At 36.8% G+C, this 576,716-nt stretch overlaps 5 protein-coding genes across 12 annotated transcripts in view; 3 read left to right on the top strand and 2 right to left on the bottom strand.

The window, feature by feature from the left end:
- Nucleotides 1-42,687, bottom strand: part of HOMER1 (homer scaffold protein 1) — a 147,543-nt gene extending 104,856 nt beyond the window's left edge. For all 4 annotated transcript variants that reach the window (XM_074201365.1, XM_074201366.1, XM_074201368.1 and 1 more), the window contains exon 1: nt 42,598-42,687. In XM_074201365.1, the coding sequence (XP_074057466.1) occupies nt 42,598-42,602 (5 nt within the window). In that variant the 5' untranslated portion in view covers nt 42,603-42,687. The remainder of the gene's footprint in view (nt 1-42,597) is intronic.
- Nucleotides 42,688-51,744: 9,057 nt separating this feature from the next.
- LOC141499006 (uncharacterized) lies at nt 51,745-119,409 on the top strand. Its single transcript, XM_074201986.1, has 7 exons — nt 51,745-51,869; nt 55,229-55,341; nt 106,106-106,231; nt 115,955-116,141; nt 116,258-116,420; nt 116,578-117,292; nt 118,576-119,409. The coding sequence occupies exons 1-7, from the start codon at nt 51,745-51,747 to the stop codon at nt 118,671-118,673; spliced, it is 1,527 nt and encodes a 508-aa protein (XP_074058087.1). The 3' UTR covers nt 118,674-119,409.
- A 302-nt stretch (nt 119,410-119,711) lies between these two features.
- TENT2 (terminal nucleotidyltransferase 2) lies at nt 119,712-198,387 on the top strand. 3 transcript variants are annotated; one of them, XR_012472046.1, is made up of 15 exons: nt 119,712-119,817; nt 120,793-120,978; nt 121,765-121,878; nt 123,514-123,766; nt 133,323-133,437; nt 133,536-133,627; nt 135,032-135,098; nt 139,989-140,058; nt 144,377-144,453; nt 144,867-144,995; nt 153,517-153,560; nt 167,159-167,295; nt 184,337-184,428; nt 186,415-186,549; nt 196,644-196,723. XR_012472046.1 is itself a non-coding variant. In XM_074204283.1 (15 exons), exons 2-15 carry the CDS (start codon nt 120,830-120,832, stop codon nt 198,321-198,323), a joined length of 1,488 nt encoding a protein of 495 aa, XP_074060384.1. In that variant the 5' UTR covers nt 119,712-119,817; nt 120,793-120,829; the 3' UTR covers nt 198,324-198,387. The 3 variants fall into 3 exon arrangements, 2 of the variants coding, with proteins under 2 accessions (XP_074060384.1, XP_074060385.1); XM_074204283.1 differs by lacking the exon at nt 186,415-186,549 and adding an exon at nt 198,255-198,387; XM_074204284.1 differs by lacking the exons at nt 186,415-186,549; nt 196,644-196,723 and having other exon boundaries at nt 183,788-184,425.
- Nucleotides 198,388-211,285: 12,898 nt separating this feature from the next.
- On the top strand, nt 211,286-326,883 carry CMYA5 (cardiomyopathy associated 5). Its single transcript, XM_074206292.1, has 13 exons — nt 211,286-211,485; nt 252,963-263,190; nt 265,707-265,802; nt 267,975-268,208; nt 269,617-269,639; nt 275,539-275,657; nt 279,527-279,676; nt 284,610-284,756; nt 293,738-293,885; nt 310,055-310,188; nt 315,663-315,762; nt 319,723-319,896; nt 325,964-326,883. Exons 1-13 carry the CDS (start codon nt 211,325-211,327, stop codon nt 326,208-326,210), a joined length of 11,961 nt encoding a protein of 3,986 aa, XP_074062393.1. The 5' UTR covers nt 211,286-211,324; the 3' UTR covers nt 326,211-326,883.
- A 222,276-nt stretch (nt 326,884-549,159) lies between these two features.
- MTX3 (metaxin 3) lies at nt 549,160-563,302 on the bottom strand. Of its 3 annotated transcripts, XM_074199485.1 has the most exons (9): nt 563,204-563,302; nt 562,707-562,776; nt 561,984-562,060; nt 559,525-559,617; nt 558,886-559,068; nt 558,522-558,598; nt 557,851-558,008; nt 556,703-556,791; nt 549,160-553,861 (listed from the first exon to the last, which is right to left on the bottom strand). In XM_074199485.1, exons 1-9 carry the CDS (start codon nt 563,282-563,284, stop codon nt 553,751-553,753), a joined length of 939 nt encoding a protein of 312 aa, XP_074055586.1. In that variant the 5' UTR covers nt 563,285-563,302; the 3' UTR covers nt 549,160-553,750. The 3 variants fall into 3 exon arrangements, with proteins under 3 accessions (XP_074055586.1, XP_074055587.1, XP_074055588.1); XM_074199486.1 differs by lacking the exon at nt 562,707-562,776; XM_074199487.1 differs by lacking the exon at nt 556,703-556,791 and having other exon boundaries at nt 553,770-553,861.
- Between the last annotated feature and the right edge of the window lie 13,414 nt (nt 563,303-576,716).

Here is a 576,716-nt window from a genome sequence, read left to right on the forward strand (position 1 = left end):
CTTCAAAGAAGTTGACAGGGCTAGTTAGTTATACATTTTTATCTAGAAAAGATCTTAGGGGTCAACCTATTCAAATGAGAAAAATGAGGCCCACAGAAATTGAAAATTTGGAAAGCTGGGATTCAAACCCCTATCCAACAACTCAAAATTTATCCTCTTTCCACCGCACCTTGCATGATCAAGTTGCTAGTACAGAGCAAGGGGTGTGAAGAATAAGGATCATGCTTCCTCTTCTTCTTCTTCTTCCTCCTCCTCCTCCTCCTATCTCTGTTCGGAGGAGGGCTTTAGAAAAGAATGGCTAAAAGATAATCATCTCCAAGGGAAAAGGCAGGTTTCAATCAAGTGCCCAGAAGTAGGCTTATAAATTATCTAGCAAATTGTTACATGCTTGGTTTAATAAGGACTTGATTAGTAACAAAGATCAGAGAATTCCCTAGAAATATCCACTTTCTCTAGAGTAACTTGGCTACCAACTCTACCTTATTGTACCAGCCTGGCACATATCGCCATCTAGTGATGTCAAGCTCAATAGGAGTATAAATACTTCAATGAACATATGTATCCATATCTGAGAGGATGTATTCTGTACATCCTGTACACAGAAACCAAGAGCAATTATGGAAATGAATGAGTTTTAAAAAACATTAAATCATCACATTTAAGGCTGTAAGAATGGATTAATTTTAAGAGAAATATTTTAATGCATAATTGAAGGTCTGACTATGTATCTATTTATATAACTTCTCCACTCAAGTATGAGAAGTACAGAGACATGTCTAAATAACTGGTAATTTGTACCATACTATTGAACAGTCAGGAATGGCAGAGGTTAAACATTTAGGTATCTTTAGGTTCCCTAATGTATGATTTAACCAGTTTCATAATAAAAATTTGATATAAATTATATACATGATATTAAAGACCATTTAAAATTAGTTGCCCCTTATTATTTGCTCAGGGTAAGGGGGAGTTTGTAGGAGTAGTTTATTTCTTTGACACAAATAACCAAATATTTTATTTCTAAAAATATTTCTATAATGCTAGTCACCTTTTTTCTCAAAATTTTCAATGAAGATTTTTAAAATTAAAAATAAGTTTAAATAAAATTGTTTTGATTTAAAATGGAATATACACTCATAAATATTAAAAATTCAAATCTATCAGCTTAATTTTACCTTATAAAATAAAAAAGTATGTAAGAAAGATCAACAAGAAAAACTATTAAATGCTATGATTTTTCCAGGGCATTCAAGAATCTTAATGAAAATTAAAACCATTAAAACTTAAAACTCCACTAAAACTTTTGGAATACCCGGTATAAATGTCAAATTTATGCAACTCCACAGAAATTAGAATTTTGTGTTGTAAGCTCTAATACAACAGGTTATAAAATTATATGTATAATTAGAAACTATTCAATTATTTAATTTAATTGAAATTTTCATATGTTAAGTTCTTTTTGGGATCTTCATAGCTCCAAAATTGAAGTCATTTTAGTATGATCCTTCTTTTAATTTTCCCATTTCTCTTAGTAAGAATGCTAGTGTCATGGGGTGGCTAAGTGGCCTAGTGGATAGAGCACCGGCCCTGGAGTCAGGAGTACCTGAGTTCAAATCCAGCCTCAGACACTTAATAATTACCTAGCTGTGTGGCCTTCGGCAAGCCACTTAACCCCATTTGCCTTGAAAAATCCTTAAAAAAAAAAAATGCTAGTGTCAGTGACAGCAATGACATTCTTGATACTTGTCCTTCACCATAACCTATGAGCAGTCAAATCCAAGCTTAACTTCACAATTTCCCTTCACAAATTTCCCTTTCTCTCCAGTCACAATACCATTGACTTTGTTCATATTCTTATCAACTCTTGCTTGGATTTTAATCTCCATCTAAGCGAGTGTTTATGTCCCTTCTAACTGCTATATATAATCTACCCTCATACTTCCACTAAAATAATTTTTCTATTGCAAAGATTTGATCATCCCAGTCTTTTATTTAAAATTAATAATAATAGCTAGTATGTTTATATATAGCTCTTTAAGGTCTGCTAAATTATATGGAACAATTTACAAAGTGTGGGCTCTGAGTTCATTGGCAGTGACTGATAAGAAGACCTATCTACTCATTTTGAGTGAGCTGTTAAAAGATAATCTCATTAGATTGTCTTTCCTCCTAAATCTTTTCAACAACTTCCCTAATTTCTGCCCTTGTCATTACTATCCTAATCTCCAAGATTTTCTTCCTTTTAGTTATCCTAAATTCATCACTTAACTTTCCAAAGTTGCCAATGATCTCTTAATTGTCAAATCTGGTAGCCTTTTCATATTCTCATCCATCACCTTTCTCTAGTACTTTGACAATATCCTCTTAATTTTTTCCTCTCTGGGGTGTTGAAAACACTGTGTATCAACCTATAAAAAAACAAACTAACCACAGTCAAATTTGGAAACAGAATTTTCGACACTGATTAAATATCTCCCTAGCAAGAGCTTAAGTTTCAGATTCTGAAAGCACTTGTTAAAAATACAAAATACAGGGGGCAGTGAGGCAGTGAGGTAGCACAGTGGATAGAGCATCAGCCCTGTAGTCAGGAGGACCTGAGTTCAAACCTGATCTCAGATACTTAATCATTACCTAGCAGTGTGATCTTGGGCAATTCACTTAACCCAATTACCTTGCCAAAACAAAACAAAACAATGTCTTCAATTAGTTAGCAAGAACTGATCAATAGCAGAAAAGATTCAAATCTAATTTTTTTTGGTAGGGCAATGGAGTAAAGTGACTTGCCCAAGGTCACACAACTAGGCAGATTTGAACTCAGGTCCTCCTGACTCCAGGGCTGGTGCTCTATCCACTCTGCCACCTAGCTGCCCCAAAATTCAAATCTAGAAGCTGAATTTCAACAAAAATCTATGAATGGTTAGAATTGAAAATGTGAACATCATGATTTAGTAAATAGTCAATAAAATCTCTTAGAGCTATATGAAACATCAAGAAATCAAGTATTAAAATAAGAATAAACTTAGAACCAGACCGCACTTGGATCAATAAGTGTTAATCCTTAGCTTTCTTTTTTTCATTCCTTCTTTTCTTTTGTGGGGGGGGGGGGGGAGGAGGCAGACTTACCCAAGCTCACACAGCTAGGAAGTATTACCTAGCTGAATGACCTTGGGCAAGTCACTTAAACCCCATTGCCTTACCAATAAAAAAAAACTAAAAAAAAAGTCTGAGCCTGGATTTGAATTCAAGTCCTCCTGACTTCAGGAACAGAGCTCTAATCCTCTATGTAACCTAACTATTCTCTAAACCACAATTTTCAAAATTAATGAAGCATATTAAATCACAATGGTTTTAAACCCTGTGGGTTTAAGAGCTCTCACTAAAATGGTAAATCAAAATATATTGTCTATTATTTCAATAAAAACTGTTAAAAGTAAGATTGGACAGCCCTGAACTATACTATGAACTGGTTCATTCACACTTATTTTGTATCTAAAGCAACTTATGCCCTTCCTCTTAGACCCTATATGTAATTCCTTTGTATATATTTGTGTTTATTAAATTTATGTGTATGCTGTATATTTTTATTGATTATCTACTCCATTAGAATGTAAGATCATTGCAAATAGGAATTGTTTCACTCTGCACAGAGCAGATACTTAATTAAAAAACTTGCTGATTTATTGACAGATCCTTGGCTATTCAGGTTTAAAAAATGTTATTTTAGCTTAATTTTTGTTTTATAGCATATATAATTATTACTACAATAATACATGTTTTATTATTTATAAATAGACAAATATACACAAATGAAGGCATGTGCTAAAAATATTTTTATAATAGAAGTCCAGGATAAAAAAAAAAGAATGGATTTGTGGGTCACTGATCATATATTTCTTTAGTTGTCGTAGTCACTGTCCTTGAACCACTCAGGCCTTTATCACCTTTCCTCATCTTCAAATAAGTATTAGTAACAACAATAAGGTTTCTGAAATACTTTATATAAATTAGCTCACTCAATACTCACAACAACCCTATTATTGTTACTATTAATATTCACTCTTCATAAATGAGAAAACAGTGAGGGGGGTCAAAAAACTTGGGCTTGGGTTCAAATGGTTGAAGTAGGACTCAAAATCAGATCCTCCTGACTGCAAGACCAACACTCTATCCAATAGATCACATTGTTATAATAAAACTATAATGATCAAAGTATTGCTGGGGGTGGGGGATGGATTGTATTTGTGTGTTTGTCTGTGTGTGTGTGTGTGTGTGTGTGTGTGTGTATGTTCATGTTTCCTCTCTGTGTGTTTTCTTTCTCCTATATGACTGCAAATTCCTTTGAGGATCAAAATCTATTTTTGTATCCCCGTTACCTAGCACAGTGCCTTGTATTAGCTGGGCACTTAAAAGTTATTGAACATGAACTGAATAATTCAGCCTGTTCACTTCAGTTCTTTATTAGGTTATGGTACAAGTCACATGTTGACACCTTCACTGAACTGAACATTTCTTCTAATTTCGATTTTCTTTTTTGCTTATAAAAGATATACTCAAAATTTTTATTAATGAACATAAAGACTTCAAAAAATATCTTCTCAAACTGTACTATTAAATTTTTTTATTATAATTATATTTAACAATAATTATCTACAAAGTGATATTTTCCCTTTAATAGGTAAAAAAACTTCATCCAAAATGGCAGATTTTTAAGTTCTTAGGCCTGATACCTAAACTATATGAAAAATTAGTTTGAATTTATCACTTCTGTTCAAGCATCAAATAAAATAGGCTATTCCATTTTTAATAAGCAATTGTGAGAAATGACTACGAAAGCTAGTTAGCACTACAGAAAACATAAGTTAAGCAAGCATTATAATTTAACTTCACATATGCTTATGCTTCTAAAAAGTGATACAAAAGGATTTTAAGTTGGGAGATGCATAACATTAGAAGCACAAATTTTGGCACTGAAGTTGTCTAGGATCCCTGAAAATTCTTTCACATTCAAAGAGAATTTGATTTTAGTTAGGGTGCAATGTGTATACATCAGTTAAAAGGACACATAGACTGCACAATCTGTAGACCCTGAAAAGTCCACATACCTGTATAGTTAAAAACAAACAAACCACAGTACAGTTGGTTATGCTATCATTCCAAGTAGAGTTTGGATGAGGTAGATGTTTTTGTACATACCAGATAAGATTAAAAACTGTATCCAGAGTACTAAGTGTACCCACGGGGCTAATCACCAGGAATGTCCATGTGCCATAGAGAGTGGAATTTTCCAGTATCAAAGATTTGTCTTTATTTAAACTTATTCCCCAGTGAAATAATGCATATACTGAAAGACATGGCTCCTATAATGCTTAGATTTTTTAACTGCCTTTTTTTCACCTTTCTTTTTAAATTTCTGTTAAAAGATGAGGAGGGGGGTGGTTAGGTGGCACAGTGGATAAAGCACTGGCCCTGGAGTCAGGAGTACCTGGGTTCAAATCCGGTCTCAGACACTTAATAATTACCTAGCCGTGTGGCCTTGGGCAAGCCACTTAACCCCATTGCCTTGCAAAAAAAAAAGATGAGGAGGGATAGATTCAAAAATGAATATGATACAAGGACAAAAATTATCAATAAAAATAAAATTAAAGACAAATAAAGTTATAACCAATCCCAAATCATCCCTCTCCCCTTGATCATTTAATGTCTATCTTGGTTAACATTTGTCTTAGTTCTCACTGGAAAGACTCAGGAAGACTGAGTGCTCTGTTTATTGTTAGCAGCAACACAAACTAGACCATCATTCCAGTTTACAGCTCAATTCAGCATATAAAATGTATTACCATTACCACTTGGACTGGAATAGTTGGGCCTGTTCCTATTTATTGGATCAACTTCATTTAATTATCAAATGTTCCCCAGTACAGATTGAATAACCTAGTAGAGTGTCACACAGTGGGGGCTTAATCAATTTACTGATTAAAGTCAGTCAACAGTTTTTATCAATTTAAGGAAGATTAGATAAGTATTCATTAGCCTAAGTGCTAAGTAGAGAGGGATCTGGAATTTGTAAGAATTCAGTACTCTTGTCTAGATGGCTGAAGCCCCCAAAAAACAATCACTTTTATGTTTTAAGCTGTTGGAGTTGGGTTTTTTTTAAGATCCTGATAAAGAACTCAGTGTCATGAGACAGTTATACCATAAATACAGATATATCTATACCTTATCAAATGTTTCAGATAAACTGTATATATAAGTAAGACTGTTCCTAAAATTAATTTCAAAATTTAACGACATCCATTATTTTAAAAAAAGAATGTCAGGGGAAAAAAAAGCAATGTTAGGTACTAGATGACCCAATATTCCAAAAGGTATTGTGTGTGTAGTTAAATATTTAATTCTCCAATCTTTTTACTGAAAGAAATTTCTATTTCTACAGAATTGCTTTCTAGAAACTTTTATAAAAAATCTCATTATTAAATCTCAACAATGAACTTAAATTTTACTTTTGGTTCAATACGGTCATGCTTCACTCAAGAAACTACCTCAACTACTAAAGATTAAAAGTAAAATATAAACATGAGATAATGTTAAATATTTGAATGACAGGACTGAACAACTTAAGGAATATTTTCTGGACATAATTTACAAGAGAAGCAAAGAAAGATTAAAATATAGCATTTCATCACTCTCAGCTGTCATGCTACCTCTGATTGACATTTCCCAAACAGGTCCATAAAATTCCAGTGTAATATAAGAGTAAGTGAAAAATCTAAGACAAAATATTAAACATAAAATCAAGTTTGATCTGAAACAAATATTTTCTATCCTTGGGGTTCACCCAAAAGGCCACAGAGAGATGTGTGACTTGTATAAATAAATTGTAACATGTTGCCAGTGATAAACTGCTTGTAAAAACAAACTCAGAAAATTATCAAGGAATTCTAAGGCCCTGAGATAGGACAACCACAAAGCCTGAGTATTTTATTGGGATCAATATAATATCCAGTGACTTAGAAGAAAGTTTCACTAGGTGTGAAGTTTTATGGGTAGGAGGTCAATCAACAGACATGAATAAGTAACTATGTGTCAGTTCTGGAGAAAGAAATAAAAAATGAAACACATTTTGACCTCAAAAAAAATTGGCAACCTATCCAGGGAATACACATAAAAGTAACTGTAAATAAGTACTATACATTCAGCTATATATGTATAGACATATATACATATATGTACACACACACAAACACACACCCCTATACAACCAAGGTAGTTGGTGGGGGAGAGGAAGAACACCAGCAGATGGGCTAAAGGGGAGATTAAGAAATGGTCTCAGTTAGCAGATGGCAATTAAGCAGAGCTTTCAAAGGAGCTGGGAATCCCAAAGGGGGAGTGGGGAAGTGAGAAGTCACAGGGGACTGACAACTTGTACGAAGTTCAGAGATAAGAGCCAGAATGCTGTGTGACAGGAACTAAAAGTAGGCAAAGTCTGGCAGGAATGTAGGGTTCGAGAAAGGCAGTGTAATCCTTGTCTTTTCTCCTAGAAGCAAAACAAAGCCAGGGTGGCGGCTGAAGCAGGGAGATGACAGTCAGACCACACCACTCTGGCAGATGCATGATAGGGAAGCAACTGTATTGAAACCTAGAGACCATTTAGGAGGTGTCCACAGGAGTGGTGATGAAAGCTTAAAACTAAGATGGTTGCTGTAGGAGAAAAGGACTGGCTGTAGGAAATACTGTGTGGGTAGAGTCAACAAGACTTAATAAATGGATTAGCTATGGGGGCTGAGACAACAAGAGGAGTCAAAAGTGACTCCAAAGTTATGAATCTGAGTGGTGTTCTCAAAATAAAGTTGTTAAGAAGAATGAATTTGAGGTAAAGATAATGAGTTGCTGTGGTCATACTTAGCTTATGATGTTTATAGGATACTATGGGAAATATCCAGTAGTGGATATGGGTCTCTGGAGATTAAGAAAACTACTAGGACTGGATTTATAAAGCGGGGAAGTGTTTGGAGACAGTGAAATGATTAACCCCACAGAAGTGGGAGAAAGGCTAAGGAAAGAAGAGGTCCCCAAGACTAAATCCTGAAGCATCCCAACTATTAGGGATCATGGATGATGACTGAGAATTGGATTTGATCATTAACTGGAAAAGTCAACTGGATAATGTCAAAAGCCAGATTTCAAGGGGTGGAGAAAGGAATAACTGCAGAGGAAGTGGAAGCAGCAGGTATAACTAACAGACTTTTCTGGGACTTTGGCTTTTGAAAGAGAGGAGAGCTATAGAATAAATTGAAACAATGGCAGGTTTTTTTAAGCTTAAGAGAGTCCTATAAACATTTGTAATCAGAAGAGAAAGACCCAGAGAGTGACTGAGTTAATTAAGGAAGAATAAAGGAATTGCCCTGTGGCAAAGAGGATCTAGTTGAAAGCTGATGATAAAAATTTTAATGTATTCATTAAGCATGGTTGAATGTCTCCTGGGTGATTTTTCCAATAGGCAAGCAGATATGGGAGGTGGGTAGGGAGAGAAGGTAATCCAGGGCTGAGGCAAAAGGGAAAGGGCTTCAAAGATAAAGGGCAATGTAACACTGAACTGGTTAACTCTAGGGACAAGATTGGTAATGGAGACAAGTAAAGCCTGACTATGGATCATGGGTCCCAGAGAACTGAGTGTTAAAGGAACTCAAGGTTATTGGGGAGAACAAAGAACTTAAAGAGCTACAGTAAGGCATAGAGAAAAATAAAATGATCTGGTATAATCAAAGAGTCAAATTTCAGAATTTTGGCACATGGAAGTGAGATATTTGCATATAACAGTGACATCCAGGAGATAAATGCCCCATTTGGCTAAGCACTTAGGGTGACATGAAAATATGTCATGGAAGTTGAAAAAATTAAAGAACTGAAAACTCTGGGTCTTTGAAGGGAATATCAACCTAAGTATAAATTATCCTAAGTTGTTTTCTGTATGCCTCTATGGCATTTTCTTTATTTATTCATTTAAAGCAATGGGTTAATGAGTAGGCCAAAGTCACACAGTGAGGCAGTCATTAAGTGTCTGAGGCATGATTTGAACTCAGGTCCTCCTGACACCAGAGCTGGTGTTCTATCCACTATACCACCTAGCTGCCCCTCTGTGGCACTTTCTACACTGATAAAAACCCCACCCAGGTCTTTGACCTGTTGACCCCATAGATTCTGTGACCCAGATCCAGTGACACTAGCTTTTGTGCTATTTGCTAAACAAGACACACTCCATTTCCAACCTTTTACTGGTCATTTTTCATCCCTATAATTCTCTTCCTTCTCATCTCCACCTCCTGGCTTTCCTGTCTTCCTTTAAGTCTCAAATAAAATTCTATCCTTCTACAAGAAATCATTCCTAATATTTCTTAAGGCTAGTGCCATCCCACTGTTGATTATCTCCAATTGATGCTATCTATATCTTGTTTGTACAATGTTGTTTGCATACTGTCTCCCCCATTAGACTGTGAACTCTAGAAAGCAAGGATTTTTTTTTGTATCACCATGTTTGACATAATTCCTGTCAAATAGTGTGTGCTTAATAAATAGTTATAGGCTGATTACTAATAAATTTGTGGTGGAGTTCAGGTGCAGCCACTAGCCTCTAGGAAAAAAAAGAAACAAAGACAGAAATTGGCAACATTGTGTTGTCATACAGAGATGATTCACCTCTCTGGAATTAGCCACAAACTCTATAGGTTTTATATTCTTTTTGGCTGCAAGTGAAAAAGGTATCTCCCAGTACGGCCAGGAATAGCTGAGCCCCTCACTTGAGAAATAAATGCAAATATGCAAAAACTATTTCTTTATGCAACATAAAATAGGTTTATAGAACCTGGGGTGCAGATGAGTAACAGACAAAAAAATTCTACAAAGATCAAAAGGGTCAAGGCTTCTAATAACGTGGCATCATGGTATAGAGTAGTTCAGTATGCAAAGATTGCTAGCTGTTTCAAGGAATATATATAGCTTAATGGGATCAGGAGTCAGTCTTCTAATAATTTAGTATTTTATATCACAGTGTTCCAAGTGTTCTGCCCTATTTCTATCAGGATATTTGTCTATCTCGCTTAGTTAAGGTTAACTTAAATCTAGAAATGTTGATTTGTGGTTTTGCATCAAGATTGATTCTACAGAATTATACAGAATAAATGGGGTTTAGGGAAATTTGGGCAGCAAAAATAGAGAAACTTGAAACTACTGTCCTACTGGTGTATCTTTTGAAATCCCTAGTTTATTTCAAAATTCTTCCCAATTAACTCCTATTTATACATATTGATAGAAAAACAGTTATAGATAATAACTTTTAGGACAGAAAAGAATTTGAAGTAAACAAATACAAAGTAAATTTGGAGGACATCAAATTTCCTTTATATTTGTTTATATTTCATATATGTATCTATATATTATTTATAGTTATCTATCTATAGTTATATCTCCCTGATACAATATAACCTCCCAGATGGTAGGGACAAAAAATAAGAGTGCATAAGCATAGTTCTTGGATTAATTAGGCTCTCAATAAAGATATCAATCAGTAGTTCAGTGATAACATTAATGTGTGTGTGTGTGTGTGTGTGTGTGTATTCAGCAGAGTGGGATGAGGACACAACTCATTTGTTCCTCATTCTATGCTTCTCTTGACTATGTTCCTCTGTTAGATCCTCTTTCCTTCTCACTCCTTACCTAGTAATTTCTATGCAGTTGACTTCCCTACCTGTATAGGTAGTCCTAGTTTTCCCCCTGAGATTTGTTACTGTATCATCTAGCAAAAATTTTGGTTCCATTTGATGTCCCAGAGACAACTCAAGCTCATTATATCCCAAATAGAATTCATTACCGATCATAAACCCCACACATCCCTTTTCCAGACTTCCCTATTTCTGACAATGAAACCACCATCCTTCCAGGGTCCTGGATTTAAAATCTGGAGTCACCTTCAATTCCTCATGTTGCCCCAGTTCCCACTGCTAAGTTAACTCATTGCTAAGTCTTGTTCATTCTACTTCCACAACCTTTCCCAAAGTCAATCCCTTTTCTCTACTCATAGAGAAACCATTTTCATTTAAGCCTTTATCACCCACCGCTGTTGCAAAAGCCTCCTAATTGGTCTCTAGGTTTCAACACAATTGCTTCCCTAACACTGTTTGGTCAAAGTAGTATTTCCTAAGGCATGGGATCTGACCATGCCAATTTCTTGTTCCAAAGGCCACCCTGGTTTCCTTTGCTCTTAGAAGAAAATACAGGGTCCTTTTTTTGGCTTTCAAAGCCCTTCAAAATCTGATGCTGGCACCTTTCCCCAGGCTTATTACACATTACTGCCTCTCACCCTACTACCACCCTGCAAAAATCCAAAGCATGCTTGAAAAATTTGCAAGGAATCTAAAAATCAATTTATATTTCCTGGAAATGTTTCCTACCCCCCACCCACTTTTCAAAAAATTAGGAGATTTGTTTATATCCAGTTTCATGTCAGCTCTCAGTTACCCCATAGTTCCTTATGGATTACCAGTACTAGATTCATGATCAGATCTGTTAAGTTTTCAATGGTATACTTCACATAATCCTAGAAACAAATTTCATTTAAGACTCTTGTATACATACTTTCTTTATACTCTCCCCATCTAACTCAAGCTTTAGTTACTTCTTTAGGTTTACTCTTTAAAACCTGAAGATGGTTCTCCTTAACAAAAAATATACATTGGTTCTTTTTCATCATCTGTTAATACAGATATCATCACCTGTTCCAAGAAACAAGTCTATTCCTTTCTTCTTAGTTTTAAAAAAATTTAAAAATTATTTTGTTGACCTTGAATTTACTTGTAATCAAATTCATTCAGAAATTTGTTCTTCCTAATGTTAATCTTATACATCTAAACCACCTGTGTGATCCTCCAGAGTTATGTGCACTTCCTCCCACATGTCCTTTTCTAAAGGGGAGTTCAAAAGAGCACTTTGTGTTGCTCCAGAAGCTTTAGATATTTCTCTTCCCCCTATTCTTCTACATCAGAATCATAAGGGACTAGAATTAAAAGTGTTTGTTTCAGTGGTAGTTTTTTTTCCCCTTTTTACAAATATTTGTTCATGGTCTCATGCATCTGTTTGCCTTTCGTTTGAACTATCTAGCAGAATTAACACTTCTAGGAGCCGTCTGAATGGCTGAAATATATACATACCAACACAGGCATGAAGCCTGGAATGGTAAGAAAAGAGTAATCTGAATTAAATTCATACATAGCTTGAACAGTTAGACTAAATGACCTAAGAAACCTATATAGTTTCATTATATGATATTTTCGAACAGGTCAGACATTTCTATAATATAGTTCCACATCAGCTTTATTTCTTGCGCCTTTTTATTCATATCCACATACTTGTAATCTGATTTCTAAGCTTCATATTTGTGTTGATCTTTGCTACTCATTCATTACTGTAAGATCTGTTTCTCTTCAGTGATAGATTCCTCATGTCACATGTTTGTTACAAGCCTAAACCCCAACCCCAGATCTCAGCGATTTAATTCAACTATTTATTAAGCACTATTAAACAAGTCATTGTGCCAAATTCTGGGGACAAAAAAGATAAATTAAGACATAATCCTGCCCTTGAGGAATTTATAATCCAATAGAAGCTATGCACACAAATATTGTAATATCCACCAAATAACTGCATAAAATATGAAAGGAAGAGATCTTTATGAGATTTTATTTTTCCTTGTATTAATTTCATGTTCACTTTATTACCCATACTTTGTGTATTGATATAAGTACATTTATAGAAATTCCATTTCTCAGTATTTCTAATCTCATTAGGAGTTGAGAAACACTTCTCCAAGTCCAATGAGGTGTTACAGTACCAATCCATTTCATGAGACAACAAATGATGTATCTAGTCAATTGATGCACATCTGCTTCCTTATAAAATCAGTTAAGCATGCTTATTTTTTTATCATACCATCACTTGTGATAATTTAGATTAAACATAGTTTGGCTGGATTTCCCCCCCCCCATTTGTGTCAACTAAATTATCTTACAGAATTAATGAAGAAAAGACAATAAATTTACTCTTCTTTTTTTTTAAGGATTTTTTTTTTTGCAAGGCAGTGGGGTTAAGTGGCTTGCCCAAGGCCACACAGCTAAGTAATTATTAAGTGTCTGAGGCCAGATTTGAACTCAGGTACTCCTGACTCCAGGGCCAGTGCTCTATCCACTGCGCCACCTAGCCACCCCAATAATTTGCTATTCTACTCCCTGGATGTATAATTCCATGTTATTTAATTAAAGAGGTAATTCTTTCAGGGCAGTTAGGTGGTAGATAGAGCAACAGATCTAGAATCAAGCATCTTCCTCAGTTCAAATATGATACTCACTAGCTGTGTGACCCTGGGCAAATCATTTAACCTTGTATGCCTCATTTTCCTCTCTGTAAAATGAGCTGGAGAAAAAAATAGCAAATCACTCTAGTATCTTTGCCAAGAAAATCTCAAATGGGATCATGAAGAGTCAATTATGCTAATATACCTGGCTATAGGGCAGGGTAGCAACAAATTACACATGCTGTGATCTATCTCAGATACACATAACCACCCAGTTTGTCTTATCTGCTGACAGCTCAGAAAATTTCCTTGGGATTCAATCATTTAAGTTCTTTCTCTATCTGAGATGGTTAAACTTTCTACTCACTATCATCTCATTCCTTCCCCTATGCAAAATGAAGAAATTGACAAGGTAAAAAGTAAAGCAATTTTATGATCAATTAGCTTTCAAGCCAACTTTAGATGTTGGAGATTCAGCCTGAAATGATCTCTTTAAAAAAGTTACTTCTGTTGGGAATACAGGAAATCAAGACACAAGATGCCCCCAAAATCTTAGTTAAGTTTTAAGCACTGCATTTCAAGCAGAAGCAAATTAGGCATTAAAGTTTTAACAACTAAAAACCACACTAAGGGACACCCTAATATAGTTAACAGCAGTTTAAAGACTATAAGGCCAGTTACCCAGAAATTCTGTTCTAGACAATAAGCATTTATTAACTGCCTATTATACAGTGGACAATGGGAATAAAAGACTTAAAATAAAGTCCTTGATCTCAAGAAGCAGGATAAAACAAAGACTATGTGAGGCAGGTTATGAGTGCTAACAGCTTAAACAACTTTATTTATCTTGGTTACTTCCAACAACTCTAAGTTCAACTATCCTTAGGCCTTACTTCCAACAAACTGTAAGTCTTCTCTAGTAAGACAGTCAATTCTCAAGTGAAATTCACAGGCTTAGTCACACTGAAATAAATATTTGAAGAGGCTGGATCTATCATATACATATTTATATATACATACATAATGTAAACCAAATTATATATCTGAATATATAGTTTGATAAAGAAAATATATAAAGCTCTTCACAAACCTTAAAGTAATCCACAAATGCTAGTTCTTGTTATATTTTATAAAAGCTAATGGCATTTTTTGTACTCAATTCTTCATTCTTAATATGGCATTTCCAGCACCTTGAATAATGTTACATATTTGTTGTTGTTCAGTCATTTTTCAGTTATATCTGACTTTCCAAGGATTTTCTTGGCAAAATTACTGGAGTGGTTTGCCATTTTCTTTTCCAGCTAATTTTACAGATGAAGAAACTGAGGCAAACAGGATTAAGGGATCCTCCAAGTAGAAGATGCTTAACAAGCTTTCACAGAATTAATCTGAATTCTCTGAAACTGCATCATGGCCGGATGAGTGGATAAGTGGTAGGAAGAACACTTTTCCAGAAAAAGGCTTATAAACCACCTTTAAATGCTTTCATGTAACAATGCTATTTCTGTTAGACGGTGTTATTTACCTCTATTATAATAGGAACTTTTGAGTATCACAGCTAATTGTGATAATAACCACCTTTTTAAAAGTCTCAACAATTATACTAGTTAACTGATGGCACTATAAGGTATACTACAAAACAATTACTATCATCATTATCATTTATATGGCACTTCCAATGTGCCAGGTTAAATGCTTTACAATTATTATTTGATTTTCACAACAACGCTGGGAAGTAGGTACTATAATTATCCCCATTTGTCAGATGAGGAAACTGAGGTGAAATGACTTGCTTAGGATCACACAGCTAGTGTCTAGGTTGGATTTCAATTCCTGTCTTTCTGACATTAAGTTCAGAACTATTTTAAAATTTTAATTCAATTTTAATATAGTTTAGTATTACATTCTAATGGACAATCTGCTTTAATTTTTAAAATGATTCCTAAAGTCAGTAAAATTTGGATTATTTTAAAACTATACTCAAAAGAATGAATTTCTGGCCTCAAATTGTTGACTTAATGATAATAAAAGTTACATATAACTCTAGTAAAATACTTGTGAGTATTAACATTAATCTTGCCAATTGGCAAAGTTCTGCTGAAAACTGATTTTCCATTTAAACCTCTCTGTAGTATCAAATGATTTCTCTATACTAAAATTAAGGATTCGACAATAACAAGGGAGAAGAGACAGGATCTGATACAATGCAGGAAAAGTCCTCAACAAGTCTATCTGAAAATATGCTGGCAATGTCATCAAAATGAAATTGCAAAGAATGAAATCAATAATAGCCTGTGGTTAAGCTATATTTGTATTTATGGTTTTTCAGTTCCCAATTTTGTGGGCAATTCTATAGTCTTAGATAATCAGATTTTTGTTAGTCATCACTAACAAATAAAAGTATCTATAATTATTTGCTTTATAGGCTCACAGGATTTTAGAGTTAAAAGACATCTTGCAATTCATCTATTCCAACCCTGTCATTTTCCAAAGCCCAGGAAAATTAATGTGAACCATTTAGTTCTATAGAAAAAAGGTCTATGGTGGCATAAATGGCTTTCCTTGTAACATAGGAGAAAATTCCACCTCTTTCATGAAAACCTTTCCTGGGAGTCTGAATTTTCTCACTCTAACAAGTGAGTTTTTCCTGCATACAAAAGCTTAGATGGTATTCATCTATCCTTAGGTATTCTTCCATTGCATTCTTAACTAGAGAAATTTCATTCTTATTTTTGCCACTGCTCCCTCCAGACCATCAGAACCACAGAGAACAAGCTCTGGAAGACAATTTACTCAGCTTTGAAATCATAGCCCTAGAGCTATCCTATTTTATTTAATGAAAGTAACAGCAACCACACAAAACCCACTCCAACTAGCCTTCCAGGGACCATACTTCATGGTGCTTCTGTCTATCCTGGCCATCTCCTTCCCAGTTAACCTATCACTACCCACCACCTCTCCCCACCCCACATTCCACCTTCACAATTGTATCACTACTGCCTACAATTGCTTCTCAAAAGGGTATGACAAATGACTGTCCTTTGTCTCCAGTCCCCACTTCTGTGACTCCTTAAACCAAAACACTCCCCTTATCTCCCCATACTCTGGAAGACTGGGGACTGTCTTGTTTTTCTATATGTATCCACAATAGTAAGAGCTTAAGAAATGTTTTTTATTCTTTCATCTTACATCTCTATAATTTTCTAAAAGGACACGAGAGTTCTTCAAATACTAACTGGGGATAACTATCTTATTCCCCCCAAACTCCTCTAGTTTAAATGTTCCCAGTTCCATCCTCCTCTTCCTCATTGGGCCTGTGATCTCCAGTCCCATTCTGGCTCCCCTCCTCTGGGTGTATTCCAATATGCCAATGTCAGTTAAAAAATGTGGAACCCCAAATAAGGCTTAGAAGATAATTCCAAACATAGCATAAGAAGAACAGAGTACTTACAGTAAGGACAGTAAGGACTCTTAACTTCACGTACTCTTGACCCTCTACTCCTACCAATGTTGCCTAAGATCATATTAGTTTTTTTGATAGTCACAACACATTGCTGACCCAGTAAAGTCTAAAGTAGGCTTGAACTTGTACTAGGTATTTCAAATAAACCACTTTTTTAGGTATCTCCTCTCCATCCTATACTCAGGATTAAAAAGCCAAGCCCTACGAATTCAATGCACAAAATCTAACATCTTTCCTCCTATCTACCACCCTAATTTAGGTCCTCAGCAGCCCATATGTGGAAAATAGCCTAATTGCCTCCCTACCCAGTTTTCCCCCACCTTCAGATTCTCTTTAACGTATCTGCCAAAATGACTGGTCTGACCACATCTTTCCCTTGGTTCAGAAACATCTATTATGGTTCCCCACTGACTGTAAAAATAACAACTTCTTAGTCTGGCATTTAAGATCCTCCCACAACTTACCTCTAGTTTATTTCACTGTAGTTCCCAATGTGTTCCCGCCAAGTTGTTTCTTGAACTTAGGATGCCATCTTTTGCCTCTCTCCAATGACCTTCAGCAGGCTGGCTCCCATACTTAAAATGAACTTCTGCCTCACCTTTCTCAAGTGAGCAAAGAAATGTTTTCCTTATTAGGCTGAGTTTAGGGACTAGTTCTTCCATGTAGCAGCTCCTGATCTTATTAACAAAAAATAGCTTCTCCTTCCTCTAATCTGTCTGGATCCCTGTTTTGTCTTATCACAAACTATCATATTATCTACTTATTCGTGTGCATGTCATATTGTCTTGAGTAGATGTTAAGTTTGAAAACTGGCATGATGTCACTTTTCATCTATTTCCAGAGCCTGGCTCATCTTAGGTGCTTGATTATTAAGCCAAATCCCCATTAAATGTCATCATTCCCTTTAGCACATTGATAAGTCCACTATGGGCTTTACTGAACTCAGGTCTTTTGTTCACTATGTTGGCCATCCCTCCAAATTAAATTATAATATTGTTCTATATGAAAACACTATAAAGTATAATACTAAAATTTGGTGTGACAATTATCATTGAATTTCCACAATTCCCAAATGATAACATTATTTTATGGAAAAAGAGATCTCTCTATCCACATATATTGCCCAAATGTACCAACTCTGGAATACATTTTAAATTAAATTTAAATGGTTATTAACTGCCCATCTTAAAAATTCGTCATCAGGAAAATGCCATCCACAATCAAAGGAAAAACTAGGGAGTCAATACAGATCAAAGCAAACTATTTTCGCTTTTTAAAATTTAGTTTTATGAGTTTTTTTCTCATCTCCCCCCCCCTTTAATTCTGATGTTTCTTTCACAACATGACTATCAGATTACTAGCTACCATGGGGAGAGGGAGGGAAAGGAGAGAGGTAGAAAAATGTGGAACTCAAAAGCTTACAAAAAACTACCCTTGCATCTAATTGAAAACAAAATAATATTCAAAATTTTTTTTTAAAAAAAATACAATAAAAAGAGAAAGAACATGTTGGGTTGTTTAAAAAAATCAAAATTAGTCATCATTCCACTACAATGTGTATGTTTGTCTAATAAATGGCTGCCTGAATCAATGAACATAAGTTAATTTACTTTCTACCATTAGCAAGACAAAAAATATTGGACAGATTGTCAAAGGAGACATGGACTCTTGCCCAGGCTCTGCCACTACCTAGAATTGTGACTTTGGGAAAATCACTTAATTTCTCTGGAAAATGGATGCTACTTAAGAATGCTGATCAACAATAATTAACTCTATGATGTCAGAGGACTGATGATGAAGAAGGTTACCCAACTTCTCAGGGAGAAGTGAGGGACTAAATATGAAGAATGAAACCTATTTTTGACATGGTCAATGTGATAATTTGCTTTGTTTGCTTCTGCATATTTGCTGAATTTTTCTTTTTTTCTCTCTGGTGAATGAAAAGGGGGGAAAGGAAAATAAAATAAATGCTTACCAATTTAAAAATTAATAAAAAGGCAAGAAGGAAGAAGGAAAAAATGAGTAATCGCATAGAAAAGCAAGAAGTTACTTTTCATTATTATGGCTAAAGGGAAACTTCTTAAAATGAGACAAGAGATCAAAAAAGGCAAAAGAGAATTTTTATTTCATTTGCATTTGCTTTTAAATTTCATGTAATCAATGTAGTTAGAATGAGAGAAATTGTAGAATGCAGAAAACATTCACATCAAAAATCATCAATAAATTGTGATATCCAAAACATATAGGAGAATAGACAGATATTTAATTCTAAAAGTCATTCTCCACTAGATAAACTACTATATTTAATTTCCCTCAGCTTTAGTTTCCTGGAATATAAAATGAGGAAGTTGAACTAAAATGGTTTCTGAGATCCCTCCCAACTCCAAATCTATGATCTTATAAACTCTTGAGATTTTCCTTCATGCCCTGCAATATAGCTAAGATGACAGAAAGTGATTAATAAGTTGATGATGGCAGGGTGTAAAGAGGCATATTAATACATTGCTGGTGGAGTTGGAAACTGACTCAATCATTTTGGACATCAACTTGGAACTAGGCAAGAAAAGGAACTAAACCGTCCATACTCTGATCCACTGATCCCCAGATTGGAGAAAGAAGTCTCAAGACAGAACGTTGCTGCAGATCAAACTATCATAGTGACACTCTTTATGCTGAGGAATCACTGGGAAAAAAAAACCAAGCACTTATATAGGTAGTGAAATATTATTGTATAGTAAGAAATAATAAAAATAAAAATAAGTTTTTGTCATAGTTTTTGTCATAGCAAAATCTTAGAAACTAAGGAAATACCCATGGATGAATAGTTAATCAAATTATGATATATAAATGTAATGGAAAAGAAATGGAAAAAAGAAATGGATTCAGAGAAACTTGGGAGAACTTGCCAAATGGGCAGAGTAAAATGAATAGCCCCTTCCCCATTTCAGGATCCATTCAAGAAGGTCTGGGCAGTGGGAAAACCTGGTTTCACTAGGAAATCTCTCCCCTCTCACATCTTTGCTCAGAACCCGTCTAAGCAGCATGAGTGTTCACTGGCTTGAATGGGTCACCAATTCTATTGCTTCTGCTAAAAACAGAAGAACATCAAGCTTTACCATTTGCCCTGTTGCCTACCACTTATTAAAGTACTCCAGATGTCATGGTCTTCAAGAAAGGACAGGATCATCACCACCACCACCACCACCACCACCACCACCACCACCACCACCACCACATAGTAAACACTTTAATAAAGACGTTTTTCATCAATTTGTCAAATTGTAAAATGTTTCAGAATTCTGAAGCACAAAGCAATGAACAACTACCATACCTGAGGATCAATAATGAGGGATGACAGGTGATGGACCAGAGATATAGAATTTCCAGAATTTGATGAGTGGATTTATTTTGCTAGAAAATGCTTGTTTGTTATGAGAGGTAAGAGAGAAAGAAAAGGAAGGGGTTAATGATAGTGATGCAAAAAAAGGGAGCATGATACTTTAAATCTTCTAGAACTGTGAGCATTACTGAACACTTCCCAGAATGTTGAAGACAGTTTCTGTTTATAAATGAAGTAACAGAAAAAATAGATCAGTTCTGATGACCAGGAAAAAAAGATATTTAACATGAATTTGAAGTATATGAAAATTATGACTATTATGATGAATATAAGAATATTTTATAGGTTGTTTTCAATTAATTTGTCCACTTAGAAACTAAGTTATCATATCAGTATAAATATTATTAGAAATAATTTTTATTTTTACTTTTCAATATAAGACTAAAGTTTTTCCCCCACAATCTAAATGAAAGAAAAGACAACTGCGACTGAATGATTCATTCATTTAGCACCATCAGCAACATCTATGTCCCTGAGCAATCTTTTTCTAGGAAACTATGGAACAGAAGCATCTGAGGCACATGAGAGGCAAATGAAATCTATCTTATATTGCACTGGATAAAAGCCAGTCATAACAAAGAAAATATCACAAAAAGAAGTTGTGTATATTTCTAAGCACATGGTCAGATGTGATTATAATTATGTTTTCATGTTATTTAGGAAAAGGGGGACTTAATTAATTTTGAATCTAAGCCCAAATGTTCACATATTTAATTACTAGAGACTCCTAATAGTCAGTTTTTCCTGATCTTTCTAAGATTAAAAAAAATTATCAAAGAGAATTAAAGAAACAGGAAGCAGGGCTGGATTTTGAGTCAATGGACCTGGGTTCAAATCTCAACTCTACACTGAAGTTTTCTAGGCTTCAGTTTATTTATAAAGTCTCACCTAGTTTAAAATCTGATGATTATAAGATGTCACTCAACCATATCATTAACTCTATGAGAATAGAAACAAAAATTATTTTCAAATTTTGTATTTTCTCACCAGGCACACAGTAGATGCTAAATAAATGTTAATTTGAAGTCCAATATTTTGCTAATGGTAGAAAGTAAACTAACTTATGTTCACTGCTTCAGGAAGTCATTTATTAGACATTCATAAACACTGTGGTGGAAAGAAGTACCAATCTTGAAGTCAAGAGGACCTGAGATTAAATACAGTCTCAGACATTTGATATTTAGTAGCTGTGTGACCTTAAGGAAGTCACTTAATTCCATTGCCTCACCAAAACAAAAGGAAGGATTTTTAACAGGTAGAAGGAAAATAAGTGATTATTTAAGGTAAAAGAACAATACAAAACAAATAATCATCCTAATAAGTATTCTCTGTGTGTACTCATTGACTAATGATGAGAATGGATTAACATGACTTCAAATAGACTCTAAAATGGAGGAGGGAAGTGGATAGGTAGGTCTGGGGGAGGGGCATGTGGGGGAAGGCATGTAAAGGAGGGGAGTAAAAGTCAAATAAACAATGGGAACACAAATACCTTTGATAGTAGCAATGTGAACCAGTCCAAACATTCTGAAAAGCAATTTAGAATTAGGGGAAGAAAGTAACTAAAGTTTTAATCCTACCTTTTCATTTATAGCCCTTTCTGCTAGATATATGCCTCAAGGCATTTCTCTTTCAGACTGTGATGGGGAAAGCCCAAAATCTTGAACCCCAAAACCTTAAGAACAATGGTACCCTAAATCAAACCAAGAGACCTCCTTCTAATCCAATTCCTAACTAGATGCGTCTTCACAACAGTAGTGGGGCTCTCCTAAGGCAGAATGTCAGAGTGCTTCAATATTGCGGGGAGTAATCATTATGGAGAACAGGTCCACTTTCCTCATCACCACTGACAACAATTGCTAACCAATGGTACCAACAACAGACAGGCTCAGAAGCGCTCTGAGTGGCAGCACCTTCCCAGATCATTGGTCTTGTTTCATGCCTAGCTTTCACAGTCTTCATATGGGGAGGCAATTCCTGTAGAGAAGGGACCAGTCAACCTCATCAACTGACAACCAACTATCACATATAAATCAAGCAAGTTAGCCTAGTTGAGATTGAGGGAGACACATGAAGCAGCAGAAGGTAGGGAAGTCAAAGCATCACCATCACCTCCTCAACCACCCTCTCCCCTTTGATCTAGATGGAGACAGCCTAGGATCCTAGATCCAAAAGCCTTGGAAGCAATAATTCCAACCCAGTATCCTTAGTCATCATTCTAGGATGCAAACCCTGTGGAGAGAGGCCTTGGCAATTACTTCTGCAAGTGTTACAGACTACTAAAGACCCAGAAAAGAAAGCTCTTGCCACCAAAGATCTTGGCTCTGTCAAATCATTCAGCATAAGAAATTTTATCAGTGGAAATGGTATTAAAGAGGCATTACCATATGGTTTTAGAATTGTTCTTAGAGGTCCAAAGGGTCTTTCTATGTAATTTGTAGATGAAATATTCCATATATATGATCTCTCCTGCTAGAATGAGTTCTTTCTTTGAATGCAGGGCTGTCTTATTTTTTGTTTCCCCAGGTCTCAGCATGGCTTTTTGTACACTATAAAAGCTTAATAAATGTTTTACTGATACAATTTTTTTGTTTTTTGCAAGGCAGAGGGGTTGGTTAAGTGACTTGCCCAAAGTCACCCAGTTAGGTAATTATTACGTGTCTGAAGCCAGATTTGAATTCAGGTACTCCTAACTCCAGGGCCAGTGCTCTATCCTAACACTGCACCACCTAGCTGCCCCTCATTCAATCATTTTTAAAAGGGACTCCATATGCTCCCCCCCAATACTTATAAAAACAGTTTATGTAATAGCAAAAAATATACAGAAATAAAGTAGATGTCCCCTCACTAGAAAATGGCTAAATAAGTTTATGCTACATAAATATAACATTACTATGAGACATGATGAATCAGATAATCACAGAAATACACAAGAAAGCATAGTAAACAATCCAAAAAAACAAAGAATATGTTAAAATAAATTGATAAAAAATGAAATTAAATGCTATGAAATAATGGCCCAACTTGGCTTCAAAATATACATAAGTGAAGGTACCTCCAATCCCTTCTCTGTAGAGAACAAGGGCAAGTATGATGTCTTACTTTGATGTGTTGGTCAGTTTCGTTCAATTGCTTACAATGGGAAATAAAGATGATATAAAAACAACAAAAGATTTCAATTAGAATGTACTCTTGAAAGAAGTCAAAGAGTATTTAGAAATCACAGTAAAGTTACTAAATGTTTGAGCAGAAGAACAGGGTTAAAAACTGGATCTGGGATAATACCTGAATAAGGACCTCCCTGTAAGAAATTCCTATGTCAGTGCTGGTACACGCACCATTCCTGCATCCTCAAAAGCTGTCTACAGAATGAAAACATTAACTAACTTTCCTAGGGTTACATAGCCAGTATGTATCACAAGCAGGAGTTCAACCTAGGTCTTCCTGGCTCTAAGGCCAGCTCCCTTATCCATTACACTATGTTGCCTGCAAAAAGAATAACATAATGAAATATTGTTTCATGATAATAGGAAAGATTAATTGTGGAGCAAAAGAACCTAGACTCCAGAAGGCAAGTTATAAAAGCTATTTTCAGTAAACCAGCTGGGAGGAGCTGAAGCTCTATATTACATTTATGGCCATGGGAATGTAATTAAAGGGATATATATAAGATGTTTAGAAGAAAAAAAAGACTTGAATACTGATCTGAAGATTCACTCAAAATTCAAAAAATATGGAGTAAAACAATTCCAGAGGGTAAGATGAGAGTTCCATATGTGAATTTAAGTTTCTCTAAGATTAATTTTTTTTGTTATCAAACATAACTAAGCAGGCTTGGTTGTCTTTGCAACATAACTTAAAGTATTTCTTCAGGGGAAGAAATTTCCAATTGGCATAAAGATGGATGGAGTATATGAGAATTAGACACAAGATTGATGCAAATAACCATAAGCTGATGCTCATACTCGGCATTATATACTTTTTTCTCCCTTTGGCAACAAATCTAAAATATTATTCTTCCCACTTTTTTCATAAGTTCCTAATAATTCTAGGAAATTTCATATACCCACAATACAGATAACAGATATGAAAGTCAATAAAATGAAGGACAAAAAGATAATGCCTGTAAACATGTGCAAAAAGTAACCACCATGGTTTCACAAAGGACCACTGAATCATATAAAAACTGTTATTGAAGGCAAGAGAGCAAACAAATACTGGCTAGATTATTTAAAGACTGTTTTGGGGGGGGGACAATATGTGGTAGTAAAACAGAATAAACCATTGAGCTAGAAAAAAAGCTGAAAGGCAAAAAAAAAGGAAATGAGACAATAAATATACACATTTTTCCTATTTGGTGATATTGAAAATAATATGAAATAAATAATGCTAAATTTAGTAGCAGTGTTGGAAATATCTATTAAACTATTCATCCAGATAAGAATTTATGCTCAGTTTGTACATTTTTTGTATTATATTAGTCTAAAATGGAGCATATTTTCTTCCATTGCCCCAATCTGAACTGTTCTCATACTTTCCTCTTTCCCACCCACCCCCATCCCCTTAACCCAGTTACGGAAGATTTATCAACAAAAATGAACCAGCAAATTTCATCTCTCCATCCAGTCTTTGGTCAGAATTTCATTTTTATTTTAGTTACTTCGCCCGACATATCATTAGCACCTCCCCACCCTCTACCAAAAATTGACAGTCACCTCCTAATATACCAGAAAAAGGGAAGGAGGTAAAAAAAAAAAACTTTGACTAAGCTGCCAACTCCCAATCACCAACAATCAAGAGGGATATTTCAGCATTGTCCTAATCTGCATGTCCTATCTACAGTATCACCTCAAAGCATAATTTTTATTGCATCACTATCATCAAAAGCCTACAAAGACTCCCAAACTATCACTTGAATCAAATTAAAACAATCCATTGCAGGCTTTGATAAAGTCCTTAATACATTCTCTGTCTCCATTTCCCATTACTTTTGACCTTACAGTCACCAATCCTTCCAATCAAATCATGTGCACTGTTCCCATCTCAAAATCCCTCTCCTTTTATCTCAAAAATTCCAGTCCCCTCCCCCTTAATTATAATGACCCATACCCCTCCCTAACAATTCTAAACAAATCTTATCTGTTTCTCCTCATAAAGTAACTGTCTTGGTTCCAGTCACTGTAGCAACAGTTTTGACACCTATTTATACATACATACATACATACATATATGCATAAACTCACTATATATGATTTATTCAATTTTGTTCATGGCATCCTTCCCCATTACATCAAGAATTATTTGAAGGCAGAAATCATTTTCTCCTTCACAGTGTTTGCCTCATAGTTCTGTCACAAAATGCCCCATGTCAGATCCTCATAACTTCAGATAAAAGTATTTTTTAAATTAAGTTAAAAATAATTAAAATATTAAAAATTTACCTGGTAGAAAAACTTTTTTTTTAATTACAAAGCTACTTTTAATACTCTGGGGTAAGCCCCATAGAAATAAAAAACACTGGAAGAAGGTAGCCCCCTCACCCCCAGGAATGCCATGGAGGAGAGTAAGGCTGCCTGGTGGGGGGAAGGATGCTCAGAGGGAATCCATTGCAGACACACAGGGCTAATAGAATGCCATAAATTCTGGGACCTGTGAGAGCTACAGGAGGAGGTGAGAACTTGATGGGATTGCCTCCAATCACATAGTAACGGGAAAGAGACATGGGCATGAGCCACAGAGTTACTCAGGTTCTTCTTTCTTCTCATTAGCCTTTTTCTGCTTCTGCTGCATGATCTCTCGAGTCCCTGAGCTGCTCTGCTTTTTCATGTTCTGGCAAGCAAGCCTACACTGTGGGTCATGGCAATGGCTGTACCTCTGGCCTGACTCAGTGACATCTGCTCTTTTCTCTCCAATGTCCCCAAACCCCCAGGAAAAACTCTAAATTTCTTTTAAGTTCATGAAAAATTGACAGATATTTCAAGAAAATTTTCATTAAAAATTCAAGAAATTATGAGTCTTTTGCACAAAATGACTAATATGTAAATGTTTTTACATGATTGTACATTTATAACCAATATTTGATTGCTCACCATCTTAGGGAGGGGGGAGAGATAGAATTTGAAATTCAAAAAAATAAAATATAAAATGTTTTATAAAACTTGTTTTAACATGTAATTGGGGAAAAGAATAAAATATTTTATATTTTAAAATTTTGAGAAATTACAAGTAATTCTGATTGTCAATGAGAAAAATTAGAAATTTTATTTCAAAGTGACCAGCTTTTAAATGGTAATGATAAAAAAAAAACCTCTTAAGCTGACTCTGGATCTCTTGGCTAACCAAACATACTAGTCTTGTGATTTAATAAGGAGTTTTTAACCACAGATAAAATTATAGTTTTGGTAAGTTGAAACTACGATGATAGAAAATATAAAGCTTTACTGAAAGTGAGATGATTCTTATTTGTAAATTTTTATGTAAATAAAAATAGTCACCAAAAGCAAGGACGGGCTGTGACTGATGGCTTTAATTATGAGAAATATTTCCAAATATGAAGCTTTTTCTTTCTTTTTATCTGTAGATATCATCTATCTAAGTTTTACTCATAGATCTTTTTAGCACCTAGCATAGTGACATTAAAGGGTTCTCACTGCCCAGGTACCCTCTCATTAGAATTGTTAATATTTTGGAATATGCAATATAACCAGCAACAATAAGTGCTACATGTACCACAAATGCTACAATATAACCATCTTTCACAAGAAGGAATTCCAATGTATTCAAAATTTAAAGAAATTCCTTATGCAGAGAATCTTGACCGCTCTTTATAGAATTCTGAACTTAAAAGTCAAAAGACTTGTCTTCATAGGGGTGGCTAGGTGGCACAGTGGATAAAGCATAGGCCCTGGAGTCAAATCCGGTCTCAGACACTTAATCATTACCTAGCTGTGTGGCCATGGGCAAGCCATTTAACCCCATTTGCCTTGCAAAAACCTAAAACAAAAAAAAAATCTTAAAACACTAAATAGGGGTGGCTAGGTGGCGCAGTTAATAAAGCACTGGCCTTGGAGTCAGGAGTACCTGGGTTCAAATCCAACCTCAGACTCTTGATAATTACCTAGCTGTGTGGCCTTGGGCAAGCCACTTAACCCCACTGCCTTGAAAAATCTAAAAAACAAAAAACGAACCACTATATAAATGGCAGCTATTATTACCAATAAATAGAACTGAAATCATGACTAACATTTCATGCTACATTCCTTTTAGAATGTAAATTCAGAGAAGACAAAAGTACATATTGGCACTGTAGAATATTACTTTAAAATTTCATGAGGGTATACTGGAAAACAGTTATATTTCTCCAGCCATATAGCAAGCAAGAAACTAACAGATTTTTTTTCTCTCTTTTTAATTGCTACAGTCTAATGAATATGTCTCCTATTTGTCAACAGGAACACCTATTGTAATAACTGGCTCCAAAATTAAAGCTTCCTTTGCAAGTTCATTTGAAATAGACTATTTAAGACTAAAAATCCACTGATAAAAATCATGTGTGTGCTATGTTCACATGATAAACTGGGATTGTTGCTACCAGCAGACCTAGTGTTTTGATAACTCTTTCCTTGTACCTATATCACAACTCATCCTATTCTCATGGAAACACAGCCTCAACTGAAATACTTAAATATTTATTTCATTAACTCTTCTTACTAGTTCATAATTTTTATTTCAAATACGCAGACAGTAACAACATTAAGCAGTGATAATTTAGAAAACCGGAGTACTGCATTTTCTATAATAGGAACCACAGCAACAAAAACAAAATTGTTACTAACAATATTAGGAAGGTAAGTTAGTATCAAAGATGAACTTCTAGAGACAGAGGCTGAATAGAAAAAAATACAAACAAATGCAACCTAGATCCAGACTTGAAAAGGAATGAAATTCTATTAAGAAGTAGCTTGGCATTTTTCCTACTCCTGATGTCCACATCTTCAGCTGTATTGAGTAAACAAGATAGATAAATACATTGAGGCTGGCAAGCTATAAAGCAGAGCACATGAATTTTAATCATGGCATGGTTCGTGACACCAAAATTCAAATACCAGAGTAGTAATACCACCACTAAAATAATGTTGACAGAACCTCTCTTCCAAAGATAAACATATATTATATAGTTCAATTCATTAATGCCAGATGGGAAAGACATAGCCCTCTTTTACAAACAGATACCTGGAATGTTAGAGTTGGAAAGATCTAGTTCAAATGACCTCCTTATCTTAAATCAGTACAACAGGACAAAAGGTCAAGTACATATCAAGCTTAGCTCCCACATGCCAAGACACATACAAGTTGATTCTGTGGCATATACAATGGGTTTAAAGAAGCACAAAGCATCCTCTGCTCATCTATTCCATTAAAGAACCAATGGCTGATAATCATTGGACTTCCTGGCATGGTTACTGTGAGCTCCTTAAAATCAAATTCCATTACTACGCAAATACAGTACAACCCACTGAAGAAATTTCAAGGGACCATTATGAAGAATTTAATTGGAAAAAAACTATAAACAGAACATAAACATTTGCATGAAGCAAAAAAAAATAAATAACTTTAAGAGGGTTATCTAATATAAGGCATTCTGTAGAAGGGCAAGCTGTTAGCAAGGACTTCCTGTGGAAAATATTATCTAATTTCAGTTCATTTGAAGTCTCTAATAGATATGACAATTCAACTTTTATTAAGTGTTTATAATATGGAAGAGACCAAATATCGGGAATACAAAGAGCAAAATGAAACTCTCTTTGCCCTCAAGAAGCTAGCATTTTCTTGACATGTTCAATTTGAGATGGCAATAGGATGAGTCTAGCAACACAGTACTGAAATTCAGGGGCAAGGATTAAAAGACTGGACATACAAATTTGGGTAAGTTCTGCATAGAAGCTTGTGATGGATAATTACAATCACAATGAAAGAGTGAAGATAAGGCCTACAACAGAGCCTGGAGGAAGACAGATATACCCTTAGGAAGCACAAGATGAATGACAAGTCAACTTAAGAGACTCAGCAGCAAGGGTTACCATAGGTAGAAAGAAAAATCAAGGGACAGCAAAGAAACAAAATTCAGGGAGGATAGAATTGGGGAGGGGGTAACTAAAAGATGGAGAATGTCCTTATCAAAAGCAGCGGAAAGGTTAAGGAGGATGAGGATTAAAAAGGACCAGGAGATGGCAAAAATAGTAGAATCAGTAAGTTTCTGTAAAAAAAAAAATGGACCCAATGTGGACCCACACTTGTACTTCTGCCTTATAGCTCCTGCTTGAGACCATCCTGTTCTGTGAGTGGCTCTAGTCTTACTGTTCCAATCTGGGGGGGGGGCGGGTATCACATATGTCAAGCACCAAGGTTCTCTATTCTCAATCAGAGGATAGAGTAGGTCTAGATGATGTCTAGGATTACTTGATGGTTTAGACCTCTGAAGTCTCAGAGTAGGAAGACAGAGGGCTCAGTGCTAAAGCTAAATATTGAACTTAATTGGGGCTCTAGAAACCAGAACTACCAGAAAAGGGGATGACAACAATACAAAGGTCAGAACCAAGTATGACAGAGAAAAAATCCAAGTCCACTGATCTGGCATAGTCACTCTGGTCAATAAAGCATTGCCTGTAGATAGCTGCCATGGTTCACTACATACATGTTTTCTTTATGTACAGATAAACTAACCAGAGGTGTTAATGGGTAGATCACTTAATAAGCAATGTTCAATTTCATCATCATTATTATGTTTAGATTCATCTTATTATCACCCTAAGAGGAAGTCCAAGGAAGGTGACTTCCCCAAGGACACATGGTAAGGAGCAGATAGAGAAAATCAAATCCTAGGTAGCATTCTGTTTGTTCTCTTTCTCTCTCTCTCTCTCTGAAAATTTCGTCTGACTTTAAAATTTGGCTACAGTCTCCTAGATCCAAATCAAATTTGTTGAAATTTTTAATTTAAATCTTATAACACAATTTCAATATATCTAAAAAAATACAAAATGACTATGCCTTCTTCCATGAACCAGAATCCAGAAGACTGATAATGAAGAAGCTACTCATCCTCCTGACAGAGAAGCAATGGACTCAAAATGCAGAATGAGAAACATTCTAGGGCAAGATCAGTGCCAGGATTTCTGTTGCCTGACTGTGTGTATTTATTTAAAGGGCTTTGTTTTTCTTTTTCCCAATAGGAGGGGGTAGGGAAGGAAGAGAAAAATTCTTAATTTAAAATAAAACTTAATTTAAAAATCACAAAGGAAAAGAAGTGGCAGTTCAGTCACTTTATAAAGAAATACACTTTCATTTCAACAAATCTTTAAGAATGATCACCATCTCTGGAATTAGAAAGGAGGTCCTATTCCTTCATTTTACAGAAAAGAAATCCAAGCTCCTTAGAGGTAAATAAAATTCCACAAGGTCATACAGGTAACAAGCAGGAAGCAGTACCAGGATTCGACCCCAGAAACTCTGACTCCCAAACCAGAGCTAGTTAAGCCCCTAATTCTAGTAAGACCCTGCACTAGCTTTGAGGAATGAAGACAACTTACAATCCAGTCAGGGTGATGGGTCATAGGTTGTAAATGATCAAAAAAGAAAATAGTATGCTAAGTGAATGAGACTTACATATATACCGTTATTACAATGCAAAGGCAGGAAAGACTGACTACTTTTGAATGATAGGAATTAAGAAAACTGCAAGAGGAAGTGACTACTGAAGGCCAGTGAGAATTTTAACAGGTGGAGATATGGTAAAAAGGGAGAAAAAAGACCAAAACTGAAGTCAGGGAATGCCTCTGATGCTCACTCCCTCATATGACCTTGAAACAAATCACTGAGCCTCCTCTCTGGTTTTCAGATTCCTCATCCATAAAATGGAGTGAGGTAGCATGTTAGAATGGATAACTTCTGAGGTCCCATTCACCTCTATATCTAAGAGCCTATATTCAGGAATGTTAGAAAAGACCCTTTTGGCTAGTGAACTGAGTGGAAGGGAAGCAAGGAAAAAATTAAAGATAAAAGCTTGAAAGGCAATCAGTATCAAAAGATGGAGAGCCCTGCACACTAGACAAAGGAGATGGACTTGATTCAGTGACCAGTAGGGAACGTTTGATCCCTTTTGAGCAAAAGAATTAAGTGAACAGATCTGTGCATTACAGAAGATGAATCTGGCAGTGGTGAGCCCCAAGGTACCAACCTCAGGCTTCTCCATCTTTTCCATTTGCTGCAATTGACCCAGGAAAATGAGAAATTCTCCCTGGTTCTGAGAAAATTACTGGAAATTATTTATAGGGGACCAAAAAGGGAAACATTCCTGTCTATAACTGTTCATTTTATTTCTAGTCAGAATTTACACATCCAATGAGTCCTAAGATCCTTTCCACTGGGGAGCAAGTTATGGATTCAGGATAGGAGAGAGGGAGGCAACTGATGACAGTCTGTATGCATGAGGGGGAGGGAAGGCAAAGAACCACAGAAAGTAGAATTTTCATCTGGGAGGGGAGAAAACCAAGCTAACCATTTCAATCCTGTACATCTTGGAGCTCCTAAGCACTATATTGCGTACACATGAGCGCACACACACACACACACACAGTGTCTTGCTCTCCAACCATTACTATACCTTCCTGAGGACATTCTCTTTCCTCGAGTCCTGTGTCTGATTGATACTCTTCCTCTCTATCCCAAATCATGCCCTATGTCCCCTACTAGGGACTTGATTTCACAGATTGATGTTCCTTCAAAAACAGGAAGCTACCAACTTAGGCGGTTCAACTCATACAACCTACTCCTCCATTCCACCTAAACTATGCTAATGAACTTGCTATTGCTCACAAGTGCTCCACTTCCATGATTGTGAACTCCAAAATTGCTTTATCCAATTATGATTGCCTTTCACTCCATTTCTCCTTACATCCTACCCCACTAAACCTATATTTTTTTCTTCTGCATTACTTGCCATCTCTCTACCTCCCAGATTTGTTAGACATATCATCCCTGCTCTACTTAGACTTTCCTTGACAAAACCCTTCTTGAATCAGTTCAACCCTAAGATACCATTTGGGATGACACTAGTCCTCTTCAAAAATGAAGAAGGAATAGCAAAAACAGCAGCAATAATAACAACAGCTTCTACTTTCAAATTTCTTGGCCACTCAACTTGGTCACTACTCATGTCTTGCTAAACCCAATCCTGAGTTATTCCCACCATTTGCCTACAGTCCAACTCAGATGGTGCCAAAAAGAGATAGAAGCCATGAAACCATGATGACTTGCTATCTATCCTCAGCTAAGTCCTCACTGAAGCAAGACAATTATTTTACTCCCCATTGATTCTCCACCTCATTCTCTCAATCTCCTTGCAGCTTCTCCTCCCTTCACACTCCCAGCTGGAGTCCTTATTTCATGTTTAAGAACAATGGAGACCCTTCAATAAGGGGGTTTTTTCCCTCTCCCTCATTTCACAACTGCTTTACATGATTCCCACCATTTCCTAATTCTCTCCCACCACTAATGAAGAGGTAACCTTTCTCCTTGACAAAGACCACAAAACTCTTTCCCTATCTTTTTAAAAAAAAATTCATAACTTTGCATTCCTTCTAATTATTGTCATGTTTCTTTTGCCTTTCATCTCCAAACTCTTTCCCTATCTTTTAAAAAAAGTTCATAACTTTCCATTCCTTCTAATTATTGTCATTATATTTCTTTTGCCTTTTATCTCCAAACTCCTTAAAAAAGACATCCATAATCATCTTTACAATCTGGTTTCCAAATTCACCATTCAAATAAAACTCTCTGCAAGGCTACCAATAATCTCTTCATTAATAAACTGAATAGTTGTCTCAATCTTCATCCCTTTCAACCTCTATCTCTGAGTCTGCAGGACAAAGGTCTCTACTAGTTCTTCCCCTTTCTCAGTATCCTTTATTTATTCATCATCCATGTTAAACAAAATTGCAGTTGCAGCCTAAGACTTGCCTGGGATGTTTTCTCTTCTCTCTATAATAACTTGGTGACCTCATGAACCCTCAAGGGTTCAATAATATCTATGAAAATTACTACCAGTATAAACCTATCCACTTTTCCTGAGCTTCATTCCTGTATCACCAACTACCTACGGAATATTTCCAATTAGATATGTTATAACCATGTCAAATTCAAAATGTCCCCCAATCTGCTCCTTTCCATAACTTCCCTATCTGTTACTGTTTCTAGCACAAACACTCTCCCCAAAGTTTTTAAATTTTTCCCTTTCTTTCATGACAAATATCACTTCCATCCATCATCCCCTTCTCTCCACTATGATCCTGGTTCAGGTCCTTATCATTTTTTGCTTGGACTATTTGCATTCTAACTGGTGTCCCTGACATGCCTCTCTCCTTTCTAATCCAACCTCTGTTTAGCTATCGAAGTGATTTTCTTAGAAGTCTTGGTCTGATCAAACCCCCCAAACCCCCATTCCATAAACTTCAATAGTTCTTTATTACCTTTAGGACCAGATATAAACTCCTGTTAGGTATTTAAGTCTCTTCACTCCCCATTTTTTCAATCTTCTAATACATTATTCCTTTCCCTCATTCTAAAATCTATTTGCTGTTATTATCTGCATGTATACATACATATATACATATGGTTATATAAGTATCCATGTGTATATACACACATGAATAGATATTTAATTGCTGAAAGAGTATTGCTTCAGTCAAACTGAGACCTGTTAAAGACCTTAACTAAAAAGTCCAAGATCTCCCACTGCAATCAGGGTCATCATCTGCAGTCATCCTGATTGCTATCTGGTCACTGGACTCAGATGGCTCCACAGGAGAAAGTGAGGCTGGTGATTTTGCACATTTAAATCCATTCATTTGCATGTCAAAGCATTACCTTTCTATGTCATGGTCCTCTTCAAAAATGAAGAACAAACAACACCATACACACACACACACACACACACACACACACACACACACACAGAACACATTGCATATCCATCATGTGTACATCGAAACATGTACATGAGTGTACATGAACACAGAGAGTGAAATGACCCTTCTGCTCCTATCTTTGCCTTTGCCCTACTGTCTCTCCATTCCTAGAATGTATTTCTTTCTTACCTCAACCTTTTGAAATTCCAGGGTTGCTAGTGAAACTCTCTTCCCGAAACAACCATATTCACTTTGAATATGTTATGTAAATAATTTTACACATATAAATATACATGTGCATATATATGTACATGTATTTATATTTGAAAACACACACACATATTGCACATGCCATACATTCCCATTAGACTATAAGCTTCTTGAGGGCAAGAGGCAACTGTTTTATTGTCTTCTTTGTATGTCCAGAACTTAGCACAAGGCATAGAACATATCCAGTGTTGAATAAATGCATACTGATGGATTAAAATATATCGTCAAGCACTATAGTTTCATTGCTGCTTACTCAAATTTGAAATATTTCCATTCTTGAGTAGTTAAAATGTACTTCTATCAATCCTGATTGACTTTTACTATAGAAGGGAGCCTTTCAAAATCAAGGAAACTATTGGTAAAACCAGTTTCCTGAGACTGTGAAATGAACTCAAGAAGTTCTGTAGAGTAAATGGAAGTCTTTCTGAGCATTTAAAACAACTTGTTCATTCCACAAATCTAATGAACAATATAAATCACAGAGGTACTCTGCTGTGCAAGTCATGGGCCATAAAATAGATTAGATGACAGACTCTGGAATAGCAGATATATAAGACAGAAAAGAAATATACACATATTTTTATTCAACTAAAACACTGCTTCATTTCTGAGGAAGCTATTTTCAAGTGGATGGGTACTGTACATACCTTACTTTTGGCAACATTTTAGACAAAGTCTTTCATATTACTATGTGGAAAAGATGGAGAGACATGAGCTCAATGACAGTATAATTAGTTAAATTTAAAATTAAGGGAACTGGTACCAAATAGTGGTCTTTAATGGTTCAAGGTCAGCTTGGAAGGACACCTCTGGTAGAATGTCCTGAGAATCTGTTCTTGGACCTATGGAGTTTAAAATCTTCACCAATGTCAAAAGTCAAAGATGGCATGCTTATCAAGTTTCTAAATGACAAAGGTTTAAAAAGACCATGACAAGGTAAAAGTTTTGAGTTGAGATACAATTACTAGGTCAATGCTCCAAAGAAATCCAACATGCAAACCCTCAAGAATATTATTGCCAGAATTCAAAACTTCCAGACCAAGTAAAAATAATCTAAGAATCCAGAAAAAAATAATTAAAAATATCAAGAATTGCTCAAGATTTATTAGCTATCACTTTAAAGAAGCAAAGAACATGGAATGAAAAATTCCAAAAAGTAAAAGACTTACAACCAATAACTTAACTTAACAAAACAGAGTATCATCCTACTGGGGGGGGGGGATGGACCCACAGTAAAACTGAGCAACGAAAAGCAAATTATAGGCAAGGAGCAAATCTAACCTGCAGCTGCTTTTGTATGGTCCATGAACTAAGAATGGTTATGTGTTATCTTTTTTTGGTATTCATAATAATCCTTTGAGGCAGATGCTACATGATCTGATTCTGGGGAGGAAGTATTCATATCAACAAAATCATTAGTCTTATAGAAGCTTCCAAATATAGAAGTCAAGTTACAACACTGTGCTGATAAAACATCATTTGCTGCCCCAGGTAGTTGGTACTCTACATCTAGGGCAAAGGAATGCCTTCCTTGGGAGGCAATTTCACAAGAATCTTTCCCTTCTCCCCCACCCCCCATGAGTTGTTGGAAGAATAAGTGAACGGATAGAAAGCTTTGGCAAGAAGGAACTAAGGCTGTGTGACAGCCTGGTGATAGGGAAAGAAGACTTAGAAGTGAGATTTTAGACAGGATCTATTCTACCTTTAAATAGGCAAAAAAGCACTGGAGGGAATTCAATATTCTACCTTTTGAGGAAATGGGGAAAGAAAACCATTTCTATTCACAGCTCCCGCTAGCATCACTACCAGAAAACAATGGGAAAAATTCATAAAGCAGAAAAGTGGAATGAAAAATCAGCTCCAGTCATATAGTATTAATGGGACAGGTTATATATGTGAGAGAAAAGGGGCACTGGAAGAATCTGATCTTATCAGTGATTAGTAAATTCCTGAAAAGTGTGGAAAGAGAAACTAACTCCTTGAGAACATTAAGGTATCAATCATATACTACACTGAAAGAAAATACTAAAAAAAAGGGCTATTATTCACTGCCACATGTGATTAAAAATTAACCTTATTTCAAAATATAAATAGGCTCCTTCCTAGTCATTGGTAAGCTCAGATATGGTATTCTCCTCTAACCCCTAAACCTTTCCATAAATATTGATATGTAACAGTTCAATCTGAAATATCCATGCTACAAAAATCCATACTACCACTTTTTTGGTCTTGAACTACACTTTCTCATTAGTCAGTAACTCTCCATGTAGAAACTTCTTCAAATATATAATTTTGGATAGGTAGCTAGGTGGCTCAATGAATAGTGCCAGGCCTAGAGTCAGCAGGAAGTAAGTTCAAATCTGGTCTCAAACATTCACTAGCTCTGTGACCTTGAGTGAGTCACTTAACCCTGTTGGCCTCAGTTCTTCATTTGTAAAATGGACTGGAGAAGGAAATGGCAAACCACTCCAGTATTTTTGCCAAGAAAATTCCAAAAGAGGGGTCACAAAGAGTTGAACATGATAGAAAAATGACTCAACAACAACAATCTGGATAATAGTCTTAGAGAATTGCTCATGACACAAAAGGTTAAATGACTTGTTCAGTCACATAGTCAGCATGTGTCAGAGAGCTGGGACTTGTGAAAATAAGATGTCCTCTTCAAAGACGGAAAATCAGTGATTACTGAAAAAAAGACTTTTACAAGGATCTTATCAAACAGCAAAATACTCAGATTCTTGGTATTTCTGGGAGTTTACAGATATTTTCAAAAGAAAGAAATGTCTCCCTTCAATTGTATAATTTTTGTTTCCATACTATATGACAGTATTTTTTGAACAGCCTACATTTTACCAAATTATATTCTAGATATATATGAGGAAGGGAAGAAGGGAACTAAACATATAGTTAAATAAATCTAGATTTAAAATTGGAGAAAAAGCACAGCACAACTCTAACTCTAGAGCCAACAGCCCTCTATCTGCTAAACCATGCTGTCTCTGCTCATGTTGCTCAGGCTATAAAAATCTTGTTTCCAAATTTGACAGTCAGATTATCTATGGTTGTCTGCTTAATTACTTGCTTTGTTGACATTGCAGATCATTCCTATTCTTACTCTGCATATCCCAGCAGGGAAGCCCTTATAAAGATGTAAATGTAAATCTCTTTGGGGTTTCCCCCCCCCTTCTTTTTCTTTGACAGGGAGGGGCACTGAGAGAAGGACAGGTTGAGACTCAGTAGCTCTGCTTAGCCAGGTACAGAATTTGCATCCTCAGGAAAAAGGCTCAGCATCAGAATGGGTTGAAAAGAAGCTATGAACAGGGATATGGAAGGAAATACTTGACAGCTGCCCAACTACTTCTCAGCCAGGTCTTCAAAGCTTCATTATTAGCTTAGAAGTAAATTTGTGATTCACATAAACCCAAACTGAAAGCATATAATCAAAAAAAACAATAACAACTACAAAATCTAAACAAAATATAAAATGCTTTTTGATTAGTTTCACATAGAACAGCTGTGGTACACTTCATAACTATCAATAATCAAGGGTTGAAAAAAAAGGGGAAAAAGGGGCAGCTAGGTGGCGTAGTGGATAAAGCACCAGCCCTGGAGTCAGGAGTACCTGGGTTCAAATCCAGTCTCAGACACTTAATAATTACCTAGCTGTGTGGCCTTGGGCAAGCCATTTAACCCCGTTTGCCTTGCAAAAAAAAAAATAATAATCAAGGGTTGACTTATTAACAGACATGGTGATCAATAAAAACTCAATGGTATCTAAAAATGGATCTTCTCTGGTAATAAATGGACATGCAGATATTTTCAAGGGAACGTATTTCCCTTCACTGCAATTCTTTAAGCCATGTTACTCACTCAATAAGATTCTGTTCTAAATTTTGGTTCAGTAACTTAAAGGTCTGAGGAATTTCATTAAGTGACCTTCCTGATCTCCTTGCTTTTCTATACACAGCCATGAATCTTATGAAGTTGGAGTTAAACTTGGGCAGATTTAAACTGGGAAGCTACTGTCTCAAGGCACCTTAGTTTCTGGAAGGTTTCAACTGTTCCCTCCCAATTGAAGACAACAACCAAAGCTCCTAGCAAGAAGAGGTGGCAGTTTCCAGATTTCAACCTTAGCAGAGTTATCACATTGAAGGGCTTCTGTAATTCATACCAAGAGAAAAGGCAATGAGAAGGGAAATGATAGTAATCCTGTAGTAAGAATGAAGGAAGATTTCTCTAATCCAACCTAATGGAATCCTAAACCTTGTCAGCATTCACCATGACAGTAATCTGTTGAGATGGTCATTTTGTCACATGAAAATCTTCAATCCATTCTAAAGGCAACAGATTCTCCCTTGTTTATACTAAGAACTTTTATAAGAAATAATAAAGTTTCATTATCTTTTTTTTAAGTCCACTATAGCTATATGCAATCTCTTACTGGAAAAACATCTTTTCTGTGTCAATTGGTAGACTGGAATCTACTTTGTGTTCTCATACTTTAGAAGTACTCCCACTGGAGAAGATGAGGCTTTAAAGAACTTTATTTAAGTAAGGGCAGTAATAAGTACTTTGCAAATTAATCATTTCAGTGTCCCCAGAGCTATTAAAGGTAAGAATAGTACACATCATCCAAAACACTACAATTGATTTGTTTGTCTTTCATATCCTACTATCTTCCAGGAATTAAAATTTTCTGCAGAAGACAAGTGAAAAATCAACAAATGACTATGCCTATGTTACTCTTTTTTTCTTTCCTTTTGTGTCCCCCCCAAAAAACAAAAATTCTTTTTTTGCCAAATTTACTTTGACACACAGTCACCTTAATAATTCAAATGAAGATTACAGTCATATTAATCTTTTAACTTCATTTACAAATTATAACGGGTATAACTATCTAACACTTAAGCCACCTTAGCAAATCTAGGTTCCACTGTCGAAAGATAGTGTCAGTTTTGCATGGATTCAAAAAATTGAAGATGCATAATTTTTAGCATGATCCATTACTTTCATTTTCCAGACCTAAGTTTAAACCTACCTAAGTATTTATACTTAGAGATTCTAGAAACACAAAACTTGAGAGCTGGAAAGGAACTCTACTCTAATCCGACTCCAAAAGTCACCTAAAAGGGGAAAAAACTGAGGTCCAGTGTCTGAAAAGTGACTTGTCCAAAATTAAAATAGGAGTGTTAAAGCCAGTGAAACAAGCTTTGAAAACAATAATTTCAAACTGTCCTTTTAATCTTTCTTCAAGTTTTTAAGATTGTGTATTGCAAGTTGTCACCTTATTTGGAATTAACCTGACTTAGCATATTAACACATTTAAAATCATGCTGAGAACATGAACAAAAAAGAACAAAACAAAATCAAAAGAGACTGCTGAGTAATTTGCAATGGTAGAACTGGAGGCTGCCCAAAAAAGGTATGAGAATGCAACTGCCTCATGCTTTGCAAAAGTGGGACACTATGGTTATATGTACCTCTAATGTCACTTAGTTGATGTGTTGGTTAGTTTTGCTACATTTCCTTATCTTCCTCTTTTTGTTACATATTGTTTTATGGAATGGCTCTTGGGGGAAGATATAGAGAGAAAACCAAGAGATGTAAAAACAAAAGTAGGAGAACAAAATTTGTAAAATAAAAATCGATAGCAACCTAGCTTAATATTATGTCAATATTTATAATGTACTGATATTTGGAGTCTGATTCCCAGAGTTTTATCAGTAAACATGTCATTATGTATAATGTACTGGTATTGGGGGGGGTCTGAGCCCAAGAGTTTTTATCAGTAAAAAAAGGTTGTGGCAAACTTACTTTTCTTATTGCACTCACACTCTTTATTCTAATATGAGAGTGCAGTCCTCAGAGGAAGAGCCGCCACTCCATTTGCCCTCCAACGTGCTTCAATCAGAATAGAAAAATCTGAAGCTACTTGAAGGAAGCCATTTTTAAACTTTCTTTTTTTCCAAGAGTTTGGAAGAGTAATCTAACATTAAATCAGATCACTTTCCCAAATATCTTAAGCTGTAATTATTTCCCCCCATTACTGTTGTTAGAGTGATGAAAAATGAGATTTTAAAGAAAATAACTCTCTCCAAAGGAAATCCACTTCAAGAAGCATCACAAAGGTAGCCTACCCCAGGCTAAGGCAGCAAGAAAAAAATAATAATAAAGCAATTATAGGTGAAAAGGGCCTTAAGAGAACATCTAGTCATTAAAAACTGCAGTCCAGAGAGAGTAAAGTGGTTAAATGATTGCCCAAGGTCATCCAGGTAATAAGAGCGCTAAGACTTTCTAGAGAGCTAGGACTCTTAAGATGCCTAGTCTACTCTCTTTTTCCATTAAGTCTTTCTCCTACCACATAAACAGACATTTTCCCTAATCACTCACACTTGTAAGTAAAAAGTTTTAAAAGCCTTTACTGCTTCCAAATGAATGAGGACGTCACTGAACCCAACAGAGAGCTGTTTAAAACTAATGGTAATATTTTAAATTCTAGCTTTTAAAAAAAAGCATAACCTGAAATCTTTCTTTAAAGATGAATATGTATTTTTTCAAAAAATATAACAGTTTTTACAAGATACAAATCATTTTGCTAGGATGAATTTTGAAAGTCTTCTGCTTAAATCTCCTAGACATACATACATTCCTTTATTTAAACCTATTCTTTGCATATTTACATTATTTCTTAAATATATGTGTAAATTCCATAAATATATACCCAGGCAGCACCAACACTTGAAGCCTAAGAACTGAGTTCAAAGTACAGACTGCCACTACTTCTCAACTGACCTTGGACAAGTCTTCATCTGTAAAATCAGTGAGTTTGACTAGGTGACCTTTAAAGTCCCTTCCAGTTCTAAATCTATGAGCATCACGTTTGAACAAATTATAATAGAAAGTTCAGGTCTTGTACAGTGATCGACACTAAATACCACCAAAGATTGAAATACACATGTAATGTATTTGAAAAGTAAAACATGGACCCATTTCTATAAAGGAGAGGCAAAGATTAATGGCACACATTAACTGGTAGTTCCTATACCATAAAGTTGTCAGTATTTTCAATCCTATTTCTTGAATTAATCGAAAAATATTTTTAAATTTATATTAAGTATTGATTCACCCCCATATTGAGATGATTTACAACTAGGAAGCATTAATCCGTTTCTTTAGGGGAATATGGGCAGTTAGGGTTAGGGAGTTCCCCCATTAAACAAAAGGGGGAATATTGCTTTTATTCAACCTAAAGCTTTTAAGTGAATTTGCAAAATAAAAATATTTGACATGGAGAGAAACTCTCATGAAGCACCAGAAACCCATAGATACAATAGCTGCCAGTGATTGCCACTTTAATGCCTCAAGAGACAAGTTAATTCTTTACAATGCAGCTTCAGGCATCTGAGCCTAAACCAGAAGTCTCAGTACATTCTACTACATCAGACAGCAGTTTATATTGAGGATGCTTTTCCAAATAAATGCTTTTATTACTCTCTAGTAGATAGCGGAGGGCGTGTGGCAGTGGAAGGGGTAATGTCGGGAAAGACAAGAGTTCAAATGCTACCTCCTATCTGAAATCACAAGTCACTTGAAAATAAAGCTCAGTTTCTTTCATGAGCAAAATGGAATTAAGAAAAAAGACAGATACTATGTTACTGGAGTATGGTGATGCTCCGATGAAACGATGTATGTAAACGGTTTCGCAAACCTCAAAAACGCTACAAAATCATCAGTTATTATTTTTATTACTACTACCGCTATCACTAAAGTTTACAAGCCGGGGAAAACAGTAAGAGAATTCAATCTTCAGCCACCCACCCCCCACGCCGGGAGCCGAGGGAAGCAAACAATGGAATTCTGCAGGTATGATTATTGAAGGGTTTAGGAATTCTAAGAAAGGAGAAGGATTTTTCGGGGTGCCTTTTTAAAAAGGGTATAAAGTCAAGATCCTTAAAACGACAACTTCTTAAAACACCTTTAAAGATAGGTCGATCCTACAAAGGTGAGATCCCAAGGCTGCGATCTTTAACGCTAAATCACCGCGAATTCGGCCCAAGATAGAGGACTTCGGTTTAAATCACGTCCAGCCCTTGGGGCTCCACTCCCGCCCCCCGACTTTCCCCTAAAGGAAGATTCTGCACCTCATTCGATGCAAAACCCTTACCCCATGGTTGCCCAGTGAAAACTTCCCCCGGAGCAAGCAGCCTCTCGTGGGCGGCTTCACCGCCGTGGGTTCCCACGTGATCCACGCGTGTCTGGAGGTATTTCACGGCCGCCGAGACGATCCGGCTCGATGTGCGGCGTGGGGCCCCCGAGGTGCTCAGAGCACGGGGGGCGGCATCTGCCCGCGAGCCTGGGGAAGCCGCGCCGGGGAGCCGCGGAGGCCGAGTCTCCTTCCACAGCGTGAGTCCGCCGGGCTCATGGAGGCCCCCGGGCGCGGAGCGGGGCGGCCGCGGCTCGCATGTCCCTGCGCCCGAGGCTGCGGGCGGCCCTGCGGGTCTGTGTCCGGGGCGTGGGGAGGGAAAAAAAAACAAACAAAAGCGGGTGGCCCCGGCCGATGGGAGACGGTCGGTGGTCGAGGGAAAGAATCCGGGGCCCCTACTGGAGAGGCGGCGGCGCGCAGGGCGAGGAGGCTGCCCAGCAGGGCAGCGGCGGGGCCATCCCAGGGCTGGCGGCGGGGCCTCGGCCTCACGCGGTGCGGCGCCCCCTGCACCCGCCGCTGCCCGCGGACAGCCTCGGGGCCCGGGCGCGCGCGGGGAGGCGGGCGGGGCGCGGGGCTCGCTGTGGCGGCCGCGGGGCCCCGGGAGCAGGCAGCCGCTTCCCGCGCCCGGCCGGCCTCACGCCTCCATCCCGGCCGCCCGGGCAGAGGAGGAGGTGGGGGAGGGGAGGGCGCGCGGCCCCTCCCACCGGCGGCGCCGGAGGCAGCGCAGGGAGAGCTCCGGCCGCGGCCGCGGCCCTACACGCCCGGCCCGCTCCTGCCGCCGCCGCCCGCCGCCGCCGCCGGTGCCCGCAGCAGGCGCGCTCGCCGTGTCTCCATCCTCCCCTCCGGAGGACCTTTAAATAGCAACGTCACCGCGTTCCCTCCGCACCCGCGTCAGCCGCCGCTCGCGTCACCGAGGTGCGGGGGATGAGGTCACGCGGCCGGAAGTACTGCTAAATTAGGGAAGCGTGGGGGGGGAGCGGGGGGCGCCGCCAGGCTGGCCGTGCCCACCTGCTCCTGCCGAAGGCCGGGGCGCCGGAGACGCGGCCCGAGAGGAGCGCGGGGAAGGAAGCGGGGGGCGGGCGGGCGGGGGGCCCGGCAGGTGCCCGGCCCCGCGTCTCCGCGCGGGAGCGCCCGAAGGGGGAAAAATGCTCCGCGGGCTCCAAGACCTGGACGTTAGTGAGAGTCGGGTGCTCGATGCCGCATAGACGACCCAAAAAGTAGATTGAAACGGAAGAGGCCAAGTGCAATTCCAAGTTTTTTGCGCAGCCGGATAATTAAGCAACTCAATTAGCTGAGACAGAAGTGGAGCGGTTCCTTTTCCTTTTTGTTTTAATTTGTAAAACTTTGTCACGGTGCCCCCAATAATGTGGGTCCATCTTGCTCACAAAAATACAGCACCTCCGGAGATAATTTGCATTTAATGATTTCTATAAAGCACCATTAAGCATGAGGCACGCCTTTGTCATACTCTCATTTTCTCTCTTCTTACTGAGAATACCACCAAGGATTATCATTTATGTTAATTATAGAGGCAGGCTAGGATCAGCAGCCAAAAGAAATGTAAAATCAAAACATTTCCATTTCTTCTAGCTTCTTTGGATGTCAGGGAAAAGCTACATGATGGCGTTTCTCCTGTACTTGATAAGATGGATGATTGAACTGGTATGAATGTGCAGTCAACAAGGGTTTATCAGGCACCTACGATTTGCTACTGTACAAATGTAGCAGTGACAACCCTTGGTCCGGGCTCCTAAAGACCATTGCCCCTCTCAGATTTCTCCAGAACCTTTAAGGCAGTCGGTGGTATCTGCTCTCATTGTCATTGATTCTAGCCCCCACCAATAAATAGTGTTCCTTCAATTTTTTAGAGGTTTCCCACAACCCAGTTCCATTTAACCATTTAATAGCTAGATTCGCCTTTACAAAAGAATATTTGTTCCCCCCTTATAGCAAGAATAAACATGCAGACATTTCCCCCAACACGGCATAATCTCCCCCTCTTTCTACCCCCACCAACCCAAAACAGATTTTTAAAGGAGGTTCACACCACAACTGAGTTCCTATATATATATATCATATTCTAAGTCCAATCTCACCCAGACTCAAGTCTCACAACCCTGATTCCTCAGGGCTTCTCCATGGACCGGCAGCAACATCCCAACTGGAATCCTGCCTTTAAGGGACTTGACCCCTCTCCCACCTCCTCAGGGTAGAGATGCCACTACCTATACCTAGAACTGAAAAGGGCAAATGAAAGGGACCCAAACCCAAAGCCCAGGATCACAGGGCCTAAAAGAGGCAAGGAAAATCATTAACTTTCTCAATAGCTCAGTTCCTGATGACTGTCCTATGTCAGTGAAAAGGAATTCCATCCCTTCTGGACACAACTAGAAAGGGAGAAATTGAAAAGTTTCTAATATGGAAATTTAAAAGATGCAGCTAGTTCCAGCTATATAGTCAATAGAAAAAGTCTACTCCCACCTAGAAGAAACTAGAATGTCTTCTCTCAGAAGCAGATCTCTAGTATCTCTCTTATTAGGTTGTCTGGACGTATGCAAATCAAAGCCCTAATACATAAAGAAAAGCAAAAACCAATCTCTGTTCTCAAGGAGTTAATAGTTTCCTACCTATATCATAGCTTATGCACTTCCAATTCTGAGAAAGATTGGTCTTCATGACTAACACTAGCCAAAAAAATTCTTTAGCTGATGGCCAAGCTAATGGAAATGGACCTCTTTGAAATCAGACAGGCACGCAGTCTATATAAATAGAATGTAACCTATTAGAATATGGATTGCTCTACTACAAACCTACATATAAAATGGAATGAATGGAGGCACCAGAAATAACCATCAATGATGTCATATTAGGTATTTTGCAGTTTTCAAAAGAACTTCTACCTATATTATTTTATTTGACATTCAGAAGGACAAAATGAAATAAATAAGGTAATATTACCTTATGGTACCTTAGTAGTATCACTATTCCTATTCTACAGATTAAAAAACTGAGGCTTACATAAGTGACATCCAAGTTTAAAAAAAAAGTAAGCACTAGTCATAAGCCAATTCCAGTGTAATTATTATGTGAAAAACCCAAACTAAACAAAATTACCTCCTCTAAATGATATTCAAAAAGTAAAACTGAATCATTTTTACTCTAAAGAATTTACTGTTAGAAGGTCTAGATTTTTAAAAAGACTAGCTAAAATTTAGGAATGCTGTAACAGAACCAGACCATTTTTTCCTTGTGATCCTTAGAATATAATATCAAGATCCCTATCTGACTTTAGAATCTTTCTGAATTTAGAAGTAGTGAGTAAAAAAAAGTTAAAATGTTGTTACTTAAAAAACTGTCTATATGGCTGTTGTGTACCATTATCATATTGAAAGAGAAGTGTAATCATTTCAGTTAAAACAAATAGATTTTTCTACTTTTAAACTTTAAAACATTAAAATTCATGTTTTTCAAATAATTTTGTCCCATCACTTCTATAAATTCAATTTCTAATTCACCTATTGCTCTTCTACAACTTATTTTCTGCAAATCAATTTTTGCTTGAGCTGTATTAACTTTTCTGTCATTTTCAATTAAGTTTTGAGTGGTTTTTTTTTTGAGCAGTTCTTTACACCTTCATATCACTACTCCTATTTTAAAATCTTTTTTTTTTTTTAATCTCAGTATTACCCAACTGTCCCATCCTTTGGTCAACTTCCTCTTTTCCTTAGATTGCTGACCCTTCTTGAGGTTCTGCTTAGCAAAAAGGCTTCTTCTACATAAATTGGATGATGACCTGGCATAGAATTATCCCAAGTTTTATCTGATTACATCAGGTCCGCTTCTGCTCTCCTTCTAGAAAATTCATCCTTTAAATGGTCAATCATTCTTCCTGGCATGTGTGGGATGAACTATATCTAGGAGCACATATGCCCATCTTCACAAGGCAAACAAAATTCTATTTCTATAAATTATTCAAAAAAATGAATGCAAAAAATTTCCTCCTTTGAATTGTTTCTAGTGAAATTTTCAGAGATACCCAGGCATTATAATGCACCTTTCTACTCCAAAGTGCAAATATTTTCTATCCCTAAAGAACGGTGACTTAAGTCTCAGTGACAGAACCCTATCTTTTCACTTTTCCTTGTTTCCAAACAAAGTTATTAAATTGTTTTCCAAAGTTGCAATCTTCCTAGAAAGTAGAAAGTAATGTATTTTCTTTTAGCATTAAGGACAAAACTGCTTTAGTACAGAGTTTCAGTTATAACAGTTCCTGTTTCCCACTTACACTTTGAAATTTGTAGAGAGGTTCATGAATACCCTCTGATTTTAGAAACTGTGGGCGAAAGCATCTGTTTTAGTTCCAGAATTTCCTTCCATGTCCTTAATAGGAGATAACAATTTTCAATGGAATAGTTATAAATGGGTCATATATCTATTTGAAAGAAAGGATATTTGAACACAGGAAGGCCTTCCAAAATGCTTTAATGTATCTGTTGTATAATCTCAGAAAAGAGACATTCCTCAGTATTGCTTGTTTTTTTTTTCAGTTCCCTCTTTTCTTTTTACAAAAGAACATCAAAATAGCAAACAAAATAAAAAGTAAATGGATAAGCCATCCAAATTTCTACTTATAAAGGAAAACTATATAGTTAATTATGTAAGCCTAAATTTCCAACTGCAAAGGCTATATACTATGCACATCAACAGGTTATTGTGAAGAAAGCAGTGGGCAAACTTTAAGATAATATACAAATGTGACCTACTTGTGGTTCATTTAAATATGAACTCTGGTAAAAAAAATTTTAAAGAATATTAAATCAATTAGTTAAAAAGGCATTGATTTATTAAGCATACACTATGTACCAGTCATTATGCATAATACCAGGGATATAAAGAAAGGCAATAATATAGTCCTGCCCTGCCCTCAAGAAACTCATTCTAACAGATACAAAGGGAGGAATAATAAGAATATAACAAAATAACATGTACTATAATAGATAATTACTTGATGTAATATGATATAATCACAGGAGCAGGAAGGTGCCTTCAAGGACATTTAGTCCAGCATCTTATTCCCTGTGGGAATAATAGTTATAATATTCAAATATAGTTTGCTTTTGGAAAGTTTGAATTACTTAGAAATTATTCCTTATGTTGTCTGTCACCCTATAACTTCTATTCATTTTTCCTAATTCTGCCCCGTGGAGCTACATTAAAAAAAAAAATCTCTTCCATAAAACAGCTTTCAGTTAACTGAAGGTAATTATCCTATAATCCCCAGAGGACAGATGATGAAACATGTTTCTCTCCCTTAAGCAGAACATACATACTACATTAAATGTAGTTACAAAGTTAGTAGCCAAATTAACATCATTTTTTTTTATTTTGGTTACTAGATTATTGGATCCATTACTAGACTTTGAATAAATTTCATTTAATTTTTTCCTTGTTACCAGGGAGAATAGAATGATATTAGAAAATGTCTGTGACATTTTTCTAAAAAAGGAATCAATTTTTAAAAAAACTTCAGGAGACTATGATTCATTAATATATACAATCTTTAAAATGATGCAGAAAACAACCCATTCTTGCCTTTTCATCCTCTGCCATTTTTGTCCATTTTCTCTTCTAAAGCTTACATAGAATCATCTATCCAACAGATTAGAGACCTTTAGCACTCAGCTGTCAATCTATTATTCCTCCTTCTTAATGTACAACTGACCCACCTTCTTTTCTGAGATACATTTCTTGGATAAAACTTATTTACACCCTCTTTTTATATGCAAATTAACCTTAGAATACTCTTCAATTTACCATCTATCTCTCCATTATATTTTGGGTAGTTGACAATTTTGATTCAGTTAAGAATGTAGGGTTCCATGTTCCATGGCTGCATATAGTTTCTCCAAGAGACTATTTCAATCAATGTGATCTCATTGGGTCAGGCATTCCAATGACACAAATTGCATACTTAACCGTCTTACATAGCTTCCAAATATATATGCCTTCATTTCCTCTCCAAAACATCATGTGGATACTTTTGGAGCAGTCTGCCTATCTATCTGTCAGACTTCATTCTTGTTACATGACCAACCCATCTTCTTTCCCTTAATGATATAATTTCTTATTATTTTATTATTTCTTTTTAAATAATATTTTATTTTCCCCAATTGTTGAGAGCCACTTGAGGAGTCTGAAGAAGGTCAGCATTGACCCAGTCCGGGCTCATGTGTCCCTCTTGCAAAAGCCTTTCCATGGAATTCTGCTGTGATAACACAGCTGTGTCAATGCATGACTTCACTTCTGTGATAGGCCTTGTACCCAAACTTTCAGAACAAGATTACATCCTGAACAAATCTGGGAAACATCATTTACTTGATTTTTTTTCTTGTATGTTAATGTTGTGGTTTTCTTCTATAAAGAACTGTCTGATACTGTGAATAAACAGCTCTGCTAGTTATCCTGCTAGCAATCCCACCAGAGTGTACGCATGTTTTATTTTTCTCCTGAGTCATGTCACTCTCCCTGGTGGATGAGAGACTTGACACCCAATTACAAGTAAAGACAATTTTAACATTTGTTGTTATTGGGGTTTTTTAAAACTTGAGTTCCAAATTCTATCCTGTGACCCTCCCCTTGTGCCCTCCCCAAGTTGGTAAGCAATTTGATATGGATCATATATGTGTAAGCATGTAAAACATTTCCATATTAGTTATTTTGTGCAACAAGATTAAAAAAGTAAAAAATAGTATGCTGTTTTCAGATGATATCAGTTCTTTCTCTTGAGGTGGACAGCACTTTTCATCATGGTGCTTTGGGATTTATCTTAGATTATTGTATTGCTGATCATATAATATTGCTGTTACTGTGTACAATGTTTTCCTGGTTCTGCTCACTTGGGTTAGTTCATATAAGTCTTTCAAATTTTTTCTGATGACATCCTGCTTGCTGTTCCTTATAGAACAATAATATTCCATCACTATATGTGTGTGTGTGTGTGTGTGTGTGTGTATACACAACTTGTTCAACAATTCCCCAATTAATGGATATCCCCTTGACTTCCAATTCTTAACCACTACAAAAAAAATAGCTACAAATATTTTTTATACAAATAGGTTAGTTTCCATTTTTTGTCCCTTTGAGATAAAGGCCTAAGAGTGGTATTGCTTGATCAAGGGATCTGCATAGTTTTATAGCTTTTTAGGCATAGTTCCAAATTGCTCTCCAGAATGGATCAGTTCATAACTCTACTACTAGTGCTTTAATGTTGCAGTTTCCCCACATCTCCTCCAACATTTATCATTCTCCTTTCTTGTCATATTAGCCAATCTGATAGGTGTAAGATGGTACCTCAGAGTTGTTTTAATTTGCATTTCTCTAATCAATACTGACTTAAAGTGATTTTGCAGAAGACTTCTTCCTCTGAAAACTGCGGTTTATATTATTTGGATTTGGATTCTTATAAATTTGACTCAGTCCCCTATATATTTGAGAAATGAGACCTTTATTAGAAATATTTGTTGTAAAATTTTTTTTCTCAGTTTTCTGCTTTCCATCTAATCTTAATTGCATTGGTTTTGTTTGTGCAAAAAAAAATTTTCAATTTTAATGTCATCAAAATCATCCATTTTACATTTTTTGTTCATTTCTTTTTGGTTATATGTTGCAGCTTGCTTACCTTCTATGTACTTCTCCACAGTTCTCTGTGTATTACATATCTTTAGTTCTTTGAAAACAATGGTGTTCTCTTTCTCATTACGATAGAACAAGTTGGAGATCATTGAAAGTGTGGGCATAATTTGCTAAATGGCTAAATGCAAACTAGTCTTTCCTTCCAATTCATTGTTCATCTGCAATACATGTTGAAAACGACAGAATTATTCAATAAACATACAATTCGATGGCATTCATTGTTTGTGAAATAGATATGCCATTGACTGTAAAATAGATGTTTTTCACTTATTTTTTTCTGTGTGGATTAATAGACCATGCATCTCATAAGGGCCACATTCCTGTGTTTGATGCAATTGACATATATCACCTGAACAATGAAACATTTACCATTTATATGGAATCCTTCATCTATCCAGATTCAGTGCAAGATAGTGTTAAACTCTTTCAGCAAGCATCGATCTTCTTTTATGTCTTGAGTGATGTTGATAATCAGGGATCAATAAGTGAAGTTATCTTTGTGATTTTATCTACAGTGGAATTTTGCATAATCTTAACATATATGTGATAAATTTTTCATTAGAAATTAGAGCCTTTTGTACTATTGAATCAAATGGTTTTTTAAAATTTTTTTATTAAAGATATTATTTGAGTTTTACAATTTTCCCCCCAATCCCACCTCCCTCCCCCACCCCCCTAAATCAAATGTTTTTAAAAATAATTAACCGCCTTAAGTATAGCAGTACTTGCCTTTTCTATCCTTTTCAGTCAGTAGTGTGACTATGAAAATGTGGGCTGTTATAGAAAATTGTTCTCATAATTCTGCTTGTTACCATCTTTATCATGTTTCCATCAAAAAAGTGCTTGATAGATGTGTAAATCATTCTTATAAAGGTTTTATAGAAATGAGAAAATAGACATGTGAGTAGGTAGTTACTGATGAATCTCTTGTCACCATTTTTTAGATTGTTGGTATTTGGGGATTTTTTTTTTTTGGTATTGAGTCAATCCATGTTTTTCACCTAATTATTTGATATTCTTCCCAACTTGGAATAACTTAAAAATAAGTCACTTATGAATCCTTTCGGGAGTGGAGCCAAGATGGCGGCAGAACAGCCTCTCTTAGGTGCTCTCTCCAAAATATTTCAAAAACCTTAAAATTATGACTCTAATTAAATTTTCAGGAGACAGAACCCACAGAAAGATCCAGTGAGGCAATTCTCCAGCCCAAGATAACCTGGAAAATAGTGGGAATGTTCTGTTCTACAGGATTGGAGGGGTGGCAATGAGCAAAGGAGCTTCAGCCTTCCGGGAACAGCCCCAGGGCTCCTGGCAGCAGAAGCAGTTTCCTGACCTACCACCCCAGGGAGCACCGAGCACAACTTGGAAGATGAGCAGGGAGACCTCTGCCAGAGCTAAAGGGAAGCCCAGGCCAGCATGGCCTCCTCAGCACAGCCCTCAGTCCTCAGCGCAGTCCAGATTCCAGGAAACAGAAGCAGGCCTGTGGAGCCGCCCAGCAGGAGCCACTGGCAGCTGCTCCCTGATTGCTTAGTCCACCAAAAGTAAGACTGCCAAGGTCTGTCCTCTGTCCCTGGGACAGGACTCTGGGGCTTAGACCACATTCAGACCCTGGTCACAGTCTGGGGCCCCAGAAGGGTGAGTTTGTGGCCATTCAACAGACCAGGTGAGCAGTCAGAGCCTCACATACTGAGGTCCCTACTGAGGTCAAAAGCTCAGGAAGCTCCCCAAAATCAGGCACAAGCTGGGGAAATGAGTAAACAGACCATAGACAATTACTGTGGTCCCATGGAAGACCAAAATGCACAATCTGAAGATGAGAAAGTCTGAGCTTCTGCATCTAAAGACTCCAAGAAGTTGGACTTGGGCTATGACAGAGCTCAGAAAAGATTTTGAAAACCAAGTAAGGGAGGTTTAAGGAAAATTGGGAAAAGAAATGAGAGAGAGGCAAGAAAAACATGAAAATGAAGTCAGCAGCTTAGTCAAGGAGATCCAAAAGAATGCTGAAGAAAATAACATTAAAAACCAGAATAGGTTAAATGGATAAAACAGTTCAAAGAGTTATTGAGGAGAAGAAAACTTTAAAAAAGCAGAATTGGTTAGATGGAAAAGGAGATAAGAAAACTCTCTGAGGAAAATAAAAACAAGTCACTCATTCCTTTCAAAATGGTGTCAGCTCCAGTATGAATTTCTTTTGTTGCAGTTAATTTTCCTGACTTACCTTATGTTGTATTTCTGCATCTTCAAACAGCAGAAACCAAGATGTAATATACATAGTGTTTCCCCTTCATTGATAATGAGAATTGATCACTATAATAATGCTCAGAAATACATTCCATTTTCTATCTCTGTGATGTTCCCCTCCCTGTTTCCTCTGTAAATGGCTCTTGGATAATCTTTCTTAGTTGGGTCTCATCTAATTTTTTTAGACTCATTGTCCCATTCACTGTTTTATACCATTTTATGATTCAAGGTTGCTCATTCTGCCATTCTTACACATGATGTTTGGTCGAGGGATGGGGGGGAGAATTTAAGAGAGAGAGGAGCTCTTGCATTAATAGAAGTAATTGGAGCTGATTAAACTATATTAAAAGGGCTATATTTAGTTCTAACCACTACATATATAACAGAAGGGTAATATACTGGATAGATTAGAAATTTGGTGAGAGAATCTATTGAAAGGACTGGAGATTTTTTAAAAAAATTGATCAATTTTATTTTAATATATATCATTATAATTATTATCCAAATAATATATTGTATTATATAATATATAATCATTATTATTTTTATTGTTATGCTTGCATCATAATCCCAGATAAAGCCTCTTCAATGTACAATTCCCAGAAATAGTTCAGTAAAATAGCTTAAAAGTGTTCAAAAACGTCCACTTTCAGACTTTCCAGCATATTTTATATATTATTACCAATGTATTTTCTGATTTGTAGGTTTTTAAAAAAAATCTACCTTTTGTTGTCATTTCAAAATTGTTTTCTTTTACATACTTGTAGCTTCCCTACCGAGTTGGCTAGGTACAGTTGACTGGGGTTTATATCCCAAAAGAGTTCTTGAAGCTATCAAGCTAAGAAGTTAGATCTCTCTCTTCTACAAGGAAGATGCTTCCCTGCAGGTAAAGAGGAGTCAGTGGTAGCACAGAGTAGCAGTAACTCAGAACAAAGAACCATCGTGGTGGAATACCTTCAAAGGTTCAGTGTACCAGTCAGTGAAAAAGCTGCATCACAGGTGATGACCAGAAGAGAGCAGCATCTGCTCAACATAGATGCCTAGTAGATAGAAGAAATGCCCAGCAGAGGGCAGCTCAAGGAATAACTTGATGCATTGCCCGAAAGCACTAGCCACTCTAGTGTTAAGTCACGAATTGTTCCAATTGTGCATGCATGCTGCCTGCCCATCCATAATCAGTGTAGGGAGCCCTTTGGGGCATGCTTCTTGCATATGTCTTCTTTCTCACTGGTCATGGGGCAGGATGGGAAGGATACTTGCTCACTTTGGAGAGCCTAGAAACTTACCCCAGATTTAAGGCTTTGGGAGTTGGCATCTACTCAGAATCATAGCTCATGTGTGTTTCATGGTGTTTTATTTTATCAAGCTAAACTGAAGATTTTTGTTCAAAACGAAAGACTGATTAAATAACCAAATAAAAGAAAGCTTACCCCCAAGCACAATATCGATGATAGTTTTATTCTTTTTTATATTATTTATTTTTTTAAGGGTTTTTTTTTTGCAAGGCAAATGGGGCTAAGTGGCTTGCCCAAGGCCACACAGCTAGGTAATTATTAAGTGTCTGAGACCGGTTTTGAACCCAGGTACTCGTGACTCCAGGGCCAGTGTGTTATCCACTGCACCACCTAGCCGCCCCAATAGTTTTATTCTTTATGTGATTTTTGCTGGGTTCCAATGTATCTTTTTGATACATTTGACATCTTCTAAATTGTGCTCCTTATAGGGAGTAAGCACCCATATTTTTATATTTTATTTGAATTGAGTTATATTTGTATCCCCAATATCTAGCCTATACATTAAACACAGTAGATTCTCATTGAATAGTTGGTGATGATTAAAATTATGTACTGACATCAATGATGTAACATTGGACTCAGACATTTACTACAAAGTGGGAATGAATCCGGGTATGGAAGAAAATCTGGTAAGATTGGAGAGGGGAAGTACTCTACATAGTTACTAATGAACATACTTCATCATTATAGTTTGTTACTGAAACGTTCTCCACTAGTTCTGGGTAAGATAGCTTAGTTGTTTTCATCTTTCCCATTTCTCCATTACTTCGAGCCAAGCAGAAAAATATGTCTTCTAAGTGTGGGTACTGTATTGTGAATTAAAAGTTGGTCATTTCTTCTTTAACAAGTTAAGAAATACTTGGACTATACAAATAGATTTATGTGTGACCTTGAACCTGTAGGCTCCCTCTGCCAAGGCTGAACAATTAAAAAGGTATAAATTTAAAAAAAAACAAATTAAGAAATAAAGAACATATTGGGACTACTGTTTTACATAATTAAATATGACTGTGGGAGCAAAATCTGTCTCTCATGCTAGACAGCTTTTACTCCTTTGAATTTATCTTTCCAAACTGCTCAGTTTCTTTCGGAGTAGAGCAGGTAGAACTAGTTTACTTCCCATTTAGCCGCTTCAATTAAGAATAATGAAAGTCAACATTTGCATAATCCTCACTATGTGTCAACTGTGATAAGTACTGAACAATTATTATTTCATTTGATCCTCAAAACCCTGAGAGGGAGGTGCTATTATGATCTCCATTCTACAGATGAGCAAACTAAGGCAAATAGAAGTTAATGATTTGTTCAGGGTCACACAACTAGTACCTGAGGCTGTCCTTAAACTCAGATCATCCTGATACCAGGGTGCCACCAGGAACCACAGTTCTTAAAGGAGCTGGTGTTCCTATGTCTCCCAGTGTGGCCAGTTTGAATAATCTGGCTGAAAGCTCATTGCATTGGGAGGCAAAAGAGCCTGGTAATTAGTAAGTGTCTGAGGTCTGATTTGAACTCAGGATCTCCTGACTCCAGGGGCTAGCTGCCCCTTAACTCAATTTTTAAAAAAAGAATCTTTATTATATTTTGTTTTTATGCTGCTTTTATTTGTGAATATAGCTTTCTCCTCTCCCATACTCAAAGAGTCATCCCTTGTAACAGTGAATAAAAAATGGGGAAGGGCAATCAGTTTAGCCAAACTAACCCATAAACCAGCTGAAGTTTACAGTATTTGTAATCAATCTCAGTTTCAATAGGAGTTGATCAAGCCTTTCTCTGCAACCCTGAGTAGGTCATTTTCCCTGTTGGAATCTCAGCTTCTCAAATCTATCATTCCCCATGCGGTGGTGTGTATCCCTAAACTGAGAATAGCTTTCATGTTCCTGGCTGTAGATATGATTTTCAGTTCTTTCCTTGTGGGCAAAAATTCCAAGTCATGGCTCTAATATATATTATTTGATTTGATCTTCATATCTATGTGAATTAGTTGTTATTAATAGCTCCATTTTATAGATGATGAAGGTGAGAATAAGAGGTTAAGAGTTTTGATGAGGGTCACACAGCTGTGAAGTAGCAGAGGCAGGATTCAAATAACTATCTTACTGACTTCAGTGCAATACTTTTGCCACTGTAGCCCAGGCTCTCACTAATCAGAAGTCTGGATAGTTTGTAGGCTTCTCTGACCCCCAGAGAGAAAATAAATTGAATCAGGTCAATTCAAACTTAAACAAAAGAAGAAACCCTATTGACTGTAAGTAGTCAAAGAAAGGTTCAGACTGTTTCTTGAGTGAGAAGGTAAACAGACATTTCCCCAAGAGGGCTTCATTAATTGCTTCTTCATGATCTTGTCTCTCCTTTCTTAAGTATCACACCACTTAAAAATAAAGAAGAAAGAAGCTTCCATTTTAAATTTTTCATATCCGAGCTATATGTGAAAAGAGGTGACACTGAGGGAAACATTCTTTGATGTAATAATTTATTTGAAATATAGTTTTAATCTACAACAGATCACAGGAATCTTCAAAATCAATTTTTTCCTTTTACAAAGAAAAGAAATTGATAAGATTTTAATATATTCATTCTATTTACATTCTTGTGGCTGTCTAAAACCGTAACCTTCTTCAATATACTTGTAATATCACACCAGAGGGAAAAAAAAATTACACTATTGGTACTTGGGAAATTCTCTAAGTCCAATGTATCTCTTGTGGGCTTCTGAGGATGTATTTTATTGTGAAGTTCCTTATGTTATTACCTTGCCAAACCAGCTCCTTTTAGCATTCTGGTTTCTCCTTGAAGGTTTGGTGGGGATAAATAAAATTATAGCCATCCCTTAAAATTTTTTTATAAAAGAATCAAGAAACTTAGCTACTTGTATAATGGTATCATTCATTATTTCATATAATAAACATTTATCCTAGGAGCAGCTAGGTGACGCAGTGGATAGAGCACTGGCCCTGGAGTCAGGAGTACCTGAGTTCAAATCCGGCCTCAGACACTTAATAACTACCTAGCTGTGTGGCCTTGGACAAGCCACTTAACCCCGTTTGCCTTGCAAAAACCTAATAAATAAATAAACAAACAAATCAATAAACAAACAAATAAATAAATAAACATTTATCCTAGAATCAGCTGTGGAATTTATCCAAAAATCTCAGAAATCCTCTATTTCAATCTTCTCATCTTACAAATGAAAAAATTGAAGTCTCTTGTTATTGTTCAGTCATTTCATTCATGTCTGACTCTTTGTTACTCCGTATGAAGTTTTCTTGGTAAAGATACCATAGTGGCTTGCCATTTCTTCCTCTGGTTCATTTTAGAGATGAGGAAAAAACTGAGACAAACAGGGTTAAGTGACTCACCCAGAGCCATACAGTTAATAAGTGTCTGAGGCTGAATTTGAACTCAGAAAGATGAGCTGACTTGATTCCAGACCTGGCATTCTATCTACTATCCCACCTAGCTGCCTCAACCAAGGCCAGAGCTTGTTAAATGACTTGCCCAAGGATCTGGGAACTAATAAACACCAGAGGCAGGAATTTTGTAAGATACAAGAATTTTCTGTTATGTTCTTAAGATCTCCATCAGAAAAGTTATGGGAGGACTTAAAAAGGATGCGTTATTGGCAGTCTCAGTCTTCTAAGATACAATGATGAACTCCTGTAGGAGAAAGGCACCAGAAGCCAAAGGAAGCACACCCCAACCCACCCTGACTTTCAGTACTGGGTTGGAGTAGTATGGGAGAAGGTAGCACCTTGTCCAACAGAATGAGGGTGGAGGAGGGTGGGATTCATTAAGACAATGCCTTGGTAGAGTTGGATGTGTCCAAGTGATCATCCTGGGCTAGCCTGTGGGGTTATGCTCTGAAAACTGTTCACCACAGAAGTTCACTCTGTGACTGTCTGCCTTTAAACCCTAGAAGATCCTTCTGCTCTTGCAGCATCTTCCTCTGATTGATTAATTTTTCCTGAAATTTCCATTTTAAGGAAGGACCCAAACCTTCATGCCTCTCTCCTTCAATTCAGCTTCCTTCTAATGTGTCTGCCCCCCCCCCCTTTAGAATTTAAGCTTCTTAAGGGCAGGGAGTACCTTTATTTTTTGTTTGTATTTGTATTACCAGTTTCTGGTAGGAGGAAGCACTTGATGCTGGTGGAGTTGATTTGCTGACATCTATCATAATTTGTTCAGCCATTCCCCAGCATATGGACACCCATTTAGTTTTGTGGGGGGGTTAGGTTTTTGCAAGGCAAATGGGGTTAAATGGCTTGCCCAAGGCCACACAGCTAGGTAATTATTAAGTGTCTGAGACCAGATTTGAACCCAGGTACTCCTGACTCCAGGGTTGGTGCTTTATCCACTACACCACCTAGCCACCCCTTACCCATTTAGTTTCTAGCTGTTTGCTAGAACAAAAAGAGCTGTTCCAAATATCTTCATACATATTCTCTCCCTCCCTCCCTCTCCTCCCTCCATTTTCTGTCTCTGTCTCCATATGTCTCTATCTCTCTCTATCTCTTTCCAAAGAATGGACAAACCTGTACTGAATTAGTTAAAAGTAGTAGCCAGTTACCTATTTGAAGTTTTAATAAAATTGGTAACTAGTCAATCAACAAATATTTATTAGGCATTTACTTTGTGCCAGACACTGTGTTAGGGATTCAAGGAAAAGCAAAAACTGTACTACTCTCAAGGAGCTCACAATCTAATGAGATAGCCAAGGCTAGCAGAAGTGCCCTTAGATTAGGTTAGAGCTCTGAAGGATGGTAAAAATAGCCACTTTAAGGAGGCACATATCTGGTGGAAAACCAGCATGAAAATCAAGCCAGAGTTAGAGAAGAGACATTGTACCCTGGAATCAGAGAATGTAGAGGAAGTATCTTTACAAATTGATTTGGGGTAGGGTGTTTTACTAGATCAGAAGTTGGTGAGCAAAAGTAGTAGAGAAGATAGTGTCTTCTCTTCAACAGGGCACACTAACCCTGAGCCACTTCTAGACTAAAAAAGATGAAGCAGTACTCAAAGAAACTACTAGCAGACCTCTAGCATAAACCATAGAAATGAAAAAGAAAGAAAGAAAAAGGAAGTAGAACAAGTTAAAGAAAGTTCAAGAAGATGGAAAGAAAAGCAAGAGGAGCATACAATGAAAATTGGTAGATCGTAATCAAGAAAAATTGAATGACAAACCCAGGGACTATATGAGCACAATGACAAAACACTTTTCATACAAATAACAGCAGATTTAAACTATTGAAGAAATATTGATTGCTCATAGGTAGCCAAATTAATAAAAAAGACAATTCTACTTAAATTAATTTAGTTATTCAGTGTTACACAATCAAACTACTAAAGAATTATTTCATAGAATTAAGAGAAAAATAATAAAATGTAACTGGAAGAACAAAAGGTCAAGAATATCAAAGGAATCATTGAAAAAATGTGAAGGAAGGTGGTCTAACAGTACCAGATTTTAAAATATATTGCAAAGTGGTGATCATCAAAACAATTTGGAATTGGCTAAGAAATAGAATGAAGGAACAATAGAACAGAGTAAGTACATGCTACTCAATAGTAAAGAACTATAGTGTTGGTTAACCCAAAGATAAAAGCTTTGGGAGGAAGAATTCATCATTTAGCCAAAATTGCTGGGAAAACAAAAACCAGTTGGGCAGAAAGTAGGCATCAAGCAGAATCTCACACCATAGACAAATGTAAGGTCAAAATAGGTAAATGATTTAGACACAAAGGATCATATCATAAGTAAATTAGGGAAGCATGGAAAAATTTATCTCTCAGATCTATGAATAAGGGAAGAGTTTATAACAAAACAAGAGATAGAGAAGATCCTTTGAATTAAGATGGATAATTTTGATAATTCGAATTTGAAAGTTTTTGCACTAACAAAAACAATGCAGACAAATTAGAAGAAAGAAGGCAACTGGGGAAAATTTATAGCAAGATTCTCTTATAAAGGACTTATTTCTCAAATATATAGGGAACTGAGCCAAATTTATAAAAAATAATTACTATTCCAAATTGATAAATGGATATGAATAGGCAGATTTTAGAAAAAGAAATCAAAGCTTATCAGTAGTCACATGAAAAAATGCTCTAAATCACTGTTGATTAAAAAAATACAAATTAAAACAATTCTGAGGTACCATTTCACACTTATAAGATTGCCTAACATGACAGAAAGGAAAATGATAAATGCTGGGGGGATATGGAAATAAGGGACATTATGATCCAACCTTTCTGGAGAACAATTTGAAACTATATCCAAAGGGCTATAAAACTAAGTATATCATAACTAGATGATGCAGTGGGTAGAGTGCTGGTCCTGAAGTCAGAAGAACCTGAGTTCAAATCTGACATCAGACAATTACTAGCTGTGTGACTTTGGGCAAGTTACTTTACCCTGATTTCCTCCCATCTCTTCACTTATCCTGATTCATATCTGACCCCTGAACCCAGATGGTTCTGGAGGAGAACGTGAAACTGATGACTTAGCACAGCACCCCTCATTCAAATCCAATTCATGCAATTGTCTTGACATCATTTCCTTGATGTCATGGTCTTCTTTGAAAATGAAAGACAAAATATTATCATGACTAGATCTGAAAAGGATCTATTTGTACAAATAGATTTATGATGGCTAAGAATTTGAAATCAAAGGGAATGGCTGAGCAAGCTATGATATAAAGTTGGATGGAATGTTATTGTGCCATAAGAATATTGAACAGGATGGTTTTAATGAAATGAACTAAGCAAAACCAAGAGAAAATTGTTTATAGAAATATCAATATTGTACTGATGATCAACTATGAAAGACTTAGCCTCTCTGATCAAGACAATGATCCAAAGCAATTACAAATGACCCTTGAAGAAAAATGCTATCCTCCTCCAGAAAGAAAATCAATGAATTCTAAGTGTAAATTGAATCATACTTTTTCTATTTGCTTGGCTTTTTTTGCAACATGGCTAATATGAAAATATGAATGGAAGTCATCTTCAAGAGGTTTTTGAAACAAAGTTGCCCTGAAACTCTCAAGTATTAAGCCAGAGCCTAAACCCTAGAAGGCTTTTTACTTTAAGAAAAAGTAAAGTGGGTTAAATGTATTCAAGTTTGAAAAAATAGAAAAGTTATGTTAGTAATTGTTTGTAGGTGAGGATTAATAAAAAAAAAGGTATAGGATTATGCCTAGATGTTTGTATTTCTTTAGTCTCAATATTTCCCATTTTTGCAAGCAAGAGGAATTAGTCATTATAGAAATGGCTATTCTCAAAGAGGGAAGAATCAGAGATAGTCTTGTCTTGCTATTTGTTTTACATATGAAAAAAACAGACCCAGAGATTAAACTTTCTGTTCAGAATTACATAGTCAAAGTCAGAACTAGAATCCAAATCTTCTGGCTCTCAGTCCTGATTTTCCATGCCATAGTCTTTTTTTAATCCATCAGTCTATTAATGTAATGAAAATGAAATTACTTTTGGTTTGTTTAGCTCTTTTTTTTTTTTTTAGTTTTCTTCAAGGCAATTAGGTTAAGTGACTTGCTCAAGGTTACACAGCTAGGTAATTATTAAGTTTCTGAGGCCAAATTTGAACTCAGGTCCTCCTGACTCCAGGACTAGTGCTCTATCCATTGCACTACCTAGCTGCCCCTTGTTTAGCTCTTAATAGTCAGAGGTCCCTCAACAGAAAAATAGTTCTTCACCTTCACCAGAAAAATTACTAAAATTCTCAGTTGTCTCAAGTCTTTATCTTTATCAAAGCTGTATAAATAAAATTATTCAGTAGTTATAAGGGTCCCCTGTAGTTATAAGAGGACCCTGAAACTGATGATATCACAAAAGATCATCTGGTTCAGTCTTCTAATTTCACATTTAGGATAACCACATCTTGATTGTTTTTATCCTATATACAGAAACATAAAACTTCTGACTGACATAAACACTTATTGAATGATTAATAAACAGTCATTTTTATTTGATTTTTATTAGTAGTAGTGAATTCATATTGTTGTCTCTCTTATGTTCATTGGAATATATCCATAAGACAACTGGTCAGATTCAGTTTATGGTCAATTGGCCTATATGGGTAATGAACCCCATATTTTAACCTGATTACCAGGGCACTCTAATCAACCAAACTAGCCAAACTTACAACATTGGTACTTTGAGTTGACTAAAATTTCCATAGAAAAGGAAAAGATTTTATACCTGGATTTTATGTCCAGGCCATGAGCCCTTACCTAGGTAACAGTACTTAAGTTAGTTGACATGAAACCCAATAGAAAATATGGTGACAAAGAAGATATAAAACTGTTTTTGGAGAGCTTGCCTTCTAAACCTAGATTTGCATATTGTCATCCATTGTCTCCCAAATAGGGAGTGAAATAAGACATTCACATTCAGGTAGAAATTGGACTACATAGTTTCTCAAGTCCCTTCCAATTCTAACATTCTGTGACACATAGACAAAAGTCAGAAAAATTTCCACATATTAATAACAAAGTAATCTTTGGTATTAAATTTTTTAAAGAACTTAAAAGGTATATTATAAAAAGACTACTATAAGAATGCAACTGGTCCACTGGTTAATGTGGAAATGTGTTTTGCATGATTTCCTATGTATAAGAGTATCATTTTTTTTTTTGCCTTCTCAATAAGTTGGGAAGAGGATGGAGGGAGGAAGAGAATTTGGAACTGAAAATTTAAAAAGAAAGAGGAAAAAAGGAAAGAGAAAGAAAGAAGGAATGGAGGGAATAAAGTAAAGTAGAGAAAGAGGACAAAGGAAGGTCACAAAGAAAGTAGAGAGAGAGAAAGAAAGAAAGAAACAGACAAGCTGCAGCAATCCCTCTGGAGTATGTACCTTGGTCTCATGGGAAAGAGAAGTTGTTTTGGCTCTTAAGGTCTTGGGCACCTTGAATGGTGACTAATACCATCAAAGAGGATTATCCTCTGATCCTAAAAGAGTGGTCTGCTCAGAAGACCTAAAACAGTGACTCTGCCCTCTGGCTCTCTCTCCCTTCCCATCTGTCAAACATATGAGGACTCTTCTGGGATTTTGCCTGTGCTCAGACAAACGTATTGCTTAAGTATGCTGGAGCCTTCTCAGGTCCCTGGCTGTCTTTTCTATTTGGTGCTTCTTTTCCTGATCATAAGTGACCTTGGGAATTCAAGAATTAAGAGGTTCCTGGGTTCTTCAGGCAGAGTTGAATAGCAGCAGGAAAAATTTTCTGCAACTACTTCTTCTTGGAGAAAATAATCATGACCAAGAAAATGAGCCCAACCCAAGTACAGGTTTGCCATAAGATCTAAATCTTTTATTATATAAAAATTTTATGTTTTTCAATTATATACAATAGTAGTTTCTACCTATCATTTTTTGTAAAGTTTTGAATTTTATAATTTTTCTCCCACCCTCCCTTCATTCCACCCTCTCCCCATAGAAGGCAATCCAATAATCTTCACATTATTTCCATGCTATACATTGATCACAATTGAATGTGATGAGACAAAAAATATATATCCTTTTTTATCATGTATTTATTTATTTATTCTTATTTTGTACAATTTTTTATGCATTCATAAAATATTCTTGTTTAAGAATAAACATAATACCCCTCCTCCCAAAAATATAGACCTACATGCGAAATAAAGTAAAGGGGAGAGAAAAAATTAAAATTAAAATTAAAGGGGTGGCTAGGTGGCACAGCGGATAAAGCACCAATCCTGGAGTCAGGAGTACCTGGGTTTAAATCCGGTCTCAGACACTTAATAATTACCTAGCTGTGTGGCCTTGGGCATGCCACTTAACCCTATTTGCTTTGCAAAAACCTAAAAAAAAATTAAAATTAAAAAAATAAAAAATAGTAATAATTTTAGGTATGAACAGGTGGTGCAGTGGATGGAGCACCAGCCCAGGAGCCAGGAGCACCTGAGCCCAAATCCAGCTCCATACACCCAAAAATCACCCAACTGTGTGACCCCATGCAACCTACCCCAACCCCATTGTCCTGCAAAAACCAAAAAAAAAAAAAAAGACCCAAAATAAAATAAAATAGTAATAATAGTAGGGGTGGCTGGGAGGCAGACAGAGCACTGGCCCTTGAGCCAGGAACACCCGGGTCCAAATCCAGCCTCAGACACCCAACAAGCACCCAGCTATGTGACCCCAAGCAGACCACCCAGCCCCATTTGCCATGCAATCCCCCCCAAAAGAATAATAATAATAATAATAATAATAATAATAATAATAAATGTGCTTCAGTCTGTGTTCCAACACCACCAGCTTTGTTATGGGTGGATCACATTCGTTATGATAAGTCCATCACAAAAGTTACTTCCATATTTTTCCACTGTTGATCGCAACTCCCTCCATTTGTACTTCTCCACTACCATGTACTATATTTTCTCTCTGCTTTCATTCTGATTCTGCTGTAGGGTAGCTGAGTGGTGCAGCAGACAGATCCCTAGCCCGTGGGCCAAGAGGCCCCGAGCCCACATACCTCCCCTTAGGCCCAGCATCCACCCGGCCCTGTAGTCCCGGACAGGCCTTCCAATCCCAGCCCCTTGCAAGAAATAAAAAAGAAAATGTGTTATATCTGACCACTCTTCCCCCCATGGTCCATCCTCTCCTCCATCACTCACATCACCCCCCTTCCCCCTCCCCACTTCTCTCCTTCTTACTCCAGATGCCTATACCCCATTGAGTATATATGCTGTTTCCTCTCCTAGCCACCTCTGATGAGAGTGAAGATTCCCTCATTCCCCCTTGCCTTCCCCCTTTCCATATCATTGCAATAGCTCATTGTAATAAAGAAAAATCTTATATGAAATATCTTAGCCTATTCCTCCTCTCCTTTTTCTTTCTCCCATTACATTTCCCTTTTATCTATTGACTCCATTTTGACACCACTTTATATCTTCAAACTCAGTTCTCTCCTGGGCTTCATCTATAAGAGCTCCTTCTACCTTCTCTATTAAATGAGAAGGTTCATATGAGTATTATCATTATCATTTTTCTACACAGGAATACATATAGTTCATCATCATTATGTCCCTCATATTTTCCCATTCTCCTCCACTCTCTATGCTTCACCTGAGTCCTGTATTTGGAGGTCTAACCTTCTGTTCCACTCTGGCCATTCCAGCAGGAACATTTGAAATTCCCCTGGTTCATTGAAAGTCCATCTTTTTCCCCTAGAAGAGGACATTCAGTTTTGCTGGGTAGTTGATTCTCAGTTGCATTCTAAGCTCTTTTGCCTTCCAGTATATTATATTCCAAGCCCTACATGTTTTTTTTTTTTTTTAGGTTTTTGCAAGGCAAATGGGGTTAAGTGGCTTGCCCAAGGCCACAAGGCTAGGTAATTATTAAGTGTCTGAGACCGGACTTGAACCCAGGTACTCCTGACTCCAGGGCCTGCGCTCTATCCACTGCCCCACCTAGCCACCCCTCCTACAAGTTTTTAATGTAGTTACTGCTAAGTCCTGTGTGATCCTGACTGCAGCTCCACTATATTTGAATTGTGTCCTTCTGGCTGCTTGTAATATTTTCCTCTTTGACTTGGGAGTTCTGGAACTTGGCTATAATATTCCTGGGGGTTGGTTTTTTGGGATCTCTTTCTTGGGGAGATTGGTGGATTCTCTCCATTTCTATTTTTCCCTCTGCTTCTAAAATATCAGGGCAATTTTCCTGTAGTAATTCTTTGAAAATGATGTCAAGGTTCTTTTCCTGATCATGACTTTCAGGTATTCCAATAATTTTTAAATTATCTTTCCTAAATCTGTTTTCCATATCAGTCGTTTTTTCAATGAGATGTTTCATATTTTCTTCTAATTTTTCATTCTTTTGGTTTTGAAGTATTGAGTCCTGATTTCTTGTAAATTCATCCATCTCCCTGAGTTCTATTCTTTGTCTGAAGGATTTGTTTTCCTCAGAGAACTTTCTTATCTCTTCTTCCATCTGGCCAATTCTGCCTTTTAAAGCATTCTTCTCCTCAATAACTTTTTGTACTGTTTTATCCATTTGACTTATTCTGGTTTTTAGCATGTTATTTTCTTCAGCATTTTTTTGGATCTCCTTGACTAAGCTGCTGATTTCATTTTCTTGTTTTTCCTGCATCTCTCTCATTTCTTTTCCCAATTTTTCTTCTATCTCCCTTACTTCATTTTCAAAGTCTTTCTTTGAGCTCTGTCATAACCTGAGCCAAGTTTCTGTTTTTCTTGGAGTCTTTAGATGCAGGAGCTTGTACTTCCTCATCTTCAGATTGAGTGTTTTGATCCTTCTTGGGATCACAGGAAAAGTATTTCTCAATGGTATTCCTCTTTTTTTCTCTGCTTACTCATTTCCCCAGCCTGTGCCTGGTTTTGGGGTGCTTCCTGAGCTTTTGAGTGTGTGAGGTTCTGTCTTCTCTCCTGGTCTGTGAATGACCACAAGCGTACCCCTCTGCCACGGGGCTGAGGTGGGGGGCCCTGCTGTTCTATGGGGGGGCCTAGACTGTGATCAGGATCTGAATGTGGTCAGAGCCCCAGAGTCCTGTTTCGGGGCAGAGGACAGAGCTCAGCAGTCTCTCTCAGCTCCCTCCCTAGGCTCTGCACTCATGCCCTGGGGGCTCTTGCTTACTGGCTTCTGCTTCCTGTTCCTCGATTTGGGTTGCCTGACCACTCTGCTCTGCTGTGTGCCCTGAGGGCTGGGCTTCCCGTGCTCACACTGGCAGAGGTCCCCCACTGTTCCCCCAAGTTGCTCCCTGGGGTGTAGATCAGGTAACTCCTTGGCTGCTGTGAGCCATGGCTCCTAGTGCTCTGGGGATGCCTCTGGAAGGCTGAAGTGCCTTCGCTCTGGCAGGCCACCCCTCTGGTGGGCCGCCCCTCTGACCCTGTGGAGCCAGGCCTTTCTGCTCTTTTCCAGGTTACCTTGGGTTGGAGAACTGCCTCACTGGGTCCCTATATGCATTTTGTCTCTCAAAAATGAAGTTAGAGTCCTTAGCTTACAAGTTTTAAGAGAGAGCACCTAAGAGAAGATCCTCTCTTGTTGCCATCTTGGCTTCACCTCCCCCCCAAATAATATATCTTTGAGGAAAAAATAAAATATTAGTGAAAGCAAAATTATGTAACACACAAGATAACTTTTTTTTAATTGAAGGTAACAATTTTTGGTCTTTGTTTAAACTCCACAGTTCTTTCTCTGGGTATAGATGGTATTCTCCATCACAGACACCCTAAAATTGTCCCTGATTATTACACTGATGGAATGAGCAAGTCCGTTAAGGTTGATCATTACCCCCATGTTGCTCTTAGGCTGTATAATGTTCTTCTGGTTCTGCTCATCTCACTCAACATCAGTTCATGCAAGTCTTTCCAGGCTTTTCTGAAATCCCATCCCTCCTGGTTTCTAATAGAACACTGGTGTTCCATAATGTACATATATTGCAATTTGTTCAGTCATTCTCCAATTGATGCACAGCCCTTTGATTTTTTTTTAAGGTTTTTGCAAGGCAAATAGGGTTAAGTGGCTTGCCCAAGGCCACACAGCTAGGTAATTATCAAGTGTCTGAGACTGGATTTGAACCCAGGTATTCCTGACTCCAGGGCTGGTGCTTTATCCACTGCACCACCTAGCTGCCCCAACACAGCCCCTTGATTACCAATTATTTGCTTCCACAACAGCTGCTATGAATATTCTTGTACAAATGATGTTTTTACCCTTTTTCATGATCTAGATCTAAATCTTGAGGAAATTGTTGGGAGATTGCAGATCCAAGATGAAGGTGAAATGACTGAACAGCAGTTATCACAAAATGTCTCAAGATTTTAAGTTATCACTTTCCTTAGAGAATATAATAGGAGGTTACTGTTTCATGTGTAACACCTGTCCCACAGCCTATTGGTATGAAATTTTCCTTTTTGATGGAGACAAACACCCTGTCCTGCAGAAGGGTGGGATGGGTGGAGTTGGCAAAAGGTAACAAAGTCTTTTCCAGGCCTCCTTCAGAACTCTTCAAGAAAAGTCCTACTTGGGAATTCATCCAAGTCTTTTTCAACTGAGTCAGGTTGCTGAAGGAAAACTCTTACAGTCTCATTCATGTCTCTATTCCAAGCTTGCTATTCTTTTTCTCTTTTCATTTTTAAAAATTTATTTATACATTACTAAAATAATCTTGTTGTAAGAATGAACATAATCCACCCTAGAAATAAAAAAAAAACCTCACAAGAAAGAAAGTGAAAGAATGAGAAAAAATGTGCTTCAGTCTGTGTTATGATACCATCAGCTCTGTTTCTGGGGTGAATCACATTCTTTATCATTAGTCCATAAGAGAAGTTGCTTCCATATTTTTCCATAATTACTGTTGCTGCTTGTAATTCCCTCCATCCATTTCTCCCCACTACCAATTATTATATTTTATCTCTCCTTTCACTCTGTCCCTCTTCAAAAGTGTGCTATGGGACAGCCAAATGGCACACAGTGGACAAAGCACCAGCCTTGTGTCCAGGAGACCCAAAGTCTACATCCTACCCCAGAGAACCAGCAACCACCCAGCCTGGTGATCCTGGAAAGGCCATCCAATCCCACCACCTTGCAAAAAGTAAAAAAGAAAATGTGCATATCTGACTATCCTCTCCCATGATCTACCCTCTTCTCTATCCCCTATGTCACTCCTCCCTTCCCCATCCCCTTTCTCTCCTTTCTCTTCTGTATTTCTATATCCTATTAAATATATATATATATTCTATAACATTGCAAAAGCTATTTCTTGACTCTTTTACATGAAATATCTTAGTCTATTCTATCTCTCCTTTCCTTTCTCCTAGTACATTGACTTCATTTTAAAAATATATACCTCCAAATTAGGCTCTATCCTGTGTCTTGACTATAAAAACTCCTTCTGTCTGCTCTAATAAATAAGAAGGTTCATATGAGTATTATCTGTATCATCTTCCCATGCAGAAATACATGCAGTTCATTATCATTAAATCCTTCATAATTTACCCTTCTCATCCACCCTCTATGCCAAGCTTGCTTTTCTTGAGATTCTAGGGGAAATTTTCCCTTGAGTGAGATCCAGGACCCTCTCTTTTGGTCATACTGAGTTACTGCATTCCTAATGAGAGAGCTCCTTTACTCTGTATTGTCTAGTATATAGCCCTTTATGTATATACTGATTTCTATTTTGTTGTAATTTGGATAAATGGGTTGCTTTGCTATTCTTTATATGTGTTCATTGTAGAACTGGTATTAAGGGGAAAAGGGATCAAGTCTTGGATATAGATTGGAATCCTCCATTCTCCCCAAATTGACAAAGCAAATAGAGTTAGATGGAACCCAATAAAAACCTCTACCCTAATAATATTTAAGGAAGCAAATAGATATACTTCTAGCCCATTTTGTCCTCTCTCTAAGGAGAGAAAGTGGGCCTCCCACCCCAACCTACTGCTTTTCTTCCTAATAGGAATGAAAGCCTCCTTTGGAGAAGGATAGAGGAGGGAGGGGGTGGGGAGAGAAAAGAGGTTAGTGATGTCTATTCTGCCTCCCTCCAGGCTATATACAACGACAGCCCTTTCATCACTGGTGCTCCTCACTACACAGATGAGTTTCTCACTCTCTCTCTTTATATGTTTTAAGTTTTATGAGCCTTTTATGAGTCTTACATTTTAAACAGTTCTTTTCTGTGGAGTATATAAATAGCTGTTCTATACTTAAACTACCTTATACAATGAATACTTTTCTGATCCTCTTTGAGAAGACTCTATATATGAACCAAACCTTAACTTTACGGTGCCCAGACTGGTGCCCAGAGTCTGGGCACATCTGGGATAGCAGATAAAAGAGACAATGAGAAAAAAATCTAACTCTTCTCTTCAGAATCCAAGCTTTGCCAGGGCTGTCTTTGGTTCACTATATTCTAGAACAAGAAATCCTTAGTGAGAGAGGGTGCACAAACCCCACTGAGATGAGTAGGATTTGTTGTTACAAATATGGGGATGTCAGTTCTGAGTACTTGTCTCATGTTTTGGAGAAAATTAGGTCAAAGGATAAATCTAGCCTTTGAATCTAAGGTCCTTCCTTCACCTTGTGTTAAGCTTAAGCTTTAGTTGTTCCAAAGAACAAAAAAAAAATTACCTCAATTTTTCTTATGGTTAAACTTTTCCAATTTTTTTCAAGTTTATGTGTAGTTTTTGTTTGTTTGTTTGTTTTAGTTTTTGCAAGGCAATGGTGTTAAGTGGCTTGCCCAAGAGCACACAGCTAGGTAATTATTAAGTGTCTGAGATTGGATTTGAACTCAGGTACTCCTGACTCCAAGGCCGGTGCTCTATCCACTGCGCCACCTATCTGCCCCAAGTTTATCCATGTTTAAAAGATGTTTTTTCTTTCATTTAACTAACATAAATAGTTTTAGTTAACAAGAAGAATGAAAGAATATCTGGAAAATACATAAAAATGATATGCATCAAATAAGGAAAATGGAAACATATGCTTTAAAAATTAAAAAACTATAGTAGTGTTTATTTGAAATAAAGTTCTTAAAGTCTGAACACAAATACTTTTAGAATTAGGAAGCTAGGTGAACCAACATGCCTTAACTCAGGAAGATCTGAGTTCAAATCTTGCCTCTGACATTAAGTAGCTGTATGATCTCAGGCAAGTCCCTTAGCCTCTGTTTGCCTCAGTCTTCTCAACTGTAAAATGGATATAATAATAGCTTCTACTTTCCAGGGTTTTTAAGCGGATTAAATGAGATAATAACTGTAAAGTACTTAGCACAGTACCTTGTATATAAGTACTATACATGTTATTATTATTATTAATTTAGAATTAATATTATGATTAGAAGAAAATAGCTAATGTGCAGCATTCTTATCAAGAGTAAGAGAAAAGTTTTCACATGTTCAATAAGTCAGTTTGGGCAATAGGTGAACAACTAGGATATTATGACTGAAGAGAAAGTAGGATTGTGAAGAGAGGAAATAAAAATAGGAAGGAATAGAAAAAAATCAAAGTAACCCAATGCTATTATAGGACACAAAAAATAATGTAAATGTGGAAAGTATTTTTGCATAATAATACTTACTATTTCATTGATTCAAATGTTAAAAATGGAAAAGTGATAATCATTGTTCATAATTTAGATATTATGTTTCTTTTCCCCTTCCTCCCCTCAAACCTTCTACCTGAGGTTTAAACATAAAGTTAGGATTTTTTTTTTAAATCACCTCTTTTAGAGAAAAAGTTACAGTTTTGTGAGCTATTATTTTTCCTGGTGAGAATTTATATACTCTTATTACAAAAATGAAATTAAATGCATTTCAAAGTACCTCAAAGTCAGTTAAAAAAGAACATTAAATTGAATATGTATATAACTCCACTGTTCTGAGTATAGTAATATTCTTTACAATGTCCAACTCACTAGTTTTTATGACACATCTATCAAAGAGTGCTAAAATTTTTTTTCCTCTTTGCAAATAAGAAAACTAAAGCACATTAGTCAACATCAATTCCCTAAAGGACATCGTACATTAATAATATGGAGGGTGCAGCTAGGTGGCTCAGTGGATAAAGCATTGACCCTGGAGTCAGGAGGACCTGAGTTCAAATCTAAGCTCAGACACTGAATAATTACCTAGCTGTGTGACCTTGAGCAAGTCACTTAACCCAATTGCTTTGACAAAATAAATAATATGGAGTAAATAAATGATGAAGTGGACAGAGAGCTGGGACCTGGAGTCAAGAAAACTTGAATTCAAATTTGACCTTAGAACTTAATAACTCTATGACCAGAATAAGTAAGTTGACTTTTGTCTGGCTCAATATCCACAACCAAAAAATGGGGATAATAACAATAATAACACTTACCAAGGTCAGCTAGGTGGTGCAGTGCATAGAGCACCAGTCCTGGAGTCAGGAGTACCTGAGTTCAAATCCGGCCTCAGACATTTAATAATTACCTAGCTGTGTGGCCTTGGGCAAGCCACTTAACCCCATTTGCCTTGCAAAAACTAAAAACTAAGCAAAACAATAATAACACTTACCTCTAAAAGTTGTGGTGAGGATTAAATGAGATAGTATTTGTAAAATTCCAAGCCTGTCTTTGAGAAATGATGATTAGGGGACAGCTAGATGGTGCAGTGGAGTCAGGAGGACCTGAGTTCAAATATGACCTCAGACACTTAGCTGTGTGACCTTGGGCAAGTCACTTAACCCTATTGCCTTGCAAAAACTAAAAAAAAAAAGAAATGATGAATAGGATTATTTCAGAAAAACCTGGAAAGACTTATATGAGCTGATGCAAAGTGATATGAGCAGAACCAGGAGAATGTTGTACAAAATACAATAACACAATAATAGCAACACTGTATGATGATCATCTATGAGTGACTTCTGTTGTTCACAGCAATAAAATTATCCAAGATAATTTTGAAGGATTTATGTTAAAAATGCTATCTACCTCTAAAGAAAGAACTGGTATATTTTGAATGAATATAAAAGCATATATTTTCAACTTTTTCTTTCTTATTCTTAGTTTTTTCTGAACTTTCTAATATGGAAATATATTTTGCATGATTGAATATGCATCATCTATATCAAATTACTTGCTTTTTCAGTGAGGAAGGAGGGAAGGAAGGATATTTGGAACTCAAAATTTTAAAAGTGAATGTTAAAAATTGTTTTTCACATGTAATTGGGAAAAAAGAATTCTTAAATTTTTTACCATATTTCCTAACCTTTAATAGGTCTTCATAAATGCATTTGTGCTTACTTTGTGGATACATCTAACTATGAAATTACAAAATGTTTTTTACTTTTCTTCCATCGTCTCCTTCATCTTTCTGGAAAACATGCATGTTAGGGCAGCCTAATTATGGCAGTATTTTTTGGGGGGGGGGGTTGCAAGGCAATAGGGTTAAGTAACTTGCCCAAGGTCACACAGCTAGGCAATTATTAAGTGTCTGAGGTAGGATTTAAACTCATGTCCTCCTGACTCCAGGGCTAGAACTCTATCCACTGTACCACCTAGCTGCCCCAATTCTGGAAGTATCTTATAGATGCTTAAAAATATCTTATGATGGAAGGGACGGAGCCAAGATGGCAACAAGAGAGGATCATGTCTTAGGCACTCTCTCATAAAACTTATAAATTAAGGACTCTAACTAAATTTTCAAGAGACAGAACCCACAGAGGGACCCAGTGAGGCAGTTCTCCTACTCAAGGTAACCTGGAAAAGAGCAGAAAGGCTCTGCTCCCCGGTGTCGGAGGGGCGGCCCACCAGAGGGGTGGCCCACCAGAACGAAAGAACTTCAGCCTCCTAGAGGCAGCCCCAGGGCTCTGGGAGCCTCGGCTCACAGCAGCGGGGGGAGTTTCCTGACCTGCACCCCAGGGAGCACCGGGCGCAACCTGGAGGAACAGCACGGGACCTCTGCCAGGAGCACGTGAAGCCCAGCCCTCAGGGCACACAGGGAGCAATGTGGCCACAGCAGTCCAGATCCAGGAAATAGAAGCAGGCAGAGCCCATTGAACCTAGGGAGGAGAGTGAAGAGAGAGAGACTGCAGAGCTCTGTCTTCTGCCCCCTGGAACAGGACTCTGGGGCTCTGATTGCAGTCTAGGCCCCTCCCCATAGAACAGCAGGCCCCCCCACCTCAGCCCCATGGCAGAGGGGGGTGCATACGGTTATTCACAGACCAGGAGGGAGGACAGAGCCTCACACACTGAGACCCTTGTGGGCATGTCCCAAAAGCTCAGGAAGCACCCCCAAAGCAGGCTTAGGCTGGGAAAATGAGCAAGCAGAGAAAAAAGTGGATCACCATTGAGAAATATTTTGCCTATGAGCCCAAGAAGGATCAAAATACTCAGTCTGAAGATGAGGAAGCACAAGCTCCTGCATCTAAAGACTCCAAGAAAAACAGAAATTGGGCTCAGGCTATGACAGAGCTCAAAAAAAACTTTGAAAATCAAATGAGGGAGTCAGAAGAAAAACTGGGAAAAGAAATGAGAGAGATGCAGAAAAAACATGAAAATGAAGTCAGCAGCTTAGTCAAGGAAATCCAAAAAATGCTGAAGAAAATAGCATGCTAAAAACCAGCTTAGGTCAAATGGATAAAACAGTTCAAGAAATTATTGAGGAGAATGCTTTAAAAGGCAAAATTGGCCAGATGGAAGAAGAGATAAGAAAGTTCTCTGAGGAAAACAAATCCTTCAGACAAAGAATAAAACTCAGGGAGATGGATGAATTTACAAGAAATCAGGACTCAATACTTCAAAACCAAAAGAATGAAAAATTAGAAGAAAATGTGAAATATCTCATTGAAAAAAACAACTGATATAGAAAACAGATTTAGGAAAGATAATTTAAAAATTATTGGAATACCTGAAAGTCATGATCAGGAAAAGAACCTTGACATCATTTTCAAAGAATTACTACAGGAAAATTGCCCTGATATCTTAGAAGCAGAGGGAAAAATAGAAATGGAGAGAATCCACCGATCCCCCCAAGAAAGAGATCCCAAAAAACCAACCCCCAAGACTAATATAGCCAAGTTCCAGAACTCCCAAGTCAAAGAGAAAATATTATAAGCAGCCAGAAGGACACAATTCAAATACCATGGAGCTGCAATCAGGATCTCACAGGATTTAGTAGCAACTACATTAAAAGCTCTTAGGACTTGGAATATAATATACCAGAAAGCAAAAGAGCTTAGAATGCAACTAAGAATCAACTACCCAGAAAAACTGAATGTTCTCTTCCAGGGAAAAAGATGGACTTTCAATGAACCAGGGGAATTTCAAATATTCCTGCTGGAATGGCCAGAGACGAACAGGTTTGATCTTCAAATACAGGACTCAGGTGAAACATAGAGAGTGGAGGAGAAGGGGAAAATACAAGGGACTTAATGAGGATGAACTGCATGTATTCCTGTATCGAAAAATGACACTGATAATACTCATATGAACCTCCTCATTTAATAGAGCAGGTAGAAGGAGATTTTTATAGATGAAGCACAGGAGAAAGCCGAATTTGAAGAGAAAATATGGTATAAAAATGGAGTCAATAGAAAAAAGGGAAATGTAATGGGAGAAAGAAAAAGGAATTGGGGGAATAGGCCAAGATATTTCATATAATAAGATTTTTATTATAATGAGCTATTGCAATGATATGGAAGGTGGGGAAGGCAAGGGGGAATGAGGGAATCTTCACTCTCATGAGAGGTGGCTAGGAGAGGAAACAGCATATATACTCACTGGGGTATAGGCATCTGGAGTAAGAAGGAGGGGGGGACAGGGGGAAGGGGGATGATGTGAGTGATGGAGGAGAGGATGAACCATGAGGGGAGAGTGGTCAGATATAACACATTTTCTTTTTTACTTCCTGCAAGGGGCTGGGATTGGATGGTCTGTCCAGGAGCATAGGGCCAGGTGGATGCTGGGCCTAAGGGGTGGTAGGGGGGCTCGGGGCCTCTTGGCTCCAGGACCAGGGATCTGTCTGCGGTGCCACTCAGCTACCCTACAGCAGAGTCAGAGTGAAAGGAGAGAAAATATAGTACATGGTAGTGGAGAAGTACGAATGGAGGGAGTTGCAATCAGCAATGGCAATGGTGGAAAAATATGGAAGTAACTTTTGTGATGGACTTATCCTAAAGAATGTGATCCACCCATGACAGAGCTGGTGGTGTTGGAACACAGACTGAAGCACATTTTTTTATTATTATTGTTTTGGGGGGTGGTACAGGGCAAATGGGTCTGGGTGGCCTGCCTGGGGCCACATAGCAGGGTGATTGTTGGGTGTCTGAGGCTGGATTTGGACCTGGGTGCTCCTGGCTCAAGGGCCAGTGCTCTGTCTGCCACCCAGCTGCCCCTACTATTATTACTATTTTTATTTTGGGCTTTTTTTTTCTTTTTTCTTTTGGTTTTTTCAGGGCAGTGGGGTTGGGGTGGCTTGCATGTCACACAGCTGGGTGATTGTTGGGTGTACAGAGCCGGATATAGGCTCAGGTGCTCCTGGCTGCAGGGCTTGTGCTCTGTCTACTGCGACACCTGGCCATACCTATAATTATTACTATCATTTTTTCTTAATTTTAATTTTATTTTATTTTCTCTCCCCTTTACTTTATCGCTCAAGCAAGTCTATATTTGTTTGGGGAGGGGGTATTTTGTTTACTCTTAAATAAGAATATTTTATTAATGTATAAAAACATTATTTGTACAAAATGAGAATAAATAAATATTAAATTTAAAAAAATATCTTATGATGATGATATTGATGTTTGTCTTTTCTTCTTGAAGATGACCATGATATCAGGGAGGTGATATCATGACAAGTACATGAATTGAATTTGAGTGAGGGGCTCAGTGCTAAATTACCAACTTCATTTTCTCCTCTAGAGCCATCTAGGTCATGTGCCAGATATGGATCAGGCCAATTGGAGATGGTCCTGGAAGCACAGCAGTCAGTGTTAAGTGGCTTGCCTAAGTTCATACAGCTAGTAAGTGGTCTTAAACTGCATTTGAACTCACATCCTCCTGACTCCAAGGCTAGTGCCCTATATACTGAGCCACCTGGATGATCAGGATACGTAATATAGATATATAGAATGAAAGGACCTGGCTCTTCACTTTTGAGCATGCACAGTCATTTTTTCAGTTTCTAGTCTATTTACCACATGAAGAAGAGGAACCTTTTAGTAAGCTGCAAAGTCAGAACTATGAATTCATTCAAAAGTTACTAACTGGTCAAGGTGTTTCCTCTTTCCTGTCTGGCTAGTGTGAATGAGGGAAGAAAAAAAAAGGAAAAAGGAATTTTTCACAATAACTATTATATATATAAAAGGAATAGCAAGTTGTACATAATAGATTTATGGTTTCATATGCAATCTTCTTATCATACTATGTTATGAAAATGTTTACTTATTCTATAAATTAAAAATAAGGCAAATAAAATTTTAAAAACATTTGAAGGTAACACTTCAAAATGGGAGCTTGAGTCAAGGAGCTCCAGGAATTCATGTGAACTACAAATATTTAACACTGAATTTTTTTTCTTGTCAATGAATAAACTTAGACAAGCATGTATTCAGTAATTGATTTTTTTTAAAGTCAGGATTCTATATCTTAGGATAGGATTGAAGAAATTCCTATTTCTAATGCAGGTTGGTACCTTTTCCTGACTTAAAACCTTAAGCAGGGGGTGGCTAGGTGGTACAGTGGATAGAGCACGGGCCCTGGAGTCAGAAGAACCTGAGTTCAAATCGGACCTCAGACACTTAATAATGACCTAGCTGTGTGGCCTTGGGCAAGCCACTTAACCCCATTTGCCTTGCAAAAACCTAAAAAAAAAATCTTAAGCAAGTTGTCTAAAGCATTAATCTTAGAAATGTATAATGATGAGGGGGAAAGGTTTTTTTGAAATGTATTGTCAATACTATTAGTAACGTTATATATAAAAAAAAGAAATTGTGTTTTCACTCCAACAGTTTACCTGCATATCACAGAAGGACCTTTAATATTTATGCCTTTTAGGAAAATATTTAGGAAAGTTTTTATTACAGGGACATTTTAGAGAAAAGCTGAAAGTCATGTGACACAGCTAGAAAGACCACTAGAGAGAAAACCACTAGAAGGTGTTCAAATCTGTTATTTTCATAGGTATTCTTTGCTTTTATTATGTATCTTAGGTGACATTTAAAATTTCTTATATAATTTACAATCATTATAGAGTTCCTCTAAGTCCCTCTTATCTCATTCACTCTTCTTAATTTGTCATAGTATACTTCTTGTCACACTATCAAAATGACATTACAAATTTCCCAACCCTTCCCTAGACTTCTTTAGAATAATTCTTTCCTTTAGAATTCTCTACAGAAGTTTCTTAGGTTTTTTTCATGGTCTTTTCCAATAGGATTATTTTCATTTCTTTTAGCATCATTTTTTAAGTTTGTTTTTTTTTTTTTGCAAGGCAAATGGGGTTAAGTGACTTGCCCAAGGCCACACAGCTAGGTCATTATTAAGTGTCTAAGGCGGATTTGAACTGAGGTACTCCTGACTCCAGGGCCGGTGCTCTACCCACTGCACCATCTAGCCGCCCCAGCATCATTTTTAAATTTGAAGATTCCTTACTGTATTTCCATTAGAATTAGTGAGCACATGAGAATTTTTCAGTGATTTAAAAAAAATTTTTTTTACTGATAATCTACTTGATAATTCAAATTTCTGCAGATCTTTAGTGTTTTACAAAACACACTTTCCCATGTTGCAATATATTTCTATTGGTTCCTTCTCCTTCTGGAAATATTGAACAGAAATATCAGTAATATGCCAAGGGAAGCAAGATGAAGCTATATTCAGGGGAATATTTTGAAAATTTTCTATTTTCCCCTTCCTTTGTCCTTGAAAAGACTTGTTAGGCCAATCTAGGCCATGTCATTCCCATAAGTGAAGTGGAGAGGTTTGTGCAACTAAACTATTGATGGGAAAGGGGCAATAGCTGTTTGCTACTTGTAACCATGGCCATGACCATGGCCCTATTGTTACTATCACTGCCACCCAAGCTAGAGGCAGTAACAAATGCCCTTGAATGGATCCTGGAGAACAGTGGTAGCTGCAACAAGAAACTAAAGTCATCAAGAAGATTAAAAAAAAACTAAAGAACCAGAAAGTTTGGACCAAGGTTCTGAAAGAATTCAGAAGGATTGAGTTCAATTGACAGTTGACTATGAAACCCTTAGCCTTGATGAGACCAAGCAGGAGGTGACTTTGACTCCCAGCAAATTCCCTACATTCTATATGTTTTCTCTAAAATTGCTTGTTGTTCATTCAAAGCCCTTCATAACCTAGTTCCATAATTCCTTTCCAACCTTAGATCTTATTTCCTTCTACACATTATTTCATCCAAGGACATTGACCTCCTTGATGCTGCTCAACTAGACACTCCACTTCTCATCTCTGGTCAACCATTTTCTCTGATTTTCTCCTAGGTCTGATATGCTGTCATTCTCATCTCTTCCTCCTGTCTTCCACTGGCTTCCTTTAAGTCCTAGCTAAAAATTCCACCTTCTATAGGAATCCTTTCCCAATCTCCTTTAATTCTAATACCTTCCTTCTGTTGAATATTTCCATTTACCCTGTCCATAGCTTGTTTGTATACTGTTGTTTGCATGTTGTCTCCCCTGTTAGAGTGTGAGTTACTCAAGAGCAAGAACCATCTTTTTGCCTTTCTTTGTATCTCTAGAACTTAGCTCTAATAAATGTTAAATAAACATTAAATAAATATTTATTATCTGATCTATCTAAAAGAATTGGTATGATGAAAGGACTCCATAAACTTTGAAGTGCTATGTAAATAAGTGTCATATTATCATCAAAAATATAAGTAAACTTTAAAGCATGTATAACTTTGATTCTATAATTTATTTTGCTAAAAATTACTATAGCTTGGGATAATGATAAAAGTTCCAAATCTGAAACTGGAGATCTTGGGTTTGTTATAAATGGCCCATAAAAGTAAAAACTTAGCCTGGAATGATTGAATGGCTTTTTATTAATTAACAACCCTGCAGGAACAGGCAATTCCCCTAGTGGAAAAAGTCCTGAATTGTGACAATGTTCAGCCTTATATAGGAAAACTTTTATTCCCTTCCCCTTTGAGTCCTGATAGGTCCTTGGCATTGGAGATACAGTCTAAAAGATACACTTATCTCATGATACTCCTTTAAGATATTTGCCCCACCCTGGTTATATGATGCATGTTATGCTGATGAACTTCAACCGTCACAGGGGGAGCATATAGTAATATGCATGGACCTCAGTAAGCAAGTGTATTTGCAAAAGTCAGAGGCCCTAGGTCAACTTCTGAGTAGTTCGAGCCAGTTTTTGGTCTTCCCTTGGCTAAGGTGACTTCATGTCGGGTGAGAGAATCTCTTCCAGTTCGGTGATTAGTTAGGGTCATCTCTTTGATCACCTTTCCCTTTGCTTTACCTCCACATTCCTGCACATGGGCTTGTGTCTTTTCAGCCTAATCAATAAACAGAAACATTAGCCTTTGTTCTGTATTGTTCTAATAGATACCTGTGAGATCCTAGCAATATCTTCTCATATCCTGTGGAAACCAAACACCGTGTAATTTCTCACAGGTTAGAATCTCAGTTCTATTACTCCCTATGTGACCCATGCTAAGTGAATTAACCATGGTGTACCTTATTAAAATTAGGGGGGCTGGACTATATATATTTAAGATTCCTTCCATCTCAAAATTCTGCAATCTTATGGTCTGAACCATTAGTATTACAAAGAAATCCATTTTCTTCAAGGAGAACAAAAGTATTTCCTTTAGAATCAGTTATTAGCTTTAATTTACATACAGAAGCTAATGGGGACTAAAGCTTCACAAAGTATAGTGAATGAATATAACACTAAAAGAACTAAAGGCTGCAGTGTGGATAAGGAGGCTAAATATGGTCAAATCTAAAGAGTAGGCTGTGAATGCAACTATATTTAAATTGACTTACAAAAAAAAGTATTGACGCAAATATCCCCTTTTCATTAATGTTCCAAAAAATGGGAACATAACAATAAATTGTAAACCTTCTATACAAAACACAAAAATGCTAATTTCTGGACTCTGTTAAAGGTGTGGTATTGTTGGTACAATGAAAAGTTCATGTTTAGAACAAGGGATAAAATACTCAATTGGCTATTTAGACAGGACTTCTTCACATGGTGCCTGTATTAGGTTCCAAATCTTGTCCTCAGCTTTGAAGACTCAGGAAGTTGTTTATATAAAGTAAGGTTCTGAAGAATTAATCCATGCTAATGAAACTAATGAAAGGTTTATTTTTTAAAAATGTTAATCTGTTCATTTTTCAAGAGAGGAACATGATCTTTGACTATATGATACAACTATTACGGAAGTCAAAGTTTCTATATACACCTTTGACATGGTAAAGAACTGGAAAGAGAATGAATACCATTTGAGTGGGGAATGGCTGAACAAATTGTAGCATATCAATCAATCATTTGTTGTATCTACTATATGGGCAGTCATAGTATAAGAAAGATTATTGAAATATTATTGTTCTATAAAAATAATGATGATGATGAATTCAGAGAAATTTGAAAAGACTGGTATGAATTGATGCAGAGAAATGTAATTGTAATAAAAAGAACAATTTATAAATTAATTACCATGGTGCAAAGGAAAGCAACACTGAAAGTCTTTTTAAAAAAAACTCTTATTAATATAGTGATGAATTGTTACTTTAGAAGACTGACAGTTGCAAAAAGAGGCATACATTTTCATGTATGACTACTGGTTGGTTTTGTTTATTTAACTAAGGGAAGAGTTATACTGGGGGGAGAGGAGGTAATAATAAAACTTTTTAAAGAACAAAAAACATTTTAAAATTTTGAGGGGGAGTAGGTTTCTGATAAAATAATTGATTCCAATCATTCTTACCTGGCAAATTGTCTTGGTCAGTCCTCTTAGGGGAACAAGTAGCAAGTTATCTTGCCTTTTGATTCATGATCGTAAATGTTATTTGTAATTGCATACCATCAAGTTTCCCTTTTATGGAACAGTAACTGCCCCATTAGAAAAATTCTTTAGATATGATTGATGATATAAAGGAAATATATATATAGTTTTAACTTTAAAATGTCCAAACTGGTTGGGGGAGACTTTATACTTTTGATGGGGTAAACTATAATTTGGTATTGGAGCTTATGCAAGAGAGAAGCCTTGAGATACAGAAATGCAAACCTGGGGGAAATTCCCCTCTGTTTAAGACCCAGGCTTGAGAAAATTCCTCCCTACCCATTTGATCTTGTGCGAAGGGTGATGTGATGGAGAAAAGCAAACCTGAGAGAATTCCGCCCCGCCCCCACATATCTGTCCTTGCCCAGTTGATACCTTTCTTTATCCAAGTTCCTGCCTCACTCCCAGACTAAATGAGAATTACCTCCATCCCTATGGTCTTAGCTGCACTTCCTGGTCCCTTAGCTCACTCACTCCCTGAACCCTTTCCTCTGAAAAAGCCTTAGATCAAAGATCCTTAACATCTAGCCATCTGTTAATTTAGAGGGTCAGATTCCTCTACTTAAATTCATCCTGCTCTCCTAAGGCAGACTTTCAGCCTGATTGGTGCTGACTGTATCACATCATTCCCGAGCTAAATACTATGGAATAACTAAAACTTGGCTTCAGGGGATCCTTTGTGACATCAAACCAGGGTACTGGGGGCCTCAGGCAAGGGGCTTTAGCCTCCCCTGCCCAAGGATCAAGACTCCCAACATTTAATTGTAAGATTTGATTTTGATGTTAGCTAACTGTGGGACCACATCAGGTCACTTGATACCTTGGGCCTCCTTTTCTTTCTGTATAAAGTAGGAAAAATAATGCTTACCTTGAAGAACTGTTGGGAAGACTGAGTGAGCTATGATTTTGAGAGTATACCAAATGATACATGTAAAGAGCCTTACAGATCCTGAAGTACTGTATCAATGTCAACTATTATTGTTTTTTTATCTATTTGTTCTTTCCTTTGAATGAAGAATTTTTTTGTAGTTATTGTTTTGGAGCTAGATGTTTAAGCCTAGAAGACCCTCCCTTTCTGACTTAAAATCAAGGATGATTAATTCAACAAGTGTATAATCAGTGAATATGTGTCAAGACCTGAATTAAGCACTACAAATACAAAGAAGGGCAAAAATGATTCCTGACTTGGAGGAATTCACAGTTTAATTGGAGGGTGGGAGGGAGGGGGGAGAAGAGGCAACGTGGAAGCAACTATGTACATATATAATATATAAAGGGTAAATCAGGGAAGTGCCCTTTTGCAGAAGATAGGATTTAAGTGGAGTCTTGTAGGAATCCAGAGAAACCAGGAGATAGAGATGAGAAGAGAGAATATTCTAGACATGAGAGATAGCCAGTAAAAGACCTAGTTGGGACATGTGACATGAGTGAGGAAAACCAAAGAAGTCATTGTCACTGGATCATAGAGGATGTGGAAGGGAGTAAAATGTGAGGAGACTGGAAAAGTAGGAAGAGGCCAGGTTTGAAGGGTTTTAAAAGACAGAGGGTTTTTTATTTAATCCTCAAAGTAATTTGATCCTCAGATCCCTAAGTGGGATTGACCTGTGTTTTAAGGTCAGTTTGACAGGTGAATGAATGACAGACTGTAGTGGAGAGAAATTTCAGGGAAACCAAGCAGCAGGCTATTTCAATAGTCCAGGAACAAAGTGATAAAGACCTACACTAGGTGATAGTTGATATCAGAGGAGAGAAGGAAGCATAAAGAAGTGATATTATGTAGTTAGAATGGACAGGACTTGGCAGCTGATTGGATTGGGGTAGGGAAGAGGGATGAGTTAAGGAGGGCACCTAGTTTGCCAGGTTGGGTGACTGGGAGGATGATGGTGTCCTTGAAAATAAAAGGGAAGGGCAACTAGGTGGCACAGTGGATAGCACCCACCCTGAAGTCAGGAGATCCTGAGTTCAAATATGACCTCAGCTGTGTGATCTTGGGCAAGTCATTTAACCCCATTGCCTTGCTCCCCCCAAAACAAAACAAAATGAAAGTAAAAGGGAAATTTGGGCTAAGCAAACCTCCTTCATTCTCCTTTGAATGAACTACAATACTTTCATTTTGTTTTTAACATTAAGCCTAACTGGCAGGACCAGCTTGAATCAGGCCTTGAATCAGGTCTTGAACCTTTGATTCTTTCCTAGAAATATGAATGCATAATGGATAATATTTAGGCTTTTTCTCTGAAACTTGTACAACATGGCCTCTAGTGAATAAAAGAATGGATTTACTTTATTGATTTAATCATCTATATTTATTTTAGCTGTTCTAGCTACTCTATATAATATCCTATAATGATTTTACTTTTTACTGATGTTAACTTGCCCTGTTGATGTTTGACTTGGATTATAATGATGACTAGGTGATCTATTGTATGTGAATAGTTTTTAGAGCTAGAAGCTTTGAAGAGATTTATCAAAATGTTCAATGGACACTGAACCAATTGCTACTGTTGAATTACCATAATATGGGCAAGCTGCCTAACATTGCTCTGAGTGGAATGTCTGAATTTTGAATCAATCCTAAGTAGACCAATATGAGCAGCTTCATAAATTTCAAGCTGGAGTCAATCCTTCCATTTTACAAGTAGGGAAATTGAATGGGAAAAAGAAATGATAGGGGTAGTGGAAATATTTTCATGATAATCCCATCATTTTCTATCCTTCCAGTAGAAGTAGTAGCCTGTAATTTGTCTCCAACACAGTGATATCATTTTGGGCTTCTTCAATAATGAAGAACAACAAGCAAGCAAGCAACCAACTAACCATGATCCTCCAAGTGAGCAGATTTAAGCTTAGGACAACCTACCTGTTTGGCCTTTAATACCAAATGCTAGTTAAATAAAAGTTCACCACAAGTAGTAAATAACAAGGAAATGTTTTTTTTATTCCAAGCAAACAGCAAACAAAAATCTAAACAGTTATACAAATTAGAATATACCAAAAAACCCACAAAGTGAGTGAGCTCTTCTTCTGGCAATAAATAATCTCACTCAAACCAAGAAAGATACTCCACTCTCACTGGAGAGGGGCTCTGTTTGTGTGTGTGTGTGTGTGTGTGTGTGTGTGTGTGTGTGTGTGTGTGTGTGTGTTTTGTGTGTGTAAACTCCTTGAGGTCTATAAAGAGACAAACTGGAAATCAGCAACATGCTGAAAAACTGTTTTCCCCTATATATCTGTAGTTGCAAAATCTGTTCGTCTTTCCATATATCTGAAGTCAGTCCTTAAAAGATTCTGGCACCATTTATCTTCTCAAAGAATAATTATCTTTCCTTTTTGAAGCTCTTACACCAACTTTGCTCCCAACTGGCAGGTCTCACTCAGCATTCTATCATTTCAGAGTCATACCTAAGCAGTAGCCTACAAAATTCTCAAGACTTGAAAAACAAGGTTACATTTTATATAGAAAAAACATTTGCATAGGCTTGTAAGTATTCCTGTCTTTAGATACAAGAGCTGTTTATGATAACTTGCCAGACAAACCACAAGCCAGGTAAGCTCCCTTTTCACTCACCTCAATCAAATCTGATGCCCAGAGGTCTGACGTTGTAGACCTAAAAGTAGGGCAATAAGGGTGATTTTCTACTCCAAGGGTAGTCTCTCAGATATATAGAGAGATCAAGTCAATCTCTATAATGCTTTGCCTGGAAAGACTTTGGGCTCACTGTAGTTAACTGACATAGGCTTAGGTAATCTTTCCACTGGGGACCAGGAACAAGCTTAGGGCTGGAGGAGTCATTCTAGACAAAACTGACATTATCGCTTCAGTATGTTTCTTTGTGGGAATTACTGAATAAAATTCTAGGCAAAACTGAAATGATCCTTCCAGTATGCTTCTTTAAGGGAATTACTGAATAAAAATGAAACCAAGATTGGGGTAGGGTAGGGTGCATATATGTGCATTACTTTATTTCCTTGCTAAGGACAACATTATGTTACTGTTCTACAAAATAAGAGATGGTAGAGACTGAACCCCTACTTGCCTTATAAAAACTGATCAAGATGCCTGCTCCTTCTGGTACCTTCTCTTGCTAGTTCCCAAATACATATTTTACATGACTGGACAAGTGAGCCAATGTCATGTAGTAATCGTGGCCAATAGCATTCCTTGGCAACTATATATAAGGTTAAACAAGCCCTCATGGTCTGCCTTTGCCTAAGGAAGAATAGGTTCCCCTTTGGTAGAGTTCTTCAAGAAAAAACTGAATGAAAGGGAACAAAAGGGAGAGAAGGATCCTTTCATGTGTGTGTGTGTGTGTGTGTGTGTGTGTGTGTGTATTGGTGTATTGAGAGAGAGACAGAGAGAGACAGAGAGAGAGTAGCAGCTTTTTTTCTTGTTGCAAAGAAATGGAAACTAAGAGAGTGGCAATCAGTTGAGGAATGGCTGAATGGCTGAACAAATATGGAATATGGCATAAGAAATTATAAAGGGGATAGTTTCAGAGAAACCTGAGAAGAATTCAATGAACATATGCAGAGTGAAGTTGTTAAAACCAGGAGAACAATTTATATGATAGATAACAATATTGTAAATACAAACAATTTTAAAGAACTCAGAAACTTTGATTAATGTAATGAATGACCAACTATTCAGTTTCAGAGAACTTATGATGAAGAAAGCTACTCACCTCCAAATATAAGAGAAGGACTAAGCAAGTGTACAGAGTCAGACACATTTTTGACATGGACAGTATAAGAATTAATTTTACTTGATTATGCAATTTTTAAAAGCTTACTATTTTTTTTTCTTTTTAGTAGAAGGAGATGCAGAAGGAAGAAAAATTATATGTTTTTAAAATAAAAAAAATTTTTTAAATCTGGCTAATCACATCCTACAAATAATGCATGGTCTCTGAGGTTCCTTCTCACCCTGAGATTCTATGATTCTTCAAAGTTATGGGTCTAAAAAAAATCAGCATGATTCCTAGAATGGGGAGAGAACTTTTCCAATGCTATTCCAAAGGTGCTGCTATAATTGAAAATTTTTTATCTTTTTAAAATATAATCAATTGCCTTTGAAATTCTATATATTTTATCTTTTTTATTAAAAATTTTATTTATTTAAGGCAATGGGGTTAAGTGACTTGTGCAATGTCACACAGCTAAGCAACTATTAAGTATCTGAGTTCGGATTTGAATTCAGGTCCTCCTGACACCATGGTTGGTGCTCTATCTGCTGCACCACCTAACTGCCCCCCTATATATTTTATCTAATGCATTTAAAACCATTGTTTTGAGAAGAGGTCCATAGTCTTTATCTGACTGACAAAGAGATAGATACCCTCCACCAAAGCCTCTGTGCCCCCAGAATCTTGAGGGGAGAAGTAATTACTTACCTCTCTGAACCCAGTCTGCCAAAGCAAACACAGATCTTATGCTCCATATTTATCATAGGTATTAAAATAGAAACAAGATTTAACAAGCCATCAGGGGGAGTATGATTAATTCACTGTTTCAAAAAAAGAAGTATCCATTTTTGATAGGAGAATTTATATTTCTAAAATAGATAAAAATCTCTCAGATCCATTTGTACCTAGGAAAAGGAAATATACAGATTTCAAATAGGATCCTTATTTCCAGGAAACAGTAAACACCTTCACTCTTAAATGTCCTTGGAGTCAAGAGGACAGGACTTTAAATCCGATCTTAGATACTTGACACAGCTGTGTGATTTTGGGCAAGTCACCCTAATTGCCTCACTTCCAGGGCCATTTCCAGTTCTGATTCATATCTGACCACTGAACCCAGATGGCTCTGGAGGAGAAAGTGAGGTTGGTGACTTAGCACAGCACCCCCTTACTTTAATCCAGTTCAAGGGCTTGTCATGGTATCACCTCCCTGATGTCATGGACTTCTTCAAGAAGGAAGGACAAACATCATGAACCTCAATATCATCATCATCATCATCATCATCATAAGACCCTATAATAAAGTGTTTATCAATGAGCAACTTTTCATTAATCAACTAAGTCTCATCAAATTTTGCCAAGCTATCTGCCACAAGCTAAAAATCCCTCAAAGCTTTTAAACATTAATATATGTCTATATATGTATACATGTACACATACACATATGCATATATAGGCATACACAAATATATGTACATGATATATATTACATATATATTTCAATATATTTCTATGTATTTTGAATTTCACATGTATTTCAATGCTTGTTTGAAAGAAAGGAAGTGTTATTTTGATGGTTTATGACAGAGTTCAGCAAACTACTACAAAGTTTTATTTTATTTAAAAATGTAAAAACTCTTCCAAGCTTTCCCTTACATTTTCCCTTACATTACATATTTACAGATAGCAGTTCCTCTGCCCATGACTTACTGATTTTTGATTTACAGTAATCATAGTGGACTTTAGTATTGGATTTAGTTAAATACAAGGTTGAATTTCAGAAATCAGTTGGAATTGTTTTTCAAATAAAAGAACAAGTTTTAAAAAACTCAGAATCAAAAATAAATCAAAAATAAAAACTCAGAAGCAATGAAAACATGTATTCTCCTCATTTTCTTCTCCTTAAACTTGAAATGACAGAAATCAAGAAATATCAAATAGAGGTCATATGGTTAACTTTACTGACTTCAAAAATCAAAGACTACAATCTCTTTCATCAGGTTTTGATGGATGTTTTAAAAAGTGTACTCAGGATCCCTGAGAGGAAGCCCTATGTGAAACACAGGAACTGCTGAATGGTTAGAATTTCAAGATGACCTTCGTTGCTTTCAGCATCTTTTTAATATGCTTTATTTTTAAACTTACAAAAGTTTATCTTCTGAAGCAATTCAGTTGTACTGTTCAAGTCATTCCTTGAAAAGGGGATAGCCTGGCAGTGACTCCTCTGGGACTGGGGAAGAAGTTGGACCCTGGGAAGGACGAGTAATGGAACTGGGGTAAGCATATTGGGGTTGGGGGGAATGGTGGTTGAGGTGTATCGTGTAGCTAGGTCAAGAATATGAAGATAGTGTCACTGGTAAATGTTTAATGACTGATTCTCTACAAAAAGAATAAATGTACACAGAAAATATTTTTAAGTGTAATTTGCATAAATAATATTTCTTTATCATTTTCTTAAGTCTAAACAACCAATAAAAAATAAACCAAGCATTTGCCAGTTTCTGAATAATTTGTTTGAACATTTTCAGCTTTTGTTAGTTTTGAGAGGTATTCACAGACCTGAAAGCCCTCTGGCATGGGCTTTGGTTAACATCTGGATGGTCTCTTTTAAACGAGGGAGGGCAGCTAACTCCAAGCTTTGTATCTTGACCCCCAGAGAAATGCCCATTGTCTCACCCTTGGTGGGACCCCCAGGTTTACTCTTGGTAAAAAAACTGACTGAATTAAATTTCCCAGATATATAAAGGGGAAGTACAAAATAGAAGTGGGGTATGCACAGGAAGGTATGATTTGGAGCTGGTAACTAGGAAGCAAGATGGAGGCTTGGATCTGGACCAGGCAAGGTCAAAACTCATCAAGGTGATGAATCAGGGTGATTCCCCCAATGTGAATTCATCTTTCCAATGGGAAAGAGGAAGATTGTATTAGAAGTAGGATAAGTAGGGGAAGCTAGGTAGCGCAGTGGACAGAGTATCAGAGTTCAAATCTGACCTCAGACGCTTAATAATTACTTAGCTATGTGACCTTGGACAAGTGACTTAATTCCACTGCCTTACAAAAACCAAAAAAAAAAAAAAGTAGGATCAGTTCCTACATTAAATCACTATGCCACTGTGTAGCTGATTTACTCTTAGCACTTTATCAAACTAAAATAAAAATAAAAATAAATTTCTCAAGTCCTTATCTCCTAGGCATGTCTGCTTGGTAGTGAAGGGGAAATGAACCCCTTTGAGCTTTTGACTTAGAACTGATACTTGACCAGAACTGGGTCTTGACCTATTAAAGAAACAGGATAATCCTTACCAGAGGAATACCCTGCAGCTGAAATATTAAAGGCATGATCCTTGTTAACCCTGTCATTGCTATGAGTTGCTCAAACAGCAGAGGTCCAATGTGAATAGGGAGTATTTACCTGACAGTCAATCTTTTCCAGCCCTCCCATCCTTCCATGTGCTTACCTTCCCAGGGGACTCTAATGTTTACTTTGAGTTCACTCATCCTTAAAAGCCTGCTTAAATGCTGCCACCTCCTACTAATTAGCTGTTCAATGAAACTGCTACCTTACCATACACTGAATTATTATTTAAATATTTGTGCCATATATCTGAGCACTTTTTAAATAAACCTTAATGGGTTTTATAAATGTGAACTATTATCACATCACCCACTACTATCTAATTCATCTTCTAGCATAGGGGCTAATCAGGCACAGAGAACACAGAGGCTACTGACCTTTACCAATTCCAGGATTTTCCTGATCTCACCATTTTCCTTGGATCATGACTCTGGAGTTGCTATCTCCCCAGTAGGGAAGCCAGGCTTCAGGGTTCCAATTACATTCCCACCAAAAATAAGAACAATTCCTGTCTTGTTTCTAGCCCAAGGGTTAGGGGAGGAAGATAGAGGAAATAAAGAAAGATACCCAGATTATGAACATTAATTAAGTATAGAAGAAACCATTTTAAGTCATAGAGAAAAGGAATACTAAATAAATTTTTAAAAGTCATATAATGATTATAAATTGAGAGTCTAGTCATTTTTATCATCTAGTCATTTCAGTTGTGTTTGCCTCTTTGTGATCCAATTTAGGTTTTTCCTGGTTAGAGAAACTGGAGTGGTTTGCCATTTGCTTTTCCAGTTCATTTTTCTATATGAGAAAAGTGAGACAAACAAGATCAAGTGACTAAGTGATCAAAGTCACTCAACTATTAAGTATCTGAGGTCAGATTTGAACTCAGAGAGTTTTCCTGACTACAGGCCTGGAATCTAATTAGAACATTTGCAACAGAATTATTCGTTATTTGTTTTATAATTTACTGGGACTGAGAACAATCAGATAAATGCTAGGTGGGCTCGTTTATGTCTGGAGGTTTCTCTCTGGATGACTCCCTCTTGACCAGTTTGCTATTGTTGCTGCTGCAATTGCTTTCATAGCCAGTATCCCATGTGGGGAGGAGGGTAGATACCAATCATCTTTTGATATCTCACAAGGCCTTATACCAAAAAGGAAATTAAAAAAAAAAAGTAGCAAATGTCCCCATTCTACAAAAAAGGCCTGTCTCTCTAGTTCATGTGTTCACGGATGGACCAGATGAGTAGAAAAGAAATTCCTAGGAGCTCAAACTTTCAAGGCTAAAAGAGTTGTCTTTACATCACAGGGCTAATAGGAAACACAGTGTTGAAAAATGAAGACTGTCACTTTAGTATATGCACGGAGTTCTAGTTCAACAACCAGTGATCAACAGGATGGGTCTCCTCTCCATCATACATTCCCAAGGGGGTGTTCCACTCAGTTGTTTTATTCTCGCATGTCATGTCCTCAACTAGCTGATAGAATGAATGTAAACAACAATTGTTTTCTGTTCTGGCTGGAGACTATATCTTATGTTTGTTTCTTTCTCTATCACTACATATTTCTTGCTTGCTTTATTTTTCTGTAAAGAAATTAACCCAAGCGGTGGTTTTAAATTTGTATCTTATAAAAGTATAATAACATTATTAACAACAACATTCTTATAAACAACAGCATTCTGACTTTGAAAAGAGGGTAAGAATTCTTGAAAATGCACAATATGTTTTTATAGAGAAAGTTGGATAACTAAAGCATATGATTGAAATAGCTAGAAACTCTAAGTAGGAGGAATCAGGGTCTTTTGGGGGGGAGAATTTTCATAAGAATAAGATGCAGGGGATTTTCTTCCTTAAGAAAAATGCCCAGAGATTACTTAAAATAAGTATTTCATGATATAGCTTTTGAAGTTTTCAAGGGACATCATAACCTCAAACTACTGAACCTGGAGTTATATATCTGGCATACAAACATTCCCACCATCCAACAAAGTAAAAATTGAAAAGTTAATAATTTTGTCCTATGCAGAACGATTAAAGTCAAGTTTTCCTTTTCTCTAGATTCCTTCTTTCTCATATTATTTTCTATCCAGATAGAATTGTAATGAGAGATAGACCAATGATCATAGGAGATTTGAGGTTGATTTTTACTTTCTCCTAATCCACAGTTTAGTCTAAGGAAAGTATACCATAACTTTAAGGTCTGTGTAATATAGAATCAGAGTCATGAATATACCTCTGAAGAATCTGGCTCTAATCTATCACCAGGAATATATGATTAAGAGTTGACTTTATCTACACTATCATATGTACAAAGCACTCTTACATATATTTATTTATTCAATATTGGTAAAAGACAGTGAGGTAGGTATTGCTGGTACTATAACCCTAATTTTTCAGATGAGGAATCTAAAGCCCCGATGAGTTGAAGTGATAGGCTCTTGGTCACACTGCTTTCATGTTAGGGAATGTCTGAAATGCAGATGTTTCCTTATTCTATGTCTTTTACAATTTTTACTACTGTATACTGTTTCTTCAACTCACACTATTTGCTACACTGTATTAGAGCTGTATGGAAAATTATGACAAAATTTGGTTGCCCAGAGAAGTTTATTAGTATTGTATGACAGGTTCATGATGGCATGGGTTCTGAAAAAGGGATGGTGCTGTTGCATTTTGACAGTCATCAATGAAGTGAAGCAGGGCTGTGTGCTTTCTCTCATGTTTTTCAGCATGATATTATCAGCAAAGTTGTCAGACATCTTCAATGAGGACTAAAATAGCATCATCTACTACACTGAGATAAATTTTTTAACTTAAAAAGGCTAGAAGCCAAGACTTAAGTAGAGGAAGAGTTGGTGCATGATTTTTTAGATCAGAGATAATTGTGCACTCAATTCAGCCCCTGAGGTTAAGATGCAACAAAATATGGATCAATGCTCTGCTACCTGTGCTAATTTTGGCCTGACAATTAATACCAATGCTGAACTTAAAGAGCGAGATGGAGACCAGAATTGGATAAGTTTGGAGATCTTTATTTCCTGGGGACTGCTTGGGGATGAAGAGTACCCAAATCAGACAGTACCTGAGTGTTCAAGGGTTAGGGTTTTTTATAGTGTTCTTTTGGCAGGGGGGGGATACTGAGAGCAAGCATGATACAGAAGCAAAGTCAGCAGTTAGATATATTGTCTTGTCATAAACATATGTAAACATAGGGTTCCATATAAATAGGGGTGGGGGAAGGGTCAGGGTCTTTGTGTAATGTTTGAATATATTTTCTGAGATGGAGGGAGTCACATATTCACGGCTTCCCACAGGTTTGAGGGAGTGGAATTTACTATCTTATGGTTCCAGCTGCATCTGGGGAAGGGGGAGGCAGTCCTGGAATTTAACAGATACAGTAAAATAATTAGGCTAACAAGGGTGCTTTGTGAATATTAGACAAATTCATGACCCTGAAGGTCAAACACTTGGGTCCTGTCAGACTACTTTCAGACCCAAAGGTGCCCAGCCAAAGTTATATTTCTAAGGAGTTTCACAGAGCCCAGAAGGATGTCAAGGACCCCTTTCTATACAGGAATTTCACAAACATCGATACTGTACTTCACCAAGATAACAGGTTTACCATGAATCAGCACCACATCATCCATATGTGGAACCATCAGTTATAGTAAATATAGAAATACTAAATTCTGTGGATTAGTTTACTTACTTTGGCAGTATGTTTTCCAGGGGTATACACGAAAGATGATGGAAATAGTAGGTGAGTTGTCCTTTGTTTTCCAAAAGGATCAAAATGGCTTTACTATGTTGGGGTCAAGGTAAAATGTGTCTTACTGTCTTACTGTGGTTGATCTAACCAATCTGAATTCTGAAGGTTCTACCACACATTTTGCACAAATAGTTTATATGTACATTTGGAGATGTCTAAATTTACATATCTCATGCTTCTTTTGAGTTTCTGTAATTCTGCTTTGCTCATAGAGAATATAATCTTCTTTGATGCAGGAATGTCATGCTAGGAGGTCCTATACCAAAGTATTCCATGTCTCATAATTGATTGCAAAGTTCTTCAGAGAGTGTCCTTGTATTTATTTTTCTGATTTCTATGTGAGCACTTGCCTTGTATGAGTTCTTTGTAAAATAATCTTTTGGCATTCAACAATGTGACCAGTCCATTGGAGTTGCACTCTGCAGTAGAATTTGAATACTTGGCAGATCAATTCAAGAAAGGGCCTGCCTTATCTTGCCAGGTAATATTCATAATCTTCCTAAGACAATCCAAATGGAAATGCTTCAGTTTCTTGGCATATCACTAGGATACTTTTTGGGCTTCACAGATATACAACAATGAAAATCAGCACAGTGTTTCTGTAGTCCTTTAGTTGGGTAAACAGTCTAATACTTCTTCTCCCCCATACTTTCCTTTCAAGCCTCCCAAACATTGAGCTAACTCTGGCAATGTGTGTGCATCAACCTCATCATCTAGGAGTAAATCCCTGGAAAGAATCTTGGGGTGTCTGGGTTGTTCAGAGAAGAGTAGTACCTCTAAGTATGAGGGTTACCAAGCTCTCTTCAGGACTCCTTTCTACCTTTGGTGTCCACCTATGACTCCAAGAAGCTGATAGAATGAATGTGAACAACACTGTTTTCTGTTCTGGCCAGAAATTTTAAGGATCTTCCCTTTCAAGACTGATATTTTTGAGATGGTAAATTAGGCCATCTTTAGTCTCAATTCTTACTTAGTCCTCAGTCACTGAATATTGCCTCAGAGAAACAGACCTGGGAAACCCCATCACCAATCATTTTGACTTTTGTCTAGTCACTGGATTTTGATGCCTCTGGAGGAGAGTGTTAGGCTGAGGGAAGCTCTACCTTACTTAAATCCAATTCACATTCACAAGTTAAGACATTACCCTTACTGGTCCTCTTCTAGAATGACTACCACCATCACCAACAAAAGCAATAACAATCATAGTCAAGTTCAAAACTATTGTGGCTATTGTCATTTCCCTTTTTTACTCTATCTTCCCAACATCAGAAGCTTTTTATACCCAGTGAACTATTCTGCCTCCTCACAAAGCTTGTGTCTTTCAGAATGACTCTGGTTTGGGCTTGCTCTACTGATTGGTAAATCTTTGACCAGACTTGGCATATTTTAAGAAGTTTCAAACTCTTTCCTATACTTCCCAACTTACTTTCTCTCTAAATTGCTCTACCTCCTCGCCAATCTTGCCTTTCTTTGGCTGCCCTGACATGTGATTTCGAGTTCCTCTTTATATTTTGACTCCCTTTATTAGAATCTAAGCTTCTGGAGAGTACAGAATGTCTTCTTGTGTTTCTATCCTTAGTGCTTAACACAGAACTAGCTTTATTTGACCTCATTGCTTATGCTAAAGCAAAGACCCAGGTTCAGGGATTCACAGGAAGTTAATACTTACGAAGCTAGTATAAACATGAGTTTTATTATTATGTAGCACAGCAAACCAAAAACAAAAGTACACACACAATCAGACAAACAGAGAATTGTTCCCATAGACATAAAAAAGCTCATCCAGGCTCAAGGAGAAAGGAGTTGTATATAGTGACAAAGACCTTGGGGAAAACATTCTCATAGTATGGGGTCTGAGTAGGTAAGTTTTATAATAAAATAGTAATCATAATAATCATATCATAAACATGTTTGTTCTGCATTTTTGAAGAAGACCATAACATCAGGGAGGTGATGCCATGACAAGCACTGAATTGGATTTGAGTGAGGGGGTGCTGTGCTAGGTAACCAGCCTCACTTTCTCCTCCAGAGCCATTTGGGTCCAGTAACCAAATATGAATGTCACTGGATGTGGGATAGTTAGGTGGTGCAATGGCTAGAGCACTGATTTTGGAGTTGGGAGGACCTGAGTTCAAATATGACCTCAGATACTTGACACTTACTAGCTGTGTTAAATTTTATACCCTAAAATGGATTTCATTGAGAACATCTAATCATTGCCAGATGTGGGAGGAGGCATTCCTCATCAGATCCAGATGTGATAGAGAAATTCTTAAGGCTATTTATTTATCAATACCAGTTTTAGATGGGGGTAAATTTCCTTGACAGACTCAGCTTTTGGGTGAGGTTTTGAAAAGACTGTTTAAGGCAACAGGAAAGCAGTGGCTGATGCAATCAGTCCAGATTCTTATCCAATTGGAAGCTTGTGATTATGATCATTATCTTCCTGACCCAAGGTTAGAATCTGTCAGAACTGTGGAAAGTACTAAACTGTCTGTCATTAGCATACCTTTATGAACATTAAGACCACTTAGTCTAAAGAACTTCATATTGGAGTTCTGTCCTTATAACTACAATATCAAACAATATATTTCAAAAATTACTGACACATAATGTGACTAATAAATGTTATTTTTATCTTTCTATCTCTACATATCTATCTAATCTCCAAGTAGGGATGTGATCAAAGGATTCTGTAAATTCAAAAGGTATGGAGGTCCTGGATGTCAGAGCTGAATGGCAGTTGGTGAGGAATATTGAGTCTGGTGGCAGCTGGTAGCAGGGAAAATTTCTACATTTAGAAAGAATGGTCACTAATAAAGAACTGACCCAAGTCCAGTCTCTCCCATTTTTTTTAAAACAAGTAAGCACATTAAAAGGTGCAGTGCCATGGTGAAAACTGAAATGTCTAAATAGTAGTGTTATTAAAATGCTTTATGTTCTGATAAGGCTTAAAGAGCACTCTCCCACTGATTTAACTGTAATTATGTTAAACTGCTGAATTTTATTCTAATCATTCTGTTAATGTACACTATGGTTCTTCCAAGTCTAACATTTCCATAGGAATAAGCTACCCCCTAACTGGATTCATATTATATACATGGAGTACTTCTTTTACTGCCTTCCTTTGGGGTCCTCTAGATTTGTTAACAAGCCAATGAGTAAAAGAATAGGGAAACTAATTCTCATAACAAGTGGTCAGTTTTTTCTAGGACTGAACTCATCCTACAAACTGTAGTATAGGTTTAGGAAAAGGAGGGTTGATTGCCCCAGTTTTTATGGGGTTCAGTCACTTGATTTCTGCTATGCCCTGACGTCTCTCCCCTTACTTGCCTTTCACCAGATTCTAGGAGCAAAGATGTACAGACTTGTACACAGGATTGATTAAGACAACAGAGTCAGATTATTATGATTCAGACCTTTTGAAAGTTTTCTTAGTCAATCAAAGAATCTCTTATTTACCACGTTTGGCTAAACAAAATACTTACAGAATATGTCTATGTATACTCCACAGTCTCTCCAGAGCTTCTAGTTCACATCATCACAGCTGTTCCAGGATTGGTTCCTAAGTCTCTCCAAGTGGAGAGACATTACCTAAAGTTACCTATGTATAGGTCAAACTTCCTTTACACTTGGAAAACAAATAAAGACCTTCAAAAGGCACCTAGAATTAGGAAGAGTTGCTACTCATTCCTCTACAGTACTGTATAGGTTTCCTAAAGTTGACAAAACAATGAAAAAAACAGTCAATTGACTTCAGAGAAGAAAGTGAGTGAGGTGACTTTGTTTGTACAGTTCAACTTCAATTAGAGACAATTCACTTGTAATTCAAGACATCACTTTCCTGATGTCATGATCCTCTTCAAGAACCAAGGATAAAGAAGGAATTATTTGTAACATCTCCTTTTGATCAGACCTGACCTAAGGAGGGCACTGGGGTCAGAGCCATGCTTGTAGCAAATGTCAAACAAGAATCAAAATCCTTTTTCTACAATCATGATTTAATACTAAGTATAACAAGATTTTGAAATTTCTTATTATTCATAAATCTACACTTTTATCACATGAATATTAAAGGTGCAACTAACAAATTAACTCAGTTAATTAGCACAGTGTTGTATAGAGACATTCAATAATCTGGGATTTATATCACCTCCTTCTTTGGATATTGTCTCCTGTGAATTTCTGTATCAACTGCTATTCATTTATTGTAACTTCTTTCATTCCTCGTTGGTTTTTAACTTGGGTGTGTGTGTGTGTGTGTGTGTGTGTGTATGTTTCTCATCTTTTTTTCCATCTAAATGTTCTTTTGTTTAGAATTTGCAAGGTAGGTGCTATAAATATATTCTTTCTGACTTTATTAAGTGGTTTTCCTGGACCAACTCTTCTGACCTCTCCACCTATTTGATTTGATGCTAGCTTATCTGGTTCAACCTCTCTATCAGATTCTTCCTTCTCCTTTATCATGAAGTTCTTAACTGAAAAAAAAAGATTCTGAATCTTTTTTGTTTATCTTAATCTTTCTAGGACTATTTTCAGGTTTTGTTGAGGTTCCTTGGGAAATCTGAACTTCTTGATGACCTTCAATGGATATTCTTTTTTCTTCTTTAATTAGCTTGAATTCTAGGTATTCATTTCTCTTGAAATTTTGGGGGTTTTAGTCTTAAAATATTCCCCCACAACTCAATTCTGACTCCTTTTTTGCTGGTGGGTATATCTCAAAGTCTAGGTTGCAAAGTTTGCCTCAGTTACTGTGCTTTCAGTGATATAGGTTTCACTGAGCTGGGGTCCTGGGCTTAGTGTCTTCTAGAAGGACAGGATTGGCCATTATTGGGTGCCAAGGTCTTTTCCTTCAGGTCTACCTCAGCTATACACACCACCTTATCTGCCCCCTCCCCCACCAATTCATCTGCTGACTCTCTTCCTTTTACTCTTATAGCTAGGCTATATCAATGTCTATTTAGGGTGGTGGAATTGGAAAGGATGTTTCAAACAGATTCTCTATAATCTTAGCTATAATAGTCTAATGTAGAGCTGGTTCCCAGTCAGAAGTCAAAATATTTTCAACCTCTCTTTACTCTGTCTTCTCAAATTAAAAAATTGACTAACTCAGTTAATTAGCAGAACACTGTGTAGAGATATTCAGTATCCTGGGATTTATATTGTCGCCTTCCTTGGATATTGTGTCCTATGAATTTCTTTTGAATTCTTTTGAATCCCGTCAATTTCTGCCCTTCCTTGTGAGAAAGGGAGAAGGAAAGAGGTAAGTTTTGCAGCAAAAGCTCTCTATTAAAGGATGTCTCTTGATGGGTCCCAGGTACAAGTCAGTTAGGAACACAAAAGAAGAAGGGTGAGGGTGGCTGCTGATCATTTTAAGGATTAATGATTTAGAGTTTTTAAGTGTTCATTTCTAAGGATTTTATCTTGTTCAGATTCTCTAAGATTAATCTTTGTGGATTCTATGATAATTTTTCTATCTGACACACATAACATTTTTCAGAGGGTTAATTTGGAGAAAGTGAGTCATATGTCATCTTGCTGTTCACAAGACTCCCTTTACAACTCTCTAAAAAATATTATTATTCTGAATTTGACCAGCACCAACAAATAGGAACATTATTATAAAGAAAAAATAAGAGGATCCTATATGAAACCAAGAATCTCTGTAGTCTATATTTTTAAAAGTGTATATAATGTAAGTTTCAAAGCTGTTCTGCTTGTCTATGTCTTTCTATGAATTTCCTTCTGTGATTCATTTAAAAATATTTCTTTTTTAACTATCAATCATCTCTTCCTATCACTATTAATAATGCTCTTCTCTTCTCAATCCCCCTCCCCATGAATTTTTAAAATACATTCTCTCCTGTAAAAAGAAGTATAGTCAAGCAATATAATTGCATATATCAGATATATCTGAAAATATCTCATTCTTCATATTTTAATCTATCACCTCAATCAGGAGGTGGATAGTATATTTCATCATCAGTTCTGTGGCGTAATGGTTGATTAATGCAGTGATTTTAATTCTTAAGTCTTTTAGACCTGTTTTTCTTTATGATATTGTAATTATTGTGTAGTTTTTGTGACTACTCACTTTACTCTCCATCAGTTCATTCAGACCTCTTAAATTTCTTTTTATCTATCCTTTTCATAAATTCTCATTGCATAATAATGTTCCTTTACATTTATGTAGCATAATTTGTTCATCCATTTCCTTTGTGGTCACTCCCTTAATTTTCAGTTCTTTTTAATAAAAGAGAAACTACAATTATTATTTTTGTACATATGGGTCCTTTCTTTAATGTTGTTGGGATATTTTTCTTAGTAGTGGTATTGTTGGGTCAAAAGGTATGCACAGTTTAGTGACTGGATAAAATTCCAATTTGTTGGACCAACTTGGAACTCTACCTATAGTAGATTAGTATGCCTACTTTCCTACAGTCCCTCCAATGATCAGTTTTGTCAACTTTGCCAATTTGATATGTTTCAGATGGAACCTCAGAATTGTTTTAATTTATATTTGTGATTTGGAGTACTTTTTCATATAATTATTGATAGCTTGGGCTTCTTCCCTTGAGAATTACCAGTTCATATCCTTTGACCAAATTTCAGTTGGACACTCTAGGATCAACGTATTTTGCTCTTTTAATTGCCAGTTCTAATGAACTTTCTATTGTTCATTCTTCTTGATCTCTCTGCAGCATTTGAGCTGTTGGTCACCCTTTTCCTCCTTACATCCCTTTATGATTTACTGATTTATTTCTCTTGGTTCTCCTCAGTTTCCCTGACTGTTTTGTCATCTATATCATACCCCAATTGTAGGTGTAATTCAGGGCTCTGTCTGGTTTTCTTTCTTTTTTTTCTCTTTCTATACTGTCTTGGTGATCTTATTGGTTTCTATGTTTAATGATTTTCTCTATATAGATGATTCCTATTCTATATATCTAGTCCTAATCTGTTTCCTCAGTAAAAGTAGTACATCACCAAGTGAACATTTAAAACTGAATTTGCTTTATATATCTCAAATTTACTTCAAAACTAATGTAATACTTACTACCACTGACTAAAAAAGCAAGGTAAGTTAGATTTCATTCAATCACACCCAAGTTTTCTTCCCTCAGGTTCTCTAATACCCTTAAGGGGATTGCAGGTGTCTGGGCTCTCTTCAAATAGCTGTAATCCCTACAGATAGTGTTCCTTCAATTGGGATGGCCCCAGCATCTCAGTTCCATTTAATCACTAAGTCATTAACTTTTACATAGAAATGTTTATTTCACAAAGTATAATCACAAATATAAAAATTTAGTTACTCCAAATACATAGGAAACAATGTTTTTCCTTCCCTCCTCTGTACCAATTCAGTCTCTTTGGAAGGAAAAGGGATGAAGTTCATAGCTTAACTCAATTTCCACACATATAATACCAATTCCTAGCCCAAACAACCCATTAGGGTTCTATCCCAGATGCCCTGGCTTCTCAGGATTTGCATGCTGGAGTAGTTGATGACACCATACTGCCCACAATCCTGTCTCTAAATATGTCACAACTTAAACTTCTGGAGAATTATCTCCAACTCTGAGGAGGTCAAACAACACAGAACAGAAACACTTCTTGGTTAATTTCTCAAATCAGTAGTAAAAGAGGGGAAGCAGAAGGAAGCCCCTCTTACTATTTGGTACATAGATCATTATTGTGAACTATAATCTCCACTGGATTCAACAGGAAAGGGTAGGGGGACAAATAGAGCAACTGACTTGGTTTCTCCAGTTTTAAAGACTCAGGTAGTCAACCAAAGGAGGCTTCTCTCACCTATGTGGTAGGTGAAGGCAAAGACCCCTTAAAAGTAACTCTATGCTAAGTGAACTAAGCATGCCAAAACATGCCTGGGTTAAACTAGGACAAGAGAGCTGACTTTAAAACCAGTAAGACCTGAGTTCAAGGACCACCTCTGGCCTATGTAACTATGGGCAAGACTTAACTGAATGATGTAGGAAATTCTTGAAGACTATGAAGAATTCTAGAGAAGGTGCTGACCCACACTGGTAGAAGAAAGTTCCCTTGTTTGGAAGTTCTCTATATCAAAGAAATCACAGGTCAAGGTCCTAGTATTATCTCAGTCTCAGGATACCTTCCAAAGTTACCCCTTTCTCCAATCTCCCTTACACCTATCTAAGTCACTACCACCCATCCAGTCATCCAGGTTGTACCCTCTGAGTTGTCCTTGACTCCTCACTCTCACTTATTCCTGATAGAAAGTGGATTATCATTTCTATACAACTTCTATACAACTTCTCTCCACTCACACAGTGACCAACTTATCTCATTAACTCTGGCCTGTACTAGTACAAAGATCTTCTAATAGAGACTTTCTGTCTTAAGTCTTTCTCTACTCCAACCTATTATGCACACATCTGTCAAAGTGATTTTTCTAAAACATAAGTCTGACATTATCATCAGTCATACCCTATTCCCCTATACACATATGTACCTGGTAACATGCATGCACCTACATTCAATAAACTGCAGTGACTCCCTTTTACCTCTAGAATCAAACACAGATTCTTTTGTTTCTTATTTAAAGCCCTTTACAAAATGGTTCAAATCCAATCTTTCCTGCTGTAATGTATATGAACTCTGGTCTTTATTTCCATGCCATTGGTTAATTCCTTGGAGTATATCTCTCTCCCTCTCAGGATTCAAGGAGGCAAACTCAAAGGATTAAGGTGATTCTAAAACTATCAGCTCAACTCACATTCAGTCGTGAGAGATATCTAATATCATTTAATCAATCAATAGTTTCTCAACATTACTGCTAAATAATTAATATCAATTACCTGCTTCAAAGGACTATTAACCTAAAATATATAGCAAGAATCAAAGTACAAACCCACTTTACCAAATCTGGGTAAAGTCTTCACTTATTCACCAAGTTTACTTTTATTTCAAGAGTGGCATAGCTGATAGATGAGTCATTTCCCTATTTGTAGGACAAGATGTGTTAGCAGCTAGATCAGTTTTCTGCTGGATTTCTTAGATCACTCCTTAGGACTCTTTCCTCCACTAGAGCTGCCAGTGGACTTTCATATGGATTTCAGATCCTAGTCTTTTCAGCCTTTCAAACCTCACAAGGTCATAACATAGTCTGATCCAATTCCAACACTCATTCACTTAACAAGAAAGAATGAAATATACTAAAGATTGGAAAACAGCCTCATTGCATACTCACTCATGGCTTCATTTGAGCTAAGATGAAGGTAACTAGTATTACCTTTCTCATCTCAACCTGGAATCCTTTCCTTGCTCATGAGGAATTGGAACAATACCATTCTAGAAATATTGTTTGTGACTAACAATCTCCATTTTGAAGGATGTTTTGCCAAGGACCCTCATCTACTTCCAATAATTCTGGTTCAGTATCATGGATTTTACTCATTTTCAAATTTTCCTTCAAAATAATCTTCCAAATATGTGAACCTAATACATCATTAGTTAGTTAAGCTTAACTTACCTGACATAGAATGCTGTTGATTGGTTTTGTAGTCTAAATGGATCTGAAAAGTATATAAACTGAATCTGTAAAATGGAAAAAAGGGATAGTTATCAGTGGCTAGTTTCTCATGCTAGTAAATTTCTTTTCCTTTCGGTTTATTTGACTTCCAGTCTTTCAAACTGCCTGATAGGCAAAATACTCCCAACTACAAAAGAGCAACACCCTCCAGGTCTAGAAATTCCACAATAATTACCATCAGAAGAGATGGGCTCAATTTGTATTAGCACCTTTTCTATATGGGCCTGGTAAAGTCTCAACAGTCAATTAAAAGATAGGGAATAAACCATCAGGAAATGGTTACAGAATTCTTGCAAAAATTTTAGAGTAGTACTCCATTCTGCTCTTTCGTAAGAAGGTTCCCCAAGCATCCACTGTGCTGCCAACAGGCAACATCCAATCATCCAGGTTGTAACCTCAGAGTCATCCTTGACTCCTCACTCTCACTCATCCCAGATAGAAAGTGGATTATCATTTCTATACAACTTCTCTCCACTCACACAGTGACCTCTTCATTTAAAGTCGCCAGAAATTTCCAGAAGCAAGACCACCAAATAGGTATGTAATTCCTTTTGAATATACTCCCTGGTTTTGAGCCCTAATTGACTAGTCTCTGGTTATACAATCATATTACTATATCTGGAACTGGAGGGTTGGCTGGAGTTCAGGGTTAGGGCTCATTGTGGATGAAAAAAATCATACAGCTTTCTGATCCCTTTCTGTGACCAGAGTTTAAGGACAAAAGAAAAAACAAGAAGTGGTCATCACTTTGTAAGTAGTGTCCATTGTACATGCCCAATTGGGTGAGGTGTTTAGGGAGTGATTAACAGGGTATACATGATTGAAGTCAGACATATCGCTAGCTTCCAGTCATTGCCACATACTGGACTCAACAGAGACATAGAGGCATATACCAGGAGATGTCTGGTGTCCTCCCCTCACCAGTACACTGCTAAATAGGGTTCACAAGGCCAATGCAAAAGGGAAAATATATTATGTCTCCAAAGGGAAAATGCTTCAAAAGTATAGAAAAAGTTACAATATTTGCTGTACTCAGTGTTCCCCTGCTTCATTACTACTGTGTGGGATAAATTTACCCTAAAAGAAATTCTCAGAAACTAGTTCTGAGCAGAAGAAAGTCTTTACTCTCAAGAGAGAGGGCACACTCAAATCAGAGAGTACACTGAAGCATGGCAAAGCAAGTTTTTATAGATCCTAACCTCAAGTTCCCCCCCGACCCTAACCCCCTTCCATTTCAACCCATTGGTTGGGTTTCAAGGGGTACAATCTATTTGTAGAAAATCTACCCCAGCAACTAACACAAAGAAATGAAATGTTTTTATATTTTCCTCACCAGATGGTGAGGTAACTTAAAAGACTTAGGGATCTTCATTTAACTTCCTAGTTAATGTCATTTACTTCCCAGTTAGCAAAAAACAGTTTTATTGGAAAACAGGTGGCTCTGGGCCTCCTTTGAAATGCAAGGTTTTCTTACCATAAACAGCTTTTAACCCTAAGAGGACTTCACTAGGAATTTTCCTACACACTACTATCAAGATTTTTTTTACTCCTTTTTATTAATCTTTCATAATTGGGGGTTCAAGATTTCCTTTCCTGTTGAGGTTATTTACTTGTCTGAAGCCTGTCCTAGAGGATATTAAAATTTAGTGAAGGCCCTTCTTGAGATAAGAAGCCAAAAAGGAAAGGTTTCCCAAGAAATCTGACTTGCTTTATTTGTGGGAGGATTCCAAACCTGGGATAATGTACTGAGAGATAAATGTCTCCTCTCAATTTGCCAATTGTGAGCTCTCTAAATATAGTAATATGTGACTTGCTAAGGCAAGTTTATCTGGGGAGTTAAATTAAGTCTGTTTTGGGAAAGGTAGATTATTGAGTGCCAAGTCTGGAGTCAGAAAGACTTCATGAGTTCAAACCTAGTCTCAGACACTAGTAGAATGATCATGAGCAAGTCACTCAGTCCTGTTTGTTTCAGTTTCTTCATCTGTAAAATGAAATGGCAACCACTCTGGTATCTTTGACATGAAAACCCCAAGTGAGGTCAATAAGAACTGGGAACAACTGAATAATAAAAAATGTTTTAAAATTTATGGCCTTGGAGGATATGTGTGTAATTGCCTTCTCTTTGACAAAGGTGAATGCACAAAAATTATTTCTTCCCTCTGACATATTGAAAACTATATATATATATATATATATATATATATATATATATATATATATACACACACATACTTTTTTAGAACCCTAATTAGGATTCAGCATTATTTTTCTGAGTTCTGAACATACACTTAAAAATAAAAACCTAGGTTTTAACCTCTGGAATCTCTGTGTGGTGATAGTACAACAACAATTTATCTATCCCAAGAATTCCATGGAATTTTTTTTTGCAATATTATCTTCTGTGGAGTCTGTAGAAATTCAAATTGGCCTGTTTGGTTTGTATCTTTGTCTTCTTATCATTGCATTATCAATGTCCCCAAGTCAGGAATTTTGTCCTCACCTCCAACTCAAAATTGCTGGTTTCTTTCAAGACTTAGCTCAAGAGCTATCTTCTGCAGAAAGTCCTTTCAGATCCCCCTTGCATGTTATTTGCCCAATTACAAGGTATTCTCATTGAGGGCAGGGATTGTTTTGCTTGTCTTTGTATCCCTAGTACAAAGCTTGTCACAAAGGCAACAATAAATGCTTGTTGCTTCCTTGATACTTTGAAAATTCTCAGGAAAATATGAAACATGAAATTCACAGATATTGACTTCAATGAATCTTTAGTAAATGAAATGTATTTTCAAAGGAATATTAAATTTTATTGGAAATTAAAGTAAAAGGAAATGCAATTCTTTTTTTGTTGCCTTGTGTTCAATTAGAATATTGTTTTTGTTAAAATAGAGAATAAAATTTTTTTCTGATTGGAACTTAGAACATTTCTCATTAATTTATGTGAAATTATATTTCTATTTTGGGGAAACTTGAAGGCATAACCTAACATCATTTCACAAGATAGTTTGCTTGATTGGTGTTTGAATTTCTTTCAACAAACTGCTACTTTGTGGGTGTCCTTGCTAGTTTCAAGATCTACTTTTCATTTTCCTGGAGAAGATTAGAAGTAACCATCTGGTTAGCAAATATTCTATTTTATTCTTCACTGATCTGAGGCTTCTTTCAGTTCAAGAAAAGGCAATAGGACAGAAAGCAAGGCAGACAGAATATAAAAAAAACAAATATGAAAACCAAATGTAAAAACCTTAACTTCTGAAATATAAAATTATTACTTTATAAGGAAAGGTCTTTTTGAGCATTCTTCTGGGAATAATGATTCAAGAGACAGGAATCTGCTGACTCTGAAGCTGGTTTCTTTTATTTTCAGGTCTTAGGGAATCAAAAGCTGAGGAAGTGGAGGGAGTTGAGGAGGTGGAAATGGGGGAACGTGGTTGCCATGAGGAATGGAAAAGAATTTGCCAGCAGTTAGGACTCCTGATGTCAGGGTGCTGTGGTAGGAGTTAGTGGCACAGCTTATATTTAGGATGGGATCTGTACAGTGCTAAAATCTGATATTCTTTCCTTCCCTTCTCCCCTAACTTCCCAAGGGGGTGAGTACACTAACTTTTGACAAGGTGCTTCTAGATTTTTACTTTTGTATGTTTTAAAGTTTATTTTGTTTCATAAACTGGAAAACATGATAAAGCTGTCAAGCAATCAAACTAGCAAATGACCTAAGCTGTTGCTCAAACGTAGTGGTAGAGGAGGGGATAAATGAGAATGGTCCTGGAAGAGAGATTTAAAATTGCAGCCCAAGTGAGAGTGCATCGAGTTAAAGGAGAATTTTGATTTATTTTAACAGCTTCCTAGAGCAGAGTTTACAATGCTTTCTCTGGACATCATAAGAGTCAGGAACAATATGGGATCTTAACTGGCAAGATGACTCAAATATCCACCATTACCCAGTCCTAAAGGAAACTACTTCCACAGAGGGGAGGGTGAGCCTTGCAAGCACTTAGAGCCAAAGTCTCATCCTAAGCAGAGGAGTAGGTCATACCACCTCTTCCCCACCCCCCGCCAACCCCCCCCCCCAAGCAATAAACCATGTTCTCTTCAAAACTTCCAGTGATTCTATAATTGCCAAATCTAATGGGCTTTTCTCCATATCCTTGACTTCTCTGCAGTCTCTGATATTGTCAATTATATTCTTCTCCTTTATATTCTTTTCTCTTTAGGTTTTCTGTGATAAAGTTCTCTCCTTGTTCACTTATATTATCTGTCCTTTTCAGTTTCTTTTGCTTGATCTACATACATGGCATGCTTGATAACTATGGGATCCCTCTAAGGTTTTAACCTGGACTCTCTTCTCTTTCTAGATTACTTCAACTTGGTCATCTTATTTACTTCCATGGATTCAACTATCACTTCTATAGAGATGATCTTCAGATCCATTTATCTACTCCTAATTTGTCTTCTGACCACCAGAATTACAACTCCAACTGTTCATCTCAAAATGAATGTCCTGTAGATATCTTAAATACAGCATGTCCACAATTCAATTCATCCTATTTTTCTTATCCTACTTGTTTTATTTGCATTTTATTTTTTCCAGTTATATAAAAATAATTAATGTTTGTTTTTTAAATTTTGAGTTCCAAATTCTCTCCCTTTCCTCCTTATTGAGAAGGTAAGCAATTTGATATAGGTTATACATGTGCAGTCAAACTCATCTTTCCTGTACATTATCCTTCTTTCAGAGGTCCTGTTACTGTCAAGAAAATTACCATTTTTCCAGTCACTCAGGCTTGCAAACTAGGTGTCATCTTTTGACTCCTTACTTTCATACACTATACTCCATTTTTTACTAGTGTTATAGAATCTACCTGCATAAACATCTCTTGAATTTATTCCCTAGAATCCTCTTGAGTGGGATATTCCCTCTTAAGAGTTAATATTCCTAGTGAAGTCCTCTTAGGGTTAAAAATCATTAAAAAAAACCAGACTATTACTCTTAGACTATTCTTAGAAGAAAGAGGGAGAGAGACCTTGTATTCCAAGCCAGGTATCCTCCCAATTGGTGGTGGTGGTGGTGGGGGGAAATAATGGACTATTTCCAAAGAGCCTTGCATTTTTAGTTAGTCACCTATTTGATGATAAAACTATCTTAACTGAGAGAACAGTAAACTGTTCCCATGAGAAAAACCTTGCATTCAAATGAAGTTTATAAGACTCCTCTTGCTTGATGATAAGTAGACTGTTACTTTGATAAGATAATTATTATCCTAAAGGTTATTCTCACCATCTGGATGGTGAGGCAATATTTTATGAAAACTTTTCATCCTTTGTTGCTGGGGTAGATTTTCGCAAGTAGAATGTAATTCTGAAGACTAACGAATGAGCCGCCAGAGAGCGACGATAGGAAGGAGGAGGGGATAGTGTTAGGCCATATAATCTTGCTTGAGTGCCAATTCAGGACAGCTACATGATCTTTACTACCTTTGAGAGTCTTGGAGTGTGCCCTTTTTTCAAGAAAAGCCAAAATAAACTTTCCTTTTTTTGTTCAGAGGAGTTTCTATTTTTTAAGTGGATTTTTATACCACATAGTTTGGTTCCCTGATCAGGAATTAACCCCCTCCTTAAGACTCTCTTGGACACACACAAGCAGGCGCCATGCTGGAAATTGTCAGCTGCTTGTGATTTAGTGCTCAGGCAGATCCCTTGAGGAGCTAGGGAAGAATCCTGAAGAGAGACTTAGCTTGAGCAAAACTGCAAGCCAGAGGATCTCTGGAGGCAGCACTACAAGGAGATAGACCCCACAGGAGAAGACCCAGAGATGGTGGTCCGTAAGTTTGTGTATACAGCCCAGGTGTGACTCTGGGTGACTGAGCCTTGTAACTCCCACATCAGATGAAATCTGTAGATTGATCTGATAAGTGCAAAAAAAAAAAAGGGTAGGGGTAGAAATTCTCCCAGGCAATTAATACAATTTTCAGGGAGAGATTCCAAAGAAATACAAGTGGTTAGAAACTGTAGGGACAAGGCAGAAGGGTCCAGAAGTGCCAGCTGAGAGCTCTAAGGTCTAGACTTAATAATGGGGAAAAAATCCAAAGAAAAAAGGAAAAAGTGCAGAAAATGATAAAATGCTCTTGACTTTTTATCTTCCTTGCTTTTTCGCTATGTTGCCAGAATGTTTTTTCCTCCTTTCCCTCCTCCCTTACCCTGCTTCTTTTCTCTGGCCTGTTTTGTTGTTGTTGTTGTTATTGGTTATATCTCAACCTTGGGAGGGAAACAGGAACAAAGAGGGAATTTATTAAGAAAAAGGACTAATTAATAATAGAGAGAATGGTTTCATGAAGACTTAGTAAAATAAATGTTAAAGGGACCCTATTTTGAAGTTAAAGAGACAATGAAAATTACCAATATGTTAAATAATTAATTTAAGAAAGTTTTGGGAAAGTAAATTCCAGAAAGTCAAGAGCGTCAGGTTAATTCTAAAGATATACTTTGGTTACACAGAAATGCCAGAAAAGGGAAACTAAAAAGTTAATCTTTTACTAGAATGATATGGTAATATTATAGTTTCAGGAGTTTATTAGTATAGATTCTGGTAATGCTAGTTATTACAGAGGGAAATGGAATAAGTAGGGACCTAAGAACAGAAGAGCACCCAAGAAGATTTTGGACCTGCCTTCTTATGAGAAAAGTTATGTGGTTTATTTTATCTGAAGAAGGCAGCAGGTGATATTTCAATCAGGCTGTGAGATTTTTTTTGAGCAGCTCTTTGCCTTCTCAAAAGTTTTACTAGTTAAAATCAAAAGTGTTAAATATTAAATCCTTTGAATGGAAAATGTATTATGGAAAGTGGAATCATATCTGTGGTTTATATAGCTAGTTCAGAACAGTATTAACTATAGTAAAAAAGTTAATGAAAAAGAATAGTGGAACAGAATATAAAGGGAAAATGTAAGTTGTATAGTTGAGTAAAAGGTTCTGAAAGTACTGGGAAGAAAATCAAAGCATAAAGACAATTGGGGTTTTTTTTGAACCATTTGTTAAGTATGGAAATTGGTTAAAGCATGTAGATAGAAGATTTGAGCAGGTTTGATATCGTATAAGTAAAAGAATTGATTTGGGGATTTTGGGAGCCTTGGTGGGTGATTTAAAAATCAATGAGAAAAAAAGGGTAGCATAAAAAGCTAAAAGTTCAAATGGAGATATATGTTTAAATGAGGTTAGGGTAATCTGAAAATTGCATTAAAATGCCACTTTTTGCAATATCTGGCAGTGAATTGATTGGGGAAAGCAATAAACCCAATAAGATGAAAAGTATTATATGAAAGAAATTGCTAGGTAAATGTTAATTTTTTAATTATTTTATTATTGATTATATGTGCTGATCTTTTGTACAAAGTAATTTGAAGATACATATGTAAACCACATTAAGGGGTTTGCGTTAAAAAAAAGGTTTTTTTTTTAATTTTAATGTTTTACGGCTCCAGAATCATACGAGGAAAAAAGAATTAATGGAAATGCTGTAATAGATAGGGACAGAATGCCATGGTGTAGGTTGTGAGTCTACCAAAACTATTGTCAGGATAGACTGTAAGTTATGTGCTTTTAATCAAGCTTTAGAATTACTAAACAAGGGGAATTGGGAAACACCGATTCAAAATATGCTTGGGGTATAGTTCATGTATCTGGAAAAAATCTGGGGTGAGTGAATAATGATGAATAGTAAAGAATTAGTACATATTACTTTAATATATCAAATTGAGGGGAATCTCCAATTCCCAGAACATAAAATGTTCTATTAAGAAATGTTGGGGGGGTGGCTAGGTGGTACAATGGATAGAGCACCGGCCCTGGAGTCAAGAGTACCTGAGTTCAAATTTGGCCTCAGACACTTAATAATTACCTAGCTGGGTGGCCTTGGGCAAGCCACTTAAGCCCATTTGCCTTGTAAAAAAAAAAAAAACTAAAAAAAAAATAAGAAAGGATTTAAGTTATAAGAGCATTGACAAGTTAGAATCACACTGATAAAGATAAAAAGAATTTTCAAAGTTTTTTAGGCTTTAAAAGAAAATGATTTAAGGTTATTTTGAATATGACTTTTGGAATTTAAGAGTATAAAGAAAATCTTGTAATTATAAAAAGGAATTTTTAGCAACAACTGGTCTTAAGAATTTTTCTGTGTTGCAAAATTCTAGGGAGTAAATGGATATACCTGAAATTGAAATATGTACTGAATAATTAGTAAACTTTGTATAAGAACAGATTTAAACAACTTTTTTTTTGAGAATTTAAAATTGTGTTACAATAATGAATAATGAATGAATTGAGGTTTAACCTATCACATTTGTAAAGATTTGTTATGAGAAAACTAGAGAATACCTTGCCAACTGCTTATATCTCTCAAGATCTTTTTGGCCCAGAGTATTTGTGAAAGGCTGTTTTTTTTTCCCCACCTCATGTTTATAAAAGGGAATACCTATGTGCAAGATCTATGTAGCTTATTTATTATCTGTTATTTAAGAAGAAATTATATATGTAAATATAACACTGGCATGGGTAAAAAGTATACATTGGGCTTTTGAAATTATCATATTTATAAGACTAAATTCATGGAAAATCATATTTTCTTTGTTTTTGAAAATAGAAGTATATTTGGAAGAAGAGATAAATAAGCTTATAAAGCACAAATTAGAAGAGGTTTGTGTATAAAAGATAATTATAAGGTTAACTTTAAGAGACCCTGTTGTTTTGTTTTGCTTTAAGAGAATGAGATGTCAGCATGAAAACTTTGTTTCGTGTAGGTTAAGAATTTAATGTTTAAATTTTAAAGAAGTAAAATTGCAGATTTCTTCCCTCACGTTAAATGTAGATTCAGAAGGATAATGAATAAGACATTGGAAGGAATATCTTAACTGCAAGATACCCTTTCCAAAATTGTTGTATAAATGTGAGGGGCTTTGGAAAATGATTAGCAAATTTAAAATTATTGAACCCTAATTAGATGACTTATCAATGAATAAAATGTTGAAGTGTTATCAAACATGTGATCTACCTTTGGAAATATAAACTATTTTACTGTAATGTGGTCAAATCTGAAATTAATGATTGATTGCTTTATGGGGATGAGGGAAATTTTCAAAGGTCATGACCCTCTGGGTTCCCTGAAATTTTTAAATGATGTGTTGGACCTTACTCTAGAACTGTAGGTCCAGGTATAAATGTAATAATGGAAAGATTGTTTTGTGAGATCTAGTTCTTAATGTGTTACACTTATTACTGTTTTTTTAAATTTAGAGACCCTTAAGATATTCTAATAAGTTGAATGAATTCTGAAAAGTAATAATTTGTATTTCAAACATGGCTAATAATTAAACAGGTTTATTATAGAGAATTGTTTGTATAAGAAGTTGATTTCATATATATAGATATCTATAAAACTGGAATTTTTGTGGTTATATGTATATATATATATATATATATATATATAATATATGTATTTATAGTCTCAAATTTGTGGTTGTTTGCTTTGAAGTAAAAGCACCTGAGCAACATGGGAAAGAAAATAATGACAATAATTTGTGATTTTTTTTTTTCTGTGACAATCTCTGGCTAATTGTTTCATGAAAATTCTTAGAATAATCTCCTAGCCAAAGGAGGTATTTATTTATTGTAATACAGCAGGCTAGCCAAGAAGCCTCTAATATACCATCTTTGTCCAGAAATAAAACAGATATTTCAGACAAAGGGATGTGGGTCTGCAGATTAGAAATTAGTACCATCAGAAGGATAGACCTTCTAGTTGAATTGTGAAACATATTTGTGAAGAAGTTGTTTTATTTGTATGTCAAGGAATACTCCAGATGCTGGGGGAACTTGATTGTTTTTTGAATGTTTAGAAAGTCACTTTATTTAATGTATTCTGATGACAGGGACATAAAGAATAAAGTTATATAATCTCAAGATACACTTCTGTGCAGTAGCAGTTTCAAGCTCTATTTTGAGAAGGGAATGTAAGTCAGTTGAGTATATATCTCACTATAGTTTAGTTAAGAAACATTTTGGGAAGAAAGAAGAATTTATTTTAGTTAAGGATACTTGAGTTTTTAAATGACAAGCAAGAGATTAAGGCTAATTGTATGTCACTTGCTGGACACTCTTACAAAGATGGTCATCTAAATGTTATAAGCTCAAGTTAACTCGATAATTTTCAACATATTCATTTGTGAAGTGAAAAATTATGGAAGTTGTATTGTTGTTAAAGTAAAATATGTATATCAATGTGACAGTAAGGCAAAAAAGTGAATTTTAATAGCTTTAGAATTTTATGGTCTAATGATGAAAATATGAATCTGTCTAATAAGATGTTGTGTTAAGAAGTTCCTTTACTAGAAGAGATCTCAACAAGTCATCTGAATTGGGGATTGGAATGGACTCTGCAAATACAGAAAGATATTGAATGTCTCCACGGGAAAAGAGAAAGAAACCAGACAAGTTCATCGTCCTCTATTGTGGTGTCCATGTGTGTATGGGTTGTTTGGTCAGGGTTCCAAGAAGATGGGTCCCAAGTGTTCAGGAAGAGAGAGAATAGAACCTGAGAGGGTATCAAAGATAGTGTGAGAGGACTTCAGATGCCAAATATATATATATATATATATATGTATATATATATACAGATATATATATCTGTATATATATATACATATATATGTATGTATATATGTATATATATTTAGAAAAAAAGAGGGATTGAGTGGGATATTCCCTCAAGAGTCCTCTCAGGGTTAAAAATCATTAAAACAAAAACAGACTATTACTTTTAGACTATTCTTAGAAGAAAAGAGGGAGAGAGACCTTGCATTCCAAGTCAGGCACCCTCCCAATTCTGTTGGGGGAGGGGAATAATGGACTATTTCCATTGAAACCTTCATTCTCAGCCACTTATTTGATGATAATACTATCTTTTTTTTTTTTTAGGTTTTTGCAAGGCAAATGGGGTTAAGTGGTTTGCCCAAGGCCACACAAATAGGTAATTATTAAGTGTCTGAGATCGGATTTGAACTCAGGTACTCCTGACTCCAGGGCCCGTGCTTTATCCACTGTGCCACCTAGCCGCCCCTGATAATACTATCTTAACAGTAGACTTCCCATGAGAAAAAACATTGCATTTCAATGAAGCTCATAAGACTCCTCTTATTTGATAAGTAGACTGTTAATTCAATAAGATAGTTATAATCCTGAAGGTTATTCTCACCATCTGGATGGTGAGGTAATATTTTATGAAAACCTTTCATTCTTTTCTTTGTTGCTGGGATAGATTTTTAAAAGTAGAATGTAACTCTGAAGACTAGAATGAGTTGACAGAGAGGGACGATAGGAAGGAGGAGGGGATAGTGTTAGGCCATATAATCTTGCTTGACTGTCAATTTGGGGCAGCTCCTTGATCTTCACAACCTTTGTGATCCTTGGTGTGTACCCTTTTCTCAAGAAAAGCCAAAATAAACTTTCTTTCTTTTTGCTCAGAAGAGTCTCTATATTTTTTTAAGTGGACTTTTATCCCACACACTCTGACACTACCACAAGCCTTGTAGTCCTCATCACCTCACAAATGAATTATTGTGTTAGCCTTCTAGTCTTCCTGTCACATAGGTGTCTCTCCTCACTCCAGTTCATTCTCTATTGGGCTGCTAATGTCATCTTCCTAAAATGCAGGGTTGACTATGTCAGGTGCACCCCCATACATTCAATAAACTCCATTTGCTTTTCATCACTTCCAAAATTACACATAAAAATCCTTTTTCCAGTACTCAATCCTAGTATTTTCCCCTCTGAGATTCTAATTTACCCCGAACATATCTTGTTTATACATAGTTGTCTCTCTTCTTTTAGAGATGTCACCCTGATAGCAGGGACTAAATTTTTTGGGGGTATTTTTTGCCTTTTTTTGAATCCCCCATACCCAGCACTGTGCTTACTTAGCACACAATAGACTCTTAAATGCTCATTGCCAGAATCTATCTATAAGTATTCATTAAAAACATATATGAGTTAGGCACTATGATGTTATTTACAATATAAAGACAAAGAGTAAGGCCTACTCCTTAAAGGGCTTATGTGATATTTGGGAAACAATCTGAAAGCCTAAAGATAAAAACCAAAAAGTATGCAAAGTCAAAACAAGTTAAGTTGTGTGTGTGAGAGATGTCATGATGTACAGGTGGAATGGGGGGTGGGAATCAAGGAAGACCTTTTATAAGTTGAACTTTAAAATCTTAAGACTGTCTGGAGCTACCTTTTGTTCATGTCAACTTGTAGCAACTCTGGATTAAGATTGTAAAGCTTCCTGAGGCCAGAGATTGTATTTTGCCCTTTCACTTTGTATCCCCATCACTGACTGACACACATGTTTAACAAAGGTTTATTTTTTTTTTAAATGGAGGGAGAAGTAGATAGTCTTGCAATCCCTGGATCTTGTCCTTTGTTATTGAAAACTGGGTAGCTAGATGGTGAAGTGGATAGAACATTCCCTTGGAGTCAGGAGGACAGGAGTTCGAATCCTACCTCAGGCTCTATCTATCTGTGTGACTTTAGGCAAGTCACTTTACCCTGATTGTCTGGCATTCAGGGCCATCTTGAGTTGTCCTGATTCATATCTGGCCACTAGACCCAAATGGCTTTGGAGGAGAAAGTGAGGCTAGTGACTTAGCACAGCATACCCTCACTCGAATTCAGTCTATAGATTTGTCATGGTATCACCTCCCTGATGACACGGTCTTCTTCAAGGATGAAGGATAAACATTACTGAAGATCAAAATGACACCATTGCGTTAGAGATGAATATTGGACTGTCACTGATCAGACCTATGTGAGCTTGGAAGGTTCTATGACAGGCCTGGCAAAACTAGTCCATGTGAACATCCTCTAAACTTATGTATGTCATCTTTCCTTTGAGTTGCTTCAATTCTGCCTTGTTTATAGAGCATAGCTCTCTCTCTGATGAGGGCACGCCATGTTGGGCAGAACTGTGCCAGTATCTTCCATACTGGACCTTCAGGGCGTCCCAGTATTCTTTTTCCTGACCCCTTTTTGAGTGCTTGCCTTGTTTGAATCCTCCCTAACAAGTCTTTTTGCAATTGTACATTTGACAGTTGAACAAACCCGGGAGTCCATCAGAATTGTGAAATGGTATGGCCGATATCTTTTGATTCCTGCGTAAATGGGATTTCAGCGAGGCTGAGTTGCACAGAATTGTGGGGCTCACTCTTCCAAAGTCGTCACAACTTAGTGACCACAACCGGTGATGGCTCAGCCTTGTCACCCCCAATGTCTGGCCAAGCTCTGAGGACTACAACACCTGCTTTAGCTCATGGCCGCTGGAACACATTGCTCTTATGCACTCACTCCACAAGCTTGGGGTAGACGCTCCCCTCCCCAAGTCCCCCATGGCTTGAGACCCCCTCGCCCCTCCTTACCCTCAACCTGCTTAGCCCCGCTACCCAAAGGTTTAAGTGTGCACGTGAGGGCTTTTTAGAGCCACAGGTGAGTTGGCTCAGGTGGAAGTAAAGGAGACAACAATCCCTAAAGGGGCTCCGCCGCGGCGCTGGCACCGGATGCCAGGCCTGTGCAGCCCGGCTCTCTCAGGGGTCACCTGTGTGGATGCCGGCATGGGGAGCTTGATGGGGAGCCGCATGGAGGCAAGAGAGAAGGGCAGCTGTCGGGGGCGGAGGGGCGGGGCGGGACGGGGCGGCGACCCTCCTGCGCAGGCGCAGGCCACAAAGACGCGTCAGTGCCGTCCGGCTCAGGGGCGGGGCCACGGGATCCATGGAGACGGGGAGGGCGGAGCCTTTGTAGGTCTTTCCCGTGAGCCTCAGCACGCGAAGCTACAGAAAAGCAGGGCTGGGTGCAAAAACATTCCATCTCAGGGGGGCCAGAAAAGCCCAAGCCCACCCTAAATCCCCTCCCCTCCCCCCCGCCCCCTTTCCCGCCCCCATCCTGGTCTGGCTACCCGCGCAGCCTCAGAAGGCACCAGAAGCCCGGAGCTGCCCCCCGCCGACCGGCTGCGGGTGCTTCTCCTTCGCATGCGCAGTCCGTCGTCGAGCCCGGCTGCCGCGCAGCGACGGGGCGTCGGCCTTCCCACTCTTTCCCGGATGTTCCCCTCTTTCCGGCTGTTCCCTTCCGGGTCGCTCCCGGCTTCCGGCTGTGGCTGATCCCGCCCGTCCCGGTCCCGGTCCCGGTCCAGGCCCCGGCCGCTCCGAGCTCTGCTCACCCTCGGCCGCCGCCCCGCCCCGCGCCCCCTCCTCCTGCGTGCGTCCCGCTTTCTCCATTCCCACCTCCGACCCCGCGACCCTCGCTCCGAGTTGGAGGTCTCCGAAGCGCGGCCCTTCCCGGCGGAGCGAGCGAACCGCGAAACGGGGAGCCGTGGCCCAGCTGCCCCGGGCGGAGCCGGCGCCCCGCGCTCTGCCTCAGCCGGAGCCGCCGCCCTCGCCGCTGCTCCGGCCTCGGAGGGCCCCGGGGCGGCCGGTGCCGGTGCCGGTGCCGGTGACCGTTCACTTCCCCGAAGACCGCTGTGAGTGTCCGGGCGGGGCCGCCGGGCGCCCCTCCCCCCAGCCCTCTGGGCCGCCTCCTCGCCCCCCACCCCCGGCGGCTCTAGAAGGGGAGCCCAGCCCGGGACCCCGGGGGAGGCCTTCGGTGTCCGGGGGGGAACTGGCCCCGGCCCCGTGGGGAGGCTCCAGTGCTCTTTGGGCCCCTCGGCCGAAAGGGTGAGGCTTGTGCTTGCCCCTCACCTCCCCGGCGCTGGGAGTCTCCGAGTGCTCACAGGGGTCGTTACTTAGCGGAGTAGAGGAAATCGGAACCTAAAATTCGGCGTGGTACCCCCTTGTTCAACGTTGTGTCTAAGACAAAAGGAAAACACATTCTTGTTATGATTTTAAGTTAAGGATTTTCACTTGTCATTTTACTTTTCCCCCAAGCCAATCATTTTTCCTAAATGTGTGTGTGTATATATGTATATATATACATATATATGCATATATGTATATATATATCTGTATATGGTTTTTGCAAGTCAATGGGGTTAATTGGCTTGCCCAAGGCCACGAAGCTAGGTAATTATTAAATGTCTGAAGTCGGATTTGAACTCAGGTCCTCCTGCCTCCAGGGTCGGTGCTCTATCCACTGCCCCTCCTAAATATATTTTTAAAACTTTATTTAGGGTAATGGATTAAGTGACTTGCCCGAGGTCACACAGCTAGTGTCTGAGGCTGTATTTGAACTCAAGTACTCTTGACTCCAGGGCCCGACCGCCTAACTGTTCCAATTTTTTTTTTAAAGAGGAATTGAGGGGCAGCTAGGTGGCGCAGTGGATAGAGCACCGACCCTGGAGTCAGGTGCACCTGAGTTCAAATGTGATCTCAAGACACTAGCTGTGTGGCCTTGGGCAAGCCACTTAACCCCATTGCCTTGCAAAAACCTAAAAATAAAGAAGAGTTGGAATTGATAATTTTTGTTTTAAGATCTTTAATTACCCAAGGATGCTCTTTCTCATTTTATTAGTTGACATTTTGAATACAATTGATCCATATCCTGGATCTGTTTCCCAAAGCTCTGTCAGGCTTTTGGCTTGATAGAAGAGCAGGGAGCTTCTTCTCTCCTTTGGAGAAACTGCTACCTTAGGGGATTTTCTGGGAACTTGGAATGGGCTGTACTAATAATATACCTTCATTATAATAGAATAGTGGAATCAGCCAGCCTTCTTGGATTTTTTTTTTTTGTACTTGATTGCCCATTGACTGGGTAATTCATTTTCTTAATGTTACCTCAGTAATGGAATATCTCTTGAACCCTTCTTAGCTTTGAACTCCTGGACTGGACTGAGAGGTAAGTTGAAATTTGGCTCAGGTACTATGTACAGAGGAAAGACCCCTGAATTTAGAATTCAAATGACCTAGATTCAACTTCTCTCACTCCTCTTTCAATTGAGGGAATTGTACTAAATTTATTTCAATTTAATAAGCATTTATTAAGTGCTTATTGTACCAGACACTTAACCTTTAGAAGCTTGTCTTTTTTGGAGTTCAGGGAGGGATGAACAAAGTGTAAATAAAATGCAAAAAAGTAATTTCTGTGGAGAAGGGAAGGCACAGGTCTAATCTGAAGGCTTTCAGAGGCCCCGATGAAAGAATAGAGAAGAGTGGGATAGGGACTCCATAGCGATGAAGTTGAACATGGACAAGAACAAGGAAGATGAACAGGGAAGGGAGCTTTGGCCTAGGAATCGTATAATCACTGTATTCTAAATGGAACCATAGGGGCATAGATAATCACTTCAAAGGAAAAAATTAAAGATGATTTGCCAATCAGGTCCTGAGAAAGAGCTCGAGGATGGGGGGGATGGTAGACTATAGGAATGTAGTCCAGTCCTGCATACTGTCATGGCAAGAGTTGTTGGTGTCTTGGAATCAGAATCATTTTATAGGAGAGATGCATATTGAATGTATTAGCCAACAAGTCAACTCTCTCTCAAACCTGATGCTAATGTTGAGGCCCCTTCCAGCTGCAAATCCTATGATGTAGGATTTGCTGTAGATGACTTTAGAATATTTTGTGATTGCTGACACAGATTCAGAAAAAAAGCATATATAGTTACATATTATATTACATTACATACAATAATTACATTATATATAATTACATATTATATATAATTACAACCAAGGTATGTTAGTTGATAGAAATTATTTTTAAAGAAATTATTTATCTGAATTTAAATCTAATAACATTTATAGATAGTATGGAATTTATATGTTACAACCGAATTGACTATAAGGCATATTCATCATGCTAAATCCTATTTGATTGGGTTTCCCTTAAACTCGGGTTTATATGACACAAGAGTCAGAAATCAATGACTTGAAAGTGAGTTCCAGGTTGTACTTGTAGCCAGGGTTTCTTGGAATTTTACACTTGCCCATTCTTTGTTGCAGCAGAATGGTATTTCCAGGGCTCAAGAACCAACGCAATTGATGGTACTGAATCCAGGTTATAAGAGTAAGAAGCCAGGCTTCTCAGTTCTGCTACACTTGGCTAAACTAGGTGATTGACTTTTTTGCTTTTGGAGTTAGTGGTCCTGATTCTTCATTTCTGCAATGGAAGTTGCCTGGGTAACTGGGACATGATAGTATTGTTCCTACAGTATATTGTAGAATCCTACAAAATGCTGTGAATTTACTGTGTCTGATACATAGTTCTGTATTATGATATTGAAGGAAAAAAAGGACAAAGTTTGTATAATTTAAATATTGAGGGGAGCTTCTCATTTTACAACTCATCTTTGGGTAACATTGTTCTGAATCCCTCCTCTGTTTTTGTTAATACTATAAGATTATAATGTGATTACATCTATATAAATAAAATAGACTGAGTAAAATGTTTAAAGGTAATTTTAAAGGTAAAATGTTTGCATTTCAGTTGATTTTTTTTCTGATCCTAGATTTTCCATGACAAAAAATTTAATTTCCCAAATAATTTGTTGAGATGACTATGATGAAATTTTAAAATTGCTTATTGGTTGATTTTAAGATTTACTTAGATCTGTAATTTAATACTTGGTGAGTTTTTGATCTTACAGTGGGTTCACTAAGATAGAACAGATCATAATTCTATTTCATAGGTATGATTTCTGTCCATTTCTGTCCTTTTAAAAATCCTTCAGTAAGGATTTGGTCAATACAGGAGAGAGATATCCTTTTATGTTTTTATCTTCTAATGGTAGCACAGTGATTATTTACCTGTTTTCCCTTTCTCCTCTTACATCCCTGGTCTAACTCTTTTATTAATGTATCTTGGTGTAGCTTAAGATAAAGACCTACTGATAAACCAACGCTTCCTATGCAAGTTCTATTTGGAAGATGCTAAAGATTTAGTTTAGCTAACAGAGCATTTTTAAGTTGCCTAGTGCTTGTACACTGTAACACTGTAAAGACTTGAATATTACATACTAACGGTTTTTTAAAATTGACTAGTGGCCAGAAGGGAAGATCGTAATATTTTCTTTTTCTGTTAATTTAGGTGCCAAAATACATATTCACTTAGAGTGAACAAGAGCATGTTCCCAAACTCCTCAAACTTGGGTCGTCCACCCTTCCATCCAAAGTATCAGCAGCCTAATAACTTCTTCAAACTTCCCCTCAACCTATCCCCAACTCTTTCTCACCAGCAGATTATAGATGCCCAGTTCCACTGTCAAAATGTAGAGTGAGTATAATGGCTTTTTGAATTTTGGCACAAAATTCACTTGATCTGTGGGGTTGCTAAAAATTGCTTTATTCTGCTTTGGTCAGACCATATCTTGTGTTCAGTTTTGGGAGCCACATGTTAGGAAAAAAACAATTGATAAACTAGAGAAATTCAGAAGGGAAGTCTGGGCCAAGATCACTTGATACTCCTTTGAAGTAACTGGATGATGGTGGTTGTTATTGTTGGTCCTTCATTTTTTTTTTTTTTTTTGGTTTTTGGTTTTTGTAAGGCAAACGGGTTAAGTGGCTTGCTTAAGGCCACACAGCTAGGGAATTATTAAGTGTCTGAGACCGGATTTGAACCCAGGTACTCCTGACTCCAGGACCGGTGCTGTATCCACTACGCCACCTAGCCGCCCCATGGTCCTTCATTCTTAATGGGGAAGGTGATGCCATGACTTGCAAGTGAATTGTACTTAAGTGAGGGAGAATAAGAAAGACTTGGGTGGGAATGGTTGATATTTGAAAAGTTACAATAGGGAAGAATAATTAGACTTATTCTACTTTGTTCCAGGATCATGTGTGACATTATTAGATATTTAGCCTAGATATAAACTTCTAACAATTATTGCTATCTAAAGTAGAATAGTCTACTTGAGGAGGTGAGTTCCCTCTCAGAGAACTTGCTTTAGCAAAGATTGGAAAACCATCTGTTTGTTTTATTGTAGAGAAGATTCTTATTCAGTTATAGGTCATACTAAATGACTCTGACATCCATTACTCATTCTTTTTTTTTTTTAAATAGTCTACCAAGAACTCTCTTGAATGGAAACCTTTCACCTATCCCAACACAATCATTATCTTATGGGAATGGAAGCCCAATACGAACATCAACTTCTCCAGTACTCCGAGGAAGGAAGTAAGTACTTTTAAAAAATAATTATTCTGGGGGCAGCTAGGTGGCGCAGTGGATACAGCACAGACCCTGGAGTCAGGAGTACCTGGGTTCAAATGTGACCTCAGACACTTAATAACTGCCTAGTTATATGACTTTAGGCAAGTGACTGCCTTGCAATAAAATAGCACAAAAAAACTAAAAAAAATTTTTAAATGATTATTCTGAAAATTACGGTAATGGTATTTCTAATTATTCTCTATGTCAGTGAGTTGGAATTTCAATTTTGGTTTGTTGACTTAGGCATCTGAAAAGTTAATTGAGTAAGGGTAGAGGAGGCATAATGATTTAGATTAGGGGAAGCACTGTGGTATACTAGAGAAAAACTTAGGTTTGGTGTTAGGATTAGATGAAACCACGGTTTATGATAAATAGACAGGATATAGAAAGAATAGCTGTCTTTTTATATGTGATTCTCTGCCTTGACTTAGAGATTTAGAATTTGTGTTTTGAGAGAAAAGGTCTTGGACCTTCTTTAGTCTCCACCCTTTCTCTCCCCTTTTCTTCCCCCTTTGCCTTCCCTCCCCACTGTTTTACAGTTAAAACTGGGCTTTGACCAAAGTCTACAATTAACTAGTTACATAGCTAGAACTAGAATCAGACTCTTCTGGTCCAATGTTTTGCCACTATACCATGTTGCTTTTTTCATTTTGGATATTCCACTTAACTACTACTATATGAGATTTAAGTTTAGTCCTGATTCCTTGGTTTATCATAATTTCATGAATTTGAGAACTTTGTTTCGTTGTTGAAAGGAAGATAATGATAATGTGGTGCACTTGAGAATTTAGTATTGCTTCCGCTTCAAATAGTACAAATGAAAAAACTGAGACTTTACAGTTGAAGATCACATTACAAGTTAGTGATTTGGTTCAGGTAACTTGAGAGATTAGAAAAAATGTTTTTAAAGAGCATTAATAGCTATTGAAGTTGCAGTTATACAAATCTTTTTTTTCTAAAGTAATGTCAGTTTTACCTTATTTCTAAATTAAATTTTTCTGGTTTTTCTTAATATTCCTCAAATTCCTCAAATCACGTTTGATTATTTGAACCTAAGGATTAAATTTGTTATGTTAAAAATTACATAATTAAAAATGAAAATTTCATTATAAACTTTAAACAGAAAACATATATATATATATATATATATATATATATATATATATATATATATAATAGCATTTATGATTAAGGATCTTTTTGAACCCCTCAGATTTTTGACTGAGAATACACACATGCACTATATACATATATAGATACACACAGACTTTGTTGCACCAATTTTATTATGAAAGTATGTTTCGATTGGGATCATGGCAGAAACTTTTGTAAGTCCTGGTTTCATTATATTCCTATGTATGTAATTGTGTTTTTCCCTATGTTTTATGTCATTTTCTTTATGTTCAATATTAACACTCATTGTCTTTAGCTATGGAATAGTATCGTTTGCTATTGCAAATTAAGTATATATCTCATTTGGGATTTGACTACATTTAGAACTAATGTTGCTTTGAAATTGTTACATTTGGGTCACTTTTTTAATTTAGATAGTGAATGTTAGCAGAGTGAATCTTAATCAGAAAAAAATTATTTTTACAGGAGATTAAGCAATGAACAAAATGTTCCCCTTGATGTTAAACGTCAGCGGTTTCATTCACCTCACCATGAATCAACTGTAGCTAACCAAACAGTGCCTTTACTAGATGATAGAAGATATTCAGCACCAGGATCAGTAACTCCACCATTGTTGCATTCGTATTATGTACCAGATTTAGTCAGATCTGTTCCACCCTTTCGAGAGGCACCATTTTCAGAACCTAGAGAAATAACACTTCCAGTGGCCAAAGATGAGGTAACATGGATACAAATTTCAATTTTGTCTTTTGGGAATTTATTTAATTACCTTTTTTTGAACAAAATGTCTTATATATAGTTAAGTGTTTAATAAATGTCTTTAAATTGTGAAATAATGTATTAGAAGAATTTTCTTGGATGTCAGAAAAGTTAACTTCTTCTGTGACAAGTAACTGACATTTCTTAAAGCCACATGTTTTACAATTTTTGTTAGCTATTCTACTGTGAAAGCCTTTGTAGCTTATACTTTTCTGAGGTTCATAAACACAGGTTAGAACTCAAAAGTAATTAATTCCCTAGTCCATTTTTTAATTCATCAAACTCAAATCTTTTAAGCATGAGAGAAGTTGAAGGTTGTTTTAGTGACTTTTGTTATAATTTATAAAGTCATTTACTTTTGATATACTTGTTTTTATCAAAGAATTTAGGTTTTTCCTTTTTTCTTTTTTTTTTTAGTGACTATCAGAGAATCCCAGCAATTATTGAGAAGTGACTCATAATAAGTTTCTAAGTGACAGAAACTAGAATTAGGAAAAATGGGATGTATCTAAAGTGTTATTTGCCAAATAACATTTTAGAGGAAATAAAACTAAATTAGTATTCTTGGAAAATAACTCCATCAGCATGGAGGAAAGTGTTTTTTTTTTAAGCATCTTCAAATTTAGAAGCATATGTACATGTTCCATAGTCAGTTAAATTTTTCAAATACCAGACAAGCAGAAAGAAAATTCATGTTAGAGCTTTCTTTATTCCTTGGCCTGTTGTGGACTTGCATTTCATTTTCATACAGTTTTGAACTTGCTCCAGTTCTTAACCGAGATTCTTGGAATTGTATCCTTTTCCATTTTGCTTGTCAGGAAAAAAATAGGACAAAAAGCAATGAGAAGATGAAAAACTCAAATTAGAAATGACAAATTTGGGATGACTAAAGGACTTCCGCTGTTCTTCCATCTTGATTTCTCTTTACCTTTTAAAGGGAAAATTTAATAATTTTCAGTAATTTAATAATTGTCAGTAAAGAAGTTGGCACATTGCACATACTAGTTTTGTGCTTTGGTGGATGGATGTGAGATTTCCTTTTGTGATAATTTTGTTCATTCACTTGACAGTTATTTAATTATGTATTATAGACGATTTGCTATATCCTGGACATTAGGAATCAAAGTATTTATCATTGAAGAAGTGAGAATGGGGAAATAGGATAACACTAAATTTTCTCTGTTATTTACTGTTGACCTGCCTCATAACCTGAGAATTAAAACAAACAATGACTATTTACTATATGGCACTCTGTCAAACATAATTTCTTTTCCATCTTTAGGACCCATTTTGTATATAAAATAGCTTAAAGAGCTTAGTTCTTAGATCAGTACACTGATCTCTTTGGAATTATTTTCTTGATTATAAAATTTGTTTATTTCAGTATATCACTATATAAATGGTATACTGCCTCTAACATAATTAGATTGTAACTCTGTCAAACCTTAGACAAATCACTTAATTGTTTTGTGTCTGTTTCCTCAACTATAAAAGGAGAGGGGTTGTTCTCAGTGATCTCCTAAGTCTCTTTAGCTCTAACTCTATGAACTGTAAATCTTTGACAGAAGATATACCTAGTAGCTCAGTGTACCAATTCTCATTCTCTCTACATGACTAGCCCATGTCATTTTCTGATCATATATGTCTTATATAATGTTTCTGCACTCCTCATGGCTCTTTGACTTATTTGTCTTTTTAAATCTTCTGAGGTTGTGGTATTTCAACATTTATAGCTATGTAATATAAATAGAAATAACTGTTAGATAAAGGTTATTTATTGTTCTAGTAATCCATTTAGAGTAATTGACTTCCTGCTGTTTCCCAAGTGCCATTTAGCTAGAACTCTTCCTTGTTTCTGTGCCTAAGAATTCCTTAGTTCTATGGACTTTCATTTTTTTGTGTGTTCTAATTGATGTTTTTTCCCTCTTCTTGGATTAAGGTTAATATGCGATTTTTCTGATGAATAAAAATATAACTATGGAAGTATGAAGGACATTCTTTAATAATACTGTTGCATTCCATCCATCATATGTCTTGAAAAAAGTTGCTATGTTATCACTTTAACTCCTACTTCTGTTAAAAGAAGATAATTTTGGGGTAGCTAGGTGGTGCAATTAGAGCATGGGCCCTGGAGTCAGGAGTACCTGAGTTCAAATCCAGCCTCAGACACTTAATAATTAATTTCCTAGCTGTGTGGCCTTGGGCAAGCCACTTAACCCCATTTGCCTTGCAAAATCCTAAAAAAAAAAAAAAAAGAATTTTATTTTTAGCTTAATCATAGATGTAATTTTCATTGACATAAGACCTAATTAAGAAGTTTTTAATATTCTGAGATTAGTTTAAGATTTATTTTTTCATGATCCATAAAGGAATGGTTTACAATAATAATGTAACATTGCAGGAAGAGTTTTTCAAAGTATTAGAATGAACAAATATTTTATAGGAGCATTAATTTACAGTAATTATAAAGAACTATTTTTATTAAAATACTCTCATGACAAAATCATTGTTGCTATGTTTCAAGTTATACATTTTAAATTAATAACATTTTATTTATTTAAATATATACATAGTTCATCAACATTTAGTACCTGTGTGCAGAAAACTAGGTACTGGAGATGAAAGGATGTTTATTAGATAGATGTCTTCTCTAATAAAACTTATAATTTATTAGTAAGTGGTTATTAGCTATGATCTCTAAATCAAATAAAAATTGCTATGTTATGCAGTAATATGATACATGCATTAGAGAATGTAGTATAAAGTGCAGTGTAATGTCTGAGGAGCAGATTCACAGCAGTAACTTTTGAATGGAATTTTAAAGGAATAGTTAAAAGTGAACAAAAGCAGAGAAAGTGAGGAGGGAGGACAATTGGAATAAGAAATAACTTAAAAGCCACCTGAGTAACAGGCCAAATAAGCAAGATTTTCTTATATTCTGATAAAGTAGAAAAATTAACCATCCTTTTCTATAAAACATTATGATATTTCAGATACAAGTACCATCTTAGCCTATTTAATTTTATAGTTTGCTTATTTGAGGGGAAAAAAGTTAATTTTCAAAAGAGGTTTTATTTTCATGGAAAATTTTTATCAGCAGTTTCCATGTGTATTGAATCTGATAGCTATGGGGAAACTGGAATAAATTTATAGTGAAAGTCTTAATCAGAAAACTAGTTTCTCTTATTCCTAGTTTTGATTTGTGATCCCTTCCTAGACTAGAATCACTAAGATACAAGATATTAGAGATCAACAAATCTCACTTTAGTTGAACTTCCAATCCAGTTCTCTTTCTACAACAGTGCTAATTTGGATGGCTCACATCTGTACCTTTAAAGCTAGCAGGTAACATTCTGTAGGAAACTGCTATTGTTTTTTGTTTGTGTGTGTGTGTGTGTGTGTGTAGTTTCAGATCTTGTTCGGCATTCCCATCTGAAAAATACCTCTTCTCCTGTCCCTTCCCCCAAGACAGTTTTAACGCAGGAAACCATCTCGCATCTGACAGATGGAGAATGTGTCCCGAGAACAGCGTGTAAAGTCTCCCTGTCAGCTTTACACTTGTCAAGATATTCACAAATTTTCCAGAAGAATGTAAAAAAAAAGTAGAAGCCTTAAAATATATTCACTGTTCCTTACAATAAAATATACTTGCTCTAACAGTAACTTTATTGCTAGTTTTATTTTAAAATGTCTTTGGGAATAGATTATGATGTTATTCAGAAGTTGGACAGTGTATATTTGGATGAAAACTCAATTTTTAATCTTCCAAATTTTCAGTAACTTTTCAAATATGTAGTCTCATTTGGGGCATTGGTAACAACTGCAATGCAAAATTACTTGCTCCTATAATTAATTTTTAGAGGAAAACAAGCACTTAGACTTTGATGAGAATCAGAAAAGGATAAGGCATTCTGTATAATTCTTTTTGTATGTGAAAGAATGGAGAAACTTTTAGAGATAAAAATTATGCTTTTAAACTTGAAACTAAAATCATATCTACCTAAAACATCAGCAATAAAACTTTTTCATTGGAAATACATTGATGTTATGTAGATGATGATGTTTATCCTTTGTACTTGAAGAAGACTTATGATATCAGGGAGGTGATGCCATGACAAACACATGAATTGGATTCGAGTTTTAGAGGGTGCTGTGCTAAGTCAGCAGCCTCACTTTCTCTTCCAGAGCCATCTGGGTCCAGTGACCAGAGATCAGAACAATTGGAGATGGCCCTGAATATGAGGCAGTCAGGGTGAAGGGATTTGCCCAGGCTCACACAGCTAGTAAGTGTGAAGTGTTTAAGGCTGGATTCGTACTCCTTTCTTCCTGATTCCAAGTCCAGTGCTCTCTCCACTGTGCCACCTAGCTGCCTTGCCTATGTAAATAAATATGATCTGTGTCATCCACATTCCTACCACTACTTGTTCATTTTAAAATTCATAGCCTTCTTTTAACTACAAAGACAGACTTTGAACTGTCTCTTGAAATATTTCTTTTCATCTGCTACAAGCATCGCATCTGTCTGAATCTTATCCTATCAGTTCACTCTACTTTTCTGTTTACTTGGTGCCAAAGAACCTAGCCTAACAGAAACAATGGGGATTCCTAAGTGAACAGCTACCTACTGAAGAAGCTTCTCTTTCTTGCAAGGAATTCCCTTCAGCAACTTTTTGGGATGGGAGAATTATTCCTATTCACTGTAGCCAGAATAGGAAAGGGAGATAAGAAAAAGAAGAATTTTAGAATTCCAAGATAACAATCTAATTTCAATTTAACAAATATTTATTTATTAAGCACCTACTAAACACTGGATACAAAGACAAAAATAGAACAGCCCCCAACTTAGAAAGCTTTTGTTTTACTAAGTATAGCCTGTGCATATGCAAATGGAATGCAAGAGAAATAAAAGATGGTTATTCTGGGAAATCTTCCTAGAGGAGGTGATAGTACCTGAATGAAGTATTGAAGGAAGGTAAGGAGCAAGGATAAGGATAGAGTACATTTCAGGTATGGGGCAATAACATTGAACCCTTAACTGCTACAAGATTGATTAGCCTAGCTCCAAGTCTGAAACAATGTTGTCCAAAGTTAGGGACAAGGGGAGAGTGTAATCAGTCATTCAGAGAATAGGAAGATGGGACACATTTTATTTCCTTCACCCCTGCTGGCTCCCCACAGCAACAGATACTAGCTTTGTGTTCGTGGGCAGATTGTTTCAGCTCTGCTTCAGTTTCCTTATCTGTAAAATAGAAACAATAATAGCAACTCCCAGCTTTGTTGTAAGAAGCATATGAGATGATGATAATGATAAGGGGCCTAGCACAGTGTCTGACTTGTAAGTAGTACATAAATGGTAGCTGTTTTTATTAGCTTTTATCATTCCTTGACTTGTCTCCTACCCTTTCACTTTTACCTCATCCTCTTCAACATTTTCCTACTCTATCCCTTTGCACTACTTAATTCCTGTGTGACTTGACTATTGCGAACCTCTCGAAGAGGTTATTACCTAACCAGATCCAGGCTCTCAGAGCAGCCATAAAGGCAACGTTTCCCTTCCCTTTTTGCCCCCAAATGTATATGCACCCTTTCTTATTACTAAAGAAACAAACTCTATGCTTGTATGGTGGTCTGTGTCTTTATTGGCTGTGGTGTGGGTATTGTGTGAATTGACTCCTAATTAAGACCCCAGACCTTATTCTTTTTTTTTTTTTGGTGATGAAGATTGAAAAGCAAAGGGAATAGGAATGAATGAATTTCTATCTCAATACCTTTACCTCTAAACAAGCTTCCTATTTCTGTTCATAGCACTACCATCCTTCCTAGTCACCTAGGTATTAGAGTTGACTCTTCACTTTCCCCTTAACCTCTGTATCCAATTAGTTGCCAAGTCTTGCCATTTCTACCTCCAACAACACAATCTGTTGCTCTTCTCACAGAGTTTCTACCCTAGTCCAGACTCTCAGCCCCTCTTACTTTTATTTGTACTATTGTAGGGATCTCCTAATTGCTTTCCTTGGCCTTCAGATTGGTAACCCTCCAATCTATCTTCCACATAACTGGAGAGATGATTTTTTTTTAGGTTTTTGCAAGGCAAATGGGGTTAAATGTCTTGCCCAAGGCCACACAGCTAGGTGATTAAGTGTCTGAGACCGTATTTGAACCCAGGTACTCCTGACTCCAAGGCTGATGCTTTATCTGAAAGATGATTTTCTTAGAACATATATCTGAACTTGTGACTCTTTACTAATTAAATCTTATGATTCTTTTGTTTATTTCAGGGTTTACCTTATCCTTTAATTTCTATCTTTGTATAATTTTAACAATGTAATTATTAATACAGTGCATATTTATAATTTATAATTAAATATATAACTCCACTTTGAAAATCTGATGGATAAAACCTGTAAACCCTTTCTTGATCTGAGGTTAAATTTCTAAAAAGAATTAACTTAATTCAATAAGTATTAGGTACATACAATATTCAAGCCACTGTATTGGGGACTGGGAGTACAAGTACAAAAACAGAACAATCTCTGTTTTCAAGACTTATTTGGGGTGAGAAACATAACATATACACATATAGTTATATGGAAAACTGAGGAGGGAGAGAGCACAAGTGAAGCAAAAAAAGTTTTAGGGAGGAGGTAGAAATTGAATTGCTCCTTTAAGAAGGAAGAGAATCTGAGAGAATCCATTATAGAAATAGATGACAGCTCAAGTAAGTGCCCAGGGTAGATAGAGTTTTGAGTTCAGTGAACAGTTTGGCACACAAATCTTCATTTTTTTTTTTCTGTAGCATTTGACACAGTTGATCAACACCTTCTTGGATAATCTCTTCTCTCTAGGTTTTGCACTGCTCTATTGGTTTTTTTCCCCCATCTGTTAAACCTTTCTTTTCAGTCTCCTTTGTTGGTTATGCCATACTTGGAAACTGTGAATGTCTCCTAAGACTCTGTCCTGAGCTCTCTTCTTTTCTCCCTTTAATAATAATAACTTTCAACAACCATCATCATCATCATCATCATCATAACTATTTATATAGTGCCTGTTATTAGTTATGTACTGTGCTAAACACTACAAATTATCTCAGTTACTATTTTATTTTATCATCTCATTTGATCCTCAGTCATCTTGGGAGGTAGGTACTCTGTATTGTTTCATTTGAAGGTTTTGTTAGCACCCAGTGGTAAAATTTTCTTCTCTGTGCAGATAATGCCTATCTATATCTCTAGCCGTAATCTCTATGTTAAATTGCAGGCTCACATCAACAATTGTCTTCTAGACATCTCTAATTGGATGTCCTGTGGCATCAAAAACTCAGTATATCCAAAGTAAAACTCACTATCTTTGCTCCAAATCTCCTTCTCTTCTGACCTTCCTATTATTGTAAAAGTTACACCATTCTAGTCACCTAGGCCTGTGGTAGTAATTTGGACTCCTTATTCTGTTTTACCCCATGTACCCAATCTTTTGTAGAATCTTGTCATTTCTAACTTCACAGCATCTCTTATGTTATAGCCACCTCTTGGCTGGGCTTTTGCCTAGCTTTCTAATTGGTCTTCTTTTCCCAAATCTCTCTCTTCTCCATTCCATTCACTACCTGACTACTAAAATAGCAAACCTGATTCCAACTTTGAAAGTTTGTGTGGTTCCTTATTATCTCCAGGATCAAAAATAGATTCCTTTGTTTGCCAATTACAACTCTTTATACCTTTCTAATGTTATACTTTCCTCCTTTTCCTTCACTCTATGATCCAGCTAGATTATTCTAACAGCAGTTTCTTGAATAGTATTTTGCTTCTCCTTTGCACAGGCTGTCCCCCACTTCTAGAATGCTCAGCCCTCTTCTCCCCACCTATGAGTTTCCCTTGCTTCCTTTAAGAATCAGATCATATTCCACCTTTTGCAGGAGGCCTTTCCTCCAAAGCTTCCTCCATAGCCCCAACTGCCTAGTTCATTTCTTTCAATATCATACCTTCCATTTATTCTGTATGTAACTTGTATGTATCTAGTTATTTAGATGCCATCTTCTCTTGCCTCTTTTTATATGCATGAAGCTCCATTGTAGTAATTACTTTAAAAATGCTTGTTGACTGTTTGAAACTGAACAGACTTGTCTGGTTTGTTTGAAATATAGAGTATAGTGATGGTAAATAGTATTAACTTTGAACCAGAACCAGATAGTCAAGGCATTTTTTCACATACATATCAAAAATTAATGAAGCTGCCATTGAAGTTCATTTCTTTCTTTATTTGAAGAGTTAAGGAATAGATAGTTTGATATTTCATGTAACCTGGTGTTCTTTCTTATTTTTTCTTTCCTAAATAGTAGTGTTTTCTTTGTTTTTTTGTATTGGATTTTTTATTCATCTTTAATTACCATTACAATTCTTAGCATGCTAGCATTTCCTCCAAGTAATCCATATTTCATTGTTATATCAGAATTCTAGTTAGCTGTTTATTTAAGCTAATTGCTCTCTCTAGATCTAAAGTGTTGGAATAGTGTCTGTTTTGTTTTCAAAATATCTTCACTAATTTACCTATTTTTTTTAGAGATTTTTTCAGAGATCCTCCTTCTGTGTTTAACATAGTAATATCAGGATCATACAAGTAAAATTGGAATAAGAAGAGATGTTAGTTTGGCAGAGGATTGTCTTAGCATGAATTGCTTAGTACTCTTTATATCAAAGTGCCAGATTGTGCCAGACACACACACACACACACACACACACGTGTGTGTGTGTGTGTGTGTGTGTGTGTGTGTGTAACTCAGTATGTGTCCAAAATGATTAGAATTTCCTCTTAATCTTTGAAAGCAGGATTTGAATCTTCACTTGGCTATTATTCATGATGTGTATTTATGTTTTATTAACTTTAGCCATAGATTTCTAGATGCTAGAATTGGAATACACTTTAATTTTATATTGATTTCTGTAGTTGTTAATATTGTCTTTCACTAATACTTTATATTTACTTCATCTACATTTTGTATTTCCCTTTTTTGTGTGTAAATATTTCCCTATAGGAGAGTGTAAGCTCCTTGAAGACAAGGACTGGCTACCTTTTTGCATTTGTTTCCAGTATCTAGCTTATAGTACTTGTAGGTGCTTAATAAATGAGTTCAAGTGAATTGAATTATGAATTTTTCAGTATCGATTGCATCTGAAAAAGTTTCAGTGTGATGGTGAAATTGTCAGTTAATTTCCTAGCAAATTTATGTTAACATTTGCAGACTTGTCCTCTACCCTTGTCCTTTCTCTGTCCCATTTAAGAAAGGAATTATAGCTTATAAAGGGACCCCTTCTAACCATGAAACTTAGAAGATATGCCTTTTGAGGGGTTTTTGAGAATATGAAATAGACTTTTTAAGAATAATAAGACATAGGCAGCTGAAATATGTTTTATAGACAATTTATTAAATAATAATTGAATATAATTTGTTAAAATTTTAAACAGGATTTTTTAATTTCCAAAATACAGAATTTTTAAAGTTTTTTTTTTGGGGGGGTGTAAAGTTGAGTCAGCAGGTATTGAACGTATTTCAAGTATGTCAGCAGCGAATGTGTGATTTGAAGAAGAAAGAACTGTGTCGCACACAATTGGAGAGAGAAATTCAATGGATATTTCCACGTATGTTTTTTTATCCTTAATAAAGTTTATATTTCAAATTTTAATATACTTTAATAACAATTATATTTTTTAAATTTCATGGTTTTTTCTTTTATTAGAGAGCAGACTCTTTTTGGTTGGATCCACTTTGAATGGATTTGGTACAAGGAGCAGTGATGGTGATTTGTGCCTGGTTGTTAAGGAGCAGCCAGTAAGTAACTCAGCATTTTTAAAAATTTTCATTATCAAAATCATTCAAAAATATAAAAATTAGCTAATTAATACTATTATGATCTTTTCTTAGTTACTAATATTTTCTTACTTGCATATAACTTAAGGGAAGTTGGAAAATGCTTTCTCTCTTAAGATATATTTAGGAGAAAGTTAACAAGTTAATCAGAAGTTACAGTGCTGCCAGTACTACATAAGATTTTAAGATCTGTGCATTATTCTGAGGCACCTTCTGTTTTGGAAGGTCACTAAGTTATAATGTTATAATGTATGGGGGGGAAGAACATTAGGTTAAAATGGACTCTGTTTCCTCCAATTTAGATATTTAGTAATGGCATACTCTAAATATTTATTTTCTTTGACATTTAAAAATAGTTTCTCATTATTTGGAGTAATTAAAAAGTTGAATAAGCAGAATTTTCACTAGAAATTTTTATGATTCCCTGGACAATAATGGCTTCCAGTAACTGCAACTCAGAAAAGTGACTTATTCCAGAAAATAAGTGGTATTTCTTTGGCATTTGAATAGTATAAAAAAATGGGAAAATAATTCTGAATATTAAAAGAGATCTCAAAAGGATCAGTTAAGAAAGCATTATAATTTAAAATTAAAACTTCCCTAGACTCTTAATAAGAAAATTCTGATATATCACTTCCCTCCCCCAAGTTTTGCCAGAAGCTATTATGTTCATCTCCTTGTGCATCAAACTAGATTATCAGGCATTCTTTTAAGTAGAACATTCCATTACAAATATTCTTCTTGAGCTATAGTGCCATGGTAATTGATTTCATAATGACAACCCAGGGGCACTATAAGATTGAGATTTTTTTTCCCCCTTTCACCAAGTAAAGATTTTGTTAACTTCAAGAAGACTTAATCTTATTTTATTCTATCTGTTTTCCTGAAAATTGGTAAGCTCGTACTCTTAACTCTTTTGATCAGAATTGTGAATTTAACATGAATTCCAGTTGCAATATCTTTCTTAAAGAAAAACTTATTCTGCTCTTCAAACATTAGCTTGTTATTCATTAGTGTTTCTCCTTGAGTTTTATAGTTGCTAATACCTGAACAATTCACAGAATCTAGAATTGTACTTCATTTTGTTGGAAATATGGTTGCTTTTTATAATTTTTAGTAGGTCAAAGGAGCTACATGATTGCTTTTCAGTTCAAATTTATATTTAAAATTTAAGATGTAATCTAGAAATTTTTAAGGATTATAAGATTTATATGTTTGTTTGTCTTTTAAACTTGAGAAAAATGAAAACTGAATTCTGTTACAATCTTTTTTTTTTAAATAATACTCCCTTTAACTTCAAGTTAGGTGTGGAAAATGAAAATGGGTAGAAAAATATATTTATAACTTTTTTAATATTTATTTCAGGTAAATCAGAAGACTGAAGCAAGATATATACTCAGCTTAGTCCAAAAACATTTCTGTACTAGACTTTGTAAGTCTCAGATGCTTTGAATTCATTTATTGCCCTATGCTTCATGATGTCATAAATAATGTTACATAAAGTTAATTCTGTTTTTCCATTGAATTCCAACATACTTCTATAAATGAAAAGTGATGATTCATTTAACACAAATATTTATTTAACTTCTTGTACTAGATTCTGTGGGGGACATAACAGTATATAATATTACTATAATCATTATAATAGTAATATTGTTCAGTTGTTTTCAGTCATGCCTGACTCTACATAAGTCCATCTACGTTTCTTTGGCAAAGATACTGAATGGAATGCCATTTCCTTTTCCAGCTCATTTTATGAGTGAGGAAACTGAGCAAACAGGGTTGAGTGACTTGCCCAGGGTCATGCTACTAGAGGCCAGACCTAAATTCAGGAAGAAGAGTATTGCTGACTTAAGGTTCTTCATGCTATCACTGAATCACCTTATTATAGGCAACATTTATATGGTACTTTTAGTTTTATCAAACAATTTACATGTATTACATGTATTTCCTTTGATTGCTGCTAGATTGTCTAATAAAAGAGATAAGATGTATATGAAAAACTATAAAAATAGGTGACAGTTTCTCTTATGGTATGAAGTTGCTGTGTACTAGTTTACATGGTTCAATCACATAACTATAATTCTGCTTGAATAACCTAAAACCTTAACTTGTGTCCTCCTCTTCTCTTACTCTCTCTATATTCTCAGTTGGTGGCCTCATCATCTTCTATGGGTCTAATTGCCTCTATGCAGATTACACCTTGATTTGTCAGGCCAGCCCATTTCCCTTCTGCAGTCATTCCATTGGCTATTTTGAACAAGTTGTCTGGTAGAGGTTTGTGATTCAACATAACTGAAACAGGACTTGCTTTTGCCCTAAAACCTGCTTGATTTCCTGTTTCTGTCTCAGCTCTTCACTCTCCCTCAGCTCATGGGCTCAGTTAATTGCCACATCCTGACCCTACTTCAAGTGTGGCTCATTTCTTTGTCATTTTCCTCATACATCCATCATCCAAGTTGTGGCTCTTATCACTTCTCACCAAGATGACAGCAATATCCTCCTAATTGGTCATACTGCCTCAGTTCTCTCCTCTTTATAGCAGGGATCTAATGTATCAGTTCTGCTCAGTAAACTCCAGTAGCTCCATCTTCCTTTTTGGCTAAAGCACAAACTTTTGTTTGAAATTCTGGAATTTGACATCACCTGCTTTTCCAGCCTTATTATAAAGTACTTAGTCTTGTTCACTACTTAGTCTAGACAGACTGACTTTCTTGCTATTTCCTGAAATCTGCCTTCTGTCACAATGCCTTGACTTTCCTCATGCCTGGAATGTTGTTCTTCCTCCTGGAATCCTTAGGCTCTCAAGACTTACTACCAAAAACAGCCTTCTTGAGCCTGATCTCCTGATCTCATGATTCCTCTTGAAAATTATCTTGTAATAGGTATGTTTTCTCCAGTTATATGTACATTCCTTGAGGTCATAGTCTGTTTCTGCTTTGGTTATGTATTCCTAGAGCCTTGCAGAATGCCTGGCACATAATAGACTGTTTCAGTGTTTCTTGGTTCTCTATTTAAAAATAAAATGGTTCTATTTGGTCCCTAGGGAGTACTTTGCTGACTGTTGCAGTAGAAGGAGGGCTGGGTTTAGAGGCACTACTGGGCTTCATATCTCAGTCCAGCCACTTAACTTGTGTGACAAGGGCAGCTAGGTGGTACAATGAATAGAGCACCAGGCTTGAAGTCAGGGAGACTCAAGTTCAAATCTGGCCTCAGATACTTAAGAGTGGTGTGATCCTGTTTGCCTCAGTACTTCATCTGAAAAAAGTCCTGGAGAAGGAAATAGTAAAACATTCTAGGATTGCCAAGAAAACCCCACATGAGATCACAGAGAGACAGCCACAGCTGAAAGAACTGAACAACAACAGCAGCAAACCTTTGTGATGTTGGGCACATTATTTAATCTTTCTGGGTCTTATTTTCCTTGAAGGAGGGGATAAGAGAAGAGGTTAGACTAGATCAATAAAGTAATAACATTTATTAAGTGCCCAGGTACTATACTAAGACATTCTAAGTCTTTGGGATATATTTCTCTCCTTAGAAGAATGTAAGCACTTTGCAAGCACGGATTGTTTGCATGATTCATATTTCATCTCCATAACTATCACATTGTTTTAACACAGGGTAGGTATTCTAATAAGTGCTTTTTGATGGACACAACAGCTCTCAAACTTATAGTCAAATGAGGGAAATACAAGGACATTGCTAACAGTAAGATAAGGGCTAAGGAAATCAGTACCAAAGAAAGATGCAGGCAAAGTACCAGGAAAAATTATTAAGTTAATGAAATGCTTTGTTCTGGTGGTTAGGAAGAGACATTATCCTTTGAGATTTGGATGTTAGAAGGGGAGGAAGGGCTGTAGCATATGGGAATGGGGTGAAGGAGAAAGCTGTTCTAGCTATAGGAGATGTAGCATGGCCAAAGAACTAGAGACAGGAGAAGGCAACAGATGTGTAGTGTTAGGTTTGATTTTAACGAGGGTTTCCATAAAGAGGTGTGAAAGCTTGAAGAAAAGAAAAACCTTGACCTTATTGGCCTACTCATTGTAATACTGGAAATTATTCTGAAATCTTCTCAACAATATCAGCTTCTCATAGAAACTGCTCATGAAATATGATCAATCAGAGGCCCTGTATTCAAATTCTTCTCATTCTCCTACTTGTCTGCTTCTTGTCTGTCAATCCACAAAATAAGGACCAATGCTCAGTCCTAGGATGGAGATGCAAAAGTATCAGTTAGCACCCCCCTCCCCCCACATCTCTCTACCCCTTAAGGAGCTTACACTCTACTAAAGTATTTATAATATTGTCACAGATGACTGTGACAATCAACACACTTACCCCAATAATTTGACAGTTTGGAAGAAGATACTAAAATGTAATTAGGAAAGACTTTGAAATCAGAGTTGATACTCAGAACCAATTAAACCTTGAAGAATTTGTGGAGGGAGCAGATTGTGAGGACTTTATCTAGTACCTCTGGCTCCCCTAACTCCATTATTTCTGACTCCTATTTCATTCTCTTCTTTCTCCTTTTGCCTGAGCATTTACCTAAAATCAGAGTATAACTTTACATTTTATCAGTATATGCCAAGGACATATATTGAAGTGTGATAATTTTGAGATTGAAAGTTTTATATAAAAGAAATTGGATTATTGTTGTGTCATAGGATCCCAGAGTTTGAATTAGAAAGGGGTGTGTGGTCTGTATGTCTGTGAATGAACATATTCCTAGAGTTAGGTGAAACCTTGCATGACATCCAGTCTGAATTTATTTTTTATAGATTTGGTCCAACCTCCTTATCTTACAGATCAAGAAATTGAAGCTCATTTAATTTTGGAGATGAAAAATACTATACCTTGAATTTAATGTGTATTTGAAAGAATTTAAAAGATAAAATTGAATATGGGGAAAAAAGTTATTTGTTTTTCTTCTACTCAATCTTCCTTGTACTAGTCTTATGTGCATATTTTAGATCTCCCTAGTAGAATGTAAGCTTGAAGGCAGGGATTATTTTCATTGTTTCTGTATTATTGTTGACTAGCATAATGCCTTGCATATAGTATGCATTTAATAAATGCTTGTTGAATTGACTTATTTTTGAATTTTGCTAAAATTCTTTTAAAACGTCATGTTTTCTATTTCACTTTGTTTTAACATAACTGAATGAAGGATAGCAAAACGTAACTGAATGAAGGATAGCAAAGTATCAGTTTGCATTGCTTGTTTTGGTGAATCAGGCATTTTTATTTCAAAAGCTTTTTGGGGGGTGGTAATTTCTTTTCAGAATAAAGGTGGATTAAATGTTAACTTATTTGGAATTGAGTGACACTATTTGAGCCAAGTTCTCATTATTTTTCTAAGCTGAATTTCTTATTTAGATATTTTAGAAATGGCATTAATCACAGTGAAACTTATTCATTTAACTTACGTGAATTTTTTTATTTCAAAAGTACTTTTGAACTCAAGGCCAGGTGTTGGCTAAATGATTTGATGTGAATTACTGCTTTTTAATAAATAGGTGTATCGCTGTTCAGTCAGCTAACATTTATTAATGTTTATTATGCATTAGGCACTGTGCTAAGCTTTTAAATTTATAAATGCAAGCAGAAAGAAAAGATAGTTCTTGCCTTGAAGGAAGCTTACATTTTCCTGTGATGACAGCTGAAGAGCAGGGATGAAATGTAGATTAAATATTAGATGGAAGTGTAGAGATGAACCCTAGACTGAATGGTTCTCCATCTTCTCTTATCATATATGACTTGAGACAAGTTACTTTCCTTCTCTAATTTTTACTTTGATCTGTAGCTTTGACAATTATAATTATTAATTATTAACAGTTATTAATAAACCTACTTACTAAGTCTTGTAGATGCCCTTAGATATTTTGTGACCATGATAGCAGATGCATAAATAATGACTACTTTTGTTTTAGAATGAAGTTAATAGAACTTAGGAAGTGAGGAAAATTATATTAAGAAAAATCACAATGAAATACACTTGAGTAAATTTTTCCTTAATTTTGTCATGATGATCATAGAACATAGAATCAGAATTCTTAGAGAAAAGACAGGTTCCTATACCGGCTTTAAGGGTAAAGGAAATTACAAGACTTTAAGGCAGTGCTAAGAGACTTCTGAGGAAGGAGAGGTCACTGTCATCTGTGGTTGTGGTTTGGTCCCTTAATCTCTCAAGACTCTATGATTTAAAAAAAAATATGATTTCAGTTTTATAAATACTTGAATTGTATGTGAGAAACTTAGAGTACCAAAAAGTATGTCAAAATATTTAATATACACTATATTTTTCTTATTTCTTCAGCAGACTACATTGAGAGACCTCAGCTGATTCCAGCAAAAGTGCCAATTGTGAAATTCAGGGATAAAGTCAGGCAAGTAGTTAGCAAACACTGCCTTTTCATTTGCTTTGAATCTTTTTGTAGATAATTTGTTTAATTGTAATTTTTATTTGCTGTTGATGGATAGCTTTTTTGAAATTTTTTTTAGGGTTTCCTTTTTATTAAATCTCGAGTACTCCTTTTGTGTAATATTTAAGTAGAGTACTTTTGTTTAAAGAAAATTATTCAGTTGTTCCCATCTGGTTTTTTTGTGAATTAGATACTTTCACCAATTTGAAAAAGTGTCCACATAAATTAAATTCTTATTACAATATGTTCAGTTACCTAGAACTTATAAACATCCATCATCCTGTTGTATACCTTTATTAAGAACAAAATTTTAAGGAGAAGAATTTTTAGATTACAAATAAAAGCATCCCTTCCTTAGTTTTAAATAAGTTGTAAAAGCAGGTCTAGTTTGAAAACCCAGAATGACATATGGAGTCAAGTTATGTCATTTACTGGAGATTTTTATGTCCTATAATTTACCTTAGTCTAGTGATAGGTTGTATCTTAGATGGTGAGCTAGACCACAGCACTAAGAAGATTAAGTCACAGGTGTAAATTTGCACTTGGATTATATATACCTGAGTCCTAGTCTCATATCTCAACATTGGTTATGTACCCTGGTCATAATAGAACTTAGTAAGACTGAAAAAAAAGATGATCATTGTGAATTAATTATTACTAGTAAAAATTGCAGTCCAAAGGCATCATCTTTATTTTAGAATATATTGGGAAATTCATTAATTGGTAGCAGGAAGGATTTTGGAAAGATTTGAGGCTAATATTTTGATGCTTATATTTGCTGTTTGATATGAATTATTACTTGATTAAAATTTTTTTTTCTCTTCCTGATTCATATAATTTGCTCTGATGTAAAAAAGAATGCAAAAGAAAATGAATAATTTTTACTTAAAGTTTTGGAACCCCAGATTGAATTTTTTTTGTTTGGCCTGCATATAACTTGTATGTCTAGGAATGATATATTGTTTTTTGCAGACATAGAATTGATTTAGTTTATGCAGCATATATAGCCACCTTTTTTTGTACTTTATTTCTAAGTATGAGATGAAATTGATGGAAAGTGTATATTTCTGTATGTTTTAAAATTTTATTTACTTAAGGAAAAAGGGGCTAAGTGACTTAGCCAAGGTTGCACAGCTAGGCAATTTTTAAGTGTGTGAATCCAGATTTGAACTCAGGTACTCGTGACTCCAGGGTGGTACTCTATCCACTGTGCCACCTAGTTGCCCCTGGAAAGTGTATATGACTAAACAAAGACTGTAAGCTATTCTAATATAGTATTCTTATCTATGCCAAATTTTTACTAAATACACTAAGAAGCTGTCTTGAAGTAAAACTGACTTTTATTTCAAAATAGAACTTTTATTTGCTTTAACTCATTCTTTAATTCATTTCTTTCCCACTCCTTATGCATTTCCATGTATTATAGTTTGGATACCACAGGTTTTAGTCATTTAATCTTGGATCATGATAAAGAATACATTTAATTAAATAATTTCAGTCATTTTCATGTCATTACTTGGTTTCCAGTTTCAATTTTGTGTTTGATGCTGTTTTAATAGACCAGGTTTTGTACATTAGTTTTGTTTTTTTTTTTTGCTTTAATTTTTAGGTACCAGTATATGGTTTAATTTACTAACAAAAGTAATTGCTTATTTTCTTTTATTGCTGTTTTTGGTTTTTGCAAGGCTATGGGGTTAATTGACCCAAGTCCACACAACTAGGTAATTATTAAGTGTTGGAGGTCACATTTGAACTCAAGTCCTCCAGACTTCAGGGCCAGTGCTCTATCCACTGCGCCACCTAGCTGTCTGTTTTTTTTTTTGTGCAAGTCAATAGGGTTAAGTGACTTGCTCAAGTTCACACAGCTAGGTAATTATTAAGTGTCTGAGGTTGGATTTGAACTTGGGTCTTTCTGACTCCAGGACCAGTGTTCTATCCATTGCACCACCTAGCTACCCCTAGTGCTGCTTTTAAGATGTATACCTGACTTATACCTGACTTTTATATAAGGAGTAGGAATCAACTCTTTGCTATGCTGCCATTGTTTGCAGGTCTTATCATTCTTATTAGCTTCTTGGCATCTTAGTTTGCATGTTGCCATTGCTTTAATAAAATATTTTCCCTTTTGTGTCTGATTCTGCTTTTCCTACCCAGAAGTCATGAGCTATTTTGTTTTGCTTGATGAATTAATTTGTTATTCTATTCATTTGGTCATTATAATATATTGGCAGGAATCTTTATTTTTACTCTGAATGATATTTGCCTCCTTATTTCCATGGTTTTTAAAGTATTTATTTTTATAGTTAACATATAGAATACATCAGAGTTCAGACATAGTTTACTTAGAATTATATTTGCAAATCCTTGCTCTAATATTGGTTTACATGGATAAAATTTACATGTAATATATTTTTATACTTTATTCATCTTTTTAGTTGTGCCCTTTAAATCCCACATGTCCCAGTAGGTACATATTTGGAACATTACTACTGAAAAATTCTAAAATAATTTATATTTAAATTCAAACTAAATCTTACTATTAAAGAAAATACTTTTACAAGGAAAACTTCTATAATAACTACATTTATAACTCAGTTCATTTATTTCCTTTTAAAATTATTTATGAAAAATATAAAGTCAGCATATCTATTCACTTTGTAATTCTTTTGATAAAATAATCTAAATTTTTTTTTAAAGAACTTAACGTTGGATATGGGTAACTGAACTTACTTTAGGAAATATTTACATTGGAAGTATTTCAAAGTATAAAGCAGGGATTCTGAAACCAGTGTGCATGAAACCCCCTATTCCTAGGAGCCTTGTTAGACTTCAGGCTTTCCATGAACCTGTGTGGGGAGAAATTACATCTTTATTCTTACTAACTTCCAATAGAAAATTAACATTTCCTTCAGTGGGAGCAACAAGCATTATTTGGAAGTCCATGATATAAAAAAAGTTGTAAAACTTTTGACATAAAATATCATAAGTTTTTTTAGTCACTCCTTTGAAGATTTTATTATAATTTTTTGTCCATTGATTCTCATTCATTTTTCATACATGGTATATTAGTGTGTTCCATTCCGATTCTGTTTTATTTGCATTGTTTTATAAAATATAAAAAGTCATTTTAAGTTTCTCTCTATTCATACTTGTTACTCTGGATTGTTCAATAATATTCCTTTACATTAATGCACCGTAGTTTTAGGAGGCTGTTTCCAAATTTTTATACTTAGGAAAAAATCTTGTGACAATCACTAAAAAGCTAACTTTTTTTTTGTAAATTTTAATTTTTTGTAACTTTTAAATAAATTTTATTTAAGGCAGTGTAGTTAAGTGACTTGCCCAGGGTCATACACCTTGGCAATTATAAAGTGTTGAGCTCGAATTTGAACTCAGGCCTTCCTTGTTCCAGGGCTGATGATGCTCTATCCACTGCACCACCTAGCTGCCCCCAATTTTTTGTAACTTTTAAATTACATTCCCCAAAATGAAATGATTGGGTGTCCGGCTACAATTATTTCTGTAACTTTGTATCAAAAAATTTACTTTTTCCCTCAATAATGAATGAGTGCTTCTGTTCTTCCCTACCTTGCCAGCATTGATTTTCATTATTTGCTTTTTGGCAGCCTGATGAACACCTGAATTGTTTTAACTTTTCTCTCTTTATTAGTTAACTTAAACATTTTTTCATATACTTTTAACAATATTTGTTTCTTTTCTATCTTTTTGATCATTTAGTCTAATAAAGTGATTACCAGTATAATGCAATTCTAGTCAAGCAATAAAATGTGAGCATCTTCTTAAGCTTTTTTCTATCTAAGTTTTGCCTGTAAGTTTTATAAATTCTTTTTATACTTAATAATAGCAACTCATCTGTTTTTGATTTAAGATTTTTAAAGCACTTTGTTTGCAACAACTTTGCAAAGTAGGGCAGATATTATTTTCTTGATTTTATAGTTGAGGGAACTAAGATTTAGAGCCGTAAATGATTTGACTTACGTTTCAAAGCTTGGAAGTGCTAGACCCACAGCCCAATCTGTGCCCTCAAGAAGTATTTCCATCCCATCACTATGTTAGGGAAAGAAGAAATAATGAATTAAAAATTTAAAAACTGATGTATTCACTTTTTATTTATTTTTAATCTTTCCTTGATCTTAAAATTACAGCTCTAGGAGCTCTGGTTTCATGGTAGATTACATGTTAAATATTAACTCAGTCATTAGGGAGTTGATATTTTTTAAATTGTAATTTTGATTGTTTGATCATCTTTTTTTCCCTTTAGTTGTGTGGAGTTTGACTTGAATGTAAACAATATTGTAGGAATAAGAAACACATTCCTCCTCAGAACCTATGCATATCGTAAGTTTTCTCATTTTATTTCTATTTATGAGTTTTCTTTTTTCTTTAAAATGTAAATGGTCTTGAGCAAAAATTTTTCTGATATTCATTTATATATATTATTTAAACAATTTTTATATTTGTTTACATATTTTATCATGTATTATCATTTACTGTTCCCATATTAGTTTGTTATTCTGAAATAATCTGCTTCAAAAGTTTAATTAAAGCAAATCTGTTTTAATTGACTGATTTTTTTTTAAGGGCTCTTCAATTTGAAAATTAGTCCTAGAATATGTAGTGGCAGAGTTGTTAGAGTGCATAGTGAGGTATGAAATTTGTGGTCAGAGTGCTACTTAAAAGTTACATAAACATGCAAAGTAATTTCATTATCTTTTTCTTTCACTGTTTTTAATTCTTAATTTTACTTACAGTTGAGAGTCGAGTTCGTCCCTTAGTACTGGTGGTCAAGAAGTGGGCAAGTCACCATGAGATAAATGATGCCAGTCGTGGCACATTAAACAGCTATAGTCTTGTACTGATGGTTTTGCACTATTTACAGAGTAAGTACAATGGGTTATTCTTTTTCATTTGTTGAAACTAAAATGCAGTTAAACTTCATTATGATGTCCTCTGCACTGACCTTTACCATATATTAGAGACATTTTCCAAAAGTCTTATTTAAGGTTACACACCTTATATTACATTGGATATATTGCTAAAAATAACTTCCTGGAAAACATAAAGAAGTTTGACTGTGTTTTTTATTCTTTCAGTTTCTCTCACTTATAGCCTCTTTTTCATTAGAAAGAATTTTACCAGTGTATCTGTAGTGAATTCATTAGGTTGAGGCAAATGCATGCTCAGGTGGCCCATTCAACAATATGCTCAAGCACCAGTCATCTTAGTTCTTTTCATGCAGGGCAAGAGCTAGATAATATGTCTGTGAATCTATTTAGGAATTTTACCCCACAATAGCTTTAGAAATCTTTATTGTTTTTTTGATTCATTTATTGGTTTTAAAGTCTCTTGCAGAGTGCTAATATTCTATGAGCTTGTGAGATCACCAGGCTTATTTATTGTAAGACTCTTGGGTTAGATGAGAATGAAAAGTCCAGTTGTGTTAAGTTTTTTGGTTTTTTGGGCAATTCTAACACAAATCATTACTTTTGACTCAGTTACAGTAGAAACAGCTTCTGGTTAAAGTAATAAGTAAATATGAGTTTGTGCTTTACACTATTAAAAGTCTAATGAAAATTCTGTTTTGTATTGAAAACTTTTTTTAAATAGGATTGACTGATGTTCAGATTGGAATGGCAACTTTTCTTTCATATAGTTGTGCTCAACCTTAGAAATAGTTAGCAATCAGACTCATCTTAGAAATACTGTCAACTGAATAACAGTTTTTGCTTGATTACTTGGACACGATATTTCACTTATTTTTTGTGGACCTTACTTTTGAGAGCAGGGTAGTTAAAAATAATTCACAAAGTTTCGTACATTGTTGTGTTTATTCATTAGGTTAATTTGACCTGATGAGCTACTGTTTTTTTTTGCTTTTGCTTTTTCCCTGAATAAAATTATATCTATGACCTTTTTTTGTTGTTGGAAATGCTGCTGCATTTCAGTATTCTTATATACAGATGTTTATGTTTTCTTTCAACCTTCTTTGGCTAAGATAGCTTTACTTTGAATTTTTTAATCTTTTCTATTTAACTTGCTAAATACTTGTTAGAGTTTATTAGTTAAATTTTTTTTCCATCAGGTAGGAAATTGGACTAGATGTCTCTAGACCATGAGTCATGAGACTTTGAACCGTGATATTAACTTTGGTAATTGTTCATCTAGACCGTTATAGAAAGTGATTGTAGGGAAAAATTCTAGGAAGAAATATTATAAATATAGGTTGTACTAGTAGTAGTTAGGGTCGACTAGAGATACTTGAAATTTCTACCTATGTGTCTTACCTCATCTTTCATACTAGAGTGCAAGTTCCTGGAGGGCAGGAATATGTTTGTGTACCTCATCATTTCCATCTACAATATCTTGCTTACCAGTTAGGAGTTCAGTAATTGTTGGGTAATGAGAGAGAATTGAGGTAAGGAAGTTATTTGGAATGATGTTAAGGGAAAAAAATAAGAAATGATTAAGACCTGGAAAATAATGGTGACTATAGAAATAAAAATGAAGAATTAATCTGAGTGATGTTGCAGAGGAAGCACCAAAGGCAATGATGGGAAAGTTTGAATAAGGTTCTGAGTTTTGTGGGGATGGTTTTTATAAGAGTATTGGATATACAAAATTTATATGCTCTGTAGGCAAGGGACAGATCACAAAAATTTGTTGAGATAACCTCTATAGAGGTTTGATGATAAGAGAAATTGCCTAGAGTGGTGATTAGTGATAGAAGAGAGCAGTGGGTTAAGGATTGAGCTTGGGCAACTCCATATATTAAAAGACTGAGAAGAAAAAATGGTAGCACTACATAATATAGAAAGGATAGTTAAAAAGAGAGGAAAAAATCAGGAAAAGTGTCTTAGAAATCAAAATGAAAATAGATTTGCAGGAAGAAGTATCAATGGCAAAGGCAGAATGAACACTGAGAAGAAAGCATTAAATTTAATAGACATAAAGTCATTAGACCTTAGAGAAAGTTTAAAAATGGGGAAATTTTAGACACCTAATAATTTATGGCACTATTCTTTACATAAAGGTCTGGTTCAGTCTTGAGTACCAAAACATTTATAAGATTTAAATAAATTGTCCATAAACTATTTGATATTTGTTAGTATTGATGGTTTTACTTTAGTAGATAGGAGAAGAAATTTCTGATTACATATTATGAATATATTATTTTTGTATCACTGTTTTAGTATTATAGTTCTAAAATCAATTAAGAGATTTAGAAATGTATTTCTAATATAAAAATTCAGCAAGTAAATTAGATCGAATAAAATCAGCTATGTGATCCCAAATTCTATAATCTGATAACCTGAAGTATTTTCTTGAACAAAAAATTGGTCTGTTCACTTTACTTGACCTAGAAGCATTTTGTGTTTGATTACCATTGGTCAAATTTTCATTACTTCAAAAAATCTTTTTGAGAATATCACATTGATTTGTGAGAAATATTTTTTACACCACTCCCCAGTTACTCATTTATTATATGTAATCTTTTAGCAAGCTAGAATTCTGTGGAGTCTAGTAAATCATATGAATATATTTATTTTGGAAAATATTTTGCTGCCAATTAATTTCTGTTCTGGTAATTTTTGGAAGTTTGGTGTCATCTGTGTCAATGAAAGTCTTAAAATAAAAGCCAGTTCAGCTTTCCTTTTTAAAATTGAATTATAATTTTTTTCTCTTATTAAACTATGGTCTTACTCTTGGTTATATGTCAATTATGTTTTGGAATTTTAAGACATACAACAAAAGCTAGGGCATTTTGAAAGTCTTAAAAGTATATCTTTTAGCAATGATTCTGAACACTTGGATTTTTGAAAAGTAACTTCATATTAAATATAATTACTTGCATTTATGATTGTGAACTAGAGAAAGGTTTTTTGTTTGTTTCTACCAGATAGAAATGGAACCTTAAGTCCATTGCAGTAATAATGATTTTTTAATTTTTAGCAATGTAGCAGAAAGAATTGTGGTAAAGTTTACAGCTGTTTGACAACTTTGTGTGCTTATGCAGTGTCTCAAAAGTTTTTGGACATCATTGTATGATAGGGAGATACGAAATGTATTTTTTATCTGAAACAGTGTTAGTTTAAGACCATCCCCAAAATAATTCCCAACATTAGGCAGTTTGATTCTGTGGAAAGAATCTGTAGTTAGAAGATATGGTTCAAATTCTCTTTCATTACCTTTATGACTTTAGACGGAACATCTGACTTCATTTTCCTCATCTCTAAAATGTAAGTGTTTGTTGACTGAGTAATTTTCTCAGACCCTTTTGAACCCTAAATATTTGATTCTTTGAATTTGAATCTATACTTGTCAGTTATCAGATGATGTTGATGGACTTAAGTGAAAATTCTTTTGAGTTGGGCAGGCATATTTTATGCATGTGTGTTTTTCAGTTCTAATAAAATCTAGAAATGTATTGTCTTGTTGACATATTTCCCCCAAAGACTATTTGAACCATAAACTTTTGTCTGTCATAGGTAAATAAAATGAAGCCAATTTTATATGACAGAATAACTTGGTAATATTTTTACTTTTATGGCAATGCATATTTTTTCCATTGGTTCAGTCTGCCAAAGACACATATTGAAACTTTGTAATGGTTTTTTTTGGAATTTTTTTTAAATAGATTTAAAAATTAAGATTTGCTTGAACAATTCAAGGAGACATTTTGTAGAAGCTTTTTTCCTTCAGCTTTCTCTTCCCTCCCTCCAAATCCTTCTGCTTCAGTTTAAGTTAAAGATTGTATTCAGTGAAACTATTGATCACCTCTCCCTCAAGGGTAGCACTGCTTCTGATAATTTTGAAACTAGAAGAAACAGCAGCCGGTGTAACATGGTAGGAGGACTGGATTTGTAGATTTCATTGGTATAGGAAACCTCCAAGATGAGAAAACTGCCTCTAAAGATGGAGATCACAGGTCCAGGGTTCCACTACAAACTCAGGCTTAGTTATCTAGAGCAGAGGTATCAAAGGTAGTGTTCTCTTCACTTCCCAGGGAGCCAGAATCAGTTTAAAATATAGTTGGAAAAAATAAAAATATAATACAACATAGATAAGGTTACCTTGTGGTTCTCTAAGATAATATTCAGCATTCAAGATTTCATTTCTGTTTTGATCATGATACCATTGACCTGGAAGTTGAAGTTGACTTGTCCAGTAGTCACAAGAGTTTTAAATCCTATTCTTTCTGACCTTGAAGTCGGTTCTTTATACACTGTAGCTGCCTCATACAACAGCCCCCCAAATGATGTCAATATTAAAAAATAATAGCTAGAGTTAACATAATGTTTTAAAGTTTGCAAATACTATATAACTCATTTTATCCTTTCAGCCACCCTAGGAGATTAGTTACTATTATTGTCCCCCTTTTTTTTTTTGTTTTGTTTTTTGTTTTTTTAGGTTTTTGTAAGGCAAATGGGGTTAAGTTGCTTGCCCAAGGCCACACAGCTAGGTCATTATTATTATTAAGTATCTGAGATCAGATTTGAACCCAGGTACTCCTGACTCCAAGGCCAGTGCTTTATCCACTACGTCACCTAGCTGCCCCTTGTCCACATTTTATCAATGAAAAAACTGAAAAACATTCATGACTTGCCTCAGGTTACTTAGTTAATAAATGTATGAGGTTGGAGTTGTTCTATTCTCTGAAAGTGGACCTTTGTTCCCATATTCTGTGCTTTCAGAATTCTGTTGTTATATCACAGTCATCCCTTCTCCCCAATTCTTTGAACCCTTGGAACTAACCACAACAAAAAAATTTAACAAAATCAGAAAATCCTTTCTTTGGAGCTAATGTGTAACTTCTATTTTTTTTTTTTGTGCAAATTAAACCAATGTCAGTTGGAGTTAGAGACAAAAAAAAATTAAGAGTTACTTTTTCTGCTTGGGGGGGGCTAACAGTATTGATTATTGTATAATAGAAAAAGTACCACTGAAAGTTGTAGTAGATAATAGACCAGACTTTGACTTGGAAATCACAAAATAGATTATAGTTCCAGTTTTGTCATCAGCTAGCTTGTCTGTCAGTGAAGAATTATCAAGTATCTACTCTATGCCAGTCACCAATCTAAGCTCGGGATACAAAGAAAGGTAATCAGTAATCCCCGCTCACCAGGAACTCCTTGTCTAATGAGAGAGACAACATGAAAAAAACATTGGATAAACAAGATATAGATAGGATAATAACTTGGAGATAATCAGTAGAGACATGCCACCATCATTAAAGGGGATCAGTAAAACCCTTTAAATTGATTAATTGCTTTGTGATTCAGTTTCCTTGTCTGTGAAATGAGGAATTTGATCTAGATAATCTTAGTAAGATTCCTTGGTTCAAACTTACAATGGTTTTTCTTTTACTATATGTAAAAGAAGAAAGTAGCAACTTCTAATACAGAGAAAGTTAAATTGAGTGTTTTCTGTGACCATTTTAAATAGTTTGACATGATATTTGGAAGTCTATGACTTAAAATAGCTGGCCCCACCAGCCCCTTAGAATGTGAACCACAGCATCAGGAAAAACTGAGATGTTTTGATTCATAATTGAAGATTTGGATTTAATTGTTTAAGGGAAAGTTAAGATGATACCAAAATGTAGCTTAAGCATCTCTTTCTTTAAATGGTATTCTAAGAAAGTTATTTTAAAAATAGCGGTGTTTAATAATTCTTCAGTTTATTAATTAGCAAGTTATAATTTTAAGTAGTTTGGAAAATTCATAGGCATTAATCTGTGGAGACTTTACAGAGCTCTACCTGAATCTTGGAAAAATGCACTCCTTTGCATTTCTGACCCATCATTACACTGAAAACTTGCAGGTTCAGCATTTTTAAGAGGAAACTTATGAAGGTTGTATCTGCAAATGTGAAGTTATGAAGTGACAGCAGATGTCACAGCTAGATTCTCCTTAGTATGTGTGTACTTAACTTGGAAATAATTTAGGCATTTTTGGAAATATTTAGTTCTTTCAGATTATTTACCAGAGTGAAATTACTACTGCATTGGACTAAATGCATACTCCCATTATGATTCTGTAGTAATTTACTAAATAGTACCCTAACCAGAAAGACTTAATGTACCTTAAAAAATGCTGACTTTATTTCCAAGAGGCGGTGAATAGTTGTGAGAAACTTATGTTTCTAAAATGTATTATATCTCATTGATAGAAAAATAGTTTGGTATTAGAACACTGTCATGAGCAGAATAGATGACTTGGAGTCAGGAGGCTAGAGTTTTTGTTCCTATAGTGACATTAATTTTGTGAACTTGAACAAATTAAAATGGAGGTTTTGTGTGGTGTGCGAGCATGTGTGTATGCGTGTGTATTCTGTTAGCTGTTAGGTTCTGAAAATAAATGAGATAATACAAATAAAAATTTTTGGATTTTAACTTATTGTTAGAAACCTCAAAGAAGGTGATGGGCAGTTTATGTCATAGCAAAGAAATTTTTTATATAATGAAATGACCCAAGGAAGTAGAAGAGATGTATCGTAACATCATGTCAGATGGAATGATAGAAGGAGGGGATATTTTGGGATGTTTTAGAACTTTTTTGGGGGGATTTTTTTGGGATGTTTTGGGATAATTTTTATAGGACTTAACTTTACAAATATATTCCTTATGGGTTTTTGATTACTAGGTAATCAGTTCCATTCTTAATTTTTTGATCCCATCTGTATAATTCTTGATTTGTCCTTGGAAGAAGCCTATAACTTTAAATCTAATTATTTAAATTTTTTCTTTTTAGTTAATTTATTGTCAATGTAATTTAAAGACAGCAGTATAGAAAAGGAATTCATATATATATGTATATGTATATAAATGAGTTATTTTCCAGTCAGATTTCTTCAGTTGCATTATTTTTTCAGTAGTATAACTAGAGTTTTTAGGTGTGGTCTTTATTTTTGTTTTTTGATAAGTCTCCAGACTTTTAGAACTGAAGTGAATGGGGCTTGAGTTTATTTTGTAGGGCTTTCTAGATTCTTGAGCATTTTGCATGCCTCCCCCCCCCAAAAAAACAACAAATAAACAAAATACAAATAGGCCTTTATTTTTGTTATGCTAAGGAAATTAGAAATTAGCAGACATGACTGGTAAATAATAATTTTTTCTGCCAGTTTTTCTGTCATGTATTCTGAAAACATATATCGTCTTTACTTGCTAAATTTACCCCATTAAAATGATAAGGGACTTTTCTTGTTTCCATATTATCACAGAACCACAAAGTAAAGTCAAATATCTTTTGCAATACATTAGAGATATGGATGTATTATTCCATTACAGGCAAATTAATGTTTTCTAGGAAGTTGTTTTTTAAGAGAAATATTGCCAAAAGCCAGATTAAAACAGTGGGTCAGCAACATTTACAAAGTAATATTATGCTTATTTGTTATTATGTTGATATAGAACTATAGAATTGGAATTTCCTATAACTTAATGCATCTCAAGTGTACCTTGAAGGTACTATATTAAGTATACTGATCTCAAGTAAATCCTGGAAATTCAAAAACCCTTATTTGGAGTGTTTGGCTATTGATTTTTCAGTCATTTTTCCTTGGAGATTTTGGGTGCCAACCTTTCACAATATTGGGACATTAGTTTTAGTGTTTCTGATAAGGATGAAGTTGGGTAAAGTTGCTAAAGAATGACTTTCAAAATGTAGGGGTACTATATAAAGGCAATGATGACTTGAAAGGAAATTCTGTTTATTTTCTAATTTCACTTTTGGCAAATGTCTTTTTCTGACCTCCTTCCTCCAACATTGCCTTTAAAATTCTATATTAGAAGTTAATTATTAAGATGATTTTTCATTATACAAGTTATACTCTTAGCACAGCTTTCTCTGTGCTAACTTTGATTTTACTTTGTAGCACCAATTAAATAATAAGGGCCATAGTCATTCATCTCTGTATAAGGCTTTTATAGAATAGGAACATTGGGTTGTGTATGTTCAAAATTACTTTTGGTGGCAGATTGGTGCATATATTTCATTTTAGAAATTCATACGGAATCTATAACGTATTACACTTTTAATTTTTCTTATGCCTGACGCTGGCCAAATATCATTTGTCCCTTCAAAGTTTTAGAAAAAATAGGACCTGTTCTAATGAGTTGATGTTCTAAAACAAGTAAGTAGCCTTTACTTATGGAATTGTTTATTCTTTGAATAAGAAATAATCTGTTAATAAATAAATGTTCAGTTGCCATCACAATTAACTTTAAAATTGAAATTTAAAGACCCAAGTTAATTTCACAAAATATATGAAAACTGGTAAATTTTTAGCATATACAATTATAATACATTTATCAGTCTCACACCTTTGGTGTAGATGACAAAACTATTGCTTTTTTTTATGTATTATGTGAATCACGGAAGCTTTAAATTTTTTTTTTTATAGCCCTACCTGAACCCATCCTTCCATCCCTCCAAAAAAATTACCCAGTAAGTGTTTCTTATAAATTATTATGATTCATAGTATATCAAATGTATATAAAATAATTATATACAGGATTAATGTGAATATAAAAGTGATAATATTTACCTTTTAGGTTTTAGGTAGAATGGCCACTTGAATATTTTAAAACATGATTCAATATAGAAAAAATTTTGGCAGATTCTCATATAATACATTTTTTTGTTGGCAGACAATTTTCCCACGAAACCAATAGTGGAATTATGGGGCATAAAATTATTGATATAGTAGTTAAACATGCTTGGCAAAAACCACTTCGTTGTAATACTATCTTATACTTTATCCCAGTTTTCTTTGTATAAATTTTGGATGCACTTTTTTTTTGTATAATTTGCTAATAAATTTTGGTATAATGATGCTAATCATTCAGAATTTTATTTTTCCAGTTCTTATTTAGTTGTAATTTAAGGAGAGCAAAAAAAAAATCATGAAAAAATGGTTACTTCAAGTCTACAAATTTCAATTGCATTTTGTTGGTATTTCACTGACCTTGTTTATAGGTAATTATTTATTATTACAGTCACATTTTTATTTTGAGATTATTCTTTACTGGCTACATTTATTTGTAGATATAATCATCTTCAGAAACACCACTTCAGAAACTACCTCAGGGTAGATAGACATGCTTCTGGTTTGAGTATAATATTAAAGAAATAGATATATTACATCTTTTATAATTTTCAAAATAAAAATATAATAAACTTTCTGTTATCTGGCCATACATAATAGAGGCTCAGAATGTGATAAAATGTATCTATTGCTACAACTGTTTTTGAATATAATTTACTCTTTCTTTGGTAATTGATGTAGCACAAATACTTGCTATTCTTTTGGGTCATTGTGAATAGCAATTTTGTAATGTATGTATGAATGAGTATTTGTTGGTAGAATTAAAATTAATAGAGTTGTACAATAGTAGAGGGTTACCTAAATAAATTTCATTCTGCCAAAATATTTGCTGTTTGGAAATGTATATTGACAAAAAGTAACCGAAGTTACTTTTTGGGGTATTTATTTTATTTTTTGCAAGGCAATGGGGTTAAGTAGCTTGCCCAAGGACACACAGCTAGGTAATTATTAAATGTCTGAGGCCGGATTTGAACTCAGGTACTCCTGACCCCAGGGCCAGTGCTCTATCCACTGTGCCACCTAGCTGCCTCTGGGTATTTATTTTTAATAGCATTTTAGTGTGGTTTAGTGTGGTACTGAGGCTTTCCCCTAATAACTTTTATTTTAAAGTTCCATCTTAAATTAGGAAGAGTGCTATGTTTGCTTATTATTTGATTATGTTTTTTACAATGTTGACAGTTTGATTGCTTTGTTGATAATTCTTATCCTTGGCTGAGACTTAAATAAATATAGTTTAAGTTCATTGCAGTATTATGTATAGGATAAGAAATAATGGCTCTAAACTTAGCTGTACTGCTAATCATATCGCTTAGGTTTGTTGTATCTTGCCTTTCTGAGTCTTTCTGAATCTGTAAAAGGAGAGAATTAAGCCAATTAGAATAAGGTCCCTTTTCAACTTTGAAAGAGTTAGTTTTTTATCCAAAGTGTCATTGTTGCACAGTTTTATACTTCATCTTTATTTGTATTTTATAGCACTAAAATGTAGTGCTACAGCGACGAGAATAATTTGTTATATAAAAGCAAATGAAGTCACAAAAAATTTTAAAGTATAAGTTGTTATACTAAATCAGTTTTCTTATGTTTTAATTTTGTTATTACTATGCAATTTATTAGTTAATATGATTTCTCTAATATTTTTTGACTTAATTTCCTTTGGAACAATTCTAGAATTTCCTTTCTTGCTGTAATGCTATTGGTTTTATAAAAAAAGCCATTTATGTTGATACAAAAATAAGAGAAATATTGCTGATACTGTAAGTTATAATAACAAAATTAATAAAGACTAATGTTTATATAAAAGCTATTAATAAATTCCCATGCAAGTTCAAAAGCCTTATCTTCCTTGAGCTCTGTTCTGTTTGACACTAGTTTGACTCTGCCTAGTGAAATTTTCTCAGGGAATTTCCATAATGAGAATAGGTTATATAACCTATTATCCCTATTTTACAGATGGAAAAAATTGAGGATCAGAAAAATTAAGTGGTTGCCTCTTTTTAGGTTAGCAGCAAGTATCCGAAGCTGGATTCTAAACTGGGTCTATCCTAGGTGTGTAGCCAGCATTCCTTCTACTATGTTTCACTTAATATCAACAATTTGGATAAGATAAAACTAATGTTGAGAAAATAATATTGGATTATTCCATGCATATTTCCAGTATTTCTTTCCCTCCTCAGTAATATTCTTTGAGGAAGTCATATGAACTAGATGCCTCCTCCTTCTCTCCTCTTCTTTTTTTCTCTCATCTTGCTCTTTTCTTATTATCTTCTTAATCTTTTGCCAACTATCTTTAGATATCATCATTCGATTAAAATTGCCTGATTTAAAGTTAATGATATCTTACATGCAAAATCCAGGAGCCTTTTCTCAGTAGTTCATTGACCTTGATCCTCTTCAGCAGTTGAAACTAGACAACATTCTTCTCTGGGATAATGTCATCTCCATTTTCTCTGTAATACTCCTTCTTGATTTCATCTGTTTGACTGTTCTTTCTCAGTTTCTTTTGCTAGGTGTTATCTCTACTAACTGTGGATACTTTTAGAGGTCTATCTCAGGACTTCATATTTTCTATATATTAGCTTGTTTGATGATAATGTAAACTTCTACTCCCATGGATTTAATTATCATCTCTGTGTAGAGATCAATATGTCTCGCTATAGGGGGAAGCTAGATAGCACAGTAGATAGAGCACTGGCCCCAGACTCAAGAGGACCTGAGTTTAAATCTGACCTCAGACACTTAATAATTACCTAGCTGTGTGACTTTGAGCAAATCACTTAACCCCATTGCCTTGCAAAAACCAAAAAAAAAAAAAAAACAAAACCCAAAACCCGAAAACTAGTTATGTCTAGCTATAGTCTCTCTTTTGAACTTGTTTATACCATCAACTGCTACATGAACATGTCAAGCTGAATATTACTTTTTTAGAAAGATTTTATTTTGAGTTTTACAATTTTTCCCCCATTTTTGCTCTCCCCCCCCAAGGCATTCTGTTAGTCTTTACACATTGATCTCAGTTGAATGTGATGAGAGAGAAATCATCCTTAAGGAAGAAAAATAAAGTATAAAGAGAGCAAAATTACATAATAATGATTTTTTTTTTCTAATTTGAAGGTAATAGTCTTTGTTCAAACTCCACAATTCTTTCTCTGGGTACAGATGGTATTCTCCATTGTAGATAACCCCAAATTTTCCCTCATTGTTGGACTGATGGAATGAGCAAGTCCGTCAAGGTTGATCATCACCCCCATGCTGCTGTTAGGGTATACAGTGTTTTTCTGCTCATCTCACTCAGCATCAGTTTTCATGCAAATCTTCTAGGTTTCCCTGAATTCCCATCCCTCCTGGTTTCTAATAGAACAATAGTATTTCATGATATACATTATACCACAGTTTGTTAAGCCATTCCACAATTGAAGTACATTCATTAATTTCCAGTTCTTTGCCACCACAAACAGGGCTGCTATTAATATTTTTCTCTTCAGGGTATAGACCCAGTAGTGGTATTGCTGGATCAAAGGGTATGCACATTTTTGTTACCCTTTGGGCTTAATTCCAAATTTCTCTCCAGAAAGGTTGGATGAGTTCACAGCTCCACCAACAATGCATTAGTGTTCCAGATTTCCCACATCCCTTCCAACATTGATTATTGGCCTTTCTGGTCATATTGGCCAGTCCGAGAGGTGTGAGGTAGTATTTCCAAACTGAACATTCTTTAGGTTTCTCAGTCAACATATTCAAAACATAACTTCTTATCTTTTCCTCCAAGCACTTCCTCTTTGCAACTTTCCTATTACTATTGAGGGCATCTTCCCAGTTGCCCAAGTTTATAAACTTGTTATCATCCTCAAATCAACACTTATAATTTAATACACACACAAACACACACACGCGCGCGCGCGCTCCCTTTTCTCCACTCAGCATCACAATCCTAGTTTAGGCTTTCCTCAGCTCTTGCTTGAAACTATCACAGTAGTCTTCTAATTGCTCTGCCTGCCTTATGTCTCTCCTCTCTCAATCCATATGGACACCATTTGGTTGTCAACATGATTTCTCTAAAGTATAGAACTGAACATATCTCCTCTTTCTTGTCACCCCCCATCCCCCATGCAGTGGATTTTTTTTTTTAAATTAACCCCAGGATCAGATACCAAATCCTCTGGTATATGAAGCTCTTCACATCCTTGCCTTTTCCTTCTTCATCAACCTTCTTGCATCCTATTTTCCCTACAGTCTGCAATCCAATCTAAATTCCTGTACAATCCAGCTTCACTGCTCTACTTGCATTCCTTGAATGTGCTACTCCATATCCTGTCTCTTGCCTTCACAACTGAGATTATTTTATATCTGTTGTTTGTGCATAGTTGTTGTCTTCCTCATTAGAATGTGAATTCCTTGAGACCAGGGATGGTGTCTTTGCCTTTCTTTGTATCTTCAGCACTTTCCAAAGAATCTGGAATTTTGTAAGTTCTTAATATCTTGCTGACTGATAGATTTGACAGAGATATTTTAACTATTATAAGCTTAATTGTGGAAACTTTTACTTTGCAAATACAAATGAAATGAACTTAATGATTATATTACTCTAAAAACTCAGACCTACTTAGGCTATACATTTGACTTGAATATGCCTTTAAAGTATAAGTTTTTGAATTTTTTATGTTCAAGGTTATTTTTTAAAAAATTAATGGAAATACATATTTTAAGTAATTAATATTTAACTAGGAAAAAAATCCCTAGGGGACAGCTAGGTAGTGCAGTGGATAGAGTAATGACCCTGGAGTCAAGAGGACCTGAGTTCAAGTCCAGCCTCAAACACTTCATAATTGCCTAGCTTGTGTGACCTTGGGCAAGTCACTTAACCCTATTACCTTAAATAAAAGAAAAAATTTTTTAAAATCCCCAATGAAAAGTTTTTTTTAATAACTTTGATGATTATAGGATAGATATATTTTATGGTACAAATATATGTAGTAACCAATTTTTAAACAAAACAATGTAATTTTTGATAGGTGCCATTAAAAAACTTTCATCTCTCAGATAAATTAATGGTTTTGGAATAAATTTCAAAGAATTATCTAGTTTGGTCCTCTCTATACAGACAAATACTAAAACATTTTAAAACTATATGTTCTTTTATTTGGACGGGGTGGGGAAGAGAAGGGAGTAGTGATAGGTAGTTGGGATTTAAGTGACTTACCCAGGGTTAGACTACTAATAAGTATCAAGTGTAAGTGTTTGAGACCTAAATTGAATTCATATTCTTTTACTCCACTATGCCACCTAACTGCCCCTATTTTTTTTTTAAACAGTAGCTTAGGGGCAACTACATGTCACAGTAGATAGAGCACCAGTTTTGGAGTCAGGAGGACCTGTGTTCAAACCCAGCCTCAGACACTTAATAATTACCTAGCTGTGTGGCCTTGGGCAAGTCACTTAATCTCATTGCCTTAAAGAAATAAAAATAAAAAAAACAGTAGCTTAGATCTTATTATAAAATTTACTATTTTTAATTTATGTTAGAAAATACCAAATAGCAAACATTTATTTTTGTAGAAATGGAGGGACTTGTCAGAAAGCGTTTTTTTTTATGGGTGTGTGTGTGTGTGTGTGTGTGTGTGTGTGTGTGTGTGTAATTAAGTATAGAAGTTTAAGTATTAGGATACACTTTGAAAAGCTGTTCATGCTGCTAGAAAACAGAAGAAAGCAAATAAATTTTAGTTATATAGTAATAAAATTGATTTTAATGTAATGCAGGTTTATACTAAACAGACACCATCCATAATCCTTAAATTTCATAAATATATATGTAGAAACTTTTCTTAAGTTGGAAGTGAATTAAGTAAGAACTAAGTATCATAGCAAAAAAGTAGCTTGCTATATCATTTAGCATTGAAGCTTTCAAGGGGGACCACAAAAGACTATAATTATTGGGAAAATGATTTCATTGACCTAGGGGCTTTTGGTTTGTCTTCCTGATGAAGACAACTTCCATGGATATTTGTGCAAAGTGATTTTGCTTGAGGATGAACTGAAATGATTTAAGTGGTGTTTATTAGAAATTGAAAAAAACGGTATGAAAACTTTCTAAGCACATGACCAACAAAATGAGTAGGACTAGACATTTTCTCTCATCTCCACTTTTCATACCTCTCCAGAATAAGAATTACACAAAAGAGATAGCACAATTTCAAAATTCCTTTTGTTTCAGACAGATATGTCAAACTCATATCACAAACTCTAAACTATAATAAAATGTCATTGAGAAATACTTAACAAAGTAAATAAAAACCTAGTACAGTTTAGATAATTTTAATTTTTTTTTAATTTAGTATTTGGCCAGCAGGAATCTATTTGAATTTGACACTACTGGCCTAAGATACCACAATTCATAATGAAGGAACAGTAGAGTAGACATCCCTATTGCACTCTACACTCTCCCACTAGCTACCTCACTTTGGCCTTACAGACTCAATTCGTCTTTGCCTCTTCCTTTCTGTACACCTCTTCCCATCTATTCAGAAGGCAGGACTAGCATTGTGGCAAATCCTTTGTGCTTCAGTAGTACTCAGTCTCAGTCTTGGGATACTCAATACTTAAAAGAATTGAGGATGGAATTGGGGTAGAATCCGAGTTGTATGTGGATCCACCAGCCTGAAGTAAGGAAATGGGACTGTTCAGAATCTCCTTCCCTGTTCTGCTCCCTGTTTCATCCCCCTCCCCAGATCCCTAAATTGGAACAGAGACCAAGGCCTCCCAACATGAGAGGAGACAGACAACTTTGAGGGCAAACTTCAGGAAACTGCTATTAAAAGGCAATTGTACTTAGAGGTGAATATAAGGAAAAAGACTGAAATTACCAGAAATCTCAGAAAATAGAAAGCTCACTTAAATATCTTAAGCATAGGCAGACCAACAGGAAATATATTAACAAAAGGACGGACGGTCACTAGATCTTCTAAATGGGTCTGGATGCTGGCAAATAAATATTACAAGACAAAGAAAGATGAAATGAATCAACACATGATAAGGTAGAGGACACTGAATTCCTAAAAGAGCAAGGGATTGCAGAAGGATTTTCCTGAATGTTTTAAGAGAAATAAAATTTGTGAAAACAGAATTTATGATCTACATAGCATGAATAATTAATAACAGAAAAACTTGAATCCATCTTGGGTAAATCTCACCAAAGAAACAAAAGATTGGAATTAGAGATATGCAGAAGTGAAGGACATTCTGGAGGAATAGAAGCAAAAAGAAGGGAGGAAGAAAAAAAATTCTGAGGAAAACAAAAGGAATTTTAACCATTGTCATGAGTATTGAAAAAATATTAAGACAGAAGATCATGGATATAGAGCTAGAAGTGATCATAGAATATAGTCCTCTAATTTTCCAGTTAGGGAAACTGAAACTGAGAAGTAAGTGGATGAACTGGGATTTCACTGTACCATTAGCTGTATCTCAAAGAATGAAAAGAATTTCTAGATTGAAAAGGAATGAGATTCTTCACAAGGAGAGTGAATCAGTTTTCTAAGAAGCCAGGTTGCTTGTATCACAGAACAGTAGGAAGACTACAGTTGTGTGTAGATGCAAGAATACTGATAAAAATTGTCAAGCAATGCAGAAGCATCCTTTTGTAAATCTTACATGGCCAATCAAGTTGTATGTTATTTTCCTTCAGCTTGCTTCCTAGTTAAAACAGAGAGCCTACAACCACTGTCCTTTTAAAAATAAATTAATGATAAATTAAACTGAACTTCCAGGGACAAAACAAAACCAAAAAACCTAGAAAGTAATTATAATGAGATCGGAGTCCAAGGTTAGAAAATGAAGAACTTTGGAAATACAGATTGTAAGGGTTTTTTTGTTTGTTTTCTTTTGTTTTTACTACTTCTTTCCAGGAAAGCTTGGAACTTTGAGAAAGAAAGGAGGATATTAAAAATGGAGATGAGACAAAAGGAATAATTGAAAATGGGATTAGAATCCTAGTAAAAGATACCAGAATGATGTCTTGAGAGCAGAATGCATTTCATAGGAATTGTGAAGGATGTTTTATTTTGTTTTTATAGTTTTGCAAGGCAGTGGGGTTAAGTGACTTGCCCAAGGCCACACAGCTGAGTAAATTATTAAGTGTCTGAGGTCGGATTTGAACTCAGGTACTCCTGACTCCAGGGCCAGTGCTGTATCCACTGCGACAACTAGCTGCCCTGTGAAGGATGTTTACTAAGAAATTTACTTATCAAAAAACCTTAAACTGAAAGTGGAAGTGGTAGAAGAATGCTTAGGTAAATCTATTATGGAAGATAGGTGTGGGTAAGCTATCACATAAATTTAAATGTAGCTTGGAAAATAATTTTAGATAAGCTAATTGTCAAGTATCACAATATGGCATAGGATTATAAAGTGGTATAGAGTTGGAAATGACCCCCTTATCAGTCAGTTCAGTAAGAATTTATTAAATACTTATTCATACCCTCTGCTAGGTATTTGGGGTATAAGTACAAAGTGGGAAGTCTTATAGTCACGGAACTTAGATTTTATATTAGAGGAGGAAATACGTACATATATGTACATATGCAATAAACATTGTTGCTAGGGGAAATACTAGCAGTTGGCTAGTGGAGTTAGTCTTGGTAAAGTGTAAGGCCACTTCATGAAAGATGGATAGAGGAACTAATGGCAGAGGGTATCTGAATAAAGGGAAGCCAGGAAGAGGGGAGAAGAGTGAGTTCACGGTGAGTGATGTCTTTTTTGTTATTTATGAGGTGAGGTTCTTCTCTGAGAGTGAAGGGAAGGAGATCCATGAGAAGTTTGAGGAGGGATGAAAAGGTTTGAAAGAGGCAATGAGGAGAAAGTAGGATAGTGAGTTGATAGGGGAGATGTAATTGGATTACCTAATAGCATAATGGTTATGTGATTTTGACCATGTTTGTTTGGAAGTATATGGAGGGAGTGATCCAAGACTTGACTGGGTGTAATCATCAAAATGAAAAGGTGGGGTTAAGGATTCAAGAGAAGTTGCTGCAGACATAAATTGGTTTATGTGGGAGTCAAGATGGGGAAAAGAGGAGAAGGGTCAGTGGTAGGGAAGATGGCCTGAGAAAAAATTAAGGGATTGTCTATAGATAATACCTACCAGGCTTTTAATTGTGGTAGGGATGAATTGGCAGTCTCAAAGGCCAAGAAAGAAGTTGGAACTGGTAATGGGGATCAAAGACTCCCCTGCCTTCACCAGTTAACCAAGAAGAATGAATGAAGTAGTACTCAGGGTGGTGAAGGAGAAGTTAAGTAAGATGCTTTAAATCAAATCAACATACTCTGGGAAAATGTGAGAATGTGGGAAAATGTATGGGAAAATATGGTTCTGGAAGAAATTAGTTTAAACAAAAACTTCCCCCTACAAGTTATAGATACTTTCATTGAAAAAAATAATTGGTAGAAGACACTGGATATGGCATAATACTATAAAAATAGATTATATTTTAATGATCAGGAATGACTTGTTAATGATATAAGGCATTATTTTTAAATCAGCAGCTAAAATCAAAATAAAAGAACAAGAAAGAATAATGAAAAAGATACCACAAGCAATGATTTAATTTTGAATTATTTAAACAAGTAATTGAAAATAAAAAGGAGAAATGTACAACAGAAATGACAATACCAACTATAAAATAATTTCATTTAGAAGTTTAACTAGTGTAAATTAATTGTTAGAGCAAGTAGACTAAAAATCCAGAAGGTACCTTATTCAAGAAATGCCTCACTTATTTACCAGATGGAGAGAATTGGCTTCTAAAGGCAATAATGGGATAGAATAGAAACTTATTTGTTTAATCTTATAAAGGATGATGATTATGAGCAGTTTTGTCTCATAAGGAAAAGAGAAGCCATGGATAGTGAAACCAGTTTTGAGGAATTTTGGCAATATAGCCATCAAAGCAAAATCAGATAAAAGGTATTTTTGAAGGAGTATAAATATCAAAATACTGGGAGGGGAATCTCATGCTGTATTAGTACCTTAAGAAAGTAATCAAGAGAAGATCTCTTGACTACCAACCTCTATACAAAATTTTTATGAGTCATGCTCAAATTGAGGGCATACTCAATAATTAACAATTTCTACCATTTATAATAACTCTTTAAGGTTTAAATATTTTATTTTTTCAATTATAATTTTTAGCAATTGTAATTTAACAAGTATAATTTTCAATTACAATTTTTAACTTTGCTTTTTAAAAAAAATTTTGATTCACAAATTCTTTTCCTAAGTTGCCCCCCTCCCATTAAGAAAGCAAGCAATTTGATATTGGTTATACACGTTGAGTCATAATTTTATTATTACTCAAGTTATGAAAGACAATACGGACAAAAAAATAAAGCAACAAATCCAGTAAAAAATACAACTTTAAAAAGTGTGCTTTTAAAAAAGTGACTGATATCATGTACTGGAAGCTATATTAAAAGCCCAGGGTTGTATCAGGTTACAGGAAAGGCAGTCAAGTTGTTATTAAGTGCCTTCCACATGCCTGCTTCATTAGATTCTAGAGATACAGGTGCAAAGAATGAAATAATTTCACATAGAGCTTACATTCTAATTTACATAGAAAAAGTAATTCAATTCTAGATAGTTTGGGAGTAAGAGCATACATTATTTCCCCAAAGTCTGAAAAGATGAAGACAAAAGCCCAGAATTAGATATCATCTAATTTGTTATCCTTAAGAATAACCAAAAATTGCTTGTTAGATATGTTAGGATAAAAAAAACCAAGAAAAAAATATGCCCACTGCTTCCAACAGATGATGAAAAGAAACATACTATTCAGTTCTCATTTTGTTTTCTTCTTCTCTGTTACACACTTCAGAACAGACATGACTAGAACAAACATGATTACAGTATGAATGATCTAAGAAACTACATATTTGTCTAAATGATTTTCTCACCTGACTCAGAAGAATCCTTTGCCTGCTTACAGAAATGACAGCTCATATTCTTGCAGATGTGTATTTGTATCATATTTAGAATGAATCATTACTTTGCAGAAAAGGCCCTTGTTGTTTGAATGCAGTATTCTTTGAGGGTCCCTTGAAAATTGCAGAGATGGTAGAAAACAGGAAAATGCGAAAAAAAAAATTAAGAGAAACTTCCAGTGAGCTTGACTTGGATAAAATTCTGAGGAGTTTATTAGATCTTTATGCCTTGTTACTTTGTGACTCTTTCTTGATCTTTTCTCCCTATAGTGATGAAAACAAAGTTGAACAAATCAGACACCCAGGGTCTTAGAGTATTTAAATAGAGTAGGGATTACAGTTCTTCATTTCTTCTCTTGCAATTTCTTGTCATTTGTTTAAGCCTTGTATTCAGATCTTAAGATTTTATATTTATTTGTATGTAGATGAATTCGAGCTTAATAGTATTACTTTTAAATGGATTATACCTATTATTTCATTGATATAAAAACTCCCAATGAGGAAACTACTTCTAATACAGATCAGTGCCTACTTCAACATTTCTAGAGACTTAAAAAGATTTTTCTGAGTCCCTGAGAGAGATTTGCTCAGGATCGCATAGTAAATGTCAGAACCCAGGACTTCTTACTCTGAGACTGACTCTTTTGCAGTGGTTTAGAACACTGGTCTAGAATCAGGAAAACTTGTATTCTAATCCAGCCTTAGACATTTAACACTATGATCCTGGATACATCACTTTACCTCCACCCCAGTTTCCTCACCTGTAAAAATGGGAATAATAATAATAATAATAATAATAGCATTTACTCTGGGTTGTTTGGAGAATCAGATAAAAGCATATAGTAAAGCATTCAGCAAAGTATCTGTAAAAGAGTTGCTTAATCAATGCTTGTTTCCTTACTTCTCTTTCCCTCCCTCCCACCTTTACAAATCATAGCTGATTTGGAACTTTGTTCAGAAGAAAACTTATCTTCTTGTTAGTAAAGATTGACAATACTATAAGTGGCTGCTTTATTTTATTGTACCTTAATTTTCAATATTATTAATTTTGAGGTCTTTTATCATTTACCTTTACCTTACCTTTATCATTTCATTTATCATTTTATTTTAGAATATCATTTCATTTTGAATATGCTTACTTTGCCTTTATTGGGTAACCAAGTGTATTTTGAATTGATAATTTCATCTCTAATTTACTGATCTAATAAAGATAATTTGGAAATCTTAGTTAAATTCTGATGTTGCTATTTTAACTTATTTTAATCTTGTCATCCTAATGAGAGGAGAAGAATATTTATCTGTATCCTCTGTGGGTAATGTGGAGAGCCCTCATTTGGGGCACTATGAGATACTTATTTGTCAGTGTAATATGGAATACCTGAGAAATCTAAAGTTAATTAAGGAATTCTGGACACAATTTGTTTTTAGATGGCTAAAATAGAATGCATTGAACGTCTCAAAGCAAATACAAAGCAAATTTTTAATCATTTTTACCAGAAACAAAATATATTTTATGTAATCCTCAGTTACACATGAGTGAAGTCTTATCCATATATGGTAGTAAAGATTCTTCCTTTTTGTAGCATGATTCCTACCTTTTAATTCATAAATCTTAAAACAGCTTCCCAAACTTAGAATTAGAACATCAATTTTTTCTTTTTTAAAAAAAATTTAGTATTTTATTTTCCTCAGTTATATGTAAAAACAATTTGTTTCAGTTTTTAAAAAAATTTTAAGTTGCTTTTTGAATTTTAGTTTTTCCCTCAATCTTGCTTCCTTCCCCCTACACCCCACAGAAAGCAGTCTAATAGTCTTGTAAAAATAATTTTTAATGTTTATTTTTAAAACTTTGAGTTCTAAATTCCCTCCATTCTTCTCTTCCCACCTGTCCCCCATTGAGAAAGCAGACAGTTTGATATAGGTTATAAATGTGTAATCATGCAAAATATTTTCAAATAGTCATGTTGTAAAAGAAGACAGAACCCTTTCCAAAAAGAAACCTTAAGAAAAATAAAGAAAGCAAAATTAAAAAAAACTATACTTCAGTCTGTATTCTGAAAATTATCAGCTCTTTCTCTAGGGATGATTAGTATTTTTCATCATAACTCCTTTAGAGTTGTATTGGATCATTATATTGCTGAGAAACCTAAGTCATTGTTAGCTGTTACTATGTACACAGTACATCTCACCTTACATCAACTCATGTAAGTCTTAACAGTTTTCCTGAGAGCATTCAACTTATCATCAGAACATCAATTTTTTTTAGGTAATCCCTAGGCTGTACTTTAAAGTCTGCTAAAACCTGAATTGGAAATCCATGTAGATTGTGGCAGAGAAGGGAATATAATTATGATACTTTAGATTAAATATCATCTGTGTTTACTCAAATATTTTAGATCAGATTACATGAAGTACATGAGTTGTGTGTTTTACAAATTGCTATACATATTTTTTCTTTTCATTTTGACAGGAATCCTTTAGTTCTTCTATGCAGTTGCACCTTGTACACCAAGCTCCACATACCATTCCTCCTTATCTCTCAAAGAATGGGTTAGCTCTTGGAGATCTGTTATTGGGCTTCCTCAAATATTATGCCACAGAATTTGAGTAAGTCATATACTTTAATGAATCTTGTATAATTGAATGTTATAATTTTTATCTAAAAATGTTTTTGTTTAATTGATTCAGAAATGAGTGCTTTACAAAACAGTATTCTAATTTTCATTTCTATGACATGTTCACTTTCACACAATTCTTTTTTGGAATTCAAAATTAACCTGTTTTAACTAGCTGCCTTATAAAAGGCTAAAGGATGAGGATTGTGGTAATGTTTATACACTATGAATTTAAAGAAGAGATTAAAAACTTGAACATTTTCACATACATTGACTATCCCAGTCATAACAACCTTTGATTTGCTTCAAAAGGTGAATCTTATATATAACAACAGAAATATTTTAAAGTGTTTTTCAGTATAATTCTTACTTTAAAAAGTAGTTGTTTTATTATATGGAATTCTGGTATGCAGTATGCACTTCCTTACTAACATCAAAAGGCAATGACATTTTTGTGCACGAAGGAGTAGGTTTACTAACTGCATAAGAAAGTATTCTTTTGATATAAGTTCATTTTGAAAAATCCATATGGGATGGGGAGGAAAGAATGGTACAGCCTGTAGTAATAATACTTGGTTTAAGCACTTATTAGAGATGTATTGGTTTCCAAAACCATTTATTAATGAACCAGAGTTAGTTTTGTACAGAAAAGAATTATGAGTCCTGCCTACTGGGCACTGATTATCTGAAACAGGAAAAAAAATTGATTTGGGTGTACTTGTGGCAGAAGAGATTTCTAGAGGAAAAGATAGTTCCATTAACTCACTTAATTCAAGTGTAGATTTTGGTTTTTGTTTTTTTGACTAGGCAGTTGGAATTAAGTGATTTGCCCAGGATCATGCAGCTAGTTAGTGTCAAATGTCTGAGGCCTCATTTGAGCTCAGGTGCTCTTGACTGGGACTGGTGCCCTATCCACTGGGCTACTTAGTTGCCCCAAGTGTAGTGTTAATGGTGTAGTGTGTGTGTGTGTGTGTGTGTGTATTAAATACACACACACACACACACACATACATACACACACACAGTTCATGATTTTCTCAACGACCCAATTGAGTTTCAGAATCTTTATATATTATAAAGTTCATTCTTTTTCAGAACATTTCCTCAGAGTTTATTGGTAAATTATATACAATAAATGTAGAATATTAGTTAAAACTTTACATGTGGTACAGTACTCTTAGCTGAGGATTCAATTATCTTGTTAAATTTTAGCTTTATATCCAGTATGTTCTTTTGAAGAATTTGATAGTTTTAGAAGACATGGCCTAAAGATATTTACTGCATTTTAAATCTCAAATATGAGAATTTTTGTATCGTGTCTTATACTTTAATGAGCTAAGGAGTATAAAAACATTTTAAAAGTAAGTTGGGGGCAATTAGGTGACAGTGAATAGAGTACTTGGTCCTGGAGTCAGGAGAACCTGAGTTCAAATCCAACCTCAGACACTTGGTACTTATCAACTTTGTGACCTTTGGCCAAGTCACTTAAACCCATTGCCTTGCAAAAACAAAAACAAAAAAACCAAAAACAAACAAAAAGGACATACAGGAAATGGAATTGATGTATAGCATGAATTATTGTAGCTATTTTGTTCTATCCTAGGAACTTTTTCTTTTCTTGAGGCAAGTAGAGTTAGTGACTTGCCTAGGGTCACATAGCTAGGAAGTAGGTAGAGCACTGGCCTTGAAGTCAAATCGAGCCACAGATACTTGACACTTATAAGGTTTATGACCCTGGACAAGTTACTTAACCCTGATTGTCCGCATCCGGGGCTATTTCTAATTGTTCTGATTCATATCTGGCCACTGAACATAGATGGCTGTGGAGGAAAAAGGGAGGCTGGTGGGAGGCTGGTGACACTTAGCTGAGCAGCCCCTACTCAAATCCAATTTATATGTTTGTCATGGCGCCCCCCCTCCCCAATATCATTGTCTTCGTTGAGAATGAAGGGTAGATATTATCAAGAGGTATCTGAGGTCATATTTGAACTCAGGTTCTCTTGACTATTGGGCTTGTGCTCTGTTCGCTGTCCTATCTAGCTGTGCCATCCTGGGAAATTTTGAAATACGTTTTTGATGGAGTGGAATAATTAGTTCTCAAGATACCTGAAAGAGAGGAGGGCAGCAATATAAGTTGGGGGGAAAACAGCATATACACACATAGATTGTGATAATAAGAACTATCACCTACTTTCTCAATTTTACAAAATATCTTTATTCACATTGAGGTCTTCTTTCTTGAAGGAATGTGTAAGGAAAAGGCAGTTTCACAAAAAAATACCATATAGCTCTCTTCAAACTTCTAAGATCATATTCCCTCTTTTAAGATCTTGAAAGAGTGACAGGCTGGTATTAGTGGTGGAGAAGAGACAGATATTTTAAAGGTAGAATTACAACACCTCAGTTTGTTCATTTATAAAATGAGTGAGTTTGATGAGAGTATATTGATTAGAATTAAACAAGGTTGCCTTGGGCTGCCATACCTGTTGAGTAAAGCCGTTATTTGGGAGTCAGAGTTTCTAGTCTTTGTTTTCTTTCAGGGAATTTATCTACATTATTAAACTCCCTTAGGAAATGATAATTATCTATGTCAGTGTCTATTCTTTAACTTACATACTATTTTCAGGCATTAATTTGTTTTTTTATTTAAAAAGAAATGTCAATTTATTATTTATTTTAAGCCTTATTTTTTACATTGAGTGGCAAATTCTCTCCCTCCTTCCTGCTCTTTTCCACCTGCTGAGAAATTATCAGTTTTACATGTGAGATCATGCAAATTGGGCCTAATAGCCATATCACAAAAAAAAGTTTTGAACAAATGAGAAAATTCTATTTGGTTGTAGAGTTCTTTTTTTATTTATTTTTTTTTTTTTTTTTTTAGGGTTTTGAAAGGCAAACAGGGTTAAGTGGCTTGCCCAAGGCCACACAGCTAGGTAATTATTAAGTGTCAGAGACCGGATTTGAACCCAGGTACTCCTGACTCCAGGGCCAGTGCTTTATCCACTACACCACCTAGCCACCCCTCATCTTTTCTTTATCTGAAGGTGGATCACATTTTTTTTCATCATGAGTTCTTTGGAATTATATCAGTTCATTTACGCATTGCTTCCTTTTTAATGAAGCCACCTTTTTTGTTATTTCTTATAGCACAATAGTTCCTTATCACATTCATTTGCCACAACTTTTTCAACCATTCCCCAAGCGATGAGCATCTCCTCAATATCTAATTCTATGCCACCACCCACCACAGAAAGAGCTGCTATAAATAATGTTGTACTTGTAATTCCCTCGCCCCCCCCCCCATCTCCTTTATGTGTAGATCTAGTAGTTGTGGTGTTGGGTCAAAGGGTATGCACATTTTATAGCCCTTAGTGTAAACTTTCAAATTGTTCACCAGAAAATTTGGATCTGTTCTCAGTGCCACCAACAGTTTATCAGTGTTCTTATTTTCCCTTTCCCTTCTGGCATTTGTCATTTCTGATAAATGTGAAGTAGTACTTCAGAGTTATTTTAATTTGGTTTCTCTAATCACTAGTGTTTTGGAGCATTTTTTGATGTGATTGATAGTTTGGATTTCTTTTGAAAACTGTTCGTAGTATTTGACTATTTATCAATTCAGGAATAACTCTTTTTTTTTTATAAATTTTGCCTGAGTTCTCTGTATAATTTGAAAAATAAGGTCTTTTCTTTTGTTGTGGGGTAGTGGGGTTAAGTGACTTGCCTAAGGTCATACAGTATCTGAGGTTAAATTTGAACTCAGGTACTCCTGACTCTAGAGCTGGTGTTTTATCCACTGGGCTACCTTGCTGCTTCTAAATAAGGCCTTTATCCCAGAAATTTTTGTAAAAAAAAAACCCTTTTGTTATCACTTCATTGTCTGATATCTTTTAGCAAAATGTAGTTACCATCATCTCTTTTAATTTGATCTATTTTTACTTGTGTTTTGTCTGAGATCATTATTTCTACTCCTGTCTTTTTAGCTTGAGCTGAAGCATACTAGATTTTTACCCCAGATCTTTATTTTAATTCTGTATGTGTTGTTCTGTTTTAAGTTTCTCTTGTGTACAGTATATTTTTCAATTTGGATTTTTAATTCATTCTGCTTTCTACTTGCATTTTATGGGTGAGTTCATCCTGTTCCACAGTTATGATTTCTCCATTCTGTTGTATTCTGTTTGTCTTTCTTCCTCTCTTTCTATCCTGTCCCTCCTTAAAATTCTGCTTTGCTTCTGACCACTGCCTCCCTTAAGCTGCTCTCCCTTTTATCATCTCCCCATATCTCTTTTCTTTAGTGGATAAGATTTATTTCTAAACCCCACTGAGTGTGTATGTATAGTCTTACCTCTTTGAACCAGTTTCTATGAGAGTGAGTTTTTTTTCTTAAAGATTTTATTTATTGTGAGTTTTTACAATTTTTCCCCTAATCTTACTTCCCCCCCCCCCCACCTCCTACAGAAGGCAGTTTGCCAATCTTTACCTTGGTTCCATGGTATACATTGATCCAAATTGAATGTGATGAGAGAGAAATTGTATCCTTAAGAAAGAAACATAAAGTGTAAGAGATAGATCAGACAATAAGATAGGAGTTTTTTTCCTAAATTAAAGTTAATAGTCCTTGGTCTTCATTCAAACTCCACAGTTGTTTCTCTGGATGCAAATGGTATTCTGCATTACAGACAACCCCAAGTTGTCCTTGATTGTTGCCCTGATGGAATGAGTGAGTCCATCAAGGTTGATCATCACCCCCTTGTTGCTGTTAGGGTGTAAGTGTTTTTCTGGTTCTGCTCATCTCACTCAGCATCTGTTTATGCAAATCCCTTCTCTTAAGGGAAGCCTTAATTCCCATCCCTTCTGGTTTCTAATAGAATAATAGTGTTCCATGACATACATATACCACACATATACCACAGTTTGCTAAGCCATTCCCCAATTGAAGGACATTTACTTGATTTCCAATTCTTTGCCACCACAAACAGGACTGCTATGAATACTTTTGTACAAGTGAAATTTTTACCCTTTTTCATCATCTCTTCAGGGTATAGACCCAGTAGTAGTATTGCTGGATCAAAGAGTATGCATATTTTTGTGGCCCTTTGGGCATAATTCCAAATTGCTCTCCTGAAAGGTTGCATGAGTTCACAGGTCCACCAACAGTGTAATAGTGTCCCAGATTTCCCACAACCCTTCCAACAATGATCATTATTCTTTTTTGGTCAGAGTGGCTAGTCTGACAGGTGTGAGGTGGTACCTCAGAAAAGCTTTAATTTGCACTTCTCTAATAAGTAATGATTTAGAGCAATTTTTTCATATGACTATGGATTGCTTTGATCTCCTCATCTGTAAATTGCCTTTGCATATCCTTTGACCATTTGTTAATTGGGGAATGGCTTTTTTTTTTAAAAAATTTGACTCAGTTCTCTGTATATTTTAGAAATGAGTCCTTTGTCAGAAACATTAGTTGTAAAGATTGTTTCCCAGTTTACTACATTTCTTTTGATCTTGTTACAGTAGATTTTTCTGTGCAAAAGCTTTTTAGTTTAATGTAATCAAAATCATCTATTTTGTTTTTAGTGCTGTTCTCCATCTCTTCCTTAGTCATAAACTACTTCCCTTTCCATAGATCTGACAGGTAAACTAGTCCTTGATCTTATCTTGGTATAGGGTGTGAGGTGTTGGTCTAATCTAAGTTTCTTCCATACTGCCAATTTTCCCAACAGTTTTTATAGAGAAAGTTTTTATCCAAATAGCTGGACTCTTTGGGTTTATCAAACAGCAGATTATTCTAATTGTTTTCTGCTATTGCACCTAGTCTATTCCACTGGTCCACCACTCTATTTCTTTTTTTTTTTAATTTATTTTTATTAAAGATATTTGAGTTTTACAATTTCCCCCACCACCACTCCCACAGAAAGCACTCTGTCAGTCTTTACTTTGTTTCCATGTTGTACCTTGATCGGGAATTGGGTGTGATGAGAGAGAAATCATATCCTTAAAGAAGAGAAGTCTAAGAGGTAACAAGATCAGACAATAAGATATCTGTTTTTTTTCTAAATTAAAGGGAATAGTCCTTGAACTTTGTTCAAACTCCACAGCTCCTTATCTGGATACAGATGGCACTCTCCTTTGCAGACAGCCCAAAATTGTTCCCGATTGTTGCACTGATGGAATCAGCAAGTCCTTCAAGGTTGAACTTCACTCCCCTGTTGCTGTTAGGGTGTACAGTGTTTTTCTGGTTAGGCTCATCTCACTCAGCATCAGTTTATGCACATCCCTCCAGGCTTCCCTGAAATCCCATCCCTCCTGGTTTCTAATAGAACAACAGTGTTCCATGACATACATATACCACAGTTTGCTAAGCCATTTCCCCATTTGAAGGACATTTACTTGATTTCCAATTCTTTGCCACCACAAACAGGGCTGCTATAAATATTTTTGTAGAAGTAATGTTTTTACCCTTTTTCCTCATCTCTTCAGGGTATAGACCCAGTAGTGGTATTGCTGGGTCAAAGGGTATGCACATTTTTGTTGCCCTTTGGGCATAGTTCCAAATAGCTCTCCAGAAGGGTTGGATGAGTTCACAGCTCCACCAACAGTGTAATAGTGTCCCAGATTTCCCACAACCCTTCCAACAATGATCATTGTCCTTCCTGGTCATACTGGCCAATTTGAGAGGTGTGAGGTGGTACCTCAGAGAAGCTTTAATTTGCATTTCTCTAATAATTAATGATTGAGAGCATTTTTTCATTATGGCTATGGATTGGTTTTATCTCCTCATCTGTAAATTGCCTTTGCATATCCTTTGACCATTTGTCAATTAGGGAATGGCTTTTTGTTTTAAAAATATGATTCAGTTCTCTGTATATTTTAAAAATGAGTCCTTTGTCAGAATTATTAGTTGTAAAGATTGTTTCCCAATTTACTACATTTCTTTTGATCTTGGTTACATTGGTTTTATCTGTGCAAAAACTTTTTAATTTAATGTAATCGAAATCATCTAATTAGTCTTTGGTGATGTTCTCCAACTCTTCCTTAGTCATAAACTGCTCCCCTTTCCATAGGTCCGACAGGTAGACTAGTCCTTGATCTTCTAATTTGTTTATAGTATTGTTTTTTATGTCTAAGTCCTGTAACCATTTGGATCTTATCTTGGTAAAGGGTGTGAAGTGTTGGTCCAATCTAAGTTTCTTCCATACTAATTTCCAATTATCCCAGCAATTTTTATCAAAGGGGAGTTTTTATCCCAATGGCCAGACTCTTTGGGTTTATCAAATAGCAGATTACTATAATCATCTCCTGGTTTTACACCTAGTCTATTCCACTGGTCCACCACTCTATTTCTTAGCCAATACCAAACAGTTTTGATGACTGATGCTTTATAATATAATTTTAGATCAGGTAGGGCTAAGCCACCTTCTTTTGCATTTTTTTCATTAAGCTCCTGGCAATTCTTGACTTTTTATTTCTCCATATGAATTTACTTTCAATTTTTTCTAACTCATTAACGTAATTTTTTGGAATTTTGATTGGTAGGGCACTAAACAGGTAGTTTAGTTTTGGTAGAATTGTCATTTTTATTATATTAGCTCTACCTATCCATGAGCAGTTGATATTTTCCCAGTTATTTAAATCTGATTTAATTTGTGTGAGAAGTGTTTTATAATTGTTTTCAAAAAGATTCTGAGTCTGTCTTGGCAAATAGACTCCCAAGTACTTTATATTGTCTGAGGTTACTTTGAATGGGATTTCTCTTTCTAGCTCTTCCTGCTGTATCTTGCTAGACATATATAGAAAAGTTGAGGATTTGTGAGGGTTTATTTTATATCCTGCAACTTTGCTAAAATTGCTAATTGTTTCCAGTAGTTTTTTGGATGATTTCTTGGAATTCTCTAGGTAGACCATCATGTCATCTGCAAAGAGTAAGTTTTGTCTCTTCTTTCCTAATTTTAATTCCTTCAATTTCTTTTTCTTCTCTAATTGCTGAAGCTAACATTTCTAATACAATATTGAATAGTAGTGTTGATAATGGGCATCCCTGTTTCATCCCTGATCTTCCTGGGAATGCCTCTAGCCTCTCCCCATTGAATGTAATGTTTGTTGGTGGTTTCAGAGAGATACTGCTTATTATTCTAGGGAACAGTCCATTTATTCTTACACTCTCTAGTGTTTTTAGTAGGAATGGATGCTGTATTTTGTCAAAAGCTTTTTCAGCATCTATTGATATAATCATAATTTCTGATAGTTTTGTTGTTGATATGATTAATTATGCTAACAGTTTTCCTAATATTGAACCAACCCTGCATTCCTGGAATAAATCCTACTTGGTCAAAAATGTATTATCCTAGTGATAACTTGTTGTAATTGTTTTGCTAGGATTTTTGCATCTATATTCATCAGGGAGTTAGGTTTATAATTTTCTTTCTCTGTTTTAACTCTTCCTGGTTTAGATATCAGCACCATATTGGTGTCATAGAAAGAATTAGGCAGAGTTCCATCTTGCCCTATTTTTCCAAAGAGTATATATAGAATTTGGAACCAGTTGTTCCTTAAATGTTTGGTAGCATGGAAAGAAAGTAAAGACTGACAGATTGCTTTCCGTGGGGGGTGGGGAAGGGAAGTAAGATGGGGGGGATTGTAAAACTCAATATCTTTAATAAAAATCAATTTAAAAAAATGTTTGATAGAATTCACTTGTGACTCCATCAGACCCTGGAGATTTTTCCTTAGGGAATTCAATTATGGCTTGTTGAATTTCTTATTCTGAGATTATGTTGTTTGGGTCTTTAATGTCTTCTTCATTTAACCTGGGTAATTTATATTTTTGTAAATGTTCATTCATTTCACTTAGATTGTCAAATTTATTGGCATAGAGTTGGGCAAAATAATTATGAATTATTACTTTCATTTCCTCCTCATTGGTGGTGACTTCACCCTTTTAATTTATGATACTAGCAATTTGGTTTTCTTCTTTTTTTTTCAATTAAATCGACTAGAGGTTTATCCATTTTATTGTTTTTTTTCATAAAACTAACTTTTGGTTTTATTTATTCAATAGTTTTTTGCTTTCGATTTTTATTAATTTCTCCTTAGAATTTCTAATTTGGTATTTAATTGGGGGGTTTAATTTGTTCTTTAATTTTTTTAGTTGCATATTTAGCTCATTGATTTCCTCTTCTCTATTTATTCACATAAGCATTTAAAGGTTTAATATATCCCCTGACAGCCACTTTGAGTGAATCCTGTAGGTTTTGGTATATTGTTTCATTATTGTCAATATCTAGGATAAAAATTCTTTCTATAATTTGTTGTTTGATCCACTCATTCTTTAAAATGAGAGTATTCAGTTTCCAATTATTTCTGGGTCTATATCTCCCTGGCCCAGTATTGCATACGACTTTTATTGCATTGTGATCTGAGAAAGATGTATTCACTATTTCTGCCTTTCTGCACTTGATTAGGTTTATATGTCCTAGTATATGGTCAATTTTTGTCTAAGTTCCATGTACTGCAGAGAAAAAGGTATATTCCTTTCTCTCCCCGTTCAGTTTCCTCCATAAGTCTACCATATCTAATTTCTTTAACAATCTATTTGCCTCCTTAACTTCTTTCTTGTTTATTTTATGATTCGATTTATCTAGATCTGAGAGCAGGAGGTTGAGGTCTCCCACTAGTAGAGTTTGGCTATCTATGTCTTCCTGTAGTTCTTTCAGCCTCTCCTCTAAGAATGTGGGTGCTGTCCCACTGGGTATATATATATATATATATATATATATATATATATATATATATATTCAGTATTGAAATGACTTTATTGTCTATGGTACCTTTTAGGAGGATATAGTTTCCTTCCTTATCTCTTTTAACTCTATTTTTGCAGCTGCTTTGTTTGAGATAAGGATTGCTACCCCTGTTTTTTTTACTTCAGCTGAAGCAAAATATATTTTACTCCAACCTTTACTCTATATGTATCTCTCTGCTTCAAATGAGTTTCTTGTAAGCAGCATATTGTAGGATTCTGGTTTTTAATCCAGTCTACTATTCACTTACGTTTTATGGGAGAGTTCATCCCATTCACATTAAAAGTTATAATTACTAATTCTTCATTACCCTCCATGCTATCTTCCCTTTGTTTGTATTTCCCCCCTTCCCCCCCCTTATCCATATTCCCCAGTATTTTGTTTCTGAATACCACTCCCTTCAGTGTGTTTGCCGTCCTATATCCACCCCCCTCCCCTTTCTTTCCACTTTCCCGTTTTTCCCTTTTCCCTTCCCTTCCTTCTGTTAGTTCCCCCTTTTCACTCCCTCCCTTTCTCTGTTCCTCCACCTCCCCTTTTCCCCTTTTAATATTTGGAAGGTTAGATGTTTTTTTAAGTTAACTGTGTGTGTGTGTGTGTGTGTGTGTGTGTGTGTGTGTGTGTGTGTGTGTGTTAAGTTATCTTTAAACCAAGTCTGATGAGAAGAAGATTCAGGTGTTTCTCATCTCATCCCTTCTTCCCCTCTATTACCATAGGTCTTTTGTACCTCTTAATGTAATGAGATTTACTCCATTCAATCCCCTCCCTCCTCACGTCTCCTTCCTGTCCCCCTTTTTAAGGAGGAAGTGTTTTTAAATCATTCTATCTGAGTCATAGAAAATTCTGAGTATCCATCACTTCTGGCTAAGTATATTCTAATAGAGTTACAATTCTTGAGTGTTATTAGAGTCTTTCACCCAAGTAGGGTTATAGGAAGTTTCATCCCACTGGATAGCAGGCTCATGGCTAAGTCATGAGTGTCCATCACTTCTGGCTAGGTATATTCTCTCTGTTAGAGTTACACTTCTCAAGAGTTAGGAGAATCTTTTCCCCATGCTGGGATATAGTCAGTTTTATCTTACTGGATAGCAGTTTTTTCCTTTACCCCCCTCTCTCTCTTTTTTTTTTTTTTTTACCTTTTTAATGTATCTCTTGAATCTCCTGTTTGATGTCCAAGTTTTCTATTTAACTCCAGTCTTTTCATCAGGAATTTTTGGAATTCTTCCATTTCATTAAATATCCATCTTTTCCCCTGAAAAAGAAGGCTCAGCTTTGCTGGATAGTGAATTCTTGGCTGCATTCCAAGTTCCCTTCCTCTTTGGAATATCTTGTTCCAAGGAGAGTAAGTTTCTAACATTGCTTGCCATCCTCCTCTCCCCTACCCCATCCCCATTATGTCTTCCTATGCATGCTTCTTTTATGTAAGAAAATTTTCAACATTATTCCTCTCTTCCTCCTTCTTCCAGTGTATCCCTCTTTCTTAATCCTTCCTTTTTTTCTTTCATCCCAACCTCATTGACTCACACCTGTGCCATCTGTCTATGTAGATGCCTTCTAATTGCTGTATAATCATAAAATTTTAGGAGTTAGGGGTATCATCTTCCATATAGGAATACAAAGTTAAGTTTATATTGAATTTCTTATAATTACTCTTTCATGGTTTACCTTTTCATGCTTCTCTTGAAACTTGTGTTTCAGTATAAGATTTTCTATTTTCCCCCCTTGTCTTTTCAGTAACACTTGAAACTCCTCTCCTTCATTAAATAATCCATTTTTTTCATTCAAGGAATTATATTTCATTTTTCTGGATGGGTGAATCTTGGTTATAATTCTATGTCCTTTGCCTTTGGAATGTCATATTGAAGCGCTCTGCTCTTTTAACACGGAAGGAGCTAAATCTTTTTTGTTCCTTACTTGCTCCATGATATTTGAATTGTTTCAGTTTGGCTGCTTGCAGTATTTTCTCCTTGACCTGGGAGGTATAGAATTTCGCTATAATATTCCTAAGAATTTTCTTTGGGATCTCTTTCAGGAGATGATATGGTGAATACTTTCAGTTTCTACTTTATGTTCTGATTCTAGAAAACTAAGGCAGTTTCCCTTGATAATTTCTTGAAATATGATGTTTAAACTCTTTTTTTGATTATAGTTTTCAGATAACCCAATAATTTTAAAGTTAACTCTCCTTGATCTAGTTTCAAGGTCAGTTGTTTTTCTGATGAGGTATTTCACATTTTCTGTATTTTTATTCTTTTGATTTAGTTTTATTTTTTCCTTTTTTTAAAAAAAAATTCTTTTTCCAGTTACATGCAACAAAAGTTTTGAGCTTTCATTTTTATGTAAAGTTTTGAGAAATCCCTCCCCTTTCCATTTGATAGTGAGCATTCTGATATTTCAAGGTTATACATGAATAACAACTAGGTTAAACATTTCCATATTAGTCATGTTGTGAAAGAAGAATCAAAACAAAAAGGCAAGTAAAAAACCATGAGAGAGGGAACATTGTAAAACATAAAACAAATTTTAAAAATTGAAAATAGTATGCTTTGGTCTGTATTCAGACTCCAGAGTTTTTTCCTCTGAATGTTGGATGGTATTCCATCAGAAATTCTGTAGGATCATGTTTGATCATTTACTGCTGAGATGAAGTACATCCATCATAGCTGATCATCACATAGTGTTGCTGTTATTAGGTACAAAGTTCTTCTGGTTCTGCTCACCTCACTCAGCATCAGTTCATGCCAGTCTTTCCAGGCTTTTCTAAAGTTTTCCTGCTCATGATTTCTTATAGAATAATAATACTCCATTCATTCATATACCACAATTTGTTCAACCATTCCCAATTGATGGGCATCTCCTCAGTTTCCAATTCTTTGCCACTACAAAGAGCTGCTATAAACATTTTTGCACATGTGAATTGTTTGCCCTTTTTCATGAATACCAACATAGGTAGTGGTATTACTGAATCAAAGGGTATGCACAGTTGTATTGTTTTTTTTATTGCCCTTTGTGTGTAGTTCCAAATTGCTTTCCTGAATGGTTAGATCATTTTACAACTCCACTAACAATTCATTTGTATCCCAGTTTCCCCACATCTCCTTCAACATCGGTCATTTTCCTTTTTTATCATATTGGCCAATTTGATAGCTGCAAGGTGATACCTCAGACTTCTTTTACTTTGTATTTCTTAAAAATGGACATTCTTGTTTCACCCATTCTCTTGAAAAGGCATTGGTTTATCCCTATGTCACATAATATGCCTGCTTATCATTTAAAGGAAAACTTTTATTTCTATGCTCTCTAATGATTTCTTAAAGTGAATGTTTGCTGTATTTTGACAAAATCCTATCTAATCAATAGTGTATTATCCTAATGATAACGTGTGCCATCTCTTTGTTAATATTTTATTTAAAATGTTTACATTACTATTCATTAAGTAAATTGGTAATTAATTGTTCTTTAAATGTTGATGTAGAATTCTCTTATAAATCCATCTGGCCTTGGAGATTTTTTCTCAGGTAGTTCATTGATGACTTGTTCAATCTCTTTTTCTGAAATGGGGGTTATTAAGTATTTTATTTCCTCTTCTGTTTATCTGGGCATTTTATATTATTGCATACATTCATTCATTTCTCTTATATTGTCAGACCTATTGGCATACAGTCATCTACTAAAATGAATCCTAAAATGCAAACTCCAAGAAATATTGTAGCCAAATATCATAATTATAAGGACAAAGAGAAAATATTCCTATTTCTTAGTGGTGTATTCACCCTTTTCATTTTTGATACTGTTAGTTTACTTTTCTTACTACTTTTTATTTTTTTAACACAAATTAACCAAAGGTTTGTTTTTTTTCATAATGCCAACTTTTGGTTTTATTTATTAGTTCAGTTAACTTTCTTACATTCAATTTTTATCTCTTTGATTTTTAGAATTTCTAATTTGATATTTAATAGAGAATTTTTTATTTTTTCTTTTTCTAGTTTTTTTAGTTGCATGTCCCATTCATTGATCTCCTTTTTTCTCTATTTTATTCAAAAGCCTTAGAGAAATAAAATTTCCCCTAATAACTGATTTGAATTTATCCTACAGGTTTTGATATATTGTTTCATTATTTTCATTGTTTTGGATGAAATTATTAATTATTTACATGATTTCTTTCTTGATCCACTCATTCTTTAAAGTAGGTTATTTAATTTCCAATCAATTTTTAGTCTAGATTCCCATGACCCATTATTACACATGATTACACATTATTGCATCATGATCTGAAAAGTATTTATTTAGTATTTCTGTCTTTCTCCATTTGATTGTGAGATTTTATGTCCTAGTATTGGTCAGTTTTTTGTATGTGCCATGTACCATTAAGAAAAAGGTGTATTCCTTTCTATCTCCATTCATTTTCCTTTAGGGATCTATTATATCTAACTTTCTGAAATTTTATTCATCTTTTTAACTTATTTCTTGTTTATTTTGATTTTAGATTTATCTAATTTTGAGAGAGGGATCTTGAGGTCCCCCACTAGTATAGTTTTGTATATATCTTCTCAAATGTTTTCTTGTCTATGTCTTATTGTAATTCATTTGGCTTCTCCTCTAAGAATTTGAATGCTATACCACTCAGATCACATAGGTGTAGTAGTGATCTTACTTCATTGTCTTTGGTACCTTTTAGGAAGCTATAGTTTCTTTACTTATCCCTTTTTAGTGACATCTATTTTTGCTTTGTCTGAAATAAGTATTGCTACCCTGTCTTTTTTTTTTTTTCACTTCAGTTGAACCATAATATGTTATGCTTCAACCTTTTACCTTTACTCTGTTAATCTCTACTTCAAATATGTTTCTTGCAAACAATACATTGAAAGATTCTGTTTTTTTAATCCTCTCTACTATACTCTTCCGTTTTACGGGAGAGTTCATCCCATTCACATTTACAGTTATGGCTATAACTCTGCATTACCCTCCATCCCATCTTTTCTCTTTTTATGCCTTTCTCTCTTCACCCTGTCCCTACGCCCCAGTGTTTTGCTTCTGACTACCACCTCCCTGAGTCTGTTCTTCCTTCTATCATCCTCCCCTTCCTTTCCCCCCCCTTTCCCTTCCCACTTTTATCCTCCCTTCTATCAACCCCTCTTTACCTATCCTACCTTATACCCTAAAGGTTAAGATAAATTTCTAACCCCAACTGAATGTGTAATATTATTCCTTCTTTGAGTCAAAAAACAGATGAAAGTAAGTTTCAAGCAATCTACACCCCTCCCTTCTTTTCCTCTACTGTAGTAAGTCCTTTATATCTCTTCATGTGATATAATTTACTTCATCTACCCCCCCTCCCCTTCCCAGTACAAACCATTTTTTTAAATGTCTTAGTTTTTTAAAATATCCCATCAAAATTAGCTTATGTATATACCTTCTGTCTAAATATACTTCTTCTAAGAGAGATACAGTTATCAAAAGAGTTTTGAGTATTATCCTCCCATGAAGGGATGTAACCAGTTTGATTTTATTGAATAACATTCTTTTTCTTTTCCCCTGTTTACCTCTTTATGTGTCTTTTGAATTTCATGTTTAGGATCAAATATTCTGGTCAGCTCTGGTCTTTTCATCAGGAAAATTTGAAGGTCACTATTTCATTGAATGGCCATCTCTACCTCTGAATGAGTATGCTCAGCTTTGCTGGGTAGTTGATTCTTGGTTACTATTTCAGCTCTTTTGCCCTCTAGCATATCAGATTCTAAGTCCTTCTAAAGTTGATGCTGCCAAAGTTCTGTGTAATCATGACTGTATCTCCTTGGTGTTTGATTTGTTGCTTTCTGACTGCCTGTAATATTTTCTCTTTGTCCTCATAATTCTGATATTTGGTTACAATATTTCTTGGAGTTTTCATTTTAGGATCCATTTTAGTAGATGATTGGTGGATTTTTTTAATGACTATTTTATCCCTTCTGGTTCTAGGATATCAGGGCAGTTTTCCTTGATGATTTCTAGAAAGATGTTGTCCAGGCTCTTTTTTAAAATCATGACTTTTATGATTGTCCAAAAATTCTTTTAACAAATTCTTTAAAAAAAAAAAAAGATTGTATTTATTTTGAGTTTTACAACTTGCCCAAAATTCTTAAATTATCTTCCTGGAGCTAAGTGATGTACCATATCTTTTTATTTTTGTTATTTCTTCTAATTTGGTATTTATCTTTATCTTTGCCCTGATGAATTTGTTTTTCCATAGACAGTTAATTCAAAATGACTCACTTATGTGAGTTCTCTGTCTTTTAAAATATAATCATTCAGTAACTCTTCTCTTCTTTTAGAAAATACTCAGGATTATCAGCTTGAGGTTTCCACAATCCTTTGTCCTCACAAATTACCACTGAATTGTACTTATAACGTATTTTTCACTATTCTTTGGTGTGCCCATCTTTGCATTGAAGTTGCCAAGTATTGAAATCTGCATATATTGACTTAATTTGCAGGGATTTTTTGTGTTTTTTGATTAATAGAAATTCTCTATTTTACCAGTGAAGTAGATGTAACCCATAAACTGCAATTATTATTATTATTATATTATTATTATTATTATTATTGTTGTTGTTGTTGTTATTGTAAGTTGTCTTTTTGCAAATGCTTAAGAAACTTTCAGATGAGTTGATCAGATAGTCTCTGAAATGTTTGTTGTCTTTTTTATGTCCATAGTAAAAATGTTGCTGAGAATTCCTTTATTTCTCCAAGGAGACATCCTTCCATTAAAGCTACGTTTTTTTTTATCTTCTGGATTTATTTATAGCAAAAATGTCAAGATTGTCATGCTTAGATTTTGAACAGTGATCTCATATTTTAAAGGACCAAGAGTTAATTTACTGTTTAACAGTAGGTCCAAAATCCAGTGTAATGTTAGTACCCTTTTCTATCTTTCTTTCCTTCCTACTGCAGAAACAGAAGTAGTGCCACATGGGATTGATGGTCATTTTCTGCTTTTCATTTTTCCATGGGTTTTCATGGCTAGAGAACTCATAGCCAGATGGCCAGCCTCCTGTTGATTAGTTTTGCTACTGAACTAGACTGGTCCTCAGAAAAGAAACATAGTTTATTACTTAGACTTCAAACCTTCTGCTTTGGTATCATAGTCTTTGAGAGCCTAGAGTCACTTCCAGATCACTATGAGGTATCAGGTGGGAGGAAAAGAATATTTATTCTTGAAAAAACATTTCACTTGATTAACAAAAGTTAACTTTCTTTTTTTAGCTGGAATAGTCAAATGATTTCAGTTCGTGAAGCCAAAGCTCTTCCAAGACCTGATGGCGTTGAGTGGAGGAATAAATACATCTGTGTAGAAGGTAATTATTTATTTACCATTATTTATAATTATTTACTATTCTTTGGTGTTAATGTATGAATTGATTCAATAATTTTGTTTGTGTTTACATTTATTTGTGATGAGTTTCATATTTAGGCTTTTTTCCTTCTCTTTCAAGGCTACCTGAGGATATGCAATATTTTACAATAAATTATTTCTAAATTTATTTTTTCAGCGAGGGGGGGGAAAGGATTTGGATTGATTTAAAAAATATAGGGGTACTCTTATGGCAGACTCTCTGTAGCAATAAAGACTGGAACCTACTCTCCATTTATGGTATCTGAGATTAATCTTGGTCATTGAGACATTAAATGAACTTCCCCAAATCACATAGCTGTGGCATCAAAGATGGAGAAATTGATGCAGTGTTCACTTAATCTTTCATCTTTCCCTTTTTGAAACAGTTTGGAGCAGTTCCTAGTCAGTCATCTTAATGTTATAAAGTATTAAGTGCTTATACTTGAATATCTTACTTATAACTTTAGGCTATTTTGATATTAAAGTATATAAAAGTTTATACTTTATTTTAGGTATAAGATATTCAATAACTCTTTGGTAAATACAATTTCAAATTCCTTAAAAAGTTTATCAATTGTTATTTAGACACTGGAGAATCATAGTCTGTCTTTGTAATTTCCTTGATTGTGAGTTATTTTTTTTTGGTTACAAATAAAGGGACTTTGATAGTGAGAAAGCATGAGAATAATGAAAATAACACTCACCCCAGATGAAGACAGCCTTAGTTTAATTCCCATTTCTTCTGCTCAACTTTCCATGTGATTCAAGATGAGTCACTACATTCTCTGAACTTTTGTGAAATAGAGGGAAGTAGTAGTTGAATCCTGAAATCCCTTCAAAAATAGAAATGAAAATATTACTTATGCAAATCTTCCTTCTAGAACTGTTATAAGGATCATATGGGATACTCTATAAAAGTACTACCTGACTGTGAGCTGTTCATAGTCTCCATGTAATCTTGCATAGATTGGTTCCTTGTGGTTATAACATGCCTGAAGAAATGAGCATTAGTTCACAAACAGTTGCTCTTTATTTAAAGCTAACTTGAATATTTTATGTCTTCCTCAATTCATTTATATAAAGTTAAATGTTTTTCAAATGATTTTGAAAATAGAAAACAATTTTAAAACAAATATAGGAGGCAATACTTAAAAGATAATTAGAGGTAGTGGATAAACTTGAGGCCTCAAGTCATGAAGACCTAGTTTTGAGTTTTGACTTACTAGCTAAGTGACTCCAAACATGTCATTTGATAACAATGACAGCAGTAATTATTATGAATACTTTTACTTTGAGATTTATAAAGAGAATTACATGAATTTTCTCAGTTGATTATTATAACATCCTTGTTAGGTAAGTGGTACAGTTATCTTCATTTTACAGATGAGAAAACTAAGGATTAAAGATCAGTGGGTTTAAAGTCCAGAGATTTAACCTCTCTTTTCTCTAGTACTACTCAACTAAGTTGTAAATATTTTCAAACTCCACAGTCAAAAAATAATTAATTCTTCATGTATTTGTGCCTTTAAGAGGTAAGTTATATCTATATACATATTCGTTTCCATTTCTATATTTCTGTTTGTATTTAACAAGTTATTTGTAGTTAATGATATATGTGATCAAGTTGTATCCGTTCTCCTAATGGAATAAACAATATAAAATAAATAAGGAATATGCATGCTTTAAATCTTGGAATTTAAGTAAAAGTTATAATGTAATTTTTTGCCTTATCTTTTTACCAAGACAGGTGAGGGGACAATAGTATAATGCTCACCTGGGATTTGATAACTAGGCATTTACCCCATGCTTTGTGGGAACTATATAACTTTGGCTTCTTTCTTGGCCTTGTCCCCAGTTAGGCAGAGCTATTTAAAACATCTAGAATAAAACTGAGAACTCAAGTCATGCTGAGGAAGTAGCTGCAAGTGCCTGCTTCTTTGGTTTCCAGGGCAAAGATAACACCCTGGATTGTGTGAGAGGTTTAGGCTGGATGCTCTGAGGAACTCCTTGTACCACCTGCCTGTCCACCTGGTCAAGCACTTATTCACCTCCATGATGTTTTTTAGGTGCCTCCGAATGATAGGCAAGTGTTTCTTTCTAAAATTTCAGTATTTTGTCATTAAGTTATCGCAGCTAGGTGTAGTAAGAATTTAGGTTAGATTTGTTAAAATAATTTAATAATCATTTAAATATCTGTATAGAAGTTATTATGTAAAGGTTTATTTAGGCAGTGCCATCTGGCATACTTCTATGGTTGTATAGTGGTTGCTTGATAAATATTTATAGATTATATTAAACATTTTACTCTACTGGGTTTTTAAACTAAACTAATTAAAGTATGAAATGAGTATACTTTTTTGTTTCTTAAATATTGGTTGCTTTAAAATATCAAACCTGATGAAATGTGATCTTTTCTGGCAAACTATATTTTCCCATTATAAAAATGCTACAGTGTAGAATAGCTTTCAAATAATAGTTTTTCTAAGCTGTGAGATACAAGAGCAGTGTTTGAAATTTTTATTGATATATTTATGTGACTATAATAATTCTTTCCTTTTAGAATGGAAGTGTACCCTGGAATTTATAATATTATATTTACTTAGATTGTTTTTTTTAAAAAATAATTGTATTTATGCTTCATTAAAATAGACTAATGCTATACTGGAATCATAATATTGATATCCACTACATTTATAATTTAATATAGTCAATGTGTCTGTACCAAAAGTTCATAAATGTTAAGTACCAGAGAAACTTCAGACAGTTCAGTCCAGATATCTATGTGAAGACAGAGCTGGAGTGAGTTAGAATATATCCTCCAGTATATCATCCTGTACTTTTGTAAGATAAGAGGTCAAATATATTTTGGGATTGTTGTAGAAAAAAATTTATCTACTTAACATTTGTTAAGTGTAGTATTTCTTTGTAATGTTTTTGTTATCCACTCCCATTATTCATTTCCTTGTTCTGTTTTGAGCCCAAATTAGTTTTTCATGGCAAGAACCTTAAATGAATACTTAAATATGAGTCATTAAGTCCATTGAAGAAACAGATGTATAAAATCAAGAGAGTACTAATGCATGCCTCCTTCAGCAGTCTCCAAGGGACTGTTTGAATTAGAGCTGACATAACCTTTCATTTGGAGTTGGACCTTATCCTCTCACATATATCAGTGTGTATATGTCTATTTCTTTATCTGTCAGTCTTCCTAACTTCCTCACCTTCAACTCCAAGTAGCTGGATTTGTATTCTCACGGCTTCCTGGAAAAAGAAGAGGAGCTGCCAAAAACATATGCCTCTACCTTAGAGCTAGACAAGGGTATTGGACAATTGTGTCTAAATGTCAGCTGGACTCTGACTGTTGATCATAGCATGTGCAACTTGTCCATTCAAGAAGTGCTTGTCATCACAGAGAGTAGAATTTGCTGGCATTAAAAATGTGTGCCTTTTATGAGTTCTTACCTTGTTTCCTCTTATCCCTCTGCCACTTCTTACTTCTTTGAGAAGTCTCAAACATAGTGAAATCATTTGGGGCTTTTTCGATAATGAAGGACAAGAATCAACCAATAAACCAACTTCTTTGAGAGCAAAGGAGTTAGGATATTATTTGTTCTTCAGTGACTGTTCAAGACTGTTGATCCAGCACAGTCTTATTGCTCATCTTCACAGAATCTCAGGATTGGAAAGAAAACTCAAACACCATCTAGTTTGGTGCATTCTGGAATAGGAATTTCCGTGTTTAATATCCCTGACCATTTGGTCATTCAATCTCTTGCTTAACATTAATGATAAGGAAACCACTAACTCTTGAGGCTACTTATTTTGCTTTTGAAGAGTTCTTTATTGTTAGAAAGCTTTCCTTTCTGTAAAGCTGAAATCTCTTCTGCAGTTTCCATTTGTTGCCCTGGAAAACCTTGAAGCCTAATAAGACAAATTTTTTACAGATCTTTTTTTCATCCTTATCAGCTTCCTTTATATCTTTTGTAGTTTGATAGAATGTTTTTTACAATATTATTCTCAGAACTCAGCATAATATTTATTCCAGATAGTGTCTGATCTGACACCCTCCTCATTCTGAATTCTGTCTGTACTCATGGAACCTAAAAGTACATCAGCTTGTCATCTCATTGTATTGGAATAGTCAACTGCAAAATAATAGCAGGAGGGCTGGATAATAGTTGACATGAAAAAAGTGAATTTCTTAGTGAGCTACAAAGCACAGTGAAAGTTGACTTTTGCAGTTGATCGTTTTGTAACAAATACAGGCACTTGGGGCAGCTAGATGGCGGGGTGGATAGAGTACCGGCCCTGGAGTCAGGAGGACCTGTCAAATCCTGCCTCATACACTTAATAATTACTTAACTGTGATCTTGGGCAAATCACTTAACCTCATTGCCCCACCCAAAAAAACCCCCAAACCAAATACAGGCACTTATATTTATCTGTAATAAATTTCATCTTAATAGAGTTGATTCATCCTAGCTTCAGTATCTTTTTGGATCTTGTTTCTTTTCTCCTGTGTTTTTGTGTTTTCCTTCCAGCTTTGTCTCTTCTGCAAATTTGGTAAGTGTGCCATCTGTCCTTATCCAGAGACTTGTTCATTGGTTAGTTGGTTCTTGTCCTTCTTTGTTGAAGAAGTCCAAAATGACATCACTGTTTGAGACAAATTGCAATGTGTCCGACTGTTGCTGATCAGCCCAATACAAGCTTGGAATGCTCTACCACAGGTGGGGCACAAATAGTCTATGTGAACTCTTGGGGTGTTTACTCTAAACTTAAGGATGTCACATTTTCACATCCTCCTTTTTTTGAGCAAAATTATCTGCTTTCTCCTTTAAGGTTAGAGTCTCTTATGGAAAGAAACTTTAAACATTACATGTTTTCAGGCCTTCAGTGATCCCTGCTCAGGACTCTTCCTCCTCAGTGTCCTTTTCTTTTGTCCTTCAGCTCCTGATACTGTTCAAGATAACTTTGGCCTTTTCAGATTCTTTCTTCCCTGTTTTCCTCTTGAAACACTTTGATGTTTTTAAAGGAAGACTTTATTCTCCTTAATGATCTAGAGAGTTGAGTTCTTTCACTCTTTCTTTGTAGGGAAAATAATCTAGGTTTTCTGATTTAATAATAATAGCTAGTTGCTCCCTGACAGTGGCAAAACCACAAACATGCCACACTCTCTGAAAGTCGCACAGAAATGTCCCTTATCATCTGTTTATTATATAGCTCATTACTTTGTTCTCTGATCTGTTATTTAGTACTGTTCCTATTCCTATTTCTATCACTGGTTTGTACTAGTTGTTTAACTTCCTGGAAGCACCTGAACAAAACTTTATTGTGAAGTTATGTGAACTATCTGTAGAATGGACTTGCTGCTCTTCTTAAATGGACTTTTTTTTCATGATATTTACCACACTGCTCAGGTGCCCTCCTTTGGCAAAAGTTCTGCCAAATCCTTAGTACTTCTCTGAAGGCCCTGTGGTTTAACCTCTCTTTTACCACAGAAACTTTATTATATTCTAAAAATGAGTTTGAAAAGACATTAGGGCATCTAAGTGAAATATTCTTTGGCCTGGAGTGCAAATGAAAGGTCAAAGATAGAAATGGGGTTTTTGGAAGCCTTAAGTACAGTTTCCTAGTAGCTGAAACCATGGGAATAGATAAATTCACTGAATAGATGTGTGCTACCCACTCTGCCTATAATTAGTGGTATTTATGCTAGTAGAGAAACAGGGTTAGATTTTAAATACTCGTAACTATTAGCGAAATAGATGATTTTGAAGTAGACTAAAGGGGAAAATTCTAGAAGTTATGTTTTGGTACATTTATGATTTCATAGTCTCATCTTAAAAAAATATAAGCTATCCAAGTGCTATCACCCAGTGTGATTCTTTGTCCTTTTTAGGGGCTCTTTCCAACATAAGAAAGGTCTTCATCTGCTTCTTTTAATATTTTGTGTTTTATCAGTGAAGTACATTATCACTGTTATTTCTTCACATCTACTTTATGACCTGACTACCAGCTTTTCTGATGATAAGGGCCCTTTTTTTTACTTCATGACTTGAAATTTTGAGTTAACAAAGTATAGAATTCATGTTAGGTAAGCTCTGGATTTGAATCATGGTGCTAGTATATATTAGCTTTATGACCATGGCAAAATTGTTTAACTTAACTGAACCTCCATTTCCTTGTTTATAAAGTAGGTTTAAGAGTGCCTATCTCTTGAAGGTATTGTACTTTATAAATGTTAAAGTTATGAATTTTTATTTAATAATTTTCAGCTATATAGCATCATAAAGAAAACATTGATGTTAAAATGATTGTCTTTTGTGGCATTAAGCAACTTATGAAGCATTGAAAACTCTTACATGTTTCTCATATGCAATCCATTTGATATCTTTCTACTCATTTCTAGGCCTAGTTCATTGGTGGACCAACCTTTTAACACTCCCTCCTCCTTTCTTTATTTTCTCCCCCCCCCCCCAATAACTGCATTTGTAGTCTATAATCTTGGCAGTACATTTTGAGGAGTGTTAGATTTAAGCCTAAACATCTCTATTTTTTTTTTATTAAAATTCAAATGGAGCTAAACTTTTTAGTATATATATTTACTTTCACTAACCTATCCCTTATTCTTGTTAGCCCATACAAAGTTGCTGTGCCTCATTTTAGTACCAAGACTGATACTCATCCATTTATCTCAGCTTTAGAGAGGAAATTCTACTTTAGTTAGCAAAGTAATCTTATTTCACCCCATAACTTTTAGACCTGAGGTACTAATCTGGGCTATTTAATCTATTTAAAGTATATTATTTTATGTCTCAAAGAATAGCTACTATTGTTTCTATCTAATCTCACCTTGTTTTCCTAAAAATCTTGCTGATCAGCAGTTTCTATGATTTGGTTCCTCTCTACATAGAAGGATTGTCCTAAATTTTTATATTTCAACCTCTATTTCTAGCACCTCCTTCTTCCCTTTAATCAGATGATGACCTAATTTTCTCTATTTCATTAAAATAGCGGGGTGATCCAAAGTAAATTTTCATATATGTACCTAAAATCCCTCTCTATACCATGTTTCCCTGAAAAAAAGACCAGATCTTATGTTAATTTTGGCTCCAAAAGACACATTAGAGCTTATTTTCAGTGGAAGTCTTTTAAAAAATTTTCATGTACAACAAGCTGCATTTATTCATTTACAAAAATCTACATTTATTTAAATACAATTATATCATCTTATGGGAATATCATCATAACTCTCCAAACCCCTAATTCTGGACTGTAGAACTATTGGCCCCAATCTCCCATGTCTGTTGAAATAGTTCTCCTTAAAGGAGCACTTCTTGTCTATATAGGCTGTTCAACACACAACTTTTTAATAAAAAGTCAGTGATTTTTTATCCCATGAATTTTTCACCCAAATCACAACCTCTTGCATGCTAGGCTTCACAAAAGTTTCCGTGCTGATTTCTTTCCATTCTATTTTCAATTCAGTCATTGTTTTTTTTTAATTTAATATTTATTTATTCTCATTTTGTACAAATAATGTTTTTTATACGCTAATAAAATATTCTTCTTTAAGAGTAAACAAAATACCGTTGCTCCCAAAAAATATAGACTTGCTTGAGTGATAAAAGTAAAGGGGACAGAAAAAATTAAAAATTTAATAGTAATAATTGTAGGTATGGCCTGGTGACACAGTGGATGGAGCACTGGCCCTGGAGCCAGGAGCCCCGTACACCCAGCAATCACCCAGCTGTGTGACATGCAAGCCACCCCAACCCCACTGCCCTGCAAAAACCAAAAAAAGAAAAAAAAAGACCCAAAATAAAATAGTAATAATAGTAGGGGGTGGTTGGGTGGCGGACAGAGCACTGGCCCTTGAGCCTGGAGCACCCGGGTCCAAATCCGGCCTCAGACACCCAACAGTCACCCTGCTATGTGGCCCCAAGCAGGTCACCCAGCCCCATTTGCCCTGCACCCTCCCCCCAAATAATAATAATAAAAAATGTGCTTCAGTCTGTGTTCCAACACCATCAACTCTGTCATGGGTGGATCACATTCTTTATAATAAGTCCATCACAAAAGTTATTTCCAGGGCAGCTAGGTGGCACAGTGGATAAAGCACTGGCCCTGGAGTCAGGAGTACCTGAGTTCAGATATGACCTCAGACACTTAATAATTACCTAGCTGTGTGGCCTTGGGCAAGCCACTTAACCCCGTTTGCCTTGCAAAAACCTAAAAAAAATGCCTTGTGCATTTTGTTTTTTCAATAAGATATTTCACATTTTCTTCTAATCTAATTTTTCATTCTTTTGATTTTGAAGTATTGAGTCCTGATTCTCGTAAATTCATCAATCTCCCTGAGTTCTATTCTTTGTCTGAAGGATTTGTTTTCCTCAGAGAGCTTTCTTATCTCTTTTTCCATCTGGCCAATTCTGCTTTTTAAAGCATTCTTCTCAGTAACTTTTTTGAACTGTTTTATCCATTTGACCTAAGCTGGTTTTAGCATGCTATTTTCTTCAGCATTTTTTTTGGATTTCCTTGACTAAGCTTCTGACTTCATTTTCATGTTTTTCCTGCATCTCTCTCATTTCTTTTCCCAGTTTTTCTTCTATCTCCCTCATTTGATTTTTCTATCATAGCCTGAGCCCAATTTCTGTTTTTCTTGGAGTCTTTAGATGCAGGAGCTTGTGCTTCCTCATCTTCAGATCCTTCTTAGGATCATAGATAATGTATTTCTCAATGGTGTTCCTCTTTTTTCTCTGCTTGCTCATTTTCTCAGCCTTAGCCTGTTTTTGGGGGTGCTTCCTGAGCTTTTGGGACACTTCCAGAAGGGTCTCAGTGTGTGAGGCTCTGTCCTCCCTCCTGGTCTGTGAATGACCATATGTGCCCCCCCCCACCAGGGGTCTGAGGTGGAGGGGGCCCTGCTATTCTATGGGGGGGGGGGGGCTAGACTGCGATCAGGATCTGAATGTGGTCAGAGCCCCAGAGTCCTGTTCTAGGGGCAGAGGACAGAGCTCTGCAGTCTCTCTTCACTCCCCTCCCTCAGCTCAATGGGCTCATGCCCTGGGGGCTCCTGCTTACTGGCTCCACTGGCTTCTGTTTCCTGGATCTGGCCTGCCTTTGCCACATTGCTAGCTGTGTGCCCTGAGGACTAGGCTTCTCTGTGGCAGAGGTACCCTGCTGTGCCCCCGGTTGTGCCCAGTGCTCCCCGGGGTGTAGTTCAGGAAACTCCCCCGCTGCTGTGAGCTGTGGCCCCCAGTGCCCTGGAGCTGCCTCTGGGAGGCTAATGTTCTTTCATTCTGGCAGGCCACCCCTGACCCCAGGTAGCAGAGCCTTTCTGCTCTTTTCCAGGTTACCTTGAGTAGGAGAGCTGCCTCACTGGGTCCCTCTGTGGGTTCTGTCTCTTCAAAGTTTATAGAGTCCTTAGTTGAGAAGATTTATGAGAGAGTGCCTAAGAGATGTTCCTCCCTTGTGGCCATCTTGGCTCCGCCCCCAATTCAGTCATTGTTGAGGGAACTCCTTTTAACTTAATAAGCAGTCAAGCAAAAAAGTCCACATAGTGACCATATCTGAATATCATAAATCCTATAGAATCTTAATTTGTCATTGATTAGAACTCTTAAAATTTTCAAGATTATTTTTTCCTTTTGCTGTTCTTATATAATTTATTTTCCAGTTTGATAATTTCACTGTCATTTCCTAATGATTTGGATTCTCTGAAATTCTCTTCGTTTATTATGAAACAACAATGTATTTCATTATATAGAATTTGTTCAGACATTTTCTATTGGTCTAAGAGGTAAGGTAGGTTAGGCGCTTGAACCCTACTCCTTGCTTTTCTTCCTCTTCCATCCCTCAGATCCCTCCTTCAGTCTCAGGAAATTTGCTTGCTTGTAGTTGTTTTTCCTTCCCCTTTTAATTTTTTCCTCATCTCTTATTTTTCAGTTATTTTTGATATATTTCTATTCCAATTAAAATTTGTTCAACCCTTTTTTTCCATTTTACATGAAAAGTGAGATTTTTCTAATGCCTCTTTCCCTTTCTTTCATGCTTTTGTTGTATACCCTTCTCAGGCACCACCCCTGTTAAAAGAAATAGAAAGTTCTACTCTCTTCTTTCTATTCTATTTCCCACACAAGTGAATTTTCTTCCTTTTCTCTCTCCTCTTCAGTCCTGCAGAACTGAACCAGCCACCCCTGTAACCTCTGTTTTTATTTAATACTTTAATATCTTTTGAGGACATAAAGATTCTAAATTTGTTTTCTTTTAGGAAGTTAGCATTGCATCATTACATAGCTTTTTCCTGTTCGATCAGTTTGCCTTTCTATGTTTTGTATTTAAAATTCCTTCTTAATATTTTTTTCAAATCAGAAATATTTGAAAGTCATCTATTTTACTAAAGGTCCCTTTTTTCCCTTTGTAGGTTTATATGCTACTTCACAGATAATGTTGTTTTTGATTGTAAGCCTATATATTTCATTTGCTTTTTGGAATATTATACCCTGTTTTGTAGTAGAAACTGTGAGGTCTTATAATGATCCTAATAGTTCCTTGGTCTCTGAACACACAGTCTCTCTCTCTCTCTCTCTCTCTCTCTCTCTCTCTCTCTCTCTCTCTCTCTCTCATTAATAATTTATTTTGAGTTTTGCAATTTTTCCCCCCCAATCTTAATTCCCTCCCCCACCCCCCACAGAAGGCAATTTGTCAGTATTTACATTGTTTCCATGGTATATACATTGATTGAAATTGGGTGTGCTGAGAGAGAAATCATATCCTTAAGGAAGAAACATAAAGTATAAGAGATAGCAAGATCGGACAATAAGATAGCAGTTTTTTTTTTTCTTCTAAATTTAAGGTAATAGTTCTTGGTCTTTGTTCCAACTCCACAGTTCTTTATCTGGATGCAGATGGTATTTTCCATTGTAGAGAGCCCCAGATTGTACCTGATTGGACACTGATGGAATGAGCGAGTCTATTAAGGTTGATCATCATCCCCATGTTGCTGTTAGGGTGTACTGTATTTTTCTGGTTCTGCTCATCTCACTCAGCATCAGTTCTGAACTCTCTTTATAGCTATTTGTAGTCTTTTTTTTTTTTTGATGTTGAGAGCTCTGAATTTTAGCTATGATGTTGGTGAAATTTTTTTTTTTTTGAGATTCTTTTCATGAGTTGACAGTTGGAGTCTTCCTTTCTTTACTTTGCCCTGTGTATCTACTAGATCTCAAATGTTTTCATTTGTGATTTCTTGAAATGTAATATTTGGCCTTTTTTTCCCCTTTGGTTATGACCTTCATGAAGTTCAAAGATTCTTAAATTATCCCTTATTGGCCTATTTTCCAAGTCAGTTGTTTTTGATACCCAAAACCTTAAATTTTCTCCTGTTTTTTTCAGTCTTCTAATTTTGTTCTCATATAATCTTTTTTCCTTCCCTTTCTTTCTTTGAGCTTTTTATTTCTTTTTTAATTTTTTATATCGTTTCTTCTTTATCTTCATGTAATATTCTTTTTTTTTTTTTTTAGTTTTTGCAAGACAATGGGTTTAAGTGACTTGTCCAAGGTCACACAGTTAGGTAATCATTAAGTGTCTGGGGCTGGATTTGAACTTAGCTCCTCCTGACTCCAGGGCCAGTGCTCTAGCCACTGTGTCACCTAGCTCCCCTCTTCATGTAGTCTTTTTTTTTTTTTTTTTTTTTGCAAGGCAAATGGGGTTAAGTGGCTTGCCCAAGGCCACACAGCTAGGTAATTATTAAGTGTCTGAGACCGGATTTGAACCTAGGTACTCCTGACTCCAGGGCTGGTGCTTTATCCACTACGACACCTAGCTGCCCCTTTCATGTAGTCTTTATTGAAAATCATTTGTTCTTTTGAATCTCTGCTTAGGGTTCTTATGGGAGTTACTCTTTCAACCAGATTTTATTTCCTCATTTTTCTCTCTTCTCATTTACAAAGGTTTGCTCTTCCACACTCAGAACTTGAAATATCACATCAGTGATTATTTCTAATACTATCTTTACTTCGAACCTAAACTTGTGAATTCCTGACCTTGTGAATTCATCTCCTATTGGACTTTTGTACTTTTATTTTTTTTACACTGGTATCATTTACATAAAGATAGGAACAATAACATTTTATATGAACAGTTTTAATAAATTCTTACTGTGTGCATCTAACATTCCAGAACCATTTGATGGGACAAATACAGCCAGAGCTGTGCATGAAAAGCAGAAGTTTGACATGATCAAGGATGAATTTCTAAAGGTAAATCAGTGTTTCAGAGTTGAAGGCATTATTTTCTTAGGTTTTGGTGAGTTTTAGGGTCAGTGACCAAATAGTATTTGGAAGAGAAAATGTTATGGTACACTTCTTTTTAATAATCTCTTAAAGTAATGTGTACCCTGGGTTCTTATATAATAAAAGCATTTATTACCTGGAATTAAATAGACAAATCCAACATTTATTTGATGTGAGCATATATAAATAGAAATAGTAGTTTATGTTAGGAAAATATCCACTGCAGCCTCTTTCGAATACTTCCCATTGGTTTCTGGGAGTTTTACTTTTAGGTTCCTCTCTTCTAACTGATTATGTGTGAACCACTCTTAAGCAAGAAGAGAAGAAAAGCAGTCATCTTATACTTAACTCTGTTTTGCCTCATATTAATGTGCTCAATACAGTAAGTAGTTCTTTTTTCCAGAAGTCTTTCTCTTCTTTTTAATATCATAGTATAAAAATCTAGTGTGGTTTATTTGGAAAATTAAAAAAAAAATCAAACACTTAAAAGTTGCAGTTTCATTTAAATTCAACAAGCATTTGCTAAATTTATATTATGGGTTATATTATTGCCCCAGCAAAGAGTAAATTGGTTAAATTGATGGTCTTTTAGAGATTGTTAAAAGAAAAAGAACAATAACTCAAAAGTCCCATTGTGAGAATTGAAAACACTGCCTGAGATTTTGCTTTTCCTAATTTGCCAGTCAGAGAAAACTTAGACTGTAGTAGCAGCATTGTTTCAGATATAGTAGAAACAATTCTGGGTATAGAATCAAAAGTCTTTTGGTTATGGCTGTGTACCTTGTGAAATGTACAAATCATTTCACTTTTTTTGGCCTTGGATTCCCAATTTTAAAAACATTTTATCCTTTTATTTTTAAACTTTACTATTACTTTCCAGTAATATTCTTTCCTTTACTCAGGAACCTTCCTTTTTTAAAGTCCTAAATGACTCCTTCAGTAAGAATGCAGGAGACCCTGAGTGCTCAAAGGCTATCCTAACAGTGGGCAAACCCTCGAAATTTCTACCAAGTTAAAAAGACTTGAATACCAACTAAACTAGCTAATCTGGGAAAATTGGCCACTAAGTGAATGTAATAAATTTTTTCACACTTTCTGAAGACTGGCAATTGAGGCATAGGGTTTAAAGTAAACAAGTGCACTTAAAGCAACATTTAAGCATTTACTTATTAAGGTAAACTTATTAAACAAAGTTAATTGATTTTATCATGTATAGCTTTTTGCACAAATCATGCTGCTAATCATAAAATTCACTGATTAAACTCAGAACAAAATAGAAAGAACTTCAGCCTTTGCTATTAAATACTTGACCCCATATAAAAATTGTGAATCTTTTTGAATAGTGCTCTTAAGCTCTCAGTTGCATATAAATCAGGTGAGAAAATTTAAATCATGTTACCTATTTCTTTAAAAGTTCATGAATTATAATAAAAAACAAATGTGTTTTTTTAAGAATGCTTTCTCTCTCTCTCTCTCTCTCTCTCTCTCTCTCTCCCAGTCATGGCACAGATTGAAAAGCAAGAGAGACTTGAACAGTATACTACCTTTTAAGAGCTACTATGCATAATAGATATCTGGCTTCTAATTAATTTCTTATTACTTCTGATAAATAAAAATTATTAACACCTCAATGCATTTTGTTCCCTCCATTATGGCTTTATTTTAGTTAAATTTTTTTTTCAAATTTTGTTAAAAAATTTGTATAAAAGATTGCATATTTTATTATAGCATTTGCTACTATAAACCTTAGTTTAAAAATGCATTTCTAAAAAATGTACATACATTGTTGACTTACTATACAGGCTATTGTGCCATAAATTTCAGAATGAAAAATTAACTATATTTATGATTATGTCAGATCAATTAAAAGGACTTCAAAAGAATCAAAGTAATTATATCATATTTACACAGAAGACATTTGTTGAATTTTCGGGAAAGGAATGATCAATATGCTCAAAGTTTAACAATGTTCAGTTACTGTTTCATTATTCAGATCTACAGTAGCAAAATGAAAGTTGAAGCAAAAAAAAAAGTTGCCATAACTTTTTATTTAAATTTTTAGGTTAGATGGGGCATTAAGATTTGACCATAAAAGCATATGACAGAAACATTTGGGTTACGTTGGAATTCATTTTTCATGTTGAAACAATAATGCATTCTGCATCATAGTACTATGAACATTAATAACTCTTTGTTGTATTCAGGTTAGTGGATTCTTCTGAAGAATCTGCTCAAATTGTATAACATAATGGAATGTTTCCAGGTGTTTATAATAACTCAATACAATGAGCTCTTTTCCTCTACTTAGCATTTTTGAATTTTTATTTTCCCTGTGACATGAAACATGTAAAGATTATATCCTAGTTGTAGTATCAGAATTTTTCTGAATACTGTAATCTAAACTGGAATTTTTAGGCAGCGATCAAGCTACTATAAAATATTTTAAATGATCTGTCACCGAATTAATATATGTAAATGCATTATATTTGTAAAGAGTAGATCGGATACCTTTTTTTTTAAGTATTTCTTTTCCATATGAAGAAAGTAGTGATGACTGCTAAAAATAGCTGCTGAAATAAGCCCAAGGTATTGTTTTTTTTAATTTTATGTTTAATATTTGTACATTGGTAGGTTACTATAAATTTAAATATAGAAAGTAATAAAAATTTTTAACTTTTAAAAAAAGACTGTATGAAACTACCTGCTGTAGCACAGTTTGTGCCTGTAATATATTTGTTTTTACAGACCAATTCATATATCTAAACTACTGCTTTTCATTTATGTCAGGAAAGTGCACATTTTCATTTTTCTCTTATGTTTAATATTTTGTATGGTGTCATGTGGAATAAAGTTTATGTATGGAAAGTATTAGTTTTTCCTATGAATTTATGTTAATTTCATATCTCCTAGACAGTTCTTCTCATTAAATGGCCAGGACAGGGGTGGGGAAAGACACAGAAAATTTCATATATACATTTTCTCTCCAAAGCATTTATAATTGACTCAAGAAAACTAAAGGACTTTAAAGACCTACATGTAATGCTCTAAGGTTACACTCTGACTTATAAATAATCTTAGTTTTTTTCAGTTTATTTCAATTAATTTCCTAAGCAACTTCTAAATTCAGGGAGCTAATTTTGTGTTTCAACAATCTTATTAACCCTTTCAACATCATTCTTATTAGCTAAATTTAATCACATTATTAATATCTGACTGTATAACTCAGTATTTTAGGTATTAGTTTTTTTTTGCCACTTAAATGTAGGCCTGAAGATGAAAGTTAACTATAATACAAAGTATTTGTTTATCTGATACTCTTAGGAATTAATGTATTGTTTGCATAAATTCCTCACTTTGTTGAAACTTGACCTTTCAAATAGAAAAATTTAATCAAACCATTTTTAAAAGATTGACTTATTGATGCTTTTTTAAAGCATAGCCAGTTACCAGTATTGACTCTCCTCTTTTGTCTCAAACTTTCACTTATAACAAAGAAATAGTTAAGCAAATAAACCACCACACTGATTATAACAGCATACATCCCAGTCTGCTTTGTCCTCCATCAAAAAAGAGATGTTTCATCATCAGTCTTCTGGAAGCAACATTGGCTATTATATTGTTCATAGTACCAGTGCCTTTTTGTTTATTTTCTTTTACATTATTGTGATCTTTATGTAAATTGTTCTCACCGATGACTATGTCATTTACACACATCTTCCCCTCTCTGAATTTTTTATAATAATTATATTATTATATTAGAATTCTGGTTTGTCCCCCACCAAAATACCAGTTGTTATCTATAGGCCTTGTCTATCATTGACCTGGGAATCTCTGCCCAGTAAAGGGATCACTATATATCCCTTAATAACAGTATATGGTGTTACCAAACTATCTTACATGCTGTATTTAACATACAACATAAAATTTCTTTGTACCTTTTTACTAGCTTTTTCCAATTCATTGTATGCGTTTCCTCCTGGCCTTCTTGGAGTCTCCAGTTTCCTTCAAAGTTTGACTTAAACACTATAAAATATTTCCTGATTTCTCCCTCCCACATCCAGGATATAGTTCAAGATTGATCTTGGCAAGGAATGATTGACAAAAGCTTAAGGCACAATGGGTTGAATTGTTAAGGATAGTGTATAGAGTTGAACTGATTCACCAAAATACTACAGAAGGGAAGTGAGTAGAGAATGTGTAAAGTATAGGACAGAGCTGAGGAGAAGTTGCTCAAAGGGAGAACAAAGAACAGGGTTAGGGTTGTAAGGCATTGAGAAAGCTAGAATTATAAAAGACTGATGAGATAAAGGAATATCAGAGTGCATGAACATGGGGGCAGCACACATGAAGGAAAGCAAGTTCGAGGGTATGACCATCTCTACAGAACTAAGATTGGATAGAAGAATAGGGTTTTTTTTTGGGGGGGGGTATTTATTTATTTTAGCAAGGCAGTGGGGTTAAGTGGCTTGCCCAAGGCCACACAGCTAGGTAATTATTAAGTGTCTGAGGCCAGATTTGAACCCAGGTACTCCTGACTCCAGGGCTGGTGCTTTAATCCACTGCACCACCTAGCCGCCCGAAGAATAGGTTTTGAGAAACAGATTGAAGAACTGGAAAGTTAGGGTACTTTGAAGTGTTTATATATGCATTGAAATCCCTTTGTATGATGGAAAGATTTCAGGCAGAGAGAAAGACTGAACTGGGCACTGAATTGAGTGGGATATGGAGAATGTATTCTGGGATAGGGTAAATTTGGAATATAAATTTAAATTGAACCTTAGAGAAGAGAAGAGGTTACTGAGTGATAGTAGTGGAATGCTGAAAGTAGCAATCTGGGTGGGGAGAGTAGTATGTAGTTTTACAATGTGAGAAGTGAAAATGGTCCTTTTAGAAAGGGTAACAAGGGATACTTGTGCTTTTGTTTGCATTTACCCTCTTTATACTTTGGAACCTTTTTGATTTGGTTGATCATTTGCATATCTTCTGAAAGCTCTTCATTTCCTTTGCTCATATGCTATTTTCTGTCCAGTTACTGTACTGTATTCCGATAAATTCCTATCAATATAGGAAGGTCCTTCCCTTTTCTTAGTAGTTTACTTATGACATAATTTCATACTCATCATTCTGATTAATAATTTTGTAAGCCATTTATTATTATGCAGTAAAGTGCTGGTAAGATACACAGAACTTGTTTTCATATCATCAGGCTTTAGATATGATTGAATTTGCTTCTCCTGTCTTACTACTTTTCTGCCAGTTTCTTAGCACTTTTTTTTACTGCTGCTACTTCACTCTTGCACCTTTCTAACAAATATAGAATCTTTATTCAAGAATTTATTTTTCATCTGATGAGATAATGCATGTAAAATGATTTGAAAGATTTTTATCAATGTGAGTCACCATCCTAATTTTTGCTTTGGGTTTATTCCAATTTTTTTTTGACCAATCCCACTATTCTGAACACCTTCAAATTATCTTTATTCTTCCAAAAATATATAACCAGGAGCTGTAAATTTTTGTGTTGAAACTTGGATGACAGCTTGGTGTTTAAGGGCTAGATTTCTTAAGGACCATGCCTTAAATCCAAATCAATCTAGTTCTCATTGATTGGCCAACAGTAAATCCCAGTTCAAGTCCATCAGTCATTGTTTGGACGCTGGTGGCTAAGAGTAAACGTGGAACACAGAAACTTTGAGAGTCTTCCCCCTCTCAGATTGTTTTTTTTTTTTTTTGGACTGAATAAAAGTGGCCATTCATTGCCGCATTTCTTACCTATCTTTAATCATTGAATAGGTTTTAACATTAGTCAAACGAAATCCTATTAAAAATCTTAGCTAAAAAAAGCCAGGGTCTTCCAGTGCATTCAGGGCCATCTTCAGTCCTCCCATTTCATAACTGACCACTGAACCCAAATGGCTCTGGAGAAGAAAGTGAGATTGGTGACTTTGCAAGCCCTTTTTCACCTAAATCCAATTCACTTGAATGTCATGACATCACTTTTCCTGATGTCATTGTTCTCTTCATGAGTGGAAAACTACCCAGGAACTTAATGTATTACTTGATTTGTAGCCTAGCCAGGGTGCATATTGGTATCACTGCCCTCATTCTGTACACTATGCTTCAAAATAGTCTTTGGTCAGCTTTAGCCTCCTCCATAATTTGAGCTTATGTATTGCAAATAAGCTTATTTTCTAGACTAATGTTGCTTTCTACTGAGAGAAATTCCTTTCCATTTGGCAGGGAAAACATGTACCAAAAAATATGTTCTAACTTTATCAAAGTAAGTGAAGACTTATAGGCATGAGGTTTTTGAGTAATTGATATGCACTTTAGGTTGCTTTATTTTTAAAATCCCAACTTGATAAAGCAAACAACTCTTTCCCGCATGCCCATTTTTAAAATGAATGAAAAAAAAATTCATAAAGCACTTACTATATGCTGGAAACCAAATGCTGAAAATGCAAATTTAAAGAAGCAAAATAGTCCCTGCACTCAACTTCTTTCTGGAAAGAGGAGTAGACAACTTTGCCTTGAAATTACTTAGCATTAAAGTGTATATAATGACTTATGGAAGATCTTGTAAAATTATTCAAGGAATTTCACTATTTCATCTCCTGCAACAAAGCTGCAATTATCTTAGCAGACTCTTTGCTTAAGTTCATTATGATTACGTTAAGAAATGACCGGTTTCTTTTTTCATCAGAGCATCAAATGAAGCTAATCAGTTGCTTTTTGGTTGAATGTGAAATTCTTGAGAATTGTAGTAAACTAAATTAATAAATGTTTGTTGATTGGCTGACTTAATTGGAACACACAACTTATTCCTTTTTCCAGAAGGAGGATGGAGAATCTGATTTCTGATCCCAGCTGCTATGGAGAGCTCTTTGGGCCCAGATGGATATTTATCTGTTAAAATATTTATCTGTGAATTGAGGAAATAATTAGGAGGGGTTTTCCATGAGTTTGACCTTAAAAATAGTAATTAGATTAAATATATATTAACCCTCAGAGTTTGGCCTAGTAAGAGATGAACTTTAATTTGGCCTTAAGAAAAAGCAAAACAGAATTAGGTTAACATACATATTCATATTTCTCTAAGCTTGCTGATTATTCAGGCTTGCTTGCATCAGGGTTCTGGGTAGAAAAACAACCCTCCCAGGATAAAACTTTGGAAAAAACTTTTTTATAAATTTCACTATCAGAAGGCCAGATCTGAAAAGATACATCTGGCTTGTCCATCAAAGGAAGAGTGTGACCTTCAACTTGGGCTGGAGCTGGATATCAGATGTCTATTAGGAGTATGTCCTGGAGGACATGCCAGGAGAGATGGTTCCTCCAAAAGCCAGGGTCTTTGTCCTTATCAATTATACCAGGATCTTCACAAATTCAAAATGAATCTCTGCCCTTAAGGTTGTCAGTGCCCAGTGACCATTAGAGGTCAACATGGGGAAAAAACGTCTGTTTTAGGGGGGAAAAACCCCAATGAACAGTTGTTTTTAGTTACAGCTGTATCAGTATTTATTGTTTAATGGAATCTTTTGTGATCCCTTTTGGGATTTTCTTGGCACAGAAACTGAAATGGTTTGCTATTTCTTTCTCCAGCTTATTTTGTACATGAGAAAACTGAGGCAAAGAGGTTTAAGTGACTTACCCAGACATCACAAAGCTAGTATTTGAAACCAGATTTGAACTCAAGAAGATGAATCTTCCTGACTCTAGAGCCTGTAGGCTCTGTCAATTAATAGGGACATTGATAGGGATTTCTGCCTCTAAATTGATAAGCCAATGAGGTTCCTAAATCTTAAGGAGGTGCCTGCAACTTTCCCTCCAAGGATTCTTTATATTAATACAAATTCAGATTCTAGGGACGAGAAGAAATAAACATCCAGTCAGAAAATCCTAATAGGAGAAAATTCTGGGGGCTGCTAAGTGTAGTGGATAAAGCACTGGCCTTGGAGTCAGGAATACCTGGGTTCAAATCCGGTCTCAGACACTTCATGATTGCTTAGCTGTGTGGCCTTGGGCAAGCCACTCAACCCCGTTTGCCTTGCAAAAAAAAAATCTTAAAAAAAAAGAGAAAAATCTGACTATTTAATAAAGCTATATATCAATAAAGAAATGTATGTATATATATATGCATGCATGCACTTTTATTTTATCTTCCCCCATTAAATACAAAAACAAAGTTTCAACATTCACTTCTAAAACCTTGAATTCCAAATTCTCTGACTTCCTCCTACCCTCTCCCCATCATTGAGAAAGGACCCCTTATGGTTAAAAATATATAGTCATGAAAAACATTACCATAACTTAATAGTCATTGTAAAAATAAACTTAAGTCCTTTCCCCCAAAAAAAGAGAAATATCAAGAAAAATAAAGTGAGGGGGGGAAGCATGCTTCAACCTGTTTTCAGAAACCATCAGCTCTATCTTTGGGATGGATAGTATTCTTTATTGTAAATCCTTCAAAGTTCTCTTGGGTCACAGCATTGCCAAAAAGTAAGTCATTCACAACTGGTCATCCTGTAATATTGCTATTACTTTGTAAACAGTACATTTCACATTGCATCTGCTCATATAAGTTTTTTACTGAGAGTATCCAGTTCATCATTGCCCATAACAGTACTATTTCTCACCTAAGTCACATACTACAATTTGTTCAGCCATTCCTCAACTAGTGGGCATCCCCTTAGTCTACAGCTACCAGCCACCAAAAAAGAGTGGCTATAAATATCCCTATACACGAAGTTTCTTTTCTTCCTGCATTTCATCTCTTCTGGAATGTAAACCTAGCAGTGGCACTCCTAGGCCAAAGGCCTGATTTTACAGCCCTATGGACATAGTTCTGTATTGCTGTACAGAATTGTTGAATCATTTCACAACTCCAGTAGTGCCTCAGTGTCTCAATTTCCCTATGTCCTCTTCCAGCATTTGTCATTTTCTCCTTCTGTCCTGTTAACCAATTCACTTGGCACACTTCAAAATTGTTCCAATCTGCATTTTTCTTATCAGTTGTGATTAGAACATTTTAAAATAACTTAGGTAGATTTTTTTGATAACCTCTTCTAAAAACTTCATCTCTTATCACTTATTAATTGGAGAATGGAACCTATTTTTTATAAATTTGACTCAGTTCTCTCTGAGAAATGAGGTCTTTTTTTTAAGGTTTTTTGCAAGACAAATGGGGTTAAGTGGCTTGCCCAAGGCCACACAGCTAGGTAATTATCAAGTGTCTGAGGGCTGGTGCTTAATCCACTGTGCCACTTAGACACCCCTGAGAAATGAGGTCTTTATCAGAGAAACTTGTTTCAATATTTTTTCCTTCAGTTATTGCTAACTGTATTTCCCTCCATATTCCCCTCACCCCCATTTATTCTTTTCTCTCTCTCCTTTCACCCTATCTCTCCTCAAAAATGTTTTACATCTCACTATCCCTCCCACAATCTTCCTTTCTTTCTATCACCTCATGCACTTAGTTTTCTAAGCATGCTGTCAGTTCAATTATATTCCTCTGAGTGAAGTTCGGTGATATTTGTAGCTTGGAAATTCTTAGAAGCAAATATATCCTTATACGTATAGTAAAAAAGGCCAGAAAAATCACATTAGACACGGAAATGAATAGTTGATAGTCTTAGTTTTGCTGGCCCTACTACGCATGGATTCCAATTCCTTCAATTTTAGCCATTCATCATCATCATCATCATCATCATTACTCCTAAAATGTCATACCTGGAACAGAGTACATCACTCTAAATTTGATCTAACTATATCCAACAAGCATGGGACTGCTGTTGTGTCTTTAATGCTGGTCATCATACCTTCTGCCTAATGTTTCAGTATCTGTTTTAACTGTCACATGTTGTTGAGCTTGCATTCCATTAAAATCTGCGCATCTTTTTTATGTGAATTACTTAACCATGATTTTACTGTCTAGTAGTTAGAGAATTTACTTTGAAATTAGTCCTGTTTAAACAGGATACTCCTAAAAAACTTAGAAAGACTAGTGTGAAGGGATGCAAAGTGAAGAACATTGTGCACAGTAACAGCAATATTTTATGGTGATCCAACTGTGAATGAATTAACATTACAATAATCTAAGACAATTCCAAAGGACTTAAGATAAAAAATGCTATTCATCAAAGAACTTATAAGAGTCTGAATGCAGATTGAAGCATACTTTTCTTTAAACTTGCTTTTCCTTTTTTTTTCCACAACATGATGAATATGGAAATATATTTGCCTGACTGCATATGTAAAGCCTATATCAGATTACTTGCCTTCTCAATGAGGGGTGTAAAGGGAGGAAGGGAGAGAATTTGAAACTCAACATTTTAAAAATTGGATGTTAAAAATTGTTTTTATGTGATTGGAAAATATTAAATGATTGTAAAATGTAGGCATTTATAATATATCACCATTAAGTTTTATTGTATTAAAGTCATTTCAAACCAATCTACCTGATGAATATTGATGCAAAAATTTTAAATAGGACTTTAGCCAAAGAAATTACAGCAAGTTATCACTAGAATAATACACTATGATGAGAAAGGATTTATACCAAAGATGGTTCAATATTAGGAAAATAATCAGCATAATTGACCATATCAATAAAAAAAATTACAGCAGTCATATGATTATCTCACCAGATGCTGAAAAAGGATTTCACACAATACAGCACCCATTCCTATTAAAAAAACACTAGCGGGTATAGAAATAAATGGAACTTCCCTTAAAGTCATGTAAATTAAGTCCATTGTTTGAGCTTGTCCAGAGTTTGTATAGTCACTCTTTTAACTGACCAGATTTTTGTTATTAACTCCCTTAACCCTTTTTGTTTCAGGTCATTTGCACTTACACAAAGTGCTGAGGGGCTATCTTCCAAGTCTTGGTATCCTCAATGGGGAAAGGCAAAGGTGGGAGGATATTTTGGAGTTGTGGAATGGATAAATGGAAAAGGAAGGGTCCAGAAATACCATCTTTTTCAGCACTGTCTTAAGTTGGAGTCCTTATGGGGTGGGAGAAAGGAATTTTTTTTTTTTGATAAAAAGTATTTTTATTTTGACATCTGAATAAATGTTGACTCCTGAGGATGTGGCCTTTGGCATCTTTTCCAACATATTCATCATCTTGTTATACTATGCCTTTCTCAGAAAATTAAATGCCATCCAAAAAATTTCTGATACCCTTGTTTTTGACTGATGGCTTCTTGGATCAGGACAGCTGAGTTTGATACAAGTTCAGTATCTTGTCCTTTAAAAATTAACTCCTCTTGGGGACAGCTAAGTGGTACAGTGAATAGAGCCACTGGCATAGGAGCAGGAAGACCTGAACTCAAATCCAACCTCAGAGACAACACTCAGCTGTGTGACCTTGGGCAAGTCACTTAACCCCCATTGCTTTGCAAAAAAACAATAAAAAAAATTAATTCATCTTTTTGGACTTGAGAAACTGCACAAACAATGCCTGGTCTCATGCACACTCTTCATATATATTTTTCATCCAAGAAATTTCTGATTTCAATAAGTGGGCCATTCTTTTGAATAACAGTATTGATTGGGACGTGAGTATACATAGACCTCATTTTGCAACAAAAATCCAGTGTTATGCCTTTGGTCAGGTTTTGTACATGACCACAGATTGTGCATACAATTGCAAGTTCCTTTTGATTTCCCTTCCAATTGTTCATCTGGAACCTCTTTCTTTGTTCCAAGGAGACTGAGCTCCGCACTGATATGGTTGAAATCCTTGAGGAGGATTCCTCTGGGCCCCTTCACAATAACTGTCTGAACTTTTCTGGGCTCCAGTCTGGTTGTTTAGAGTAGTGTTCATTTGGATCATGAATAGGCCAAAGCAGGGGTGTATTTTGAAGTAGGAAGAACTGGAAAGATTTGCCTTTCCAAAGCAGGATATTTCTTCCTGTAATACAACTTGATTTGGCTTGGGAGTTCATGGAATTATCTAGAAAAGGCCTTCAAAGGCCATAAAATCTAGTTTCCTCATTTTTTAAAAGAGGAAAAAAGAAACAGATTAGATACTCTTCACAGGGTCAGACTAAGGCTTAGAAATTTTCACAATTCCAACTCTGTACAAATTACATGTCTTTCTCATGCCCCCAAGAGGGCAAGGTTTGTTTCATTTTCGTCTTAAAAATGTCTTAACAAAGCACCTTGCACTTTGTAGGCAATTAATATGTCTTTGTCGAGTGAATAGAATGCTGTAAGTGGGATTTTGTGATAGTAATTGAACTTTACCTTCTGGTCTGTGGTTTTATGATTATAAAGGATTGGGCTTAAGTTTGGCTAAAGGACTGTACATGCATCAAGTGTCTAATATTTGACCTGAGCATGTTGAAGGACCTAAGTTAGTGGTCACTGCTATTACATTGGTTTCTAAACATAACAGGTTGTGAGCCAGTAAATTCTGTTAGCAAAATAGATACTATAAGCACCACATTTTGATGCCTGTTTTAGCATATGAAATATGCTTTCTTGTTTTATAATCAGTTCTAACAAATTCTTCTGAAGAGAACCATGAATATGCCCTCTCTACCTTTGCATGATATAACAAAAAGAGGGAGGGGCTTAAGTCTCCCAGATCATTTTAGCTGTATTAAGCAGGGTTTTCTGAATTTCATATTTGAAGATGGCCATTTTGCAGCACCCCTATTTCTAAGAGCCAAGTATGGTCCAGCTTACTTCAAAGAAATAATTTGACTCTCAAAGGAAAGTCATCCTCTGATTTCTAAATAAAGTGAAAAATTCAAAGTAGTCAGTATGACAGAGAAGAGGATTGTAAAACCATGTATCCTCCAGATACAAACACAGCTTGGTTGGGGTGCAGGGGAAAGATCTGGACGGCTTGGGTAGCCTCGTTGCTAATTTGGAATTCCAGTGGTAGCCAAAAAACCCTCTAGGCCAGATTCTTACTTTTATTGATTTCAATGGGTCACTGAACTTAGGGGGGGAGGGAAGTATTTATTTCATTATGAATGATTTCCTTTATAATTCTATGTAGTTTGTTTTATACAATTAAAGATATTTTGAGAAGGGTCTGTAGGCTTCATCCAGTTACTAAAGGAGTCCATGAAATAAACAAAAAGGTTAAGAACCTCCTTCTTACTCTGTATCTTCCCCCAAGTATTTACAGCAATTTTTTTTGGTATAGTAGCAAAGAGTGGAAACAAAGTAGATACTCATCTGTTGGGAAATGTATAAATAAATTGTTTCTTAAATGCAATGGAATATTTCTGTGCTAGAATTATATTAGAGAAATGTAGAAAGACTTAAATTGATGCAGAGTGAAGTTAGGGAAGCCAAGAAAGCTATACATAAAATATATACAACAATGTATACAGAAAGAATAGCCAACATAAGGCAAGAGAAAGTAAATGTTGCAAAATTATAAAGAATAAGTATGGACCCAAAGAAGAGAAATGAGATACTTGCTTTTGCAGAGGTGATGTCAAAGGGTGGGGCACAATGTATCTATTTTTCATATTTTTTTGATACATTGATCGGTTTTGCTGCTTGTTCTCTTTCCTTTTTAAAAATATTCTTTGTTACTGAAACACTCTCCAACTCTAGAATGGGTGAAGGGGGGGGTGCATAGGAGAAAATGCAGGCAATGCAAAAGCAAAATGTATCAATAAAATTTTATTTTTAAAAGGAAACCTTGCTCTGAGTCGAGCTAATGTGGAAAATTTTCTGCTCAATCTTTTCTTCTGGATTATTAATAAAGCTAATAGGTGATTAGGGTTTTGAACCTGGAACCAGGAAGACTTGAATTCAAATCCAGCTTTAGACACAAGCTGTGTGACCTTAGGTAGGTCCTTTAAGTGTCTGCCTTAATTCCCCCATCTGTGAAATGGGGTAATAAAGGCGCCTACCTCAGGGTTGTTGTGAGCATAACATGAAATAATGTTAAACCCTATGCAAATTTGACTTAGGGGTTGATTCTTTGCCATCTGACCACATATGAGGTGGTGATTAGGTGTTGGGTTGGCACAAGGGGAAAACATCCAGTTCGAGTTGTGCACATACCCCACCCCCAAATCCTGGAAGCCCCGCAGCCCACTCTCCCTCTAGGACCTTTTCAAACAATCCCCGCACTGGGGAAGATGGATAGGGGCATCCATCCTCAGCGTTCAAAGAGGAGTTGCAAGGGGAAGAGCCGAACTCAGCGACCAGCCAGGGGTCTCCCGGCTCAGAGGAGAAGAGGTGGGGACGGTGGGGATGGCAGGGTGCCTGGCCTCCACCGGCTCTGAACTGGGCAAGGGACGGCATCGTCTGCTTCCTCATTAAACTCTGACCCCCCCCCCCAGCAGTTGGCGCCCCTTCAGCCCCGAGGCCCCCCGCGCCTGCCAGGGCTCTGCCTAAAATGGAGCTGGCAGCGCGGGGAGCGGGAGGAGGAGCCGCCGCCGGGTCCGGCTCTCGGGACGGCCGCTCGGGCGGCTTCTATTTAAAGTCTCCCCGTCCCCACCCGCCGAGCCTGGGAACCCGAGCCGGGGCGGCCGCAGGGCAGGAGGGCAGCGAGAGGGGCAACACCGAGGGAGCAGGGACGGCCCGAGCGATGGAGAGCGCCCAGCACCGCCCAGCCCCGACCCCGACCCCCGAGAGCTATGAGGGGGAGTCGGAGGGGGAAACGGAGCTGGAAACGGAGCTGGAGACCGAGGAGTCCGAAGGAGAGGAGGAAATCCCCGTAGAAACCGAGGAGGAGCTGGACAGCAGCAGGTGGTCTCCTCGCCCCCTCCTGCCTCCCCTGCTTTCTGCCTCTGCCCCTCCTCCTTTCTTCCCTTTCCTCTTTCTCTTTTTTCCCCTCCTTTCCTTCCCACTCAGCCTCTCTAACTTTTCTTCTTCCCTTTCTCTCTTCCCTCCTTCATGTGGGAGAGGGGTGGGATTCTTAATAAGAAATTCAGTCCTTTTTAATGGTAAATCCAAAAGCACACCAGAGGAGATACTTTGGGAAAAGAACTGGCTTCCAGTTCGCTTTTCTCCCCAAACTCTTGGCTGGAGCCGCCACCTGGGACAGCGTTTCCTATTTAAAGAGTTAGTAGCAGGTGCTGTTGCCTCGAGTGATGGACAACTCCGGCTGCTGAAAAGTCCCGGGCCCTTCCCCCGCCCCATTCCCTCTTTTCCTGGACTCTGGTGGCTCAATGATCTTGTTTACTGGGAGAATCCACTTGGGTGAAGGCTGGTTGCATGTCTCCTGCAATGTGCTGGTGCAATCAAAAGCTTAATGTGGCACAGGACAACAACCTTGAACTTTCCTTCTACCCTTGGAAGAACTAAGGGGCAATCAGTCTGCTTTTAATTCCATTTGAAAAGTTTTTGGTGACCAAGTTATAAGAGGCACTAATACTGTCCTATATTAGGTTAATGCTTTGCGTTATGATAATGCAAAGCCTTCAGTTTCTCTGGAAGAAGCTGCATTTGATTGATTAGAGAGCATTGTCCACAGTTCCATTTAACATAAATCATAAGGTTCACACTGAAAGAGACCTTAGAAACTATGCACTCCAATCCCATATTTTGTAGCTGAGGAACTGAGGCATCAAGAAATTGGCAAGGGTCCCCTGCAAGTGTTGAAGGGAGGATTTGAGTTGTCTTCCCACTTCACTTGTTTTATTCATCCCAAACACCAAAGCCACCCTTTATGTAAATGTGACAATCTGAGGCCATTTTTTTCTGCAACCTTTACTTCCTTTTTTTCCCTGAAAACAGCTGCTTACATTTATCTAACTTTTATTTATAAATTACCTCCTATCAATTCCCTGAAGTATTGTAAGTAAAACAGAAACATCCCTGTTTTACAAATGAAGAAAAAAATTCTGAGAGGTCTAGACTTGACTAATAAGTAGCAAAGTTGGGAAGGTAGCCTAGTGGTCTTCTGACTCCAAGCCCTTATTTCACTACACCTCTAGGTCACATGACAAGGACAAAGTCAGTGTTATCTGTATTTTTCCTTGTTTTTTCTATTTTTTAAAAATGCATTTTTTTGATATACCAGAGCTTAAGCACGTTGGCCTTGTATCTTTTTAGAGTTGAAGGAAATCTAAACACACACACACACACACACACACACACACACACACACACATCTATAGGTGATTTAGGTAGCCTGTATGTAGGACTGGCAATTTGGGAAATCAGGAAAGACTTCCTGAAGGAAGTGACATTTCAGCTGAACCTTGAAAGGAGCTATTGCCTCCAAGAGACCAAGGTAAGGAATATATTCAAGGTCTGGTGAACAGTCTGTGCAAAGACATAGAGGCTGGAGACAACTGTCAAAAAGGAGAAGAGGAGTAAAAAGCAGGTAAGTCACTGTCTGGAGGCTAGATTTGTGAAGGAGCATAATATGTAATCTGCCTGGAAAAATAGAGTAGACTCAGATTGTAAAGTTTAGACCCCAAATAGAGTAGTTTGTGTCTTGCCTTTAAAGCAATAGAAAGTTATTAAAACTTCTTGAGCAGTGGAGTAACACCATCAGACTCATACCCTAAGAATATCAATTTGGCAGCATCTTGATTTTGAGCATGATGGAACTCTTGATTAAAAAGTCTTTATGTGAATTATCATATTTGGTCTCTATAAAAGTCTTCCTAGAGTATGTGAACTTTGACAAGGACCTGGAAAAGTGGGTAGAATTTGAATTAGTTACAGTGGGGAGGGAGAACAAAGGCACTGAGATATAGCAATGATGGCAGAAGTCCTAGGCAAAATTATAAAATTTAGAGTGTCTTTAATTGCTTCCTACCTTCTAGTATATACTCTCCCTTTAGCAGTAACCACTTCCTTCTCCCCTCAGATTCTTTGGCAGTTTGTTTTCTTTTGGAAAAAATCAGCTTTGAAGAAAAGGTCTGAATTCAAACATTTATTAAGTTCCTACTATGTGCCAAGTAGTCCACTAGATGGAGATACAAAGATAAAAAGTGATTGATAACTTTTCCTCTTTTTTCATTGCCTCCTGTAAGCTATGTGACTTTGTATAAGTCACTTAACCAAGGAGCAATGAAAAGACCTAGATTTTGATTCAGACCTAGAATGGAATATTATCTCTAACACTCACTGTCTGTAGCCTTTTCATCATGTCACTTAATATCAAATGATCCCAGTTTCCTCATCTCTAAAATAATGAGGATTGAGCCTGTTGACTTCTAAGGTTGTCAACTCTGAATCAAAAGGAATCCAGGATTTCCATTTCCTCTTCGATGTAATTGGGGATTGGGTTAGGTGAGATGGGGACTTAGGGACAGTCAGGAAAATATAATAATAGTTGATAAAGATAGATTAAGTAGATGGATGTAGAGACCTATAAATATTAGCTACATAGATAAGAAGATATATTTATCTATAGATAGATAGATCTATCTATCATCTATATTTTACTGTAGAGCCAAGATGGTATAATGGATAGAAAGCTAACCTAAGAATTAAGAAGAGCTATGTTCAAGTCTTTTTGACCATGAACAAATCACTTAATCTCCTTTTGTTTCTACTTATTTTAAAATGATATTTTATTTTCCCCAAAAATTACATGGGAAAACAATTTTGACATTCATTTTTAAAAATTTTGAGTTCCAAATTTTCCCCTTCCTCCCCAAATAGTTATTTGACACAAGCTATACATAAGTGCAGTCTTGCAAAATTCATTTCCATATCAGTTGTGTTGTAAAAGAAGATATAGACCCAAAAGGAAGGAGGAACTACAAAAAAAAAATGCAATGCTTTGTTTTGCATTCTGACTTCATTAGTTCTTCCTCTGGAGGTGTATTGCATTTTTCATAAGTCCTTTGGAATTATCTTTGATTGCTCTATTACTGAGAAATAGCTGTCATTCACAGTTGATTATTATATACTATTGCTGATACTATATATAATGTTCTCCTGGTTCTGTTCAATTCACTTTGCATCAGTTCATGTAAGTCTTTCCAGGTTTTTCTGAAAACTGCTCATATTTCTTAGAACACCATGTTGTTCCATTACAATCATATACAACAATTTGTTCTTCCATTGCCTAATTGATGAGCATCTCTTTTCCCATCCTTGCCCACTTTAAAAATCTCTTTGGGATATAGATCTAGTATTGGTATTAAAGCTTCTGGAGCAGTAGAGTAACACGGTTAGACTTATACCTTAGGAATATCAATTTGGCAGCTTCTTGATTCTGAGAATGATGGAACTCTTGGATCAGAGGGTAGGCACCTTTTGATTGCCTTTTGGGCATAGTTCCAAAATTGTTCTCTGAAATGGTTGGATCAGTTTCAGAACTCCACTAAGAGTGCATTAGTGGGGGTGGCTAGGTGGTGCAGTGGATAGAGCACTGGCCCTGGAGTCAGGAGGACCTGAGTTCAAATCCAGCCTCAGACACTTAATAATTACCTAGCTGTGTGGCCTTGGGCAAGCCACTTAACCCCATTTGCCTTGCAAAAACCTAAAAAAAAAAAGAAAAAAGTGCATTAGTGCCCCTATTTCCCCACATTCCTTCCAACATTTATCATTTGTCTTTTCTGTCATATTAGCTAATCTGATAGGCATGAGATAGAATCTCAGAGATGATTTAATTTGCACTTTTCCAATCAAGAAGGAATCTCTTAACTAGAATAATTTAACCTGTTTAACCACATAAATTGCAGTGAAAGTGGTAATCTGCTTTGGTAGAGGGAGTTGCCCACAGAGATTTCCCTAGATTAATGAAATTACAAAACCAGTCCTTATCCCAATTCATATATTCACTGATATCATTGGCTCATCCATACCTGCTGATCCAAAGTAATGTTTGTCCAAGTCTTCCAGTAACTTAATCAAATAGAATTCATTCAAAATTATGGGTTAATTGCTTATGTAACTCTTGGTATTGAAAGGCTACCAATGGGCGGTCTATATTATCCATATGACCAGCCTATGTTCTTTATTGACCACACAGTCCTTTCATGACATCCTTACCCCAAGTTCCTCACAGTCTCTTATTTATTATATTTTACCATCTGCTTATTCCCATCTAACATGTGCCTCTCATTGTCTTCTGAGGGCTACTCATCCACAACTCCTATATAGAGCAGATTACAATTGGTGGAAGTTTTTTCATCACAACTGTAGCTAGATAAAAGTGTGATTAATGTCTATATTTTAAAGTTTTCTTTAATAATGACATAATAAATGACATTAACAATAGCAATGGTGATGGACTTGGTATAGGGGGTATCTGGTGAAGAATTTCTTCTTACCACTGGAGTTAAATTCCTACTCTACAATTTATACCATAGAGAGTTGCCTAGAATAGGAAAAGAAATGACTTGCCCAAGACCGTATCAAAGACAAAACTTGAATTTGGATCTTTTGGATGGGGAACTCTAAGGTGATTTTTTTTTATGCCTCATTGCCTCATAAATTCTGGCCAATTCCCAGCTTGCCCAAGAGAGAAAGAAGAGTTGCCAAAGGGACTCCTGACTATCTCTGACTCTGACTTCCAATTTTAGCCCTTAAGGTGCAAGGTAGCAGATAGAAGCAGGGAGGCGGAGTCCTCTCACCCTTTCCTTGCCTTCAGCTTTAGCATGCACTGCACTGGCCAGCGTTCAGACCAGAGCTGGGTTTTCAAAGCTGGTCAGGTCTTCGTGCTGCTGCTACTTCTGCAGTTGGGGGCGGGGGTGAAGGGAGGGAAAAGGAGGAGAATGGTCCCTTTTACCAGGCAGCAGCTCAGCATTCCAACCCTCCCCCCTCACCTCTTCTGAATTTCTAAGCAAGAGAGTCATAGGATAAAGCAACCAATGAAAAATATTAGCCTTGATTGGTTTCAAGTATAAATGAACTTGGGAACTATAGGATACTCTTGGGATCTTGAAGGCTTCGACTAAGATGATAATAATGGAAATGAATAGGAAAATAGTTTCTGTGGGGAGGGCAAGGAAATGATCTAGATTATTGGGTAAATTAACCTGAGAGCATGACTGAGTGGGCCATCTTAATGTTGGGGAGAGGTGGAGTAAGGGTGATATTTGTAGGGTGAAGGGGATGGTGGGAAGTCTATTTGGAAGGTAGAAGGAGGGAAATGAATCTCACCTTTCTGCAACATTTTATCAAGAGCTAACCCTACCTTGTGTATCCAATAGTACCAAAGTTGCCTTGAAGATTATATTTAATTCAATTAGGCAAAAATTTCTTGTCTGTTGTTCTTTCCTGGACTCTGTGGATGGTTAAAACAGAGAAAACAGAACAGGTTCTTCAGGCCCTCACATTGTTTGAATTCCCCAGAATGGTTTTTATTAATGCTCCATACCTTCTGGGACTAGATTTTGGTCCCAGGAAGATTGATTTAGGGTTTAGGATTCTATCTTTTAAGAATCTTCAAATTTATCTTTATTGACACTTATTTTACTTTTATTCATCATTGAGGAAAGGAGGCTTTTGGTCCCAATTCTTAATCTTAGTTACATTTAAAGGGGATTGAGAAGAATAGAAAGGGATTACAATTTTTTCCAGATTGATCAGTCTATTTCAGTATTCCTGAGAAAGAATATTCCTTTCACCAAAGGCTTATAGAAAAGTTTTAAAAAAAAAATTTCTTGTGTTAAAACCTCACGTGATATGCTCATATGTATGTTAGTATGTGTGCTTTGTATGGATGGATGAAGCACTGCCCTGGAATCAGAAGGATCTGAGTTCAAATCCAGACTCAAACACTTGATACTTACTACCTATGTGACCTTGGGCAAGTCACTTAACCCTAATTGCCTCACATTCAGGGCCATTTCCAGTTGTCCTGATTCATATCTGGCCACTGGACCCATATGGTTCTGGATCCAGGACGAGTGAGTCTTGGTGACTTAGCACAGCATTCCCTTACTCTAATCCAATTCACTCGCTTGTCATGATATCATCTCCCAACCTCTATGAATATACTACATTTTATGCAATTGAAATAAATTATTTTCAATTCTGTTGTTATTATTAATTTGGGATCCAGGTTTTTCCTCCTTTATTTCCACATTCAAGTTCTAGCCCCTGTAAAAGGTCACTTTCTAAAGGACCTGACTGATTGATGAGCCAGTCTTCACTTTCAAGTTCAGTCTCTTCAGTCTTGGGCAGGACCCACCCTACTAGAAGACCTAACTTCTGTTTAGAGTGTAAACAGAATCCAATCCAGGGTGACCCAGTCCATGAAAGAGAAAACCAACCAGAGTGGTCTGGGTGGAGATGAATTCTCCTGGTAGAATGTTGGAGGCAGCTGAATCTCATGATCGAATCCTGTTCTCTGCAGAAGCTGAAGACTTCTAGCCCAACCTCCTCATTAACTATCCACCAATCAGGGTTAATTTTCACTTTTCAAGGGCATTCCCTTTCAAGGATTATTTTAAACTTTCAGGTTCTCCGTGACTTTTGTCTTTGCTTACCAACAGAAACTACTGAAAAAAAATCATTTTTTTATTATTAGTTACCCAATTAAGAAGTTGATTATTAATTACTCAGAAACTCTATATCTTAGAGTTTTTATTCTTTACACAATTAGCATAATATCATTGCTTTAGATCTATAAAGAGCCTTATGGGTGGGCCATCTAATTTAATCTAACTCCTTACAGGTCCCTAAGTAACAGATCAAGGCTTGAACTCAGGATCTATGGCACAATGCATTTGTTTTTAATTTTTAAATTTAAGAAATAAAATGCCATATTTTAAATGTTAGGTGAGCTGATTAAGGAACATTGTGGGGAATTTTCCTTAAGCAATTATTTTAAAATGAAAACTAATCATGTGTCTTCTGAATTTGTATATTTGGGTTCTCTTGTTTAATTATTTCAGTCACATTCAACTCTTTGTAACCCCTTTGGGGATTTTCTTTGCAAATATACTGGAGTGGTTCATGGTTTTCTGTTCTGGCTCATTTTACTGATAAAGAAACGATGACAAACCAGAGTCACACATCTAGTGTCTTAAAATGAGATAAATCTAATATTTCTACTGCACAAAGCATTTGTTTTTGATTTTTAGATTTAAGAAATCAAATAGTTTTAAAATTATTTTAGGTGAGCTGATTAAAAACACTGATGAATTTCTCATGAAATTAATTCAAAATGAAAATTATTTATCTGTTTTGTACATCTGACTTTCCATATGTTGGATTCTCTTCAAATGAGGCAAATCTGCACACAGCATTCTATAAAATGATTAAACACATGAACATTTCCTTGCTTATTCAATGTTAAACTCCAGGAGGCCAAGTAATCCACATTCCAAAGGCTTTTAGTATTTAGAATTTGGTAGTGTGAAAAATAGAATGAATTAATCCTCCCACTTTATCTGATTAAGATACAGAACTGCAACTGCTTTGATAGTTTTAATTCTTGGCCTTCTCAGAGTCTTTAAATAAAGCTGATTCTGATCCTTTCTGGCCTATCTGTGACTTTTAAGACCAGACATTACAGCCTGTGATCTGGCTAGCATGTGAGTGATAGAGGCCTTTTAAATGACTAGAATGTTTTTCCTCTGACAAGTCACAGAAAGTGGGAATCTTAATTGAGGAATCCTTCCAGACTTATCACAATCCTCTCTGAAATTCAAAATGCATCCAAAGCTCCTAGAAAAAAAACCCATCAGATGCCATGGCACATTTAGCAACTGACAAATAGGTCAGTTAGGTGAACCAGTGGAAAAGAGTCAGGAGTTCAAATCTGGCCTCAGACACTTTCTATCTGTGTGACTTGGGCAAATCACTTAACCCACTGTTTGCCTCAGTTTCCTTAGCTGTAGGATGAATTGTAGAAGGAAATGTCAAGCCACTACAGTATCTTTACCAAGAAAATCCTAACTGGAGTCATAAAGAGTCAGATTGAATAATACAGACAATAGGGGTGCTCAATACATGTTTGTTTGATTGAATTAAAAAATGAATTACACATTAGGAATTGGAAGTATTTTTATTCATACATGATAACTCCAAAGTCCATCACCACTGGTGGATTAATAGATAACAAGTTGTCCAAAAATGGAAAGAGGACTAGAATTGGAGTCAATGAACCGGGATTCAGATGCTGACTGTCTCACCTACCAGCTGTATGACCTTAGGTGTACCTTGTCTGGGTCTCCATTACCTAAGCTTTAAAATGAAGGGGTACTAGATGACCTCAAGCTCAACTCTAAATCCACAAACCTCAAATGGTTTCTCATTCTTATAAACAATGCTCCTCTTTGTGATCCCATCATAACCTACCATTGTAGGATACAGCAGTCTGGCAACTAGAAGCTCAGCTTTTGTCTTGATTGTGTGATTGAATTAACTGTGATTTTAACCAAGTTATTTCCCCCCCTGGACCTCATCTGTAAAATGATAGGTTGGATCAGTTGATTTCTAAGATTCCTTTCAACTCTATAAAGGATAAGATAGGAAAACAATTCTAATTTAGGAACAAATGTTCAGAATCGGGATATAGAAATCATTTTTTATGGCCCTTCAGCAGTTGATCACTATCCTATGCATATCCTAACAGAAGAATAAACTATTTGTTTCCCCCCTGATGAAACAATCATCCCCAGGTACCAGGACTCCCAGATAGTCAATACTTGAATCCTTTGATTTTGGACTCTAAGTTCTCTTTCCTTTTTTCTCTTTCTTCCCTTTGTCTGACATCCTGAATAGGCTCTTCTTTCAATATCAACTCTGTCCAGTGACCTACAAACAGTAACTCATTTTCCAAAATTACCTAGATAAGTTCTGCTAAGGACAAGTACTATATAAATAGATACATGGAAACAGAGGGTGTTTCGTGCTGATAAGATAAAATATTAACATATGTTTTTTAACTTTCAAAAGACTTGCTTCTAACAATAATTTGATTAAAATGCTTAAGTCACTTCTAATAAAAATATGACAAACCAATAGTAATTATTTTATTTTGAATGGATTCTGAGAAAGTCATACTTGAAAGAGATGGCTATGGCCTAGGCCCTGTTATAGAAAGAATTTCATATGTATGAATGAGGGAAATTAGAATTGACTCCAATAGATTATCAAGTCATACATTGAGAGCTAGAAGGAACCTCAGAGACTATTTTACAGAGAAGGAAACTGAGTCCTAGAGAGAGACTAAATTACTTACTCAAGATCACTGGGCTAGTAAATAACAAAGTCAGACTTTAAATTCAGACTCCTTGACTCCAAATTGCCTACTCTTTCCATGACATTATCCTGACACTTAAAAATGCTGCAAAGCTGGAAATTTATAATCATGTGAAAAAATGTTCTTAATAACTACTAATTAGAGAAATACAAATTAAAACAAATCTGAGATAATATCTCACACCTATCATGTTAGTTAATATGAAAAAATTATTTTAACATTTATTGGGAAAAATAAAATACATGAAAAATAAAAAAGAAGCTGAAAGAGCAGGAATTTATTTCATTACAGTCATCTGTGCATGCAAAATTAATTAAGAAGAGGCTGAAGGATACTTATCACACACAAGGAGATAATTTGTCTTATATTAAAGCAAAAATTCAGGCTAAACAATATGTATTTTAAATATTTTATTCTTTTGCTTTATTATCATACTACAATCTCTTCTGGATAGCCTTCCTCCTCACTTGATCCTTTTATAACAAAAACAGTTAACTAAAACTAATGGGCAAGGAAAGCAAATCAACCACTCATTTTTTTTTGAAGGAGATGAGTCTTAAAAAAATTATTTTTTCTGTTTTTTTTTTTGCAAAGCAGTGGGGTTAAGTGGCTTGCCCTAGACCACACAGCTAGGTAATTATTAAGTATCTGGGCCAGTGCTCTATGCACTGTGCCACCTAGCCACCCCTTAAATTTTATTTTAAAAAGAACTATTATGTAATACATTTCTGAGAAAGAATAAAAATCTGATATACAAATAGATAAGATATAGATACATATGTGAATACAAATACTTAAATTATTTCTACTCTATATCAGCTAAAAGAGTCACGAGATAATTTGTGTGGTCTTCTAGACAGCAAAGGACTTTTTGCAATCATCACTTCTTATTCTCCTAAATAATTTATAAGTTATAGTTTGTTTTTATTTATGTTAAAATAGGCAGTTTTGATTTTATTTTTAAGTGTAAGTAATGTCCATCTTGAAATGGTGGAAAGGCTAAGAGTCAGAAGATATTAGTTCTAGCCCAGAAGGTCTTAGTCAAATCATTTAACTCCTGGAGCTTTAATTTCTTCCTCTATTAGGTGATAACACAAACACAACAATAATAATAATAGTGCTTTAAGGTTTGCAAAGTTTTATTATTGCCCCCATTTTACATATAAGAAAACTGAGGTAGAAAACAGTTAAGTTTTCTTGTCGAAAGTCACACCAGTTGAGGCCAGGTTTGATCTCAAGTCTTCCTAACTCCAGAATCAAAGGTATATCTCTGGGTCATCTAAAAGCTTAGACATATTAGAGCCAGTTTGGTGTAGTGGATGGAGGGCTGGTTTCCTGAGTCAGGAAGGCCTGGACTTATTTCTCACTTCTGACACATCTTGTCTATATGACCCTGGACAAGTCACCTACTTCTCATGCTCTCCAAATTATTGCTTATGATTAATTGTAGAACAGGTTGATATAGGGAATTTAATACCAGAGTTCCATATATCAATGAAATCCCAACTTTGTGCTAGTCTTCATGGAGAATTCAAAGGGGATTGAGACATGGTCCCTGACCTCCTGGAGCTCACAGCCCATTGGGGAAGATAACACATGGGGGAAAAAATTCATTATACAACAGAATGTGAAAGAACAGGAAAAGACATTAGCAAATTTCTAGAGGAAATTAGAGGAAAGGAGAGATTATATTTCATTGAGAGAGTATCTGGTTGTAGGAAATCTGGGAAAACAACTCATCACAGCAACACAGCAGATTATAAAGGAGAGGAGTTTAGGGATTTTACTTATTTGAGTTAACTGACTAACACAGATAGGACACTACAGTGCTAGAATCCACCTAATGGAATGACAACCCATTGTGATACTCAGAGAAGAAAGGCTGAAAGTATGATAGCTCTCTGAAGCAGGGTTTAAAAAGAAGGATGAGAAGAAAATAGCTGTACTGTTGGGCCTGGTTTAAGAAAGGGCCTTCAGGGCAGTCAGGTAGCACAGTGGATAGAGTACTAATCCTGGAGTCAGGAGGACCTGAGTTCAAATCCAGCCTCAGACCCAATAATTACCTAGCTGTATGACCTCGAGCAAGTCACTTAATCCCATTGTCTTGAATAAATTTTTAAACAAAAGAAAGGGCCTTCAAATAGCCCCAAAAAGATAGAGAAAAAAGGTCTCATATGCACCAAAATATTTCTAGCAGTCCTTTTAATAGCAGTGGAAAAACTTGAAACAAAAGAAATAGGAAACAAATTGGATACAAGAGTGTAATACAATATTATTGTGCTGTAAGAAAAGATGACTATGCTGAATGCAGAGAAGCATGGGAAGACTTGTAAGTATAGGTGAAGGAAAATAATACAATCAATAACTACAATGAAAAATGGGAAGAACGAAGGTAGGGCAGCTAGGTGGCACAGTGGATAGAGCATCAGATTGGAGTCAGGAGAACCTGGGTTCAAATTCAGCCTCAGACACTTAATGGCTGTGTGACTCTGTGCACATCACTTAGCCCCAATTGCCTCAAAATAAAACAAACACACAATCAAAAACAACTAAAGGCAAATGATCCTGAAAGCCATCTAATTATAATGACTTTTCTTGATCCCAAAAAAAGGAGATGAAAAAAAATACCTCTTCTTTTCAGAAGTAGGAGATGTATAGAATAATACATGTATTGTCAGAATTGGTTGATTTGTTACTAAGTTGCTTTTTTTTTTCTTTATTATAAGGGGTAGGTCTCATGGTGTGTGTGAGGGAGTGGGGGGAAGGTGAGGCTATTTTTGGAAATGATGTTAACAAAAACAAAACAAAGCAGCTGTCTTCTCCATTTGACTAGAAGTCCCTTGAGAACAGGGACTGTCTTTTGCCTTTCTTTTCTAATCCCAGTGATTAGCATAGTAGTGTTTATTGACTGAATTAATAGAGATATTCCTGAAAAAGTTGTGTATGCGTGTTAGTCAAATTTTAAAAATACTAGTGTCTTTACAGATGCCTAATCATGGCATTGTGGTGATGGATTCACATAAGCAATGCCTATAGAGTATAGTAATAATAATGATAGCTACCATTTATTTAGCATCTACCATGTGCCAGACACTATGCTAAGAACTTTACAATTACTTATTTTATTTGGTCCTCAAGAAAAAACTTGGGAGGTGGGTGCTATCATTAGCCTCATTTTACAGATGAGGAAATTGAGGTTAAGTGACTTGCCCAGGGTCACACAGCTTAGTGTCTGAGAGTGGAACTCAGGTCTTCCCGAATTGGTGCTCTATCCACTGTATCACTTAGATGCCTATAAAGCCAAGTACAAGTAAAGGACCAGAATAACTAAACTGGATATATTTTTTTTTGCTAATTTGGTGGTAAAAATTCTTAAAGAGAATTAAAGATAAAGGAAATTAAAGATTTATAAAGTAATGTAATCCTTACAGTTGAAGAAAATACCAACATTGATAAAAGCAATGAACCTTAAACAACTGAAATATTTTTAAAGTATTAGTAGAACTGACTATTATATAGACAAAAATCTTGTGGTCAGTTTTCTTGTTAAAAAAATTAATCACCCATCTCTATTTTTTTTTTACTATTTTATAAAACTTGAATGATGATGGGGAAAGAGTAAAATGATACTATGTAATCTTGGGCAAGTTTTGTGATGTTTGAACCTCAGAGACATTTATAAAATGAGGTTAGACCAGATCTGGAGTTCTTAACCTGGATTTCATGAACTATTTTTGATAATTGTATTTAACTGTAATTGGTTTCTTTTGTATTTCTTCTCATTTTATTTAATGTATATAAGAATATGCTTCTGAGAAGGGATCCATAGGATTCCCTAGACTTCCAAAGGAGTTCAAGATTTAGAAGAGGTGAAGAAGCTCTGACCTTTTCCTCATCATCCACAGGAGCAGCAGCACCAGGATCTGATCAGATTTGAAAGTCTCCAAAAGCCTTTTTGTACTCTGACACAGTCTATGGTTTATATAAGTCAGGTGTATTTAATACATCTTCTTGTTGTTGAGAATAAGAGTTAAGTGACTTGTGTAAACTCATACTGTAACTGTTAAGTGTCTGAGATCAAATTTGAACTCAGATCCTCCTGACTCCAAGACTGGTGCTCTATCCGCTGTGTCATCTAGTTACCCTATAGAAGGTTAATTCCAGAAGGTAAATGTCATGTCATGTGCTGATTGAAGTTAATAGTCCTTTCATCTGTGAACACTGTTAGTCTATATGGGCTGCGCCTTATATGTATGCACTATATTAACATTCTTCACTGGCTTCTTTCTCTAGTTTCTTTCAAGGTTCAGGTCCAATGCTATCCCCCTTTAGAACATGAGTATCCAATCTTTTAGCTCTTCTGGGCTGCATCACCTAATAAAAACTTAACAAAGGTCACATATAGAATTTAATATTTATAACTATAATGTAACTCATTCTACAAATATAATAATAAAACATAATGATGCTGTGTGAATGAGCTTTAAGGGTCACATGTGGGCCAAGGACCATGGATTGGACACACCTGTTCTAGAGGAAATCTCTTCCTGATCCATGAAATTGTGAGGGCCCCACTCCCTCTACCAGAAGGGTTCTTAATGTGGGCTTTGTGAACTAGATTTAAAAAAAAAACTGTGCCATCTGACTGCCACTCAGTCAGAGGACTTGGGTTCAGATCTTGTCTCAGATGCTTATTATTTATGTGACCCTGAACAAATTGCTTAACCTCTTTCAGTTTTATCATCCTTTAGATGAGAAATTTAGACTGTTTAGCTCTAGAGCTATCATCTCAAATGGGGCTCTGATTACTACTGAAGAGTCTAGACTGAGTTTAACCAAAGTTAGAGTTTGTAAGAATAACTACATGTCCTGAGTTCAGATCGAGACTCAGATACTTATTAGCAATATGACCCTGGGCAAGCCACTTAACCCTGATTGTCTCCAAAAATTAAAAAAAAAACAGAAAAAAAAACATGCTTGTTGAAACTGTTTTTGGGGGAAGGGATAAACTTATAAAGATCAGACACCTGATAATCACAAGAAAAAGATGAATGTGCATTTTCCAACCTTCCTCCTTCGGCATGGGCTAAGCCTATAAGTTTGTACTGCTAGGGTTTTATATCTCCCCAAAATGCAAGGGATAGGATGGCTTGTAACAGAAATTCTTCTGATACAAGCCTGTTTAGAAGATATAGAAATGGGGGGGAGGTTTAAATCCTTTATTTTGTTTCCTTTTGTCCACCTCCAGGATTTTCCAAATGCATTAGAGTATTGCTAGGTTCTCTTGTTATATTTCAAACATCAGATTGTTATTTGGTTATATTATTTTGGGAAAAATTTGGTCTAGCTCCTTTGGCAGGTGTATTGAATTAAAAATTAAAGATTTAAACAAAAATTAATTAGTAATACCTCATAAAACCTTAGCTTTGCAAAAGTTATCTCATGAGCTGGCTGTATCTGAGTATAGGATTAGTGATAATGAAAGTGCAACCCAAGTTTCAAAATGGGCATATTTAAGTAGTTATGAGATATTGCTCCTAAAAAATTATCTTCCCAAGATAAATTTGTGAAATTCAAATGCAAAGATTTTCATTGACCCAAGATCTGTTTATAGTTAAGACAGAACCAATTATCAGTTAACTTTTGTTATTTCTATAAAAAGTAGAAATAAAAACATTTTGGGATGATTAAAAAGGGAGAAAAAGATTGCCATTTGCCTTTGACTACTTGGCAAGGGCCAATGTCATTTTTGTTTTATTTTGATTTGAATAAACCTTTCAGTGAGGCAGCTCTGGAATGTCAACCTAACAGCCAAGCACATTTGAATTAAAGTCAGAATTCTTTCTTCATTTCCTTATAAAATTCTAAAATCTTCTGATATAATTTATATAATTGAATTCAAATGCATTCACAGATACCACAGAAATCATCCTGACTATCATTTTAAGACATTGCCCCATCTCCAGGGCTTCACATTAGAATGTTCTTCTATGATCATGAGCTCCTTATTTTGTCGTTTCTCCTACTCTCTCACTCTAAATTAACTCATTCTTCATTTTTATCAGTATCTCTATTTATCTGGTATCTTCTCTTTGCAATCCTCCAAACACATGACCATTTCTGTTCCTTCCTGCTTTCAGTCTTTTCTCCACTGACTTCTCTCCTCTTCTCCTAATATGTTCAGACTCCCTCAACCTTCCTTCCTCCTTCCTCCCTCCCTCCTTCCTTCCTTCCTTCCTTCCTTCCTTCCTTCCTTCCCCCTTCCCTTCCTCTTCTCTCCTCTCCTCTCCTCTCTTCTCTCTCTTCTCTCTCCTCTCCTCTCCTTCTCTAAATATCATGTATGTATAAACACACACATTCACACATACACATATGCATATCTCTCAGCAACCATTTATCAAGTGATTTCATTGCAGCACTCACATGCCTTGTGATAGGGATACAAATTCAAAAGGGAAACATTTGCTGCCTTCAAAGGCCTCGAATTACATTAAAACGTGGCACAACATGTTTCAAAAGAAGTATATTCAGGATATTTCCAAAATAGACAGTGATGGGTGGGGGCTAATAATGAGGGCAGTCTTGGGGCTGGTAGTATTTGAGTGGAATCTTGAAGGGATCTGGGAGATCTGACTTGGACTCCAACTCCAGTTGGAGAACAGGAGTGGTGAGCCATGGGAGACAGTTTGTGGACAAACTGAAAGGTTGGAGACAGCTTGAATGCAGAATAGGATACAGGATAGTTCATCTGGAACAGAGTTTATGACAAGGGGCTAAAAATAAGCAGCCTGGAAAGAGAAGCTGGAGTAAGAGTGTGAAGGATTTTACATGCCAGGCAGAATAGCTTGTAATTTATCTTCAGGGCAGTGGGGAGCCACTGCAGCTTTTTGCATAGAGGAGTTGCAGGATCAGCCTTGAACTTTTGGAATGCCAGTTTGATGGCTATGTGGAGAATAGATTGAGAAAGGAGAGCCTAGTTGGGAAGCCATGGGAAACCACGAAGGCGATTATTGAATTAGTCCAAGGGAAAGATGATGAGGGCCTGGACAAGAGTGGTTGTTGTATGAATAGAGAGAATGATTGAGATAAAAGAGAAGTTGAGGATGTGTAATCAAGAAGACTTGGTGATAGGGAGGTGGGGATAGAGACAAAAAAAGGTAGAGATTGCTTCTCAGCTGTGAACTTTTCTTTGGTAAACAGAATAATTACACAATGTACTTTACAGAAAAGGGAGGGTAGTAGAAAGGGCATTATCTTTTATTGAACCTAGAGTTTGAGATGCTTATGGGCATCCAGATATTCTGCGATAGCTTTTGTTATTCCTTTTAAGGACTTTGCCTTTAATGTACAGATTCATGAAGGTCTGAGTTCAAATGACCTCAGGAACTTACCATCCCTATAACCCTGGACAAGTCACTTAACCTCTGTTGATCTCAGTTTCCTCAACTGTAAAATGAGAACAATAACAATGTCTTATCTCACAAGGTTGTTGTGACCATCATAAGAGGTTAAGTTTGTAAATCACTAAGCAAAGTATCTGAAGCATAATAGATTTTATATGTATGCTTATTTCCTTCCTTCCCTTTTCAACTTGCAATAAAATTCCTTGGCACCTCTTTCAGATTTACCATATTTCCCCATGTATAAGATGCACCTTAATTTTGGGGGCCTGAAATTTGAAAAATAAAATATATTATGTAAAGTTATTGACCTCAAGTTTTATTCATCATAAAATTCATACAACTCCTCATCACTGTCAAAACTCCTCTCCATTAGCTTGTCCTCATCTGAGTTTGATGATGAATCCCTGTCTCAGGATAGGCCTCTGCCAGCTCTCCTTCCTGTGCTCTGGTTTGTGGTTGACCACAAGCTCTCCCTGGGCAAGTCTGATGTGTGGACACAGGCTTAGTCCATTCCGTTTCAAGAACCTGAAGCACCAACTGTGTCCTCCTTTGAAATCAGTTACTTCTTTTTCATCAGCAATTCTTCTGCCCTCCTGCTGAACCATCTTTGTGGACATAGGAATTCCACTTGCTCTTCAGTCCATTGCTTCAATTTTCCTTCTAACTCAGGCCATTTGCTGCCTTGCCTCTCATGGCCTTCTTCTGCGGCGGCATTTTCATTAGGGTTTCTTCTTCCTGTAGTCAGTCTCAGATTGTTTTCTTAGTTGGAGGAGGACCAAACTGACATTCAGCATTACAATTTCCATTCACTTTTGCAAACGGAATCACTTTCAACTTGAATTCAGCACTGTACAAAAATCTTTTCTGAGCCATTTCTGAGCAAAATGTGGCAAAATGTAACCTAATATACTGGTAACAAATGCAAAACAATGAGCACAGACAACAAGCACAAAAAAGCAGGAAATGCAAGTAAAAAAAATCTACAACCACTGTAATAAGATGCTCCCAGTTTTTAGATCCCAAATTTTTTGAAAAAGGGTGCATCTTATATGGGGAAATACAGCTTTGGCATAGGTATATAGCTTACTTATGCCTTCTTCAAGTATCTCATGAACTCAAGTCTTTTGATACAAGAAATAACATCTTAGAATAAGAAACAAAGCTGAGGGAGAGCTTAAAGATCATTTCATATAAGCCCCTTATTTTGCATTCTCTTGTTTGACATCTTGATTTTTACATATGAAGAAACATTCTTCCCTATGACGTACATAGACACACAGGTTTCTCCTTGGAAATAGGGGCATATATTTATAGATTTATTAGCTCAGACCAGATAACTACTTTGAACATGGAACTTTAATAAGTTCAATAGGTTCTTTTACACACAAGAGTCACGTAGTAAATGCATCTAGACCATACCTATTTTGACAACTCAATTTAGTGAAATACCAGATTTTTTTCTGGTGCTACTGGAAGCAATTGATGGTGCAAGTGGATAAAGACACTTTGCCTGAAGTAAGGCAGACCTGAGTCCAATTGTCATATCAGACCTTTATAAGCTATGTGTAAGTCATTTAACCTTGTCTCAGTTTCTGTATCTATAAAAAGGGGGTAATAATAACACTGAAATTCCTATGTAGAAAGATTTTTAGGAAATACAAAAGAGAAAGCTAAGAGAGGAGAGATTGGCAACAAGGTAAATAATATTTTATTTCTAATAAAATTGAGCAAATATTTAGGGCTTTTTAACATAGTCTTGAGTCACCAAAGAAGATGGAAAACTAGATGGCAAGGCCTAGGACATAACTTAAAGTCTTCTTATAATAAAGGAGAGCCAGGGATAAGAAGAGTTGTCATTTGGTGAAAATAAGTAATTCCTCTAGTTTTTTGTCCTTATATTTCCCGGCATAAGAGATCCAAATTACAAAAATTAGTCTCAATATATCTTAAATTTATATTTGTTCTTTTTCAGTCATTTCACACAACAAGGAAATGTCTGAGGTCAGATTCAAACTCAGGAAGGTTAGGCTCCTTGACTCCAGGTCTGATCTTTTTATCTACTGTGCCATCCATCTATTTAAAGTTAGTAGTGATAAATTTTCATTTCAAAATTGACTAAAAGTTGATGTTTGGTTCATGCTGACAAATTTAGTAAGTGCTCTCTGACTCTTGAGATCTTATATCCCAAATATATACATGGTTAAATACATTCCCCCAATAGAACATGAATATACTTCTTGAAGACTAGAACTATTACCTTTTCTGCCTTTTTATTCCAATGTCCATCTTCAGTACATTGCACTTGGTAGGTAATAAACAAATTTTCATTTGATTGAACTGAAAATCCCTCATGTAGTGTAGAGACCTCTACATCATAATTAGGTGGCATCGCAGAATGGAAAGAGAAGTCTGGAATGAGTCTGCTGTCAATGGACTTGGGTCTAAATCCCTTTGCTGATGCTCACTACTATGACCTTGGGTAAAATCATTTAGCCACTAGGAACCTTAGGTCCCTCATCTGACAAATGAGAGAGTTTGGTTGGACTTGGTGACTTTGAGGTTCCTTCCAGTTCTTGGTCTAGCATCTTATGGCCATTTTCAGCAAGTAGGTCAAGAGATATTTCAGAATCATTTAGCTACTGTGACTCTAGGACCAAGAGATGTAGAATTTAAAGACACCGAAAAGCATGAATCCCAGAGAATGAGGGTGGGGAAGGCAAAGCAAAAAGAAACCCCAAACTCAGCACCTGCCCTCAGGAGCCTGCATTCTATTGGGAGGGGAACATTTGGGTAGTTAGATATATGCAAGAGCTGTATGGCATAGAAGGAAGGTAATCTGGGGAGGGATGTCCCTAGCAGGTGGGGGCAGAAAGCCTCCTGTAGAAGGTGGCATGTAGGATAAATCTTGAAGGAAGACATGTTGTTTCCAGTAGAACATGAGCTCCTTGGGGGCAGGACATTTTTAAAATGATTTTCTCTGTATCTTCTTTACTTTCTAGGGGTTTATATTCCTATTAACTATTTTTAAATTATATTTTATTTTTCCATTAAAAATATTTATTTTTCCCCTCCTTATCCCCAGTATTTTGTAGTGTCTGACATATGTAGGTTCTTGATAAATTCTCACTTTTTATTGAGTGACTTTCCACTATACTGCTATGCAGCTAAAATAAATGCATTTTCCCTTTCTTGGTTGATTTATTTCAATCATTCAATCAATCAATACACATTTATTAAGTACCTACTCTGTGCTAAACAGTAGGGATTAAAAAAAGAGGCAAAAAACAGTCTCTGCCCTTAAGGAGTTTATAATCAAATGAGGGAGACAAATGTAAAGAACTATAGATAAGACAAGTATAAGAAGGATTACTAGGAAATAATTAGCAGAGGGAAGGTATTTAACTATGAATATGCTTGCACCCTAAGAACATTCACCTGACTTTTGGCTGTCTTCTCTTTCTTGTTCAATTTGTATTAGAGAATGCAAAAGCTAAGTGAATGATACCTTTTATATTTGCTAAGCATTTGATTCAGCTTCAAGGTCATGTCAAAGTATGAGCAGATCAGAGGCATGTCTGCAGTGACTGCCAACTTTAGTTCAGAAGAGTCCCCCAACAGATCTATGGGTGCTCCAAAGGGACAGCTTTCTCAGCATAACTTTTCTTCTTTGCAGTCAGCAGTTTGGCATAAATACAACAGTCAAGCTAGAAGATTTTTATTTTATTCCCTGATGTTAGGTTTTTGCTTTGTTTATGTTAGAGCTAGTAAACTACTGTGTAGAATAGAAAAGAATAATTAGAAAACCAATTTTGTTCAAGTTTATTCTTCCCAGAGGTGATTATTTGTTGAACAAATGCCCTTTACCTTGATGATATGATTTGCTCATTGGTAAATGAAAATGTATTTGCATTTCTACAACATTATATTTAAATTTTACAAGACTTGCATCTCACATAAGGGAACCAGGGGTCAATATTTTTACTTAAAATTGAAGGACTTTTACAAACAAATAAATAATAATAATTTTAGGGGGAAAAGTATAAATGGAAGTTTTCCACTATCTTGATTTCCAGGGCATTAACTTTCCTGGTAGCCATATTTTAAAATTAAATTTTATATTTTCCCATTAATAAGTATTTCTTTCTTTCCCACATCCCCTCACTTTTTTTTTAAAGAAAATTGTTTTTTAGGTTTTTGCAAGGCAAATGGGGTTCAGGGTCTTGCCCAAGGCCACACAGCTAGGTAATTATTAAGTGTCTGAGGCTAGATTTGAACTCAGGTCCTCCTGACTCCAGGGCTGGTGCTCTATCCACTGCACCACCTAGCAGCCCCCATCCCCTCACTTTTGAAAAGAAAAATAAAACTCTCCTAACAAATTTACAAAGTCAAGAAAAACATATTTCCCTATTGGCTGTGTCACAAAATGTTTGTCTCATTCTACATATCTCTTCTGTCACCTCTCCTTTTCGTGGTAACTATTGCATAGTATTTGTCATCAGTTTTCTCAGATATTCTCTTTTGTGGGAAAAGTTTAGAATATTGGGCATTATGGTCAATATTGGGGTTTTTTTTGAAAGAAGCAAATTTGAAATGCAAAAATTATTTTTGGACTGCATTTTTAGTGGTCTAATTCAGTATGGGGTTTCAAGGAACAGATCAAAAGAGAGTCCCACATTCATCTAAATTAATTGCAATATGTATAGATAATATATAAATTGATTTAGTGGACAAATGATATTGAAGGTAGATGTGTTTTGATGGTATCATTGAGAGATGGTAAAAGGTCAATGAGATTTTATACTGAGGGAGATAAAGGAAACTGGATTTTATTATTATTATCATTTATAAATTCATCATTGGATGAGCAAATACCAGGCATTTTTGATTATAATAATCATGAATAAATTCACAAAGATAAACATAAAAATTGGTCAAAATGCTTTTCTATCACAGCTTGCCCTTTGTGAACTAAAAAGTAATTCTAAGAAATAGGGGGGGTGGAGCCAAGATGGCGACAAGAAGGGATTGAGTCTTAGGAGCTCTCTGATAAAATTCATCAGCTAAGGACTCTAACTAAACTTTCGAGAGACAGAACCCACAAAGAGACCCAGTGAGGCAGTTCTCCTACTCAAGGTAACCTGGAAAAGAGCAGAAAGGCTCTGCTCCCCAGGATCAGAGAGGCAGGCTGCCAGAGGGGTGGCCCCCCAGAGCCAAAGAACTTCAGCCTCCCGGAGGCAGCCCCAGGGTGCTGGGAGTCTCAGCTCACAGCAGCGGGGGAGTCTCCTGAGCTGCACCCTGAGGAGCATCGGGCACAAAGTGAGGGAACGGCAGGCGACCTCTGCCAGAGTGAGCACATGGAGCCCAGCCCTCAGGGCACACAGCAAGCAGCATGGTCTTTCCCCAGCCCTGATCCAGGAAACAGAAGCAGGGGGAGTGGGTAAGCAGGAGCCCCCAGGGCATGAGCCCTTTGAGCTGAGGGAGGGGAGTGAAGAGAGACTGCCGAGCTCTGTCCTCTGCCCCTGGAACAGGACTCTGGGGCTCTGACCACATTCAGATCCTGATTGCAGTCTAGGCCCCCCCATAGAACAGCAGGCTCGGCCCCGTGGCAGAGGGAGGTGCTTATTGTCATTCACAGACCAGGAGGGAGGACAGAGCCTCACACACTGAGACCCTTGTGGGAATGTCCCTAAAGCTCAGGAAGCACCCCCAAACCAGGCCCAGGCCAGGAAAATGAGCAAGCAAAGAAACAAAAGGAAGACTATTGAGAAATATTTTGCAAATGAGCCCAAGAAGGATCAAAATACTCAATCTGAAGATGAGGAAGCACAAGCTCCTGCATCTAAAGACTCCAAGAAAAACAGAAATTGGGCTCAGGCTATGACAGAGCTCAAAAAAGACTTTGAAAATCAAATGAGGGAGTTGGAAGAAAAACTGGGAAAAGAAAGGGGAGAGATGCAGGAAAAACATGAAAATGAAGTCAGCAGCTTAGTCAAGGAAATTCAAAAAAATGCTGAAGAAAATAGCATGCTAAAAACCAGCTTAGGTCAAATGGACAAAACAGTTCAAAAAGTTATTGAGGAGAAGAATGCTTTAAAAAGCAAAATTGGCCAGATGTAAAAAGAGATAAGAAAACTCTCTGAGGAGAACAAATCCTTCAGACAAAGAGTAGAATTCAGGGAGATTGATGAATTTACCAGAAATCAGGAATCAATACTTCAAAACCAAAAAAAATGAAAAATTAGAAGAAAATGTGAAATATCTCATTGAAAAAACAACTGATATGGAAAACAGACTTAGGAAAGATAATTAAAAAATTATTGGAATACCTGAAAGTCATGATCAGGAAAAGAGCCTTGACATCATTTTCAAAGAATTACTACAGGAAAATTGCCCTGATATTCTAGAAGCAGAGGGCAAAATAGAAATGGAGAGAATCCACTGATCCCCCAGAGAAAGAGATCCCAAAACACCAACCCCTAGGAATATTATAGCCAAGTTCCAGAACTCCCAAGTCAAAGAGAAAATATTACAAGCAGCCAGAAGGACACAGTTCAAATATCATGGAGCTGCAGTCAGGATCACACAGGACTTAGCAGCAGCTACATTGGAAGCTCGTAGGGCTTGGAATACAATATACCGGAAGGCAAAAGAACTTAGAATGCAGCCAAGAATGAACTACCCAGCAAGGCTGAATGTCCTCTTCCAGGGAAAATGATGGACTTTCAATGAACCAGGGGAATTTCAAATGTTCCTTTTGGAATGGCCAGAGCTGAACAGAAGGTTTGATCTTCAGATACAGGACTGAGGTGAAGCATGGAGATTGGAGGAGAGGGGGAAAATATGAGGGACTTAATGAGGATGAACTGTATGTATTCCTGCATAGAAAAATGACACTGATAACATTCATTTGAACCTTCTCAGTTAATAGAGCGGGTAGAGAGAGCTTTTATAGTTGATGCACAGGAGAAAGCTGAATTCGAAGATAAAATATGGTATAAAAATGGAGTCAATAGAAAAAAAGGGAAATGGAATGGGAGAAAGAAAAAGGAGAGGGGGAATAGTCCAAGATATTTCACATAAGATTTTTTTTTATTACAATGAGCTATTGCAATGATATGGAAGTGGGGAGGCAAGGGGGAATGAGGGAACCTTTGCTCTCATCAGAGATGGCTAGGAGAGGAAACAGCATATATACTCAATGGGGTATAGACATCTGGAGTAAGAAGGAGCGGGGAGCAGGGGGAAGGGGTGGGGATGTGAATAAAGGAGGAGAGGATGGACCATGGTGGGACAGTGGCCATATATAACACATTTTCTCTCTTACTTCTTGCAAGGGGCTGGGATTGGAAGGCCTGCCCAGGACCACAGGGCCAGGTGGATTCTGGGCCTAAGGGGTGGTATGGGGGCTCAGGGCTTCTTGGCCCCAGGACCAGGGATCTGTCTGCTGCGCCACTCAGCAACCCTACAGCAGAGTCAGAATGAAAGGAGAGAAAAAATATAGTACATGGTAGTGGAGAAATAAGAAAGGAGGGAGTTGCGATCAGTAATGGCAAGGGTGGAAAAATATGGAAGTAACTTTTGTGATGGACTTATCATAAAGAATGAGATCCACCCATGACAGAGTTGTTGGTGTTGGTTCAAAGACTCAAGCACATTTTTTGTTATTATTATTTGGGGGAGGGTGCAGGGCAAGTGGGGCTGGATGGCCTGCCTGGGGCCACATAGCGGGGTGATCTTTGGGTGTCTGGGGCCGGATTTGGACCCAGGTGCTCCTGGCTCAAGGGCCAATGCTCTGTCTGCCACCCAGCCACCCCTACTATTATTACTATTTTATTTTATTTTGGGTCTTATTTTTCTTTCTTTTTTTTTGGTTTTTGCAGGGCAGTGGGGATCGGGTGGCTTGCATGTCACATGGCTGGGTGATTGTTGAGTTTACGAGGCTGGATATGGACTCAGGTGCTGGTGGCTCCAGGGCTGGTGCTTTGTCCATTGCGCCACCTGGCCATACCTACAATTATTACTATTATTTTTTTTATTTTAATTTTTTTCTCTTCCCTTTACTTTTTTCGCCAAAGCAAGTCTATCTATATTCATGGGGGAGGAGGGGTATTTTGTTTACTTGTAAACAAGAATATTTTATTAATGTAAAAAACATTTTTACAAAATGAGAATAAAAAAATAAATTTAAAAAAAAGTAATTCTAAGCTATTTCTACCTATGCATCCCCAAGTCCTTCCTCTGAAAGGGGCCCAGTCTTAGGAAGTATCAAACTCACCAAAGTTTTTTAAGAGAAGTAAAAGTGAACCAACAGAACCCTGAAATTACTTCTGACCATTGGCCACCAAAATTTTCCTATCCTACCTGCCTTCTCCCTTCTTTTTTCTTCATTCTGTCTTTCCTCCCTCCTTCCCCCTTCCTTCCTTCCTTCCTTCCTTCCTTCCTTCCTTCCTTCCTTCCTTCCTTCCTTCCTTCCTTCCTTCCTTCCTTCCTTCCTTCCCTCCTTCCCTCCTTCCCTCCTTCCCTAAAACCAAGATACCAAAGAGTCAAAAGGCAGTATTCTACCTACTTGTATTTTTGTCAGTAGAAATTTGATTTACATCTTTAAAAAGTGTTTTTTCTGGTTTTCTTTTATATCTTTGGTTTCTTTCTATAACCTAATATCATAGGGTATACATTAGTGAGAGGAGATATATTTATTGAGGTTACAAATTTATTTTATTTATATTTATAATTATTTATAGGGATTATTTATGAGGATAGATTTATAGGTTCAGTGTTATAGAAAGAGAGCTACATTTAGAGTCGGTGAACCTGGGTTCAGATCATCACTTTTCTATTTATTTTTTGTATGACTTTGTATCTGGTGACCATTCTGGATCTTTGCGTCATCTGTAAAAGGAAGTTGGGCTAACTGGCCTCAATGGTTCTTCTAGCGTTATATCTATATGTGAGTTTATGATCATTCTCTCCAGGTTTGTGTGCCTCTGACAGTAGCTGATGCTATTGTTAATTCAGTTCACAAACTAATTGGACCAAAACATCTCAACTTCTCTAAGCCAAGAAATGTCACTGATTAGAATAAAATAAAACCTAGGGGAGAGGTGAATAGGGATAAAGAAGTACTATGAGAGCTTCTTCAAAGAGGAAAGAGGAGAGAATGCTGTTAATGCTGATTCTATTACTGAGCTTTGTGAATAATCACTGGAGAACAGGCTTTTGGAGTTCCAACTGTCAGTCAATTTTTAAGGACATGTGGGAGGAGTAAAATAATTTTCCTGGAAAAGAGTAGGAGACAACACCCAGGTTTATGGAAACTGCTATTTGAAAATAAAGGAGAGATGGGACTTTGGAAACATTAAGACTTTTATCTAGGAACTTAATAAAGACATTTTCAAGTATTATACTCATAGAAACCATGAGGTTAGAAGTGTTAACAAGCTATTATCCAGATGATCCATTAAGGAATGTGTGAGGATTTGTTGGTAACTGTAACCATCAAGAGTTTTTTTCCTTCTTCAATTGACTGAACTTTCTAGGATAAATATTTTTGCCCAGTATAGAATTATGTGGTAGATTAGATACTAGGCTATTAGGGTTGTTGATAACATTTGTTTTGAGAACAAAGAGAAAGTACACTAAAGAAGTACTTGAAAATAAAAAGTAACAAACATAGTGGTTGTTGTTGAACCAGGGTTCAATCTAACCTCATATCTTGTGGCTTCTTCTCCCATCTACCATACTGCACAAAGTTAAGATTGTTACAGAAAGTAGGCATCTTCTTACAATGGATAATACCCTTATTTAATTTTCTGGAAGCATCACCTTTGGAGTCATCTTGCACCAGGCTACTGCCATCTATCCTGCTCCCTCCATAGAATCCTTCTGCTCAAATGAGCTTGGACAGAATGAATGTCTACTTCTGAACTGAACCAGTCTCCTAATAGGACCAGTGAATTGAACACCACTTCTATGCTTTGTTTTGTTTGTGGTCTTCTAGGCAGGCATTAATAAAAAAAAATGACTTTTATTGACCCAGGAAACAGTGTGGTACAGTGGAAAGTGCACTGAATGTGGAAACTTAGTACCTGAGTTTGAACTTTATCTCAGTTACCCACTATCTCTGTGATGTTGGCAAGTTTTTTTTTTAAATTTATTTAAGGCAATGGGGTTAAATGATTTGCCCAAGATCACACAGCTAGACTATTATTAAGTGTGTGAAGTTGGGTTTAAATTTAAGTTCTCCTGACTCCAGGACCAGTACTCTACCCACTGTGCCATTTTCCCCTTGGCAAGTCTTTTAGCTTCTCTTTGCCTCAGTTTCCTTAACTGTTAAATGAAGGAGTTAAACAAGGAGTTAAACTTCTAGATCTATGATCTTAGTTATTTTACTTTATTTTAAGCAAAAAAAAAAAACCTATGAAAAAAGGTATGCTAGTATAACTAGACCCCAAATAGCACAAATAATGAATCCTAAGAAGTGGTTGCATTTTTGAGTATTCACTACATATTCCTATTAGACTAGGATCAATAATTATATTTTGTATAATTATAACTTCAAATAGTGCAAATTCAAATACATGTGATCATTTTTATGGTATTCATTCTTTACACTCATTAGGACTTAGCTGGTCCCCTAAAAAGAGGTAAGATTCTTCAGAAATGTCCACAATTCAGAGCTTTTTTGACTGTTGCAGTCCAAGCAAATTAAATTGAGATCTACTAAGGGATAGTGAAAAATATATTTTTATTGTTTAGTTGATTCTTGATGACCTTATTTGGGGTTGTCTTGGCAAAGATACTGCAGTAGCTTGCCATTTCCTTTTCCAACTCATTTTACAGATAAGGAAACTGAGGTAAATAAATGCCTCGCCAGGGTCACACAGCTAATATGTGGCTGAAACCACATTTGAGCTCAGGTCTTCCTGACTCCAGGCCCAGGACTCTTTGCATTATGCTGCCACCTAGCTGTTCAGGATACAGATATTCATATAAATATGCGTATTGTATATTTTATCTCTAGTTATCTAGGTACATATATATATATATATATATATATACACACACACACACACACACACACACACACGTATGATAAATGTGAGAAGGAGGGACAGGGACAGAGAGAGAGAGAGAGAGAGAGAGAATTGTTATAATCCTGGACTATTTAGTTCTCAATTATATTACATTTTGTTCCAACCTCTACTGACGGTATAAGCTGACATCCTGACTCTGTTTTGCTGACTGACTTAGGCAACTTTTTGCAAACCATTTCCCTTTCTGCACCCTCAGTTTTTTATCTGTAAAATGAGGGGGATTGGTAGAAGGACAGCATTTCTAAAATCCCTTCCCTCTCCAAATCCTATGATCTTATGAAATGTCAAACCAGCAGGGGAATAGGGGATAGTCTACTCCTGACTCATAGATTTATTTTAAAAGAGCTCAGCATAACATATTTTATTCAGATGGAAGGCATTCGCTGTTGCTTAGTAACCACTTTTAACACTCATGGAAATTTGACAGAAGTGACATGTGTAGAATGGTTCCCCCGCCATAATACTGTTTAGTTGCCATTGAAGAATTTTAGCTCTAAATACAGTGAGGCCTGTTCTTCCCTCCTCAGCTGGAAATCCCAGAATATGGATATTCTTAGCCTTAATGGTTGTCAACCATTCCAGAGTAAGTTGCTGTTTTTCTTTTTTAATTGGTTTTTCTCACTCTTAGGTTGTAGCAATTATAAATTCATGAATAAAACTCTTTACCAAAGCACAACTGGTTGAAATCATAGATTTGGAGTTAGAAAAGATCTTGGTGGTCATAATGTCTAAATCCATGATTTTACAGATAAGAAAAATGAAACCCAGGGAGGTTATGCAATTTTTCTAGCTAATAAGTAGCAGAGGTCACATTTGAACCCATGTCATTCTGTGTCTTTATGCAGACTCATTTTGCAATTGCTCCCTACGTTTAGAATATACTTGATTTCTCTTAAATTTCCTAGCTTCCCTCAAGTTTCTACTTTTTTTTTTTTTAACAGAAAGCTTCCTATAACATCAGACACTTTTGGGGCATAAAGATAAAAAAAAGATTCTGCTTATATTCTACAGAGACAAACTTCAAGTTCCCCCTCACTTCCTAATCACCTCTCTGATAAAATATCTTAGTATCTCTTTCGTACTGACTGTCCTGTTGTACATGTTGTTGGATACTCCCTACCCTCACCTCCCAGGAGAATATAAGCTCTATGAGGGCGGGAACTGTTTTGTTTCTGTTTGTGGATCTCCAGTGTTTGACACATAATAGGCCCTTAATAAATGCATATTGAATGAATGTTTTATTTCAAAAAAATTCATTTGTTTCACTGGATAATTGTATATTTTATTTTTAGGAAAAAAAATGACAAAGTGAAAAAGAAAAACCAAACAACACTTTTCACCATATTTATGTTATATTTTCCTGGAAATAAAAGCTGAAATCCATTTAAAATTAGAAACTACTTTATTATTATTATATTTATTATCACTCTCATTATAAAAGAAACTCAATTCTCTAATGTTTTTGAAACTTAAAAACTATTTGTTCTGTTGCATGTCCAAGAAGATGTTTCTATGTCACTGACTATAGACAGGCTCTGTGACATCTGAATCAGTCTAGATTTTAATAGCCAGACAAACTGGGAAGTAATCCAGTTATAGTTGTCATTCCATAAGGCCTTACTCTCACCTTAATTTTCTCTGCTTAATTGGGGCAGAACATTAAATGTATAAGGGGAAGCCCCTGGTGCGGTGGAACTAATATTGCATTTGGATCCAGGACCCTAAGTCTGAATCCTACCATGGGGTGGATAAATCCCTTAACTTCCTAGGGTCTTGGTTTCCTATCTATACAATGAAGGCTTTACATCTATGATTCAGATCCCTTTCAGCCAGCTCCATGGCTACAATTTGTCTTGATGATTAAAGGCTAATGATAATAATAGCTAATATTTACATAGCATTTTCAGGTTTGCAAGAAAATCAGGTAGATTTACCTTCCTGAGTTAAAACATGGTCACAGACACTAACTAGCTGTGTGACACCTGGGCAAGTCACTTTACCCTGTTTGTCTCAGTTTCTTCATCTGTAAAATGAGCTGAAGAAGGAAATGGCAAATCACTCTGATATTTCTACCAAGAAATCCCCAAATAAAATCATGAAGAATCAGACATGACTGAAAAATAGCAACAACAACAAGATGCTTTACACATTTAATGTCAATTGATCCTTAAAATAATAATGTCAGGTAAGTGATATTATCCCCACTCACACATAAGGAAACTGAGTCTGAGAGAGGTTAAGTGATATGCCCAGGTTAAAGCAATAAGAAAACATCTGAGGCAGGTTTTGAATTCTTATCTTCCTGACTTCTATTCCAGAGTTTTGTCCACTATCCTATCTGGCACAAGTCTAGCCCAGGCTCTCAGTGGATTGATTTTGGTTGGTCCAAGCATTCAGAGGCCTAGCTCACTTCTTCTTTTTCTTTTTTTAAATTTAATTAATTTATTTTTCCAATTATATGTAAAGATAGTTTTCAACATTCATTTGAGTAAAGCTTTTTCCTCCCAACCTGCCCCCCTCCCACCCTAATATAGAAGGTAATCTGATATAGATAATGCATGTACAATCATATTACACATATTTCCATCTTAGTCATACTATGAAAGAAGATTCAGAACAAATTTTAAAAAGTGAAAATAATATGCTTTGGGCTATATTCAGACTCCATAGTTCTTTCTCTGGATATGGATGGCATTTTCCACCACAATTCTTTAGAGTTGTCTATGATCACTATACTTGCTAAGAAGAGCTAAGTCTAGCCTAATTGATCATCACACAATGTTGCTGTTACTGTGTACAATGTTTTCCTGGTTCTGCTCACTTCACTCACTTTCCAGGTTTTTCTGAAATCTGCCTGCTTATCATTTCTTATAGAACAATTTATTCTATTACATTCATATACCACTTGTTCACCATTCCTCAGTTGATGGGCATCCTCTCAATTTCAATTTTTTGCCACCACAAAAAGAGCTGCTATGAATATTTTTGTAAATGCTAGCTCACTTTTTCTGATGCTAGTTGGCAAGTGGTAAACAGGATTTCAAAAGTGGATCATTTTGGAGTCTTTTTCAGGCATACAGACAGATAGACAGATAAATAAAGAAAGATATAAAATCTATACTTATTTGTATATTTGTATGTATATAGTATACATATATAGTTTATATATTTTTAGGTTATATATATATATATGAATTTGTTTGTATATATATATATTTGGAAATACATATGGATATTTATTTTCTTTTTTGGTGGGGAGAGGGTAAGTGGGAAAGAAAATATTTACAAATTCGGAATTGTCTTCTCTCAAAATATAGTGGTTTTTCTTTCGGCCCATCAGTGTTTGTCAGCGTGGAGGATATGTTCTAGGCACATAATGACTCATGTTACTTTAGCTATTAATAAAAAGATATGTATATCACTGCTAGCTTGTTAGCAAAATTATGTAAGACCCAGGAAATAGATATGGGCCTGAGTACATTTTTTTCCAGCTTCTAAAGGTTGGAGCATAGTACGAAAAATCTTTTTAAACCTCATAGATTTGCAATGTACTCAAAAAGTTGATTTTATGAGAACAATATAAACTTTGCCAAAGGTGTCCTGAGACATGTCTTCTACTATGCATGCCTGCTGATCTCATTATTAAGCACTTTTTATTTTCAAAAGTTTGAGGTGTCTCATAGGGACTGAGGTCACATAGACAGTTCTAGGAAAGCACATTTGAATGTGATTTGCAATGGCTGGTCTAAAAGAACTCAGACTAGAATCTTGTCAGTTATAGGTTATCTAATCCAATATCCTAATTTTATAGTTGAAGAAATTGAGTACAAGAGATACTTAATGATTTATCCAATGACACACAGGGGACAGTGATGAACTCCAACCAATATCTTCTGATTACATTTATTTGGCAATGATTATATGTTATTTTGTGAGATTTCTTGTATCTTGTAAGCACCTTGTGGGCAAGGATTGTGTCATTCCTTTTGTAACCCTCATAGCAATAGAAGATAGAACCCAAGGAAATATTTTTAAAATGAATAAACTATTTAGCCTCATAGATTTAGTCTCATAGATCCCTAGAAAGGACTTCTGAGCTCTTAGTCCAAATTTCTTCATTTGCTGAGGTCCAGGGAGGTCGGGTAATTTACCCAAGATTACAAAAGATGGTGAGGTTTAGAAATGAAAATTGAATTATGCAATAAATTTGATTCTACAATAAAATAAATGAAATAAATAATAATAAAATAGTATTTGATTAACAAATAACTTTAATAAAATCTATTTAAAAGTTCTTTGATTATATAATAAATCATCATGCATTTATGATTTATATTAGAGTCATATATAGCTAGAATATGAAGGAATATTTGAAAGGAGATAGGGCTGTTTTGGTTGTTCAGTCATTTTTCAGTCATATCTGACTCTTTGTGACTCCATTTGAGGTTTTCTTGTCAGAGATATTGGAGTGGTTTGCCATTTCATTCTCCAGCTCATCTAACAGCTAAGGAAACTGAGGCAAACTGGGTTAAGTATCTTGCCCAGGGTCATACAGCTAATGTCTGAGGCTAGATTTGAACTCAAGAAGAGAGGACTCTTTCAGAGTTCAGGCTCAGTACTCTAAAAATCTATTTCAACATTCCATCCACCTATAATTTATTTTTAGAAAATAGAGGCAAAGCATAAGAAAATAAAACAGTATCAGGAACCAAATCCTAAGGTTCGTATATTCAGGACAATTCCCTGTTCTTTCTGTATCTACAGATGTTGTTGAGTTTTTTTAATTGTGATCTATTCTTGGTTTTCTTGGCAAAGATACTAAAGTAGTTTGGCATTTCCTTCTCTAGCTCATTTTATAAATGAGGAAACTGAGGCAAACTAGGTTAAAGAATTTGTCCAGGGTTACACAATATCTGAGGTCAGATTTGAACTCCTGAGTCCATGTCCAGCACATTAGTCACTGTGCCACCTAATGGCCCTTTTCAGGTGATTCATCACAATTTGTATCTCTATAGATTCAACCTCTACTCCCTGCCTCCTTCTGCCTATTCCCTTGCTGACTTTGGTTTTGACCCTGGTTTTGCTTTTTTCTTCTTGCTGTTTGTTTTACTTTAGAACCCAAGGGAATGATCTGAGATGGGGTCCCAGGTCTTCAATTACCTTTGGTCCTTTTAGTAACATTTCTTCCATGATTGATGTTGTCAAACTCTCCATCAGTCATTTGAATTTAACTCTCACAGACTTGACACAGGCTAATATTTCAGTGGTCCTTTCCCCTGATAGCTGAACTGCTCAGTTCAATTTCCTCAAATCAGGACTAGATATGAGCCTCTCTAACCAAATTTTAAGCTGCTTAAGGGTAGGAAACATGTTTTAAAACCCAACAGCTTCTAAAATGTCAATTTTAATATAACTATTAACCAATCAAGGTGGGAAACTTAGCTGAATGGGGGTGAATAATTAGCCCCCTCCATCAGTAGTTCTGGTTCTCCTGACTCCTATGCTATGGCAGCTCATAGACATTTGACTGTTGATTTTAGTGATTTTTGTCCCCAGCAGCCTGGGCTGCTTTTGAAGAAGATATGCAAGACTGGGGCCTCACTGTCATGGATGAGTATTGCTGCAAGGCTCAAGTCTGCCCAGGTCTTCCTCATGATGTCCAGTGAGAATTCTTCTAGGGACTGGAGTGTCCTATGTACCAGGTCATGCTGCAGAAGTGTTTGAGTTCTCTGACATAAAGAACCATTTCTTGGCAATGACAAATTTGTGCCACAATGTCATTGAAGTCTGCCTGCTAGACAGCTCCCTCTCCTGTAAGACTTGCCCATGTCAGATTCAAGGTTGAATTCTGACAATAGTATTTTATCAGTAATTGCTTATTGTTTAGCACTAAAATAGCTATAGCTACTAACTTCCTTTCCTTTCCTCTTAAAGATGTTGATGATAATCATATTTTTGCAGTCCTATTACATTTTCTTAGCTATCAATAAATATTTAAGTGCTAATTATAGATCACATAATGGCCTTGGAACCCGGGATACAAAGGAAAAATACAATACTTCCTGCCCTTGAGGAGTTTACATTCTATTAGGGAAGACAACATTTAAACATAGTGTAATTTAGTGGCATGGGCACTTGCTGCTGGGTTGATTAGGAAAGACCCAAAGTTGGAAGTTTTGTTTGAACAAAGCTTTGAAAGAGATTGTTGTTGATCAGTTATTTTTCAGTCATGTCCAACTCTTTGTGACCCCATTTGGGATTTTTCTTGGCAAAGATACTGGAGTAGTTTGTCAGAAGGAAGATGGGGAATAGCCTGTACAAAGACATAGTGACAGAAAATGGTTGAGTATATGCGAAGAACAGTAAGAGGACCAGATTGACTGGTTCTTAGAGAAGATGAAAAGAAGTGATGTATAATCATTCTAGAAAGGGAAGATGAAATCAGGTTGGGCAGGGCATTAAATGTCAAACAAAGGAGTTTCTATCCCATCTTAGAGATAATAGGGAACCTGGTATTCATTTAGGAGCAATGTGGTCAGACTTGTGCTTTTGGAAAATCTCTTTGGCAGCTTTGTGGAGGATGGATTGCAGAGGGAAGAGATTTAAGGAACAAGGACCAGGAGGCTACTGCAATAGTCCAGGTGGGAGATGAAACCTTGTATTGGGTCGTGGCAGTGTGAGAGCAAATAAGTGAAGGTTAGGAGAAAAGTTGTGAAGGCTAAATTGACTAGGTTGGATACTGGAGGAGAGTGAGAGTAAGGAGTCAGAGATGATTCTGAAGTTGGATCTGGATGACTTGTAGAAATAGGGAAGTTAGGAAGAAGGGATGGTTTTAGAGAACTTGTTTTGGACTTGTAGAGTTTGAGATGATTATGGGATACCCAACGGAAAATATCCAATAACTTGCTTATGTGAACTGGAGCTCAAGGAAAAAGAAACATCTGGGAATCATCTTTGTGGTAACCCAAATTAAATTCAAGGGAGATGATGAGGTCATTAAGAGTATGTATGTAGAGGAAGCAAGAGAAGAATGCTCAGTGACTGAGAAAAAGCTTAAGTTTTGTTGTTGTTGACCCAGTTACTATTGCTACCTACCTTCTTCCTGTTTTAAAACTTCAGCAGTTATACTCAGGTTGTAAAGATAACACTCTTCACAACTTTGATTTTGAAGGCTGAAGCTAAGATCCCATCATTGCCCTTGAAGAAATCATTTTTGCAGATAATAATGCAATGACGTAACTTTGGAAGAGAATGAATAAAGAAATTTCTTTCTTGACTATGCCTCCAAATATCACAAATATACCTATCACACACACATGCATATACCTCTGTGTATTCATTTGGAGAAAAATTATCATATCCTACATTGGAGAATTTTCCACTGTTCCTCCACTGTTTCTGCATTCGTCTCAGGACTTGGGTTGACTGTAGACCAATGTAGTGTAATCTGCATGTTGAAACTCCTCTTTAGTCATGGCATTAAGTATGCTTGGAAATGTTTAAATTGCATTCTTAGGATTGACTGCTCCCAGGTGAGAAATAAAGGAAAACTGTTGTAATATAAGAACAATGGTGACATGAATAGAATACTAAATGCCCAAAGTATGCAGATACAGGGCAGATAGATGGCACAGTGAATAGAGTTCTGACCCCCCCCCCCAATCAGGGGTATCTGAGTTCAAATTCAGCCTAGACATTTGATACTTAATAGCTTCGTTACCCTGGAAAAGTCACCTAATCCCTATTGTCTTGCCATAAAATAAAAAAAAACACAGTACAGGTGCAAAGTTGTCTTGATCAATGTCATTACTCAATAATATCATTAATAAATATTAACTAAACCCCACTGTGATGCCACAAAACCCAAGTGTATCATTATCTGGCTAGTCATCCATTTCAAGCATTCTCAAATAATCAAATCCCAAATAAGCAAAAAAGTGGAAATCTTGAAAACTAGAAGGAAAATAGATAACATGCAAATCAAATAGGATAGTAGAAATGATCAAACAAAAAGCTGATCATTGAGAAGACTAACAAAATGTATTTAGCTGATCAGAAAAGAGGAAAACCAATTTACCAACAATTTTTTAAATGATAAAACAGAAGAAATTTGAAAAAGACTTTCAGAATTTACTAAATACATTTTTAATAAGACTTTTGATTTCATTGATGTAGGATATACTTGGTAAAGAACTTTCATCACCAGTGTTGACCAGCATATTCTATGTAACTTAAAAGTCTTAAAGATTACTTAAGGAAAGGGGGGTTTATCAGGCTAAGAGAATTGCTCAGAATCATGCAATCTGGTAAAAGGCAGGACTCAAACCCAGTACTTCTGGACTCCGAGGCTAGTTCTTTATCCACTATTTCAAATACAGTTATATACTAGCAAAACTGAAAAGAAATGAATAATTACCTGTGAAATGATGAGACATTCAAATTACTAAGACATAAAATGGAGATTATGAGCAATTCAATCTCCAAAAATGAAACTGAACAGAACATAAAAAAGCAATTGCAAAGACAAACAATTCTACCTGATCCAAGCAGATTTACAGATCAAATCTGTCAGATATACAAGGAACAATGCTATGCAAATCATCCCCAAAAATAAAGAATAAAAGTACTGAATAAGCTCTTTTCTTGAAACAAATAAGGTCCCAATAATACTCCACTAGAAAGAAATAAAGCAAAGAAAGAGAACTCACCAATATCTTTAATATTGATGAAAAAATCCAGCATAATATTGTTCCTATGGGACTAAGTATCTGTATAATAGTGTTTTACCTGACATCTTGTCATTGTAGAGTCAGTTAAGGATATCAGGTTAGGTTGGTTCCTGATTATATACTATTTTTACAAATTAGCATTTTGCAGAACTACAGGTAGGGTGCAATGATCAGAGCAGGGTCCTGAAAATTTCAGGGCACATGTATCTTAAATAGTGATTCTTAAATAAGTGTTTTACTTTAAAATTTGTTAAGTTAACATTTTGATTTCTCAATTAGATAATATCCCATGTCACTAGTAGATTGATTTGAAGATGATCTGAGGCTGCTGTTCCTTGGTGCCAAAATTGCTAGTTACCAGCTGGCATTTCTAAATAGGTAAAAGTGGCAGAACTTCAGGGAGAACTAGAAGAGAACACAAGAGAAAAAAAAATTTTTTTTTGTTGTCCCTTGCAGATTTATTTGGGTCTGCCTTCTCTGTTTCATGATGGTAAACATTCAGGGATTTGACCAATGATTTTATTTGGTATCTGGTGGTATCTCAAGTGAGGAATTTCCTCTATCAATGCAGGCTGGCCCCTTCTCTACCATTTAGAGTTTTAAAGAGTTTCCTAGTTATGAAAAGTTAAGGGACTTGCCTAGGGTCACACAGCTAAGATGTATCAGAGACAGGGCTTGGAGCCATTCTGCCACCTTGCCTCTTGATTACTATTCAGAGGATCATCAAACAAAGTTTCCCCATTGTGACATATTTCAAGACATCTTGCATATTAATTTCTATATAAATATGTATGAGAATGATCTATACATACACTGAAGACATCCTTGATGAAAACATGAGAACAGAGCATATGGGCTTTTGCAAATTATTCTCTGTAGCAGATAAGTATTTATAATTTTACAGTCACATAAGTGATTAAGAAATAGAAAAAATATAATATCTATTTATGTATATTTTTTGTTGATTACCCCCCCCCCAAATCACTTAACTTGGTGGCCATAAGTGCAGTCTTAAAGGTTCATGTGAAATGAGGTACTTTCCTGCCTCTAAAGTTTGAGCTTGAATTTAGCATCTTGATTTTTTCAAGTGTTTCTTCATATATGAACATATGAAGTATGTTCTAGATATATTGTAGATCCTTGACCAAGGAAGCAGAGCACCTTGAGTATCTGAGTCCAGGTTTCTAGGTGTGGGTGAGGGAGGTAGATTTAGGACACATGGAAAGGAACTTTTACCTGCAAGGTCACCCTAGAATGGAAGACAAAATAGTAATGTCAATGGGAGGTGATATGAAAAGAAAAACTATGGATTCAGAAAGAATGGGTAGCCTAGGAAAAGGTATGAGGAACTGAGTCATATCAAGAATGGCTTCACACCGCTAAGTTTAGGGCACTCTGTTATCTGAATCTTTTGTCTCTTGAGAAAACTGTAGGATTTCCTCCATCTCAGAGGATTACTTGGTCCCTAATAACAACACTTTAGACACTCTTCTGGGTTTAAAAATTCTTAAAGTGCTATTGGAACACAATACACAAAGGGACAGGAGAGAAGTGAGGTATAATAATCAGTGAATATTGGAGCATTTTCACCCTTTATGATGGTTAGTAGAGTTAACCCTGAAACTCAGAACTAGCTATTGTACATATACCTCTTGTTTACTATCTCCTGATAAATTTTCTTCTTTTTTCTTCTTAAAGTATTGATATATTTGTTTTGGCACAACAGGCACTGCCAAACAAACACTGGAAAAATCCCTGTACAAAGAACATTCTTTGAAAAAGTTCATTGATTGTTCACAGGAATGTGAACCCTATCAGCATGGCACTAAGCATTGTTGTATTTGATCAGTTTTATTTCATTTCCATGGTGACATTAATTTATTTTGCTGTACTTATTGTGACTTATTCTTTTATTTATTCCTACTTTGTTTACTGTTTTTACATCATACAAATCTTCCCTCATTTCTTTGAATTCTTCATAATTCATCTTTCTTTACATCACAGAAGTATTCTATTAAAATAACAGGCTATAACGTCTTCAACCATTCCCCCATTCCTGAAAATTTCATTTTCAGATTGTTGCAATCCTGAACAAGACAGACAGCATGGTGGAGGAGAGTGCTAGTCAGCTCCTCACCCATATTGGCTTGTGAGGCCTTGGGCAAATCACTTGTGTTAGTGCTCTAGACCTGGTGGTATCAAACTCAGATAGAAGTCGATTCTTAAGGATATTGATTTAGAAAACCACAAATTGACATAGTATATTGTACTTTTATTTTTTCTTTGTTAGACATTTCCCAACTATATATTAATCTGAATTCAGACAACTCTGGCCACTTGCAAGCCCCCAGGTTGATACTTTTATTTTAGGCAATTCTCTAAGATTAGAAATTTCAGCTTTCATTTTTTTAATAACATTTTGAGTTCTAAATTTTTCTCCCTCCTTCACCTCCTCCTCTCTGAGATGGTAACAATTTGATACATTTAAATATGTACAATAAGGTAAAGCATATTTCTTATATTAATCTAAAATTATAAATTTCAGTGAAGGCTTTGATCTACTTTAGTAGTCTCTCAGGTATTTCTTTTTGTTTAGAGGTACTTTAAAAAATTACTGAGACATTAAGGATGCTATGAACTAAGAAAATTTGGGAACTTCTACACTGACTAATGAAATCATAATTACAGATTCTACCTTGAAATAATGAATAATCATTATCAACAACTGTACTATTACTATAGTAACAAATGTGAAATCTCTAGATCAAAAAATGTGAACAATCTATTAACTTTCCCTGTATAATTACAAATGTCCTTCCAGAATGAACTAACTCCTGGCTCCTTTAGTAGTGAATGTATTTGAATGTATGATTTCCATTTTCTTCATCTGGTTTATGGTGGGCACTGTTCTAGGTACTAGAGATGCAAAAACAAAAGGAAATATTTTTGCTTTCTCCTGAGGGGACAAGGATACAACATGTTCCTATATGAGTATAATATAAAAATAGGGAAATGATGGGTTCTGGAGACATTCTAATCAATGCACTACAGTAATATTTGAGGAGGGGGAGATACTTTCAATTGGGGGAATCAGAAAAGTATGTACCTCAATTGCATCTTAAAGTATGATCAAGATTGTGAAAGGTAGAGAATAAGAATAATTCCAGGCATAAGCTTAATACAAACACATGGAAGATAGAAATGACATAGGTGATTTGAAGAAACAGAACATTTGACTGGAATGTATAGTATATGAAGGAGAGTAAAATGAAAAAAAAATCCAAATATGTAGGTCAGAATCAGATTTTGAAATGCCTTAAATGTGATGAGTTTATATTTTAATCTAGAAACAATCCAGAGGAGTCATCAAAGATTTCTGAGCAGATAAATGAGTAGATCTGTACCTTAGGAATATTATTTTTTCAGTTATATGGGGGAATGGATTAGATAGGGAGGAAATTAGTGCCATTTTTTTTAAAATCACAATAATCCTAATAAGTGGAGATAAGGGCTTGAGGCAGGGTAGTGACAGTATGAATGGAAAGAAGGAACTTGATACAAAGGATGGCTTTCTTGAGCATAACAACCATTGGGATGTGGTAGGTGATTTTATATGGGGAGGTACCATAAGAGAAAGGGAAAAAATAAAGATGACTGAAGTTTCAGAATTGGGTAACTGGGAAGATAATGATTCCAGCAAAAGAAATGGTAAAGTTATTTAAAGGGGCAGATTTGAGGAAAAGAATGAGTTTGAGAGGTGGTGGAGCATAAGAAAGGACTGGTTTTGGCATCAGGAAGATCTGCTTTCATCTCCTGATTCTGAGATGTACTAGTTATTCCTGGACAAATGGCTGAAACCTCTGTTACCTTAGGAAAGCAATTGTTTAAGTGTAGGATTACAGATAAGTTGCTTATCTTTATCAGTGGAAGGAGTTCACCCCAGTTAAGTCTAGGACAAGGTCTAGGACAAAAAAAAAAGAAGAGTTCCAGGTTAGATATGTTGAATTGGAGTTTCTAGTGGGCCTCCAGAAGAGTGTTCAGCAGGTAAGTGGAGATGTGTGGGACTAGAGTTCAAGAGAATTAGTAATTAGATAGAGATGATAAAGAGACTTGACTCTTATTTACATAGATTAGGGCAGATGAAATTAATCATCAAGGGAAAGATGTAGAATCAGAAGAATAGAGACTCTAGGACAGGACTTTGAGGGATACTCATCACTACTGGGCAAGAAATGGACATGGAACTAGCAAAGGAGACTGGATTTTGTAAAACAGGAAGGAAAAGAGAATTGGGAGACAGTAGTGACATGGAAAAAATATAAATGAGATAAGGGTGGAAAGTAGTATTGAAAGCTATAAAAGATAAATAATTAATAATTATTATTGAATAAATGCTACTGATTGAACAATGATGAGATTTTAGAGAGAATAAGATATGTCAGATATCATGAAGTAAAATAGGAAGTAGAAAGCAAGGGAGATGGAACATTCAAAGATGTTTCTGAAATTCTGAACTTAAATGACTGGGAGAAGAATTTGAAAGAAAAAGGAGGTAAAGAAAGGGGAACCGATTTGGTGGGGAAAATGAATTTGATTTCAAATATGTTTAGTGAGAGGCATATTGGTTTAGTTCTGCCTAGTATTTATTATAAACTTTCAGAGATCATAGGCCCAAATTATGACTTAAGTTCATTCCAGTATTTTACATGTTTTACCATTTTTGGTCATCTCAGGAATAAAATACATGTGTCATATTGGTGTTTTTTATTTATCTCCAGATATATCAGATTTTGCCTTTTATATTTTAATTTCATAAGAGTAGATGAACAGTTAAAATATGGCATGAACTTTATTATTCTTATTATCATTCTAGATTCACAGACCAGAATGAAGAGGACAACATCAAGCAGGAGTGTATCATATCTGACCCCTCCTTTTCCATGGTAACAGTTCAACGTGAAGATAGTGGAATAACCTGGGAGACCAGTTCAAGCAGGTCCTCCACTCCCTGGGCTTCAGAAAGTAGTTTAACTTCTGATATGTATAGTATGGAAGGGTCAACAGTAAGCTCTCCTCCAGGGAATATTTCTTTTATCTTGAATGAAGGCAAAAAGGTTCGGAAAAGAGCTCATAAATCATCATCAAAGCATGGCTCTCCAGCTTTGCGTCGAAAAGGAGGCAAAAAGAGACATTCCTTGGAAGGGCAAGCAGATGTCCCAACAAAAGCAAAGGACAAAACTTCAATTTCAGATGGAAAATCAGAACAAGAAAAGTCACCCATTAGTACTTATGATAGAACTAGAAAAAAGAAGACAGTCTCAAGTACACCCCCCATCACTGGGGCAATATACAAAGAACACAAGCCATTAGTATTAAGACCAGTGTACATAGGAACAGTACAATATAAAATTAAGATGTTTAATTCAGTGAAAGAAGAAATAATTCCCCTACAGTTTTATGGAACATTGCCAAAGGGTTATGTAATTAAGGAAATCAATTATAGAAAGGGAAAAGATGCTTCTATTACTTTAGAACCAGATGGAGCAAATCAGAACTTTAGCATATCTTCCAAACCAAACAAATCAGTGTCCGAAAATTTAGAAAATAATAAAGAAAAGCAGCTTTCTCCACCCTGGAGAGAAGAAATGTCTAATAAGTCCAGGCCAGAGCCATCATTTCTTAAGGAGATAGAAAAAACAAAGGGAATTGACTCATATTCACTCCTAAATGCAACTACAGCATCTGAGCTCAAGCATACTGTTTCCTCAAATTCTAGTAATGATGCTATGGAGCCCCAGAATCTCTCATCGTTTGTTTCATCACTTCCAGTTGAAGAAGCATCAATTCATGAAGTACAAGTGGATTCTCCAGATGCTGCAACCTTGGAACTGACATCTCCGAAAATGGTGAAGGAAGAGTTGAAAGCTGATACACAACAAACTGGAGTTTTATCACCTACACATTCAACATCACCATCTTTTGCAGATGAGGCTGGAGAGGAAGAAAGAGAATCTGATTTATTGGCAACTACTGCTGCATCTATTTCTGAGACTCTCACTTCAACTAAGGTGGAAGGGGAAGCCTTTGAGTCAGATTCACCAGTTACTGCAGCATCTGTCCCAAGTCCTCTTAGTACAAAAGTAGAAAACCTGGGATTGTCTTCCCTGGAAAAAGAAGAACCAATTTCTTCAACTAGTGAAAGGGAGATGGAAGAGGCTAAGCCTGAATCATCACTTCCAATTGAAGCAGAATCAATGCATGAATTACAAATGGATTCTCAAGATGTTGCAACCTCGGAACTGATGTCTCCCAAAGTGATGAAAGAAGACTTGAAAGCTGATACACAACAAACTGGAGTTTTATCACCTACACTTTCAGCATCACCATCCTTTGCAGATGAGATTGGAAAGGAAGAAAGAGAATCTGATTTATTGACAACTACTGCTGCATCTATTTCTGAGACTCTCACTTCAACTAAGGCAGAAGGGGAAGCCTTTGAGTCAGATTCACCAGTTACTGCAGCATCTGTCCCAAGTCCTCTTAGTACAAAAGTAGAAAACCTGGGATTGTCTTCTCTGGAAAAAGAAGAACCAATTCCTTCAACTGGTGAAAGGGAGATGGAAGAGGCTAAGCCTGAATCATCACTTCCAATTGAAGCAAAATCAATGCATGAATTACAAATGGATTCTCAAGATGTTGCAACCTCGGAGCTGATGTCTCCCAAAATGATGAAAGAAGATTTGAAAGTTGACACACAACAAACTGGAGCTTTATCACCTACACTTTCAACATCACCATCCTTTGCAGATGAGATTGGAAAGGAAGAAAGAGAATCTGATTTATTGACAACTACTGCTGCATCTATTTCTGAGACTCTCACTTCAACTAAGGCAGAAGGGGAAGCCTTTGAGTCAGATTCACTAGTCACTACAGAGTCTGTCCCAGGTCCTTTTGGTGAAAAGGGGCTGGGGCTGTCTTCCCTAGAAGAAGAAGAAGAGTTGGTTTCTCCAACTGGTGAAGGGGAGGTGGAAGAGACGAAGCCTGAATCATCGGTCTCTTTCTCTGGACCACCAGTTGAGGAGGAAATAGAAGAAGAAGAGGGAAGTGTTTCCTTGCCAATAACTTCAGGGCCAGAACTTGAATCCTCTTATGTATCAGAGGAAGAGATCATTGAAATTGATTACCCAGAAAGCCCAACTCCCTTTGAAAATGCCATCCCACCACATTTGGTTCATGAAAGAGAGAAAGAAGGAGTTAAATCTGACTTACCTCCATTGGTTACATCCACTGATGAACATGTGACTTTATTAGAGAAAGAGAGAAAGGAAATTGAGCCTATTTCTCCAGATTCAGATTTTGCATCAGAGTTTTCAGGTCCATCACATTCAACCCATGAACTAGAGGAAAAAGAATCTAAACCAGTTTCTCCACCAGCTGTAAGGTCACCATCTGAATATGAAATTTTGTCAGAAGAAGAGACCATGCCTTACTCCCTAGAGTTCACATCTGTATCTGAGTATTCTACATCTCCTACAGAAGAAGAGGAAAGTATTGGATACAAACGCCCTACACATTCAGCATCTACATCTGAAGCTGCCATCTTCTCAGAAGAAGAGACTCTAGAAAGTGAGCGTTACACACCAGATTCTACATCTGCTTCTGAGTATTCAATTCCCCCATACATGGCACAAGAATCACAGAAGGAAGCATCTGACCAACAGACTCCACAAAGCTCAATAGCTACAACTGATCATATGATTATATCTGAAGAAGAAAAAGATGACATTGGACCCTTTTCTCCAGATTCTGCATTTGTATCTGAATATTCATTTTCACCTCATACAGTTCAAGAATCAGAGAAAGAAGAATTTGAACGGGATTACCCACTACGCTCAACATCCCCTTCCGAACACATCATTTTGACTGAAGAAGAGAATGAAGAGACTGAGCTTTCTTCACCAGACTCGGCCTCTGACTTTTCAGTCCCATCTTACATAACACCTGAACCAGAGAAGAAAACCAACAAACCTGGTCCACTGCAAACTACAATATCTGTTTCTGAATATGCCACTTTTTCAGAAACAGAAAAGGAAGACATCAAGCCTGAGACCCAAGCAACTTCAATGCCTATCCCTGAGCATACCATTTTGTCACAAGGGCAAAAAGTTCAACATTCCTCTTCAGTGCCTGGGTCTGAACAATTGAATATGCCACCTTCAGCAGCTGAAGTAGGGAAAGAAAATGTGAAGCCCAACTCCCAAACAGCTTCCATATCTGTATCTGAATATCTCATTATGTCACAGAGGCAAACAATTGAAGGTAACTCTCAGGTACTTAAGTTTGAAAATTCAATTCCACCATCTTTAGCTGATGAAAGTGAGAAGGAAGAAATCAGGTCTGATTCATCAGTACCTGCCTTCATGAAGGCAGACTCATCTGAGAAAGAAAATATCAAGCAAGTTTTACCAGAAACTTCTGTAACTAGGCTTCAAGAGTCAATATCACCAGAATCAACTCAAGAAGTGACAGAAGAGCTAGAACCAGAATCTGTACATGGTCAAAAAGGGGCATTTGAACATTTGGCTTTTTCAAAAGTAAACAAGGAAGAAATCATGCCCAACTCCCAGATCACTCCACCTGAACACCCAACTTCAATGCAACATAAAGAAATGGAGCCCCTTTCTCCAAGGGCCCTGGATTATGTGTTGGAATCCTCAGTTGCACCTGGTGGGGCGGGAAAGAAAGTTGTATCTGATTCTATGACAATTGAGACACCTGTGCCTCATCAAGAAAATTCACTGAAGGAGGAGGAAAACCTGAAAGATTTCCAAAAGGCAAAATCTTTAGTAGGATTTGGAGTTTCACAAGCAGAGACAAAGGAAAAAATTAAGCAAAACAAAGAACAAGCAGTCATGCTTGAATCCCAGCACCTGATTTTATCTGAATCAGAGAAAGAGGAAACTCCACATCCCCCTGAACTGAAATTCTCATCTTTATCAGAAGAAAATAAAAAAGAAATTGAATCAAGTTCTCCACAAGCCACAGCATCAGAACTCAAGCCTTCACTTTTGCCTGAAGTAATTAAGGAAGAAGTCCAATCAGATTCACCACTTCTGACAAAATCTGTACCTGATTCAGTCTTATCAAAAGCAAGAAAGGAAGAAGTTGGTAGTAGTTCTCCACCAACAGAACATAAGGTTCTAAATGAAAAAGAAAAGGAAGCAGGTGAACCTGGTCCTTCATCTGATGAAAAAGCTACATACAAGTCTCCAATCTGGTCAGAAGTGGATAAAGAAGGACTGAATTTCCATGCATCACTAAATGCAAGATATTCAGCAGAGTATGCACTTTTGTCAGAAGTAGTAAAGGAAGAGGAAAAATCTGGATCATCTATGCCTGAGCATTCAGTTTTAGCAAAGATGGGAAGTGATCAAGGTGTCCCACCTCTGACAGTTCCTGAAGCTGAAAGTTTGACTTTGTCAAAGCAGCAAGCCTCTGAATCATCTATTCCTGCATCAGTGACTGAAGGTTTAGTTCCACCATACATGGCTGTTGAAATGGAGAAAAAAAATACCATACTTCCTTCATCAAAGATTGTGATATCTGTACCAGATCAAGGGGTTACATCACAAGAAAAGGAAGAAATAAAGGAAGAAATAAAATATCCTCTGCATGAATCAGAAACTTTGAGGACAGAGGAGTTATCCATGAAATCAATCACTCAAACAGGTGAGAAGAGCCATCAAGAGACTGGAACACTGATGTCAGATAAGCCAGCTGTTCCTTTATCAAGTGATCCAGTGGAGCCTGAGAAGATAGGAGTGTTACCCCTTGCACTAGAATTATCAGGGGTTGTGTCAGCCCTGTCACAGGGCTTAGAAAGTGAAAATGAATATAGGGATACAGAACAGGAAATATCTCTCACATCAGAAACAGGAAATTCAGTGCTGGAAAGGACAACATCTGAGCCTAAGACCAGGGAAGGAGAGAAGCAAGAGTACAATAAGCCTTTCACATCTAAGGTGGCCAGTATGGTATCAGATGAATCAGTAGCTTCTTTCATTGAAAAAGAAAATCCACAACCACAGCAAGATCATTTTTCATTAAAAGAATTATTGCAAGAGTCAAGGGACTTGGCAGACTCTAACAAAGGAGAGAAGCAAAAAGGTTATTCTTTGAGCTCCATAGAAAATGTGGTCCCACAAGGGACAGGGAATATTTTGAGCAAAACAAATGAAGACATCGTCCAAACACGTTCATTCCCTATTTCAGAAAATATATCCAAGTCATCTAAAATCATCCTTTCTGATCTCTCTGAGGAACAAGCAAAGCAAAAAATGACACTTTGCCCAGACAATGTTGCTAATTTACCTGATCTATCAAAAACCTCATTAAGCAAGTCCTTTGCTGATCAACAGGATATTGCAACTAAGTCACATTGCTTTGTAGAAGCAAATTTGCCCTTGGACAAGTCGAAATCTATTGTGACAATTGAGCCTAGAGATGTTAAGGGTGCAGACGAGTCCCTACCTTTGCAAAAAGAAGGAATCTACCCGCCGAAAGAAACAAGCCAAAAACAAGTTAGCTCTGATAAAGAAAGAGAGCTGGAATCAGGGCAGCCAATTTCCTCTGCCACAGATGGAAGACTGCCAGGACAGTTACTGTCTGCTCCACCCAGGAAGAAACAAACATATGAACATACAAAACAAGAAAGCCTTTACCCAGCCAAGGAACCTGACTTAACAACACAGGGATTATCTCCTCTGAGCAGGTCCGATGATCATAGAGAGAAACCCACAACTCAACCTTACTCTTCTCCTGAAATTCAAATAGTCAAAGAGCCAAGAGGTACAGTCCTAGCTGAAAATGTAGATAGACCTGAAGTGAATGCAAAACAGCTCTCTTCATCAGTGGATCCTGTAAGTGTGGTACCAGAAAAGTTAGGTACTGAGGAAGATGGCCAGAAAAAATTCACACCAACTTCTGAAAGTGCCACAAGGGTCCAAATGCCAGTCTTTGGAGACCACATAAGGGAGCAGATAAAACATGAAATTATTCCTTCTTCAATAAAAGCAACCAGTGGTTTGGCAGAAGATTCAGTAACAATCTTAGGTAGTGAAAAAGAAGATATGGGAAGTGTATTAGACTCTTCCACAGAGAAAAGATGGTTGGGGGAATCAAAATCAGACACTCCAAAGGTTGAAAAAAATGTTGATGAAGCTCAGCAGTCAAAATCAGAGAAGCTTCTACCTGAAGCCAAAATCTCAAAGCAAGAAAAGTCAAAACTTTCCCTAATTCAATCTGGGGAAATAAGTGCACCACTGGATTCTCCAGAAATAATTAACAAAGTACCTGAGCAGGCCAAAACTGCTGCCTCAAGAACTGTCACTGAGAGTACAGCCAAAAAAGGAGTTTCATCTTTCACTTCATGGATGGCAAGTTTGTTTTTTGGAGCAAGTGTTCCAGAAAACAATGCTGATGAAAAAGAAGCTCAGCTGGGCCTTGCTGCAGACATAGCGGTGATGGAAGGTGAAGTTAAAATGGCAGTTCCAGTTGCCTCTGATGACTTTAATGAAGCTGAGAAACCAGCACTATCTCCTTTATCGGTGTCAGGACTTTTGCCTGAGAAAGAACCTAAAGACATTTTAATGAAAGCCAGAGAAGAAAGGGAGCAGAAAGAAACACCACTACCTTTACCTAACCAAATAGATAAGGAGCCATCTGAGTTGACTCTGTTAAGAGGTGACGAGGTGACACAAAACTTAGAGCCACTACCAAGTCATCATTTACCAGAGTCTAGGCTATCTGGGAAAGATTCTAGAACTGCTGTAACAGAATCTGGAAAACCAAGACAATCTAAAGAAGAACCTTTGTTTTTATCTTCCATGAAAGAAATTCCACCAGAGCTGTCCAAACCCATTTCTGAGACTCTTATTGAAGATCATAAAATGCCAGAAAAAAGGAAGGAAGAAATGCAATCTTTATCAGGCAAAGAGGTTGAGAAACCATCAGAAGAACCATCAAGTGTCAAAGTTACTTCTGCTCAGAACAGGACATATCTTGAAATCCAGCCTCCTCTTTTGGAAAAACAATTGGTATCAGAAGAAGTTGAAAATGGTGCTCCCATTCATATTACTAGTGATAACAGACTACAAAAGGCAGAAATCTATACTTCCTTTGAGACAAGCCAGTTGATGGAAGACTCAAAAACTGTTTCAATCTATCCTGATAAACAGTACACAGTCAGTCCTGAAGAGGAATTTGAACAAAATCTATCTCCAGGCGAAAATAATCAAAGGACTCCACTTTGCTCAGCAGGGAGAACCAGTTTTGCTCCTGATGAATCAGTAATCACCTTTGATATTTCTCATGATGAAGTTGAGAATTTGAAAAATCAAACATCTTCTTTGGCTAAAGCAAAATCAGTTACTAGAGAATCGCAAATGGTACTTTCGGTGGCTCACTCAGAAATCAAGGAAGCAAAACCAGTAGGAATTCAACCAACTTCTTTAAGGGAAACTGATTCATTGGAAGAAAAGCCTGGGATATCAGTTCCATCCAGTACTGGTCCCAAAACTGAAGTAGATCAGGAGGAAATTCGTGCTTTACCTGATACAGGAAGTTTGACACCTAAAATACAAAATCACAATGAGGAACAACACTTACTTTCTTCTGATAAACCATATATCACAACTGAGTCTCCAAAAGACGCTTCACCCAATATTACCAAGGAAAGCAAAAGGCAAGAGTCACAATCAGGAACCTTTGGTAGATTCATGTACAGAGAATCTGACATTACTTTAGACCATTCCTTTGATGAAACAAGGGGCTTGGATCAATTATCTTCTTTTCTGGAAGCAGTTTCCTCACCTGTGAAATCACCAGCTGTGATTTCAGCATCTTCTCCGAAAGTTAATGAATCCCAGATATCAGAAATTTCTCCACCAGAACTAACTGGAGTAGGACAGACTCATCGAACAAAAGATGGTGCACCAGATTCATCTATGCTATCCACTTTTGTCTCAAAGCAAGTTGCTGATTCCCAGACAAAACCTATGGGAGATATTCAGGTGGATAAACCATACCCATCAGCAATTCATGACTCTGATCGAGTTATCTATGATATACCATCAACTAATGTTGAAGAAATTTCTTCCATTGAAGGCATATTGAAGGAACCTGAAAACTTTTTTGCAAAAGAAGGAGAATTTGCAGTTCCTGTGACAACCAGCAAGCCCCCTGGTCTCACAGAAGATCAAAAAAATGCATTTAGCATCATCTCTGAAGGTTGTGAGATATTGAACATTCATGCTCCTGCCTTTATTTCATCAGTTGATGAGGAGGAGTGTGAAAAAATGCAGGATAAATTAGAATACTTGAAAGAGAAGACTTCAAAGAGCATTCAATCCTTCCATGATGGTAGTAAGGTTACTGTAGTCCAAGAAACTGAAACTGTGAGAAATGAGTCCCATGCAGGTGACCTAGATACAGACATGTCCCTGGGGAAGGGACAGTTGCAAGAGAAAACTCATCCTGCAGAAGAGGACATCTCTACCGACTCAGATGTGGCCTTCAGTTATCACACAATGTCCAGTGATGTGGATTATTTTGAAAAATATACTTTGATTGACTATAACATCTCCCCAGACCCAATGAAAAATGAATCTTTTCAAAGGAAAGATCTTGAACAAGAACCTCAAAAGCAGGTTCCTGAAGAAACCATTTCTTTCCCAGAAAGTTCAACAGATGAAACTCCAGAATATGAGTTTGACTTGGTGAAATTAGACGAAAGCTTTTATGGAATGGAAAAGGATGATGACAAAGTTTCTTATACAGAATCTCAGCCATCTTTACTTACTCTAAAATCACCTGATAGTGAGACTCCAAGGGATATAGCCAAAGATGTGGACTCCAAGTCCCCTGGAATGCCCTTATTCAATGCAGAAGAAGGGGTGTTATCCCGTACCCAACTATTTCCTACAGAAGTTAAAGCTGTTAACCCAGAGCTATTAGAGGAACCACCAGCACTAGCATTCTTATATAAGGACCTGTATGAAGAAGCAGTTGGGGACAAAAAGAAGGAAGATGAGACTACTTCTGATAAGGAGAGCCTGACTTCTGATGCTTCATTTGCAGGCAGACATTCTGATGCTGAGGAGGTGTCTGGATTGTATTTTGAGAAGTACATCCTCAAAGATGATATTCTACATGATACATCTGGATATCAGAAAGAACAAAGCCAACCTCTGGAAGGAACACCAGTTGATAAAGAGGACTCCTGTCAACTGATAGCTGGAGGAGAAGTCTTGGGGAGGTTTGGAACTATTTTGGGGGAGAGGAGCATGGAGGAGGACCAGAAAGCTATATTTGGTGAAGGGGAATTAATAAGCAAGGTGGAAAGCCATAAAGATGAAGAAGTACAGGGGAAAGTGCCCATCACTGAGGAAATCCAATTGACTTCTCAGAAAATAAGTTATGCAGTACCCTTCCAAGACACACATCACATTTTGGAGAGAGTAGATGAACCTGATAGTCAGGGTAATGAAGAAGAAAGTGCCAGTCCTGAGGCAAGTCAGCATCTCCCAGTGGAAGTGTCTTACCCAGAAGAAGAATTTATGTCAGGTGCAGCACCTATTCCAGAAAGTCTGCAAGTAGAACCTCAAATACTTGTTCCTTCTGAAATGAAGGAGGGAAGGCCCTGCAGCAGTCCTGTTCAGGATGAATATGAATTTGCAGAATTAGAAAATTATGAAGTAGTTACTCATGAGGATCTCTTATCAGATGATTTACTGTCTGAAGCCACACCCGAAGATGTCCTATCCCAAGGCAGGGAGTCTTCTGACCGGATTGGTAAAAAAGATGAATTTGTGAAGGAAGTTGAAGAAAGTAGATCTATTCCACTGAGGGATTTGGGTTCTGAGGTTGTAGAGCCAGAGCTATTATTGGCTGAAGCAGAAGATGCACAGAAAGAAGCCAAAAAATCCCAGATCGACACATTTTGCTACACATGCAAATGCCCAATTTCTGCAATTGACAAACTATTTGGCGCGCACAAAGATCATGAAGTTGCAGCACTTGACACAGCTATTGATGTGGTCAAGGTAAATATAGTCTTAAAATTCTAATAACTAGAATACTCCTCTTCTAAATACCTGTTTCTCCTGGAAGTTTCAGAATGACCTTTATCTTTGATCCTTTAATCTTTTAAATAAATTTCTTGAGTGGGAAAAGACCCAAAAACAAAGGAGAATATTTCCCTCTGTTTTCTGCTTAACCTTCATGCAATAGTATGCATGAAGATTAGTACTGGCATGGGTTGGGAGGGGAGGGAGAAAATGATTTCAAATTCAAATAAAATGCACTTTAAAGGGCACTGCTAAATAATTCTCAGGCTCAATTTGATTCAGCATTTTAACACATTGGAAGCTTGAATATGCATGTTCCTTACCAAATCTGCCCTTATCAACTTGCCCAACACTGGGTCTATGTCTCTGTAATTTGAGTTGAGCTGCAGGAGCTCACCTGGCACATTTTTAGACATCCATCTCATTGCATTTGCATCAGAACTCAAGACAATATGCTCACTCCTCCTCCAGGCTGACACTTGGTTTTCTTAATTAATGGCTACTGTGGCTTCAACAAAGGGAGTGTGGAGCATCTGGGTTTCATAGCTAATACTGTGAAGTTGGGAATTTAAAATTATATTGTTTCAGTCATTAAAAATTATCCTAAATACCTGACACTCAAAACTTTAATTGCCAAAAAGGGAGGGAGGGTGGAGATGGTAAGCTCAGAGCTAGTGATTTTTACTCTTGAGCAAAATAAAGGTCATTCAGGGTGTTTTCATTGTCTTAATTTCTGAATGTATTCATTCTCCCTCCCCTACCCAGAGAACCATCCTTTCTAATAAAGAATGAAAAAGCAAGGGGGAAAAATACCATTCAGCAAAATTAACCAACACAATGAATCAGCCTAACTGTATACACAGTATTCCAAATCCACAGTCCTCTATCTTTGCAAAGAAGGGAGACGAGTGCATTTTTCTCGTCTCTTCTTCAGGTTCAAGCTTGGTTATTGTAACTGCATCATGTTCACTTTTGTCAGACAGATTTTTTAAAATTTAATTAATTTATTTATTTTGAATTTTACAATTTTCCCCCTAATCTTGCTTCCCTCCTCCATCCCCCACAGAAGGCAGTCTGTTAGTCTTTACGTTGTTTCCATGGTATACATTGATCTCAGTTGAATGTGATGGGAGAGAAATCATATCCTTAAGGAAGAAAAATGAAGTATGATATAGCAAAATTACACAATAAGATAATGATTTTTTTTTCTAATTTGAAGTTAATAGTCTTTGGTCTTTGTTCAAACTCCATAATTCTTTCTCTGGATACAGATGGTATTCTCCATCACAGGTACCCCAAAATTGTGGCTGATTGTTGCACTGATGGAATGAGCAAGTCCATTAAGGTTGATCATCACCCCCCATGTTGCTGTTAGGGTTATCATACAGACTTTTTAAAGCTGAGGCACCAACAGCCTCTGTAGGCAGGAAGATCAGAACATTGCTAGACATTACTAAAGGTGGAGAAGAAATAGGTGGGAACAGAATGGGAGGCTCAAGTGGGAACCAGAGGTAAGAGAGTATAAGAGAGAATGGGCTATTTAGTACTTTACTATTTTAACTAGCTCTTTTCATTAACTAAAATGCTAATTTCTCTTGTTTCTATCTGCTAAAGACATTTCAAATGCTTTGAATTCCCTCTAAAATTATGACCTTGATGAAAAAAGCTCAGGTGGCCCCATTTTAGTTATACCTTGTAGTGACCTTCTACTTTCTTGATTGTTTAGTTTTTTCTGGTTCTGGTGCAAAGTGAAAGGGAGAAAACTCAACGAAAGGCAAGAAAGTCCATTTAATTTACTCAAATATTCAAAGTCTATTATCTAATCCATGAATTATTTTACTTTCTCCGGGGTCCTTCCTTGCTTGCCTTTAGGTTATTTCAATGATTATTAGAATTTTAATCAGATTGTGATGAACAAATAAAATGAAAATGGACTGAAACTCTTCTTTCCATTTTGCTACTCATTAGTGCCAATAAAAGAGTAATTAAATGAATTTGGGAGCTATTGGTTAAAATGTCTTAACTATATGCTTCTTGTCCCTCACTGAAGATGGCAGAGTTTTGATTTTGGTCTCTTCTCTAGTATTTGGGGAAGAAAGAACTAAAAACTGTAGAAAGACTAGATTTAAGAATACCTCAAAGAACAAAGTTGCATCAATTGATGCAATGGATTTCTTTTTTTACCCATAGGAAGAAAATAGAGATAAGATTAAAATTTTTTATTTCAAAGTGAAATCATAATAAAAAAATATATCATTTAATATGCCTGGTCTTTCTGGTATTAAAACAAGATCACATCATTTGAGAAGGTCATGTCCAACACTTTACAAGTTCTTTTCCTTCTCATAGTAAAAAAATAGTTCTCATAAAATATCAATGTCTTTGTGGAATTAATGTATAAAGCTAGATGTTGGTAACTATAAAATATAGACAAGACTGTTTCCTCAGATATTATATCCTTATCCTTATCCTTTTTTTAAAAAAAAATTCAGATTCAATTAGGGGAATTTCTGGAAAATTTAAAAGAAAAATCTCTGAAGATCGAAGCATTTGTTACTGAAATTGAATCATTCTTCAATATTATTGAGGTGAGTTGCCACATTTAATTCTCTACTAATGTCTCTTATAAAGAATCTAGTTAACTCAAGTAAAACAGATATTCTCAAAGGAACTGAGCAGCTTTTGTTTGTGTTTTAGCCATAAGTGGTTTATTTTTGCCATTAGAAATTAAGTGTCTCTAAAGTCTTCTCTCTGTGAAATTAGTGAGACTATTTTAGGTAAAGACAGTAGGACCAAAGTTTTCAAAATAATGACAGTTTCCATAGGCAGGATGGGAGAGTTATTGGGTGATCTATTCATAGGACTAAATTAAACCAGCCAGAATTTATGAAATACCTTCATAATGCCAGACCCTATGCTAAGCAGTGAGGATACAAAGAAAAATAAAAAAATTGATCCCTTCCCATAAGGAGCTTACAATTCACAGTTCAATGGGGGAAACAACATGCAAGCATATATATATATATATATATATATATATATATATATATATATATATATATATATTTAGAGAGAGAGAGAGAGAGAGAGAGAGAGAGAGAGAGGTGAAAAGGGGAAAAACTCAACCAAAAGCAAGGAAACCCATTTAATTTAATATCATATTTACACATATAAATAAATGAATTATATATTTATATATGTTTACACACACACACACACACACACACATATATATGCACACATGAGATAAATTGAAGATAATCTCAAAGATAAAGTACTAATGTTCTTGCAGAAGATGCGATTTTAGTTGAGATCTGAAGGAATCCAGGGAAACCAGGAGACAGAGGTAAGAAGGGACTGATGAAGAAGGGTATGACCAAATCTCATCTTTGGCAAGGGCATAGGTGGTAGTGGCAAACTTCTTTTTGTTTCCATCATTAATTCCTTTTTTTACTCCTTGTTTCCCAGAGGGGTTCATTGTCAACCTAGAGTATAAGCTTCTTGAAGGCAGCATATTTACTTACAGATAATAGGTCCTTAATGAATGCTTATTGAATTGATGAATCAATAAATGACTCAATGAGGGAGAGACCGATGAAGGAAATGGCATAATGACAAGGATCTAGAGCCAATAGAAAAAGATTTTTCATTGATGATTGGTTAGTTTGATCCAGCATCTGAGTATATTAGAAAGGACCGCATTATTCCTACTTGAATAATATGTAAAGAAATGCCCCCACAAAGGAGAATGTGTGAATATAGCAAGTTACTTGGTGATTTCTACATAGATTTGAGGATTTAGTTGATCAGTCTTGAATCCGATTCCTGAATATGGAAAAGGCTAGTCAAGGAACCTTACTCAAGAAGCCCTCTACTATGTTCTTTTGGTATTGCAGTGGCTGATCTCTCACACACATAGTCCAAAATAGATGTTCCTTATGTTATTTTGTCCTTTTAAAAATATTATATCTGTAATTTCATTGGAATAGAGCCCTCCTAATGGGAAAATATCATTTAGTAATGCATATCAGCAATTTGAGAGTTGTTTGAGACATTGAGTGCTTCAGCAAACTATTCTAGGATCACAGTCAGGAGGTATCAGAGACAGAACTTGAACCCATTTGGTTCTGATGCTAAGAATAGCTCTCAAGTGACTCTACTTTGCTGTCTGTCTAAAGTTGTGCTTTTTTGGTAGTTTAATAAGATTCCATTATGTTGGAAGTCTTCCCCCTCTCTTCCATCCCAATCATCATGTGTTCTCGTTCTCTCTCTTTCTCTCTCTATCTCTCTCTCTCTCCTCTCTCTCTCATAATATTCTCCTTTATATGTTTAGAAAATGAAGTTCTCATACTAGATTATCAAAAGGTAATATACTTCAAAAGTTTACTTGAGATAAATATGCTTTTTTTGTTGAATGCAATGCAGTGGGGTTAAACGACTGTCCAAGGTCACACAGCTAAGTAAGTATTAAGTATCTGAGGTTGGATTTGCCTCAGGTCCTCCTGCCTCTAGGACTGGTGCTACCCTGAGATAGATAAGCTTTTAAAAAGATTCACATCTGGGCCAGCTGCTTAGTACAGTAGATAAAGCATTAGCCCTGGAGTTGAGAAGACCTGAGTTCAAATGTGACCAGAGACACCGACAAGCTGTGTGACTCTGGGCAAGTCATTTAATTCCAGTTGCCTAAAAAACCCCAACAAGAATCATATCCCAATAATTTCTTGAATTTGCACTGGTTTAAGAAGCATCTATTTTTCCAGGAAAACTGTAGCAAAAATGAGAAACGGCTTGAAGAGCAGAATGAAGAAATGATGAAGAAGGTGCTGGCCCAGTATGATGAGAAGGCACAGAGTTTTGAGGAGGTGAAGAAGAGAAAAATGGAATACCTGCATGAACAGATGGTTAACTTCCTACAGAGTATGGATACTGCCAAGGAGACTCTAGAGACAATTGTCAAGGAAGCAGAAGAACTCGATGAGACTGTTTTCCTGACCGTAAGCACAAATTATAGTCATGCCAAACACTTTACTACTCATGAAGACCTTGGCCCTCCTGCTTTTAAAAATAAATCTCACTTGCCTTTCCATACATCTCCCCTGCAGTTACTCAGAAGAGAATTCACCATTTAAATTTTTTTCCTGTTTTAACTTGTGCAATAATTTAACTCTGACAAGTTCCAACAATTCTAGACTACACTGACATCACCAGGATAATGTGGGGGATGGGCAAGGGAAAGCAGCTGGAAGCTGTATGAATTCCCTGGACAGGGAGGTCTATATATTCCTTATAACCTAAAAAAGGGAAGGAAGTCCAGTCTATCAGTCTAAAATCAGACCTAGGTCTTCCCTGTTAGTAAAATCTCTTTCTTCATTTGGTCTCTACACTGTCCTTCTCAGATGACCCTCTCTCACTTCACTGTGCCATCCCTTCAATCCAAACTGTTGTCTCCTTTACCCTATTCCTTCAAGGGTATTGAGGTCACCAAAGGGCATAATGTGTTTGGTTTGAAGAGACAACTTAATATTTTAGTCCAAAATGTTAAGGTTGACTTTGTGGTAGGGAGACCTTTTGGAGACACTCAGACTCATTCTTAAGACTCCCTAAAGTCAGCTGTTGGATGACCCTGGAGTCAAAAGCAAGTAATCCTTGGAGATGGTTTCCTTTAGAGGGGGTCACTAACTTGGTCTAGCACTGGTGGGAATCACACCCTTCTTTTAGATAAGGGGTAGGGGAGCAAGCACCATCTTTTGTTGGAGTGGTATTACTTCCTCAAGTTTCCCTTGCCTCCTGCAATTTCCAGTAAGGTCTATCTTTGAAGAAAGGCAGAAAGAAGAATAGCTGGTCACTGTTTATTTGCCCATGGAGGGCACAGCCAATAAATGCAGATGGCAGCCATGATGTTCCTTAGGCTGACAACTACAACCTAAAAGGAGAACTAAAATCTCGTGGTTGCTTTAACCTTAATTTTGGGTAGAGGGAAGGAATGGGGAAAGGGTATGGACTTTGTTCTTGTGAAGTCATATTTACAAAGTGTTTCCTGGTCTGTAATAATCTTATCCACTTCTCTCAACAAGAGTATTTCCTTCTCAGTAGTAGCTCTGAACAGAGCAAATTTTTTAGTTTTTCTTGTTGTTTCAATAACTGAAAAGCCCTCTATGGATATACATAACAAACTGAAGCAAAAGCGATTTTCCAAGTCTTTGAAACAGTCACAGAGCCTCAGTGACACCTAAGGCTTCTTTCCGCAATTGTGTGGTTTCCTTTGTGCCTTAGGTGAATCCATCCAGAGAGAAACAACCTTTGTGGAATTGTGGGAGGGTTGTTTAAAAGGATGCACAATCTTGAGATTACTGTTACTTGCTTTGTGGTATTAATTGGCTTCTCTTTCTTTTCCTCCACCAGTCATTTAAGGAAATCAATGACAGGTATATGAAACATGGTGTTGACACACCTTAGTGGCCATGGAACATAGCATGGTTGGATGCTCTATTAATCCTTGAAAGCTTCATAGAAACTGTGCTGGCAGAATAAATGCCTTCAATTTAACAAACCATGAGATAGTCTTCCTTAGTGGCTGTACTTTTGAAAGTCCAGTGACAGCTTTTAGGATGCATTGTGTGCATTTGGATAACAGCAATTGTAATATAGCATTTGCAACTGCTTGCTTTAGAAGTGCTTTTTATATACAAACCTGTTCTAATACTTTTTTTATTTGTATACAAAATTAATTTTGAAAGTTCTTAGAATTATTTTTGTTTTTATTCAGTCATTTTCAGTTTGTCCATCTCTTCTAGTCCCTTTTGAGTTTTCTTGACAAAAATATTGGAGTGGTTTGCCATTTCCTTTTCAATCTAATTTTACAGATGAGGAAACTGAGGTAAACAGGTAAAGTGACTTGCTCATACAGTAAGTGCCTGAGGCTGGATTTGAACTCAGGTCTGCCTGACTCCAAGACCAGTGCTCTATTCACTGCATCACATAGCTGCCCCCTTAAAATTATTAATATTTAGAAGTATTAGTTAAATCCTGATATTTGAAAGGAATATTCCTATGTGCCTTGCATGATTTTTTTTTTTAAACCAAGGATTCTCAATAGATTTTTTTCTTGAGTCTTTGTTGCAGAAGATAGTTGCATTTTTGTTTCCCCTCCTTAAACTACTCAAAGCAAAACTTCCTTTGGGATTTTTTTGGTTATTTGTTTTAAAATCTAAGTTGAGGAGCGGCTAGGTGGCATAGTGGATAAAGCACCGGCCCTGGAGTCAGGAGTACCTGGGTTCAAATCCAGTCTCAGACACTTAATAATTACCTAGCTGCATGGCCCTGGGCAAGCCACTTAACGCTGTTTGCCTTGAAAAAACCTAAAAAAAAAATCTAAGTTGCATATTTCATTTATTCTACAGACATAAAGACATGGTGAAATTGTAAGAGCACACAAAATCAGGCCCATAGTAATAGGTGACATTTAAATAGCACTTTCAGGTTTGTAGAGTCTTTAGAAATATTATCTTAATTTGATCCTCATAACAATTCTGGCAGGTAGGTATAATTATTTTCCCCATTTTATAGGTGGGAAACTGATGCAAAAAAGAGGTGAAATGACTTGCTTTTTGGTCATATAACTAATGAACATCTAAGATCAGATTTGAACACAGATCTTTCTGACTCCAGGTTTAATACTAGCCACTGACTAGTACTCTAGCTGCCAGGATTATTATTTGGAGACAAGGTCATTCTAGGAATGGGTAGAAACTTGTCTTGGGAGACTAGTCTTTTTTTTGAATGAGTCTCTAGAGAGTCATTACACACTGCCCCATTCTCTAGATCCTTTCCTCTTTCCCCTACTTAAGACTTGAATTGGCTATAGAGATAGATAGAGCTAGAGATAGAGAGGGCGACCTTTGAGCAACTACATAGAGCAGTAGATTAGAGCACCTGGGCCTGGAGTCAAGTAGACTTCTCTGTGAATTCAAATCTGGGCTCAGACCTTATCAATGGTATAATCCTGAGTCACTTAACCCTGTTTGCCTCAAGATTTTTTTTTGGCAAGGCAATGGGGTCAAGTGACTTGCCCAAGGTCACACAGCTAGGTAATCAGTAAGTATCTGAGGTCAAATTTGAACTCGGGTCCTCCTGACTCCAGGGTTGGTGCTCTATTCACTGTACCACCTAGCTGCCCCTGCTTCAGTTTTTTCATCTGCAAAATGAACTGGAGAAGGAAATGGCAAACCTCTCCAGTATCTTTGCCAAGAAAACCCCAAATGGGGTCACAGAGTTGGATTGAAATTACTGAACAACAACAAAATAGAGACTTCGGGCATCTGAGATCTGAAATAATTTCCACTCACTGATACATATTCCTTCTTTTGTCCTATTAAAATAATTTGTTTCTTGAGATGGCATGCAGATCAAATTGTGATTTAATGTAAAGGAAAAACAAGAAAATTATCCATGATATGTTATGATATGAAAAAATAAGTATAAATCAAACTTCCAATTTATTCAGAAAGAAATGAAACATATTTTCTTGAAAGAATTAGATGTTTCATCTGTTTTAAATTGAAAAAATTAATTTTTGAAGCAACTCATTATTACACACATGTTTTATAAAGAAAAGTAGCAATTTATAATTACCTTCATACTATAAGACTGAAAGCTTTCTTTTTTTTAATTGACAAGGTAGTCAGGGTAAGTGACTTGCCCATGGTCATACAGCTATTAAGATTCTAGTGTTTGAGGTCAAATTTGAATTCAGGTCCTCCTGACTGCAGGACCAGTGTCTTATCCTCTACCCCCACCACCTAGCTGTCCCTTAGGTTACTTTTTAAAATAAGGTTCCACACATCTCTCCCTTTATTCCTGTGTTTTTTGGGGATTCCAATGAACAGAACCTACATTCCTCCTCAAAATGAGTGCCAGATTTACATGTATTCTATACTCAGATGAATCCCTGATCCCATCAATGTGGATGTTTTCTCCAGTAATGCAGATAGCTACTCATGCCTCCCTGTCCTGCTGATACTTGTTTATATCCTCCTAAGTGTTCTACGGAAGGGATCTGCCCAATGTGCTGGAGGCCTTTGTTTTTTGTGGACCTGTCTAACAACTATGCCTTGCTCTCCCCACATGATTAGTCACCTTCTTTTTATATCATACAGGTCTTTGATGACATTATTTATTTCCCACCCATCACTGAAGTTCCTCAGATTACGAATCATAATTTCCTCAGACCCATCCTGGATGTCTTCATTTCCCTCCTTAATATTCATTTTCAGCGCTTTGAAAACCAATTTATACAAATTGGAATACATGGCTAATGATTTGCTTACTTAACACAGAATTAATTGCTTATTTATTGCAAATGACATTGATAAAACACCAAGATCTTTATTTGAATTGTGTGTGTTTGTGTTTAATTGGATAAACTTCTTTAACATTTTAAAAATTTGACATAAAGTTTTGGTGTTTCTAAAAATCAGTACACAATGCTTCACATGCTACCAAATGCAATAAGCTAATTTGGGTTTATGCTTAAACTTGGCTTACCTGTGTGCCATTTTACTGGCTTTAATTTGATTGTTCCACTGACAATTGAATTGGACTCAGGAAATATGCATGCCTGTGAACAAAAAGAACAGACCAGGAGGGGCTATTTCTCTAAAAAAGAGAAAAATCTTGAAATTTGGTAGAGAGAGATGTGAGCAATTAAATAGAGCACTTAAAAAGAAAAACCCACCATTGCCAAGAAAGTGATGAAGCTTGATTGCTCTGCAAAAAAGAACCCTTTCATGTTCTCAGAATTTCTTCTGGCTCTAAGCTAATGCCATTCTCTTAGTATTAAGTGCTAATTACCTCCAGTTCTTTTTGCTTTTTGGGGTTGCTTGCTCTCTCTCTCTCTCTCTCTCTCTCTCTCTCTCTCTCTCTCTCTCTCTCTCCCCCCCCCCTTCAGCTGCTTCTGAAGGAAGTTTGCTTCTTGTATATTAAATGATTTTTCCTACATTACCAAAAAATCCTTAAACTACAAGGCTGCTGTCAAGCTATTCAGACTCAAAATTTGCATATCTTAAAAAACACATTTGCTTAGAAAATGCTGCTCCGTTTTAGGGCATGCATCCATTTCTAATTTTGTTCCTTTGAGTTGAAGTCATGTAAAAAATGGTTGTCCAAATCATTCTTTGTACTACTTATAAAGATGAGCCTTTGCACCTCTATGTCCTGGCAGTTTTGACAGGGTAATAGCATCAGAGTAAAGAGGAAAATGCAAACATTGACTCTATCTTTAGCTGTCAAATTTAGGTATGTGAAAAGTTCACCATTAAAACAGCAGTATTTATTGGTCTAGCCCAGCCCATTATATGCAGAGTATTGTACTCAGTGCTCAAGGGTCATAAGAAAATCTGATGAGAATTCTATCAGAGCACAGATTTGGAACTGGGAGGGAGGGAGGCTTAGAGGTCATCTTGTCCAGACCTCTCATTTTGCAGAAGACAAAGCAGACCCATTGACTTGTATGAAGAAGTAAGTTGCTGGGGTAGGATTTGAAACTTGCTTCTTTGAGTCCAAGTTTGTCTTTTTATCTGCCTTTAGAATCAGGTTCTCTAGAACCTTTCCCCCTAAACAAGGTGAAACTATATCTCATAGGTCTAAGCAGGTGACCTTGAAGCATACTAGGTGTTCAACACATATTGCATAATAGGATTTCCTAGTACATTCCCTGAAGAAGATAATAGGTCTGAGAGAAGAATTCTCATTCCCATTCCAACTTTCATTGGCAATTTGCTTTTGTTTTAATTGTGTGTTTTTTTAGTTTAGTCCTATCTTGAAAGATAGGACAGTAATTATCTTTTATCCATTACAATCGTTATAATTTTTTAGTTGTTTTAGTTGTATCTAACTCTTTATGACCTCATTGGAGTTCTTTTAACAAAGATTCTGGAGTGGTTTTCTATTTCCTTCTCCAGCTCATTTTACTGTGGGGGAAACTGAAGCAAACAAGGTTAAGTGACTTGCCCAGAGTCACATAGCTAGGAAGGATCTGAGGTCAGATTTGAGCTCAGGAAGAGGCCAGATCCAGTATTCTATCTACTGTACCACTTACCTGCCCATCAATATAATACCAAAGGTTAATCTGAGAGAACCCTAAAATATCAGCAATTGTATCAGTCACTCTGGGCCCATGATTGGGGAGTTCCTTCCTACTTGGGAGAATAGACAGGAAGGGAGAATCATAAATTCTTTAGAGAATATTAGAGCTAGAATTTAATGATCAATTAGTTCAGTTCCCTGGTGTTATTAATTATGAAGCTTTATTTAATTGTTTTATTTAATGATGAGGGTTGCTAGGAGGCAAAGTGGATAAAACCCTAACTTGGAAATAGAAGACATCTTCCTGAGTTCAGATCTAGCCTTGGACATCTATTAGCTGTTTGATCTGGTCAAATTTGATCCTGATTAATTTTGTTTGCCTTGGTTCCTCATCTGTAAAATGAGCTGGAGAAGGAAATGGCAAAACACTTTATTGTGTTTGCCAAGACAACTCCAAACAGGGTCATGAAGAGTCAGACATGATTGAAATGACAAAACAACACCAACTATGACCCTATTTAATGACAAGGAGGCAGAATCACAAGAAATAATTATATACAGACTATTTTAGGCAAAACTGTGATTGATTGCCAGACAACAGCATTCCTCTTCCCCATCCTACATTCATTCCCTTCATATAATTGTTCACACTTTGACCTCTTCACCCCTTATCCTCCAAGGCCCTGGATACCTCATGGAACACACAAGAACTCTTCAAACATTTTCAGACATATTTAAAGCCCTAGGACCCATGTAAGAAGCATGATGACAGGAGATAAAAATAGCAAGGAGGCCCCCCTCCCCAGAATCTTAGGATCCTAACAAGATGATATTAGAATCTTCACTCTCTTGGGGGGGGGAGGGGAAGCTAATCTCTAGAAATGTTTGAAAAGAGAAAACTAATAGATCTAATTAATCGTAGGAGGGATTTTGAAAATGAATCTAAAGTACAAATGTTTAAGTCAAATTATTTGACAGCATCCTTTCCATTTTAAGGTTTTCTATTCAAATTGTAAATATAATGAAACTATAAGAGCAAATATGTCAAATTCTGGTTAAAATGGATTTTGATCGTAGACTTTCAGATGTAGAAAGAGTCTATGACCTTTCTGAACTCCTTAAGATAGCTTTATTTTAAAATATCTACATTATGGGTAGAAAACTTCATTTTTACTTTCTTTTTTTCTGTTATCTTGTGAACACAATTCTCTCATTTACCTTGGAATGCCTTCTTCTGGGTAGGTTGCTTTCTGCAATGGAGAGCACGGCTTCTCTAGAAAACATTCCTACTGCATTTTCACTTTTTGAACATTATGATGACAGTTCAACAAGAAGTGACCAGATGTTAAAACATGTAGCAGGTAAGAACATTTGAAATGGTACCTGAATTTAAAAGGGACAATTCTGTAAACCTTTTGGAATGTATGAAGAGATTAAAAGTCAAACCAAATATGCTCAGAAAACAAAATTCAAGGTTACATGATGATTAGTTCTGAAATAATATCCTCCTATTTCAGCTGGGCAACATAGCGGAGAGAGCACCAAACCTGGCGTCAGGAAGACCTGAGTTTAAATCTAGCTACAGATACTTACTAGTATGTGACCCTGAACAAGTCATTTTTACCTCTGGCTCAGTTTCATCATCTATAAAATGGGGTTTTCCAGAGTAATTGTGTGGATTTAAATTAAACACAGTATTTCGCAAGTAGTAGATGCTATATAAATGTTTTTATTATTATTATTTCAAAAATTCAAAATTCAAAATTTGAAATTCAAAAATTCAAAAATAGACTAGATCTGGCAGCACTCACCTATAATCCCATATACTAGAAAGGATGAGACTAGTGGATCTCCTGAATTTGGGAGTTCAAGCTGCAGCAGGACTAAATCAATTAAGTGTTAGATTAAGTTTGCCACTGATATCTAAAGAGACCCTGGGAACCAGACTTCTCTAGGCTATTTAAGGAGGGGCAAGCTGGCTAAGTTGGAAACAGAAACAGGTCAAAGATTCTGTGGAAATCAGCAGTGGGATCAGGCCCCTGATGAGATAGAGAGACTTGGACCAAAAAACCAAAACCAAACCCAACAATCATATTTCCCCCCTCTCAAACTTTCCAATTTGCTCTAATATAAAAGGGGTAGATGAAAATATTAGTCATAAAAAATCATTCAGTTATTTCCCTCCCTTTTAAAAATTGTCCCCTTCCATACTTCTAGAGCTTAAATGATTCATGTCAACAGCTGGGTAGAGTGATAAAATTAATCAAATATTTTCAAATTTGTCCACCACAGGCTTTTCCTATTCCTCCCCCTTCCCTCCCCCGTCTCTTTCTCTGTCTCTCTGTCTCTCTCTGTCCCTCTCTCCTTCCCTCTCCCCCTTTCTCTCTCTCTCTCTCTCTCTCTCTCTCTCTCTCTCTCTCTCTCTCTCCCCAAACACAACAGATTAGTTAAAAGAACTAACAGCTCAGCATCATCTTCTGTAGCCAACCAGCCAGCCACCCACTCAGCTGTCAGCAACATCCTGCAGGCTCTTCAAAATATTTTTTACATGCTATTTTGACAAATAAGACAATGAATGTTATTTGGATTTCTCAAAGCTGCCTTGTTTCAGTGAAGTTACAAAGTTCCATTCACTGCATGCTAAAACACCACTCAACCCTCCTTGTTAAAAATAATTCATCCTATGATATGAGACAGTCCTCCCAAACAGCTCAGATGAGTTGTTTGGATTTTTCTTCCTTTCTTCTTCCCCTCCTCCTACCCCTTTTTTTCAATTTTTGTCCCTGTAAGAAAAATCTCAGTTTAGTAACTGGTAAAATGTGGTTCTGTCTTAATGAAGTAATCAGGATAAAAATGAAAAACTTCCATGTTTCATACAGATGTGCTGTCCTTGATCTACTCAAACTGCTTTAGGGTTTTAAACATCTGGGTGATTTGATCTCTCAATACAAAAAGATGTGTTCTGATATAGCACTCCTGGTATAAGTAAGTGATCCATACTCACTTTATAAGGAGCACTAAGTTGATATGGAAGATGAGATTAATTATAGGGATGGTGGATTGGGACATTTTGGACCCTAGAGCAGATATGATATTTCTGCTGTATTGATTATATGCCCGTGTCCAATTCAAAGGATATACCTGTTGGATAACCAGAAGAATCTTAGTCAATACTAGATCTAGGTTGTATATCTACTGTCAAGAAGACAGTAGTTTATTAAAGATTCACTTCAAAAGAAACCATTATAGAAATTTGCATCTAAATAGTACTTAGAATTCTGAAGTCTTATATTATTTCTGGGACAAGTCAGAAAATTAGAGAGCCAAGGATGGTAGAACTGGATGGAGTTATCCCAGAAATCTCTCAGCAACACCCTCATTTTTCAGATGAATAATAATAACAGCCATTATATAAGAACTACTATATTCCAGACACTAGGCTGAGCACCTTGCAAATATTGTCTCATTTGATCTTCCTAACAACCTGTGAGATAGGCACTATCATTATCCCCATTTTATAGAAGAGGAAATTGAAGCAAACAGAAACTTAGTGACTTTCCGGAGGTCTTCTAATTAAGCTAATTAAGCATCTGAGGCCACACTTGAACTCAAGTCTTCATGAATCCACACAATCAAAGGGTAGGAGGAAAGGAAATATTGAAGGCTAATGAAGGGCATCTGGATACCCCAGAGGCATCCCAAACTCAATAGGTCCAAAATACAATTCATCATCTTTCTACCAAAATCAGCCCTTTCTCCTACCCTTCCCTGCTTCCTTTTCTGTTGGGGATACCACTATTATACTAACTAACATTTATATAGTGTTGTAAAGCTTACAATATTTTACTTCATATACAAATTATATTTCATTTGATCCTAGGAACAACTTTGTCAAGTAAATGCTATCATTATCCCCATTTGGCAGATGAGGCAAATGAGGCTGAGAGGTTGTGTTAAAAGATTAAGAATTTAAAGTCTGGGTGACACGGCTAATAGACCCTACCCAAATTTGTGTTATGAGCTGGCATAGCCAGCAGTCACTTCTCAGTTCTTATTTGGTATAGAATAAGGATTTTGTAGAAATATTAGTTGAATTGAATTAGATTTCTTGCTGTTAATATTATTACTATTAGCCTGCCTCTAGTCTAGTGATTACTTTATTCCCAGAGCCTTCTATTGTGCTCCTGCTGAGCTCAAGCTGCATTTTAGAGAAATACAGGAATGTGATGGTAGATGAATAACATCTAGGCTCCTTGAGAGGAAATGTGGGCAATATACTTTTAATTTTTATTTGAATTATTAACAAGTATAAACAATCAATAAAGTAATAAATCAAGCCCTGACTTGTAATGATCACCTATTGCCGAGGTTTAAATGTACATGGTGAAAATTTAACAACTGGCTCTTTCAAGCCAGCTGAAAATACTTCAGTGTCTTGATGTATCTATGATCTCATCAAAGTGAGTACTCCCTCCAGCAGTGCCAGGTTGCAAGCCATTCATGTTTGCTCATTGTGTAAGACTGAATTCACTATTTTTACAAAAATTTCAGAAGGCTTCCCATCAGGGTAATGTAAAGCAGAAAGAAATAACTGCTAAGTAAATTTCAAAGAATACTATCTTTTTTGTCTGTGAAACCTCTTGTCCTTCTCTCTTCATTATTTTTATGTCGAATGATAGAAAAATTTTAAAACCTCATATTTTTCAGGCAAATTGAACAAATTGCTTTGTGGTGCTAAATATTCTATTCACATTCAAAATGTAATCACAATTAGTAGCTCTTTTTATTTAATAAGACATATAAGAAAAACACAATAGTAATTAAAACTAGAAATTCCACCAATTGATTTAAGCTGGCATCAGATGCTTTAAAGTTAGTTGGGGTATAAATTGTGTTTCAAGATTTGAATTCTTTCTTTTAAGTCACCATAGGTATGGCCACTGTGGAAAAAGGAAATTGAAATGGCAAATATAGCTATACGTCAATCTTTTACTCATGTGCAAGTCATTGTCCCATAAACACTTGGCAGACAGTACAAATGATCAATTCAGAAATTGCCTTATTTGTCTCCACTGTGATAGCTGAAAATCGTATCAGTTCACTTTACTTTATCACCAGCATACTCTGCTCAAATATTCATATTTCAGGAAATTGAATAGATTTTGACATACTATGGAAAAAAAGAAGGATAGCTCTCAAACTAGGAATGACCAATTTTGTTTTTTTCCAGTACCCCAGCCCCCTATATTGGAACCTCAAGAACCCAACTCTGCCACCAGCACAACAATTACAGTGTATTGGAGTGTGAGGAAAGAGGACGTCATTGAATCTTTCCAGGTCTATTGCATGGAAGAGCCTCAAGAAGACAGCGAAGCAAGTGGTAGGATTATTATTTGTGACATAGTTCAATACTAAGAAGCATTATGGCAGGAAAGGAGAGAGCAATTCTCTAATTTTATAGGTCAAGGATTTCAATTAAAATTCATCTATAATTCTCTAGATAAGTCTCAGGGAATTGTTCATTGACTTGCCCAGGATCACATAGCAAATAAGTAACAGAAGCAGACACTGGACATAGATGTTCTGGTCTCCCATTTTTATTTATATTTGATGTTTTACTATATGTAATTCAAATGTAAATCAATTCAAGAGATATTATTGTGTCTCCAAACTGTTCCCAGACTCTGGGAATACAAAGATGAAAAAAATATTATACACCTCACCCTCAAAGGCCTTATAATCGAATGGAAGGTTGAGAAAGAACCAGATATTATATATCTAGGTAAGTATATTTTAAAAATGCAGACTGTTATAAGGACAAAAGAGATCAAGGCAAAGCACTTTAAGAAAATTTATGCAGGTAGAGATTATTTTCATGACCAGGAGTCAGGGAGGGTGGTGGCAGATCAAGGAAGTCTTCCCAAAGGAGGTGGCCCACCCCTTCTAATGTCTATAAGTTATACATTTTTTAGGATTTAAACAAAGAAACAAGTAAACAGTAGCTGATCAGCCAAACTTGAGGTTCTCATATAAGATAGATGGGTTGCTTGAGATCTTTAACTGACCTCACATTCCTTATACCAATCTTCAGATCTTACTGAATTTCTAGTCAGTATAACTTGAAATAAATACCCTTGTGAACTATTAAAATAGAAGAAATTCCAGTTCCAAAAGGAGAATGAGCCACAGTCTGATCAAAGTTTAAAAAAATCATAATCACATTTTCTTGCCTGAGAAGAAGCTTGCAAGTGGCAGGGGGAGGGGCGGGGGGGGGGGTGGGACAGGCAGGGAGAAAGAGAGTTCTCAGTTGCTCAAAATGGAGTGGGAAATGGGTGAGGCATTTAAATATGTTTGAGTTTTTTAGGACTTTTTCAGGTAACTATGGCTAAGTGGGGGATTAAGGGAGAAACACAATAAATTGGGAAGTCAGATGGTAAGTGGGGGTCCATGGAGATTATTAGTAAACCCAATAGGTCAGAATGCAGGAGGATTGCTGTTCCTTAGAGAAGTCAGACAGAATAATGTTTGCCTTTCATTCTAAATTTGTCAAGACCAGTTTCAGAATTGGCAGGTATCTTTCAGTTCAACTAAAGTTTATTTTGCAAAGCGTTACCAGTATGTCAAGCAGCCCTGGGCTTCAGAAGTCCTCTTGATTGACTTGTTGTCAAGCTACTCTATTGCCTGGTTCCCCAGTGAAAAATAGAAGCTCTTGAATATTTAATTGCCTTGTACAATCATCACAGAGCCCTTGTTCACATAATCTAAGTCCAACTTAAGCATTAAACAAATCTGATCTGATAAGTAACAGACCTGCAGTAAAATTTTCTCATGCCAGCTTTCCAACCTCATTAGATGTTACCTCAACTCCTATTTTTTGCTCTTTGGTCAAACCTGCTTTACATGTCTATTTTACACAGGGAACTCCATTTTCTGTCTCTATCTTTGTACTGATAAGTCTTCATTGTCTAGAAGTGCTCTCTCCTTTCCACTGCCTCATTGGCTCTTTTCCTTCAAGATTTAGCTTGAAGTCTACCATCAGTAGGAAACCTTATCTGATCTCCCAACAGCTAATGTACTCTCTCCCACCCTCCCCTATATTTATTTGTATTTATTCTATATATAATGCAGTTATATATGTATGTCTTGTCTCTTCTGTTGAAATATAAACTCTCTGAGAATAGGACTTGCACTGGACTTGGAATCAAGAAGAATCATCTTCCTGAGTTCAAATCTAGCCTCAAGTCACTGTGTGACCCTGGGCAAGTCACTTAACCCTGTTTCTATTTTTATCCCTAATACAGTATAGGTGCTAACATGTAGTAGGACTTAAATGATTATTGGACCATTTGTAATCTCTGTGACTTTAGGTAGGTTAACTAATCTCTCCGACATTTTGTAGCTAGAGATCATAGATTCAAAGATTACAGTCACCTACTTCAATTCCTTCATTTTACAAATAAGATGTCTGAATATCAAGGAAGTCACACAAGTAGAAACCATCAGAGTCAGAAACTGAACCCAAATCTTCTGACCTCAAAGTCAGTGCTTTCCCATAGTGACCAAAAAGATTTACTAGCAATTGAACAGAAGACCCAAAGGGCCCATTCAATCCAATGCAACAAGCCTTTTAGTTAGTGAACTACAAGACCATGCAAGGAATGTAAAGAAAGCCAAAAAACAGTGGATAAGTTGAAGCAGATAAGTCCTGGGAGGTTTTAGAGATGAATTTGATATAAGTGAAAAAACAAGATAAGTAGCAGGAAAAATGTATTTTTTACCTAAAGGAGCAATAGTTTTGAATGACAGAGTTTAGGGGAGTAAGAGACTGGGATTTGCTATCTATAGAGAAGAGGACAAATGGGGCCTGAATTAGCTTGTAAAATAAATCAGTCCCAATGTTCTGATTAGAATATTAGAATGAGGAAAACTTCTCAGACCCCTCCTCCTTTGTGGTTCCCATATACTTAATTGTAGCTGTGAAGATACAAAGAAGGTAGCAACCAAATTGGACTGGATAGGAAATAATCTCCATGGGGCAACCCTAGATAAAATCTGGAAGTAAGTTGTTTGTCTCTGCTATCTTAATTGCCTGTGCTCTCCCTGATTATAGGAGCTTCATCATGCTAGATCTATGATCTCAGACAACGAGGTGGTATGGTGAATATAGTAACTGGACTTGGAATCAGGAAGACACATCTTCTTGAGTCCAAATCTAGCCTCAATCACTTTCTATCTGTGTGACCCTGGGCAAGTCTCTTAACTCTATTTGCTTCAGTTTCCTCATCTATAAAACAAACTGAAGAAGAAATGGCAAACCATTCCAATATCTTTGTCAAGCAAACTTCTAAATGGGATTATGAAGAGTCAGCCATGACTAAAACAATCAAACAACTATATACCATCTCATCTCTGAGCATCTGGAGAATATCCCCAACAAAAATTACCTGCCTTGTATCTCAGACCTTCAGCATCCTCATCTCTTCCTTATGAGAGATGACTAATTGTAGAGAACTAATCTTTGATATCTGTTTGACCAACATTACTGAATACGGAATTCAAAAAAGTTAGTTTCAAATCCCACCTCAAGGATTTACACATTGTTTGACCATAAACATGTCTCTTCATCTTTTTATGCCTCATTTTCTTTATTTGTAAAATGAAGAGGTTAGACTCATTGCCTCCAAAATCCCTTCTGGTTACTAATCTATAATCTTATGTTAATTATACCACTTTTCTCAATTTTTTTCAATAAATAACATTTTTTTTTCTCTTTCCTCCTTGCTCACCATGGTGCTTAGAGGGAAGAGAGAAAGAAACACTAAACCTTTCAAAGAAATATGTATAGTCAAGCAAATCAAATTCAAAAAAATTCATTGTTTATACATCTTAGGTATATTTTAACAACAGCTTGTTGAGGGCAATATCTTAATGCAAATGAATGACACCAATGGGAATTTAAGGCTCAGAGACAGGAATGAGCAATTCGGGAGAGATATTTTGTCAGTCAGGGTTTTGTGGTGTTCCTCAAATGTCAACAACACACTAACTGACAACTTGTAGGTAGGCTATGTGAGCCTTGCCAATAACCACTGATAATTAAAAGGGTTCAATACCTAATACTATATTCTATAGAAATCCTTGGTTCCATTTAAAAAGGAACAATTTGAATTTTTTAACTGGAGCAATTGTGAAGAACTGACATTTAAGAGTAATGAGGATGAATAATTGAAATGAATGTGGGTTAATGTAACAAGGTGAATGGATTGTGTCAGACAGGGAAAAAATTTCAGCAAAAATAATCAAGTTGGTCCAAAGGTGTAGATTTGCAGAATGGTATAAAAAAATGTTTATTCCTAATATTCAGATGTAGGAAATTATCTGCTGTTTAGAAAAGGGAAATGTTACAATTGAAGAACAAAGTCACCTAGATTAGTTTACAGCATTTCATTATCACTTAAGCATTTATATAAATTGCAAATGTCCTTGGTTGAAAGAATTAATTAATTCCTGAATTGGTAAAGGAAAGTCAGGTTTAATACTTTAAAGCACCAATGCAACAGACTTGAACTTATTAGTTAGTCTGCTTAGTTGAAATTAAAAGGAAAAAGTTTGTCCTGCCATGGTATACATTTAGAAAATCCGACTTGTCCTTATCTCTTGTGATACTCTATTGAATTGTTAGCTTAATGTTTAAATGATTTTTAGGGAAATAATAATTATTATTTAAATCAATATAAGCAATAGGCAAAGAAGCCATTCCATATAGTGGGTAGCTCTCTGGGCTCGCATCAGGAAGATATGGACTTCAGTCTTACCTTTGACACTTGCTAATTGTTGGTCCCTGGCTAGATCACTTACTCTGCATAAATCTGAAGTAACTCTAATCCTAGGCAGATTGCAGGACCCAGGAGGGAGCTTCCATATATAGAATGGGGTAGGGTGGGCTGAGTTGGGGCAGGAACTGAAGAAATAATTGATTTATTAATTATCTGTATATTTACTTAAATAGTATGAAATTTTAAAATTCATTTGATGTTGAAAATATAGTTAATTGTGGAAAATAGTTTGCAAAGCTTGACTAATGGAATATTCTTTCCTGACAAGTTTTCACAGATGATGTTCCTTCCCAGAATGCTATTGTTTTCCATTCATGAATGATGTAAAAGTAAAAATCATAGGCTTGATGGAATGTAGGGATGATCAGCCTCAATACTAGAAGAAAAAAAGGCACTGAGCAACTTTTCAGATGGCTGCTCCTTTCAGTGGATCATGTAAGGTAATCTAAGAGTTGATGATGTTTGTATTTGTTCCAGACTTGGTGGAAGAATACCGACTTACAGTGAAGGAAAGCTATTGCCTTTTTGAAGATCTGGAACCTGGCCGATGTTACCAAGTATGGGTGATGGCCGTCAACTTCACAGGATGTAGTCTACCAAGTGAGAGAGCCACTTTCAAAACTGGTAAGGAGACTCATCTCTGATTCACTGTGGAACACTTTGGATTCCAAAGGAATTCAATTAGGAACAAAGTTTTGAAATTCTCTCCCTTCTGAGAGAGCTGATGGTAAAACTTCCATAGATTTCAAATTCACTTTTGCCTTTATAAAAGAAAGGCATCGCTGTCATATATCTGTTGTTATTGAGAGAAACTTTTAGAACTTTTGAAATGTACTTGGATTAATCATACAATTAGCAATTTCCTGCCAAATAGGAGTCCAAGGATTACTTTGTATTTTGGCAATGTAACTATACCTTTCCTAGAGGAAAAGTATAGCTCCTCCCATATTTCCAACTCTCTGGATCATCTCCCAGAGGTCCTCTGGAGCCTCAGGACTCAGATTATTTCCCCTTTCACAAATCACAGTTCTCCTGCATTTGCCCTGATTCTCCAGTGCCCTCTTTGCTGGCTTTCTTGTTACCTAAGGCCAGCTAGTCAAAGGTTCATTTTCTTTGGAGTAGCTGAAAAAATATTTTGCACAATCTCCAGATTTAGACTCAGTGGCCTACATGGCAAACCCATTATTGAATGAGAGTCCCCTATTGAATGAGAGTCCCCTCTACAACAGTATCCAAGAATTAGTCCCCAAGCTTTTCTGATCTCTTTTAAAAAATCTCTAAAGAAGAGCAACCCATTATCTCTCAGGGCAGTCTATTTCATTTTTCAGGGCTTTAATAAAGAGGAAGCTTTTCCTTACATAAGATATATCCCATATAACTTTCATTCATAACTCTTAGTTCTGCCTTCTAGAGTGAAGCAAAATAAATCAAATCCTTTTTGATCTGATAGCCAGTTAAATTATTGAAAAGAATGTTCATTTTCACTCCCTCTGACCAAATCTTTTTTTTTTATCTAGTCCAAAATTCAGTTTTTTTTTAATGGATCCTCATATGTCATGTTCTCCAAGTCCTTTTACCGTATTAGTTATACCCTGTTGATGCTCTCTGGCTAATTAAAAGATCTTCTTGAAATAGTATAGAATTGAATAAAATGGCCATTTTTGTGACTCAGTGGATAGAGTATTGGACCTGGAGTCAGAAAACCCAAGTTCAACTCTGACCCCAGACTTAATAGCTGTGCAGCCCTGTGTATGTTTAGCCTCTTTTAGCCTCAGTTTCTTCTTCAGCAAAATGGGACAATAATAGCATCTACTTCTCAGGATGGGTGTGAGAATAAAATGAGGAAATATTTGTAAAGCACTTTGCAAAACTTAAAATGCTACATAAATTCTAGTTATTGTTGTTATAAATAATAAATATGCTACAGATATGGTCTGACCAAAGAAAAGCCTAGTAGTACCATCATCTCCCTATTCCTGGATACTATGCTTCTTTTAACATTCTGAGATCACCTTGATTGCTCTATCACACTGTTGATACATATTAAATCATAACATAATATATATATATATATATATACATACAGATATATATATGTATATGTATATGTATGTATTGATCTATATGTCCACTAAACCCCAGATCTAATGATGATATTCGTGGTCATGACTTTTTGTAAATCCTTCACAGGGGATCAGAAAGTAATAGGAGACATTAAATGCTATCATTTTATTGTGGTATATATATAGAGAAAGAGCTTCTGGTAAGACATGTGTTCTGTAGATGCAGGTTAGTATCTTCTCTGCAATTTATAGTTCTAGAAAGTTGACTGGGACACTGAGGTTTAAAATGACTTACCCAAGATCATCTGGCCAATATAAATCAGAAGGGGCATTTGATTCCAAGGTCAGCTTCTGACCTACAATGTTATGTTGTTTCTAAAATCACTGCCCAAAAAGATCCATCTATTATGCTTCTCTTTGGTCCCAATATATTTAAATGCCTTGTACAGGCCCAAAGGAAAAGAAATAATAATCTTTTCATTTAAGTTTTCAGTGAATAATTCAGACCTTAATTTCAATACATATTTCACTGTGATGTTACACATTCCAGGTATTACCTGACATTTAAAATTTTAGAATATTTTTAAATTGTAGAATTTGAATCTAAGAAAGGGCACATTAGGATCACTTCCCTGGGGGAATCATTGATCTTAGAACATAGTGAAGTAGACAGGCTGAAAAGAGGGGAAAATGTTAATTGATCCCAAACAGTATCTGCTTTTACTCCTTCAGCAAATGGGACAAGAATTTTTGTTTACTCACAAGTCTGAGTTTGATGAGAAATTTGAAGTGACTGAGCTGGCAGTAAATGAAAGCAACTGAGTATAGAAGGACTTGTGGTCTCATTAAAGAAACATTAAGAAAAGATAAGATTGCAAGACACCGAAATGGCAGAGCAAAATCAGAACCTAGTAGAATGAATCTGTTAGATGGAGGTTCAATCTTAGAACCAGCCTCATTGAAACCATTATGCAAGAAGACTACTACTGCCAGACCCAGAAGCAACAATATGTTAGGGAGTGAGGACAGAACTCCAGTTTGAGATGGAAGGTTCAGAAAGACTCAACTGCATTATACTATTTTTTTAACCAGTACTAAATTGTTTTGAGAATTACAGCTTTATCATATAGCTTAAGATCTTGTAACTGGTCTTTATTCCCACTTTTTTTCAATATTTTTCTGAGAATTTTGGCCTTCTGTGTCTCCATATTAATTTTTATGATTTTTTAGTTTGTTAAAGCAATTCTTTGGTAGTTTGATTAGAATGATACTAAAGAAATAAATTTAGATAATATTTTCATCTTTATTATTCCTGGAAAAAATTCTAGTTAATCCACATTAGGTAGAATGCTGGCCCTTGCTTTTAGATATATATATTGTTATTTATCATGCTTCAAAAATGTCAATTTATTTTTGTTTTCTAGTTGCTTTTTTTACAAAAATGAATATTACATTTATTAAAAGTCTTTAATGAAATCTATTGATATCATGTTTTTGTTGTTTTTGCTATCAATATGGATAATTAAATTTATGGTTATCCTAACTGTATTTCTGATATAAATCCAAATTGTTCATAGTATCATTATGATAGATTGTTATCACCTCTTTACTAATATTAAAGTTAAAATGTTGGTATCAATAAGGTTATTGGTCATTAGTTTTCTTTTTCTGTTCTGACCCTTTATGATTTAGATATTAAGAATACATCTGTGGAGGGCAGCTAGGTGGATAGAACACCACTCTGGAGTCAGGAGGACCTGAGTTTAAATCTGTCCTCAGACATTTAATACTTACTTAGCTGTGTGACTTTTACCCCTCATAAAAATTAAGAAAAAAAAGAATATATCTGTATTGTTGAAGGAATTTCATAGAATCTCTTTTTTCTCTATTTTTTTTGTAAATACCTTACATAATATTAATACTAATTGTTTGGTGAATGTTTGATAAAATATTCACTTGGGAAACTATCTGGTCCTGAGTTTTTTCCTTTGAGAATTCATTTATATTTATGTAGTTTCTTTTTCTGAGAATAGGTTGTTTCATTCTCTATGTCTTGTTCTTTTAAAATGAGTATTTTATATTTTTATTTCACTTAAGTTATTAGTTTTATTGATATAGTTGGGCAAAATAGTTTCTAATCATATTCTTTTTATTTATAGTTTATTATTCTTTTTAGTCAAATTAACTAATTGTTATTTCCTTTATAAAACAACTTTTAGTTTTATTTATTAGTTCTTTTTTGCTTCTACTTTTGTTAGTTTCTTCTTTGATTTTCTTTGAACTCAGTGTTTAATTATTTTAAAAAATAATTGTTGCTTTTCTAGTTTTTTTAGTCGTGTGCCCAATTTGTTAATCTGTTCTTTCTCCTTTTTATTCATGAAAGTTCTTAGATATATAAAATTTCCTTTAATGACTGCTTGGGATACATCCCAATATTTTTAGTATGTTGTCTCATCCTTGATATTATCTTTCTTGGAAGCATCTATTACTTCTGTTATTTGATCTTTTATCCATTAATTAATTAAGATTGTTATTTAGTTTCCTATTGATTTTTTTTTTTTTTGGATTTTTGCAAGGCAATGGGGTTAACTGACTTGCCCAACGTTAAGTTTTAAGTTAAGTATTAAGTGTCTGAGGCCAGATTTGAAAGTCCTCCTGACTCCAGGGTGTGCTGTCCACAACAGCTAGCTGTGCCCTACCAGTTGATTTTTAATACTTTTTCAGCGGCCTTTTATTTCATTGTTGTTAGCAAGGGATTTATTTAATATTTCTGCATTTTTTTTGTGAGGTTTTATGTCATGAGATCAGTTTTTGTAAAGATGCCATGCATGCACAGTGGACAAATGTATATATTTCTTTCCATTCCCATCAGTGTTCACTGGAAAACTCTCATAACTAACTTTTCTAAAGTTCTATTTAGGTTCTTGTTTTATTTCTTGGTTTTTGTTTTTGTTTCATTTTGTTTTGTTTTGTTTTTTTGCACAGCAATGGGATTATTAAGTGGCTTGCCCAAGGCCACACAGCTAGGCAATTATTAAGTGTCTGAGGCCAGATTTGAGCTCAGGTACTCCTGACTCCAGGGCCGGTGCTCTATCCACTGTGCCACCTAGTTGCTCCCTCTTGTTTGTTTTTTGATAGATATATTTAGGGCTGAAAATAGTCTAAATAGTTATGGTTCCCCACTATTATAATTTTACTTTTTATTTCTTCTTATAATTTATTTTCTTTAGGCATTTAGATGCTATGCCATTTGGTGAAATTAATCCATTGCTCTGGTACCTTTTTGTAAAATGTAGTTTTTCTGTTTATCTCTTTTAATTAGATCCATTTTTATCTTGTCTGAAATTATAATTACTACAGTTGCTTTTTTTTGACTTCATCTAAGGCATAGTAGATTTTGCTGTAACTCCTTGTTTTAATTGTGGGAGCCTTTATGTTTCAGAAGTTTTTCTTGTAGCAACATACTGTTAAGAGTCTACTTTCTAATCCATTCTGCTATCCTTTCCCATTTTAGAGGTGAATTCATTCTATTCACATTCACGGTAGTTAATTGTGTGTTCCCATCCATCCTATTCTCTCATACTTTCTTCTTTTTACTCCCCAATAAAACTTTACTTTACTTTCTTCTCTTTAATAAAGGTTTTTACCCATTCTTTCCTTTCAACATTTTCTTTATGATCCTATTTCCAAGCTTGGGGATTATTTTGCTTATGACTAATGTGTTCTCCCTCTTTATACCCCTTTCCCTTTCTCCTCATTCCTTCTACTCTGTTGAGTTGAATTTATTTCTATGCCAAACTTCTGTGTGTGATGTGTGTGTGTGTGTGTGTGTGTGTGTGTTCTGCCCTCTTTTAACCAGTTTAAATGAAAGGGAAGTTCAAGTGATGCTTTGTCCCTCCATACTCTTTTCAAGTTTTTATAAACTTCTAATTGTGCATCCTGATCATGTGAAATAGCAAATCCCTCCATTCATCTTTTCATTTTTCCCTAGTGTGTCCTCCCCCCTTCTTTCTTCTTTAGCATTGTCAAAACATCACAAAACCATTTCTAAGTCTTTTGTCTTAATTTGACTACCTTTATGACCCCTGATGGTTCTAGAACTCTTTTATAACTCCTCCATTAGAATTTGAATAGTTCATTCTCAAAGTTCTTTTTTATTATTCATTTGTATTTAGCCTTTTATTTTTCTCTGGATTTCTATTTTTTGTTTTGTTTTAATTTCAAAGTTTCTATTTTTTAATGTTTAAAACTCCTCTTTTAATAAAGATCCATTCCCCCTTTTAGAATTATACTCAGTTTTACTGAGTATGTTTAATCTTGGTTGTAGAACTGTCTCTTTTACCTTTTGGAATAGTGTATTTCACATTCTCTATAAGTTCTATTCTTTAGTGGTAACTGGTAAATCTTGCTTAATCTTGACTGTGATTCTTTGGTGTTTTAATTCTTTCTTTCTGACTTCTTCCTTAACCTTGAGTAGTATTTTCTTCTCTCAGACTCTTCTGTTTCTCAGAATCAGACTAAAGTTGGTCCTTTCCTTTGCCCTTTCCTTCACCATGGACAGTGAAGTTTCCCACTATTCTCGTTCGACTGTATTGAAGCTACTTTCTTGACAGGGTAAGGTAAAAGGAGAGATTTTTGCTTTAATCCATCACTAAGTCTGAGGTTGCCTCTCTTCTGGGGGAATGGAACTAATTGAGACCTTTTTCTTCAGTAGGGAGAGTTAGAAGTAGGGAAGGGGGCGTTTTTTTTTTTTAACCTCACTACTCTAAGGCTCTTTTCTTCCATAACCAGTTAAGTCTACCTCTCCTCTGCCCCTGGTTCTGTGAGAGCTGGTAGCTACTGGGACTTTTTCCTTTAGGCCAAACCTTTTCACTGTCACTTTCATTTTTGTCACTCAATATGATTTGTTGAGGATAAAGGAACTCACTGGTGGCACAGTGGAGAGAGTGCTGGGCCTGGAGTCAGAAAGTCCTGAGTTCAAATTTGATCTTGGACACTTACTAGCTGTATGACCCTGGGCAAGTCATTTGACCTCTGCTTGCTTTATTTCCTCATCCCTCAGAGTTGTTATGAAGGATTAAGAGACATAATATTTGCAAGGTATTTAGCAAAACAGTCTGGCACATAATAGGCCTCACATAAGTATATGTTCCCTTCCTTTCTCTTTTGTTCAATTGAGTACATCCCTGGAGTTCAGGTGACCTCTTTGGAGGTCACTACTTTAAGATCATAAGTTACAAATGATTCACTGATCCTTTCCCAAAGCAGTGAAATCTAGTGCAACAACAAGTTTATTAAGACAGGACTTTGAAACTTTGAATGATTTGTGATTCCAGAGGTATGGGTGCTCCTTTCATTGGGGCACATACTTTCTCCTGCTATGTCTGATTCATATCTTTCTTTTTACCTTAAATTTTTCATAGAGGATCTACTCAATGTACTGGAGATCATTGTTGCTGCTCACTTTTTTTCAGTTGTGTCTGACTCTGTGACCCCCATCTGGAGTTTTCTTGGCAAAAATATTGCAGTGTTTTGGTATTTTCTTCTCCAGCTCATTTGACAGATGAGGAAACTGAAGCAAACAGGGTTAAGGGACTTATCCAAGGTCACATGGCTAGTGAGTAAACATTTGAACACAGAAAGATGAGTCTTCCTAACTCCAGGCCAAGCACTCTATCCATTGAATTACCTAGTTGCCCACTAGAGAACATTAATCTTATATTTTTTAATATATCCAGATATCTCAGTGAGCTTCAATTGCTTATCTGGTATTTCTCAATCTCGCTGTATGACCAGTTCACCTAGTTGGCTCAAGCAAGCAATAAACACGTATGAAGTTCCTACTATGTACCAGAGACTATGCTTGGCGCTGAGACCCTTACTAGTTATGTGGTCCTTGACAAGTCACTAAACTTCTGTCTTCCTGAGTTTCCTCATCTGTAAAAGTGGCATAATAATAGCACCTACCTCCCAGAAGTTCTGTGAGGATCAAATGAGATAATAATTGTGAAGTGCTTTGCAAAACTTAAAGCACTAAATAAATCCCAACTTCTCTTCTTCTCCTTCTCCTCCCCTCTTCTTCCTCCCTTTCCTCCTCCTCTTCCTCCTCCTCTTTCTTCTTTTTCTTCTTCCTTCTTCCTTCTTCAGTTTTCTTATTCTTACTTTTCCTTCTTCTCCTCCTTACATATATAATAAAGGGTATTTTTTAAATTTAATTTTTTACCTGCATGATTTTGGAGCCTGTTATATCTTTTCACTCTGCATCATTTCATTTCCCTTGGAGTTGTTTGTAATTTTAATTCTTCTAAGATTATCATTTTCTCTATGATTTTCTCCTCTTTGGCATCATCAGGAAAAAAGATCTGTATATGGATATAAGCATTTGAAATAGCAAGTGGTTTGAAATCATTAAAAGCAAAACTTGCTATCCCTGCTGCATTCCAACCTGATTTCCTCCTTCTTAGTTCTGAGCCCAGCTTAGCACTGTATGCACCAACTGTAGCATTTATCCAAGGCAGACAAATCAAGGGACTCATTCCACCAGCTGAGTTCCCCTCCCTTAACACAACCTCCCCCATCCCCCCATGCGTCAGAGTCTAGGCAATTGCATTTTTCATTCTCCTTGTGTTTATTCCAAATTTTAAATGTTATGTCAATAAATCTTCAAGTTCAAAGGGCAAAGATGATAAACGATACTGGAACTGCTCAGGGTCTATATCATTTAAAAGCCCATTTACTCATGTATATGTCCTTTATGAGGAAAGAAACTCACTTGTGTTTTTTCTTTTTCCTTTAATACATGTAAGAAGGAATCAACAGACACAAAGAAAACACAGTTAGTTACAAGTATAAATATCTTGTCAGAGATAAATATACAGGGCATAGGCATCCATTAAGGCATCTCTCAGGGCTCCAGGTTCAGTTGATCACCTGGATGCTGGAGATGCTTGGAAGAGGTGGGGAGAGGAGTAGAGTGATGGAGAGAAACCTGAAAAGAAAATCAGAAAAAAATGGTTAGGATGGGTTCCTCCTACTCCTCTCGCTCCTCTATTGCCTGTTCACACCAACCCATAAGTCCATCATTGGGACCTTGTGTAATACTTTAAAAGCTAATTATGATATCAGTAAAAACTTTGTGGCATGTGAATTCAGCAAATATTTTAAAATTCCTCCCAAACTTTAAGCATTTTACATACCTTCAGATAATTAGGAACATCTCTCTTTATAAGATACCATGGACCCAATTAGCAATAAATGTTAAATGAGTGACTGAGGGTAGAGTGGGTTTGCCTCTTGAATGAGGAAAAATAAAGGACTACCATGGGATTGGTTTTATAACCACTCATTTTAGATATTAGCATATTAGTCATATTAGTTATTAGCATTTGAGGAAATCTGATGAGAAAAAATATGCTAATTAAAGCAATTTAATATTGTCAGGGGGGTTGGCAACATATGCATTTTTATAGTTTTATTTGAATGTAATTGTCCCGGTGTACATATTCCTGCTGACTTAGCCCTGTTCCTTTCCTATATTTGCAGCACCCTCCACCCCAATAATTAAGGCTGAGGACTGCACAGTGTGTTGGAACACTGCCACCATACGATGGAGTTCTGCCAACCCCCGAGCTGCTGATGCCTATACATTAGAATACTGCAGGCAGCATTCCCCAGAAGGAGAAGGGCTCAGGTAAGTCCAACCCTCCCAGTACTAAGGTTACATCTCAGAGTAAGGGGGACATCATGAGAACATCCATTCGTTTGTGTCTGTGAGAAAAACAAGGGAATTTCCTCATCTAGCCCTTACCACTATCTAAATTTATGCTAGCAGAAAAAGAAGGGGAGATTTAAAAAAACCACACCAAAAACACCTTTCCTTTACATCTACTGAGCTAATTAAATTATCCTCTTGATTTGCAGTTCAAAAAACTTTAATAGCATCATTGCTACATTAATGAACTCACAGTTCTTAATAAAACACAGGTTTGAATGCACCCTTGTAAGGAAAATAAGCATGATTTTAATAAAATGGAACATTCTTTTGGGCAGAATTTAACTTGAGCCATAGGAAGGATTTTTTGCATATTCCCTCTACTTTTTATTAACTGATGCAGGAGAATTACCATCTGGCTCCAGATTCTATACCCAGATATAACTCTATATGCCATTTATATGTATTTGTGATATAAGGAACTAATTACAAACAGATTCTTCAAGGCATATACATCTGACTTTCTAAGTAGCACATGACAAATCTTCAGATCTTTTCTTCCAGGAAGAAAATTTTCCTGTAAAGCTCTCCCACAGTAAAATTTTAAAAACCTCATGCTAAATTCATAAAGTTCCTATGTATCTAGTAAATACTTAAGATGCATGAACTGATTAACTGAGGTTATTTTTCCTTCTTATCAAGAATATATCCCCAAGCCCTATAATTAGTATTCAGATCATTTTTAGCAACAGCCTAAAAAAACTATATATTTTTCAAATATCCTATCAAAAGTTTGGCAGATAGGCAATAGAGGTAAGCATCTATATGTGAAAGGAAACAGGTTTTTTTTTTATTTTTACAATGTTATTTATGAGGAGGCATATCATTCATCAATATAGGAAACACCATGAGGAAATGTTTTCCTACAGTGAAATGTTAAATGACTTTCTCAGAACTACAAAGCCCAGTATTTGCTTGCAAATGGGACTGAGACCCAGGATGTCTAGCTCTATATTCAGTATGTTTACTGCTTATCTGAAATAATAATTATTTAAAAGATAAAAATTTATTTAGTTTCATACTAAGTTGATTGGAAGAAACTAGGTGATACAATGGAGAGAGTGGTTTGACTTGAGTCTGGAAGATCTGAGTTCAAATCCAGCCTCAGATGCTTTGCTACCTGTGTGACCTTTAGCAAGTCACTTAAACTCTGTTTGCCTCAGTTTCCTCAATTGCCAAATGGAGATGATAACAGAACCAGGGTTGTTGTGAAGATTTAGTGAGATAATATTAGTAAGCCCTATGTAAATGTTATTGTTGTTGTTTTTATTATTGTTATTAATTATGATGGCAGAATGATATAGATGATAGAGCATTTATCTCAGAGCCCAGAAGACCTGAATTCAAGACTTATGCATAATGGTCATGTGACTCCAGGCAAGCAATCCTTTAAAACAATGCATTGCAGAGAATGTGCTGACCCATACTGGTAGAGAAGAAAAGTTAGGTGGTACAAAGGTAGACCACCAAGAACATTCATCTTCCTGAGTTCAAATCTGGTTTCAGACACTAACTGTGTGATCCTGGACAAGTCACTTAATCTTGTTTGCCTCAGTTTCCTCATTGGTAAAATGAGCTGGAGAAGAAAATGGCAAACTACTCTGTCATTGTATCTCTGCCAAGAAAATTCCAAATGGTTTCATAAAGAGTCATATACCACTGAAAATACTGAACAACCACAATAACAAATATTAGTAGAGATAGTTCCTCCTTTACAATTCCCTGAACTAAATACAGGTTCAGGCCCTTTCTCCTATGCTGATAATATTTGGAAACTTTACTTTTTTTAAGGTTATTGGTAAGAACAATTTGAATACTAACTATATGACTATAGATATCTGTAATTTCTTCATCTGAGGATGGCCTTTTGTATCCTTTGACCATTTATCAATTAGGGAATGACTTGTATTCTTATAAATTTAACTCAGTTCTCTATATATTTTAAAAACAAGGCCTTTATCAGAAACACTGGCTGTAAAAATTGTTTCCTAGCTTTCTGCATTCCTTTTAATCTTGTATACATTGGTTTTATTTGTAATCAGAATTATCTGTTTTTCATTTTATAATGTTCTCTATACCTTCCTTGGTCATAAACTCCTCCCCTTCCCATAGATCTAACAGATAAACTATTGAATACTAATCACAGAACATGGAGATGCATTCCTGATAAGAGAGAAAAAAATTACCTTACTCTTATTGAATATCTACTAGGCAGAGAATTTTTTGTTTATTTTTTCATAAAATGGAGCTTATATAAAACCATATATATGTGTGTGTATGTACCTCTCTCTCTCTCTAGATATATGTTTGTGTATATGTTTTTATACATTCATGGCATAGAAAAGTAGAGGGCCAGGTGAATAGGGAAGACCTGGTTTCAAATCCTACTTCTGATACAGGCTTAATAGATGAGTCCCAAGGAATTGTTTGATGTACTTAGTGATGTCAGAAGCAGGATTTGAACTTATATCTTCCAAGCTCCAGACTCCATTCTCAGTATTCTATTCAGTATAACAAAATATCTTAATTCATCATCTTAAGCAATAATTATAGTTGTTTTCAACAGTGTAGTTATTTTTGGAAAAATGATAATCAAAGAATTTGGTGGCAGGAAGTTTGAAGGAGCCAAGTAATGGTTTACAAAAGTGTTAATAAGGTAGGACTGAGATACAATATAATAGAGAGAGCAAGGACAGATGAAGTTTCCCATGTGAACCCTACCAAGGTGAAGAACTCTAGCAGTGTCAGGTAGGATTGGAATGATCCTGTGTTGCTATAGAAACCATCAATCAGAACTGGAGAAGTCTCAGGACAACCACCTACATCTACCACTCTGGGGCAAAATCTCTGAAAAATCCCTGAGGAACAGGTTTGAGGATAGCGAAGGGGAGTAGCAGCTCCCTCTAGGGCATTTGGGGTATTTGGGGAGGTCACTGTAGGGTATTTGTGATCCCTTGTTCGTGTTTTTATTGAAATGACACCAGCCAAGTTAAATAATACCTACATAGGACAAAGTGCAGAAAACATTCCTGAGATTAGATAGTGTCAAGATGCAGTTTGGGGTGAAATTTGGAATCCTAGAGAGTGGAACATGGAAGCCCAGGGCATGAGACAATATATGGTCAACAGAGAGAAAATAAACCAAGGCAGATTTACTAAGAACAAATACAATAAGAAGGACAATCAGGGATGATGGAACAGGTTAGGTTCACTAGAAACCAATGGAAGGGGACCTAGTGATATCAGGTGGGTTTGTATAAAGTTCTTAATCTAAATCGCATAATCCAGTATTAGGTGGAGACAATGGGGGGAGCCCGAATCTAGAAGGTTGGTCAAGGTTTGGGAGCCAGTGCTGATATATGGTAGGTGAAATGTCTGGGGAATTAGTTTGTTTGATTGCTTGTTCATTTAGTGGCTAGTTGGTATCTAGACTCCTCACCAGTAGGAAAAGGGGTTTTATGGTCATTATTGTAGACTTTCTTTTACTTTGGTGACTCAAGGGATTTGAGTCTCACTTTGTGACTTCTTCCTTTGGTGAAGATGGTAAGACTACTGAAGTCCTTAATGGATAGATAGATAGATAGATAGATAGATAGATAAATAGAGAGATTATAGATAGATAGATAGATGATGGATAGATAGGTAAAGACAAACAAATTAATATATAGGTGGGTAGAGATAGACAAATGAACAGAAAAATAGATAGATAGATGTAGACAAATAAACAAATGAACAGATAGGGAGATATAGATTATTAAATTAACTATTATTATCATTATTATTAACAATTATTGTTAAGTTTTAGGCACTGTGTTAAATAAGCCCTGAGAATGCAAATATAATCAAATAAGCCAGACATTGCCTTAGAAGTATCTCATATTCTTATGGGGAAAGACAACATGCAAAGGGCAGCTGGAGGTGAAGGTGTGTATGTTAGGAAATGGGAAGTGGGAGAAACTAGGAACAAGATGAGAGTAATGGCATGATTAAAGACAGCAATATGTGGGAATGACTGGAAAACATTAGAAAATACAAATTTGGCCTCAGACACTTAATAATTACATGTGTGACCACGGGCAAGTCACTTAACCCCATTGCCTTACAAAAATCAAAAAAGAAAAAAGAAAATACATTGAAGGAAACAAGTTCAGAAGAGCAAGTTTTTTGTTACCATGTTAAAATAATATTTAATTTTTAAAAAACCAAGCTGTATATAGTGGAAGTTCAGTGCTGCATATAAAAGTGTATTGAAACATTTGCTGATAATTTTGAAGTTCTCAATAAAAAAAAAAGAAAATTTTAGAAAGAAAACACCTTACTGAGTCTCAGCAGGCGCCCGTGTGAGATTCACCATTAAGGAATTGTCAAGGCGCTGCCTCCCCTAAAAGAAGCCTCAGAGGATGCCCTTGGACTGACCTCTTATCTCTGTGATAGGAATGTGACCTTCCAAGTTGGTGTACACAATAAAAAAAATTAGGAAATAATACTCAGGGAACCTCTGAAAAGTAGTTGTTAGGGCAGAATTTTACATGATCCATCAGCAAATCTGGTATGGTGGAGAGGTATCAATATTATAATTTAGAGAGCTTGTCCTGGACCACAACTACCTGGGTTGGGTTCCTACCTCTGACATCCTGGCTGTGTGACCCTGGATAAGTCACTTTGACACTTGGGATCCTGGGCAACCCTCTAGGGTTATAAATTGCATGACTAGATGGAGACCCTTCTACTGGAATTTTCTATACCAATGAAATCACAGGTCATGATACTATCTCTATACAGGCAAGCTTTAAGCAAATCAGATACATATGAACGTTCAAATCTAAACAAAACAAATTGAAAAACCACCTGTGGTAGGAGTCTAGTGGAAATCCCACCTCCTCTCCAAAGGGTAATGAAAATGGGTTTGCTAGTACCAGACTGAGAGAGAGCTTTCTAAGCACCATTAGAATCCAAGACTTGCTCCATTTGAAAGGGAAACTTTACTGAGGGGAAAAAACAGCTCAAAAGAAAAGTAGATAAAATGCTTTAGAAACCAAGACGGATTCCATTTGGAGAAAAGAAGGATCGACAAATACTTTTTTAAAGTTGTGACTCTTAAGTTACTTGATTAGAATGAATGATCAATCTTCATTTTAATTTTTGAAGACTTTGCTCATCCTTACACTTTCTTTTTTTAAAATTATTTTTAATTTTTTCAATTAGCAAGCATTTCTTAGTGAAAAGAAAAAAGAAAAAAAGCTTTGTAACAAATATGCATTATCAATAAAGCATATTCCCACACTGGTCATATCTAAAATAAATGCTGCATTCTGCATCTTGAGAATGGGTACACATGAAAAAATGAATAGTCAAATACATTCATAGTGATTGATAAGCAATATAATTCAGTTCATTAAGGATTTATTAAACACTTAGTATGAGCCAGACACTGGGTTCTAGGAAAGGAGTACAAGAACAAAGACTTTCCTTGAAGAGTTTACATCCTACTGGGTGGAAAAAAAACATGAACATGAATAAGTAAATTGAAAATAGATGCAAAATAAATATCACATAATTTTTTACAGGGTGAGATGAGGAAGCACTAAGAGTCAAGGGGAATCAAGAAAGACCTTTTTTTAGGAAATGGCACCTGAGTTGGACCTTGAAGGAAACAAGAGATTCTAAAAATAGGGTCAAGACTTGGGAATTTTTTGATCTTGATGCAGAGGGCAACTAGGTGGCACAATAGATAAAATTCTGGGCATGGAATCAGGAAAACTCATTTCCTGAATTCAAATATGACCTCAAATACTCACTAGCTGTGTGATCCTGGGTAAGTTACCTCACCCTGTTTACCTCAGTTTCCTTAGCTATAAAATAAGCTGGAGAAGGAAATGGCAAACCACTCCAGTATCCTTGTCAAGAAAACCCCAAACACAGTCATGAAGAGTCAGACACAGCTGAAAGGACTGAACAGCAAATTATCCAGGAAAATGAGCTATAAAGGGAAAATTTTCATGATAAATCTGTTTGCTCTTTATACTTCTTGTTAAAAAGCAAATGGGTTCCAATGACATTCTGGAATACAGTATATCTCACCCTGGTGATTCAGTGCTTCTTGCATGATTTCCAGATCCCTGGAGTTTGAAAAAGAGTAAATAATAAAAGAGGTTCCCCATCCCCAATTCCATGGATGCAAGTCTTCAAGTAGCACTTGAGAAATGAAGTCCCTACTTATCCATGTTAAATTGTTGAAAATCAAGATAATTACATTGCAGCCTACCAATTAAAGCAATAAACTCATGGGTCTGCCAGATATGGTCTTAATGAATTATAGTCAAGTGAGACTTGGAATGAGTGAGAGTTTAATTTAGCTTTGTACTTACATGCTCTAAGTGAGGGGTGGGGGAAGAGAGAGTTACCTCACCTGTGTCTGACAAGTAGAAAGGGATGATGAATTAATTTTATTTTAGCACTAAAACCTAGGGGTTTTATGGGGTGATAAATTTTTCATGGTAACAGGTAAAATAAGTGTAGTCTATTTTTCACCCTCAGATACTATTTCATCTTAGGTTTCTTAAGCTCAATATAGTAGTGAAACCAGCCTCTTTTCATTATTAGTAGGGCCTATGGCCAGGTTCAGCTTTAGCAAGCTTAAGGGTCTGGACAAGATGGGAAAGGGCAGAGATACTTAGTAAATGTATTTTTTTTTATGTAAAGGCTTATAGCATAACTCTTATGGGAATGTGGTTCCATGATGCAGTGCCTTTTAGCTATACTTAGAACAGTCATACCAATCTCTAACCCTTTCTACTGCTGGTTCATCTCTATATTCATTCTCTTTCTGTGTGTGTGCGTGCGTGTGTGTGTGTGTGTGTGTGTGTGTGTGTGTGTGTGTGTGTGTGTCTATCCCCATCATTGTTTCTGTCTTTTCTCTCTCTACCCTCTCTCTCTCTCTCTCTTCTGTCTCACCTCCTTCTCTCTGCCTCTCTTTGTTTCTCTGACTCTGTCTGACTCTCTCTCTCTCTCTCTCAGCAGTGTATTATGTGTGCTCTACAACAATATCTGAAAATTCAAAAAGTCAGAAATTTGTTTTCTATTTGGCTTGAATTCCACCCCAGGGTAAAACCAGGGAAATCTCTTCTCCTGTATGATGATCCCTCTCTTAATATCACATCTTAAATTTTAAGATTTAAACAAAATCATCATTAATGACCACATAATTTATTATCAATATTGATTAAGAAATGAAGATAAAAACCAAAGAAGCAATATGAAATGTTAGTGAGGATTACAGTTAGGGTCCCCTCTTTACTCCCAGCTAGTATGAAGCACAACTGTTGAAGAAAGGAATTGAATTTTAAGCTATGTGCCAAACAATTTCCCCAGTAATGTATGCTGGGAAAGCCAGCACATGGGGAAGAAGTTATTGATTGGACTCTGTATGAATTGCCACAACAGCTGTTTGACCTGGTTTCACTTCTACACCACTCCAGCCAGGCTAAAGTTCTCTCTCCACCCCCAGCTCTCAATGTGGTCTATGAGCTCATACACTTTTTCTCATTCTCTACCTCCCCTTCCTGGCTCCCTAAATCTTGGGCTTAATAAGTAATTTCCTAGAGTCTTTTAGACTCCCACTTTAAAAAAAATGAATGTTAAATATATTTTTTAAAAGTCTGTTGTACTCCCAAACTGAATTCACTTGAATGCCTTTGAGCATCCCAGCTCAAGAATTCTCTTTCATCCTGGGAAGGTTCTCCAGAGTCTCTGTGATCCTTGAGGAAATTTTCTAAAATCTCTTCCAGCTGAGATCACAATACTATCCTAGATCTAGATTTGAAAAGGACATTGAAGACTATCTAGTCCAACTTGATGGATTAGGAAACTAAAGCTCCAAAAGATAAAGTGAATTGCAGATCACCCAGTAACTAAGAAATGGAGCTTGGCCACTACCCTTTCCTCCTCTCTCTTAGTCCAACTGGTTAAGGGCCCTAGCATGCATGAGGTGTTCTTAACCTCTAACAGCAAGTACCAAGTGGTGCAGGCAACCTTCTAAGTCTGGTACTGGCATGAGAAGAGAGTTCTGAAAAAAAGGAAATGTGGGGGCGAATAGGGAGCAGTGGATAGAGCACCAGCCCTGGAGTCAGGAGTACCTGAGTTCAAATCCGACCTCAGACACTTAATAATTACCTAGCTGTGTGGCCCTGGGCAAGCCACTTAACCCCATTTGCCTTGCAAAAACCTTAAAAAAAAGGAAATGAGAAGAAAAAGACAAAGGGTGAATGGTCCCCCTCTCAGTCAATGGAGTTACAGATTGCTTCTTTCCTCAATAGGGATTCTGATTTTTACTATTAACAAGGGAAGAAAAAAAACCCTAAAAAAAAAAAAACAAGGGAAGAAGGAATTTATCTTCAGCTTCGCTCTGGATTCTTTATTATTATTATTAGGGTCACTAGATATTCTGATTTAAGATAAAAAGAGGTTGATTTACCTCTACTGTTGAGGGATTCTGATATACTGTGCACCAAAACCCAAGACTTAGTGGCAAAAAATAGCAATTGACTCTATTCCACAATCCACATGTGTGTGAAAACATCTCTGTATGCATTTTAGATCAAGTCCCTGAAATTGGCCCCAATGGGATTTTGCAGTGGGAGAGAGTGACAATCCCTTGCTTACCACGCGTGGGTTCCCGGAGCTCCACCTCACCCTTTCATACTTTTCTTTGAATGCTTTTCCCAGGTTGGGTGGGCTCAAAATACTTTTTAACCCCCCCCCCCCCCACTCTGCTGTTTTCTCAGCTGTTCTATCTCTCTTGGGTGGAGAGAAGCCAGCAGAGCTGGGGGCGGAGGATGGAAAACTGAGAGAAATACAATACCGGGACTAGCTGTGTGGGTTGGCTGCGAAGAGAGAAAGTATGGATCCGATGACAAATCTGTGAGGCTCAATAAGCCAAAATGATTTTGGAGCAAATTTCCTAAAACCCGACCTCTTCCCTGAGTCAGAGAGGCCATAATGACCGTCCCTGTGGCGTGATTCTTCCCTCTGACTTTGACGCTGCTGCCTGGGTAGGGTAGGAATGCCACTGTCTGTCACAGTGGGGCTTGCCATGCTGGGACCACCTGCAGCTCCATCTGTACAGAAAAGCAGGAACAAGTAGGAGTTCTGAAATGAATCTGCTGCCCAAGCAGAAGTGAATTCAGATTTCCAGATTTTACCTCCCCCCGCCTTTTTTCCTTTCTCGATAAAACTGGATAAAGCTTTGGGTTGACTAAAAAATCAGAAATCAGTCAACTTGTGTGCAGGTTGCCTGGCTGCATACCTAATTTTGCTTAGTATAGCTTACTGAAGAAAGTAAATCCACTGTGCCTCAGTTTCCACATCTGTGAAGCAGATATCTGACATCTGAGTGCCTGGCAAGTGGGAGGAAGGATTATTAGTGGCCTTATTTCACCAAAGTACTTAGAACCACTTGGAGTGTGTGTTCTATCATTATATGTTCTCATCCTGAACTTTCTGTTTCAGTTGAGTCTTGACTATGTTTTGGTAGAACTCTTTCTTTCCAAGAATGAGTTTAGTACAAAGGACATTGAGAGCCATGAGCATTTAGTCCATCCTTCATAGCACTTTTTTGGGACTAAACTCATTTTTCTCTCACTATTTTGATGAACACACCATTCCTTTAGCACTTATAATAGATTGCATGGTAGTGCTCCAAGACAATTTTAGGATCATCCAGTCCAACATCGTCCTTTGTAAAATGAAGAAACTGAAACTCAGAAAGATGTTCACATTCACACAGTCTGCTAGTGACAGAGGGCCTGATTATTTCTCACATGGCATAGGTCACCTTCCAAGACTGGGTGTTTCTGACTTAGAATGATATCAAAGCCCAGCTCAGATATTTTCTTCTACATGAAGCCCTTCCTGATCTCCCCCAGCAACAGTTAACAGTTGTCTCTTGCCTACCCTTCCCACAAATTTGCCTTGTATTTATTTTGTTTATATTTCATGAGAACAGTATCATCCCTGATAGAATGGAATCCTTTGGGGGCAGGGGCTGTTTTGCCTTTGTTTCCAGGTATTTTCTGATATCTATTTAGTCGATGACTGATTGAATTAGAACTTGAAATGAGGTCTCCTATCTTGTCTTTTGGAATTTACATCATTGCCAAGGGATCTTCAGCTTTTTTGTGCCCGGGACTTCATTGGCAGTCTGATTAAACATACTCTTCAGAACAATCTCCTTAAATGAATAAAATAAAAAATGGAGAATTATAGAGGAAATAAATTATATTAGAAATAAAATTTTATAAAGAAAAATATAAAATGAAACCTGAAAAATTAATTATAGTTCTATGTAAACTAAAATATAGACTATAAACAATCTATTTGTAATATATTATTACATAAAATATATTAATAATTAATAATAGTATAAATAAATGTAATAAAATTACATTTCAGTATAACAATCTATTTTAAAAATCAAGCCTTCATAGATTAAGAATTACTATTATATCATGACCTTCACCATTTAATCTGATTCATTTAATCAACATATGCTTACCTGATGTTTCCCCTTATCCTTCCATCCACGTAAAAACTTTTTTTAAGAAAAAAAGAGGCAAAGCATAAGAAAATAAAATTGTATCAGGAAGTAAATCATATGATATTCAGTATAATTCCCTGCAACTACAGTTGAGGTTGAGTCATTCACTTGTGATCTATTCTCTGTGTCCCAATTTGAGGTTTTCTTGGCAAAAATACTAGAGTGCTTTGCCTTTTCCTTCTCCAGCTCATTTTACAGATGAGGAAACTGAGGTAAACTGGATTAAGTGGTTTGCCCAGGTTTACAGAGTTAGTAAGTGCCTGAGCTCTGATTTGAACTCAGGTCCTCCTATAGCCAGGGCTAACATTCTATCCATTGTTCAAACTAGGCAAGTCCCTTATTCCTATTTGTCTCAGTTTCCTCATCTGTAAAATGATCTGGAGAACAAAATGGTAGACTACTCCTATATTTTTGCAAAGAAAAACTAAAATGTTTTCATGAAGAGTCACACACAACTGAAAAAACTGGACAACAAAAGGTTGGAAAGTTCCTCATTTTATTGAGTTGAAATCTGCCTCCCTATAGTCTCTCTACAAAATTCCTATTTCAGTCTTCTGAAGCATTAAGGAATAAATGCATTTACTCTAAAAACAAAGGGCAATAGCTTAAAGAGAAGGTGTTATATTTAAGAAGACTTCTCTGACCAGGCAGATCTCTCATTTTGTAAGTCGGGGGAGGGGGTGATGCTGATCTTCATTGAATGAAGAGAGAGTTTCCCCATATAAATTAAATCAAAGATTCATTTCCACCCCCCAAAAAAAACCCCTCAAGTGAAATTATTTGTCTCATTTATTCTTCAGTTTTGTGTGTATATAACTGATGGATACATAATTCTATTAGGTCTGCAACTTTGAATCCTAATGGTAACTTGAGCAAAGACAGCTTTCTGTCAGTTGGGTTCAGGTGAAAATACCACAAGTTGGGTGGGTGGGGAGAGATTCTGCTTTCTTTTTAAATCCCAATATGAGGAAGAATGCAATGCCTCAGATTCAAATGTGGCCATCTGGAGCGCTGGTCCCACATGTTTGGAGTTCTCATTCAGTTTAAAAAAAAAGTGATGACTGTTGATGGGAAGACTTTGATTGACATCAAAGCACTTTTTTTTCTGAGTTGAAAACCATGGAAGCAAACCTTTGTTTCTGAATCTAACTCATTCTGTTCTGTGTTCTTCAGAAGATGTAAATGTGTAAACAAAACAACATGTTGGGTTGCAACCCAAAATGTTGCGTGCCTTTCATTTTCATGCCCAATGCTTTGATATGAGAGACTAAATAGAAGCATTGAAGATTTTCATAAAGTTCTCTTTCATATTTCAGCATCATGTTATCCCATTCTTTTAAAAACAAAAACCACTGAAAATTTTATTTTTAGGAGATAATGAATTAGCACTTGGATTCTGACTGTTTTGATTGAATTTCCCTTCCGCTGAAATCACTGGACTCATAAGAACATGCTAAGCTAAGAAAGTTTTTGTCTCTTACTTAGGATTGAAAACAAAGAGTCAGGGTGGAGTTGGGCATATAGTAATGAATTTTGGGGCAGAAAGACCCAAGTTTGAGTACTTCTTTTGTTATATATTGGCTGTATGATCATGAGCAAGACACAGCCTCCCAGGGCTTGGAAAACTCTCTAAAGAGCAGGTATCTTTATCTGCATTGGGAGTTTCCTTATTGAAGTTTTATAAACCAATGAAATTATAAGTTTGATTGAAATAATGAGAAAGAATTGGACATGGTGGTGAATACCTCCAATATCTGCTTTTTGGGAAGGTTGAGGTTGGTATCTAGCTTAAAGTGGGGAATTCTGAGCCCTACCAGGGCTAAAGTTATTTGGATCTTTTCAGTAAGAAAAGGATCAATATTTGAGTGCTGGACAGTAGTAAGCCACCTAAAGAAGAGTTACCTTCTTCCACTCCCACCCCCCATTTCCCCCCTCCCCCAGGAATCAGAGCAGGTCAAAGCTTCTGTGTGGATTAACAATGGGAAGAGGCTGTGAGTAGCTACTATATTTCTAGTCTGGGCAAAATAAGGAGACCCAGTCTAAAAAAAAAAAATGAGGGATAGGATTTATTCTACTGAACTTCCTGACCTCTCCTCAGTCCTTATGCTGTAATATAGCAGAAAGCAGACTCTATTTGTGTGCTGAACACAGTCATACTTAAGTGCCCATATGTCAGATGAGTCTTTTGCCAAAAAGCATATAAGCTCCAGTATGAAGAATTCTGTATTTGGAGGACCTACCCATAAGTCCAAGTTCCTCTTAAGTTAACCTGCCTCCATGTCTGTCCCTGTATAGTCAGAATTGGAAGAGATTGTCCTGAGACTTGATTGTTGAAAGTTTTGAATGAATAAATTTAACTCTGCCATAGAGTCCTTCTGACAATTCATCTCTTTTTGGACCTTGAACATGTCACAACCTTTCTGAGTCCATTCATCTGTGAAATGAGAATAATAATCCTTTTATTACCTACTTCACTGTGCTTTTGTATCAATGCTCATTGCATATAATGCATATGAGGAGTGCACTGAAACTTCAAGGTACTAAAATATGTATTTCTAGTGCCTTGTTTTATCATTATTATTGTCATTTTTATGATTAGAAATTACTTGTTTTATAATTAAGTGGTCATCATGTCAAAACCCAAGAAGATTCATAGAAACAGTTTTTTAGAAAGAATATTGTTTAAAACAAATTTTCTCTCAGCAGAAAAAGATAAGTTTCAGGGTGGCTAGGTGGTGCAGTGGATAGAGCACCAGCCCTGGAGTCAGGAGTACCTGAGTTCAAATCTAGCCTCAGATGCTTAATAATTACCTAGCTGTGTGGCCTTGGGCAAGCCACTTAACCCCATTGCCTTGCAAAAACCGGAAAAAAAAAAGATAAGTTTCACAACCAAGCAAATAATACAAATATGCTAATCTAGTCATTTAATTATAAAGAGAATTAGAGGCAAGGGATTCTTTTTAAAAAAGGGGGGGGAGGAAAATATCCAGAAATTCAAGTCAGGCACAATGACTTTTTTAAGCAAAGGGAAGCTAGTTATTGGTAACTTATAAGTCTATTAGAAATATAACCCTCTGAATAATCTTCAATAATAATAATAATAATAATAATAATAATAATAATATTTAGCCATTTGAGTTAAAAAACTATATCCTCCAATTAAAAGAATTTTTTTTCATTAATTGCTGTTGAACCTGTGGCTCAGTTTCATTGATCCATTCTTGGTGTAGCTAAAGATAGAGTGCTCTCATGATCATGAGGCAGGGCCTAAAATAGCACCCAATAAAATCTGAGATAGTTATACTGACTTTTCCAAATATGGGGCACTGAACATTGACCACTCAAATAGATCCTGGCTGTTGTCACCCCTTCTTCAATTACACATTTTAATTTTTTGGTCTTCTAAGTTAGTGGTTTGCACACTTTGATCACATACTTATCAATTAAAAAGTTTTTGAATGTATGTAACTAATATATGTATATTTACTAATTTATAAATCATAATGTAGAACTGTACTAATAAATATATACATTATAAACTTACACAAAACTAAATGTTTTAAAAGAATGAGCTAAATTGAAATAATATTTGATACTAGAGGCAATAGGCAGTCACTGGAGTTTATGGAGTAAGGGAGTGACATTGTCAGGCTTGTATTTTAGGAAAGTCAGTTTGGTACCTATGTGAAGGATAGATTGGAATTCAGGGAGAATTGAAACAGGATGACTATCTATTGCTCTAATCCAAGTTAGAGCTGAGGAGGGCCTGAACTGAGGGTCTGTTTGAGTGTAGAGAATGAGACAGGTGTGAAAGATATCGTGACCATAGAATAAACAATACTTGGTAACTGATTGGAAGAGAGATTGGGGAGAGTCAGGAGCCCAGGCTAATCCTCCGGATGATTGAGAGAATTTTAATCTTGTTTGCAAGAAGTACTCTGATACCTTCAGTAGGAATAGGGAAGTTAGGAAGAGTGATGGGTCTTGGGGAAATGAAAAAGATAATGTAATAGGATCTATGGGCCACCCATCAATTCACACTCCTGTGCAACTCACTCTGTTACACTGAAAAAGTAAAAATGAAAAGCCCACCAAGGGGCAATTGCTGCAGCAACAAGCTGATTTTGGGGGGACAGAGCATGTGTACCCTGGGAATTGGGGAACTTTGCCTATATAGCTGATAGTGCCGGTGCCCGTGCCTGGTAGTGGTCTACCCCGGATCAGAAGGAGAGAAGATGAGGATTTTCACAGCAGTGAGAGACCAGTGAGTGGTGAAGAGGGATGGAGATATTGATGTACAATGGGTAAAGGTGGGATAGAGTTGTGTGGGAGACATACTCTCTCATTGGCTGTTTTGGGGGTGGTTGAATTTGACCCCATTGCTTAGCCCTTGAAGTTATTTTATGATTCACTCAAGGTTCAGAATTCTAACTTTAGAGATTGCTAATTAAAGTATGCTTTCACATTGATTTTTCTGCTTTAACATTTACTTAAACTTCTAGATAGGGCAAGGGTTCTTAATCTTTTTTGTGCATCATTGTATAAATTAGATATCATTCTTCTTATATTTAAATGATTATATTAACAGTTTTGTATTATTGCTTGTTGCTAAACTTCTTTCCTGCTAGGAACAAATTTGCTTCTGTTTCCATAAATCTTCTTGGACTTGGGGATGATGACCACCTACTTAGTTGTGACCCATCTTGAATCTTTTTCAAGTTCAAGTTTATTAATTAAGTATATAGCATCCTCCTAGTCCAAAAGGACCCTCCAAGATCAAAATAGAATCCAGAGAAGATAAATGTTTTCTTGGAAGGTCACCAGACTCCTAAATTAGTTTCCCTTATAAATCAAAACCAGGTTTACTCATTCTCTTCAAAATGATGTTCTGGAAGATATTTTGAACATTGACATAAATTAATATAAGCAGAAACAATTTTAAAGAAAAAATAAATCCTACTGGACAAGCACTGAATATTATGCAGATTCTAGTGCTCTCTTGTGGGACAACAATGAAAACTCAGCTTCTGAGATAAAATACAGAATAATGCCTACTAGTCTTATTTTAAACAATCAACTAGTGCCCTTATTTTTCAAATACACAAAACCCAGATGCCAAGCAGTGCTCCCATTTGGAATTGGTAGATTAGCAAGGAATGAGTCCAACCATAATCCTTCTGCCTTGGAGATGGTTCAAAAAATTAAAGATTTGAAGCTAGGGATTTTGGAGTTCACTGTAGGACTCCAAATGCAGGGTTTTTCCCACTGTAGCTTGAAGTTTTGTTGCTGCTCAGTTCACTGATTTAAAAACTCAGAAAGGGAAATGGATAGAGAAAGAAAACAGAGTGATAGATTGGTATCATAGGAGAGATTAAGATGTCTCATCTGTGTCATAAAAATAAAAAGGTTCTTATTTCTACATAAAGTTTAATTAGAGATTGAATGTTGGATCTTATTGCTAAAATGTATTTATTTGTTTTTGTTTTATACTTAGATCTTACTCTGGAATTAAAGGATTTCAGCTAAAAGTCAACCTCCAGCCCAATGATAACTACTTTTTCTATGCAAAAGCTGTCAATGCTTTTGGAACAAGTGAGCAGAGTGAAGCTGCTCTTATTTCCACCAGAGGTAAAGTATGCCTTCTTGAAATTAACTAACTTTTGTTTTTGTTTTTGTTTTTTTAATCTAAACTGATTTACCCAGATTTCATTTTCCCATGTAGTTCTCTGTTTCACCATTAGAGGGTACTAAGGGTTCCTATCTACAAAAGCACTGTTCATTCTTCCAATCTGCTATTCAAGGACAATCTCTGCTCTCAAAGGGAGAACAGAATTTACCAGTAGCTCTCTGGATTGTGCTGATGGCTAATACTCTAAACAGCATGGTCTTTTGGAAAGAGCATTAGGTGAGAGGTTTAGTTACTGCTTTGTGACTAATGAACTGTCACCTTGGGATGGTCACTTCACCTCTAATCTTTAAGAATCACTTCTTTGGATTGTAGCATTGTTAGATTATTCCATAATAGACTCTGTGAAAATGCAAAGAAATTGCCCAGGGAAGTTAATGACATCAATGATTTTCATTAAGCCAGACCACTTAAACACTCTTGATACTTTTGATAAACAACCTTTCTCTAAAAAACAATGTCTGGCCAGACTTCTAGAGGAATGAAATCACATCAATATTAACATTTTATTTATAAATGAAATCAGTAGACATAAAGACATATCAGATAAATAGTTAGTTCACAAGTTCACTTTGAATTAGTGAATATAAAAGTTAATGGAATAACGTTTTTTAATTTAACATTTTATTTTCTCCCAATTACATTTTAAAAAAATGTTTAGCATTTGTTCTTAAAACTTTGAGCTCCATATTCTCTCCCTTCCTCCTTCCTCCTCCCCCCCCATTGAAAAAGCAAGCTATTCAATATAGGTCATACGTGTGTGGTCATTCCCATATTAGTGAGGATATGAAAGAAAATACACACACACACACAGACACACACCCTCCCCCCAAATAAAGAAAAATTTTAAAAAAGACAAGAAAAAATTTTTAAAAGTATGTTTCAATCTGTATTTAGACACCTTCAGTTCTTTCTCTGGGGATAGATAGCATTACTCATCATGAGTCCTTTAGAATTGTATTGGTTTATTGTATAGCATCTTGCTTCATAGGTCAGAATCTTTCCTTATTTTAATAAATCAAACAGCTCATGATCTCCTACATCACTGCAGTCTTCTAACATAATCATATCTTATCTGAGCGATTGTTCATGAAAATTTTTCCCTTCAATTTTCTGCATTTCTTCTATTCTTAACTACTTTGGTTTTATTTATACAAGAAATTTTTAATTTAAAATGATTGAAGTTATCCATTTTACACTCAATAATGCTCTCATGTTATAATATACTTTAAGGTTTGATACTGCTGAATCTCTTTCCATTATACCAGGGGTGGGAAATTTTTTTTTTTCTGCCAAGGGCAATTTGGATATTTATAACATCATTTTTGTTTATATTTGGTTAAACATTTAATTAATCCATTCCTAAAAAACTCTAAGAGTCCTCAGATTATCTTAAGTGCATTATAGAATAAATTGGAAAGAGAGCAATAAATGAATGTGAAATGGAACAGATCTACTGACATTTCTATGGTAACCTATTTCCATTTGTAATAATGATATAATCCTAACATTTGGAGTCTATCCATGTGTATTTTGTAAAGAAGTGATAGTAGTTCTTCAAAAACTGTCAGGAAAAGAAGCTTAAAATGACCAAATACAAACAGAAGACATCTGTGTTGGAGACAATTTAATTTTTAAGGTTCACAGGAATACATTTTCCAGATAGTTTAAAGAGATTGCTAAAGAATAGAAAGTAACATTTATCCACTAACATCAACACTACAATCAGAAAAGGCAACTGAGGAAGCACTAGTAGTTATTCACTCATATGTATACTCTTTCATCTCTAAAACTTTTAGGAAAATAGTTCTTTCATACATCAAGGGTATCCTTGATGAAAAATGCAATAAGAAAATTATTATTTAAATTATTATTTTAAATCATTATTTAGAGTTATCTGACAAGTATAAAGAATTTAAGCTATTGCTATTTTGTTTAATTTCAGAAAAGCATTTGGTGAAGTAAAACAAAAACTAGCCTTAAAGTCTCCATTGAAGCAAATGATTAACTATGTCTATGTCAAAGTCATATGAATTTCAGTGACATTTATTATCATAGAGATAAATTTTTTCAGTGAACAAAATTGTTAACATTTAACAATTATTAGCAACTAACAATGTATTAACAATGTTAATAATGCATCAGTATCAAGTAAGACATTAGCTCCCCTAAGCATTTACCAGAATCATGGAAGGTAGACCATTTCTATAGAGTCCCAGTAGAATGATTCCCTCTCATTGCTATGATTCTCTAAATATTCCTATTTATAGTACATTGTACTAAGTATGTTGAGACTAGCAACACTATGGATTCTTTATCAATGAAATCCAGTCATTCAAAAGAATTAACCTAGACATATCCACTTGAGCAGCAAAGAAATTTAAAAAATGAATATTGTTTGGTTGATAGCATGAAGTATAAGGCAAAGATATTGAGTATTTGATTGATATACATATGCCCTAGACAGATCAACCAATCAACAAATATTTTTAAGCATCTACTATGAGGCAAATACTGGACAAGGCATTGGGGATATGAACTTAGAAAGTTCCTACTTGCAAGGATTTTACACTCTTTTGGATAATTGACAACATATACAAAAATATAAATAAACATTATATATATATTATAAGTACAAACCAAATACAAGGTAATTCATTAGATATAAGGAAGTTTAGGAGAGAGGGCACAATTGTGGGAATTAGGAAGAGCTTTAGAAAGAAGATTATCCTTGAGCTGCATCTTGAAGAGGGATTGTAGGTAGGAGGGCATGAGGAGGGAGTATTTTCCAGGCTTGGGCAATGAGTTGCCCGAATATGAGCAATGGGATGTGTGGGGAACAGAGAGATAGTCACAATTTAACTGAAATGCAGAGTGAAGAAAAAGGAATAACATAAGACGGGACTGGAATGATCATTTGGAGCTTGAAAAACTAAGCAGAGGAGTTTATGTTTTATCCTAGAGATAAACAAACAAGTAAGCAAATAAATATGGAGCCACGGGAGTTTATTAAATTGGAAAGTGACATGATCAGAGCTATTCTTTTTTTTCCTCCCATCTCCACATGCTCTTTTATTATTACTGAACCGGGAATCCTCTTCTATTTTTTTTAATTTAAATTTTATTTTTTTCCAATTCCATGTAAAGAGAGCACCTTTATTTTCTGTAAGATTTTGAGTTCCACATTTTTTCTTCTTCCTTCCTTCCTTCTCATTCCTATGACAGTAAATCATTTGATTTGGGTTTTGCATGTGCAAACAGATCAGAGCTATTCTTAAAGAAAATAACTTTGGCAACTGTGTGGAGGGTGATGGTCCTGGGTAAAGACGTCGGGTAGGGAGAATAATTAGAAAGTAATGGCAATAATCTAGGAGAGAGTAAGAGGGATGTGCTAGAAGCATCTTTAACCACCTTGGATTATGGGAGCATTTATACCTCAGAAATAGGCAACCATTACAAATCAGGCTTTGATTTATTGTTTTCTTGATTGCTTTAAGAAAGCTTTAATAATGCAAATTAAAATTTAAAATGTGTGTTTGATCCCCCCCCCCCCCAGAGAGCCTGGTTGTTAAACATTTACTAGAATACTTCTGTATTGTTCTATAAACATTTTTTGAGCTCAGCAGAATTGCTGAAGAAGACTCAGAGAATGAAGTCTTCACCAGACTAGAGGTCTGGTGATGATAGGCTAATAATAAAAAATAATGATGATGATGTTTGCAAAATATTTTACATTCATTATTGAAGCTCATAGCATCCATGGTGAGAGGTGATGGACAGTACACTGGCCCAGAATTCCATAGGACAAAGGAAATAGGTTGGATCATATTTAGGGAAATGTATAGCATTTTCAATGATTGTCTGTTATTTGCTGACACAATTGCTCACCCTTTTACCACTGGAATTCCCTAAGCGATATTCCATGGCTACAAGTCAAGAAGCACTGTAATCTCAGAACAATAATAATTGCAGTTATCCTAAAAAGCAATGAAAAGAAAGATGGTAGATATAAGTAGACTGCACCCTATTTCCATCAATAACTTCTGCATGTTTAGCGGAACAAAAGATGTCATAAAGGATGTATATGACCAGAAAGGCTTCAAGAAGTCTCTCTTGTCCTTAATCTTAAAACTTTCCCTCTGAGATGATTTTAAATTCATCCTGTATTTGTATTGTTTGTATGTAGCTAACAGTATTGTTTGTACATAGTTAATAGTATGTCATTAGACTGAGCTCCTCGAGATTGCCTTTTTGCTTTTCTTTGCATTGCCAATGCTCTACAGAGTCCTTAGAGTGAAAGAGGCACTTGAATTCTAGATGACTGAAAAAAAGGAGTTGAGTCAGGGAAGAATGAGGGATAATGTGGACAAAACCTCCAGGGGATAGTTTCTAGCTCCAAAGGAAGATTCTTTGTAGAGAATTCATTGGAAAATTTGTATAAAAATCAAATAGAATGAGGAGACATGGAAGAGTTGTTATTTGGGTTTTTTTAAGGTTTTTTTTTTTGCAAGGCAAATGGGGTTAAGTGGCTCGCCCAAGGCCACACAGCTAGGTAATTATTAAGTGTCTGAGACCAGATTTGAACCCAGGTACTCCTGACTCCAAGGCCAGTGCTTTATCCACTATGCCACCTAGCCGCCCCTAAGAGTTGTTATTTGTAATGATGGAGAGAGTTCTCACACTCAATGAAATTACATGACATAGAATGCATCTAAGTAAGTGAAATGTTTACATTTGTAGCAGTTGTCTTATAATGAATGGAATTTGAATGGGAATCAAAATAGACCTAGACTCTGGCAACTTCTCAGGCCATGAACTTAAGTGGAAGTGACCAGATCCCAGCTCTATCCTAGCCCCATGAATGCTCCATGAGATGATTATCGTTATATATGTAGTCTTTCTATTTTGATTTGATCAAATTACATTCTTAGAATTTTTATTGTTGTGAAATCATGGTGTTCCATGATTTGTAACCACAGAGCATCACTGAGAAAATACTGTTGATAGAAAGATGAGCCTTACTATATTTTTTAGAATATCTGTTATATTTGAAATGAGTGAGATACCTTTTGCATCAGTCATAGCAATATTGCCAAGTCATGGTCAGTACCACAATCATATCATTAGAAATTATGATTTATAGAGGGGGTTATTCAGCTCCTTAAGGAAACTGTCATCATCATGGACACTAGAGTTGTCTAATGTATGGGTGGCTTTTATCACCCCAGAATTTTACTCTTCCCACTGCCTAACCATTCATTCTAGGAAAAGCTCTTTAGAAGCTAAACATCTCAATATCTTCTTTCAGAGGAGGCAGAGAACTTTGCTTATTCAGTCAGTGGTCCTAGGGCTAAAATAATCCAGATCTTTCCCAGCTGTGATAGAGTTGTAATGACTTTTTTTAAATTTACAACAGGAACCAGATTTCTTCTATTGAGAGATACTGCCCACCCTGCACTACAGATTTCTTTAGATGGGACAGTAATTCGCTTTACTGAGAGGAGGCGACTCACTGAGTAAGTAGAGTCCGAAGTAGGGAAAGTTCTTATGCCTCAGCTGCAGAATTTTCTATTGCATGTATCCACCTAACACTAATTTTATATTAAATTGAACTGTGTGTGAAATAAAATACACATATGCACAATCCTGAAATATTTATACACATAATTATATCAACTAATAAGTAAAAAAAATTATTAATAGCTTACTATGTGGCAGACCTTGTGTTAATAGCTGGGGATAAAAAGACTAGCATGAAACAGTCTTTGCCCTCAAGGAACTTATGTTATACTATGGAAAACAACATGAACATACATAAGCACATGGTCAGTATAGTCTGATTGATGGATAGACAATATTTATCTGCAAATATCGACATATATAAGCATAAATATATTTATATATAGCTATATAAAATGTATCCAAACTTTTTTGCATCTATTTTGCACAAATTATATATGTATGTATATATGAAAACAATGTAGTTTGTGTCTATATTACATATATATGTATATATACATAAAGGGTTATAAGACCCAGAAAGAAGTCTAAAATAAAAAGTATATATTTTTCATTTGTTTTTTAATCTCTTTTTTTGCAACATGGAATATATATTACATAATCTCACATCTATAATTTATATCATATTGTTTGCCTTCTCAATGGATAGGGGAGGGACTGGAGGGAGAGAATTTGGAATTAAAATTTTAAAAAATATATTTTAAATAAATAAATAAATAATAAAATGTGAAGTTTAAAATAAAACTTTCTGTACTTTCCTTTAAATAAATAAAGACAATGAAATTTCTTCTAGTTTTAAAGTATAAATATATTCTCTATGCAATGAGAATAAAAAGTGAATAAAAAGTAGTTTGGGTCTATATAAGTGTTATATCATTATAAATATTAAACCTATAGAGATTTATATAAGAGGTCTATATAAGTGTTATATCATTATAAATATTAAACCTATAGAGATTTATGTAGATTCTCTATACATGTCAGTATAAAGCAGACTCAAACTGACTTGTATTCATGATAGATAGATAGATAGATGATAGATTAAAAACATGCACATAAAATAGATTATATTAATGTATACAAAGATAATGAACATGTATGTGAATAATAGATAATGGATAATATAGATACTGGTATGCAGTGAATGTAAATGGGTGGATGGATAGATGATGGATAGATAGACATCAGATAGTAGATAATAAACTAAATCACTGGGTAGTTTGAGTCTGCTAGATGTTGTATACTATATTTACAAATTTATACAGATTACATAATGTATAAATTTGTGTATGCATGTATACACATTTTTGAATATATAGATAAATACAATGATTACAATGATACAATTATTGTCTGTTGTATCTAACAATATAATTTATTATAATTGAGTTTTTATAAATACATCTTGCTATATTATAATATATAATATTTATTATAATTATATAGAGATGACATCTATATATACAAAATGAATGCAAGAGTATATTATGTAATAATATATTATAAGATTACAAGATATATCTATGAAATTGTTTATAGACAATTATAGATCATTTTGTTATATATTTTTACATAATATATAATGATATATAGATTACATATTCATATATAAAAAATGAAAAGAAAGGAGTTTGGGTCTATTATATATAGATGTATATATATATATATATATATATATATATATATATATAAATCTCTCTCATACACACGCAAACACAAACACAAAATGAATATGATAGATTGAGTATATTATATAAAGAAACATACCTAGGTAGAAGTGTGCTTATATATGCATGTTGTAAATATGTACATACATACCTATATATATACATGTCTATAACTATATTTGTGTGCATATACACATATAAACATGCATGCACACAAACATTTATACATAAACACAAACTTCCACTTCAAAACTAGAAGAGTCATTATCTTTATTGAAAGAAAAAGCAGTGTTTTTTATTTAAGACTTCTTTTTGCTCAACTAAGAAGAGTTCATGTTAGTTCTATTTTAAACTTCTTTAACAAAAGTATTTTTTCTTTTAATCAACCCACTTGAAAATGAATAGGGGAAAAATGACCCTCATGAGCATATTAAAATTGTTTTAATAACCTCACCTCGGTTGCTTTGTTTCATTCAAAGTTAGAAGTCCACAAGAGAAAGACTGTGAGGAATGAGGGAAAAAATTGTCATGTAATATATGTTCTCCAACTGCACAGGATTGCTGTGAAAATCAAATGACATAATGAATTTGAAAATTGCAAAGCATTGAGATGTAAAACATTGTTATTGTCATGATCAAATCTAGACATTTAGTGGGAACAGGTTTTTATAATGGAGCATTTTAATAGTGCTTCATTTATCACTAGTGGCAATATTGCATTGTAATTTAGCATGAGAAGATAGCTTATTTGCTAAGATGTAGTAAGACATTTCTTTAAGAAATAGATGAGGTAAGGAATAATTCAAGCATACCCTATTGTTTGTAGTAGTATCATTCACAATTCTAGCCAAAATTCATTGTAAATTATAAAACCTGCTGTCATGCCATTTGGTCAATGTCTCATCTATAACTTTTTCCCCATAGAACTGACTGCCCCTTGGAACATTGTTTCATCGAACATCATAGTTGTTAGGGTTTTATTTGCCTTGAGAATCAATGAATGAAATCAGGCAGAGTATGTCCAAGAATAAAATATGAGAGAAGATGATGCAGTTGTTGGCCTAGGAAATAAGTTATGGCAATCAAGTAGCTGGGGGATTTTCAGATAATGTGTTGGTCACAGCCTTTTCCTTCTAATAGTTCTACAAAGTAGGGGGACAAGATTTAGAAAATTCTGATTGTATTAATCGGTTTCTCATATTTTAAACTTGAAAAGGAAGAGAATACTGTACAACCGTTAACATCTCTGAAAGAAGCCTCCTTGTTGCCTTAACTATTTTAAGAAAAAACTTAGGGGGCAGCTAGGTGGTGCAGTGGATAGAGCACTGGCACTAGAATCAGGAGTAACTGGGTTCAAATCCAACTTCAGACATTTAATAATTGCCTAGCTGTGTGACCATGGGCAAGTTACTTAACCCCATTGCCTTAAATTAAAAAAAAAAACCAACTTAATGAGTCAACCATTGTCAGTAATAAAGAAGGAAGAATTATTAGAATTTGCTCCATAACAGGCTTCCTGTCATAGAAGGAGCTCTTCATCTAGCATCATGGAAGGTCAGAGAATTTATCATTCACATACATTAATGATGCTCCTGAGAGTGTCCAGGGAGTCAACCAAAAACTCTTCTGAAAACCAGATGAAATAGAATAAAGAAAACCAATTTTATTGGTATTCACCCACCACCTAATTATGAATACATAAGGTACATTGATACTTGACATTAAATTAGGGGCCCACATGTAGTTTTGGAAACAGTGGAACACATTATTAAGGAAGACTATGGAATCTCCTTTGGAGGAGCCATCTGCTTCTTGAAAAGTACATGAGATGACTTCCAGCCCTATGATTCTGAAAGAGAACTTATATTGGATTTATGATGTTCCTGATTTTTACTCTCTGCTGTTTAAAATAGAAATCCTTTCATTACTCTTCATCCTTTTTATATGGGATTTAACTCAACTCAATTCATATGTGTTATAAGGCATTATACTTTGAAAATGTATTCTAGTTTTTCTGCCTGCAACGAAGGTGAAATGTAGTAAATGCACATGAATGGAAAGTATATTTATAGAACAAGTATTAAGAGTTTCAGAAAAATCCTGGAGATGATCAAAGAAATCTCAAAAGACAGTATTACAAGAATTGTTTTAGTCCATTTCTGACAAATTCTGAAAAAATTTTGCCACCCCAAAAATGGAGTGGACTATTACAAATGTGAAGATTCATGAGATAAACCCAGTGTAATGATCATTGTACTCAGTGTTTACTTTTATTCATGTTACCTGCAGAACTCCATCTGTCCTGGGTGAGCAGCTACCTGCCTGTGGTCAACACTACTGGGAAACCACAGTAGCAGACTGTCCAGCATACCGTCTTGGAATCTGCTCTAGTTCTAATGTGCAGGGCAGTGCCCTGGGCCAGGGAGATACTTCTTGGTATATGCACTGTTCTGAACCACAGAGGTAAGTATAAATCCACAGGTCTATAGAAGAAGATGTGTTTTTGTGTATCATTATTTATGGATGGCACTTTAAGAGAGTATTCACTATTTTAAGTGTGAAATAATCTTCAATTTGTTGTGGTTGGTGGTTGGTTTGTGTGTAAAGCTTATTAACCTCTGCTGGTCTTGGAGAAACACTTTAGGTATTGTCTTAATGAATGAAAAAAATGAAAAACATTCACTAATTTGCTATGTGCAAGTACTTTATGTTTTAATGAGGGGTCACATGTATTGTTAGAAGAGTGGTGCCTAGAAAAGGGAATTTTGGTCTAAGAAATCACAAAGAAGTGAGAAGAGATTTGATTATAGGTCTCCTTGAAAAGGGGAATAAGAGTTACTGGGTGGGGGGAGTAAAAAGAAAGAGCAGAAAATGACCAAGTTATGGGCTTTTGTCAATGTGGAGAATGACTGATGAGAAAATTTCCCACATTGATATAGGCTGCACCTATGGATACCTCTTATCTCTAAGATAGAGATAGCTAGTAGAACAGTCAACAGAACAATGGGGTTAGGAAGTCCCAAGTTCAAATTCAGATTCAGACATTTTATTAGCTATATAACCCTGGATATGTCAGTTAACCTCTGTCTGCCTTCAGTTTCTTCATCTGTTAAATGGAGATAATAATAACATCTAATTCACAGGGTTGTTGTGAAGATCAAAATGAAAAATAATTGGAAAATGCTTTGCAAACCTTAAAGTGTTATATGAATTATAACTTTATTAGTACAAGGGAAGTAACAAATACAGTTAGGAGGACTGGTAAAGACTGTACAAAAGAGGATTTTTGAGGAAAGTAATACTAAAATAGTTCAAATATCATCTCCTTCATAAAGCTTCTCTTTTTTGTTGTTATTGTTATTCAGTTGGGTCTTCATGACTCTGTGGACCATAGCAGACCTGGCCGTTGGATCCTCCACTATTTTCTTGTCCAGGTTCATGTTCATTGTTACTTTGCCACTATATCTTCATCTCATCTTCTGTTGTTTGTCCCCATTTCCCTTTGCCTTCTTCAATCATTACCAATATCAAGGTCTTTTCCAGTGAGTCCATTATGTGCCCAAAATATTTAAACTTAAGCTTCAGGATTTGAATTTCCAGTGAATAGTTTGGATTAATTTCTTTAAGTACTGACTAATCTGATCTCTTTGCTGACTAAGGGATTCTCCTGAATCACAATTCAAAAGCGTCGATTCTGAGGTGTTCAGCTTTCTTTATAGTCCAAATTTCCCAGCCAAACATTGCTACTGAAAAAAACCCAGACCTCTGACTACGCAGTCCTTTGTCAGCAAGGTTGATGGCTCTGCTTTTTAGTATGCTGCCCTAATTTGCTATAGCCTTCCTTCCAAGGAGTAAGCATCTTTTAATTTCATGACTTCAGTCACCATCTGCAGTGGTCTTTGAGCTCAAGCATATAAAATCTGTCACCACTTCCATTTCTTTTCTCTCTATTTTCCAGGAAGTGATGGAACCAGTTGCCAGCAACTCTAGTCTGCAATAATTTCTCTCCTTTCTACTATCCATAACAAATTAAATGTTTCACACATTTGTGTACTTAATTGTGGATTATAATCCAGAAGCTCAAGGGGTTCTCTTGAATGCCACTGTTATAATCTGTCTTGAATTATCCTCTAATTGTTTTATGTTTGTAAGTCTTGTCTTCCTTTCTAAATTCTAAATTCTTTGTGGGACAGGACTATGACAAATTCTTTTGTGCTCTCTTTCTCCTGTACTTCCCCAGCACAGTGCTAGATAGTCATTCAGTCAATAAACATTTATTAAACACCTATTATTTAGCCAGGCACTATGCCAACCTCTCTGCTAGCTGCTGAGGGATACAAAAAAGAAGCAAAAGAAAGTCCCTGCCCTCAAGGAGCTTACAGTCTTATGAGGGAGACAACATATAAATAAAGGCATACAAATAACCTCGATGTAACATAATTATGAAATAATGAAGACAGAGAAGACACTAAAATTAAAAGGGGTTGGGAGAGGCTTCCTGGAGAAATTGTTCCTAAAAATGTTGGTACTTGGAGAAAGCCAGGGAAGCCAGTAGGCTTGAGATGAAAAGGGAGAGAATTCCAAGCATGGGGGACAGTCAGAGAAAATGCCTGGAGCCAAGAGATAGAACACCTTGTTCAGAATAGAAAGGAGGTCAGTGTCATTGGATCAAAGTGTATATGGTAGGGGGGAAAGGAATGGGGTTAACACCAGAGAATTCTGAGGATATAAGTATTTCACCCTAGAAGTGATAAGGAGCCATTGGATTTCATTGGGTAGAGGGATGACATTGAACCTATGCTTTAGGAAAATTATTGGAAGATGGATTGGAATGGGGAGAGAGTGGAGGCAGGAAGACTCACCAGGAGGGTATTACAAACATTCAAGTTTGAGATAATGAGAGCCTGTACCAGAGTAATGGCAGTATCAGAGGAGGAGACATATTTCAGAGATGTTGCAAGGTAACATTGACAAATCTTACTAACAGACTGGACATGGAGGAGAGCGAAGATGGTGTTGCTCTTGTGGAGGGAGATGAAGGCAAGGAAATGATAATGAGTTCAGTTTTGGAGATGCTGAGTTTAAGATATTTACTGGATATCTAGTTCAAGAGATCTGAAAGGCAATTGTAGATATGAGATTGAAAGTCAGCAGAAATCTTAGGATAGGACAGGCAGAAATGTGTATTGTCAGGTAGAAATGATAATTGAATTCAAAATATCTGATGGAATTCAAGCAAAATAATATAGAGAGATAGAAGAGAAGAGAGCCAGTATATAATCCTAAGGACTGTAGTAAGAAGGCATGACCTGGATGAGGAGAATGAGAAGGAAAGGTCTGGTATGAGAAATTGGAGACAGTGGTATTACTAAAACCCTAAACAGAAGAGAATGTTACGGAGAAGATGATGATTAATTCTATCAAAGATTGCAGAGATCAAGAAGAATGAGAATTGAGAAAAGATCACCAGATGGGATAATTAAGAGATAACTGATAATTTTGGAGAGAACAGATTCAATGGAATGATGAGGTCAGAAACTGAATTGTAAGGGATAATAAAGAAAGTGAGAGGAGAGAAAGTATGTCTTTTCATAGACAGTGACAAATGGCAGAAGAGATATAGGACTAGATTTAGAAAGGATAAAAGAATCAAATGAGAGTTTCTTGAGGATGAGGGCAACATGGGCATGTTTGTAGGCAGATGCCATTATATAGGAAGAGACTGAAGAGAGGTAATTGAATTAAGATGACTGAGGGGACTATATCTTGGAGGAGGGAGATGAAATGGAATTAACTGAATAAGAAGGTTTAACCTCAGTAAGGAATAAGATCACTTTCTCATATGAAACAGGTATGGAAGATAGTGGAAGAAGGCATCTTAGTGATTGGGAATGTGTAAGAGGAGAGAAGAAGAAAGCCATAATAAATGGCTTCAATTTTTTCTCTAAAATATTAGGCAAGGGGCATGGCTAGGTGGCACAGTGGATAGAGCACTGGCCCTGGATTCAGGAGAACCTAAGTTCAAATCTGGTCTTGAACACTTAATAATTACCTAGCTATGTGACCTTGGGCAAGTCACTTAACCCCATCTGCCTTCCAAAAACAAACAAAAAAACCCAAAAAATAAAATAAAATAAAATAAAATAAAATAAAATATGAGGCAAGGTTCTTACCTGAGAATGTGGGGGAAGGGAGAGTCATGAGAAGTTTAAAGAAAGATGAAACAATCTGGAAGAGCTACTATGGAGAGTGAGATAGTGATTTAAAAAGAAGTGTAAAAGGATTACCTGGGAGCAGTGAGGGTCCAATTTAGTTTAACCTAAATTTGTAGTGGATTTGGACAGAATATTGTGTGATTTTTTCCCCTACCTTCACTGAATGGTACATGTTATAGAACTGAGGGTTGTGAAAAATAGAAGTAATACCTTGGTTAAAGCTTCTGGACATAGTGTAAGCCCAGGACTTGAGAAAAGGACACCATAGAGGTGAATTGCTTCTTAAGGGATTGACATGAGGAAGAGGAGAGAAAATGACTTGTGCTCAGGAGATGACCTGGGGAGAAATCTGAGGGGTTGATGGATTGTAAGGATGTGGATGAAAAATATAGCATTTAGAAAGGAAAAGCAGAGGGAGAGATAGAAAGCAATAGACTAGTAAGATAAGAAAATTTCAGAATTCTTGACCATTGAGTTAGTGCATTTGTGGGTGTTGGAAAGCTCAAGAACTTGACCATCTTTGTGGGCATGATTGAAGTTGGGTGAAAGAGTAGGTCATGGAGAATGAGTAGATTTAGGAACTGAGTAGTTAGGATGTTTGAGAAAGAGTCAATATGTAAGTAGAAATCCTCTAATATAAGAGAAAGCATTGAGGGGAAGAGAGAAATTGTGAACCAGTTAATGAACTCATTTAGGAAGGTTGGGGAGTGACATGGAGATCTGTAGATAATAGCTACCATAATTTTATTGGGGGTAGATATGAATTGAACCTCAAAGGAGGAAAGTAGATAGGTTCATAGAAGCTTCTCAACAAATAATTGATGAATTTAATAGATTTGATCTGGAAGGAATTAAAGAGAACACTAGGACTTAATAATTGACTACTTTGGGATTGTGGGAAGATCTTGGAGTCAGAAGGCCTGGATTCTAGTCCTTTCTCTGTTACTTGTATTTGTGTAATGTTGGGAAAATCACAACATCTCTTGGTCTTTTTTAGTTTCTTTATCTGTAAAAAGAAGGGATTTGACTGAATTGCCTTTCAGGTTTTTCCAACTCTAAAGCCCTTAAAGTCAACTATAGGGTCCCATTAATGAAAATAATCCCATGAAGTGGAAATATTATTTGAATTCACACTATTCTAAGTATGTAAAATATATTAACTGGTTTCAACCCAATAGGAATATGCAATGAAGATGTTTGAATGAAACTTTGAATAATGAACCGCTTCACAAGCTTTGTTATTCACATCAATGGGGATCTAGCTATGTCTAGGAAAATGATGTTATTATCAGAAAGTTGTGAAATAGGATCAGTTTGTGAGGGAAGTAATTGAGGATCAGGCAGGTTTAATAAACTGTAGTGTAGGAAAGGGGGTAAATATATAAGGAAGTTAGGAGGATTGAATTATCAAGGCTTTAAAAACCAAACAGATGAACTTACATTTTATCTTGGAGGCAATAAGGAGCTATTGGATTTTAGTGACCATAGAATTAGCCCCCAACTGAATCCAACTTCCTCATTTCACTTAGGTGAAGAGAGGTTGACTTGTCCAGGGCCACATGATTAGTGAGGGACGATATGAACTTAGGTTCCAAGACCAATTTTCTCTCCATTGATAGATAAACCTCACTGTCTCAGAAATCAACCAGTCTAATCCTCTCATTTTATGTAACAAGCAAAGTGGAGACTAGACGATGAAGTGACTGGTCCAAGGTCATACCGAGAATATATGGTCAAGCTAGAATTTGAATCCAGGTCCTTTGACTCCAAATCAAGCATTCTTTCTATTACCCTGTCCTGCCTCTAAAGAATGAAGAATAAAGCTGAAAAAAATTATTCATTTTTCTTCAACAAACTTGAACAGAGATCCTTATGTAAATTATAAAACTGTGAAATTAATGCATTCCAGGGGAAGTAAGACAGCAGAACATTTTTTGATACATAGAAGCCTCCAAGGAGTTTTTTTATTCAGAAGAATGACAATCAATGAATGCAGCAGCTGAAAGGTGTAGGCAGTTGGAAAAGAATGAGAATGTTGGAAAAAAGTCAAAAGGTTACAGGGGGTCATGTTGATTATTCTGAGATGGCCTTTTTACAACAGGATGGAAGGAAATATTTAAAATCCTAATCATCTGGGTTCATGTTACTTTTATATTTGAGTTTCTGGGAAGTGTCCAGGGAGGTGTCAGGCCTGGCATTATATGCTGGGCCATCCTTTGTATTCCAGTTAATAGCTGGTAAGTTAATCATGGTACATTTTTTTCATAGCTCAGATTCATTTTAATTTTTATACTTTCCATTCTGTTTCATTTCAGATATAAATTTTTCAGCAATGGCACCGTGAGCAATGTCCATGTGACTGAGCAAACAGTCAGAGTGGGCATTTTGCTAGATTATAGCAACCAGAGACTTTTATTCATAAATGCTGAGAGTGGGCAGCTGCTCTTCACCATCAGGCACAGATTCACCGGACCTATTCACCCTGCCTTTGCCCTCGAGAAGCCTGGACAATTCACCCTGCACCTGGGGAAAGAGCCACCAGATTTTTTGAGGCATAAGTAATGCTTTGCTTTCAAAGTAGTATTATTTGGAAGACAAAGAAATCACATTTAAGGAATTTGTTCTCCTTTCCATGGGTCATCAGCACATGTGTCCACATCCAAATTCACAATTACTAATGACAGCTTTATACATGATAATAACACACACGGGAAAATATAACCTTTTATTTGTGTGACTTGTGTGAGAAGAAAGGTTGAACAGTCCTGCCCATTGAGTTATGCATTGTGATGTATACTCAGAATAAATTTCTAAAGTAAAGGATTGGGTTAGACCTGCGGATCAAAATGGAGAGAACTATATTCATACAAAGGAATTCTCTTCATTATTAAGGAAATAAATACCATGATGGAAAGTGGGGGAGAAGGAAAGAGGGAATGAAGATAATCTACCATATTAATAAGTTGCTTCTCTCACTAAAGGAATATCTGACTCTTTTCATAGGGATTAAAGCATAACAAGTCATATGACATTTCACCATGAGATGAGTCCGAGTCATGGAATATCTCACTCTGAAAATATGTTATCTGTTGTAAAGGTTATAATGAACTATTTTATAAAATTGTATAATCTTGTATACACAAGAATTCCTTTACTCTCAATGTCAAAATGTAGACTTTGCTACTAGGAATCTGCTTTTCTATAAATAAATGTGTAGAAAATCTAAAGTAAGAATTGGTGACTATTAAGACTTTATTATACAGAATGAATAAAAAATCAACTTTTCTATAGAGCTATGCATCAACTTCTCAGAAACACCTGAGAAAAGCTGATAGGCATTGAATTTCAAGGGATTGAGCTTTGATTAATATTTCAAATCTGAAAAATGAAAAAAATTTCAAACATATTTGCATCACCTTATAGATAAAATTATGAGAAAATGTTTATTTAAATTATTATTTCTCACTGAATATAGTTTTTAGGAGTATATTTTATTGACGTTTTGTTATTATATCACTTTCATTTAAAAAAAAACCCTTTCCAGACCTCCCACAAATCTTCCCCTTATAAAATAAAGTACCCCAATCAAACCTACCCTGCCCCCCCCCACACACACAAACACACCTGGTTCAGTGACTGCATCTGAAAAAGAATTCAGCCTTCTGCTCTAGTTGTCCCTGGGATATCCTAGAGCCAGATCAATCTGGCTCAGGAGAGCTGATTATTGAACATTTGCATATGGGAAATTGGCTGGCACTAAAATCAGAATTTGATTTGTTACATGAATGTCTAGATTTAAGGGAACATGGGAGAAATATCAATAATGCAGTTAAAATTTTAAAATGTTCTGTGTACATTTTGGGGGGGAGAAAGCCAGTTGTTAAATGGTTGTCAGTGTACCCCCTCATGGTACCCCCATTTTTTGTCCTTCATTCCCGAAGAAGACAGGTCAGTGGAGGTGATGCCATGACAAGAACATGAATTGGATTTGAGTGAGGGGCGATGCTGTGCTAAGTCACTAGCCTCACCTTCTCCTCCAGAGCCAGATATGAATCAGTACAACTGGAGATGGCCCTGGATGTGAGGCAATCAGGATTAAGTGACTTGCCCAAGGTCACACAGTAAGTGACTGAGGCAAGATCTGATCTCCCATCCTCCTGATTCCAAAGCCAGTGCTCTATCCACTGCACCATAATGAAACACTCTCAAAATCTTACTGTAGATAGGCTTAGAATAGATATACTTTGTCATGCCTTTTAAGATAATGTTGCTCTTTTTTAAAGTATAAATATGTAGATCCTATTTTCTGAATCCCTCAGTTTGAAGGGATCTCAGAGGTTCCCTCCTTTAACAAATATTTGAATAAGAATCCCTTTGACAGAATCCCAACAAGGGATCTTCCAGCCCTATTTGATGATCTCTTGGGAAGGAAACACCACTTCCTTCTGAGACAGACCCATCCATAACTGGCTGCTTAAGAGTTTTCTCTTACATCAAACTTCACTCTCTGTTCCTAGTTCTGCCTTTTGGGATCAAGCAGAACAAATCTAATCTTTCTTCCAAAAATAGAAAGCCCTTCCAGTTCTTAGTTACATTTATGCGGGCCACATTGTCTTCTGTTTTTCAGATTAAGCATACTCAGTTTCTCCAACAGGTAATCATGGTATGGTCTCCGATCCCCTTACCATCCTAATTGTTTTCCTCCAAATTGTCAATATCTCACCTAAGATGTGACACCCAAATAGGGGACTTAATTATATAGGGAACTTCTGGAAAAGAAAAAGGAAGTACTTGTTACCAATTCAAGTCTGAAAATTCTCTGCAATATATAGTGTTTAAAAAATATAGCTATAAAAATAGATATATATTTCAATATACACATATATATTATGTGTATATATGTGTGTCCATATATGAAATATGTACACACACACACACACACACACACACACACACACACAGAGTTTGAGAGTTGCCTAGGACTCCTAAAGGTTAAGCAGCTTGTACAAGGTCATAGGATCAGCATATGTCTGTGGGAGGATTTGAATCCAGATCTTCCTAGCTTTGAAGCTAGAACTCTATTATGCCATGCTTTCTCTCACCATAATGCCAAGAACTCAAAATAAAAAAAATACTCCAGGTGTAGTCTGACTAAGGCCAGAGGTATCATTACCTCCCCTCTTCAGGACACTCTACCTCTCTTAGGAAGTGTAAGATGGTATGAATTATCTGATTGGAGATAATATTAAGATAATATTGAGTTTAACCTATACTGAAATGACACAACTTTTTCCATATAAACTGGCTTCTAGACTCATCTCCCTGCTGTTGTATTTGTGAAGTTGATTTTTTTATTTTTTTATTTATCCCTATTAAATTTTACCTTACTTGATTTGGTCCATCATTATAGTTTGTCAATTCCAGCTGTCATCCAATGTATTAGCCATGCCTCCCAGCTTTATATCATTTGAAAATTTTATAAATATACCATCTGGATTTCAATGAAAGTCATCGATACAATTGTTAAGCAACCCAGAGCCAAGGACAAATCTCTGAAGAGCTTCACTAAAACATCTCTTCAAGATGATACCAACTAATCTTTGTGTCTGGTCATTTAACCAGTTCTGAATGCACTTAAATATATCACCTAGCTCTTACCTTTTCATTTTATTCACAAAGATAGCAGGAGACACATTATCAAATACTTGCCTAAATAAATTATATAATGGCATTTCCTGGTCTAGCAGCTTAGTAACCTGATTAAAAAATAAAAACAAAAAATGAGATTAGTCTAGTATGACCTGTTCTTGAGTGAATGGATAGGTTTAAAAAAAGGAATTTATGAAATACTTACTGGGTACCAATACTGTAGTAAAGGTTGGGGAGATAAATACATTAAAAAGTCTGATGTAAGGAGACCATCCCATAATAATTGCAATATGGCAAAAGTAAAAAGAATTATCAGAATGGATTTCTTCTTTTTCTTCTTAGGTATTTTGTAGGACCATTGGCTAAGACCTGGAAGGGATCTTGGAGGCCATCTTGTCCTACTCTATCATTTTACATAGGAAGGAAATGAGACTAAGTGATATAAGATGACTTGTCCAAGCTTGTATGGGCAAGAAATGTCAGAGTTAAGATTTAGAGTCAGGTCTAGTGAGATGGCACCATTGTGCACAGAGTTCCATATCCAAAGTCAAGATCATTTTCTTGAGTTCAAATAAAAATGTCAAACATTATTAAATGGAGAAGAGATGGGTATTTCTTAAAAAATATATTTCTCATCTTTTCAAGGGAGACATGATGGTACAGATGTGAAGTCAGGGTTTATTGTTCAATTGTTGCAGTCATGTCTGAATCTTCATGACCTCAATTGATATTTTCTTGCCAAAGATACTAGATCAACCCAGTTGCAATGCTCTTGCAACTCTTATCTTTCTCTCTTTATACTGCTTATCTCCTAGGATCAGTCCAGCCATGATGCCCTTGCAGCTGTCATTACTGTCTCTCTTTATGCTTTGACAAATAGTTTGTCATTTCCTTCTCTAGCTCATTTTGAGGATGAAGAAACTGAGGTAAAGTTAAATGATTTGACCAGAGCCACCCAGTTAAGTAAATGTCCAAGGTCAGATTTGAACCAGCACCAGGCTACAATTCTGCATAGATCAGGGTTCTTTACTTCTTTCTGTCATGGACCCCTTTAGTAATCTGGCAAAACCTAGGGACCCCTACTCAGAAACATGTTTTTAAATATATAAAACAAAATACATAGAATTACAAAGGAAGCCAAGTATATTGAAAGACAGCAATCAAAATATTAAAGAACAAAATAAAACCAAGTTGATAAATTCCAGATTGTGAACTTGAACAAATTTTGCTTTCAAAGCCCTGAGTTTCACAACTCACTTTGGCTTAATTTTTTTGTTGTTTGACAATTTATTAAATACATCTCATTGGTACTTTTTCTATAATCTTAAATCATTTACACATGGACTGGCTTAGAATATATTTTGTAGGAAATACCTAAAAAATAAAATAAAAATAAGAAACTGGATAAACAGCTGAAATCTGAAAAAGAATTCTTTCAATTTAATCTGTAGGTGTGCTTAATGAAGATGCTTATGAAATATGAAATATAAAATCTCAATAGGTCCCTTTTGTCTCTTTTGATTGTGCATAGGAAACCAGGTGTTGTTTCCATATTCATCATGCATTTAAACCTGTTTTAAATATTCTATTGTGAAGACTGAATGAAAGCACTTTTGAATGGAAACTCATTTACATGGCCAATGGGAGACCCCTTTCTTTCCCATTCAGTTTTTATGCTAAACCTACTTTGGCCTTAGAATTAGAAATGGGTAGCTGGGTTCTTCAAATCTCTTTTGTAGACCTAGAGGTAGTTGTGGGTGGAGAAGAATGTTTAATGCAAGTTTCACTTAAAAATGTATTATGGTCATCTTGGGGAACTGAAATCTAAGGGTGGGTCAAAACTCTGAATAGCAGAACTCATGCAGTTTTCCTCAAAATGTAAAAATCCTACTCAGAAATGCTACTTTGATTTTTTTCACCCTTGCCTTTCACTATGGGGCTTCAACTAAGCTTTGTAAGAATATCATAACTGGGCACTACATATCTATTGTTTGAAAATTTTTTTCAAGAGTTGCAGTTCATCCATCTCAATGTTTTTTTAGGAAGGTTTTTTTTATCTTTATATACTCAATGGCTCATCACCCTAACTCCTGTGGTTACACAGATCTAGTTCAATCTAAGGAGATTTCATACAAAACTCTCTACAGCTCATGATTTCTTATCTCCCTGCTCCCATCTCCCCCCACTCCCACCCTCACCCCAATCCTGGTCTCATCAATTTCTGGGAACATTCCATGGAAGGTGGAAAAACATTTCAGGGTGGTCTAGTCTAGGGGTTTGAGGATGTGAATGAATTGACTTAAAGACTGACTCTTGGGGCGGCTAGGTGGCGTAGTGGATAAAGCATGGGCCCTGGAGTCAGGAGTACCTGGGTTCAAATCCGGTCTCAGACACTTAATAATTACCTAGCTGTGTAGCTTGGGCAAGCCACTTAACCCCGTTTGCCTTACAAAAAAAAAACTTAAAAAAAAAAGACTGACTCTTGATCCAGAGGTATTATAGGTGAAAAAAAAACTTTATTCTTGTAAGGTAATAAAGTAAAGGGATTTAAACAATAATGAAAATTTAGCAAAGTAAAGAGAGAGAACAGTTCCAAGAATGGTACAACTGGGCTGATCAGCAACAGCCAGCAGGGAATAAGTAAGCATAAAGAGAAACAGGGGCATAGCAACTGGACTAATCCGGGAAGAAGCAGTATAAAGATTGAAAGTTGCAACTGGGCTGATCTAGGAAATAAGCAGCAACTAGCAGAGAGAAAAGTCAGGGTTTTTATAAGGGAACCACACATATGTGCTGGGAGAGGGGTAAAGGAAGAGTTATGGCAGTGCAGGGAAAAGATTAAGGAATGAGTAATACATAGCTTCAAGTAGTTTCAATAATTTAGACAATGGAATGAGGGGTCAGTGTCAATGTAAGGCCAGCTCAGAAAAAAAAAGATGAAATAGGTTAACTATTTGACAAGGTCAGCACACAGGGAACAGATTAATTATTTGTTAGCGCAACATTTCCTCTGTTACACTATGTTGTCCCACTTTTAGCCCCTATATTCTGAAAATATAGCTCACATCTAAGTCTTTGTTGAAAAAACCAAAATAGCTTTCACTTCTTATGCAAGTATTTGGGTTAATAAAACATTTTTGTTCACAAATTTAAAGTTGGAAGAGGCCATCTAGTCCAGCTTCCTCATTTTGCAGATAAAGAAACTGAGGATCAGATATCTTATGCAATTTGTTCAAGATCATGAGAGTAGCAAGCATCAGAGATGAGATAAGGACATAGGTTTTTAGTATCAGTGTTTGTTCCTCTATATAATGCTGCCAATTCTTATAAGACAAGTTTTATTTTACCCTACAGAAAATACAAAATACAAAAACTTGCACCCAAACAGTCAGGATGACTTTTCTTCTTCAATGAGATTCACCTCCTCCCAAAAACCTCTAGAGCCCACTGCACTTTATAGTCTTATCTTGTGGTTGAATCTTCCAGCTCTTCACCCATATCTTCCAAAGGCCAAGCACTTAAGTATAAGGGAGAGTTGACTCCACTCTTTCAGATATCCTCAGGGGTTCATACCATCCTTTAAATCAAAGTGTTCCTCTGTGGTTGAGATCACTGTAAAAGGGGAAAGAATTCAGCATCATTAGTCAACTTCTTTTTAAACCACTGTACTAGTGAAGGATGACAGTCTGGGTTTATTTCTCTAAATTATACCTTAGTTTTGGCTCCAACTTGATCCAAAAATTCACTTATAGAATCTATCCTCTCCTCTTCCTTTTCTTCAGGAAACTTGAACTAGGAATTCAGTAATGAGCAGTAACTCTACCATCACCTTGCTCTTGCTGTTCCACTGCTGTCAAGCCTTCATTTTCGATGCTTCTGGCATGGCTGAAGAATTCTTTCTCTCTGGCTGCTATTTCTCTCCCCTTACAAAGTTAACATTCATTGCTTCTCTGTTGAATTCAGGATGGCATATGTTTTAAGGGATTGTTTTTCCTCAAGGAGAGTGTTAGGAAGATGGTAAAGACAGGAATTCATCTGAGATCTCCAAAATTCCTCTCCAAGCAACTTTAAAATGATGCTTCAAATCAAATTTTGGAGGGACAGAAACAACAAAAGGTTGAGGTGATACAATTTTCCAATCCAGGACAATTTAGGAGGTTGGTAGAAAAAGGTTGTCTCAGTTGGGGAGTGATTGGATTTGGAGCCCAGAGCAGACTGGGCCGTACAGACCTTGGAGGCAGAAGCAGCAGCAGCAACCTTGGGAGGTCTCAACCCACAAATGGTAAGGGGTTCAGGCAACTGGGCAGAAGATCACATGGGACCCTTTGTTGCTACTAGGTGCAGGACTCTATTGCATTTGCAGTTCCAGTTAGGTCCTGGGCTGAGAAGAAGCAGTGGCAAACTAGAATGTGTGGCCCCAGGGAGCAGGGACTCTGATCATATAACTCCAGAGAGGAGAAGAATGCTTATATCTCTTACAGACCCAATTACAAGCTAGGAGAACAATAACCATTCCTCTCCCTAGAACACACCACCTTGAAAGAAGTAAAAACCTATAAACTCACCCAAAACTAGCTCTGAGAGCAGTAGTAAGTAAAACCTGAAATTTAGGACAATACCCTATCTACCCCAGGAACAGAACCCAACTTTAACATAAAATTATAAGTCAAGAAATAGGCTTTTAAAAAGGACAAACAATAAAAAAAAGAACCTGATCATAGAAAGTTAAGATGATGACAGAGAAGATCAAGATTCATCTCAGAAGACAATGAAGTCAAAAGCACTACATGCACGCTTCAAAGAAAAATGTGAATTGGTCACAGCCTCCTACCCCCACATCCTGGAAAAAGTTAAAAAAGAATTGAAAATCAAATAAAAGGGGCCACTAGGTGGCACAGTGGATAGAGTACTAAATCTGGCCTCAGACACTTAATAATTACCTAGCTGTGTGACCTTGGGCAAGTCATTTAACCCCACTGCCTTGCAAAAAAAAATAAGAGAAGTAGCGAAAAAATGAGAAAATAAATGAGAGTGATACAAGAAAATTATGAAAAGGAAGTCAACAGCTTGGTAAATGAACACAAAAAATATTGAAGAAAAAAGACCCTGAAAAACAGAAGTGACCTAATGAAAAAAGAGATACAAAAGCTCACTGAAGAAAAGAATTCCTTAAAAAGTAGAATTGGACAACTGGAAGCTAAACATCTCCATGAGACATCAAGATAATTAAAAAAAATTCAAAAGAAGAAAAAATAGAAGAAAATGTGATATTTATTAAAATTATTACAAAATTAAAATCATTTTAAAAAACCCAACTGAGTCTCGCTCTTCCTGCTGGACTTCATTGGCAGTATATCGAAATGCTGATTTATTTATGTCTGTTATAACCTGGGGCAGCTGGGACGAGCAGTGGATAGAGCACTAGGCCTAGAATTATTGAGCTGTCTGCAATATTCTGTCATATTATCCAAACTAACAGGTTTAAGGTATTACCTCAGAGTTGTTATAATTTTCATTTCTCTAATCCATATTGATTTGGGGCATTGTTCTATATGATGAGATAACTTTAGTTTCTTCTTCTGAAAACTGCTTGTTCATATCCATTGACCATTTATCAATTGGAGAATGATTCATATTCTTGTAAATTTGACTTATATTGACTATATATTTGAGAGATGAAACTTTTATCAAAGAAACTTGCTCTAAAAAATTTTCCCCCAGTTTTCTGCTTTCCTTCGAAGTTCTTTAGAATTGTCTTGGATCATTGTATTGCTGAGAATAGCATTAGATTTGTTTGTGCAAAACCTTTTTAATTTGGTGTAATAAAAAATATCCATTTTATTTCCTGTAATGCTCTCAATTTCTTGTTTTGTCATAAATTCTTTCCTTAGCCACAGATCTGATGGTATTCAGTGTTCCTCTAATTTGCTTGAGATATGACCTTTTGTGTCTAAATCATGTATCCATTTTGACCTTATGTTGATATATAATGTGAGATAATATAGTATGAACTGCTTTCAGGTTTTCCCAGCAATTTTTGTAAAATATGATCTCTTGTACCAAAAGCTTAGATTTTTGTATTTATCAAATACTAGATTTCCTGCTATGTATTGTGTGCCTAGTTTATTCTACAAATCCACTACTCTTTTTTTTAGCCAGGAATAGATTGTTTTGATGATTACTGTTTTGTAATTCAGTTTGAAATCAGTTCTGCTAGGCTACCTTCCTTCACATTTTTTCCCCACTGATTTCCTTGATATTCTGGATCCTTTCTTCTTCCAGATGGATTTTGTTATTTTTTTCCCAACTCCATAAAATTCATTTTTGGTAGTTTGATTGGCATGGCACTAAATAAGTAAATTAATTTAGGTAGAATTGTCATTTTATTATCTTGGTTCAGCCTACCCATGAACAATTAAAACTTTTTATTTGTTTAGATCTGACTTTATTCATCAGTGCAATCCTTGGTATATGTGACTGATAGTTTAAAATATAATATTTCCAGTCTTATCTCTCACTTTGCCTGCCTTCTGCTTCAACCAGACTGATCATATTCATTGTTCTTTCCGACTCTTCTTTTTCCCAACTCTTACAACTTTGCTATATGGGTTTTTTTCATGTTTCTCTCCACAGAATAACTAAATTTTTTAGCTGCAAGGATCCCATGTGACCACCCAGCCCAACTTATACCAGAAAGGAAATTACATTATAATGTCCCCAACAAGTGGTTGGTTGTCCAGTTTCTCCTTAAAGTCCTCCAATGAGGGTGATTTCACCATTTCCTTGAGGCAGTCCATTTCATTTGGAACATCCTTCTACTCCTTTCCACCTATCCCTGTCCTCTGTATCCTTCAAAATCAGTCCAAATTCTTTCTTTGATGAGAAGTCTCATATTCCTTCATCTCACAAAAGTCTCCTTTGAAAACTTGTTACATCTATTTATTGCCTGTGCGAGGCGAAAAGTACCTGGAAGACATCGTTCTTCCTCATATATTTTAATTAACATACCATAATGCTTCACAATCCCCCTCCCCCCATTGACCATTCAGACTTTTGAATAATGTATTGTATTCTACTTAGAGCAGGGATGGGGAATCTTTTTTCTGCCAAGGTATATTTATAACATCATTTGAGGGCTATATTTGGTCAAACATTTTATTAATTCACCCCTAAAAAGCTACTTGATTTATTGAATTTTGAGTCCCTACTTGTGGTTGTCTTAGAATGTCAGATCAATACAACCTGTGGGCTGAAGGTTCCCTGCCCTTGACTTAGTGGGTCCTCTCTCATAATGTAAGAATTCCTTTGTTAGGGCTAACACATTCAGTGAACACCACCTAAGAAAGATTTTGTCTTCCTGGATAGGTAGGAGGTAGAGTACAGTGAGGGCAGTGAAAAGAAACAATAAGTCAATGAAATAAGATACAAAAGGAAAGGGGGCATTGTGGTGATGTTTTTAGAGGTAGAATTAATGATGGATCACATTCATCCTTGTAGTGGATTTGATTATATAGACATAACTACACCATTGACCCAAGTAATTTTTATTTTCTCAGACAGATAAAAGACTCCCTGGTACATGTTGTGTGGGTAGGAGACTAGAATATGTTTGATGATGATTATGATAATAACTAGTATTTATATAGTACTTTACAGTGTTTTGTAAATAGTATTGCAATAGCCCTGGGAGCTAGGTGCCATTATTATCCACATTTCTAGATGTGGAAACTGAGGCATACAGAGCAGTTAAGTGGTTCATCAGGGTCACATAGGCTAGTAAGTATCCAAATCCAGGCTTGAATTCATTTCTTCCTGATTTCAGGTTCAGTGTATTAATCTACTAAATCACCTAGCTGCCTTTAGGGCAATTAGGAAGGTAGGTAGTCATAAATGGAAGGGTGGATTCAAAAATCAAACTTCCAGAAGCTAGAAAGAAATATTATTCTACTCTACAGTCACCCATGAGGGTATGAGGATGGGCAAGATGATTTCTGGAGAGGGTTAGTTGCATTGTTATTACTGGCCATTGAAGCATTGGTTAGGAGACTTGAGAGTCACCCATTGGGCACTGAGCATATAGTTTTCCAGTTCTACTCTCTGAATTATTTAGGAATTGATTCTTCCGTGGCAAATAAGCCCTACTAATACTATATGTCACCTGTGAAGAGGCAGTAGAAGAGATAAGAAGTGGGAGAATATTAGCAAAAAGGGACAAGAAGCCAAGGATTATGGAGAAGCAAGGCATCAGACTCAGAACTCATAAAAACATGTGGCCAATGGTAGAGCAGAGGAAGAGATTTAAATCTAAGTACAACTGGGGTTAAGATCTAGTAACAGCACCAGGGAGTCATTGACTATCAATTGTAGCCTGAATATAGCTGTGCATTTCTGGGCAAGCTGACAGCCTTAAAGGAATCAAAAATTAATTTTGCCTTCCAAAAATCTTGTTTTTAATTTTTAAGCTTTATGATTCATTCATCATTGTGGGGAATATGAAAGAATACATTGACATAACTGCCAAACTCAGATCCATCCCTGATCAAGAAAATGCATTGGCTCCTTATTGCTTTGAGGATAAAATATAGACTTCACGCCTGGGCCTGCAGCCTTTCCTAGTGACTTCCAACTACCTATTCCAGGATTATTATTTGTTACTGATTTTCATGCATCTCACATTTAAGGAAGACTGGCCTAGCCCCTGTATACAACAATGCACCTCTTATCTCCATGCTTTTCACCCAGTCTATCCTCCATGCCTAGTGGACAGACACACCTTCCTCAAAACCGCCCCTTGCACAGGGCGGCTAGGTAGCACAGTGGGAGACAGCTAGATGGTGCAGTGGATAGAGCACCGGCCCTGGAGTCAGGAGTACCTGAGTTCAAATCTGGTCTCAGACACTTAATAATTACCTAGCTGTGTGGCCTTGGGCAAGCCACTTAACCCTGTTTGCCTTGCAAAAAAAAAAAACAACCCTAAAACAAAACAAAACAAAAAACTGCCCCTTGCTATCTCAAGGCTCAACTCAAGTGCCACCTCAAGTCACAGGGGTCTTCCCAGTTCATAGCATAGTATCTTCCCACTCCTAATATTACTTTGTATATAATTTTATTTTACTTTAATAGTATACTTGTGTTCCCCCTGACACCAACCCCCCAAAATGTAAGATCCTCCAAGGCAGGAATGTTTCATGTTTTATCTTGTGACAAGATAAAAGTGTTTAAGAGATGTAATTTCTGGATACTAGATCATTTTATTAATTATGGCTAACAAATAATCAATAAAAGGAAAGTCCTTTGGTTGTTTCTTGTGAACCAAAGAGGGATCATGGTGACCTATTGATGCTTATATACCCTTGGAAGAGTGGGTGTTCCCAACAGACAGCTAACAACTCTGATTAGATAACAATTAATGAGAGAATGAAAATTATAATGAGAGGTGGACCTTTTCTTTTGAGGGGCTGAGGACTTATTTTGATTATGTCACTTTTACTCCCAGACCTTCCACAGCCCTGGTCAATCTAGGCAGAGAATCTACTTCCCTTCTCCCACCCCAAGCCTAAATCAAATACACTGGGCTTCCCCACTTTGATGGGGTCTGATCAGACTAAGAGAAAATTAATCCAATCTTATTATCAGCCATGTTCTTCAGATGTTGGCTGAATAATCTACAAAAATCTGGTTCCTGAATGAGGAAATAGAAAGGGGAAAACCTTATCCCTAATTCAATAATTGGTTATTAATATGAAAGAAATTATCATTTCTCTCAATCTTGATATTCCTTTCAACCAGCACAATATTTAACATGTAACAGATTCTTAATAAATGTTTGTTGAATGAATGAGAAAGAAGTATAATATACCACCTTTACTCTGAGAGTTTAAGGTCTGTATGGAACAGATGATGATGATGATGATGATAATAATAAAGAGCAGGAGGATAATAACAACATCAGTCATTGATATTCAGTCATGCCTGACACTTGATCCCCATTTGGGGGTCTTCATCGCAAGAAATGGGAGATTTTGGGATGCCTCCAAAGTGAAGAGGCCACTTCAGGGCTTAGTGGATTTCCCTTCACTTTAAGTCTTCAAGCAAAAATTGTGTTATTATTTTTTAGCAGTGACATAGTGGACAACTAGGCAGTATGCTGGATAGAGTCCCAGCCCTGGAGTCTTGAGTTCAAATGTGAACTCAGACACTTGACTCTTTCTAGATGTGTGACTTTGGGCAAGTCACTTATCCCTGATTGCCTTGCATCCAGGATCATCTCTAGTCGTCCTGATTCATATATGGTCACAGGACCCAGATGGCTCCAGAGAAGAAAGTGAGACTTTTCACATCACTCCTCTCACTCAAATCCAATTCACTTGCTTGTCAAGGTATCACCTTCCAAATGTCATAGCTTTCTTTGGGAACAAAGGACAAATATCATCATCCTAGTGGGTAATTCCAGGTATGACTTGGACAAACTGATTTTTTTGATTTTATAACTGAAGAAACTGAGGCTCTGAGAGAATTCGAGACTCAAATTCAGATCTGCTAAGTCCAGTGCTCCTTTCTCATTTCCACTAATGTGTCCTCTAGCTATTAATGTTTTTCAGTTGTTCATTTGTGTCTGACTCTTTCTGGCCCTGTGGACCATAGTATGCCATGCTATGTATGGGATTTTCTTGGCAAAGATACTGGAGAGGTTTAATGTTTTCTTCTTCAGTAGGTTAAGGCAAACAGAAGCTTATCCAAGGTTACACAGCTAGTAAGTGTCTGAGGTCACATTTGAACTCAGGTCTTCCTGACTCCAGACCTACTGCTCTCTATCCACTGAGCCCCTAGCTGACTCTAGATATGATTTTAAAATATATTTGAAAGCACATTTTAAGAAATTTGAGCTAAACTGAAAATTTTTAAATGTTATGAAGGCTTTAAAAAGTACTTTTTTTCCCCTTTGCCTGTCCAAGAGCAGTGCGTATCAATCCTTAACCACTCTCCATGGGAAATTTGGGGACTCTCCCAAAGAGACTCTTAGGAAGTATGGAATGAGGAGATAATGATGAAGCCACTTACTTCTCTCCTTGAAGGAAAGACTTCCAGGAACTTTTCTGTGCTTGTTGCCAAGCATCCTCAGGTAGTGGTAACTGAACATAGAATGGAGAGATGAAGCCTCAGAGTCCTCAATTATCTTGAAGAGGATGCCTATTAAATTTGTTCTTTTTAAAACAAAAGGCCTTTTCAAAGGTAACTTCCTTTAAAAAAATTGCCTATACAGACTGTTAAGAAATGTATCTCGTAACAAAATATGATTGAACTCTTTTCTTAGTTTGAGTTTCTCTCAGTGAATTAAGGTCCATGGAATCTCAGGCTAAAAGGGGCTCAGAGGTTGTCTAATTCAGCATTTACCTGTACATCTCCCCAGAGTCATTGTTCAGCCTCTACTTGAAGTCCCCTAGTGACAGAAAACCCATTACTTTCCATTTCCTTTTTTTAGGAATATTTTTTCTTATACTGAGCCAAAATCTGCCCCTCTGTAATTTCTGCTTATTGTTCCTCCTTGTCTTTTGGAACCAGGAAGGAAGGTTTAATGCCTTTCTCATATGACACCCTTTCAACTATCTGGAGACAGTGATTATGCCTCCTAAATCTTCTCTTTTCCAGGCTCAACATCCTCATATCCTTCAACTAATCCTCTATGTCCATAGTTTCCAGGCTCTGCCATCCTGTTCACCCTCCAGAGAACTATATTTGGAGTTAATTCATTGATTTACATTTTCTTCTAATTATTCTGATCTAAGATCTCCCCCTGCTGAGCTCCAGGGAGTGAATAATAGATGCATTTGGGGGATGTGAAACAGCAGCCTACATATTAAGTGCTGCATGTGTGGGATGCTCTGTTTTTTCAAAGTCACTTGAGGTCAGGAAAAAAAGCACATTTGCTCAAAAAAAAGAATCTTAAAGGGGGGGGGGTCATTTTGCTGATTGGAGTGGAGAAATAAAGGGTTTTCCTAGCCTTATCAGAAGGAGATTCAAGGTGGTCACCATATCCCATGTGCAACCTTCCTCTCTGGAGGAGTAAGTACAGACACTCTTCAAATGCTTCCATGATCATTCATGAACCAGACATGAGGGAAATCATGTAGTAGCTACAAAGATGATGTACAGCTAGATGGCTGGAGGGTGTATAGAGTCCTGGGACTAGAGTCAGGAAGATTTCAATTCAAATCCATCCTCAAACACTTCCTAGTTATTTGATCCTGAGTAAGTCACAAATTCTGCCTACCTCAGTTTCCTCACCTATAAAATGGGGAAAATAATAGAACTGTTGTGAGGATCAAATGAGAAAACCTTTGTAAAGTGTTAAGCATATGGTAGATTCTTCATGTAGGGTCCATGCTTGGGTTATAGTGGGTGCTGTATAAATTTATCTTCTTCCCTGCAATAATGATTATGATGATCATGACCAAATGAGTTTTGCCAGAAATATTGTGACAAGGAAGCATCAAATAATTAGCTGAGTCATTTGAATTTGTGAGTCAGAATAGTCTAGGATGGCAATTCAAGATCAGGTCAACATCACCAGAAACTGCAGAAAAGTTATCCTTAAGGAGCCTAGACTGAGTGATAAATGTAGATAATACCCCAAAATGGTGGTATAAACTATAACCATGTAGGATACAAAAATTTAGGACCTATTGACTGCCTAGAGTTGGAGTGGTGGTGGTGGTGGTATTGGTGCCATGCTTAACTTTCACTACCCCCTCATCTATTCATCTCCTTTGAGGGGGTCAGTTTCTCTTCAGCTACTCCTCAGCCTCTCCTTCTGGGAGGGCTTTCTTTTCAATTCAAACCTGGAAAGAAGGACCAGTCAAATAACATTTATTAAATACCTATTATGTATTAGGCACCAACTAGATTTTAAGCACTGTGGTGCTGATATTTACCCTTCATTCTTGAGGAAGACCATGACATCAGGAAAGGTAATACAATGACAAGTGAATTGGATATGAGTGAGGGGCGCTGTGCTAAGTCACCAGCCTCTATTTCTCCTATGGAGTCATTTGGGCCAGATATTGGCCAGATACAGATCAGGATCACCAGAGATGACCCTGGATGCAAAGCAGTCAGGGGTAGATGATTTGCCCAAGGTCACATAGCTAGTAAGTGTCTGAGGCCAAATTTGAACTCAGATCCTGCTGACTCTAGGGTCAAGGCTCTATCTAATATGTCATCAAACTATCCGAAGTACTCAAGAAAGACAGAAGAAAGTCCCTCCTGTCAGACTACTGGAAAAGACAACAGGCAAACAATTATATACCACCAAAGTACTTGGAGGATTAATTAAAGGAAAACCAATGGAAGAAAGGCTTCTTGCAGAGAGTGGGACTTTAGGGAAGAAGATAGTGTCTCCTGCCTTAGCACTGGCCCAGCTAGTCACAGCACATCACTGCTGACTTAACTGAATATAGGATTTCTCATTATAAGTATTTTCTCCACTTTGGGAAAGTTATTTTTAAAAAATCAATAGTATATTTCTATAATTCTGAACCTTCAGTCAGAAATTGAACTCTAGATACTGCTGTTTCAAATCTCTTTTTCCTCCTATGTTGTACCATTGTGTCTCTTCTCAACTGCATTCTCACAAAAATACATACAGATCAGGCAATGCTAGTAGTTAAAGGCTTTTATCATAATTGTTGGCTTAGGAGATAAAGTAAATGTGTAAGCACAGAAAGGTAAACAAACTTTTGACTTCAGGTTTAATTTTCTCAGAAGACAGAGAGAGAGAGAGAGGAGAGAGAGAGAGAGAGAGAGAAACATAAAAGGTCTCATCTTCTCTGGGCTAAATGCCTAGCTAGTTTCAGCAACATAGATTTAGCCCCATGTCTCATGAATGTCTTACCATCACCTCCGTCTCAACCTTAGGAATTTTTGTACACACTCCTTATCACACTTAAATAGCTCCCAGAATTTTTCCTCTGGGATGCTCAAGTCTTCCCCCCCTCCAGGCACTGCAATTTCTCTTCTTTCAACAATTCCTTAGAATGCAAGGCAATAGTATAATGAGTCACATCAGCCCCCTCTGTTCAGTACCAAGGTCAGAGCAAACTTCCTTGGGGCTCAAAGAGGAAGAGGAAGCTGTAGCAACTGTCTGGCCAGCAGGCATTCAGCTCCAGAATCTTCTGACAATACCATAAGAAGTAGATGTAACCAAAACATATTACATTAGCAAAATGTGATTGATGGTAAAAAAAAAAAATCATCAAAACTTGTTAAATTTCATGGATAAATAAACCCCAAATTCTCATACAACAAAGACTAAAATATTCTGGAGAACTCAACCAAGAAACCAGACTAGAGTCAGACCATTATATAGACTGTGGCTGAATGATTGCCCAAACCATTAAAACCATAAATAAAAACCTTTGTAAAAGAAGTCACTATGCTAAAATATTAATAATCTACAAATTTCAAGGAACAAAAAACTTTAAAAAAATAGAAACCAAAAATAAGTGAAAATTATGTGGGAACAAAATGAGTGAAATATTGCTCCCATCTTCTGTATGCTGGGGGAGTAGAGCTGAGGATACTTTCAGTGAGCCCACAGAAAACGAGCTTACATGCTCAAACTTTTATTCAACTGAAAAAGCAATTATTTTATCTACTTGTGCAATAATCCAAAGAACACTGACTATAAAAGAATAATTGCAAGATAATGGCTTATCCAGGACTGCTTCTAGTTGAACTACATTGAACAAGATGAGAAGAAAGATTTTTCTATAATAATGATTAAGTATAACTAAACATTTATATAGCATTTTAAGATTTGCAAGGCACTTTACATATATTAAGGCAGTGAATAAAGTGCTGGATTTCAAGGCAGGAAGATTCATCTTCCTAAATTCAAGCCTGATCTTGCATACTTAAAAGCTGTGTGATCCTGGGCAGGTCACTTAACCCTGTTGACTTCAATTTACACTTCTATAAAGTGAGCTGAATTACGAAATGGCAAACTACTCTGATATTTTTGACAAGAGAACCCCAAATGGGGTCACAAAGAGTCTGATGTGATTGAAATGATTGAACAAGTAACAAATTTTTTAACAGCAACAATTTATGTAAGCATAGGATTTTTAATATGTTATATATTATATTTATTTATATAAATAATGTATTTATATGTTTCAAAAGTGTTTTCACATGCTAATTTCATTTAAACCATGCAACAACTTTATTACATTAATTGGCAAGTATTATTGGCCTTGGGCATAAGCAAACAACTTGAAGGAGTGGGTTTTAGACCTTCCATTAGGAAGGTGTAGGTTCAAATCTGCTTCTCAAGCTGATCATATGGGAAGCAAATGATTTAATCTTTCTTGACTCTGTTTCTTTGTCTGTAAAAATAATGATAACTAGCATTTATTTTTATAACGCTTCAAGGTTAAAAAATGTAATCTTTACAAGTGTAATCTCATTTGATTCTTACCACAATTCCAAGAGATAGGTGCCATTATTATTGTTACTTTACAAATGAGGAAACTAAGACTAATGCAGAGTTACACAGTTCTTAAGCATTTAAAGTAGTGGAAACTCATCTGTATGGGTCTTTATGAGGATCAAGTGAGGTTGTAAATGCACTTTAAAAGTTTTAATGTTCTAGATATGTAGATGCCATTATAATTATTCCTATTTTATATCTAAGGATAAAAACTCAGATTTTTTAACCTTAACAGTAAAACATCATCTCATTCAGCCTGTCAAAATAAATGTGAATTATTCTTGTGAAGCTTTGGGGTCAATGCCAGTGAATAATTTGTTTTATATCTATTCAGATAAATCAGTCAGTTGGCCAAGCATTTATTAAGTGCTTACTGTGTACTGACCATTGTGTGGGAATACAAAGAAAGGCAAAAGTAATTCCTGCCCTCTAGCATGCCAGAACAAGCATAATTATCATATGCTAATGAAATTCCAAACTAAATGACCTCCAAGCTCCCTTCCTGGGTTTTAGCTTTGATTTTTTTTTTTTGCAAAGCAAATGGGGTTAAGTGACTTGCCCAAGGTCACACAACTAGGTAATTATTAAGTATATGAGGTCAAATCTGAACTCAGGTCTCCTGACTCCAGGGTTGGTGCTCTATCCACTGTGCCACCTAGCTGTCCCTATCTTTGGTTTTTAAAAATAATTTGAAAATTATCCCCTTTCTGATACAAGTCAGAAATAAATGGGAATCATTATGTGTTTCTTATGTGAAGAAGGAATCCATTTGTAAAGCCCTAACTAACCATGTTGGACTCTTAGGTGTTGCCAGGCCTGGAATCAGAACTCATCTTGGGGTTTTGTTTTTGTTGTCAAGAATAGCACTGAGTCATGTTGAAGGTCAGCTCCTCTTGTGTTACTGATACTGTCCTAACACCCATCTCTCCCCTCCCTGAAAACAGTAACATGTCCAAGTTAAAAAAAAAAAAAACCTACTCTGGGCAAAAATTTCCTCTTTGAAATCCCAGAAGCAAAGGATAGAACTCTAAAGGACAAAACTAACAGGAATTTCTAAGGAATAAAAGCACTAACACTCTCTAACATAAAAGCATTTTTTAAGAAGTCTGTCCTCAGAAATATGAGTGGAATTTAAGCCACCGAAAGAATTCAGATCAGAAAATACTTATTCCGCCTTTGATATCCCCCTGACTCACTCAGCACTCATCTGTGATTCCAAAAAACTATAGCATGAACAGTGGCCACATCCTGGTAAACCATCTTGGTAGAGGGACTGGGCTAGATTGAGGGTAGCGGATCAGCCTCAAAGCATGTGAAGACTTCTCCCCAAGTGTAAAGGGCAGGTGAGAATGATTTGTGCCAGTGGCCATGCAGGTGGCTGAAGCAGGAGTGGAGCACTAAGAGTTTGGTCAGGCAGCAAAGACACCAAGGTCATCCACTACATCCTAGGTCATTGCCAACTGTGTGCACTTTTGTCTCATCACTGGACTTTGAGAGTGAGATCTGCCTCACAAATCCTATTCATGTATGAGCCAAGACACCACTCCTCAAAGTCAACGGTCCTCTCTGAAAAAAAAAAAAAAAGACAAACAACATTAAGCATCTCCCATGGACAAGGTGAGGATAATGCTGTCTATGTATGTTGTATGGTCTCTCTCCAAACACTGGAACTGCGACAGGGAGCATGGGTAGTTCAGGCTGCATATCTGAGTCAATTAAGTGCCTGGATATTGGTACCTAAGAAAAAGAAAAATAGAAAAAGACTTTTATTAAGCATTTACTATTTGCCAGGCACTCTGTTAAGTATTAGAATACAAATCAAGTGAAAAGAAAGGTCCTCAGGAACTTTTGTTGAGGGAGAAAACAATTTATTTTTCTTATATTTGACTCTACATGACCTTATCTGGGTTTTCTTGACTGAGATACCTGGGGGAGTTTACTACCTTCTTTTTTTTTTTTTGATTATTAGAAAAGTTTATTACATATGTGTAATGGAGTAAAAGAAATCAAAAATGGTATTTTGATGGTACATCTTCAGTAAGAAAGGAATTCCTATTAAGTACTTTTGTTGGGAAATGGGAAATGGAAAAAAGTGGTCAGTTGTGCTTTTATCTGTTTGGCACTTAAGACAAGATTTTAGTGTAGAATACAGAACTGAGAATGTTATCAGAATGAAAAAGAGAAAAGTGATAAAAACCAAAGAGTAAGGATACAAAGGATAATTTCAAACAGGTTTTGAGAAGAGTTTACTACTTTCTTCTCCAGTTCATTTTACAGATGAAGGCATTGAGGTAAAGAGGATTAAGTGCCAGGGTCACACAGCTAGTCTGTGTTTGAGACTGGATTTGAATTCAGGAAAATGAGTCTTTCTGACTCTAGGCTAGAACACTTTCTACTGTACCATTACACTGCCCATAAAAAATACACAAAAGAGACCTAAAAGTTATAGGAGAAGGAGAGTACCTGCCAGGAAAAATTGGGTCAGGGCAAGGTGAGAAGGCAGTCCAGGGAGTCATGGGCCGAGCCAGTTTAGAAGTGAGTGTCTCTGGAATGGTTACTTCCTCTGATGAAGGTTTCAAGGTAGAACTACAAAAGGAGGAGGCTGAGAAAGCCTCTGGGCTAGAGAAGTTAGGTAGAGAAATAGATGTAGCAAGGACAACTCGGTGCTTTTCCATTACCTACTTACCTTAAGTTTCAGATCCTCTTTAACTATTTCTGTTTTGCCCTTTCTGGATCAAAGATCATTCTCCTTGGCAGAAAAAAAAGAAGCAGAATGATACTTGAGTTGTTGTTTCTTCTCTTTCTTGTCTGATATCATTCTACTTAACCTAAGCAGTAGTCCTATGATATATAAGAAGTTGGAGAGACATAATTTCTAGGTAATTAGTCATTTTATTTATCATATTAGCATATAATTTAAAAATGTCAATGGCATTCTGGAATGCCAAGAACCCTCATGGAATCCACTCAGCACTTATATACCCTTGGAAGAATGGGTGTTTCTGAAGGTGGCAATCAATTCTGATAGGTTAATAATTAATGAGAAGAATGACTATTGTAATGAGAGGTGAGTTTATTCTAATGAGAGACTGGAAGACTTGACTCTGATCATTCAGTCTTGGTCAAAGAGACTTATCTATAACCGTATCATATCCCTTAAGGGAATCTAGACTAAAAAGTGAATCCACTTTTCCCCCCAGATTGCCTGATTTAAAACACAGTGGACTAGCATTCATCAATTTATCTAAACAAAAATTTCTTTACCTTTTTAACAGATCTGAGTTTTCCCTTTCATTATCTGCTCTGTACTTTAAAAGCTACCTGAATAACCTACAAGGGGTTGATTCCTGAATGAGGAAGTAGAAAAGGGGAAAATCCTTAGTTCTAATTCAATAACAGGTTATTAATATGAGAGAAAAACTATTTCTTTCAGTCCTATCCTTTCTTTGATTTTTCTACTTTTGTTCAATATTAGGTAAAACCAATCAATTTTATTATACAGCTAGTATGTGACAAATTCTTGCCTTGGCACTGGGGGATACAGAGACCCTCGAATCCCATGCCTCCACTAAAATGAAATGACATAAAATTGTCTCTGAGGATAGTGAAGAAAGTAAAAATAAATCCTTGAGAGAAGAGATTGCTTCATTTTTGTAACTATATTTCCAGTGCTTCCTATAGTACCTTATAAGTGTTTGTTTAATAAATATTTATTGAATGATTGAATGACTAGTGCTCTTGACATCTCTGCTAGTTAGATGATAGAGACCCTGGAGTAAAGAGGACCTGAGTATAAGCCTGACCTCAGAAACATAGTAATTACTTAGCTGTGTAACCTTGGGCAAATCATTTAGCCCCACTGCCTTGCAAAAACCAAAAAAAAAAAAAAAACCTAGATGGATTGGTGAGCTGTCTGTTCATCTATGCCAGTCTTGTTAAACAACTTCCTCTTTTATTTTTGGAGTCTTCAGAATGTTGTTCTTCAGGATCTCTTCTCCCTCCTGGGTTCACTTATCCTGACAAATTCTAGACCATGAAATTCCATCAATCATTTATTTGAACCTTTTGTAATCTTTTCTCCCCAAATTTAGGGTACATGCCAAACTTTGCTTTGTACTTTTTTGTCTTCCTTATTCTTTATACATACTTAGAAGAATAATAGAGGCCTTAGGATATTGCCATGGATAATTAATAATAATAATATCCCTACTCATGATCCAGACCAAATCTAGTACTAGGTGAATGTGGTTTCTAAAATGAGAGATTAAGATTCCTTTTCTCACACAAAGACACTATTCTAATGCCCAAGGGAAGAATTGCTTACAGAATAGGTTTTTACTAATTTCTTTGATTTCTGTAAAAGAGGGAGTAGAAAATTACACTGTACATGAATTCTGTATGGAACACAATTATTTCCTTCATACAAAAGAAATGCTAAGTTTATATTGATAAGATTTAAGTAATCATTAATTTATAGCTACTATCACAGTCTGCCAGGAGGTAGAATCATAAACATTGAAACATGAAGCAGTTTATAAAATTGCCAAATAAGTATTCCACATTTCACCTTGGCCCTACACTGTCTATACAATTCCAGGTGTCACATCTTCTGACAATCCACATCAGAATTTAGGTTTATCTTTTTGCCAGTGGTCATTTTTTCCAGGCCATTGCTTCCAGTCAACTCCACTCAATGAATGCTTTCCAAACCTTAGAACACCTCTAAATCTAGACATAACCACCTTGAGATCACATTATAGCCATCTACTCAGGAACAGAAACACAAAGCGGAAGAAGCATCCAGGGGTCTAGATGAAAGCTTATTTAGTTGAGTTTTCTTACTCTGGCTTCTTTATGGTGGAGGTCATTATGTGGTTGGAGGAGAGAAGGACTATTCCTCTCCCAGACCTCACTGAAAGTCTTAATTACCTGTTGCTATCTAAAGAGTAGAAGGTTTATAAAGGTCAGCTGAGTTTTCAGTTCTTCCTGCTCATTGTTCCAGTAAGGGGAATATAATTTATAAATATAATTATAATTTCAAAGCACAAGCCCTAGAGTATTGAGTCTCACATAGCCAAAATTAGGAGGGGCAGCTTTGCACATGCTTAGTTCCATCTATGTTATAATCTCGGGCTTTGCCTGAAAATGTTTTCTTAGTGTTTTTGTGCTTAGAATTACTTAAAATTTGCCAGCCCTCACTTTCCTCAAGCTTGCTCTTCTCCAAGTGGGTTGAGATGGGGAGACTGACAGGCAATAAAAAAGATTAAATCAGAGTCTTTTATTGGGAAACAGTGGTCAGGTTATTCTATTTCCAAGGAATGGGCTGCCTCAGGATTTAGTGGATTTCCCATCACTGGAGGTCTTTAAGTGAAGGCTGAATGACCATAGGATTTTATAGAATTTCTAGTGAGGAATGACCTTCTGATTCCATTTCTATGATTCTTAAGGCAGCCTCATAAAATAAAATCTTGTATTTATGTGTTATCTTCCTAGCCACTTCAAATCTTTTTTTTTTTTAGAATTAGCTAGGACCTAAATTATAACTAAAACCACCTTTCTTCTTAAGAAAGTATATTCACTCTTATTTTAACCTCAAGTGACTCAGTAAGAAAGATAAGTGACAGCATCATTTTATTTAATGAATGGAAATCTGAATCATAAAAAGTTGAAATGGCTTCCACAAAATCATGTATTTTAACAAGAGGCAGAGCTTGGCCTGAAATCTAAGTGAGAAAGTGTCTTTTAGTTTATGTTACTCATGTCTTGACTACACCATAGGGAAGACCTGGAAAATGCTGTAGAGTTGAAAGAAAAGATTAAATGGATACTATTGATTTTAGTGCCCACTGTAAGATTTAAGAAATGGCATTTGAAGAACAGAAGTTAATATAAATGCAAAACATCATCTGTGGCATTTAATGAACTTTTTAATGTCAGTAAGTCCTTGAAGGGTAGAAAATTTAACTTTAGACTAAGGTGTAGACTGTTAGGAAACACCAAGATCAGTGTTGGATAATAATGTTTGTCCTTCATTTTTGAAGAAGACCACAACATCAGAGAGATGATGCCATGACAAGCACATGAATTGGATTTGAATAAGGGGATGCTGTGTTTGCTGTGTTTTCACAAAACTCTCACTTTTTCTCCAGAGACATCTGGATCCAGTGGCCAGATATGAATCAGAAAGACTGGAGATGGCCCTGAATGTGAAAAAGTCAGTTAAATAACTTGACCATGGTCACACAGCTAGTAAAAGTCAAGTGTCTAAGACTGGATTTGAATTCTTGTCTTTCTGAATCCAAGGTCAGTGCTCTATCCCCTGCATCACTTGGCTGCCCTTGACAGTGTTGGATATAAAAAACAAAAACAAAAATAAAACAGATCAGAAGAAGCACTGCGCCAGGTCCAATATCTGACCTGAGACAGTAGCCCCCAAGGAACTTTTTAAGAGAGGTCTTTATCCTAGGAGTGGCTAGATGGTGCAGTGGGTAGAGCACCAGCCCTGGAGTCAGGAGGACCTGAGTTCAAATTTGGCCTCAGACACTTAATTACTTAGTTAAACTTAATTACCTAACTTTGGGCAAGTCACTTAACCCCATTGCCTCACAAAAACAAACAAACAAACAAAAAAAGAAAGTATATCCTAAACATATTTGTCTTCCTTTTACTCTCTGGGACCTGACTATCCATTCATTTACCTATGGACTTACTTGAGCATATTTCTTTTTTCTTGACCCATGCTTTAAAGAATGTCTTAGGAAAATTACTCACTATGAAGCAACATCTTCCTTTGTTCTGTCTTCAAGTAACTTCTTACAAGCTAAAAGGGGTTTCCATTAAGTTCTGACATTCTGGGATTTAATAAATTCAGGATCAATTTCTTGATATCTTTAGGCTTACTTATCTTTGTTCCTTATCTTCTTTCAATTGTTGTTTTTCCAGACTAGAAGAATCAAAATTGGATTAGAATAACATCAATGAAACAGCTCTTCTGTGTGAAATACATTTTTAGTCATGGTTTTCTGTGGCTTTTTATAAGTATCTTTTTTTTATTTTTTTTATTTTTATTTTTTTTTAGGTTTTTGCAAGGCAAATGGGGTTAAGTGGCTTGCCCAAGGCCACACAGCTAGGTAATTATTAAGTGTCTGAGACTGGATTTGAACCCAGGTACTCCTGACTCCAGGGTCGGTGCTTTATCCACTACACCACCTAGCTGCCCCCATAAGTATCTTTATGATCATTTTGGTTGAGATCTCTACATTGTCTAAAAAAGACATAATATTCCATATGGGGACATATGATGATTTTATAATATGTGTGGGGAAGGGGGTAAAGGAGTGTGAGATAATAGTGCTTTATGATCTATTTGCTTCACTTTGACTTTTTCCAACTTTTTGTTTGTTGTAGCAATCTTTAGTAAATAGGCTAAAGAGAATGGCTAGAGTTTTTTCTGAGACACAATGGATAAATTAAGAGTATCTCTTTCTATGAAATATTTCAACCTACTAAGGGAAAGTGGATCAAATACTAAACCTAGAAATGGGAAGACATGAGTTCAAATCCAACCACACACATTTTGTAATCTAGGAAGTCACTTAGCCTCTGCCAGCTTTGGTGGGATTCTCAGTCCATAAAAGGGAACTACCTCCTAGAGTTCTTATGAAAATCAAATGAAAAACTATGTTAAGTGTTTTGCAAACCTTCAAGAGCTTAATAAATTTTGACTATTATTATAATTTGGATTCTTGCTCTTATATGAACTGTTTGGAAATTTCCCTTTCTTAATGCAAATATAAAAAAGGTTTGAAGCATCAAAATCCTGTACAAGGAAGTCTGTCTTTACAAGACAGTAAAACAAATCATTTTTATTGAGGGGAGATGTTCACAAAATGAAGGGATAGAGAGGATGGGCACAGGACGGTTTGTTGGGATACTGAATTCAACTGGGTATCCTACCTGGGGACCTGAAGGGAATGAGATACATTTTCCCCCTGAACCAATAATATCTGGTGGGTTTTTATGGGGCCCTTATCTGGGATAGATAAGACTAGACATTAGGGGATGGGAGTGAGGAGCCTGGATCAAGGGACTAGTACCCAGTCATAGAAATGATGGTGGGGAAAGAACACTGCGAGACTGGCAATTAGTTGTTATTCAAACTTCCCCTCAAAAAAGAAAGGAGGTTTTGGACTGCTAATTCTAGTCTCAGACTAATAGGATTTTTGAGCTTCCTCTTCATTTAAAGAGGTGGAAAGACTTCAGGTGCACTTATATTTCCACTAAGAAATCCATCTCTACTTTTAGGTCCATTCCTATTCTTCTCAGAATTCCCTACAATTTATCCCCATCTTTCTGGAAGTTTGGTACATTCTGGAGATCTGGGGTTTCCTTTTCTAAATCATTTATAAATCTTTTAAAGAAGTTTGGTTCCCATATCCCTAAGATACTAGCCGTCTAAACATATTCATTTAGAGATCTCAATTTCTCTTTACAGTTAGTTTCCTGTCTTTTAGCCAATTTTCTACTCATGAAAAAATATCTCTAAAAATTTCAGCCTCACTATAATTTTACGTTTTCTCAAATCCACTAAAACTCATTTTTAAAAGAATTTTTTTGGTCAGGGTGCTTTATCACAGACACTCTGACATTCATTGACTGACCATGTCTAAATATGTGTGCATCTTCTCTATAATAAAATCAACCAAAATTCTGTTATATTTTTCATTTATTATAAAGTATTATGTAATTTTAAGGGGGGGAGAAATCACTTTGAATTCAGTATCTTAAAGCAATGCCTAGATTAATAAACTATACAAGATTTTATATAAAAAAAATTGAAAAATCCGTATCTGTAAAATAATTCAAGCTCCAAATAGGAGCTAAGTGGTGCAGTGGATAGAGCACCAGCCCTGGAGTCAGGAGTACCTGAGTTCAAATCCAACCTCAGACACTTAATAATTACCTAGCTGTGTGGCCTTGGGCAAGCCATTTAACCCCATTTGCCTTGCAAAAAAAAAAAAAAAAAAAAGAATGACTCCTGAGAAGGAAGGGGTGGGAAGAGGGAAACCATTCATGGAGTCATGGGGGCAGGAGAAAGAAGGAGAAAATGTGTTTACATAGATTCTCTCAAAAAACAAAAGGATGCTGTGCTTTTATAATTCTTTTTTTTTTCATTAGTGATTGTAAAAGTGAGCAAATCCTAGAGATGACAAAGAGAGAGAACTGGGGAAACTCCTGGAAGGATAAGAAATCCAGAGGTTGGATACTAAAAATGGTGCTGGTCAGGCAATTCAAGTCATTTCAATACAAACATTTGTTAAACATATCCTATATGCAGGGAATTTCTGTACCTTGTTGGGGTTCAGAAAGATAGAAATACTTTATTTATATATATTTGTGTGTGTGTGTGTGTTGTAGTAGTAGTGGTAGTAGTAGTAGTAGTAACAGTAGTAGTAGTAGTAGTAGTAGTAGTAGTAGTAGAAATACTCAGAATTTATGGCCAAGTTAAAGAAACTTAATTTCTAGAGACAGAAACAATAGTTTCTCTGTAATTGTGTGATATTTCTTTTGAAAGAGGAAAATGTGAGGTGATAGTTACAAATTAATGGAGAAATATATGTATCATAAGATTTCTATTTTTCTTTTAAACTTGCTGTAAAGTGATGTCTTATTTAAGCTTGGTATTTAAAAGTTACTTAAAAATAGAATCGTATAAAATGTGTGGCTTTAAAATGTGGGGTTATCCATTTAGAAGCAAAATAAATCTTAATTTCAGGAAAAGCTATGCTTATATTAAGCATGATTTTAATTGTGACTTACTTAGTGCAACTATGCTTAAATTACAAGAGCAGATGACATGAAAATTTTAACAAATGGACAATTTTGATTATAAAAAATTCAGAAGTCTTACAAAAAAAATCAATGCAGTTAAAGTTAAAAGAGATGCAGGTAAATGGAAAAAATCTTTGCAGCAGGTTTATCTGAAAAAAAAGGTTTCATATCTATTCCAATTTCAAAGAAAAAAATTCATTTTCCAATTGCTAAATGGTTAAGGTATATGAACAGGCAGTTTTCTAAGGAAGAAATCCAGGCCACATGGAAAAAAAACTTGATAATTAAAGATAAGCAAATTTAAGCAACTCAAAGACCCCACTTCACATCCATTAGATTTAGCAGAGATTAAAAATAAGAAAAATGATAAATAATAGAGAATATAGGAAAACAAGGACATTAATAAACAGTTTAGTGGAAATATAGATTATCTGGCTATTCTAGAAAGCTATGTACTCAAAAGTTCTTAAACTGTGCATGCCTTTTTGATCCAGTAATATCACTTTCAGACCTAGACCTCAAAAAGAGATCAATGAAAGAGGAACAAAAGCTACATATACAACAATATTTATAGCGGCCTTTTGCTGGTGAATAATTTGGCAACTGATGCCCATCAAAAAGACAAAAGCTAAGCAAGTTGTACATAAATACTATGGAATTCGATTGTGCTGTTAGAAATGATGAAAGGAATAGTTTGAGAGAGACCTGAGATGACTTATGTGAATTGATGAAGAGTGAAATGAGAAGGAATAAAACAAATTATATTTTAAAAAGAGACTGACCTATCTAACAGGAGAGATGAATATTGTCACAGCTGCATTAGAGAGAAATCTGGGGGCATATCTAAATATAGAAAGTGACCACTTTGTTGTTGTTGTTGTTGTTTTATTTTAGCTATCTATGTTAGATGTATCCCACTTTTATCTGGAATCACTAGTTATTTAGTCTCAGTGGAATACTTTGAAAAATCCTAGTTATTCCTATATGACTTAAATTGCCATGCCAGATGGTCAAGTCAGTCTCAGGGTTGGATAGTCGGTTGCTCTGTGTTAAGAGGTTATCTGGTAACCAGAAGAAAAATAGGTATTTCCATATACATAATAGGACAGAAAAAAAAGAATTATATATGAAACTGTAAATCGCTATTACATACAGATTTTTTATTACATACAAAATATGTAATGAATTTAATATGTAACTTTCAAAAGTGTTCTACTTATCTGTGATACCTCCTTGCCTTTGTTCTATTCTTTTCTATGCCTTTTAGAAAAACAAATGCTTCAATGATTTTTTTGTTTAACTCTCTCTGTGCCTAATTATTCTCTTCTTCACCAACCCACTCACAAATTATTTTTTATTATAAAGAGGAATAAAGGAAAAACACAGAGAAAGAAAAACAAGTCCTTTGTGATAAGTATTTATAATCAAGCAAAACAAATTCCTATACTAGCCATGCTGAGAAATTCTACATTTTGAGCCCATTACTTCTCTATGAGGAGATTAGCTACATACTTCCTCATAAGTACTCTGGAATTATGGTTGGTTGTGGCATTGATCAGAATTCTTAATTTTTTCAAAGTATTTCCTTTATAATATTGAAATTATTCTCCTTGCTCTTCTTGTTTCACTATAAGTCAATTATTGCAAATCTTCCTCAGTTTAAACCATCCCTTTCATCCTTCCTCAATATTCAATAATATTCCATTATATTCTTTACTCCTGCACAAAGAGTTGCTATATTTTTGTGCATGAGTCTTTCCCCACTTTCTTTGACTTCTTTGAAACATAGATCTAGTAACTGTATTACAATTATTCATAGTTTAGTGATTTTGGAGGCATAATTCCAAATTGTTTTCCATAATGGTTGGATCAATTTATATCTCCACCAACAGTGTATCAGTATACCTGTTTTTTCAAATACTCTGCCACAATTTTCCTTTAATTTTTTATATTTTCCAGTCTTATAGATGAGATGTAAACTCAGAATTGTTTCATTTTAATTTCTCTAGTAATTAATGTTTTGAAGTATTTTTTATTAAGATTTGAAGTATTTTTAAATGCTTTTCATAGCTTGGATTTCTTACTTCGAAAATATCTATTTGTGTCTTTTGGCTACTTATGCATATAGCATGGTTTTTGTTTTTCTATGTTTGAATTAGTTCTAAATATATCTTGGATATATGATCATTATCAAAGAAACTTGCTAGAAAAATTCCTTCCCTTCCCTAATTTTTTCTCTTCTCATTTTACTTTCATTTTGTTCAAAATATTTTAAATTATATTTATTAAGAAAGTGTTTATTTTGTCTTCTGTAATACTCTTTATTTGATCACAAACTCTACCTATTCATAATTGTAAAAAGTATATTTTCCTTAATCTTCTAATTTGCTTATGACTTTTGATATCTATTTAGAGCTTATTTTGGTATATAGAATGAGAGATGCTCTATTCCTAATTTATATTAGATAGTTTTCTAGTTTTTCCAGTTTTTTTGTCAAATAGTAGCCTTACTAATTTTTAAGGTCTCAGAAAATTCTCACATCAAAGTCCTCAATTTGTGATGCATTCATCTTATACCCAGATACATGGTCTCATGGGAAGTAGAATCCTTGGAATTTCACCAAGTAAGTGTTGAGATCAATATACAGGCAAATTTAGGCTCTATGTGACAAAAAAACTACATAGCAATTAGAGCTACATGACTCTATAGGTAGTGAGTTCCCCCATCTAATGATCTTCAAGCAAAGTTGGATGGCTACTTCTTGGATATATCATAGAATTCTCTCATTTTGGGGTTGGATTAAATGGTACCTGGGGTTTTTTCAGCTCTGTCATTCTGTGATTTGTGAAGCTTTGGAAGTGCAGAGTTTGGCTTCACAAGTCAAAATATTTCTCAAGGCCATGTCCCTCAAATATATAATTCCTTTCCAATTGACTTAGAATGAACAAACTAGTGTTAACATCTTGCTGGGGCAGAAGCAACATCTTCTATTACGCTCTTCATGTCCCCACTACCCTAAGAGTCTAAGAGAAGGGATTCTCTTCCTTCATGCACATCTAGTTTGTTTAGTCCTGCTGTAAAACTCAATGCTCTTCCCTGATAACCAAGGGGATCCATCTGAGAGATTCCCCACACTCCTTCTGCCCTCCCACTCTCCTGGGGCATAATATGCAAAACTTCTTTAACTCCCCACAAGTAGCTACATAGAACATTCTGGGCTAGAGCCGTTCAATAATGAAAACTTTGTGCAGTGACAGGTGAGGGGAATGATTTCTTTTTCACCATGACAGTTGGGTGAAGCCAATTCCCAGCACTTTGCAGAGGTTTCATGCCCACATAGTTACCCAAGGGATCTGCTTAGCAACCAGGAACTGCAGTGAGGGGAAGAAACCAGAAGTCTCCTCCTCAGCTATAGCATCTTATAGCTATAATTCTGAAATACACGCTACTGGGGAAAAAGAGGAAAGAGGCAGCCCTCTGGTGTAAAGGCTATCCCCATCTCCAAACCCAGTTCCTGGAGATTCCTTTTTTTTTTAACCAATTTGAAAAGAACATCCAGAGTTCAACACATTCCAGGGAAAGCTGTGGTTTGTTTTCTTCAAACAAATAAGCATATATTGCATACCAACTATCACAGGAAATTCAAAAGCAAAATTCTATGTAGCCAGTGATGGGGTTTTTTCCCCCTCCCTTCTCCTTTTCCCAAATGACTCATGCTCCCAAAGAGAATGCATATCAGAGACCATCTTTGGGGAAGCACAGATCCAATTTTTTCCCCAAAATGTGGGTGGGGTTACATGTGACCGGTGTTTATTTGTTTTGTTTTGTTTTTCAATTATGTCTTATTCTCCATGACTCCATTTGGGTTTTCTTGGCAAAAATATTAGAGTGGTTTGCCATTTACAAAAGAGGAACTGAGGAGGCAAATGAGGATAAACAACTTGACTAGAGTCTGTACGCAGTTTCTGAAACCATATTTGATTTCAGGAAGAAGAGTCTCACTGATTCCAGGCTAGGCACTCAAACCACTTCACCACCTAGCCCCTTGGTATGGTTGGTGACTAGCAGAGATTGTTTGGAAGTTTGGGTTATTTACATAATTTCACCTAGTCTTTAAGAGAGAAATTTCAAAATCTGAGTAACAATAAAAGAGAAATGATGGGTATTACCAAGGTGAAACTTTCTCAACTGGAGCAAAGATAACGCATTCTCTTGGGTGAAAGATACTCTTCACAAGAATCATAAAATTTGAGAATTGGAGGAGACCTCAGCAACCATCTAGTCAACCATATCCGAAAGGAATTTCCAATACAACATATCCAATGAATGATTCTATAGCCCCTGCCTGAATCTTGTCTGTTGTGAATGTCAAGGTCTCAACTATTCTTTCTTTGTTGATGGTCTCTATTGTCTGAGTTTGAGAATATAAGAAGACAATCTTCTCTCTCCTCAATCCATTTTTAAGTTAAAACCCTGTTGATTAGAATTGTAAATTACTTAGCATATATATATATTCTTCCTAATCTTTGCTAAGCCTACTCTGACTCTGACCAGGAATCTGCCAAACCTATATTATGAGAAATCCAAACCTCATTCTCAGACATTTGTATCTTAGCCAGATGTTCATTTTCCAAATTAATTTCTACTTTGTCTTAAACAGATAGCAGTAAACCTATTTTTCACAGTCTTTAATTTTTGCCTCAGATCTCATAATCTTTGGAAAAACTTTTTGATCCCTTCTGGTGCCTACATAAAACAAGAAAAATGTATGGTTGTCATCTAATTTGCTAAGTCACTAGAGGTTCACTATTATGTGGGATACCTGCCCTAGAGATACAATATACTTCTCTATTGTTATTAGGTTGACAAATAGCTAACTGCTCTTTGAAATAGGGAATCAGCAAATACTTTACTATTCTTTTTACCTCTATCTATAACTGATGATATCTTAGCTTAAAGCTTCCTGTCCTGATCTGTTTGTTGCACTGAACCCAGATGACTCTGGAGGAGAAAGTGAGCACCATGGTGACTTTGCACAGTCTTCCTTCACTTAAACCCAATTCACTTGCATATCATGGCATCACGGTCCTTATATTATGGTCATCTTTGATAATGAAGGACAAACAACCACAACAGCTAGTTGAAGAGGTAAAAAGAACATCACGATTTGCATTTACTCTGCTCACACCTGGAAATGGTGAGGACCAGGTTTTTTACCTTCCTAGCATCTTTTGTGTGGTGGGAAATCTTCAGGAGAGGTGACAATGGAGAATAGCTTCACTATCAAGTGCTCCCTAGGTTGTTAATGCAATAGTGTATTTGGATCAAAGCTTACCAGTTAGAGAATTTTTGTTTGGTTGTCAAGGCTTTTGAGTTTTTCTCTTAGTTTTTCAAGGAAAATTTCCTTTTGAATTTCATGTTTTCTAAGAGGGAGTTAGGATCAGAGGATACAAGTATACATTTTACTAGTTTCCTGGGTCCATGAGCCAAAGAACCAATCCATCCATTCACCAAACTTTCATCAAGTGTTTACTTTATGCCAGAATAAAGATACAAAGTAAAAGCAAAAAACATTCACTATCCTCAAGTAGCTTACATTCTACCAGAGAAGACATGTACATAATAGATACATACAAGATAATTTTACAAAATAGATGAATAACAACCTTAGAGAGGAGAAATTGGTGGTAGTGAGAACTGGGAAAGATTTCTTACAGAAGGTGGCCCATGAACCCTTAAGAAAACTAGGCATTCAAAGAGGGAGAGCTATTGGGGGATGGCATTCCAGGCATGAGGGGGGCAGTCAGCACAAAGGCTCAGTCAGAGGCAGGAGGTGGATGGAGCATCACATTTGAAAAACTGAAAATAGGGACCTATATTAGGATTATAAAGTATATATAAAGGATGGTAATGTATAAGAAGACAGAAAGATTACAAGAGTCCAGGCTGGGAAGAACTTTAAATGCCAAATGGACTAATGGTAGCCCTCTTGGGGGCTGAGGGGGAAAGAAAAAATTTATATAATAACTTTATTATATACATTAAAAGAATAGCAAGTTACACGTCATAGATTTGCAGTTTCATGTGAACCATTTTTAAAATTATACTGTTATGCAAATACTTGCTTTGTTCTATAAATTTAAAATAAATAATAAAATAAATTTTAAAAACTTCAGAAGAGTTTATATTTGATCATGGAGGTACTTTAATATAAAACTCCTTTTAAATTTGGGTTCAGACTAGGAGTAAATCTCATTAGAATTCTCACCTTTTACATCTAAAGTTCCACCTAAAAATACTCAAAGCTGTGTCTCACCAACTTCTAAGTATGGGAGCTTAATAAATGATTGTTGAACTGAATTAAAGCAAGCAGGACCTAGAATAGTTTATTAACATTTCTTGATCTCTATAGTTCCAATTAAAAAAGAAAATCCTTCTCCTGTTAGCTCTGAGGAATGTAGGTTCAGAATGGTTATCTCTACCCAACTCACAGGGTCTGTCCTTTTGATAAATCAAAGGGAAAAGATTTTGTCTGTGCAGATCTTTTGAAATGTGCATCTCAAAGAATGACTTTCAAATTGTGTATTAAATGGAGAGTTATCCTGGGAAGACAGGGAAAACTGCTCTGGTTGACACCTTGATAAGAAGAGACAATAATCCTGGAGAAAACCAGATCTTCTCAGCTTGACACAGGAACAGACCTCTTGATCAAAGTAATCAATGACAAACAAATGTATACTCTGATTGGTTAGTGCCCAAAGTTTATGATTCTGTATTCATGCTGCATAAATTGTCCCCCAAATTTTCTGCTGTCGTTGGCATTTGTAAGGATGCCATCCACCACGGGTCCTGGTAAGATCCTAGAGAGAATTAAACTTCATTTATAAAACTAACTTTGCTGTTTTGTTTTAGGCAAAGGGCAATATTGGTTAACAGACCATAGAAAAGGGGTTTTTTGTTGTTTTGTTTTTAGCCTCTCAGAAGACAGAGTCGAGAGAAGTAAGTGCAAAGGTAATGTTGAGTTTAGCAGGTAGGAGTGAAGGAGAGAGGAAAAGAAAGAATACTAATTAAGTAACTACAATGTGTCAGGTTCTACTTAATGTCAATGTTACTATGAACAATAATATCACCTCTTTGGATCTCAATTTCCTTATCTGTGGGATTAAATGACCTCTGGGCTCTTTTCTTAATCAAAATATACGATTCACAGAATTCATTTACTATTGCTGCAATACCCTCTTGGAACCAAGTTGTCCTTGCAGCCTGCAGATGTGAAGGATCTGACCCTACTCTTCTCCATCCTCTTCTTTCTTAACCTCTCTATAGCATTTGACCCTGTTAACTACGCCTTACTCCATGAATGCTCCTCTCTAGCTTTTCATGATTCTACTCTCTCTTCTTTCTCCTTCAACCTTTCTGATTCTTTCTTCTCAGCCTCCTTTCTTTGATCTTAATCCTCGTCATGCCCACTAAGTATGGGTGTATTACAAGACTTGGTTCTGGATCATTTTTCTCTTTTTTTCTCTATTCTCTTTCTCTCTCTCTTAGTGATATCATTCAGTTCCTATGGGTTCAATTATCATCCTGATATGAATGACTCTCAAGAAGAAACAATGACATCAAAGAGGTGATACCATGACATGCATGTGAATTGGATTTGAGTGAGGGATGCAGTGCTAAGTCACCAGCCTCACTTTCTCCTCTGGAGCCATCTGGGTCCAGGGATCAGATATGAATCAGGACAACTGAATATAGAGCTGGATGTGAGGAAATCAGGATTAAATGCCTAAGGTCACACAACTATCAAGTATCGAATGTCTGTGGTAGATTTGAACTCAATTCTTCCTGAGTCCAGGGCTGGTACTCCATCCACTGAACCACATAGCTGCTTCATTCATTCAGTCCTGGTCTTTCTTCAGAGTCTCATGTTACAAACTTCTTATTGGACATTTTGAACTGATGTCATATAAGATGTTTCAAACTCAAAGTACACAAAATAGAACTCATTATCTTTCCCTGCCAAATTCATCCCACTTCTGAACTTATTATTGTCAAGGGCACTATACTTTTTCTAGTCACCCAGGTTCACTAACCTTGGCATGATCTTTTTGCTTATCCCACCTATCCAGTCAATTTTCAAAATTGGACTTGGCTTGGAAACAGTAAGACTCATCTTCCTGAATTCAAGTCAGAACTGATTTTTATTATGAGCTGTGTGACCCTGGACAAGTCACTTAATGACAAACCACTCTAATGACTTTGTCAAGAAAACTCACAAATGAGGTTATGAAGAGTCAGACATGACTGAAAAGTGACTGAACAACAAATTGCTTCTTTCTAATTTTTCCCATCTGTTCCTTTCTCTCCATTCATACAGTGATGACCCCAGTTCAGAGTCTTATCACTTTTACCTAGACTATCACAATAGCCTTCTAATTGATCTCCCTGCCCTAAATTCTCCCCAGTACAATCACTTAGCTGCCAGAGTGATTTTCCTATAGTGTGGGTCTAACCATATTGTACTAGCATGAGATGCAGGGAGGATTAATGACTCAGCAGCATAGAGGAAATGATGAGTAATTTAATGAATCAAAGCTCTGTTTGTGCTTCTATTGTGTGACATGATTATATGTTGTCTTTGGTAAAAAGAAAAATCCTATGATTATTTTAGCAATGTGCAAAAATATTGACAGAATCTGGTTATTTCCTACTTGGACAAAATATGAAATGTACAAGTACTTAATGGAATTTGAATATTTTTTCCTTGATCTTCCTGCTTTTAGACCTTGGGCAAATCACTTCACATCAGTTTTCTCATATGTAAAATGAGATCATTGGATTGAATAATTTTCAAACCCTTTTCTAGTTCTGTGGTTCTTATGGTTTGGACGACTTTTAAAACAAAAGTAGGAAATTTTAGTTAAAAGAGAGAAAGAGGATTGTATTGATATCTAAAATACAAGCATTATGTTAATTTATCTCTCTGCTAATGCATTGAAATTGCAAATCAGACACATAATCTAACTTTAATCTGCAGATGGGAAAATTAAGGTCCATAGAAGGAAAATGATTTATCTAAGTTCACACAGAAAGTATTCTCATATCTAGTGCTCTTTCCACTAAAACAGAACAAATTCCCAAAATATAGATATGTTGAATAAATCAAAACAATCTCAACATGAGACCAATAAGAAAATTTACCTTTATTTCAATGCTTAGTGAAGCTTCTTCTGTTTTTGATAGAAAGTACTTGAGAAAGACAGTTAAGTAGCCCAAGGAATAGAGCACACCTATCCTGGAGTCAGGAGGACCTGAGTTCAAATGTGACCTCAGACACTTAACACTTGCTTACCTGTGTGACCTTGGGCAAGTCACTTAACCCCATTGCCTTGTGAAAATAAAAAAAAAAGTACTTGAGATCAGTGTTTGCAATTGCTTCTGTTTTGTAGAAAGTACAGTTTTCAAAAAAAAAGAAAATGTAGTTTACCTTCTTTGGCCCTTTTAGGAAGAAGGATGGGAATAGACATTGGAAAGAAGAAAAACAATGAATTAAAAGTAGATGCCTGAAAAGAGTAATTTCTCACTAGTTACCCTTTATATCTTAATGAAGTTCTCTATATAACCAGAAAACTTGAGATAGATTCACAGTTTTTCTTTTTAAAATTCAAGTAAGATAAATGCAAATTAAAACAACTCTGAGAAACCACCTCACACCTATCAGATTGAGTAATATGATAAAAAAAAGGAAAATGATAATTGTTGGAGAGGGTGTGGGAAGATTGGGACACTAAATGTACTGTTGGAATGTGGAGTTGTGAAGTGATCCAATCATTCTGGAGTATAATTTGGAACTATACCCAAAGGGCAATAAAACTGTGCAAACCCTTTGATTCAGCAATACCACTATTAGATCTGTATCCCAAAGAAAGCATTTAAAAGGAGAAAGGATCCACATGTACAAAAATATTTATAACAGTCCTTTTCATAGTAGCAAAATATTGTAAATTGAGGAGATGCCCATCAAGTGGCTGAATGAGCTATGGTATATGAAATATGGAATTCTACTTTACAATAAGAAATAATGAGCAAGCAGATATCAGAAAAACCTGAAAAGACTTATATGAACTGATGCAAAATGAAATGAGCATAATCAGGAAAACAATGTATACAAGTATCAGTGACATTATATGATGATCAGCTGTGAATGGCATAGCTCTTCTCAGCAACACAATGGTCCAAGATTTGTACAAAGGAATTGCAAAGGAAAAATGCTATCCATAGCCAGATAAAGAACTAATGGGTACATGGGTACTAAATACAGATTGAAGCCATTTTTTCAATTAATTTATTCTTTCTCATAATTATTTTTTCCTTTTGATCTGTTTCTTCTTCCACAACTGAAACTAATATGGAAATATATATCTATATCTATATATCTATATCTATATATGTATATAAATTACATCAAACTGCCTGCCATCTTCAGAATAGGGGAGGGGAGGGATTGAGAAAAATTTGAAACTCAAAATCTTGTGAAAATGAATGCAAAAATTTTCACACTCTGTAATTGGGGAAAAATAAAAATAGTATTAAAAACAAAATAAAATCCAAAATAAATGGTCTCAGGTTCACTTTTCTCCTTTTTTCCCCTGACTATTTGGGGAGTTGTTATACTGCATATTCATAGAATTCAGTTCAAAACCATTCCCTTATGCAGCAACTGAGTAGAGACTAACTTCTCTTACACTGTGGGAAAATCTCTCTTTGTCATATTTTCCCCTTTACTCCTCTATAGTTAATATTCAGAAGATATTAAGAGTAAATTGATTTTCATTTAGAGGACAAATAACAAGGTTCTAAAAGAGTGGGAAACTTTAAAAAAGTAAGCAATGCCAGTTCACCAGACAGTGATGAAGAAAGTGGAAGGAGAATGGAATAAATTGACCATATTCTACCCCAGAGTGGCTGAGGTGCCCCCAGAGTAAGCACATTCAAAGCAAATAACAAATCTGTCCAAGTACACTTCTTAAGCAGATCAGAGCCAAACAAGGCTCCACTCTTTGTGATTTTAAATTGTTCCTATAATCAACCCAGGATATTAGCTCCTCCACTTAAAATAAGCTATCATTATTGATGTACTATTCTCTACAGAGTTCTCAAAGTTGCAGGGTTCTCTTTTGCATGGCCTTCCACCCATCACTATCAATTTCTCCAATCTGAAAAATTACACTTCCCAGTAGCCCTTGTTCTTAGACAGGGCTATACAAACTTAGAACCTATACCAATGGTAGGAATTTGACCTCCTCTTAAGCTATTAAAATTCCAGTGAATTGTTTATTATCTTTGGTGAAGTAAGGTGGTGCAACAGATAAAGTGCTGAGCTTGGAGTTCTTCCTAAATTCAAATCTGATCTTAGACAGTTACTAGCTGGGTGACCCTGGGCAAATCACTTAGTCCTTTTTGCCTAGTTTCCTTATCTATAAAATGAACTGGAGAAGGACATGGTAAGCCAGTTCAGTATCTTTGCTAAGAAAACCACAAATGGGGTCATATAAAGTCAGACACAACTGAAACTGCACAACAACATGTAATAATCATTGATTGCTAATATGTTTCAATGTATTTGTAATCTCATTGATATGGATATTCCATCCAGTGGTACAGATGGCAAGCTAGCCATGCCTTTTCATCTTACTGGAGAGAATACTCTAGATCATTTAATGTTGTATGGTTACCAATCCTTTCTGTAGCTGCATAAAATTTACAAAATAAAGCATGAACTGGAGAAGGACTAAAATAGCTACTTCACATTTTTTTTGCCAAACTTTCCCTGAAGCATTTTAGTCTAAAGGGTTTTATTGTTGCTGTTGCTGATGCTGATACTGATGCTGCTAGGTAGCCAGTAACTAAGTGTTAGGTGTGAGGGTGTTGTGCAGACCATAAACATTACAGATGACCTAAATGACAAACATCTTATTAGGATTCAAGCCAAGAAGATGCAATTTAAAGGGGGTTTGTAAAATGTAAACTCTGACATTAATTTTTTTTTAATTTGTACAGACACAGGAAATATGAGAAAAACCTAGAGACTTTAGTGAATTAAACTTCAGACTTCAAATTTCTTGTGGCTGCCAGAAAGCTAAGAAGACTTTAGGTTTATAGTGGTTCTAGTTTGAGTCATTCAGATGCCTTAAGAATTTAGGTCTCATATTATGGAAAATGCCATCCATATCCAGAGAAAAAACTATGGATTCTGAATGCAGAGCAAAGCATACTATCCTCACTTTTTTAAAGCTTCCTTTATGCTTTTTCTTTCTTTCTCATGTTTTCTCCCCCTCATTCCTAGTTCTTCTTTTTCAGCCTAATAAAGAAATATGTTAAATACGATTGTATATATAAACCTATATCAGATTGTTTACTGCCATTGGGGGGGGGGAGGAAGGCTGGTGGGAAAATGTGAAACTCAAAATCTTGCAAAAGGATGAATGTTGAAAACTGTCATTACATGTGATTAGAAAAGAAGTAAATAAATAAATAAGGGGAAAAAGAATTTAGGTCTCATGTGACAATGAAATGAAGCACTAACTGTCCTTTAACAAGTAGCAAAAGGTTTACACACAAAAGGCATGATGAAATATTTAACAAAACCCACCTTCTCTCCTTATGAAGATAGGTCTGATCAGTGGGGCAGGGTGTTGAAACATTTGTCCTACAGCATTGTCTGGAATATGCCCCCCATCTCTCCTCTGACACTGCTACCACCCTGTGCAGGCCCTCATCATATCCTAACTGGACCAATGCAAGAGCCATGTGGCCCAGTCCATCCTCCACTCCACCACCAAAAGGATTTCCCTAAAAGCAAAGGTCCAATCATAACGGACTGTCTATTGAATAAACTCCAATAGCTCCTTATCACCTCCAAGACTGAATATAACCCTCTCATTTTACAAATGAGGAAATTGAGGACTGGAGAGGTTAAGGGACCTGACCAAAATTACATGGCTACTAGTAAATTTTTGAGTAAGGATTCAAACCTAAGTCTAACACCTTTTCCACTGTAGCACAGTGTCTCAAAGTTTCTAGTCTCTTGGAGAGGCCTTAGGAGCATTGTACATGGATTTGAGTCTTTTAAAATTAGCTCATGAATGTTTCTGATTATAGCTGGGTAGAACCTAGGTAATGAAATCTAGAGCCTAAATCTAGTTAATCTTATAAAGAAAAAGTATCTAAGGTTATCTGGCAGGACTAGATAGTTGCTATATGAGAAAGTATTGTTGCTATTGTTGAGTTGTTTCAGTTGTATCTGACTCTCTGTGACCCCATTTGGGGGGTTTTGATGATACTGGAGAGGTTTGCCTTTTCCTTCTCTAGCTCAGTTGCTAGATGAGGTAAACAGTGCTAAGTGATTTGCCCAGGGTCATGTGGTTAGTAAGTGTCTGAGGCCAGATTTGAACTCAGAAAGACCCACCTCCCTGACTTCAGGCCCAGCACACTACCCACTGTGCTGCTTAGTTACTCTGTGAGCACCTAAAATGACATTCATTTAGCAAAAAAAAAATTCAGCATTTAATAAGTACTAGGTACTCTATGGTACCTGAAGATAAATAAGACACAAGCCCTGCCATCCAGGAACTTTTGATATAATAGATGAGACCATAGAGACAGAAATAACTGATAGAAATTAAGGTATGACAAGTACTTATGTATTATGTGTGGATTGCCCTTTGTCATCTCCAATTATAAGTCCTTGACCTATCAGCTCTTTCGATTCAGCACCTAATTAATCCATTTTTCATGCTTGACTGGAAATAGGCTCCTGCCCTGCGAAGTTCCATGAAGCAGACTAGAACCAGGTGGGGAATATCAACACACACTCTAAGGAGTGATCCTCATAAGTCAGGTGGTCCATGCTACACTTAAGTTTGCCAGGATGGCATAGTGACATAATTCCTCTTCCCCCAATACAGCTTTGTGGACCAATGGAAGAATATTCCTATCTACTAGGAAGTAGTAGGTCCCAAGCACACAATTGCTTCTTTTAATTTTTTAATCATCTTTACCTATGGAGTAATAGTTAGGGTTTATAAAATGCTTTCAGATGTGCAAACTGCTTTACAAATATTTTATCTCATTTATCTTCACAGTAACCCTGGGAGGTAGGCATTATTATTATGTCCATTATAGGGTAGTGCAGTAGACAGAGTGCAAGACCTGTAATCAGGAAGAAATGAGCTCAAATCCAGTCTGAGATATTCACTAAAAGTTTGATCCTGGGCAAGTTACTTAACACTATTGCCTCAGTTTCCTCATTTATAAGTTGTTATTGTTGTTGTTGTTGTTGACCTGGAGAAGGAAATGGCAAATTACTCCAGTATCTTTGACAAGGAAACACCAAATGGTGTCATGAACAGTGGACACAACTGGAAGATCTGAATCTAGATGAGGATCTTGAAGCCAACAGAGATTAAGTGACACACACAGAGTCACACAGTGTGTTTCTGAGGCTGATTGAATTCCTTCCTGAGTTCCACTCCAGAGCTCTACCCACCTAGCTAGCTGACAGTAGAAAGGGGGTGGGAGAAATTTTAATCTCTATTATGGAACAGATGGTGCCTTTTCTTTTCTTTTTTTTTTTTAAGTGAGAGATGGAGAGCCAAGAATGAGTTTACAGGCTTCTGGTTTTTTTTCCTAGATCATCTCATTCAACTCAACACAAATGTTGTTTTTTCACCTCCACAAATGTTCACATTTTGCTGATTCAGAATGCAGAGAAAATTCACCTTTCAATTTAAATTTATACTAATGAGATGTTTGCATCCAATATTTCATGGTTTCTGGGCCTGCTGCCCTCCCTGTAGTCCTATCTGGGGAAAGAAACTAAGGCAGGGAAAAGCAAGGAGAAATCATAAGACTAAGCAGGACCAATGCTAGAAGTAGAGTTGCTATTAGAACAGAAGCTCTTTGTATTTGAACCTGATTAATATTGTCTTCTAGGTACACTTGGGAAATGCCAGCTGGGGGAATCCAGAAAGGTCTCATGTAACCATGGGTGAGTTTTGAATGAAACCAAGAATTCAAAGAGTCAGAGGTGAAGAGGAAGGGCATTCCAGTTATGAGACCCAGATAGTGTAAAGGCACCAAAATAAAACACCATGTTTGGAGTCATGTTGAGTCACAATGGAGGTCATTTTGATGGGATTATGGAGTACATGACAGAAGGTAAAGCATAATAAGCTAGGAAAGGGAGGTTGATGTTGAGTTATAAAAATCATCAGCAGGAAAGACTTGAACTGAACTTTGAAGAAAACAAAGGATTCTAATAGGCAACTAAGGGAAGGAATGAATCTAGGCAAGAGGACAGCTTAGGCAAACTGGACACTGATCACTGTGTCAGTGTAATTAGCAAAACAGTGGATTTCATTACAAATATTGTGTATTGAGGAAGATTTGTATGTGTTTAAACTTTACCTCTATCAGAATTTACATCATCTGTGTTCTAATTTTATGAACAATAAATAAGTGAAAAAACTTACATCAGAGATTTATTCAAAAATGGCAATTTCCATGATATATCATGAGGTTATTACAGATTCAGCCCAATCTCCTACAAAACAGGAACAAAAATATTATTGTTTTGCCTAAGGCTTTCTAAGTTACAGAATATACATCATCCCATTTGATTCATACAATAGTTTTGCAAGGTCAGCAAAGCAGATAACCCCCAACTTGCAGATGAACAAACTGAGACTCAAAGGAGAAAGCATATTGGGCTAGGTGATTCAGAAAGACCTGAGTTTGGAACCAAGTTCTTAGCTGAAAAAGCATGCCTTGGCTAGGTCAGTGCTCCACTCTGACTTTCAGTTTTTCTAGCTGAAAAATCAGGAGTTCAACCATATTATCTTTAAGGTTTTGCCAGATTTAATAAGTTAAGTAAATAATAAGTTAAGTAAACCAATCCAAGTCACAATCTAGTAAGTGGAAGAGTTGGTATCAGATCTCCAGGCCATCCAGTTACAATTTTGGGGGGCTTCCTTATTACAGCACCCTGTGACACTGAAATATATGTGAAATCCTGATTTACCTTCTGAATAATTTTTTTAAAGAAAGATTTTATTTATTTTGAGTTTTACAATTTTTCCCCCATTCTTGCTTTCCTCCCCCCACCCCCCCAAAGAAGGCATTCTGTTAGTCTTACATTGGTTCCATGTTATACATTGATCTCAGTTGAATGTGATGAAAGAGAAATCATATCCTTAAGGAAGAAAAATAAAATATGAGATAGTAAAATTACATAATAATATAATGGGTTTTTTTCTAATTTGACGGTAATAGTCTTGGTCTTTGTTCAAAGTTCATAATTCTTTCTCTGGATACAGATGATACTGAATAATTTTTTTAAAAAATACATTCTTTTCAGAGATAATTAATAGTCTTTAGAGTCAGAAAGGAACCTTAAAGATCATCTATTCTAATTCCATCATTTTATGGATGAGGAAATGGGCCCAGAGAAGTTAAATGACTTTCCCAGAATTTGGAGTCAAAACTTGGAGTCCAAATCAGTTAATCAACTGATTTTTATTTCATTATTTATTTATTTATTCATTAGGCTTTGTGCTAACCACTGTGTTAAATAATGGGAATATAGATACAAGAAGAAATTCAATCCCTGCCCTCAAGAAGCTTACATGGAGAAAGTGAGGCTGATGATTTTGCATAGGCCCCCTTCACTCAGATCCAATTCACTGGCATGCTATGGCATCACCTCTCTGGTGTCATAGTTGTAGGATGAGCAGATTAAGACAAAACATAAAAGGAAGTTAAAAGGAGGTAGCAGGAGACAAAGATAGCCTGTATGGAGAATGGTAGAGAACATCCAGAGTGCCACCTGGAGAGGAATGAAACATGGCTGATCTGGATGCCATCTTTAAATGGAAGAGGCTGTAGGTCTAAGGAGTGTATATGATGTGTGACTACCAGGACTTCAGGATCAAGTGCTGGGCCACGCCAAGGAAAAATTCTACAGCTAGAAGGGATCCTAGAGACCATGTGGTTAATTCCCTATCCCAAAGCAGATTCTATTATAACATATCCAAGGGGTCACCCAGCCTCCACTTGAAGACTTCCTCTCAAGGGAATTTACCACCTTCTAAAGCAGACCACTTTCCTTTGGGACAGTTCTAACTGGGCTTCTCCCAAAATCAAGTTTAAAATTTTCTTTTTTGTGATTTCTAGGCTTGTCACTCTGGCATCAAGGAGAACAAATCTTATTCTTCTTCCTTAAACAACTTCAGACATTTGAAAACAGCTATTCCATGAGGCCTGAGTCTTCTTCTTCTCCAGGCTACATATTGCCAGGTCCTTCAACTGATGAACTGATTCAACTGACTCAGACTGAAAGCCCCCCCCGCCCCCGAACTACATTCTTTGAACACTTTCCAGCTTAGCCACAACCTTTTTAAACTATGACACCTAGAAATGAACACAGAATTCCAGATGTGTTTTGATAAAAGGCTGGGACACAGTGAGTCAGGAAGACACCTCTTCCTGAATGATCTCAGACACTGTGTGTACTTGGGCAAGTCACTTAATTCTATTTGCCTCAGTTTTCTCATATGTTAAAAATGAGCTGGAAAAGGAAATGGCAAACTGCTCTAGTATCTCTGCCAAGAAAACCTCAAATGGAAATAGTCAGACATGACTCAACGATATCAACAACAAACAAAAGGTTAAGTGACTTGTCCAAGATTATATTAATAGTATATATCTAAGGTAGAATTGAAACCTCATGTTTTTCTGACATCAGGTCCAAAATTCTATTCACTTCCCTCCCCTACACAATAGTAAGCTGTCCTCCTTCACCCTAATTCCACATCAATGTTTTGGCTGCTGTAGCACTCTGCTGATTTAGATGAAGTTTGTGATTCACTGAACCTTAGAGTCTTTCAAAGTTCACAAAGCCAAAACTTTTGGATTTTCCACTTTCATCAGTCATTACTTTTACACATAAAGCAGGTCCATATTTGCCAAAGAGCTCCTTAAGTCTTTCATCATCCATGTTTTCAACAAAATTTTTGATGTGAACATTGGTGAACCCTTGCTCAAACTCCAAGTCCTTCTTTCCTTACAGAATTTAAATCAACTGAAAAACACTTTTTGATCATTAAAATGGTTTAGACCCATTAGTCCCTCTAGACTTTCTTCAGATGAATTATATCTCCCCTGCTTTTGAGGGTAGATGATTTTTTTTAAGCTCTGGTGTAAGACTTGAAGTTTATCCCTATTACATTTTATCTTATTAGAATTGGTCTCAAAGCTCCAGCTGTCCAGTTCTTTGTGGATCTTTACTTAATCACTCTGTTATTTAGTTTGGTAGGTGTCCTTCCCAATGAACAAAGGCAAATACTTTTGACCTTTAATAAATACTTTCAGGGTATGTCCAGAAGAGAAAAAGAAACCAAGATCAGACTGGGACAGAAAAAGATTGATAGGGGGCTGAATTTAAAGTAAGGACTCAAGAGCAGCTAACAGATGATAGAACACTGAGCCCGAAGTTGCTTTACCCTGTTTGCCACAGTTTCCTCATCTGTAATATGAACTAGAGAAGGAGATGGCAAATTCCTCCAGTGTCTCTGCCAAGAAAACCCCAATGGGGTCATGAAGTCAGACATAGTCTGAACAACAATGACGAAACTCGGGGTTTCCTTGAATGCTCTTTAATGCTGGTGCCTGTCTTGCAGATCACAAACCTCAGAATGTCTGCAAAAGTTATGGAGGGGGAAAAAGCAACCTGTAAGTTAAAATGCATAAAACAATACACACAACTCTTCCCCCCCCCCAAAAAAAAGAAATATGTACAAACATGAATTCCAATAGCATCCAGAGCTTTAGGTTTTATAGAATGAGTGTAAAAATGAAGTGAACAGAGGTATTGACTTACAGACCTCTTGGAGGAAGCAAGATTTGTGTGATGGTTTGAAAGAGAGGAACAAGGGGGCAGCTAGGTGGCGCAGTGGATAGAGCACCGGTCCTGGAGTCAGGAGTACCTGGGTTCAAATCCAGCCTCAGACACTTCATAATTACCTAGCTGTGTGGCCTTGGGCAAGCCACTTAACCCCATTGCCTTGCAAAAACTTAAAAAGAGAGAGAGAGAGAGAGAGAGAGAGAGAGAGAGAGGAACAAGTTGGAAGACAGAAGAGTAGAGATTATCCAGAGGTGTAGCTAAGACTCTGATCCCAGGGAGCAAAGTAGCACAAAACTAATGGACTCTTGTGCTTCTATTTCTATGGACATCAAGTGTCTCTCTCTCTCTCTCTCTCTCTCATATATATATATATATATATATATATATACACACACATATATATATATACATATATACATGTATGTATAATTTTATGGTTATATTTATATATGCCAAAATATGGCTGTTAGGACTATTAGGGTCATCCAATGTTCTTCCCTAAATGCCCAGTCTGTTACCAGAAAAAAAAAAGAAAATGAAGCATTCATGTCCAGTGTCAGAATAATGCTTATCCTGCCTCAGATACTTCCTAAATGTATGACCCTAAATAAATCACTTACTCTCTGTTTGCTTCAACTTCCTTATCTGTAAAATGCAGATGATGAAGATAATAGCACTTATCTCCCAGGATTGTTGTGAAGATAAAATATTATTTGAAAAAATGCTTTTTAAACCTTAAAGTACTATCATTATCATTATTACCATTTGCTTCCGACTATATATCTGAATGAATGGAGAGAGCTGACCTTGGAATATGACGGAAAGTCAGCCAGCATGTACTGCTGACACATACTATGTAGCCCCGCTCAAGTCAGTGTTCAAAACAAGTTAAAATTCTGACTTGAAGTCAGGAAGATATGAGTTCAAATTGAACCTCAAACACTAGCTGTGTGACCCTGGCAAGTCACTTAACCTCAGTTTGCCTTAGTGCCCTGGAGAAGGAAATGGCAAACCACTCTAGTTTCTCTGCCAAGAAAACCCCACAGACAATATGATCTATAAGGACATGAAGAGTGGGACACAACTGAACTAGACCAACAAGTCCCAAGCAAAGCTTTATGATTATAATTTCCAGATTAATTGTAGATCTGCTTTGTTGGAGGAAGTTTTCATATCTGAAGCATTTTATGATCATCTGGACCAAAATATGCATACCCTTCCCCACCCACCACCCACCCTTGAGTGACTATCCAAAATTCCTGCAAATACACTGGTGAACTTCTCTAAGATCCTCCATTTTGGGGAGGGCCCCAGGACAGTCATCTTTCATTCCTCTTCTTGGTTATGATTCTTTTTTTTTTAATTGAAGAACAGTAAACTTTGGTTTGTATTTAAACTCCACAGTTCCTTCTCTGGATATGGATGATATTTTCTATCACAAATTTTTAATTATTATCTTTGATTATTACACTGCATCATAGTTGATCATCACCCAGTGTTGCTGTTAGTGTATCTAATGTTCTGATTCTGCTCACTTCACTCAGTATCAGTTCTCTCAAGTCTATTCAGAAGTTCCTTCCCTCATGATTTCTTCATTCACATACCACAATTTGTTCAACCTTTCCCCAATTGATGGGTATTCCCTCAGTTTCCAATTCTTTGCCATAATGAAAAGAGCTGCTATAAATATTTTTGCACATGTGGGGCTTTTTTTTATCCCTTTTCATGACCTCTTTAGAATATGGTATTGTTGGGTCAAAGAGTATGCACAATTTTATTGTCCTTTGGGCAAAATTCCAAATTGCTCACCAGAAAGATTGGATCACTTCACAACTCCATAGCAATGTATTAGTGTCCCAGTTCCCCCACATCTCCTGCAGCATTAATCATTTTGCTTTTTAGTCATGTTGGCCAATCTGATAGGTATGAGGTGGTACCTCAGAATTGTTTTAATTTTCATTTCTCTAATCAATAATGATTTAGAGCATTTTTCATATGATGATTTGAGAGGTTTAATTTCTTCTTCTGAGAATTGTCTTTTCATCTCCTTTGACTAGTTATCAATTGAGGAATAACTTGTATTCTTATAAATTTGACTCAGATCTCTATATATTTTAGAAATAAATCATTTTTCAGAAATGCTAGTTGTAAAAGTTTCTTTTGATCTTAGCTGCATTGGTTTTGTGTGTGCAAAAACTTTTCAATTTAATATAATTGAAATTATCCATTTTGTCTTTTATAAATGTTCTCTATCTCTTCTTTGATCATAAGCTGCTCTGAGCCCCATTGTGATCTTATCTCAGTATACCTGAGGTATTGGTCAATGCCTAGTTTCTGCCATACCATCTTCCAGTTTTCCTAGTTTTTTTTTAATCAAAGAATGAGTTCTTATCCCAGAAGCTAGAATCTTGGGGTTTTCAAACATTACTATAGCCATTTACTGTTGCCTCTTTTGCACTGATCTATTTCACTGATCCACTTCTCTATTTCTTAACTAGTACTAACAGTTTTGATGACTGATGTATAATATAATTTTAGATCTGGAATGGCTAGGCCACATTCCTTTGCATTTTTTCAGTAATTCCCTTGATGTTCTTGACCTTTCGTTCCTCCATATGAATTTAGTTACTATTTTTTCTAGTTCAATAGAGTAAATTTTTGGAAGTTTGATTTGTATGGCATTGAATAAGTAATTTAATTAAGTAGAATTTTTATTATATTGGCTCAGCCTACCATGTATGACTCTTATTTTTTGAACTTTGCCAACATACTACAATGCCTTCTCTTTCTAGAACTTCCCTTAGTACCAGTAGTCTCTTCTTGGAACATCCCTCTGACTCTATTGCCCCGCTTTCTTACATGAGTAAAGTTTCCATGAGGGTCTTGAGTTTTGGAAAGGATCCAGGCTGACCACACTTCATTTTTCTCTTGACTCTGCTTCTGACTCTGGACTTCATCATCATGTCCTCAAAGCAGAACTTTTGCCCTTTCCCCTTCCTCTTTTATGTTCCATCACACACATATACCACAATTTGGTCAGCCTTGCCTTCCTCCATTAGAATGTAAGCGCCTTGAAGGCAAGTTCTATCTTTATTTTTGTTCCTATTTCTATCCCCAACACTTAGCATAGTTCTTAGCACAAAATTAAGTTGCTAACAAATACTTGTGAACTGATACCAACTGAATCTCATCACCTTCCATTGCTGCTCTCCAGGTCTTCCAAAATGTGAGTGGAGTGATCTTCCCTAGGGGTGTTCATATTTCAAGAGAAGAAATTGTTTCCTCTTTACTGGATCTGGTTTGTCAATCACTTGCTTAAGTTTGGGGACTGAAGGGCCAACATAAGTGATATAACATTCACCTCCTCCCCAGTTCCCTAAGCACAGCAGTTTGAGGAAAATGCTTGGGACACTGCCAGCACCTGGATTCCAAAACCAAACATCTGTGAAGTGTGGGCTCAGCTCACACTTGGGAATGACAAAGAGAATGATGCTTGGAAGTCTTGTTTCTGGGATCCTTGGGTTTCCGTCTGACGGCTGTCCCTGTTGAGTGGGTGGTGGAAAGTTTCATTATCAAGCCCTCTGCTATTTGGGGGGAACTACTGTTTATTCTCCAAATTGACTTATGTAATTGTGAACTTCTAAACCACCCCCTTCTTTCCATGCCTACTGTCAAAGACGTCCTTCTCTTAGGAATTTTTTTTTGCCTTCAGCTAAGAGATTTTAAAAAGTAAGTTTGAGATTTTGTTGTGTGGGGCATCTCATGCTGTCTTATGCTGCTTCATAAATATGATTCTATCTGAGAAACTAAATTAGATCATAATGTTTTAAATTAGAATAGGCTTCAGGGACACTGGTCTCTCCTAGTTCTTTTTCTTCTTGTCTGGCCCTGCCTCAGTCTCCTTGAGTGGTTTACCCTTTTTTCTCCTGCCCCTTAAGTGTGGCTGTTCCTCAGGCTTTCATTCTCAGTCTTCTTTACTTCTCCCTCTACATTCCCATTCTTGGTGATTTTATCTACACTTAGAGCTTCAATTATCTCCTTTACACAGATGATTCCCCAGTTTAATCTCTCGTTTCAGGCAAATCTCAAGACTGTAATTTACAGATCAATTGCAGATCTGATTTGTTGGAGGAAGCTTTCACATCTGGAGCTCCTCATGCTGCTCTAAACCAAAAATACACCAAACACACACACACACACACACACACACACACACACAGATATACACACAAAATCTTATCCTCCAAGATCCCTGTTATCCATTTAGAGACAAGTCCAGTCCTGATCTCTTCCCTGGACCCTAATTCCATCTCTATGTTTATAGGGATGCACTTTCAGTACCTTAATAGCCTCACCTCCAAATTTCAATTTATCACCTTTCCCAGATTAAAATCTAGCCCTCCTCCCAATTTATTTCAGTTGATGGCACCACCATTGTTCTGGGTCATTCAAGTTCCAAACTAGGGGTTCTTGACCTACATTCTTCCCTACATAGATTTAGGAGGGTGTCTGTGAATGTAGGTGGGAAAAAAAATTACATTTTTATTTCAGTTAAATTAGTTTCCTTTGGATCCTATTGCTTTACTTCATATATTTTAAAATATAAAGACTATAGGTTTGGCCAGATTGAAGAAAGTTTGATGATCCCTCAAAAGAATAAGAACCTTCACTCCAAGCCTTGGAATCTTCTTTTGATCTTCTCTTTCCTTTTCTTCCACATCCAATCAGTTACTACACTGTGTCTTTTCTAAATCTAAAACACTTCTTACATCTCTGCTAATACTAAGGTTTTTATTTCTCACCCAGGCTATGGTAATCAATCAACCTCTAATGGTTATCCTGCTTTCCTTTCCAATTCAATAAATGTTTCATTAGTCTCTCTCTATATAAGGCATTGTGAAAGAGGCTGGAATTACAAAGACAAAACCCAAACAATTCCTTTCTATCCAGGGAGTCTTACTTGGATTTTAGATTCTATATTACATTGTAGCCCAAATAATTGTCCGTGTTCAAAAAAACTTCCAATCATAATACTCAAAAATCTTTCAATGTTTCCTGCTGACCTATAGGATAAATTTTAACTCCTTAATCTTGAATTTTAAGCCCTCCATAATTGGACTACAATTTACTTTGGGGGGCTTATTTCACACTTCTTCCCTTTCTTCCCCTCAGTAGAATGTAAGATCCTTGAGAGGAAAGACTATTTCATTTTTCTATTTGTATCGCCTGGCACAATGCTTTGCATAAAGTAGGAATTTAATGAACTCTTTTTGAGTTGAATGCACTCTAAGCTCCAACTCAAAAGGATGACTTGCTGTTCTCCAATCTCATTCTGCCCTTTCCTGCCTCCAATACATTTCACAGATCCTGTATTCCATGACTGCAACCAAAATATAACTAGAGTGAGGCAACTGTGTTTTTGAACCAGGGTACAGAATTGAAGTAAGGTAGCACTGTCTTTGGAATTAGGAAGACCTGAGTTCAATTTACTGACTGTTTCACCATGGGCAGGTCACTTAACCTTGTTTGCCTCAGTTTTTCAACAGTCAAATCAGCTGGAGAAAGGAAATGGTAAACCCCTTCAGTATCTTTGTTAAAAAAAAATCTTAAATGGGGTCAGGAAAAGTCAGACACAACTCAAAACACTCAACAACAGAATTGAAATGGGCACTTATACGTATACACTTTTGGTTGGCATCATAGAAACAATTGAGATTATTACCAGTTTAGCAAGAATAAGCAATTGTCAGGAAGCTGCCAGATGGTAGCATTCCTCCTTTCTTTCAATGCCCTCCCCCACCACTTTCCCTTCCACTTGTGACAGTTTCCCCAACAGCAACATAAAAGTGTTCCATGGTTTCTCCCTGACAACCAAATTCGCCCCTAAAAGTCCATTTGAAATAATTTTTTTGAAATAAACTTTTTAAAGATAAATTCAATCATTACAATTCTGTACCCTAGATCAAAGCCCCAATGTCCTACCCTAGTTACAGTCTGGTTACAGGCATGAGATGAGGTCTTGTGAAATGTATGGAGATGGGAGAGACCAGAAAGAGAGTGAGGAGCAGCTAAGAGTGCAGTTTGGTTGGAATTTAAGAGTTCATTCAATTAAATTCTCCTAATTCAAGTCCCAGCTCACTTGCTACCTCCTGAATCAAGGCTTGCTAGATTGTTTCCAACTTCAAAATGTTTCAGTGTCCTCTGTTCAGATATTTTCTTTGCCCTTTTCAGCCTACTCAGATCATATTCACTTGTGCACAATTTTTACTCCCTCTATTAAACCATAACCTACCAAAGACTAATATGTTATCACTTTTTCATCTTTATATTCCTAGTCTGTAGCTTCACTTAATAAATGTTTGTTGGACCTAATCTTATTGAATTCAGTTAGAACTAGAATTATCCTTAGGTACTACCTAATCTAACTCCTCCGTTATAGAGATGAGAAAACTGAGGCTAAGAGGTGAGGCCCATGGTCACAGAGGTAGTTAGTGTCATAGTCAGGTGAAAAGTCTTTTCCCTACAGCACTTTGGTCCCTCCCAAGTCACCTACAATTGTTCTCATCTCCCCAGGAGGCTGTTTCCATTAAATTGCCATTTGCAAGTCTCCTCCAGCTGGATCACAGGAGAAAGCTATGTTTTCATACAGGCAGCAAATGGATCCTAGGGAGCCCTTGCCTGTAGTTTTCAAAGCTAGCATCAGGAGACTTGAATCCCAAACAATTTCAGTGAGGGAAGGGGAGAAGAGGAGGAAAAACCCACCTCAGGATTCAGCAAAACTGGCCAAAGAGCCTTTGAATTTGAGGCAAGAGTGAAACCAAAAACATGCCAAACTTAGTGTGGAAAAGATTCAGAGAGTAGACAAAAGATAACGTCTGGACAGGAGAGAAGGTTCATGCTCGAGTTTCACAAGACCTTAGGGAATTGAATCAGATGTTCTGGCTGAGGCTGGGATGGAGGTCACTGGAATTTTGATTCTCTGACAGTCTGGGACTCTAGACCCTTTTGTTCATTCTATTTTCCAAGTCTATTTTTCAAAACGAGAGGCAACTTAATGGAGTGGATAGGGCTGGGAAGATTAAACTTCAAGTCCTATTTCTGGCACATGTTGGCTTGAGACCCCAGGGATGTCACTTAAACTCTCAATGTCACTGGCAACATTCTGGAGCAGTTGTTTATCTGGAACTTTTGGAGGAATTTTCCACACTAGAAAGTCCTTGTACTGATGAAACCATAAGACTGAACTGTATATTCTACCTCTCCCCTACAAAAAAGGACACATTTAAAAATGGAATTAGTTATTATCTCTTTCAAGAGTAATCTAATTTGAACTTTCCTAAAAGAAGTGTTTTGGATTTTTTTTTTGCTTACTCATAGGTGAAACTTTCCCTTCCGCTACCTCCTCCATCCCCACCTTGCTCATCACTCTCCATTTCAGACTGTCATTTCTGAGAGCTTGAAAATAACAGCAACAGGAGGTCAGTTTCATTTAATTCTACTTTATACAAATAAAACCTGTCAGTATGTTTGAAAGACAATGCCTTCCATAGCCTCAGCTTCCCCCCCTTTGCCATCTTCTGTCCCCCACAGAACACATCAGCATCTTATATAGAGACCTGGAGTGCTACCTTAAGAACCCAGAGTCCTTCTTTAAAAAAAAAAAAAAAGAAAAAGAAAAAAGACAAAAAGAAGTAACATTAACCTATTCTGGTTTCCAGTTTCCAGTCATGCTTTGACCTGTTTCAGACCTTTTCCCCTTGAAGTCTATCATTGTTACTGCAACACAAGAGCTTTTGTGCAAATAGAAAATAAACAGCCTCCAAATCCCTGCACCCTTGGAAAAGCTGAGCATGTTTATGAAGCAAGACACAATTTCCCCACCAAATCTCTCCATAGAGCTGTCCTGATATGTGGTAGAGCTGTCTAATAAAAGCCCAATTTTGTAATCAGTGTTCAGTGAAAATGTACCATTTTCATTGATAGGAACGGGTACCACTTGCTATTTAAAGATACCTTCCCCCTACTTCTCTTCTTCTCCCTCCTCCCCTGGGCTAAATCATCTGGCCCACCCCCTCAGACAGCTAAAACTTGGAAAAGTTTCTGCCTCCTCCCTCTCCCCTTGGAAACACAAATGGGCCTGTTGGTAAAGTGTGTGTGTGTGTGTGTGTGTGTGTGTGTGTGTGTGTGTTACTTTTAATAAGGCATCCAGTGTCTTTGGTTATGGCTAAGGCTTACAGAAATAGCTTCAACCAAAATGGCCAGCAGAGGAGGAATAAGGTGTGTTCTAACAAGTGCAGAGGAAGGAGGCTCTCGGTTTCCTTCAGTCGCAGCTCACTGATTGACTCACCATCAGGGCCCACACAGATCCTACTGAGAAAAGCTGTGACAACTGAGAGGGCGGAGGAGAGAGGAGGAGAGAGTAGAGGTGGAGAGCAGAGGGAGAGGATGGGAGAGGAGAAGTAGAGAGCAGGAAAGAGGGGAAATGAGAGGAAGAGAAGGGGGAAGATGGGGAAAAAAGAGAAGGAAGGAAACAAGAAGGAGAAAATGATAGGGAGAGGAGAAGATTGGAGAGAAGTAGAGAGAGGAAATGAGAGGAAGATGAGAGGAAGAGAAAGGGAGGGAAAAGATGAGAGAGAAAAACAGAAAGGAAAAGGGAAGAGAAAAAATCTGGTGGGGGAGAGGAAGGAAGAGAAATAGAGAGAAGAGAAGGAGATATTGACGGGGGAAGAGAGTATAGAAGAAGGAAGAGAGGAGGGAAAAGGAGGGGAGAGGAAGAAAGAGGAGGTGGGAAACAGAGGGAGGGGAAGAGGAGAGAAAAGAGGAAGAAAGAGGAAGTGAAGGAGGAGGAAAGGCTAGAAGGGGGTAGAAGAGAGGAAAGGTTGGGGTAAAGGAAGAAATCCATAGAAGAAATTGCTGAAGCCCAGACACCAATAGAAGGACAAGACAAGAAAAATGAAAATATTGGAAACAGAGGAAAGTTAGCCCATCCACCTTGACTCCACCAAACTCTCAATCAGACTACATAGGGAATGGAGTATTCACTGAAATGTCTGGCTGTGTAAAATGAATGGAAAAACTCTGTTTTCCCAATCCTTGCTAGATTTGAGTTCACTTACTTTCTTTAGGAACATCCAGTGAACATTGATCAATCTTCCTTGGATGATTCTGAATCTAATTCTCAGTGAGATGATTGGGTTGAATGTCCACTGACATGTGTTCACTGAACACTAATCACAACTTGAAAATTTCTGTGTTTTTTTTTAATGGTTTTCTTTTCCTTTAGGCCTAGAGGGAAAAAAAACATGCTGATTAATTGAAGTTTTGCTGCCCAAACACTGGAAAATTCTTTGAACAGAATGGAGTAGGTTTAGAAAGAAAACTCATTATATGCATATGCATAATACACATATCTCTATAGGTCTTTTGTCCATCACAAAATCCTGCACCAATGCTTTATCACAGTAAGGAGGTCTCTCTGAGTTGTCAAAGACTATTGAACTAGTGTACAAGTTTTCTGGGCACTATCCATTAATAAGTATTTATTAACCATCAGGTACTGTGCTAGGCAGTTGGTTACAAGAACAAAGAATAAAACAATCTCCTATTCACAAGGAATATGTATTCTGATGAGGAAACAAAAGATACATGCACAAATATACTTCAAAAAGTGAGGACAGTGAAAGTAATAAAACAACATAATTTGAAAGCAGGTAGAGGGTTTAGGAAAGGAAAGCTTCATGGTTCTTAAGCGTCATCTTTAGGGGAAACTGTCTTTACAAAGTGAAGGTAAGGAGGGGGGAACAATCTAGACATGTGGGAAGGACAAAAGTAGGAGAAGGATAAAATCTTTGAGTATGGTTCTGGCAAAAAGACTCCTGGGGGGTGGTGGTGGTGGTGGTAAGAGGACAGTAGTTTTTGAATTCTCACAATAATTTTGGGAAGTAGGTGCTATAATCTCCATTTTACAGTAGAGGAAACTGAGTCAGACACAGGTTGTTCAGAATTACACAGTTAGTAACTATAGGAGGCTAGATTTGAACACAACTCTCCCTGACTCCAGGATATTTATCCACAGTACCACCTGGCTGTCTATTTGGGCATCACCAATTGGTCACCTGCTTGATCATGAATTCTTGCCAACATCAAGATGACTTTTGGTCCTGGGAGATCCTTTTCTGTTTCTATAGTGATGGTAGCATAGAGGAGGGAAAATGGGTAAAAAGTGAAGAATTATATAGTTTAACTGTTAGTATATGTGAGATCCCTGTCTAATTCACTTCACTGTATTTGATTCTTTGTGACCTCATTTGGGATTTTCTTAGCAAAAATGTTGTAGTGGTTTGCCATTTGCTTCTCCAACTCATTTTATAGTTGGAGGAACTGAGGCAATAAGGGTTAAGTGACTTGCCCAGGGTCACCCAGCTAATAAGAGTATGAGCAATTTGAACTCAGGAAGGGGAGTTTTCCTGACTCTAGGTCCAACACTCTATCCGTAGTGCCACCTAGCTGTCTCTCTTTGACTATTTACAAAGGAATCAACATGAATCATATCAATATTAATGTTTTTTGCCATCAATCAAACCAGAAGACAAATGGAAATTACAACTAAATGGAAGGATAATTTACCATTTTTTTTTTGCAGGGAGGGTTTGAACGGCAACAGGGTTAAGTTATTTACCCAAGGTCACACAGTTAAGTAAACATCAAGTGTCTGAGTCTGGATTTGAATTCAGGTCCTCCTGACTCAGGGCCTATGCTCTATCCAGTGCGCCACCTAGCGGCCTCTTTACTATTTCTGTTTGACTTAGAAAAATTATGGAAGGGTCAGCTAGGTGGCGCAGTGTATAGAGCACCGGCCCTGGAGTCAGGAGGACCTGAGTTCAAATCTGACCTCAGACACTTAGTAATTGTGCCTGTGTGACCTTGGGCAAGCCACTTAATCCCATTGCCTTAAATAAAATTTTAAAAAATAAAAATTAAGGAATTGAAAAAGTTGATTTTTATTATATGTCCTAAAGCAATAAGATCTGATTATGGATGTGTTTTTATATGTGCATGCAAATGTGTAAATGAATGCAATAGGTATATGTATACATTGTATGTATACATGTATAAATACTCATATATGTATATATGCAGATATGTATGTGTATGTGTACACATACTGCTCATCTCTTATTGTGTGGCTTATAATGAACATTTTTTTTTGCAAGGCAAATGGGGTTAAGTGGCTTGCCCAAGGCCACACAGCTAGGTAATTATTAAGTGTCTGAGACTGGATTTGAACCCAGGTACTCCTGACTCCAGGGCCGGTGCTCTATCCACTGTGCAACCTAGCCACCCCTATAATGAGCATTTTCAAAAAGATACTATTGATAATTGTAGTTTGTGCACCAGCACATGTTGCAGAAGATAAGGAGGCACAGAAATTTTATTAAAAACTTGATTTAAAAATCTTCTAAATTAAATAGATTTATATTTTATGTTTAGTATCTGTAATATAGAGTTGAAGTGGGTAAGGGATTAGAGCTTAGAAATTACCTCAACCAATAAGCATTTCATTCCCTTTGTAAAAGCTGAAAAAACTGGAAGCTAAAAGCAATACCAAAATATGTTATACTCCTAGAATACAATCTCATTTGTAAACATTACAGAAGGCAGGAGATTATGAGTAGTATTGCTTCATAAACCAGCAAGAAGTAATTGAAGGAAAAACAAGTCCACAGAAAGCTTAATAAGAGACCTGAGTCATACTCTTTGATTAAAAACTGTTGGGAAGGGGTGGCTAGGTGGCGCAGTGGATAGAGCACCGGCCCTGGAGTCAGGAGGACCTGAGTTCAAGTCCCACCTCAGACACTTAATAATTACCTAGCTGTGTGGCCTTGGGAAAGAAGCCACTTAACCCCACTGCCTTGCAAAAACCTAAAAAAAAAACTGTTGGGGAAAATTGGAAGATAGTATGGCAGAAACTTGGATTAGGCCAGCATCACATACCTTCTACCAAGATAAGATCAAAATGGGTGTAGGATTTAGACATAAAAGACAATATTATAAGCAAACTAGGAGAACAAGGAATATACCTGTCAGATCTATGGAAAGGGGAGCAGTTTATGACTAAGGAAGAGATAGAGAACATCATTAAACATAAACTAGATAATTTTGATTACATTAAATTAAAAAACTTTTGTACAAACAAAAACCACTGCAACTAAGATCAAAAGAAAGCTAATAATTAGGAAACAATCTTTACAACTGATGTTTCTGATTAAGGACTTATTTCTAAAATATATAGAGAACTGAGTGAAATTTATTAAAAAAAAAAACCAAGCCATTCCTCAATTGACAAATGGTCAAAGGATATGCAGAGGCAATTTACAGATGAGGAAATCAAAGACATCCACAGTCATATGAAATATTGCTCTAAATCATTACTGATTAGAGAAATGCAAATTAAAGCATCTCTGAGGTATCTCCTCACACCTCTCAGATTAGCCAATATGACCAGGAAGGACAATGATCAATGTTGGAAGGGATGTGGGAAATCTGGGACACTAATGCATTGTTGGTGGAACTGTGAACTCATCCAACCTTTCTGGAGAGCAATTTGGAATTATGCCCAAAGTGCAATAAAACTGTGCATACCTTTTGATCCAGCAATATCACTACTGGGTCTATCTATACCCTGAATAGATCATAAAAAAAGGTAAAAACATCACCTGTACAAAAATATTCATAGCAGCTCTGTTTGTGATGCAAAAGAATTGGAAATCGAGAGGATGTCCATCAATTGGGGAATGGCTGAACAAATTATGGTATATGTACATTATGGAACACTATTGTCCTATTAGAAACCAGGAGGAATGGGATTTCAGAGAAGTCTGAAAAGACTTGCATGAACTGCTGCTGAGTGAGATGAGCAGAACCAGAACACTGTGCACCCTAACAGCAACATGGGAGCGATGATTAACCTTAATGGACTTGCTCATTCCATCAGTGCAATAATTTGGGACAATTTTAGGGTATCTGTGATGGAGACTATCATCTGTATTCAGAGAAAGAGCTGTGGAGTTTCAACAAAGATCAAAGATTATTACCTTCAATTTCTTTAAAAAAAAGTTGTCTTATGTACTTCATAATTTTGCTATGTCTAATATTTTATTTCTCCCTCAAGGATAATTTTTTCCCTCAACACATTCAATTTTGACCAATGTGTAGCATGGAAACGATGTAAAGATTATTAGATTGTCTTCTGGGAAGGGAGGGAAGGAAGAGTGGGGGAAAAGTGTAAAATTACAAAAACTGATAGTTAGAAACTATTATTGTATATAATTGGAAAACAAATAAAATATTTATACAAATTAAAAAAGACCTGAGTCAGATTATCTTAAATGTATTTAAGGTTAAAGATAGAAAGACAATAATAAATAGATGAAAAGTGGAAAAGATCTGTAAAGAGTTCTACAACAAACTGTCAATCACATTGGAGCTCATAATTTGGACTCAAGTATCACAATCAGTAATATTGCAAATGGCACCACAAAAGATACTAAAGAAAATAGGGATGGGAAGAAAAGTTGAATTATAACAAAAGGTCTGCATTGAAGAGAAAAAAAAATTGACAATACCAAAAAAGTTCACTCTGGAGGTAGCTGAAAGAGAGGGTAATGTCCAGCATTTGAATGAAATCATGGCTCTTTTATTACTGAAAATAAAAGATGACTAAGAAAATATCAACTAAAATACCTCTTTAAAATAATTGTAATAATAATTTATACAAACTTAAAGGATGCACTTGATGAAAATATGAGAAGGGAACAGGCAAATTTTTTGCAAAAGATATTCTATAGTGAATTACAAAAGTGCAGAGAATATGAGATATCATAATACTTATTATTTGTTGACTATCAAAAAACTCTTTGGTTCTATAGAGCAAAATGCCCCCTCAAAGCTTTCCTCAATTAAAGAATCCATGCATATGTAAACAATTCCTAGAAATATATTAAACCAGTGATGAAGTCCCTTAGTTTCTAGGCTTTTACACATTAGGATCATTCATGATAAATCATGATAAATGTTTATAATTGATTGCCATCCCTCAAACTTGTCTCTGGTAAATCTCAGGCTATAGCTCTAATACAGTTCATGACTAAATTTCTATAAAAATAGGACAAAAAGTCCTAATCTACCAGAGAAATGTGCAAGTAAACAATGTATTATACTGATTACAGGACAGCCTTGATTCAGTCTCACAGAGAAAGTTGGAGGGGAGGAGGGGATGGGACCAGATAGGTGTAATAGAAAAACAAAGAATTCTTGCTAGTCCATAAACTATAGAATCATGATCATCCCTTTCTAGTGAGTCCAAAATATCCAAGGGTCTTAAAATTTCCCCAGACCCATTGCATCACTGTTATTCACCTTTTTTAGAAGGAAAACTAATTTGGAATTACTAATGAGGCAATCTCCAATATTCCAGTAAATGGGATGTTCCATACAGCACTCAGCCATACGGCACTACTGTGGTTTATATATTCTCCTTAGCAAGGAATCTTGGAGTATCCAGGTGAGTAGACTCCCAGACATACTAGTAAAAAGACTCATGTAGCCATTTTCCATTCAGAATTATGATATCAACTGCACTATATTTGCAAGAAAATCCCAAATGGCATCGTGAAGAGTCAGAATGACTGAAAACAACTAAATGACAACAATAACAACAACCACAACACTGAAAAATAAACTTGGGGGTGCTAGAGAAGCAATTTCTTTTCCATCAGAATTATATCTTTTGAATAATTCCCAGGAATTGATGTTATTGTCATTTTCCTCTCATGTCAGACTTTTTGCAATGCCGCTTGGGATCTCCTAGGAAAAGATATTGAGTGGTTTGCAATTTCCTTCTCCAGTTCTTTTTACAGATGAGGAAACAGAGGCAAACAGGGTTAAGTGACTTGCCCAGAGTCACAAAGCTAGTGTCAGGTCAGATTTGAATTAAATGAGGATTTTGGACTACAGACCCCCCTCCCCCCAGTTGTATCCACTGTTGCCTCAGAAACAGAAGAAAGGCCCTTGCTCCCTCATTCCATGACTTAGAGTACCTGATGCTACACTGGTTTCCTCTGGGATCTAAAAACAATTCTCTTCCTCTTCCAAGAAGTCAAGGCTGCCCATGAAAGCCTATTCTCTCTCTCTATAAAACTGGACCCTTTAGTTTCTATTCCTTTACTATAAAAAGATCTACTATAATTTCTTTATGTGTTTATATATATATATATATGTATATATATATATACATACATACATATATATCCTTTCCTTCTTTCTTTTGATAAAAAAGATATTATGCAGTGGAGAGAACACTGACCCTGGAGTCAGGAGTGCCTGAGTTCAAATCCAGCCTCAGACAGATGATACTAGCTGTGTGACCCTGGGTAAGTCACTTAATCCCATTACCTCACAAAAACCAAATAAAAAGATATCATGGGTCATGAATTGACTTGACCTGGATTTGAGTGAGGCAGACTTGTACACAGTCATCAGCTTCACTCTCTCTTCTTGAGTCATCCAAGTCCAGTGGCAAGACAAAAGGCAGGATGACTGGTGATAGAGCTTGGTCAGACATCAAAGGTGTCAAGGTCACTCACTGCATCACAGGCTAAGTATTTCATAGTCCCTGCTTCAGTCACCTTCATGATTATTGGAACAATTCCCCCCACCAATTAAGCCATTACCCATGATGTCACTGGTGTTCTTTGAAAAACAAAGGATAAACAACAACAACTCTAGCACAAAAATATTTCATTACATTCATATGCTATCATTTGTTCCCTGATTGATGGGTATGCCCTTAATTCTTTCACCATAAAAAGAGCTGATAAATATATATATATATATATATATGTACATGAATAATATATTACATATAAATCTCTTTCTTCTTTCTTTAATCTATTTGGAGAATAGGGGTAGTAATACTATTCTCAGATAAAGAGTATTCATAATTTAGTAACTTTTGAGAACAGTTCCAGATTGCTTTCTGGAATGACTGGACCAATTCACAGTTCCACCTGGAATAACTTAAGGTCTCAATAATCTTGGAGGATGAGTTTCTTTTATAAAAGATTTCTCATAAAGTTCAGGAACATAGCAAAGTTCAGGAATAAAACAAGCAAAATTTTCACAAGGTATTTGACTTAATATTATACAAATACTTCTATATTTACTTAAGGACATCTATACAGAAAGGCATGCCTTGGAAGACAATGTAATACAGTAGAGGGCTCTGGAACTGGAAAATCTGGGTTCAAATCCTTTCCAAGATGTTTACTATTTGGATGACCTTGGGAAAGTCACTTAACTTCTCTGGTTCTCAGTTTTCTCATCTGCAAAATGACGGGGGTTGCATGATTTGTCTTCTGAGAGTCCTTCCAGGTCTAGATCTATCATCTGATGAACTTTGATCTGCTGATGCAGCTGATCACAGTATGTGATCAAAATTCACAGCTGACTTATTAGTCATGCATTTGAACTATAATACTCTAGACTTACCCTGGCCACATAAATACTCAAAAGAGTTTTCCTATTTATCTCCATAGGGGGGAAAAAACACAAATGAATGAAAAATGACTGTTTTTTATAGCAGAGCAAATAATAATCCATAGAACTAATTATTCAATACATGTATCTGAGATAGACATCCTGAATGAACAATGAACAAGAACCAGAAATGAATTAAAAAAAGAAGAGTATCCTGGATGACCTCTGGGAAATTGCTCATTACTTCTTATGATCTAGAACTTCTCTGCAAAGGCTCATCTTTTCAACATTAGTGTTCTTCCCCTGGTACAATAGGTACTAGTCATGGAAGAATACATCTCTCCAAAATTATGAGACAGATCAACCAAAGGGTAATAGAGAAGGTCAGGAGAGGAGGTGAGTTGACTGTCCATTGTTAGCCCAAAATTATGTAGACCACTTGACCTCATAGATAACAAAGAGACATATCATCAGAAAAGGAAGTGAATCAATCATGTGATGAAAGCAATGGAAAGCATGTGGTTGAGAGACAGTAAAGCAGCACAGGGGATAGAGCTCTGACCCTAGAATCATGATGACCTGTGTTCAAATCCATTATCTGACATTTACTAACAGATAACCCTGGGAAAGTCACTTGGCCCTTCATCTGTAAAATGGAGATAATAACCACACTGACCTCCCAGGGTGGTTGTGGAGATCAAATGAGATGCGTAGCACTTTCCAAACCTTAAAATGCCATATAAATATCATTTATTATCATTACTAATAATTAAGAGATAGCTCCTTTGCTCTACTGGTAATTACATAATGGCAGAAGATTTAGAAAAAAGCCTTCTACTAGATGATGTGTGCCTCAATTGCCCCCTTAGTGGGAGGACTACTTCCTTCCTATATTCCATTAATAAAATTCTAAAGGTGCCTTATATACAGTAGATGCTTAAGAAGCTCTTCTTTCTGAATAAGAAAATATTAAAATTAAATATCTTATCACATTCCATGAAACTGTATTGTTTATTTCCAGTCACAGGGAAGTTTACCCAGAAATATGTGTCCACATGTTGAAATGGATAATTATTAACTTTTTTATCAGTTAACCTTTTATCAATCCACCCCCTCACCCACACCTACTCTATCCTATCTGGCATCACCATACCCACTCCTACTTCAGGATCAGCAATTCTTGTTCACCTGAGCAACTTGTTTAGATGAAGGCATAGCCCAAAGGGTATTTCCACATTAATGCTATGGAAGATACATGGGAGGACATGGATAAGTGTCACACTGGAATAAAAAGGCTGGATGGGTTGCTGTTTGTACTGTAGAAGGGAGTCCCATAGTGTCATTGAAGGATCAAAGAGTGTGTGTGTGTGTGTGTGTGTGTGTGTGTGTGTGTGTATGTGTGTGTGTTTGATCACAGGAGACAGTTGCTAGTATCTGTGAACATATTAATGTGGAAATACCCTCTGGGCCAGGACATCATCTAAACAAGTTGCTCAATTGAATGAGAATTGCTAATCCTAAAGTGGGAGTGGTTCATGATACCAGAGAGGATAGAGTGGGTGTGGGTGAGGGGGTGAATGATCATTGTAATCCTGATGGACTATGGTTCTCTTAAGAAAGGAGCAATTGAGGCACATCTCATCTGGGAGATGATATTCTGCAGACCATCAGACTGGTGATCAGTGGAAACCTTCTGTCCTTCCTCTTCCTTAGGTCTTCTCTTGGTAGCCTCCTCCCTCATGGCCTCCTCTCACCCTAAACCACATGCCCTACACTCTCAGCTCTCCCTGGTAACCTCATGTCTGTTTATTGATGTCAAATCCAATTTAAGCATCTGGCTAACTGCTCCTTTTATCTTCCTTTGAGTAAAGCCTACATATTGCTTTTTTTAAAAAACAAACTGTAGTCCTGTAATGTTCTGATTTTCTTTAAATAACTGAGCAGGAGAGGTTTCTTGCTCTTATAGGATTCTGTCTTATGGGGTTTCCAGGGACTAAGCATTGTGAAGAACAATTCAGAAATATAAGTGCCTGCTACATTTATGATTTTGTTATTATTCAGTCAATTTGTTGTGTCTCCAATTAGGGTTTTCTTTTCATTTAAGTTTTATTTTTTTTAAGGCAATGGGGTTAAGTGACTTGCCCAAGGTCACACAGCTAGGTAATTATTAAGGTGTCTGAGGTCACATTTGAACTCAGGTCCTCTGGACTCCAGGGCTGGTGCTCCATCTATTGTGCCACCTAGCTACCCCTAGGGTTTTCTTGGCAGAGATACTATAGTGGTTTGCCATGTCCTTCTCCAGTTCATTTTACAGATGAGGAAACTGAGGCAAACAAGGTAAAGTGACTTGCCTAGGGTCATACAGCTAGTGTCTGAGGTTAGATTAGAACTCAGAAAAAAATGTTTTCCTTTTTTCCAGGTCTGGTGCTCTATGCCCTGTGGCACCACCAAGCTATCCCATTTATGCATTTTAGTTGCATTTTTAAAAATGCAAACTTTCCCCTTGGAACATAGTCTCAGCACTAAGGAACATCCAACAATTGAATTTTCAGTACATAAACCAATTTATAAGGCCAAGAAATGTCCCTTTGCTGCTCAAAGACTTCCTCAAACAACTCAGCTAGTCATTCAATCAACCCTGGCCGTGCTACTTAGTCAAGAACCATAAAATTGTAGGATTAGATCTTAGAGATCATTTTGTCCTATAGATGAAGTAATCAAGACTTGTGAGGCTCAAACAACCTTTCTAAGGTCACAAAGTAATAACAACATTGTAATAATAGTTAACATTAATATAGTGTTTAGTATATGCTAGTAAGTGCTTTGTAATTATTATCTTATTTGATTCTCTCAATGACCCTGTGAGGTTGGTGTTGTTATTATCCCCATTTCCTAGATGAAGAAAGAGAAGCTAAGTGACTGACCCAGGATAACATAGCAAGTAAATGCCTGAGGCCAGAACTGAACATAGGTTTTTCTTCATCCAACTCTAGTATTTTATTATGCTTCCTTACTAGCTCAACCAGCATTCAAAGCCAGAGTCTATGACTTCAAATGCATTGATCCTTCCACTGTGCCAACTGACCTTGGTAAATCAATTTACATCTCAGTATCTCATTTTCCTCATCTGCTAAATGAGGAGGCTGGATCCTCAAATTCATTTGAACTCCTATGACTGCACTTCAAGGTGAAAGGATGACATAAAGACTCACCTCTGGGTTCAGGTTGCTCACTTCTTCAGAGTTCAAGAATCAAAAAGCCTATTCCAATATAGTTAACATCCCCAGGAAGATAAACCACCCATACAAAACTAGAAAACAGATCAAAGTGTCCATTTAAATAGGGGAAGGTGTTGGAATCAAACCATCTTAAACAGTGGCTTGAAAATGTTATTCTAGAATCAAAGAAGCAATTTTATTCAGAGAGGCTAACTATGATACATATCTTAATATAGTAGAAAGATCTCTAGACTTAGGTAAGGAAGATCTGGATTTGAATCTGACCTCAAACACTTTGTAGTTGTGTGAACATTTCACCTAAATAGTCTGAATCTCAGTTTCTTTCTTTGCAAAATGGGAATAATGATGTTTGTCTTATCTACCTATATAATAAGGGTACTCTAAAGAAAACATTCTGTAAGCCTTAAATCATTATAGAAATGTGAGTTCTTATTACTTTGAACTAAGATTACAGATAGTTGGTTAGAGGCACTAAACTATCAGCATGCTATCAGCATGCAAATTTTAAGCCATGCTTTCAGGTTTGGTCATGGTCACAAAACTAATAACTGATGGAGGTGGGCAATGAACCCAAAATTTCCTACTTCTACATGTAACTTCTAGGTATAAAACCACACTGCCTCTTGTAAATGTGAATGCTCCAGGTCTCCCTCTCAGACATTATCAAATTCAATAACATCTGTAAAACACTTAGAACAATGGCTGGCATGTGGTAGACATTTAATAAATGTTTGTTCCCTTCCCCCTCCTCACTTAAAACTGGTCCTTCTGTTGGCAAATGTAATTCCATTTCTCTCACTGCCTTCTGGTCATAAATTCTCCTTCATTCTTCATTCTTTTTACCCATCCCTAGAGCATAAACATGGCATAAACATGGTCCATAAAAAATAAACATCATAACTTGGCTGAATCACATCTTCCTTTGTGGTTCTGTTTTATAGATACCAGAGTTCAGTTTTGTCAGTGATGAGAATGGTGAGCTCCTTCTCTAAAATTTCTTCATTATAAATTATCTTATATCTTATATAATCTATAATATATTATGGATTATGTAATCTATAATATATTATATATTATATGATATATAAATATATTATATAAATTCTTTATAAAATTCATTTTACATATACCTAACCATTTCTTAAAGAAAGGATTGAAAACATCATCAAATGAGAAGACTGTTGGATATCTTCTCTAGAAGGAAAGATGTTTCATGTCCCAAAGACTTGCACCCTTTAAATGGACTCTGGTTATGTGGAAGGAAATGAGATGTTTGGAGAAATCAGGAGATCATATGGATTTTCTTTTCATACTTCAACCAAAACAACCTTGCTACTGATTAAATGTAGAAGCAGATATGAAAATCTAATTATATTATATTAAAGAAGAAAATATTTATTGAGTATTTAGTACCTTGCACAAAATAATCGTTCAGTAGTTGGGTCATTGACAGTTGTCCTGATTTATATCTTGCCATTGACTTACATCTTGCCCCTGAACTCCAAAGACTCTGGAGGAGAGAGTGAGGCTGATAACTGCACAGCCTTGCCTCACTTAAATCCAATTCCTTTGCAAGTCTAGACATCACCCTGCTAATGTCATTGGTCTTTTTCAAAAACAAAGATAAACAACAATAACACCAATGTTCAATAAATACCATCTTTACTTCTACTAATTTGAACTCAGATCTTCTGTAGATCCAGCATTTCTATCTACTGTGCCCCTAACAAACTTCCAGTTTATCCCTTTGTCTAATATTGTAGGAAGGTGTGTATGGGAAGGTTGTATACTTGAAATGTTTCTCAATTTGTCCTAGAGGTTCTGTAAAAGCTGTCTCAACCAAGTTCAAACCCTGCCTTCTGCATATCTACAGGAGATTTGCAGAATTTGACACTTTAATTAATTAACCAATGAGAAAAAATCTTCTCTATGCTTATACACACCAAGCTGCCAAGCTTTAGTTTAGAAACACTTGCTGACCCGGGTTCTGAAATTCAGAATTCAAGTACCACCCTAAACTATTAGAAACAGCCTCTGAGATTCAGCATTCCTATCTCTGCTTCTTGGATTTTCCCTTCTCAATCATGATCCCCTGCATCCATATTATTACACAGGAATCCACTTTTTGAAACACATAATTTGTTAGATATAGCAAAATTGTATGTAGTAACCCCTTAGGATGGAAGATCCTTTTAGTGCTTCCTAACTGCCACCTTGTCACCTTTAATTGGCAGCTAAACCAGCTAACTCCAGAGTTCCCTACCCCTAAGCCCTTTCCTTCCTGCTAGCCTCAAGATGTAAAGGTGATTCTTTGAACTCCCATGGACCAGTATTGGGGATACATCGACTCTTAGACAAGCCTGTTCTTGGGAAGGGAATGTTCCACATTTGAGTGTTCTTTTCTTTCCTATAAAGCTTTGGGAGAGCTTAAAAGTTAGCTGGCATCCCCCCTTCCCATTTCACTAGAGCCTTAGGATTTTAGAGACTGACCAAAGAGAAGAAAAATCAGCTGCACAGAATAAAAATGACAGGACAGGACAGGACAGGACAGGACAGGACAGGAAAGGAAAGGAAAGGAAAGGAAAGGAAAGGAAAGGAAAGGAAAGGAAAGGAAAGGAAAGGAAAGGAAAGGAAAGGAAAGGAAAGGAAAGGAAAGGAAAGGAAAGGAAAGGAAAGGAAAGGAAGCCTACTTGGCTTTTATTAGGCTGTGCTCAGTGGAGATAAGACATAAAAGAGCTAATGAGCAAAGGTCTCAACAAGGTTTGCCTCTTACTGATTGCAATCACTATGATTATTGCTTAGCAGCTCCCTTCTTGTGAGGGAACAAAACTACTTGTTTCATTTGATTCATTTTTGTACTCTGGGTACTGTTTTTACTTTTGCTACTGGGGAAGACCTTCAAACTGGAGCCAAAAATAAAATTATTCCTCAGGAATCTGAGGTGGGAGTAGAATAAGAGCAATAGGGAGCCATGTTCCCCAACTGAGAAGATAGGCAATTCAGAGGAATGACTACAAAACAAATCATGAAGATAGGTAGAGGACAGGTAGAGAACAGAGAATGTTAAACTTAAGCATTTACTGTTAAATGGTAGGGAGAAAAAATTTATCAACTCTTTATTTATACTATGAATCCCAAATAGCATTGATTTTTTTTAGGGTTTTTTTCCCCAAGGCAACTGGGGTTAAGTGGCTTGCCCAAGGCCACACATAATTATTAAGTGTCTGAGACTGGATTTGAACCCAGGTACTCCTGACTCCAGGGCCAGTGTTTTATCCACTACACCACCTAGCCACTCCAGCACTGATTTTTTTACCTGGGAAAATTCTTTCCTCAAAGAACCAAATTCTTCACTAGAATGAGACTTAGGAGCTATCACAACTGCAGATTACCTCTCTCAGGTTGTGCACCTCATTGGCAAAAGCAAAGCAGAAACTTGAATCAAATATATGTATAATTCAAGAGCATCTTCCAGAGGTTATATATTTTTGCTTTAGTTATCTGCATATTTCAGTTGAAACATATTTTGGTAGGGGCTGGGTGAGATGGAACTAAATCCCCCAAGTTCTTAACTTAGTTATCTATTTCACTTTGCATAGAAAAGTATTTTGTGAGTTTGGACTAGACCAATGGGATATAGCACAGCCAGTGTAGCATATATATGTTTAGCTCTATGATTGATCTAGATTGACTCACCCTACATCTCCTCAGAAAAATGGGACTTCCACATTCAAGGAGATTATTAGAATGACACTGGAGGTTTATTCTCTTATCTTCAAGAGATGTATTGAGCTAGAGTTCCATCTATCTATGCACCTCTAGTGTGCAGGCTTGTTGAACCCTCTTCAGGACTGTTCATCTACCTTTGGTATCCACCTGATTCACCCAACCTCACCTGTGACTCCAAGAAGCTGTAGCATGTACAGCAATCAGACCCAGGTAAAACATTCTTGGTAGATGGACTAAACCAGGTTGAAGGTTGACAGACCTCAAATTTATATGTGAAGTATGGGTTGCCTATCCCAACCATATAAAGATTTCTCTAAGTGGAATGGGTGGATGAGAATAATTCATTCCAACACCCAAGAAGGCAGCTGTGGAGTCCCAGCACTTGGTCATCTATCAATGCTAAAGTCATTCAGGTAGATGAGAATAATTCATTCCAACAACCAAGAAGGTAGCTGTGGAGTCCCAGCACTTAGTCATCTATCAATGCTAAAGTCATTCATTGTATCCCAGGTCATTGCCAATTGTCTTGACCTTTGTGTTGTCACTGGATTTCAACAACTCTGGAAGAAAAAGAGAGAGGCTGATGACTTTGTGCAACTCTGTATCACTTAAAACCCGTTCGTGAGCAAGTCAAAACATCATCCATGGTGTCACTAATCCTTTTTGACCTTAAAGGACCAAAAACAACAGCCTTGCTCAGGAGCTTTCATTTCTTTAGATTCTGCAGAATCTTTCCAAGTGATACCTATCCTACACCTACATTTTTCTCCTGATTAACCACATTCTGAGCTCACATTTGGAGTCCTACCTTACTTCAAAGTTCATAGCAAAAAGAGTCAATGTGGTCTAATGAAAAGAAAGAAAGTTAAAAAAAAGGAAGGGAAGAAGAGAGGAAGGAAGGAAGAGAAGAAAAGAGGAAGGAAGGAAGGAAGGAAGGAAGGAAGGAAGGAAGGAAGGAAGGAAGGAAGGAAGGAAGGGAGGGAGGGAGGGAGGGAGGGAGGGAAAGAAGAAATAAAGGGAGGAAAGAAAAGAAAAGTAGAAAGAGAAAGAAGGAGAGAAGAGAAAGAAGGAAGTGAGAGGGAAAGGAGAAGGTAAAAGAGAAAGAAGGAAAGAAGGAAGGCAAGACATTTATTAAGGGCTTATTATTGTCAAGCACTGTGTTAATTATTATGAAAATAAATGGAAAAAGTGAGATAGTCCTCACTTTCTAATTGTGAGAAGAACACATAGAGGATGATGGCTCAATGCAGAATAGATGAAAAACATTAAAAGTCCTAAGGGTTCCATGGATGGATGGATGGATGGACAGCAAAGCTTAAAGGGCCTGAGAAATGTTGAAGACTATTCTTTGTAGCCATACAGAACAGAACTTGGAGTCAGGAAGACCTGTATTCAAATTCTGTATTAAATTCTCACTAGGTTTGTAACTCTGGGTCAGTCACTCAACATATCCTCTATTTTTCCATCTATAAAACAAGGATAATAATATATATTATTATCACATAGGATCAGAGCACTTACTTCTAAGGAGTATTGTGAGGATCAAATGCAATAATATAAATATATATATATATATATATATATATACATATATATGTAAAAACAATTTACAAACTTTAAAATGTTATATAAAGTTAGCCATTGTTATGACTTAACCTCTCCATGACTTTGTACCTTCATCCATAAAATAAGGCAATTGAACTCAGTGGCCCTTCAGGTTGCTTCTAGCTCTAAATAGATAATTCTGTGATTTTTTTAATAGTACTTAAGGAGTCTCTCAGTCTGAGGACTTTCAGAAATGGCTTCAATCACACCTCAAATGAGTCCTGGCCACAGACTTTGGCTCAGAATGTTGCCCATTAGTGAAGATTAGAATCTGTTTTAAATAAATAGGTTTTGTTGGCTGAATAAGATGCCCATGATGGAATATGAGACAATGGCCAAATATATCTCATCAATTATAGTGCCTAAGCCCATCTGTCCTCGGATGCCAAGGTCCACCTTAATTTTCTTGGAGGGGATTTTGTACCCACATTTTCAGAGCAAATAGTAAATCACAGTCTTTTTTGGGGGGGAGGGATTTCTGGAGGTTTTATTTGTGTGCCTGCTGCTTCTGATGATGGTGGCTGGACTCTTCCCCAATATAGTAGATGATCCTTGGAAGTTGAGAGTAAACAACAACAACAAAAATGCATTACAATGTAATGAAAATTGGATCATAGGATAACAAATGCAGAGCTGGAAGGAAACTTAGAGGCCATCAAATTCAACCCCTCCTCATTTTACAAATGAGGAGTCTAAAGCCCAGGTTGGTGAAACCATCCAAATTGTGATCAGCTTCTCCAGACTTAAGCAATAGGCAGGTTCTTGAGACTGGACAGAGGAAAGGATAATCCCTTGGATTTTAATGAATTAAAAGATGACGTGGTTAGATCTGTACTTTAGGAAAATCAATTTGACATCTTAATGATGATCTAGAGGTCAGAGAGACTTGAACATAAAAAAAGGAAGACAATCTGAAGGCTATTTCAATAGTTCAGATGTGAGGTGATGAGGGTCTGCATGGGTGGCAGTATTAGAGGAGAAAAGGGGACTTTTAGGAGAGATGTTATGAGGAGAGAAATAGGACTAGGTAACAGACTGGCTATGGGCGAGTGAGAGAGTCAGTGGTGACACCTCAATGTGTGTAACTGGAGATTCTGGGTACCTGCGTAAATGGAAACTCACAAGATACCAGTTGTGAAATAGATTTTACATTCAACATTCAGTCCAATGCTCACAATAATCCTGTAAAGTAGATAGTGCAAATAATATCATTCTCATTTAACAAAACAGAAATAAATTCAGAATTATAAAGTATATCTCAAAAGTAGGAAGTCTTTGCTGGTTGGTTAATCTTGCCCCATTTTAGACATACATTTTAAGGAATCCTTAATGTTAAATCGATAAGCATGTGTTTGTGCTCCAATCCTCCCCCGTTTTACAAATGAGGAAACTGAGCTCTAGAGAGGTTAAGTGATTTATTTGCATAAGGTCAAATAGATAGTGAACATCAGAGAAAAGATTTGAACCCAGGTCTTCTGCCTCCAGAACCAAAGAACCAGCCCTCTGTCTAGGCTGCTTCTCTTTTGTCTGAACAACAATAAATTGTTTATTAGCAAGTTCCCTGAGGGGAGGGGGAGAATCCTCCAAATAGACATTGCTTCTCAGAAAGAAGCCTTGGGTCATATTATTCTTGTTGCCTGAAATGCCTTCTCTTCCACAAAAGGGCCTTGCTTAAGTCCTCCCTTCTTCTCTAGGTCTTCCCTAAACCTTTTATCACCCACTGGTCTCTACTCCTACAAACTCCCACAGCATTCATTACCACTCATTTGTCCCTAAAAATGTTAGTATTCTTACTAAATGATTCTTTAGATGATTATTGTGTTTCCCCAACTACACCAGACCCCTCCAGGAACTTCTGGAGTTCAAAATCTCTAGCTTACATTTTTTTGTTATTGACTTCAGCAGATCTGAAATTATTATACCCAGAGCAAGTTAACTCAGCCTTCCATCTGGTAGCTTCTTATTTTAATTAGTTATTTTTGTTAACTAAATGTTAACCTATGCTGTTTCGGTCAGTGTTGTTAGGATGCTTCAAACTAAGGTTTCTCACCATAAAGAACTCCTGGCAAAGCCCTAGTTGGCAGGTCTCTGTGCCCTGTTTTAAAGCTCTGGCCTTCAGAACCCAACATAGTAGACCAAGAAGAGATGTTCTTTTAACACTTTTGCTAACACTTGGTATTTGGAAAGAATCAGCCGATGAAATCCTTTTCACTTAATAATTGAGTAATGTTCTGGTAGAGGTCAGGTAATCCTTTCGAGGCAAGCCCCTACATCTGGACCATTTCTACCAGCACAGTTACCACAATGATAAACACTTAGGAAATGTCTAGACAGAGAGAGCTGCCAGACCATGAAAGGTGGAGGGTGTGGTGGGGTGGTTTTTGTTTATTTGTTTTTTTTTAATGTCTGTGATAAGAAAAATAGAGAGGGCTTAATCTTAGACAGATTATTTGTTTCAGGAAATCACTAGGGAAGATTGTTTCATTATCCAGTTTTCCATGGGGAAGTCAGACACAGACAACAATGTCACTTGTCTAAATGCTCTCTGAAGGAACCTCTACAATTATTCCCTGATTCACCATTATGATTCAAGTACTGTGGGTCTGAGTACTTAGTTCAGATTTTTTTTTAATCTCATTAAAGTAACAAAGCCACCAGAAAATGGAGAGCTAATACACAAAGAAAGAATAACTCCAGGGTAAATAAAGAAGTCCAGTTAGAGCAGGAGATATCATTACTAAACCATGCTGCTCTCCAGGGGTTTCCTTAAATTTGGCTTTCAGAATTCTTCCCTCAGGAAATAGAGAAGCATTTATATTTTTGCAAAAGGCATACACAGGAATATTGTAGGACCAAAGGTTTGATTTGGGACATTAGACACACCAGAGTAAGGCCAACTGTCCTTCACCATAAATTTCTGGATGAATGCAGAGTTTAATGCAAAGCACAGTTCATCAACTTCCAAAACAAAGCAATGTAGAAATAAATACAGAAGGCAAGTACAGAACAGCAGTAGAGCTGGGGATTGGTGGGACCTTGATGGATCAGGGAAGACAGGATTCATTCATTCAACAACCATTCATTGACCACCTACTGATTTCAAAATACTCTGTTAACTTCTGTGAGGGATTCAAAGCTTAATAAATCATAGATTTACCTTCAAAGAACTCTTCTTGTAGAAGAGAAAAAAGTTAGATAAATCATTTTAATTTTGAAGTAACTTAGACCTGTAATTTCATTAGCATAAGTAATTGTTGATTAGGGAACACCAAAGAAAATTGGCACTACCCTCAAACTCACAATCCTGTGTTTTATGAGAGTATCCTTAATAATCCCTATATAATTCAAAACAAGGAGAGTCACAATGTAGGGACTCTGAACTGGTAAATTATCTTCCTAGAAAGTTTGTAAACACTCTGAAAACTGGGAACAAATGAAATTAACTTTAGTTTGGTATTCAGGAGTTTACCATACTAATAAACTCAGACAATAAAGATTAAAATATTTAATTAGGACAAAAGTAAGCAGAGTGTCAGCAACCTTAAGATCAAGCCTATGCCTAACTGATTGTTCTGTTGCCTGCCCCATCTTCAGCTCATCTTCTGATTACTGCTATCTTCATACAGTAACCATCTCACCTTACTTGGGACCAGGGGTAGTCATCATCCACTCACTGTCAATAAAAACAAAAATAGTAACATTTTCCCAGTACCTACTTTGCTTCAGACAGTATGCTATTTACTTTACAAATATTATCTCCTTTACAACAACTCTGGAGAGATCAATGATACTATTTACCCCCATTTTATAGAAGACTTAACTCTGTTTCTCATGGTCCCAAATCTAACAAATTCTTCCTCCATCTTCACATGAAGAGTTCTCACCAAACAGGTGCACTATGAACAATGATGAGAAATAAAATCTTTGTTCTGCAGTGAACTTCTGCTCTCTGGCTCAGGTATCCTGGGAAATGTAGTCTTTTCCCTGTTAGACTTACCTCTATGACAGGAGTAAGAGGAGTTTATGAAAAAGAGTTAGAAAACCAAAGCAAAGCAGGCTTCAACAATGGGAGAGGAAGACTAGTATTAAACTTTACAAAGAGCTTAAGAAAGTTAAGGGCTCAGAAAAGTCCATTGGATTTTACTATCAAGTGGTCACTCATGATCTTGGGCAGGTTAGAATAAATGTGGTTTAGCACCAAGAGCTCTGAATTTAGAGCCAAAGGATGTGGATCTCTGCCATTCACTATCTGGATAACCTTAAAATAACCCACTTGAGCCTCTGTTCCTCAGTTTCCCTAGAGTAAGTTTAGGATATCTGGCCAAATGATTTCCAAGACCCCTTCCAACTTCAAATGCTTTGATTTTATGACTAATTTAATAATGGCAAGAGGGCAAACCAGATTTCAGACAATAAAGGGGTGATTGTAGCCAATCAACTGTTTTTAAGGTTGAAGGGTCATCTAAAATATGTCTGATGCTTATAAACTTTCATTTTTCCATTAAACATACTGTCCTTCAAAGCAGAAGCAGAAGCTCAAGAAGCTTCAATAGCTCCCCTTTGCCTCTGGGATAAAATGCAAACTCCTTGTGGCATTTCAAGCTATTAAAATTTTATCCCAGCCTTTTCTCCCCAGACTAATCACACATTGTCCCCTCCTCCCCTCCTCCCCTCCATATAGTCTTTCTTAAGTCTCATGGCTCTGCATATTTGCTGTTATTGAAGGAAGAGACATTCCATATCCTACTTTTTCCATGTTCTACATTGATGTCTTAGAAACCCCAGTTCCCTTCAAGCCTCAACCCAACTGCTTCCCCTTACAAAAGACCTTTCCTAATCCTCCTAGTAATTGGTACTAACCACAGTAACATCCCCAAATATAATTACTTTGGTTTCATTTTTTAATATATCTTGATATAATTAACTGTAAACCTTTTGGGTAACTTGTCAGAAAAATGTCAGTTCCTTGAATGAAAAACTTGTGTTGCTTTGCTTTTTTATATCTTTCATACCCATACAGTCACTTGTACATACATACTTTGCAAATTAATCAGTGCTTATTGATTAATTGCTTGATTACTCTCACACAAAGATGTGTGCATGTATATATGTGGGATGCCAGACTTTCTAGACATTCCCCTCAGGACATGCATCTTAAAGAAATCTGAAAAGAAAAGAAAAAGCTTCTCACTTGAGCTTCATTGAGAGGCTGGCAGTGAATAATATTAAAATACCTACTATATGTTGGGCTAAGTGCTGGGGTTACAAGAAAGGTAAAAAAGAAGCATTCTGGGCAGTTGGGAGCTAAGTCGGTCTGAAGTCAGGAAGTCCTGAATTCAAATCTGTACTCATACACTTACTTCTTGGATGATCTTTAGCAAGTCACTTAACTTCTTTTTACTCCTGTTTCCTCATCTGTAAAATGAGGATGATAACACCTATCTTCTAGGGTTATGAAGAATGAATGAGATAATAATTGGAGAATATTTTGCACAGTGCTTAGCACATTTTTATCTTGTTGAGACATTTTCAGTTGTATCTGACTCTCCATGATCTCATTTGGGATTTTTTTTTTTGACAAAAACACTTGAGGAATTTGCCATTTCTTTCTCTAGTTCATTTTACAGATAAGGAACTGAAGCAAACAGGGTAAAGTGACTTGCACAGGGTCACACAGCTTTAAGTATCTAAGGCTGGATTTGAATTTAAGAAGATGATTCCAGTATTCTATTCACTGCACCACGGAGTTGCTCTAATGAGTCTATCATCAAGCACATAATAGTACTAAATAAATGTTACCTGTTATTTTGAGCTCCACATTTTAAAAAGGACTTTGATAAGGTAAAGACTGAATAGAAGAGGGGAACTAGGATGGTGGAAGGTGTGAGATCATGCAAGATGAGATTCTGCTGAAGGAGCTGGACAAATAATTTAGAGAAGATTTAAGCATATATTACAACAGTATTCAAATATTTGAAGGTCTTGCAGAAAAACAGAATTTGTTCTAATGGCCCTGGAAGGAAGAACTAGGAGCTGTGGGTAGAAATCACAGAGAAGCAAATTTGGTGCCTTGGGGAATGGAGAATTACCTGACAAGAAGTTCCACAAAACAACACTGTGTCATTGTTGGGATGGAGAGAAAACACTGGCTTGAAGCAGAATGCTATAGCCATGGCAAATCACAGTGGACAATGCCAGTAACATTTCCACTGACAAGAATTCAGTTCTGCAGGATATAAAGCCAAGGAGAGTGAGAGAAACCTTTGCCTTTTGGTGGGAGAAGGAATGTGTCTTCTGGGAAGCAAACTCAAAAAACTGCAAGGGTGAATAGAGGCTCTTCTTTAAACTTCCAAACCTTGTTTTAAAGGGCCACCTGCTGGTAGCACTAGGAAAATTTTCTTTAAAATTAGAACAGTCCAAAAGTAAGATGGGCTGGCTAGGGAGGTCCTCTCTCAAGATACTGTAAAGGAGATCTTTATTTGGGGTCAGGTTGGACAAGCTGACTGCTGATGCTCTTTTCTGTGTTTCTGTTCTTTTTTTCATTTTTTTTTTCTCTTTTTAAGGTTGCCAAAATGACAGGATTGAACTAGCTAAATAACCTCCAATTGGAAATTGGAATCACAACCAGAAAGAAATAATGATTCCCCCCCCCAACCCCGAGTGACAGCCAGCTAGTCAGACACACACACACACACACACACACACACACACACACACACACACACACGATTAGAAAATCTTTCCCAATAATTTTTGCTACCTAAGGTTTTGAACCTTCTTGGTAACACATACAACTTGGTTCATCACTAAAGCTCATATATCATGAACATCCATGTGTTTTGGTAAAGAAAGCATTAAGAAGGTGCCCCTGCTTCTCCTTTCATCTCCACTGTATTGTATATCCTAGGCTCCTCTTCCTTTCCTCACATAACTCAATATGCATTTATTTGAACTCAGGTCCTCCTGACTCCAGGGCCAGTGCTCTATTCACTGTGCCACCTAGTTGACCCTCAATATGCATTTATTAAGAACAGGCACTATGTAAGTTTAAAAGATAAAAGGGAAAAATAAAACCCACAAAGAATTTATATTCTACTCCTTATGGTCCATAGTCCATGACCTGCCCAGGAGAGAAACAATAGCAACCAGAGTTCAGGTAGAACATTTCAAGAGACACCCAGAGAGGACATGCTACTGGCTGGGGAACATCTGGAATAATGTCACTGAGTCTCTAAAGCATGTGGCCAGTAGGCATGTGTTCACATGCCTAGATAGATAGATCTATATTTATTAGTATTTTTATTTACTGGACATATGTTGTATTATATTTATAATTATATTATATTGTATTATATTTGTTTTATATACATATACAATTTCTTTTAAATACATATAAATATACGTATCTGTGTATATATGTATATATTTACATACACATATATGTACATGAGATTTGTTAAAGGATGGAGAATGCTGCAGTCATGGCAAATCACAGTGGACAATGTCAGTAGTAGTTCCACTGGCAAGAGTTCAGGTTGCCAGAAATAACAGGTGACGAGGATGTAAAGCCAAAGAGAGAGAAGGAAACCTTTGCTTTCTGGTGTGAGGAAAGAAGGTATTATCTGAGAAGAGTAGCCTCACCCTGGGGTAAACTCATGATTGAAAACAGCTCGACTAGAGGCACAGTGGATGGAAAACAGGAAGATCTGTGTTCAAATGTGACCTCAGACTCTAACTAGCTTGCTATCCTTAGTTGCTTAATCCTGTTGCCTCAGTTTCCTCATCTGTAAAATGACCAGGAGAAGGAAATGGCAAACCACTCCAACATCTTTGCAGAAGAATCAGACAGGACTAAAAATGACAGAACAACAGCAACAACAATGGTGAGCACTAACAACAAAGACATCTGATTCCATCTGGCATGGACAGAGTCACCTGTCCATGAGCTCATCACAGTCCATGGTCCATGACCTGTCCAGGAGAGAAACAATTACAGAGTTCAGGTGGAGCATTTCAAGAGACAGACTATATACACAGAGAGCACAGGCTGCAAGTGGGGAATATCTTAGAATAATGTCATTGTCTCTAGAGATAAATCATTTAAGGGGGAAATAATACAAATGGAAAAGCATTCAGCAATCTTCAAGTATCTGCTTCAGTTTACATACAACACTGCCCTCTTTTGGATAGAGGATTCTAGATTCACCTTTGTTCCCATACTCGAGTTCCTACCCTTCCCTCTGGCAAGAAACAAGAATGGCACAGACCTTTGTTAACCTGAGATAAGAACACTTTGCTTAAGAACACATGTAATTATTATAATTGAGAACAATCAAGCCCAAAGTGGAGACCTCTATGCCCTGTAGGGGTTTAAAGAACTGGCTAAGTGCACTTAAATTAAGGAACAAACTGTCAAAAAAAAAAAAAAACAAAAAACAAACCAAACCCTTTAACCTTTCTAATAACTTCCTGGAAATATCCCTAATAGATGCTAATTGGTCAGTTCCCTGCTGAGCCGGAGGTTGGGGTGGGGGTGGAGATGGAAGAGAAAAGGATGACTTTTTAAAGGAGTGGGGTTATTCCTATCAAAGGGACAGTTTGTTCAGTGGGAAAGGTGCCAATGGTACCACACACACACACACACACACACACACACACACACCCTACATGATGCATAGATATATGCATGCAGATCATTTGTTCCTCACAACCCAATGAATTTGACTTTACTATCAGCCCCATTTTATAGATGAGGACACATACAAAATTCTGCAAATTTGATTTTACATGTTTTTACATGTGTTTATATGCATCCCTATGGAATTATTGTTATTCAGTCATCTTTCAATCGTGTTCAATTCTTTGTGACCCCTTTTGGGTTTTGTTTATTTGTTTTGGCAAAGATACTGGAGTGGTTTGTCATTTCCTTCTCCAGCTCATTTTATAGATAAGGAAACTGAGGCAAAGAGGATCAAGTAACTTGCCCAAGGTCACATGGCCTGAGGCCTGATTTGAATTAGGGGAATTGTGCCATCCTATCTCCAGGCCCAGTATTCTATTCCTTGTCATAGAGTATGTGGCCTGGAGTCAGTAAAAGTCCTTTTCATTAGTTTATTTTATTATTTTATTTTATTTTATTTTATTTTTTTTTGCAAGTGGCTTGCCCAAGGCCACATGGCTAGGTAATTATTAAGTGTCTGAGACCGGATTTGAACCCAGGTACTGCTGACTCCAAGGAGGGCGCTTTATCCACTGCACCACCTAGCTGCCCCTTCCTTTTCATTAATTTAAATCCAGTCTTAGACACTTCCTAGATGCTTGACCCTGAGCAAATTATTTAACTATTTTAAACCTGTTCCTTATCCCTAAGAGTAGCTAGAGAAGAAATGGCAAATCAATCCAGAATCTTTGCCAAAGAAACCCCAAAAGGGGTAACAGAGAGTCAGACACAGCTAAAGTGGGTATAGGAGTCAACTTCATGCTCTTGGTTAGGTCATTAGAATTCCATCTCAGGCTTCACCATCTCCAAGTGGCTGCTCTAGGGATTACACTGTCTGCTAGGACAGATGGGAAAAGAATGTACCTCTGTCCCTCCCTTACTAAAACTATTTTGTATTTTGTCTTAACTTCTCTGCCTACCTGTTGTCTCTCCCCACTCCTCACTCTCCTTGCCTTAGCCTCATTGTTTGCTCCTTGAAGGTAGGGACTGGTTTGATTTTGTATTTCTTGCCTGGTATATAAATGATAAATACTGGCATAACATTGAACTGTATTGAACTCACAAAGAAGTGGCTCTTCTCCATCCCCTTTTCCATCCCTCTTGGAGACCTGGGGTCTGTAACTGATCCTCAGGTCTCTTATTAGGCATTAATGTTTAGAATGCAGAGTTTTTTGGATTCTGAATGGCAAGAGTCTTCTTATTGCTCAGAATTTTGTGAAACAAAGACATTTTAAGTGTGTCTGTGACTTACCTAGCTGGAAGGTGGTCTGTGTTTATGCCAGAGGTGGGAGGAGGGATGGGAATCTTAAGGAGGAGTAGTTTACTCTAGATTCAATTTTGGGAATGAAAAGTCTTTTGTTCCCAGGAGAGGAAAATTTTGGAGAATTGAAATGATTAATGGGCACATTGATCAGCCCAGAGCTGATGTCAGTTGTAGTTTAGATTCTGAAAATTAAATGACCAGAAGGTAGTTCTGGCAGCCAAATCCAATAGTTTCATGACTTTTCACTTTACACCTGAAAAGGAGGGAGAGCAGGAGCAAGGTTCTGGCTGGGGTGTCATAACAGTGGCCCTCACCCACATTCCCACAGCTCTGGTCCCTGTCTCCTCTCCCCCTACTCAGTTTCTTCTTCCACACCTCAGTGGAAGGTTTAGACTCTGCCAAGTAGGTTGGGTTGACAGAGACAGTCATTTACCCAATATTTATTATTTCCTAGGCCAGGCACTGTGCTAAGTGCTGGATTACAAAAAAATGGCAAAAACAAAAACAAAAACATGATCTCTGCCCTCTAGGGGCTTACCATCCAATGAAAACATCAACATGCAATTATGTTGTTGTTCAGCTGTTTCAGTTAAATAATGCTTTGTGATTCCGTTTGGGGTTTTCCTGGCAAAGATCCTAGAGTAGTCTTCCATTTGCTTCTCCAACTCACTTGACAGATGAGGAAACTGGGCAAAGAGGGTGAAGTGACTTGCTTAGGAACACACATCAAGTTAAGTGTCTGATGCCACATTTAAACTCAGGAAGATGAGATGAATCTTCCTGACATCAGGCCCAGTGCTCTAACCACTTTCCTAGCTATTCTCTCTTTATACATGTATACATATATATGTATATGTATATCTTTATCTAGATAGGTAGGTAGTCCCCCAGATCCAGATTAGGAACCCCTGGGGTGTTCTGGGATGCCCAGAACATTTGGAATAGGAGGGAATCATCTTAGCACAAGACTTGCCTTCTGGGGGCATTCAATAAGCAGCTAATGATGAGGTTCCAAATTCCATGATCCTTTGCTGACCAGATGCAGCCTCCAAGTGCATGGTGAGCAAACCTGACTCCATGTGGCCAGGTGCCCAGTACTATTTCCTGTGCCACTCTCTTCAGCGGTCAGAATTCTTCCACACACATAATTTCTTTTCTCTAGAGATGGCAGGGGATTATAGAAGCTGCCCAGAAGGTCTGTTCTACTAGATATTACATAGAATCACAGAATTTCAGAGATGAAGAGATTTCAAATCCCATCTAGACCAATGTTTCCTTGTGTGTGTGTGTGGAGGGGAATGCTCCCTTAAGCCCACCTTGCAAGTGTGCCCCTAGCTTTGTTCCTAAAAGAACTCCAAGTAGGTAGAAATCTGGAATCTCCTAAAAGGGCCCTTTTCACCTTTAGATAGCACTAATTGTTAGGGATATTCCCCTGACATCAAACCTAAATCTATCACTCTGCACTTTGGATACTTTGTGTCCTCTGGAGCCAAGCTGAATAAATCTAGGTCCCCTATGACATGATAGACCCAGACAGGAGCCATCCTGAGCCCCACTGAGTCTTCTCTGGTCCTACATCCAGAGATACTCAAGATACTTCTTACAGAATGATCTCAGAGACTTAGACCATCTTGGTGAGCCCTCTCTGGTGACCCTCCAGTTTAAAGGTGTCCCTTCTACAATATGAAAAGTGCAGAACCAAAGTCGGTCTGACCAGGGCAGAGTAGAACAGATCTATAGCTAAGCATTTACATAGTGCTTCGTACATATTATCTCATTTGATCCTGACAAACAACCCCGGGGAGATAAGTACTATTATGATCCTCATTTTAAAGTTGAAGAAATTGAGGCATGCCGAGGTTAAGTGACTTGCTCAGGATTGCACAGCTAGAAAATGTCTGAGGCTGAATTTGACTCCTCTTAATTCACTACCTCCTCCAGTCTCCCTCTGCTGGAGTACAAGGTCAAACTTCTCCTAATGCCTTCCTTTCGAGGAGAGGACCTGAACTCTCAGTTCATTCTACTTTGCATTTGGATCAGCTCACAACCCCACCAAATGCATCAGTGTCCCAGATTTCCCATATCCCCTCCAACACTGATCTTTTTTCCTTTTTAGTCATATTGATTAATCCAAACAGATTTTTTTGTGAGTCACTCCTGTAGAGTTCTCTTTCCTGATCTTTGTCTCTGCTTATTTGTATATGATGTATATATACACTAATTCTTCTCTCATCTATATTTTCTCTCAGCCATTAAGGATGTCCATAGTCACTCCATTACCAGTCAGGTAAAACTAAGACTATGAGTCTTCCTTTTCATCTGGCTACAGGTTACAACCAGAGTCAGAGCTAGGAATTTTAGCACCTGGGACAAGTGTCAATGTCTGGAGGACAGAACACCTCCCACAAGGAGATGGATTAGAAGGATGGGAGGACTCATGTAGTAGAAAGTATGACTCTAAGAAGAATCTAGTAGGAAGACAACATTGCTCTCTATTCATTGGTGTCCCATGACAAAGTCTAGAATCTCTACCTTAGTTATGACTTTGATTTTAGACTTTTCTTGTAAAGCTCAAAGATCTTTTATCCCCATTTAGGCCCTTCCCACTATTTAGGACTCAATTACAAACATTTTATTTAACATATTGAAGCTCAGAGATGTTGAATTTCACAAAAAAGGAAGTACTAGAGCTGTTATTCAAATCCAATTCTTTCCTGACTCCATATCCAGCCCTCTTTTCACTATATGACAATGCCTCTTATTCACTTATTCATTCGTATATTTTAATGCATCTAAGTGTATCACACTATTGGGTGCCCTCAGTGATACAAAGTTTAAGATATAGTGCCTGAAAGAATTGGAAGTTGAGGGGATATCCACTGTGTTGGAATATTACTATGCTGTAAGAAATGATAGGCTTATCTTCCAGTGAAGCTAGCCTGCTCTTGGGGAGCTTAATCCACCAGGCAACCTGTCATACTCCTATACCTTTCCTTTCAGCTCTTCCTCTCATGACAGCTTAATTTGTTTAAGTTGCTTAGGGATCAATGACTTCCCAAAGCCTTTACTCTTTCTTTCCTATGGTTTCTGTTATATTACTTATATACTACAAATACAAATACCACCACAATACATAAATAAATCTTTTTGTCCTTAATTAAAAAAGAAAAGAAATGATGAGCAGGATGGCTTCAGAAAAATGTGAAAAAGACTTATAAGAACTAATGTAAAGTAAAGTGACTAGAACCAGGAGAACATTGTACACAGCAACAGCAATGCTGTGTGATGATCAACTCAGATGAATGACTCAATTATTCTCAACCTTATAATGACCCAAGGGAATTCCAAAGGACTCATAATGAAAAATGCTATCCACTTTCAAAGGAAGAAATGATGGAATCTGAATGTACATCAAAGCATGCTATTTTTTCACTTTCTGGATTTTTGTGTATATTTATTTTTTCCCTTTGGGACTATGTTTTCTTTCCAAACATGACTAATATGGTAATATGTGTTATATGACTGAACATGCATAACCTAGGTCAAATTGCTTATACCTCAGGAACAGGGGAGATGAGGAATGGAGAGTGAAATGAGCAGAACCAGAAGAATATTATACACACTAGCAACAACATTGGATGATGAACAACTGCAATAGACTTGTTCATTTTAGCAATACATTAATCAAAGACAATTCTGAAAGACTTGTTATGAAAAATACCATCCATATCCAAAGAGGAAACAGTGAAGTTTAAATGTAGACCAAAGCTTACTATTTTAAATTTTTAAAAGTTGTCTTATGTATTATGTCTCTAATGTTTTTTTATTTGGATTTGACTCTTATTTCACAACATGATTAATATGAATCTATGTTTAGCATAATCATACATGTAGAGCCTATATTAGGAGGGGAGGGAGGGAGAAAAATGTAAAACTCAAAACCTTGCAAAAAAAAAAAAAGAATGGTGAAAACTACCATTGTATGTTATTGGAAAAACAAATAAAGAAAAATATTCTTTAAAAAGAAAAAAATTGTCTTTACATGTAATTGAAGAAAAATAAAATATTATTTAAAGAAATATATGGTGCCTGCCCTTAAGGCAGTGAGGTCTCAATCAATCTATAAGTCAAACATATATTAAACATTGAAGATACAAAAAAGATAAAAGACAATCTCCTGCCTTCAAGAAGCTTACAGTCAAGTGGAGGAGATAACATGTTATGCAAAACAAATATATACAAAATGAACTACAATAATAATATTACTTTTTTTTTAGATTTTTCAAGGCAATGGGGTTAAGTGGCTTGCCCAAGGCCACACAGCTAGGTAATTATTAAGTGTCTGAGGTCGGATTTGAACCCAGGTACTCCTGACTCCAGGGCCGGTGCTCTATCCACTGTGCCACCTAGCCACCCCAATAATAATAATAATAATAATAATAAAATAGAATAGAAATAAAAGAGAAAAGGAACTGAAATTAAAAGGGGTTGGGGAAGACTTCCTGTAGCCCAAGGAAACTGAGATTTTTGGTTGCATGATTACCTTTGAGTGCTCCAAAGGTCAATAATAGACTAAGCATCTCTTTTGGGGCTTACAAAGCCATATGTTTAGCTTTATTGTTGATAAGGTAAACAGTCTTTTGATAATTAAGATTATCTCGATAGAAATAAAAAAATTCATATCATTAACATATCAGTATTTCAGTTCTGGAAAGCCAAACACACCTAATCAGTACAGATCACAGAAGAGCAAATTCAGTTTTCTTCCTTTCTTGGGTTGAAATGAGTCTTACTTCCCTATCAAGGATGCATTATTGGGCCTTAAAGTAAGCTAGTGAGAAGAATTGTTGAAGGTGAGAAGGGTCCAGAGAAATTGTCCAGAGTTAAGAAAGGGAGTTTCTTGTTTATAGGACAGTCAGGAGACAGATCACTGGATCAAAAGGCATGCTTAGGAAATGAGATGTAAGAAGACTGGAAAGGTAGGAGGGAGCTAGGTTATAACATCAACAGAAGATAAAGGTAAATAACTCTATGAGAAGCATGTGATGATTCTTTCTAAAGAACTTCCAAGAAGTTAGAGATCTCCTTGCTGTGGAATATTTGGAGAAAGGTTCATGGAGAAGCTGTACTTTTAGCTTGAGAATTGATAGAATTCTCTTGGGCAACGTGGAAAGGAGAAGACTTTCCAGGAGAACAAGGAAAGTATTGGGAAGTGTTTGGAGTTGGGGATGAGTCTAGAAGTACAGCAGAGAGGTCGACCTGAATGAAATAGAAAGCTTGTATTGCCTAGATAGAATATTCTGTACAGCTGTTTTAATAGGAAGGAAAATGGCAGCAGAGCCTTTTTATTTAGAACCACTGTTGGGTAAAGGAGATGATGAGGAGTTTGCCAGGAAGAGCAGGGTGAATGAGGGAAAGGTACTTTAATAACATGCAGGCCACTCTCTATTCTGTCCCCGCAATCTATTTCACTAGCAGGAGCGATCTTCCATAAGGACACTTTTTATTTTCCCTGCTGTGAAACCAATTGAAAACAGGATGGATATAAAATAACTTTACAGTCCCATCCTCTTGGCTCCTTTACATCTGAGGAAAGTCCAGCCCCAGGGGGTAAAAGTCTCATGGTCTAAAAATTCTGAGGGAGTTTCAATGGATGTGGCCTACTGATTCAGCTTCCCTTAAGGGACCTCCACATAAAAGGGGGAAATGCCTGCAGGAGAAATAGATGAATGAAGAAGGAATTCTGTAAAGGAGAAAGAAATTAGAGGAAGAAAACAATCTGTTCCCAACCATTTCTGGTCTTTCCTCAAGCCAAGTCCCTTCTCCTTTGGCTTTGTTGAGATTTAAGATGCATCCTTGATAGGGAATTAAGACTCATTTCAACCCAAGAAAGGAAGAAAACTGAATTTGCTCTTCTGTGATCTGTACTGATTAGGTGTGTTTGACTTTCCAGAACTGAAATACTGACATGTTAATGATATGGATTTTTTTATTTCTATCGAGATAATCTTAATTATCAAAAGACTGTTTATCTAATCAACAATAAAGCTAAACAGATGGCTTCGTAGGCCCCAAAAGAGATGCTTAGTCTACTATTGACCTTTGGAGCACTCAAAGTAATCGTGCGACCAAAGATCTCAATCTCCTTGGAGTTGAACATAGTGAGCTAAGACCATGGTAGTATGTGCACAATTGACTAAGGAAGCCCTGCCAAAACAGATTGTTCCCGGCACTATGTAATATTTCCTAGGGCCTTTGCCAATTTGGCTGAGATATTTTAGACATCTTGAGGGACAGTGAGCTCTGAGCCTTTTAAACCAATCAACAGACTTCTGTTTCAAGAAATAAAACATGATATCACAATGATTTTCAATATTTTTCCAATGCTTAACATGGGATACTATTTCAAGAGTGCCAAAATTGTCTTGCCTCATTTTCGTACTCAAAGTATAATAATCTAAAGAAGCTTCCATCACTCACACCTCAGGCCCAACTCATCAAATAATTATGCTCTTCTCAATGTTATTTCTGCCTTCCCTTTGCTTCCTCCTCCTTGACCCATGCATACTTCTCACAAATATCCTGGATAGGCTCTGACAATTTAATCTAACTTCCCATTTTGTTCCATGACAAATCCAGTGTGCAAGATTAGAGTACCTTAAATTTGTATAATTCTTCTAATTTTTCAAAACCTTTTAAGAACTGTTATATCTTCATCTTCTTCAAACAAACCTAAAAGGTTAGGTTGAGCATATATTAAGTTCCTTTTTACAGATGAAAAAACAGAGTCAGAATCATAGACTCCATTACTGCATGCACTTATTTAACAAACCCCAATGGCTCCAATCACTTCCAAGATCAAATATAAGTTTAACATTTAAAGATCCTTATAACCTGGTTCTTTCCTAACTTCCTAGTCCTCTTACCCCTCACATCTTACACTCCCACCCTAATTCTTTGCTATCCAGAGTTCTTGCTCTTCTCCAAAGATTCTCTGTCTCTAACCTCTGAGCATTTTCAATGACTTTCCTCAGCATCTGGCATCTATGCCTACTGGAATTCCCTCTCTTCAAGACTCAGTTACAATCTTATGTTTTGCAAAAAGCCTTTCCTGGTGGCACTTCTTATATAACATTTTTTTTTTTGGTAGGGCAATACCCAAGGTCACACAGCTAGGTAATTATTAAATGTCTGAGGTCGTATTTGAACTCAGGTCCTCCTGACTCCAGGGGCTAGTGCTCTATTCACTGTGCCACCTAGATCCCCCAATTGGTGGTACTTCTTAATGCTAGAGTCTTCTTTCAATTGGTCCTCTCCAGTTTATCTGATGTATCTTTTGTTTATATTACAGTGTTTATATGTTGATTCATTCCCCTATGAGTCTGTGAGCTCCTTGGGAACCAGGCCTGACTTTTGCTTTTCTTTGTTTCCTTGGAGAAGAATTGATGACAAAACAAGAAATTAAGAACATTATAAAATGAAAAATGGATAATTTTAATTCCATTAAATTAAAAGGTTTTGCCCAAACAAGATTAGAAGGAAAGCAGAAAGCTGGGACACAATTTTTATAGCTAATGTTTAAGATAAAGATCTTATTTCTAAAATATAGGGAGAACTGAATCAAATTTATAAGAATACTAAGTCATTCCCCAATTTGATAAATGGTCAAAGGATATGAATAGATAGCTAAATGAAAAGCTATTAAAAGAAATTAAAGCTATCTATAGTCATATGAATAATGCTCAAAATCATTGAATAGAGAAATACAAATTAAAACAACTCTGAGATACCACCTTGTACTTCTCAGATTGACTAACATGACAGATAGTAAAAATGATCAATGTTGGAGGGGATGTGGAAGAATTTGGATGCTAATGCACTGTTGGTGGAGCTGTGAACTCATCCAACCATTCTGGAGAACAATCTGGAACTGTGCCCAAAGAACTATAAAACTGTGCATACCCTTTGATTGAGTAATAGTACTACCAAGTCTGTATCCCAAAGTGATCATAAAAAAATGGAAAGGACCTACATGTACAAAAATATTTATAGCAATTATTTTTATGGTAACAAAGAATTGGAAATTGAAGGAATGCCCATCAATTATGGGATGACTGAACAAGTTGTGGCATATGAATGTGATGGGAATACTATTGTTCTGTAAGAAATCATGAGCAAGTGGATTTCAGAGAAACCTGGAAAGGCTTACGTGGACTGATACTAAGTAAAGTGAGCTGAACCAGAACATTGTACACATTGTCAGCAACATTGTATTCTGATCAACTATGATACACTTATGATAGACTGAGCAATACAGTTACCAAAGACTAGTCTAAAAGACTTGTAATGGAAATACCATCCATATTCAGAGACAGAACTATGGTATTTGAATGCAGTACAAAATATATTTGTTTTGCTACTTAAATTAATTTTTTTGTTTTTTCCTTTTTCATGTTTTTTCCCTTTTTGTTCTGCTTCTTTCACCATATGACTAATATGGAAATATTTTTCACAAAATTGTATATGTATAACCCTATGTCAGATTGTTTGCTATCTTGGGGAGAAAAGGGAAGAAGGGGAAAAATTTTGAGACTCTGAACTACTGATGATGTTCTTGTCAATATAATGCACTAGAACATTAAATAAGATTAATAAATAAAAATAAAAAGACATGGGGTGGGCTAGGTGGTACAGTAGATAAAGAGCCAGGCTTAAAGACAGGAAGATTAATCTTCTAAGTTCAAATCTGGCCTCAAACACTTTCTAGCTGTGTGACCTTGGGCAAGTCACTTAATTCTGTTTTCTATAAAATGAGCTGGAGAAGGAAATGGCAAAGACTCCAGGATCTTTGCCAAGAAAACTCCAAAAGGGGGTCACAAATAGATATGACTGAACAACAACAACATCTCTTGAAATTGCTTTGTATAAAGTTGGCATTTACTTAATTCAAATCATAAACTAATTGATCAATAAGCATTTTTAAAGTATCACCTATGTTCTAGACACCAAGCTAGGAGTTTGAAATACAAAGACAAAAAAAAAAAGAATAATCCCTGTCCTCAAATAGCTGACATTCTATTGGGGGGGGGTGTAACCATCCAGAAATGAATGTTCATAAACTATAGACAAGATAAATATAAGATATCAGGGGAGTAGAGTACAAGGCATTGTAGCAAAATCAGGAAGGTGATACTAGAGTTGAGACTTGAAGCCTAAGAGATAGAGATATGGGGACAAGGATTCTAAATAAAAGACATAGAGATGGAAGATGATGGACCAACAAAAATAGTTTTTGGCTTCTGAAATCATCATTTGACCAAAAATATCCTCTCCTAAATCAGTAGTGATCTTTTAATCAACAAACTGAATGGTCCTTTCTTAATTTTTATTCATCCTGACCTTTTCACCACCTTCAATATTGTCAGTCACCCTCTTCTTCTAGATAGCCTTTTCTTTCAATTTCTTGGAACTACCTCTCCTGATTCTTCCACTAGCTTGATGCTTCTCAGTCCTCTTTGCTGGATCTTCTTCCTTCTCACACAGATTAACCATGTATCAACTGTGTGATAGAGACCAGAAGCCTCTATTCTTGATCCTTTTCTCTTCTCCTTCTATACTTTACATCAAGACAATATTCCATGATGTCTTTATGTCAAGACAACATTCCATTAATGTCATGTTTGAAAGTGAAGGATGGCAGGGCAACTAGATAGCAAAGTGGAATTAGGAGAACATGAGTTCAAATCTTACCTCAGATACTTACTAGTTATGTAACTCTGGGCAAGTCACTTAACCCATTTGCCTCAGTTTTGTTATGGATAAAATGAGCTGGAAAAAGAAATGACAAATCTCTCCAGCATCTTTGCCCAAAAAACCCAAATGGGGTCATAAAGAGTTGGATTCTACTGAATAACAGCATCATACCATCTGCAATCCAATGGCATTGGTTTGATTGTTTGCTGTACCTTACATATTACACTGAATTTTTCACAGATTGTTGTCACATATCTAGAATGTGGTTCTTTTCTCTCTGTTTCCTGTCTTAGCTTCTTTCAAGACTCAGTTCAAATTCCACAATGTGAGCGGTCTTTCCTGATTTCTCTCCATCCTGAAAAACTTCCTTTACTAGAGCTTTCCCTCTGATTTTACCTACAATTTACTCTATAATCAAGATGTCCCAAAAGTTTTAGTTCAGTCTTAACACTAGAGATTGGAGGATATCTTATAGAAAGTCTATATATCAAGCTGTTTGTATTTTGTCTTTCCTATTAGATGTTTTTGCTTTTTATTGTATCTATAAAACACACTGCCTGAGTTCAAATCTGGGCTAAGACACTTAATACTTACTAGCTGTTTGAACTTGCCCCATAAAAACCAAAAAAATAAAAATAAATTAAAAACCCCCTTTAAATTATCAGTATTTTTATATATTACCAACAATTCAACAGCAAAAAAATTGAAAGAGAAATTCCACTTAAAAAAACACAGAAAATATAAAATACTTGGTCAGTATTGAACACAATTACGAAACACTTTCAATTATGATCCTGAAATCAAAAGGTATTTACAGTGTGGTTTAGGTACAAAAAGGAAGGACTATTTTACTAAGGAGACAATAAAACTATGGAACTCCACATAAAAATAAGTTGAGCAAAAAAATGTTCAAAGAACTTAGAAAATATGTAGATAAAAGATGACTAGCAATTTGTGGAGGACAATTCCTTAGAGCTAAATTGACTATTTTTCCCACAACACATGATTAAAGTTACTACTGACAGACATAGAAACTTGAGTCATATTGACCTGACTTAGACACTATAACATTTCTTTTGTGAGCATTGCATGAGAAGCTCCTTCCTAATACAAAAGATACAGTTGTAGAGAGGTCTTACTTCCCTGGATCATTTCCCCCATACAGATAGCCTCATCATGTCAATATCCAACACTTTCCCAAGGGAAGTCATCAGTTCCTCTGATAAGTACTTAGGTTCTCAAAGCTTAAAATATTAAAAGTTTTATTTAAATATTGATAGGATCATAAACTTAGAGCTAGAAGGGAACTTTTGGTTTATCTAGTCTTATATCCTATTATGGAAGAGTTGCTAAGGCCTAAAAAAATTAAATGATTCTCCCTGGGTCACATGGGTACTTAATCAAATTAGTTTAAGTTTTGAAAGGAAATTCTGAGTCCAAATCCAAAATTTTCCATTGTAACACACTGCCTTACTTTTTTTTACAGAAAGGCCTCTCATTCAATCCCCTAGAGATCCAAGAATATTCCCTCCAATGGGCAATGCCACCTCCTATTTCTTCAAAAAGCATTTCAGTTTCTTTGACTTAGAGTACTGAATTGGGTGACAAATCAAGGACCCATAGGAGGGATTACAGTTTGCTTTTCCACTACTATACTTTTCTTTAGGGTTCCTTGATCTGGGATATATAACTTCTGCTCCCAGTTCTCACTAGATATCTGCAATACTGCTCCCACCTCTCCCTGTGCTCTTTCTTCTATAATTTAGCTCTATACCCTGTCCTCTGTCACTTCATCTCTAATGGTACAGGTTCTTTGTTGACTTCTGCTAGTCATATTCTCTAAAGATATTGTTTATCATATTCTCTAAAGGACCAGATATCTCATAATAGGTTTATATAAAAAGACTACCCTGATTAGCCACATCATAATGATGATGGTGATGGTGGTGATGATAGCTAGTATTTATATAGCTCTTCTTTATACCAGACAATATCCAAAGTGCTTTGCACTTATTATCTCATTTGATCATCACAACATTGCTGGGAAGATGGTGCTATTACTATTCCCATTTTACAGATAAGAAAACTGAAACAAACAGTTTAAATGATTTGCCTAATGTCACCTAAATAGTGTCTGAGGTCATTTTTTAGCATAGGTCTTCCTGACTCTGGCTCCAATGCGCCATTCACCATTGGAGGTCAAAATATACCCCTAAACAGAAAACCTCCATCTTTTGAAATCTCTTTTGTACTCTTGCCCACTAATAAAAAAATAAAGTGTCTTAGTAACGCTCCCTTTTTATATCATTCAAATGAATATTTATTTTCAATTCTATTTGAGTTTTGGATGAATCTGTTTACTTGCATCCTTGTTCATCTAACTCAAGGGTGGTGTATCTTCTCCTCACATCCTCACTGTTCCTGAGCTATAAAATTAGGTGGGATATTCTCTTACCTTTCTGCCCTTGTTTGTCCATTCTTCATTGTACTCCAGGACCACTGGAATGAGTTATTCAAAGAACCCTTCTCTACTTCCTGAAATAATAATGTTTATCTTTTGCTTTTCAAAGACCATGGCATCAGGGAGGTGATGCCATGAGAAGTACACGAATTAGATTTGAGTGAGGGGAGCTGTGCTAAGTCACCAGCCTTATTTTCTCCTCCAGAACCATCTGAGTCCAGTGGCCAGATATGAATCAGGAGGACAGAGATGGCCCTAGATATGGGATAACCAGAATTAAGTAACTTGCCAAGGTCACACAGCTAGTAAATGGCAAGTGTCTGAGGCCAGATTCAAACTCCTATGCTCCTGAATCCAAGACCAGTGCTCTCTTCACTGGGCCACTAACTGCCTCCCCCTCCATGAAGCATCAATATCTGAAAAAGAGAGAAAAGAGGCAGAACAAACTAGCATCCCACTATTTTTATTTTCTGTTTTTCATTTTTTGGAATCTCCCATTGAATATCACTTTGATAACAGTGTTCCAGTTATAAACCTGTTTATTTCAGTCTGGTATTTGTTCCAGAACATCTACCTGTGTAGTTGAAATGAAGAGTTAGGACATTTATTGAGAAAATTGTGTCTTCAACATAATTGAATTGAGCAGAAGTCTAAACTGGTCCACCCAAAAAACAAATCTAGTCTAGAAACATTTCCAGTGAACATTCCGATGCCTGAAATGTTAGAAAAACAAATGTATTGCCTTTCATGCTGAAATCACTGGGGACTATACTTTTAAATCTGGATTTCCTTACAGATCCTTAGGTTGTAAGTGACATATAATTCCATGGAAACATCTTAAGACTATCAAGATGCTGTGGTCTAGAGCTTTCAAGAAGTATTTAACCACAGTTCATCCAATTACAAAATTTGAATGGTTGAAAAATAACAAGCTGCTACCATGGACCAAAACTCAGAGTTGGCACTTATAGAAAGACTGGAGAAAAGAGGATACAAAGAAATGAAATTCCCTGACATATTCAATAAATCAATCACCTTAGATTAGGAAATACAGAGGACTGGAAATCATAAATTCTGGGTTTTAGTACCAGCTTTACCTTTTTTTATAAAATGAGTATAAAGACCTTTGTATTGTCTATAATGGCAGTTCTCAAAGTATGGTCCTCTGACTCCAAGGGGAGATGGGGAGAAGTAGGCAGAATGTATGATCCTTAGAGGGAGTGTTCAAGGACAAAATTATTTCTCCAAATAATATTATCAAATATAAAAATAATAATTAATAATTATGATCAATAATTTAAGATATTGTTTGCCTATCAAAATATTTCCTTTTTTTTTCCAATCTAAAAACTTTTAATTGCCTAGAGGCAACAGGTGGCACATTGGATAGAATGTTGGACTGGACCTGGTATCAGGAAAACCTGAGTTTAAATCTGTCCTCATACACTTATTAACTGCACTTGAAGGCTTAGACTACCTTTTGACTCTTTTGTATCCCTAGGATTTAGTATAGAGTCTGCCATATAGTAGGCTCATAATAAATGTTTATTTGCTGATTGATTGAATCACAAAATGGCTGTAACAACTAAAGATGCCTTGTCTTATTCAATACCTCATTATCACAGAATTTCAGAGTTAGAAGATGCCTCAGAAGTCATCTAGTTTAAATGATACCAAGAAAGAGATCTCCCTTACAATATGCTCATCAAGTTATCATCTAGCTCCTACTTGAAGACCTCCAAGGAAGGGAAGCCCATGATCTCCTGAGGTAAACCATATCCTTCTAGAACAGTTTCAATCAACCCTAATTGTCTTGGTAAATTACAAATTAACATTATCTATGATTTATTATATTTTTATTCATTTTGTTAAATATTTCCCAATTACATTACTATTTCCATCTGGAGAGTTCTGTTGACCAAATGCTGGATCTTCAATATCTCTGCTTCAGATACCTGGAGGTGGCTAAGAATTTACTCTTTTCTAAGCTAAACAACCACAGTTTCTACAACTAATCTTCATATGTTAAGGATTCAAAGACTTCTGGCATCTAGCTTGCCTAACCCAGGATGATCTTGCAACTTATTAATGTCCTTCCTGTAGCCACCAGAACTGAATATGATATTTCAGCTAGTGTTGTCTAGGGTGGAGTACAACAACTGTACCACTTCTTAATTCTGGGAAGCTATGACTCTCCATGCAAATTAGCCTTTTATGATTGCCATATCATATTTCTGACTCATTTTGAATGAATGAATGACATGAGTGAAAAAATAACTATTTATTAAGTCTTAATATGTCCCAATTGTTGGGAAAACTATAAAAAACCAAGACAATTTCTACTCTCAAAGAGCTTATTTTCTAATAAAAGAGACAACACATGGAAAATTTCAAATGCAAGTCAGATGGAAAGTTCTTTTGGTCTTTAGGGTACATAGACAAAGCAGATTTTCATCCTGCTTCTTTAATGTCATTTCCACTTATTTCAGTAAGGGGTTATAGATTTATTAAGTGCCTACTGTTTCCCAAGTACTGAGCTAAGAGCTGGAGATTCAAAGGTAAAAGACAGTCTCTGTTAGGAAGGGACTTTAATGGAACAGATAGCATGCAAGTGGCACTATGTCCCCAAGAAGCTACATACAGGATAAATTGGAAACAATCAATTTCCAATGTTAACATTAAGGAGGGGGAAGGGAGGAGCTGGGTAATACAGTGGTTAAAGCACTGACCTTGGCATCAGAAGGACCTGAGTTCAAATCCATCCTCAGACACTTGATACTTACTTAGCTGTGTGACCTTGGGCAAGTCACTTAACCCCATTGCCTTGAAAATAATTAAATAAATAATCCCCCCCCCCCCAAAGAGGAATCAGGAAAAGCTTCAGGTAAAAAATGGGATTCTTGCTGGGACTTAAAGGAAGCCAGGGAAGCCAGAGATGTGGAGGGAGAGGATGCTTGGAATGGTGGGGGTGGCCAGAGAAAATGTCTGGATATAGGAGATGGAGGATCATTCTAGGCTGAGCAAGGAGGCAAGTGGTACTGGATTAAAGAGTACATTGAAGGAGGAATGGAAAACTAGAAATGGTTGAGGGGGAGGGCAGGTTATGAAAGGCTTTGAATGCCAAATAGAAGACTTGAATTTGTTCCTGGAAGTGATAGCGAGTTGGGATGAAGATGACATAGTCAATCATGTGCTTAAGGAAGTTCACTTTGACAGCTTAATAGACAATGGACTGGAATGAGGAGAGACTTGAGGTAATGGGACTAAATAGCAGCTGCCTGCAATAGTCCAGGCATGAAGTAATGAAGACCTCTATTGTCAGTGGCAGTGATGGATGGAAAGGAGAAAGGGGCATATTCAAGAGATATTATAATGTTAAAAACCAATAAGTCCTGGCAAACAGATTGGATGGGGGGGGGCAGGACGAGAGAGATTGAGGATAAGCATATTGAGCTTGCAGTTCACTAAAACTGGCAAATCTTTTTCAGCCATGCTACTTTCTAATCATGCTTCCTCCATCTCATACTTTCAGAGACAATTTCTTAAAGCCAGATGCATGACTTTTACATATATTCCTATTACATTAAATTTTATTAGATTTAGCCCAATCTTCTCTCCTGTCAATATCTTTCCTAATTGTGTCATTTCCAAATTTGATAAATATACAATTCATGACTTCATCTCACTATGTGAATACATGTTATGATTAACTATAAAAATTCATATATGCTTTTTGTAAGGTCAATAACATTATTGAAGGAAGTATGTAGTATACTCCTGATAACATGTAATAGCAATTAATATCAGTTCTCTGATGTCACATTAAGGGAGTATTTGATATAGGTATGAAAGGAGAATAGATAGTCTTTCCAAAACAATGTTCTATAGGGGACTACATGTTTAGATGGTGCAGAGGTAGAGCACTAGCCCTGGGGTCAGGAGGACCTGAGTTCAGATCTAGCCTCAGACACTTGACACATACTAGCTGTATGAACTTGGGCAAGTCACTAAACCCTGATTGTCTCATAACCAAGGCCATGTCCAGTCATTCTAATTCATATTTGGCCACTGGACTCAGATGATTACAGAGGAGAAAGTAAGGCTGGTGACTTAGCACAGCACCTTCTCACTCAAATCCAATTCACTTGTTTGTCAAAGCGTAACTTTCCTAATGTCATGGTCCTCTTTAAGAATGAAGGACAAACATAAACACTGAAAGTTGTAGAGAATATATAATCCTATTATACATATTCCATGTTAACAACATAAAATAGTTTGATCAGGAAAGCAAAATACAGTATTAAAGGTTTTCCTTCAACAATGCATCTTATGCAAGACTCCTTAAAAAAATAACAATAGAAATACTATTCTCCAAAACCTGTTGATAAAGGGAAAGGCAAACTCACCAAAGAAACTTGTCACTGATTTGAAGGATATCCAGTGGAGAGGATAAATGTAAGAAGGATTCCCTATAGACAGTGAGGTCTTATAGATGCTGCTATTTATGGATGAAATTGGGTTGATAGCACTAGAACCCAAAATAATACAAAATCTCTGAAATCAAAATCAATAATCAATCAAGAGTTCATTTTTATAATCCAGATAAGAAAAACAATGCATAAATAATGCCTATTGTCCAGATTATGATATGAAGTTAGAAAAAAACAACACAAAGACTTGGCCTATTAAATCTCTTAGAAGCATTATACTATACTGAATATCTACTTTTTAGCTGTCACTTTGGGGAAAATAGAGGTACTCAGATCATAGACCTTCTTCCAGTGTCACTCTTACTCCCTCCATCTTCACTCCCAGGCTCTCTCTCTCTCTCTCTCTCTCTCTCTCTCTCTCTCTCTCTCTCTCCATATATATACATATATAGCCTACATAGGTCTGCTTCAATTATTTTCTAGTTTGGAAGAAAGTCATGTGAATTTGCATCCTATGGGGGGGGAGGGGAGAGGAGCTCCTGTGCTTGCATGCCAGAGATACAGCTGATGATTGAAATCTCTGCTATCTCAAAATAGTATCATTTACCTTAATACAGAATCTAAACATCAGTAGGTTAATACCACAAGACATAGCCCAGGGAAAGCAATCCTATTAGGAAGAATAGATATTAGTTAAATATTCCATTTCAATAGCACAAGAAAGAGCTACAAGGGACAGGTTTATGTCTTCTGAGTAGCCATTCTCCACAGCATCAGCCAACAGTGACTTAACCAGAGAAGAAAAAGGACATAATAATAAACAAAGAATGAGAATTGGAAGGATATGGAGCCAATTTGCCCCAAGGAGCAATTAATTCAGTTAACTCATTGCTATTTGACAGAATAGACAACCCTTTGATTCCTGCTTTAGGACTAATAATACTAGAATTTTCTCTTGCCTACATAACCTCCTCCTTCCCTAATGCTCTTTTCCTCTGAAAATGGTATTTGGAGGGGCAACTCTGAAATTCTCAAAAGTTCTCTAAGGATATATAAAAGGATTCAAAATTATTCTTAATTCATCTAGAAAGGTTTAATGGTTCTTAAAAGTTTCTGCTCAGTCATGATAATTGGTACTTTGCAAAAATAGGAAAAATAATAGAGGTGAGAGAAAGAGCTCTCAAATTTGAAATACCATTTCCCATCTCCCTGCCTTTTGCTCAGGGAATATTTCATATCTCTAATGCACTTCTTTGAAAACACTCTTACAACTCCTAACTGACTTCAAAACTCAGTTTAGATGCTTTTCTGGAACTTTCTATTTAGTTTGTGCTTTTTCCCTCTTGAAATTATCCTGTATTTGTTTATTTTTTGTGAGAAGTCTTCACAGACATTTATTGCTTCCAGGGTACCATCTAGACCTCCAGTGAGCAAAGAGAAGGTGAAGAAGCAGAGGGTTTAAAGAAGTCATCTCCAGACACAGAAAGGAAGATCAAGCAAGATCAACACATGGAAATCACAACATGGGGAGAAATATGGGGCAATCTTTCATTGGTACTGTCAAGTGAAGAAGGAATGATTGCTGGAATCTTTATCAAAACTGAGTGGGAGGAGGTTTCCCCACTGGAGATGGAACAGGGACTGATTTTTTAAAGGCTCCTTTAAGAGTACTTTGTGTGGGGGTGGCTAGGTTGTCCAGTGGTTAAAGCACTGGCCCTGGAGTCAGGAGTACCTGAGTTCAAATCTGTCTTCAGACACTTAATAATTACCTAACTGTGTGGCCTTGGGCAAGCCACTTAACCCCATTGCCTTGCAAAAACTTTAAAAAAAAAAAGAGTACTTTGTGCTATTTGTTAAGTAATACCTTTTCTATATTTGATGGTTAATCTAAGCATTTTCATAGTAACTAAGAGTTCTTAGAGAAAAACAGCCTCAATTCTAATGTTCCAAAGAAAATCCTCAGTGAAACCTAAGCCATAGAGTATTGCTATTAGGAGAAGGTCCTCAAAATTGAGCCCAATCCAAGTGAGCTTAGGGCTATTATGGTTCTGGGCCACTGGCTGTTACATGAGGGGGAGGGGGAAAGAAGAGGAAGGGAGGGAGGAGAGGGAGGCAACAGTTGGAGATTTTTGGTTTTTGTTTGGTCTTAGACTTTCTGAGCTAGCAACACCTGAATTTATAACACAGCTCCAGAACTGTTCTTGTGTCATGAACTCCTTGGACAGTCTTGTAAAGTCTAAGGTAATTTCCTAATAAGAGTAATGTTTCTAAATGTCTAATATAATAAAAAAAAACAGGATCACAAAGGAAAATAACTATTAAGCCACACTTATCCAATTTTTAAAAATAAGTTCCTAGGTCCTTAGTTTAGCAACCTCTGATTCCTATAAGTAGTAAAGTAAGTACCTTAAGAGTGCCTGTGGACTGTGACAAAGGTGTCAGTGAATAGCATTTACACTCTTCAGCAAACTATTTGGAAAAGGATAAGATAGTGAAGAAAGGAATTGTGAAGAGAGTTTCTGTGGGACTGGAAGAAATACTTGATTCTATGAGCCTTCTCATGTCCTCAGAGACATACTCAGAACTGAGGTTGCAGATTAGTACATCCAAAGGTATCCCAGTATTATTTTCAGGGAATGTACATTTTTTTGTAAAACTGGAGAAGGATTCAGGGAATTTGGAACCCATCAAATGGGAAATTGTATTATTTTCTATCAATCCCAAGTAATTGGTAGAGATGAGGGGCATGATACTAACCCAACTATATATTGAGATATCTGTATAAGTTTCTGGGAGTTGAAAAAGGTCTACCAAGAGGGTCTGAGATGGGGATGACCCAAATTTGAATGTTTCAGAAGAAACTCTAGATCAGGATATGTCCCATCAAAGTTTTGCTTCTTTAGATTTTATTCAGTCTGCAAGAACCAAGCTTCAGGTTCTGGGGCATGGATTATGTCAGTAAATATTTGAATTGAATTAAAAAGAATGAAAAAATTGTTTTTTCAAGGTTCATTTTATCCTTTAATTATTACCATCCCCCCAAGCAACTTCAGGGCTAAGTCTTCACCCATAACTGTGAGAGAAGGTTTGGCAGTATTCCTCTCTCCACCCTCAAAAATCCTGAAGGATTCACCAAATGAAGTAATATGCATTTTACATCTTCTTATCACTCACTTGGAAAGTGTACTGGGGGGAAGAGAAACAGTCTCACAAATTCCAGCTGTTCTTGGAAATGAATGTCTATGTATTTACTCTAAAGGACTAATTGAGTGTAGGTGGGGGAATCAGTCATTCCAGCAGCTGAAAAAAGGACCAGGTGCTAAGATTCCTGAAGGATGTGTCTGCCAAAAGCAGTTTGGAGTGGAGATGATGATGAAGAAGAGTGATACTCAGAAGAATGCCTGCTATTGGGGAGTCATGTGCATAGTCTCTGAAGGGTGTCTGTGGTGGCTGATTTGGGCATTTTATCCCAATTCTTGACTTTTGGCTTTGGGTTTTGCTTTGTAAAGAATCAAAGTGACCCATGGATCCTATCTCTCCAGAAGTTATTTTAGGTTTTGAGTTGATATGTCCTCATTAAAATTTCTCTCCTTTGATATTTTTTCTCCTCTCTGGAACACTATATTCTGACCCCTTTCAGATATTTCTTTCTTTTGGTCCTAGTGCCCAGACTTTTGGTACCTTTCAAATAAGTGTTTTGATGTTCTCTGGCTTTCCTTTAGGCACCTCTATTCTATCAGTAATCACTGATTAGATTTATTCACTAATTCAATGGAATGTATTCTAGATGTTGAAAACAGCCAGAAACTTCATTGTCTATTGAAACCATACAGTGACTGGTTAGTGGGAATTTTGCCCTCTGAAGGAAAATTGTCTATTATTGTTGCATGAGAGCTTCATGGAGGAGGTCAATAATTAGAAAAATTCCCACCACTGTCTAAATCTGCATATGTAGACACTAGAGCAGGGATTTCTCTTCCCTTCCCAGACAGTCACAATGCCTGAAATTTTTACCATAAGAACTGTGTGACTATTTATTTAGAAGTTTATTAAAAAGAGGAATGGATTAATGTACTGCATTATCTTGACTAGACAGCACTTTAGCCAATGGATACATTAATAGGAACTCAGTTTTCATTCTATGAACTTCTTTGTTAATAAAACAGAACTAAAGATGGCATGTAGGGAGGGGTTAAGATTAAGAGGGCACTAGGTACTTGGAAGAAAGTAAGCCAGAAAAGATTAGGGATGCTTTTGCAAATGGTAGAAAGGTCAATGATTTAAATAAATTAGAATGTGGAGTTGTGCAAGGGAAATATAACCCATAAAGGTTCCAAGAGACAAATGTTCAACTTGTCCAATTAGAAATATGCATCTAGGGAAGTGGTTCTAGTGAAGAACCATTGGTGGGAATCTATTATAGAGTCAGAGTTAGAAGGGACTTTCCAAGTCTTTTAATCCAAACCCCATCATTTTATGCATGAATCCTAGGTAATGAGGAAAATCCTCAGGTTGAAGGAAAGACTGAACTCCAGAAATTAGAGAAAATCTAGATCTAGAAAAAATAAAGTACAAAATCACATTGAGTAAGAAATCATTTCCAAGGCTGTATCCTGAATCAATACTCTAGGCCTTTGGGTCCTGACTTGCTAAATGATTCCTTCATCTTAAGATTGGCAGAAATGTGTAGTGGGAGGAGTCATATGGGAACTGCCCATGAGAAGAGATCTCTAAGGATCTCTAAGCCTTCCCCAAATTTCGGTGGGCAGAAAAATCTGTATGCTCAAATGACTGGGTCCCCATTGGCCAGTTGCTCTGCTCCTTGACAATAGGTAGAGAATTGTCCTTACTGTCAATTAGACCCAGATTCAAGTCCTGCTTCTGACATATACCAGCTATGTGACCATGGACAATAATTCGGCTGCCCTTGGCCTCAGTTCCTCATCTCTAAAATGAAGAGGTTATATTAGATAACTACCAAGTCCCTTCCAACTCTGAACATCTTAATCTCTATTCCCCCAATCAATGTGGAGGGGAGGAAAGAGTGCTTTTGTTTTTTCCTAAGAGAGATACTCCCTCCAAGGTTTATGAAGTTGACAGAAGCTGGCAGTCAATTCACTTTTCCATTAGTTCCTGTTTTTTATGGCAATTAGTATCTAGGAAGCATTGAGTGGGGAGGAAGGAGGTGTACCCCTGAATTTTAGTAATTTCTTAGGCAAGTCACTCTCAGAGTCTGGAGGTACAGGAATAGCTAAAAAATGTTTTGTACTAATTAATATGTTCAGTTGGCTTGCTGATTTTTGGAACATCCTTAAGTAGGCAACTACAGAACTTGTGTGGTTCTGTTGCTGTTCTTCCTTCTCAAAGAGGACGGATGACATCAGCAGAGTGGAGTCTTGACTTGTAAGTGAATTGGATTTAAGTGAGGCAGGACTGTGCAAAGTCATCATTCTCACTCTCTTCTCCAAGAGTCATCTGAGTTCAGTGGCAAGACATAGTAGTTCAGAATGGCCCTGGATGCAGTGGGAGACCTTGGCCTTGTTAAACTAAGGTCTTTCCCAGGTCTCAAATTATCTGAGGCTACACCCACTCAGTGATTTAAGTAAGGACTGAGGCAAAATATGACCTAGTTTGTCTACTCAAAAAAATTAATATGGGAGGGAAAGACCTTCAAATTTTCTGGTCAGAACAGAAACAATTGCTAATTACATGCACTTTGAACCATCAAAGCCCAAACAGAGAGCAAGAAAGGTTTGGGTTGGAAACAATTATTGACCAATCAGTGAGAGCCAAAGTGACTTGAGTTTAAAGACATGGTCAAGGAGTTTCATCATGTTTGATTGGTTTGCTGGTTTTTAGAATATCCCTAGTACTCAGCTACAGAATTTGTGTGATTTTACTCATGTAGTAAGTGTATATTTTTTCCCTTGAAATGGGCTGAGATTCTGGCTAACATAATAAATATTGTTTGCTTTTATGTCACAGCATCTGAAATCTCACTGGCAATTCTCTAAGATTTTGTAGTTGTTATGGCTGATGTTGAGTTATTTCAATAGTATCTGATTTTTCCAAAATTGATATGCTTTAGTAGAGAGAATGATGGATTTGGAGTAAAGGGCTGGGTTCAAATCCTGGCCCTGCCATATATTTCCTGAGTGACTTTGAGCAGGTCAATGAACTTCTCTGAACAGCTTCTTCATTTGTAAAGCAAAAGGGTTAGATCAGATGACCTCTAAGATCCCCTTTACTCTTTGCTATGTGATTGATTCTTTGATTTTCAAGTTTATTGGATTCTGGATAAAGGTTTTATCCATTTCAGCTGTGGGACCTCTTTCCCTTAAACCATTTATTAAGTTGGATCATTCTTTGTTTTGCTGATCACCTCTAAGTCACTGCTATAGTTAAGTCCAGTAACAGTATTTATCTAACAAGTTTTGATCCAAACACATTTTTCATTTCTTGTTTCTTGTTTCATTGAGATGTTTCAATCCAAAGGTAATCAAAGGCACTTACCAGATCTTTAAAAAGGTAACAAGAAGGGGTGGAGCCAAGATGGCGACAAGAAGGGATCCAGTCTTAGGAGTTCTCTGATAAAACTCATCAGCTAAGGACTCTAACTAAACTTTCCAGAGACAGAACCCACAAAGGGACCCAGTGAGGCAGTTCTCCTACTCAAGGTAACCTGGAAAAGAGAAGAAAGGCTCTGCTCCCCGGGGTCAGAGGGGCTGCCCACCAGAGGGGTGGCCCACCAGAGCAAAAGAACTTCAGCCTCCCGGAGGCAGCCCCAGGGTGCTGGGAGCCGCGGCTCACAGCAGCGGGGGAGTCTCCTGAGCTGCACCCTGAGGAGCACTGGACACAAAGTGGGGGAACAGCGAGCATGTGGAGCCCAGCCCTCGGGGCACACAGGGTGCAGCTTGGTTTTTCTGCAGCCCAGACCCGGAAACAGAAGCAGGCAGAGCTGGTAAGCAGGAGCCTCCAGGGCATGAGCCCATTGAGCTGAGGGAGGGGAGTGAAGAGAAACTGTGAGCTCGGTCCTCTGCCCCTGGAACAGGACTCTGGGGCTCTGAATACATTCAGATCCTGATCGAAGTCTAGGCCCCCCCCATAGAGCAGCAGGGTGCCCCCCCCACCTCAGCCCCGTGGCAGAGGGAGGTATGTATGGTCATTCACAGACCAGGAGGGAGGACAGAGCCTCACACACTGAGACCCTTGTGGGAGTGCCCCAAAAGCTCAGGAAGCCAGGCTGGGAAAATGAGCAAACAGAGAAACAAAAGGAAGAAATATTGAGAAATATTTTGCAAATGAGCCCAAGAAGGATCAAAATACTCAGTCTGAAGATGAGGAAGCACAAGCTCCTGCATCTAAAGACTCCAAGAAAAACAGAAATTGAGCTCAGGCTATGATAGAGCTCAAAAACGACTTTGAAAATCAAATGAGGGAGTTGGAAGAAAAACTGGGAAAAGAAAGGAGAGAGATGCAGGAAAAACATGAAAATGAAGTCAGCAGCTTAGTCAAGGAAATCCAAAAAAATGCTGAAGAAAATAGCATGCTAAAAAACAGCTTAGGTCAAATGGATAAAACAGTTCAAAAAGTTATTGAGGAGAAGAATGCTTTAAAAAGCAAAATTGGCCAGATGGAAAAAGAGATAAGAAAACTCTCTGAGGAGAACAAATCCTTCAGACAAAGAATAGAATTCAGGGAGATTGATGAATTTACCAGAAATCAGGAATCAATACTTCAAAACCAAAAAAATGAAAAATTAGAAGAAAATGTGAAATATCTCATTGAAAAAACAACTGATATGGAAAACAGACTTAGGAAAGATAATTAAAAAATTGTTGGAATACCTGAAAGTCATGATCAGGAAAAGAGCCTTGACATCATTTTCAAAGAATTACTACAGGAAAATTGCCCTGATATTCTAGAAGCAGAGGGCAAAATAGAAATGGAGAGAATCCACCGATTCCCCCAGAGAAAGAGATCCCAAAAAACCAACCCCTAGGAATATTATAGCCAAGTTCCAGAACTCCGAAGTCAAAGAGAAAATATTACAAGCAGCCAGAAGGACACAGTTCAACTATCGTGGAGCTGCAGTCAGGATCACACAGGACTTAGCAACAACTACATTGGAAGCTTGTAGGGCTTGGAATACAATATACCGGAAGGCAAAAGAGCTTAGAATGCAGCCAAGAATGAACTACCCAGCAAGGCTGAATGTCCTCTTCCAGGGAAAAAGATGGACTTTCAGTGAACCAGGGGAATTCCAAATGTTCCTTTTGGAATGGCCAGAGCTGAACAGAAGGTTTGATCTTCAGATACAGGACTCAGGTGAAGCATGGAGATTGGAGGAGAGGGGGGAAATATGAGGGACTTAATGAGGATGAACTGCATGTATTCCTGCATAGAAAAATGACACTGATAATACTTATATGAACCTTCTCAGTTAATAGAGCAGGTAGAGAGAGCTTTTATAGTTGAAGCACAGGAGAAAGCTGAATTCAAAGATAATATATAGTGTAAAAATGGAGTCAATAGAAAAAAAGGGAAATGGAATGGGAGAAAGAAAAAGGAGAGGGGGAATAGTCCAAGATATTTCACATAAGATTTTTTTTTTATTACAATGAGCTATTGCAATGATATGGAAGGGGGGAGGCAAGGGGGAATGAGGGAACCTTTGCTCTCATCAGAGATGGATAGGAGAGAAAACAGCAAATATACTCAATGGGGTATAGACATCTGGAGTAAGAAGGAGGGGGGAGCAGGGGGAAGGGGTGGGGATGTGAATAAAGGAGGAGAGGATGGACCATGGGGGGGGAGACTGGTCAGATATAACACATTTTCTTTCTTACTTCTTGCAAGGGGCTGGGATTGGAAGGCCTGCCCAGGACCATGGGGCCAGGTGGATGCTGGGCTTAAGGGGTGGTATGGGGGCTCAGGGCTTCTTGGCCCCAGGACCAGGGATCTGTATGCTGAGCCAGTCAATGACCCTACAGCAGAGTCAGAGTGAAAGGAGAGAGAAAATAGAGTACATGGTAGTGGAGAAATAAGAAAGGAGGGAGTTGCAATCAGCAATGTCAACGGTGGAAAAATATGGAAGTAACTTTTGTGATGGACTTATCATAAAGAATGAGATCCACCCATGACAGAGTTGTTGGTATTGGAACAAAGACTCAAGCACATTTTTTGTTATTATTATTTGGGGGAGGGTGCAGGGCAAGTGGGGCTGGATGGCCTGCCTGGGGCCACATAGCAGGGTGATCTTTGGGTGTCTGGGGCCGGATTTGGACCCAGGTGTTCCTGGCTCAAGGGCCAATGCTCTGTCTGCCACCCAGCCACCCCTACTATTATTACTATTTTATTTTATTTTGGGTCTTTTTTTTTCTTTTTTTTGGGGGGGGGGGGTTTGCAGGGCAGTGGGGATCGGTGGCTTGCATGTCACATGGCTGGGTGATTGTTGGGTTTACGAGGCTGGATATGGACTTGGGTGCTCGTAGCTCCAGGACTGGTGTTTCATCCATTGCGCCACCTGGCCATACCTACAATTATTATTATTATTTTTTTATTTTAATTTTTTCTCTCCCCTTTACTTTTCTCACCCAAGCAAGTCTATCTATATTCATGGGGGAGGAGGGGTATTTTGTTTACTTGTAAACAAGAATATTTTATTAATGTAAAAAAACATTTGTACAAAATGAGAATAAAAAAATAAATTAAAAAAAAGGGTAACAAGAAACTACTTACCAAATTGCTTCTGAGATAGGAAAGAAGCTAAATTCCTACTTTCCCTTGTTAGTCACATGCCTTGGGGAAAAAAAAGCTTATTTAACAATATGAATTCTGATGCTGAACCAATTACAAACAAAAATGTGCCTATTAGACTGATTTTATTGATTTAATACTGTTATTTTATGATTTTCCAGACATATTACCTTGATTAGCTGTAAGGATAAAATTAGAATCATCTGTAGGCTTTCATAGTAATTCATTTAATTTCCTGTTTTCTGTCTTTTGTGGCTTCTGTAGAAGAACTGTTTTTGAAACATTCCTCTTTGAAGATAACCCAAGGACCTGGGAAACTGAGCTTTCGAAGTTTGGTGGGGCTGCAAGAGGAATGTATTTTGCAAGGGTATAACTTTTGTTCCAAATTCTGAGTTGACCAGCAGAATGAACGGGGAGGGGGATGAGGACCTGGAAAGGGATATAAGGCCACTGATTCCCTTTTCATTTCTTCACCAAAGATCGTGATGATTTTCTTTCCATATGCTGAAAGCTAGAATAAAAGAAAATTCAGCTGTGTTTAACAAATCAAATCAAGTATTTATTAAACTCTACTAAGTTGTTCAATGCTAGGGATGCAAGGAATAGAAAAAAGAAACAGTATAACATCTCTTCTCAAGGAGCCCACAGTCTAATGGGGAAAACAACATCCATTATATACAAGAGATATAGGGGGTAAAAGAGAGGGGATGATGATGCCTGTCCTTTGCTCTCAAAAGAGATGATAGCATGACAAACAAATGAATTGGATTTGAGTGAGAGAGTGCCATGCTAAATCACTAGCCTCACTTTCTCTTCCTACACCATTTGCGTCCAGTGGCCAGATACAGATCAGGATGACTGGAGATGATCCTGGATGTGAGGTAACGAGGATTAAATGACTTGCCCAAATGGGAGGTAATCTCAGAGGAAAGACACTAGGGTGGGGGTGGACTGGATTAAGAAAGGCTTCCTGCAGAAAGTTGGATTTTATTGATACTTAAAGGAAGTCAGAAGGCAGAAACTAGGAAAGAGAACATTCCAGACAGAAAAGACAGAAAGTGAAAATACTGGGATTTAGGAGATGATTGTCCTATTTGAGGAATAGCAAGAAGGCTAGTGTGACTGAGTTGTAGAATATATTGAGGGGAATGAGGTATAAAGATTAGAAAAGAGATGAAATCAAGGTGTTAGATTAGAGGTCGCAAGCCATATGAATTCTCCCAACATTCTCCTCCAAACAACTTTAAAATTACTCTTCAAATCAAATTTTGGAATTGTAGAATCAACAAAAGGTCAGAGTAAGATATTTTTCCAACTTATGAAAACATTGGAAGACCATAGGAGAGATCTTTGATACTAGGGGAATGGCTTGTCCAGAGCATGCACATGTAGCAGCAATAGCTGAAGCAGAAGCTTTGGGAGCTCTTCACCAGAGATAGTAAGAGGGAGTAAATAACTGGTCAGAAAGAGGTTACAGGGGACCCTTTGCTGGTATTGGATACAAATGGCACCGATTGGCAACTCTATTGCCCATACACAGTTCTGAGTCAAAGCTATGTTTGTGGTCAGTCACAAGGGAGCAGGCATGCTAGCTCTTGCGACTTCAGGGGACCAGAGGCCCTTCCTGAGGGGAAAAAAAAACAGAGTATAGATCAGGGAAGCAATGACTAAAACTCTTCCCAGACCATATCACCTTCAGCTCTGTCTTTTGGATAAATTGCATTCTCTATCATAAGTCCATCAGAGAAGTTGCTTCAATATTGTCATTCCACAGTTGCTATTGCTAGCTGTATTTCCCTCCATCATATTCCTCCCCATCTCCATTTATTCCTTTCTCTCTTACCTTTCACCCTGTCCCTCCTCAAAAGTGTTTTGTATCTGACTGATCTGATCTTCCCTCTCTATTGTTACCTACATTCCCTTTCCCTATCTGTCTCTTTTCTCCCATCCCTTTCCTCTCCTTTTTTTCCTCTAGGGTAAGATAGATTTCTATACCCTATTGAGTATGTATGTTTTTTCCTCTCTGAGCCACTTCCAATGAGAATGAAGGATCACATTTAGAAATTATTTGGGCAGGAGACTTCCAGGGTGGAGCCAAAATGGTGGCATGAAGCTAATATGCTCCTGGAGCCTTTCCCTACCAAAGAAAAATGAAGCCTCTACTCTGACACTCACACTACAGATCCCATAAAGAAAAAGAGAAGATTCAAAGAAGTTTTCAGCTGTAGACATTGTGGAAGATCCTCTGTGAAGATCTCTTTGGGGGAAAAAGAGGAAGTAAAATCCAGGAGATGGGGAAAGTGGGGAAAGCCAGCAGGAGGCTTTTAGCCACAGTGCAATCCAGGTCTCAACAGCTTAATAATAACAGAGGTCCCAGCAGCTAGATAGCAAGCCAGCAGGGAGGATCCCAATCCTAAACAAATTCTGAACCCTGAAAACACCAGGGTACAAAACAGGACTGGGTTGGGAACAATCCTCTGCTAAGCAAGAACCTACACATAAAGGAAGGGAAAAACCTCTGCAAAGGCAAGGCCTGGACTGCCAACATCTTGGCCAAAAACAAGCCAGGGATCAGGGATCTCAGCTCCAGAAAAATAAAAGCTTGGATCTATACTCCATATACCCCAGGAGCAGAACTAAAACAGCAAACAAAAATAAGCTAAAAGAGCACTCACTATAGAAAACTACTTTACAAACAAAGATAGCAATACCATGTCTGAAGAAGAAAGCAGTGAAAAATCACTCACAGGGGAAGTATCAAAACAGTCTATAAATTGGGCTAAAATACAGAAGTTCATTGAAGAGTTAAAAATTAATTCAAAAACCAAAGAAGAGAGGAAGAAGAAGAAAAATGGAAAAAAGAAATGAAAATCGCACAGGAAAATTATGACAAGTTGACCAAAGAAATCAGCTCCATTAAAAGTAAAAATAACCAACTGGAAAAGGAAAACACAGAAGATATTGAAGAAAATAAAATCCTAAAAATTAGAATTGAACAATTAGAAACCAATGAATCTACAAGACTACAAGATTCCATCAAACAAAAAAAAAGGCTGAAAAAATTGAAGAAAATGTAAAGTACCTTCTAGGGAAAATAAATGATCTAGAAAATAGATCAAGGAGAGACAATCTACAAATCATCACACTACTAGAAAGCCTGGACCAACAAAAGAACCTGGAAAATATCAAGCAGGAAACTGTAAGGGAAAACTGTCCAAATCTACTAGAACAAGATAACAATAGTCTTTCTTTGGGTTCTACCACTCTAGAATATGATCAGAGTCATAATTAAAAGGTATTTGGAATGTTCTAGGGGAGAGTTTCTGGGATTTCCTGCCTTCATTCTACCATCTTGGCTCCACCCCTCCTTCAAAAGTGAATTCTACCAAATATTCAAGGAACAATTAATTCCAATTTTTATATAAAACTATTCAAAAAATAGTTAAAGAAGGAGTTCTGTCAAATTTCTTCCAATGTGTTGTTGATGTCTAAACCACAAAGAGTCAAAACAGAGAAAGAAAATTATAGACTAATTTTCCTAATGACTACAGATGCAAAATTTAAAATAAAATATTAGCAAAGTGATAGCAGCAAGTTATCATGAGGATAATACACTATGATCAAGTAGAATTTACACCAGGAATGCAGGATTGGTTCGATATTAGGAAAACTATCAGCATAATTGCCCATACCAATGACAAACCTAACAGAAATCATATAATTATTTCAACAGATGCTGAATAAGCTTTTGACAAAATATAGCACCATTCCTATTGAAAACACTAGAGAACATAGGAATAAATGGAGTGTTCCTTAAAATGATAATCTATCTAAATGATATCTATCTAAATCCATCAAAAAGCATTATATGTAATAGGGATGTCAGAAGTATTTCTAATAAGATCAAGGTTGAAACAACACCCTTGATCACATTATCACCACTCTAATTCAATTTATATTAGAAATGTTAAATTTAGCAATAAGAGAAGAAAAAGAAATTGAAGGAATTATAATAGGTAGTGAAGAAACAAAACTATTACTCTTTACAGATAGTATGATGGTGTATTTACAGAATCCTAGAAAATCATCTAAAAAACTACTTGAAACAATTAGCAATTTTAGCAAAGTTGAAGGATATAAAATAAACCCACAAAATCATCAGTATTACATATATATATATATATATATATATATATATATATATATATATATATATCAAGATAGAGCAGCAAGGGATAGAAAGAGAAATTCCATTTAAAGTAACTGTAGACAACTTAAAATACTTGGGAGTCTATCTGCTAAGACAATCTCAGAAACTATATGAAAACAACTATAAAATACTTTCCACACACACATACACACACACACACACACACACACACACACACACACACACAAACACACACATACTCACACATAAACTCTCAATAACTTGGCAAATATCAATTGCTCATGGTTAGGCTGTGCTAATATAACAAAAATGACAATTCTACCTAAATTAAATTACTTATTCAGTGCCATACCTATCAAACTTCCAAAAAATAGCTTTATTGAGCTAGAAAAAAAATAGTAGCTATATTCATATGAAGGAACAAAAGGTCAAGACTATCAAGAGAATCAATGAAAAAAATGCAAAGGAAAATGGTCAGCTATTTGGCACTGGCTAAGAAATAGAGGGGTGGATCAGTGAAATAGATTAGGTACATAAGACAATAGAAAATGACTATAGTACTCTGTTGCTTGATAAACCCAAAGAAACCAGCTTTTAGGAAAAGAACTTACTCTTTGATAAAAAAAAAAACTGCTGAGAAAACTGGAAGTTAGTGTGGCAGAAACTAGGTCTGGATCAACATCTCACTTCCTAAACCAAAATAAGGTTGAAATGGACACAGGATTTACACATAAAAGATGATAACATAAGCCAATTAGAAGAATAAGAAAAATTTACCTGGCAGCTCTATGGAAAGGGGAACAGTTTATTATCAAAGAAGAGATAACATTATAAAATGCAAAATGGATACTTTTGACTACATTAAATTTAAAGGTTTTGCATAAATAAAACCAATGCAACCAAAATTAAAAGGAATGTAGTAAGTTGGGAAACAATTTTTACAACTAGTGTTTCTGACAAAGGACTCATTTCTAGAATATATAGAGAACTGAGTCATTGAAGAAATTAAAGCTATCTATAGTCATATGAAAAAAATGCTCTAAATTATTATTGATTAGAGAAATGCAAATGGAAAAATTCTGAGGTACCACCTCATACCTATCAGATGGCCAATATAACTAAAAATGGAAATGATCAATGTTGGAGAGGAGGTGGGAAAACTGGGAATACTAATGCATTATTTGTAGAGTTGTGTGCTGATCCAACCTTTCTGGAGAAATATTTGGAATTACACCCAAAGGGGCTAGGTCTATATCCCAAAAAGATCCCAATAGCCTGGAAAGACTTGTATGAACTGATGCTGAGTGAAGTGAGCAGAACCAGTAAAACATTGTACTCATTAACAGCAACAGTGGGTGATGATCAACTGTGATGGACTTCAGCAATACAATAATCAAATCTAAAAGACTTGTTATGGAAAAAAAACTATCCATGTCCAGTGAAGATACTGTGGAGTTTAAATGAAGAACAAAACTTGCTATCTTCAATTTTTAAAAGTTGTCATGTATTATGTTGTTTTTTCTCTCTAATGTTTTTTCTTCCATTTGGATTTAATTCTTCTTTCACAGCATGATTAATATGGATCTATATTTAGCATGATTATGGGCTATATTAGATTTTATTCTGTCAGGGGGAAGGGGGAGGGAAGGAGAGGAGGGAAAAAATTTGAAATTCCAAACCTTACCCAAAACTGATTGTTGAAAGCTACCATTTTATGCAGTTGGAAAAATAAATAATTAAATAAATTTCTGTTTTTTAAAAAACAGAATTGACTAAATGGGAAAAGAGGTACAAAAGTTCACTGAAGGCAATTTCCTAAAAAGTAGAATTGGGCAACTGAAAACCAATGACTCTATGAAACATCAAGAAACAATAAAACCAAAATAAAAAGAATGGAAAAAATAGAAGAAAATGTGAAAAATATCATTGGGAAAAACAGCTGACCTAGAAAATAGATTGAGAAAAGATAATTTAAGAATTATTGGACTACTATAAAGCCATGATAAAAAAAATAAGAGCCTAGATATCATCTTTCAAGAAATTACTAAAGAAAATTGTCATAATATCTGAGCTCCAGAGGGTAAAATAGAAATTGAGTGGGAAGCTAGGTGGGGCAGTGGATAGAGGGCAAGCCCTGAGTCAGGAGAACCTGAGTCCTCAAACACTTAATAATTGCCTAGCTGTGTAACCTTGGGTAAGTCTCTTAACCTCATTAGCTTGCTGAGAGAGAGAGAGAGAGAGAGAGAGAGAGAGAGAGAGAGAGAGAGAGAGAGAGAGAGAGAGAAGAAATAGAAATTGAGAGAATCTACCAACCTTTCCTAAAAGAGATCCCAAAATGAAAATTCCAGGAATATTATAGCCAAATGCTAGAGCTCCTGGGTCAAGAAGAAAATATTGCATGTAGCCAAAAAGAAACTATCATGTAACCATAATCAGGATTCCACAAGATTATGTGCATTGTGATAGTAATTAAATCCACAGAAGCTGATGAAACTACCAACAAAATAGTATATAGAGAGAAAATCACAGAATATAGATAATTTTGATCACATTAAATTAAAAAGGTTTTGCATGAATAAAACCAATACAATCAAAATTAAAAGGAAAATCACAGAATCTTGAGAGACAGCCACAGTTAGACATAATCTGGATAAAGTTCTACCTAAGAAAACTGAGAAGAACCCATCTAATAGGTAGGAGAAAAATTAGGAGAGAGTGGGATCCTAGAAGAGTGCAGAAAAGAAAGGATTGAGAAGACAAGGATAATTGACAGTATCAAAGCCTGCTGACAAACCATTAACAATTCAGAGATCATTGGTAATGTTGGGGAGAGAAGTCTCATATGAATGATGATGAAGGGAGTCAGATGGCAGAGAGTTAAGTAGAGAGTGAAAGGAAAGGTAGTAGGAGTCCAGAATGAAGATGGCTTTCTTTTTAAAAAGAAATTTTTTTCATGTAAAGATAGTTTTCAACATTAATTATTTATAAGATTGAGTTCTACATTTTTCTACCTCCCTCTCTTCCCTCTCCCCTGCCCATGACAGCAAATAATCTGAAATAGGTTATACATATAAAATTATGCTTAACATAATCCTATATTAGTTATGCTGTAAAAGAAGAAGCAGAACAAAAAAGGAGAAAAAGCCATGAGAAGGGGGAAAAAAACAAATGAAATTTTAAAAAGTGAAAATAGTATGCTTTGGTCTGAATTCAGATTCCATGGTTCTTTCTCTGGATATGGATGGTATTTTCCATCACATGTCTTTTAGAATTTTGTCTTTGATCATTGTACTGCTGAGGAGAGCTAAGTCTATCACAGTTGATCATCATTCAATGTAGTTGTTAATGTGTACAATGTTCTTCTGATTCTTACTTTGCTCATATTCATGTAAGTCTTTCCAGATTTTTCTGACATCAACCTGCTCACGATTTCTTGCAAAACAATAGTATTCCATCACATCTATATAGCACAATTTGTTCAGTCATTCCCCAATTGAGGGGCATTCCCTCAATTTCCAATTCTTTGCCACTACAAAAAATGCTGCTATAAATATTTTTGTACGTGTGAATCTTTTCCTCTTTTCTTATGATCTCCTTGGGATACAGACCTAGTAGTGGTATTGCTGGACCAAAGATTATGCATATTTTTATAGCCCTTTGGGCATAGCTCCAAATTGTTTTCCAGAATGGTTGGATCAGTACACAACTCCAGCAACAATGCATTAGTGTCCCAATTTTCCCAATGCCCCCCAACATTTATCATTTTATTTTTTGTCATATCAGTCAATCTGATAGGTGTGAGGTGGTACCACAAAAGTTGTTTTAATTTGCATTTCTCTAACCAATAATGATTTGGATGATTTCTTTCCTATGATTTTATATGGCTTGAATTTCTTCTTCTGAAAATTTCCCATTCATATCTTTTTTACTGTTTAGGATATGGTTTTCTTAAAGATCTTAGCCATGAAAGGAAGGGGAGATATGGGGCAGTTGAATCAAGTGGCAATTTTTTTTGAGCTATGGTTATGTTGGGCAGCAGTGATGCAGCCAATAGGCGAGAGAGTAAGAATGATGGAGAGACAGAAATTTGCCAGAGAAGACCAGATGGAAAGGGATCACTTGTACCTTTAGAAGGATTTGCATTGGCTAGGAGAAGGATTACCTCTTAATTTGATAGGGGAGAAGGAAGAAATAATGATGGAAGGCATTTAATAAGCAATAAAGAAAAGAAGGAGCTTGAAGCCAGTGATGTCAATTTTTTCCAGTGAAATTTGAGTCAGGGTTCTCTTTTGTGATAGTGAGGCTGAGGGTGTAGAGAGGGATTCGGAGATGTGGGAAGTATGAAAAGGTACAAAAAGTTTTAGAAGAGCCACTATGCCTTGCTGCAATGAAAACCCTGTTGAGATAAGGTAAAATGAATTTTCAGTGGACCCAGTCATACAATTGGTTCAACAGCAAGAGAATGCTAGTGAAAGTAATGGCTAGTGAGAGCAATCTCCTACAAATTGGGACTTGGTAGAGCAAGATTGATTATAGGATTAAAGGGTTAAGAGACTCAAGAAAAGTTGATGATGTAGAGCAGAGGTGCTCTAGAGGCACAACATTCCAGAGTGCCCCTAGAACCAGATTAAAATATGATAAATATTTCTCAAACCAAATAAAATACAATAGAACATAGATAATACTAATAAATGATTTTTCTATATCAATGTGTAGCCTACAGATGTACTTACATATGGTTTAGAGCCCCCTCTTTCAATTTCAGCTTGACACCACTTGTAAAGAGTTTCACTAGTTCACCAGGGGGTCAAAAATCAGGAAAAGAGGAGGATGTAGTCAATATAGGGAAGGACTGGTAAGGACTAAAGGGACTAAGAATCATGCTTGGAATTGTGATGCATAGGGGGAAATGGAGTGATACAAGATTATGGGTGGATATAGAAATGTCAGGGTTCATGAATATGATGGGGAGAACACTTGTAGGTAAAACCTCTGTGTGAGATGAAAGAGGTGAAAGGAGTTGAAAGAGTAAATCATGGAAAATTAGTAGTTTGAGGAACTTGTAAGCTCTGGTTTAAGGAAGTACCAATAAGTATATTGCAGTCCCCTAGTAAGAGGGCAGAGAAATTCAATGAAGACCTTAAAATATATAATGTAAGAGCTGAAAGGGACCTTAGAGATCATATCTTTCAACTCTCTTGTTTTTGTTGTTCAGTCATTTGAGTTGTATCTGATTCTTTGTGATCCTATTTGGAGTTTTCTTTCAGTGACTAATAATCTCCTAGAAATAGAAGACTCACATAAGTGAATGAGGTAGTCTGAAAATAAGAAAGTATCTTCTATTCCCTGGAAAAGAATCTGAAGGAAAGACTCATAATCAGTAAGACTTTTTACTTCAATAGGTCCAAAAGGATCAGTGTGGATTCCATTGTCATCCACAGTGAGGAGTTGTAGATTAAGGCATACTGATTATGCAGCCAGCTGTCCTACCTCACTATTTTTTCCCCTTTTCCCCAAGTTCCCAAGAGACAGAGGAATTCCAGGGAGAGTCACTCTCAGCAGCAGAGAACACTATGTCTCCATTTTCAAAGAGAAGAGCTTACAAAAGTGGAGTTTTAATTATCTCATTATTAAACACACTATATTACATAGTCTGCAAGAGACAATAACCCTACCTAGATTTGGAACATGGAAGTCTTTGATATCTTAGAGATCATTTTCCTTGCTTAAAGAAGCACAGCCATTCTACTACACCTGCTCCAAGGGGGAAAATTTATTTAAAGAATATATAATGAGCAACTTACAGATGAGGAGGTCAAAGCAATCCATAGCCATATGAAAAATGCTCTAAATCATTAATTATTAGAGAAATGTAAATTAAAGCTTCTCTGAGGTACCACCTCACACCTCTAAGATTGGCCAGTATGACCAGGAAGGATAATGATCATTTTTGGAAGGGATGTGGGAAATCTGGGACACTATTACACTGTTGGTGGAGCTGTGAACTCATCCAACCCTTCTGGAGAGCTATTTGGAACTATGCCCAAAGGGCAACAAAAATGTGCATACCCTTTGACCCAGCAATACCACTACTGGGTCTATACCCTGAAGAGATGAGGAAAAATGGTAAAAACATTACTTGTACAAAAATATTTATAGCAGCCCTGTTTGTGGTGGCAAAGAATTGGAAATGCAGTAAATGTCCTTCAATTGGGGAATGGCTTAGCAAACTGTGGTATATGTATGTCATGGAACACTATTGTTCTATTAGAAACCAGGAGGGACGGGATTTCAGGGAAACCTGGAGGGATTTGCATGAACTGATGCTGAGTGAGATGAGCAGAACCAGAAAAACACTGTACACCCTAACAGCAACATGGGAGTGATGTTCAACCTTGAAGGACTTGCTCATTCCATCAGTGCAACAATTGGGAACAATTTTGGGCTGTCTGCAAAGGAGAGTACCATCTGTATCCAGATAAGGAGCTGTGGAGTTTGAACAAAGTACAAGGACTATTCCCTTTAATTTGGAAAAAAAAACAGATATCTTATTGTCTGATCTGGTTACCTCTGAGAATTCTGTTCTCTTTAAGGATATGATTTCTCTCTCATCACACCCAATTTGATCAAGGTACACCATGGAAACAAAGTAAAGACTGCTATCTGTGGGGTGGGGGTGGGGGGAGGGAAGCAAGATTGGGGGAAAATTGTAAAACTCAAATGATATCTTTAATAAAAAACAACAACAACAACAACAAAGAAAAAAAGAATATATAATGAAAGGATAGGTATTATAAAGTCAAATTTTGAAACTACATGAATAACTTTTATCCTGTTGAAAAGGAAATTTCTATTTTTACCCATTACAAAATACTTGCCAAATACCCTATCAGATCTTCAAAGTTAAAATATCTCAATATTGTACAAGAAGGACAGAAAATAATATAGGGGATTGAGAAGAAAGCCATTTGGATTACAGTCTTGCTTTACTTAAACCCAAGAGATAGCTTCAAAATTGACTTCATCAGTCGCTTTCTCCTTCCCTTGATTGTGAGTTCATTGAGGAAAGGGGCCATCTTTTCCCTCTTTGTGCATACCCAGCACTTAACCCATCACTGGTACACAGTAAGTGCTTAAAGAGTGCTTATTGATTGATTGATTGAGGTACTCATTCTCCCTTTCATCCTACATAGAAGGTTGTTTGTTCCTCAGAAGGACCTCAGAGGCTATCTAGTTACAACACTTACCTTCACAATATTCATAGGTTGGCAGAGCTGGGAGAGACCTCAAAAGACAGAATGTAAGAGCTGAAAGGGACCTTAGAGATCATATCTTTCAACTCTTTTGTTTTTGTTGTATAGTCATTTGAGTTGTGTCTGATTCTTTGTGATCCTGTTTGGAGTTTTCTTGGGAAGGATATTGGAGCAGTTTGACATTTTCTTTTCCAGTTCATTTGACAGATTAGGCTGTAACAACTGAGGCAGAGTGAACTTGCCCAGGGACACACAGCTAATACGTGTCTGTCTGAGGTCAAATTTGAACTCAGGAAGAAGAGACTTCCTGCCTCTACACCTGGAGCTCTGTCTATTGTGCCAACTAAATAAAATGAGTTGTGAAGAGAGGAATTATCTTGTTCCAGATTGATCAGTGAATCAGTAGCAGAGTCAGGTTTCTAAGTCTCAATCTGTTTCCACTCAAATCATAGACTTCCAAGGTTGGAAAGAACTTGAGGAATCATTTCATCCAATCCCTTCCCCTGGATATGAATCTTCTCTACAATCAGGGATCCAGCAGTATCTGTTTCACTACTGGTATTAGAGATCACTCAAACTAAAGTACCAACTATTTCATTAACTTAGTCCCTCTAGGAAACCATTCTGTACTCAGCACTTAAGGTTGGATGTGTCTGGGGGTTCATCTTTCTAAAACTATAACTCACCAACCTCATCCAGTGAATTTATCTTTAATAGTTAATAGGCACAATCGACTCAAAGCAAAGGTATATAATTAGAAGGCATGTAAGAACAGTGACTATAAACTATTCTCCCCATAAACCTAGGGCACACTTTCCCACAGTCAGTGGAAAAAGCACAAACTTAGAATCCAATAAAAGTGAGTTAGTGTATAGAACACATGTGACCATGATAAATTATACTTCTAGTATTGCAGGACCATCATATCCTTTCTCTTCTTTTAGTATATCTTCCCATTGTTTCCCTTGGGGTACAGCATTTCTACTGGACAGATCACTCAGCTGGGTTCCCTTTGGCTGTTCTATGTAGCTCAATTCTCAATGATAATTCTCCCTTGAAGTCAAAGTTGATTGACTTCACTGATGCTTGAGGTCATTTTCCACAGAACTGACTATATTGGTTGGATCCAATTCTTTCTGAGTATTATATCTGCTACTAGGTGAATAGCTTACTGCCAGATGTCATGACCAATAGAGAGAGGAAAAATCCCTTCCTCCTTTTTAATGGAAGAAGTACAAGGGAAAAGTCAAAGTGCTCTCTCAAAAAGTTCTCTTCTGCCATAGAAATGATTTTCTTCTAGATTTCCAATCTGTCACACTTCCATAAAGCTCTCTTGTCTTAGTTGATTTCCAAACTTGTGAAGATTACTGTTCAAAAGTCACTAGGGAAGGGGCAGCTAGGTGGTATAGTAGATAAAGCACCAGCCTTGGAGTCAGGAGTACCTGGGTTCAAATCTGGTCTCAAACACTTAATAATTGTCTAGCTGTGTGGCCTTGAGCAAGCCACTTAACCCTTTTTTGCCTTGCAAAAAAAAAACCTAAAAAAAGTCACTAGGGGCTTCTGATCCTGGACCAATCAATGGTAAATTGTTCCTCTAATTCCATCAAGGTAACTCTACACTTAAACAAGGGAGCTAAAAGCTGAAAATCCAGCTTAGCACTTCATTTAACATATTAAAATCTGCCATCTCTCTTACTTGCCCCTCATGATTTTTTTCAACTGGTCTTGGGGTCTCAGGGATATTGGGATCAAATCTCTACTTTACATGGGCAATTCTGTGTTCCACTTAGTGTTATGCAGAAAGCAAGTTTAAGAGGAATGAGCTGAGAGGTTTCATTGGGAGAGGGAGGGAGAGTTGTACCTTTAAATAAGATTTAGTGAACTAATAACAATAAAAATAAAGAATTTCTTCCCTTCCTGTGTTCCAGTGAAGAACTTATTTCCTAAGATCAGTTGGCACCTCCTTTCCTCTTTTCTTCATCATAAAAAAGGAAGAAAAAAATTCAAATAAAGATGTGAGACTATAGGATTAAAATCTTACCTTTTGGCAGAAAGACTAACAACAAAACTAATATGATTTAAAGTTCAATTGAATGGGCAAATATTCATTTTATGACCTCACTTTTTCTCTCCTCAGAGATTCAGAATTTAGATCTTGTTTACCAGGAACCCGGGGTAGCCAATGATATAATGGATACAGTGCCAGCCTTGGAGTCAGGAGGACCTGAGTTTAAATTCAGCCTCAATTACTTGCTAGCTGTGTGACTCTGGGCAAATCACTTGATCCTGTTTGCCTCAGTTCCTCTTCTGTAAAATGAGCTAAAGAAGGAAATGGCAAACTACTCCAGTATCTTTACTAAGAAAACTAAATGAGGTTATGAAGAGTCAAACACAACTGGAAAATGATTGAGTAACAACAAATCAGGAACTCCAGAGGAGTTATTTACAATTTCTTCTAGACTCATAGAGCTAGAAGAGACCTTAGGAATTTAGTGCAACACTTTCATTTTACAGATGAGAAAACCAGAGAGACTGAGTGACCCAATTGCATAGAGCAACTCTCTGGCGGTGCATTGACTTAAGAACTCAGATCTACTGATTTCTAGTTGAGTGTTCTTTTTGCCACATGGCTAACCAAGATCCATTATTATATCCATATTAAATAAAGTATCCCACTTTCATATTATATTCATTAGTTCAAATGTAGGAAAAAATCTCTTCTTTTTTACAATAAATCCTAGACAACCACTAAAATGTACATCTTTGTCTAGACATAATTAAACAGAGCTTTAAACTATTATAAATTCCTATATGTCCAGCTGCTATGACTCCTATATGCTTTGAAAGTTCCCAGTAAATCTGGTAAGCCATCAAACATTTAAGAAATTGTCTCTAATCTTGAGCAGAAAGAAAGAAGATAGAGGATGAGTTACAGAAATCCCATCACTATCAGTTTTTCCATTATAGAAATGCTGTAAGCCAGATTTCCATCCTCCTAAGTGACAGGAGAAGCGAGCCTATCCCTGCTAATGAAACCATGATGGGATGACTTGTCACCAGCAGCTGGAAGCAAGATTTTTATTGTCTTTCCACAGGGGCAACTCTTGTTTTTAGATCCGTTGTCACCATTAAATTTGTACTGAAGGGTTTGTACTCTCCAAAAGACAGTAAGCGACTCAGATTTTTGCTCTTTTAATAGCCTAAGAACTAAAGTAGAGAAAACTACACATTTTGTTGATAACAAGAAAGTATTCCCCTCAAAACAACAAAAGACAAGAATATAGAATACAACAAAGGAATTAGTATGGTGGCCCTCTCTTTGCTTCTTTTGTTATGCTCTGCCCAAGCCAGGGGGGTGATAAGAATTAAAAATAATTTTCTACCAAAACTAGAGGAAGATTTAAATTGAGAGAGAGAGAAGAATGAATTTATAAAGCCAGACTTAAAGATGCCTTAAGACATCTCTAGCTTGCCTAGTTGGAACTTACATTGCCAAAGAATGAAAGATAAAGACTGTTAAACTAAAGACCAGCAGATGGCTTTCCTCTTCTATGAAAGAATTTTCATAGTAGTTAAAGGGTTTACCCCCATTAGATTATAGGTTTCTGGAGGACAGGAACTGATTTGTCTTTCTTGGCATCTCCCTATATGTTGGGCACATAGGCAACATTTCCTAAATGCTTCTTGTCTATGGGGGGGAAATCTTTCTTGTCACTTATCTTACTGTGCTTGTTAAATATCTTTGGCTTTTTGAACTTATGTGGTCTTCGATTAACTAGTTAAATAAACATATTAATGGGGGCTCATGACCTATAGTTTTACATGGATACTGACTCAAATTATCTTGAATAAGATTAGCATTCTATGAATATATTTGAGAACTGGAAATGAACTACACTAAAATGTACTATTTTAGCTAGGAGATAACTGTCCTTTCTGATCATTTTTTTCTGATCATCACTTTTCATCAGTCATCTGTCATCATGTTTCTAAGAAGGGATACTCCAAAACCCTAGTTATATATATATATATATCCTTTTTGCAATACATGGTCCAGCCAAACTGGCCTTCTTACTATTCCTTGTATATAACATTTCGTCTCCTATACAACCCCCATACCTTTTCAGGGACTCTTCTCCAAAACTAGAAGATACACCTCTGCCTCTTAGAATATCTTGTTTCCTTCAGAACCCTCTTCAGGTGCCACTTTCTACATGAAGTTTTTTCTGATACTCCAAGTTGCTAGTTCCTCTCCCTCCTATCATAAATCTATCTGATAACTATTTTTTTCATTTAGTTGTTATTGATTTATTTATGGTCACATTATTCCCCTAAGAGAGGAAAAAACCTAGCACAAAGTAGATGCTTAATAAATGTTTGTTTGTTTTATTGATTGAGTGATGAAAACAGCAGCCTGAAGCTATAGGCTGAGATCAGGTTTACTTTGGCTTTGCTCTGGGAGGCATTATCCTGGGTGGCCCTTATGAAGTTAATTTGGTCTAGCCTTGGCACATCCCCAGGAAGTCCAAGGACCCAAGGGTTAGATAATATGATTCCCTGGAATTATACTGGCCTTGAGCAGTTGGAGGGGGTCCCTTCTTGACCTCAGGGACCCCCTTTGGATCTGTGGGTCAGAAGAACGAGTGTTGTTGAGTGGAGGTAATGAAAGAACCCATGGGCACCAAGATAGCACTTAGTATCCAGGAAAACTCAATGTTCAGATGTTCTTGGAAGCTGAAACTCAGGAGGCCTAACATTCTGGAGCTGTGGTCAAAATAATGATCTGGGGAAAAATGTGTTATCCAATTGCAAAAACAGCCAAAATTGATGTTTGGGCCTGCTGCCCTTGGTTCCACGCAGAAGGATCCTTTTGGTCCTAGTCTCCTCTGGAATAAGAGCCAGATTTGCAGGCAAGCAGGCTCTTGCCAGCTGGGATGGGTCAGACATCTGGGGTTGATCAGCAATCTCCACATCAGGTTAATCCAACTTGCAGCTGAATTAATTTGAAGAAAAGCAGATTTCTTTTGTCATACCCTCTCCTCCCACCCCAACCCCTAATCAGTCCTAATCAGCCCAGGTGAGCTTGTGGAATGTCTAGCTAGGAAGCTAGACAGAAGTCAGAAAGGATGAGGGGGCAGAGCCCTTGCTGAATAGCCTTTTCAGACAGTGTCAGCAGCAGTTTTGGTTATTTAATTGTGAGTTCCATGGATAACTTTGTTGGTTGAATCTGGTTTGACTGCTACAGGAACTGGGTTACAAGTCTTTTTAGTATGTTAGTTCTGAGTCCTATTTAGGGTAAGAGATCCAGGCAATAATAGTAATACTAATACTAATGGTCATAGTTAGCATTTTTATAGTACTATAAGGTTTTAAAAGGACTTTGGATATTTTATGTCATTTGATCCCTACAACATTGTGAGAAGGATGCTATTATTATATGTATATATTTATAATTATATGTTGTTATGACATATAATATATCATTATTTTTTATATTTCTTCATATATATATATGTATTTATAGAGACTGGGAGAAAGTAAATGACATGACCTTCTGGTCACATAGCTACTAAGTGTTTCAGATAGGATTAACACTCCAAGTCTAACACTTTATACCTAAGAATCTTAACTTAAAGCCCTTCCATTCCCATGAAGTCTGTAGATATATTTCAGGGAGCATTAACTTAGGTGGGAAAAAAATCACATCTTTATTTTCACTAATCTTTATCCAAAATTTAGCATTTTTTTCAAAATTATTGTAAGAAAGGGGTCCTTAGGTTTCACCAAATAGCCAAAGTAGTCTTGAAACAAAGACAGTTGAGAACCCCTGCTCTAGATATCATTTGTCTTGCCTATTCAGATCTCCACATATTGGCACCAGATTCTCATCCCAAATTCAACAATTGACTTGCACTAGTCATTCATGTCAATTAATTCACATCTTTGCCTCAGTTATCTTGTGACGCTACAAATACTTTTAAATCCCTGACCCTGGTGAAGAGAGAGTGGGAAGCGTTTGTTAGTTATCTATTAATTTCTTATTCATGAATTTTCAAAAATTATTCCATAGAACACTTGGGGGGTGTGTACCCTGTCCTATGTGGGATATAAAAGGAATTACAATAATATTGTACAAGAATTAACCCATTAGAGATAGATTGGCATGCCCAAATGCCTTAGCCTAATGTTCAAGAACTCTATGAACCAGACTCTCTCCCTGCCTCTCTAACATTGTTATCCCTCCTCCTATTACATGAATTCTCACTTGGAACACACTGGTCTAGTGACTACTTGAGGGTCATTGTATTATAGCTGAGAGAGAGCTGGATGTGCCATCAGAAAGAGCTTGACTGGTGTCTATTTAGAGATGACTCAGGTCTGATCAGGAGTTTCCTATCAGAACTGGAAGGAAGTGAGATAATCATAGAGCAAATAACGTTTTTCCAAAAGAAGTTTACTCAACAATAACTGAAAAAAGATATTCAGTTGTAAAGGAGGATGATGGCCCCCTTCCCGACACTGAGCCATAATCCCTTTTTCTACTCCCCTTATGAGGTGGACCAGTCAGAAGGGTGTGTCAGAAAGTCCCAACTATCTGTGTATTGAGCTACCATAAATGGTGCCATCAGTTCAAGGTTTACTACTCTAAACCAGTGCAATCTGGAGGACAGTTCCATTGCCTTTAATGAAGTCCAGGGAATTCATAGTGAATTTTTACTTTAACCTCAGAGTTTACCTATTGCCACCTAGGTGGTCTACTACAGAGGTGTCAAACATGTTACTCAAAGGCCACATGCAATCCACAACACTGCTGAGCATGGCCCAAGCCAAATTAAAATGTAATTCCTATCTAATGTTAATTAAGATTAATAAATCATTAATTATTAATTAATAATCATGTTTGGATAAATTGTTCTATAATAAAAATATAAATTAATAACATTCATATTAATAAAAATAAGTATATAAACATGTGATTTTATAAGTCAACATGCAATACTCAGGATTTCTTACAGTTTATGGGGCCCTAGTTCTATTTGAGTTTGATGGTATTGATTGGTCTAGTGGATAGTATGTTGGACTTGGATTCAAGAAGACCTGAATTCATATCCAACCTCAGACAATTACTAGTCCTGTGACCTGAAGAATCTCTTACTCTCTGTTTGTCTCAGTTTCCCCATTGAAAATGGGGATAATAATACCTTCACGAGGTTGTTGTGAAAATTAAGTGAGAAAATAAATCTTAGCTATAGATACAAACATATATTTGTTTTTGTTAGTTATTATTAAGGCAGCTAGATGGTGTAGCAGATAATACACTGGCCCTGGAGTCAGGAGGACCTGAGTTCAAATCTGACCTCAGTCACTTAATAATTGCCTAGCTGTGTGACCTTGGGCAAGCCACTTAATCCTGATAGCCTGCATCCAGGGTCATCTATCTTCAGATATCCTGATCCATATCTGGCCACTTAACCCAGATGGCTCTGGAGGAGAAAGTGAGGCTAGTGACTTAGCACAGCCCCCATTACTCAAATCCAGTTCATGTGCTTGTCATGGCATCATCTCCCTGATGTCATAGCCTTCTTTGATAACAAAAGACAAATGTCATTATCATCAGTTATTATTATTCTCTATGAGACTAGTATTATATGTTATTTCTATTGCCCTAAGATACTACATAAATCACTTTGAACTTTGAACTTCAGTTTTCTCATTGACAAAATGAGAATAATAACAGCACATACCTCACAAGGTTATTGTGAGTTTAGAGCTAAATAATATAAAGGGTTATTTAAGTGTGGGCAATTATTTTTCTTCTGAGAACTCAGTAAATATATAACTATCACAGTATTTGCTTCAGTCCCTCCCCACCATTTCCTAAGTCATGAATCTCCTTCTCAAGGTATGGATCCTAGGCATCTTCAAAGCCTCAAGTCTCCTCTAATTATTCTATCCTTCAGGGATTGATTACATTTTCCTCTGAAGTATCATAGTTTTTACTGTCAGCCAGGTCATTTGGCAATATGCATGCTACTTTGTACCATGTTCTTGTTTATCTTTTTATAAATAGATCTGCCTCCCCAACTGCATTATAAGCCCATAAAGTTCAGGAACTATCTGAGAAATGAGTCTTTGTGTCTTATTATAGCACCTATTATACCAATGGAGACAGAAGATGACAAGAATAGGGAAACTTTTTTTCAAGTAACAGTTTTTTTATTTTTATATTCAGTTCCAAATTCTCTATGTCCCTCTATTCCCTACTCCATCCATTGAGAAGACAAGAAATATGATGTCCATTGTATATATATGAAGTCATACAAAAAATTTCTATATCAATTATGCTGCAGAGAAAAAGGCAATAATAATAAAGATCAAAATAATATGCTTCAATCTGTACTCAGAGTCCATCAACTCTCTCTGGAGGTTTTTCATCACAATTGTCATTGATCGTTGTATTGATCAGAGCAGCTAATGCTTTTCCAGTTGATTATCATTTCAATATGACTATACTCTATACCATGTTCTCATGATTTTACTTACTTCTCTTTGCATCCATTCATATAAATCTCAGGTTTTTTCTGAAACTATCTTGAATAAGGAAAAATTAAGAGTCATTTATGCTAATTAGGCAAAAAGGAAATCATTGCAGTTCTAAATCTATAATTCTGTGAACCAAGCAGCCCAGTAACAGTAAGAAAGCATCCTCTTGACCAGAAGAGCAATATTAACATACTCCAATTTTTCCATCTTGTGTTAGGAAGGAACCTTAAGAAACAGTTGAATAAATTAACCAAATATCATTGTCAGAAAGAAGTTTATGGGGGGGCATGGATATGTTTCTTTGATTGGATGCGCAGGAGTATTTAAGTCAGGAGTAAATGCCCATCAAGCAGGAAGTTTCGGCTCTTGAGTTCAGCTTCCCAAATAGGCTAGCTGAAGGTTGATGAACTATTGATAAATATGCTTTTAAACTTTTTGTTTTTAAAAAGAGCAGCTTAGCTGCAACTAGAAACTAAAATCTTTGTGCTGGGCAAACATTCTGTCAAAAGTATTTATATGGGCCTGATTGCTCAATCTGATGATGTTTATTTTCAAAGAAGACCTTGACATCAGGGAGGTGATGTCATGACAAACACATGAAATGAATTTGAGTGAGAGACTGCTGTGCTAAGTCCAGAGCTGTCTGGGTCCAGTGGCCAGATATGAATCAGGATGACTGGAGATGGACCTGAATGCAAAGAAATCAGGATTAAGTGACTTGCCCAAGGTCAAAGCTAGTAAGTGTCTCAGGCTGGATTTGAACCCAGTTCCTCCTGACTCCAGGGCCAGTGCTCTACCCATTTTACCATCTAACTGTCCTGGTTAATCTATTCAGCTGATGAAGAAGGCAGGCTGCAGCTCACTCACAATGACAGGTCCATCAGGATACAGATTTACTCAGTATATGATATTATACAGGAGAGGTCTTGAGGGAAGTCAAAGCAGCAAGGTAGAAACTTTAACATTTTCAGACCAAAATGAGTCCTTCCCATATTTTAGAAGCCAAATCCTGGTCCTCAACCACAATATAACAATGAATCATAATGATCAGAGAGCTGGATTTCAAATCATAATGAACAATCTGGGTTTAAATCCCACTTTTGACATTTATAATCATTTATCTTTCTGAGCCTCAGTTTTTCCATATTTAAAATAGGCATAATGATACCTATAGTTCTTTCTCCACAGGCTTATTTTGAGACTTAAATTAGACAATAGACTATAAAGTATCATATGAGATTTTGAAAACCTTGCAATGCTAAGCAAAGACTAATTATTATTAAGTATTTGATCAACCTAAAGCTTCTTTCTGAGTAAAATTTGGACCCAACCCATCAGTATCTTACACTCACTTCTAGCCCACTTCTGTGCAGAAAAGAGTTGAATCTCAACTCCAAGAAACAGCAAGTGAAGTTCTCAGTTTCAATAGGATTCCAGTTTTAATCTATAGCAAATACAGATCCCTCTTTAACCTACTTGCTTAGCCCCCTATTCATGTTAACTCATGGAGTGACAAGACAGAGGGAGAACTATGACTCTGATCTTGAAAATAGAAATCCTGGCTCCCCTATCAGACATTTACTAGCTAAGTGATGGGAAAAGAGTGCATAAACTATTAAGATGACTGCGATTAAGTTGCAGATTTGACCCAGTTTCTTTTGGAATCTCCATTGAGATATCTGATATTTGAGAGACCTACCCTAATTCTCTAGTCAAAAAACTTCTCTGCAATCTGGACCAAGTTGAGGGTGGGTGGGGGGTAGGGGTGCCACCTAGCTTTGGGGAAAGAACATTGATTCTGGAGTCAAAAGACCTGTTCCCAGTTCAACTCTGTGAATTACCACCTGCCTGATCTCTCTGGGACAATCTCCTGTCAACAGGCAATCACAACCTCTTGAAACTTATGTGAAGACTAGACATAGTACAGGAGAAATGAACATGTTTGTGGAACCCAAAGAGTTAACAACCCATACAGAAATTTTCATAGTTATGACATTATGATAAAGGAAGGAGATGGCAAAAATCTGCACTTAAAGGGGTGTGGCATGGGAAGGAAAAGGTGTAGTAAAGGTAGGTAAAGGTGCAGTAAAGATGGGGAAAGGACAAAACCCCACCCAAAAGGGAGAAGGCAAGGCAATGGCAAAAGTCACATTTTTTTTCTGGATAGAACATGAAGATAGGATATTCTCCTTATCTATAAGGACCCAGCTAAATAAGCCTAGTATAGACTATCAAGCACCTGTTTGGACTCCCAAGGATATACAGGGAGTCCGGTTTGGTGTGCAACAATAAATTATGTTGTCTGAGAGGGCTTTGTCCTTATCATATTCCAGGCCTCCTATATACTCTAAGTCTACTGTTTCTGAAAAATATGACAACTCAAAAAGGCCTCATTTGTGTAGGGGTAGGCCTACGTGGTCACTGATAATAATATCTTGATTTAAGGTTTATATTTACAAATATCTCATTTTAGCCTCACAACAACCCTAAGATGGAAATGCAATTATCCCAATTTTACAGATCAGAAAACTGGAGCAGATGAAGGCTAACTGACTTTCCTGGGGTTCACACCTAAAGAGGAATTGAATTCAAATCTTTTTGACTTGCACCACCTAATGTCTCTGCTAACTCCAAATTTAACTTCTCAAAGCTCTATCTCTGAATTGCTAGGTCGAAAAGCAAAGGACATTATTATATAAGCTTCAGCTCCCTGAAGAAAGGTCTTCACTAAGCTAAGATTTAATGTTATGTTCTCAGCTATTATAAAGGACCAACATAAAAAATCTCTATTTCAAGATGGAGTTGATTCATTTTCAAAATGGCAGCTGAGGACATTGCCCAAGATGCTATCCTTATATATGCTCCCACTGGATTCATTATCCAGTGAATTCAGGACTAGGATAAAGTTGTCTCTCCATAACAACTTGTACATTTAAATTTGCTAAACAATGAGAACTGTATAACCTTTGTTTCCTCTTTAGCCTTGCTGCCAGGAAGCCTAGAGCTAAATTCATACTCAGCTAACTCATCCCAGGTGACTCCTAGGTCTATTTATCTGGTGCTTTTGACTGTTTTTTTTTTTTGTTTTCATCCCTAATTGCCCAATTTTATATGTGTTTTAGCTTTGTAAGCTGCATCAAATGCTTTTTTTTTGGAAGTAGCTCAGTTATTGGTCATCATAAATAAGTAAATTGTCAATGTGATAGGAAGATGATAAGCAGAAGGGGCAAGAGCTTGAGAATGGACCTGGGGCAACATTTACTATATAAATGGAAAGCAATACTTAGGTAAACAGCATTTAAAATAGAGTTAAGTAGCAACAAAGGAACTTAAATTTGTGCTTAGGAGTTTTTATTTCTTTTAACTTTTGCTCCACCTGGGGCATTGCATTGTTCTATCTCCACAGCCTCACAACTGAGCTCTTCTCTCCATTCGCAACATTACTATCTCTGACCCTTCCTCTCCTGGCTGCTCTGCTAGCATCCTAATTTGTCTCACTGCTTGAAGTCATTCTCTTTGAGATCCATAACTAAAAGCTGACACAATAATCTTCCTTAAAGTATAGTCCAATTGTGTCACTCCACTGATCAATGACCTTGAGGGTTACCATTACCTAAAAGATAAAATACAAATTTCTTATCCAGGCATTTGAGGTTCTCCACAATCTTTCACCTACTTTTCCACTCTAGTTCTACACTTATTCTCTTTAAGAATATAATTTTCTGAATATACTGGACTATTAGCATTCTCCATATTTGATAGACCCATCTCTCATCTTTCTGTATGAATTCACACATCTGTCTTTATCCTTGGAGGACATTGTCTCTTCATTGCTACCTCTCAGAATCTCAGATACTTTACACTAACTAGCTGTGTGACCTTGAGCAAGTCATTTAACCTATTGCCTCACATCCAGGGCTATCTCCAGTCATCCTGACTCATATCTGGCCACTGAATCCAACTGGTTATGGCAGAGAAAGTGAGGCTGGTGACTAAGCACAGCTCCCCCCCTCAATCAAATCCAATTCAAATGCTTGTCATGGCATCACCTCCCAGATATCATGGTCCTCTTTGAGAACAAAGAACAAGCATCATCATCACCTCTCAGAATCCTTTTATTTCTTCAGGGATGAGCTCCAGCATCACTTTTCCTTATATGTATAGTATTCACTACTTTTTCTTGCATTATAATTATTTGTATATCTATGAATTCCCCTGGAGAAGAATGTCAGCTCTTTGAGTGTAGGATCATTTTAGTGTTTTGATATCATTTTTGTATTTTGTATTTTGAGCACTTAACACAAGGCCTTATAATAATTTAAAAAGAAACACAATCCAACTCTCTGCTTTGAGGGACTCTAAAGTTGCCTCAGTTCTAGTCCTAAACTCAAAGTAACATAGCTAGGATGGGACACTCCTTCTTTATCTTCTGCCCTTTGCATAAAACTTTCATGCCCATGCTTCCCTTGGCCAAAGTTTTCCATGAGAAAACAATGAGATTTGTGTGAGGGGAAAAGCCAGCCCTCTCCCTGCAAAATCCTTAACTTTATCCACAAGCTATCAGGACTTAATAGTAATGGAGAATCAAGGCTTCTTATCCATGGATTAGGAAAAGTGAGTGCTATATATACAAGGGTAATGCCTCCCAGAATTATCATTAAGCCCCCTTCTTTCTTCTACCAAGTAAAGAAGAGCATCCCACCCAAGGTTCCTCCATCCTTGATTGTCCTTCCCCTCTACCCCCATCCAATTCCATTCCAGATGTCTTGAGTCAAGCTTAAACATTATATCAGGAAAGTTTAAACATGCCCATTGAAGGCTAATAGCCTTTAGTATTGCTGGTCTGTTGTTAATCCTTTGTTTTTGAAGAGAACCAGTGACATCATTGGTTATGTCTTGATGTATGTGTGAATTGGATTTAAGTGAGACAGAATTTCACAAAATTGTTAACGTCACTCTTTCTCTTCAGAGTCATCGAAGTTCAGTGGCAAGACAAAAGTCTACATCATTTAAATGCTCTAGGATGCTGTGAATGATTGGCATCTTTGATGTCTGACCAGGCTCCAAGCTCTCCACAGCACCTACTTCAGCCACCTTCATGTACATTGGAACAAATTGTTCTCATCCACCCATTCCACTGGGGAATGTCTTCACATGCTGGGGTAGACACCCCCCTAATTTATCAAGGGGTTTGAGGTCTGTCTTCCTTGATGATTTTACCCAGGAGTGACTGCAGTACATGCTACGGCTTCTTAGTGAGAAATTGAATGAAACACAAAAGGTGGATGAGGAGTCCTGAAAAAGACTCAGTAAACCCTCATACCACAGGGGTTAGTCCTTGAATATCTCATATACCTCATTACTAGTCTATTTTATAAATGGCCCCCTCCCACCCAGATGCCAACCCATCAAGGAGTGAGCCAGTGTTCAATCACCTTTGAAATTACTTGAATTTGGAAGAAAGAAGTAGATTTGAACCTTATTGCACATACTATTTCCCTCAAAGAATGTTAATTATGAAAAAAATCAAAAACACTTAACTTTTGAGCAAGAGAGCCCGCTGCTGAGCAGGGAGGTCGAGAATAGGAAAAAATGGGGGCAGCTAGGTGGTGTAATGGATAGAGCACTGACCCTGGAGTCAGGAGGACCTGAGTTCAGATTTGACCTCTGACATTTAATAATTGCCTAGCTGTGTGAGCTTGGGCAAGTCACTTAACCCCCTTGCCTTAAGTAAATAAAATTTTTAAAAAAGAATAGAAAAAAATCTCCAATAAAGATCAAATAATCAGAAGAGTAATCAGAAGAGACTTTGAACTTTTTGGTGACCACCCCTCTTCTACCTCTCCCCCCATCAATTTGATAAGATTATAGGGAATGCTGTGTTATAGGCATCCTTACACAGAAGAAGATGTATGTCCATACCTTACTAACTGGGTTACAGAGATTGGGGCTACCTCCTGATGACTGGTGAGACCAAAGCTTAGTTTAATGGACTTTATACAGCCTGCTAACTTTGCCCCATTTATAGTCTCTTCCTCCTTTCCATCTCTTAGAATCACTAGTTTACCATTTAGGTGTTTCTTGCTATGGGAAGGCTTCCCAGATATCCCAGTTAATGTTCTTTCCTCTCTTAGACTTACACCTGTGCATATTTATCTTATTCCCAGGAAAATATAAGTTCCTTAAGGGTAGGTAGTTTTTTATCTTGTCTTTGGATCCACAGCACCTAGCACAATATTATTTCAAACATTACAGTTGTTAAATAAAGGTTTCTTGACCTTCTTTGCAATAATGGAGGATTATGGGTATGAAACACTATATAGATTGTCAGATTGAGTTGAGTTATTGGTTCATTCTTCTGAAAAACTTTTTTTCCTCCTTTTATATTTTTGTTACAAAGGTTGATTGATGAATGGGAAAGGAATATATTCAGAAATGAAGTTACTGTATAAAAAGTATGATAAAAATGAAAAATGAAAAAAACTGTTTTTAGAGTAATTTGAATTCATAAAATTAGGGTGATGGTCAGATCAGATAATATGTAGAACACATTGTAAAACATAAATGAACTGCAGCAATAAGAAATTATAATAATTATAAATAAAAGTATGTTACATAATTACAAAAAATTATATGTTAATAATAATCAATGAATTTCCCCCTCTGGGCTGGATCCCTCACTCAACTCACATTACAGCTAGCACTAGAGCATGTCTAAGACATGGTAGACACATCATAAATGTTTGTTAAGTTGAGTTGAATTTATACCTCAGCTTCCAGCTCCATCCCTCTGCCTTTCAGTCAGGTCTTTCTCTTTTTTCTGAGCAGGATGGTCTCATAGCAACTTGGAAATTGATGAAAAACCTAGAAAAGTTATATCACCTGGATTTCATGACTGAAGTACTGCAAAGAAATAAATTAGGGGCTTAAAATTCATTGAAAGGGATGGATGCCTGGCAATTATCATATCTTATTTTGGAACCTGTTAGTGGGAGGATTAGAGCTGTTTCCATTTTTAAATGATGTGAACCTTTGATGGTAAATGTGGCCTAAAAACCGCCTCTTTAGTCATGATTTCAATCACTAGGACTCTGTTAAATTAAGCCCCCAGAACTACAGAGGAGGCCTTCTGTTCTTCCAATTGGACCAAAGGGACTTGCCAGTTGCCAAACCTGTATGAGCTGTCTTGGGTTACAGAGAAGCATTGAATTGACCATATTCTCCTTCTCATCTTCCAGGGTCCACCCAGGCACTTATGTAAAGTAACATGTACCCAGCTTTAGCCATTTAGTCATGGTAATTGAGGTGGAAGATTTACCAGCTTTTTTTGATTTAAATGATAGGGCATCTGCTCCCTCAGCAAATATTTCCTGAGAGCCTACTTTGTGCCAACCTCAGACTTGGGTGGTGAGGAGGGGCAAGACAAGTCTGACCCTCCCCCACCCCTCCACTTCACAGCTTGCAATACCCAGAATGGAGAGGAGTCTAATGCGTGGACTATTTCTTCAGTAATTTAGTATATTTAGCTTCCTCTATTCATAAGAAAGGGCTTGCCCTCTAAGAGGTAACTGGAAATAAAATTATTTTGTGTGCATTGCAAAAATTCTGACATTCTGACTGTTCATTATGGACATAAACATAAGCATAAAAGGGGTCGATAGAACTTGGGTGATTTGCAGCTATGAGAGCATTGAAAATTCATTGTTCTTTCCAAAGACACATTCTTTTCTGTCAGATTTTAAATGCATGAGCTGAATTTTTTTAAAATTAAGTTATGAAGAAGTAAATATAGACTTGATGTCAGGGAGAATTTTCCTCACCATCAAAGCTGTTCGAGACTGGACTGGAGATCTCTGAAGGTAGCAGAGGCCTTCAGGTCCTTACTGGATGATCACCTGTGGAGTACACTTCATTAGAAAGGGCAACTAGGTGGTACAGTGGATAGAACACTGACCTTGGAGTCAGGAGGAGGGGAATTCGAATCCAGCCTCAGACACCTGCCACTTACTAATTGTGTGACCTTGGGCAAGTTACTTAACTATGATCGACTCACATCCAGTGCCATCTCCAGTCATCTTGATTCCTATCTGGCCACTGGACCCAGATGGCTCTGAAGGAGAAAGTGAGACTGGTGACTTAGCACAGCCCCACCCTCACTCAAATCTAATTCATGTGCTTGTCATGGCATCACCTCCCTGATGTCATGCTCCTCTTCAAGGATGAAGGACAGACATTATGATGGATAGAGGGACTTGACTTGGAATCAAGATCTGAGGTGAATTCCTGCCTTAGACACTTAAGTAGTATGACCTGAGCAATTCAAATCCTCTCAGCCTCAATTTCCCTATCTATAAATGGGCTAACAATACCTGCCTTAATGGGTTTTTGGTTGGTTATCATTTCAGTAATGTCTGACTCTTCGTGACCTATTTTGGGGTTTTTTTGGCAGAGATACTGGAGTGTTTTGCCATTTCCTTCTGAAGCAAACATGTTTAGTGATTTGCCTAGGGTCACACTGCTGGAAAGTAACTGAGGCTGGATTTGGACTCAGGAAGATAGTGTTTCTGACTCTAGACCCAGTTTTCTATCCACTGCATCATATAGCATCCCCTTTATGGTTTTACTTAAGAGTTATAGAAATTCTAGTTGATAATATTATTCTTTTTCAGGGAAGGGTTATATATCTAAACTGATAGCCTTTCCAACTCTGAAATGCTCCTACATATCACATGAATTGGAAGGAAAGAGTAGGATTAAGAAAGATGAGAGTAGGTAGGAGAAAAACAGAATAATAGGTGGAAAAAAAATGAAAGTTGAGTCTGAGGCCAACTTTGTCCCCTCCTTCACCCTCATTCACCTTAAGACTTTCCCCTATTAAAATCTGTACTCAGGTTATTCTTTTAACATTATGCCACAAATAGTCGACCATTTAAATATCACTCCTTCTAGAGTCACTAGCATTTCATTGACCCTTAAACTGAAGGAATGAAGTCAATGGAATTTTAGTCTACTGGATGAAAAAAAATGGGAGAGAGGGAAGGGATAGCTTAGTACCCCTGAAATCATCCTCTTCCTCACTAGACATGTATGATAGGAAAGAGAACCTCCCTTCCCTTCCAAGTCTTATTCTCATAAGGCCATTTTGCTGTGTTCTGACATCTAGAAAGATGTCTAACCAAGTAAGCCCTGAGGAAGTTTTTGGACCAGGTGCACATAATCCATTGAGTAATCTAGGGTTTCTCAATCCTGTAGTAAATGCATAATTTCTTTTTTTTTCTTTTTTTCTTTTTTTTTTTTTAGGTTTTTGCAAGGCAAATGGGGTTAAGTGGCTTGCCCAAGGCCACACAGCTAGGTAATTATTAAGTGTCTGACACCGGATTTGAACCCAGGTACTCCTGACTCCAAGGCTGGTGCTTTATCCACTATGCCACCTAGCCACCCCAGTAAATGCATAATTTCAATCCCATTCAATACGTATTTATTAAACACCTGCTATCTTCAAAGCATGGTAGCAGGAGCTGGGCACACTAAGACAAGGTAGGAAATTGCTAGATTTTTTTGTCCTGGGCAAAGAGAGATATAATCAGATACAGAAATAGACTTAAATCTTGAGGAAACTGAAGCCTAGAGAGTTTAAATGACTTCTCCAACAAGGTTCAGTTCTTCTTTGTTCTGATTCCATGTCACTATCCACCTACTGGGATGCATGGTTATTTGAGGAAGGAAAAACCATTAGCTACTAGGGATAAGTCCAGTCATAGGAAGGGGGAAGAAAAGCTCAGTCTTGAACATATACAGGATATGGCACAGCTAGGTGACATGGTGAATAGAGTGTTGTGCCTTCAGTCATGAGGTCTTGAGTTCAAATTTGACCTCAGACACTTACTAACTGTGTGACTCTGGGCAAGTCACTTCACCCCTGTTTCCCTCAGTTTTCTCATCTGTAAAATGAGTTGGAGAAAGAAATGGTGAACCAGTAGCTTTACCAAGAAAATCCCAAATGGGTTATGAAGTACTCTGAACAATAATCACGAATCTCAGAGGGAAAACACCAAGATTAAGATAGACTAGGAAAGACTTCTTATTAGATGATGGGACATAAACAGAGACTTGAAAGAGATCAAGAGGTCAAGATGAGGAGGGTGGGAGGTCTGGGCATGAGGATCAGCCAATGAAAATATACAGGGTCTGAAAATAGAGGATCATGTTCAAGGGATGGGAAGGAAGCCAGTATCACTGTATCAAGGTATATGTGCAGGGTGGGGGTGAAAAGGTAGGATGGGGAGGGCCTTAAAGGCCAAGATTTTTTTCTATTTGATCCTGGATGTATTGAGAAGATACTGGAATTTACTGAATGTTGTTGGGTCTAACCTGTATTTTGGGAAGGTCAGTTTGAGAGTTGTATGGAAGATGGGTTAAAATGGGGAGAAATTTAGGCAGAGAATCCAAACAGTATGTTACTGCAATAGTCTAGGTGTGAAATGATAAGGACCTACCCCCACAGTGGTGGTAGTATAAGGGAAGAGAAGATATGTAATGAGAGGTCACCAAGTTAAAAATGAGAGGCCTTGGCAACAGATTGACTAAGAGGAATGAGAGAGAATGGAGAGTCAAGGATGATACCTTGGTTGTGAAACCAAGTATCTGGAAGAGTGGTAATACCTTCAATAATAATAGGGAAGTTAGAAAGAAGGAAGAGTTTTAAGAAAAAGATAATGAATTTCATTTTGGCCATGTTAAGTTTAAGATGTCTATGAAACATCCAATCTCAAGATATTTAATGGGCAGTTGGAGATGTAAGAGTGGAAATTAGGAAAGAGATTAGGACTTGACAAATAGAAATGGCAATCATCAGCATGGAGATGTTAGATAAACCCATGTGAGTTAATGAGCTCATTAAGTGAAACAATATACAGGGAAAAGAAAAAAATGACCCAGGACAGCACCTGGTTATCAGGTACGACCTGGATGAAAATCCAGCAAAAAGAACTGAGAAGGAGCAATCATCTGGGAAGGATAATGACCAGGAAAACACAATGTCATGAAAACCTAGAGAGAAGAGAGAACCAGGAAGAAAAGGGTGGTTGGCAATGTCAAAGGTTGAAATCAGCTGAACAAGGATGAGAACTGAGAAAAGATCATTAGATTTGCTATTTAAGAGATCTTTGGTAATGTTGGGGAGAGTAGTCCCAATTAGATAATGAGGTAGAAAGCTAGACTACTGAGAATTAAGAAAAAGAGTGAGAAGGAAGATGGTACACTGATAGCCTTCTTAAGGAATTTAGCTACAAAATAGAGGAGAAATATAGGGCTATGGCTAGCAGGGACAGATGGATCAAGTAAAGGATTTTTGATAACAAGGGAGAAATAATGGGCATATTTATATGTGTTAGGGAAGCTCACAGTAGTCATAGACTGAAGATTAGTGAGAGAACTATCTGCTAGAGAAAACAGAATGGAATGGAGTCTTAACACAAAGAAGGTGTTCTTCAAGACAGAGGTGAAGGAAAAGATAGTAACAGAGGGCAAATGAATGGTGAAAGATGAGAAGAGAAAATTGGGAGCTCTTAGCTAAGGGCCTCAGTTTTTTTTTTTCCGTGAAATGTGAGGCAAGATTCTCAGGCATGAGGACAGAGGGAAGGAGGGCCATGAAGGGCTTAAGGAAGAATAAAAATATTTTGTAAAGCTTCGCTCTTGAGTGAGCAAGGGATTATGGAGGTGTTAAAGCATTACTTTGGAGAGGGCCAGTTGAGATTAATTTTTGGTGGACCTAGTCAACTATGACTTTGTCCAGTTTTATTCTGCAGCCTGTGAGTAGGAACAAAGGCATCAGTTGGTGGGAGCAATCCAAAACTGAGGTTTGGCAGAGCAGGTGATAGGATTAGGGGGAAGGAACAGTGTAGAGTTGAACTGGTCAAGAGGAAGAAGGGAAGAGAGTATAGTCAGTGCAGAGATGGCCTGGAGGAAAAACTGAGAATGGACTAGAAGTTGCAGTAAGGATGAAAAAGAGTTTGGAGTTACAAGATAGAGGGAGAAATGGTATGACAATAGATTATGATCACATTAAGGAATTTCAGATTCCATAAACATGGAGTTAGAAGAGTTATGGGTGTTGGCAAAATCAAGAGTATGATTAACTCTATGTATAGCTAGGGTAGAGTGAGGAAGTAAGTCATGGGAAATGAGAACGTTGGAGAATTGGGCAATCAGTGGGTTTGAAGGAATATTGATATGTATACTGAAGTCCTCTCATATGAGGACAGAAATTGGAGGGAAAAGTTCTGAACCAGATACTGAAGAAGTCCTGGAGGTCAATGGTCACCAGAATTTTGATTGGGTCAAATAAACCTCAAGGAAGGAAAGATATTAAATGATTGTGATAGAGGTAGAGCTTGGAAGTAGCATTTGGGATCTAGTATTACAATTCCCCGCCCCCCCCCATGACCAGTGAGTCAAGGGTAAAATACAATCAGAGCTGGAAAAAGGTGGTCAGGGATACTGGTCATCAAAAGGAAATCAGGGCTCAATGAGAACCAGAAAATGGGGTGAGCAGGAAAGGAAAAAGTTTAAGATAAAAATCTTGTGTGTTGCCTATAGAGAAGGCAGTGAAAGGAGCAGGAAATTTTAAAGAAGAATGTTGGGGGTGTTGGGTAGAGAAAGTCAGATAAAAATACCCCAAAAGAAACTGGCATATGGAGTGGGGGAAGAGTTTAAAGGAGTAGACTCATTTGTCTAGAGTGTATGAAACAGAGTAATAGGCTAGAAAAAAATAGATTAGAGTAATAATATCAAATAAATAGAAGTAGGGGCCATTGGATCATGCTTAAGGATCCCTAAGGATTATGTATTAATTTTAAAATGTAAAACTATATATTTTTATTTATTTATTTTGCTAAATATTTCCCAGTTACATTTTAATCTAGTTAGGCCATACTTAGTAGTGTTGTAGGTTGCTAGAGCCAGATTGTGAAGGGTTTGAAATGTCAAAATGAAGAATTTTTGTCTTATTTAAGTCTCTAGAGTTCTTAACTAAAGGTCCATGAACTAGAAAGACAGATGGACAGTAATGTCAATGTATTTCATTATAAGTGGCTTCTTTTGTAATCCTATGCATTTTATTTTGTGACTTTACAAATATCCTGAGAAGGATCCTTAGACTTTATGAGATTTCATTGGCCAAGGGGAGCTTATGACTCACACACAAAGGATTAAGAGACAATAGGAATGCAATGATGTGTTGAGATTTCTGCTTTAGGAAGATTAGTTTGGTAGCTGGGTTAAGTTTGTTCTAGAACTTGTAGATCAATTAGGAGCCAGTTACAATGGTCCAGATCAAAACTAAGGGTCTGAACTTGGATTAGTGGCTGGATGAATGGAGAAAAGTGAACAGATTGAGATACCTTATGAATGCAGAGTGACAAGACTGCAATGGTTTAGATACTGGGATGAAAGATGCTGATTCTGGGGATCAGAATCTGGTCTCCCTTGCCTCCACTTCCAGCTTTGCTCTTCCAATTCTTTCAGGGTCCCCTAAAACATATTGAATTGACTTTATTTCCCTGCTGTAATCAGGGAGGGGAATACTCCATATATACTCCCTTCCCCATCCCACCTTAAGGGAAACTTGGATGTTGTGAGGAAAATTCCCTCTGTATTTTAACACCCCATTAACTTGGGACAGTTTGAGCCTTGATGAGCCTTTACAAGTAGGATATTTTGATGGCAGCACCACTCCTATCACCCTTGGGCTCTTGGCAGCCTCACACGGTTCCAGCCCCAGCCCCTGAATGCTGCTCTCATCCAAACCTGAGCTAGCAAGGGCATGGGTGGATCGATGGATCATGGCAGGGAACAACCTACCATCTGGAGATGGGTCTGAAGATGAAAAGTGCTCTAATGAATAATGTTATTCTACAAGGGCTCATTTTCTCCAACCTAAAATGTGCATTTAAGCTCTCATCATCTCATCTTAAAATCATTAGTCACAAGACCATGAGACCTTCATTCTTTGGATGGGTGGCCATATGGCATTCTGCAGAGTATGAGCTTATTCAACATTTAGTTGGCTGATTCAGCTCCAGGGAGATAGACTGCCAGCCCTGTGATAGACTCCAGCAACACGAGCACAGACTGCCCTGTTCTGCCAGAGAGCTGAATGAAGGGAAGAATATCTCATGGCTAGTTGGGTGACCTTGGGTCAGTCACCTGACCTCTCTGGGCCTCAGTTTCTTCATCTATAAAAGTGAGGGGGGATGGGCATCTAGAGAGGCTGTAAGAACTTTTCTAGCTCTCAAGTCTGGGATACTAAAGTAATTAATGCATCCATCTTTTTTTTTAATCTAAACTAAGAAGGAAGGAAATATTTATTAAATAACTATTTTATGTGAGACACTGTGCTGAGTGCTTTGCATTTATTACCTCAGTTGATACTCCCAATAACCCTGGGAGTTGGATATGTTCATTATCCCCATTTTCCCAACTAAAGTTAGAGTAGGTTGAACACTGGACCAGGAAAATGGGAATTCCAGTAGGACCTCAGACACTTATCAGCTGTGTGACCCCAGGCAAGTAACTTGCACTCTGTCTGCCTCTGTTTGTTGTGGTTGTTGATCAGTCATTTTAATCATATCCAACTCCTTATTCCATTTGGAGTTTCTGTCAAAGAAAACTGGAGTGGTTTGTCATTTCCTTCTTCAGCTCATTATACAGATGGGGAAACTGAGGTAAATAGGTTAAGTGACTTGCCCAAGATCACACAACTACTAAGTATCTGGGGCTGGATTTGAACTCGGGTGTCCTTTGACCTTTCCATGGAGAGAAAACTAGCCAGATAATTGTCAGATTTACAATCAAAAAAATAAATCAAAATGAAGAAAAAGTAGAGGGAAAGTTGAATGTCCTTGATGTCCCACAGACTAAAGCTTAAGGAATAAGATCTGGTCTTTCCTTTCCGCCTAATTAATAATTCAATTGAGTGACTGAAAGAACCATAAGCTTTGCTACTTCCAAAGAACCATAAGCTCATTGGATCATAGATTTTGATAGATAATGAAAATGAGACCCAGGGTGGTTAAGTGACTTGACCAAGATCACATAGATTCAGAGTCAAGATTTAAACCCAAGTTCTCTGAGCTTGTGAGCTTCTTGAGAGCAGAGACTGTCTTACTTGTCTTAGTGTTTTGCAAATAGCAAGTGTTTAATAAATGCACTTTTCTACCTTAGGTGAAATTCAGAATCTTCTCTCTTGGTTGAACTGAGTTACCTCACTCTCAAAGGGAGAGCTCCTTCACTCTATATTTTCTGGTATATTGTTCTCCTATGTATACCTACTCTGATTTCTGTTTTTGCTAAGTTTGGCTAAATGGGCTTCTTTGCTTTTTGCTTTGTGTGTTCACTGAGGACCTGGTAGTAGGTGAGAAAGGAATCAAGCCTTGGATAAAGAGCTCTGGGTCCCCCTCATCTCCATGTAAATAGCAAGGCAATAAGAAAGTAGACAGAATCCGATCATATCCCCTCTAGATGAACAATATTTAAAGCAGCAGATAAGATCTATTTCTAGCCTGATACCTCCTGTCTCTGAGGAAAACAGAGTGGTGATTTCCCAGTCCAATCTCCTGCTTCCCATCCTAGAAGGAATGAAAGTCTCTCTTGGAGAAAGGCGGGGGGCAGGGGGAGTGAAAGAGGCTAAGGATGTCTATTCTACTTCCATCTGAGACGTTCAAAGACATCACCCTCATGACACATATGGGGCCCATTCTTTACTACATTTATAAATAGGAAATCTAAAGAATAATAGCATTGTGTTTCTGTAGAAGTAGCCCCTTTTCCACACCAAAATGCATGATGTTCTCATACCCAAATTGATCCAGTCCAAGTAATAAATATATCTTTCCATAGCTCTTGACAGCTATGCCCTCAGAATAGAAGCAGTTCTCCCAGTTACCAGCTCCCCCCGCCAAATAGATAAGTGACAAACTTTGTGATGAAGGTGATAAATACTCTCTGGGTTTAGTAACAAAAAAAACTATTATCACATGTCCATTTTACTGATGAGGAAACTGAGGCCCTGAAGGACTCACTGGCACAAAAAAAATTAAACCCAACTTATGCTTCTAACCCAAAGAGTTTAATAAAAGTTCCCTAGTGAGGATGAATTCTCTGCCTCCTGAGCAGTTTATTCCATTTTTTTGATAGTTCTAATAGAAAATGTTTCCCTTTTGTTGTTCAGTCATTTTTCAGTTGTGTTCAATTTTCTGTGAACCCATTTGGGGTTTTCTTGGCAAAGATACTGGAGATGTTTGTTATTTTCTTCTCCAGTTCATTTGACAGATAAGGAAACTGAAGCCAATAGGAGTGAGTGACTCGTCCAGGATCACACAACTAATAAGTATCTGAGATCAGATTTGAATTCAGGAAGATGAGTCTTCCTAACTCTAGGTCCAGTGCTTTGTCCACTGTACTACCTAGCTACCCCAATGTTTCCTTATTTCATTGCTAAATCTAATATCCTTCACCTTTCAACATTCTTCCTCATTCTGACCTCTAGGGTCTAGAAACCAAATCCTTCTTCCAGATGAAAGCCTTTCATATTCTGAAGGCATCTTCCTTCTCCCCCACCCCAGTCTTTTCTTCCATAACCTAAAATCCCTAGTTTCTTCATTCAATGCTCTTAATAGATCTCAAAGGCCTTTTATCATTCTGATAACCCTTTTCTGGACACTCTCTATCTTATGAATATCCTTCCAAAAATATGATGTACAGAATTAAATTTCATTTTCTCAATGAGGTCTGCCTAGAGAAGTGAGGAGCAGGACTAATCACTGAACATGATGCTTCCTTAACATGGTCTGCATTGGTCTTCCTAGGGCCATGTTGTATTGATGACTCATATTAAACCTGCAATTCACTAAAACCTGAATTCTAAGGAGCTCTTTTTGGTGACCAGACTGTCATTCAGGAGGTTAGCTATCCTTTCCCAGCTTTGTGACTAGTGCATATTTGTTCATCATACTATTTATGAGTCTGGTCAAGCCATTGATAAAAATATTAAACTGATTAAAGAAAACTATTATCAATGTGCAAGGCACTTTGATAAATGTTTTTCCTTGGAAGGTAGATGACCTTGGAAGGTAGATGCTCATTTTACAATTGAAGAAAAAAAAGTTGTCAGAGGTTAAGTGAAATGGCCAGTTTCACAGAACTTCTAAGTAGCTGAGATTGAACTTGAACCCAGATCTTTCTAATTCCATGCGCTAGTTTTAAGGTCAAGCACAGATCCTTAGGGTCCTCTATTATAGAACTTGTGCCAAGCTGGTAGGGTTAGTGTTCATCCTTCATTTTCTTTTTTTTTCTTTTTTTTTCTTTTTTCGGTTTTTTGCAAGGCAAATGGGGTTAAGTGGCTTGGCCAAGGTCACACAACTAGGTAATTATTAAGTGTCTGAGACCGGATTTGAACCCAGGTACTCCTGACTCCAGGGCCAGTGCTTTATCCACTGAGCCACCTACCCACCCCTCACCTTCATTTTCAAAGAGAATCAATGACATCATGAGGGTAATGACTTGACTGACTTTGACAATGACTGTTCTTTGTGGCTAGCTATTCAATCAGATCTGAATATACTTAATGAATTGTTCTCTAGACCAGAAGTGTCAAACTCACAGTTAGGATATCCTTTGCAGTTTGAAACAGATTCAGATGCAATTGGAAACCATTTTTAAAAAATAACTAAAATACAACAGAACATATATGATTTTCTAAATCAATATGTGGATTCAGAGATCCATATATATGGTTTTGGGGTCCCTGTTTCTGTTTGTGTTTGACACCACTGGACTATTTAACATTCTATCCATATCAGGACATGGACCTATGTCAGAGGGGGGCATTTCCCATTGAGTTGGATATATACTACATAACCCTTGCTAGGACACTGGATGCCTCTGGTCTCCAGTGAGAGTGACTACAACAGTTAGCATTTGCAGGAGAGAGTATGCTATGGGCAAAGGGAGAGCTGTGAGGACAAATATGGTAATCCTACCAGTTTATCTTCTTTCATTGCTTTCATTATTGAACTTTGCAGATTTTATATTTTTTACCAATCAAAGGTATATGGCAACCCTGAGTAGTAATCTGTGATCAATGATTTTTGAAGTCATATTGTAATTGCTTTGGAATGCCATGACCTACCCTAATATATTATAGTGAACTTCATTGACAAATATTGTCTATTCTGATTATTCCATACATGGGCTGATCCCTATCTCTTTCCCTTCTCCTTGGACCTCCTTTTCCCCTGAGATACAACAAGATTTAAATTAGGTCAATTAATAACCCTTCAATGACCTCTCTGTGTTCAAGTGAAAGGAAGAGTCAACTGATGAGGCAAACTTCATTGTTGAGTTATTTTAAGAAATTGCTATAATCACCCTAACCTTAAGCAACTATACAATTTGATCAGTCAGCAAGCATTCATCAACATCAAGGCAAGACCCTCCACCCACAAAAGTATTACAACTTGCTGAAGGCTCAGATGCTGATTAGCATCTTTTGGTAATAAAGTATTTTTTAAATTAAAGTATGTACATTGTTTTTAGACACAATACTGTCACATTCTTAATAGACTATATCGTATAGTATATATAATCTATACATAACCTTAATATGCACTAGGAAACAAAAAAAATCTGTCTTTATTGAAATAGTCATTTTATTACAGGGGATCTGAAATCAAACTTGCAATATCTCTGAGGTTTTCCTGTACTTTTTAACTGTTCTGAGATGGTCTAGCTTTGGCTAGAAGAGGTTAAAGATCACTAACAATGTCAAAGCAGCTAAGATCAAATTCCTCACCTTGGGCAGATGCAAGATTTGAGGTTTAGCACTACTTTCTCCAATCAAAGAGAAGCAACAATGAGGAACTAAACACACTCAAATTATATTCTTCCTGGGACTCCAAGATCAGATTAATGCCATATCTGGAAGGATTTACGAGGTTTAAAATAGCTGTCGGTTTAAAACCACTCAACAGATATCTTATCTAGTTGTTATGTAGTTAGTTTGCTTGCCAATTAATTCTATACCTAGCAAATGTTGCATACAGTCACTAAACATGTTAGACTGCATCTGGGTAGAGATGAATTCATTATGCCAAGGTCTCATGACTATGCTCAGTAAATAAGCCACTTCAAAAAAGAGATAGAGTTTAATAAATGGGTGGGAGCTCAGAACTAATTTCTAATGTAGAAAATTCAAAAATGTACATTTTTCTTGACAAAGAATTGTTGCTATCCCACAGAGAGAAGTGGAACTGAGAGACAGAAGCTTGCTAATTATGGTAACCATAAAAAGTTTATAACTCCTCAGTACATCTGCCTGTACAAACCATCCAGGTGATCTGGGGGCACGACCTAGTTCCTAATCCAGATAGTGGCAATCAGTATTATCTAGTAGTTAAGTTTCTATTACCCATTACTTTTTTTCTCCCTCTACCCCAAACAGAAGCCCCATACCTTTTTTAACTTCTTCTTTTCCCTAATACAACTTTATCATACCTATGTTGTTGTCCTTAGCTTTCCTCCCCAGCTTCAGTGCTCTTGAAACTATTACTTTGTCCTTTTGTATAAATCTTGCTTTGGCAGATAGTGTATTGCATAGAGCTCTGGGTCTAGAGTCACAAGGACTATCTTCTTAAGTTCAGATATGATCTCAGACATTTGCTAGCTGTGTGACCCTGGGCAAGTCACTCAACCCTATTTGCCTTGGTTTCTTCATCTGTCGTATGACCTGGAGAAGGAAATGGCACACTACTCCGGTAAGTCAAATGGGGTCACAAAGATTGTGAAACAACTGAAGAGCAACAACATTTCATACTCCTTTACATGCCCTTGCTTCTATCATCTTTACCTGTGTCTTTAAAAAAAAACTCAGTGCATGAGTTCCTCATATATAGGTCTTTTTAGATAGCTCCCCCCTGCCTTTCTTCTTATGGGAGTTTCATTATGAAACATTTCATTCAGAGTTTCATTATTTCCATGATGAAAAGACAAAAAAACTTTTTTATTCCTGCAGGACTGATTTCTGTAATAGAATTTGAGTAAATGGAATCCTACCTAACTTCTCTGAACCCTTTGAAATCAGCTCTCCTAAAATCTGGAATGTGTAGCTAGTCTGGCTTCTTGTCTCCCCTTCATAAATTCTAAGACGGAGTAGTCATTTTCCCCCAAGGGTTCTCATCATTTCTACCCCAGCATCCAGTTCCTCTTTGTTTTTAAGAATCATCTCCAGAATAGCAATTTCCCTCGTGGGTTCCTCTACCTTTCAAAGGATGAAATCATCATGAAGGCAAGCCAGGAAATTATTAGATACTCTACTTTGGGCAGAGAGAGAACTCTTGCAGATGTCTGGATAATTGTCTCATGTGAATTTCTGGGCATCTCCACTGCTTCTTCCCACATGGTAGCCACTCTCTTTTATAGCTAGCTTTATGGATATAAGCAGGTAGTTTTCTCCTTCTCCTTTCCTTTTCAATTTAACCCCTTTGGTCAGATTTTTAAGATTTCAGGAAAGCATATTTTTAACCACCCTTGTTAAATAGAGGCACTCTATCTTTGGCTAAGACTCCATATTCCTTTATCTTAAACCATGGTCCAGAAACCCAAAATAGTATTCTCAGACACCATCTTTTTTTTTAAGTTTTTTTTTTTGCAAGGCAAATGGGGTTAAGTGGCTTGCCCAAGGCCACACAGCTAGGTCATTATTAAGTGTCTGAGGTAGGATTTGAACTCAGGTCCTCCTGACTCCAGGGCCAGTGCTCTATTCACTGTATCACCTAGCTGCCCCTGGGATGCCATCTTTTTAAACTAGCTGTTTGCTTTAATTGTTGCATAGGCCAAACCCTCTTCAAGTAGTACTGTTTATATGACTTTTTCTAGATGATATACATAGAAAATTTTCTCAATTTCAGAGATTTCCAGGAATATTTCAAGTAGGGTCAATGTTTACTTTACTCAAAGAATACTTTATAAAATTAAAATGTTGGTATAATTGTTTTTAAAGGGGAAGAGCTTCTTGGAATTTGTAGAAATGGGATGTAACTTATGTTTGCAATTATATTGACTGTTCTAGAAGGTAGATCCTAGAAACTTTCCATTCCTGGGTCAAACACTATTTTCATTACATTCTATCCATTTGAATATTTAAAATCAATTTATCAAAGTGGGGGAAGAGAAAAAGAAAATAGGAAAGGAGTGAATTCCATTTAAGAAATATTTATGGAACCAAGAAAGTTAAATGTTTCATCATTTCAGTTTTGTCTGACTTTTCATGACCCCATTTGGGATTTTCTTGGAGAAAATACTGGAGTGGTTTGCTATTTCCTTTTCCCACTCATCTTCTAGATGAGGAAATAAATAGGGTTAAATGACTTGTCCAGGGTCATACAGCTAGAAAGTATCTGAGGTAACATTTGAACTCAAAAAGATGAAGTTCTCTGTCTCCAAAACCAGTGCTCTTACTGCCTCACCTAGCTGCCTCAGGAAAGCTAAATAAAAACAAAAATAGGATATAAATATGTGTCAGAAGAGATGGTATAGACAGTATACTAGAGGAGGTCAAGAAAAGATGACTGTAGGCTGTATTGTAACAGAGGAGGTAAAACCTGTGAATAGGTAAGATTTGTCTGTCCTAGAAAAAAAGGAAGGCACTCCATTTGAGAAGAACAGGAGACAGAAATGAGTTAAATGTCTTTCAATCATGGGTATTCACGGATTTAAAACACAAAAGTCCTGCAAGATCATATTGTCCAAGACCCTCATTTTATAGTTGGGAAAACCAAGACAAGAAATGTTAAGTCATTTTCCCAAGGTTATACAGGTAGCAAGTCAAAGAGTCAGCATTTGAACTCAAGTCCTCTTTTGTCAAAAGCAGTGCTTTGTTTATTGTGCCACATTAAATACCAATAAGCCAGGGAATTAACTGAAATAAATAATTTCCATTGATTTCATTTCTGAAGAAAAACATATGGCTCTACTACATTCTTGGCTTTATCTGTAGGTATATGTCAAATATAATATATTTCCCCAATTGGATTTCATTAAATCCATGCCTTCTTAGTATATATAAGGTTGGGTGGACAAACATTAGCTTTTAGCCTTGCTTCACACCCAAGTATGAGTCAAAATTCTATTCTTTTGTAAAACAAGCTTCCTCTCTCAGTCTCTAAGGGAAGAGAGGACTATTACTCAAAACCATATTTCAACTTATGAAATTTTTAAACTCCAGTAGCTCATCGACAAAAGGCCATCTGAAAAGGAGCTCTAGAAGTGATGATTCATTGCTAGGGGAAAAGTTAGTGCCACGGTGGAGGCTGCAGCCTTTGCCCATTTCAATTTCTTCTGTTTTCTAGCTAATAAGCAACAACAAACAGGCATTTGGAAACTCTTTGAAGTCAGTTGAGTTGGACTGCTTGGTGTAAAGTACATTCCTGCCTTGCTGCACCAGTCTCCTTTCCCCCATCATTCAGCTCTCAGGTGATCCCTTCCAAGGTCTTTTTTAATAGGGAAAATGGGAAGAAATGGGGTGGACATGTCCTGGCTCATAAAGATGAGTCTGTGTACAAAATATAATAGAAAGGTAAAGGATTGAGGCAGCCATCACAATCATACTGACCTCCTGCAGTGTGCATTATAATGTTGGTACTCAGTATACGCAATTGTTAAATGGCTATTATGTGCTAAATGCTTTTAAAATACTTTCTTATTTGATCCTCACAATAATCCCGAGAAGTAGGTACTATTATTATTCCCAATTTACAGATAATGAAACAGAGACAGGCAAAATGACTTGCCCAAGATCATGAAACTAGTCGAACTATACTTGAACTTAGGTCTTCCTGATTCCAGACCCTCATTCCAGCATTCTCTTCATTGTCCCACCAGTTGCCTCTGGAAAACTATTGATCAAATGAATTCAGGAAAGGGGCCACTTTTCTAATAATTACTACAAAGATGAAGGAACCAGCATGATTTACAGTTTCCCTCAAGTAGTTGTGACTGCTTCCTTAGTTGTAAGTCAACACTGAGAGAGAAATATTATTTCCTAGTATATAGAGAGATATAATATATACATATATTCATATGTATGAAAATAAACCTAGTATGCATGTACATATACATATATGAAGATATTTCCTTTCCAAAGAGCGTTAACTGCTCCTAAAGGGGAATGAAATCTAAAGTAGTAATACACAGGTAACATCTGTAAGATGTATGCTATATACAGTCTCTGCAGATTGGTAAAACTAGGTCAAGGATAACTGAAAAGTCAAAAACTCATTAGTGAGTTAGGGGGATGTCTACTGCAAGCATGTGGCAATTCCCCTTCCTCCCTTCTTGAGGAATGGGCAGATGGGAACAATTTGTTCCAACTGCCATGAAAGGGCTGAAGCAGGTAATATGGAGCATTTAGAACTTGGTCAGTCATAGAAGGTCATCCAAAAAGTCAATCCTGACTTTTTTCTTGCTGTTGTGACTGTGGAAGAGAGAATGAAGTTGACAACTTCGTGCAACTCTGCCTCACTTCAATTTATACACATGTCAAAACATTACTCTGTGATATCATTGTCTTTTAAAAAATTAAATTAATTTTTTCCTATTACATGTAAATTTAGTTTTCAACATTGACATTTTGTAATATTTTGAGTTCCAAATTTTTCTGCCTCCCTCCCTTCCCTTCCCCCTCCTGATGACAGTGAGTGATCTAATATAGATTATATATATATATATATATATATATATATATATATGTACAGTCTTGTCAGTCTTTTTGGCAAAGATATTGGAGTGGTTTGCCATTTCCTCCTCCCATTCATTTTACAGATGTTTTATTTGTAGACATTTTATTTATAGTAAACAGGGTTAAGTGACTTGCTCAGGGGTCACACAGCTATTAAGTGTCTGGAACTAGATTTGTACCCCAGAAGATGAGTCTTCTTGACTCTAGCTTTGGCACTCTATGCACCTAGGGTACCACTTGGCTGCCTTGACTTGCCACTAGTAATTGATAGAGCTAGGATTTGAACCTATACCCTCCTGACTCTAAGTCTAGCCTTCATCTACTACCTAATATGCTATGGTCCTTTAAAGTTTGTTGGTAGAGTTGGGTTAGATGTCAGACAGAATTTGATCTATGTGGATATGGGCATGGAATTCGGTTAAATTTATTATTCAGTGATGTAGATTGGACATCAGATATAGAACATAAGATGCACATCTACCTATGATATAGCATCATTTTTAACATATTTTGCCACCACAGGAGAGGGAAAATAACTTGGGCTCCACTGTACTCCCAACCTTATAGTGTTTCCACCCTTTCTGTTTACCCTTGGAGCAACTGCCTTCCCACCTCCCTCTCTCCCTTCCCACCTTGCCTTTGTCTCAGAATAGAATGATTGACCCTTGGAGTAATCTAACCTTCAGCCTATGAACCTCCTTACCTCCACTAGGACTGCCTAAGAGTCAAGAGTTGATTCAGGTTGCTTTAAACCGAGCACTTCAGTAACTCAATCAATCAATCAGTCAACCAGTTTTTATTACAGACTGCTCTCCATTGTACTGAATATTTCAAATTGCACATGGATATACAAGACGGCCTGGACAGGCAAGACTGCATCTCCTTTCCTGAGTGTCTTCCCATAAGAATCCAAATGTCAGTGGGCAAGTAGCCTGGCCTGGACCACTGTAACCTTTTCTCTACATGCTGGGTCCGACTCCCCTGAGTGCAGCCTCCTTGCCACTGAATTCTCCCAGAACTCCAGATAAAGCTCTCTTCCCTCATAGGGAATTAATGTTAATGTTAATGTGCCAACCATGTTTTATAAAGGTGAAAGCTCATGTTATTTTATTGGCCTAACACTTTGACCTTGGAAATGTGTTGCTTTGTGCCAAGTCATACAGTGGTGATTGAAATCATTCTTCTCCTGTCACCAGCAATACCTGGCACACTCTGCTGGCCCACATTTCAATCTGGAGATTGAGGTTTTTTTGGAAACCTACAAAGGAACTTTTATTCATTATGAATAATCCTGGATCCCCTGGCTATGTTGGGAGATCTTGCCTTCTATTTGTCTTTGTGTCACCTGGCTCTAATTTTAGCTTTTTTTTTCAAAATTAAAAAAATATTTTTTCTAGGGGAATCTCCTACAGATCTTTCTAAAAAACATTAACTCCTTGACCCTTTTCCCAAATAAATCTAATTGTACTTCTCAGACACTTGGAATTCACAGAAATTTTTGGAGATATCTTCAAACCTGCATTGTAAAAAGGAAAATTAAGGCAACTGCTATTTATGTGGTATATAGACTGTAGGAAAGGGAATAAGCATTTATTAAGTGCCTATTATGGCCAGGCACTGAACTAAGCACTTTATAGCTATAGACTTCAGGAAAGAACCAACAGAAGCCTATTACTGTCCTTCCTCTGGTCATGCTAGCTGCCAAAGACTCTTTTCTGAAGAGTGGAGTATATAAGATGCTGAGACCCCTGGCCACTCCAAACTCCATTACCCACTTAATACTCCTCTCTGCTCCATTTCTTTGGCATAGGGAAATGGATCAGCATCTCAGACAAAAAAATCTCAGCTGCAAGATGATAAAAAAGGGTGAAAACATCACTTATACAAAAATATTTATAGCAGCCCTGTTTGTGTTGGCAAAAAATTGGAAATTAAGTGAATGTCCTTCAATTGGGGAATGGCTTAACAAACTGTGGTATATGTATGTCATGAAACACTATTGTTCTATTAGAAACCAGGAGGGATGGGAATTCAGGGAAGCCTGGAAAGATTTGCATGAACTGATGCTGAGCAAGATGAGCAGAACCAGAAAAACATTGTACACCCTAACAGCAACATGGGGTTGATGATCAACCTTGATGGACTCGCTCATTCCATCAGTGCAACAACCAGGGACAATTTTGAGCTACCTGCAAAGGAGAATACCATCTGTATCCTGAGAAAGAGTTATGGACTTTGAACAAAGACCAAAGACTATTACTGTCAAATTAGAAAAAAAAGCATTATATTATTATGTAATTTTACTATCTCACACTTTATATTTCTTCCTTAAGGATATGATTTCTCTGTCATCACATTCAACTGAGATCATTGTATAACATGGAAAAATCTAAACACTAACAGAATGCCTTCTGTAGGGGTGGGGGGGAGGGAAGCAAGAATGGGGGGAAAATTGTAAAACTCAAAATAAATAAAATCTTTCTTTAAAAAAAAAATCTCAGCTGCAGCTGCCTCCCATGAGTGCACCCATTGTGGACACCATAATAATAGACTGATACTTGGAGCAATAATGGATAGAATACAGTCTTGATCCAAATCCTGCTTCTAACATTTATGAAACATATGACCATTCTTTGATATGACTTTTCCTTTGCTCTGTACATTATCCTGCAAGTACAATTTTTAAATATATCATCTCTTCAGTTAGAATATGAATTCCTTCCCCAAAATGCACTGTTTTGGCCTTTCTTTGTATCCTCAGTGCTTAACAATGTCTGACACATTTTATCTGGCACTTTAATAAATGCTTGTTGACTGACTTGACTGTGAACATTCAATTCCCAAGATCCCTCTAGGTCTCAATTTCCTCATCTTTAAAATGCGAGTAACAGTACTGTAGGCCCTTGCCTGTCTTCTGAGGTTTATCAACAGCTGGGCCAACAACTTACAGGACCCAGTCCACTAGTAGCAGGAATTAGGTTCCATCTAGGAGCAAGAATATATTTTCATGAACTTGATGGGACCACTGTAATGTAGAATTAATGTTGTCTGAATATTCTTTTTCCATGAACTGAGGTGATATAGGAGAAAGTGCACCCCCCAAATGGTGTGTGGTGGGGAAGACGAGAAATATTTGTACTTCTGATCTTATTATGTAATCAGGCAAATATTCCTTTGAAAAAGCTAATTGATGTTAATTATTGAATTGGAATTGGGGTTCTAGGGACTGGTGACTGAATGGAGGGAAATGCAATGGAATGAATGTTACAGCATTAGAGAAAGACATTCCAACCCCTCAGAGGGTTAAAGTTCTGAGGTAGGCAGATAAAACCAGCGTTCCTTGAGGAGAGTAAGGCCAGAGAAATATTCAATGTATTTTTAGATTCCCCATTTTTAAGAACAAAGAACAGTAAGAGCATTGTATATATACAGCTTGGTTTCTTAAAAGGATGTATTAAATTTAATACAGTAATACCAACACTGACCTACTTGTCTGTGTCCCCTTCTGAACTTCCTACTCCTCTCTTCAATAGAATTTCAATCTTTTCCTTTTTTCCTTACTTTTTGGCATCGTGAACACTTCTCCCACTTACTCCCCAGAACTCTCTCTTCTCTGTAACAAGTAGTGTTTTTTCCATTGTATATACACTCTCTTCTTCCTTCCCTTCCCTTTCCACCCCACACCCTTAACTCCTTTTCATTATTCAACAAAATATGAGATGCCTCTTCTTCTTGGTCTCACATGTACCCAACACATATGTGCTTTCCATCTAAAAGAAACGAGCACAATCAAGGGAACCTAAATTTCTCTGCTCAAGGAATGTGGTGATTAAGATGCTTCTTTAGGAAAAGAAATAGATCCCATAGGACAATGTCTATTTTCCAATGAGAAGACTTGCTTGGGCAGGCAGGATTTCTTAACCTGAAATCTATGAATTTGGTTTTGGTTTTGGTTTTTTAAAAATGTTCATAACTATATTTCAGCAGAACTAATTTCCTTTATAATCCTATATATTTCATTATTTAAAGTCAAATTTTAAATCATTAATAATTAACTAAAATTTTAAAGAATAATTAATTAAAATTTAAAGACATTCTGAGAAGGGGTTTTCACATTTTGCTAGACTGCCAAAGGGATCCATGACACAAAAAAGGTACAAAAATCTCTATTTGAGAGAGTAGACGTTATTGTCAGACTGATGCTCATGTGGGGGATGGGGGCATGCATGATCTCTTTGGGAACTACAATCCCCACAAGCCTGTGTAGAGTACAGCAGGTAATGCTATTCTGCTGCAGACTGTAGTTGGAAGGGGTTGCCTAGGAGGCTGAGTGTGAACTCTCACAATATTTGAATGGGCTACAAGAAGGAAAAGGAGAAAAACTGATGTGGAGCCAGGAAGCTGTAGCTGAGTCAAACTTCTTGCCAATGCCAACAGTAGGTTTTCCTTCTTCTATGCTGGAAAGAAATAGCTGCAGATATACTCCCAGCTGGGATGTTCCCATCATCAGGAGAAGCCACATTTGCAAGATTGCAATGCTTCATAGAGCTGGTGCCAAGATGTAACATCTTTAGACTCAGAGGATCCGGGATTTGTTTTCTGAGCAAATTGTTCATACCCCTTTACCCATCCCTAGGTGGTTGTTATGTGTGAGGATGTAACCTCCCAGGGAGTGCTTGGTTTGCAAACTGGTCTTTTTCTACCAACTTACTGATTCCATTAGGGGGATATATTGCCTTAGGAAACAGAACTGAGATGATTCACATCCCATATTTCCTGAAAGTTTAGAAATTTATACTTTGAGAAATGGTGGAGATAGTTTTTTGCTGCTTGATTCCATTTTCTTGTTATTTTAAGTAAATGTCTTTTTTTGCATTTCTCTGTTGTCATGTGAGTATATCTGGCAGGCCCAGGGGAAGAAAGGTGTTTATAAGCAATGGTTGAATCAATGATGAATGATGGTGAAACCAGTCAAGTTCTAGGACCCCAAAAGGGTCAGTTGGGTACTACACTAAGCTTTTCATTTGTCACTTAAAATTCTTCACAACTTGGTTATTGCCTACTTTTCCAATCTTATTTAGCATCTTACCCCTTCACAATCTACTATCTACAATATTAGCCTGCAAGCTGTCCTTCATTAATCACATTCCATCTTTCCACACCTGTCCCTTTTGCTCAGGTTGCAGGCCCCATGCCTACAATTTCTTCTTTCCTTTTGCCCTTCAGATTCCCTAGCTTTCTACTAAGTTCAGGAGAAATTCTCCATGAGATCTTTCCAGATTTATATCACACCCCTCCAAAGGTACCATGGATTGACTTCATTTTTTTATTAAATGCTAGTTATAAGAAACATTGCTTCATATTACATACGCACACATACACACATATGTGTGTATCATGTATTACTAGTAAGAAATGTGTTTCTAGGGTACAATGATATCTTTATCTTTGTATTCAAGTAAAGTCAACAAACATTTATTAAGTGCATATTATATGCAAACACATAGTAACAAAAGATTGCTGGTTAATCACAAACTTCCAGAGGGGAATCTCTTTTCCACCTGTGTTCCCAGTGCCTGGGAAATTTTAGACTCTATCTCAGGATATTTTACCACTGAGGTTTGTCAGGAAGAGGAAGATTTTTTTCAGACCTTCCATGGGCAAAGCTGAACTCATTATTTTGAGAAATGGATCTAATAGCTTAGATTGAAGAAGAAGCAGAGAGGTTTCTGAATTCCTTTTTTTTTCTCCATCAACTGTAACATATTTCTTCTGAATTTCTGACATTAAACATTTCACCTGAATCTTTAAAGACAGTGTTATCATAATTAAAAAAAAAAAACCTAACAACTACCAGAAGGGAGTCAGCAGCCCAGTCAAGAGCTGCATATTTTGCAAAATGCTACATTTTCTTTCCAGATCAAGTTTACAACTTGGGAAAACACTGAGAACAGATGGCTTATGATCTGAATTTAAGAAGCAGCTTTGATAGGCCCTGGCTTTCTGCATGCTCCATGTTTATGGGGTTAAGCGAACTCATCTCCCCATAGTACTGTTTGCAAGTGTACAAATGATGGTGGTGAAGAAGCTGACAAATAGCCCTATGGAGTAAATGCTGCATGGGCCCCTCTCACAACATAATGCCATATTCAGGGTCCTAGCTAAAAAGCTGACATTGATTTCTGGAATACACCTATTTTAAATAGTTTGCTTTGCAAATGTCTTATATGTCATGTATATGGGACTTGGGAAAGTTGCTTATACTTTGTAGCACTCAGTTTCCTCAGCTGTTTAAATGAGAGATTTGGACTTGGCTTCAGAGGAGCCTTCCAGGACTGTCTATATAATTCATTTGCTGGGCAAGTTGCTTAATTTTTAGACCCTCCATTTCCCCTTATCTATTAAACAGGGAAAATAATTGCAGCTGGGTTGGGCAGTAGATGGAGTGCCAGACCTAGAATCATGAACACTCATCTTCCTGAATTCAAATCTGACCGAAGAGCTAACTAGTTATGGGACCCTGGGCAAGTTACTTAACCCTGTTTAACTCAGTCCCCTCATCTATAAAATGATTTGGAAAGGGAAAAGGTAAGCCATTCCAGTATCTTTGCCAAGAAAACTCCAAAGCAGTCATGAAGAGTCAGACAAGACTGAAACAATTGAACAATAACAACCTCACAAGGTTATTATGAGATTTAAGTGACGCAATCTCTGTAAAACACTTTTCAAACCCTAAACAGTTTTTATGTTATCTTAGAGAGTGCCCAATGAGGAATTTCTTCTTAACAATGACAATTGGCATCTGTGGTAGAACTTAGTTTTAGAAAATTGCCTGGAGGCAAGCTAAATGACTTACCCAGAGTCATATAGTCATAATATGTCAGAGGAAGGACTTAACCTAGGACTTCCTGACTCTAAGGCCAGACCAAGAGTTAATTACTATCACCATTATAAGAACCAAAGCAACAAAATAAATAAAGATACATTACAACATTTAAAAAAAGCACCAAGGAAAGGCCTCCCTGGTGTGTTCTCTATGGAAGATTCATGAGAAAACATTGAGAATCCCACAGGATGTAGTGAGCAGCACTGATAGAGAGAATACCCTGTGGTTTTCCATATGGTGATCATTGATGTATTTAAAATTCTAAAATGTATTTAATATTAATAAGCCAGGAACATTTCAAAAACCATACATTATAAAACAAGTGTTGATCAGCTTTGGTAAGTAGAATTTCTTCACTGGGAGTCCACTATGCTAATAATCCTCCTCCTTTCATCCATCAAGAATGGAGTTGACTATGAATCAGGGATTCTTAATCCAAGGTTCATGAACTTTTAAAACACACACACACACACACACACACACACACACACACACACACACACACACACACACACCACAGGGACAAGTGGCTTCCTTTGTAAACCTATATATTTTATTTTTGCTTTTAAAATTTTTATGCTCCTTTTTCAGAGAATGTGTCCATAGGCTTAACTAGCCTGCCAAAGGGGGTATAACAAAAAAAGTAAAGAACCCCTTCTCTGACAAATCCCACCAAGCCAGAAAGTCTTTGACTATGGGTCCTATAGGATCTCTATTGGTGAAAGCTATATATGGATTCCTTAACCAGTAAAAACCATGAACAAAGTGGGTTTCCTAGCAAAAATCTCTATTGGTGAAAGTCATAATAATAATATAGAGTACCTATCAATGAAATGAATACATTATATGAATAATGTAAGCCAAAAGGAAGCACACTAACTAGGACCTGATGGGAATATGACCAATAAATGTTCAGTCTTTAACCTACCTGATCTGCACTCTAGCCCAAACAGCACTGTGGTACCCAGGAGTCTGGAACCCGAGCCTGGTGCTCAGCAGAGTAAATACAAAAATATAAACCAATCCACACTAACAAACTCTATAACTCCTCTTCCACTTTTTTGATTTCTATAATTACCCATGGGGGTTTGGGGAGGTCTTCCATATGAATCCTATGATTGTCATCTGACTGTCATCCCAGACTGCCCACTTTTGATTACTTTGATTATTAAACTAATAAAATCAATCTGAATCTCCCTGGCCTCTTTCTTCAATTTCAGGTTGGACCCCTTGTTTAGAGGAGCTTTGAATATCCCACTGCAGGGGATTTGGGGACCTGACAAGCCCCCTTGACAGCTTAACTCTGTCTTCTAAGGATTATGTCAGTTAAATTTGGAGAATTAATAGCAGACCTGTGAGGGTTTTTTTTTCTGTCATTAACAGTTTTTGAAGATTCACTGAGTTCTAGAGGAAATACATTCTTTTTTATTTTAGGGGGGGGGTTTTGCAAGGCAAACGGGTTAAGTGGCTTGCCCAAGGCCACACAGCTAGGTAATTATTAAATGTCTGAGATCAGATTTGAACCCAGGTACTCCTGACTCCAGGGCTGGTGCTCTATCCACTGTGCCACCTAGCCACCCCTGGAAATGCATTCTTGATATGTGGTTATGGTTTGCACTGATGAAATCACAGGTCTTTAGTGTTGATTGCAAGCTTTCTTCTAGAGACAGATAAAGGTGACAGTCATTTCCAAGGCAAACATTTTCCATTGTATCAGTTTTCTCAGAAACCACTTTTACTGAAAGTCTATGTAGAACAGTAAAGCCCAATCTCACTAATTTGGTCTGAGGGGAAACCAATATGAATTGGATGAAGATTGTAAGATTTTTTAATGCAGCTTAATTATTTTCAAGTAGAATACATAATAGCTCCAAATGGCTAATAAAGTATTGTTAAATAAAGGTCCTCCCTGACCCTTCTCTGGTGAATAGAGACTGATTTGTAATTAGAATCTTAGTGTTTCTGTAGGAGGAAAAAAAGGGGGGCTTCATTTAAAGTGCTTGAAATAAGATGCCCATTTAAGTAGGTAATAATTAAGAGGTAAATATTCCACTATAATTTCCTTCTATTAATTTGTATAACTATTTTAAGTGATAGTGAAAAGGTAAATTTCTATCCTACCTAGCCTAAATTAACACAAATTCCTAATTATTTGCTATCAATTGACTTACATTGGCACCTCATCCAAAAACTTCCTTTAAATAATACAAAAATATTTATAAACATAAGTGGTGCCTGATGCCCTTCTAACTTCTAAAACCCCTGCGTTTCAGATTTGAACTGTCTTTTGTTCCTCAGTTAAGATTACCTGAGGATTGAATGCCCCTGAAAAGCACCTTCTCTAATGCTGATGTAGCAGAGCAGAGAATTGATACACTTCTTAGCATATGTTTCCTTACAGAAGCAAGTTATTCAGGGTCCCTAAGATATCCTCCTTTTTCATGTTCTCAATGTTGCCATTTATATATACGATTCTCACATCTATAGATTTAAATCCAATCACTACAATTGCCTGCTGGACAGTTCCACAGCATCTCCAGGGACCTGAAACAGATATGTCCGCTTCAAAACTCATCACTTTCTTCCCAAATTGTGCCTCTCTTTCCAATTTAGAATCATAATTCTAGAGCTGGAAAGGACTTTAAAGATGAATAATAGAAATAAATAAAAACAAAACCCTCATAACAAATATTCAGAGTCCAACAAAGTTAACGGGTTTCAAAATACATATCTCCTGCATTTGGAATCCTTCCCTTCTTTGGAAAGAGATAGAAAGTAATTCTTTTTTTCCCCCCTAGAATTTTGCAAGGCATATGGGATTAAGTGGCTTGCCCAAGGCCACACAGCTAGGTAATTATTAAGTGTCTGAGGCCGGTTTTGAACTTAGGTACTCCTGACTCCAGGGCCGGTGCTCTATCCACTGTACCACCTAGCTGCCCCGAAAGTAATTCTTTATTCATTTGGTACTGTGGTCCATCATTGCCTTGCTCAAAATTCTATTGTTAAATTGTTTTTCTTATCATTCAATGCCTTCATCTTATAAATGAGGAAAATTAAGACCTAAATGACTTTCTCAAGCTCCTATAGGCAGTAAGTGTCAGAGGTAAGAGTTGAATCCCTGCTCCTCTCACTCCATGGTTCATTCTTCTGTAATATACTCCCTGACTCCCACAAACCTCTTCGTCACATGAGCTCAAAAATATCAAGATCTCTCAACTTCTGGAGATTACAACACTGTAGGATTGTAATTGGCATAGGGGAATGTAGGTTCTGGGGAATAAAGAAGAAAAAGTGCAGGTGTTTTGGTTTTGGGGTGAATGGTTGAAGCCATCCTGATTTTGAGGATATGGAAGGAAAGACATTGAAATCAGGTCAGTGCAAAGAGATTGGGAGCTTCTGGTGTTGGGTCACTCTTTAGCTAAGCTGTAAAGGAATACATGCACAAGGATAGGGCTCCCATCCTCTCTCCAAATACTCTTTACTAGTATGAAACAAGTGCTTTTAGATTAGATTCTGTCTGAGACAACCAATTAGGGATAAACTAAAATAGACTTCGAGTTTCTCTTTCTAAAAGAGAGTCCCTAGGGGATGAGGGCATCAGACAATCTAACAGCCTCTAGTCTCTCCCTTCTCCAATTCATCACAGCTGTCAAAATAATCTCCCTAAAGCACCAGTCAGTAGCCTGCTGCTCACAATCTCAAAATAAAGGGTTGCAATTTAAAAGCCTCCATAATTTGACTCTCATCTATCTTTCAAGTTTGCTTTCATATAACTTCTTTTCTTTAATCCCATATTCCAGCCAGGCTTGTCTACTTTCTAGCTGTTCTCTGATAGGGTTGCAACTTTAGTTTTTGTGCTTCCCCAGAAGCAGTTCATAACAGGAATAGTCTCTGTTCACTTTCACACATTAATCTTTCTCCTTAAAACCCAGTTCAGATTCCACCTCCTCTATGAAACCCTTTTTCCATTCCCCCCCAGCTCAGAGACCTTCCTTTCCTCAAATTGCCAATTTCAGTACCCTCTGAGTAGAGCCTATGAGGACAGTTCTACTTAAGAGACCATGATCACTGGTCCTCAGGTACATGGTGTAGGATGCCTAATAGAGTTGTATTACAAGTGCCACTCTGGTTCTGGCCTAGACTTGTTGGTTCTAATTTTTCACAGAGCAAAGAAATGGAAAGAGAGGGGTAGGGCTGAAATTCAAGCTGTAGGATATGGGAGGATGTGGCTTTCTGCTGCTTCAGTAACAGAACTAGATTGTTTTAATCCTGCTATTGAGAGGAAACTGAAGCATAGCTTCCCAGAAAGACAAATTCTGAAAGGAAACAGAAGACAGCTAAAGGGTGCTGAATTTGGAACCAAAGGACCTGGATTAAAATTCTGCCTTTTCCACTTTAGGATCTTTGAGACCTTGGTTAAGTCTCCTAAGCTCTCTTAACTACTGACCCTCATCTGTCAATTAACAGAGCTAGACTACTCAACTTCTGAGGTCCTTTGCACATCCAAATCTATGATTCTTAAACCTGAGTTCAAATCCTCCTTTGCTAGATGTTGATCATCTTGAATAAATCACTAAACCTTCTAGTTCCCCTTTCCTTGCAATAATTCTCCAAGACTGTAGAAGAGTCACTGTTCTGCATCAGGGGAAGGAGTTTCCACACTGAAAGTTCCTCACATAGCCAGGAATATGCTGGATTGTTCAGGAGAGTAGATTGTTAAATTTCAGTGGAGCAACTTAAATATCAGCAAAAACTACAAATAAGGATTTGATTTATTGTTTGGTTGATTATTGAACCTAAGAAAGTATTTATAACTCAGATTAAACCTAAAAGTATGTATGTCCTGTCTACTTCTCCCCACCCTCCAATATGGTTGCTAAACATTTATCAACACAACCTTTTACGTAGGATGAAACCACTGGTCCATACCAAAACTTATTTGTTTTTACTTTTGATGGTGTTTTTCTTTAATATGGACTTAAATCTACATTTTTTAAATGAAGTGAATGGTTCTATGTCAATTGTTAAATTAGTTTCCTCTCCCAGTAACTTGAACTCCTAGAAGAAACTCATTGCATCTCTCCAGAGAGAAGGCTATAGGACTAAGAAAGGAGAATTGAGTTGTTAAAGGAAGGTCCTAAATGAACATCAAGGAGTCCCCACCTGAAGCTGTCTCAATATTTTGATGTCTAGCAAGCCTTGAGTTTTAAACAACACCTAATCTGACAGAGGGGTCTGCCAAGAAGCTGATCCATTTTTTCCAGAAGGCGTCCATCTACTGTGTATATCTAATTGCCCAAACTTTCAGAAGGAGGCTCACAAAGCAGACCCAGGAGATTCTGTTAAGCAGCCTAAGAAGGAGGGAGGGAGTTGTTAGCAGGACTGAAAATACACTAAAATTCTGATTAAAATACCAGAGTGAAGCCTCATGCAAAACTCTCAGGAACACTCAAAGAACTCAAAATAGAATGGAAAAAAATATAATTGCCTGAAAGAATCAGTGTCTAATTGTTTAATGGAAATTGCATGGCCTGAATCCTGTTGGCAATGCCTTATGCTGTTATTGTTGTCCCACAAACATTCCCTGACAAAGTGCAGCTCTTTTCCTTTCAAACAACCCTTTCAATTATGTAACCTCAGATAGTAAGCATCAAACCCTTTTCTTCCTGTGAGCACATTTCTTGCAACTTTGTCATGCAATAGAGGCCCAGAGAAATGTTGAATGTGTTTGAATCTCACCAGGCGCTAAGTTTAGTATCTCTCTGGCACATTAAACACATAATATCATGCGTTCCATTTCTCTGTATATGAATCACAATTCCTGTTCAAGACTGTAAGTTCCACCAAGGAAGATGTTGTATCTTATCTAAATGTCTTCCCCAGCACAGAGATCAGGACAGAGTAGATACTTAATATGTTCTTGTTGGATTGAATTGGGATTGTTATAACATGGTGTAGTGGTAAGTGCTAAATTGAAGTCTGAAGACCTGGTCCGTTTGCTTTTTGTTAGTTCTGTGCCTGGGGCAAGCCAGCTAATCTTTCTGAAACTTGCTTTCATCACCTGTAAAATTAGAAAACATGATTCCATTATCTCTAGGATAGTTTTTGGATCTAAATTTATTATGCTTCCTCAGATGCTTGTCCTTGATGTTAAGAAGCTTAAAGCAAGCACACTGTATCTCCCCACTTTCTCTGACTTTGGCATTCAAGTGCACATTGCAAGTTGTACCCAGCAGAAAAATTTTCATTCATCCATGATTCACAAAATGAAAAAGTTGTTTTGCCCATAACTTCATTTCTATACTCTATTAAAAAAGTAGAGAGGTATCCATTACAGAATGAATAATCTACATAAGATTACCAAGAGGGTGCTTATCTTAGAGCAAGTCTTTTAAGCACTTTAACGGTTCTAAGTAATTGATAACAATTAATCAAAAATATTAACTTATTATATGGCAGGTACTACGTTAAGACTAGGGAGAACAAAGACAAAATTAAGAGGCCCTGACCTTAGAGGACTTGCTTGTCTTCCTTTTTAGTTATTTTTCATTTTTCTTGCTATCTTTTGTTTTCATATTACCTACATTTTACAATGTATCCTTCCTCCTCTGCTCACCTCCCAGAAAATCATTCCTTGACACAAAGAATCAAGAATATGGAGCTAGGGCAAGACTAGTTCAGCAAAATAATGCGTCAAAGAAAGCTGGCAAGATTTGCAGTGCACAAAGGAAGAGAAGGAAATACTTTCTCATATGTCTTCTTTGGGGTCAACCATGGTAGATTTCAGAGAAGGAAATGGCAAACCATTACAATATCTACCTTGGCCAAGAAAACTCCATGGACAGTATGGTCCATGAAGTCATGAAGAGGTGGACTTGACTGAATAACAACAGCATTAGACAAAATAATAGCATATAATTTAAACAGTTTGGATCTTGTTCTTTCTATTTTTATTGTTTTAGTCTTTGTGCATATTACTTTTCTATTTTTCTTTTCTTTCTGTTTTTGGTTTTTGTAAGTCAATGGGCTTAAGTACATATTATTTTTCTGGTTCTGCTTTCTTCACTTTGGATCAGTTTATACGTCTTCATATATCAGTGACTTCTTTACATTCATCTTTTCTTACTGCACAATAATATTCCATTACATTTTTATATCACAATTATTCCCCAACCAATGAACATATATTTTGTTATTATAAAAAGGGATGCTAGAAATACTTTGGTATTCTTTTATCATTGCCAAAGAGTACATTCTAATGGATACTTCTTGCATTATATTTGAATTTTTAAGATATTTTTATTATCTATAAATTAGCTTCCTTACTAGAGAACAGTTTGAAAGCTTGATTCAAGTTTACTGAATGTCTCTTAAAAGAAATAAGGCAGTATAGTGTAGTTGATAGTTCATTGAACTTAAGATATCTTCATTTGAAGCATGGCTCAGATCTTAGGCAATCTTAAGCTTTCTGAACATTAACTTTTTTGTCTATAAAATGGGACTAATAATTCTTGCACTACCTTCTTCCCAAGATTATTTTAAGGAAATGTTCTTTGTATACCTAAAAGTGCAATGTAAAGGTTGTTAAATAAAAGTTTAAAATGAAATAAATAAAATTAAAAAATAAAAATAAAGGTTATTAAATAAAATTGAATTTATATCCTTAAAAAGATTTCAGCTTGGTATCATGGCACTCACATAATCACTGCTTCCAAAAGAGGTTAATGCCAGTGGATCAATTGAACTCAAGAGTACTGAGTTGGAGTGAGGTTAAGTCAAGCTGGTGTCGAAACTAAGGAAAGCACCACTATAATAAATCCCAATTTGGGAAAGGGCCATCAAGCTACCAAGGTACAATTGAACTAGGCCCCCAAAAAACAGGCTAAAGTTTCCAACTCTGTACTTCCAGGGAGACCAAATTTACACACACACACACACACACACACACACACACACACACACACACACACACACAAATATACACATTATTTTATATTTTATTAATTCAAAATATCTTTCCTTCCCAGATTCCCTTTCACAAGAAGGTAATGAGAAAGAAAAGTCTAGAGCAAGGGATGCTGGGCAATTTGGGCACCATGGGGCAGTGGAATGAGCACTGAATTTAGAGATGGTCAACTTAAATTTCTATCCTGACTCTATTTACTACCTTTATAATATTGGACAAATCATTTCACCTCTTCATTGGTCAAATGAGGGGATTGAATTATATAATACCATGTAATATTATGACATTGTAAACTGTGCTACTAGATTGGAAGCTTTCTGAAGGAAGGAACTATGTCTTATTTAGCTCTGTATTGCCCTTAGTACCTAGTAAACACTTAATAAATGCTTTGTGAATTGAGTTAAACCTGAAAGTATTAGATATCTGAGAGAAGAATGAGAAGGTAGCTTATTAGAAGGGAAAAGATAAAACAACAACAACCAATGGTTCCTGCTTTCACAGCTTCACCTAGCCAATCCATTTGGCTGGCTTCCTAGAATTAGCTATCAGGCTCCTTGTTGGTACTCCTATTGAAGGTCATTGAGAGCCAGTCCTCAGGCATTCTCAAGAGCTGCCTTCTTCAAGAGCGTGAGGGCTCTTTTTGTGCCTTCCAAATTTCCTTTCTCTATACCACTGAGAGGCCATGGACAAAATTCAGTCAACTCTCACTCTTGGGTGGATCATAGGATTCTTCCTGTCCTTGTGAAGTTGTCTACAGTCTCCTAATTAATAGGAGCTCTAAGTGGATAGAGTACTAGATCTGGAGTCAGGAAGATTCATCTTCCTGAATTCAAATCTGACCTCAGACTTAGGAATTATCTGACCCAGGGCAAGGTACTTAAATCCCTGGTTGCCTCAGTTTCCTCCTCTGTAAAAATGACCTGGAGGAGGAAATAGCAAATCATTCCAGTATTTCTTCCAAGAAGAGTTGGACATGACCAAACAACAGCAACAACAGCAAAGAGGGACTTCTATCTTCTTTTCCACTAGACTCAGATTCTTGGTGCACAATGAATTCAGAAGAGCTGAGGTTTTGCTGTTACCCAGACTGAGCTTTCTGGCTATGTACCTATACCCCTTATTCTCTTTTGGAATGATTATTTTCCATGTTTGTCTATTTCGGGGAATATCTGTATTTCTTATTATTCAACCCCAGATGTGCGATTGGCTCAAGTTACACTGTGCTGAATCATTTTCTTTCCTGTCCATGTTTCTAACCTTTCCAGTTCCCTTTGTATCATTTCTCAGTCATCTCGGCTGTTTACAATACCTCTCAATAATGTCATCTGCAAATGCTATTAACATACAATGGTGATGGATGATGTTGAATAAAACAAGATGACATTCATCCTCTTTCCTCATTGATAAAAAAATTTAATATTCTTTAATTCAATTTTCTATTTGATCATTTTACACTTTGGAGTTTTTGGTTTGGTTTTGTTATCATTTGGTTTGTTTTGGTACAGACCTGTGATTTCATCGGTGTATGGAATATCCAGCTAGGAAACTCCTATCAATTGTTGTTGTTGAGTCATTTTTCATTTGTGTCTGACTCTTGTAACTCCATTTGGGGTTTTCTTAGCAAAGATACAGGAGTGGTTTGTCATTTCCTTCTCCAACTTATTTAACAGATGAGGAAACTGAGGCAAACAATGTGAAATGACTTGTCCAGAATCTATTAAGCATCTGAGACCAGATTTGAACTCAGGATGATGAGTTTTCTTAACTCCAGGTTCAGTATTCTATCCACTGTGCCACTTAGTTGTCCCCTTTTACCAATGCAAGTCGGCAATGTAGAGCCTTAATAAGTAGCCTGAGGTACATACATTTGTCTAGGGGCAGGTCCTCTCCCCATTACAACAATATACACTTCTCATTCTAGGTGTTTGTTTTTTAAGCAAATATATGAGACTCAAGTTACCAAAAAGATAAATCAGAATATATAAACCAGAAAAGAATTTGACATGTAATTCCTTTAAAAGGCCACCTCTTCTAGTTTGCTTAAAATGTGATTTGAATCACACAAAGATTGAGCTCAATCAACTTTTCCAGAACTATTTCTCATGGAAGGTAAGACCCAACTGGATACACAGGTTGGTATTCTTTGTTTAAGGTCCATTAGTTATTTATTAGGGCAGCTTGGTAGCCCAATGGATAGAGTACTGGGTGGGGTCTAAAGTCAGGAAGACCTGAGTTCAAATTCAGCCTCAGAAGTTTACTAGATGTGTGACCTTAGGCCTCAGTTTCCTTAACTTAAAGATGAGCTAGAAAAGGAAAAGGCAAACTACTCTAGTATCTTTGCCAATCAAACCTCAAATGAGGTTGTTTCATTAAATTAGAATAATTTTTGAGCAGATCTGTTTTAAGAGTAAAATTTAAAATCCTCAGTTTTAATGATACAATAGATATATGAAACTTTTTATCTTCCCTGCTCTGCCTACCTAACAGTTAAGTGGTTCATTGGATAGAACTTTGGGCCTGGGTTAAGGAAGACTTGAGTTCAAATAATGTCTCACTATTATTTGACCCTGGGCAAATAAAGTTAACCTCTGACTGCTTGAGAAACCTCAGGATTCCTCAATCATTAAAGGGGGATAATAATTCCTACTTCCCAAGGATCAAATAAGATAATATTTACAAAGTACTTAATATATAATAGGTCCTTAATAAATACTTGCTTCTTTCCTTTTTTCTTTTTATTTATTGGATTTGAGTTTACAACTATTCTCTCTCCCCTCTATCCACTCAAGACTGGAAAATCCAGTTGCTTGCTTCTTCAAAGAAATTCTAAAGGTATCCTTCCCTACCCCATTCCTGTAAATCCTTATCACTTTGTATTTGGACTAAAATACCTTACTCCTTAGTAACCTCCCTATTTTTAGCCCCCCTCTCTCTCAAGATTGGTTGGAATCACTCCAAGCCCCAAAGAGACCCTTTATGCCTGCCACAGTGATGAGTTTGTTTTCCTCCTACCCTCTAGACTGGCTCATTACTGCTTTCAACATCAAGTGACTCATTCTTATTTCAGGGCCTTCCACCCCACTCACATCATCTGTAATTTTTCTCTTTGGTTTCTCCATCAACTCCTATCAATCTCTTCATTGCATCCCTTCTTCCTTCTCACTACTATATGCATCCACTCCTTCCTCCGATGCCAACCCATGTGTTGAAATAACCTCCTATTTTAAATCAATCATCATTCTCAAAAGGTCTCATGGTTTAGTGAAATGACCCCTGGACCTGAAGTCATAAGACCTATCAAACCCTTATTCCTGGGGTGATCATAAATTCCTGGGGTTACTTATTCCCAGGGTAACCTTAAATACAGAGGCATTTAACTTTTATGGGTCTCAGTTCCCCCTCTGTAAAATAAATGATTTGGACTAGAAGATATCTAATGTTTATTCCAGCCCTAAATTCTCTGATCTCTCAACAAACACATGTAGTGTACCTAGAGTATACAGTACCCTATCCTAAGATCTGAGGACACAGAGGACACATGCTCCCTGATCTTAAGGGTAAGAGATCATATTGGATAGAGAGGAAATACTTGCATTTAAAGATAAATATAGAAAAAATTGACTCATCAGGGACTCTTGGGAAATCAGCAATTCCAGAAAGGTGAAATTCTTTGCCAAATATATGAGAATTAACATTCTTAACTCTTCATATCCTGAAATACATTTATCCAAGGCTTATAATCTTGCTCAAAAGTTCCTTTCATCTTTTAAAAAATTGCTATTGATTTATTTTGTTTTTTACGTCACCTTAATTTCCAAAGATCCTTTTCCTTTCTCTTCATTTGGGAGTCATCCCTTATAACAAAAAGGAAAGAAAAGGAAAAAAGAATTTCAACAAAACTAAACAATTTTAAAGCTACATGAAAAATTCCCCACTCAAAGAAGGGAGAAAGATGTGCTTCCTCCTCTTTTCAGCACTATGTTCCATCACTAGAATTACATGGTGTTGAGAAAGGATGTTCTTTGGGACCAAGCTTGGTCATCATTATTACATTGCATTCAAGTTGGACTTGGCAGTCTTCCTGTGAATATTGCTGCAATCACAACTTTTGTTTTCCTGATTCTTCTTTTCTTATTTTGCATCGAGCAAACAATAGGTATTTATTAAATGTTTCTCTATTCTCTATTCCCTTTACTAATATTGTCTCCTTTGATCCTCACAAGAACCCTATAAATTAGGTGCTATTATTATTTCTATTTTACAAATGAAGAAATAGAGTAAGACAGAGCTTAAGTGACTTACTTGCCCAGGATCATACATCTGGTAATATCTGAGACCAGTTTTGAATTCAGTTTTTCCAGGACCACTGCTCTTACATTTCAGCAGGAGATACACATATGCAACTATATGTAGTATAAACGTAAAGAGAATTAATAAAAATGGGTACAATGTAATTTGGAAGCTAATGGACTGACAACTGGCTAGATCAAGTAGAACTTCATGTTCAAGGCTATACTTTAGCTGTCCCTTCAAGAAGAGAGGGATTAAATGAGGTGGAGGTGAAGGACTGAACTCCACTTATGGAGGATGGTCATTGCAAAGGCACAGAAACAAATTGTGTAATGTTTTGAGTGACAGGGACCAAAAGGAAAACAGTTTATAGGAATCACTGAGTATGAGACTGTGAGTAATGTCCAATAAGGCTGGAAAACAAGATGGAGGCTGTGAAGGATCTAAAAACTTGAATTTTATTATGGAGGTAATAAAAAGCCACTGAAGTTGATTGAGTAGAGGGGTAGAGTAGATAAACATTTGAAGCAGAGGGACCAAGGAGGAGGTTGTTGTAATAAATTAAAAGTGTTGAGACTTCGACTAAGTTTCTAATTGTGTAAGTAGAGTAGAATGTGAGGATTTTGTGGACTTCTCAACTGATTGCCTGTAGAAGATGAAGGAGAGTGAGAAGGAACTAGGGAGGGGGAAGCCATCAAATATCTAAATGGAAGAAAAGAACTTGCTAAGAAGAAGGACTACCTCATTGTCAGAAACCATGGGGAAAGAGGGGAATGGGAGATGATATCAAGGGGGTGTGAGATAAAGAGAATGGAAGAAGAGGGAGCTCCTCTCGAATTGCCCCAATTTTTTCAACAAAATAAGAGTCAAGGGGATGGAAGAGAAGGCATAAAAAGTGTAAGAGATGGTTTGAAGTAGCTTCTGTGGAAAATGAGATAGAGAATCAATGATGACTCAACTGAAGTTGGATTACATGAATTTACAATATACCTAATTGGCATGGTTGTATAGTTTTTCCCAGCTCCATTCAGCAGTCCATAAGTAAGAAAAGCCAGTGCAGATGGTGAGAATAATTCAGGACTGATGATTGGTAAGAGATGAGCAGTGATAGGAAAAAGAGGTGGTGAGTGGTAGATTCCCCTCCCCCAGTAATTCATGTCTTCTTATGCTTTTTCATATTTATAATTTCTTGAAATATAGCAATTGTCCATTTTTTCATGTACCACCATTTAGCTAGCCATTCTACCAATAGATAGGCATTTAATTTGGTTCTATTCTAGTTATTTGCTAAAACAAAAAGTACCACTATAAATGTTTTGCTGTATATAAGATCTTTTTCTTTGACTCTTTGAAGCATGTGCCTACCAAAGCAATATAGACATTTTAGTTACTAATTTCTTTTAAGAATGATTAGAGCCAGACTTCCAGCCAAGATGGTGGAGAGAAGACAGGCACAGTTCTAAAGTCTTCTGATCTTTCCCCATCTATCGCATGAAACAAACCTCTTAAAAGAAATCCAACCCACAAAACCCAGAAAGAAAAGCCAGGAGAAAGAACATCTACCTCAGAATTTGTCTCTGGCAGCAGTATTGGCCAACTTCAGGAGGGTGACTCCAGGCTCAGAGGGAGGATCAGCCCTGGATCAACCAGATTAACAGCTGAATTGGAGCCAAGAGTCTGAGGGCCTGAGAGCCGGACCTGCTGGATCAGTGATGGAGCTAGACAGCAGGGGCTTGAGTCAACTGGGGAGTAGAGGTGCTGGTGTTGGTGCTGTCCCCCAAGAGCTTGCTGACAGGCATTGGGGGAGAGTTCTGGTGCAGGAGAGCTGTGGACACCATCCCTGAGCTCCTCTGCTCTGAGAAATTCTGAGTCCACACCTCCATTACAGCTCAGACCTCTTCCTGGAACAAATGCAGACTACTTCTGCCTCAGGCCCACGTGTGTGAGCAGAAGAACCAGCCCAACTGACAATCCATAGTGAATGTTTCCAGTAGTTTTTTAGATGATTTCTTGGGATTCTCTAGGTAGACCATCATGTCATCTGCAAAGAGTGAGAGTTTTGTCTCTTCCTTCCCAATTCTAATTCCTTTAATTTCTTTTTCTTCTCTAATTGCTGATGCTTACATTTCTAATACAATATTGAATAGTAGTGGTGATAATGGGCACCCTTGTTTCAGCCCTGATCTTATTGGGGATGCCTCTAGCCTCTCCCCATTGAATATAATGCTTGTTGATGGTTTCAGATAGATACTGCTAATTATTTTAAGGAACAGTCCATTTATTCCTACACTCTCTAGTGTTTTTAATAGGAATGGATGCTGTATTTTGTCAAAAGCTTTTTCAGCATCTATTGATATGATCATATGATTTCTGATAGGTTTGTTGTTAATATAATTGAGCATACTAACAGTTTTCCTAATATTGAACCAACCCTGCATTCCTGGAATAAATCCTACTTGATCATAATGCATTATCCTAGTGATGACTTATTGTAGTCATTTTGCTAAGATTTTATTTAGGATTTTTGCATTTATATTTGTTGTGTCATATGTATTCCAGGCTAAGAGCTATGAAGGGTTAACACAGAAATAGTTATGTGCTTTAACAAGCAAGATGTGCTTCAGAGCTTAGATAAGGGAGTAGCTGCATGTCTGAGCTAAGGAGGTATATTCCCAGGCTCAGATAGATAGCGCATTCTGAGATAATTACCTTCTTCACTTTGTTTATCAAATCACTGTTTGGTTCTCAAAACAATCTTCTCTCTGTTTAGCAGAACACTGTTTGGTTCTCAGAACAATCACCTAAGACATACACAAGGTATGCATGTGAAAAAAATGCTTGCTAAGATGCTTATGTAATTGGTTACGTAAATGTAGAGTATAAAAGTATGTATCCTGTAATCAATAAACGAACCAGCTTATGCATCATATTGATGTCGGCCTGAGTTCCCTCCTCCGGATTCGACATATGGTGACCCCGACGTGAGGGAAGTGAGTCGAATGGGGAGAAGACATCCCAGTTTGAGTTGGTAGAAGAAAAGCAGATTTAAGTGGCCACGACTGACCGGTGAGTCAGGGAATTTGGGATGGGAATGGCTGCATCAGCCACGGAGCGCACTGTGCTCAATACCTTAGAGGACTTATCGAAAAAATATGACCTGCCTGTTAAGAGATCAGAAGTTTCCTGGATATTACACTGGGGAAGAGATAAGGGCATAATTACTAAGACTGAAGAACTCTTCTCCTTGGAAAAATGGGATAAGCTGGGAAAAAGCTTATGGGAAGCAGTCCAAACTAAGAACAAGGAAGCCCAGAGACTGGCAGAACTGTATGGCACACTGTGCGAAATTGTCTATGATGACTTTGAAAGTTTGTGGGCTTGCCCCGCTGTGACTGATGCTGAAAGAACAGCTATTGGAGGAAGTTTGGATGTGCCTCCTCTAGCAGAAAAAGTGTTAATTAATCCCCACCGCCACCTGGCCAGGAAGAGGGCGGGCGGGTGGGCCGCTCCAGAGCCTTCCCGCTACCACCTTTGTCTCTCGCAGGCTTTTCAGATCAGGGGCCCCGGGCCACCAGCACTCCGCCTGCACTCTGTGGCCTGGGTGGGGGCTGACCCAGGGGAGGAAAGCCGATCCTGTTTCTCCCTCCGCTCCGTTAGTCGGGCCACTGCCCGCTTCCGCTCTCTCCCCCTGCTGCATCCTGCTCATCTCAGCCAAGGCTTTGGCAAAAACCTTCAACCTGCTCCTGACACAGATGTGAATGATTGTTGCCTCCTGCCCTGACTGCAGTAAAGCGACTCTCCTGCTTAATGAGGACTTGACTCGGCAGCCGCCGTGAATCATCCCTGGGCTGGCAGAGGAGGGAGGAGGATTCAACCCCCTCCCGCCCCACTTCATATCGGCATCTCATTCACCTTGGTCTGCCTGCCAGGACCACTGCTGACAGGGCTCATCAGGATGTTAAGAAATACTTAGCCTTGTTTTTAAAAGAAAAGGGGGAGATTGGGGGATCACCGCATAACATAGTGAGCAAAGTGATTTATGTTTTGAACTGGCTTAACCCTAAGCACTCTATCTCAGATAACAAGCCTCTTTACTTTCACTTTTCAAAGAACATGGCACACTTTGCCGATGTTGACATTTCTGTCACTGTCTTGATCCTAAGACTGCCCAATGGGACAATTCCTATTGGTTACTAACCTGGGGACGAGGGTATGCTTGTGTTGTTTCAGGTTCATTGAAACCACAGTGAGTTCCTGCAAAGTGGGTAAAACCTCACCTGAAAAATGATACTTCTTCTGCTGGCACTTGCATCCTGCCCGCTATGGCTCTTGTGACTCATCTGATTCCTAAGTATCTACAGCATCAAATGTGTATCTCCCTGAAATCAGCTGGTGATCCCTTCAAGATATGCTTCATAGGGATCCCCCTGGACCCAGAGAACATCAAACAGAGACTGAAAGGGTACTATGGACAGTTAAAGGAAATATGTAGGAGTTTTCAGAAGTATAGTTCTTGTGCATGTATGTGTGATAAACAGAAAAATTATACCTGGCCATCCCTGAAAAATAGTTGTAGATTAAGAGCTATATTGAAGGCTTTAAATAAACTAACTACACAGGAACCACAAGAAATAAATCTCTTGTTGAGCGTTCCCCCTGGAATAAAAGAGACTATCGCTCATCTCCCACATTGTAGTCTTGTAAGCTCCCCACAACTTTATAATGCTACAGGAGTTTTTATATTTGGAGGTTTAGAGTATTTTAAAGAAAACACGCCTTGGGATTCCCCTAAGTGGGAACGATTCACTAATGTATCAGGGCATTTTCATTATTGGAATTTATCAAAAACAAAATGGGGGCTCCTTGAAGCACAAATTGAGGGAGCGAAGTCATTACCCCCTGGAGTATTCTTGATATGTGAAGACAAGGCATACAGTTCTATCCCATGGTGTCCTATAGGAGGACCTTGTTACCTAGGCCAATTAGCACTAGTGTCCACAACATACCTTAGTTTCTCCAGAAGCCCTAGGAAAACAAGGAACATTCCTCTGGCTTCCAATTATAATAAAAATGTTAAATTTCTATCAGTATCAGAAACAGTAGCCGCATGCTTTTTCACACCAGGGGTAATGGCATCTATTAATTATAATACCATGAAAAAACTTGCATGTTGGGCAAAAGCTCAGGCTGACATTACATCTATGGCTTTAATGGATATAATTATGGAAGTACAGAGCATTTGCAAGGCTACACTACAAAATAGAGCTGCAATAGATTTTTTGCTTTTATTACATAATCATGGTTGTGAGGAATTTGAAGGGATGTGTTGCTTTAATATTTCAGATAATAGTGCTTCAGTCTATGCTAAAATTAAAAGGCTACAAGAAAATCTTGATAAAATAACTGTACATGAAGATTTCTTTAAGGATTGGTTAAAATCTTTAGGATTACCTTCTTGGCTTTTGGCAATTGTTAAACCTATAATTGTAATTTGCTTAATACTTGTTATATTCTTGTTGTTTGGTGCCGGGTTTTTATTTACAACGCCGGCTTCTTAATGCTAGTCCGTCCTCTTACTCACCAGTCCAACGCGTGGTGAGTCTTCGGGGTACCTCCGGCCCCCACTCTTTGATGGGGGAAGAACCAGACAGAGCGCCTGAGGTGGATAATGAGTCTTTATTCTTCTGTGATCACATTCCCGCTTCCCCCAACCTCTCAGCAGACCCTTTTATCCCCTCTGTCCTCCCTCCCATGAACTCTTACTCAATGAGGGGCCGAGTTCTGTAACATTCCCTTATAAGGTGATTATGTTTCCCCCTCTAAGCGACCGCCAAGCCTCTTCCCCCCGCCCCCAACATCTCCCCCTTTCTGTTTTACAAGGTTATCACTTGGTGTGACCTTAAGCGGTGCTGAGGTTAGCCTTAAGCGGTGTCATTTCTACTGGCCTCTGATAGCCGGGGGCGAGGAACCCTGTCTTAGGTCATCTCCTTCAACCCAGGACCTTGCCCGTCCTAGGCGCCCGACACCCTCAGGGCCTGTCTTAGGTGGCTGGGTGAGGAGAAGTTGCCCGTCTTGGGGTTTACCTCGTCTTACCCCTAGGTGTCACATGTCATGCATGGCGGCTAGCCAGACTTGGGGATCCGCCGGGGGCGAGGAACCCTGTCTTAGGTCATCTCCTTCAACCCAGGACCTTGCCCGTCTTAGGTGGCTGGGTCAGGAGAAGTTGCCCGTCTTGGGGTTTACCTCGTCTTACCCCTAGGTGTCACATGTCATGCATGGCGGCTAGCCAGACTTGGGGATCCTCCCCCGTCTCCATGGCCATGAAGGCTTTCTGAGTAAGAAGCATATAGCCCCTCTGTCGCCTAGCTAGGCGGCAGAAACAGACAACAAGTAGGGTGATTCCCAGAATCAGCGTCCTTGTTCACCCTCAAGGGGGTATCCTCCCGCCATCTGGCAATCCCTCCATGGTATGGGATCCTCGATGTCTTCCCCTGTGGCCACACATGAGGGGCCCCACCGAGGCAGAAGGGAGCCCCATCGATGTATTGGTCACTAGCAGGCGAGGGTAGATCGGGGAGTTCCGTGCTACCGGAAGGGGAGAGGGAATAACTCGGAGTATTCCCCATGTCGGATTTCCTTCAGATGGAGCACCTCCAAGGATCCCTACGATGATCAGAAGGCCTGAAAAAGAAAGAAATTCCTCTCACCCCGTAGGGTTGGGCATTAATCAAGGTCTCTTATCTTGTAAACAGGGAGCCATCTTTCTGGCTCTTCTATCTTATCCTCGGGATGAAATGACAGGTGGCCCTGTCTTCTGTTCTTTACCGTTACAGGGCCATGCCAACCTCCCTCTTCATCTCTCCACATGACTTTAGAGCCTGGTAGGGCCTTGGTGGGAGAGGGCAGGAGCGTTGGTTCTTTCTTAGCATGTCCTTTTGGGGAGAAAAATCTCTGGGCGGCTGTAGTGCCGTCATCCCTGACTTGTAGGAAATTCATGGTAAATAGTACCTGAGACAGGTCTGAATGGGTCAGTGACCTGCCAACTCCCCCTTTCTGTTTAAAAAGCGTAGTTTTGAGTGTGCGATTTGCTCTTTCTACCAAAGCTTGGCCAGTGGGATTGTAAGGGATCCCGATGGAATGGGAAATGGAAAATTCTTTGCAAAAGGAAGCAAAGGCTCTCGAGATGTAGGCAGGCCCATTATCGGTTTTGATAGCCGAGGGGACGCCTAAGACAGCCATCTGGGCATATAGATGTGAGAGAACGTGTTTAACCGCTTCTCCTGGCTGTAGAGAGGCGAAGGTGAAGGAGGAGAAGGTGTCCACCGAGACATGGATGTACTTACGACCCAGGTGAGTAATGTCCATCTGCCAAAGAGCATTGGGGCCGTCCCCACGTGGGTTAGACCCCTCTGCGGGGAGGGCTTGTCTAAAGGGAGCACAAGAAGTGCAGGAGCGCACAATTTGGCGAGCCTCCTTCCGGGGAATGCTGTATAGGCGCCGGAGTGACCTGGATGACAAGTGATACTTACCATGTGCCAGCTGGGCAGGTGTGGACAGGTTTAACAAGAGAGCCCTATCTGCCTCCGCATTGCCCTGGAATATGGGGCCGGTGGAAGAAACGTGAGAGCGCACGTGAAGAACAAACAGGGGGTGGTTTCTATCACGGAGGGAGGATTGCAGCTGTGTAAGGAGTGGGCTAATGGAAGAAGTCGAGGAAATGAAAGCATCTTCTAAACGAGGGATTAGCATGGCACAATACATACTGTCAGTAATAAGATTAAAAGGGGTGTCTCTGTAGAGACGGAAAGCCTGAAGTATAGCATATAGTTCATTCTTCTGAGTGGAGTCAAAGGGGGTATCAAAAATCCAGGTGGCGGGTCTAGCAGGGTCATGGACCACAGCACGGCCCAACCTGGTAGCGTCAGTGAAGACATTAGGGCCGGTCACTGGTTCTGGGGACACTAGAGGGCGCGGGCGGGAAAGGTGCAGTTCAGCGAACACTCTAACCACGGGAGGTGGCGTGAGTCTGGTCTGAGAGAGGGTAGTCAGGACAGTGGCCCAAGCGATAGATCTATCAACTAGCGAGTGGGTCACCTCCTCTGGGAGGGTAAAGTTGAGGACAGGCAAGAGGCCAAAGAGACGCTGGCATCGCTCTGAGGCCTGAAGGCAAAATAAGGCCAGGGCCTCCCACCGGTCCCGGATGATGCTCTTAGTGGTCCGGGGGTATAGCCATTCAAGGCATCCATGTCTCTGGAATAAACATCCCCAGCCCAGGGAACTGTCCCCCAGTGTGTGGAAGAGGACAGGCGACTCCGGGTCGTATTGAACCAAGAAGGAAGAGGTTCTGCGGAAAATTTCCGAGAGCGCCTGTCTTGCCTGGGGGGTCCAACTTCTAGGGGATGACAGATGGGAGTCGCCTTTAAGGACATCATATAGAGGTTGCATTAAGGAGGATGGGAGGGGCATAGCGGGACGCAGCCACTGTATGGCGCCAACAAGCCTCTGAAAATCATTAAGAGTAGTATATCCCTCGATGTTGATCGGAGGAAGTGCCCTACTAATCTTTCCTGGAAAAATCCTATGCCCCAAGTAATCATAGGGGAAATCCATCTGTACCTTTTCCGGGGCTATGTGAAGCCCCTTCTCGCGGAGGACCTGGGTGGTGCGTTGCAAGCAAGCCCGAGCCCCCGTCACAGAAGGTGCTGTAATCAAGATATCATCCATGTAATGTATGAGCATGCAATTCGGGAATTCTTTTCTGATAGGATGTAGCAGAGTATCCATGTAAAGCTGGCACAGGGTGGGGCTATTGGCCATTCCCTGCGGTAGGACGGTGAACTGATAACGTTTACTGGGGGCTTGGAAATTGATCGCGGGGAGGGAAAAGGCAAATTTTTCTTTGTCCTCCGGGTGGAGGGGAATGCTATAGAAGCAGTCTTTAACATCAATCACTATAATAGTCCACCCTTGCGGGACTGCAGTGGGCATAGGGAGACCAGGTTGGAGGGTCCCCATGGGTACCATGTTGGCATTTACTGCCCGAAGATCAATCAACATTCTCCAACTCCCCCCTTTCTTTTTTATGACAAAGACGGGGGAGTTATACGGGCTAAGGGACGGTTCCACTTTGTTCTCGTGCAGGAGGGTCATTACTATGTCTGTGAGGGCGATGAGCTTTTCTTTTGTCAGGGGCCACTGCTCAACCCAAATAGGTTTCTTATTAATCCATGTTATTCTAGGGGAAAAGCTCATCTCTAGAGTGGCCCCAATTAATTTCCCCGCAGGCTATCAGGGGTGGCAAGTGTCAGGTTAAGCTGGCTCAAGATATCTCTACCCCATAATGCATAAGGGAGGTCGGGTAGGCACAGTGGGGTGAAGAGTCCAGATTCTTCCAAAGCTGACCACCGTAGGGCGTGTGCTGCTTTCATGGCAGATCTATTGCCCCCCCACCCCCGTCACTGCTTGAGGGTTCTGTAGGAGTGGCCACTCGCGCCTCCACTGTCCCCTATTTATGACAGAGCAATCGGCTCCAGTGTCAATTATCCCTTCGAGCTTCTGATTTTCCACCGTGACGGTTAACAGTGGTCGCCCAGAGCTGACCGGGTGGACCCAGTTCACATGAGCGGGAGGGGTCCGCAAGGGCAGCGCCTTTCCCACCTCTTGGCCCTGTTTTACCAAGGTGGGAAAGGGGTGGGGGTTTGTGACCCTTACGGATGTGGGACTTCCGGGACCAAAAATGACCTGGGTATGGGTGACTAAGTCCACATATCTCTCAGCCCCTGTGATGAGCGCTGGGAAAATATTTAGCTCAATGGGAATCATCGAGGTTTCCCAAGGCCCGATCTCTCTCTGCTGTGTCCCTTCTCTATAGTCAACCCTCACGGGGATAGTCACAGTAATGGGGCCGCTGTCTTCGAGCACGGGGGGGGGCCCCGCGGCCGGGCCCCTCCCTTTCCCTTTTCCCGACTTCCCTTTGGATCGGCAGAACCTGGCTATGTGACCTGGCTTTCCACAGGAATAACAGGTTGGAACTGAAGTGGAGGGGGGCCGCTGCCTGCACTGTGCTTTGAGGTGCCCTGGCTTTCCGCACCCAAAACAGGTGGGTCCCACCTGCATACCGTTAAGGGCGGTCAGGAGGCTATCCTCCCGGTTCTCCATGGCAGTCACTAAGGCTTGAATTGAATCCTCGCTGGGCATGTCCAGCAATTTGTCAACAATTCCTTCTAATGAAGCGTCGGGGGGAAGGCTGCTAATGGCTGCGATCCCTTTGGGGCGAAGACCCTCTTTAATCAATTGTCTCATAAGTAGATCAGATCCCGGGGTGTCTCCCATTATACGAGTCACTGTCTCTTTAACCTCGTTCACAAATGAGAGGGGTGTCTGATCTGCTCTCTGCTTCAGCCCAACCAACTTCTGTGTGGCTCTCCCCCCTTTCATGGCTCCAATCTTATCCCAAGCTGCAACATGTGTTTCTTTAACAGTCTCTAGCTCAAACTGGCCATACCGGGCCTGAACAGCAGGGTCAGTATAGGCTCCAGTTCCACACAGGAGGTCAATGGCTAAATCCAGGGGAGTATAACCCCGGGATTTTGCCAGCTTAGAGGCCTCTCTGCGGGCCTGAGCCTTAAAAGCTAAATATAAGGAGGCATCTAGGCACGCGGCTGCAATTTCGTCAAAGTCAGCAGGGGTCCAAGGGTGCGTAGCAAAGAGGTTTTGCATCAGTCTTTTTACATAAGGGGAGTTTGGGCCGTATTTAGTCACGGCCTCCTTAAGTTCCTTAAGCATCTTAAAAGGGACAGGGCGGTAGTCTCGGGCTCAGGTAAGGGGGTCCGTAAATACCGGGTAGAGGCCCCAGTCATCCCAGTCCACCTCCTCCCCTTTCTCTATTGCTATGGAGGCACTGGTGGCAAGTAGGCCGGATGGGCGGAGCCCTTGAGGGGATCTCTGAAGGGCGGACAAGGAACACGGGGGATTTTTTGCCTCTGTTTCCTGGCTGGGCCGCCAAGTCTGGGGCGCGGCAGCTGTCCAATCAGCGCGGACTCCTCCCTCCTCGTCAGCAGCCTCCCGGTCCCACCTACTCACGCTCCTCTTCCTGCCACCCCTGAGGACTGTCACCCCTCCCTTCCCGCGCTCGGAAACTTCCGGCCCTGAATCTTCTCCCTGGGGGCCCCTTGTTCCCCCATTGTTTCTTCTAAGTTCCTCCCACGGATACAGGGGAGGGGGGTGGCCTTCCCTCTTCCTCTGAGCCCTCTGAATCCGATCCCGCCAACGAGCTACCCACCTGAGTGCTGATTGTTCGTGCCAAAGTCACCTTCTGGGGATGCAGGGCTGCATCCACTATCTTATACACTGTAAAATCCTTGGGGGTCAGTTTTCCCGGGCAGGTGTCATTATAGGAGGCCATCTGCTGCCCTACCACCTTCCATTTATCTGGTTGGATCCCACTATGTTGCACCCAAGGGCAGATGTTCCAGATATTCTCAACAAAAGCACGGCACGTCTTGATAGGTAATTTACGGCCATGCTTAGCGCAGAGTTTATAAAGCTGCACTGCAACGGCCTCTTTTTCCTCCGGCTCAAAGGCGGGAATACTATTCCGGCCCCCCATGCTGTCTACTAGCCGAGGCTGCAATCCTAACAGGTGGCAGAACTGGAAAGTTCCCGTTCGGCAAAAGAGAAGGAGGAAGCAGGGCACAATCAGACAGGCCAGCACGGCAAGGAGCGTGATTAGAGTAGAAGGAGAAAGGGGAGAGAAAGAAAGCATAGTCAACACAATAGGGATATGTCCCTCAGGCAATATCTGAGAGTAAACGCCCTCTCCTTCCTCCCGGTCAGAAACGACCGAGGCTGTCTGGAGAATCCGACCAGCGGATTCAGACGTTCCCTAGCAAAATCAGGTCCCGGGTTTCGGCACCACTTGCCGGGTTTTTATTTACAACGCCAGCTTCTTAATGCTAGTCCGTCCTCTTACTCACCAGTCCAACGCGTGGTGAGTCTTCGGGGTACCTCCGGCCCCCACTCTTTGATGGGGGAAGAACCAGACAGAGCGCCTGAGGTGGGTAATGAGTCTTTATTCTTCTGTGATCACATTCCCGCTTCCCCCAACCTCTCAGCAGACCCTTTTATCCCCTCTGTCCTCCCTCCCATGAACTCTTACTCAATGAGGGGCCGAGTTCTGTAACATTCCCTTATAAGGTGATTATGTTTCCCCCTCTAAGCGACCGCCAAGCCTCTTCCCCCCGCCCCCAACAGTTTGGATGATGCATCCTTTTGTGTTGTCAGAGATCTCTAGAAAACATGCTCTCCCAGGCCTTTAAACGAAAAGAGGGAGATGTTGTGTCATATGTATTCCAGGCTAAGAGCTATGAAGGGTTAACACAGAAATAGTTATGTGCTTTAACAAGCAAGATGTGCTTCAGAGCTTAGATAAGGGAGTAGCTGCATGTCTGAGCTAAGGAGGTATATTCCCAGGCTCAGATAGATAGCGCATTCTGAGATAATTACCTTCTTCACTTTGTTTATCAAATCACTGTTTGGTTCTCAAAACAATCTTCTCTCTGTTTAGCAGAACACTGTTTGGTTCTCAAAACAATCACCTAAGACATACACAAGGTATGCATGTGAAAAAAATGCTTGCTAAGACGCTTATGTAATTGGTTACGTAAATGTAGAGTATAAAAGTATGTATCCTGTAATCAATAAACGAACCAGCTTATGCATCATATTGATGTCGGCCTGAGTTCCCTCCTCCGGACTCAACATATATTCATCAGGGAAATAGGTCTATAATTTTCTTTCTCTGTTTTAACTCTTCCTGGTTTAGGTAACAGTACCATATTGGTTTCATAGAAAGAGTTAGGCAGAGTTTCATCTTTCCCTATTTTTCCAAAGAGTTTATATAGGATTGGAACTGATTGTTCCTTAAATGTTTGGTAGAATTCACTTGTGAATCCATCAGGCCCTGGAGATTTTTTTTTAAGGAGTTCAATAATGGCTTGTTGAATTTCTTTTTCTGAGATAGGGTTGTTTAGGTATTTAATCTCCTCTTCATTTAACCTGGGCAACTTATATTTTTGTAAATATTCATCCATTTCACTTAGATTATCAAATTTATTGGCATAGAGTTGGGCAAAATAATTTCAAATTATTACTTTAATTTCCTCCTCATTGGTGGTGAGTTCACCTTTTTCATTTATAATACTAGCAATTTGGTTTTCTTCTTTCTTTTTTTAATCAAATTGACCAGAGTTTTATCAATTTTACTGTTTTTTTTCATAATACCAACTTTTGGTTTTATTATTAATTCAATAGTTTTTTTTGCTTTCGATTTTATTAATTTCTCCTTTAATTTTTAGAATTTCTAATTTGGTATTTGATTGGGGATTTTTGATTTGTTCTTTCTCTAATTTTTTTAGTTGCATGTTTAGTTCATTAATTTCCGCTTTCTCCAATTTATTCATATCAGCATTTAGAGCTATAAATATATACCCTGAGAGTCGCTTTGAATGAATCCCATAGGTTTTGGTATGTTGTTTCATTATTATCATTATCTAGGATAAAATGTTTAATTCTTTCTATAATTTGATTTTGGTCCACTCATTTTTTAAAATGAGGTTATTCAGTTTCCAATTTGTTCTGGATCTATATCTCCTTGGCCCAATATTGCACATGACTTTTATTGCATTGTGATCTGAGAAAGATGTAATCACTATTTCTGCCTTTCTGCAGTTGATCAGTAGATTTTTATGTCCTAGTACATGGTCAATTTTTATATAAGTTCCATGTACTGCAGAGAAAAGGGTATATTCCTTTCTCTCCCCATTCAGTTTCCTCATAAGTCTACCATATCTAATGTTTCTAACAATCTATTTACCTCCCTAATTTCTTTCTTATTTGTTTTATGATTTGATTTATCTAGCTCTGATAGTGGGAGCTTGAGGTCTCCCACTAGTAGAGTTTTGCTGTCTATGTCTTCCTGTATTTCTTTCAGCTTCTCCTCTAAGAATTTGGGTGCTGTCCCACTGGGTGCATATATATTCAATATTGAAATGACTTTATTGTCTATGGTACCTTTTAGGAGGATAAAGTTTCCTTCCTTATCTCTTTTAATGCTGTTTTTGCTGCTGCTTTGTCTGAGATAGGTATTGCTACCCCTGCTTTTTTTACTTCAGCTGAAGCAAAATATATTTTGCTCCAACCTTTTACCTTTACTCTATATGTATCTCTCTGCTTCAAATGAGTTTCTTGTAAGCAGTATATTGTAGGATTCTGGTTTTTAATACACTCTGCTATTTGCTTTTAAGGGAGAGTTCATCCCATTAACATTCAAGGTTATGATTACTAATTCTTTATTGCTCTCTGTGCTATTTTCTCTCTCTGTTTGTATTTTCCCCCTTCCCCCCTTATCCATATTCCCCAGTATTTTGTTTCTGAATACTACCTCCTTTTGTGTGTTTGTCCTCCTATATCACCCCCTCCCCTTTCCAAATTTCCCCTTTCCCTTTTTCCCTTTTCCCTTCCCTTCCTTTTGTTAGTTCCCCTTATTTCCCCCACTCCCCTTCCCTTTCTCCATCCCCCCTCCCCTTTTCCCCTTTTAATACTTGAAAGGTTAGATGTTTTATAAGTTAACTGAGTATGTGTAGGTTAACTTTAAGCCAAGTCTGATGAGAAGAAGATTCAGGTGTTTCTCCTCTGCCCCCTTCTTCCCCTCTATTACCATAGGTTTTTTGTACCTCTTAGTGTAATGAGATTTGTCCCATTCAATCCCCTCCCTCCTCCCGTCTCTTTCCTGACCCCCTTTTTAGGGAGGTAGTGTTTTTTTTAGATCATTCTATCTAAGTCATAGAAAATTCTGAGTGTCTGTCCCTTCTAGTTCAGTATATTCTATTGAATGGAGTCAAAATTCCTGAGAGTTATTAGAGTCTTTCTCCCAAGTGAGGTTAAAGACAGTTACATCCTATTAGATAGCAGTCTCATGAACAGGTCATGAATGTACATCATTTCGGGCTAGGTGTATTCTCTCTAATTTAGAGTTACATTTCTCAAGATTTATGAGAATCTTTTTTTCCCCCATGCTGAGATATAGCCAGTTTCAACTTACTGGATTGCATTTTTCTTTCCTTTTACCACCCCCCTTTTTTTTACCTTTTCATATGTCTCTTGAACCCCCTGTTTGATGTCCAAATTTTCTGTTTAGCTCTGGTCTTTTCATCAGAAATTTTTGGAATTCTTCCATTTCGTTAAATGTCCATCTTTTTCCCTAGAAGAGAAGGCTCAGCTTTGCAGGAACGTAGATTCTTGGCTGCATTCCAAGTTTCTATGCTCTTCGAAATATCTCGTTCCAGGCCCTTCAGTCCCTTAAAGTTGATAAAGCCAGGTCCTGTGCAATCCTTACTGTGACTCCTTGATATTTAAATTGTTTCTTTCTGGCTGCTTGCAGGATTTTCTCTTTTATCTGATAGTTCTGGAGTTTGGTCACAACATTCCTTGGTGTTTTCATTTTAGGATCTTTTTCTGGTGGGAATCAATGTATTCTTTCAATAACTACTTTGCCCTTCGATTCCATGATATCAGGGCAGTTTTCCATCACTAGATCCTGTAATATTAAGTCCAGATTTTTTTTCCTCTTCAATGTTTTCAGGAAATCCTATAATTTTCAGGTTGCCCCTCCTCGATCTATTCTCAAGGTCTGTGGTTTTGTTGATGAGGTGTTTTACATTTGCTTCTATTTTTTTCTATTTTTTGATTTTGTTTAACTGACTCTTGCTGTCTCTTGGAGTCATTAGTTTCTGTAGACTCCATTCTTTTTTGGGGGGAGGAGTTTTCTTCATTAACCTTTTGCAACTCCTTTTCCAATTGGTCAATTCTACTTTTGAAAGAGCTTTCCATTTGACCAATTGAGGTTTTGAGAGAATTAATTTCTTTTTGCATTTGCCCAAATGAGGATCTGAGAGAATTATTCTCATTTTGTAATTTTCCAATTGATGATCTGAGAGATTTATTCTCCTTTTGTGTTTGTCCAATTGTACTTTCTAAGGTTTTGTTTTCTTGTTGCAAGGTATTAATTGTCTCTCCCAAATTTTTAAGCTCCTTCCTTATTTCTTCAAGGAAGTCTTTCTGTGCTGGAGACCAGATTGTATTCTCTTCAGAGGTTCCAGGTCTCTCTGAGTTGGGGTCTTTCCCTTCCAGGAATTTTTCTATGGATCCACCTTTCCGCTGACCCTTCTTCATTATGCTAAGACCTTGATTTGGGGGGGCTGATTTACCTTGGCTTGAGATTGCTAAAGACTTTACTGAGTGCAGTTTCTCTGGCTGGCCAGTAGAAGGTGCTGGTTGCCCTCTCTGGAGTGTCTGTGACCTTGGTTGGGAGGCCTTCTCCCTTTGCCCAAAGGCAGGAGTTGGAACTATTGAATTCTTTTACCTTCAATCAATGATGAGCTTTACCCTGGCCTGAGGTCATTCATCAGCTGGGCTGGTTCTCCTGCTCACACACCTGGGCCTGAGGCAGAAGTAGTTTGCATTTGTTTGTTTGGGAAGAGGCCTCAGTGCAATGGAGGTGTGGACTCAGGGTTTCTCAGACCCGAGGAACCCAGGGATGGCGTCCACAGCTCTCCTGCACCAGATATCCTCCCCCCGCCCAGCTCCATCCGCAAGCTCCGGGGGACAGCACCAGCACCTCTGCTTCCCCACAGACCCAAGCCCCTTTCGTCCAGCCCCACCACTGATCCAGCAGGTCTGGCTCTCGGGCCCTCAGACTCCTGGTTCCAATTCAGTTGTTAATCTGGCTGATGGAGGGATGATCCTCCCCCCTGAGCCCAGACTCACCCAAAGCTGCTGCAGGAGACAAATCCTGAGGTAGATGTTCTTTCTCCTGGCTTTTCTTTCTGGGTTTTGTGGGTCGGATTTCTTTTAAGAGGTTTGTTTCATGTGATAGATGGGGAAGAGATCAGGAAACTTTAGAACTGTGCCTGTCTTCTCTCCGCCATCTAGGCCAGAACGATCCTCATAAATCTTGAAAATTGTAACTCTAACATAGAGAATATACCTAGCCAGAAATGATGGACATTCATGTCCTATCCATGAGACTGCTATCTAAAGAGATGTAACTGACTTTAACCCCATTTGGGAGAAAGACTGTAATAATTCTCAGGAATTTTGACTCTATTTGATAGAATATACTGAACTAGAAGGGACAGACAGAATTTTCTATGACTTAGAATGATCTAAAAAACACTACCTCCTTAAAAAGGGGGACAGGAAAGAGATGGGAGGAGGGAGGGGATTGAATGGGGTAAATCTCATTACACTAAGAAGTACAAAAAACCTATGGTAATAGAGGGGAAGAAGGAAGCAGATGAAAAACGCCTGAATCTTCTTCTCATCAGACTTGGCTTAAAGTCAACCTACACATACTCAGTTAACTTATAAAGCATCTAACCTTTCAAGTATTAAAAGGGGAAAGGGGAGGGAGGGACAGAGAAAGGGAAGGGGAGTGGGTGGGGGAAGGGGAACTAACAAAAGGAAGGGAAGGGAAAAGGGAAAAAGGGAAAGGGGAAAGAAAGGGGAGGGGTGATATAGGAGGACAAACACACAGAAGGAGGTGGTATTCAGAAACAAAATACTGGGGAATATGGATAAGGGGGGGAAGGGGGAAAATACAAACAGAGAGAGAAAATAGCACAGAGAGCAATAAAGAATTAGTAATCAACCTTGAATGTGAATGGGATGAACTCTCCCTTAAAAGCAAATAGCAGAGTGTATTAAAAACCAGAATCCTACAATATGCTGCTTACAAGAAACTCATTTGAAGCAGAGAGATACATATAGAGTAAAGGTAAAAGGTTGGAGCAAAATATATTTTGCTTCAGCTGAAGTAAAAAAAGCAGAGGTAGCAATACCTATCTCAGACAAAGCAGCAGCAAAAACAGATAGCATTAAAAGAGATAAGGAAGGAAACTTTATCCTCCTAAAAGGTACCATAGACAATAAAGTCATTTCAATATTGAATATATATGCACCCAGTGAGACAGCACCCAAATTCTTAGAGGAGAAGCTGAAAGAACTACAGGAAGACACAGACAGCAAAACTCTGCCATATGTATCCAGATAAGGAGCTGTGGAGTTTGAACAAAGTTCAAGAACTATTCCCTTTAATTTAGGAAAAAAAACAGATATCTTATTGTCTGATCTTGTTACCTCTTAAACTTCTTGTCTCTTATCTAAGGTTATGATTTCTCTCTCATCACACCCAGTTTGGATCAAGGTACAACATGGAAACAAAGTAAAGACTAACAAATTGCTTTCCATGGTGGGGGGGAGTAAGATTGGAGGGAAAATTGTAAAACTCAAATAATATCTCTAATAAAATTAATTTAAAAAAAAGAATGATTGGAGCCATTCACAACTCCACAAATAAAGTCTATCTTAGCACAGTCCTGTCTACATCAACTATTCTCATCTTCTATTATCTTTGACAATTTGCTTGGTATAAGTTAAAAAACTCAGATTTGGTTCCCTCCATTATTTATTTGTTCATTCATTTATGATTTATTTTTTAACATTTGTTTTAAAAATTTTTGAGTTTAAGTTGTCTTTAAAGTTGTTTAAATTTTCATGTATCTTATTATCTTTGAGTTGACAGAGTCCTTTTGGTGGCTGCTAATAGTTTGTAATTCTTTTTAGAACTGTTTTCTAATTGATTATCCTTTGGGGAGTGATTCATTTCTTCTTCTAATAACATTCTCCCATTTAATTTTCTTTTTTTGTTTCCTTGTTTTCTAGTTTGAGAATGTGTTAAAAGGAAAGAGCAATCTTTTTTTTTTAAGGTTTTTGCAAGGCAATGGGGTTAAGTGGCTTGCCCAAGGCCACACAGCTAGGTAATTATTAAGTGTCTGAGGCCAGATTTGAACTCAGGTACTCCTGACTCCAGGGCCGGTGCTCTATCCACTGTGCCACCTAGCCACCCCTGAAAGAGCAGTCTTTGAAAGTCATCATTGATTTCTTCTTTACCCCATTGTTTAGACTTTGAACTATATGATGGATCCACTTGATGGAAGGAGCATTAGATTTGAATATCAATATGTGATTCCATTTGATTCATTCTAATCCCTGGAATTGATAATGACATGGAACTTGAAAACTTTATAGCAAACTGTGAGGTAGGTTCTATGGGTACTGTGCTCATGATAGGCAAATGAACAAACTGAGGCTTACAGAGTTGAAGAATGATTACCCATGGTCTTTGATTTCAAGTTTCTACTGTCTCCAGATGCATCAGGATGAGTGTTTTGTGTAACAAAAACAAAAATAACCCTTCCTTTTTTATTATTGCATCTATTTTGTTTCCTGATGATAATTATAAAAGAATTTGGACAAGTCACTTAACCCTGATTACCTCACATCCAGTTGCCCAGAATCAGTTGCAACTGGATCCAGATAGCTCCAGATGAGAAAGTGAGACTGGTAACTTAGCATAGCACCGCCCCCCCCCACCAGAATTCAATTCATTTGCATGTTATGGCATCAATTCCCTGATATCATGTCTTTGAGAATGAAGGACAAATAACAATAGACACTGTCTCTTTATCCTCACTACACAACAATTTCCAAAAGCTCAACCACTGACTGGAGTTTTGAGAGCAGACAGTTTCTATTTAACAGCTCAGAATAGCTGGCTTTACTACCACATAAAGTGTAAATCTCTCCTCTCTACCCTTCCCATCACTTACAAAAGCACATATAATAGGGAGAGTGCAGCCAGGTGATGCAGTGGATAGAGTGTGGGGCCTAGAGTCAGGAAGATCTGAGTTCAAATCTGCCAATTTAGAAGTTGTGTGACCCCTAGGCAAGTCACTTAACTTCTGTTTACCTCAGTTTCCTCAGCCATAAAATGAGCTGGAGAAGAAAATAGCAGAACCACTTACAATAGAAAGAATTACAAGTTGCACAGACTTTTTCTTTGATCAGTTTGAGTCTGTCCTCACAATGACATGCTCACTCTGACTTAAACATTTAAATGAGAATTTAATGATAATATACTTATAATGCAATAGATATACATACAGAATAAATAAAGAGAAAGAAGAGAAAGAATTACTCAATCCAAGGAGGCTCCAAAATCAGAAAAATCTGACTAGCTAGGGAAACTGAGTCACAACACAGCCTCCAGGGTCTTGGTTGGGAAAGTCCCTTTGGCAGAGCATCCTTCCCAAAAGCCCCTTTCCCAATTAAGACCTTTATAGTGCTCACACAAAATTGTCACAAATTCAAGGGTTTACAGGACTGAACTCATTGATCAATGGGCTCTCTTGACTGAACTCAATCTGAGAGTTTTGGCCAAACCACCTTCAGATCCTGAGTACAATCACTTTCTCCAGGTGTCCTATGGTAAACACACAGGGTGAGTCAAGTCTTCAGGTGTGGACCCCAAACATGTTTACTAGGAATGCTCCCTAGTACTCCTGCCCTGGAACATGCTTTGCTCAATATATTTTGGTTCATTGTGCTTAGACCATGATAGGGAAGATATCAACTTAAACCCTCACCCTTCACCACTCCAGTATTTTTGCCAAGGAAACCCCAAGTGAGGTTATGAATAATCTGAAATAACTAAACTTCAACAAACAAAAGAAAATACAGAGAGTAGTACAAATCACCTCTGCAATTTTTGCATGTTTATAGCATCCCTTCAGTTTACCTATGCATCCCAAACCAATTGACATAACATTGAAGTCAATCCTATACAAGAGAATAGTTCTTTCATCTGTACTCTCAATGCTCAGAAACTGTGTATGACCCTGTTTTGAGGCAGTTCTCAGTCACTTGTTATTCATTCATGTCTGACTCTTTGTGATGCATTTGGGATTTTCTTGGCAAATATTCCTGTCTCTAGCTCATTTTACAGATGAGGAAACTGAGGCAAAAAGGATTTGCCGCAGGTCACACAGTTAGTAATTGAGATCCAATTTAAACTCAGGTCTTTCTCCAGGCTCAGTACTCTATCCATTATGCTACCAGCTGGGGATTCTGCCCTAAGAAATGTAAATATTGATCCCTGAAACCTGGCAAGATATCTCAGGGTTTACTCTGCCTCTACTTGATTGGTCAACAGTAGGTCTCAGGTCAAAGCCACACTTGATTATTGTTTGAGCCCTTTTTGACTCTAAGTGAAGATGCTTCTGCTTTGACCAGAAACCATGAGGCTCTTCCCCTCCCAGATTTTATTTTTTGACTAGATAAGAGGCCATTCTTTGCTTTATTTCTTTCTTACCTGCCTTAATCAAAGAATGGGTGTTGCCCCAAACAAAATGAGAACTAAGAAAGAATTAACTTAATAATGCTTCCAGTCCTTCTGTTCCATATCTAACCACTGGACCCATATGGTTCTGAAGAAAAAAAGTGAGGTTGATGACTTGGTCAGGTCTCCCTCACTTAAATCCTAGTCACTTATATGTCATATCATCACCTCCCTAATGTCAGGGTTCTCTTCAAGAACAAAGGACAAACAATAACCTAACTGGCACAGAGTAAGAGCTTAATTAATGCTAATTGACTTTCTCAATCTATCTTCCTTCACTCTTTGGCAAATTTATTTTGTCTTATTGATGTAATGGTAGAACAACATAGGTTTATATTGATCTACAGATGAGATATTCAGGTCATGTGGCTTCAATATTCTGATCACATCCTAAAAATATTTAATAGTCTTTTCCTGTAGCAGCTGTATATATTTGTGAACTATAAGTTCTTAATGGTTGCTGGCTTTCCAGCCCTTCTGTTTTTTGCTATGGTGATTTCAAGACAGAATCTGATGTCATAATTTATGCTCATGGACATTGAACTTTGTCTTGTTCCTCAGTCCATCTGTTCCCCAACCTGCTTTTGATGTTCTTTAAGGAGAAAAGAAAATGTCTTTCACATGTAATTTGGTATTAAGACATTGTCCATCCTGGCAGACTCTGAAATGACTATGAGCAGTTTATGAGCCCGTGAGCATCATCATTGGCACCACTATAAAACTTTTACTGTTTTAAGATATTATGGCAGGAGGGAGCTAAGATCATTTGGAAGAAGAAGAAATTTGAAACAGTTTCTAGCTCTGCCTTTGTCACTAACTATGCGACGATGAGGAAAATTATTGCTCTTCCCTGAAACTCTCCTTTGCTGTTGTGGTGGTGTGGTAGTTCAGTCATTTTTCAGTTGTTTCTGATTTTTCTGGCTCTATTTGGGTGGTTTTTTTGCATAGATACTAGATTTGTCATTTCCTTCTCCATCTCATTTCACAGATGAGGAAACTGAGACCAAACACATTTAAGTGATTTGCCTGTTTGTTTTTGATATTTAAATGTTTCCTTTGGTTTCAGTTAGTATCCTAGACCAGATTTTGAACTCAGATTTTCCTAATTCTAGTCCTGTTGATCTATCTACTGCATTACCCAGCTGCCCCAAGGTTTGCAAAATGCTACACAACTAACATCTCATCTGATCACTGGTTATCACAATAACTCTGGGAAATAGGTATTATTTTTCCCATTTTACAGAAATGAGCTCTGGGGCACTGGTAGCCTTCCTTAAATTCTTAAGATCTAAGATTTAGAAAAGACCTCTAGAATGGACCATTTAGCCCAACCCCTTCATTTTGCAAATAACAGATCTTGCCAAGGTTAAGATAATGGACAATTTAATGATGCATTTTATTTTTTTTTAAATAACCTTTTTTAAGTTATAGAGAAAAGTTCAACTTTCAAGAATGGATCTTCAAACTACAAAGAGTAGTAAAATAGTAAAAATGAAATGAAAACCTGAGATAGAGGGGGAGATACAAGATACAAGATACAATAGCATCTATCTGCCTTATATGAGTTCAAGCCTCCAGACCCAAACAAATGATTTACCAGGACACTGTAAGAAATTACAGATGTGATAACAGAAAGTAATCAGGAGAGAAACCAGAAGATAGGGGGTGGAGTTGAGTAGGAGGAGGGCACAAATACTATGCTACTTTTCAAAATAGAATTTTAAAAAGGTAGTTTTCAGGTTCTATGCAAATAATGTTTGCTCTAAACAACCAACAATATACCAAAACTTGATTATCAGATGGTGACTTGCCCTCACTTGGGGAAGCAGCTATCACCAGGAACCAGGACAAGTTCACTAAATATAGTGTCAATAGTTTGACAAGGAAGGAAAAGAGGAAAAATGCTAATACAATCTTGAGCTGCATTAATAGAAAACTAGCATATAAAATTAAAAAGGGAACTGTCCCACGGTCCTCTTCACTAATCAGGAGCGTCTATAGACTTGTATTCTCATTTGTATGTCCTATTGACAAATTGGTCTGCCAGCAAGGGAGGGTGCCAGGGTGATGGGATGCCACTCCATTCAACAACCATTTCTTAGGGGTCCTCTGGGTGCCAGGCCCTGTGCTGGGGGCTTGACCTGCCATAATGAAAACAAAATAGTTCCTGCCACAGAAGAAGCATGAAGTGTACTGTAAAGATGTTTCATGAGGAATAACTGAGGAACTGAAGATATCTGACTTGAAGAAGAAAAGATCTGGAGAGAACTTGATGAGTGGCATCAGATATCTGAAGAATCACTGAGAATCATAAGAAAGAGGACATAAACCATTTGGAAATAAATTTCAGTTTGGTCTAAGAAAAAGAAGTTAAAGTCTTTGGAAACAATGAGTAATAGTAATAATAGGTTTGCAAAGCACTTCTCAAGCAGTATCTCTTTTGACTGTCATAATAACCCTAGGAGTTACAGGCTAATATTATTTCTCTTGAGGAAACTGAGGCAGACAACAGTTTAGTGACTTGCCTTGGGTCACATAACTAAAGTTTCATAAAGTTTATGAGGCAGGATTTGAACTCAGATCTATTCTGACTCCACATCCAGTACTCTATCCACTACACCAATTAGCAAAATACTTTGTGAGAAAAAGAGTTCACTGTTATTGAGTGTAGATAACGGTTGGATGAACATCTGCCAATTACATTAGAGAGAGTATACCTATATGAGAACCAATAATCCGAGTCCTTAGCTTATGAAAAATTTACATTAAGAAATTGTATCAGATCACTCCCAAGGGCACTTGCAACTGTAATATGGTTGGTTCTTAGAATGTCTTGTGTTTTCTTTATTGTCCTTTTTCTTCTCTATTAAGGCATCACTTCTCCCTTCATGGGAAATATTAAGAAATCACAAATAATTATAAACCCATGCAAGCCCATAGATAGATTTCTAGAATATTTTTAAAAAATTGAAATTTCATTTTTTTCTTGTCTATGTTTTCCAGTTTCTTCCCATACCAAAAGGAAGCATTCATGCTTCCTTCTTTTTTATTAACCTAACAAGGCTTCTTAATGTGCTCAAATTTGATTTATGTCATAGAACATTTTTTTCCATTGTTTTTGCCTGATGACCCAATCTTTGGTTGGTTGAATTAATTTAATATGCTACAAATGGGAAGTTACATGCTAGTTTTTCTTCCAGTAGAAAAATATTCTTTTTGCAATTCAAAGTTTGGCTTTTTTATAAGTCAGAATCTTTTCTGATGATGCATAGTTGGCTGCCTTTCTTAATCACAGATGTCTAAAGTAGCCCAACATGCTATGTCTGACACACCATAAAACAGGACCACAACTTTCTTTTCTCCCTCAAACCCCCAATAAGTTAAATATAAAATCTTATATGAGCATATCAGAAGAAAGATGAATGGGAATGAATGGGAGGGGAATACTGAAATTTAGTGACAAAACAAGGTTAATTGGAAGTATTGATGTAGAATTAGAAACTGGATTACCAGTAAATTGTTAAGTTAAAAGCATTTTGTGTGTCAAAAACATCTCCAAATTATAACTCACAAGACCCGATTCAAATATTTATTTTTACTGGTCAGTCAGAAAACACAATGAGTTCAAAAAAAAAGGCATTTAATAGAATTGTATAGTAATAAAAATAACACCTCCCCCCATAAACCTGGAACTCACTCTCCTACAAATGCATATTCTTAAAGTGGGAAAAGTGAACATTTCTAAGGGTTGCCTGTGAGATACATACATGTGATGGCAGGGTCATCATTCTACTTTTTTGTTAGATCTGTCCCTGAATAGATGCTCTTATCTGTGCTGCTCCCTACTTAGTGTTGTATTTCCACTATTCCCTGCTAATTGTAACTTTCTATCCCATCTAGAACTATTTATAGTACCAACTAATATCTAGTTTTACTATCTTTTAGGGAAAACAGAAGTTAATCTTTCCCCTATAGAAAAGGACCACAACATTATTAGTCAGGTCTTCTACCTACCACCATCATTGACTAGGAAAGGTATGGATAGTAAGTTAGTATAGGGGAATGCTACACTTTTTATATCAATTCTTTTGGTAGCTTACTAGGATTCTGTTATAATCTTTAGCCATTTCATAATTTTCTGGGAAATCTGCTATTCTGTCTACTTTTCATCAGGAAAGGGAGTCATGGGATAATGATTAGTAAGCCTCTCCATTAAAGGGGAAGATTATAGCTCCTTTTACCAATGGTCATAAACCACTTCCCTTCAGTCAGACCAAACCAGAAAGTAACTTTCTCAGGCTAAGATCAAGCCTGTTTTTGGTACTACTCTCTCATCTAAAGTATTACTTATTCTCTGCTGACTTTGGTTTATGTTCAGAAACCTTTTAATTATTTAGTCTTATTGATTGTTTTAATGCATAAAAATCTGTCTTTCCCCTGTTTTGGGGGGTTCAATGACAAAGCTGAGGAGGGTCATTGGGCAATTGCCATTCATTACTTATTTAAATTAATATGCTCAGAAGATCAGACCTTTGTTTCCTCAATCAGTTCATCTTTTACTGTCACACCTCAGACCTAAGGATATAATTTCCCCTCTACCACCTTGCTCCCTGTGAAGAAAGTAGGCTTAGATTCTAAGTGGTAGCTACAGACGTTTTTCCCTACCACCAAGTTCACTTCCAGTTGTGGCAAAGATGATGGATAAATCACTCTCTCTTGCAGGAGACAGTGTCTGAGGCTAGGTCAAGCAAGTTGCCCCTGAGAACTGGCTTCTTTCTAAGACCAACTTCTGATCCCCAAGGGTCAGACCTCTGACCTATGAGATCTTGCAAGACCTACTAGCAGAAAGAAGGCCCAACAAGAGGTAGCCCCATCCCAACCAGAGTCATCAGTACAGGAACTAAAGAGAGAAATAACTTATTAGTGCCTTTTGTAGGCACACTCAGTTCCAGTTCAGTAAATCAAATCAATAAGCATTCATTAAGGACTTAATATGTTTAATTGCTGCTGTTCAGTAGTACCCATCCCTTCATGACCCCATGGACCTTAGCCTACCATGTCAATGGAGTTTTCATGGCAAAGACACTGGGGTAGTTTTCCATTTTGTTCTCCAGTAGATTAAGGCAAACAGGTTGTGACTTCTTGTTGTTCAGTTGTGTCCAACTCTTCATGATCCAGCAAAGATCTTGGAGTGTCATTTCCTTCTCCAGATCTTAACAGCCAGTTAAAAAGCTTTCACATTTCCAGAAGCTGGCTCATTGAACATCACACTCTCATTGGCCAGTGCTACCTACCTTTACCCTTAGAAAGATTAGACTAAATATGTCTGGCTCCAGAAAACGAGTAGAATAAGATGTGAATGATGGAAGAACTGTTTCACAATCATTTCTATACAAAGTGGTGTAGACTTCCTCAGGAAGTAGTGGGCTTGCCCTCACTAGAGGCCTTCAAGTCTGGGAAAGAGAGAGAGAGATTTTTTTCCAGATACAGGGTTGGATCAGGCAGTCTCTGAGATCTCATTTATTCCTGAAATTCTGTGATTCTGTTACAGGTTGATTTTTCTACATCACCTTTCTCTTCAATGTCTCACTGTCTTTGTCCAAATAATTCTTTTGTATGTGTATTGTCATAATAATAATCATAATAGCAATAGCATGGTCTATGTGAGCATTTTACAACTATTATCTCATTTGATTCTCACAATAACCCTGGAAGGTAAGTGGTATTATTAACCCCATTTTACAATTGATGAAAATGAAGCACACAGGGGTTTCAGTGATTTTCTCAGAGCTACACAGTTAATAAGTGTCTAAGGTTGGATTTGATCTTAGGTCTTCCTCATTCTAGACCTGGTGCTCTATCCACTGTACCACTTCACTGTCTATGATCTACCAATATGCCATACCTATTCAATGTCCCAGATCTATTTTCTTACCATTCTGTTACATAGTTGAGCAGCTATGGGGAATACACAATACTCTTCTTCATTTAAAGTTTTCCAACCAACAACTATTATTTTCAACAAAGGGGTGAGTTTAGTGGGAATCCTGGTATTCTACTTTTCACCCACCTCTCTCCCACAAGATCCTTTTGAAAAATTCAGTTCCTCCAGTAGTTCTTCCTTAAGCTCCATGAATGTTTAAGCCTGGAATGGAAAAAACGCCAGAGAACCACAGATTAACTTGATTTGCACCATTAACAATGAGGAAACAGAGCCTCACCTCCTCATCACCTGGTCATCTGCTTTGAATACTACTCCTAAAGCTCTTTCCTCAAAAGGATTCCCTCGTTTGGCGAGGTTTGGCGAGCCAACCTCTTCCCTTTCATGGTCTTTTATAAAGAGACAGCAGCTATTCTCAGCACCATTTTAACCCTTTTATTTGTGTTAAACTTCTTAGCTGAAGTTCAGATCTTATCTACTGGTAAATGTGGCTTAGGGAGCAGAGGGAGGTAAGGATATGCCCAAACCTAACACTCATTTCACCCATGAATCAGTTCCCTTCAAAATAACCCTCATCTCAGGGATATTATAAGAATCAAATTTGTGGTAGGGTGAACATCACCCAAAGGAATTCCCCCCCATTCTAAGATCCCCTGTGTGACCCTGGGAAAAATTACTTAACTTTTATGATCCTCAATTTCCTCATTCAGAAAATAGGGGAAATTATATCTACTTCAAAGGATTTAATGCACCACCTAGCTAGGTGGTGCACTGGATAGAGTATTGATTGGACTTGTTGTCAGGAAGAGTCATGCTCATGAGTTCAAATCCAGCCTCAGACATTTACTAGCTATGTGATCCTGGGTAAGTCACTTCACCCTGCTAGCCTCAGTTTCCTCTTATATAAAATGAGCTGGAAAAGAAAAAGCAAACCAGTCCAATATCTTTGCAAGAAAATCTCAAATAGGTCATGAAGAACAACAATAAAGGACTGTAGACTAAATCAAATAAGAAATGTGCAATGCACTTTGAAAACCTGAAAGCATTTCTAGGGTGATGTATTGATCAAATAAACCCCATTCAAATCTGCTGTGTTCTGTCCAAGTCAGACCACATCTGGAACATGGTATTCCATGTTGGGCACATTTTCAGAAGGAAATTGATAAGCTAGAATGGGTCTAAAAGGTCACCAGGATGATGAAAACCATACCAGGCTTCAGTCTCATTGAAAAAACAGAGAAGACTAAAAGGCAAAGTCAAAATAATGCAAAAGCTGCCATGTGGGCAAGAGAATAGATTAGTTTTGGGAGAGGGAGAGGCTGAGGTGGAGAACACAGAATTAGAATCAGTGGGTGAAAGTTGCAAAGAGGTAGATTTGGGCTCAATGTAAGGTGATTCTCTTGTCCAAAAATCCCCCCACAATGGAATATTCAAGGTTCACCCATACAAGGGATCCAGTTTAATTCTGAAGAAAGAGTCCAGGGAGCTCCAGATTGATTATATAAGAAGTTTAATAGTTATATTATTATATTATATTGCATATATATTAATGATTATTATATTTTATTAATGATCAAATATATATAGTAGCTTAATATCAATGTAGGATATTCATGGCAATCTAGGGTGTCAGCTAGACAGCATAATGGAATTTCCACAAAGATTCCCCTCCCCCCAAACCCCTGTACCTATTAAAGAACTCAAAGGAAAGAGAAGTTATATTATATGTTAGTGTGGATTAATATTTTGGGGTTTACTCTGCTTATTACTGGGCTCATGTCCCAGACACCTAGCTACCATATCAGAGCTATTTGGGCTGGAGTCCTAGGCATGTGAAGTCTTATACTAGTTGTGGCCATGCCCTAGTCAATGTGTTTTCTTTAGATTTATATTAGTCTTGATTTATATAATATATATATATAATTTATATAATTAATAGTTTTCATTGATAGGGAGACTGTTATTATTATTATTACTATTATTATTATTAATATGGCTTTCACTGGTAGAAACTTTTGCTAAGAAACCCATATTATTCATGACCTTTACTGCAGAGACTTTTGCTAGGAAATCCACATCATGATTTTCACCACTTAAAGGGTCCATATTATCATGGCTTTCACCATGGTGTCACTTCCTGGAAATCAGGAAGTTATCCTAGAGGAATGTCTTGAGAGGTTGTGGGCTCCCTCCATAGAGACCTTAAAAGAAATGCAAGATGAAAATCTGTCAAGGATGCTGTTGGGAAAAGTTGGGAGGTAACTCAGTGGTACAACAGATATGGTGCATTGGCCCTTGATTGGTTAGTTCTTGTCCATCTTTATCAAAGACCAAAATGACATCATTATGTTTGAGACAAATTACAGTATGTACAATTGTGACTGATCAGATCAATATGAGCTTAGAATGTTCTACCACACGTTGGACACAAATAATCCATATGAACACCTGGGGTGGGTACTCTAAACTTATGTATGTCATGTTTCCTTTAAGCAGCTTCAATCCTCCCTTTCTCATAGAGTGCAGTACCATCACTGATGAGGGCACTCCATGCTGGGCAGTCCTGTGCTGATGTCTCCCATGCTGTATAATCAATTCTAAAGTTTTTCAATGAGTCCTTCAGGGTATCACAGTATTGCTTCTTCTGACCCCCTTGTAAGTGTTTGTCCTGTGTGTGTTCCCCATAAAATAGGTTTTTTTGGCAAGTGTACGTCTAGCATTCTGACAACATGTCCAGCCCATCATAATTACACTTTGTAGTAATGTTGGAATACAAGGTAGTTTAGCTCAAGAAAGGACATCAGTGTCTGGTATTTTCTCGTGCCAGGTGAGCTTCAGAATCTTCCTAAAATAATGTAAATGGAAGTGATTCAGTTTCCTGGCATGGCGCTGTCCAGGTTTCACAGGCATATAGCAATGAGGTCAGCACAAGGGCTCTGTAAACCTTCAGTTTGGTAGTCAGTCTAATACCTCTTCTCTCTCACACTTTCTTTTGGAGCCTCCCAAGTACTGAGCTAGTTCTGCCAATGCATATGTCAACCTCATAGTCAATGTGTACCTCCTTGGAAAGGACACTGCCAAGGTGAGTGAACTTATCCACAGTACTCAAAACTTCACCACTTGCTGTAATCAATAGTTCCATATATGGATGGTGTGGTGTTGACTGATGGAGCACCTGTGTTTTCTAGGTATCAATAGTTAGAACAAAATTAGCAAAAGCAGCAGAGACTTGATCCATACTTTGTTGCATCTCAGCTTCAGAGGCTACATTGAGTGCACAATCATCTGGAAACAGAAGATCATGCACCAACACCCCCTCCACTTTGGTCTTGGCTTGTAGCCTTTTCAAGTTAAAGGATTTGCCATCAATGTGGTAGTTGACCTTGAGATCATGTTCATCCTCAGTGAAGGTATTTGATAATATGGCTGAAAACAGCATGTTAAAAAGTATGGGAGCGAGGACACATCCTTGTTTCACTCCATTAGTAACTGGAAAATTTCAAGAGCATCATCCACTATCCAGGACCTGGGCAAGTGTGCTGTCATAAAATTGACATACAATACTGATGAATTTCTCCCCTGCAACCAAATTTTGACATAATTTTCCATAAGCCCTCACAACTGATGGTATAAAAGTTGTATACAGACCTGTTCTGTTCCTGGCATTTTTCCTGGAGTTGTCAGGCAACAAACTGTTCCCTGACCCTTTCTGAAGCCACACTGGCTCTCAGGGAGGTGATCTTCTTCCTGGTGAAGGATCAGCCTATTGAGAAGGACTCTGCCAAGAATCTTACCAGCAATGACTAAATGAGAAATACCCCTTTGATTGTCACAGGACCATCTATTCCCTTTACCTTTATAGAGATGAACAATGGAAGCATCCTTGAATTCTTGGAGTATGACCTCTTCATGCCATATAACCTGGAAAATTTCAGTCAGTTTTTGGATGATCAATGGACCACCTACCTTGTAGATATCAGATGGAATAGAATCAGCACAAGATGCTTTGTCACTTAAAAGGAGCCTAATGGCATTCACATCCTCTTCTTCGGGTGGAGCTTCAGCTAGGGACTGATTGACTTCAACTTGAGCTAAATAGTCAATGGTTTCTGCTTTGACTATGGAAGAGTTCACAGCCCAACTCTCTAGGATGATGACCCTATCATTAATCAATGTGGATCAGCACTGAGTAGTTGAGTGGAGTTCTCAGTTTTCATTTAGCAGCTTCTGTATTTCCCCATCATTTTCATCAGTTTTGGTGTTGGCGAGTGTTCTGGCCCAGATGAACAAATACAGTGGTGTACATTAGCTCTCTGAAAGCTGCCTACTCTTTTTCTGCTCCACTGTTGCCAACTGTGTGTTGGCTCAGTTTTCCCTCTAAGTTAGCCACAAACTATTTCTGCTCAGAGAGACTCAGTAACCTCTTTACATTAATTCTTCCAGTATTCATTTTGCCTTGGGGCTGCTGCTTTGATTGAATGTGAATATTTAGCTTAAAGAGGATTGTCTAGGATCAGTCTAGCACTCTGCACCACACATTGCCTTTGTCACTCTTACATCCTGCCTGTCTCTTCTCCTTACAATCACATAGTCTAATAGATGCCAATATTTTCTATGAGGGGGGCATCCAGGAAGTTTTATTATGTTTAGTAAAGGGAAGACAGTGTTTGTGATAAATAGATCATGAGATGCACAAGTATTCATTAGGAGGTGATCATTACTGTTTCCAACTCCATTCTTCCCAAGGATTTCCTGCCATATCAGGTAATCTAAGCCTACTCTAGCATTAACATCACCCAGAATTATAAGATTGTCCTCTTTTGGTACATTGATGATAAAGGTCTCCAGGTCTTCATAAAATTTTTCTTTAACTTCATCAGTGTTTGTCATAGTGGGAGCATAGGCACTGATGATGGTGGCATGGCATTTTCCTGGAAGTGACAATCTCATTGACATGAGCCTGTCATTCACGCTTATTGGTAGGCATTCAAGAATATTGACTAGATTAGTTTTGATTGCAAAACCTACCCCAGCTTCTTGGAGTTCCCCTTCACTACAGGCCATACAGCTCCAACTTCAGTAAGCTGATCTTCATTTGCCAGCCTTGATTCATTCAGGGTTGCTGTTTGGCTATGATACCTGCTGAGTTCTCTTGCAACAAGAGCTTTTATCTTTCAGGTCTATTGGATCTTGTGTTATCTATGAGTGTGTGCATGTTCCATGCACCGATGGTAAGTGGAATCTTCCTTGAAGAAGTTTTTGTGTATCCCCCCAGGGTTGGGTAAGCAGATAATTTGGGGGCACCTTTTCTAGCCCCTTCCTTACATCAAGAAGTAAACAGTGCAATCATTAAAAGGGCTGCTCAGTCACCATGGTACTGCTGAATCCCACTGGTGCTTTCAGTGGGAAAATGACACTATGGCCTGTACCACTTGTGTGCAGGGTTGTGCCTACAGCTCCCAATGTATCCACATCTTCTGCTTTATCACTTGCCTGTCACCACAGGACTTTGAGGAATGGTTAGGAATGATGTCTTTTGTTGCATGGGGAAATTGGATCTAAGTGAGTTAGAGCTGCATGAAATCAACTGCCTCATACTCTCCTCCAAAGTCATCATGATCCAGCATAGAAATACAAGAGTCAAGACAACTGGTGATGGCTTTAGATATAGTGGATGACTTTGGCATCTTCAAGACCAAGACTTCCAGGGCAGAACCAAGATGGTTGCACAAAGCTAACCTGCTCCCAGTGCCTTTCCCTACCACAGATAAATGAAGCCTTTACTCTGACATTCACACTCCAGATCCCACCAAGAATAAGAAAAGAATCAAAGAAGTTTCCAACTGTATATATCATGAAGGACCTTCAGTGAAGTCTATCTCTTTGGGGGGAAAGGGGAAATAAAGTCCAGGAGGTGGGAGAGTGGGGAAAACCAGCAGAAGGCTTTTAGCCACAGTGCAATCCAGGTCTTGATCATTTAATAATAACAAAGGTCCCAGAAGCTAGATAGCAAGCCAGCAGGGAGGATTCCAACCCCAAACAAAGTCTGAACCCTGAGAGTACTGGCTAAAAGACAGGACTGGGTTGGAAACAACCCTCTGTTAAGTTAGAACCTGGACATAAAGGAGGAAGTAAACCTATGCAAAGGCAAGGCCTGGACTGCATAGGCAACATTTTGACCAACAACAATCCCCAGCCCCAGCAAAATGAAAACTTGGATCTAATACTCCATAAACCCCAGGAGCAGAACTACAACAACAAAAATGCACAAAAAAAGGTAAAAGAGAGCTCACTATAGAAAAATACTTCACAGATAAAGATGACAGTAATACCATGTCTGAAAAAAAAAGCTGTAAAAAATCATTCACAAGGGAAGTATCAAAACAGTCTATAAACTGGACTCAAACACAAAAGCTCATCAAAGAGCTTAAAAAGAATCTAAAAACCAAAGAAGAGAGGAAGAAGAAAAAATGGGAAAAAGAAATGAAGGTCATACAAGAAAATTGTGACAAAGTTGACCAAAGAAATCAACTCCATTAAAAGTAAAAAATAATCAATTGGAAAAGGAAACATAGAAGATAATTGAAGAAAATAAAATTCTAGAAATTAGAATTGTACAGTTAGAAACTAATGCATCTACAAGATTATAAGATTCCATCAAAGAAAATAAAAAGGCTGAAAAAACTGAAGAAAATATAAAGTACCTTCTAGGGAAAAAGCATGACCTGGAAAACAGATCCAGAAGAGACAATCTACAAATCATTGAACTACATGAAAGCCTGGGCCAACAAAAGAGCCTGGAAAATATCATGCAGGAAATTATAAGGGAAAACTACCCCATCTACTAAAACAAGATAACAACATAATTGAAAGAATCCACAAAATCCCCCCAGAAAGAGACCTCAGGCTTAAAACTCCAAGAGCTGTAATAGCCAAATTCCAGAACCCTCGAATAAAAGGGAGAATATTGCAAGCAGCAAAAATAAAACAATTCAAATACAAAGAGAACACAATCAGACTAACACAGGACCTATCAGCCTCAACACTGAAGGATCAGAAGAACTGGCATAATATATTTCAGAGAGCTAAGGACCTGGAATTACAACCCAGAATGTATTACCTTGCAAAATTCAGCATATACTGTCTGGGGAAAAGATGGATATTCAATGAAATGCAGGACTTCTAGAATTTCCTGACACAAAGACCAGAACTGAACAGAGAATTCAATCACCAAATACCCAACTGAAGAGTTACATAAAAAAGGTAAATGAAAAGGGGACCAAAAAACAAAACTTTTAAATAAATGTAGGTCCCTAAAAGGGAAGATATAACAATTCTAATTCTTTAGAACTTTACTTCTCTAAGGAAATTTAGAGGGTAGGATATAATTGAAGAGAATGAACCTAATGGATATGGGTATAATTGAGTCTTATCTCTCAATTGAAGAGGTCTAAGATCACATCATTATGTTTGAGACAGAAATTCCTGAAAAAAAAAGCAGGGTGTTAATTTTAACTTAAGTGTCTCATTATACTTCAACTCACTTTAATCATAAGTGCTAAGCACCTTGTCTAATGAGGGCATCATAAACTGCAAGGACCTGAGAAGATGTCTCTGTTACTTATAATCATTCGTAAGGTTCTCAGTGAGACCTCCATAGTCTCCCAGTACTGAGAGATCTTCAAGGTTCTTATAATTAATTAGATTAGCATCCAGTACTTCATTTAACAAGGAGTCAAGTACCTTGGATGGGGGTGGAGGGGGAGGTAAAGTGTGAAAGAAAATAGGCCTGGAGGGAGGGGCACAAATAGTTCAAGAAATGATATGGTTTTGGATGAGACTTTAATTTGTAAAGAGGATTATGTGTACTTGAAAAATACTTGAAAAGGAGATAAGGAAAAAATGATTATAATTATAATTTGATACAATTTGAAGTCAATCAAGTAAACAATCTGTGATGATATCTTGATAACAATAGGAGCTTATCAAGCAATCAAATAATTGAACTGTGATGGATGATACCTGATTAATCATATTATAGCACCAAGGGAAGGGGCACAAAGATTTATAATTTTCGAGGGAAAGAAGGGAGAATGTGAATGCTGAGTAAATTTTATTCGATAGACTTAGTTCAGTGAGGGAATAAGATACCTTCCCACTTAGGTTTAAAAAAAATCAAACTTAATCTACAGGGAAGTGGGGAACTGGGAATGGGAAAGATAAGGGAAGAAGGGACTGATAAAAAAGAAGGGAAGGTATAAGTGAAAATAAACTGAAAGTTAAATTTCTAAAAGAAAAGTCCAAGGGGAAAGGTAGTAAAATTTTGGTGAGGAGGAATAAGAGAAAAGGAAAGAGATAAATATAAATGGAGAAAGATAGCATGAAGGGAAATACAGAATTAGTAATCTTAACTGTAAATGTGAATGGGATGAACTGTCCCATAAAACTATAGTGGATAGCAGAATGGATTAAAAACTAGAATCCTACCAGAATCCTTACAAGAAACATATTTGAAGCAGAGAGATATATACAGAGTAAAGGTAAAAGTTTGAAGCAAAATATATTATGCCTCAGTGGAAATGAAAAAATCTGGGGAAGCAATCTTAATCTCAGACAAAGTAAAAGCAAAAGTCAATCTCATTAAAAGGGATAAAGAAAGAAATTACATCTTAAAAGGCACCACTGGTAATGAAATTATATCATTATTAAACATATTCACACCAGTGGTATAGCATTCAGATTCTTAGAGGAAAAGCTGAGTGAATTACAAGGAAAAATAGACAGCAAAACTTTAATAATGAGAGACCTTAATCTCTCTCTCTCAGAACTAGATAGATCTAACAACAAAATGAATAAGAAGGAAGTTAAGAAGATGAATGAAATCTTAGAAAACTTAGATATGATAGGCCTTTGGAGAAAACTTAATGGGAATAGAAAAGGATATGCCTTTTTCTCAGTAGTACATGACACCTTCACCAAAATTGAAAAATGTACTGGGACACAAAAACCTTAAAATCAAACGCAGAAAGGCAGAAATAACAAATACTTCTCAGACCGTAATGAAGTAAGAATTACTAGTAAAAAAGGATAAGGTAAAGATAAACCAAGAACTAATTGGAAATTAAATAACTTTATCTTAAATAATGGAGGGATTAAACAGCAAATAATAGAAAAAATCAATAATTATATTCAAGAAAATAATAATAATGAGATAGTATACCAAAATTTATAGGATGCAGAAAAGGCAGTTTTGAGGGGAAACTTTATATCTCTAAATACCTATATGAAAAATAGAGAGAAAGAAGAGATCTATGAATTGGGTATGCAACTAAAAAAGCTAGAAAAAGAACAAATTAAACAACCTCAATTAAATACCAAATTAGAAATTCTGAAAATCAAGGGAGAGATTAATAAAATGGAAAGCAAGAAAACCACCAATCTCATAAATAAAACTAAGAGCTGGTTTTATGAAAAAGCCAATAAAATAGACAAACCTCTGGTTAATCTGATTTTAAAAAAAAAAGAAGCTAACCAAATTACCAGTATCAAAAATAAAAAGAATGAACTAACCACCAATGAGGAGGAAATTAAAGAGATAATTCAGAGCTACTTTGCTGAACTACATGCCATAAAATTGGACAACTTGAGTGAAATGGATGAATATTTACAAAAATACAAACTGCCCACATTAATAGAAGAGGGAATAAATTACTTAAATAACCCCATTTCAGAAAAAGAAATTGAAGAAATCATCAATAAAATCCCTAAGAAAAAGTCTCTAGGTCCAGATGGATTTACAATTGAATTCTACCAAACATTTAAGGAACAATTGATTCCTATTCTACATAAACTATTTTTAAAAATAGGAGAGGAAGGAGATCTGCCAAACTCCTTTGATGACACCAACACGGTGCTGATACCTAAACCAGGAAGAACCAAAACAGACAAAGAAAATTATAGACCAATCTCCCTAATGAATATTGATGCAAAAATCTTAAATAAAATTATAGTAATGAGACTACAGCAAGTTATTACCAAGATAATACACCATGATCAGGTTGGATTTATACTAGGCAGGCAAGGATGGTTCAACATTAGGAAAACACTCAATATAATTAAATATATCAATAGTATCAACAAAAATCATATGATTATCTCAACAGATGCTGAAAAAGCCTTTGATAAAATACAACATCCATTCCTATTAAAAACTCTAGGAAGTTTAGGTATTAATGGAGTTATCCTTAAAACAATAGTGTCTATCTAAAAACCATCAACAAATATTATATTTAGTGGGAATAAACAGAGCATTTCCAATAAATTCAGGGATGAAACAAGGATGCCCATTATCACCATTACTATTCGATATAGTATTGGAAATGCTAGCAGTAACAATAAGAGAAGAAAAAGAAATTGAAGGAATCAGAATTGGCAATAAGGAAGAAAAACTTTCACTTTTGCAGATGATACGATGGTATACCTAGAAAACCAAAGAAAATCATCTCAGAAACTCCTTGAAACAATTAACAAATTCAACAAAGTAGCAAGATATAAAATAAACACATATAAATCATTAGTATTTCTATATATGAACAACAAAACCAAGAACAAGAGATAGAAAGAGAAATTCCATTTATAATAACTGTAGACAACATTAAATTCTTGGGAATCTACCTTCCAAGACAAACCCAGAAACTGTATGAATACAGTTATAAAGCTCTTCTCACTCAAAGTCAGATCTAAATAATTGGAAAAATGTCAAATGCTCATGGTTAGGTCAAGTTAATATAATAAAAATAATATAAAAAAATAACAAACATTGGGTAGACAATTCAAATTAAATTACTTATTCGGTGCCATACCAATCAAACTACCAAATAACTACTTCACTGAGCTAGAAAAAATAGTAGCAAAATTCATCAAGAGCAACAAAAGGGCAAGAATAGAAAAAAAATGTAAAGGAAGGTGGCCTAGCTCTACCAGATTTAAAACTATATTATAAAGCAGCAGTCATCAAATCTTCCTGGTACTGGTTAAAAACTACAGTAAATAACTACAGCAATCTACTATTTGACAAACCCAAAGACATCAGCCTCTGGGATAAGAACTCACTATTTGACAAAAATTGTTGGGAAAACTGGAAAATGGAATGGCAAAAACTAGGCATAGATCCATATTTCACACCCTATACCAAAATAAGGTCAAAATGGGTACAGGTTTTAGACATAAAGAGTGATATCATAGACAAATGAATCGACTAATATATATTCTATCTGGTCTATGGAAAAGGGATAAATTTATGACCAAACAAGAATTAGAGCAGATTATAAACTGCAAAATGAATGATTTTGACTAAATTAAATTAAAAAGGGTTGGCACTAATAAAATCAGTACTACCAAAGAAAAGCAGAAAGCTAGGAAGCAATCTTCACAACCAGGAGTTCTGATAAAGGTCTCATTTCTAAATTATAAAGAGAATTGCATCAAATTTATAAGGTCACAAGTCATTCTGCAATTGATAAATGGTTAAAGATTATGAATAGAGAGTTTTCAAATGAAGAAATTAAAGCTATATATATGAGCATATGAAAAAATGCTCCAAATCACTACTGATTAGAGAGATACAAATTAAAACAACAATGAGGTATCATCTCACACTTATTAGATTAGCCCAGATGAGAAAAAGGGAAGATGATCAATTTTGGAGAGGTTGTGGGAGGATTAGGATATTGATGCGTTGCTGGTGGAGTTGTGAATAGATCCAACCTTTCTGGAGAGCAATAAGGAACTATGCCCAAAGAGCAATAAAACTGTTCATACCCTTCACCTCAGCAATTCCAATTCTAGGACTATATCCAGAAAAAAATTGTAAAAAATGTAAAAAGTCCTACATATTCTAAAATATTCATAGCAGCTCTTTTTGTAGTGGTGAAGAATTGGAAATTGAGGGGATGCCCATCAATTGGGGAATGGCTAAACAAGTTATGGTGCATGAATTCTATGGAATATTACTGTTCTATAAGAAACCATAAATGATCAGACTCTAGAGAAGCATGGAATGACTTACTGGATCTGATGCTGAGCAAAGAGAGTAGAGCCAAGACAACAATGTACTCATCAACAACATTGTAAAATGAATAACTCTCAACAGTCCAGAGTGCTAGGACAACCATATTAGACTAGTAATGGTCTAAATTATCCCCAACCAGAGGAAGGAAAACAAAACACACAGAAAAAAACCAAAACACCATTACCGAATCTGATGAACACTTTATAAAAATTTCTTTTTATGTATCTCTTTCCCTTAATCCTAATTCTTCATGCCAAAAATTACTAATTAGTAAATATATTTAACAAAATATGTATGTAAAATGCTAACCTGTTTCCCTACTGAGGGGAGGGGGGGGTAGGAAGAAAGGGTAGAGGGAAACTTTGTAACTTGGAAATACGCATGTACAAATGGATGAAAATTTTAAAAAATAAATAATTTTTAAAAAGTCTCACTAAAAAGTCTAAAAAGTAATTTTTAAAAAGTCTAATAATTTCTAAAAAGTCTAAAAAGGCTGTAAGCACTCCACAGCACCTGCTCCAGCTGGCTTCACCACCATTGGAACAAATTGTTCTCCACTCCGCTAGTGGGAGACTTCACTCTTGAGGTAGACACCCCCGACTATTCACTGATGAGTTTGAGACTCCTCTATTACCCTCAACCTGGTTTAGCACGCCCATCAAAATAGTTTACCAGAGTGTAACTGCTGTGTATGCTCCAGCTACTTGGAGCCAAAGGCGAGTTATATTGCTCAGATGAACATCAAGGATAGAATGCAACCCTGAAGAGGGCTCAGTAGCCCTCACACCAAGAGTGAAGATTAGTACTTTCATCAGAATTCAAAGTTGTTACAGTGAGCAAAATAAAATGGATAGTGATTGTTCAAAAATGTTTGCCTTGCTGAAAATATGATTAGAATGAAAATTTAGGTTATTCAAAATATGTAACCAGTTCAGTCAAAATATGTAACCAGTTCAGTCAAATATGAGTGGGATAACCAAAAGCAATGGGTGGCAGTTCTAAGGAGGCAAATATAGACTTTATAGCAGAAAAAACTTATAAATTCCAAAGTGGAATGGGATGTCTTGAGAGGTGGAAGGTTTCCTTTCCTTGAAAGTCTTCAAGCAGACACTGGATGACCTCTGATCAGATAAGTTTTAATGTGAATGCCTTTATTGCATAGATTGGACTGAATAGTTGTTGAGGTCCCTTCTAACTCCCAAATACATACATACATATATATATATATATATATATATATATGTGTGTGTGTGTGTGTGTGTGTGTGTGTGTGTGTGTGCAAATATATAAGTATATATGCATATAACACATTTGTATATGCATATATGTGTATGTATGTATTATGAACTATATTAAATCAAGTCTTTATATATTTTAAAGCTTCTTTTTTGTGTTTGTGAGAGGGAGTATGGTAGAGCAGATAACAAATCGGCCTTGTAGCAGGGGGTTCACTTCCTGCCTCTGTCACAAAACTGAACAAGTTTCTCTTCCTATCATTATTCCAAGCATCTCTATAAGTTGCAGACAAGGTGCTGACTTGCCTTGGTGGTGGGCATCCTCGTCTAGAAGTTCCCTCCAATGAAATCACAGTTCTAGTTCCTATAGCCAGTCTTATGAATTTTTACTGAGAAAAATGATAGTTTAGTATGTGATGCTGCACTTTGGAGAGGGAAATGGCAAACCACTCCAGTATCTTTGCCAAGAATACTCCAAATTGGGTCATAAAAAATCTGACATGAATGCAGAACAATATTTCACTTATTGAAAAGTTCATTTGTAAATAGCCTCATGAAAATCAATGGGTTGGACTTCTGGCAAGATGGTGGAGAGAAGACAGGCACAGATCTAAAGTCTCCTGATCTTTCCCCATCTATCATATGAAAAAAACCTCTTAACAGAAATCAGACCCACAAAACCCAGAAAGAAAATCCAGAAAATAGAACATCTATCTCAGGATTTGTCTCCAGCAGCAGCATTGGACAAATTAGGGAGGGTGAGTCTGGGCTCTGAGGGCAGTTCAGCCCCAATCAGCCAGATTAGCAGCTGAAGTGGAGCCTGGAGTCTGAGGACCCAAGAGCCAGACCTGCTGGATCAGCGGTGGGGCTAGATGGCAGGGGCTTGAGTCAACTGGGGAACAGAGGCACTGGTGTTGGTGCTGTCCCTCTGCAGCTTGCCGAAAGGGCTCCGGTGCAGGAGAGCTGTGGGCATCATCCCTGGGTTCCTCTGGTCTAAGGAACTCTGACTCCACGCCTCAATTAGAGCTGAGGCCTCTTCCCTGAACAAACATTTGCAGACTAATCCTGCCTCGGGCCCAGGTGTGTAAGCAGAAGAATCAGCCCAGCTGACAATCCATAGTGAATGACCTCAGACTAGAGTAAAGCCCACCATTGATTGAAGGCAAAAGAATTCAATAGCTCCAACTCCTCCCTTCAAGCAAAGGGAGAAAGCCTCAATCAAGGTCACAGACAGTCCAGAGAAAGCAACCAACACCTCCTACTGGCCAGCCAGAGAAATTGCATTCAGTGAGTAAAGCCTTTAGCGATCCCAAGCCCCTGTGAACCAGCCCCTCCCCAACTCAAGGTCTTAGCAAAATGAAGAAGGGTCAGATGAAAGGTGGATCCATAGAAAAATTCTTGGAAGGGAAAGACCTGGAACCTCTGAAGAGAATATAATCTGGTCTTCAGCATAGAAAGACTTCCTTGAAGAAATAAGGAAGGAGCTTAAAAATCAACTGGAACATTTGGGAGAGACCATTAATACCTTGCAACAAGAAAACACATCCTTAGAAAATAAAATTGGACAAATTCCTCAACTGGACAATTACAAAATGAGAATAAATCTCTCACATCATCAATTGGACAAATACAAAATGAGAATAATTCTCTAAGATCCTCAATTGGGTAAATGCAAAAAGAAAATAATTCTCTCAAAACCTCAATTGGTCAAATGGAAAGCTCTTTCAAAAGTAGAATTGACCAATTGGAAAAGGAGTTGAAAAAAGGATAATGAAGAAAACTCCTCCCTAAAAAAAAAAATGGAGTCTGCAGAAACTAATGACTCCATGAGACAGCAAGAGCCAGTTAAACAAAACCAAAAAATAGAAAAAAATAGAAAAAAATGTGAAATACCTCATCAACAAAACCACTGACCTTGAAAATAGATTGAGGAGGGGCAACCTGAGAATTATAGGACTTCCTGAAAACATTGAAGAGAAAAAAAAAAGCCTGGACTTAATATTACAGGATCTAGTGATGGAAAACTGCCCTGATATCATGGAATTGGAGGGCAAAGTAGTTATTGAAAGAATACATCGATCCCCTCCAGAAAAAGACCCTAAAATGAAAACACCAAGGAATGTTGTGGCCAAATTCCAGAACTATCAGATAAAAGAGAAAATCCTACAAGCAGCCAGAAAGAAACAATTTAAATATCAAGGAGCCACAGTAAGGATCATGCAGGAACTGGCTGCATCAACATTAAGGGATCAGAGGGCCTGGAACAAGATATTTCAAAGAGCAAGGGAGCTCGGAATGCAGCCAAGATTCTACTATCCCGCAAAGCTGAGCCTTCTCTTCCAGGGAAAAAGATGGACATTTAACAAAATGGAAGATTTCCAAAAATTCCTGATGAAAAGACCAGAGCTAAAAAGAAAATCTGGACATCAAACAGGAGGTTCAAGAGACACATGAAAAGGTTAAAAAAAGGGGGGGGCAGTAAAAGGATAAAACCTGCTATCCAGTAAGTTGAAACTGCCTATATCCCAGCATGGGGAAAAAGATTCTCATAAATCTTGAGAACTGTAACTCTAAATTAGAGAGAATATACCTAGCCAGAAATGATGGACATTCATGATCTATCCATAAGACTGCTATCTAATGGGATAGGGTAGCTTTTAACCCCACTTGGGAGAAAGACGCTAATAACTCTCAAGAATTTTAACTCTATTAGATAGAATTTACTTAACTAGAAGTGACAGATACTCAGAATTTTCTATGACTCAGATAGAATGATCTAAAAAGAAACACTACCTCCTTAAAATGGGGGACAGGAAAGAGATGGAAGGAGGGCGGGGATTGAATGGGGTAAATCTCATTACACTGATTGGTACAGAATACCTATGGTAATAGAGGGGAAGAAGGGAGCAGATGAGAAACACCCGAATCTTCTTCTCATCAGACTTGGCTTAAAGTCAATCTACACATACTCAGTTAACTTATAAAACATCTAACCTTTCAAGTATTAAAGGGGGGAAAGGGGGGGTGGAGAAAGGGAAGGAGAGTGGGGGGAAAAAAGGGGAACCAACAAAAGGAAGGGAAGGAAAAATAGAAAAAGCGAAGGGGGAAAGAAGGGGGGGTGATATAGAAGGGCAAACACACTGAAGGGGGTGGTATTCAGAAACAAAATATTGGGGAATATGGATAAAGGGGGGGAAGGGGAAACATACAGAGGGAAGATAGCACGGAGGGCAATAAAGAATTGGTAATCATAACCTTGAATGTGAATGGGATGAACTCTCCCTTAAAACGTAAGCAAATAGCAGAGTGTATTAAAAACCAGAATCCTACAATATGCTGCTTACGAGAAACTCATTTGAAGCAGAGAGATACATATAGAAGAAAGGTAAAAGGTTGGAACAAAATATATTCTGCTTCAGCTGAAGTAAAAAAAGCAGGGGTAGCAATCCTTATCTCAGACAAAGCAGCAGTAAAAATAGCATTAAAAGAGATAAGGAAGGAAACTTTATCCTCCTAAAAGGTACCATAGACAATAAAGTTATTTCAATACTTCATATATATATATATATATATATATATATGTATATATATATATATATGCACCTAGTAGGATAGCATCCAAATTCTTAGAGGAGAAGCTGAATGAACTGCAGAAAGACATAGACAGCAAAACTCTGCTAGTGGGAGACCTCAACTCCTACTCTCAGATCTAGATAAATCGAATCATAAAATAAACAAGAAAGAAGTTAAGGAGGCAAATAGATCATTAGAAAAAATAGATATGGTAGACTTATGGAGGAAACTGAATGGGGATAGAAAGGAATATACCTTTTTCTCTGCAGTACATGGAATTTATATAAAAATTGACCATGTACTAGGACATAAGAACCTACTGATCTACTGCAGAAAGGCAGAAATAGTGAATATCTTTCTTAGATCACAATGCAATAAAACTCATATGCAATATTGGGCCAAGGAGACATAGACCCAGAATAAATTGGAAACTGAATAACCTCATTTTAAAAAAATGAGTGGACCAAAAAACAAGTTATAGAAAGAATTAACCATTTTATCCTAGATAATGATAATAATGAAACAACATACCAAAACCTATGGGATTCATTCAAAGCAACTCTCAGGGGATATATTATAGCTTTAAATGCTTACATGAATAAATTAGAGAAAGAGGAAATCAATGAACTAAACATGCAACTAAAAAAATTAGAGAAAGAACAAATCAAAAATCCCCAATTAAATACCAAATTAGAAATTCTAAAAATTAAAGGAGAAATTAATAAAATTGAAAGCAAAAAAACTATTGAATTAATAAATAAAACCAAAAGTTGGTATTATGAAAAAAACAATAAAATTGATAAAGCTCTGATCAATTTGATTAAAAAAAAGAAAGAAGAAAACCAAACTGCTAGTTTCATAAATGAAAAAGGTGAACTCACCACCAATGAGGAGGAAATTAAAGTAATAATTAGAAATTATTTTGCCCAACTCTATGCCAATAAATTTGATAATCTAAGTGAAATGGATGAATATTTACAAAAATATAAGTTGCCCAAGTTAAATGAAGAGGAGATTAAATACCTAAACAACCCTATCTCAGAAAAAGAAATTCGGGGCAGCTAGGTGGCACAGTGAATAGAGCACTGGACTTGGAGTCAGGAGTACCTCGGTTCAAATCCGACCTCAAAAAATAATTACCTAGCCGTGTGGCCTTGGGCAAGCCATTTAACCCCATTGCCTTGAAAAATCTAAAAAAAGAAATTCAACAAGCTATCATTGAACTCCATAAGAAAAAATCTCCAGGGCCTGATGGATTCACAAGCGAATTCTAACAAACATGTAAGGAACAATTGGTTCCAATTCTATATAAACTCTTTGGAAAAATAGGGAAAGATGGAACTCTGCCTAACTCTTTCTATGAAACCAATATGGTGCTGTTATCTAAACCAGGAAGAGTTAAAACAGAAAGAAAATTATAGACCTATCTCCCTGATGAATATAGATGCAAAAATCTTAAATGAAATCTTAGCAAAATGATTACAACAAGTTATCACTAGGATAATACATTATGATCAAGTAGGATTTATTCCAGGAATGCAGGGTTGGTTCAATATTAGGAAAACTGTTAGTATACTCAATTATATCAACAGCAAACCTATCAGAAATTATATGATCATATCAATAGATGCTGAAAAAGCTTTTGACAAAATATAGCATCCATTCCTATTAAAAACACTAGAGAGTGTAAGAATAAATGGACTGTTCCTTAAAATAATTAGCAGTATCTATCTGAAACCATCAGCAAGCATTATATTCAATGGGGAGAGGCTAGAGGCATCCCCAATAAGATCGGGGTGAAACAAGGGTGCCCATTATCACCACTACTATTCAATATTGTATTAGAAATGTTAGCTTCAGCAATTAGAGAAGAAAAAGAAATTGAAGGAATTAGAATTGGGAAGGAAGAGACAAAACTCTCACTCTTTGCAGATGACATGATGGTCTACCTAGAGAATCCCAAGAAAGCATCCAAAAAACTACTGGAAACAATTGGCAATTTTAGCAAAGTTGCAGGTTATAAAATAAACCCTCATAAATCCTCAACTTTTCTATATATGTCTAGCAAGATACAGGAAGAGCTAGAAAGAGAAATCCCATTCAAAGTAACCTCAGACAATATAAAATACTTAGGGGTCTTTTTGCTAAGACAGACTCAGAATCTTTTTTTGAAAACAATTATAAAACACTTCTAACACAAATTAAATCAGATTTAAATAACTGGGCAAATATCAACTGCTCATGGATAGGTAGAGCTAATATAATAAAAATGACAATTCTACCAAAACTAAACTATCTGTTTAAGGACCCTACCAATCAAAATTCCAAAAATTACTTTGAGTTACAAAAAATTGTAAGTAAATTCATATGGAGAAATAAAAAGTCAAGAACTGCCAGGAGCTTAATGAAAAAAAGTGCAAAAGAAGGTGGCTTAGCCCTACCTGATCTAAAATTATATTATAAAGCATCAGTCATCAAAACTGTTTGCTGTTGGCTAAGAAATAGAGTGGTGGACCAGCAGAATAGACTAGGTGTAAAAGCAGGAGATGATTATAGTAATCTGCTGTTTGATAAACCCAAAGAGTCCAGCCATTGGGATAAAAACTCCCTCTTTGATAAAAACTGTGGAGATAATTGGAAGTTAGTATGGAAGAAACTTAGATTAGACCAACACCTAACACCCTTTACCAAGATAAGATCCAAATGGTTACAGGACTTAGACATAAAAAACAATACTATAAGCAAATTAGAAGATCAAGAACTAGTTTGCCTGTCAGATCTATGGAAAGGAGAGAAGTTTATGACTAAGGAAGAGTTGGAGAGCATCACCAAAAACCAATTAGATGATTTTGATTACATTAAATTAAAAAGCTTTTGCACAGATAAAACCACTGTAACCAAGATCAAAAGAAATGCAGTAAATTGGGAAACAATCTTTACAACTAATGATTCCGACAAAGGACTCATTTCTAAAATATACAGAGAACTGAGTCATATTTTTAAAACAAAAAGCCATTCCCCAATTGACAAATGGTCAAAGGATATGCAAAGGCAATTTACAGATGAGGAGATTAAAGCAATCCATAGTCATATGAAAAAATGCTCTAAATCATTAATTATTAGAGAAATGCAAATTAAAACTTCTCTGAGGTACCACCTCACACTTCTCAGATTGGCCAATATGACCAGAAAGGCTAATGATCATTGTTGGAAGGGTTGTGGGAAATCTGGGACACTATTACACTATTGGTGGAACTGTGAACTCATCCAACCTTTCATGAGAGAAATTTGGAACTATGCCCAAAGGGCAATAAAAATGTGCATACCCTTTGACCCAACAATACCACTACTGGCTCTATATCCTGAAGAGATGATGAAAAAGGGTAAAAACATCACTTGTACAAAAATATTTATAGCCGCCCTGTTTGTGGTGGCGAAGAATTGGAAACCTTCCACCTTTCAAGACATCCCATTGCACTTTGGAATTTATTCCTTCTATTAAATCTAAATTTGCCTCCTTTTACCTGCCACCTACTGTTCTTGGTTCTATCCCAACTCATATTTGACTAAACTTGTTACATATTTTTAATAATCTAAATTTTCATTCTGACAATATTTTTAGTAGCAAGGCAAACATGAACAACCAATATCCATTTTATTTTACTCACTATAGCAACTTTGAATTCTGATGAAACTGAGTGAAGTTCCTACATGAACATAATACAAGTGCATTTTACATCTCAATTGTTGAAATTAATTTTTATAGTTTGATTTAGAACGGATAAGATTTGAGATATCCAAGTATAGGCATATCCAAGATACACCAACATATTTCAAAATATCTATAATATGTGAAACCCAATGTTTGATAATGTATTTCTCAACCTTGAGTGCCATATTTTCCAGAGCTGGACTCCTTGAGAGTCAAACCACCTACAAGGCAAGCACCAGTCAGTCTAAATCAGACTGATAAGCTGTTTGTGCAGCTGGGTCCCTTTGTAGATAAGCAGACCATCATATTTTGATAGTTTAGCAGTTCCCAAGGGAAAAGAATGCTGCTTTTGCCATCCTGCTTATTTCTGTTCCCCTCCCTTTCTCACTTTTCCCTTTCCCTATTGCTCCCTTCATCCTCCCATACCACTCTCATTTAGGAGGGCATTGCCCTTCACTTCTCCCATGAGACTTCCTACCTTTTTAAATAAATATTTAAGCTTCTGCCTACAGTGCAAACTATTTCATAATTGGCATAAGGAGTTCCACATGCATGTTTGTTTCTTTTGCAATAAATCAAGTTACAATTCTTCTGGAATCATAATTTTTGGTTAACAGCATTTTTTTCCAATTATTGGCAAAGATAGTTTTCAACATTCATCCTTTTGCAAGTTTTTGAGTTCTATATTTTTCTACCACCCCTTCTTCCTTCCTTCCCCCTTCCTTAAGACACTGAACAATCTGATATGGGTTATATGTTTAAACATATTTAACATATTTCCATATTAGACATATTGTGAAAAAATAATTAGAACTAAGGGAGAAGGGGAAGATCATGAGAGAGAGAGAGAGAGAGAGAGAGAGAGAGAGATAGAGAAACAACATAAAAGAAGTTTTAAAAATGCTTTACTCTACATTCAAACTCCATAGTTTCTTCTCTAGATGTGGATGGCATTTTTCATAACAAGTCTCTTAAGATTGTCCTTGATCACTAACAGCCCTTTTAGAAAATTATTTTTTATTCTGAACTCAAGCATCATTTCCCCCCAATCAAAATGGGCATTTCTAAATACAGAGCAGAACTATTATATATTGTATGTTTTTCTTTTTAGGCTCAACCTGAAACAGCTTTCAAAGCTATCCTGCTTTTCTGTGCTTCTTTACAATATTTCTTCTTTTCTTAACATATTTATTTAAATTTGAAAACTAATATTAATTTAAAATGGAGTAGGAGGGAGAGTAGGGACGAAGGAGTAGGAGTAGAGCTTTCCAGTGACAATAATACCCCATGGTGATTATGAAAAACATCTCTTTCCCAAATCCTGAAAAAACAAACTAGTCCGTTAGGAAGTTTCTTGGAGAACAAAGAACCAGAATCAAGGGAACTGGGGTAAAGCCTAGATGGTTATTTGTGCTCCAGTGAAGAACTTAACATTTTAGGGACCAGAATAATCCTGTTTATCTGATACCCCTTTCTACTTTGGATAGTACTGGATTAACAATGACCAATTTGGATCTTATCTTAAAGTTTTTCTAATTTTATATTTGTTTTATAGGATCATAGGATTTATCATCAGAAAGGATGTGAAATCATACAATCACATTCATTTGATTTTAGATATGAAACTGAAGCCCAAAGAGGGTTGCAAAGTTCAAAGGTCACAGGCAGGAACCCTGGATTTGAATCTAGGTCTTCCTACACAAAACCAGCCATTATTCCATCTTTTAGTTTGGTAGGAAAAAAACCAAATCAAATAAATAAAAACAAATGAAGTTTCTAGAGATAGCCTGGTCTCTTGAGCACATTTGGGAGACACTATAGTTTTATCAATAATACATTTACAAATCACTGACTGGAGGTCAAGAGCTTTCTACTCCTGGCTAGTGACTCTTAGTTTCAATTTCTAAAGGTGACATTTTCTGGTCTTGTCCCCAAATTACTGTTTGATGTCAGAAGACCTCCTTCCCTTCAGTCTGCCCTAGTTATAATAATGAACTATCCAATCATGAAGACAATTTGAATAATCTTGGATAATCCCATGTCTTTCTGATCTTGTCCCAAGGAAATCACTAGCTGGAAGATGTCACTTACTTCTCTGCATTTTTTTAAATGCTTCAGTGACCCTGCTCAACCCTGCAGGGTGGCCACAAACCTTCATTGTAAAAACAAAGCAACAATAAAAAGTCCCCTCATAATATCTATGTAGCACAATAAATTAAGAACAATAAAATGAGATTATGTCTGTATGAGCAAACCAAATTCCTGTTTTTCCAGTAACTTAATATTCCCTGTAGCTATACTTTGTTCACCCTTGTTGGTTTACAAAAACAAAGTGGTTATATGATAAAATGACTAAGATGGTGCAAAATCTGGATACTCTCCTTTCTATCTATGGTCTCAAGGCTTTTCTACAATATATCTTCTGACTTCTCTTTCCTGCTTTGGCATAACTACATTCTGAAATATGCAAAAGAAATAAGCCTGCTTAAAAATATTAGCATCCAATTAAGAATAAAAATTTACAAAAGATAGCTGATCCAATCCATTTATAAACCTTCAGTTTGCAAAAGTCCTTGATGATGAAAAAATAAATTATCAAGAGAAGTGGAAATTGTTGATAGTGAGAGCTTAGAAAATGATACCCATCAATATTCCATGAGCCAAAATCTAAATTTTATTTTTCCTTTTTTCTGATAGGGATTTTTCAGCATCTGATATTATGGAGTTTGATATTAACCCCAGAAACAACTACTTTGCTATAATGTTGATAATTTCTCTTTTCAATGTTTTCAATATCTCATGAACTTGCAAATATTAAACATTTCTTCATTTATAGATGCATTTGTAACCCACAGAAATATTAAAAAGTACAAAAAATAGCAAAATTATCTGAGTAAACTTTTAAATTTGATATATAGCATTTTGCCAATATACCAAATTAAACCTGTGACAAAACAAATGCCTTTTTTGGCCATATATATGTTGTATAAGTTGGGATATATACATACATATAACATATTTACACTTGTATATGGGTGTATGTAGATATATCTGCCTGTATCCCGAGTGTATCACCTCTCCATCAGTTAGCATATTTCATAAAGAATCTTCTAGAATTATAGTTAAGAATTTTGAGACAACTTTTATCCTAGTATAAAGTATAAAGCAGTCTCATCTGGGAGGATGTTGGATTCCCCTACTGACCCTTGCTTTCTACAACTAAGTTTATGGTACATTCTGATAACAAGTACAGCTGTCAATAAGTCCTTGTCTGTGTACTCAATTTATGTCTAAAGAAAGACCTGTGGGCCAGTCAGTCATGGGGGAAAACAATGCCCTATGAGTTTCAATTCTGAGAATAACATATACAATAGGATTCATTTCAATTCAAAGCTTTATTGCAAGCAGTGAGGAAGAGGAGGAAGGAAAAGGGGGGTCATCATACAGCTCATACATATATACACACAAACATAAGGTATAATTCATAAGGCCAATGCTGTGTTGGAGAACACAGAGCAATAGATCTATCCAAAATAAAGGACGTGTTCCAGAAGGAAGGTACATGCCTGCTGGAAGTGTGTTCCACAATGATCTTCTGAAAGTGAGGTTCTTATTCTATGAGTCTGGATGGCTTCCCTGGGGCTGGCCAAATTGCTGATATAAATCAGGTAAATTATTATTTTGGTAGGATGTTAACAGGAAGAAAAAAACAAGTTGATCTTGTAAAACGCCAGTGCTTCCTTTAGAGCAGATATACTTTTCTTTTGCTCATAATAATTGTACTGTGCTACTTGCTTTCAAAGTATCATTTGTGGAACACTTTAAATAATGTTACTGTCAGTTTTTCCCCAAGAGTATGTAACATCCTCCCTTATGAGGAAATTGTCCTGTGACCTCAAGATCACCAGTTGGTCATTGCATTTAATGAGTTCTCAAGTCTTTCAAAGTTGATTTTATAATATTTGTTATATAAATTATTCTTATAATTCTACTTATTTCACTCAGTTCATACTTGTTTTCACAGGTTTCTTTGAAATTGTTCCCTTCTTTACTTATAGCCCAAAAGTATTCTATCACACATTTTAGTCATTTGTTCAGTGTTTAATTTACTGGTATGCTATCAGTTTCCAATTCTTTGCTAACTATAAAATAATTTGGTACATGAGTCCTTTCCCTATTTCTTTTATCAAAAAAAGCTTTTTTTAGTATCAAGTCCCAAACAGGATGTTTTCAATCTAGTCAAAAACTGTAAAAGTTTTATTATCTTTTATAAGTATATCTGGCAAAAATTATACATTTATCCACAAGCAGAAAAAATCCCAATCATTCAAGCCTTCCCAAGAACGAAGAACTTGTGCATCAAGTCCCTGCATCAACAAATCATAAATCACAGTATTTGGAAACCAGTTAGGGCTTCCCTTTGCAGTTTTCTGAGCTGCAGAGGGAAAGGGTCCTGTTCAGGCATAGATAATAAATGGCAGTCAGGACTAGAACTCAGGTCTCTACACTTCTCATTTAACAAAGGATAGTTTTCTTCCCTTCACCCTCCTATTATCTTGTAAAAAGCCAGTGCTTCCTTTAGAGCAGATACATTTTTCTTTTGCTTATAATAATTATACTGTGCTGCTTGCTTTCAAATTACAGGAATTATGATTATTTAATACCACAGATATGTCTGCAGAAATAATTTAAAGAGGAAAATGCTCCATAGGGAAAAAATGCTTAAATATATTATTCATCACAAACATATGCACAACAAATTTCAATCCAAAATTTTCCACTTTCAAAATTTTTTAATTTTTCTTAGGATTTCATATCTTCAAATACAATTAATAATCTAAAGGTTAAATTCCAAATTAAATGTTTACCTTTTATTCCCTTCTTCCATCTACTAGTTTTACAGGATTAAACCTTGTAAGAGAACCTGTCACTATTATAATCGCATCTCCTGGTCCAATCTGAGACCACAGAGTGAATCTGGAAGACAGTTCCATAATAAATTGAGAGAGGTCCTAGTTTAACTCAAAAGTGTAGTTACTTGGTTCAACCAAGCTTGATTTTTCCATCTCCTATTATCATTATAAAACTTTATATTCTGAAATTCTAAATAGAGCCTCCTCCTTCAAGTAGCAGCCTCTAGAAACTCTCCTAATGCATCTGATATAAATAATGTACTTCTTCAGACTGTCCTTGACAACACATTGGTTCTATCATTTTCTTTTCAGGAGTTAGAATCAAGCAAACAATGAACTGATGTTGATGGTGTTTACTTAGAGCAAAGTTCTTAATGCTATTGTTTCAGTTATATTCAATAGATTTTGCATGACCCTTTTCTTCACTATCTTGAGATGCCTCTAGTAGGTTGTTAGTAACATATATTAGGCAGAAATACAATTTCAAACTGAAAAGTCATAAATTTGATTATGGATTTAACCAATTTTCAATCCCCAAGTGACCAAATTGAATTTACACATTTATATTGAACTTTGATTTACTGATGTGAAACATTTGGGGAGGGGAGCAAAGAAACAACACAATGCAGGAGCTGCATCTTAGTTTTCTGGGTACTGTCTGTCTTCCTCTCTTTCCCTACATTTTTTCCCCAAAATCTATGCCATCTCATAGAGACATGAACCAAGCAAATCTCATTTTCCCTAACTTCCCTAACAGTCTCCAGGATTTTGGTCCAAGATTAGTTTCCCCAAAACTCAAACTCAGTCTAAAACATATACTAACTTAGATTGATAACAATCCTTGATTAAATCTGCAAATTTTTGGCCCCTTTCCTTCTGATATATGTTTCCTATAGTACTTTCTACTAGGTTTAGCTTCAAATATCAAATTTAAATTCTTTAAAGCCAAAGGTTATCTAATGAAAAAGGAAAAAATATGTATCAATACATCTGTAATCCTCACTCATCAATATTAGGTCCTGCTCTTAGCAAAAGGATTTTGGAACAACTATTCAACCTGATATAGGTAAGGACATTCAAAGCTAGAGAAAACAATTAGCAAACAAATCACACATGATTACTTGCTTACTGTGAAGTATAACAAATTTTAAAGGTCTTTTCTTTTGACTGAAGATATTAGCACATAATAGCAATATCTGAACTTGATCCCAACTATGAAATATAAAAAAGTATGCTATTGAAGAAAATGAATATAAAGCATTTTATAAACCCTAAAGTCACATAAATACTTGTGGAAATTTAAACATTTTTATTTACTTAGAGACATTAATATCCTTAAGGAAAGCTAAATATCTTGCTAAAATAGTTCATTTTAAACAAGGCATAAGCAAAAGTGTGATTCATAAATTTGCTCATTGTTTGTTACACATATGATTCCCCAAATAGTAAATTCCTAAGTCCATGATTTTCAAAACATTCATGAAGATTTGACTACTGTTATATCTAAACATATCCTTATAAATGAAGCAGAAACAAATGTTTAAATAGTAACATGAAAAACTAGTTAATATATTTTCCCCAAAGTAAGTGAAGAAATAAAGGAACTTTTAAAGATGACATTTCCATGTTAGCTAAAACTTTCAAGATTCAATATTTACAAGAACTTATCTATGGATTCATACTTAAATAGTTAAAGATAGAATAAATTAAATAGTTTAGGAAGCACAGATTCAAGAAACTGCTGAGTTCAATCAACATGAATGAACAAAGTGGTCTCTTAAATATGAAACCTATTTCTGGACAAATGGGTCTCTGAATTACAACTTGCTAAGATAAGCTGAGCACCATTAATAATCTTTAAGACACTGATCGAAAAACATGATGCTATATTTTTAAAATCCCACATGTAATTCTAAGATAAAAGCTTATTAGCCATGAGAATAAGCAGGCTTTTAATTTGAAATGGCCCTCATGGCTGAATCCTTTAAGCACTTTAGTAACCAATAATGATAAAAAATATTCTTAAAAATCTAAAGCTGCTTTCTAAGTTATGCCTTTGGGTTTTCAACTGCTGTCTAAGACACAGCCTGGCTGATTGTTGTAAAGGTTTTGAATATACCATACAATTCTCTTATATAATGGTTTAGAGAAAAGCCTAGGATAACTACAGAATTTGACATGCAGTACCCTTGTTACTCTAGCCCTGGGCTATCCTGAGTGATTATTAACAGCTGGGCAAAGTTAGAGATGGTTTGGCATATAAAAACCAACAGACTCAATTCTCTTGGAATCCAAAATAGACCCCAAACTAGATCTAGAGATAAAGTCAAAAGAATAGGTGTATAAAATTAGCACACTGACCATTACACTAATCAGGGCCCTTACTAGCCTACAATATGTATTCACATTAGCATTGATAAAAATATTCTGAAGGGCACTGGGTCAGGCAATATAATATGAAATCATCATTTATATTTGATGTGTACAGTACCCAAACCAAAGATGTAATTAAAAACTTAAAAGTTCATTTTTTAACTGCTTTTTAAAGACAGGATTTTCCATTAATAATGAAAGTTTTTATACTTCTCCTAATACTAAGGGAGACTATAGATTTCTTAACAGAGGAAAAAAACCTCAAATAGTTTATACAGTATTACATATAATGTTTGAAGGAGATTAAATGAATACACTGGAATAAATTTAGAGTACACATTCAGAAAAATGAAATTATAGATTTTGATTAACAATGTGCGAACCAAAGGCAAAAATTTGCCCAAGTTAAGATAATTTCATACAGTTTGATATATTTTCTTTTTAAAAATTCACCCTAATTGCATTTTAGAGCATGATCAGGCTGGACTACAAAATTCTAAATAGAGTAACAAGCAGCATGGAAAGGGTCTACTTTTAGTCTTAATGTCTTATGTGTACCCATTACAACAGTTTTCCTTTTGCCTGACTACACTTGTTTATAAGATTACTGAGACATTCAAATGATTTGAAGGCAACTGAAGAACATGCAGAGAAAATGATGGCTGTCAGGGTGAAAGGGGTTGAAATGAATTGCTTTCTTCATCTGCTGTAGTTAATTTGAGAGTTGGCAGTTTCCGAGGAGGAAGTTGAGGGCTTTGGCGAAGATTGTCATCCATCTACAGAAAAGACAAAACATATATCTGATCATCTGACTCATGACTTTAGCATCATTAGTGGAATTATGGTCTCCACATCCAAAATTTCTGGTTTGCAGTGTTTCTTGGGCCCATAGGTTCACATCTCTCTCTTTCTCTTTCTTTCTTTCTTTCTTTCTTTCTTTCTTTCTTTCTTTCTTTCTTTCTTTCTTTTTTAAAGTTTTTGCAAGGTAATGGGGTTAAGTGACTTGCCCAAGGCCACAGAACTAGGTAATTATTAAGTGTCTGAGGCCGGATTTGAACTCAGGTACTCCTGACTCCAGGGCCGGTGCTCTATCCACTGTGCCACCTAGCCGCCGCCTCACATGTCTTTGATTTACAGTTAAAATGGTAAAATAGCAGGAAAAAGACCCAACAGCTAATCTCTGATACCTTAATTGATCAGAGGGACAATCACAGGTAATGCCTTTGATTCTATTCTACAGAATTTTAATAGGAACTAGGCCAAGTATTTTTATCAAGCCGCATTAGCAGGGAGCAATGATACCTGACCCACAGAAACCTGTCAGAGAGAAGAAAGCAAAAAATATCAGGGAACAATCATTCGAGCCCCCACTCATTCTGACTATGAAGATTTTTTCAGAAAATGGTTCAGTCCTATCTAGAGATGAAGATTTATAATATAAAGGAAGGCCCAGGACTCCCTGTCTAAAATGGCTTACTCTAAAGGAAGGGAGAAAAGCTCATTATTCCCAGGGCAAATTAGCATCAGCTCAATTTAATAAGCATATAGTAAGCCCTTTCTATATTCAGAGAAATGAGATAATAAAGGAGATATGCAATTTAGAAAAACAGGATACCCTGACTAGATGAAACATGGTTTAGTGAATTCTCAGATCCATATAGTCTGCTGGATTCCTGGATTTCCCAAATCAACAGGGAGAGATAATTAGGAACACTGCCCAACTTCTTAATTCTACCAGGGATCTGATTTTTCTATCTTGGGGGACTTATGATTCCATTTGGCCTTTGGCATTTAATTCAGTTTCAAAACAGCTCCTAAAACAGTTGTCATCCAGACAGGAAAATGAATAATAAACAACATGTTTTTACCCGATTAACAGGCTGATCTCTCAACAGAGCTCAAGGTGCTTTTTATACATATCCAGTAACTCCACATCCCAGCCACAAGTTAAAAAAAAAGTCACCCTCACCTCAGCTTTACAGATGCAAAGCTAATAACATGCATTCATATACAGTGACCCTTGTTATAAACATCTTTTTAGTAAAATAGGTTAAATGTGCAATTTTTGAAATTAAAAGTTTTGGCAGTAAGCTAGTTTAATCATTTGTGCAGAATTCTGAATTTTTTCGTTATAAGAACTGTTTTATCAGTGTCCTTTACTTTTTTCTGCCAGTAATTTGAGCAGTGGTTCTACAAAAGAAGTTTGGTGAATGATTCTCCAAGTCTTTCCATAAGAAGGGAAGAAAGGTGTGTGTGCTGGAAGGGCCAGTCATAGCAGATGGTGTATCGCTGGGGGAATCAGAGTAAGTTCCTTCAGGGAACCTGAGGGTGGAAAGCCCTAAAGTGCTAGTTAATAAGACACTTGAGTTATATTACAGACGTTTCTGTTTTCTTCCATAATACCAATTACCATAGTTCTGTTTCCTAAATGTCGCAAGTAGAAATATTAGGGGCAACTCCAATTTAACAGTAGAATATCTAAAGGGATCATGAAATATACTGAATATCTTGATGTCTTAAATCACAGAGGGTTCTAGATCAATGTTAGTAAATCATCTAATTTTTCTACTTTATTTTCTTTTCTAATAAGTTGCCAAGTGCTTAAAAGATTACTTCCCCACAATTCTGGATATGATGTTGATAAGGCCATATCAAGAAATGGTAAGAGCTAACTAAACTGTAAAAATTATGAAGCAAGAGAACTAAGATGCAAAGCATCTTTAAAAAAAAAAACTAACACAATAATTATTAAGCTAAAATTCAAGATTTTTTTAAGGTTGACAACCAGTTTTTAATACATTTTCTTTTGTAATCCTATGAATTTTATTTTGTGCATTTAAAAATCTTATTATGAGGAAAAAAACATCTGTTCCACCAGCCAGGCAGAGGGGTCCATAGGACAAAAGGTGAAGAACATTGTTCTCAAAAGGGAAGCAAAACAATGTCATTTTAAAATTTTGTTCTATGAAATCCTTGTTCCTCAACTCACCCTGAGGGTTCCCTGAATCTTCACCTTCTCAAATATACATTCCTTCCCCAAATAATGGCAAAATATCTGTACTATTGGAAAACTGGAGAACACTTATGTTATCTCCTCTTGGTTTAGTCAAGGAAAGGTTAGGATAAGGGGACAAATGGGCTTTGTGCATAGGGAGGAATATGATGATGAAGCTATCTTAATGAGAAGAAATATTAAGTCAATTTTCAAAAAAAAGGAAGACAGAGCTAATGAATGAGGAGTTTAGTTTACAAAATGTATACAATTACATGCATTGCAAACTATCCAGCATTGCCAACATGCATATAGTTGACCATGAAATGATATCATGACCCAAACCAAGCAGCTATTATATCTGCTTCACTAGATTACTCAATAGAATTCCCAATGATTCAGTCATCTTTCCTCATAGTAATTGGTTTATTACTTCAAGACACTAAATTGTATTTTGTTGTTAATAAATGATTATTTAACCCCCATTTCAAAATTATTTTGAAAAGGCTCCATAATGGTAAAGGTAATTTATTAAACATTAATGCTAATGCACACCTAAATTGCAACAGTAACTGAAAAAGTGGAAAAGAGAATTATCAGACAGCAGAGATAAAGCAAACATGACCTTTTCAATCAAGTTGGATTCCTTATTTACAAGTTGTGTGAGTTTCTGCAGATTTGCATCTACTGTATCTTGTCCCACTGGAGAGAAGCCTAAAAAGCCAAGACAGAAATCAGAGAATGACAAGAAATTTTTGAAAAGCCATTTGCAAAGCCCATTTAGCCCACCTGCTGTATGAGCACAGAACAAAGAGAAAAAAAGCATTTGGGGCCTAAATGCAAAGTTAATTCTTGCTCCAAACAGAAAATTCCAAATGTGGCATCAAAGAAGGATTATGGATGAACTGCATGGCAATTTAGACTATTTCAGCTGAAGTTTCATACAGTAGGCATAGTCATTAGTGAAAGATAGGCAGAAGTAAACATTTTCCCCTGAAAATTTAAACTGTCAGATGCTTCCCCTCTCATTTTGATTGGGTCATTTATCAAAGTGTCTGTGTGGTCTTCCCTCATTAGCAGTGGCAGCATTACTTGCTAGGTTCAATTATTCAAAAATCACTCTCTCCCCCACAAATATTATACACTCACTCTGCTGGATATCTTATATCTTTTATAAGGATAAGTAAGGCGTCAGACATATTTTCTGCTCACATTCATCAACTACATCAGGCCCTCACAAGAACAAATTCCCCTAAGTAATCACTGCTTCCAATAACCAATGAAGTATCGCTCATCTAAATCTATCCCCTGCTGACTAGGGGCAGCAAGTAAATGCTTTGGGCGATATGTAAGCATTAAACTAATTATCTTTATCCTTTAAGGAAAAAAAAACTATCTCTCATCAGAAAATACATATATATATATATTTTTTTTTTTTCTAGAAAAAAGAATCTTTTCAATTAAACAAGTTCAACATTTTAAAAACAAGAAATTTACAGAATCAGAATAGTTTAAAAACCCAAAATCTCTATCTCTTCGATTATATTTGGATCAACACACGAGAATAAAATGGTGGTCTGAAAGTTTTTTAAATGCAGTTTTTAAAAAATATATTATAAAACAATGAGCATTTAAACAAGTCTTTAAAAAAAACAAATCTCCATTAAAATGATGGACTCACAGTAATTTCCAAAAAGTTTCTACTAAACCTCCACAAGAAAAAAATTCCCTTGGTTTATACACAAAAATACAACAAACCAAAAGATCACTTACCTGCAAAGCTAAGCCTAAAATAGCAGCTCAGGATATCGTCACAGAATCGACACAGATTGGAGAGCTGTTTTAAGTGCTCTTGTAACTGGACCTTAGGGAGGTGTACTTTGTAAAGAGGTGCAAGGAAACCAAATACATAGGCATCCAAGGTAGCAGGCCTACAGGAAATTAAGAAACTATTTTTAAACTATACAAAATAAGACAATATTCATTTAGAATGTTAAATGAAATTATACTCAAAGGACTCTTAATTCTAAATGGTATCAGGTAGTGCTATGGAACAAGTACTTTAATTTCCATTTCATTATAGAAGGTCAAAGGAGATTTTAGCTATTAAGTATCCCACCAATCCTTTAATCAATCACCTAATTTACTCTTAAGAAATCAGTGAGACCAAAAGTGTCACAAGAGTTAGACCAGTACCAGAGTTAGTATGGTAATGAACCAGTCCTATACACACCAGCTTCTTAGAGACTGTAGATAAGTCTTTGACTTTGATACATAGAATGAGGAAAATTTTTTATACTGAAAAACCATTAGTCTAGCATAGAAACGGTGAGGAACTATTATATTTTTACAATATAATACTGTTTTGTTCAGTAAATAATCTCCAACTTTACACTTGTTACAAGTATTATTAAACTGGTATCTGAAAAAGAAATGTCACTCACGTATCTCCAAAGAAAAATTGAGATGTTCCCAATCTGTGTGATAGAAGATTTAGGCACTCCTTGGCATCTCTATATATCTAACAGAGAGAAATTTCATCTCAAGGATAGAAAAAGCATCCTTTATGTTATCAATTTTTTTTATTTTTTTAAGTTTTTGCAAGGCAAATGGGGTTAAGTGGCTTGCTCAAGGCCACACAGCTAGGTAATTATTAAATGTCTGAGACCAGATTTGACTGACTTCAAGGCCGGTGCTTTTATCCACTACGCCACCTAGCCGCCATGTTATCAATGTTTTGCTGGTCTTTGCTATTCCTCCTATCTCCTTTCCTGATGTCTATGCCTTCTTAACTCATTTATACTGTACCTGGGCTTCTACTTCTTTGAGATGGTAAAGAGGAGGCTCTCCCTTAGTAATGAGGATCCTGTTCAATGCTCTTTTAGACATTCTTCCAGGCAGAATCAAGCTCAATGGAAATGGGATCCGTGAAGCAAACCATGGCTTTGTTACAGTGAAGTAATTGTCATTCTCAACCCAAAATGTATGGAGCTACAAGAAAGAAAAACAAATTACAAAGAATTTAAAAAAAAGAGAATGTTGCAATTTTTCATAAACTTCTGAGCTGAGTTCTAATTAGAATGGCTCTCAAATAGATTATTAGACCAATTATAAGACTTATTAACTATAGTTCATTTAATTCCATGCCAATGGATTATTAAGTATTATCCAATCATCTGTAAATACAACTTGTTACCTATAAAATGAACATCACGTGTCACTATGTTTTAATAATATTTAATTATTAAATATTTAATTATAATGCATCTAAGTTTTTAAAAGATAAGGATGTTCAGAATGCACTTAGGGCATTACACACTGTGGAACCTTAATAAATAATTTAAACCAGGGTCCCCCCCCCAACAGAAGTTTAATAATGTGTAGTTTAAGACAATATTTATGTTTTCACCATAAACCATTACATTATAATTAGCTGATTCCTCTTACCACTGCAGGAAGAAGCTTCTCTTCAAGGAGAGCAATGTAAGCCAGTGTATCTGCACCTTGTTTTGCAGAGAGTTGATAATCAGCATTATATTTCTAGTAAAAAACAAAGCAACCCAAAGACAGTCAAGGTCCTTTTCAAAGGCAATAAATCAAAGCAAATTAGGAAACCTACTCTCCCTCATAATGATTTATAAGATAAACATATTAAAAGAGCACAGGAGACAAATAAAAATCTTATGTTATAAATCTACAATAGCAACTCCTATGGATTTTTTTAAAACACTCAGCCAGATAAAGTATTTAATAGTTCAACTAATTAGTTTATAACTAATCTATAAAAATACATCCTATAATACTTCTAAAGCAAATCAGAAAGCCATTTCCATTTAATTCAGGTGACTTCTCTGGTTTTAGTCTATTTTTCTTTATGCCTAGTCACAAAACTATACTTCTATTGTATAGAAGCTACTACATCTTAACTTTAGAGCAATGTAAGTAGTTCTGAAAGCGCTTTAAAGTGTTCGTATTTCTCTCTATAAATATGATTCATTCTTACAAGAAGGGATTGTATAAAGGAGACACATAGCCATTCCCTGGCCTTTCTGTTGAAGCTGCCAGACACTGTTAACCAGCCTGCAATATTTGTGGCACAGAAATGTCTATTAGGAAATGGCTCCCAATCTACCTTATTTATCCTCATTTTACATATGATTATATGTATCTATCATACTGTAAGACTTATTTTAATTAATATCCACCAACATAAAAAGTGTCTATATCTTAAAAGACTTTGAATTTTTTGGTAAAAATTTTAGGAGGAGGAAGAAGTATGCTTCAAACACACAAGCAAATACATATGTGGTTGAAAAAAATGTAGGGCAAGTTTGGGGATTGCCAAGTACTATTACAATTTGATTGCTTCTTTATCAAAGTACCATAAAGATGGTAGATATTCAAGTATTTTGATGATTAATGGATTGATCTGATGATTAATAGAACAGACAAAGAGACTTGTCCTATGATTTCACTGAGAGAGAGAGAGAGAGAGAGAGAGAGAGAGAGTCCTTCTCTTTAATTTAGTCTCAGTGAGTTGCCTAGAAGAGCACTTGAGAGGCTGAGTGATTTGTCTAGAGTCACACAGAAAGTATTTGTCAAAAGCAGTTATGTCAGGGTCGGCTAGGTGGCGCAGTGGATAGAGCACCAGCCCTGGAGTCAGGAGTACCTGAGTTCAAATCCGACCTCAGACACTTAATAATTACCTAGCTGTGTGGCCTTGGGCAAGCTACTTAACCCCATTACTCAGCAAAAACCTAAAACAAACAAACAAAAAAAAAACAAAACACAAAAGCAGTTATGTCTTCCTGGTCTCAAAAAGCCAGTTTGTGTTGCTCCCAGGCTACCCCTCTCATTAAAGGAAAATTATTAGATTTATTCATGTAATTATCTATCAACCATACCTTGATTTTATAGTTAAAAAGACAAACTGAGCCATGAAAGAGTCTTAATACTTGAAGGGAAAAATAAGACTTGAACAATTCTTAGATGTCTAAGGGAGAACCGAAATCATTAGATGGAAAGTGGAAATTACAAAGAGACAGATTTCATCTCACTATACACAGAAATTACTTGATAACTAAAAAAATCTTTTAAATGCAGATTTCTGCTTCAGGAGATAAGGAGTACTTCAGTCCTGATGTAGTTCAAGAATAGAAAAGCCACTAACTGAGGGTCTTCCTACATAAGACAGAGCTAAACTAAATGGCCATTTCCAAATTGAAGCTCAAAGGATCACAGATTTATAACCAGAAAAGACCTTGGAGGTCATTCTGGTCTAAGGACTTCATTTTATAGATAAAAGAACTGAGGCACAGAAGTTAAATGATTTGTTCAAGGTCCCATCCAGTAATTGTCTGAGATGGGGTATGAACCCAAGTCTAGTATCAGTGAATGTGAGAACTTTTATTTAACATGTTTTAGAGACTCAATAAATTGCTAGGTAAATTATTCAGTTTAAAAAATTACAAACTAAATATTACAAACCTATGTCAGCTATAACTTCTATTATATATGTGTAAAACATTTGTCTATTACATATAATGGAGCCCGGGTCCTGAAGGCTAACAATTGGCTATTTAGAGAAATACTTTAAATACAATAAAGAACAGATATGCCCAATGAAAATAATTGCTCTTATGAAAAAATGTTGGGGGGGGTTGCATTAAGTGGCTTGCCCAAGGCCACACAGCTAGGTAATTATTAAGTGTCTGAAGCTGGATTTGAACTCAAGTACTCCTGACTCCAGGGCCCATGCTCTATCCACTGTGCCACCTAGCCGCCCCATGAAAAAATGTTTTAACCATAAAATGCACGAGGGGAAGAAAAATAAATAAAAAACTGAAATGAAACAAAGGAGTAGGGTAACAGTCCTTTTTTTCTTAATAGATAAAATGACCACCTACCTGTTTTCTCAAAAAATTAAGTATTTTTGCTGGTTGAGATACGATATTGTCTTCTGATGTCAAAATAGGTACATCTCCTATAAATCAGAACTATAAGTAATTGAAGAATAGTTTACATCCAACACAATGTTTCACTTAATATGACCAATGCTTTAAATTTATACCATTTGAAGGGACAATATGAGTAAGCACATATATTTTTAAATTTGTATAAGGAATTTTGGAATTCTGACTTGGCTTATACCAAGAACTGAAATATCCCAAATAGAACTTCTACTGAGCTACAAGCAAAATACCTAAGACTTTAAGGGCTCTCCTCCCTTGGTCAAGTTCATCGATGACAACCTCACCACTTTAACCTGAAATACGGGGGGGGGGGGGGGGGGGGGGCGGAGATCGGGGCAGAAGAAAAGGTTTAAAATGTTGCATTACCCCCAAACACAACTTCCATCGAGCTAAAAGCAACATGCAGAAGACTTTAAAAGAAAAAAAGAAAGAAAAAGAAAGAAAGGAAAGATCCTCTTTGTCATCAATGACAGCCTCACCACTTGAAAATATTTTTAATTTTAATTTTTTTCTCTTGATCGCTCATGCAGGTCTATATTGGGGGGGGTATTCGGTTTACTCTTAAACAAGAATATTTTAGTAACGTATAAAAAAAATCATTTGAAAATACGTGGAAGATGGAGGCGGAAGAAAAGAGTGCAAACGTTCCACTGTTACCTCGTGAACCTCTCCAGGTGTTCTCTATGACACTGACTTTCAGGGGCGCGCCAGAAAACTTGGCGTAGGCCTGGAAACAGAGCGCGCGGTCAGACCCCGCCTTCCGCCCGGCGCCGGCACCCCCCACCTGCCACGGGCTGGCCCGGGGGCGGGGCTGACCCCGGGCGGGGCTGGGGCGGGGGCGGGGCGGGGGCGGGGCTGACCCCGGGGCGCAGCTGGGACAGCCGCGCGGGGGGCGGGACGCGGGGCAGCGAGGCCCCGCCCCCTTCACCAAGGCGCGAGGAACCGGAAGGCCGGGGAGAAGCGGCGCCCGGCCAAGGGCACAGAGGCGGGAAGGCGCAGAAGCCCAGTTCTAGGCCCGGGCCCGTGGGCGCCCCCGCCCCGGCAACCGAGCAAGCGGTCGGCTCCCGTGGGAGGGGGGGGGCCCAGACTGCGCCTCAGCGGCTCCGCGCCTGCGGCCCCTTCACCCCACCCTCCCCGAGAGCCGGGCCCCTTACCAGAACCACCAGGGACTCGCTGTGGACAGACGGGAGCCCCCATCCGCCGCCCCAGCATCTGAGCTCCAAGGGGGCCGCCATCTTGCCGCCACTGCGACCTCCGGTGCCCCGGAAGTGCCCGCCCCCTCCGCGCTCCGTTTCCGGCACGTGGGAGCCGGCGAGGCGAACGCCTGGCCAGTTGTGCTCCGGGAACAACATCCTTTATCCACAATATCACTCACTTTGTAAGCGCCCTGAGGGCAAGGGCTGCCATAAGCCCCGGGCTCACGGAGCTGACAGGTTGGTGAAGCCAAATCCAGCACGCTTACCCGGGTCCCTAGCTTCAGGGCAAGGATTTGCACCCAGACCCTTGGACTTGTGTTCCAACACCTTCCAGTCATTCACTCAATAAGAAGGTGGTTTTTTTTGAACCGGTATCAGTCTGCACCAGGGTTTTGTGCCACTGGACTGGGTACCTGTTCAGCTAGATAAAGTAGCAAGGCCTCCAAGAGCTCCCAGCATGGCTTCTCAAATGACCTGGTTTTGTTTTTCATTCAAGATGATACTCAAATTTTCCGGTTATTCTTGGACACAACCCCAGCTTGTTTGCTCTTTAGACTATACCGTTCCGAGACCTATGGTGTTTGAGAATAGAAGCTGCCAAGTTTTGTGAAATTCTGACTCTTTCTGCGGTATTTAAATTGTTTGGGACTTTTTGTTTTTCTTTTCTTGCATATTTTCTCCTCAATCAGGGAGTTTTGAAGCTTGACTTTGACATTCTTGTAAGTTTTCTTCCTGGAATCTCAGGTGATGAATAGTAGATTTATTTCTATTTTTCCCCTCTTGTACTAGATGTTCAAATCAACTTCCATTAATAATTATTATCATAACTTTCAGGTAGTCCTACAATTCTTATTTAATCTCTCCTCAATCTGTTCTCCAGATCAGTTGTTTTTCCAGTGAGATATTTCAGATTCTCTTCTATTTTTTTTCTAGTAGCATTATTTCTTGGTGTATTTTTGATGAGGTCACTGAACTTCTGTAAAATACCTTACCCTCATACCTCCTCCAGGCACAAGACAAGCTCTATCAACAAAACAATAAATCCTTACCCTGGCCTGAAAAGACCACCTACTCCCCTTCCATTATTCAAAGCTATTAAAAACTTGAAGCCCACCTATTCCCCATCCCATTATAAAATCTGTGAGGAGCAGAAATGCTGACTTCTCAGGGATATAATGCTAAATTAGTTCAAGCCATAGGCCTCAATTTCTATTTCTCAGAAATCAGGAGATGAAAAGGAATGCGGATCTTTGGAAATGTCACAAGCTACAGGTGTAAACAAGAATAGGCTCTCTTGAACAATTCAAGCAAAACTCCCCTTATCTTCAGACCATCAAGCTAGACCAATTATTCTAAAGGCCAGCAGAAGAGAGGAGGGGATGTGAGTTGTGGTTTTTGGTGATTTTTGCCTTTATAACCTTGCTTTGGTTTCTGTAATCCAGCTTTTCCTGCTCCAGCATTATAGATTTCACACACCCACACCCACCCTACTCCCATCCCATTGTTCCAAGGCAGAAACCTGTGCATACTCACATCCCATTGTCTCCCTTGAAGAAATTATTTGAAGTCACTAAATTGACCATCCAGATATGCACAGTCTATGTGTTATGGGATTCCTTAATCCCTCTCTTTCCCTGGCCTAATTCCTCCCTCACCCCTTTCCTTTCCCAGCAGATACTCTTTAGAAACCCTGGTCTTAGGCTTCTGTTGTCAACCAGTTGCAATATCCTTGTAACTGTCCTTTCTTTATGTTCCTTATCCCCTGGGCAGCTAGGTGGTGCAGTAGATAGAGCACTGGCCTTGGATTCAGGAGAATGAGAGTTCAAATCCGGCTCAGACACTTGCCACTTACTAGTTGTGTGACTTTGGGCAAGTCATTTAACCCTGAATGCCTTGCATCCAGGGCCATCTTCAGTCATCCTGGACCATATCTGGCCACTGGACCAAATGACCCTAGAGGAGAAAGTGAGGCACATGACTTAGCACAGCTCCCCTCACTCAAAACCAATTCATGTGCTTGTCATGGGATCACCTCTCTGATGTCATGGTCTTCTTCAAAAATGAACGATAAACATTATTATGAAGGACAAAGATTATTATCCCCTGATGGCTGCTGATGATGATCAGCCCAGCTGCAACACTTTGTAACAGTCTGTTTGATCTAAATCTTGGTTTCCCTCTTGCCCAGGTGAGCTGGGTTGAGTATTGTGTCCTAAGAAAATAAATCTTAATTTTCTTAGGAGCCCCAAATAAATCTTAACCTCCATGAAAACTCCAAACAATCCACAATCTCTTTGGAGACCCTAAATGACTCTAAATCCATATGGAAACCACAACACCTTGCTTTTCTATAGCCCATACCTTTATAAAAGGCATGCTGTTCCCACTATCCCAATACTCACTGCTGTCTGCTCAGGTGCAGCCTGCCATCCTTCCTTCAATAAATAGCCTTATATTTCATTTGCCTCCATTGCTGTCTTCCTTAGACCACAGGCTCACCTTTTGACTTTTCACTGTCCTTACTTTATTTTGTTGAATCCTTATTACTCATTGATCCCTTTAATTTGTTGCCTTAATAGAATAGACCTCAATCACACACACACTTCACAAAGATTGTTGCAAAGACTTTCATTTTCATCTTCACAACCTCTCTCACATCAGCCACCCTTTCTTCACTTATGCAGCCATCAACCTCTTCACTTATGAAGCCATCCCCATCACCTAATCCTGGACTAATTCAATAGCCTTTTAGTTGGTCTCCCTACCTCAAGCCTCTCCCCACTCCAATTCATCTTCCACTCAACTGCCAAAATGATTACCCTAAAGTTTGGGTTTGATCATGTCAATCCTCCAATCTCTATTTCATAAATTCCAGTGGCCTCCTATTACCTCTGGATCAAATGAAAAATGCTCTGTTTGGTATTTAAATCCCCTTCACAACCTCATGATTTTCTACTTTACAGTTTTCTTACCCTTTGCTTCCATATATACCAAGGTCCAGTCACACTAGACTTCTTGCTGTCTCTCAAACACAACATCCTATCTTAACTGGATATCTTTCCAAAATCTGTTTCCTGGAAGTCTTCTCCAACCCCTCTTAATTCTAGTGCCTTCTTTCTGTTAATTGTTTCCTGGCTTATTTTCTCCCCCCCCCCCTTTAGATTGTAAACTCTGTGAGGTTTATTTCATCTGTATTTATTCCCAGCATTTATTAAAGTACCTGGCACATTGTAGGTTTTTAATAAATATTTGTTGGGGCTGCTAGGTGGTGCAGTGGATAGAGCACTAGCACTGAAGTCAGGAGGACCTGAATTTGAATCCAAGCTCAGACACTTAATAATTACCTACCTGTGTGACCTTGGGCAAGTCACTTAACCCCATCGCCTTGAAAAAAACAAAAAATATTTGTTGACTCATGACTAATATGGAAATATGTTTTACATGATTGCACATTTTACTTCCCATCTTTGAGAGGGTAGGAGGGAATGGAGAGAGGGAGAAAATTTGAAGCTCAAAATTTTATATAAAAAATAATGTTAAAAATTACCTTTATATGTAATTAGAAAAAATGATACTATTTAAAATAAAATACATGAATGAATGTTTGTTGATTGATTGATTGGCTGTGCCCTTGGTTGGCTATCCTCTATGCCTGGAATATTCTCCCTCATTTTTGACTTTTTTTGATTTTCCTTAAAACTCAGCCCAAATTCACCTTTTTTTCCCTTTAGTTTTTGCAAGGCAATGAGGTTAAGTGACTTGCCCAAGGTCACATAGGTAGGTAATTATTAAATGTCTGAGGCCGAATTTGAATTCAGGTCCTCCTGACTTCAACTCTAGTGCTCTATCCACTTTGACACCTAGCTGCACTGCAAATCCACCTTCTGAAGCCAATCTTCTGAGATTTTGCCTTTGAGATTACTCATTATTTTCACAGTTTGTATGTTGAATATACAACTGTTTTCTTGCCTGTTTCCCATAGGAATTCAAATTCCTTAAAGGCAGAGATTGATGTTTTTGCCTTTTTTAAATTTCCAGATCTTAGTACAGTTCCTGACTAATAGTAATGGTTTGATCAATTCTTGTAGACAAGTTCCTAAACCTTTCTAAAATTTTATTGTTTCATGTATAAAATGAGATTTATACTACCTACCTCATAGGGCTGCTACGAGGATAGTGCATAGGAGGTAACTTATAGTGGTGGGGGAAATGATGATCTTGGAGTATAGTATAGTGTGAAATGTGAATTCAAATACCACCTCTGATGTTTACCAGGGAGCACAGTGAATGGAGCACCAGGTTTAAAGCAAAAACAACTTGAGTTTAAATCCTGCCTCAGATGCTTCTTAGCTGTATAATCCTGGGGAAATCACTTAACCTTTTTGTGCCTCAGTTTCCTCATCCATAAAATGGAATAATAGCACCTTAGCACTCTCATTATAGGCTGGTATGATGATCAAGTGGATAGTGTAAAAGTACTTTGTAAACCTTAAGGCACTATATCTATTGTGCTGTTACTGTTGTTACTTGTGTTGTTGCAAGAGAAATTGGTTCTGGCAATAAACATTGAGGACTCTTGTGAAAGGATTCACAACTTGCCCCAGAGTTGAATAGCTCAGAAATTTTATTTCTCAAGTCTGTGAAGTTCACAGATTAAAACCTTTTCCTGAAGAGCCAGCAAGCTGCTTGTAAGTGGTTTGAGGAGAGAGTGAAATAACATGGTTTAAGTGAGGTGCCTAAGGGATAGAGGTCCTAGTTCTCCACAACCTAGGACAGGAACACATGGTTCTAGCTGAGAGAGAGAGAGAGAGAGAGAGAGAGAAAGGGGCCCATCCTGCAAAGGGGAGGAAAAAAAAAAGAAAAAGCTTCTCTTCTGAGATACTACACTTAAATACATGGTAGGTTGGACAGAAATGGTGCTTGGGGAGTGGTTTAGTACCTGATTCTAAGTACTCTCCAATACAACCCTCCAAGGAGTGTCAAAGACAGCACTCATTGTGCAAGGGTGACAGTCTGGGCACTAACTAGTCTTTCTTGTCCCAAAGGACATGACCTTTAAATCCAAAATGTCATTTCCTATATCCTACATCATATTCCCCTAAAAATTTTGGAACTTAAATTCATCTGGGTATTGGGACATAGATTTCTGCAAAACTGAAAGGGGACATCATGTTCATTCTATCCATCCAAGAGCCCATTTGGAGGGGAATGTATTGCAGTGAGAACTCAATTGAAGCAAGGTCCATTGGATGGTGGTTGTCAAGACTGGGTACTGGCTGGTTGGGATCTAATAGAGGCCGCTATTGGAAATGTACAGCTGGTAGCCTAGAGAAACAAACCTCAGGAAAAAAAATTAAGCAAACAAAACCAGAGGGCCATTTAGCAGAAGCCCAGTGAGGAGAAAAGCCAGGCCAGTATCCAAATTCTTCCTTAAGTAAATAGATTCTGGGGCGGCTAGGTGGCGTAGTGGATAAAGCACCGGCCTTGGAATCAGGAGTACCTGGGTTCACATTCAGTCTCAGACACTTAATAATTACCTAGCTGTGTGGCCTTGGGCAAGCCACTTAACTCCATTTGCCTTGCAAAAACATTAAAAAAAAGAGATTCTAATGCAACACAGGTTCGTTAATGATTGCCACTTTCATGAATTGTAACCAAAACCTCAAGAATAGCATAAATAAATGCATTGGATGATCATTTTAGAGCAACACATATCCAATAAATAAATTGCAATAATTTTTTCTGTTTTAACTTTAGCCACATTTAGCTGAAGAATGGATCTCTTTTTAAAGCAAGGGTCATTATCCTAATATAAGCAGTCATGTTGTTATTTCTTTTTCTTAAAGAAACGTGATATAGAATCAAGTAGATCCAATTGCTCACTCTTATACTTACTTAATTAGCACCTGATATGATTAAAATAATTTGCTATAAAAGAGCATATAGAGACATAAGGACATATTCCCTTATGTATTTAGATGTCTGTTATAGGTAGAGGTCATACAGTCTTTTTCTTTTTAAATTTTTTTTAAATATTCTTTAATTTATTTACACATTACTAAAATATTATTGTTTAAGAGTAAACATAATACCCCCTCCCCCACAAAAATATAAAACTTCATGAGAAAGTGTGAAAGAGAAAAAAAATGTGCTTCAGTCTGTGTTCTGATACCATCAGCTCCGTCTTCAGTGGATCACATTCTTTATCACAAGTCCATCATACAAGTTACTTCCATATTTTTCCATGGTTGCTGTTGCTGAGTGTAATTCCTTCCATCTATTCCTCCCCACTACCATCTATTATATTTTCTTGCTCCTTTCACTCTGTCCCTCTTCAAAAATGTGCTGTGGGGCAGCTAAATGGTCATCGGACAGAGCACCAGCCCTAGGACCAAGAGCCCCCACTCCTACAATCCCACCCCAGAGACCCAGCAACTACCCAGCCCTGTGGTCTCAGACAAGCCACCCAATCCCACTACCTTGCACAAAATAAAAAAAGAAAATGTGTTTTATCTGATTATCCCCTCCCATGATCTACCCTTTCCTCTATCACCCACACCCCCCTCCCCTCCCCCTTCCCCTTCTCTCCCTTTTCTAAAACCTATTGAGGGTGTACACTGTTTCCTCTCTGAGCTATTTCCAATGAAAATGAAGGCTCCCTCATTCCCCCTTGCCTTCCCCCCCCCTTCCGTACCACTGCAAAAGCTACACGAAATGTCTTTTACATGATATATCTTAGCCTATTCTGCCTCTCCTTTCTCTTTATCCCAGCATATTTCCCTTTGACCCATTGACTCAGTTTTTACAGTATATTACTTCTTCAAATTCAGCTCTCTCCTGTGCCTCATCTATTAAAGCCCCTTGTACCTGCTCTATTGAATGAGAAGTTTCATATGAGTATTATCAATATCATCTTTCCATGCAGGAATGGACACAGTTCATCATCAGTAAACCCCTCATAATTTACCCTTCTTGTCCACTCTCTATGCTCCACCTGAGTCCTGTATTTGAAGCTCAAACTCTCCATTCAGCTCTGGTTGTTTCAACAGGAGCATTTGAAATTCCCGTTTCAGTGAAAGTTCATTTTTTCCCCTGGAAGAGGTTGTTCAGTTTTGATGGGGAGTTGATCCTCAGCTGCATTCCAAGCTCCTTTGACTTTCAGAATATTATATCCCAAGCCCTGCAAGTCCTTAATGTGTAGATGCTGCTAAATCCTGGGTAATCCTGAGTGCAGCTCCACAATATTTGAATTATTTCCTTCTAGCTGCTTGCAATATTTTCTCTTTGACTTGAGAGTTCTGGAACTTGGCTATAATATTCCTAGGGGGGTTTTGGGAGTGGAGTATCTCTTTCAGTAGGAGATTGGTAGATTCTCTCAATTTCTATTTTACCCTCTGCTTCTGGAATATCAGGGCAATTTTCTTTCTTTTTTTGTTTTAAGGTGTTTTTTTTTTTTGCAAGACAATGGGGTTAAGTGGCTTGCCCAAGGCCACACAGCTAGGTAATAGTAATGAGTACTGATTTCTTGTCAATTCATCAGTCTCCCTGAGTTCTATTTTTTGTCTGAAGGATTTGTTCTCCTTAGAGAGTTTTCTTATCTCTTTTTCCATCTGGCCAATTTTTCTTTTTAAAGCATTCTTCTCCTCAATAACTTTTTGAACTGTTTTATCCATTTGACTTAAGCTGGTTTTTAGCATGCTATTTTCTTCAGCAATTTTTTGGATTTCCTTGACTAGGCTGCTGACTTCATTTTCATGTTTTTCCTGCATCTCTCTCCTTTCTTTTCCCAATTTTTCTTCTAACTCCCTCATTTGATTTTCAAAGTCTTTTTTTGAGCTCTATCATAGCCTGAGCCCAATTTTTGTTTTTCTTGGAGTCTTTAGATGCAGGAGCTTGTGCTTCCTCATCTTCAGACTGAGTATATTGATCCTTCTTGGGATCATAGATAATGTATTTTTCAATGGTGTTCCTCTTTTTTTTCACTGCTTGCTCATTTTCCCAGCCTGAGCCTGTTTTGGGGGTGCTTCCTGAGCTTTTGGGACACTCCCACAAGGGTCTCAGTGTGTGAGGCTCTGTCCTCCCTCCTGGTCTGTGAATGACCATAAGTACCTCCCTCTGCCATGGGGCTGAGGTGGGGGGGGGGGGCTGCTGTTCTATTGGGGGGGGGGGCCTAGACTGTGATCAGAATCTGAATGTGGTCAGAGCCCCAGAGTCCTGTTCCAGGGGCAGAGGACAGAGCTTGTCAGTCTCTCTCTCTCTTCACTCCCCTCCCTCAGCTCAATAGGCTCATGCCCTGGGGGCTCCTGCTTACCTGCTCAGTCTGCTTCTGTTTCCTGGATCTGGGCTGCAGTGTCCATGCTGCTCTCTGTGTGCCCTGAGGGCTGGGCTTCACGTGCTCGCTCTGGCAGAGGTCCCCCGCTGTTCCCCCAATTTGTGCCCGGTGCTCCCCAGGGTGTGGTTCATGAAACTCCCCCCCCTGCTGTGAGCCATGGCTCCCAGCACCCTGGGGCTACCGCCTGGATACTAAAGTTCTTTCACTCTGGTGGGCCGCCCCTCCAGCCCCAAGGAGCAGAGCCTTTCCTGCTCTTTTTCCAGGTTACCTTGAGTAGAAGAACTGCCTCACTGGGACCCTCTGTGGGTTCTGTCTCTCGAAAATTTAGTTAGATTCCTTAGTTTAGAAGTTTTATGAGTGAGTGCCTAAGACAGGATCCACTCTTGTTGCCATCTTGGCTCCGCCCCTAAAGTCATAGTTTTAAGGTTTTTGAAATATTTGAGGGACAGCATATAAGAGAGGCTGTTCTCCTGCCACCATTTTGGCTCCCAGACAATCCTTTTCAATGAGTTAGGCTCCAAGTCTATGAAATAAGGCATTCCTTTGAGAAAAATCATATCCCAGCTGAGGCTGAGGTCATTCTTTCAAAGACTCCCTCCATCTGCAGTATTTCAAACCCCTTTGGGCTAGTGACTTCTTTGACATATTGTTGTCTTTCTCTTTTAACATGCTTGATGTTAGATAAATTATATATGTGTGTGTGTGTGTGTGTGTTAGTTATATCATATATATGTATATAGCAATTTCCTATAATCAGAGCATCAAATGACTTGGGCTCTAAAGGAATCAGAGTGTACCATGCTAAAATTATGATCAACATTAGCAAAGAGATTCTATCAATCACTGCTCATGTACCTAAGGACAGTGCTATAAAGGAAATATAATAAGCAAAACTTGAGATGTAAAAATTCTGTAATCCTAATTCATATTTAGAACTTGATTTTTATAAAAACAGCTCTTTACAACAAACCTATTTAGTTATTAACCATGCTTAAAATAGATAAATATATATCATTGCTTTTAGAATTCTTTGAAACCATTAGAACATCTTAGATAACTTTAAATTTTCAACATATATTATAAAATGAAATAATAATAACAACCAGATTTCCAAGTCAAATAACACATGAATTATTAGATTTTACAAAACAGTATCTTCATTATTATAGATAAGGTTATTAGATCTTATTTGGAAATCTCAGAAATGCCAGAGAGGAACCAAGTTTTGTTTTTTTTTTTTGATACTTCCTTTCATTATCTCTATTACTCCTGTCAGGCCTCAATATTATTATAGTTAACTCCAAATAGAATGTGACAGATAAAAACTTATAGCAATAACAACAAACTGTTAAGCAAGTTACTCTAGTTTTATATATACATATATCCCCTTTTATAAACATGTGATAGAAGACAATGGTTTCACAAATTTCTAGGCCATAAAGACCTTAAGAAATTGTTGACAACGTATTCTCTAGCCTTCTACAATTCCCATAGCAAAAACTTTGATGGGTTTTTTTTTTATGGTTTTCCCATACAGTTTTGATGGTCAAGAAATAAAACATTAGAACAAATCTTCATTCATTCATTCTGTTTGGTATCAACAACACAATTTTAAATTCCCAAAAGTTCAGTTTGAATCTGTACTTACAGAAAAGTTTCAGATGATCTCATATAGAGAATGCAGACGTTATCACATACCATTAACATTTCAAAACTTTACTGAAGAGAATACTTAAAATCCCAGAGTCTCATTAATTAAAATAGATTGGACACAATTGTTATCAATATTAGGTTAACATTACAACAAATTAGCATACAAATGAGAATATTTAAAAAAGGTATTTCTCACAAAGATTCTATATTGTACCCAAGCACCCATCTGCTAGCAAGGTGTGGCTTGTTTTAAAAAGCTTCCCTCAGATAATCATCTTGAACCCTTTTTCTAGTTTAAATCTGATTTATGAACTTAATTTAAAGGGAAATGTCTTTACAATTTCTAAATAAAGCCAAATTATTTTGGGTATTAAAATTCTCTAGCAAGGAGTTAGATCTTGAGATCTTAAAAATGATAACATCCTAATTCAAATGATAATGTTATTGATTTAAAATTGATCTTTTTAAAAACAATTAAATCCAAAACCCAAACAAAAAGAATAATAATCATTTCAGAGTTTTCATTTCATTTAGACTGTGATATAAAAGAACTTAGTCTAATTCAAACAGGAACACATCATTAACCATTTCAGATCTAGATTGTACACTTGAGTTTTATAAATATGTGTACACACACACACACACACACACACACATAAAAATATAGACACAATTCTCATTAGAACAAAGATTATACATTGATTCACTTGTGTAGTGAGATTTCAGGGGCTCTAGCCAGCCTATTAAAGCCCAAGAAAGTCTTGTGAGCTTTTCTCAGGCTCTCCAGGTCAGTGGAGAGAAAGGAAAAGGACCACTGAGAGCATAAAGATCTCTGATTTAAAATATATACTTAAATACACATACACATGTACATAGATATTTATATTATTATTTTTGAATTATACTAATTAAAACTGGTCATAAAAATAGTTTTAGGCCAATTATAATGAGGAACCTCATTTTGCATTAAGATTTTAAAATAGTCAATCAGTAATTAAAATTCCTTGATGTAGATGAATACATTCCTACATTACTTTGCACAGGAGATCAAACCCAGTTGTAGCAAATACTTCCATACTTCACATTATAAAAAATTTGGTGTTAGCATTTTTTAAAGCATCATTTTATTTATTAAACTTTAGAAAGGTTTTATTTTGAGTTTTAGTTTTCCCCCATCTTGCTAACCTCCCCCACCCAGAAGGCAGTTTGTTAGTCTTTACATCATTCCCATAGTATGCATTGATCTAAGCTGAATGTGATGAGAGAGAAATCATATCCTTAAGGAAGAAACATATAGTATGAGATATAGCAGAATTACATAAGACAACATTTTTTTTTTAAATTAAAGGTAATAGTCTTTGGTCTTTGTTCAAACTCCACAATTCTTTCTCTGTATACAGATGGTATTCTCCATCACAGATATCCAAAAATTATGCCTGATTGTTGCACTGATGGAATGAGCAAGTCCATCAAGGTTGATCATCACTTCCATGTTGCTGTTAGGGCGTACAATGTTCTTCTGGATCTGCTCATCTCGCTCAACATCAGTTCATGCAAATCACTCCAGGTTTCCCTGAATTCCTATCCCTCCTAGTTTCTAATAGAACAATAGTGTTCTATCACATACATATACCACAGCTTGTTAAGCCATTCCCCAGTTGATAGACATTCCCTCAGTTTCCATTTCTTTGCCACCACAAACAGAGATGCTATGAACATTTTTGTACAGGTGATGTTTTTACTCTTTTTCATGATCGCTTCAGGCAATAGACCCAGGAGTGGTATTGCTGGATCAAAGGGTATGCACATTTTTGTTGCCTTTTGGGCATAATTCCAAATTGCTCTCCAGAAAGGTTGGATGAGTTCACAGCTCCACCAACAATGTATTAGTGTCCCAGATTTCCCACATCCCTTCCAACATTGATCATTGTCCTTTCTGATCTTATTGGCCAGTCTGAGAGGTGTGAGGTGGTACCTCAGAGATGTTTTAATTTGCATTTCTCTAATAATTAGTGATTTAGAGCAATTTTTCATATGACTATGGATTGCTTTGATTTCCTCATCTGTAAATTGCCTTTGCATATCCTTGACCATTTGTCAATTGGGGAATGCTTGTCTTGTTTTGTAAAAAATTGGACTCAGTTCTCTGTATTTTTACAGATGAGTCCTTTGTCAGAAACACTAGTCATAAAATTTTTTTTCCCCATTTACTACCATTTCTTTTGATCTTGGTTACAGTGGTTTTGTCTGTGCAAAAGCCTTTTAATTTAATGTAATCAAAATTATTTAGTTTATTTTTGATGATACTCTCCATCTCTCCCTTGGTCATAAATTGCTTCCCTTTCCATAGATCTGACAGGTAAACTATTCCTTGTTCTCCTAGTTTGCTTATAATATTGTTTTTTTTATGTTTAGATCCTGTATCCATTTTGATCTTATCTTGGTATAGGATATGAGGTGTTGGTCTAATCCAAATTTCTTCCATATTAACTTCCTAATAGCTGGACTCTTTGGGTTTATCAAACAGCAGATTACTATAATCATTTCCTGCTATTACCCCTAGTCTATTCCACTGATCCACCACTCTATTTCTTAGCCAATACCAGACAATTTTGATGACTGATGTTTTATAATATAATTTTAGATCAAGTAGGGCTAAGACACCTTCTTTTGCACTTTTTTTCATTAGCTCCCTGGAAATTCTTGACTTTTTATTTTTCCATACGAATTTACTTACAACTTTTTCTAACTCATTAAAGTAATTTTTTTGGAATTTTGATTGGTAGGGCACTAAACAAGTAGTTTAATTTTAGTAGAATTGTCATTTTTGTTATATTTGTTCAGCCTATCCATGAGCAGTTGATATTTACCCAGTTATTTAAGTCTGAATTTATTTGTGTGATAAGTATTTTGTAATTGTTTTCAAAAAGTCTCAGAGTCTGCCTTGACAGGTAGACTCCCAGGTATTTTATGTTATCTGAGGTTACTTTGAATGGGATTTCTCTTTCTAGCTCTTTCTGCTAAATCTTGCTAGTCATACATAGAAATGTTGAGGATTTATGAGAATTTATTTTATATCTTGTGACTTTGCTAAAGTTGCTAATTATTTCTAGTAGTTTTTCAGATGTTATTTTTGGATTCTCTAGGTATGCTAGTATTTGGTTTTTACTCCATTTCATATTAGCACAGAGCTTAATTGAGATTGAATCTGGATTTCCCAGCCCCAGAAAGAGTCCATAAATTAACTTTTAGATTATCAGTTCCCATATAATTCTTTTCATTTACTTTAAAAATAAAATTATAAAATTTCCAAATCAGAACTTACTCTTCTAGTCAATTGATGACAAGCCCTTAGGTCAAGTTGTCTGCCCCCCCCACCTTCCCCAAGGGTAGGGTTCTCCTCCAGCTTGAACTCCTAGACACACCTAGACACATAGGCAGACTGGAGTTAAAGCCCTAATGAGATGGAAGGTGGGACTGAGCAAC

This window comes from Macrotis lagotis, chromosome X (genome assembly GCF_037893015.1).
Source record: "Macrotis lagotis isolate mMagLag1 chromosome X, bilby.v1.9.chrom.fasta, whole genome shotgun sequence".
In the NCBI taxonomy this organism is placed as follows: domain Eukaryota; kingdom Metazoa; phylum Chordata; class Mammalia; order Peramelemorphia; family Peramelidae; genus Macrotis; species Macrotis lagotis.

Excerpts from the sequence above, each read along its gene's own strand:
- LOC141499006 (XM_074201986.1), top strand. The coding sequence starts at position 51,745 with ATGGCCTCCTCAGCACAGCCCTCAGTCCTCAGCGCAGTCCAGATTCCA. Across the intron at positions 106,232-115,954 it reads CCTGATGTCAGGGTGCTGTG|CGAGGCTGAGTTGCACAGAA; the intron begins GTAGGAGTTAGT and ends ATGGGATTTCAG. Across the intron at positions 116,421-116,577 it reads TGATGGGGAGCCGCATGGAG|GTCTTTCCCGTGAGCCTCAG; the intron begins GCAAGAGAGAAG and ends GAGCCTTTGTAG.
- TENT2 (XM_074204283.1), top strand. The coding sequence starts at position 120,830 with ATGTTCCCAAACTCCTCAAACTTGGGTCGTCCACCCTTCCATCCAAAG. Across the intron at positions 140,059-144,376 it reads AAATTCAGGGATAAAGTCAG|TTGTGTGGAGTTTGACTTGA; the intron begins GCAAGTAGTTAG and ends TTTTCCCTTTAG. Across the intron at positions 144,454-144,866 it reads CCTCAGAACCTATGCATATC|TTGAGAGTCGAGTTCGTCCC; the intron begins GTAAGTTTTCTC and ends TTTTACTTACAG.
- CMYA5 (XM_074206292.1), top strand. The coding sequence starts at position 211,325 with ATGGAGAGCGCCCAGCACCGCCCAGCCCCGACCCCGACCCCCGAGAGC. Across the intron at positions 284,757-293,737 it reads GAGAGCCACTTTCAAAACTG|CACCCTCCACCCCAATAATT; the intron begins GTAAGGAGACTC and ends CTATATTTGCAG. Across the intron at positions 293,886-310,054 it reads CCAGAAGGAGAAGGGCTCAG|ATCTTACTCTGGAATTAAAG; the intron begins GTAAGTCCAACC and ends TTTTATACTTAG.
- MTX3 (XM_074199485.1), bottom strand. The coding sequence starts at position 563,284 with ATGGCGGCCCCCTTGGAGCTCAGATGCTGGGGCGGCGGATGGGGGCTC. Across the intron at positions 556,792-557,850 it reads TTTTAGGCTTAGCTTTGCAG|GCTTCTCTCCAGTGGGACAA; the intron begins GTAAGTGATCTT and ends TTGGCTTTTTAG. Across the intron at positions 553,862-556,702 it reads AATCCAACTTGATTGAAAAG|ATGGATGACAATCTTCGCCA; the intron begins GTCATGTTTGCT and ends TCTTTTCTGTAG.